Consider the following 524792-nt stretch of genomic DNA (forward strand, 5'->3'; position numbering starts at 1 on the left):
TGAATCTGACCCCGTAGATCGAAACTCACAAAGGTTCTCCTACGGCGCTGTCTTGCGGTCACAGCCATTCCTTCCTTATTCCTTCTCCTAGGATACGTCTTCTTTTCTCTCTAAGGATTTCTGGCTCTATAGCCTGGACCCTCCAATGTTCCACAGGCGACAATGGCAAGTTCATGACAAGTTCGCGGCCGCTACTTTGAAAGAAGTAGCAAGTCATAGAAGGATAAAGTATCTGACTTTAATCAACCCACTTCGGATGCCCGAACACGTTCACTTTCAGGATAGCTGCGGCTGAATCTAACCAGTATTTTTATCCTCACGTAAAACTCCAGTATCAATATATTGATCCCAAAAAAAGAAATGTTTGGTTGGCTATAGGAAGGTTTCGAACCATCCACCGATCGTTTAGTCACAGCGGAACGTCCTACCAACTGCGCCTCATAGAGAAGTACTTTCATGGAACCGGCTGTGATGAGTTGAAGAATGTTGTTAGCGAGGGTGACGGTAAAAGTCCAGGTAAAAGTAATGCGTGTTTGAACCTGAACGAAGTAGGAAATCAGGATTGGGTTGTCATGATAGCAACAACGAGTAGGCGAAGTGTTGAAAAATCGCTGGAGGCATTTTGAATCCAGTCCAGGAACCCTAAAATTAATAGCAATTGCGAATGTCTATCGATAACGCGGGAGCTGGTGCCATATTTCAGATGGTTCTTTCGATCATTCGGATGAGACATTCGAACCATGAGTAAGCAAGTAGGCATAAAGTTAATCAGTTTAATTGTGGAGAGGTTTTGGTTGTAAATTAAATCGCCCATTTCAAGCTCTGAAGAAAGCGATTCTGCTGAAACATTAGCAAATAAAATTATTTAACAACCTCGTGTACAGTGTATCAAAATCAATACGAAGTGTTGAAAAGTTGAGATAGTCGCATACTGCACATATCTCTATGCCTGGCGGTTCCGCTGCTGGGATAATTGAATAAGTTTGGGATAAGTTTTGCTCGAGAGTGTCTGCGAGGATTTTTACCAAGTATGCAATTTTGAACCGAGATTTTCGATCGAAATAGAACTGAAACCAGATAGTTGGATTTCGTTAGCAATGATATCAGTTATTAAAATCTTTTAGGGACCCTCTTCTACTACAAGAATGAAGCGTACAGCGACTTTCATAATGTATCAAAGGTCTTGTTGCTGTTATGCGCTTCATCCGAAAACAGATTTGTGAGTGCCCTCCAGGTTCTACGCTTTTTACGCTTTCCAAGCTTTAATTATCTTACATCCTGAACTTCTCTTCCCATTCGTTCATTCCCAACTGCACCTAATCTCTGCCTCCGATGCTAAGGTTACCGATATTACTCAGGATTAGGTCAGATTTACCTTGGCATTAATTAACAGTCTCAATCGAAATCCGGCCGAGAATAGAAATTGCTCAGAAACGGGTATTAATTAGGCCGGGACATTTCAGTTGATCCGTATGCAAAATGAAATAAGAAAACCTAACCCGAGATTCTGACATCCCGGCAATTCTGTTTTGTTTTTTAGAAAAAAAAAATAAAGCCAAGGAAGCAAATGGGGGACTACGGGATCGTGACTTCCAAGGTTCGGCTGAAACTGCATTGAATGGAACTTTTTTTAAATTAAAATTTACTTATTTTCATTTGTTTTGATATGAAGTCTCACCGTCTGATTTTAATACCGTATTTCCAATTTCTTAGTAAACAGCACAGAGAAACAATGAGTTGCACATATTTCAAAATTGTAAATTGTTTGGTTCTATTTTCATAAGTTTTTGTTTCTATTCTGTCCAAGTTTCTGGCCATAAATTTCTTCAGAAATTTACTGCGTGAATACTCAAAAATGTGTTGCAGATCTACAAAAATTTCAACAAAAAAAGAAAACTAAACTATTTGATATTTGATTATTTGTTTGATTGTTTGATTGACAGTTAGCTAATAATTGGAAACATAAATCAAAACACTTGCTGTAAACTGATATTTATTACAGTTTCATCGGATTTTTATATTTCAACTACGTTAGAAATGTAACTGCAACTGCAAAATTACTCGATAACAACTTCAATTTCCTTTTCCAACAAATTCAGCGGTGTGGGCGGAATTGGATCGTAATCTGGGTACAGAGTAGGTCGTAAGTATAGCCATGCTTGTCCTAATGGACTTCCTGCCCAGAACAGATACGTGGAGCTCGACGAGTCGTCTGGCACATTATCGCAGCTGTATCTGATCTGAATATTGGTCATTTAATAGCTTACTATAGGTGCTATATAAAATGTAATACAATTTCCTTCAGAAGAGAATTTTGTTTATTTCCCTAATACAGATCCCCTAATTTCGTTTATCTCCCATAAATTGTTTTGAAAAGAAGTTTTCTTTCCTCTATAAGTAGGGCCCTATATAAGTGCACGTTTGTTGTTTTTACGAATCTCGGTTCAAGATTGAAAAAAGTGGAGTGCCAAGTGGATAAAAAAAAACTTGTTCTTAGCATTTCCCTTCAATTTTCTCCACTTAAGTCGATAAGCAAACGTAAACACTGCTCTATAAGGACGAAACATAACCTTTTCTGATATTTTTTGATAGTTCTTTGATTTTTTTTTAATATTTTCAAAACAGTACGGTATCAGTGGAATAACGATGATGGCTCCACAAGTTTGAAAATGATATATCTTATGCTTGATCTCAATTGTGCTCCCGCCCTGGAGACACGGTAGAGTTTAAAATCGTCGTCCTAAAATCGGTTGCTCTCCTGGAGGCGAAATTTATTGCTGCACACCTCGTTACTTCTAGGTATTCTCCTTGATCCGAGTTAGAAAACAAATAGAGAAAATGAACTGAGCTTTTCCTCAAGCTAACAATTTAGAAAATCCTACTCCGTTCAGATTTGCGGTTCCACAGCGATATCTTGCGTCAAACCACCATCCTGTGTTACGGAAAGTTGAAGAACAGTTGGCTGTAAATAGGGCAGAGATAAATTTGGTGTCGAAAAACTTTTTTCAACAGTAAATTGTTGGCGGGGAACATAACATAATACAGACATACTCTCAGTGTGGTCATTATCGAAAGCAACAAACGCCGGGCCTGTTTCGTTCAAACTCCACCGTGCCCATCCATCGTAATAATCTTCCTCGGTTCCTTTGCAGATCTGTGAATGTAAGAGGAGAATTTCAGATGGTTCTTCAGACATTTGATAGAATTGGTGGTGCTGAAGTCGCCAATTTGACGAATCCCGCGAATTTGATGTTTGGGTTTTTGGAATTCGTAGTGCAGTATAACACAAGTGAAATGTAAGCTCAAAAGTATCTTTTTGAATCCAAACTTTTTGATTTAAGTTGTTGTATTTTATTATTTATTCGTTTATTCATAAATGGTTTACCTCAGGAATAACAACCGCATACTCCTCTGCTGCTCCAAGCACAAGGAAATTTTTGTAAGTACAATACGTAGACTCAGCAGAAAGACCATTATGAGGACATCGATACAGAGCGAGTCGTAGACTATAATTCAAGTATCTTCGAAACTAGCTACTGTGGTACTGTTTGCAGCAATGTAATAAACAAGAAACAATTCAAAATAAGTCTTTTTTCAGTTCGATTCCTTAACCTATTTAGTTATTCTTACACGGGCATGAAGTTTGCTCGAAACTCAAAAGAGTCACAAATAAAAAAGAAAAAAATTATAATGCTCAGCAAAAATCTTATGGAAACACAGCAAAACATCTACTGGAGAAATCGCTCAACTTTGTCAAGTTTTTTAATAATAATAATAATAATAATAGTAATAATAATAATAACAATAATAATAATAATAATAATAATAATTGCTGCGAAGTCCATGCGACTATTTTCATAATATCTAAAGGGCGCGCGCAACAAAGGACCCACAGCTCTCCTCCGTTTCGCGCGCTTTTTGCTCCGCCCACTTCCTCTTCTATAAAAAGAGCCGTGGACCATGTTTCGAAATTCATTCCATCGACATGTCACCTGGTAAGCGGCAACGGGAATGGACTCGAGAAGCGGTTGCGATCGATCACGAATATCAGCGTCTTTTTCGAGCAATACCATCTGCAAAAGGAGGAGGAGCGCGAGCAGGAAGTAACCGGAGTTCCAGAGGCTGTCCGGCGGTGTGGAGCACAGACTCCCGCGTCCGGACTTCGCTCATACGTCCGGAGATTTGTATTTGCCGCGCCCGTAGTGAGTGGCTTTAGGCCCGCCCTTTTAGTTTTAGTTGTAGTATGTGTACATATGTAAAGAGTGGGATGAAGACTGAGTAAGTACTCAGTGTACCGGATGTAGTAGAACGCACAGGAGCCACAAGGGAGTGGCTAAGCAAACAGTATGTATATGTCAAATGTGTATACGGGTATTGCCAAAGGGCTCGGACAGCACAGGCTGCAGTGCCCGTACGGCGGCGGCCAGAGGTACCGCACAGGCCACCAGAGCCTAGTGTAGAGCCGGCATGGGGCCAGAGTAAAGGTAAAATACAGGAAAGTACGGCAGCAGCGTTAGGGCCTCCCGAGATAGTGACCGGTGCCGCAGGGGGAATCATCGATGCCAAACGCAAGCCCTGTGGCTACCTTGTCCTCGTGTGGATCAATGTTGCCCCGACTGTCCGCACACATCGCACTTCCCTGGAGTGTTAGGATCTCGGTTCCACTTTCTCACGGGAACCACACATCAATGAGTCTCTGGAACCGGACCTGAGAACCTAGCACCCGGAAACACGACAACAATGATAATAATAATAATAATAATGAATTTTAATGGCAACATAATAGCAACATTTTGAACATAGGGGGTTTTGGGACTAAAATGTCCCTTATTTGCTAAAAATTCCAGAATTTGTAAATCTGTGTAAAATGTAAAAATGTATGTAAGTGTTTAAAACATTCTTAATAGGAAACAACTTTTACATACCTTGTGTTCTCGTAGTTCGTCATTCCATTAAGTAAGTCAAGTCCGAGCCAAACTTGCTGATATGACGGTGTCCCAAACCCGTCAATATACTCTTTATACGTTTTTCCTGCCATTCCATTACCGTGATCAGCTGACATCAGAGTCCAACCACCACCGTCTGAATACTTAGATTCTCACCTATTAAGTACTAGTAAAAATAATATTCAGAAATAAATAGCCAGACGTTCTTGTCAACAACCTCAAGCATCCGAATGATCCGGTGGGCTGAATACCACGAATGTTTGATCATTCGAATGTTCGGGATTTGAAGACCCGAATAAATGTGTAGAATCGTGGAATAAAGGTGAGATACTATGAAGTAAACGGGGGTGATCGAAGTCGCACTGCAGCATATCATAACATTTTGTCGTTCAAAACACAAGAAACACTAAATTATCGTCAAATTATATTATAATTATATTAATTTCCAATATTGTCGGGAATTTTCGAATAAATTATACGGGCCTTTTGATGGTTGAACATGAAAAGAAAATATCATCAGAGTCCAACTGCCTTGATAGGTAAGAATTTAATTATTTAGACTGTGCCGGTTGGACTCTGATGTCGTCTGAAAAATAAATAGGGTGAGGCTGACAGCTACAGCTCCAGTAACCCATTTGGTTGCTGTGCCCGTTAACCCTTGTATCTGATGGTTTTATTATTGAAGCCAACGCATTTCGAAATTGACGCAATATCGAAACCTCATGAGAAACATAGAGTTTGGGATGTAGATTACGGATATGAGCGAAGTCTCACTCAATTTCCTCTAATAAAATAAAAAAAGGCGTGAGAGATTTTTTTCTGAATCAGATCTCCTCACCAGCCTATTCTTGCATGAATAGGCTGCTGCGAAGATCTCATTGATTTTCGACCGCTCATCGATGCTGCGGGTGCACAGGAGTCACGTGCTGGAACTTATCCCATAGGAAGAAACGCCATTTCCCACGCCGTTTTTCATGACGATGAAGGGAAATTGAGCGAGGCTACTCTCATGCTCATAGTCTACAACCCGAACCCAATGTTTTCCATGCGATTTCCACAGTGCACCAATTTTGCGATACGCTGTCTTTAATGAATATTATATTTTAGCGTTACCTATTCAATAAAGGGCTAAAAACGGTATTAGGACCTCTCTACGAGTGGCTAAGGGAGACGGTGTAGTTGTGGCGTAGACATGGTCAATTCTAATCTGATTAATCCACGGGAAGAAATGTGAAATGAAATGTAATTGGGGGAGGAGGGGTCAGTCACTGTCGCCCTTACTTTTAGAAGTTGATAACTAATTTACTCGGGCTCTAAGATCCAAGCATTAGTGTTAGGGCATCTATGACATTTAAGCTAAAGTTACGAAGAGAAAACGGTGATATAGAGCGTTCAGAAATAAGGGCCCTCTGAGTGTTCGTCCTTCTCTCTCTTTTCCCAACTACATTTTACTTATCTTATCTTATTTTAGGTTCATCTTATTTTTTTCTCCTACTAACTTTAGCTAATATGTCATAGATCCCCTTAAACTAATACTTTGGTCTTAGAGCCCCGAGTGGTTTTCCCCAAAATGTGAAACAGCCCTGGTTCACCCGACGATGCAACTTCAATGGTATGGTCGAGCGCAGCCCTTTGCGCAACTTGTTTGACATTGTTTTAAGCCTACTGCAGTAGAACTATGCAAACCTCAAAAAATCTGCAATTGTGCGGATTGATGTCCTTCTGCTGCTTATTTGAGTTACGTTAGTTTGGATTGCGAAGATTGAACGACGACGCCGAAGTTTTATCGCCTAGCGAGTTGCATCGCAGGAGGCACGAATGTCTCAACGCTGTTTTTCATATCTTGTTCTGTATTACTACGTAGAATAGAGCGTGACGCTCATAATCGCAAAATATTTCTTATCCCGTATCTTAAAGACATCATATCATCTTCAAAGGGATATCGATATCCTGTCTTTCAGACGCACTCTCCTTTAAAGGCAGCATCGGCAATTCTAGGTGGTGCGGATTTCAAGTGGAGTATCTGTAAACGGGGTTGTAGATTATGGAGACGGCGGTAGTTCCGCTCATCTCTCTCTGCATCACCGCAAACAGCCGCGTCCAGAATGCTATTTTGTACGACGCCATCTATTGCAACACTCCACCCCTTGCGCCGCCTCCGCCCTGCGATTCGTCGGAAATCAATTTGGACTGCCCCGATATTCAGTAAGGGACGCTACAAGGGTGGCGCGCTGCAATAGAAGGCATCGCACAAAACAGCGTTCAGGGGCCGGCTGCTTGCAGTGACTCAGGGAGAGATGAGCGGAACCACCCCGGTCTCCATAATCTACGACGCCGTATACGGATACTCCACCTGAAATCCGTACCACCCAGATTCATGGTATGCTGCCTTTAAAAAACATGAGAACATGAGAAAACATGAGACAAACTTTCTATTATTTCCAAATATTATTCCGAATACAAACGCATCATCCCAGAAGACAAGTGATACCCTCTTCACGCCACAGTAATACAATAAGATTTAAAACTTTCATTCTATTAAGATCTTTCTTATCGTTCGCAATGTGTTACTGCAAAAAAGCCGTTTTCTTTATCCATTTGAGAATAATCAAGTTCCCCAGCTTTTTTTGAAGGGAAATGTCGTAGAACAAATTTACAGGTGTGTGTGATGAAGGCTATAACTAGCACAGAGAGGCAAATCTATAAATCTGAGCAGTTTGGACATTTTATTTGAAAAAAAAAACATGTGGCCTAAGTAAGCATTATAACGTTGCAAGCAATGCGTAGAATATTCGTCAGTTACAGACAAAAATCCAAAAGTTTTGTGCTGCGATCTGTTGTCGCATCTCTTTCCTGAACATGCAAACAAATCCGTCTTTAACTTCATCTTTCAGCTATAAACTCGTCCGCCGGTTAAAGTAAACCATAAAAACCGCTTTAGCGTGTACGACCATCAAAAATTTTAAAAAATACAGTCTCACGAACTGTAGTCATTTTTTATGATCAATGGCAAGATTCAAAGCGGCTTACTCTAGTACATAGCCGTATATGCCACAGATCAAAACACTTGAATCGGACTTCACTAAGTTGGCAACGAACCAACCTGTAGTCATGTCGCAATAGACTGTCACATTTGTGAAGGCGGATTGTTCAGCGAATACGTAAGGTGGATTTATCCTGAAATAAAGTAAAATAAAAAATAAATATTAACCTGAAAATAACCAGAACTAAAATCTCGTTTAAAAATAGTTTCTCAAAAAATGTACACGTAAACTCCGTCGACAGTGATTCCCCAATATTGACGGAGATCGGCGCAATGGCGGCGTGGGAGATAATTTTGACAATGAGGTTGTGTGAAGAACAAATCGCAATCACAATGATATGATCCTGGAATAAGCTTTCATTACGGCTATTTTTTTATTTACTTATTTAATTGTTTACTTGAGAACACTCATAATTGTCCCGTAGATAAGAAACAAAGAAGAGCAGAGCACATGGAAATTTCACTTAAGTTACATACTTACTGACGTAAAAATTTCAAAAATTTTAAATTTTTAAATCGGGTTTTGCACCAACAGTAAAAGATTACGGCATATATTATACGCAACCATACACGCAACAAAGGTATCTAGATATATTGTGCGATATATTTATCTATTTATAGAGCTTAGGGGCGAGTGTAGCGCAGCGCAAGAGCCTCTACGGTTTGTACGATCGATCGGAGGTTCGGATGAAATCGAAAATCGATCTTCGAATCGAATCAGTGCTGACCAAGCCTTTTACCCCTCTAGCTCGATAAATTGGTACCAGACCTGTCTTGGAAAATAAAAATACTGACTTGACACATCAGCTAGCCCCCGGAAGTCACTGTATAGGCTAGTTACACGTTCGTTCGTAAACCTTAAACGATTCTGAGTTGAAGTGAACGTGGTGCCGAATCCTAAGCGGATTAATTAACGCTATACACTTTATTTACGGAGCCTACATTATCCTCTCTTCTGCGTTATAACCCATCCAAAGATTAAAAATTAAACTCAAATATAAGTAAGAAAAAATGAAACCTATTGTGTTAGTACAATTGCCGTAGCCTTTGTTCGCATTACAGGTGGTGGGATCAAGACATTCGTCGATATCCACACATGTAGTTCCATTTCCGGTGAATCCAGGAAGACATACGCACGACATCGCTTCACCACTGACCGTACACGTAGCGTATTGATCACATCCGTACCTCTTAAAAAGAAATTTCACGATACGATGATCCAACAATCGAGGATTTGAGAATGTTTTGCCGAACTCACTTCGCTGTAAAGAGTTCCGTTCTTACACCAACTTCGAATTGCGCAGTTATCAGTCAGGAACGGTGCGTTGGCTGAAAGCATTACCATTACGGAAGTACGTCAGGGAGTGATACCTGCTACGATTCAATAATAATACTAAGCATAATGTTGACGCGGGGTTCGAGCTACATAGAATTTCAATATAAACAGATACGAGAAAATGTGCCGAGAATTTCAAAGAGTGAGATGAAAAATTTTTATATTTTTATATTTTTATTTTATTTTTTTATTTGATATTTTTATGAATTTATTGATGGAAATCAGTGTGGAAATTTTTCTGAGATCTCAACATTCCTTGCAAATGCGGATGTCGTCGTCTGCGAATTCGTATATCTAATTCATTTTACTGGAGCTTTGCGGAAAGTGGAGCTGTTCGAAGGAACACACAAACGTCAAACTGTTGAGTGCCTATCGACACGATGGAAGCGTGTATGAGTTGCTGCGAAAGCGTTGCGGTCACCCGTACAAACATAAGTACCGAGTTATCCAGCTAACACACATAACGTTAACAGATTTTGAATGCTCCATAATTGGCACTGAGTGAATTCCCATCAGCACATCTTCAAAAAAATGTTTCAACAAGTTTCTGAAGAGTGTTAGGGGTTTCTTTGCAATATCGAAATATTGGAAATATGGTTGAATTAAATTAAACTAAATCAAATTAAAACAAATTAAATTAAATATAAAACAAAGAAGCACCTGGATGAGAATTCCCATAAGAATCAGTGCATCCACATTGATCGATTGGAATGCAAGTTACAGTTAAAATCTTTGTATTGTCAAGAACGTAACCCGGATCGCAAGTACAACCCTCGGAACAGGCTGAAGGCACCGATATTACTGGATACCAATATTACTTGTAGAGTTGAAATTCGGCAAAAAAAACATACGTTGATCGCAAAAATCAGGTGAACTTGAGTCTGCGCAAGATGCCGGACAAGACGATTTGCATGTCTCATAATGGGAATGAGGTGGGCACGTTGGAGGAGGGCAAGCAGTTCCGGTTCTCCAGTCGCCAATATTTCCTCCTAAAGAGTTTACTGAATTCTTTTCTGCATAAACCGCTGTTTAAAGTTGCCGCCGAATGTGTGTTCAACTATGTGAGCGCGATGCTGCAATGATACATTCCCTTCTTCTTCATCTTCCACTACAAGTAAATAAATAAATAAATAAATAAATACGGAAGCGGCAATGGAAAAAGATGAACAAACATGGCAATTGAATGAAAACCACATCAGAACGGGAGGTGTGTGTGTGTGTGTGTGTGTTTGTTTATTTCTTTATCGTAATGAATAAACGACAAACAAGCAAACAATTGGTCAAAGCGCAGGTAGTGGAGCAATACTTTTCTCTGTACCGATCTCCCACCTTGTTGAACACTTCAATCGGCGATTTTATTTATAAAATACGGCTAAAAAAGTTACCAGGCACAGCATTTCTGCAGGTTTTTGCAAACAACTGCAACACATTGCATTTTTGATCGGGCGCATGGCATACGTCAAAAACGCAATTGTCGTAGGTATTCTTAATGAAGACACAGTATCAACGATCGGTAAATTGATTTAAAAATACTAATAAGATAGCGTTCACTCTGGTACCTGTATCGTGTCGTTTCCAAGAACCGAACAATCTGAGAAAGTACCTTTACCGTACATGGCCTGCTTGATCGGATCGCATACGGTAGCAGCCTCTTGAGAGTCCTGTGAATGTGGAGTGTCGCCAATGTCGCCACAATTTGCAAGAACATCGATCCTTACACAATTTGTCAAATTACTGATTTGCTGTCCTGTCAGACATGCTGGAGAGTTTGGTCGGATTTTTAAGAAGTTCGAAGTAATCCATGTATCCTCGGCTCGGTTGAATGCTTCGTCGTATTTGACTGGATTTCGCGAGATTTGGAAGACAGTTCCATTCCTGAGCAAAGACCATCTGGCTCTGATTTTTCTTGTTTTTGGCTATGAAGGTTAAAAACGCATGAACGAATCCACGCCAACAGCGATGGGATATTTCTAGGTCTTTGGATCGTCATCCAGAAACTTCGTGATTTGGTTCTGCGCGCGAAGGTTCACGTAGGGGAAATTCTGTTGAGGCGCACTGTATTTCACATTCTTCGGCTCTCGTCAAATGAGTGAATAAATCTTACCTATACGTGTAGTGGCTCTGAAAAATAGTAAGAAAACTATTCACCTGTATACCACATCGTTCTTGTAGTTGTTGTCAAGATTTCCTCCAACCCCGCAAAGAGTATTTTGACCTTGGAACTGTATAATGTCGGGCACCTGGAAGAAGATGAATTAGGCGGAATTCGTCCGCCTTCACTTGGATCAGTCAGCTTTTCTTTCCATAATATTGTCAGTCTTGACTTCATGTTGGTTAAATAAGTAACGGACAGAGCAAAATAGTACATCTGGATCATTTGTGAAATTTGCAATCGATGTAATTTGTATGCTCAGAATGTTATTGGCTTCTAAAACTGTAGCATTTTCTACACAACGAGAATGAATCCCACGATGTTTTTCCAAAATTGTCATTATTCGTAGCTTGCAGAATCAAATCCTGACTACTTACGTGGGACTTCCGAGAATTCTGGAGAGAGAAATTCACCAGAACGCAGGAAAGTGTTAAGCTTAAAGGCATCACCTCACGAATCTGTGGTGGTACGGGTTTCAGGTGGAGTATTCGTAGACGGGATAGCAGATTATGGAGAGGGGGGGCGCTGGTGCGCTCCAATCGAACTTCTCGTCGATAGAAAAAGATACGGCTTTGGCCGTCCGGAACGGTTTTCCACAAAGCGTTCGATTGGAGCGCGCCTTTGACGCATCTTCTGGGCCGTTTTTTACGGCAATTAGAAAGAAATGGACGGAATCACCCCAATCTCCGTAATCTACTATCCCGTATACGAATACTCCACCTGAAATCCGTACCACTTCAGATTCGTGGGGTGACGCCTTTAAGAACACGTGCTTCTTTTTGCGGTGTTTCGTTTTTCATCACCTGCTTCTTCACTTAAGCAATTGCGGTGTCGTGCAACTCGAGATGAGATGAAACATTAGCGACAGAGGTAATAGCTTCAGTAAAACACTTTTTGTCTCGATTGTTCCACTTGTTTAAAGTTCATACCACTAAATTCACAGTGTTAAGATCTCCTCAAGAAATGATTCTATTAGGGGTGAAGATAGTGAGTTCAAACGTTGCGACGCTCACTTCTCCCAAAAAAATTTTCTTCTCCCTTCGTCCTCAAAAAAAAACGGGGTAAACACCCTTTTTGTACGCTTTTTTCCTACGATGTACCTTGAGCGAGCAGACGAAAATCAATTATGTTCAATTAAGGGCATCATAACACGAATCTGTGGTGTTACGGGTTCGAGGTGGGTTATGTCTATGCGGGGTCGTAGATTGTGTGGAAGCGGGTGATTCCGTCCATTTCTTCCTAACTGCCGTAAAAAACGACACGGAAAATGCGGTGCGCGCTCCGGTAAAACTCATTGTAGAAAATAGCGCCCCGGAACGCTCGAGGCCGCATCTTCCGGGAGGTTTTTTCAAGGCGATTAGGAAGAAATGAACGGGATCCCACCCGTTTCTGCAATCGATGACCCCGCAAATGCATAACCCACCTGAAACCCGTACCATCACAGATTCGTGGGGTGATGCCTTTGAGTAGGCTATTCAAGTTAAACTTATTAGTAGACTTGTGAGAGAACGGCTTCTGAAGGTGCGTGATTGGCGCGTAATAAGGTGTCTCGTGGAAAAATTGCAACGGAACATCGTCTCCCACGCCATTTTCGAGACGATTAAAGGGAACTGAGAAAAAATTCGTAAATGTATCGAGAGGTTATTTTCTTTTTACAAGAATCCAACATGTAGCTACAACTTCTCATTTACTTATATTCTAAAACAGAAGTTCTGTGACTTAGATTGAAGCCACCCTTCTGTCAGCGATTATTCGCCTCACATAAGTTTACAGCCCTCTCGTGTTTCCAATTATAGCCATATTTGTAATTGCTCGTTTTTGTTTCTTACTTTACGGATATAACGGGGAGCTAAGTTATAGAATCCACAGATCTTTTCACCTGCACGCAAAGACTTCCTGCAACGTTGTAGATCACTTCGACCATTTGATCGTTTTGAATGTAAAAAACGCCTGACGAATACTTCACTGTAACCTGCAATTTGAGAAGATTCAGAAAAAAACACCCGGATAGATGAGGCATTGCATTCCTACAATATCAACCTCAAACTCCCACAGCTACACAGAGATGAAGAGAACTACAAACTTTGGTAATTGAACCCACACGTTCCGTAGCTTGCGATGGGTGCCGCACGCAACCACAGCGTTGCGTTGTGCATCGCACATGGAGAATTTCGACTTAGAAACTATGATAAAATTTTGGAGACAACGTTTGGAAGAAAAGGTACACGAAAAGAACGTGTTCTAGATCTTTAACAACTTCTAGAGAAAAACTTTCTAAGTCTTTTTCGAATTGCTCCCTAACGCAAAGATTTGATCTATATCCATTTGCATGTCGATAAATATTTACTTCTTAAGCCTTTCGTCAGACATGGGAACGATTTTTCGAAAAGCGACATCGTTATCGTAAAACGGAGAAAATTGTTGGAATTCTGGCTTCGGCTCGGAAAAGTGTACGCTCTTGAATAGTGTCCAATAGCTCAAAGTTGTTGTAAAGCACTTCGGATTTGAGCACTTTCTAGGATAGATTCCTCTAACAGAATCGAATTTTCCTACTTCTCAAGCTTTGCGTTTTTTCCAGAACTTAAATGTAAAATTTTCCCGTCTGAATTCCACATAAATTCCAGGAAAAAACTTGAAAGTCTCAAGGAAGAGTAACTTTAAACACTTTCTATAAAAATTAGTTTTCTTTCGCACTTCTGGAAGTTTTCTGACGCTTTGTAAAGTAAACTTTCTCTACATAATACGTGCAAAAGTTCTCAAAATTCTTCTGCACAAAATTATCAAGGATCTACTAAAACAACTATATTCAAACAATCTGAGCATTTCTAGACGTTAGTTGTTGTTAAATTCACGTATAAATTGTTGTGAACTTTTTAGTATAGAGTTATTCATTTTTTTAGGTGAAAGTTCTCAATCTTCTTCTTTTTCGGGAACATTTTGTCCAACGGGGAACCAGATACAATGTAGTTTTTATTTGCCCAATGCGCTTTCCTTCCTTACTTTATAAGTATGTAATTTTAAGGTTTAGGCGCCGCTATCGAAGAGAGATGCTCTATCACCAAATTGTTTTCTGTGAACAAGAGCGAAAAACATAGCGGTGATAGCGAAAAAGATAGATAGTTGTCCAGGGAATTCTCATCTCTTCTTAGTCATCTTTTCCAAGATTGATTTTTCCTCTGTATCTAGTCTTACTTCAACTAAGATATAAATACTCTTGTGTGAAAGCTATATCCATAAGATAATTAGCTCTTTCATTTTTGACTACTCAGAATTGAGAGCTTTCATACTTCTCTATAAATTTAAAGTCAGCATATCACGAATCTGGGGTGGTACGGATTTCAGGTGGAGTATTCACATACGGGGTCGTAGTTTATGGAGACGGTGATGGTTCCGCTCATCTCTGTTTTGTAATGCGGAAATTTTGAATGCTGTTTTGTATGACGCCATCTATTGCAACGCTCCACTCTTTGCGCCGCCTCCCCCTGCGATTCGTCGAAAATCAATTCGAACTGCCGCGATAGGCAGTAAGGGACGCTGCGCGTGCAATGGTGGCGCGCTGCAATAGAAGGCATCGTACAAAACAGTATTCAGGGATCGACCGCTTGCAGTGACTCAGGGAGAGATGAGCGGAACCACCCCGGTCTCCATAATCTACGACCCCGCATACGGATACTCCACCTGAAATCCGTACCACTTCACTCCAGATTCGTGGTATGCTGCCTTTAAATTTAAATGCAAACAATTTCCGATCAAAAATGATATGAATCTAATTTCATAGCAACAAAGGGAATCGGTATGAATCTATATCTCAGGCTTTCGGCGCTTCGTAAACGTTAGAAATGAACTGAGAAAGTTCCAAGAATCTCACCGATTGTTTGTCCTTCGAAGGCCAATAATACGGTACGTGTTGCTCGAGGCCATTCACGATAAAACGCCTTGTCGCACCATCGACGTGTATCGTAAGATTGTACATGTCCACTTCGATTTCGCTAACTCCCGATACTGATCTAAAATAGCGTCAAACTATGTGCTCTTCACAATCTCCCGGATAGAATCGCTCGAAAATCAATACCTGGAACTTCCTATGAAAGCGTTTACGATCCGAACTGAATAGTAAACAAAAGGAGCTTGCAGCTGAGTACATGGTTGAGAGTAGATGAAGGGACATGTACCTGAATGAATCCTGGTTTGTTTTGCAGTAGACGACAAAAAAAAATAAATCCCACCTTGATAATCAAAATGAAGAGCATCGAAGGTCGTAAAATGTGGATCACCAGATATACACGTTTGTCTGGATTTCGTGGTGCAACCTCGCCTCGGATCACCTTAACGTCCGGAAAAACTCTCAGTAAACGATTTAAACAAATGATAAACATCGTGACTCATCAAAGTTGAATGTTTAAGATTAGCGTTCAGGAAAATTTTCACCCAACGAAGCAACTCTTCACAGTAACTATGCAATGAAAGGAAATAATAAAATGACAGTGCAGAAACGTACAAACTCAAGCAAATAATTCAGCAGGATGAGATTTGCATTTATTCTCGTTCTGCAACATCTCAAATCCCGTTCATCTAGTCGACCTATTTCTGACGTAAAGAGTTGTTTTGTAGGATGATTTAGTGCCTCCCAGTCCTTTTTGAACGAATTGATGTAGAATTGCATGGAATTCTTTCTTATGTCTCCACTTTACTCTTTGGTGTTAACTTCTGAGACTACTATGGATAGATAGTTTACCTCGTCTACCCAGGATATGGGACTGATGTAGCGCAGTGAGTAACACTTTCGACTGTGACCTCATAATGCATGGTTCAAAACTGCTGTATTGTCAACCACCCTTTTCACACCTCCGCGATAAATAAATTAGTATCAGATTTTTTTTTTTGAGAGGACAAAAACACTGTCTTAAAAGTATCGTCTCACGAATCTGAGCTGGTACGGATTTCAGGTGGAGTATTTGTACACGGGATCGTAGATTATTGAGAGAAGGGTGATTTTGTCCATTTCTTCCTAAGTGCCGTAAAAACGGCTCGGAATATGCGGCTTCGAGCGTTCCGGTGCGCTATTTTCCACAACGAGTTTGATTGGAGCACGCCAGCCTTGTGCACGCGCCGCATCCTTCGGACCGTTTTTTAACGGTAATTGGCAAGAAATGGACGGAATCACCCCCTCTCCATAATCTGCTATCCCGTATAAGAATACTCCACGTGAAATCCGTACCACCTCAGATTCGTGGGGTGATGTCTTTAACACATTAGGTAGACCCTGTAGGTCACTGTGGAGAGTAGGCACGCGTTCGTAAACCTCAAACGATTCTGAATTGAAGTTGAACGCGTGGGCGCATTCACATAGGGATTGGTCAATCCCGTCCACTTTATCGTTTATTCTTTCTTTTCAAGGAACTCATTGAAAACTTAAGGCCGAGGAACTCAACAATGCTACCTTTGAGGAAATTTGAACAGGACACACTTACCGCTATAACCGAGTTTGCAGATGCAGTTCAGTTGATTGTTGGCCACGAAACAATTCGCGTTACGTCCGCAACTGTTCGCCTGACAAACGATCGGGGTTTGACATTGAGCTCCGGCGAAATTTTGTGGACAATCACACCTTAAAGTGTTTCCGTTAGACAGCAACGGATATAGGTGTTTTTGAATGTTTTGAACAGAGATTATCGACTTCAAAAGAACTGATTAAAAATTCCTAAAGCGGAGATGAGTGATTGTAAACAGTTGAACGAGACAACTCCTTAGTACTTGGAAACACATTATTCAAGAACACAAAACTAATCCGAGGGAAATCTGGGTTCCTGAAGGATTACATTTCAACTCAGCAGCTTGCCCGGATCTTCTACGAATGAAATTGACCTTGACATAATAAACTAACTCCTAGCCATTACCATACGTATCCAGAAAATGATATTTCGAAGTTTCGAGTTTTCGAGCAATTTCGTTCGTGATCTCTTGATGGTCTCTTAAATCGCACTATGCCGACGTACCAGTACGATTTCCATGGATTCGTTGGATAAGTGTGACAAGTTCCACCGTTTAGACAAGGTTGCGATGAACAAATGTCGCATTGTGGCTGGGAAGCGGCTGTGGATGCGACGGCAGCAATGGATTTTAGAGGATTGCTGTAAGAATACGATGCGAGACATTTCTGAGACATTAAATACGGTGCATAAGGTCCCAGAAGAAAAACCACCTGTTCATTGTGGCTGCATTTCTTTGATCCACGAGGGCGGATGCGGACGAAGTTGAGGTCGTGAACCGTTTGCTTTCATCTTGTAGTTGTTGAATAACTTTCAGAAGATTCTCTTTGGATTCACATTCCAAACCTTCGCAGAATCTTCTGAAAATTGTGAACTTGCACGGAACAGCTGTCAAGAAAATTTTATGTTGAACTACGATTGTAATGCAAACAAACACCGTCAATAGCGACTTTAATTTCCTTCGAATCGCATCAATGTTGATGAATTGACTAACGGAATGGATTTATACGGCTTTTCTTTCGTAAACTTTTCTCATAATTAGGAAAAGGAAAGATTTGAAGTAGTCATATGACTGGAACACTAAAAAATATTCTTTTCACTGCTTCACTAACTTACGTATATGAGAAAATTAACTTTTGTGACCTTCTTGCCAGCAACAAATGGTTATGGTCTGAGTGTTAATGAGCAGAATACGAGGTGTAAGGAGTTCGTTCATTTGATCCAATATTTTTTTTGGACTACGCTGGTTGAGCTTTTGTCTTTTAATCCTCTTAGGCTTAGAAAGTTATCGAAAGTTCTTTGAAGCGGAACAGTGCGTTAGTAAAGCCCCTGATAAGGTTATAATCGGATAAGTGAATCATAATTTCATTGTCGAATTGTAGATTAGTGCTAAGATAAAGTCACAGCTATTGTTGTTCCATTTTAAAAAAGGTCTCTTTAGAGGGAAAGGTTTTTGATAGGTTTTTTTCATTCATTAATTTCTGTAATATGCGCGTGGGCGCTTTCCGGCAACGATAAAACTAACAATAAAGTAAAGTTGGTGTAAACTTAGCGTATCACGATCTGGAAGTGGTGTGGAAATCACCAGGAAAGTGTAGAGCTCGGGTACTAGATTGCGGGATCCGAAAGTTTCTCCCTAAAAAAAAGACGTGGGAATCGCTCCAGTTCCTGGTGCGTTGCGTGCGTTGGAACGCTCCACTATGTACAGGTTCCGGTCCCCTTAGCAGCCTATTTATTGGTTTTACTTGAACAAGCCGGTGAGAAGACATAATTGATCTTCAACTGTTCGCACCTGGGTGCAGCGCGTGCACAATGATGGGGCCTTCAAGCTTATGTACCTCGTAGGAAAGAAAGCCGACTTCAACACTGTTTTTTAGGGTGATTGGGGAAGTTGAGCGGATCCACGCTGGGTCCCTCAATTTTCTATTCAATGTTTCCGGGTCACAATTTGGAATGGTGGGTCCCACACCACTCCAAATTGTGACCCGCTGCTTTTAAAAGAATCAGAGGAAATTATGCAACTAGACTATATAGAATGATGATGCCTAAAGCGAAGTAAAGGATGAGATCTATGCAATTTGGCTCAGGGGGCAAGAGAACGTTTAATGGAGAAATTAGATATGATAATAAGGGAATGGAGAAGTTTGCGCGCAAGAAAAAGTGCCAATTTCAGCGTTTTTAGCTTTGAGAAGAAAACATTCACAGAACGTAGACAACTTTACCGATGAAAAAAATCGTCTTTTACCCTTTATAGGCCTTAAAACAGTGAACAAACATTTTCTGTGTCCAGAAGTAAACAAAATGTTATGGGCACTCAACACTGCGATAACTGAAATCTACTCAAACTGCACTTGGAGTGCAAAAAATCATTCCTGGAGCTCAAAAGCCGTTCTTAATTGTCAAAAACGGATTGCAGAAAGGTTATCTCTCAGGTTTTGATTTTTTTTCGCTTCCGTTAAGAGTACTACGGTAATATGTTTTAATTATACACTCTCCAGCAAACCTGTTTGAAGAGATTGGTGAAGTTGAAAAATTAGTAGTTCTAGGTCTATTTTCGTTTTTTTTTTTCTTTTAATAGCTTGTACCCCATGTTATGGGTCCTTTAAGAATAATGCTTAGGTTTTAAGACTCCGATTAACTTAGCTATTTACTTCCAGTGACGACTGTCCATTGATGAACTATCGTCATCTTAAATGCTTCTCAAATGGAAGAGCTATTTGTCACTTAGTAACGGTTTGTGTGCTCTGTGGACGTCTCAGCACTCTGAAGTCGGTTCAATTAGAGCAGTGTTGTGTGCCCACCGCCTAACCCGGTTAGAAAAAAGGAGGAAATCATATTTGTGAGGTACAGTACGGAACTTCTTCTCAGAGATTATTCAAATTATTTAAAAACTTTGATATTACGAAAGAAGACCAGCAATTGAAAGATATCCTGGTAAATTTGAAAAAAGCTTTAAAAACTCAACCTATCTTCATCGGACCAACAAGTGGTTGCGACGATTAGAGTCCAGAAACCCAGCAGCAGCTTCATTGAACTGATTGGTGATAGGGGGCTGTTCTTAGGGCGGCTATCAAAAAAGAAACCAGCGTTGCTTCTTATCACGAGAAAACCTTTTTCAGCAACTTCCCATTTTGCGCGATGAATCAAACTAAGTTTTATCGACAAGCGCTACCGGAACAGCGGTCGACTATACAGTAGATTAATCGAAAAAGTACTCTCTAAATAAGAGGAAATAAAAATGTGGGAAGACATTACTATATATGGACACAACATGACATAAAGTAACAGTAAACAATGCAAATTGAAATTATCCTGTATAACCGCTATCGACATCGAAGACTTTCTTGGACTGAATCCGACCCGACTGTGATTTTCTGTTGCGTTAAGATCGTTTTCCGGGTGCTGCTCAATCACAGTGAATTCCTGCTTATTTGTCTCCGTTAACTTTATGGCTATACCGTAATTCTGCATCTTCTTACAGGTAATTCTTGCGACTATCTTCCCACGCGATTTTACTAACAGATTCAAATATCTATACCCTCCGTTCACTCATCGCTTACTGTCCACCATTCGGCGGTGATAATTCGGATTTTTCCCATATTTCTCACGATATGTCATGCAATATCGTAAACACACACTTTGTAGTTAGTTCAAACTAAAAAAAATACAAAGATGTACTGTCACACCAAATCTACCACAGTTGTGGTACACTACCGTAGGCGTCTGTGAACGTTGCGGAATCGTCGTTAGCTCCGATCTGGATGTGGAGCACATTGACCGCCAACGCATTTGTACCACACGTTAGGTCCCTTCTCCTAAATCGTACCTTGACGGCATCGCGGAGCAACCATGTCCCACTTATACTGTACATAAGCTGAAGTTCTAGTGAACCAAGGGATTTTGTCTTCATTTAAAACTTTATTGAAAAAGAACGTAATGTAAGTTAGGAATTTTAATCATCTTGTAACTTTCTTCCTACTTTTACTCTCTGTCTATTCCTTATTCAAGCAAGAGCGCAGGTGGTGCGACAAGTACAACGAATCCCATTCTGGCAAGTGTCGGGCCATATTGTTCATCGATCTTTATGCTGTTCAAACGAATGTTTCATTGTTTCAGTAGCCAACAAGATTTCTAAACAAGCAACACCTCAGTTGCTGTTTTTTATCTCTTTGATAGCTGCTATTCCATAGAAGGAGAAACATCCAAGCTATTTTTGAACTCGCTCGTTCTAAGAAGCGAACACGGCAACATGTTCGAAGCAATAAGAGTAGGTCATAACAGAAAGATGTACGATTTGAACTGAAAGAGTATGCAAATAATTTTTACTTCATACTTACAGGTATTTCAACAGTAACAAAATTCCAAAACAAATCATATCCTATATGTTACACATGTAAATTGCGGGTATTCTTCTATTGATTTTGAGCGGCTAATTGTTCTTGTTCGTGCAATTTTTGGATCAGGGCCTGCTTCTCTGCGTTGAAAAACTTGGCGAACCAATGAAGATGGTCCATTTTCTTCTCCAAAGTCATATAAGGATTTTTCGAGAGACCGACACACACCTGGAAATTACGAATGAGAAATGAATGCAGGAAAAATTAATAATATAATAGTTTCTTCCAACCAGTAACAATCTTATCAGTACTTACACTATTCACTGCAGTTTTCTGAATTTATCTCGCATGAACCCTAGTCCCCGTTTTCATCGTCGTAACGTCGGAGGTTTGCACTTCCAACAAAAATGTTATTTTCTCCGTGTTTTTATGATATCCTTGATCGGAGATGATTGAACTACTTATGCTTCACAACTGATCTGTTCAAACAAGAACTAAAAGGAAAAGATGTTATTTTCTCCGTGTTTTTATGATATCCTTGATCGGTATATATCCTATATCCTATATATATCCTAGATATCCTCCTCACCATCTGAGGGAAGACGGACAGGTCATTCCAGAGGTTCCCCCGTCCGAAATACGACATGCTATCATGTCGGTAAGAACGGCACCCGGTCCCGACAGAATAAGACCAGAACACCTGAAGAGCCTTCCGCCAGTACTCATCAACACCCTGGCGAGGCTCTTTACACGTTATCTGTCGGAATGCAAGGTTCCTAAACAGTGGAAGACCAGCAAGACCGTGTTGTTGTATAAAAAGGGAGATCCACATGACATCGGCAACTATCGTCCAATCTGCCTACTGTTCGTCATCTACAAGCTCTTTACACGAGTGATCCTTAATAGGATTGAAAAGTCTTGGATGAAGGACAGCCATGCGAGCAAGCAGGGTTTCGAAAAGGATTCAGCACGATTGACCACATTCACACTGTTTCGAAATTCATCGAGGTATCACGAGAGTACAAGATGCCGCTCTGTCTCACCTTCATCGACTTAAAGAAGGCCTTTGACTCAGTTGAGACGGAAGCGGTCGTGGAAGCCTTGGACAACCAGGGCATCCCTACTCAGTACATAAAGGTACTTCGAGAATTGTACAGTAACTTCACGACCGGAATTTCGCCATTCTACAAGAACATCATCATTGACGTGAAGAGGGGGGGGTCCGACAGGGTGATACAATTTCACCCAAAATATTCACAGCCACCCTCGAGAACGCAATGCGAAAGTTGGAATGGGACGACATGGGAGTGAAGGTTGATGGTTGGCAGCTACACCATTTGCGCTTTGCTGATGACATCGTACTGATAACACCTAGCATCAGCCAAGCGGAACGAATGCTGACCGAATTCGACGAAACATGTGGATGCATCGGTCTTCAGCTGAATCTACAGAATATGATGTTCATGCGGAACGGATGGGTCTCAGATGCCCCATTCACGCTCAACGGAACGAACATATCCGAATGCACCAGCTACGTTTATCTGGGGGGTCGGGAACTGAACATGATGAACGACCTGACCCCCGAGCTGGGCAGGAACACTCGGCTCCGTGCTCACCTCTTCAACACCACCGTACTTCCTGTTTTGACCTATGCTTCGGAAACGTGAGCATTTCGCAAGCAGGGAAAAAACGCAGTGAGTGTCATTGAACGAGCAATTGAGAGAGTGATGCTAGGAGTATCCCGTTTCACGCACGTAAGGGACGGGAATTCGAAGTTCTCTCCTACGTCAGCGATCGAAAATTAGAGACACCGCCCCGATCGCCAAGGAAAGTAAAATAAGGTGGGCCGGACACGTGATGCGCTTTAATGACAACCGTTGGACCAGAGCCGTGAGCGAATAGGTTCCCCGCGATATTAAGCGCACTACAGGAAGACCGCCGACCCGATGGTCAGATTTCTTCACGAAGTCCTTCAAAGAAAAATATGATGCTCTTCGTGTCCCACGCGAAAGTTCTGTACCACTGGGCTACTCTGGCACGCGATAGAGACAAATGGAAGGATTATTGGCGCCCGCTCGACCAGTTCGAAGATCAACGGGAGTCAAGGTGATCAAGGTGAAACCGGCATATACCGATGTATGGCAAAGTAGCTCTATGAAGATATTGACGACGGACGGATGTTAGTTTAGCGAGCCAAAACTCATCCATGAGATCGAACACTTCTGCTATATCCTGGTTCCCCACCAAAATTCCATTTCTTACTAAAGATTCCATTCGAACGGTGAAGTACACCCGCCTAATGTTCGAACCGCAGCAGTTCAATTCATCTTGTCAACTAATCTAACCAACTTTTCTAAAATTCCACCGACGCGAAGTGCGTAGGGATGGTCTCGATGAGGAGGACAAAGGATAAAAGTGTCTGGCGTTAATCAACCCGCTTGGGATGCTCCACCACGTTCCCTTCAATTCAGAATCGTTTGAGGTGTCTAGCTTGCACAAAAACTTGCGGGGGAAGGCAGATACATCAGGTCAGTGTTTCTACCCTAACAGAGACTGTATGGTACCAATTCATTAGTGGAAGGACAAAGAATTTGGTTGGCAGTAGGGTGCATTCGAACCTCCGATCGATGAGTGGAAACACAGCGAAACCTCCTAATCCTCCCAACAGGGTGGTCTAGAATTACTAACTGCAAAAGCCTCGAATATCGCGAACATACTTCAATCATTCTTCTAACAATGAGGTTCTGGTCAAGCATAAATCGAAGCCATCCGTAATGATCGAAACTTGACTTGATCATCATAGATGGCTTCCCTGTAATATCTGGTTATCCTGTCCAAGATGATCCGCTTCAAGACCTTTCACAAGCAACAATGGTATTATTGGTAAATCTTGGACTTCGCAGCGCACAAATTTTTGTGAATGCAATTGTGATGTCGTGTTTCCACGAGCCAAGTGTCCTTTCGGTAATTGATATTGGACGGATGGTCCTCGTCATCGCAAATCCAACACGAATACCAGATGAAAATAGAGATTTGAGCTTTTTGACGCCCCGTCCTCATCAGACTTTCCAGTCTCCATCTTCTGATCACAAATCAGAACCTTCTAGTCGGCAGGTGACGAAACTCTACGACCAAAGTAACCCCCGTGTACGTCGGTTATTTTAGTCAGAGAGTCGGCGTCATCAATGGTCCTCCTCGCTTGCTTGCTTCATGGTCCGTTCTTCGATACTAATCGACACATTTCGGCGGAGATTCTTTCTGTATTTGTCATTTTTCCAAATTTGTTTGAAGTACCAACCTCCGGTTGAGATGGCAATCATCTAATTATTTTCTAGCTCGAACCTTCCTTCACACTGGAGAATTGGGCGATGGTAGGAGAAGCGACAACTTCCAGACAGCTCTGGACTTTCGGATATCCAACAAGGGGTGTTCCTTTTCAAGACACAGTCAGGCTGAAGTTTAAAAGCTATCATCTTCCGCTAATCTTTTCTTTCAAGTGTTGAAAGCTGTTGTTGTTGTTGTTGGTTTCAGGTCTGAACTTTGCCAAGAAAAGCTGATGGCGTCAATAATTCCTCTTAAACGTGGAAGCAATGGTGAGACTCTCCTGCTCGCAAAAGTCTACCAAGCGATTGTCCTTTTCCTATGTTTGCAGTGTAATACTATTTCCCAAGTACATAGGATTGTTGTTCGAGTCTCATCTTTGCATTCGCATAAGTTCTGACAATGAACGCCTCGTGATTTGATATCTTGAACGTCGACATAAAAAACTTTTCTATGATTCTCTGTTGTTTCCGTAGATGTATCGGCACATACGACCAGGAGTTTCTGTTCTCTACGATCCTGCAGTAGTACAAAGGCGCATCCAGACAAGTCTTAGAGCCAAATACCATTACCAAGTTGTTTTAGCCGTTCCTCTCAGCTATACCGCAGCCTATCTTCTCCATTCGACACTAAAGGAGGAAGCTCTGATGTGTGTTTCCAGCAAAGCAACAAAGGGTCCATGTAGAAATGGCAGTACTCGGAAAGAACGGATTGTTCACTCGACAGCGACCGGCTGTTCGAATACGTAATTAGTATTTGTTCCCAAAGATTAAACGTTACTCTCAAGCATTTTGCCTCTGAGGATATGGATAGATTCTGGCAGTGAAAAAATGAAAAAGAATGAAAGCATCATCCCACAATTTTTAAGAAGTTTACGGCAAACAACACTGCAAAGTGAACAGTTCGCACGTTCCCAAAGCGTATACTTAGATGTCCGATAGCGCTTAACCACAACATTCAGCCGATAACAATTTTACTTGTATGTACGGTCCTTCTAAAAAGATATACACCCACCAGCTCCATGAAGTGTGCGATGGGACCATCCTTTGGCAGTCCTAGTTTAGGAAGATGTCTTTCGAGGAATATATGTTCGTAGAAGGGTACCTAAAGGAACATACTGAATAAATTCCGCGCTCAATTATAATGAATAATATTACTACCACATTACTCTACATCTGAAACAAAGACTATATTAAAGGCAGCTCAAGCAAAACTCTTATAGTACTCCATGTTCCGTTATTCTCTACGAAGCGAATAATGCTTATATTCTTGAATGCATTCATTTAGGATATACGTAAAACTGATACAGTCATAATCACAACGTCAGACCGAAATCAAACCTCGGACTCTGATCCAAACATGTACTCGTTATCTATTGGATATGGCCACTGCTTTCCTTCATTTGTCCATTTAATTTGTTCTTCAAAGGAATTTTCCGGGCCGAATGACTGATTCATTATCCTGAACAGCTATCTACTATTCGGAATGTAAATGAACACCATAAAAACATATTTCGAGCCCAGTTTTTATGAGCTGCAGATTTAGGATGGCATATCTATCTTTTATTTCATTTCTAATTAGCTACAAATTCCAGCTAGCCCAGAGTCTTCAAGGAATTGCCCAGGATTTTGCATGCATGTTTTTGCAAGCGTTGATCCATGTCGAGAAAAAGGGGTGAGGCAAACGATCTTCTCGCAATATCCTGAGCAAAACTAAAGTACTATGGGCTATCACAGAAAACAAACGTCACTGTGAACTCCCATCTGTGAACTCAGCTTGTTCTCTGCAAAACAGTCTTTATGCCAGATCAGATTTCAGCCGACTCTTTTCATATCAGATTATTCTTCTTTTCGTAGCTAGTATTCCTAATGTAAACTTCTTTAATCTGCTGCTCCACAACCAGCAGTACCATATTTAGGAAAGCAAAAAAATCTTATAGAAACGAATCCTACCGTGCTGCTCTAGAATCCCATTCTTGCCAAAAACGAAGGCTTACATCCCGGCAGTCTTCCACAGTATTCCAAATTCCCAGACGTTTCGATCCGCTCAACAGTGATGGAACAGCCGGATCTGGTTTGATTGTCCTACGACCCTTCGAACCACTTGCGAGCATATCATCATTATACAGCATCTTCCTGAAAATGCATGAATTATAGTATAGAGAAAATCTAGATATAAACTAAATCAAACGTCCGGGAGACGTATAGTAATTTCAAAACGATATGAAGCTCGGCCCAGTTGCGTAAGCACTCGAAGCGGTGCGGTGGACCGTAACGGTTAGGATCGAGAGAGGATAGCACCATTCTTCGCTGCAGTTCGCGATGGTCCCAGCTCGACTCCAACCGTTCCCTCCAACGCCCCACTGTCAGCGCAAACGCTTACGCATCTGTTTCATATCGTTTTGATTCTACTATATATTCAAAGTCGTAAACTTACTCAGCCATTTGCATAGCATAGTCGTAAAATTTCTGCTCAGATTCGACTCGTTCAACTTTTTGCTTGCGACTCAAGTCTTCCTCTGCCTATAAAAGTACATGACTAATTAGTATTCTGAACACTGAAACAAAAACATTTAGATGGTGATGTTGGATGTCATCACTGACCTTAGCACCTTCAACTTGCGCCTTTCTCTTCGCAGTCAAACGCTGATGGGCTTCAGCTACTGCATTTTCTGCCAGCTTTTGTGCCTCAGCAGGTTTAACTCCACTCTAGATAACGAAAAATAATTCCAATGTAGAGAACATGAGAAATGAACAATACCTGGACAGCCTGATAAAAAATTTCTTTCCTTAGAAGAAGAAGTCCTCTCCGCTCCTGTCGGGCTTGAGCGCTTCTAAAAACGATTGGATCAGGCCCTATAGCTAAACAACAATGTAACAATCGCAGCGGAAGCTGTTCTTTCTCGAGTTACTTGTGTTTAGTAGGAATTCTTAAGAAACAGAAGTTAATACTAGTGAAAACGTAACAATATTCAACTCTGAGAACAGAGATCTGTCGAAAATGGAATTGAAACTTCTCTAATGAACTATGGAAATAAAAAAGAGGAGGTCCCGAAAATACCTGAAATCGGAACCTTTGCGCTTATTGTTTTCAGACGTGATTTCGAAAAAAAATAAGTAATGAGTACTGATAGTGAATATAATACTGTGCCTGCATTCCAGTTTTCAACACAACAAAGAGAAAACGCTCAGGTGGAAGCCAAACAGTATGGAGCGAATCATAATCAACTGATCAAAAACTCGCAGAGATCCCGGGGAAGGACTGGAAGATTTGTAGAATCAAAACCCAAAGTTTGAAATGCATTGTCTCAGATATACATGCGGGATGACGTGATGCGGGAGAAGTCAAGCCAAGTCCCAAGATTTTCTGAAAATTGTTAATGTGTATCGCAACCTAATAATAGCCATGATCCCATGCACATAATTTCGCCAAGCGACAAGCTCCCCCTAAGATCGAAAGACTACGTAGATACTGTACGATCTACAAGTACAGTTCTCGAATACTAGGTACTTTGACGCGATTGCTCTTGCAGCTTCCTATCATAAAAAAAAGAATATGAAACAATGAGAAGGTCTTTTTTTGAGGTGACTGCTGCTTTGAACGAAACGGAATTACCTATTAGTAAGAGGGCTTGCTGCCTTTGTATCAGTTGCGACAGAGCTGAGGAGTCCTTGAATCGCTTTGTCTTCAAGCATATCTTGCATTTGTGCACTTGTAGCCTCATCAAATGTTGCCTTCTCATGTGAGATTAATTTTGATATGAGAGTGTTTTTGGTTCTGTAAAGCCGAGTAATATAAAAGCACATTATATGAATCAATGAAAAAAATTGGAAACATACACTTTCTTCGCTACTGGGTCATCCTTGTGCAAACCTTCTGCGACAGAATTAACTGCATCCAATAACTCATCACCGAGAACTTCCTTGGAACTCGCAGTTACTGGCTGTAATAAAGCAAACACATCTAAACAAACGCCGCACAAAGAATGTTAAAAGCGATACTTTTCAAAGCAAAAACCCAAAGCAAACCAACAAAAAAAAAATGTTCAAAAAACACGGAACAACACTCAACGGACAGAACCAGGCAGTGAATCATAAATGAAGTAAAATATCGATGTGTAATAGATGTCACCTTCTTTGTGTCCTTTTTGTCATCGCTCGACAGTAATCTACGTGTTGAACGAACAGCGTGGAAGGTAGGCCTCACTCGTTTCAACATAGCCCTGACGAAGTGTGGTTTGGTGAAACATATAACAAAAGATGAAGCTTCCAAGGGTGCAGCATTCAACAACTTTTCCTCACACAGGATGAAAGTTTCCAATAGAAATAGAAACATGGAATATACGGAAATAACGGAATAATTATTTTTGAGAGATGTGTACTCATGAAATTAAGCAACTATCTAATGTGCAACAAAAACACTCCTAATTTCTCTTTCCTACTTAATGATTCAATATCTTAAAAGTCGTAAATGATTAAAATCGATGCATTTCCAAGTATATATATATATATATATATATATATATATATATATATATATCTGCGAGCCTCCCGCAGGGCTACGCGTCGCGTCCGGCCAGGGGCTAAAAGCGGACAGAAAGCATCATTAGGTCTGCCTCGAGACGCTGATAGATTCAGGAGATGCACTTCTCATTTCTGCCGCGCAAGGACTGACTCATAATATCCCTTTATCCGGTCCTACACTCTGGTCCAGCCAAAAGCGTTTAATAAGCAGGAGGAGGTGAAATGGAAGCTTTCTAAAGTCGCCTTCAACAAATGAACACCATCTCTCCATTCCGGGATGATGCGACATCCTCCCACAAAACTCTTGGAACTAGAAGCGACCGACCTACCCATGGTTTTAAATCGAACGCCAGACGCAGCAATACTAAATAATAAACGTAGTAATAATAAAATAATAGTAATAATAATAATAATATCTTCCGGGCCGTTTATTACGTTTTATTATTGAATGCGGCGCCGCACAAGGCTGCCGCTCCAATCGAACCCCTTGTAGAAAATAGTGCGCCAAAACGCCTGAAGCCGTATCTTCCGGGCCGTTTTTTATGGCATTTAGAAAGAAATGGACGGAATCACCCCCCTCTACGTAGTTTCCCATCCCGTATACGAATACTCCACCCGAAATCTGCACTACCTCAGATTCGTAGGGTGATGCCTTTAATACGGGAGCACCAGGAAGAACGGGTTGCAAGACTCATATAGGCTGCCGAAGCGAAAAAAAAACTACGATGACGATCTGATATGCTATATTCAACACATGCACATGAAGATATGATGATTCTAACCAAGAAGATAAAGTAAAACGTCGTGAGACTGACCGAGATGAGACAGAGACCATTGAACACTGCAACTGATAATGGAGAACTGTTTCTAGGACAGTAGAAGAGTTGTTGGGGTCAGCTTTTCAACGATCGTGGTAATGAAAAGCGACTCTTTTGTGTTATCGTGCATGATTGGCATTTGTAGTAATCACAGCAGTAGTAAAATCCCAAAATCCGCCATGGAAGAAGTTTAAACTTTAGTTACTTCAAAACTCTTACTTCGATAAAACTAGCAAGCAAAGTACACCGTTAAACAAGAGGTGAAGCGGAAATCCACTTCCTACAAGTTGGATTTGTTGAGGAGATCAATCGGAAGGAACAGCCGAACAAGCAAAGATGAGTTCACCTGGGATTGGGTTCATGAAGGACGCCAAGCGCGATTACACAAAATGGTACAGAAATCAGATCAATGCAAATTGCCTTAGAGGCACAGTAATAGCAAAAAACAAGCGAAGTGGACGCACCCCTATTTGAAACTTGCTTACGCCGACTTTATGGAGCACTTACTGCGTATAATATCCTATTTCATTCCTACGTCATGGCTGAATAAGTACAGATAAACCACTTAAGGATGGGGCACGACACTTTATTCGCTTGTTAACAATTCTCGCTGCTTCTGTTACTGATGACCTCAACATCACATCGCTGGTACACACAGCTCCATAAGCAAACGAAATCTTTCCCCGATAACGGATACAAAACCGCGTGAAAATGCGAATTTTATATCTTAAACACTGCATCAATGACTATGAGAATCGGAGACATATTGCTTCATTACGAACCTCACACTACACACCAACTCCGCCTCTACGAAACAAAAGACCTCCACTTTTCCCTTTGTCTGAATTACCGTTAGCTCGTACTTTAAAACCCTTCCCAATAACATTAGCGAGCAAAGTAAGACGCAACAGAACACTCTCCAACGGCTTTCCTTGTAATAACTAATGATGCACTGAGGTCAATAGCACCAACTTGAATCTGTGTACGCTGCTACAAAACCATCGTTCCATTTAGGAAAGATCGATGTCTTGAGCAAGTAGCATATCGTTACTTCCTGTAAAGCTTCCCAGCTGATAGAGTACAGTAAATTCCAAAGGAAAAATTTTGTTGGTATCCCTCCTTACACACAAATCTTAACATGCATAACTGTCCAGACAATGGGTCCAGAAAAAGACAGCCATAAATCCTCCATTAAAATAAAAACGGGCAGAAGAAATATATTTATTAGTACAAAAATACACAAAAATGTAGCAATCTAAAACTAGATTTCTGAGGCAACCGGAAGACACGAGGTTCTTGAAAGTCCAAATTAGTTAGTTTACCATCTACTTTTCTACCACTTCCTACTTTCCTTTCACAAATGCAACACCTTTTGCAATGTTCTTGTTGAGTTCAGCAACAGAAGCGTTGATTAATTCCTGCTCAAAAGCGTTTACCTAAAATACACACATTTGAATATACCTTCAAAAGAGGAACGTCGCTACACAAACCTTTCCAACACCAAGAATCTTCTGAATGCCATCAACTCCAAGTTCGAGAGGAGTGGAGAAATATTCCACTCCTTTTACAGCATCCGATGCTACGTATGCACACTGAACGTTCTTTTCACCTTTGATTCCACGAAGTAAAGAGTGGGCAAACCGCCACCCTGCGACTGCCATTGATAAGGTAGCGGAACCCTTAAAAATCTTTTATGCCATGCGTATCTCAGCGAAATATCTACTTCGTGAATCAATCACTCAAAACGAAAACAGCAACGAAATGCGATACAGTGATTTCAATCAAACATATGTAACAATTAAAATAATATTTAAAGGATATTGGAAGTAATCCTGTACAATATTAATACTAACAAAGACTGAATTATCCATATGAATTAGTCACTTCTACTGTTCTCGCTTTTTTTAAATGCCGATACCCGCGTTCACAATAACCTGTACATTGTAGAAGTATCGAAAATCTTTAACGTGGATTCCACACCGTGGTATTCTGGCACGTTTTTGTCCACAACGTATCGTATATGTAGTAATAATGCATATATGGAACAAGCCAAATTCAAAACAAAAGATATTCGGGTAAAATGTAGTTGGGGGGGGGGGGGGGGGGACATTCAGTGGCCCCTCTTATTTCTCGAAGTAAATAATTAAATCAATCGGGACGCTAAGGCCTTAGCATTAGTCATAGAGGATCTACGACATGTAAACTAAAGTTACTAAGAGAAAAAAGTAAGTTAGAGCGTCGAGAAATAAGGGCGCCAGTGAAAATCAGAAAGAAAATATCCAGAATTTTCAAGGTAATTCTTTTTTTAACACCAATCTTCACAGGCACTCACCGCTCCTGCTTTAGCTTTTACAACCTCCGTTCCAGCATCTTGAATTTTCTGAGTCAAATTGATAACTTCTTCATCAGTGAAAGTAACCTTGGGAGTGACCTAAGATGGAAACATTTGCATCTGCACATTAGACAAATGCAAGATTTGTCCAATAACCTGAGATAGCAGAGGAATAATGGTACTTCCTGCATGACCTCCTACGACGGGAATGACTGTCTTAGTTGCATCAAGACCCTGAAAAAAGTGAGGAAATTAAATCTGCATAGTTCAGCATATGAGACATTGCGATGAGAAACCGATACTAAAAAGGAAAGTATTTGGAAAATCTGGATAATGAGTATCTTGAATAAAAATTACTGGCATCAAACTTGACGTGATCAACATCTGGAACTCTCAGAGAACGTTCACTTAAGTATTGAATTAAAGGCATCACCCCACGAATCTGAGGTGGTGCAGATTTCAGGTGGAATATTCGTATACGGGATGGGAGACTACGGAAAGGGAGGTGATTCCGTCCATTTCTTGCTAATTGCCGTAAAAAACGGCCCGGAAGATGCAGCACCGCGCAGGGCTGGCGCGCTCCAATCGAACCTCTTGTACAAAATGGTGCGCCAAAACGAATGAAGCCGTATCTTCCGCGCCGTTTTTTACGGCAATTAGGAAGAAATGGACGGAATCACCCCCCTCTCCGTAGTCTCCCATCCCGTAAACGAATACTTCACCTGAAATCTGCACCACCTCAGATTCGTGGGGTGATGCCTTTAATCTCCTGCTCATAGCCCATGAAGGGTGCAGATGAGGATGGAAACTCAATAAAGCTAATTTCAGTGGTATTTCTGAGGAGGGCATCAATTCGCTGAAAAACAAAACTGAACTCAGATGAATGTAAATTATCTACAGGAAAAGCAAGACAAATTCGCTGGGAAACTAAATGAGAAACTGTACAGACCCTATGTTATTCCAATTTATTTTTTTCCAATTTTCTTAGCTAATTTAAGAAAGGGATAAGTGTAGTCGGGCGTGGGCACTCAACTGCGCTCTTATTTCGGGAAGTAAATAACTAAATCACTCGTAGTTCTGAAATATATGCATTAGTTTTAAAGAATCTATTACATATAAACTAAAGTTACTAAAAGAAAAAGGAAGATGTGGCTTCCAGAAATAAGAATGCGGTTGAGTGCGTAAAAAGTCAAGTCCTCGTAGATGCTTCGATTAACGAATAAACTCGTGGTGAAAGTTAGAAATCCGAGATATCTCAAATAGAAGTTGATTAGCTAATCCTTAAAGGTATAAACCATCACAAAAAACCAACCTTTAGCTGAGAAACAAAAGCCTGTGCTCGAACCACATCCAGCATGGTAACACCGAAAATCCGTCGTCTATCATAGACGCCGTGTTTTTTCATCACCTCCGAGGCAATAGGAACCGTGGAATTCACTGGGTTCGTGATAATTGCAATCATTGCCTGAAAAGTTTAACAAAAGTCGACAGTGATCAAACTGCCACTGGAATTCGCCGTATGCACTTGCCTTTGGAGACTCTATTGCTATTACATCAATGAGGTCTCGAACTATACCAGCATTGGTATTGAAGAGATCGTCACGAGTCATTCCTGGTTTACGCGGAACTCCAGCAGGAATCACAATCACGTCAGCATCTGAAACTGCAGCTGCAAGTTCTTTCGGTCCGGTGTGAGCGGTGACCTGTAACGTATTTTCTAAAAATCAACATGTGGAACAGAAAACGACGACTAACTTTGGCATTAGTATCGATGTGAGAAAGATCAGCTGCTACTCCTGGAGTACCGACAATATCGTACAATGCTAGGTGTTTGACGAGATGATCTTGTTTAAGAAGCAGACCAAGAGATTGGCCAATACCACCAGACGCACCGAGAAGAGCGACCTGAATTTTCACGTTCGCAAGCACGTGCAAACGAACAAGTGACTGCACCTGTCACACTGTAAACTAGAAAAATCACGTCGACAATTTAAAAAAAAGCCAGAGAGAGACCTTTGGCTGTGAATGTGAATGACGGACGGATCGAAGTCCAATTGATGCTACTGCAGCCAAATTTCTTGCAGGAAGAGCCATCTGAAATATCGATAGTTGTTATACAAGTAACCTAAACCTTAAAGTTATCGAATTAAAACACGAATACCACATTGGGAAATGTAATCGAAATTAAGCATGAACTTGAAGATCTCACTGAAAAAGGCAGCAAGATGTGAAACAGCCGATCCTATCTGTTACACCAAACAAAAAAGACTCCGTTTCAGAGCAATCTTTAAAGGACTGCGGCGCGCATCCGGTGTTTTCGCGCTGAGATAGGCTGCCGGCAGATTTTGCAGCGGCTAGAGCGGCGCTCTGCGGATTGGATTGGGCCACTGGCTACGCTCTCAGGATAGGGTATGTCGAGGTTCGATGCTCACCAAATCCGAGGAGCGAAATGGTCCCTCCCTTGCGGTTGCAGACGCGGCTAGAAAGCGGCGTGTTTTTGTGCACGAGTAGTTCAGCGCTAGAGCGGACGTAGAGTCGATTGACGCGCTACGTCATCATCAAAGGTGCCTTTTCCTGTTTTTGCCGTCTTTGTTGGTCGATATGTTTGTGTCGTCGCTTTCATTATTAATGCGAAGGTTTCAACAGTGCACTCTGGAAAGGAATTGACGTAGGCGGACCCTTCGCCAGATAACTGCATACATACTGCATACATACATGTGGGGGAATAGGTGTGTTAGTTTTGTGCTCTAGAAGGCGATTAAGTGATGTTTTTAGGTTCGTTCAAAATAGCAAAGAATCGCCTATTCTTTGCAAGCCGCATACGGAAAATTAGGGCAATGATCAAACCGCTGGACTTCGAAAGCCCTGATAACCATGTGGCTGCGATGAACATCACTTCTGGGATAATACAACCCATTTCCAGATCGATCCCTCAACAAAGTAGCAAAAAGCGCCCGTGAGTATTTGCCGTGAGTAACGCAGCAGTAGCAACATACGCACATCTTCAAAGTGTTTTTTCTGCTCTCTTTCTCCCTTAAAGGCATCACCCCACGAATCTGGAGTGGTACGGATTTCCGGTGGAGTATTCGTGTACGGGATCGTAGATTATTGAGAGAAGGGTGATTCCGTCCATTTCTTCCTAATTCTGCCGTAGAAAGCGGCCCGGAAGATACGACTTCGAGCGTTCCGGCGCACTATTTTCTACAAGGAGTTCGATTGGGGCGCGCCAGCCCTGTGCGTCTCCCGTGCCGTTTTACGGCAATTAGGAAGAAATGGACGGAACCACATCCCTCTCCGTAATCTACGATCCCATATACGAATATTCCACCTGAAATCCGCACCACCTCAGATTCGTGGTATGCTGCCTTTAATTAGTGGGGAAAGCAGAGCATTTCACCAAAAAAAATGTACAAACTATTCCTAGCCTAGACTTAGTTGGCATCATTATGTCAATACGTCCTGGCAACTTAGTAATATCGAACATGTGTAGACATATCGGCCAAATTTCCATAATCTGAGATAGTGAAGTAGCTTAGTGGTGCTTAAGAAGCACCATTCCATGAATTTGACATGTTTAGGGGATCCGCAAAAGAAAAAGCTAAAAATGCGGTTGTAGATTGTGGGACTCAGGGTGGTTCTACTCATATCTCCCTAATCGTAGTTTAAAAAAAAACGGAAGACTCCGTTTTTCACCACGATTTTAGTTGGAAAGCTCCACAGTAGTAAACGTGCAGCATTCAGCTGCGCAGCGGTGGTATGGTGTCCCCCAGAATTCCTCCATGTTCATACTTCACACAACACACAGCAAACTTCAAAAGTTGTACAAATGAAATTAGGTGGAAAGTGACCACCATTCCCAGTGAGCTGAATAATTCCAGATGATCGCTGTTCTACCTCATCGATGTGAAGATAGCAGTTTGCCAGGATGATACGATGCTTGGCACTAGTAAGAAGAGCGTTAAGAAAAATCGAAGCCGAGTTACATGAGAGAGGAAGTTGATGCTTACCAGTATTAACGTCATTTCGTCGATGTCATCTTAAAGGCTGGATATCACGAAACTAACGATGTTAAGTCTCAGTGGTGGAATATGAAATATAGGTGTTGATTATGAATATAAAGGTGGTTCCTCTCCACTCCCAATAATAGTGTAACAAATTGGCGTGGAAACCGCTTAGTTCCTACTAGGTACGTTAAAGCGTTCCCTCTTGTTCACGCCCCAATTCCCTCAGCAGCCTGTTCATAGATTGTGCTTGAAAAGGCTGCTGAAGAGACCTCACCGATTCGCGAACGCTCCTTCATGGATGCGTCGCGTGTTGAAGTTTCCACGTACCATGCACGGAAACCGTTTCCCAAGCCGTTTTTTCAGGACTATTAAGGGAAATTGACCGGGGCCGTTGAGGAATAGTCGTAATCTACACCCCGAAGTCTGCATTTGCCAACGAAGACTCACTCCGATATGGTGATACGCTGCCTTCAATAATAGCACATTTCAAACTAGTGGCGCGAATCTCTACTGATTTCAACCCTATAGAGATGCGATCAACAGATGCGTCTGAAGAAAATGATCCCCATAACAAAGTAGTAGGCTCCCAATCCACTCACGCTCGATGGGACGAATACAGCCATAAGGGAACAACAAACATCTCTTGCACTGTTCATTCAACACGATTTTTTTTTCGACTTAGGTCATTCCATTTCTGAAGGAACAGGATTTTTGTTCCGAGTTTTTGACTTGCGATCAATGTAATGATATGATAGTTTTCTTATTGATCAAATTATCGGGAGCAGAAGTAATACAAGGTAAGCAATCATTGTGAATGGCACAGATGACAAGACGCGTTTACAGGTATGACATTAATTTTTGAAGAAGGCATGTATGGTACTGGTATAACAGGTAGAGGAAAACAAATGTGGCGTCACTAACGGGAAGACTGACTATAAAAAAAGACCACAACAGGTTCTACATCTACGAGTTTTAGTGTTGATAGCAGTCGAATAAAAGGAAAAAAAAACCCTTTAAAGAATTCCCTCACCTCGTCAAGATTTTGCGGATGCTTCCCATGTTTGAAGAAACGTGAGAAGAGTCCCTGCTTCTGTCGATTCAAGCAAACGCGATGGGTCCGGCTCAGCTCCTACACTTCTGCTTGCTTCGCACTGACCCTTCCGAAACCCTGCTCCAATTCGAATCCTGGTAGTTGATGTCAGAGGTGAAGAATGCCCACAACCTTTCATTGAAAGTGCTGCTCGTTACGCCTCCAGTTTTTTTCTTCACTGCATTCAACGGATTGTCAATGAGAAGATTCTGCTCGGTTGTTGTAGGAATACCACCTCACCAGCACCACAACTTCATACGGGTGGTGAACACAGGAAGAATTTCTGCATGGGTCAAAGTCCCCGCGGAGAACTCGCAAAGACTCCAAGGGGTCAAGATTCACCGGGAGGTAGCCGGGCTAACCGGATGCAGCCGACAAGACAAGACAAGACTAGTTAAGAGAAGTTAAGACAAGTTATGACACAAAGTTTGACCAGAGTGATCTATGAACTCTAAAATGCAATGAAATGAGTAACCAGAGAACAGCTTTGAAGCCAACCTTTTACTTGTATGAAAATTAGAAGTATATCACATCCATGTATTCCAAATATACCTCTTATATTCTTCTCCGTAACAAAGCGGGGAATTTCACGGCAGCGCTCGTTGATAGTGATTGTTTTTAATTGATTTTCTTGAGCTGTAGCCAAGATTGGTATTGTTTGTCTTTGATAGTGATTGTGGTGACATAACTATTAGATTCCAATTCTTTTTTGAAATCCGCCATTACGTACTTAATCGTTTGTCAGCGGATTTGTTCCCTCCTTCGCACGTGTTTCATAGTATTTACATATTTTTATGTATTTATTTGTTCAGAGCAAATTCTGAAATGTGCTTATTAGTTTGAATTAACTTGTCTTTACTTGTCTTGTCTCGTCGTCTGCACCAAGCCCTTCCCCCCCCCCCCCTCTATTCTAATACTGGAACATTGCACTGGAAAAGTCCTTTGCTCATCTGCGAAAGGTCGCGTTCCATGTGAAATCACTAATTCCACAATACCTCCGTTATAAACCACTAATTTTACGCTTCATTGACTGAATTCGTTATTTTGGCGATACCACACCTACTGATATTTGCATGTCATATGTCTTCAGCTGAAACGTTATTTACTTTATTCGATCCATTCCTCAAATTGAGAGTAAACATCTTCCCATGAGCTTTCCGAATTCTGCAAATTTACAAGAGTTTTTGCTCCAGAATTCTTTTCTTCTTTGCTCTAGTTTAGGTTTTGATGAAGAGCTGAACAAACACGAAGTAAATGTTGACCAACTCGAACTTCCAATCGAAAAACACGGTCATCACCTTTGTGAAACGCTCAAAAATACATGGCCGCTCAAAATTCGAGAGAAAATCAGTTTCCTCACTTCTGGAAGCTAATTCGACGGCATTGAAATTCATATGGATGTGAATGTGCAGTTGGAACAATGAGGTGCAATATATCCGGCGCTTTTTCAGAACAGTTTCATAGAACAGTTTCGATAAAGCGTCGACTCATTGAGGAATTTGTCCAACCCTACAAGATGTTCTTTCGAGAAAAACTGACCGAAGCTAAGAATGACCACATGAATGCGACTGAAGCAGGATAGGACTTAAAGGCAGCATATCACGAAAATGACGTGATAAGGGAATCCAAAAGCTAGAAATGGAGTTGTAGATTGGGTAATTAGGGCTGGTTCCGCTCATCTCTCCCTAATCATCGTTTAAAAAAAAACGGCGTGGAGACCGCTTTAGATATGTAAACGTCCTGGTCCCCTCAGCAATCTATTTATTCACGTGAATAAGCAGACGAGGAGAACTCACTGGCTTTCGTTTGCTCCGCAGTTGGATGCTGCTCGTGTACGTGAGTGGATCATTGCAACTGAAATCGTCGTGAGAAATAGAGTCTTCTACGGAGTTTTTTTTTACTACGATTAGGGAGAGATTAACGGGACCACCTCTGATCCTGCGATCTACGACTCCGTGTAGAGTTTGTCCATCGGAAATCCATGCTACCTCAGATTCGTGAGGTGACCTTGAAGGTTCGTGCCTTTAATTGGCCGAGTTCTTCGGTGACCAAAAATCTTCTCTTGCTTTTGCAGTGAAGAGTGGTCAACGAGGCCAACATATGTGGATCGTATAAAAGAAGAATCCTGTCAGCAATACATGGCATATTATGCGCTTTCAAGTGCATAGTCGAATCAAAACGAACTGAAGCTCGGTTCAGTTGTGCAAACGAGGAGACAGGTAATAGCTCTTGGTTACCTTGACTCCCGTTGATGTTCGAACTGGTGGAGATGGCGCCAGTAATTCTTCCATTTGTCCCGATCACATGCAGGGTCGCCCAGTGGTTCCTCCTTTCGCAAGGGACACGAAGAGCATCATAATTTCCTTTGAAAGACTCTGTGAAGAACATCGGGTCGGCGGTCTTCCTGCAGTGCGCTTAATATTGCGGAGAACCCAGTCGCTCACGGCTCTGAACCAACGCTCGTCGTTAAGAACATCACCCGTCTGGCCCACCTTATTTTACTTTCTTTGGCAAACGTGGCGGCGTCTCTAACCTTTGGTTGCTGACTTAGGTGAGAACTGCGAATACCGTCTTTCACTTGTAAGAAGCGGGATACTGCTAACATCACTCTTTGGATTGCGCGTTCAATGACACTCACTGCGTTTTCTTCCTGCTTGCGAAATGCTCACGTTTACGAAGCATAGGTCAAAGCAGGAAGTACGATGGTGTCGAAGAGGTGAGCACGGAGCTGGGTGTTCTTGGTCTTCTTCACTACACCCCCGATGCTCTTATATGCTCCCCAAGCCGCTCATTTCCTCCTGCTCAGCTCAGGGGTCAGGTCGTTCATCATGTTCATTTCCCGACCCAGATAAACGTAGCTGGTTCATTCGGATATGTTCGTTTCGCTGAGTGTGAATGGGACATCTGAGACCCATTCGTTGCGCATGAACATCGTCTTTTCCAGATTAAGCTGAAGACTGATGCATCTAAATGTTCAGAAATGAATTCGGTCAGCATTCCGCTTGATTAATGCTAGATATAAATCGTAAAGAAGAATGCATCGCTGTGACCAACGAGCTGGCGCCATATCAGGACCTTTGCGGGTTTTGACCTACGGGGTCAGAGGCGGGGGCATCGTTACTAGTTAATACTAGCGGCGCAACTTCTCTCTCAACTGGTGGTCCGCTAACATCACGATTTCGTGGCTATCAAGGTGAGCGCTGGTCTGCTTTTCTGACGTTGCTTTTAAATAATCTGTTTGCTAAATCATATCTTGTGGGATGACGAGACATTTGAGAGAGTAGATTACACGTGTCTTTGATTTTTCCAGGCTCTGAAGAAGGCGACAACGCCGAAACGTTAGCCAGAATAAAGATCAATAACAATCTTGGTTCAGCTTAAGAAAGTAGTACACAATTCTAGATATCGTCAGAACGATGTCATCAGCAGAATGTTAATGTCCGTACCTTATTTGATAGATTTACAAATTAACTTTTATGCGAAAACTCATTAAAAACACCAATCAAGCACAAAATCATGAAAGCTAAAACATGAACTGCCTGCATAGTTGTACTAGCGCCGGTAAACACACTCTTACATCCATCCGATTGATATTGAATGATTGACAGTGGTCAGAGCGACGAGTTTGCAGATGCACAAAGACACCATAACGAATTATGACGTGGAAGAAAGTTACAAAAAGAGCGATCTACCTGTTATTCATACTAAATTATTTAGGAGTTGCCCTACTCGCTTCCTCGGACGGCTATTTTTCGAACGTGCGCGCACGTGTTCCGCCGGAGATGGTGGAACTCCCCCTTTGGCCGGAATACCGACAACGTTAGCAGTTTGCCGGACGAGCAGCCAACATGTGACAGAATGAACCTACGCAAGCTGGAACGGGTCTTAATATATCGACATAGATGCGCTTGAATCTTTAAGAGCTGTCATGTGTCGTCATTGTTCTTTGTGCAAATTGAAAAAACGCCACACCTCAATGAAGTGTCCGACACAAAGTACTCCAGCTCCAAGCGTGTCCTAGAAATAAAAAACCGCCTGTAAAAGAGCCTCCGAATCACAAAGGACAATGGAAGAATGGTGCAGGTGTGCTTTCATGTATCTGCCTAAGCTGTCACGTTAAAAAAATGTTCTTTGTAAACTTATTGTGGTGCATCTTTATTGATAGACACTTCGTCTTCGTGTAATGTCAGAAAAAAGTAGAGATTCTCAATTGCACGCATTTGAAGTAAGTATAGAACTATGGTACTGATGGAACTACAGTTTTTCTTCCAAAGGAAGAAGGGAGAATAGTGAACAATCTTACTGATGCCACGAATGCACCAGTTGCTACCGTTGCTGAATCCTCCATAAGAGAATTATCGTCCAGGTTTCGAATTTGTGGATCGGATGCTTGTAGACACTATACACAACGATTAAAGCTATAGACCAGTCAAAATTTGATCTTTTCTGCTGCGTACCGATGTATATACGGTGACGCCTGCGCCCGTGAAACCCTCTGTCCAATCGGCTCCGAATTGGAGGCTATTCACCAATTGCGCCGTAATGATATATGGTCGACCTGAAGCCCTGCACAACTGGATGTGCTAGGCGGCGCAGTCGTAGCCTCTTGAAAAGAGACTGCGGAGGTAAGCAAGGTTCCCTTCTCGATCGAAGAGGCTAGTTGTATTGCGCCACTTTGAGCGCTGCTTTTTGCTCCGGCACTATGTTTCAGGTCGTTTGACGTGAGCGTCGAATAGATCTGAGTAGAAGTTGTGAATGACCTTCTCCATATTCCTTCTCGATCCTGTTGTTGTTCCATCTGGGTTCCGGAGAGCAGTCATTTTTGTATTTTTGTAGTGATGTATTCGATGCAGGCAAGGTTACAATGATGGGAAACGTCGAGAACATTGAGGGAATGCTCTGAAGTGAATTGTGAAAGTGGAAGTAAACTAACTGGTTACAGAAGTTAAGGAAAGGACAATTTGTGCTCGCACAAACTGGCGGTGATGGTGAAGCCGAACAGTGGATGAGTGTTTTTCGTTGACAGTTGCTTGCTGACAGGGAAGTCCTTATCAATTTCAATATTGTGATTTTTGAGGGAACAACAGAGAACGAACTTGTTAAAGATGCTTAAGAATAGTCAACAGCGATTGTTTTCACTAGTACTTAAAATAGTCGAATTGAAATACTACGGATCATAGTTCACTGTTCATATCTCACTTATATCAGGACATCTTACTTAGCATACTCACTCGGAGGTCGGACTCACTGTATTTGAAACATTAAAGAAGCAGATGTCTAGAAAAAAACTTCAACGAATTAGTGTAAATAACATTTGATCCGCTTTTCTTCCACGAACGACGATGATTTGTGCTAGGATGTGCTTCATCCATATATTTACGTCGATGAGTGAATTCCTACATATGATTAGATACTATCGATCTAGGAGAATGGAGAAGAAAGATACATTACAACATTGTGATGTTCAAATTTTGATCAATAAATGAATGAGGTTCACTCCTATTGCTTGGAGAGGACATTTAAAGTTTTGTTTGTGTACGAAAATACATTACCAACATTCGCAATTTCGAGAGTTATGTGACTGAGAGAGAGGAAATAAATTATATTTTACCAGTACTTTTTTAAAGCTGAGTCGAACATGAGGTTGTTGTGATCCTTTATTTTTGTCTAACGTTCGAGCGAATTCGCCTTCTTCAGAGCTTGAAAGGGCGAAATCGAACGCGATTTATTCTGTAGAACGCCTTATCTATTCAATGGAGTAAATCTTAACTGTACTACTTCTTGTTTGGCGTGCAAGGCAATTGATTACATAAGTCACTGATCATTTGATCAGTAAATGCTATTTCACCCTCTCTGACTCTGAAGAGAGCGAACACGAAATGTTGGCCAAGAATGAAGGGTATCATAACATTGTGTCGGGGACAACTTAGTAACACAAAGGGAGGACAGAACAGAAGAGAGATCAGAAGGAGCTAGATGTTGGACTTCCGCATATCCTTGTTTGAGGAACGGGCTGACAAATCCCGTCCTACAGAATCGCGCTCTTTGCCGTGAACGAATTTTTTCTGAGACCAAGGAAGGAAGGCAGGTTCGCAAAACTCAGTTCAAGTGCTTCAGCTCAAGAGATTACGATTAGTTCCGCACAGAACTCCGAAGGTACCATAACAAAAAGAAAAAGAAGAAGAATGCAAACCTTCAAATGAGAAAGAATGAGTCAAGCATAGGAAGACTATTTATAGTGGGAAATGGTGCTCATGAGAGTTCTACCAGTAAACCAGTTCCGGTCAAACGTATTTTCCTCAAACAGTTTTCAGATGGGTTCGAAAATAGAAGATCGTCATATGTAGAAGGGTATGACGCACAATAATCAATCAATCCAATCGGAAGTAAATTAATATATAAACAGAAACAAACATTTTTCAGGAAAAAAACACCAAGAAGGAAGGAAAAGAGCATCAACTCGTCGTATTTAAGAAGTCGTATTTAATTCATAGAAATATATTCCAGAAAAATCCTTGACTTGTACTTCGCTGACCGTTTCTAATATGCGCACAGGGCTAAACGATTTATACGAACTGTAATTAACAATGGAAGGGTAAGAGGAAAAGCAAAGATACATTATTATACAGAAGCAAATAAAAGGGACCATAATAATTTCTTCTCACCGAGAAGCTTTAATAGAAGCTTATGTTAGAAAAAACTGTGGTCTGGAATAATAACCTTTTCTTAGTCAGATGAGGGAAGCACAGACCAGTACTGCATTGGAGATAGTAAAAGTAGCAAACAAAAAGTAAGAAATAGTAAAAAAAATAAAAGTAAAAATAAGAGTGTATGGAGCGTGGAAATTGTCTCCGAATGTAGTTTTATCGCGGAGGAAAATATTCATAGAGCAGCCGCTCAAACAAATGTCAACAATTCACGATAAGTCCGATACGGGAAAATAATGAAACATCAAGTATGCTCCATTTTTTAGCTAATTTCTATGAGAAGCAGTCTCACTGTTGTAGCGCATGGTCGGTTAAATCTTGAGTATCCAATCAAGATGTTATCCGTGCTTCATAAGATTTGAGAAGTCTTGATAAATAGTCTTCTTTGTATTTTTGAACGCTACTGCTTTTGGATGGTAATGTTAAATGTGGCAAAGAGTACTTTCTTTGAAACTGCTCTTGTATCGTCGGGTAAAAAGTGGGATGCTATACTCAAAGTGAGACCCTCGCTGGGCTCCGAAATCGGATCGCAGCTAGAGAGAGAGGGAGTAATCAGTAATAGTTCTTGTAATATTTTTGAAAAACGACATTTAATGAACCGCCGAATACTACGGAATTCATGTTCACTACTCATTTCAGAACTGAATGGTAAAAGAATTGCAAAAATGCATGTCGACCAAATTCTTTACTTGCTCAGTAATGGCTTTAATTTTATTGTTCTGTGGACATTATGTGCGCGAAAGCGTTCACGTATATTCATCAAAAAGGAGGTGAGTAGGTTTCGGGATACAGTAAGGATGACATTGTATCTTTTTTCAAATGCCAGCATTAAAAAATTTGAATTTTATATGTATACATACATATATGTCGGTTCCCAAAATCGGAGAAGAGGGAAAGAAGAATCGGTAGAAGAAAAATATGCTTCAAGAAATCTTGAGAATCCTACTTCATCCAAGGGAATCGATATAAAAACGCGGATTGTGGTTGATAACTCTAGCTGAAATCCAAGTTACTTGATTTTTATTGATTATGACTCAACGTTCTGGTTTTTTTCATTCCTCCTTTCATTACTACTGACTTTTCAAAACCTAGATGAAGTAACTGAAAAACTAGGGGTAAACTTTTCTAAAATCTTGAGCGTACACACCTGCATAGTATGACGTGCTTTCAAAAGAAATTGTGCTCCCTTGTTTGAGCTTCTCCTCTACATACACATTTGAGTAACTACTAACACTTCACCCACTTATTCTCTAAAAGTTCTCTCCGAAGGAAAAAAAAACATTTACAGAAAGCCGCATTTCAAAATTCTCCGAAAAGAAAGCGAATTTCCCGGAATTCCAATCAGAAACATGAAGGGATAAGGTCTGTCACTCCAAAAAATCCTATATAATAAGGAAATATGTATTGTTTCGCACAGAAAAAGCCCCAAGACCCTTTAATTGACCCTTTAATTTGCCGCCTTCAATTAGCGAACTGGTACAAGTGCTCCAAATTCCAAACTCTTTTAAGTTCTGCTTCAAGCTGAAGGTGTTTATGAGAATTCAAACATGGTACTGTACTTTTAACGGTATTTGAACTTTGACACAGCAATGACTTTCGCCTTAGAAGCGGCAGATCTTCAGCTCATCTTAGATTAACAGTTTCATCTTTCTAGGGAGCTCATCTAAACGGTTTACTGTTAGGTGTGAAGATCTGTGTATAAAATCCCTCATGGTGCTTCTACTTTCTATCCAAACTCTTCAAACATCAAGTTTGAACTTAACACTGAATTTTTTTGAGTTTATCGTAGTTGAGAATGGTTACTTGCGAATCAAAGCTACATAGTTTTGCGTATGAATGGATTCCATTTAAGGATAAGAATAATCAATTCCAGGCTAAAAAAAAGGTTTCCTGTTAGCATACTAAACAGTCCAATAGTTTCTAGTTTGATCAAAGAGAAATTTTTTCTTCCCCCCCTTTTTTTTTGGAAATTCTTACTTACCGAAATCCTTTCAGAAATTTCCAATTCTCGTTGTTTCCACTGTCTATCCGTCTAGTCACCTAAACTCTAAAACCATATTGCTAAAATTTTTCACATCCGCGTACACGTACTCGTCCCTACTTTTTCGTGCAGTTTTCCAAGGAAAATTCCCGCAACTGCCGCCGCCAAGTAGGTATTTGTTGTGTACGTGTGAATGTGTAACATAACACTAATTATTTTTACAGCAATCGCAGTCGCTATCGTAAGATGTCTTGGTTACAAAAAGTGATTTATGGATTTTTGCTAGCTCATTTCTCGAGATGAATAAATACTTTGCGTTATGCTCGTAAGCACGAAAATGCACGCAATCGTACATCGACCTCCACTCAATCTCTTGCATAGATACCGTATCGGAGGACGAGCAAAACCAAGAAGTCACGAATAAAGCGAAATATTTGCATTATGCAAATTCGATTATCTAGAGGCAGCTATTAAGGTTGGACTACTCGTTTTTCACGCACACGACCATTCACGACCGCGCGAAGTTTTTTTACCGGCCCTGTTGGAGCTCCACTAGCCTCATTCTCGCATTTGTTGCACGTCACTACTTCTGTAGTTGTTCTTTTCTACAGCAGTCACTTGGAATTTTATGCGTTCTGCAGCTTCAAGAAGGGGATTAGGTCAGGTCGACGTTGAGGATACCGCTCTTTGCGTTGTAAGAACCGCCCCCGTTCCGAGTCGTAGTCGAATCAGTTTGGTCCAGAATCAAGGGCATTCGAGCAACCCGTGATTAGATTTCCTTTCACCAGTTTCCATACCACCTGACATCTGAGGTGGGTGGACTCTCATCAGTGTGCAGGGCGCTGAGGCTTATTACGTGACGTAGCGACACTTTTTGCCAAGACGGTTGGGACCTTAACAGTAGTCAGTTAATAGCTAGATAATTAGGGTTCATTTCCAATGTCCAAACAAGTTGGAAATGTCGAACTCATAGCATATGAAGACCTTTCCACAGGATGCGCCTCCACTGGTGGTAACCATATTATGAATATGATAGCAACCACGGCATGTCTCGTGATTGACGTTGACAAGGTCCCTGACTTGAGCCGTATGCAGCTGAGCTCTCGGCTGGTCCATCCGTGTTACGAACACGTCACCCCATCTCTTTGGCAGCGTGATACTTTTGGCAGTAGAAAATGGGACCAATTGACTGTGTGACGCGCTGGTTGCACGAAAAAGAGTCAGCAGCAATGAACAAGACGCATGCGAAGCACTGAGAAAAAACCGTTATGGCTAAGGCGCCCGCAGCTGCTGAACTACATCTTAATGTACGCCGTCCTATATCTACTCTATGCACCTTACTCTCATAATGTTTGCTTTTCTGTCTCCACGAATGAAAAGCACACTGATAAACAGCTTAAGTGGCGACTAGAAATTGACGAAAGATCTTATCGTAAATAGTAGCTAATACTAATACAGACGGATGTTGCATGTCCGAGAGAAAAGAAATTAATCCTTATCTCATTCACTTCCTCGCAAATGGGCTAGTAACCTATTTGATTATCACTACACTGCTGCCGCATATGCGAGTCTCACTGCTGCCTGCTCGCGGTGGCCGTATTTATGCTGAATGAAATCAGGGATTTGAGTGTACGCTCTGGGCACCTACGAACTATGTAATTTGCACAGTTATATACCGGAAGTTTCTCAAATGTTACAAAAGGTCCTGTCGTCCAGAACACTGACAAACCCGAACCCCAATAGGTCAAACAGCTAGTGGGAGAGTAACGTCCTTGGCAGCAACTCTCCGCTTGGTTACGCTGAACCATCGGACATTGTCGACTTAAGATAACTGAGTGTCGACAGGGATTTCAAGCGAAAAGCCTAGTCTCGCAGGCTACAGAACAGTGACAGTAGATAAATTCTATGCGAGCTTTCTGTAGGTCGAGCAAGTTTGAGCGAAGCTGTGTTCAAAATCATCCCGGCGAAGACGCCGGCAACCGCGTCAGACTTCTAAGGGTGGAGGCGAAACGGAAGTAATTACTACATTCTAAGCTACTTCCCTAATATTCAGCTATGTGCTAATCTATTTTCCATTATTCTACTGTATTAGACTACTACTTAACACCAGCCCTCTGATTAGGTCAAGTAGGTCACCGCGACAGCTTGGGATGATTAGTGAACTGTGTTCATATTTGCGTGCCTTAATCATCATTTGTATTCTTAATCGAACAATCGAAACAAGAACATCACTTGGTAGTACTATCCCATGCGTGTAAAGAGTAAAATGAATGACTTTCTTGGCATTGATCAATCTGCAATAGTTTTAGTATTCGACTTCAACTGTGAATCGTTTGAAGTCTATAAAAGCGCAGGCGACGTCACTGTTCTTATCTTACCAGACAATTCTGGTACCAATTTACGAATCCCTGAAGGAGTTAGGAATGCGTGGTAGTCCTAACGCGGTTTCGAAACAACCGCACAATACAAGCGGGTCCTTTCATAACTGTGCTGCAGGGTTGTGCTCGAATGGCGAATCCATATTTTTTCTTTACTCTATAATGTTAGCATACATAGTGCGCTCGCAAAAATGAATAGGATTCATTGAATCCGAACACATCACACTTGAATCGAAAATGGTGGTGAAAGTGGATAAGAAACTACGGATACAGTTGTTGGGTTTTTCAGCTGATTTTCACGTGATCTTAAAGCTACAACAAAAGCTGTTGTGTGATTGTTCTTTGTGCAACTAGTAGCATCGGCTAAACACATAAAAAGATAACATGCGAGTGCTCATCGAAAGTGGGGCACAAGTGCTTTTCCGTGCAGTAAACCATACGCAGTGCAGTTTCTATTCGGAACTGCAATGCCTAGTTGAACCTTTCAAATGGAAACGAATAAGAACCGAGACCTAATTAGGTTTCTCAAGTGTGAATTAGCAAAAATGTGTTGTTCATGGGATATCCAGATCGAATGGTCGTTGGTGTAATTGTAGGTTGTCGTAAGGTATTTGCAGGTTGCTCGACGTTTCTGCGTTTGAGGAGGTCTTTCTCCACTTTTTTTTCGAAGCGCTCTCATCACACATCTATCTCACAGAATCCTAGTAGCGAAACTTTGCTACTGAGCTAACGACTGAACGATTCCGTCATTCAAAAGAACTTGAAGACAAGCAAGAGATGAAAACAATTAGAATAGGAACAGTGAGATGAGTAAGCCAAGAGGTAACGAGGCGGGGCTTAGAAATATGAGTTAAAAAAAAACAAATTATGGAGAGCTGAACGCTTCAACTGCCGGCAAACTTATCAGTGAGAGAGCCGATTTCATCACACTTAAATACAGTTGTCCATCCGTTAGATTCGCAGGTTGCACTCATCCCCGCCCAAGCTATGTGCACTGGTCACGCAACGATCGTCAAGTGGCCACCCGTACAGTACTAACAAAGGAGGGGAATCTTAAAGAGCTGTGGGACCGCTGTCAACCGCTATCATCTCGAAAAGTGCTTTTTCTGAGACTCTATGTGATCAGTTTTTTTTCCATATTTACGTGAGGAGGGAACGCATTCCACACGTTTCCTTCAGTTGCAGATCAATCTGCGGAATAAAATGCTCTCCTTTCGAGTAACGTAACGATGCTCAGCATCAGTTTCGACTTTCAGAAGGGAATGACAAGAGGGAAACTTTTTAATAAGACTTCGAACAAAGATTCATAAAGAACATAAGTCAACCGATTTCATGGGGAAATGAAGAAGTATCTGAGTGTTTATAAAAGCAATGCAATACGTTTACGTTTGCAAAATTTTTGCAAACTAAATGCAAAAAAATGCAGAGTTCAAGACCAAAATCACCGGTGCACATTGAAACCTCTGATATCAGTCATAGTTCCGAAATTTCGTGAGCGGAGAGAAGTCACGTAATTCACCAACTCAATCGTAACAAAACTGTCCTACATTTACAAATATAAACACTCATTGCTTCTGACAAATATTTGCACTCTTGTGTGTGTGAATAAAAAATCACTTTAGACCTGAAGTGGCAAAACGAGTGCCGAAACAGGAACAGGAGAAATTTGGAGTCAGGACATGTGTAGTAAGTCTGCAAATCTTTCGATGAAGCAGTATAAGTTCTTCTCGTTTGAGTTCGTTGAAAAAAAAAATGTTGCGTTCATCGGTTTCCGTTTTGATCGCTTTTTGTTCTCTCTTCTAAGTGAGGTAAACTATTCTGCAGTGAAAATTAAAAATAAAGAAATTTCGGGTGTGTTTCATTCACTATCAAGCACTACTGATTTAGTATTGTTTATGTTTGACTGCATGTTACTTGTTCTAAACACCATTCAGGTTACATATTTTGTGTACTGGAGAATTACCGTGGTTGTTTATACTACTATGAAGCATCTACGAACTTACTACAGACTTCTGTTTGAAGAAAAACAGTGAATGTGACCTTAAACCCGGCGTTAATGTTGAATTTTTAGAAGTTTTCGCCAGGAGAATCGCCTCGACCAAGTGCAGCAGATGAAAGATCAGAAAAGGTTCGTCCTGGTGATTTCAGTTATGCTGCTTCTATCGGCTACTGCAAAGAATATCTTATCCAGAAATTGCCACTTATTCAATTTTATATCAGGATCTTATTCCATTGCGTGTGTCTATGGGAGCATAAGCGATGCGATGGAAATGAAACCAGGAACGCATTCTTTTTCCGCCCACGCTAATTTGCGCTTGAGTTCACCGACCCAAATTCATTACGATGGCAATTCGCTGCAGACCATAATCGTCCATAGGACAGACCATACTATAATAGAACGCGCGGGCACGTGTACTTCCATGATGAATTTGAACGATTTTTTCCCTACCAGTGTATTGACCCAGGGCCCATTTATTCGCTCTCGCTCGATTATGTAGTTGGATAAGTGATATTGGCGCCGTATCTTACGATTTTCTTCCACTTTTAGGCTTTCAACCGCTCGCGATTGCTTGCACAAATCTTGTTTATCCTTGTTTGCGTCTCCCTTTTCCGCATGGGAATCAATAATGTACAAAATAATATTCCTGCATGAGCAAATGTGGTGTGGTATAGTGGGGCCAAAAAGACCTGAAGCTCGGTGCAGCTGCATGAGCGGCTGCGCTCGAAGCGGTAGAGCGCAGCGGTTAGGAACGAGAGAGGATCTTCGCTACCACCACTCATCGCTGTAGTTCGCAGTGGTCCCGACCGCCGGGTCCACTGCGTCGCTTCGAGTGCAGCCGGTTATGCAACTGTGTTAGGTTTCATGTCGTTTTGACCCGATTATGCCAAAACGTACTTTTAGAAATATAAGTTTGTCATGCACATAACCCCACATTAACCTTATAAGAACATTGCATCTTGAAGAATTTTGTAGTGGAGCAAACATTAAAGCAAGTGAGCAGTAGTTCAGCTTTTCTTTCTTGAAGTTAGTTTTCTTTTCTTTTGGGAAATTTTAGAGTTTGTCAGGTATTATTTCCACGGCTACTGACGGCGAACGACATGGGTTACCGTACATTTTTGTCGCGAGCGTTCTGTATCGTTATGTCCGCCTGCATTGGGAATCAAATTTTAAGGAAAAAGGGTATGAGAACTTAGTAGCCAATGTGATTTTGCATGTAGATAAGATCAACAGAATGGTGGAGCAAGAAGAAGATAGTTCATCTTAAGCCAGAATCTACACAAAGGGAAATTGAAAGCGAATGCCAGCGAAAAGTGAGTGGATTTTACATCTTTAAACTCTCACCTCTTCTGAGAATGTTTGTGACTTGCGAGGTACTACCGCCGATTCTTAAAACTTTATTTTAGGAGAAATTACTGGCTGAAATAGTGAACGAGGATGACGTAGCGGCGACACAGAAAGACACGATAACGGTGAGAAGTTCAACAACGACGACTGATAGGTTTGCACCAGAAACAAATTCGCACAATTTCTTAGGTAACACCTGGGAATAAGGTCTTGTGCATCTCTCTAAAACCGCTCAAAGGCACCCTACTACGAATCTGACGTTGTAGGTTATGGGATCCGCGATGGTTCCGCTCATCTCTCCCTAACCGTCACTGATTTCTCTCGAATAGGCTGCGTGCACAGTAAGAGCACGTTGCAACTGAAGTGGTAGTAAGAGCCGCATCTTCCGCGGAGCTTTTTTTTTACGATGATTATCCCGCATCCCGCAATCTACAACAGTATCTCTAGCTTTTCCAGCGAATTCCCTCACCACCTCGGATTAGTGGTGGGCTGCCTTTAAAGCTTAAGTGGTCCAGTAAGGAGTCGGTGATTCCTTCAATGGGGAGTGGGATCCTGTGTGCTTGTGAAGTGTTTCAGCAGTAAGCAAGTCAGAAGTCTTTTTGTATTCAGCACATTCTGCTCATTCTATCCTTCTTCTGTCATATAGCACTCAAGAGTTTTACGTAACAGTAGACGTTGTTTGACTTTCTTACGCTAACAAGGACGATATTTCATAATAACATGATTTGTTATTGTTTCAGGGGATCGGGGACGAGCCCTAATGAGGAAAAATGATGGAAGAAACGAAAACCTAAATCTGCACCAAAAAATACTACTCTGAACGACTATATCGGTGTTTTGCTTAATTTATTTGCCTGTTAACAAACTTGTTTGCTGAAGAATTTCAATAGTATTTTCGAATTGCTGGACCAGTAGCCGTATTGTAAATGAATTATACTGTTCACCGCATGAATGCATTGTTTTCTGTGTTAAAATATTGTGAGACAAGTAATATCATGATCATGATATATAATAACGGCTTATTCTGTCACGTGTGTGTGTGGTGTGATGTGTGTGTCACGAAATTCCAAAAGGGGGGTGCGATGGGTCCATCGGCGTCGGAATGGTGCGCCGGCGCCAGATAGCTAAAAAATGAGGTATGACGGGTCCCGCGGCGTCGGATTGGTGCGCAATAACTTCGTCCTCCGCGTGTCTATTTCCTTCTCCTTTCGCCTCAAGCTGGTAGCATGCCTTCCTCAGAAAACGGAAACATGTATGCAAACGGCTGCTTAAATAGTAGCGAACAGTTTACATGATATGACGTAGAACGTTATCTTTATCAGTAGGATAAAGTCTTTCACGTCATTTTGTGCTTAAACATCATTCATTGATAACTCTTGGAGGGAAGCAGGAGGATAATCCAAATTTCGAGTAATACTTTTAAATTGTGTCTACATTATATTGGTATCGACGGAGTGTTTGAAGCTGAAGTGTGAAATCTTTTGCCTCTATACACAAGCCTAATTTCACAGAAAAGGGCACTAATATTGATTTTCTTTGATCAGTGAAGGGGAGCGAAGCGAACACCACAGAAAGTCTGAAGTCCGGCTTTAGCCGGACGTTCAGACTGGTAATGAAATAACAATGCATTATGAAACATAGTTTGGAGGATTTATGTGTTGATTGATTTGTTAATCAAACTCACGACAATAAATCACTATTCAGCACGTGCTTTCTGGACTTATTACAAACCTTGCAACCATGTCCTGATCATATGTTTGTCAACAAATTTTCTGATTGTATTTATAGAAATGTTGTTTAGGTCAGTAGTAATTGACTGCCACAGAAGTCCCACACGTAAAAACCAATCAATATGCTTTAGGTTTTGAAAATTGAATCTTCTATTCAACAAGAGGCGATTAAACGGAAAGTGTAACAGGAATGTTTTAAATCCCACATCCTTGCTAATCGAACACGTTTACTTCTACTTTTATGACAAGAAAGCGTTTTTTAATCTCTTTTAACTTTTCAAAAGGTGACAAATCCATTGATGCTTCGACTAAGTAATAAGCCGTGAGCGTTTTCGTTCTTTTGGAATCATAAATGCACATAGAGATAATTATTGCATAGATAGAACAGCTTCTGCTGGATCAGGTCACATCGGATCAGATCACACAAGGCCGTTTCAAACGCCTTTTTCTGAATTATTAGGGAACATTGAGTGCAGTCACGCTACGCTCATATTCGTGAACTGCACCCTCATTCCACTCTATGCGTGAAGAGATCCCTACATCGTCAGTCTCGTGCTGTCTCTAAGTCGAAGAAAAAGAAAACACACGTGACTTATTCCTCAACCGAATATATTACTCAAGTTTGTTTGTTTCACTGTATGTGCTTTCAAGGAGGGATGAGATTTCCTCGTGGGTTGTCACCGAATCTGTATTTTGATTCCTGCATTTTCACATGGTATTCACGTAATAATACATTACTAATAATAAACCATAACAATAGGACACCACAGATATGGACGTGTCACAGGACGTGTCTGTGCACAACTTTCGCAGCCGGCGCAAAAACTGTGGGTACCAATGCTAGTGTATCTCTCGCCCGCCAGCCAGTGTACAGAGGCCGTTATAGTGCGCTCTGGGCTCCGTTTTGCTCCATTTTGTTACCCTTGTATATACCGGCGCATACCTCGAGCCGAATGCCATTTCCCACACACCCATCTAACCTTCCCACTGCGTCGTGTATACTGTACCCTATCTATGTTGTTCGTATATATGGCATGTAGCCATCATGTAGCCGTAGTGCATGTCATTAGGACAAACCATCTTATATATTGATTGCGTATCACATCTTATTGTTTTTTCATTTGGGCACGGTGCGGAAGCGGGGGTCACGGTGCAACCGGACCCTCGAAGTAGTCGGAGCGGTGTTTAGGGCTCTGGTTGTGCGTTCCTTGGGTCCGGAGGGGCCGACCGGCATTTGTTGGCTTACTCCAGTGCAAGCTACTCCGGATCTGGGCAGTTGTGACCATTAACACTTTACCTCGTCAGAGCAGGTTACGACAGTAGTAATAAATTAAGAAATTGCAATAAGTTGATCTTGATCTCGCGCAACATCTTTTATACTGGTAATTTCTTTTTCTATTTTCACTTGTTACATGATCGCGACGTTAGCTCTCTTTGGCTGCCCACACAGATGATAGCATCCATATAGGGACCTTTTTCGTTTACTAAGTGAACATAACTGTGCAAAAAGCAGTAGATTTCCTGATGTCGATTCGTATGGATGGTTTTCACTGAATTTCTCGTTCGGTGGCTTTTCATCAGTGCTTTCACGTGAAACAGGAATGACCCTCCCTTGTTTATGATTCTCATTCTCAACCAGAAATGTATCGATAGGAACAGCAGCGTCACAACGACGGTAGTGATCCGAACTGTCGTCCGGTGAAGGCATCCAGCTGGCCGGAGGGCGCGTAAGTTTTTGCTATTTCATGAATCCAACACTACAATAACAACAACCTTATGTTTTGGTTCAGGCATTAATGGACTATAATAGCGAGTTATAGCGAAGAAAGCATGGAAGGAAAAGAACCAAATTCCCTGCCTGCTTACTCTCACGATGCTGATCACTTTTATTTGATAAAATCAGCAGTACTCAAGTATGAACCATGGAAATTTACAGAAGTTTCTGAGTTCTTAATGTAAATTCAGTCCAAACAGGTTCGTTTGCATGCTTGATAGATGATCTCGATCCAGTTCGTCTCCTCCCATTGTCTGAATAAGACATTTCTGGGATCTTTAGTGTACTTCGAGTTAGGATTCATCTTTGTGAGATCTTAACAAAATGAAAATTTAAGCGTTACCCATCTTCTGTTCGTATGTTCTGGTTTGGTTTTTTACGTCTTTACGAACAACTTTCGACTTTCAGAATACGTGAGAACTTGGGCAAAACAGATAGCTGCAGTAGAATCAACTATATACTCATCTTTATAAAGAACAGAGCCAATATATCACATCCTGACCCAGAATCTTGATTGGTAGCTAGCAAGAATGGAGAAGACTGCACGACAACTAGATGTCATTGATATGCATTTAAGTACTCCGTGGTTAGTTCAAATCAGTGTACATGCCGTACAATGGGGTTCAGAAGTAGTGTACAAGTGAGGCTGGGATATGTGTAGTTCGTGACGTGTGTGCCGGAATGGCGCTACTCTTCTTCAACGTCAATTTCCTTGCTTGGACGTTCAGAAGACTCGTCTATAATTTCTTGTTCATATTCCTGAGGTTGACATTTGGATAAATCGACACGCGGAAATTCCATCTATAAGCAAGGTGTTTGAGAGCATCATCTTGACAGTAAGAAAAACCTAGGGAAAATTTCAAGTCAAATCGAAGAGCACACCTGTTGCTCCGCAAAAATCCAAGGTTTGAGATGAGGTTGGTTATCTTCTTTCCAATCTGGATATGCAAGACAAGCCTTGTGCAACCGCTTAATAACTTTAGGGGCAATTACCCGTGTTAGACGATTGACCAACCATGTCGGCAGTTTTCCTAGAAACCGAAAAAACTACTATTATGAATAACTGCGGATTTGAGAGAATGTTGAGATCAGAAAACTGAAGCTTCTCACCTTTAGGATCTGAGTGACTTATGTAGGTGATTTGGCACCCATTCTCATCAAACGGTCGAATAAGATATGCAGAGAGCAAAGCAGTTGCTCGAATGAAACCTTTCATAGGAGGATAATCCTGAAAATTCGAAAAAGTTGTGGAAATAAACAAGCGACAAAGAGAGAAGATGTACATTTTCGGAAACCACTACTGTGTTTTAGTCAACAAAAGTCTACAAAGTGAATGAATCGTATGGAGTGAGAGTCGCATTTTTGGATTTTTTTTCTCGTGGGTACTAAACGTTTTGCTTTTTCTTTGTTTCACTGCTGATAAATTCTGTTCGTTTATAAGGAGAAATTAGTGCGGTAGCGAAGAGCAGCTGGAACTCAGACAAGTTCTTGAGTAATATGGGTAAAAGAAGACCTTAAAAAGCGGAGAATATACAATTACAAGCTGATGGTGCTGCGATGAGAAAAAACATATGTCACGAAAGTTCGTCATTCACCAAGTCGCTGCATCGAGAAAGAGGATGGAGTGGGTCACTCGTGCTTTCTCTGATCACTTCGACAGCCACGTCCATTTGCTTCCATCTGAAGAAAGATGGACACGCCATCTCAGAGTCCTTTCCATCAAAGGTCGACAATGCTTGTGGTCGGTAAAGGATCGTATAACACTTTATTACATCAGCTTCGAATACATAGATGCGAGAGCCGGAGCCAGTGTACCGATCCCCTTCATTTCTTGATGGTTGGCGAAAAGATCCCCTTCACTTTCGGACGGTTGGCTAAGGGATCCTCATCATTTGAGCTGCACCCCATGTGCTAGACCTCCTTCACCTGAGGAGGGTCCGGGTCCTCCCTATCGCACCTATGTTCGAATAAGGTTACCGTCAGTTTTTACATACATACTGAAGAGGCTCTTCGCACTAAATCACAGTGCAAGAGTTCGAAAAGTTGGAAGACCTCAAAAATATGCTGCATCGTCTCATCGTTCAAACTGCTTACGTTAACAGTTTTTTATGAACGATTTTAATACAGAAGACCGAACCTAAACAGGACTGAAAGACCATGTAAAGGAGAGCACTGTAAAGAAGAAGGCCTTTGAAAAGGACATGGCACAATTGACGGAGTACCCACACTTTCTCACTAAAACATAAAGGTCATCCATGTGTTATGTAATCCGTTTATCTCCAAATGCTCCCGTTCTCCTCTCTCACGACAATCTCGAATTCATGTACTTGATGATAGATGTTCCAAGGCGGTAACTTGATCTGGCCAGAAGTTTTTAGCATCGTTTTCGAGAAGGTAACACAAAAATAGATAAGGGTTAAAAAAAGGATTGAGTTGATGGCTTGCAAATATTCTATCCTCTCGCTGATGATTTTATACTTTATATTTTTCTGATTTTAAGGGGAAAGATGGGATATCTGGGAAGATTCGTATGGAGGTGTCCTTGGAAAGCTAGTGTTCAAAAAGCCGCGAAAACGTGTTGATCCCTCACATCCTCTCTGTGGAACATTTATATCAGAATGCTCCATCTGGGTAGGAAACAGATATAACCAACGACGTGATCTGACATTTAAACATTTGCGAGGAAATCACTGAATTAAGGAACATAAAAAGAGCACCGAGAATGTAGCGAGCGAGGATAACTAGGCACCGGTTCCGTTCTCATCTTTTTAGCGTCTGTTCTTGGTTTTTTCCAATCCAGCACTCAGGTTCGTCACCTCACAAACCTGAGTGCTGGATTTCAAGTCTTGCACTACGTCAACGACTGAGGATAAGAAATGGCGCCGAATTTATTATGGAATAGTAAGATCAAATCCAGAGTAAATGTTGAAAATCACTAGAATATACTTTTGTTTTGAAGGAACTTTTCACGTCGAGCTTTCTTCTCCTGTTCTAATCGTTTTCGCTCCTCTTGTTCTTCCTTCGTTTCTTGTTCAATCCGACGTCTACATCTCCTCACTAATTTGTTCATGAAGCACTTTATGCGCTTCTACCGAAGAGAGGTGATCAACTCCATGACAGATGGAAGTAATACTGTTACCCTCGAGAGCGGGAGTGCAGGTGTTGGAAACGATCGGTGTTTAAAGGAGGATAAAACTTCAAATCAATGTCCAAGCTGTTTGAGACCTAGCAACAAAACACAGACTTCACATAAAATTAAGTTTGAACTAATTTGGATGAATGCATTAAAATAAAGGCATAAAAGATAGAACGGAAAACAAATATTGATTACCTGATGACAAACAGAGTGACCGCAGATCATCTTTTCTTCTCCAGTATCAAGCCAAGAACGTTGCATCACAAAGTCACGTGCACGAATTGGTGGCATCGCCGTCACTGAAACTTCCTCCTGGTGTGGTGTGGACTACGCTGCTGCGCACTGAGGAAACCCTTACACGCATAGTATCCAATGTCATTGTTTGGATTTATCATTCCTATGTAACATTGTGCTGCCATGTGTCGATCCCAATGAGCTCGATAGGACGAATCGTGTAGTACGTCGTAGGCAACACTCGGTAAGACATCAGGGAATTTCGCCTCCGCCTTTAAAAAAATGAAATGTGGTACGTCAAGTATAAAAAAAAAATCCTAAAAAAGTAGATGAGCAGCTAGCCGACATAATGATTTTCAGTTTATGATATCAAATACAGCTAAGTCAGGACTATATTTCTAGTAGATAATATATGTGTGATGGGATGAAGCCAGACCCTTCTGAAATGCACAGTGACCCATAACAAATCCAGACAAATTAAGAGGCGAAGCGCACATGGATATGCAAATCTTTAAAAAAAATGTTAATTATATATACTTAATGTTTTTTTTTGGATTTGATAGCTGTTATCTCTCACACTTTTACATTTTTATAAAAACGTTTTAATTTCTAATTCTCCTTCCAACTTTTTAAATTTCTTAATTCAAGGTATACCACAGATGCTACGGAGATGATGAAATGAGATCAAAAAAGTTCTATATTCCGAGGAATTCGCTGTCATTTTTTACTACCTCAAAGAATGCGTTTTCTTTACTTTATTCTTTTAACACCTGGCAAGATAACAAGTAACAAACGAAAGAAGCGAAGACAAAACACGCCTCACAAGCTCACTTTTTCACTTTAGACGGTACGCAACAGCAAAAAAACTGTATTCGTTTTTTGCTTCGGTTTCTTTCATTTAATAAACTTATGATTTTTCAAAATGATAACACTCCAATTTTCATGCCCAATTTTAGTTAACATCGTTTTTAGTTTTTGTCTTACGATTGGAGAAGTGAAGGGGGAGGACTTCACTTCCTCAATCCTGCAGAGGTAATGGGATCGGAGCCACGACTTCTGAGAAGAACGCTAAACGTCTTCTCTAGAATTTTGATGGATTTTCATCCACTAGAAAACTTGAATCCTGAGGAGAGTATTCTAACGCTAAGTCTTCTGGGAAGGTGCAACTTAATCCGCAGAAGTTACCCAATGGTCCGAACCCCAGTCACTCGCAAGCTTGGACAGGTGCTACCTAGTTCTTGTTTCATATTCTCTTAATTTCAAGATCTTCCAGGAGAAACCGTAGGGTAAATATGACTTTACCTTAATCATCTGGTAATGACTGCACGGAACTGACTGCGTATAAACAGTGATCATCTTCTTTTTGTACACCTAAATTCTCGATCGGTACTCTTGAAAGTAAATTCGGTGTGGGTAAAATGTGGTTGGAGGGAACCTTAATGCGACAGAATCGAGCTGTGCTATTACTGTAATACGGCATGTAATGGCGAAGGCGGAAAGGCGCAAGGACGTCCACAAAAACCGTTCTAAAGTGACTAATGGGTTTCCCATTTGAGAAGAATTTGAGATGGTCATAGTGCATCAATCGAGAAATCATTACTGGAAGTCAATAAGTGAGTCACGCGGGTCCTAAAACCTAAGCATCAGTCTTAGAGGACCCTCCACATGTAAGTTAAAGCTACTAAGAAAAAAGGAAGACAGAGCTGGAACTACTCCTGCTTCAACTTAACCAAAACCGTCCAAGCAAGCTCTTTTTTTTACTTCCATGAAAAAGAACTGAAAATGGATTCCATAGCAATCCAAGATCACCAAGCTTGTATGCTACAAATTTTATCCACGCATTTTCGATTTGTTTTCGGAAGTTGGTGGGCCTAAAGACCGCCGTTGGGTTAGCCTACATGAAGGCTGTTTCGTGAATTAAAGACATCACCCCACGAATCTGGGGTGGTGCCGGTTTCAGATGAGTTATACCTAAACGGGGTCGTAGATAATGGAGAGGAGGAAGATTCCTTTCTAATTGGCGTAAAAAGCCGGAAGGTACGGCTTCGAGCGTTCCAGGGCGCTATTTTCTAGGAGTCCGATTGGAGCGCGCCAGCCTCATGCATGCGCCGCATATTCCGGGACCTTTTTTTACGGCAATTGGGAAAAAATGGACGGAATCACCCTCTTCCCAACAATCTACGACCTCGTATAGGCATAACCCACCTGAAATCCGCACCACTCCAGAATCGTGGGATGATGCCTTTAACGAGGATTTCCACAGTCGCTCCTTACACAGCAATCCACGATCAGCGAGACCTTCGCCAAATTCATTCTTGGACTTCGATGCAAGCTCCGGTCATGTAGTAATCAGAGTGAAGTCACCAAGTTAGCAGCCATTATGCAAATGAAACGGTTCAACGACGAGAACGGCTCTATGGACGTTTTTGCCCCTGTTGTGCTCCCTGACTTTTTTTCGTGCTCTGAGTCCAGGTCAGTACGCACCATTACAGTAACTGCCAATTCGATTTTATCGCGTCATAGTGCGTCCCAACTACAGTTTAGTTCTTGGTGTGAAACTTATTGGGTTCACAAAGGCGATAGTGTCGCGCATGTGTGCTTCACAGCCGATTGGTGATTATCGATCGAGGCTACGGTATGACAGCGTACTGTCGATAATCACCAGTTGCTAGAGTATACACGACACCCCATTGTTTCTGTGAGCTCTTCGGGCAGTGTTAACTGGGTTTCTGGGTACGTACACTCATGGTAGCATTAGAAACACCCACCTCATGCCATCCTTGGGTGCTGTCACACATGTTACGAACTTTCACATAATCCGCATCTTCCCAAACCCGTGCCACATTCACCCGCATTACAGGCACTATTAAGTCTGCTGAAATAAGTCTGTCTATAGAGCGTATTACAGAATGCGTGAATCAAGAAGCGAAAAAAAAACACCAAACCAAACGATTAGTGCAAAGAAAACGTGATAGAATAATTTTTAGGAACTTTCCATGTTAAAAATTTGAGGGAAAATGTCATATTGAGGTACGTGATATAGCAACAGACTCGGAGTTATGGATGAATGAAGCGCAAACACCTGCAAGGGCATCCCCAACAAAGATATGAAAAATTTAATAATATCATTATACGTTTTTGCAGGAAACAGCTCGTGTTACAGCAGAAAAGTCTCGTTTTCTACGATATTCTTTTAAAAAGACGAGCTTGCAAGATTTGCAGTACCTCATTTATGTCAGTAAGAGAAATGTCCCGGAAAAAGAAGCTATAAGCGAAAATGAAGCAGTTGCGAATGAAGAAAGAATTAGAAGGAAGAACTAAAGAGGGAAGGATTAAAGGATTAATGTTCCACACACGTTTAGTACGATATATATTAAGCAAATATACCATAAAGGATAAGTTTGAAGCACTTAGCGCTGATCTATCGATTTATCTTCCTCACATTTTATATGCAGGACAGGCAAAGAAGATGTTTGAATAGTAAGGCTACCATTCGGATAAACTCAAGTATTAATGGCTGCAACTCGCTGCTTCCAAAAAATGTTAGCGGCATTTGTAGGAATTCATGACATTTCACCTGCTAATTGACATATTTTGACTCAAAAGCAGCATATCACGCATCTGACGTAGTGAGCGAATCCTAGAAAAAGGCTAGAGATGGGGTTGTATATCGTGGGATCTGGGATGACATTCGTCGCTTTTCCATAACCTGCGAAACTTGGCGTTTCCCTATGGACAGCGAGTGGCTCGAGAACCTCAGTCCGGCAATGTCCGGCAGCTCATTTGAACGAAACAGAAAGTTGTTACAAAAGATTCCACTCTCCCTCAAGGTATTTGGTCTATTTCGGTCGGGCATCGGCAGCAGCCCGGACCACAAATTTTTTTTCTAGTATCTGTGTAACTTCTGCCATATGAGTGCAGTTTACATAGCAGCTACATGCGTCTTTCAACAAAAAAAAAACCACAAAAGTATGTAATTTGAAAGAAAACCTTACGATAGATGGAACTCAATTAGTGCTACCAGTTAGTAGTTAGTGTATGAGTAAAATGAACAATCCTTTTCAATCTAACCTAATGATAAGTTGGAACAACATCTAATATTGTTCTTCGTGATGTTGGTTTAAGAACGGCACTACGAAGGAGAGAAGAGAATCAAAAATAACGGATCTGGGATTTCAGCTCTACTAAACATACAAAAGTGCAAGATATGAGTAGAAGACTTGGATACGTTCTGAACAGATTACGGAGTGAACATTGTCCGAAAATAAAATTCAGTTGGAACGAGCTGCAGTCTGCACGAGTTTCGCTGAAAGTGCGTTCATCACTGACAGCGAGAAAAAAGTGCTAACAAAAAAGATAGACTAGACATATACTTCGCACCGAATTTGCTCGTCTAGAGAGATACGGGTTCCAAAGGCAAAGGGATGATAGAGCGTATGTCACACAGAGGAAGAAACGTGATTTTTAGAGCGAAGGAATGATATAGATATAGATATATATATATATATATATACAGATATAGATATAGATATATTAAGCAAATATACCATAAAGGATAAGTTTGAAGCACTTAGCGTTGATCTATCGATTTATCCTCCTCACATTTTATATGCAGGACAAGCAAAGAAGATGTTTGAATACTAAGGCTACCATTCGGATAAACTCAAGTATTAATGGCTGCAACTCGCTGCTTCCAAAAAATGTTAGCGGCATTTGTAGGAATTCATGACATTTCACCTGCTAATTGACATATTTTGACTCAAAAGCAGCATATCACGCATCTGACGTAGTGAGCGAATCCTAGAAAAAGGCTAGAGATGGGGTTGTAGATCGTGGGATCTGGGATGACATTCGTCGCTTTTCCATAACCTGCGAAACTTGGCGTTTCCCCATGGACACCGAGAACCTCAGTCCGGCAATGTCCGGCAGCTCATTTGAACGAAACAGAAAGTTGTTACAAAAGATTCCACTCTCCCTCACTCCCTCAAGGTATTTGGTCTATTTCGGTCGGGCTTCGGCAGCAGCCTGGACGACAACATCTTTTTTTTACTATCTGTGTAACTTCTGCCATATAAGTGCAGTTTACATAGCAGCTACATGCGTCTTTCAACAAAAAAAACCCACAAAAGTATGTAATTTGAAAGAAAACCTCACGATAGATGGAACTCAATTAGTGCTACCAGTTAGTAGTTAGTGTATGAGTAAAATGAACAATCCTTTTCAATCTAACCAAATGATAAGTTGGAACAACATCCTAATATTGTTCTTCGTGATGTTGGTTTAAGAACGGCACTACGAATGAGAGAAGAGAATCAAAAAGAACGGATCTGGGATTTCAGCTCTACTAAGCATACAAAAGTGCAAGATATGAGTAGAAAACTTGGATACGTTCTGAACAGATTACGGAGTGAACATTGTCCGAAAATAAAATTCAGTTGGAACGAGCTGCAGTCTGCACGAGTTTCGCTGAAAGTGCGTTCATCACTGACAGCGAGAAAAAAAGTGCTAACAAAAAAGATAGACTAGACATATACTTCGCACCGAATTTGCTCGTCTAGAGAGATACGGGTTCCAAAGGCAAAGGGATGATAGAGCGTATGCCACACAGAGGAAGAAACGTGATTTTTAGAGCGAAGGAATGTTCGCCGTTCTCTTGAAGCGAGGTTATGCGCACAATACTTACTTGGATACTTAGAAGGCCAGTCTTGACTGAACGTGCGGGCTCCAGCACCTTTTGTAACCGTTTCGTTCACCCGCCATCGTCATCCAACATGTTCTCAACTTTCGTGGTTGACGTTGACAAAGTCCTTGAGCCGTATGCAGCTGAGCTCTCAGCTGGTCCATCCGTGAGACGAATAAATCACCCCATCTCGCTGGTGATGATTTTCCAACAATTCCTCGGTGGTTTTCTAAATTCTTTCCAATTTTGTCGTGCGCAGCTTCGAGGCACGTTCCACACAGGCTCGCAGTCCTCTTCCGTAGGTCGTAGTTCACGCTTGGGTCCTCCTCGATGTGTCGATCACCTTTGGACAAAAAGTCTTCGACTATGCAATCGTCGTATACGACTTCTTCCCTCCTTCGTTGCCGATAAAAGATGTTCTTTTTCATCGAGTGGCTAACTAGTATTTTCGCACGAAGAAAACCGCTGATCACTACAAAAAGATGGTACTGCCGATATGTCAAGTAGACACAACCTCCGATTTGTGAGCATGTGGTCGATCTCCACACGAGTCGCGCCATTGGGAGATTCGGGAGATTCCCATATCCACCGACGTAGATCTTTCTTCATGGAAAGAAAATTCACATGAAAGAGGTGTGTGGCGGACAACTGTCGTTTTCATTCCGGTCCCTCAGGCCAAATTTTCAGATCCTTTATTCCTCTTCTGCGACCTTTCCTAGTTTTGCGACAACAAATTCGTAGGAAATTTCATTGCAGATCACTTCCTCCAGCTCCCCATAAAACGTGTTCAGTTCAGATTCTTCAGTTGCCGATGTTGGTAGACCACTTGATGATGTTAATGCGTTTTCAGTGCAGAGGGCAGAGGCAAAGAATGTCTAGATGAAGTGACAGGATCTCGTTAGAATCGGCAAGACGACAGATCGGTGCACAATAAAACCAACACCGCCTACGTTTCGCGACGGAACGATCTCTCCACGAATAATAAGTGTACCGTCGATCATCTGTCGTATGTCGCTTTTTCTGCCCTCTCTAGCAGAGCAATCACGTAGAGTTTTACGCGCTCTGCAGCTCTGAGAAGCATGCAGAACAGTGTCTGTGGACATTGTTTTCGCGGTGTAGGTATATAGTGGTACATAATCTGGGACAGTTTCCATGGCAGGTCGTGCATGTGTCGCCTTGGTTCAGGATCAAAAACGTCATAAGAAAACTGATATTTGGTCGCCTCTCACCGGTCGCAATACCGTCCGATGTCTAGGACGGCAGGGACGTGTGCCTTGTGCAGGATGCTGAGGCAAGGTGTATGCTGGAGCGCCAGATATACTTTTCCCCATACTAAGCAGCCCTGCCATGGTGAGCTTAGCTTTCACCACAGGTCATCGCCAACCTACATGGATCAGAGAGGCACTTTGCGACATTTTTCCAGGACGGTGGTGAATCCTAGCAGTGGTTTATTCCTAGGTGGGCTCCCGATTCCGAGAACTCTCAATGTCGGTGGTGTCGAACTCGTTCTCAGCTTGAGAGACCTCGCTGGAAGATGTACTTACGCTGTGCATCACAGTTCAACGTCCAGAGCCATCTCCACGCCACTTTGATTCAGTAAACCGTTGTGGAGACATGCACATTAACAATATAAGAAATGGTCATTTGTAATTGACGAAGAGGCGGTGGGGGTTCACTTTGGTAGAGAACAGCCAAAATAAGCATTCGTTAATAACAAGAGCAAGCTCACTAGTTACGAGAACGCATTTGTTCTTGTAAGCGTATTCGTAAAGTGCAACAAGATAACGGATGATGTTTCTAGTATTAATCAATCCGCTTGGGACAAGTTTTGCGAATGCATGTCTAGGCTACAAGATGACTTGCGGGGGCTAGCTGATTTATCAACTCAGTGCTTTTATCTTCGCAGACAGACCTACCACGTCATCGACCACGAAGGAATTAAAGGCTAGGCTAGGACGGATTCGAACCTCCGATCATGCAGCTGCAGCAAGGACCTATGTTACTTCTGTGTGCAGTCCCAGGATAGTTATACGCTTGCTTTTTGTTAGCAGTTTTCAGTTTGCCTCAGGCAAAAGGATAAATTTAAAGCTGAGTTCAAACAACAACTTCTATGGCTTCTTGAAATAACTGGTCACAAATTAATGAATGAACAAAATCCAACGTCGGGAACATAGAGAGTTAATAGAGTCTAGCGAGAAAACATCTTTTGCTGCAGTCATTTGATGGTGAGAAAATGTAATTCTGTGGACAACGATAAGAGTTTTCGTTTTTTCGGGTTTTCGGCGAATTTCCGACTATAGATCCTAACACAAGATTCATCGAGCCCGGATTTTCATAATTACATACGAGATCCCTGTCGCTCACCGCAACACTACACTAATCATCTTTGGTTCCGATTTCAAAGACTACGTTTAATAGTTTTTTTAATATTCGTGAAATTGTAAAAAGTGTTACTGTTACGCGGGTTGTTGTTAAGTGAAAAAAGTAAGGAGAAGGTCAGGTTTTATCTTTTCTTCCCTTGTTTTTTTTATAATAAAAACTTGAGTAAAATCACTCAAATTTCTCGTGATCAGCTTCTTGGAGACAAAAAATATTAATAGTTTCTGCCGTGGATCCGATAACATCTATCTGACCCTATATTCTGATACTCCCCTACAATTATTTCATTCTCATTTATTGCACTCATCAGCTCGATGACATTTTGGCTATTGACGTCACAACCAGCAGAACCTTATTATCCACTACATGACGTACGTAAGTCCTAATTCTAGAACACAAAAAAATGAAGTCCCTTCACATGGAATAAGCATGATGTCAATGAATTCTGCAGCAAGAAACAAGAATCGAGTAGTGGCATGGGCGATCGATATCGAAACTTTATCTACTCTCGTTATTATTTCGTTACTTCATGTACAAGCTTGGAGCTATCCATCTTACCAAGCTATACGCGTTTCTTATTACAACACTCATCATTAAATGCCATAAAAAATATAAATTTGTGGATTTGGTTCATGTTTTCTTGTTGTGTGAACGAGTTTTTGGATAAAACCTTCTTTTGTCGCTTAGCTTTCGAAAACTTCGTCTTTATTAAAGGTCGGAAAGTGGCTCGAGGTTTTTTTTTGAAGCTATGCACATCCCATCGTACCCTTTTGATGAAGATGATGTTATCGAAAAGCCAGACCAACAATAAACCCTCACCAAAAGGCATCCTGGACTGGACCTTCTCGTTGGCACAAGAAGGTCCAGTCCAGGATGCCTAAGATGCAAGAGGAGGCGACATGGAGATTAATGTGTCACTTGATTAAAACGATTCAAAAACTTTGCCGCCTTAATCATTTGCGAAAGTTCGAAATGATTCTCTGTTATTTGAAAGGTAAAGATTCTCATTTATTACAATATTACATACAAATTAATATTTACTGAGTTTAAAACAAAACCCGTTCAAATAAAATAAGACTTGAATAGATGTACTAACAGTTACAGGTCCCAATGTTCAGACCTGCCACAGACCTAGATGGAGATAAAGTTTGAGCAAAACTGCGTAAAATAACTCTATTTACATCATGAATTGTTATAGTTCGTTTCTAGACCAATCAACATTGTGCTAGATCAATAATTCTGGAATAATACGTTTTTCAACTGATTCTTCCAATAATTCAAAATTCTGCTTTGTTTTTGTCACAGTGTTTCTCTTCTTTTTTGCGCAAATTTCTAATAAATGTGACTAAACATATAAATTTTTTTAAAAAATGCGTAACGCTCAACGTTATGCTAGATTTTCTCATTATATTGCACTTCGCCATATCTTATTTCCATGATGTAGCAAAGGCTAAAATATTCGTTTAATTATTATTTATTCATGCTAAAGGCGCACAATTTTCTTTTTTTAAGAATGAAGCATGGAGAGAAACATTTCGAGTTCTTATTCAACAGAATGCCATGGAACGTAAGAAGTAAGAAGTCGTTTCTCCTGATTTTTTTCTTGGAACATCACTCCAAAGTATCTAAAATATGTAGCTATGTTTCTACTGCATTAGAGGAAGGACCTTCAGACGGATATATTTGCGATATAAGAATTAATAGAATTAAAATACGCTTCGTCCAAATTTGCTGAGACATAAATTGCTTGATGAAGAAATGAAAAACGCGAAATTTCCACACATATTTATGCGAAGATTACTTTGTAGAGAAACCATCAATCAACCAAAAATCTTACACGTTTTCCGTCAGAGGGTCCCATAGTTACGAGGGTGGAGAAGCTGTTTTGAAACTGTTGGTTATCCGATTGTTGGATAGGATAATTTCAGTTTCAAGAAAACTGACACAACAAGAGAATAAAGATAAAAGGAAAGAAAATGAAGAGAAAGCGGATAAATAACTAATTTCTATCACTACTCTTATTTGTTGTGGGCAGGTGTAGTGTAATCTGTACAAGGTTCCACTGGGACTCCATGATTAAAGGCATCACTTCACGAATCTGAGGTGGTACGGATTTCAGGTGGAGTACTCGTATACGGGATAGTAGATTATGGAGAGGGGGTGGATCCGTCCATTTCTTCCTAATTGCCGTAAAAACGGCCCAGAAGATACGCCTTCGGGCGTTCTGGCGCACTGTTTTCTACAAGGAGTTCGACTGGAGCGCGCCAGCTTTGTGCGGCGCCGCATCTTCCGAGCCGTTTTTTACGGCAATTAGGAAGAAATGGACGGAATCAGCCTCCTCTCCGTAATCTACAATCCCGTATACGAATACTTCACTCGTACCACCTCAGATTCGTGGGATGATGCCTTTAATGGATGGTTCCAAACCGTCCTATTACCAATCATGAATCTCATCACGTCGGGATCGGTAATTTGGTACCAGACGTGTCCGGGAGGATAAAAATACTGACTTGATACATCGGCTAGCCCCCGCATACCATTGTACACGTGCTAGACAGGCGTTCATAAACCTCAAACGATTCTGAATTGAAATGAACGCGTTGGCAGATTGATTATCGCCGGACAATTTCCCCTTTTATCCCTCATTTTTTGCTTCTCATGGGTTAAAGCTCTAACAAATGCGAGGACATCGGGGATCTCTGCAATCCAAAGAGGGATAATGCAACAATTGGGTGATCCGAAGTGTTGAAATGCTAGTCAATGGTGTAGGTCTGTTAGGATCGTATTATCCTAATGAGTTGTATGAACAATGAATCAAGTACTGAATGATGTGAGATTAATTTCTACAGTTTCGACGTTTTCTGCGACTTCTGTTCTAGTGTTTAGCTAACGAATCGTTACCGGTAATTGATTACCGCAATGGTCAAGTTGAATAGAGTCATCCAAGCCATTTATACGGGATACGCAATGTTCCGAATCATTAAACAAGACATTGAACTGAGAGTTTCAAGCGAATCGAAGTCTACATTTAGACTCGACGGCACCAATTTTCCTTGATTCTACCAATCCAAAGTTTGCTGTGGCAAGATAATTGGGGAAAAGAATGCTAAGAATACGAATGTGAAACTGAAGAAAGGACAAGCAGTGATTTTCATACGGAAGAAAAAAAGCGAGCTAAAACTGCGTGGATAGAAATCCTTGAAAATTCCCTGGATCAGCATCAAAAAAGAGAAAAGTGAATGATATTGTGTTGATCAGTTAAAGAGGATATTCCGTCATCATTGAATATAGTCGGGTCAAAACGACATGAATCACGAGTGTAGTTGCGGTGCATTTGCGTATGCGCTCGAAACGGCGCGGTGTAAACAGCAATTGGGACCGAGGTGGGACCGTCGCAAACTGCAGCGATGGGTGGTGCCAGCAAGAGTTTCACCACACTCCTAACACCAGGAGAAGGCGCATGCGCAATTGCGCACGTGCTTCATGTCGTGTTGACCCTTCTGCACATTTGGATACACTAAAAACAACAGATGAAGTTATAGTGGGGTGAAAACGACGTGAAGCACAGACACCTGCGTAAGCGGCTGCGCTCAGAAGCGGCGCGGTGGAAACAGCGGTTGGAATCGAGGTGGGCCCATGGCGAATTGCACAGATGGGTGGCGGTAGAGAGGATCCCTACGCAATCCCAACTGCTACGCTCCACCGCGCCGCTTCGAGCGCAACCTTTTACGCAACTGTCCGTGCTTCAGGCCTCTTTGATCCAACTATAATTCATTCAGCAAGATAGCAGCCGTTCATTACCGTGTAGCGGAATTTTGGTACCCGTTAGGAAATCACTCGAGAGACCTGTTGGAAAGAGTGGAAGCCGACAATTTCCGTAAACAATTCAGCAATTCATCAACGAAAATGGACATCACTTGCCTAGTGGAATTTTTCTTTAACAATTATTATGAAATGCTATGAGCTCACATGTGTTGTTCTGCCTATAAGTATTTTTAAGCAAAAACTAACGATTTTATTATTACGTCAAAGCGTTCCCGAGCCCAACAGTGAACTGAGCCACAGGTGAAATACATTGTTCATGGTAAAATTGTAGGGAAATTAATTTGCTATATTCCTATACATCTATATATTTTTCTACATTAATTACTTCATTATATCCGTTCTGGAGAGCGATTTTCACATATAATGTGAATCTGAGTTATAGTAATTTGTGTTACGAAAAAGTGCGTAGAAAAAAAATGAAAAAGGATTCAAAAAACCGTTTTTTCGGGCGACGGTAACATCTAGGAATACGTGATCGTTTTTATAAGGACAGTTGGTAGTATTGTAGAACAAGCGATAGAAAAAAGAGGAAAAAAGACATAGAGGAAACAAAAAAAAGTGAGAAACAAAGCAAATATTAAGGAGTCAAAGAGAGGAGTAGAAGCGAGAAAGCAGCCATAGAAAGAAAGAAGAAAAGACTTGATACCAGTATCTTTGTGGTCGTTATTGTTCATAATAACATCTCCACCGATGTAATGAGGAACTTAAGGGATACCACACTTCAGATATTTGACTGGCAATCCTGGAAATAAGAGCGGATCGGTGGCGAGTTCGTGTGAAAGTACAACTAATGAATGGATACGGCGATGACATTTAAAAACGAGAAAAACAGTGGAATGGGAACGCATAATTTTACGACATTGATTAGTTTCGTGGGCGTTAGTGTTGAATTATTCGAATATGAGGATGTTAAGTTGATGACGTGATTCTGTGGCGCATTTCTCGTTATTAGCCGATTCATTAACGATACTTTGTGGAGGGTTGACACCGCTTCGGAGTCCCGTTGATGATTAGCACTGATTGTGACGATATGTAGTTCAATCATGGTGTACCAGGGATTTACGGGCCACGCTAAAATCCTAGAATTATCGCTCCTCTTATCTTAAAATCTGGTCCCCTAGTTCGTAGCTTCGTAGCCGCTACTAATTAAGAAAATAACTGCTTTTTGTAAAAGTTTTTCGAAGTTAAAAATAAACTAGGTAGAGAGAATTCTTAGTCCAGCAAAATGAACTTAGTCACGGAGAAAACCCCGTGTTATGTCCTTTTTTCCGTTTTCTGGCGAAAGTGGCTACTACACACATTGGAATTGAAATGAAGAAAGTGGTGGACGATGGCAAGAGGTTTGCTTTTGCTTTCGAAGCGCCACACTTCAAGCTGGATGAGTTGTAAATTCATTTCGAGCTGAGAGAGTGGGTGAGGAGAGAAACGAGAACAATTTCACAGAAAAGTCTTCCAAATGTGTGTTTCCGGATGGCTGCCGTTCGAATGCCGTCACCATAAAGCTTACTAACATCAGCCACGTTTCGTTTTCGAAGCTAACAAGATAGAGAAAAAGAATTATAAGGCAGAAAGGTAAGAAAAATAATAGTAGAATAGAAAAACAGTTTCACAAAGAACTCTTTCAGTCATCGGTGCTCCGGAGACAAAGCAAGAAGACTGGACTACAATTTGTACCTTTCTTAAAGGCATCACTCCACGAATCTAAGGTGGTGCGGATTTCAGGTGGAGTATTCGTATACGGGATAGTAGATTATGGAGAGAGGTGTGGTTCCGTCCATTTCTTCCTAATTGCCGTAAAAACCGGTCCGGAAGATGCGGCGCTCCAATCGAACTCCCAGTGCGCCGGAAGGCTCGAAGCTGTATCTTCCGGGCCGTTTTTTACGGCAATTAAGAAGAAATGAACGGAATCACCCTCCTCCCCCATAACCCCGTACACGAATAATCCACCGGAAATCCGTACCACTCCAGATTCGTGTAGGATTTCCTTTAACAGACTTATCACCAGATACGAAGACCTTCTGTCCTAAAAGTGGGCTTATATTTGCTTTTGCTGCTACACTTATGTTTTTATTATCCAGCAGTTTTCATTGGACATGAAAACCAATTATTTTGAAAATGACACGGGAAATTTGAGAAGCATTTGGTTGATGATAGCAATCAGCATAGGATCGGCCTCTAACCGATCATTTCAGCACAGGAATGATTCCAGCTATAACCGGCAGTTAAAGAAATTGAATGCAAAAAAGGAAAATAGTTGATTCAGATCTCTCCTGTACGTTACAAAACTGATTTAAAAAAAACACTAAACACTACAATCTATGAGGAGTGGAAAAATTTGATTTTGCTTGAATTTTGGCTCTGTGCTCCAATTAACACTTAGAAGAAACCTTTGTGAATCATCCAAAGAAAAAAAAACTCTTTATGGTTCCAACATGGATCCATAAAGAAATGTCGTCAGCGTACGAATTACGGAAGCTGGGATGACGTCAGCCTGGCGAACGGGCGGCCACTGCCACAAACGGAATTCATAAAACGTTGAAATGATTTTGGATGGTTGGGAGGACGTGGCTGCTGTTGCGAAACGCAGCGCTTCGGGATGATCAGTGTACGATTGGAAGCGGTCGATGAGAATTTCTGCAATAAATGAACGGAGGGAGATGATTAGATGAGTCCAACGAACATGAGGCACCCGCTGCTTTCCTTATTAGATGCTTGGAATATTTGAACGAGGGTTTGTTGGTAGATGTTCATCACAAACTCATGACACACCGTTTCCATATGATATATGGAAAAGTAAATAGACAAAACTTGGAGAAAATGTAGTTGGGTGAGGGAGAGGGGACTGTGAACGGCCTCAACTTCTTCCTAGGGAACTCCTGATGATTTGGGTATTTACTTCCAGAAATAAGAGCGCGGTTGAGTGCACCCACAACCCTTCCAAACAGCTACACTTTAACCCAAAAGTGAACATATTGTATATTCAAATACTTATGTATTGACAGTATAACTGTTTTTCGTTATAGAATCCTCGCGAGGAACCAATTCTAGTTTTTCGCATAATTTGACTGCAACTACAGACGAAATCAAAACACTGACTTGTTTTGGGAGGAAGAGAGGAGCGAGAGGGAATAATTATGGACATGGGTCTGCGACAATAAACAAATGTTGGAAGTAAACTATGACATCAATAGAAATGAAAGCGTGTAGATTTGAAAGTAGCTCACGTCTTGTTTCGGCTACACATCCAGCCACGTGATCCGTCTCGATACGCCTATTTGGAAAGAGGAAAAGAGGCTCCCGAAAATACTCGAACTTCGTCGCAGGACCTGAGCATTTGATCTTCTACGTGAGGTTTCCGAGCATAATGCGACCACCTTTCGCGAAAGCGATTTGCACACCGGCGGTCCTGTCCAGAACCGCAGTGGGTCCTGGACATTGGAGATGTCTTTCTCGTTCCATCCCACGTTACCATGCGACTAGCCGTCGTATTAAAAGACGTAAATTTAAGAGCGATGGAAAAGCGCAATATAAAAAAACAATTCCTCTAGAGTACTCATTGAATAACGGCGTAATGGTATGAAAAGCCCTGGGGGAAATTTCCTCCAGAAAAATTAGTAGGATACGATAGTTAACGCATCAGAAGGAGATCCTATTTGCTATGGTCGAAGACAACATTGATTTGATTTGAGTAGATTTGAAAGGCAGTAAAGTTGTTCACCGAACAAAAATCATGGAACTACATCCGAAAGAGTCAGGGGAAACTTGTGAGAACGAAGGGAAATCTAGGGATGGATGAAGTGCTTTTTTTTCCCAAGTGCGTCAAGCTCTTCTAGAAACTGCTCATATCCGAGCATTTATCGTCAGGATATCTCATTTTCTGAAAGTGCAGCTATTAGAGCACAGATTGTTTGCTCATCAAGATTGCATTTTTTTGAAGCGATGAGCTTATGAAGATGGATATGAGGCTATCCTAGAATGTACTGCTTGATTTCGTAGCGCTTCCATTAAAAGTCAAGAATATAACAATCTATAAGAGAAGATAGTAAAAGAAGAATATATAAACACAAGAATATAATATAAGACAGCAATATCTATTTATTTAATTAATTAATTATGTGAAAACACAATAGTTTTGCCACAAAACAGAAACAATAAAGAACAGAGCTCATTAAAATTTCGCACAAGTTTTGTGCAGTAAAGTTATAAGAATATAAGAACAATATAAGAATGCAAACTTCCTTAAAAAAAACATTTCTTCTCCAGAGGATATCGTATTATTTATCTTTTGTAGGACGGACTCGATCTGAACTGTATTTTCAACAAAATATAGGAAGGAAGTGTCTGGAGAAGCGCTCCTTCCATCTGTTTCCCCACGTCTAAATCCGAAGGAATTGGCGACGAGCTACAGTTTCGAGTCTTTGAGCTTGCTCAATAAACGTTTTCAAAACGCGAGGGATCGTTGAAATTTTTCGCTTTGGATGACTTCGTATAATTATATTCGTAAAAGGAGACACATAATGGAGAGTGTTCCTAAAAATAGATATATAGATAGAATGGAGGATTTTGAAGTAGCATTAGGAAAATTTTCGTGCCATCCAATCTGATTTCAAAACCACCCTCTGATACACGTTATCCTTTTTTCTCTTTGATAAGTGTTGTCATCTCGTAAATTATTATCAGTAAAAACAAAAATAAAATTAATGGGCGGGTGTAGTGTAGTGGTTAAACGTTCCGTTCCTCTTCCTGCACAATCGATCGGAGGTTCGAATCCGCCCTAATGCTTACCAAGCCTTTCATTTTTCCGAGGCCGATAAATTGGTACCAGGCCAATCTGAGAGGATAAAAACACTGACTTGACACATCGGCTAGCCACCGCAAGTCATTGTAGAGGACAGCTACACGCTCGTGAACCTCAAACGATTCTGAATTGAAGTGAACGTGAGGGCGCATCCGAAGCGGATTGATTAACACCAGACAGTTTATCCTAACAACAAAAATGTAAAATTGAGTATAAAAGCTTTGCAAAGCTGTGAATCATTTGAGTATTACTGCAGTAGAGCTGTCCAGCTTTTTTCTGTCCGAATAAAAATTATTTTGCAACATTTTATTCGTTGTTTTTTCACCAGCACATCTCCATGTGTTTGCAAAAATTGATCGAAACAATTGAGATTTCAAAACAAGTTCGGTATCAGTTTTTTCTTCCTTTCATGAGAGCAAATTTCTTCCGAAGTTTTAATTTGTACAATACATATAGCATCCGGCTATTGACTCCAGGAAAAGTCCGCCAAACGATACCACTGCATAGGTGCGGCAACTCGAATTATATTGTTCTCTGTTGTGTTTCGCTGGGTTCTCATGATTATCACATACAATTTTTAAGGGAATACGCTCGTATTTTCGAGAGCATAGGAGTGGAAATAATTTCTAAACACCAAAAAAGTTTCACTAACGTAAAAAGAAGTGAGAAATAGTTTAGACTCAGACGGTAGATATTCCGGATAAATTCTACGACAATGTAATCGCAGGCTGAAAAATTGCAACACTTGCTTTATTTAGTAATTCTTTTTTTAGATTTCATTTTAATAAAAACAATAATTCTAGCAGTAATTGATTAATTGATTACGGCGTGAAAATCCAATGAGGAGAGATAGCCGTTTATATTTTATCCGAAGCAGTATGAGCAGAAGAAAAACGCGAATTGGTAATAGCAATGAGACAGGAAATATTAAATGCGCTAGTTCTGTTCAGGAAATCATCCGAAAATAACCATAAGCGGCGTGGAGCACCCAAAAAGCTAATAAGGACCGTTCGATTAGGGGGTGTGGCGCATTTCGTGCGAGTAAAGTCGAGTGTGTACGAATAAACAACGCGATCTCGTTTCAGCGGCTATTCTCGATAAGAAAAACGGATTTCCTTACAGAACGGAGCTCGATGAATGTGGGACAAAACGACATACACGGCATGGCACGGCTGAAAGCATAAGCATCAACCGTCAGAGTCGAATTGGTGTGGGCGGATGGAATGCGCCGGGCGGCAATAATCAAATTCCAAACTATACGCATCACTTACTGCTATGCCGATCCTTCACGGACGCGTTCAATAGTTGTTTATGCATGGAAGAACTGCCAACAATCGTTTAACGCATAAAATTGGACGTTTTTAGAATCTTATAGCTCGTAAACATATCGTTTTTGCATTCACAACAAAGCCAGAGGACACCATGTGTGCCACGCATTGCACACCTCACTCAACCGGCACCACATCAAATCCCCTTTTCAGGACCCATATGGATAACTTTTGGTCGTTGCTCTAGCCAAAGATAATTATCCCGCTCTTATTATGAGAATATGAAGACGACGTTTATGAGATTCAGTCCCCAGAGACAACAATTTCGTATGCGTTCTGCTCGCCGCCATGAAAGCGTAAGCTCTCGACTACTGTGAAACGATATTTGACTGAGAAAATTGTCATTTTAAGGTTTTTCGCTGATCTTTCTAGAACTTTGTCCTTTTCTTCCTATCCTTGTATGTCTTTTAAAGGTATGGTATCACGAAATTGGCATGGTACGGAAACTTCAGGGAAAACGAAGATTTCGGTTATAGATTACGGAAACGAGAGTGGCTTCGATCAATTCTCCTTAGTTGTCCTAAAAAACGCCGTGAGAACCGGATTAACTCCTACGAGATACGCTAGAACGCGCACCCTCATACACGCTCCCTTCGACAGCCTTTTTCAGTAGGTTTTACTCGACGGGTTAGTGATGAGACCTCATTTACCGCTGGCGCGTGCAAAAAGTAGATGCGTTTTCACGTACTTCGTAGAAATGTTTTTTTTTTGTTTTTTTTTTTCGTTTCGAAACGTTTCCCATGCCGTTTTTTAAAGACGATTAAAGAGAGGAGGGATGGGCTGGGCCCCGCTCATATTCGTAATCTACGCCCCGAACTTGTGTTTTCGATCAGGTTTCACACTACATGATTCGCTGATAGATGCTGCCTTTAGAAATATATTGATACGATGTTTTTGTGTAACGAAAAGGCAAAGAGCGGGAATCGGCGCGCCAAATGCAAAACAAGCTGAGTGGTAACTCTACCGTATCCACTTATTCAAATTTCTATTTATATTTTACCACAGCATACATACTTTTCATACATTTGTCATCCTAAATATCCTTAAAGGATTCTACACAAAAAAGTCCAAGTCATTGCCACTTGCCATTCAATAATGGAGGGTAGGCGTAGCGCAGTTGGTAAGAGATTCGATTGTCACTATCGATAGTCAATCAATATCAATAGTTCGAAGTTGCGCTAGTGCCAACCAAGCTTTTCATCTCTCCGAGGTCGATAAATTAGTAGCAGACTTGATTGGGAGGATAAAAACACTGACTTGAAACATTGTTTGTTCACAACAGGTCCTTACATAGGCTGGACATGCGTTTGTAACCTTCAAACGTTTCTTAATTGAAGGCGGTGGCGCATTCCAAGCGGATTGATTAAGGACAGCACAGCAGGAATCTGGGGTGGTACGGACTTCAGTTGGAGTATCCGTATGCGGGGTCGTAGATTATGGAGATCGGGGTGGTTCCGCTCATCTCTCCCTGAATCACTGCAAGCGGCCGGTCCCTGAATGCTGTTTAGTACGACGCTTTCTATTGCAGCGCGCCACCCTTGCACCTTACTGCCTATCGGGACAGTCCGAATTGATTTTCGACGAATCGCAAGGCGGAGGCGGCGCAAGGGGCGCAAGAGGTGGAGCGTTGCAGTAAGTGGCGTACAAAACAGCATTCTGGAGGTGGCTGTTTGCAGTGATTCAGAGAGAGATGAGCGGAACTACCCACGTCTCCATAACCTACGACCCGTATACGGATACTCCACCTGAAATCCGCACCACCTCAGATTCGTGGTATGCTTCCTTTAACGCCAGACACTTTATCCTTCAAACATTATTGTCACAAGTGAGCAGCAAGAAAAGACATATAAATAACGGAACAGCCATCTAAAAAAGGCAATAAATAGGCATGTATAGGGTTAACAGCCACATATAAGGTTTTTACATTTTTCTAAAATCTTCTAGTTCGACTACCTATCCATGCATTCAAGGAGAAAAATAGACGTTCACATAAAGAGTAAACAGTGAGGTTGGGTTGCCTTCATTCATTGATCAGTTGCATGAGTGGTCCAAGAATGCATCACAAATGCATCCTAGATCTTTCTAACGAATTCTTCGAAAACAAAAATCGCGGAGTGAGGATCACGCAACAGTAGGTTGCTAATTCCATGAAAAATAGGCACTTTGCTAGAATTTGCACTAATTCTTGAAGAGGGACTGGAAGAAATTCCAAATGTATCCTATTTAACTTAGGAAGTTAAAATTATTAAAGCAATAACAAGTCAAAGATTCAATAATAGTAAAATAAATAAGATTACAATGTTATACGATAAAAAAAAATAAATGATAGTAAAAAAAAGAAAAATCCAAGGGATTGGGATCGATAACCCCTCGTACCAGGGTCCCCCATATATGCTAGGAGAAGATCTTACAGTTCTTAGGAGGGGTATATTCGGATTAAGCTAATCAGAAATTTTTAGGGAAATCAGACTGGGAGAACTGTTAGGACGCTACCACCCTTCCGCACACATTTCTCGAATCCTTAATATTCAACCGTAGTCATTTTTTCTACGAGAAAAAAAAAACAAAAATTAGAAAAAAAGGACAGTGAAGAACACTAGTGAAGACGCTGCAAAAAGACTTCTACTTCAAGGAATTTATGCTTCTTAATAATGTAAGAGTCGGAGTTCATGGAATTTCTACCCCTCTTTTTTTTCTATAAAATTCAGGATGCCATGCAAATTTTATGTGGTATTGAATGATTTATAGCAGCAAAAGACACTGGTAATGAAAAAAACAACTTGCAACCTCCTGAAGAAGTAAATAATTGGTTTTCAAATCACGTTAACATTCCGCTTTTAGAATCAATAGTCGCGATTCAAGAACCCACCCTACCCATTATTAGATTATATATTATTTTATTATTCATTATCATTGTTTTTACAAATGAATAAACAAATATATAATTACTTATTGTTACATCACTATCATATACATGATTTTATTCCTTTTTCCTAATAACCACTAAATTTTACATAAAGTACGACAAAATCCCTAAATAAAGACGCCTGGAAGGTAGACCCTACGTTTTTACATGAGACTAGTCCTTTTTTTAACAAAAACTGAAATGCTAATCACAGAATGCGGCAAAAATGAATCAACGAGAAATGCGTCAAGGAATGAAGCTTTGCGGAATTGAAGCGTGTCATTAAAAGCGTCTAAAGCGTCAATTACGTAACATTGAGAAGAATTGACGTGACTGGAACGGGGAAAAGGCGTTTTTCTTTTCTTTATACGCCCCACAAGGTTTGGAATGACGGAATTGATAAAGAACAGTACGAGTAGAACTACCCACAGTAGTTTGTTGTTGTAGCCATTGAAAAAAAAAGAAAAAAGGAAAAAAAAAGACGCAATAGAAAAAAGTAACGCTGTTCTAGTAGAACATCATATATTGATCGAGATATTGTACAGTTACCCATCATAACCAGCATCACTTCTCTTTTATTCCTTCTTTGTTCTCCATTTTTCTCATTATTCCTCTAACGTGGTTGAGTAGAAATATCCCCTGAGCAGTTACTTGGAACAGCAAGTAGGCAAGAAATGCACGTTTATGCTTATAAAATTTTTAAAAAATCCATATATTCTGAATGGCGATTAAGAGGATTTGAAGAAATGGACAGAGAGCTGCATATTAACTAAGTAATTCCTTCGTTCATGTTTATATTTATATACAATACAAGAATATCATGCTATATAATAACGGGCTTATTCTGTCACGTGTGTGTGTTATTCAGTCACGAAATTCGAAAAGGAGGGTGCGACGGGTCCCACGGCTTCGGGTTGGTGCGCGAGCGCTGAATAGCTACAAAATGGGGTGCGACGGGTCCACCGGCATCGGATTGGTGAGCAATAACTTCGTGTGGAGTCGCGACTTAAGAGGAATGTCCCGTCTTCGCGACCCAGCGAAATATGTATCCAAAGCAAAACATAGATGGGCCGGTCACATCATGAGAAGAATCGACGATAGAAGGACTAAAAGAACGCTAGAGTGGATTCCAAGAGATGCTAAACGCCCTCGAGGGAGACCACCAACGAGATGGGGTGCCGTCTTCGCTAAACGGATGGACCAGCTGAGAGCTCAGCTGGGCACAGCTCAAGGACCTCGTCAACGTCACTCACGAAGCTTGAGAACATCTTGGATGACAATGGCGAACGGGGAACGGAGGGAACGTATCTATTTTCTCGCACGTTTCCCTCAACCTGATAGCAAGCCTTCTTGAGAAAGTGGAAACAACCACACAAACGGCTGCTTAAATAGTGCGCAACAGTTTATATGATCTGATGTGGAACTTATTTTTATCAGTGTGATGATGTTGTTTACGTCATTTTATGTTAAAACATCATTCTGTGATGACTGTTGTGGGGAATCAGGAGGAACACCCACACTTCGAATAATGCTCTCAAATTGCATCTATATTATATTGGTACCGAGGAGTGTTCGAAGCTGACGGTTGGATATTCTCAAAAATGTAGAACCGACGCGTTTAGAAGGAAAGCTCTATAGTTTTTCGTCGTAATTTATAGCAAAAAAAAGAGAAAGCGTTGTAAAAAGATGCAAATCTAATTTCACAGAACATCCCACTACTGTAAATTTTCATTGATCAGTGACGGGGAGCGAAGCAAACACAACAGAAAGTCTGGATGTTCGGCTTTAGCCGGACATTCAGACTTTCTGTTAATTTCAGACTGGTAAATGATAAAGTTTAAAGTCTCTGTCGTTAGTCAGTCCGCTCGAGACGAGCCAACGCGTTCACTTCAGAATCGTCTGAGAACGTTTACCCTGTACAGTGACTTGCAGAGGTTAACCAATGTGTTTATTTATAATTCCAGACAGTTTTTTGGTACCAATTTATCGACGTCGGAGGGATGAAGGGCTTTGTTGGCACTGGGGTGCTTTCAAAACAGAGAACGTGCACGTCACAGTGGAACTTCTTACCGATTGTGCTACATCCGCCCCATAGAGATATATTTCACATAAATATAAACGAAACGTGAATAAATATCCACGTCTCTGTTGTTGTTCTGGAAAAATGCTGTGATTTTTCAAAATTTTGTAGTAAACACACCTCAATTCGATTTGATTACTTACCAATTTTGTCAAATTGGCTCATTTTACTTCCTTATTGAATGTCGCACGGAAATGAGGCATTACCTATTGAAGACAAAGAGTGCTGCACAAGCATCAATTAATTCGTGACAGGATCCTACATTATCGTATATTTATAGGCGCGTGCCTTGCTAGTCTAATAAGCTGAACATTTATTCATGGAAATAATCATTTCATTTCGCTTCATTCCCCTCTCGTTCGTTTTTCAGTGGTTTTTTTCTTGAATTAATTACTTCTATGAGCTTTGCCTACATATCTGCATCGTTGTTGCACATTGATGTAGAGCTCAGAATTGAGAAGCAAAACAATTTTTTTGTTCATTAACTGTACATAAATAAACAAGTAAATAGAGCATGTGATTGTTGTTTCGAATGTATTATATATTCGCAACAACAATCACATGCTTATTCGAATATATTTCCAAGACCCATCTACAGCCGCTGCACTAGAAGATGGATCTTGGAAACACAATTTTGAGGGGAACGCTTAGATTTTGGTGAATTTTTTTTTGAGAAAAAATAATAGCAAGTTGTGGTCGCGATTTTTGGGGTCCAATTTCTCTAAGTGAAGCTGTTGTAGTATAGAATCCTAGAAAGTTAAACTCCTAGAATAAGAATTCATAAGAAACTTCCTATTTGGTTCTAGGGTCATGGAGTTGATTGAGAACGCAAGCCTTCCAAGAAATGTCTTAGAACTTCGTGGAAGCTTAATTAAACGAATCACAACATAATGAGGAGTATGCATGTGAGAAGGAGAAATGTCATAAATTAATGCTCACAAATTAATCACTTTCCAGTTGATCACCTCAGCTTAATTAGTCGCTACTTAATTATCAGATCGCTTAGTTATTAACCATCAAGCATTTTCAGTGAAGCGTAGTTTTTAGGAGACTAAAAATGAACAGAACACGTTGTACATCTGCTGAACTGAGCGAAGCTGAGCTCGTAAAGGGAATTGATGGCTACGGAACGTGACACAGCATAGCTATACCCTGCCGCAACAATGTGCATGAATAAGCTAATGGTGTTACGCACGACTGAGCTAAAAATAAGTGTATGGTCTCACTGATGAGCTTATTTTTACCAGTTGATTTTCCATCTAAGCAGGATTTCCGTCGGTGCGGCCATGCATCGGTAAACCAGTAATGGCCGAGTGAGGAATGAGAGAAAGATTAAACCAAAATATCCGAAGTTTGTAGTTAGCAGAGAATTGAAGCATTGAAAAAAAGAAGTGGGAAAAAAAACAAAATTTGACTACAAATATTAGAATGTCATTGTGAAAAGGATGAATAGTGGCAGTGCTATGATTGCAAACATAATAATATAATAATTACAATAGATGCCAGGCAGTAGAACTTTTATATGTTTCTTAAATCGATAAATTCGAGCATGTCGATAACTACACCAGTATTACGGTAGTAGTATTACGGTAGTTTTACAAATGCACTTTTGTTTATTTATTTATTTAACCAATAATAAATAACAGCACGTCCGTTTGTCCACCTTTACTAATGTAACCCTTTGTGAACCATTCCTTCCACCAAGCAGAAAAAAAATTCGAAAAAAAAGAGTTGGTTAAAAGCAGCTTTCATGCTCTTGTCACGACCAATAACCTAAAGTACATGTTTGAGAACGGAATATTATTGAAACTTTGATTTTACTGTTCACGTAACAATTGATAGAAGGATTTGGATGCGACCAGTGCTATCAGAATGGAAAACTGACCGATTTCCATACTTTCTTTAACCAAAAGCGCATGCGAAATGACCGTTTCTGTTAAGAAATTCCACGTGGAAAACAAACATGGAAGCGAAAATGAGCATCGATTTGGAGAGTCATATGTATAGCGACGACGCCGATAGTTGCACTCCACGTGGATTTGATGGGCGGAGCTTGTTTGTACATCTGCTTAAAGGACGAGAATGATACATTTTTCTCGATTTTTTTAAAATGATCCTGATACTGTAACCAGATTTTATGAACTTATATTAATTTGAAGGATTCAACTAGCGATTACAAAAGTTATGGCGTACAGTTTCTTTTACGCATTCTCCGCTTTTCATAGATTTTTCAAACAGTTATTCATGTCTTACTTCTACTGCCCAAAAATTGAACCGAACCTAGCATTCATCTATTTTTTCGTGTTTTATTTAAAAAAAACAACTTAGACCTAGTTTTGCAGGTTTTTTTTCATTTTTTCCTTTTCATTTTTCAAGTCTGCAATTTCTATGAATCGAAACCCAATTCCTCACACACGGTACTACTGTCACTACGTCGAAAAGAGCTCAAATACAGGCTCATACAAAGAAGCATGTTTTTGTTATTAGCATCTTGCGTCTTTCTTTATATTAAGGGTAATCGTGCATCTGAAAGCGCCTAATACAATCTTCTGAACATAAAATTCAAAATACCTTCCCTTAAATATTTTGGAACTTGTAGATGGGTGAGTGTAGGTGACTTCTGTAGGTGGTTCTTGCGTTAAGCATACTGATGACCCCACAGACTCGTCCAGTAACTGCGGTCATTTTTCGCTAGAAAATTATTTTGAAAAATCTGCTTATAATGTTTTTTTCCTCGCTTTTTGGCGAAAAATTACCGTGGCTGCATTATTTGTCATCTTTGGCATAAGTGCATGCCGTCTACTACATCCTTTCCGAAAAAAAAAACTGACCTGAGCTAGAAAAAATTTCCTTGTTGGTGTAAATAATTGCATAGAAAAGTGTTCGTTTTCAGATTCAAATGTGGGGTGCACCATTGAAATGATTAAAATATTTCTCTGCTCAGAGCTCCGGTACTCCCTCACGTTCGCCTAGGGCCCCTGACGGACTTGCCCATTCTGGGTTAAGCCGGGTCAGCCAAACCCTGGTAACCGTCGTTCTACCGTAGCGTTCTTGCTTGGGAAAGGGATTTCGCGTGAGGATTTCGCATGATTTCTTCTGTAGGAGGAGAATGACCTGGCAACCCACCACACAGTGTTCCAATCAAGGCCAACTTTGCTGTAAAAAACTTAGGTGGAATTTCAGGGTGCTTTGTTCTTTCGGAGTTTTTGTTCTATGGGGTAACTGTGAGTATATGCCAATCAGGGCCAACTTGTTGGTCAGCCAAACCGCAGTAACCACCGTTCTAACGTAGCGTAGCGTTTTCAAATAAATAAATAAACAACTTTTTTCTAGTCAAACGTTACTAGCTAATCGATTTACAGAGAGTACGTAGCAGGAATGAAGACAACTCCAGGCAACTATCAACTGTGTCATCAAAACAACTTCTCAACATAATCATAGCGAAACTAAGCGATAAAATTACTATAGATAAGTGAGTTCTTTCGGAGATTTCCAGCATAAATGGGGAAATATAAACGACAACTAAACAAAAATGATAAACAGATTATAAATATGATTGAGCTTTTCAACTAGGAATTATGCACGAACACCTTGTTACGTCAAGAAAAAGGGAGGAAGAAAAAGAAAAAGGGGTAAGGTATGTAAATAATTCAATGCATATTCATGTAATTGCATGTATGTAATACGAAAGAATAGGAAATGATGTATGATCCTATACATCCCCTACATATCTTGACGTATAAACAAGGCGCTGTGCTCAAAAATAGCACGCACACCACCGTGTTGGAAGAAAAGAGGAGCGGAGGTGAGGGTTAGCAAAGGATAGAAAAACGGACAATTTTGCTAACAAGATCATTTACAACACTTTCACTCGAATTAAGCAAAGTCTAGCGTGTGGATCGATTTGTACATCTTCGTATTAACCTTAAAGGCATCACCTCACGAATCTGGAGTGGTATGGAGTTTCGTTGGCGTATACCTATATCGGATCGTAGATTATGAATGCAGGGGTGGTTCCGCTAATCTCTCCCTGCATCACTGTGAACAGACGGTTTCGGAATGCGGTTCCTTGCGACGTCATCTATTTCAACGGCCCACCCATGCGCTCCGCCTCCGCCTGCGATTCGTCGAAAATCCATTTGGACGCCCCGACAAGCAATTCATTTCATTCGACGGGTCGCAGTCGATATAGGTATACCCCAAAGAAAATCAATCCCACGGCAGATTCGTGGGGTGATCCTTTTAAGAGGATTGATGCTGAACCGATTTTCTCCACCTAATCCATATGCCACGAATTCTCATTGAAAAAAGAAGTGCAAACTGTTCCGGACGGACAGGGACCGGACAAGCAAGAATTCTGTGCTGAAACTGTCAATACTTATGTCTTCGCATCGGTAATTCGTCTTTAACAAATCAATCAGAGAAGTTTTTTCTCACATTTTTTCGTTTATTTTCGAAAGTTTTAGTGCATCGTAGTTGATTATTATTCGTGATTTACCTTCATTAAAGCTTACTTAACGTTGGGCATGTTCTAATATCGTTTTCTCAATGTATTTTTGCAAAATTAATTAGTTCCATGTGTTTTATGATCCTCTTTAGACCTATACAAAAAGATTTCATATACTTGAAAGCATAGGAAAGTGCACAACATTTTCTCAATCTTCTTATCTAGAAAATAATTGATGATGTGTGGCTTACGTTGTTGTTTTTGCTCGTTATACGCGATGCGTTATACGCGCATGTCACAGGGCACATCGTGCTAATGCAAATTGATTCAAAAACCCGCGCACTATTTGAAGGGGATAGTTTTGGTGTTACGTTATCGGCATTGAATTGTAATTGTATTGAAAAGAATAAAGAAAATTTTGGCACAGATAAAGAAAGATCCTGGTACCTGTTCATGGTGACTCTGTTTTTAGTAAACGAAATCAGGCATTTGACTATACGCCTTGGGAGCTACGAGCTACATAATTTGCACTGTTATATGGGGGTAAGTTTCCCAAACACTGCAAAAAAGTGTTGGCGCCCAGCACACTGCCAAACCCAACACTCTCGTAGATCAAACGCTCGAAAGCGCATGAAATCTTTGGCTACAAACATATGTCTCGCAATGCTGAACTGCCGATCGCTGTCGAGTGAACTTCAACAAGCCTGTCTTTCCAGACTGTTATGCCATCTGCGCACACCGCTGGAGAGGCTGGGTTGTACGGAAAGGAAGCTGCTTAGACGGCTGCATGGCTACTTTTGGCCTAGTGTTTGCCACAGTGAAGATTTTTACGCGGTCTTAGATCTCGCGTACCGGGCGGACGACACGTGGAAGATATCAATATCTTGCACCGTCATCAAAAGTGGATACAGAAAATCATCTTCGCTTTTTCGGTCATATATTCAGGATACTGCCCTGTTAAACGAGTTCTGAGGAGTTTTTTTTTGGATTCAGGCAGAAAAGGCTGAGGTAGTGAAAGAGAATCAGAAGACATTCGGCGTGGATAGCGAATCAGGTGAGATATAAGGTTTCGCAGGATATGAAATAGCCTTCGAATGGGTTGATTTTGTGCAAGCTCTCGCAGAAGATCGAGAAGGATGGGCAGAGCTATGTCCAAAGACGGCACACCTCGGAGAAGACGCAGGTAATCGCGTCAGGCGATGAAATCAGTCCGCCGATTAAGTAAAGAAGTCAAATATTTCTTATTAAGGCGCAATCAGTGAGTGGTTCCGCTGTGACTGCCCAAAACCATCGATGTGCCAACCGAGACTTTGATCTCTCCGGGTCCGATAAATTGGTATTAAGTATGCTTTAGAGGATTAAAACACAGACTTGATACATTGGCCAGACACCACAAGTCGTTACAAGGCTGCGAAAACCTTGAACGGTTCTGAATTAAATAAGAACGCGTATGCGCATCATCACTGGGATTGATTTACGCCGTGTAAATTATCCTTTATACCTCATGTTTCTTATTATTAGAACGAAATAATCGTATGATATGAAATATCTATGTGTAGCTGCTATCTGCTTACACACATATTTCTTATATACATATATGCATACTTTATCCGTATACGTATAAAATATTTTATCACTTGGCTAGCTGTAGATATGAGAATGCATTAGAAAAAACGGGAAAAGGCATTTTTCCTACAGAGAAAAAAGGTGGAAGCATCTGCAAGATATCGTTGCAGCTCCAGAATATCCTGAGCAAAAGCACTGCAAGTGTAGGACAGAGTCCAAATGAAGTTTTTATTGAACAATAATCCGTCATCCATCCTAACGAGCTAGAAAAAGAGGTAGCAGGAAAACGTAATGGTCATGCAGCTATACAAGTTGGACATAGTCTGAATGTGTCTACATGTTCGAGTTTCAAAAGATTAATACAGCAGTGCTAAAGAGTGCCCCAATGCTGACAACACTATGCTAATGTTAACATTCAATTATCTAAATAAACAAAAGTAAGTAAAAAGAATGAATAGTAAATGCAAAGCGAAAAAGCTTTTTTTGCACCAATTGTATCTCAAAATATTTGTCCAATATTTTTTCTTACTTCTATGAATATTTTCAACTTTGGAAAAAAACTTCAACAACTTACTCCTTGACCGAACAGTGAATTGAGTCGATTTGGTGTGTATAAAAGTCTTTGGCGCTTGGGATGTGCCAGCGCGTTCTTCTGCAATTCGTAATCAGTTTCGGTTTTGGAACGAGAGTTGCCCCCCGCAATGACTTGCGGTGGCCAATTGATGTATCAAACCAGTGTTTTTATCTTTGCAAGGCAAAACAAAATTGGTACTCACTAACTTATAGACCCCGAACGGATGAAAGGCTTGGTCGGCACTAGGGCGATTTCAAACCATCGGTCGTGCGGCCACAGCGGCCCTTTTACCGAGTGCGCTACCCCGTAAAATTTGAATGAGTCTTCAACGACATTACTTTATGTTCGTGTGCAAGGCCATAAATTTTGCAGATCAAAAATCTTGAGTTGTGATTCTATCTAAGGCATCGCTTTTTAACTGAACTGAAAGGAACGTAAAAGACGAATTTTTGAATTGAGAAAGTTTAATTTGGTGCTCCTCGTGTTGCACTTGCTGCAAATCCAACAAACGCTGTCATACACACTCGCTGTCGTTTCCAATAATTTTTTTGATGAAGTCTACAAACGAAAAAAAAAGCAAATAATACTTATGCAGCTTTATGATAGCTTGCTCCGCGTATGTTGACAGGGCAGCAGAGTTGATGGATTGCTGAGAAGAATTCGAAATGAGCTTTTGCAAATAAACAACTCGCTTTCGGTGATCATTAAAGCTAAATGATCCTTGAAAACAACGGAATACGACTCCAGGAATCACATAGAACATTTTTTAAAATCATTTTCTTCACACTCAGCTCCCAAATAACTTATTTCAGCCAATAAATAAAAATGATGTTCCTTCAAAGAAGAATATTAGGGTAATATTTGAATTTAAATGTCGGAAACTGACAAATGCGGCTGACGAAGGAGCTACTAGCAATAATCAGGCGAATCGAGTGAGCGTTCCCTGCTTTATCTCATTATAGAACATCACAGAAATAGCTCAGGAGCATAGAATTTATCTGTTGAACAGGAATAACTGGGTCGTAAAAGCTCTTTTTTGAGTGAGTCCTTTCTATTTTTATCTCCGCATGATCCTGGACTTCTCTGTGAAAAGAATTGAAACGATTTTTCTCAAAACCAATATGCTCGCATAAATGAACATAGAGAAGAGTGTATTTAATAACTAAAGTGGGAGTGTGGGAGAAAACAAGGAATATGCTATGGAAAATGCTAATGTAACTAGGGAGTAGTCTTCATTGCGATGAAAGAAATTTCAACTAAAGCAGGCCTGATGAAGAGAGAAGAAAGGTGTCGTAAATTCAAACGAATTGGATGTCTTCTTCAACAAAAATGGGTAAAGGTAGAGGTTTTAGCTGGCCCTAGAGGCGATTACCAGTAGAGAAGGACTACGACTAACATTTACGAGTTTTTCGTAGAATCGACAAGCTAAGGGAACATATTTAAGGCAATGACTATCCCAGTTCTGGGAGCGAAGAACCAAAAATTTCTTCAAAATATTTGTCAGTGAGGATTACGTTTGTCTAATCAGGAATGAACTCCACACAGCGGCTACTGTTCACTAGGAACTTCGTGGTGAAAGGAAACTTTACCGTTGCTCTGACTATTTTCGCTTTTCGTCGACAATCATCCTATATCTACTGACTTCCACAGAATTTCAGTAAGGGCCTGGAACAAAATTCTTTATTGTTATTGGTAAACTGTTCATGGATGGCCGATTTCCACCAAATTTCTCAGGGACTTCTCTGAAAGTCCGACCTTTTCCAGGTCCTCTATTCATACACCTCGCGCTGAGAACTGTATATATGTTTCCTTGTTTCGCGAAGGAGGTTTCAATTCAAGCAAGCAGCGCAGATTGACCATCATCAAAGAATGCTTTCAATGCAACACTTTTAAAATGGTCAGGGAACTACTACTTTGAAATCAGTGGACTTCCTGTGGACCAAAGCACCTCTAGTTCTTGCCATTTTGTTTATGAGCAGGATAGAGCAACCAATAATAGAGCGTCTCTTACCGATGTACTGCCGTTATATCGATGATTGCTTTATTCTATACCATCAACGCATTCCGGAATGGACGAGTGCTTTAGAATTTTGAATGAGCAGCCGCAGCACATGAAACTTGCCCAAGAAGAACCGAACGATGAACAGCATTGTGCACAGGAGACAGAGGACGTGGGAAATCACTAAAACTAGCGATGAATATAGCTAGTTTAAATGTTTACACGAGATCGAACCCTAACATCCAATCTCGAACTAGAAATAAAACAGTGAGGACCCTACGTGAAGGTAGAACTCCCCTGTGCATCACTCTCGTCCCCGATTCCTTAACTACTGCGACAACCCGGGTTTTTCTGCGAACACGGTCGGAAGGTTGTATAAGTGAACATCCAGAACGACAGCATCAAGCGACAATTGGTTCCAATTGGTTCGTAATACACTCTTCGATAAGCTATGTTTGCCGGAGTGTTACGTTGTTTGGCCATTCGGTAAAACCTTGGATTGCACGAAGATCGGTGTAATCTATCAGAAAGAATGCCTAGCATGCAATGACATCTATGCAGGAGAAACTGGCAGGATGCTGAGGAAGCATACCAAAGAGCATTTGGGTGGTAAAAGGCATGGGAACACGTTGACATCATTTGGGCGCCATAAGAATGAGAAATATGATTGAATGAGTTTGAAATGAAGTGTACGATATTAGTCCACAAAAAAAGGAATATCACTTAGGAAGGCATTGAGAGCATTCTTGATTCCCGTCAGGAATCCATCCGTGAACAACAGAAATGAGTGCGTATCAATTACCAATGACTTTACGCCGTTCATAACACTCTGTGAGCTATAAGATTGTCCCACATACAGTTCCTAAAAAAACTATCCAGACACCAGTACTTAAGGATACTGCACAGTGTGTAGATCTCATTCGGGTTGGGTGACAATCAGTGGTAACGCAGTGGTTCACCAGAGGCGGTACTCGATGAGACTGGTCAGTTTGTTTTCCTTTTCGAATTCTTGGATAATGTTCTTACAACGATATCGAGGTTTGCCAAGGAGAGAGCTTGCCAAGATGGGATGTGCACAGCATCAAAGACCTCGAAGCATTTTTAGACCTTTGTTAAACACGATGTTGCTGAAACATTAGGCCAACGATAAAGTTTTACCAAAACCTCTTTGGCATAACGAGAAAACATAAACACAGTTCTATGAAGGTATCCCAAAGCAGCTGCTTGGAATGGTGTACGAGTCTTGAAATGTAAAATGATTATCTGCCATCAATGTCCTAAATAATTCTACACTGAACAAACATTAGGGTGAGAACGAAGTTGCCTTTCCGTAAATAATTGAAAGGGATTGTTTTTAATGTGTTTTAGACCTCTTTCAATGGTTCAGCGGCATCCTATAAGATCTTTTACATTAAAAAAAATTTCAAACGCAGATCTGTAGAAACAAGGTTTTTGGATGAAGACACTTGAAATAGATATAAGTATTAACGGCATGGCATTCCAGTGAACCTCGGATTCCTTGACACCAAATCTGAGATTATTCGGAGTATCCTTGTCAGCAGAAGTAGATTACGATAAAAGTAGAATTGACGAAAGAATGCCTGAAATAGTTGAATAATAACTAGGAAAATGTAGGGTTAAGTGAAAAAAGAGGGGCGTATTCTACATGTTCTTTTGCTTCTAAAAGCAATACATCACGAGTCTGACGTGTTGAGGAAGTCGTCGAAGAAAACGGTGCAGAAGACGCGGTTTTTCTTAGCGTTAGGATCTCTAGCCTTTCCTGTCACATAAAAGTGATCAAGATCAGTGATCTCTTCTCACCAGCATATTCACGTAAAACCAATAAATGGGCTGCTAAGGGGACCGGAAGATGAAGATAGAGGCGCCTTTTAATGAACCTCGTAAGAACTAAAGAGGTTCTCACGCCGATTTTCACGAAGATAAGGGGGAGATGGGGGGAGACCCCGTATGATTAGGGGGAAACCCCGTATCCCGCAATCTGCAACTACATCCCCAGCTTTTACCGTAGACTCCCTCACCACATTGGATTCATCGGTTGCTGCCTTTAATCGGGGTGTTGAAACAGCCAAATGTGCTCAACAGGTTCGCCCAATGTAGAGATGGAGGCCACAGAATTGGCCGAAAAAATTTAAACGAAACAAAAAACGCTGAGAAAAAAAGAAAGGAAAAACAAGGCAAAAAACAATATGCTGTGTCGAAAAACCTAATGAATAAGTATTGGCTGGTAGCTATTGGTTGACGCCACCTCAAAGTACTGATTTTTCTCCATGCACAACATCAATGTCAGTACCGTGGAAGCGCGGTGTTTCTTAAATACTATAAAATTACTGCGATATTACGCAACGTTTGAAAAATAAAATGCGTTGCGAGAAAACAACTAACAGCATGCGCTCCGCGATGATTTCTCTGGTGCGTTGGAGACAATTTCCACTATGAAACGCACATCACGGCACATTGATTCATTGCATTAATCTCTTTTTTTTCAATGATTTTTCCTTTGTATTTTGTCTCATATTTTCAATATGCTATTCTGGGTTTTTTTTTCGTGATTAGGTTCATGTGAAGGTTTGATTACTCAAGTCTGGTAAATAAATAAAAATGTGTGTAAAGGCCAGCGCAGCAAAGCAAAGAGCACGAAGAAAGAGTTCTCGGAGACCAATAAATTTACTCACTCGTGAACCAAGTCGAGTCATTTGACGAGAATGAGGACTAGGAGTACCTCATAGATCACGATCCATTGGAGTAAACTTTTTAATAGTGATTCCAAGAAAAAGTTAAGGACATAAGCCCTCGAATCTGAGGTGGCACGGATTTCTGGTGGAGTATTCGTATACGGGATCGTAGATTATGGAGAGAATGGTGATTCTGTTCATTTCTTCCTAATTTCCGTTTAAAAAAACGGTCCTGAAGATGCGGCGCGTGTGCAGGGTTGGCGCGCTCCAATCGAACTCGTTTTAGAAAATAGCGCGCCGGAGCGCTCGAAGCCGTATCTTCCGGGCCGTTTTTTACCGGGAGAAATGACGGAATCACCCTACTCCCCATAATCTACCATCCCGTATACGAATACTCCACCTGAAATCCGTACCAGCTTAGATTCACGGGGTGATGCCTTTAATAAACGCTCCCTTCGCTGTGCAATTTCTTCTTTTTTTTAACACAAAGAAAATCGTTTTTGTTTTTCTTTTGCGTTGAACAAAATTATGTAACTGACAGATTTTTGTCTTACCTTTGCTTTTTTCAAGATTTTGCATGTTAACATGGGTTTATCAGTGAATATAATCACTGTTCGTATGATAGTAACCTCATTACTTTGTTGTCTTTTTCTGTCAGGTGTCCTTCAGTCTCTTGGTTATGTGGAAATGGTTTGTAGCTGTACTCTTGCTGCCATACGCTAAAGAAGTAGGTATTAAAGGTTTGAATCATACAAAGAAGCTAACGGCATCTTGAACAGCACACACCTTTTACTGAGTTGTAGTTACCGTTAACCTTTTCAGACATACGTAACGAATATCAGGAAAAGAGTAGAAATGAAAAGAGTGAGGTATCAGCGTGGCTTTAAATTCGAAGGTGAGCTATCTTTAGGCCATAGTAGGTCAAACCAAATCCTAAGCTGAACTATTCAACTTTTGAAGTAGTACTCGGTATTCATATGATAATTTCGATTGGCAGCTTTCATATTAATAGTGAGACAAAAAGCTGGCAGAGGCTTTGAGCAGCGGCGCAGACAAGAAGAGCACATTTTGGAGAGGAACGATCAAGAGGTTCCCGCATGATATGCCGTCACGTATCCAGGAAGCTAATAAGTGTCGACAATTGCACCGGGCGGCTCCTGACAGCACCATAATCGTTACAGCCTGGTTGCTCCTTTTGAGCTACGCTTCGCTCACGCCCGCCCAGACCACCTTCATGTCCAGATCACCGCACCGCACGAGCTCTTAAGATGTGCGAACAAAAAAGGAAAGTGCCTGTTGATGGAAGGTGTTTGAAAATTTGGATAAGGTTAAGTTGTTTAACAAGTTTACATATGTGAATTTCCGTTCACAAATGTGAGTGGAATTGTGTATTATCCTCTTCATGGATGGAAACCATCCATCCAACTCTGTAATTACATGATATATTTTCAAAAAATATCTACTGATCGGTGCCATACTATACTTCTTCCCTTTTTTCGCTCTCTAAGCATTTCTTTTTGCCATCTAGCCAAGCGAAACCTGCATCCAACGCGACTAAAGCCTCGCAGACATGCATTGGTGTCTTGAAGATACAGGTAGAGGTCTCTGTTCACCACTTATATACCTAGCGTGTCTCAAGATTGTGCTTGAAATGTGTGGAATTATGGGATATGTGCATGTTAGTGTTTTCTGCTGCATGCTTTTGTTGTCCTTGTTATTCGCATTGATGTATTTTCCAATTGAATAGTATTTACTTCTCTAATTTCCGATAATATTCGCTTACTTTATCATATTTTCTCCACTAAAAGGTTTAAGAAAAAACCAAAATAAAATGGGTATCCCCTTAGCAAACATACCCGACTCTCTTGCATTTTTTTCCAAGTGCGTTTTCCATCTCCGGAGATTCATTCTACCGTTTTTCAGTTCATTTCCGCCGCATCTCTTCATAACGTGACTGATTCACCTGTGCATGACTTTCGATACCCTTTCCGCAATGAGATGATACAAACTCACTTCTAATTCACAATTATAAAGACTGGCTTAGTTGATGAAATGATTGGACCGACAACCACCTGACGGTCACTGCATTACACATTATATCAGCGACTACGGTAGCGCTAGCTTGCGTTACGCTTTATATCAATAGCAACACTGCTTATCTGCGTTGTTCCTTAAAGGCAGCATACCACGAATCTGAGGTAGTGCGGATTTCAGGTGGAGTATTCATATGCGGAACAATAGATTATAGAGAGGGGCGTGATTCCTTCCTTTTCTTCCTAACTGCCGTAAAAAACGGGGAACGGTAAAGAGGGTCCCGGCGGATTCTTCGTGAATGCCTCCGAGACATAACGTGCCCAGTGGATATGCCGGCGGATACGCGAACATTTCTCGACGAGGTCACGCTGCAATCGTTTATGAAGACGCAGACAACCGCCATAGATGTCCTTCCTACCACAGAGACGCAGAAAACTGCGCAGTTTCAAGGAAATATGCAAAGCAGAGTAGTGTGAGCTGTCGAAATGACCGAATAAGTCAAAGAATAATAGCGTTAGATAGAAGTACATGGGATTTTGTATGGTGTTCTAATAAAGAACGACAGTGAGTTTGTCTTTATATCACCTTCAGAAAGTCTAGAAATCTTACCAAATTTGAACTCTTTTTCTTCCTGTAAGTTCCCGGAAGTCAGAGATACAGAAGGTCCCTCTGTCCAGAAATAAGTTAGGCTACAAAAAAGCTTGGGAGTTACAGGATAACGTTAATTCATATTACTTTTGAGTTACTTTTGAGAGCTGGCATCTTTATCTCAAACTTCACGTGAGGATTTCTCTTGCTTCTGGTACGATTACTAAATTGAGATCACCTCACGTTAAAAAATAGCAGTGAATGTGTCTGATTCTCCAGAACAATTCAACAAATAGTGAATTATATCCTAGCCGGTGACGCAGCGTATGATTAGCGGTAGGTAAGCAGAGTCAGTTATTTAGGTGCCAACGAAAGTGAATATCTTTAGGACACGCATCATCGCTAATTGCCCTGACGAGGCATGACCGGAGCATGCTGGAAATTCCGCCGGGACCCTCTTTACACGCACCCGTAAAAAACGGCCCGGAATATGTGCGCGTGCACAGGGCTGGCGCGCTCCAATCGAACTCGTAGAAAATACTGCGTCGAAACGCTCGAAGCCGTATCTTCCGCGCCGGCAATTAGGAAGAAATGAACGAAATCACCCTCCTCCCCATAACCTACGACCCCGTATACGAATACTCCACTGGAAATCCGTACCAATCCAGATCCGAAGGGTGATGCCTTTAAACCAGTAATCTGTCTACACTATATATCACACCATCAGTTCCCATCGTCGAAACGGTCTGTCTTCTAACCCACGATTGACACAACGCATGATGGAATCGTAGTGCGATTGCAATGAATCTACAAAACTTCGAATGGGACGACCTGCCGCGCCCACATGCTTCACATTGCCATAGTATTTGGTAAAATAGTCCACTTTCGTGAACCCACACGTTTACAAGAATTCCACAGCAACTAAGTTCGCGTCAGATATTATGACAGTCGACACAGCATTCAGTGTTCCGCCTTTTATCCATGTGTTGCCCACATTTTCTGCAAACAACAGCTTATGATGAAGGATTGAAGGATAAAGAAGCCAGGCTTCTGACGCCTAACTCTTCTCCATTGAGCGGAAACTCGTTCTTTAGTTATCTATCTTACCGGCTGAACGTCCGGCTAAAGCCGGTCTTCAGACTTTTCTGTGGTATTTCCTTCGCTCGCCATCACTGATCAATAAAAATTAATAATAGTGGCATTTTCTGCAAAATTAGAATTGTACTTTTCTTTTACAACGCCCCCTTTTTTTAATTTAGGCAAATGATTTGATAGTTTCCTTTCTAATCGCTTCATTTCTACATTTGAAGAACATTCAAACTTTAGCTCCAAACATTCCTTCGATACCAACATTATATAGACACAATTTGAAAGCATTACCCTAAGTTCTTCCTGTTTTCACCAATGGCTATCAAAGACTGATGTTTAACATGGAATGACGTGAACAAACTCGTCGCACTGATAAAGATAACGCTCCAAGCCAGATCATGTAAACAGGTTCGCTATTACTAAAGCAGCCATTTTCATTCGTGTTTCTACTTTTTGAGGAAGGCATAAAACATGAGGCAGACGTGCAAGGAAACAGATACGCGGAGGAGTCATAGAAGCGAAGCGCAATGCGGGGAGCAGCACCGGCTATGAAACGGTTGCAAGGAATCGACATGCACACGAAATTACTGCGCGATGCTGTTGCACTGTGACGCAACAATTCCAGGCCGTTGGACCCGCGTTATTCATTTTACCATTTTTTTAACGCGGAGGCACCGCGACACCTTTGGACCCGTAGCACCTCATTTTGTAGCTATCTGGCGCAGGCACACCAATCCGACACCTGTGGACGTCGCACCTCCTTTTTCAAAATTCGTGGGTGACACCAACACGTGGCAGAATAAGCCCGTTATTAAATAGCGTGATAGCCAGGAATAACAAATAGTTATATTTGGGTGAAGCGTAGTGTTTTTTAGAATCAATTATATAAAATATGAGAAGTTTCGAAATGTTTCCATACTGCAGAAGTAGAGGTAGAGTGGCTATCCGTTCGTATAAAAATGCTGAAACCTAAAGCTCAGTTTGTAGATTACGGTAGCCGACGTGGTTCCGCTCACCTTCCCCTTCGCTTCGTAAAAAATTGTGTGAATGACGCCGCTCATTCTCACGATTTCACTTACAATGCGCCGCATCCATGTACGAGCGGTCAAAAACTAGCGAGTTCTGTTCTCCAGCTTATTCAAGTGAAACCAATGAAATGGCAGGCGAGCGGAGCGTGTACAAGGATGCACGTTCTAACATACCTCTTGGGAACTGGAGCTGTTCCCACACCATTTTTAGTGCAACTGGAGGAAACTGGGAGGGGCCACACTAGCTCCCGTAATCATCCTGAACTCTAAGCTTGGTACTGCGATTTCCGCACCACGTCAAAATCATGATACGCCGCCTTTAAATTAGCTGAGCTAAAAAAAACAGACTAAAATAGCACAACGACAGCATAATGACAGCTGAATATTTCAGACTTTTGCAAGGTTGGAATTGCAATGTACACCACATCTCGAGGATATTGGAAATGTAAAAACCAGAGCGAATGTCCTAGTGGATATTCATGCACAAACAGCGGTAGCTTCAGTGTCTGCTGTCCTACGGAAGGTATATTTTTGTGACAGTGCCATTCACTTAAGGTAAAACAATAGCACAGTAAAAATGGTAGTGGTTGTGAGATACGAAAGATCAGCGAGAATTTGGGATCCTCCGGGATGTCACGTTCTTCTATTTCGTTACTAACCCTTAGTAGCTCGTTTTCTGTCGACGTCGAAGCATTGTAACATTTGTGAACCTAAAAAAATACAATCAATACAAACAATACAATTTGCTAGAAGATCCCAGATGTTGATTCCGCACCGAATGAGGAATGCGTTGGAGCACAAGATAGTGTGCTATTTTGTTGAATCCAGCCTACCATTTCTTCAGTAAATAGCCCCAATTACGCCCCCTTCAGCGACTGTTGAGACCAGAAATCTTCGCTCAGCGCTATGACAATCACAGTGATGTCGGAAGTGACGCCGCTTTTTTCTTCTCCATAATAATTGGATCCCTTTGGAACTGAAAGCAACAGTCTCTATAATCAGCAGATCGTTTACGCTCGCTGGAATTATTTGATATGAAGGAAGCTCGTTACACTGGTTTTTTTTTAAATATAGAATATAGATATAAATATAGAAAATATCGAAATAGATAATTGGATGTAATAATTTCCTTTCTTCTAAAGAGCTCTTTGATCGAAGGTTAGCATTCAAAGCTTTTTTTTAAATGATTAACATCCAACACGAGCATGAAGTGTTGATTATTTTCTACTCTTCTTCCTATCATTCCAATCGTCACCCGTTCAGATCTATGTCCAACAGGATGTCCGGTCAGCAACGAAACTGGGATACGATTGTGTCAAGAAAGTTATGATTGCAGTCAAGAGACCGTGTGCACCAGTCACGACCATTCCATCGGAGTTTGTTGTATGTCAGAGAGTAAGTCTCAGATGCATTTGGAGTCGAAAAGAAAAAATTTTTAAACTTAATTTCTTTCAAACTTAATTTTTAATCTGTGACGCTATGACATTATCGGATCGCCTTGTGATAAAATAGGTCCACTGAACCTATTTGGGTGCGATCTGCATATTACTCTGCAGATTGATAACCGCAATGATCTGAGTGCAGGGCTAGTTGGTGGTGGCAGCTAATTCTCTTCATTTTTTTCAGTCAACGACTATCAGAACACTTTCGATGTTTTGCTGGCCACAATTTTGTGCACATATTGGCAATTATGGCTGAAAGAAAATTCCTCATGGTATCGTCTGGATGACGAATATGTATAAAGGATAATTTCAAAAAAAAAGAAACCAAATACGATGAATTAATTTACTAGATTAAGGAATCGGTTGTGATTTTTTCTCAACGATTATAATGTGCATAGCAACAAAAAGTTGTTTTCTTACCAAAAAATCAAAATGTTTGATAGGAAATATTTTGATTTTTTGGTAAGAAACTTCTCACTTCGAGATTGTAGTGTTCTTTTTATGGATTTCCATTTTTCTAGATTATTAATGAGAAGTGTCAAGTGGACAAAGTGGAGCGCTTTCGGTTTTTCTCCTTCAATGAAGCTGTTGACAACGAACAATGCTTGAAAATGCTGTTCGTTCGTTGCCCTTAACCTTCGGAACTGAGAATTTTGACCTTAGATAGGAACCGCGCACGGTCGACCATTTCGACGTGGGCTTGGGAGAATTCGTTTCTTCCCAACATTTTGAAGTTTTTTTAAAGATCTTCTAAAAAATATATTAAGTGTCTAATTCTATACTTTTCTTGCACAACATAAATCTGACAGACAGATTCAGCGTCCTATCACCTCAGTCTTTTGCAACAGTTTTCGGATCACTCTAACAATCCACTGTTCTAATCGTCTGAGAAAAGAATATGAATGAGTGAAATTAAAATACTGCTATGCTCTGGAGAAAAAATTCTCTGTCGCAAAATATAAAGCATACTGAAAATACTTTCTATTTTTATATGCATTTTGCACTTGAAAAACGCTTAACGACGTATTTCTCAATCCATTATAAGAAAAATATATTTCATTAAATCGAATTAAAATCAAAGTAAAAAAAGGGTAAAGTCGCTGATGATCAATCCACTTGGGGGCCTATACAATGACTTGTGGGGGCCACCCGATGATGAAGTCAGTGTTTTTGTCCTCCCAGACAAGTCTGGTACCAATTTATCGACCACGAAGGGATGAAAGGCTTGGTTTGCACTAGGGCGGTTTCGAACCCTGGACCGTGTGGCTACAACGGACCTCTAACCGAGTGCTCCACACCCGCCTCAAATTAAAATTAGTTTTGTTAGATTTGAAAAAAACTATCTATAAAACCCAAATTATTCGCTCAATCCACATTATACGCACGATGTTTCAGTTATGTGTGCATTTGGGTTGCCTCAAATAGAGAGTTTTAATCCATACCCAGTCATTCAAAATTGTGTGCTGTCTCAAGACTGTAACATTGGTTATGTATGTGTTGCACGTTATGAAGACAAAGAAGGCTACTGCTGTCCAGGTATGAAAAGAACTTCGTTTTGCTCAAGTTAAGACGAAACTTCTAGAATCTGTGTACTTTTCGACCAGATTTTTGAACAAGTGCCTTTTTTTGGAGGAAATGCTTTGTTTCCAAGAGCCGCATAAATGACTACCACCTGTTATTGTTGTTGTTATCACGTTATGTTGTTACCCAAATACTGAAAAACCCGCTGGTGTCCTTGCAAAATACCAATGCCCAACCACAGTATGTAAAATACCTGGACGGAAGGTGGAATCCTTGCTAACTACTCTTTATTTCGTTACGCTGAACTAGCGGACATTGTCGACCAGAGGTACTCAAGTCACTTGGTGTCGATAGGAGTGCAAGAGGTACACTGAGTCTTGCAGTGAAGAGTGGATGAATACTGTGCGAACCCTAACTTTAGACCGATAAGGTTGGGCAAAGCTATGTCTAAGAACGACGGCAAGGATGCGGACTACTACATTACGCAATAACAAATAAATAAAAATAAATAAATAACAATAACACAGGCTGCCGATTAAAGGCATCACCCCACGAATCTGAAGGGGTGCGGATTTCAGGTGGAGTATTCGTATACGGGATCGTAGGTTATGGAGAGAAGGGTGATTCCGTCCATTTCTTCCTAATTGCCGTTAAAAAAACGGTCCGGACGATACGGCATCGAGCGATCCGACGCGCTATTTTCTACAATGAGTTCGATTGGAGCGCCCCAGCCCTGTGCACGCGCCGCATCTTTCGGACCGTTTTTTGCGGCAATTAGGAAAAAATGGACGAAATCAGCCTCCTCTCCATAATCTACTACCCCGTATACGAATACTCCACCTGAAATCCGTACCACCTCAGATTCGTGGGGTGATGCCTTTAAGCAAGAAAAACCCCGTAAAAGGTGTATTTCCAGTGGGACAGTGAAGTCATTGATCGAATTTCTTGTTAGGTTGGCACCATTTTCCTACTCACGTATACACTTTATAATTTTATAGTTTCTTAATCACACAACGATGACCATACGTTGATGTATTCACCATGAGTTTCTATGACAGCGTTGCATCTTTCTGGGAGGGTAACAATCCCCTAGGTCCAGGAGCTGGGGGACAGACGATCAAAGAAGAGTTCAACAGTGGTTTTGAGGACAGAGAAGGTATTGAATAGACTTTGCTCCATGGAACGTTTAATGATGCGGGACAAGTGGTAGTCTTATGGGGTGAGATCAGTGGAGTGGGGTGAATGAAAAACCGTTTCCCTACCCACGAGGTCAAATAAGCTGCGATTGGCCGAGACTACATAAGGCACAGTGTCCTGGAGGAGGTGGATGGCAGCACGCCCCAGCTACTTTCTTCGGATTGCGGAAGTCAAATTGCGGAGATCCCGCGCGTAGACTTTGGCGTCGATGATCTTCTCGACAAAAAAAAATCAGCAAATAGAATAAAAGCAACATTGAGTTGTGCAGCTACTGTTCGCGTCGTGGCATTCGAGAACCGTTCCAAGAGATTGCACGAATCGCCGTCGGTGGTGGCGCCGGAATATCTCCTGCGTGACAAATGGGCGAAAAGTTGTCCTTGTCGAAGCGGCGGAACTAGTCGTTGACAATAGCGTGCGTGGTGGGCCCTTTTCCCGAAAGTCTCGTTGATTTTGTCGAAATTCTGATCTGCCGTATGGCGCTGCTTCCATAAAAAAACAAAGACGCTGCGCTCATATATGCTTTTAGCTAAAAGCTTCTAGAATTCTGAAAAAAATGAGAAAAGATTCGCTTAATCACTGTCGTTGATCACGTCTAACCTGGTGGACGCGAGAAGATTGGAGAATGACAGGGGAAGGACAAATGTCCAATGGCAATTGCACTTTTCTAAAAAGTAGAACTTACCCGAAACTCTAGAAGTTAGGACTGTTCTTTCTTGGAACATGATCAATCCAAAAAGAGTGGAGTTCAGAAGTGTCCCATTGAGCACGGGTAAGCTCGCCGACAAATACAAGAATTTGAGGCATGAGTGGCATCCATGAGGGTTGAACAACACTCCTGTTTAAAACAAATGCGGAAATTCATCTGATAAGATGATCCGCACACCTATACAAAATCAGGAAAATTTTGGCTGTCGCTGCCTTTAGGCGAAGAGTTGTTGAAAAATAACTGTCAGCAGTACTCCTTATTTAGTATTTAGTGATACAAATTTTGCAAATAAATGAACCAATGCATGATATGGTGGGTATTTGTTGCCGTTCTAACCTCTGAATTTTTCAAGACGAAGATTGTGCTAGAGAACCACGTAAACGTAGATTCCTTCAGATTTTTCTTTCAAATCGACAACTTTCTAAGGGCATGATCCCGCGAATCTAGGGTGGTCCATTTCTTCTTAATTGCCGTAAAAAACGGCCCGGAAAGCTGGCGTGTTCCAGTCGAACTTGTGGTAGAAAATAGCGTTCCGGAACGCTCGAAGCCGCATCCATAACCCACCTGAAACCCGCACTACTCCAGATTCGTGGGGTGATGCATTTAACTAACATCGATTACATAGTAATGCTAATAAGATACTTGGTATCAGTGATTGTGGACAGTAGTGCAAAAAAGACTTTGAATTCCTAACTTTCCAGCTTTTCTTTCAACCCTATAATGCTTCATTGATTTGCTAAAAAAAACTAGTTTGAGAACAAATAGTTGAAAAAAACTTCACAGGTTCCAGAAACTTTAAAGCACCTGGAAGAATGAGACGTTTTTACGAAATGATTGATTGCACAAAAATAGATCTAGTTCCGCACCTTTGAGAACACCACAAAACATTAAAAGTTGTATTGCCCATGTTCTTTGAATTTCGCCATGTTGAAACGTAGTTTTAACTGATTTTCTTGAGCTGTAGCCAAGATTGTTGTCGATCGTCTTTATTAAACAACACGTTTCGGCGTTATCGCCTTCGTCAGAGCCTGGAAAATTCAAAGCCATTAGTGGTTTATCCTCTCAAGCGCCTCATCACCGTACAGAAAGCATCCAAACGGTAGGCAAACTCAAACAGCAACACATTGGCCAGTGCTTACCACATTACCTAGACTAGGTAACGCAACAGACCACCACGTACCACAACTACGAGTCACAAGGGTTTTATATAGGGACCTCACGGCCCGCCCGTAGGTCAAAACCCGTATAGGTCACGATATGGGGATAGCTCGTTTGTGATGGCAATGCATTCATCCTTCTTTTTCATGTTTGTACTTTTGGCGGTGATCCAAAATGCCTCTTGTGTTCTGCGTCCTGTGATCTAGGACTCGTAGGATAATATCCTAACTTCTACCTCTACTTCGGAGTTTGGATGACATATTCTACGGTGTGCTCCGAGTGGGCTGAAGATTTTAGATTTTGCGAGTCCATCTAGATGCTCCTTGACCCTGATGCACAGTGGACGTCCCGTTTCTCTTATATAATCGTCACCGCACAATCTGCACTTGATACGATACACTACTCCTGATACCGTGAAATCACCCTCTCTGCCATACTGGCAGACTACGCAGCTGGGAGTTGTGCATAGTCGATCATACGCACGATGACGTACCAGCTGACCTTTAAGGTTCGCTGGAGGTAATTCCAGAACCCTCACCTCATTCTCTAGACCCGCTTTTCGTAGACAGCTCCGTACCACTCTGCTCATATCATCAGATATATAAGGTAGACAGAAATGGATCTTTGCTGAGCCATCCACTACGTTAAATCTTCGACAGGGATACAGTCGAGTAGCAACATCTCCAGTTGGGTACCCATTGGATATAGCCACTTAATGAGCCAGATTTACAGACCATGTCTTCTCCTGGCTACTCGATGCCACTTTTGCCGCCGTCCTGTACATGTTACCTACAACAGATCTTTTCATTTTGCTGGGATGCGCTGAAAGACAGTGGATTAAGTTGTTTTTGCTGCTGAGTTTCCCGTACCAACTAGTCTTCCATATCCCATTCCACAAGTAAATGTGCACTTTCAAGAAAGCCAACCACTTGTCTACCGATCTCTCCCTTGTGAACTTAATGTGCGGACACTGCTGGTTGAGAGGGCTGAGGCACGTGTCTAATTCTGCTTGTTTTGAGCAGGACGCAACAATCATCAAGAAGATCAGAACCAATCTTGGCTACAACTCAAGAAAATCAATTAAAAATTAAAAGTCGTGTTTAGAACGCGAACAAAACTACATGACATCTAAACAAATGGAACATTTCAAAGAGCTGTAAGTTATGAGTGTTTTCATCTTTTTGTAGATGAAATTTTTCTCCGAGTGAATCCAGTCCTGTTCCAGCCCTTAAAAGACAAATTAAATTGTATGTGAATTATTGGAAATCATTTCTTAAATCTTGGTTTTCAGATATCAGAAAAACGAGGAGAAGATTGCACGACGCAAGAGCTTAAAGCGAGATATCACCTATATGATGTAAGATAATTTCTTTGCTTTCTTTATCATCCATTGCTCTTCGCTACTCTTTCGATATAAAAGATACTTTGGTGTTATTTCAGTCCAGTAGTCGGCACACCACTTCTCGGTATCATTATCTTATGTTGTTTCCACATGAGGAATGAATTACAACGTAGTGAAGAACAACGACGTAAATATTTCGGTTAAAAAACACGTAAAAAAGCGATGTCACTTACTGAATTTTCAGGTATCAACGCATTTATAGCAAGGAAAAAGGTGAATAATACCCCAATAGAAGGAGTGAATCATCCTACAAAACACTTTAAAAAAACTGCAATTTTGCTGGGAAAAGCATGGTTTCTAGTTCCTAATCTTCTGAATTTATGATTCTATCAAAGACACTAAAAGGAGCTAAACAAAGCTTCTACAAAAATAGAACAACTTTTGGTACAGGATCAACACAGTTTACTTTTAGTTTTCACAGCAGTTTATGCGTGCTAATTCTTCTTAGACTGCTATGTTCCGCCAATTTTTACCAGAGAAGTAAAAAGTTCCAGAAAAGAGTGCAAAAAATGCCGTCTGCGGAAATCAAAAAGGGCGAGTTCAAGTATCAAGGAGTGCTGAAAATGAGTGCAAAAATTGGAGAAATTGTAAGTAATAGCGAATATTTCAAACACTTATCCACAATACCTTATATACTACATGTTTGCTTTGATAACTTTAAGAGTTAAGGTGTAGCTAGGAGTAGTGACGAACAGTTCTGAATTATCGTTTGGAGTGCGGGAGAAAGATATTTCTCAAGAAAAGTAATCATAATATAGTTAGAGATGGAATTCGATATTCACCTACTTGCTGTTTTTTTGGGAGCAGCTCCTAAAATGTTGGGGTTCAATTAAGTTCCGAGGGATTTACAAAGGATGGCATAGCAAGTATTGTTAAAGCGTCATCACTTCCCTCTAAAAATTGGCATATGTCATTTCGCTTAAGTGTAAACTACATACTTCCGGCGTTCTAAAAGTGGCAATTTTGGCACTGCAAAAACAGGGAAATTGGGTTCCATTCGAAATCAACCCAGAAGACCTCAAACGTCGTCTTCACAGCGCACAACTGCTCCGAAAGCAAAACGGTGCGGTACATTTCATCGAACCGTGGTGGGGGCGACAAATGGATCCATTACGACAACCGAATCGCAGAAAATCGTGGGGTCAGCTTGGCCATGCATCAACTTCAACTGCCAAACCGAATATTCATGGCAAAAACCTAATGCTGTGCATCTGGTGGGATCAGCTCCTGTGAGCTACTCCACCCTATCGAAGCCATCACTGAGGAACGTTACCAGCAGAAGTGATGCAGTTGACCCGAGCATTGAAACTCAAGCGTCCCCCATATGCAAACGACATGACAATATGATCTCTCAAGACGACAACGCTGTTGAAAAAATCGTCTTGGAAACATTGGAGAGGCTTTGATGGAATGTCCTACCCGACCAGCCGTATTCAACGGACCTTGCTCATTCCGACTACCCCTTGTTACGGTCGTTGATTCAAGGTCTGGCCGAGCAGCATTTTACTTCGTGCGAAAAATTTAAAAATTGGGTCGACTATTGGATCACCTCGAGACACGAAGGATTTTTCTTTCATCGAAAGTCGAAGTGAATTCTGTAGGCTTCCTGAAAGATGGAGAAAAGTCGTAGCTAACTTTGGACAATACTTTGAATAAAATACTTTGTATGAGGTCGTAATACAACAAATGTTAGAATTTCTGGAGTCACTGGCCTCGATATAACGCTTTGTAATACTGAGGGACATGAATGAGGATGTGTATGAATATGCAATGATTTGTGTGGTGGAAGTGATGCTTCTCGAAAATTAGACGCCTGTCCTCTCAGTCGAATTTAGTGAAGGTTACTAGACTTTAGGTAGATGAAAGCCCTGGGTGCCATTCGGCGGTGCTGAACCACCGCCTGCGTGGACGAAGTGGTGACCTCTTTTCATTGTGCTCCACATTTAACCTGGTATCATTCAACGCAATATCACGAAATATCATATCACTTATCACGAAATTTACGTGGTGTGGAAAACTCAGGGAAAACGTAGTGTTGGTGTTCGGGTTGAAGACTACGAAAATGAGCGTGACTCGGCTTCTGTTGCAATGGGCAACGTTTGCCCCCCGCTCTGCCCCGCCTGCAATTCGTCGGAAACCCATTCGGACGAATCGCAGGGGGGAGGGCGCAAGAGTGATGCGCTGCAACGGAGGACGTCGTAAGAAACTGCGTTCCGGGGTCGTTCGTTTATATTGATACAGGGGGAGACGGACGGAATCGCCTTCTTCATCACAATCTACGACCCCATATAGGCATAACCCACCTGAAACCCGTACTACTCCACATTCGTGGGGTGATGCCTTTAATCGACAACCCGAACACAACATTGCCCCTGTGGTTTCCTTTCTACGTTAATTTGATGATACGCTGTCCTTAACAGTATTAATAAAAAAAATTGGTGAGAAATAAAAAATTAATAATTTGGTGTTATTGCACGCGTTTATAAAGAATCTGACGCGGAAGTATTGATCAGTTCACCGACTGTATCGATGAAGTCTTTGTATAACACTGTGAACTGGCTGGTATGACGCGAAACAGCGCGGAAGCCTGCATGCTGGTAATAATCGCCTGAGAAACTCGGTCAGATTACTTACGAGAAAAATTAAATGCATTCTTCTTGGGCTGTGATCTTTTAGAAACACGCTCTGGATGACGAATCTTCAAGGAGTCTTAGCGAGATTGGGTTTGACATCAAATACAATGAAGTTGTTGTCATTGGTTCTGAAGTTGAGAGTATTGAGGTTTGAATTTTGTAATCCATGAGAGCTTTCACTGTATTGTAGCTGTTTAGCTTTTAATCATTACCTTCGAGTAATTTTGATAAATTTTAAATCTATTGTTTTAAGGAAGTTCATGAATCAGTAAACGATGAGGTAAGTTGCTCGTTGAAGAAAGTTTGTTTGCTGTTGCAAAAATCTTCAATGTGAACTCCTTTTAATGGAATATTGCAGTTGTCGATGTCAAAAAGATCGACAGTTGGAGCGGGAATCAAGGAGCGGAAAAGGAGATCAAAATCACATGAAAATCAGGGAATAAATAAGCCGCAAACTACCTTGATTCGTGTAAGAAACTCATTGACACGGAAGAAACGTTCCTCCGGATCAAAAAAGATTTCACCTACACGATCTCGATTGAAGTCATTAAGGACTAAAGAAAAAAACACTAATTCATCAACGAACGGATCAACAACGAATGAATCGACGAAATCGATAACTGGCGTGAAACCGGAGGAGATGAGCGGCTCGTTGAACAACGAAGACACCTCGAAGACAACCAAAACGAGTAATTCCCAATCAGAAAGTCGAAGAATTCATCAAGCGGATTGTAATAAATCGGCGCAACCATCATCTTTAACTCCGCGCGGAATCTCTTCCACTTCACCATCAAGAAGTACCACTCTACACCCAACTATCGCATCGGAACATAATTTTCGTAGAAAAGCTAAACAATATGTTGGTAAAATGGTGAATCCTGGTGTTTTAAATACGGATTTATTTGGCGATGGTGGAATGACGGAGTCACTCCCTGGTGATAGTGATATGGGACGCTCACAAAGATCATCGCGTTTATCCAGGAATAAGCCCACTTCAGAAACAGATAGATTGTCTTCTATGGTAAGGCGACGATATTCGAATGTGTGAAAATGATGTTTTACTATGTCCACAAAGAAAAAACTCTTAACTACTTTCTTTTTAGTTTTATTGTTGTTTGCGAGTAAAGTATCTTGTGGAGGATGCTCTTTCTTGTTAAAATGTTAAAAATATATACAAATTATTGGCTGATATGATATGATGGTATGATGCATGCACTCATGAGATACAAACTCAAATAAGGTGATCACACCTCACTCCGCGTCGTCACGGCTTAAGCGATACGCAAGCGGAATATTTTCTGACATTTCTCAAATGTTCGTCAATTTACCGTCTCTTGAAGACTTGAAGAAATGTGCTAAAAAGTGAGTTTTGCTCTCCGTAGAAGAATAAAACCGGGTGAATATTTTTGGGGCGGAAAGAGATAAAGGAGGTTCGAAGAGGTTTACTTTCTAAAAAAATACTCAAAAAGCTGAGAGATGCTTCTTTTTTAACTCTTTCTCCCAAATTCTATCATGTTTTTTGTTCATAAAAGCGCCTGTAGAGTAGGTACCGTAATGTCACGTGACAGTACTTACATATGAGCGGAAGTTGAACAACAAAATTTGTCCCAAGTCTAGAGAAAAACATGAAAAATAGGAGTCTCCGGATATTTATTGTGTTAGATGTTTACTTTTTCTCGAGAATATTCCTATCCTAAATTCTTACCGTAAACCTTCCCAATGTTATATACAGTCATTTGCAAGCGAACAAATAAGTTGAAGTATTTATTCAACTAAAAGGATCTTCGCGTTCCCTAGTTTTGTACGTACTTGTCGATCATTGCTTTCGCCTTCTCGTCTGAAATTTATAATACTGAGACCTTTCCTTCCGCATTACTATCGTAGCAGAAATACTAGTCAATGTTATAATCAACATACTAGTGAAAATAGAGGTAAGGATTGGGAAATTCTTCTTGAAATCCTCCTTTGCGGAATCGGACAACGACTCGTATTCGGTCATATGCCTAAATCGGCCACTTATTTGTTTTACTCTCATACTGGTCTTTTACGGAGAGCAAAACTCACTTTTTCGCACATTTCTTCAAGTCTTCAAGAGACGGCTTTTCACCAGCGAGGAGTTGTGCGTGCAGTTTACGTACGTCGGCAATGACCTGAAAGAATGGGCTTTACGATAAACCTCACTGAAATATTTCTGGAAAGGACGGACAGCAATCACAACCTCTGCTCATAATTCTAAACAATTTCGGGCTTCACATTTAAAAAATGGGTATCAGGTAAAAATAAAATAAAAATAGGTAGGTAAAATAGGTATCTTACGTCTACAGTAATCTAACATTTTTCAAAGAAATAGAAACCGTTACCACAAGATGATGATTGAAGAAAAAGTTCAAAAGAGTTTTCTTGGAAGTTAAATGAAAATCTATACCTGTACTATCATTTATTCCAATTATGAACTCTTCAGTTGGCATAAATATACCGCATCATGTAAGTTTTAGTCTTGCTAAACACTTTCTTACGGTTTTTAGTGCACAGAAGAATACATAGAATCCTCCTCAAGAAAATTTCACTATTAGTTTCAGCTCCAGTTCGCTATTATTAGTTTCACTATTATTTCCAGATTTTAGACATTAAATAACGTAAATGGAAGGTTGGTGTAGCGAAGACAGTAAAAGGTTCGGTGGTAGGTGCATGATCGATGATTCGAAACCGCTTTTGCGGAAATAAAGCATTTCATTCCTTCGAGGTCGACAGATTTGAACCAGACTTGTCCGGGTTGATAGAACCAGTGATAGTGCAACATCGTTTAGCTTCAGAATCAATTGCAAAAGCCGAACAGACGCTCGTAAACCTCGGGCGATTTTGAATTTAGCTCCAACGTGTGAACATATTCCGTAAAGATTGATTATCACGGAGTATCCTGCATCTGACTTGTGAAAAATAATGCAAGCAAACAAGTAAATAAACTTACCTTCTTCACAAATTCTTTTGGTTCATCCCCAAGAGCATCGACTTTGCCCTTTATGAAGTCGTGGAAGGACTTAGCCTTCTCGTGAAGACTAGCAGATTTTTCTTTCAGAGCTGCCAAGAACTGTAACGAACCATACGTAAACATGCTAAAATTTATCAGTATTTGAAGTAATTTTCCAGTACCTCTTCTTCATTTTTATATTTGGCGTAATCCTTCAACACCTCTTTTAAGATCGTTTTCTCTTCGTCGGTGATGGCCTTGATGTGATCGGCGACTTGTTTAGGGATCAGTTCTAGAAGAAATGAGTATTTGACATTGATAATTGTATTATAATTTTACTATACTAATACAATACTAATTATTTAATGTACATAAGGAAGAAAACAGTAACAATAATAATAACAATAAATTAATTATTAAAAAAATCCACTTACCTCTGTACTGTTCGGGAATATCTTCGTACTTTTCTACTTCGACAGCCGGAGCAGAAAATGCACAAACGAAAAGGAGCGCCAACAGAGCTAATCGAAGCATGCTGTAAGATCCGAGACAATCCTTATAAGCTATCACTTAATACCATTTGAAGTAAAGAGATTTTTACAGAGATGGACAGCAGTTATGTGGACAAATAGGCTTTTTTTCGTTAGAACTCTGACGGCAGACGAAAAACTCAACCCCATGATTTGAATAACGCATTTTAGCAACCTCTTGGCCACCGTAGTCCAAGGTTTAGGTTTCTTGTGACACCAAATTTGGATTAAGACTAGTTCCTGGGATTTCTATTCTACCGCGAAAAGTTTATGCCGGTTCGGTTTTCTTTCTCTTCCTCCTCAGTACATTAGGAAGCGATTTTATAGAAGAGCAAAGATAGATTCCATTTCTTTTCTTCCTAAAAGATTCGTCATAGGTTTATGCATAAAGACACATTACAGAACGTTTAACGGGAGGAATGAGAGGAAAGTTAAAATATTATCAAAAGAGAAAATTTTCTGCACGAGACGGCACTGAAACAAACATATTTATTCATGCAGAAATATGCTCTGAGAGACAGTTTGTTTCTTTTCAGAGAAGAACAGTTGGAAGGGTGGTAGGAAGCAAATTTCAAAAAAGAAAGTGACGCAAATCTTCTTCAACTGCTTTTATATGCTTGGAGGAGAAGAAGCAGAGAAGCACGAAAAATACAAAAATCATGCAGATATCAAGATGTGCAAGATGCAAAAGAACCAGGAGTGAACCAAGAATGATGAACGCTAATGTCAAAGGGAGCGTTCACGTATGATAGGGAACAGCAGCGCAGAGTGTTAGCTATGGGAAAGCAGCAAAGAGAGTGTAAGCGCAAGAGAAAAACATCTAACATCATACCACCAAGATGAAAGCTTAGATATAAACAAAATTGCATGAAAAGAGCAACCGAAACAAAACATACGTTGCAGGTCGGAGAATAATCGAATGATATGGTGGAGATATTGGCTGCAGCCACAAGACGGAAACATGCACCAACAAGTATTCGACTGACAATATCAAGCAGTAGCCAAGACTGTGAACATTCTTCATTACGGCTAATGTTTCGGCGTTGTCGCCTTCGTCAGAGCCAGAAAAGTCAGAACATTCGCATCATATCCCGTCAAATACCTTATCCAGAACAAGTCTTAGAAGATATTACACCTTTCTAGGTGTAATATCTTCTAAGATATTACACCTAGAAAGAAAACCAAAAGAGCCAAAATCGCTGTGTCAGCCTCGGTAGCTCCAATGTCTAACACATCCGCGTGGTAGAATCGCTCCGCTAATCCTAATAAGGATGCAACCCGCATATGACTCCGTAGATCAAAACCTGCAAAGGTCTTAATACAGAGCCGGCTCGTTGGTCACGGCTATGCACTTTTCCTTTCCATTCATTCTTGGACCTTTTGCATTTATCCAAAACGCTTCTAAAGTTTTGCGAGCTATAGTTTCAGGCTCGTACGATAGGATCGTGGCAGCTATGCATAAAGAAGCACTGTCATGACATTACCTGCTGTGAGCTGCGCGAGAGGTCCCTCCTTTCGTTTTTTTGTTCTGCAGTAGTATTCAAAGCGCACGATCCCCATTGTCAAGTGAATGCCAAGTTCCGTCTGTGATTGATTATTGATTTCAGTTCTTGTTTTCTTGATTCTGAAACGTTTTCGGAGAAACATCCTATTTCTAATCTAACGCCCATGCAACGCTCTAGCCTACGTAAAATACGCAAACTCTCGTTACGAGATAAAGGTTACAATCAGCGATAATGAAGGAAGGTTTGGATGCTATCCAAATCTACTTAAACGGCTGCGCAGGCGCAGCTCTGGATATCTGCGGCCCTTCGCAGACGTGAGCGGCGGTGGTGTTAGTGGGCGCTTGCGGCTATTCGACCTGACCCCAATGGATCCATGAGATAGTTTCTACCCTCGTCTCGCCATAAAAATGTGAGTTGCATTCCTATTCACTAGTCCACCTTCGAAACGTCTATTAACTGAGGTGAGTTACTTCTAAGTGTGTGATCTATGTTGTGCTTTTCTCAATTGGTCCGTGCTTCTTGACATGTGCTAGCTAGGAGTTGTTTTTGCGAGAAGTTAAGTTTGACTCCTTGCTCAAGCAACCCACAGTAGGCACAATCTGCCAGAAAACGAATTTTTTTTATTCTTCTTCTCGTTTTTGCTAGGTTATATGTTGTGTAACTCGTATCTAAACTTACACCCGGCTGTGGGAGGCTAACGCTAACGTGCCGCGAAATTCAAACGGGGGAGTACGGCCAGTTACTTCCTCCGTTGTTTCGGAGGAACAAACATGCAGAACCTTGCAAACAAAGCACTGAACAACATTTCAACTACTCCTAAAACATGAAGAAAAGAGAAGTATCAGAATAGGAAGCGAATACAGGTAAAATAAGATGATCAGTCTCGAATCCAAAAGAACGATACCAAATAGGACTGAAACATGAAACATTGGTCGCCGTAACTTTGCCAGTACTGTGAAAGCTTCGTGTTTCTGAAATGTGAGCTGTTATAGCCTTATTTTCGATGTAAGAAACTAACGTTGTAAGAAACACAAATTCACTGTAGTGCTTCGCTTATAGCAATGCGGAAAGACCCATCTAAAAGTGAACATAGCACTTGTAGTAAAAGACGCTACTAATTACGGGGAAAGAAATCGAATAAAATACTAAGTGAATTAAGTACTAAGCACTATTAGTTGTGGACAGGTATACATCCACAGTGAATCTATATTATATACTCTTCGTATATTGATCTTTAGTACTATTTTCACCTACGAAAGTCTAAATAAAAATAATCTTTTCGACACGATTGCACAAATATGATCATGGAATATCAGGAAAGGAAACTACTGCCTCAAAAAGAATATGACCTTGTTTACATGCCCACATGGATCCGTAGAGTGGGCAACGGAACGGATCCGTATGATCTACGGATTTCACAATGATCACGTGTTTCGTAACACGGTTTCGTAACACGTGATCAAGTCAGTCTACTGTCTGCTTTCAACATCATCACTTTCAGTATCATTGCCTTTCACTCCATTTTTTTCACTGTTCTAATTGCTTGATTTATATAATAATCAGAATATTATGACGTTCTATGCTACTTTTTGTACCATATAATAAATTATCATGATAATTATCCAAAGTCCATCAAAGTTTTTGATCTCTTACTTAGACCCTCTTCACAACTTTCTGCAGGAACATTGGTGTTTTTGTTACACATCACTGTCAAACATTACCTTTCCACTAGTCACTGTATAGATTCTGAATTCGAAGATAACTTGACCTCTCCTCTACCTAAACGCATAAACTGAATGGATGTAGCAGAAAACATGCACTTTTTTTTACAATTAAAGCACTTAGTGAGTCTTCGCTCAAGAAGTCGCAAGTAATACTATCGAAACTTACTGAAATCTACAAATCTGAGTGAAATAAAAAACCATTAGTAAATATTCCAATATTGAATCAAGATGATTCAAAATGTACTCAGTAGAGATGGTACTATGTAAGGCAAAGGAGATGCTGAAGAAGAATTTCTACTTGCACTTGAGAAAAATTCACAACTTTTCCATGGTGGACTACGTTTCATTGCACTCTCGTGATCTTATACAGTGTCTACGTTGCAATTCCTACCTTGCCGATCATCATGCATTAGCCACTGATTGTTTTATACAATATGCTGAAGATGGGGCACAAGGTCGTCCGCAATGCCATTCACTGCTTAGAGAAACTTTTGCGAACAAAACCGAGTTTGAGGTAATCATGTAACATTTCATTACATACGAAAGTTCCCACGAAAACAATAGCCATTAAGGACTGGCGTGACGATATGTACAAGAGATTTCAAATTATATTGCGAAGAAAATGAGGGAAATTAACGCTCCATGGTTATAGAAGCTATATTACATCATCATCAAGGCTGATCTATGGTTAATACTACTTCTATCGACGGCCAATTTTACACCTATTTTTACAAGTTTGTTCAGGAATATTGTCGTGAAATACAAATTACGACCCGGATGATATGCCGCGATGATACGACGTCTCTCAAAAAGAGATCTGAAGAAAAACTCGACGGACGGAATAAATGTGCTATACTTAGCTCATGACAGAAGTGGTGGAGGATTTTTGATACTACGGGTGAGTTGCAACAGCACTAGAGCTATTGCTCTGTGAAGCTTCTAGGTCTTGATTTTCAATCGTCATGCCTACTCAAGAACAATGGCTGAGAGAGTATACGAATGGAGTATCTTGTAGATGATACATTCAGTGTCACCCGGTACAACATCAGGCTAACGGCCCTCATGGTGGCAGATAAGAAGGTCCGCGGACTTCCCGCAGGTAAATCATTTCATATTTTCTCTTCGTCCAGTGAACTGCTCTATTTGGCGTTTATTCTGTCTCACACCATGACTGCAGATGATATTAAAGTTCTCTTTGGCGAAATAAGGCGCCTTGTACCAGAATTCAATCCAAAAGTATTCCTGTTTGATGAAGCACGAGCATTTTTCAATGGATTCAAGGCACTATTTCCTGACTACACAGCTTTCATGCGGATACCAGGGAGGGACGAGCAGAGTTATGGAGATCTGCCCAATCAGTAAAGATTTTGAAGTTTCTTTTTTGAAAGTGTGGATTTCATGGTATACAGGGAAGAGTTTTTCAAGGGAAGGGCTTTTCAGAGTTACACCGTCATCAACGAGATCGGGCTTCTTGTGAAAATGGATTCAGATGAGTCGTAAGTCAGATGTCAATTTGTCGTTATTTCGCAAGGCTGAGAAGGGTAACATTCGTATCTAGTTGTGTCTATATCAACACCCGCTCCTCCTCTCACGAACTATGGGACTGTCTCACCTGCGCCAAAAAACTTCTAAGGAAAAATCTGCACTCTTATCTAAGGGTGACCCACAAATATTCTGACCAGCAAATAGCTCAGGTTAAGCAGGAAGTGAAGAGGAAAGCCAGCTCATCAAAAGCTATTCCTGAAGTACCTAGTATGTATAGTCCTATTTGTGATGAGGGTACAAAAGTATGGCCTGTCACTGCGAAGACAATCACAGCGAAGACGGTGCTAACGGTAAAGCCCAGGGCTATAATGTTTAAGTGCTTATATTCGATACGGTTGGAGAATTCGAAGTAGGAAGTCAGTGAATACTTTCAATGCGAATTCGAAGAATCCGCATTGAAAGTATTCACTGAAATGCACTGAAAATAAATAGAGTGTAGTTTCCTCAGTTCTAAGAAGTTTGCAATATTCCAGGTATGGTTGCATGAGCAGTGTGAAAGAAATGGCGCTAGTTTTTTCAAGCGATCAAGTTATGCCAAGGGCTCGTCGCACTCTCTAAGGTGCTAATAAGATGTAAGTTTTGTACACAAAATATAACCCAACTCCTCAGGTGCAATCTGGCTGGCACGTATGAGAAGGCACTACTCCAAAGGCAACATCTAGTAAAAAGGATGTCATCAGTTGCTCATGTTTTATGAACGTTACCATTGCTGATGATGGTAAAGTCAACATAAAAGGATGTTTGGGGCATGTTGGCCACGATATAGAGCCTGCGCTGCTCCGTCTTGACAATACGCAAGAACAACTTTTGAGAAGTCTTCTCGAAGGTGTGACTTTAAATGATTGCTTGAAAAATGTCAAATCTAGACCTATTTTTATGTACAGAACATTCCATGGACTATATTTTGCGACGCCTCAAAAGGGACTACTCAGCGAAAACTAAGATGTGGTTTGTGAAAAGGTCATATTTTTGGAATTTGACAACCAAATTTGCATTAGGCCCTGGATATCGCGACAAGAATGACATGAATTCTTTGATTCACCGCCAAACAGATGAGAAGCCGGACGACGGAATCCGTGTCCTAGAAGAGGTCGCTGATGACCCAAGTGGACGAGGATTTTGTTTAAGTGAGATGCTTGACATAATACTTCAAATTTTTGGCAAACAAGCTCATTTCATTAACAACTCAATCTAAAACTAGCGAATGCTTCAGTAGCCGACTACAAGAACGGCGGTCTTCCGGCTGGTACAGTGATCATTCCAATATAGAATGGTTGAGAGCGTGGAATTTCAGCCGACAACACACATAACGTCACACGTCACAATCTAAAACTAGCGACTGATTCGTAGCTGACTACAAGAACAGCGGTCTTCCGGCTGGTACAGTTTCGCTCTTAATTGCTCACATTAATAGTTGATAACAATATTAATCAATAGTTTCGCATTAAAGCTTTTTTACTAAGCGGCGCAATGACAATGTTGGATGTGCAAAGGCTCTTTTTGGAGATCAAAAAGCTTTTGTTTTATTTCAACCCGCAACAGATAGTCACTGATGAGGCTCCATGCTTTGATAGTGGATTGCGAGCTGTCTTTCCGGAAGCGCGGACTAAGCTGCACTACTGGCATATCGACCAAACATTCAAAAGGAGCGCCACCAGATTAGTTGCGGTAAAAAAACCAGAAATCACTTCGCCCACATTTGTGCTTGATTAATTCTTCAGACTCACATTCGAGGACATGTAAAGAAAGATCTCAGCGAACTTTTCCTCATTGCTGACCTTACTTTGTTTGAGTCACGCTTCGGTAAAGTTCTCGCTTTTCTCGAAATAGAAAGCCAAACTGGAATGGTTAATTACCTTGAGGAGAACAATTTAGGCAAGTATAGAACCGTTTTGGTTTCACTTCCCTTTTCCCGGAAAGGTTTTACAGGAAGGACTGCCAGTTGGGCATCATTTGCAAACAAAGGTGCCGTGATGGACACAACGATAATTAGTGAAAGGTCGTCTAAAAAGCGACTTCCTCCACAGAAATGCCAACTCAAGCGCCGACTTTCTGGTAGAGCTGCTAATCAGAGCTGTGAAGTACTTGGCTGATTCAGTCGCAATTAGGGTAAAAAGTTTTTGCGAACGTTTGAAATATATTCTTAAGTGATGATTGTAGGATCGCCGTCGACTCGCAGCATCCTCTTTTCGTGTTCAGCAGTCCACTGAATGTCATAGATGGGAGTTGAAAGACTACGAGAGCAGGCCTGGGAAGGTGGAGCGAGTGGCAGAAATGAAATGGGAACTTCACGGAAAGGATATGACGGAAAAATACCAAGTGGTATAATTGGGTGGATGCGCCTGTAGTGAATCCTTCTGTGAAAACGTTCAATGCCCACTCTGCGGTGTCTGTCCCTACTCTTGGCGCTGCAGCTGCTTGGATAGGAGAGCCGAAATCAGTTGCCTTCATAGGCATCCGGCAAAATTATGAGGAGGAGGCATAGTAGAAGAACATCCATCTCCTTCACACGTCCATGAAATAGCCGATACACACCCAAGTGAGACGATACATGAAGTCGAACAAGTACTGTCCACTCGTGATGGTCAGGAGCTCAGGAGCGCAAGCAAGAACGAAGTCAAATAAGGAGTAACATAGAAGGTGTAAATGTTCCATCGTCAACTGTCTCCAACCTTTCCAAATTATCAAATATCAGATGTTGATTATCAAATTTCAAAACCAAACAAATTTTTAGAAATATGGAGTTCCGAGCGCAAATGTTAATATACTCGTAAACACTGAAACAGAAGAAGAAGCGGAAACGATCAAAAGGATTTATGATCCTGTTCTTAATGATCATGAAAACCTCAGTTCACTAAGGTTGAGCTTTACACAGTAAGTTTCCCATGTTAATTAGAACTTACGTGATTGTATTTCCAACACAGCATTGCAGCGCTCACAAAATCGAAGTAAAAAGAAGAAAGAAAAGAACAAAGAGTACAATTAGTACAGAGAAAGAATGGCATAAAGCCACTATATTTCATAAATGTACAATATGTATATATTATGTATCGTGATCTTTATATATGTACAAGGAGTATTAAGTACTGCAACTATACTTTATACTTTTGCATATAAAATAAAGAATACAACTGCCTTATCACAAAAACCTCTTTCTTGATTAATGATATATACTATACAAAAAGAAATGAATGAACAAAAGATATACTAGAGAAGCGAGCGCAGGAACGAGAAGAAAACTGGGATTTCTGGTAGACTGCGCCAGCTGTGGGTTGCTTGAGCAAAGGATCAAATTTAAGTTCCTCGCAAATACAACTCCTAGCTAGCACATGTCTAGACGAACAGACCAATCGAGACCGTATCCCGCAGGTTGGTCCGGCCAAAAGCCTGCAATTAAGTGACTGGGAGGTGCAAGGGAGGCGGTTTGGAGTCGCCTCCAACAAATAAGCTCCACCTGTCCACTCCAAGAGAGCGCAACGTTCTCCCAAAACTCTTGGGACTAGAGGCTTGCAATCTGCCTTTGGGTTTCAAATCTTTATGCAAGACACAGCAATAGAAAAGAGTCTCCTGATTCCGGAGGAAAGCCTGGTAGGGGGGGGGGGGGCAGGAAAGACGGGGTTGCAGGAGTTATTAAGGCTACCGAAACGGAAAAGGACTAAGATAACGACCTGTACTTATAACGCCCGAACGCTTGCATCGGACGTGGTCATTGAAGATCTGGTGATGCAAGCCAGGAAGTTTAAATACGACGTCATCGGACTGACAGAGACGAGGCAACGCCATCCACTCAACGCTTTGTATGAAAATGGAGAAGGGCTGTTCTTAGGAAAATGCGACAATAGAGGAGTTATTGGAGTTGGTGTCTTCGTCAGCACGAATATAGCAGTAAACATCGGCTCTTTCAAACAACTTACGACTCGAATCGGAAGACGACGAAGATGTGGTCCAGCCAGCTTAGATCATCTTTATCGCTTACGCTCCAACATCAAGCTACTAAGAAGAGGAAGTCGAAGCTTTCTATATGGACCTAGAGAAGTTCTACAGAGAAGATCATACCTCTACAAGGTCATAGTTGGTGATTTCAACGCCAAAATTGGCCCCAGGACAACGTCTGGAGAACTTAACATCGAAACTCACGGCCTTCAACGGAATGAGGAGGGAGAGAGGCTTTCCGAGTTCATCATGACGACTAAGACCATCCATGGGAACCCGCAATTCCAGAAGCCCTCCTCTCTACGCTGGACGTGGGAATCATCCGGTGGAGGGTATCATAATGAAATTGACCACATCATCGTCAGTAAAAGGTTTTGTCTGACGGATGTCGCTGTTGTACCAAGGTTTTATAGGGATCGGACCATCGCCTTCTTCCAGGAAGATTTTCTTTCACACGGAGAGGAGAAAAAGCCGCGAAGTTCACTAAGCGAACTCCCAGAACCATTATCTACTGGGAGCTCTTGGCTTCGCTTGTCGGGTTTTGGTAAGATACCGTCATGGACAACATCGACTCCGAAAACTCTAGAGCTGATATTGAGACCTTTCGCACGGCTGCGATTAAGGAAAACCCCAAAGAGAAAAGAAGAAAAGGTGTGCAAAAAAAAAAGGGGGAAAAAAAATTTTCCCCGTTAGAACTCCGCCAATCGTAAAACAACAATGACTGCTCTCCAGACCCTAGATGAACAACTACAGCATCGAGAAGGGGGATGGAAAAGGTCATTCACGGCTTCTACACAGATCTCTTCGACAGCCACGTTCACTTGTCTCCTCACCATCTGAGGGAATATGGACATGTTATTCCAAAGGTCCTCCCTTCCAAAAAAGTCCGACATAGCATCATGTCGGTGAAGGATCGTACCTCACCCTGTCTCGACAGAATCAAGACTGAACATCTGAAGCACCAACCGAAAGTCCTTATCAACACACTGGCAGGGCTCTTCACTTGTTATCTGTCGGTATGCACGGCTCTTAAACAATGGAAGCAAGACCGTGCTTTTGTAAGCAGAACCAGCAAGACCGTGCTTTTGTATTAGAAGGGAGACCCAAAGACATCGGCAACCATCGTCCAATCTGCTTAGAGTCTGTCATCTACAAGCTCTTCACAAGAGTAATCCTAAACAGCATGGAAAGAACATTAGATGAAGAACAGGCACGCGAACAAGCTGGGTCCCGAAAAGGTTCAGCACGATTGACAATATACACACGGTTTCAAAAGTCATAGAAGTATTGCGAGAGTATAAGATGCCGCTGTGTCTGTACAAGATGATGTGTACAAGACGCGGAGGTCTTGGACATCCAAGTCAAAGCCAAGACAACAACGTCCCTACTCCACACATAAATATACCTCGTGAGTTGTACAGTAAACTTCACGTCCGAAATTTCGCCATTTTGCAAGAATACCATCATGGACGTAAAGAGGAGGTCCGACAGGGTGAAACAATTTTACCTAGGATATCCAGTGCCACTCTCGAGAACGCGATGCGAGGATTAGAATGGGATGACATGGGAGTGAAAGTTGACGTTTATCTGGGTCGGGAGTTGAACATGATGAATGACCTGACCCACGAGCTGGGCAGGAGGAGACGAGCAACTTGTGGAACGTATAAGAGCATCGAGGATGTAATGAAGAAGGCCAGGAACACCCGACTTCGTGCTCACTTCTTCAAGACCGCCGTAGTTCTTGCTTTGACCTATGCTTCGGAAACCTGGGCATTTCGCAAGCAGAAAGAAAACGCGGTGAGCGTCATAGAAAGCGGAATTGAAAAGGTGATGCTAGGAGTAACCCGCTTTACGCAATGAAGAAAAGGATTCGAAGTTCACTCCTACGTCACAGATCGAAGATCAGAGACGCTGCCGAATATGCCAAGGAAAGCAGAATTAGGTGGGTCGGACACGATTGATTCGTTTCAACGACAATCGTTGGACCAGAGCAGTAAGCTACTGGATACCACCATCAAACGCCCAGCAGGAAGTCCGTCGACCCGATGGTCAAGCCCCTTCACGAAGTACTTCAAAGAAAAGTACGACGCTCATCGAGTTCCTCGCGAGAAGAGATTCCACTGGGCAACACTTGCGTACGATCGGGACAAATGAAAGTGTGTTAGTGGTGCAAGCAAATCGATGAACAACGGGAACACAGGTGATACAGGTGATAGAATACCTTGACTTTTTTACGCTGTGCATGCACCTTTGCTCAAGTACGTTCCCGCGCATCTATTCGACACCAACATGTTTCTTGAGCAACTTCGAAGAGCGCGCTCAAAAAAAAAAAAAGAATATGTCATTGGATCCTTCAATGTCACGTCGCTTTATACAAATTTTCCAAACAGCGCTGCAATGCAAACTGTGTTCGAGCTCGTAGAACATGGAGACATTCTGAATATGCAAGGGTTTATATGCAATATATGTAAGGGTTTTTTGGGGAAGTTTTTTCTTCGCCATAAATCAAGTTATGACGCTCCTGGACGAATACTTAAAGTGCTCCATTTTTCGTTGGTCGGGTCGCTATTACAATCAGATCAAAGGGTTGGCCATGGGACAAAGACTACCTCCCACACTAGTCATTCATCTCCAAAGTAGCACAACCCATTATGGAACCAAAATCTTTCCTGTACTGCCGTTATATTGATTATTGTTGTGTTATTAAATGTCCAACTCAAGACGACATGAACACTTGTTTCGAACTTCTAAACCAGCAATTTCCGTTACATGCGGTTCACAAGGGAGAACAAAGCAAACTGGCTATCCTTTTAATGTAGAAATACATTAATTCACATTACATTGCTAATGTAGCGTGTAGGCAAGGTCATGGTGCGCAGCGAGAATATGCTACAGTGGATGGCTTGAATAAGATCGATTTCTGTGTGCCTTTCATAAACGACGACCTAAGATACCGGCTAGTCTGGTAAAGTGTTGTCTCGAAGGGCAAGTGAGGATTTTGAAAACACTTCCAACAAATCTCAAGAAGCAGTCAGTTCGAAATAGAATATATGATCGCTTCTGTCTTACTCCAGACTGTGTAATATGCCCAAGGAATTGCGACTGCTTGTTTTCTGGTGTAGTCTATCTATTTTCGTCCATAATATGTGGGGACCAGTATATAGGCGAAATAGGGCGACCACTTTGTGTTCGTATGGAAGGACATCTAAACAGGATAGAACAATCGAAGGCAGCAACCACTCGCGCAGCTCACGGTAGGTAATGTCATTAGAGTGCTTCTTTATGCATAGCTGCCATGATCCTAACCCAAAATTGTGGCTCCCAACTGGCGACTCTAGAAACGCCGGATAAATGCAGAAATAATAGAAAGGAAAAGTGTATAGCCGTGACCGAGTCGGCTCTGCATCAAGACCTTTGCAGGTTTTGATCTACAGGGTCATATACGGGTCGTATCCTTATTAGGATTAGCGGAGCGATTCTACCACGCGGATATGTTAGATATCGGGGCTGTCGAGGTAGGCAAAACGATTTTGGCTCTTTTGGTTTTCTTTCCAGGTGTAATATCTTAGAAGATGGTGGCTTGTTCTGGATAAGGCATTTGACGGGATATGTTGCAAATATTCTGACTTTCCAAGGTCTGACGAAGGCGACAACACCGAGACATTAGCCGTAATAAAGATTGTTAACAGTTTCGGCTATTGCTTGACATTGTCAATCGAATCTTTTTATCATTATGTCAAGATGCAGGGGAGGCCGAACCTCTACCCTTCTGAAACATGTGCCAATATCCAATCGTCGCCATCAAATGGAGGCTTACGTTGCGATTTTGTCCTATGGATCTGAGGTCATAACACACACAATACTACAAATGTATTATATTGCTGCACTAACATTTGAAAAAAATCTACGGAGAGGAAAAGTGTATTCCAATAATAAACCAAGTACACTCATAACAAGATCTAAGGGTTCTGACTTACAGGGGAAGGGTTCTGTAAGAAGGGCAACTGAGGTCCCTTATAAAAATCACTTCGAGATTTCTTAGGCATGTCCTTCAATAACATGACTCCTGCAACCCCGTCCTACCTGGCGCTACCGTACCAGGCTTTCCTCCGGAATCAGGAGACTCTTTTCTATTACTGTGTTTTGCTTAAAATTTTAAAACCTATGGGCAGGTTGCAAGCCTCTAGTCCCATGAGTTTCTGGGAGAACTTTCGTTCTCCCGGTGTGGACATGTGGAGCTTATTTGTTGGAGGCGACTCCAAACCGCCTCCCTTGCACCTCCCAGTCACTTGATTGCAGGCTTTTGGCCGAACCGACGTGGGATACAAGGATGTCATGAGTCAGTCCTGGCTCAGCAGAAACAGGGAGTCCATCCCCTGAATCCACCTGCGTCTCTGGGCAAGCGCAAGGTCGCTTTTGGTCCGCGTTTAGCCCCCTATCCGCCACCCGGGGACGCGCCACGTAGCCTCGCGACTAACCGGCTGTGATCCCTCTAGTGAGGGAGATCCGTGGAGTCATGTAGGCTACCAAAACGGAAAAGGACTAGGATGGCGATCTGTACTTATAACGCACGTACGCTTGCATCGGAAGCGGCCATCGAAGATCTGATGATGCAAGCCAAGAAGATCAAGTACGACGTCATCGGACTGACCGAGACGAGACGACGTCACCCTCTCAACGCCGTATATGAAACTGGAGAAGAACTGTTCTTAGGAACATGCGACAGTAGAGGTGTTGGTGGAGTTGGCGTCCTCGTCAACACGAGTATGGCAAAGAACATCGACTCTTTTGAACAACTTACGACCCGAATCGGACGTCTGCGGATGAGAAGATGTGGCTCAATACCAGCTTTGACTATCTTCGTCGTTTACGCTCCAACATCAAGCTACGAAGAAGAAGAAGTCGAAGCTTTCTATATGGACCTGGAAAAGTTCTACCAAGAAGATCATGCCTTCTACAAGGTCATAGTTGGCGATTTCAACGCTAAGGTTGGCCCAAGAAGAACGCCGGAGGAACTTCACATCGGGACCCACGGCCTACAATGGAATGACCAGGAGAGAGGCTCTCCGAGTTCATCATGACGACTAAGACCATCCATGGGAACTCGCAATTTCAGAAGCCCTCTTCTTTACGCTGGACGTGGAGTCACCCGGTGGAGGGTACCGTAATGAAATAGACCACATCATCGTCAATAAAAGGTTCTGCCTGACGGACGTCGGTGTTGTACCAAAGTTCTATACGGGATCGGACCATCGCCTCCTCCGAGGAAGATTTTCCTTCACAAGGAGAGCAGAGAAATCCGCCAAGTTCAGAGAGAGAAATCCCAGGACTACCATCAACTGGGATCTCTTCGCTACGCTAGCCGGCTTTTGGGAAGATTCTGCAATGGACAACATCGACGAGGAATATGACCGGCTTGTCGAACACCTTCACGACTGCGCGAAGAAGGCTGAGAGTTTTAAAACCACCAAGAGGCGTCTGTTGCTTGAAACTCTTGAGCTGATACGCCAGAGTGGAGCAGCACGAGCCGCAGGGAACCAAGAACTCACGTCCGAGCTCGCAAGGCTTTGCCGAGAGGCGATAAAGGAAGACCTTAAAGAGAGAAGAGCAGAAGTGCTGGCTGAAGCTGCAGAGGCGGGGAAAAGCATCCGCTATGCCCGTCGAGACTTCGCCAGTCGCAAGACGAGGATGACTGCTCTCCGGAACCCAAAGGGAACAGCCATTGCATCGAGAAGGGGGATGGAGAAAATCATCTACGACTTCTACTCTGATCTCTTCGACAGCCATGTCCACTTGCCTCCCCACCATCTGAGGGAAGATGGACAAGTCATTCCAGAGGTTCTCCCGTCCGAAATACGACATGCTATCATGTCGGTAAGAAATCGTACGGCACCCGGTCCCGACAGAATAAGACCAGAACACCTGAAGAGCCTTCCCCCAGTACTCATCAACACCCTGGCGAGGCTCTTTACACGTTATCTGTCGGAGTGCAAGGTTCCTAAACAGTGGAAGACCAGCAAGACCGTGTTGTTGTATAAAAAGGGAGATCCACATGACATCGGCAACTATCGCCCAATCTGCCTACTGTCCGTCATCTACAAGCTCTTTACAAGAGTAATCCTTAATAGGATTGAAAAAGTCTTGGATGAAGGACAGCCATGCGAGCAAGCAGGGTTTCGAAAAGGATTCAGCACGATTGACCACATTCACACTGTTTCGAAACTCATCGAGGTATCACGAGAGTACAAGATGCCGCTCTGTCTCACCTTCATCGACTTAAAGAAGGCTTTCGACTCGGTTGAGACGGAAGCGGTCGTGGAAGCCTTGGACAACCAAGGCGTCCCTACTCAATATATAAAGGTACTTCGAGAGTTGTACAGTAACTTCACGACCGGAATTTCGCCATTCTACAAGAACATCGTCATTGACGTGAAGAGGGGGTCCGACAGGGTGATACAATTTCACCCAAAATATTCACAGCCACCCTCGAGAACGCAATGCGAAAGTTGGAATGGGACGACATGGGAGTGAAGGTTGATGGTCGGCAGCTACACCATTCGCGCTTTGCTGATGACATCGTACTGATAACACTTAGCATCAGCCAAGCGGAACGAATGCTGACCAAATTCGACGAAACATGTGGATGCATCGGTGTTCAGCTGAATCTACAAAAGACGATGTTCATGCGGAACGGATGGGTCTCGGATGCCCCATTCACGCTCAACGGAACGAACATATCCGAATGCACCAGCTACGTTTATCTGGGTCGGGAACTGAACATGATGAACGACCTGGCCCCCGAGCTGGGCTGAGGAGACGAGCGGCTTGGGGAGCGTACAAGAGCATCGAGGATGTAGTGAAGAAGACCAGGAACACCCGGCTCCGTGCTCACCTCTTCAACACCACCGTACTTCCTGCTTTGACCTATGCTTCGGAAACCTGGGCATTTCGCAAGCAGGAAGAAAACGCGGTGAGCGTCATTGAACGCGCAAGTGAGGGACGGGATTCGAAGTTCTCTCCTACGTCAGCGATCGAAGATTAGAGACGCTGCCGCGTTTGCCAAGGAAAGTAAAATAAGGTGGGCCGGACACGTGATGCGCTTTAATGACAACCGTTGGACCAGAGCCGTGAGCGACTGGGTTCCCCGCGATATTAAGCGCACTACAGGAAGACCGCCGACCCGATGGTCGATTTCTTCACGAAGTCCTTGAAAGAAAAATATGATGCTCTTCGTGTCCCACGCGAAAGGAGGAACCACTGGGCTACTCTGGCACGCGATCGGGACAAATGGAAGAATTAGTGGCGCCCGCTCGACCAGTTCGAAGATCAACGGGAGTCAAGGTGATCAAGGTCCTTCAATAACATCGTCTGCAACACATACTAGTCAGTGTTTATTTATATATGGGAATCCAAAGCGTTCCAGACAAATCTGATTTCCAGACTATGACGGAGGCGATAACGCGGAAGCTTGACACATCAACAAACCTTAGTAACTATCTTAGCCTACAGAGTAGGCTAAGAGTAGTTAAAATAATCTAACTAAAAATAAATATTTAACATGTCAACACTCGAGAATAGCCGAAAATGAGCGTAACTAGAATTTGTAAACATTACTGTGACCTGGAGGCGGGTGTGGTGCAGTCGATTAGAGGTCCGTTGTAGCCACGCGGTCGAGGGTTCGAAACCGCCCTAGTGCAAACTAAGCCTTATTCCGTCCGGGGTCGATAAATTGGTACCAGACTTGTCTGGGAGGATAAAAACACTGACTTGATCATCGGCTGGCCCCCGCAAGTCATTGTATAGGCCAACACGTGTTCCAAAACCTCATCGATTACGAATTCCAGTAAGAGGCGTTGGCGCATCCCAAGTGGATTGATACGCTAGTGAATTTATCCTTTATCCTTTTACTGTAACATATTTTTCATCATTTGCACCTAACATAACATGACAACACCCCTTTCAGGATAGCTGTCACTATCTTGGCACGCGAATCAGACGTTCTAGCGCGAAAAACATTGGAATCGTTTTATATCACGGCCAAAAGTCCTATCATGAATCGTAAAGAAGAATGCATCGCTGTGACCAACGAGCTGGCGCCATATCAGGACCTTTGCGGGTTTTGACCTACGGGGTCAGAGGCGGGAGCATCGTTACTAGTTAATACTAGCGGCGCAACTCTCACAACTGGTGGTCCGCTAACATCACGATTTCGTGGCTATCAAGGTGAGCGCTGGTCTGCTTCTCTGACGTTGCTTTTAAATAATCTGTTTGCTAAATCATATCTTGTGGGATGACGAAGCATTTGAGAGAGTAGATTACACGTGTCTTTGATTTTTCCAGGCTCTGAAGAAGGCGATGACGCCGAAACGTTAGCCAGAATAAAGATCAATAACAATCTTGGTTCAGCTTAAGAAAGTAGCACACAATCAAACTCTACGATGCCAAGATTCAAAAGGTCGAACTTGGAATTTGCACCTAACATAGTTTTTACATAGAAATGGAAATATTTATTCATGCAGAACCATGACACATTTATTCGCTTATTGATACTTGGAAAAATCACAAAAAAGAGATGTTACGTGACAGAGAAAAATTTTTTATCGAGACAAAATCTGTTTTTTTTTATGTCTCAAAAGAAACATTTCACTTGTCAGGAACTGTTCTGGGACGTAGGAGATTCGTTTTCTACGTGGTGCTGACTTTCCAGAATAAAGCGTCAAGATTTTTTCTTTTATCGCTTTAGAATCAACGCCTTCCGTTAGATTTTCATTGTACTACGTAGATATCACTTTAGGCTGCATACTGAAAAATAACCACATAATCAGAAGGGGCATAAATCAACGCATAAAGCTGTTAAATCCCAAAACAGCTCCTTGACGAAGAGCCCTTTCGATTCTTATTGTCAACAAAGTGAAGGTGTTAGTTAACCTGCAACCATTTGCTCTAACATGTGTATAGTAGGGTTAAAACGACATGAAGCAGTTGCGCACGCCGCTTCTCTCGAGGCGGTCCGTTGGAGCGTAGCAGTCAGGAGCGTACTGGATCCCTTACTGACACCACCCATCGCTGCAGTTTGCGATGGTCCCACCTCGGTTCCAACTGCTGCCTCCACTGCGCCGTTTCGAGCGCGTACGCGAATGCACAGTGCTTCATGTCGTTTTGACCCGACTATAGATCAGAGATGTGTGCAGTGCGCTGCAATGAAGATAAAGCTTGGTCGAGCTCCTTAAAGGCAGCATACCACGAACCTGACGTGGTAAGGGAATCCGAAGGAAAAGCTTTAGGTTGTAGATTATGGGATCCAAAGTGGCTCCGCTCACCTCTTTCTAATCGTTCTAAAAAAACGGCGTAGGAACCGCTTTAGTTTCTTTGAGGTACGTTAGAACGTTCCTCTATGCACACGTACTGGTCCCTTCAGCAGCCTACTCATTGGGTTCGGAATAGGGGGTCGAGGAGAACCCACTAGCTTTCGACCGCGGCGCAGCTGGATGCGGCGCGTTGCGTTCGCATACTAAAGATTCTGTTCCGTCTAGTTTACGCTTCTGAAGATATGAGAAGAGAGATGCAAAATTATCACAGCAATTAACAATGAATTAATCATATATCAACACCTCTGCAGATTTTAAGGCACCGGCGGACAAATAGGTTTTTTTTTAAACGTCTTGTGATTTCGTTGTAAGAATACGAGTCAAGGAGGTCTATTTCGTTACTGCTTTCATTACGCGATGTAGCGTTTATTCTAGTATGGATGCCGTTTGAATATTTTCAGTAGGTTGATGCAGCCTTTGAGAGGATAAGTCAGTTGGACTTGTTCGATCGGTGTTACTTTTCGAGATCTTGACGAAGGCGTCCGCGTTGGGCGCTAACATCAGCACATTAGCTGTAAATAGAATAAAAATTTCAGACTCGCTTACAGCTCATCCATTAAATCAATAAATACCTTTAAAATCTCATTAAATCAATAAAAACTATTCCTTTTCGTTAGCATTGGAAAACAACCAGAAAGAGTCTGCCTTGCCAATTAAGATGGTTTGCCGCACTGGTCATCAGCATAATTAAATGTAATGACTTTTGCGAATATTAATTCTATCAATTATAGGGTGGTCAATAACTTTTGCAGAAGCACGTCCCACTATATTATTAACTCAAGGGAAATTATTCTGATTGATCGATTTCTAATTGATGATCATCGAATAAGTGTAAAGATTTGGAAATGAACAGACAAACCGCTACACCATTGATGTCTCAGGAGAGAGTCTGGAAATCTGGTTCTGAGTCAACCTAAGACCTAAAAACCAGATTGAGGCTGCGCGTAATATTTGATATGCTAAAAAGGTCCATTTAATACGGAGGAGAGTTTGTCGGACACGGAAACAGAAGAGTCGTTGTCCACAATCAAGCCTTGTCCGCATAGCAGAGGGGTGACTACATGATATTAGGATTGCTGTATCATCCATCACACGGTATCTCATACAGGTTGTATGTCTATAACATAGGAGAAATGGGGGGGGGGGGGCAAACATTGTGTATTCGGATAAAAAAAACATCTTGATGGACTCGCAACGCTTATTATTATTATTATTATTATTATTATTATTATTATTATTATTATTATTATTATTATTATTATTATTATTATTATTATTATTATTATTATTATTATTATTATTATTATTATTATTATTATTATTATTATTATTATTATTATTATTATTATTATTATTATTATTATTATTATTATTATTATTATTATTATTATTATTATTATTATTATTATTATTATTATTATTATTATTATTATTATTATTATTATTATTATTATTATTATTATTATTATTATTATTATTATTATTATTATTATTATTATTATTATTATTATTATTATTATTATTATTATTATTATTATTATTATTATTATTATTATTATTATTATTATTATTATTATTATTATTATTATTATTATTATTATTATTATTATTATTATTATTATTATTATTATTATTATTATTATTATTATTATTATTATTATTATTATTATTATTATTATTATTATTATTATTATTATTATTATTATTATTATTATTATTATTATTATTATTATTATTATTATTATTATTATTATTATTATTATTATTATTATTATTATTATTATTATTATTATTATTATTATTATTATTATTATTATTATTATTATTATTATTATTATTATTATTATTATTATTATTATTATTATTATTATTATTATTATTATTATTATTATTATTATTATTATTATTATTATTATTATTATTATTATTATTATTATTATTATTATTATTATTATTATTATTATTATTATTATTATTATTATTATTATTATTATTATTATTATTATTATTATTATTATTATTATTATTATTATTATTATTATTATTATTATTATTATTATTATTATTATTATTATTATTATTATTATTATTATATTCATTGTTATTCCACCTATTATTATATTTTCAACTTTCAAATTTTCAATTTTTCAAATGGAAAATCAAATCGGACGCTGAGTCCGTAAAACCAATTAAGGATCAACAAAACTTACCACTATAGGTTGGAGGAACCGATAGGATAGTTTGTGACTTCATAAGCTCAACACGGATTCCAAGTTCTCAACGATCACAAATTGCAGTAGAACCCCTTGGCGCATCCCAAGTGGATTGCTACGCCAGTGATTTTTTCCTTTATCCTTTTAATTTCCAGATGTAAGTAAAACACCGACAAGCAAAACACCCCACGGATCTCTCTCACCTACATACAATTTGCCATTTGAAAGTAAAGAACAACTTGTTTCTTATCTTAATATCGCGATTATTTCTCGGTGATATTCCACCGTCCCTAAAAATATCTAGAAAACAAATGAGTTGTTCAATCCAAGCATTTTTATTTTCTTACTTGCCTCATACGCATTACAACGTGTTACTGGTTAACGGTTTTTGCTACCCTTAAAGTTAGGGTAAGCTAGTAACTAGTTAGTAGTTGGGTAAGCTAGGGTATAATGTATATATCACACTAGGTTTCACTGCTTCTTCAATCTGCAGTTAGCTATAGTACAGCTCATCTAATATAGAGAGTTCCTCATGAATTCCTACTTTTTCGGCAAATATCCTACGGCAGTATATTCTCTTTTAATTTTCCGCTACTGATTCTCTCTGCATATTCGTACAAGAAACTGAAAAAAATCAACTAAACTACCGTAAACGTGACAACACTATATGTACGAGGTATTCCACAATGTTTAGAAAAAACCGCTGTATTGGATCTTTTGCCGTGAAATGAAATATGCATTTATAAAAAAAGGTGAAAAAGTTGAGCTAATTACCACAAAGTCGTCTGTTACCTCAACATCATCAACGTTTTCATTTTTTTAAAATTTTCATTGTTTACTTAAATGTATCTTGTGTTGAGAAAACAAGAAGAAACATGTGCTTCTCCTATTCTATTAATGAAATTTACATCAATTGTATCTGATCCTTTGTTATTTTCCTGATTCCAATTCCGGATAACATAACCACATATTTCGTTGCTATAAAGTGCGGGGGGAGGGAGAGAATTAGTCTCAGACAGAGGTTTTGGAGGCGAGTAGCTTGGATTAGCTTGGATGTGCCTCTGGGCATACGTTTATAGAATTACATAGATCTTCTTCATGAACTTCAGTTGAATCTGGACTTGACCAGGTCCGGATGTAGCAACCAATTAAAGGCATCACCCCACGAATCTGAGGTGGTGCAGATTTCAGGTGGAGTATTCGTATACGGGATGGGAGACTACGGGGGGGTGATTCCGTCTTTTTGTATTGCCGTAAAAAGGCGGAAGTGCGGCGCCGCCAAGACTGGCGCGCTCCAATCGAACTCTTGTACAAAATGGTGCGCCAAAACGAATGAAGCCGTATCTTCTGGGCCGTTTTTAATTAGAAAGAAATGGATCTTTGTTTTCAGGAACCTTGCTCTGAACCTTCCTAACTTAAGAATCTTTGCAATCTACATTTTCAAGCCTTTTTCACAATTATTCAGAGAACACATGTTTCAAGAATTTCTCAAGATCGTTATTAAATTTTTTACTCTTTCATACTCCTTTCTGTGAAAATCATGACTTTGGATAAGAAGTTCCATATCGTTGGTACCTTGGATTCGGAGCAGTATTTTGGAAAATTTTATATCAGTAATAAATAGAGTTTATGATGTAGCTGGAAAATATTGAGGGAAAAAAGGAACCCCAGGAACCCTGGAGGTCAGATGTTTTAAGGGCATCTGATCTGCCCACTTCACAAAATGTTTTGCATCCGTTTGGATTAAAGAACGTAAAAACATTTTTCTTTTGTAAAAAAAAATTCGTAAAAATTCGTATTTTGCCTTTCTATGTAGTTCCAAAGAATAAATATGTTTTTCTATCTTTCTATATTTTAACGTGATCTCCACAGTTTATGACCCAATCTATCTCCAATGTTTCACCACATGATTATAGGGCAGCCTGCCTAACCGGAATTGGATCAACTCTATTTGTGCGCTATCCACTGTTTAACTATATACCGAGGTGAGCTGTTTGTCGCTACGAATTCAAGTAAATATCTGAAGGATACGCCCCGACATTGTTGTGAGCATCGCAAGCCAATTTTTGCCCTCATCCAAGCGAAGTAAGTCGAGGCGTGTACGCTGCAAAGATAAACATATTGAAACGAATATGGAATCCATAAGTCGAACGTTTGTAAAGAGTCATATCGAAGTGTCAAATGAGGTTTTTGGCCGTAGGTTTAAATCCTTTGACTTCTGTTTTTCAATGAGGTGCTTTGCAGTTTCGCTAAAGTTCTTGAAAGACCCGTCTGTAATCCTAGGTAGTGACCCTGCTGCTTCAGGTAACTATAGGCAGTTCAAATCACCTTAATTGCTCATAACGTTGTCCACAGTTGTGTTTCATTTGTATCCTAGGTGTGACAGCTGTAATAGTCGGGGTAGAAATAAAAGTACCGAAAACGACAAAGTCTTTGTTGCATCAATTCGCACTAGTTCAGAATTGCTAATTTTTTATGGAGGGGTATTGGCTCGTAAAATGACTTGCGGAGCCAACCGATGTATCAAGTCAGTGTTTTCTTTTCCTCTCAGGCAAATATGCCACCAATTTATCAACCCTGGAGGAATGAAACGATTGGCTGACACTAGGGCGGTTTCGAACCATCAACCGTGCAGTCGCAGTCGCATTACTCGCGGACTGTGTTACACCTGCCGTATATAAAAGTATCGCAATATGGATTTAAAAAATCATCCAACCGTTGCTCACAACAAATCTTTTTTGTGTTTTAGATTTCTTGCGCAATACTTCTCATAAACTCTCATAACTCAAGAGATTTTTGCACGTAGAACCTCTGGAAATCTCTCTCTAGAATTTTGCACCCTTTATTCGCTTACATGGACTGCAGAACGCCACAGTGACTTCGGCGTCTGTGCAAAGTAGTTAATGAACGAGGTTTGACATTTTTTGATTTGGTTTGGTTTTTTCAACAGGTTTTTCAACAGTAACGTTCTTTTTAGGTGAGCGTGGCGCAGTCGGTTAGAGGTTTGTTATAGCCACACGGTCGATGGTGCGAAACCGCCTTGATGCAAAACAAGCCTTTCATCTCTCCGGGATCGATAAATTGGTGTCAGACCTGAGTGGGAGGATAAAAACTCCGACTTGAGCATTGGTTGGTCCCCACAAGTCATTGTGTAGGCCAACACGCGTTCCAAAACCTCAGCGATTACAGTAAGTGCAGTAAAACGCGTTGGCGCATCCCAAATGGATTGATACGCCAGTGACTTAATCCTTTTACTTTAATGTTCTCCTTTTGACCCGAGTTCATAAACCCACCTGCATAGTTATAGTATAGTAAAATAATGATATTGGCAATAACATCAGTTATAGTAAAGAACAGTATGTAGATGAAACAAATGTGCTTTAAAAAATCGTGTTCTATTCTACTGTTACTGAAAGAGACGCCCATCGTTAGGCTGAAGTCAGCCGAAGGAGTTGTTGACAGTCTCGTCCTAGACGAGCGAATGTGAGGTGCGAAACTCTGAAGGCGTCGAAATCAACCCCACATTATTTATGAGCTCATTCACACGATATCCATTCAATATCGAACATTTCCTCCTATTGAAAAGACTACTCAGCGCCAATATTTTTGTTATTAAGGTTTCCTCTCAAGGCTTGATAACCTCAGTTATGTATTTAGCAATCAACTGGAGTTCAATATTTATTTTATTTATTAGTTTATTTATCCTTATATATTATACTATTATTATATTTATTATTATGTATTATTATATTGTTGTTTTACATTTTTTGATTGTGAATACTATGGACTAAATAAAATTTGTGGAAAATGAAAGTATATGTTGGTAAACAGTTTCTATCTTTGGAAAACAGTGAACGTGCATTCAAATGTTTATTTATTTATCTTTAATATTATTTTTATTTTGTAGATTTTTTAATCTATTTCATACTTTTTATTTTTACATATTTATTTTTTATATTTTTATTTTTCTTTATAATTTCTAATATTTATTTATTTATTTTTGACACCGAAAACACATGATAAAAACCAGCAGAAAGAATACAATGAGCAGAGATTAGCCCCGCGTACGATTCCGGCATTTAAAAAACGCAAGGAGATGTTCTTAAAACTTTGCACTTCAAGACATTCATTTTTAGTTTAATAATTGGATCGGGATTGCATGATAAAGTTAGCACTGAGCAAGATGTAGATATACAGTTGCGTCAGAACGACTTGAAGATCGGTGCAAGCGGTTGCGCTCGAAACGATGCGATGGAACGAGCGACTAGGATCGAGGTGGGACCATCGCCAGCTTCACTCATCGTTTCAGTCCGAGTGAAGCTAGTAATGGTCCCACCTCGATCCCAACCGCTCCCTCTACAGCTCCGGTCCAAGCGCAGCCGCTTGTGCAACTGCACTGAGCTTTGGGTCCTTTTGACCAGACTATGCCCATCTGTATGCTTTTAATTTCATAGTTGTATAGTGAAATCACCGATATCAAAGCTACATAGGAATATCTACCCGTGAATGACTTTCGAAACAATGAGATAACGGAGGAAGTTCAAATCATCTTTTTTTATTCTCAAAGAGAAGGTTTTTTCTGCTAGTTATTGTCATTTCCATCGAAAAAAAACAGCAAATATTTTCAACTTGAAGTGCTGCATCTGGCTATTTTTTATCTCGTTCTTTTTTCATCTGCTGTTTTTATCGCTTAAGTGAAAGTAGCAAGTGGATAGCGAACAGCAATGGAATTTAATGCTAATTAATGATGTCAACAATTGTTCTATAGATAGAACATAAACTAAACTACGGGTAATTAGCCAAAAGATGACGTGTGCTCACAACATAGGTGACGCGTTTTGTTTGTAAAAACTTTTCGTCCTCTTTATAGCAGGAAAATTGAACCAGATGTGCATTTCAGCACAGATGCCATTTTGTAGGCTAGCCTGCACTAACCCTACTCTATCCAAAATGGGGCCGTGTAGAGGAAGAGTTGTTCACTGTTTTGAATTCCACCTATAGCGTTGCGGATATCAGTTTAAGGTGGTGAATTTTGCTCCTAAGAAATAGTGAATAATTGCGGATAAGAAATGGGATAAGAGACCAATAATACTTTCCATGTGAGAGCTGCTTTAGATAGGCTCATGGTGCAACACCTCCATTTGTGGTGAACGAATTATCAAAAGAAAGTTAAAGTCGCATTAGAGATGGAAAAAGAGGACTATCGCGATCCATTGCCCACTTTTTTTGGGAGAAGTCAATCCACAAATAATGGTTAGTGCGAAAATTTAAAAAAATGTTCGAAATTGCACCGCTTCTTTTGGAAAACATGCGTTCATAAAACCTACAAATACAGCAGAAACTGAGCTGGTGAAGCAGTCGGAATTTTTGAAAGGAGTTTAGCAGCGAAATCTCACATGCATTCTTCCTGTTTCAGCGCAATTTTTAAAAAATTTTTTAAGCGCAATTTTCAGCGCTTTTCGCGTTTTCCTACATATTTCTCGCTCGAAGACAAAATGTGCCCTGTAAGAAATGTGAAAATTTTGTAAGTACGCTTTCAAAGGATCGGATTTTCTTAAATTTTATCTTTCTCAGCCTCAGTAAAATGGTGGATAAAATTGAAGGCACTAGTTTTCTTTTTAGGTCACTGTAAAATCGTGAGTCAGTCAAGTTTTTTTTGTGAGGAGAGGAATATACGACCAGCCGAACGCTCCTCAGCATTAAATGGACCTTCTTAGCGTATCAAATATTACGCGCAGCCTCAATTTGGTTTTTCCATCTCTTCGGATATTTACATCCTTTCCAGGGGAATCGTGGAAGGCCGTGTTGTGAACGAGTTGGGGATAATCGGTGTTAGTCACCGGCATCGTGGTGGATTCGATGAGAAAAAGCTGTGGTTGTCTCGTGGAACGACGATCAGGAGCAGATGATAGCACACTATCAGCGGCGGAAAAGACTGTGCCGAGAGAAAAAGAGCTGTAGCACCGCTAGGATTACGTGAGCTGCATCCAGAAAGTGTTAAGATGAGTAGAAAGCTTTGCGTCAAAGTACTTTGTTACAATAATCTATTAAGAATTTTATTTACAGCAATGTCAGACAAATGAGTTGCGTTTCTTTCCATGTAGCACTGCAGGAAAATTCCAAGCGAAAAAGTCCAGAATTATCGTATTTGACGAAAGTTCCAGGAATATATCACGTTGAGTCGAAAGTTCTAGGACAATGTGGTAGTGATGATTTCTAGAGATCATCACTCAGCAAAGAGCCGACAAAAATGGAAGTGTTTGCTACACTGAGCCAGTTCCTTTCCTGCCACCATGCCGCAAGGAGCATCTTCAAGGAGCAGTCCCCAGCGTTCTGGAGCAAGGGCATCTACGATCTGCCTAAACGTTGGCAGAAGACCATCGATGCCAATGGGGCACACTTCAAATGGTTTACAGTTATCGTTTAAAAATTGTAAAATAAATAAAAATATTATCAATTTCTCCGAGAACTTTCAACTCAACCTAATACCTTTCAAAAACAGCATTTTGCGCACGATTGTATTTCTAACCTAAAAAAGCAACGATTTTCCGTGAGGAAGAAGTTTAGAAAATAGGTGGTGAGAAAATATTGTAGTCTGTTATTAGCCCTTAATAGACTGGACACACTGAATAAGAAATTTATTTGCTTTGATTGCAGTGTGTACTCGTTTGGGTGAGGTAGAAGGTCACCTTTGCAATCACTGACATCAAGTTCTGGTTCATTAAAAACGGAAAGTTCAATTTTTGTTAGTAAAAAGTTTTGTTGGCCTCTCAGTAATACGATAAAGTAGAAAAAATCCAGCCGTTAAATCAACTTTCGCAATGATTCCCAGAGAATGGGACCAAATCTATTTAGCCTACGTGATCTTTGGGATAAATGAGTTAAATCGTAAGACTGGGAATCCAAAAAAAAGAGCAAGCTAGTGGTTTCACATTGACCGGGAACTTAGCTTAGACGAGCTCTTATGCCTGCTCATAGCTCATTTTCAAATAATCGTCCTAAACGCATTTACCAAAGCAGAGTAAAAAGATGAGAACCGTTGGAATTGTCCACTTTTAACAACAATAGTAAACTTGATTCACAATGCAAGAAATCAAACTCTTAGAGGGGTCTACTTCTTTTAGGGAAGTTGTGAGTTTTTTAGGGAAGGGCTTATTGTTGAAAACTTACTGGTAAAATTTCTGGATTAGAAATGAAACCTTCGAATTTTTCAATACTGCAGCTTACACAGATGGAAAACTACTTCCGATCGAGAGCACCGTCAAAAATGTCGCATAACACTGAGGACGTGTTTTGCAAGGATGAGGTGGACAGCTGTCGGAAAAGTACTAGTAGAGCTGACGAGTGACAACTGGTAGACGGCAGAGCAACGGATTCACCCCAGAGAAAGTCTCTGTGGACTTCTTTTCGGAAACACAAGCGTGATGTTTGTTGTTTTCAATGTTCAGCTTCAAGCTCAGACGCGCACTTAGGTGCTCTACGCATATACTGAAGTACCCCACACATGAACATCCATTGAAAAATGATGTTTGTGTTTATCAAGTGTGGAATAGTTCTCTCAAAGGACCTCCCGATCACAAGAAAATCATTTCTAGAGCTGGAGTACCGTGAAAAATAAGGTTACAGGCACTCGTAGCAGAGTAAATGGTCATCTCTGTTTCTTCATGTAAAACCTAATTATTGTCGGTTTCCCAAAAGGCAACCAATTATACCACCTGGAATTTTTCGCAAAATCATCGAAACTATGGCACTTTCTCATTCGTTAAATCAAATTTCAAATAAATAAATAAATATTAAATTTTAGATGAATTTTAATTTAAAGTTTCCTAGATAAATCGTGTTGTATCTAAGCTAAGTGTTAACCACCGATTTTTTTACACGCTACTTCGTTCAACCCATTCAGCCGTTTACTATCAAACATTAGCACAGGTTTCACCCAAGATTTTCGTTCATTCAAAGTTTGTTCCCTGTATTTTGAGGTGAAAACCTTTTCTGTTGCTCTCTGCTGCTGCTGCTGCTGCTGTATCTCACCCCCTTCCTTTCTTTGGTATTTTTTTCTGCGATATCCGCTTGGATAAGCGAATACTTATTTCCTGCTGCTTGTAGATTATACAGGGTTTTGCGCTAAGCTGTGTTTTCTATCACTTATGGTATTATTTACCCCGTAGGTGAAAACAATTAAACCTGCACGTTGGAGCACGTAGAGGGATAACCTTTTCACAGAACACGAAATTACTTCTTAGAATCATCCACGTATTCTTTCGCTACTCTTTGTTACGGCATCCTTGGAGAATTTTCTTTTCAATTATTTGACCGTTTCAGCATAAATTCATGCGCTCCAGAAAACGTGATGAAGAAGCTCGGACGTTTTTGCAGGAAACACTGGCATATCCTAATGAGAATGGTCAACGCTGAGCGCTTTAAAACGGATAAACAATAAAGTGCACTACGTTTCTCATAAGGATTTCTCTACGAGTTTAAGCAAGTATAAATATATAAATAGATAATTAAATGTATACAACAGAACTACATTTATTATTATCATATGAATATGTAGGTTTAATTAAGTACAAATAAATTAACAAATACGTGTTTATTTTAGCATACCAAAATCACTTTGCACTTATTCCCAATAACGGTAAGTGTTCTTCACTAAAATCACCTCCATACGCGCATAAATGTAAAATCCTGCAAGTTTCTTTATTCATCTGAACTTTTTTAGTTATTGTTCACCATATCATATTACTCTTATTTAAATTCATTAACTAATTTTTCAAACTATTTTTCGATTTTTTAAATTTTTAATTTTAACATAAAGGATAAAGGAAAGGATAAAGCGTCTGGCGTTAATCAGTTCGCTTGGGATTCGCCCCCACGTTCACTTCAATTCAGAACCGTTTGAGGTTTACCAACTTGTAATTGGCCTGTACAATGATTTGCGGGGGCTAGCCTATGTGTCAAGGCAGTGTTTTCATCCTCCTAGACAAGTCTGGTACCAATTTATCGATCCCGGAGGAATGAAAGGCTTGGTGAACACTAGGGCGGACTCGAACCTCCGATCGATCGAGCAGGAAGCGGAACCTCTAACCGCTACACCACACTCGCCCTATTAAATTTAAAATATCTGTTTTTTTTTTTTTGCTAGCGACCATTTTAAAAGGAAGAGAGGAGAGTGAAGCGTGGAGCGCGGCTTTTTTGGGGGTCGGTAATCATGTCGTAACTACACGTTTGACCCTTAGAATAAGGAACAAAATTCGGGATAAATCTTAATACCTTTGGAAATTAAAATGGTTAATGGTTGCTTGTTTTACACGAAACGATAGACGATAAACGATTAAACGAAGGATCAACGAAAGATCAAATCTTATGTACCAACTGATTGAAATATTGTTTTGGAAAAATTTCATAGATTCGTTTTTCGCTCACACTCCAACTCTTCGTGTTTGAAGTTCCTATTTTTGCCAACTTTCACTTGTGCACATACGTATGTATATATGTGCCAATTTTCTGCATTCCCCTTTTTTGTCTCGTGCACTTTTTTCTCCACTTAATGCTCATGCACGTGCCCGTACATCTCGCTGCTGCACTTCTTCAATAGCCTGCAATTATGTTAAATAGCTATTTTTAGCTAATATACTACAGACATATTAACGTTTCAGCTCTATCGCGAAATGGGAGCGCATAGTCGTTCCGCATTTGAGATTTAGACGAAAACAAGGATTTATTAAGGAGTTAAAGGTAGAAAAAGGTATCTAATTCAGAAAGAAGTTCCTTCGGATTCTAAAAAATCGCAAAGAGTCCTTTCTTACTTTGGAGTTAGTTGTGAGCCGCAGATTCTTTGATCCTTCTTTATTCCATTGATAGAATGGATTGACGTGACAACGATGACGCCGTTAGGGCGCCACAAAAATGAGAAGCATGATGGAAATGAGTTTGAAGTAAAATATACGATATATATATATATATGTATATATATACGAATGTACGATATGTATGTAGCACACGAGAAAGAAATATCTGCTAGGAAGGCATTGGAAGCATTCTGGATTCCCGTCAGGAATCCGTCTATGAATAACAAAAATGAGTGCTTATCAATTACCAATGACCAACAACCAAAACTTCTTGCCGTTCATAACATTCTGTGACCTATAAGAATGCCCCGCATGCAGTTCCTTAACGTTATCCAGACACCAGTACTTAAAGATACTGCACAGTGCGTAGATCTGATTCACCTTGGTGACAATCTGTAAGAACACGGTGGTTCACCAGCCCCGCTCGTCGGCGAGACTGCTCAGTTAGGAACAATATCGAGGCTTGGCGAGAAGAGAGGAGGAGTTTGATGGTATATGCATGGTATCAAAAACCACGAACCATTTCCAGGCCTTTGAAAATGACGAGTTTGTCGAAACGCCAGGTCAATAAGAACGTTTTACCCAAAACCTCGTTTTTATAACAGGAAACCATAAATAGAATGGATTTTTTCTGCTATTCCAGGAGAAACCACTGAAGGACTAGCGAAGATTTTTCTGGATTTGCAGTCGATATTAGCGCAGAAAAATCATGTAAATACTGGACTGGGGCATAACTATCATCATTAAGGCACGGTTCCCCAGACATCGGGGGAGAGGTTCGCACTAATGTGATTTTTGAAGATCGAAGCGAAATAAAACAATAATGAATATAAGTAAAAATTAACAATAAATAAATAAGAAATAAAACAAAATAAATAAGGAATAATAGCTCAACCGCGGTCCACAAAACCTTTCTAATTTTTTTGGAGCACAGATTGGCTGAATCTATTACATTTGACACAGGTTGACAGACGAAAGTTCTCAGAGAGAAAAATTTATGCAGAATTGGGTCCCATATCTGGAGTTCGTTGTGTGTCCACAGGGTAGCGTTTCAAGGAACACACAGCTTTCATCGTAAGGTTAGCTGAAAGTTTCCTAGTCCCTGATTCAGGATGAACTTGTTCGCTTTTCTCTATCGCTGTAGCGGAAGTAGAGAAATCGCTGTTTGTTCGTCATAGGAATGAAGAGCAATATTTACTTAAGTTAAGTAAGCTCACAAACATGTCAGCACTCTAATGTCTTATGACCTACACAGTCATAAGGAAATAACAAATAACAAAAATATGACCTACACAGTCATAAGGAAATAACAAATAACAAAAATATGACCTACACAGTCATAAGGAAATAACAAATTCTAAGACTTATAGAAAACGAGAAAGAAAAGAAAAAGTTTTTTTTTTCAGTGAGAAGATTCCTAGAGTTGACTTTGCCCGTCTGTCAGTTTTTCTGTTTTTAGCGTTGGTGTTTCTTCCCTGTACGCTCATTCCAGCGGATTTCGCGAAAAAATACTTGAGGTAGGGAGGGACTGAAGTAGAGCAGAAGGGACCAAAGCAGAAGTTTACTCTCTTAAACGTAAAAATTAACCTAAATCCAAATCCTTATGAGAAATGATCAAAGTCGTGCGCTTTATCGTTTAACCGTTTTAAAGCGCTTGGGGTTAACTATTCCCATTAGGACATCCCAGCGTCTTCTTTAAAAACGTCCAAGCTTTATCTCAGTTTTTTAAAGGGCGTTTGGATTTACGCTGAAACTAAAATCGGCTTTGAATAAAAAAAATAATCCCATGTGAAACATATGCTGGGCTTTGACGATGAAAGTTGGATGGTTTGAACAAAGTTAAACATAAAAAGTAAAAAACAATACGATTTATATAGGTAGTTTTAAACGTGCTAGGAACAGAGGAAGAAAAACGGAGTAAGTGCAGTTTTTCCGATAATTTTGCGAAATTTTCCAAGAAAAAAATTAGTACACTTGTGGGTCTTCAGGCAATCCAGAAAAAATTAAGTTATGTGTTACTCAGAAACATGAACAACCTTTTTCGGTTCCTCATAGCATAATTTTTTTTTTGTTTTCTAACTCTACAAACGCATTTTTTGTAATTAGGAAGTCCTTCGTGGGAACTATCGCACACTTGGTAAACACAAACAACATTTTTCAATGGATGTGTATGCGTGGCGTAGTCCAATACAGACTTAGAACACTTAAGTGCTCGTCTGAGCTTATCTGATGAACATCACCTTTGTGTTTCCAGAAAGAATTCCACAGAGACGACTCTGGAGTGAATCCATTGCTCTTCCGTCTACCAGTTGTCACCGCTCAACTCTACTAGCAGTTTTCAGACAGCTGTCCACCTCATTCCCATAAAACAAACCATTTCCTGCTGTTTTCCCGAATTTTTGACACTACGCTTGATCGGAGGCGGTCCTCCAGCCGTGTAGGGTGCATGGAAGTCCTCTTTGCAAGGGAATCGGAGGGGCGGGCTCATGAAGCATTGTTTGCGATGTGTGGTGACGGCTGTGCTGCCGGCTCATCCCTTTCCGAATAGCTCAGGCTTCCGAATCCATATCAGGCGACCTTTTCCGGAAGAAATACCGCTAAGTGATTTCCGATTATTTTTGTGTTCGACGGCCACGTTCGATCAATCATCACGTGCCCAAGCTACCGGCTTGAGACCAAAACACGAGCCACGCCTGATCTCAACAATCCATGCCACCTCCCTCAGGCTACACCTCCATCATAGCTGTACAAAATGAGTCATTTCTCATCATGGGTTTTCGTACTTTTCTTAGTTTTGCACTACTTTTTCCTATTGCTTACACTACCTCTCAACAGTCGCTTCTTCTACTTTTTTAAAAGGATCTATCCTTTCCATATCAGTCGTTTTTCCCTTCTTCAGCTCTATTCTACTTGTTTTTTTTGCAAATTAACCTAAGTCTTATTACGCAGTTCTTTGTGCTTATTTAGCTCATCGCGTAGTGGCACCCAAATCAAACTATGCAGTTCTTGAATATGCTCAGAAATCCGCGTCCGATTCCAAGCAGCACTAAAGGACCGGGTTGCCCTAACAACTGAATTACTTAAATTCACTTAATTCTATAAAATTTAAATTTGTAAAATTTAATACTTGAATTTACTTAATAACTATAAATGCTCCGAAAGAAATGTCTTCTCTGATTCATTGAGAACGTTGAATTGAAAAAGTTAATGTAAATTTGTTTTTTTTTTGGCAACTTCCCAGTCTTGAACTGTGGCAAAATAGGAGACACTAGTGACCTAATGAACATCCGAATTGGTGGCACGAAATCCAGTCACCGGGAAATCCTAAGAAAAGTGCTAGGGAGGACACAATTATTCGTCAAGCCTAAGGAAGCAGCTTAAGGTTGTGTGAGTCGACGAAAAACGTCTATCAGAGGACGCTAAGTGTTTGTTCTATAAATATCCGCGTGCACTCAACTCACTTCGCGTCAGCTCATCTCATCTCTGGGAAAGTTCCAATTCCTCTGCAGCTTAAACCCAGTTGCTGTTTATGGGAATTCAGTGTGTTTCCTGCTTCTGTTATGAATTAATGGAATAAATTACTATTCTACTGATGGTCCATCAGCTAACACTGGCTCTTCCATTCCGGAAACAATTGTCGTCTCACATTTTCTGGATGTTAAATATCTTTCCTAATCTGTGCGCAAACATTCTTTTTGAGCTTCTCTCATCCGCTTCAGTCAATTTTTTTTTCTGTTCCTGATGTGAATATAAAATTGTCCACTTCGTAGGAACATCAACTTCCTTACTTCTTCCGATGTTTTCGGAGATGTTTTCTGCAAAATGATACTAGAGAGAGAATGCCTTGGCTTATGTTATGCTGTTTTGACTTCGGGAACGATGCAGAAGTTTTTGAAACATATCAACTGAAGATTGCGTTCATTAACTCTACAACACTGAAATGAAATCGTGCAGGAATATCCCAAGAGGATTAACGAACGCCGAACTCGTCATACTCTCCTATACCCCCCTCCATAATACCGTAATACACGGTAATTTGTCCACGAGTACAACAGTGGTGAGCCTGAGTGATCTCAGGCTCACCACTGCTGAAAGCTCAAACCATATCGCCCTCCCGGATTCGATCCTTGACGACTTCTTAGCGATTTCTCATGCTAGAACTAATCGGAGTAGTATGGCTTGACGTGAAATTTGATACAGGATTATGAGCACTGTTGAGGAAGTGGGTGGAAACAACAAGCAGAGTCAGCAACAAACGTATCCTGTGTTGAAGTATCCGATGAAAATACAATGCAGACACTTGTGTACGTGTCCATAACTACGATGTAAGCAGGGGAAAATTTTCGGAAAATTATCAAAAAAGGTTAATCATCCCCATTCTGCTCCACCTCCATAGTTTCAATTAAGTCTACATTTCGTAACATCGCTTTCCATAAATAATTGTGGATGTCTCCTAAGCGAACATTTCCCGCTACTCCACCTTGCACGGGTCAGGGTGTTGGCAGCAGAGCGCGATCTCTCACCACTTGAAGATATGGAATACAGCTTCAATACAAGTAAAAATACCTGGATAAATGCTTCGGCTACATGTGGACATGTTGATATATTGCTTTAGGGTATTAATTAAGCTCACCCTTTTCTAAATTTGTTTTTGAAAATAGCTTCAAAGGATATTTATCACTTGAAATTAGCGAAAATATTACAGTGGCAAACACACATTAAGCAAATCACATACTCTTCTAAAAATCTAAACCTTTAGAACCTTTAACTCAAGATGCATTTTAGTAAACAAAAAAAAAGATGAAATTGAAAACGATAGTGATGTAGAAGTAACAAATGATTAAACAGAGAATCAGTTTCACAATATATACAGCTGTAGAAATTTTGAATTATAATTGCTATAGTGATTTAAAGAAAGGAAACCTGAGAAAGCAATGAGAGTTTTTCGTGTTATTCAATCCGTCACTGCTCATCTCATGCTATTTTTCTTTCTGCAAGCGATCAATTTGGTGTACTGGTTCCATAAACATATCGGAACGAATTTTGTGTATTTCTCATCTTTATTACTTCTAAATTTATCGATGTTGCACCGAGAAAAAAGCTCAGAATTTGAAAAACTATTTCGGTAAAATTCTCGAAATTTGTTCCAATGTTGTCGGTGTATTTTGTGAAAATTTTAGTTAGGCCTTCAAAAACTAAACTTAAAACATCCTCAGCTTATTAAACGTCCTTCACTCACATTAGTTACCAAGTAGGTCGTTCTAAGCTTATTTCTACTTCTGGAATTCGAAGCCTAACAACCACAAAGAAGATTTCCGAAGCGTGTTTTCATCTCCATATCCGAACTTCCGCATTCGAAACCTCTGTCTGGAACTGATTCGTGGTTTACAGTAAGAAATTAAGTTCTTATTTATGTTTTTCTGCTGTAGAATCACAGAAATAGGGACTATGAAGAGGTATCAACTGCAGTTGATGTCAACTTCATTTGTGAAAAAGGTAGGACCGGTGTTTCTGCTTTCTTTCTCTGCTCTTCCACTTACTTTTTTTTTGTTTTCTCAACTCAAGATGCGTCTTAGTAAACAAAAAATGGATAAAATTAAAAATGATAGCGATGTAGGAGTAGCAAATGATTTGTTACTCGGTTTTAAATGACGAATTGTAGCGGCAAAACCACAGTTCTTCTTCCTTCCCCTTTCTTTGGATATTATATTTAACAGCAAAGAACCTGTTATAACTTTGCATAAACCCCGTATAGTGTTGTAACGTTAAGTTTTTTCTAACTTACTAGTAACTTAGTACCTAAAGAAAACTAGTAACTTACTTAGCTTAGTTTCTTTAGTCGTACATCGTACATTGTACGAATTTACGGAGAGAATCAGTAGCGGAAAATTAAAAGAGAATATATTGCCGCTGGATATTTGTCCAAAAAGTAAGAATTCACGATGGATTCTCTATATTTGATGAGCTATATTATTGACATAGAGGACTGAAAAAGCAGTAATGCCAAGTGCAATGTATACACTGCACTTAGCCTTTAAGGGTAACAAAACTGTTTACCAGTAACACTTTGTAAGGCGCATGAACCAAGTAAGCAAATCAAAGTGCTCGGTTAGGTCAAACTGCTTGTTTACTTCATAGTTTAGGGAGGACAGGAACATCATCGTCAACGTCATCGAGATGTTAACGTGAGAAATGAGTTGTTCTCCAGTTTTATATTAATTGAAAATTAAAGGCAATTAATTGATTAAAGACAAATTGTAGCTGAACATTCAGCTCAAATTTTGTCCCTTTTATGCATTTTATATGTCAGAGCAAATGATCCACATAACTAGTAACTTTAGCATTGGGATGTACTTGGTATAGTGGTATCATTTATCACTTCTACAACATTGTAGTGATCTGGGTGATTTGATTTGACGGCAATTTAGCAGGATTTGAAGAGCCGCTTAAAGCCATCACTCCACGAATCTGGGGTGGTGCAGGTTATGCTTATACGGGATCGTAAATTACGGGGAGGAAGGTGATTCCGTCCATTTGTTCCCAATTGCCGTAAAAGACGGCTCGAAAGTGTGCGCACGGCTGCCGCGCTCCAATCGAACTCGTTGTAGGAAATAGCGCGCCGGAACGCTTAAATTCGTATTTTTCGGGCCGTTTTTTTGCGGCAATTAGGAAGAAATGGACAGAATTATCCTCCTCCCCATAATATACGACCCCGTATAGGCATAACCCACCTGAAACCCGCACCAACCCAGTTTCCCAGTAGAGTAATGCCTTTAGGCGTCACTAAAAGCATATAACAATATTGACGTGGTACGGTACCTACAGCGAAGGCGTAGAGTTCGGACAGTATGTTGTAGAAGCCAGTTAGGTTCCGTCCATCTTTCTCTAATCAAGGTGAAAAACTGCGTGCGATCCGCTTCTCTGCACCTCTACACACACGCACCACGCCGGTCCCCCAGCATTCATTGGTTTCACTTGGCGGTGAGAAGACATCATTGATCGTCGACCGCTCGCATTTGGACGCGACGCGCTCACCAGGGGAATCTACCCCAAACTCTATTCCTCCGAAATGGGGATTTTCTTGTTATTATTACTTTGCGAATCGTAAGGATAATGCTTAAAGTTAACCGTGTTCTTGCTAGAAAGAGCAACTGTGCTTTGCAAGTTTTACAGAGAAATATGTTTAATCCTGAGTTGAGGTGAAATTTCTTTGTGCTGACATAGTAAGGTCGAAAACTACTGTTTTTAACTTTAATGTACAACTCGTATGGCGTTGTCACTTTTACAACATCATATTTGTTGTAATTTTAGTTTTACTGTGAAAGTTGCATTGTAAAACTTCTCTGTGTAACATGGAACTCAAACTACAATACTTTTTCCTCTTCTAGAGTAACTGAAATATTGGGAAAAAAAAGGAGAAGAGTTATTACTCGTCTTTTTAAAGAATCAGGAGCGGGAATTTTGAGAAAAAAAATTCCGGGCGACATTTGGAGGGACCTTCACGAGGAAGTCTTTTTATTGGGTTTTTTTCCGGATGTGAAGAAGCAGTAATACCTAGTAAAATGTATATACTTTACTTCCATCAACTTTATGGTCAACAGAAACCCTCAACGAATGAACGAAAACATTTTGTAATGCATATAAAGCAGGTAGGAAAACAGTAATACTTTCTCTCACTGGCTCATTTGTTCTCTAATTAATTATAGGAAGGATGGCTCATCATCAAGGATAACAATCGATAGTCCTAGTACTGCTGGTCGCAGTTTTCTTTCGCGTTTCAAATGTCCGGCCAATATTTCAGTTAAGTGAGTCTAGCCTGCTTAATACAAAAGTTTTGGGCTTGAAATAGTTGAAGTGTTGAAAGACATGGCGGGAAAACTTGTCTCATAATTTCGAGAATGGAATCCTAGTGAGAATGTTTAAGACTGATCTACGAGTCACTCAAATAAAGTGCCGGACCTCCATTAACGTAAGCTGCTGTGGGAATGAGCTAGGAAAGGATAGTCGTAATCCAAAAGAGAGAGCTTACTAGGCGAAGTTATGGAAACAATTCCCAAGCGTTTTCTTCTAACGTTTTGTGAAATTTGACTGTGATTTTTCTTTTTTTTTCTGACACCACAAAAGCCATGCGAGAATTTTTTTTGCAAAAAAACAAAAAAACAGAAAATTGTATTCGCCGAATTACACTAAACAATATATGATGTTTTATTGAACTAACATCGCTTTGTCTGCACAAACGTACCTTGCTCAAACTATTCTTTTAAGCTCTTTTTCAAATTAGCAACCACCAAGGAAGTCGTAGATCAAGGGGAGGAGGATGATTCCGTCCATTTCTTCCTAATTGCCGTAAAAAACGGCCCGAAAGATACGAATTCGAGCGTTCCAGCGCGCTATTTTCTACAACGAGTCCGATTGGAGCGCGCCAGCCTTGTGCACGCATCTTCCGGGCTGTTTTTTACGGCAATTAGGAAGAAATGGACGGAATCACCCTCCTATCCATAATCTCCACTTGAAATCCGCACCACCCCACATTCGTAGAGTGAAACCTTTAAACGGCTGCTTCACGACGATTTGGGAGAGAACGACAGATCCACCTCCGGATCCTGCAGTCTACAACCCCATTTCTAGCTTTTCCTATTCCCTCACCATGGGAAATTCGTCGTATGCTGCCTTTAAAGAGTTATTTTCACTAAATTTATCGCAGCACAAGATACAATGCCCTTCTTTCACTGTACGGTGGTTCTCCACTCCACTACGTCAACGGAAAACCATGCCATTTCAACCTAGGTTTCAATGTGTTTTCCTTCAAATGAAAACACAGTTGCTTTTCTGTCAAAACACAAACGTAGTAAATTTTGAGCCTATTAATGGTATTACGTAAAGATCAGGACAAAATCTTGAAATTATGTTTTCTTGTTTTCCCAAACCCGTTTTGTCGCCTTTTGCCAGCTCAATGTTTTTTGATACGCAAACATAGCATTTCTCTTTCTTTCTTCAAAATAATTTAGTGATTCCAAGCTAGGGACTCCACCTGGTAGACGATCTTCACGCATTTTCCAGTTCCACGTTGTGGAAAGATAACGCAACATTTCTGCCTACCGCAGAGTCTGTTACGAACCAAATGTCACTTCAGACGGATGTTCACCGATATAATATTGCGTTGATGTGGATGTTAACGGGAAGAAGCAGAATCCATTAGTTATAGTCAATACGCTCGCTTACGCCTATTCTCAACCCATGTACAGTCAGGTCAATATTTTTCAAAAATATTAAAAAAAAAAATCCCAACATTAAGAACAAGTTATTGGGCTTGTTAAGGTGCAGTTTTTAATTCAAAACTGAAGACTCGTTGGGTAAAGTGTCGTTGGGGGAGGGGGCACTCGGTGGCGCCCTTATCTCTCGAAGTAAATAAAAATAATAATAATAAACACAGTTGTAAATAAATGTAAGTAAATCAAATCAATCGAGGCTCTGAGGCCCAAGCATTAGTCTTACAGGATCTATGACATGGAAACTTAAGTTACTAAGAGAAAAAAGTAAATTAGAGCTTCGAGAAATGAGAGCGCCACTGAGTGATCCAAGCGTACATTTTTTCCTACCTGCTTCATGCGCATTACAAGGTGTTACTGCTCAAAAGTTTTTGATACGCTTAAAGTTGGTGTCAAGTGCAGTGTATAGTCGGGTCAAAACTATATGAATTACGAGTGTACTTGTGGTGCATTTGCGTACGCGCTCGGAACGTCGCGGTGGAGGCAGCAGTTGGAACCGAGGTGGGACCGTCGCTAACTGCAACTATAGGTGGTGTCAGCAAGGGCTTCACCACGCTCCCAGCCGCTTCGCTCCACCGAAGCGCCTCGAGAGAATCCGCATACGCAATTGCGGACGTGCTTCATGTCGTTTTGACGCTACTTTACACATTCCACTAGCTACTACCACTCGTTTTTCAATCCGCACTTATATAGCTCATCTAATGTAGAGAATCCTTCGTGAATTCCTACTTTTTGGGCAAATATCCTGCGGCAATATGTTCTCTTTTAATTTGCCGCTAATGATTCTCTTCGTAGATTCGTACAAGAGACTAAAAAAAGCTGGGATGTTCGAAACGTTGCAAGGCTATGCGGGGTTTACTTCAACGTTAAAAAAACTACTCGTCTTAATGGATCTTCTGCTGTGAAAAACAATATCAATAAACAAGAGGAAATAGACGAGCTGTTGCTGCAGCTACAATTCATCATTTGAAGTCGAGCACTAAGCTATTTGTCACCTTAACATCATCGTTTTCAATCTCGTTCATTTCCTTGTTTACTTAAGTGCATCCTGAGCCAAGACAACAAAAAAAGGACTGGCGCCACACGGAAGTCCCGTTTTTTTCCACTGATTTTCACCTTTGCTCCCTCTTTACACTCATTTTCCTGATTCCACACCAGGAAAACATAACTAACTAATTTCTTTCTGTGCACGGCATGATAAACTTCAAAAATTTAGGTATGAAAACTTTTTTTAGAATTAGAATTTCCAGACGGTACCTTGGAAGTGGATATGTTCACACGAATGTAAAATTGAGCAAATCTCCTTCACGATTGTTTGGCTTCGAATTCCAGAAGTAGCGACTTCTGAGAGAAGGACAGGAAAGCTTGTTCTGGCTCTTGTCGGGCTATTCCTTATTTAAAACAACTTCCTTGATCAACGGGGTAGGTGAAAAACATTCAATAAGTTGAGGATCTTTTCAATTTCTGTCATCAAGTGTTACTAATCTTTCTCAGAATTACTCAGATAATACTCCAGCAGGTTCTGGGAACTTCTTGAAAGATCACCTATTTCTCCTCTATTTAAAACGATTTGAACGGGTGTAGCGCAGTAGACAAGAGTTTCCGCTGGAAATGTTCGATCGATCCATGATCCACCAAAACACTCCGGTCCCAACTAAACTTTTCATCCTTCGATAATGTCGATAAATTGGTACCAAACTTGTCTGGGAGGGTAAAAACACTAATTTAAAAAAAACACGCATAAAAAAAGGACTAAAAACTAAGGACAACGGCCCGCCACCGCAAGTCAATGTAAGGCTGCACGCGCGTTCATAAAGCCGTGAACAGTTCTGAATTGCAGTCAAATGCGCAGGCGCATTCTATAAGGATCAACCCCGTGCACTTTATCCTTTATCTTTCCTCTGTGACCTCTGTTCAACACTATTTCTGTGAAAAGTCTCAACTTTGGGTAAGAAAGTCCTATAACATTAATACATTGGATGATCAATAGTATCTTGGAAAATTTCTTGGAATCAATAGTATAGTAGGGTCAAAACGACATGAAGCACGTACGCAGTCGCCTACTCGGCTGCTCTCGAGGCGCTTCAGTGGAGCGTAGCGGCTGGGAGCGTGGTGAAATCCTTGCTGGCACCACACATCGCTGCAGTTTGCAGTCCCCACCTGGGTTGCAGTTGCTGCCTCCACCGCGCCGTTCCGAGCAAGTACGCAAATGCACCGCAACTGCACTCGTGATTCATGTCGTTTTGACCCGACTATATTTTGGAAATTTTCCGGGAATACGACAAAAAAAGAGGAACACACACTCTCCTAACTGCAAGCTCGGAAATGAGACAAAAAGCACTAATCTGTCCAGTTCGACGAACTTTCTGCATCTGTTTACATTCAAGAAGGTAAAGTTAAGCCGGCCTTAGTTCAGCCTTCAAAGAACAAATCTTCAGCGAGGAATCTTGTATTTCAGCTTGATCTCCGCAATTTATGACGTCACCCAACCTATCTCCAATCTCTTCTTTTCTTTTTTTCAATCTTTTTTAACTGCATAATTATAGGGCAGGTGTAGCCTAAGCTGCATCGCATCAGCTCTATTTGTATGCTATCCAGTGTTTACCTGTTTACCGACGTAAGTTGTTTAGCGCAGTAAATTCGAAAAAAAATATCTAAGAATACGCCACCACGTTGTTGTTCGCTGCGCATCATCACAAACGAATTTTCGCCCACATCCAAACGAAATAAGTCGAGGAATAAGCGCTATGTACGATAGTGTCCGCGGAAACCTCGTATTGCACTGTTCAGTTCAGTTGATGATGTGAGATGAAGCAAAAAATATGTAACATGAGGGACAGGGACATTTCAAACAGAGGCCCTGTACTCACGGTTTTTTGAAACTTTCAACTATTGTACAGCTTTGCTACTATTGTCAAGAACAAATGATTCACTCGAAAAACTTCCCAGTAGATTTTCCACAGCTAGGAATGTTTGCTTTTTTATTAACCTTCAACGGAACACTTTCGTCAATTTCCGATTTCCGAAATTGAAATTTCGAACCCACATATGACGTGAGGTACCAAAATGCTCTAAAATAACCTCCCAATTATGAATATAATAAACATTTCGTCTAATTTCCGAAAATTAGCGCAAATCCTATAAACATCTCTTCCTTTTACGGAGACTTTCATGCCATTGGCATCCGCTGGAAATGCCAATGGCAGGATTGCGGAGGTGTGAAAGTAATCGACGAAGGTTGGGGAACTTTGCTTGATTTCAGGCCATACATTTGTCTAAACAAAATTTCTGAAGTTAATTTGAAATCAGCAGCTCATTTGCTTTTGAACGATATTTTCAAAATTTAAAGGCATCACCCCACGAATCTGAGGTGGTGTAGATTTCAGGTGGAGTATTCGTATACAGGATGGGAGACTGCGGAGAGGGGGATGATTCCGTCCATTTCTTCCTAGTTGCCGTAAAAAACGGCCCGGAAGATACGGCTTCATTCGTTTTGGCGCACCATTTTGTACAAGAGGTTCGATTGGAGCGCGCCAATCTTGTGCGGCGCCGCATCTTCCGGGTCGTTTTTTACGGCAATTAGCAAGGAATGGACGGAATCACCCCCCTCTCCGTAGTCTCCCATCCCGTATACGAATACTCCACCTGAAATCTGCACCACTTCAGATTCGTGGGGTGATGCCTTTAATTTTGTCCACCTCCAAGAATTCCGACGGTTTGCGAAAGGAAGTTAGAAAGGAAGTTAGTAGCGGTGCACTTGTACTACAGACCGATGGCAGGGATCATTATGGTCTTCCTGTCATCGAAACGTTTTGTCGCTGATCTGGAAATTTTTTTTCCTCACTACTACGCTTCCGCGAAAATTTCTGATGTGACGCTTTTTATGCGTTCATATGGGATACATAACGTTTTTCTTCAATAGTGGCAGTGAGAACGCAACACTTTCCCTCATATCCAGAACTCACATGCTTCAGAAGCACCTGGAGATCTCAGAGTACGGTGCAATTGCCTGCAAAAAATATGGAAAATGAGATGCAAACATAATAGAGAATCGGAAGAAACTTGAACGGTTACACTGGATCACAACATTGAGTCAGCTGAGGTCTGTGGGGACCTAGGTTTTTTTTAGGTTAAGCCTGCGACTTCTGCCTTTCAATGAGGTCTTAGCGACTTCGATAAAATTCCTGGATTACCGCGCAACTAACCCTAGTCACTGGCTTTATCCTAGTCACTGACGGGAAGAATCCGAACGCTCTCTCAGTAGATGTGATGTCAGCGTTGATTTCCTGTTTCTGTAATTGTAGGAAGTTGAAAATGCTTTGATTGTTCTTAAAGACATCACCCCACGAATCTTAGGTGGTACGGATTTCAGGTGGAGTATTCTTATACGGGATAGTAGATTATGGTTAGGAGTGTGGTTCCGTCAATTTCTTCCTAATTACCGTAAAAAAACGGCCCGGAAGATGCGGCGCCGCACAAGGCTGGCGCGCTCCAATCGAACTCCTTGTGGAAAATAATACGTCGGTACGCTCGAAGCCGTATCTTCCGGGCCGTTTTCTACGGCAATTAGGAAGAAATGAACGAAATCACCCTTCTCTCCATAATCTACGACCCTGTATACGAATACTCCACCGGAAATCCGTACCACTCCAGATTCGTGGGGTGATGCCTTTAACGTTGAAGATTTCTAATGCCGATGCGCTCTGCTACCAGGTTGCCTAATTTGATCTCTCGAACCCTTGTTATCTCCGTTCACAATTCGAAAGCTGAACGCTTTGCCAATGTTTCGAGTTGTATTCGCTGCTCACTCTGATTTCGAGCATTTATCTGAGAATTGCTGAAATTCACTTTTCGTCCAGTATAATTTCTATTATCTGTAAAAAGATAAAGTGTAGAACTTTCAAGAATTTTCATAAGAATGTACAAGTTCTGGAGTAAGTCCTGGAGTTCTCGCTGGACACGCATCCGGGGAAGTAGACGTTCAGATATGAATTGATCGGAATCACGAAACTCTACCACATTCGTCTTGCTTTCCAGATTTAGACCAGACTATTTTTAACACCTCAAAAGCCTTGAAGGTTTTTTTCCTTTACAAAAAAACTTCCACCACTAAGTTTTTCTCCACCACCTTCTCAATAGAGTGTGTAGTCCACATTAGGAGTTTGATTTCTTGCATATTGAATCATTAATTTGACTACGGTTGGTAAAAGTAGGCCAAGTCCACCCTTTTATTGTAATTTCTTGAATGAAATTTAGACTATCATTCAAAAATGAGTTATTGACAGGGATCTGAGTTAACTGAACAATCTCTTTCCGAGAACACTCGCTTGCTCCTTTTTTTTTGTTCTTCAGTCTCGCGATTTAATTCATTTACCTTGTCGATCATGTAGGCTAAACAGGTTTGTTCCCATTCTCTGGGAATCATTGCAGAAGTTTTTTTTTCTTTTTTTTGGCGGCTGGATTTTTCCTACTTTATCGTATTACTATGGAGCCAACAAAACTTTTTACTCGCAAAAATTGGACTTTCCGTTCTAAATTGGGTAGGACTTGTCGTCAGCATCTGTATAGGTGCCTTTCTACCTCACCAAAACGAGTATGCACTGCAATCAAAGGGAATAAATTTCTTATTCATTGTCTCTAGTCTAATTCAGGACTAGTAACAGACAATAACCGTTTGAAAGATTTCTCGTGGAAAACTCCAGCTACCTAAGTGAGCAATACACTGCTGTACTGCTGGGAGGACCTTTTTCTGGATACAGCTCGTTTCCTTTCACCGCTGAAGGTGTGCTATCATCTGCTCCTGATCGTCGTTCCATGAGACAACCACATCTTTTTCTCATCGAATCCACAACGATGTCGGTGACTAACACCGATTATCCCCAACTCGTTCACAACACGGCCTTCCACGATTCCCCTGGAAAGGATGTAAATATCCGAAGAGATGGAAAAACCACACTGAGGCTGCGCGTAATATTTGATACGCTAAAAAGGTCCATTTAATGCTGAGGAGCGTTCGGCTGGTAGTATATTCCTCTCCTCACAAAAAAAAAACTTGACTGATTCACGATTTTACAGTGACCTAAAAAGAAAACTGGTGCCTTCAATTTTATCCACCATTTTAGTGAGGCTGAGAAAGATAAAACTTGAAAAAACTCGATCCTTCGAAAGGATACTTTCAAAATTTTCAAATTTCTTGCAGGGCACATTTTGCCTTCGGTTGCGATAAAAAAAGGAAGAGTGCATGTGAGATTCCGCCGTCAAACTCCTGTCAAAATCTCCGTCTGCTTCGCCAGCTGAGTTTCTACTGTAGTTGATGTAAATATCCGAGGAAATGGAAAAGCCAAATTGAGGCTGCGCGTAACATTTGATGTGCTAAAAAGGTACATTTAGTGTCGAGGAGCACAATTGGCTCGTCGTATAATCTTCTCCTCACAAAAAAAACATGACTGACAGAGCAGTGACCTAAACAGGAAAGAAGTTGAGTCTAAGAAAAATACGGTAAAAATAATCATAAATGTTCGTTATTTGGTGATTGATTCCATTCAAAAAATTCAAAAAATCGTATCGGTTAACAAATTCATTCTAGAGTCTTCTTTTTCTGCCAGTAATGCTATATTAACTTACTTTTGACGAGCCAGCATCTTATTTCTTCTACCCACACTTTTTTTTGGAAAAAGGAGAAACAGTGTTATTGCGTTAGAATGATGACCATAGAGCTGCAAATTAAATTCTAAATTGGAAGCCCAGCGTGGGCCGGACGCTCAGATAGGCATAAATATGATAATTTTGTCAAGTAAGGAATATTTCTTTTGATGGATAGCCCGGTCACAAGAAAAGCGCCTACTGAACTGAGAGATCACTCTAAAAAAATAAAGTTATGAGCACCTGTACAAAGGTAAATCCATTTCTCCGCAGCTCATCATATAATTCGTGTTGATCTTTCAGGAAGAAAACAAATATAACAAGTTTTGTTTCGACTATTTTCAGAAAATGCTCGAAAATACTGCAGTTACTCTAATTTTCTCCTGCTCCTAGCACGCTTACCTACCTTAGTCATGTGTATGGACCAAATATTAGCTGGCTATCCTTTTAATTCCTGACTTTATTAAAGCGATTCAACCCCAACTGTCGAATTTCAATACTGTTTTCACTCAGGATTTTTTTCGTTAATAGTTTATTAGCCACGTCCGAGAGAACTGTCTTCCCTCCTTTAATCTTCGAGTTGCTCTCTTACGAAGATGCAGTCTTCAATTTACAGACTCGGTCCTCCACCCCTCAATAATTTTTTCCCTCTGAGGATTTTTCTAACTGGACTGTGATATCATGAATCCAGCGAAACTGTGCTCGACAAATTAGGAAGGAAGAATAAATTAATCGATTCCTTCTGACCTTGATTCAAATTTTTTTTTAATTTTGCTCAGGTCTTCTAGAGTGATGTCAGTACGAACCTCTTTCCTGTTGTCTGGCAAAGAGGAGTATCGTAATAGTGATAGTAACGCTCCAATAAAGTTTCTACCTGATATTTCTGCGTAGCATCCAGAAGACCTTCAGAGGAATCTTCAAGTATTCTCTGGGATCTCCTAAATTAGCGAAAAAAAATCCATTCCAGTTAACGAAATAAGAGGAAACTTCAAAAAATACAGAACTTCCTTAAGAAAAGAAGGTATACTCTGCAATTTTTTAGACCTGAATAAAATTTTTTTACCAGATTATCAGCATTTTTGCTAGTCTCCAATTTAAACTACTAGAGATATACCACTTTTTTGTCTCTTTCTTCAAGAAAGTCCGGATAGTCCCACGAATTTTCAAAAAAAAAAACTTGCGATGTTGTCAGTGTGAATAACGGATACAGGACAAAATTGTTGTGATAAAAGTGATACAGCGGCTTTACTCGATAAATGACGAGTATCGTGTGGCTGACCTTATCAAGAAAGCGATCGCTGTTTCTCCTGAGCGACTTTGTGGGTTCCTAGAAAGTGGGTTACGTGTAGTCACTTGGAACAGCGAGAAATTGAAGAGAATGTGAAGGAGATCGCAAGAAACACACGTGAGAGCATCTAATCTTTTGAGGAATAAAAGAGCATTTCTTGTGAAGTAATTTTCTCTCAGAAAATCAATAGTGTTGCTGTTATAAACTTTCGTAAAGAAGTTTTTATACTGATGAGAGATCCCAGCGTTTTTGCTAAAACAAATCACTCTTGTAATTGGAAGAAGACCAATCCAACAACCATTCAAACATGCTCAATGACTATATTTCTTTGATACCACCATAATTTGGAACGATTGTTCGAAATGCTGCGCAAAATCCATCTTTTCTCTTCGAAATTGTAGTAAGATAGCTTTGCACGATCACCACCACTATCCTGATTAAGCCAAACACTGGATCAGACCGCATAAACCGCAAGCTGTTACTAATCAGGGTATGACTGAATATCTTTCTATGTAATTACTCTCTTAATCCGTGTGTGTTTATTTGTTTACTTGTCCGTTGTTTGTTTGTTTGTTTGTTTCAAAAGAAATGCAATGTTTCCATTGTTCCGGTATTTTATGCTGTTACAACAAACTTTTGGTTGTAATACTTTTTTCGTCGCGTTTAAGTTGCAATGCTGAACATCATCACAAGTTTTTACCACAAAGTAGCGAGGCAGAGTGGGACGGGTCCCGCGACATAAGCTGTGGCTTTTGGTGCCAGAAGGCAGCGGAACGAGTCCCACATGCCGGGTATGTACCTCAACTCGAACACGACGAAAAAAAAGACTGTTAAACGCATTCTTTTAACTTTAGTCCATGCGGTTTTTTCCCACAACAATATAGAAAACCGGAGCACTGAAAATCTACAGTTCTTAAAGAAAAAAAAACGCAAACAGACATGGAAAAATACAGTAAAACAAAATAGTAAAAGTGATCCACATAGAAAAATTCAGCAAGAAAACAAATGGGTCTATGTACAAATCCCGAAGGAGACGGGAACGCTCAAAAAAAAGATGAAGAAAGGGGCTAATCTAATGCGAACATTAAATGTATAACAAACTTTCACATTTGAATTTTTGTTTGTCGGTTTAAGTTGATCTCTCGAACAACTTCACAGGTTTTTTCTGCAACAAAATTTAGACACGTAGTTGTTATCTTTAAATGTTTTACGTCACTAAAACTTGCAAGAAAATAGTCATAAAAGATAAAGTTTAATAAAGATAACGGCTAGCAAAAAAAAATTATAAACCACAATTTCTTAGCTTTGTGGATTATGGAAGAGCATTTTTAACCCAGAAAGCTGAAAAAAAATCGTGATTTATGATCCTTTTCCAGCCATTATCTTTACTAGACTCTTTCTTTAATGATCACTTTTTCCCGCAAACCTTATGTAACGACGATGATGTAATGTAGTTAAAGATAACACTTCGGTAATGTAATTGAAGATACACAAGAGCGACTGAGTGACAGAGTTATCCTTTCAGAAGGGCTCATAGCTTTATTTCTCTTAGCTTTAGATTTGTCAGCTCTAGATACGCCTTTCTTATGATCAAGAAGTCCAGAGGGAGGATTGTTCCACACTTGATGAAAAAAAAACCAAAATTTCTACTAGTCTGATGGTCCGGCTTATGGTAAACTTTCAGAGTTCTTGTGATGGTCGTTTCGCTGTCTTCGGTGGTCAAGAAAACGTCAAAGCAAGTTCACGTTTTATAAATTTCTGCCACGCAACAAAATCTGTTTTCGTTGTTAACAGTGGCTCTTTTTGCTCTTTTTTATAAATGAGCATAAGCATTGTTGAAAGATTTTGCAGCTTTGTCGCTAAAGGTGTCAGTACCATGTTTGTTTGTTTTAAGAATATTTTAATTTGATTTTATATCTATACTGTTTCTATACTTCTGCAATATCGGAGTTATTCTCGTCTTCTTTACGAACAATTAACATAGAAACGTATGATGAGATTAAATCACGTGAATGTCATCATCATTGTGCTGATAAGGATAACGATCCTACGTCGAATCGGCTAAATAGCTAATTCCTGCTAAAGAGCTTGTTTGGATTCATGTATCTATTTTTTAATAGATACATGAATCCAAACAGAGACCATCTTTCAAACTTTGATAAGGGGAACGCACAAAGAAGTGGACATTCGGAGAAGCACATCCGAGGGGAATCCCACGCAAGCCACCCGTCTCATTCCATTTTAAAGCTCTCAGGAGGTGGCACACCTCTTCGGTGTCGTTGGATCCGTCGTTGCCTTCTGACTTCTGACGTCGACGCGCTTATCTGATGTAAGACCCAACCCATCAAAACCTGCTGCTTTCTGACGGTGTCACATCTACCTGATGCCGTGGGACCCACCTACCTCATCCTTCTGTTTTGTGGCGGTTACTTAACTTTACTGTGGTGTGCCACTTTCGATCAAAAGCCCTGTCTCACTGCCTTCTGATGCTCGCACGCTCATCTGACGTCGTTGGACCCGGACCCCCCATCTTTCCTCGCTATTTCTCTTCAAAACGTGTGATGAGGTTCTGGATCTCAAGATAAACACGAAGAAAAATAAGTATTACATGCAAAAGTTTGTTATAAGTTTAGACAGTTTTTCCAATAGCAGCATTAAAAAAACTTTAGCACAGGCAAATTTTTGACTCTTTTAAAAACAAAAAAACACACGGAACGAAGCAGTACATGTAATCGACATAGAAAATGTCTGGAAACAAGCAGAAGACGTACACATGCTGAGAAAGACGAAAACGTTCAAAAAGAAGTAAGGCAAGGACTTAATCTAAAAAATAAAATAAAATCTAAAAAAGTTAAAATTAAATGTATGACAGACTTTAACTGCTGTCACTTTCTGGTCGTGTTTGAGTTGATCCCTCGAATATCATCACGTGTTCTCTCTGCAACAAAATTTCGACACGTAATTGTTATGATTAAATTCATCACTCCACGAATCTGAAGTGGTACGGATTTTAGGTGGAGCATTCGTACACAGGGTCGCAGATTACGGAGAAGGAGGTGATTCCGTTCATTATTTCCTAATTGCCGTAAAAAACGGCCCGGAAGATCCGGCGCTTGCACAAGGCTGGCGCGCTCCAATAGAATTTCTTGTAGAAAATAGTGCATCAGAACGCTCGAAGCTGTATCTTCCCGGCCGTTTTATTACGGCAATTAAGAAGAAATTAACGGAATCCTCCACCTCCCCATAATCTACTATCCCGTATACGAATACTCCACGTGAAATCCGTACCACCTCAGATTCGTGGGGTGATGCTTTTAAATACGTCACATCAGTAAGGTTTGCGGAAAGAAGTCGTCATCAATAATAAAGTCTAATATTGAATCACAATTTCTTAACTTTCTGAACTCAGCAAGAAAAGAGTACTCCACTTCTGAAAAGCTTAGGAAGAAAATATTTTGTGCGATGAATGTGCGATCTGTGAATGCTTTAAACAGAAACTTTCATCTTTTCCAGATAATCCAAGGACTAATCACTAAAGTTGGAAGTGAGCGTACTCAATAAGGTTTAACGTAACATGTGACTGGAAGTAACCGTCACGTATCACGTCTATCATTCCCGACCATGAACATTTTAACAGTGGTTCAGTGGTAGAATACTCGGCTGCAAGGCGGGTGGAGCAGGTTCGATTCCCTCCGATGCAACATTTCCCATCATCGTGGAATCCCTTCGTAACACAGAGACAAACAAAAACAGTGAGCTGACCTTATCTGATTGAAAACAACAAACATCACCCTTGTGTTTCCAGAAAGAATTCCACAGAGACTTTCTCTGGAGTGAATCCATTGCTCTTCCGTCTACCAGTTGTCACCGCTAAACTCTACTAGCAGTTTTCAGACAGCTGTCCACCTCATTCCCATAAAACAAACCATTTCCTGCTGTTTTCCCGAATTTTTGACACTACGCTTGATCGGAGGCGGTCCTCCAGCCGTACAGGGTGCATGGAAGTCCTCTTTGCAAGGGAATCGGAGGGGCGGGCTCATGAAGCATTGTTTGCGATGTGTGGTGACGGCTGTGCTGCCGGCTCATCCCTTTCCGAATAGCTCAGGCTTCCGAATCCATATCAGGCGACCTTTTCCGGAAGAAATACCCCTAAGTGATTTCCGATTATTTTTGTGTTCGACGGCCACGTTCGATCAATCATCGCGTGCCCAAGCTACCGGCTTGAGACCAAAACACAAGCAACGCCTGATCTCAACAATCCCCGCCACCTCCCTCAGGCTACACCTCCATCATAGCTGTACAAAATGACTCATTTCTCTTCTCTTCTTTTCGTCATTCCTTCACAAATTTTCAGTTCTGCACTACGTGTTCGCGCACTTGTTTACACTGCTCGCTTTCTTCTCAACGGTGGCTTGTCCAAATTTTTAAAGAGATTCCTCCTATCCCAAGCCTTCGTTGTCATCTTTCTCGGAGTTATTCTCGCTAAAGTTTTTCTTGCAAGGAAATGCGATTCGCATCACTTAGTTCTTTTTCGTTATTTCTTCGTCACCCGATAACACCTAAATAAAATGTTAGGTTGTAATCTTTCTCGAATGTTCTCAGAAATCTTCGTCCGATTACAAGCAACATGAAGAAAGAGATTAAGATTCAAAAGAAAGCGACTGAGTTGTCCCCAACAACTGAGAGCAAGCTCTTTTTTTGCTTCTGTTCACCTTCAAAGTGTTTAATTACTCTAGTCACTTCGAGTTTTTCCTCTACAACACTGTCCTATTTCATTTTCAGCACGGAAACAATCCAGCCGCTGTCAACTTTTTTAAACAAATGTCTCCTTTGATCTCTCTAGAACGTTCAGTTGAAGAAGTTAATGTAATGTTTCTTATCTTCAGGCAGGTTCCCAGATTGAACATCTGGGAAAACATGAGAATTCAACGCGCTGATTAAAATCCGCAATGTCTGGAACAAAATTCAGTTTCATCCAAAAAAAACCCACAAATCCTCCCTCCCCTTCGCATCCAAAAAAAAAGTTTTACTGGACAGCAGCTATTCGTTAAGAGTTTATTAGCCATCTTAGGAAGCAGCATCTGAAACAAATCTTATTGTTTATTATTTTCGGTCAACTTAATCGCTGTCATCCTTGAATTTCCACTCTTGCAAGTCTATAAAAATTTTTACAGTAACAATGTATGTTCATACCTTAAAGGCATCACTTTTTTCATTTCTTTCTAATTGCCGCAAAAAATGGTCCGGAAGATACGGCTTCGGGCGTTCTGGCGCACTATTTTCTACAAGGAGTTCGACTGGAGCGCGCCAGCCTTGTGCGGCGCCGCATCTTCCGGACCGTTTTTTACGGCAATTAGGAAGAAATGGACGGAATCACTTTCCTCTCCATAATCTACTATCCCTTATAAGAATGTTCCACCTGAAATCCGTACCAGCTCAGATTCGTGGGGTGATGCCTTTAACATAGCTTTTAGTCAATTAGCCCGACACTCCACATAGATAGCTACTACTGTAAATCATATTTTTTCCCTACACTCCATCTTACTTTTGTTACTTCATTCCAGCTAAATAGCTAATAAAATAAGTCAAAAAGATGGAAGACACAAATTTGAATAAACCAGGAAATTATTTGAAAGCCATTCTCCAAAATGTCTTCCATCAAACTTTATCAAATCATGTTAGTTTTTTTTCAAAAAAAAAGACTTTATTCTATTCATACACATATTTGTTGAAATTGAATGTAAAGGAAAGGTTGAGGGTGGTCAGCTGCTCAGTCATTGCGCTCCCCATTAAGTCGTGGTTGTGTGAGTCGATGAAAAACGTCTATCAGAGGACGCTAAGTGTTTGTTCTATAAATATCCGCGTGCACTCAACTCACTTCGCGTCAGCTCATCTCACAACTCCTCACGAGCTTGAATCCATCAGGATTTGTATGCTTGTTTATCGGAATTCTGCTTGTTTCGAGCTTCTATTTTGAGTTAATGGAACAAATGACCATTCTGTTGGTGGTCCATCAGCTGACATTGGCTCTTCCATCCAGAAAACATTGGTCGTCTCACATTTTTCGGATATTTTTGGATGTTATCCTCCTTGATCTGTGCACAAACATTGTTTTTTTTTGTTCCAGCAACCTAGAACTTGCAGTTTTTCGAATCATGGACAAAGTCTATTTTTTTTGTTCTTGATGTGAATATAAAATCGTCCACTTCGTGAGAATATCAACTTCCTTACTTCTTCCGGTGTTTTCGGAGATGTTTTCTGCAAAATGATACTAGAGAGAGAATGCCTTAGCTTATTTTGTGCTGTTTTGACTTCGGAAACGATGCAGGAGTTTTTGAAACACATCAGCTGAAGATTGCGTTCATTAACTCGACAACAATGAAATGAAGTCGTGCAGGAATATCCCAAGAGGATTGGAGAAAGCTAAGCTCCCCATACTTTCTTACGCTTCACCTCATCATATGTACCGTAATAAGGATTCAACACGGCGATTTGTCCACGAGTTCAGCTGCGATGAGCCTGAATGACCTCAGTGGAGAAGTTCAAACCAATATCGCCCTCCCGGATTCGATCCTTCACGACTTCTTAGCGAATTCTCACGCTAGAACTAATCGGAGTAGTATGCCTTGGGGTGAAATTTGATACAGGATTATGAGCACTCTGGAGGAAGTGAGCGGAAACAACAAGCAGAGTCAGCAACAAACGTATCCTGTGTTGAGGTATCCGATGAAAATACAATGTAGTCACTTGTGTACGTTTCCATAACTACGATGTAAGCAGAGCGAAATTCTCAGAAAATTTTCTAAGGATTAAATCATCCCTGTTTTTTTTTTAAACGAACTACTTCTTGTCACCTTTGTTAGGCTGTTTATAATGGATTGATGTTTTCCGTTGATCGTCTTAATGTTATAAATTGTTTAAAGTTTCAACAGAGGTGAAAATATTCAAAGTGGTTCGTCTTTAGGTGAACTAAATTGCCCTAAGGCATCAATTTAGCGCATTTTTCTTTTCTAAAATCAACAGCTGCCTGTTTTTTTTTCAGAGAATACATTTTAATAAAGAAATGATCGGAATTGCGTAATTTGTTCACAATGCAGCATATATGCCAGTTTTACTCTGCTTCGTATTGTAGTCAGCTAAATTTAATTTTAAAAAATCAATAACGGTTCATTCACGTCAGTTAAATCACATCCATATGCCATTGTAAAATTGTTTAGGGGTTTTGTTTTGATCAGAAATTCTCAATCAACACAAGGTAGAATTTTACCTCTGCGTAACGATAAAAATCACAAAATGTAACTATTTTGATCATGTTTGAAAAGCCTTAGAGAACCAAAAAAAAAGTTTACGAGCGATTCAATTCATCAGCTACCATTTCTTATTATTCTCACTTTCAGTTAATACTGAATTAAGTTGAATAGTTCGGGAGTCAAGCTCTCACATATTCTAAGCTAATTTTTCTATCCGTCGTTTTTTTCACTTCTCCATTCCTCCATATTCCTCTAAGAAAAAAACAACTATGGGTATGAAAGGCTAGAACTTTGAAGTAAAGTTCTGGAAAAGAAGTTGGGATTGCTAAAGAAAAGAAAGATTCGACGAGGAGAAGACGTCATAGCTACACACTTTTTCAAAGCTGTTAATCATAAAAGTTAAGCCACTGTGGTGCACTTTATCGATTTTTCTGGATGTCTAAATAATTAAAGCTATAAAGTAAAATTGCTTGCATTTCAACTCATTGTAATATCCACGGTTAGTCGATTAAAGTTATAGCATTTTTCTACAAAAAAAATCCTTTAAATCAACTAAATGCGATCGGATTATAACTCGGAAATTACCGCTAAATATACTTTTAAATTTCGCCTACTATGATAGGGGAATTACATTTAGATAGAGGCTGGTAAAAAAAAATAAACATAAAAATAATAATAATAAGAAGTTATTCAACTTGAGTCTAACAAGAGCATTACTGAACACAGTAGGACCCAAGCGTCCAAAATTCTCCCAGCTCAGTCACAGTTTCACAGACTCGTCACCTTCCGTAGCGCTGAGAGTCGACATCCGCTATGGGACCCTCACTGAGATAAGCACGTAATTGGTAGGTATTTTATGATTTTTTGGCACATTTTGCTTGCAGTACTTTCTTTAAGACCTCAGCAAGACGTTTACAGTGAAGATTTTTGATAGAATAACTTGCTTGTTCTAATAAGTTCAAATAAAAATTAATAGAATAAAAACAAATGATTCGATGAATAAAATAATGACTGATCTAAATTTGATAGAATAGAAAATTAATACTTTTTACGGGTCATCATTATAATTAAACTGGCTTGGGGAAAGGAGATTCTCCACACTTTGCTTTTCGCCTCAGTGGCTGTCGAAGGCAATGATCCTTTCCCACTAAAAAAAGTTTGACATTAATCCAGAGAGATTTAGAGATTAACGCAAGCTTTTTTTTATACCTACATGGCGTGCTGCAGTTTCCGTGGATAACTCTGCTTTTCGCTATGCTTTTTTCAGCTAGAGAGGTCCGTTCTACCAAATTTAGCATTTTCGAAGTATCCAGAAAACAGGAACACATTTCTTAGAAGAACACAAGCAACAGGTAGAACTTGCAGATGCTACTTATCTACAGTGTTCCATTTCTTACGACGCACTGCTGTCCATCTGTCCATTCTCGTTGACGTAGCCACAGTTTTATCGCTCACATGCTTGCCCTTTGCCCAACATCGAATAATAAAAACTATGTAATTAAGAAGGCCGACAACTCAAATATCTGCCATTTTATCGTCCTAATACTTTTTTCTAGAAAATCCTGCAATTTTATAAGCTGATAGCTCAAATATCTGCCGATTTATCACTTTGGCACCTTTTTTGCCGAAAAATTCCTGAACGTCGCTCTCTGTTCCATCCATCTATTCCATATCATAAATGAGGTTTCCCGTCATTAATTTTTGTATCTGCATTAATTTGCTGATTAACGTTCCACTCTCTCTATCCCGGCATTCTCCGGTATTGTTTGATTTAAATATCCGTGAAAAACTGGAATTGAGCAATTGGTTGGTTCGCGTAAAGATTCTAGGGCTCTTCTTTGATTTTGATATCCAGTAGATGTTTTTTAAGCAAATAATACTCGAAAGATTTGAAGTAATTTGAAGAGACTGGTTACTTGTTCGATGCTTTCACACTCTAAAGCTTTTTTGAGTTCTAAAAATAACATATTTGCATAAAAAAGTGCACTAAGCCCAAAAAAACGAACCGTTTAGCCAGGCTTGATTGATCACTTTTAGAGTTTTCTCAATTTTTGGGGAGGAAAAATGTAATCAATCATGTTGAGATAATGTTAAGATGGATCTGAGGCTTCAAAAATTGGAAAAAGTGTAGTGTAAAGCATCGCAGATCCCCAGTTTTAGTTTTTGAAAACGACATCCGAACACCACCTCATTATCAAGCTATATAGATTTTTCGTTTGGAATTGTCTTGGAAATCCTATTTATTCTTATTTATTTGTTTATTTGAAAATGCGCAAAGGTGTTACAGTAGAACACAAACAAAAAGGAACAGACTTCTGTAAAATTCTATGAGATCCACAACACTCACTGTCCTGGCTACCACCTCAATCAAAAATTCACAGCAGTCGCACGAACATTCTGACACAATCGTGCACGTTATTGTTTGTTTTCGAACTAGTGCATGATCCATTGCTGTTATGTAAACAGAACATCCATAGCCACTCCTATCCTCGTAGAAGAGTCATCTCCTGATCGGTCGGCGCTTCTCCTTCCTATGAATCACCTTCTCCTTGTGTTTTCTATCCTACGTTCTCAACCTAAACCATCCCATCTTCGTACTTTTAGCGGTTCGCTTTCTGGAATTTTGAACGAAGTTCTTAGGTCAAAAAAGCGATTCTCTTCATGAAACTTGGGGAGCTCTAGAAATTTCTCTCGAGAATTTTTTTTTTTTAGAAAAAAAAACCAGAATTTTACAAACCTCCTTTGGTCTCAGTTGAACTGAGATTGGTATTACATCTTTTTCATCTAAGATTTCGGCTTAATGGCTGTTTCCGGGAGTGGCCGGTGACAAATGGCTTGTGCTCTCCGAAGATCCTGTAGTCTAAAGAAAATAATCAGCAAAAAAAAAAAGAAAGAATAAGCGAAGACAAGAATCCTAAGGACGAAACTGATGTTCACTGTGAGCTATAAACCGGCAACGAACCTCTTCCTCCTGCGGAGATACCATTATATTGATCTAAAAATATTGATTTAAAAATTAGCAATAATTGAATCAGCATAAAGAAACCAAAAACATTTTCCTGTAGAGAAAAAAATACTCGTTCAAATAACATGTCGCATAACGGCAAACTTTTCTTTTCCTGTGAGTTAAAATTTAAAAAAAAATTGCTGCTTATGCATCAATATAATACAACAACACTCCTTACTGTTCGCTACTTCGCTTTTTATCGCTACGATTTTAAATTTTATTATTATATTAATTTATGTATACTGTGTACCTGCATATTTTACTACCATGTATTTTTATATACTATACAGACCGTATCCATTATATATTATATTTTATAATTGATTTCATTCTACCTTCTTATTTTGCTGAACTTTTTGAATTTAAACGAACAAAAACTAAAAAAGAAATGCCAGAAAGCGACAAATGGGCTCTCACACGTTCCTGCACATGATGTGTCAACGGTTCATTTTGCGACTCGACGGACCAGAACTTTTACAGTATCACTAGGAATTAGACAAACTATCTTGGAAGTAGGGAAACCTGTCTTAAAGTCCATTTCCAATCAGGAAATCCAACAAAAAGACCTCATGCCAGTTAGTATTTCAATTCAGAGCACTGCTAAACAACTTAAATTAATTTCATTCACGCAAATGCTTTCGCGTGAAATTTTAGTTCATTCAAATTTGTGAACTAAAAAAATGCCATTTTACAGCAAAAGGACCAGGACGAAGAACTTAACCGGTTGCTATTTTCAGCTTAGCCATCCCCTGTCAGCTAAGGATGTGGAACGTTTAAAAGTTTGAACGAACAACCGTATATGTGAGGGATCTATGGAAGTCCTTTGGAGTTTAAATGAGTTTCTGGAAAAGAGATTATCCTGCCTCTCTCGCTTACTTTCCTCCTGCTATCGTTTCCAGAATTAAATGTTAGTTTATTAAATGCAAACATAATGCATGTCACAGCATCATCATATCCAAGGTTAAATTATTTCAGGTCAACATTTTGTTTATAAGACCTTTTCTTCTTTTCCATACTTACGATTTGTTTTTGACTTGTTATGAATTTGATGAAAATAAATAAAGTAGAACCTAATGTCACAACAACTTTTTTGAGGAGCAAAATAGAATGCGAAGAGATACCATTTTCTTATTCTTCCTCACGTTCGGAGATCATCTACAGCTTTTCCAATACATTTTTGAGCCTTTTTTTCTAATATTTTCCCCCCCCTCCTATTAATTTTTTAAATTTTTTTTTTTTTTTTTTTTTGGGGTTTGTTTTCCCCCTACAAACAAATTTTTTTAAAAAAAAAAAAAAAATAATTTCCAATAAAAAAAAAAATATAAAAAAATATTAATAACTATTAAAAAAAAAAAAAAAAAAAAAAAAAAAAAAAAAAAAAAAAAAAAAAAAAAAAAAAGTAAAAAAAAAAAAAAAAAAAAAAAAAAAAAAAAAAAAAAAAAAAAAAAATTTTACTACTACTAAAAAAAATTATAAAATTCATTAATAATTTTTTTTTAAAAAAAATAAATCAATTTTTTTTTTAATAAAAAAAAAAAAAAAAAAAAATAAAAAAAAAAAAAAAAACCCCCCAAAAAAAAAAAAAAAAATATATAAAATTTTAAATTAAATATAAAAAATAAATAAAAAAATAAAAAAAAAAAAAAAAAAAATTTTTTTTTTTTTTTTTTTAAAAAAAAAAAATAAAAAAACTAAAAAATTAAAAAAAGTTGACTTATTTGCGATCTGTTTATTGTATTGTACAATTATTGATGTTATAATTTGCGTTGGGATGACAGCAAATACATTCAACCCTGCGACCGCGACGCAACGCAACATGCGCTCTTCCTCCGCTTGACTCACACTAGACTTCCCCTCTGTAATACCCGAAGCGAAAACATATTGTGCTCATCCAAGTCTGCCCATTCGGCGCCGACTATACGTCTTCTTTATATCCTAACCAAGTAAAGGTATAGCTCGGATCGAAACGCCATGAATCACGAGCGTAGCTGCGGTGCGTTTGCGTACGCGCTCGAAACGGCGCCCCGGAGACAGCAGGTGGGACCGAGGTGGGACTGTCGCAAACTGCAACGATGCATGGTGCCAACAAATTTTCCAGTGGGCTCCTAACCGCTACGCTCCACCGCATCACTTCGGGAGAAGCCGCGTACGCAATTGCGTACGTGCTTCATGTCGTTTTGACCGTCCTATATGCATATCGTGTAAGCGGCGGTGACAAACATAGAGTACGGTAACCCTCACAGGAATAAACAGAGATAGAATTTATAGAATCCGTCCAACTCGAACATTAGAAGTTGGGCAAAAAAAGTGCATGTTGTTCCCTTCGTCTCTAAATTTCAGCTTTGGACAGCATCCAAGTTCGTGACCCAAAACTTGAGCCGCTGAGGGCGTTGTTGACAGTTCGGCGCCATGAGTAGTAAGCAATTGATTACTGAAATAGCACAAACAGTGTATGTCTGCGTTGGATGACCTCTCAACGAAGCGCCGCAAATATTCTCCTGAAGTCCGCCGCAAATATTCTCCTGAAGTGGTGGAGATAGGCCAAGGCTGACTGGCACGCTGAACTTTCGTAAGCGGGATAACTTAGTTACACATGCAGAGAGGAGCCGGCTGATCGAAAACCAACCAACCAACTCTCAACGTTTCTAGCTCTGCAGGTTTTTTTTCCTTTCCAACAGTTTTTTACGCTTCTAACGTTCTAATTTTAAACGAAATGTGATTAATCGCATGGGAAAGAAAAAAAAACGAATACGAGGCGGGGAACTAAGCACAGCATTCAGTCCTATTCCTCATAGTTATTTCGTTCGTTCCACTTTGAGCTGAAACATCCGTCCGAACTTCATTCTATTCTTATTTGAAAATCCTTATAATGTGAATGAAGAATAAAATATCTGACGTTAGTCAATCTACGCGGGATTCGCCAACGCGTTCCCTTCAATTCAGGATCGTTTTGTTCCTAACTCGGAACATGGCGATTTGCAATGTTTATGTTTTCATGTTGTTCCCTCCTGTTGTCGAATCATACGGCAAGGAGGCGGCCCGGATCTGGCACTTTTTGGTTTTGTATGCACCGAACATAGCAGGGAAAATTGTGTGCTCTTCGCTTCCTCTTAATAAACGTTATTCACGGAACCACTCGTTGTCTTTTTGGGTTTCAAACCTATTTATCCTGGGCCAACCTTACGCGTGTTTAACCCCTGTGGTCACTGGTGACATCTAGCCGCCCCCGATAGGATATTTCTTTAATATTCTTTCGTTGGTTTCGTATATTTCTTATCGCCTCTCTACAAATTTTCCGTTTCTTAACTTTTCGTAGACCTTAACTTCCTCCCTTTCAGATTTTAACAATGAACTACTCATTAAAATGTCTGCCAGAAGATCAATTACGATTATCGGGTTCGGAACTGGAGCATCTCCTCTATACCGTATTCTTTCCACCACTTTGTGTATTTGGATTAATAGGCAATACATTGACAATTATGGTTCTCGTCAGCAACGATCTCATGTCTAGGTAAGTAATCTTACGTGTTTTAATCCCGAAAACCCTCTCATACGTTTTTTCTGCTGAAGGAACACAGTACAAGTCAGTACAATTTTTAGAAGTCAACAAAGCTTCTCACCAACACCGTTTTGAACTCCCGGTAGATCCGTCTTCTGCCTTTTTAGACTTTACTTGATTTTTTTTTGACATATTACATCTTTCGATGCGTTTACTTCAAAATTTTTCTTTTAAAAAACAGCCACCTTCTTTAACAGCAAGTACAAAAGGTTCTAAGGAAAAGCTTTAAAAAAATCTACGATGAGAATTTGAAGCCAGTGTTCAGGGAAATGATGGGGTTTTCCAGTGTTAGACGAGGTTCAGTATGTAAATAGTTTGTAAGAGCACACCGAAAGATCCTGAAGCTGAAAATTCGCGAATCTGAAAATTCAGCTAAATAACGATGACCCCACTGATCAATTTGCCCGACGAAGCAACTCTTTGCAACCCTATGAGCGGGGGATCTACTTTAGGCGCTTTCATGTCATCGCTTGTATAAGTTTTACGTCCCCGTCACATTACGAGAGGGAAAGAGTTGTTTCGTCGAGTAAAATGATCAGCCCAATGTTGCTCATTCATCTGACTTGCGGAACTGTAAACGTGTTTCACGCTTCCACTGTAATTCTCTGCAAAATAATTTCCAAATTCTGCCTACTGCTTCAGATTTTTGTCAACCATATATACGTAATTTTCACATGTATTTTTTTTTCTTTCAGAGCAAATATCTTTCTCGCATGTCTGGCTGTATGTGATGTGTGCTTTCTGATATTAATGATTCCCCATTCAATGGGTAATTTCGATTATTTCGCCTTCAGTCTCCTATTTCGTTACCTGTATCTTCGATCAAAAGTTCACCTCGTCGCTTTTGCGAATTGGACATCGGCGGTATCGATTTGGTAAGCAATTTCTGTGAAATCACTGTATTCAATTGAATCGTTGCCAGAAAAAAAGGATGTCCTCGCCATTCATCCTATAATCGAGCTGATATAATGTTATTGTGTATTTTGTCTATGTTGGATGTTGATGATTTTCGGATGTGGCCGTGTTTTCCAAAGCCAGCAGCAGTTGTTCGTGGTGGTCAGGAATTCGGGGAACTCGTCCCACGAATCGGAGGTGGCACGGATTTCAGTTGGAGTATTCGTAAACGGGATAGTAGATTATGGAGAGGGAGGTGATTCCGTTTATTCCTTTTCCGGCTCCGTATACGAATACTATCCCATATACGAATACTCCACCTGAAATCCGTACCACCTCGGACTCGTGAGGTGATGCCTTTAATCGGTTCAAAACAACGTTCTATGACGAGCGAATTGTTGACGAGCGAGCTCCGTTTCATGACGTCAGATCACTTCAAGCATGTGTTCTGGAGATTGTTTTCATGGATATTGGTTTTTGGAGATGATTTTCGAGAGTGATATCAGAGTGGACGAAAAGAATTAGGAAAGAGATTGGAAGAAGCGCGTCACCGTCCTTCACCATCTATCCTTCAATTACCCCCGTCCTAGATTTCCTCTTCCAGTCCCTGCACAAGGAAAGATAAATTCCTGAGCTCTGCTCGCCGAGCATTAAAACGAAGAGATTTCAAAGACAATTTTAGAAATTATTTAAAGATTGTTGCAGTCTTTTAATTTATTAGCTTAAATTAGCTACCAGGGATTATCTATAGTTTTTTTTCTCATAAAAACAACCGACACAACGCACATATAATCTGTCGGAACTGGTTAGCTGGAAAACGCTATCCGCTGCGGTTATTTCTGTCTTTTCGTCAGCAACAACGACTTCTTTTTGTTACTATTTCTCTCTTTCGACAAAGTTGGCCACAACCACCATAACAAGATTTCCAAGCGCATGTGCGATTCCAAAAACAACACACTCTAAAGCGGATGCATAGCGTCGTAACAAATTGACGACGTCGAATACGATTTCCTCAGCGTGGTGAACCGCAAGAAATTCTCGCTAGCTTGTCACGTAAGGGTATGATTTCATGTTACTGGAGGATTTCTGATCGGAATTAGTAGGATTTTTGAAAAAAAAAACTGCGGAGCAGCTTCACAATACTACTATTTCGCTTTTCAAATCATCGGAAAAGTTATTTTGCAAACTATTGCAAAAATTGCAGAAGTTATATCGAAAAGAATAATGCGTGTTTCAATGAAGATCCCGACTCATCTCATAAAAAACGACAGTAATTTCCACTAGATAGAAAACTTTTGTTATTACATAATGAAATTCAAGGGATGCGATCAAAAAGTTCAATGTTCCACCTAATAAGCAGAGTTGAGATCTACTCTATTTGTAGGATTCTACGGATAGCCACGTCGTTCGTCATCCCTATCGCTCCCAAGGGGAGAATAGAAACGTGTTTTCAATGATAGACAACTACAGTTATGGTTGCCTACGTTATTCCCTTTGAAAAGTAAACAATCTTGCTTTCCTCGGGGCTACGCTTACAAAATTAAAAGTTGAAATCAGTTGAAATTCAGTGACAGTTGAAGTTATCCAGTCAAACAGTTGAAATCCATCCTTTTTTTCGAACTTTCTGGTAACCTTATTGGAGAGACATTTACTTATTTATTTGTTTATCAAAGTGCTTTGTGTTATTCAGTTTATAAGATCATTGTTCGATTATCCTCAGACTTATCCCTCGTTATCCTCCTTGAAACGACTAATGACGAATTGCTAGACTTTCAAAGAGTTTGTCGAAGTTAGCAGACTTACATTTTATCTGTTTAATTATTATTCATTTATAATTATATTTATGATAATTTAATTAGCACTTTCCCCTTATCTATCCTAGAAAATACGCTAGCAGCGGTAATTGTTCCAAAAAAAAAACGAAGGAAACACGGATTTTAATTACTTGGCTAAGGGTTATCGTGGTCACATTGTCTACGTGGGTGGAAGAATACGACTGACAATTTTCGAATGATAGTTGAATTTTTTGCTCGTTTCTTACGTCGAACGATTTTGTTAGATTACTAGTAAAATCTCAGAATAGTTCCATTTGTGAAATATTGCAATACCTTCCAAAGAAACTTTTCTCTGTGGTCTTGCGGGCGTCGTTTTATTGATGAGGTGAGTGGAAGTCGTCGTGTATGGAATATAATAGTAATTAAAAGCACTAATACATTTTTAAATACGCACGACTACGTCTTTCTCCGTGTTTTAACGTTCTACAATGAATATTTTAGTAGCTTCTTGGGCTACTGAAATTATAATTAAAATAATAATTAAAGGAAAATTAGAAGCAAACACTAAAGCAACATTTATACACGTATTATTTGAGCGATTGCCTTAAAGGCATCACCCCACGAATCTGAGGTGGTACGGATTTCAGGTGGAGTATTCATAAACGGGATCGTGAATCATCATATAGATCATGGAATAGATCATGGAAAGGAAGGTGATTCCGTCTATTTCTTCCTAATTGCCGTAAAAAACGGCCCGCAAGATGCGGCGCCGCACAAGGCTGGCGCGCTCCAGTCGAACTCCTTACAGAAAATAGTGCGCCAGAACGCCTGCAGCCGTATCTTCCGGGCCGTTTTTTACGGCAATTGGGAAGAAATGGATGGAATCACCCCCCTCTCCATAGCCTCCCATCCCGTATACGAATACTCCACCTGAAATCCGTACCACCTCAGATTCGTGGAATGATGCCTTTAAGGAACCATGAGTCGTTGAGTGGGTCAAAATATTCCTCTCCTCATGGCAGTGAAACTCGCAAGTAGTGTACAAATACGTGAATAAACGAACAATTAGGCAAACTTATACTTAGAATAAATATTTTAAGTAAAAAGAATAGCTTTAATCAAAATTAACCTCATGAAGTGTTCATCCATGAGGGCGAAAATTTTCTAGAAGAGCAGAAATTTCCCAGCACCTTTCGGCACGAACCAGTCGCAGTTACATTCCTACAGAACCGGATAACATTTGAGGGTAGGTAAATATGGGACAAGAAAAGTGGCCGTTTTCTGAGCCTAACATTTTTTGATTTTTTGTTTGGTGGTTTTTTTTTCATTTTTGGGTAATGTCTTTTGAACAATTTTCACTTGTGCGCAACCTCTTCAAAGCTGATTTTTGCTGTAAATATTTCTGGATTCAACATAGAAAATGCTGAAAAACTGACACCGACATCATCTTTTAAAAACAGCGTATCACGAAATTGTTGTGGTAAGGAAACCCCTAGGAAACCGTAGAATAAAGCTTCTGGATTACAGAAACGTTAGAAAAAGGCAGGCGTTGAAGACAACATTCTTCGTCACGAAATCAGCTGCAACGCGTCGCACCTGCATACGCGCCTCGTCTACGAGCGAGCGGTCGAGGATCACTAAGGTCTTTCCAACAGCCTATCCTTGTAAAACCAATGAATAGGATAAATAAAATAATACAGTAAAATAAAACCAACGCTGAGGGGACTGGAGAGTGTACAAGGATAGCGGAGGAGACTGGAGGGCGTTCTCACGTACCTCGTAGGAACTAAAGCCGATCCCACACCGACGACTAAGGGAAATCGACCGTGCCCACGATCGCTTTCGTGATCTAAAACCCAAACTGTACTTTTTCCCTGCGGCTTCCGTTCCATCTCAATTTCGTGATACGCTGCCTTTAAAGAGGAGAAGGAATTTTTTTGAACTTTTATGCATTGATTCCTCATCATTATATGAGTTTCTCCACTGGAATTCTTCTGCAGTTTCTTTTAGAAACTGAAATCCTGTCCGCTTTCTATTTTACTCAGAATATATGACAAGTAAAAAAAGCCTGTTTTTTTCACAGGAAATTAGAGCAAGGATGGATTTTGAGCAATTGTAACACATATCTTGTTTCACGAATGTTCCAAAAATTTGCACCAACGTACGCAACAAGAATATTTATTAATATTTGTGTATAAAATGTTTTCACTACTATAGAAATAGAATTCAAGTGCGTTTAGCTTGCAGTTGTAAAATTCCTACACTATTTACGTTGACCACACATGGCTAACCTCGCGTGACTCCACGTTCTTTCCGTCTTTTTGTTACAAAGCACTTCGACTGGCGGAGTCATATTACATGTCAAAAATGGAAAAGGAAGACTCACGCTAGCCTTTGAGGGGAAAAAGATCGGAACAACGTACGGGCACATGAAAGGAGTGAAATACGTAGTTTCGCTAGGATCTATGAAAATGGTTGTCTACGAAGAATCCGAAGAAACTGATCTCGTAAAAGTGATCTTTGGAGCTCAGATCTGGACTCTCATACTCAGAGGTAGAGCTAGGCATGGATCTACGCGCTAGTAAATTCACAATCACGAACTCCTGCATTTTCTGCACAATGAAGAATTCTTTCAAAGAAAATATTCGGATGAATACGGTGGCGACACTGTTTATCTGCACCGCTCATTTAAATAATGCGAACAATACAGATGAAATATCTACATAGCGTTTTTATAATAATAAGTAAAATGCAAGGGATGAATTTGGCCTGACGTACACCAAGCCGTCGGTGCAAATACTGTGGAATTTTTTTACCACTGTGCTACACCCACCCCTCACAATAAGATATACTCCAAATTCTTCCCGGAGTCTAAGCATAAAGCGTAATCTGAGCACAAATTTTTGTGATCGTAAAGCTTCTGAGTTTCCAATTCTCCTACATTTATTGATTCTTTCTTTCTAGGCTAGTCGTTGGGGTCTGTTTCGAGAGAGTCATAGGAGTACGATCACCTCTTCATCGTCTAGCAGCTCCTTCAAAAAGACGTCTCGCTGCAGGTATACACGGAACATTTTCATATCCTCATTCTCAGTTGTTCTCCTAGTTTTTTTTTTTACAAATTCTTTTCAAATATTAAAAAATTGAACAGACAAAGGTGCTGGTTTGTGTCAGGAACTTGAAGGTCAGCAAAAAAAAAATTCCAACCAAACAATGAACGAGTTTCCGGTCGTTGCGCTGAATAGGGAACTATCCGCACTTCCTTTTGTGATTACATTACTAACGTCATTGCTTATTTATAGAATGTCTCACTACTGGCCAGACACTTTCTAGAGGCTTGTGCACTTTTGTTGTTCCAAAGAGGAACAGTATCTGTATAGTCTTAAAGGCATCACCCCACGAATTTGGAGTGGTACGGATTTCCAGTGGAGTATTCGTATACGGAGTCGTAGATAATGGGGAGGAGGATTCATTTCTTCCTAATTGCCGTAGAAAACGGCCCGGAAGATACGGCTTCCGTTTTTTTTTTTACGGCAATTAGGAAGAAATGGACGGAATCACCCTTCTCTCCACAATCTACGATCCCGTATACGAATACTCCACCTGACATCCGTAACACCTCAGATTCGTAGGGTGATGCTTTTAATGATACATATACATACAGTTTACTATGCAGCCCACCTTTATACGGCAAGCCGAGGTGTCAACTTAGTGTTTTTACCCTCCCAGACAAATCTGGTACCAGTTTATCGACCCAGAGGGATAGAAGGTTTGTTTGCTACTAGGCCGGTTTCGAACCTCTGATTTATTCTGCAGACACAGCTTAACCTCTTACCGACTGCGCTACACCGCCTCTTTCACAACAGATCAATAAGGAACAAATAAACTATCTAAATTATAGTTGAAATTGCAAAAAAGCTAGAAACAGCTAAGCTGTACTGTAGACAGTGGATTTCTGGTGACCACAGTCTCATTTATAGTTGGCCCGAAATCCGTGCAAGCGGTCCAGTGCGGTGCGCCTTTGAGCCCGGTAGGTTACAATGTAGGGATGTGTGAGCGTGCTCTGCGGCAGACACGTGACGTGAACCAAACTGATCGCAACATACCACGAAATTGACGATGTTGGAATCTCTTCAGGAAAAGATAGGGTTCAGAATGCCGGTTAATAGTATGACTATGAACACGCTCGATTCCCACTAATAGTTCTGGAGAACAGACTGAGAAACGGTATTGCTGGTCATTTTTTCCTACGAAACACAATAGAACGCGCCACTCTTGCACCGGCGCGTAAACACGGGTGGCGTTCTCACGTGCTTCGTACAAAAAACTGATCTCTTTTCCGTTTCCCACGACGTTTTCTGGGAAGATTAAGAAGGATAGGGCGTACTCACGAGTAATCAACCCCACCTTTTCCTTGAAAGATCCCAACAGCTTCAATTTTGTAGTGTTTTGCCCTTAAATACCTTCTACTATGATAACTAAGAAGATGACCTGTGCCAGGAGGAAGGCATTAGTAAAAGAAATCTCCCGTACTTTTGCGGACTTTTATCCAAGGATTATGGCGTTTTTCTCTCGACTGATTTATTGATACTTTTGCTCTGACGACAAATAGCATTCACTGGTAAAGCTAGAAAGAAGTCCTAACGTGAAATCCCAATAGAACTTAGTTCCAGCTTAGCATAGCATGAAGGAATGCGGAATATGAATGAAATGTCAGGACATCTTCAGGTCTTCTGCTGCTGCTGTCAGCATGTGCAGCTTTGACCTGCTACAATCACGTTTCTCAACAATGTTTCATGAAGTTGTTCTGTCATGAAACACAATGGATCTCAATGTGCCTCGACGTGAACACGAACGCGTAAGTCCTTCAGCTACAAAATTGAAAATGTATTCATGTGCATGTATTCACTGGAACTTACTCACACTGTAGAAAATCATAATGTACAAAAACCCCATCGCTTCTGAAGGCTGAAGTGCTGTCACAACTTCTGTTTATGAGTGATCTAAAAGATGAACACAGGATGAGTAACAGTACCGTGACTAGAATACGTACAGTCGTGTCTTAGCTCCTGCAGCGAAAAAAAATGAGAGTGAACATAATCAGAAGGTCTGAGAGCCAGCGAGACCGCTGTGAATCTTTGCTGTTCGGCGGAACTGTCTCTATTGCCTGCGTTCATACTAGAAGCGAAGTATGAATGCTCATACGCGCGCGTAGTATGGATGCGCGTTTACTATTGCTTGATCTATTCGACATTCACCTTCGTCCAGTTATACAACGAGTTTGATATTTTTAGGATCCGAATATCTTGATGAAGCCACATGTGTACTGTAGTAAGAGAGTAAATAAAAAATAAAATAAGAACGTTGACCTAGCTGGATACCACTTTTACGCTGCCGAAAAAAAAACTTCTTACAGATGGCAAGGGAACAGCACGAATCCGTCATCGCATCTTCTTCGTCAGTACGTGAAATGGATGCGAGCGGCTAACGTCGCACTTGTCGTAGCGATACCGTTAGTGTTCCTCGTCGTTCTCAATACTATGCTTATGTACTACGTGAAAAAGAGGTAAGTTTCCAAAAGCAGCGTCTAAAGAGATTTCCAATGCTGATTTTTTCCACTAGATTGGAAGTTTCCAAAAATGACAACGAAAAAACACATTCTGTACATCTGAAAATCAAGGACTCTCAGAGCATCCAGAAACCTCATTGTGGCAACTTTTTACGCCTGTCCGAGTGTTAAAATAAAATCGAGTGAATTTTATCAGTTGCGTTGATGTAAAGAGTTGTTCTCCTATCGAGTAATTTTACCACTTATCCATTTAAGCTCTATCATTTTGTTACTGTCAACGCTGTAAAAAGTAGCATCGTAGTAATACCGTTGGGCAAACCAACGCTTCTCAATTCTGCATTTGGGGGAGGAGGAAGGGAAGGATGGGGAGTTTTCGCTGCCATTCCTGAAAATCATGCTCTGAACCTTACTTATCAGTTGAAAAAGCTCAGCATCAAAGACTACCAATGAGGATTTATTGTGTAGTTCTCAGAACATTTCACATTTTAGGTCGTTCTTCCTATACGCCTCGTTAAGCAAGGTTTCGCGCCGAATGCAACAAGAAGGTCAAGCATCGTTGCCGTTCGTCTCTTCCTTGTTCAGACGGCACAGTGATCAGGTAATGGATCATTTGAGGGACGTGTGCGTGAATAAAAAATCACGATTTCTTTTTTTTTGCAGTTAGTCCAGCAAAAGATGGAACATCGTGTAGCAGTCACTGTGTGCGCTGTTGTCACTTCCTTTACTATCACTCAGGTTAGCTAATGGTTAAGAGCTAGGCATTTTTAATCTCATCTCAGCACTACCCGTAGATCTTATTGACGTAGTTAGTTCCGGTTGATCGCTAAACATTTCTTCCCTCCTGAAAAAATTCAACTGTGGTAGGAAGCTGAGAAAATTATTATTAATTTCGACCACATTTTCAAGTGCATTTTTCAATTGCAACGCTGCCCTCTCAAACCTTATATAGTCGGGTCAAAACGACACGAAGCACGGTGGGGTTACGTAAGCGGTTGCGCTCAAAGCGGTGCGGCGTAGCGTAGCGTTTAGAATCAAACGGGGACCTTTACTAGCACCGCTTTTCGCTGCAGTTCACCTTTGTCCCACCTCGATTCCAACGCTAACTTAACCGCGCCGCTTCGAGCGCAACGCGCGTACGCAACTGCACCGTGTTCCATGCCGTTTTGACCCTACTATACTTTCCATAAAATCATTTCTCCTTAGAACAATTAGTTTAAAAGTTAGTAATAGTAATAAGTTAGCATTTTGTTTCACTGAAGTATAGGCTACGATCCTTGCTGTTCACTTTGAAGTCAATCAGGGCTCCGTTTCAGGTTTCAATTCACTCTCACTCATGTGCGAATGTTTTGCTTTCCCTCTGGGACCCAATTGTTAAAATTTCAACTATTTATTACTAACATATATATTCCAGGCTCCTTCAGCCGTCGTCTTGTTCCTGATGTCTATATGGGATGATAGGCCGTTCCGATCCCCTGGACAATGGTATGTACACTCTATTTTTTTAATTCTGTACCTACAGTTGTTACAAAGAAGCCGATTCGTAGACTCGTGGAGTTCTGTTTTTCTTTCGGGAATGAAAAAGATGGTATGAACGTTCTTCAAGCGTCATTGGATTAGTCGCTTCAGTGTCTGAATGTTATCCCTCCATCATTTTACTGGAAGATCCTTCTATCGTTTCATTAAAATTACATTTACAGGTACAATTTACAAGTAATCACCAGCTTCTTGGTTATCGTCGGGAAGTGCTTGAATTTTGTAGTTTTCTGCTTGAGTAGCGAGAATTTCCGCCAAAAGCTTCTCGTCACTCTACGAGCCCGATGCGGAGGCATTAGCGAAGAGAAGTAGGTGTTCTTCGGTTCATTCTCGTAGAAAATAGTTGGGCTAAACCTAATAATTTAGAAGATGTCATTCTGTAGTAACAACGTATACTCGATGTGACAGTCGGGATTCAAGGATACTGTCGGCTAAAAAATCATTCCAAAGTATATAATTGTATTTATTTTGTAACTAGTTACTGTTGTCGTTGATAAAAGTCTTTCCTTGCTTGTTGTTTGCATTCTGTTTTGTTACAAACATACGTAAACCAACTTCAACACTGGATACCCTTTTTAACTCTTTCTTATCAAATTGCTGATGGAAATCTCTGGAAGTATAGTACTGGAAGTGGTTACTATAAGCACGAATTTTGTAGAAGCAGAGAGCGATCAAAATCGTCGCCGGATATGTCCAACCGGTGGTCTTCCAAGCGCCTTCGAATGAGGTATTGCAGAAGAACGATAGCGTGCACTGTGACAAATGCGTAGGTTGAATTGAAGATTGAACCGGATTGAAGACGGCAGCACAGAATAAGCTGACTGAAACGACCGTAATGGTTTTGTCCCACTGAGGAAAACGTATGGAGTGATAGTTCTAAAACTTCTGCGAGCGCGCTAAGACCGCTTGATCTGATTTCTAAGAACCATGACCTTTTCTCACTTATTCACTACTGTTTGCAAGTTATTAGCATCATCAGTTCAAGTGTTCAGAAACATAATCGAACAAGTCTGCAAGGCTTCAAAGAGCGTCCATGCTTAAAAGGGTAGTTCTTGTTCCTTTTCCTTAGAAATACCTGTAATTTTCTTCAAAGAGAAAGTTTTTGTTCACAGTTCGCTTCCAATTCAACAATGACATGACTTACTTGACTTAATCGGCGGACTGATGTTATCGCCTGACGCGAATGCCAGCATTTTTGCCGAGGCGTGTCGCAATTGAGCACAGCTCTGACCAACCTGCTCAATCTTCAGCAAAAGCTTCCGCAGAATCAATCCATCCGTCGCTCTTCCATAGTCTCCGAAACCTTGCATCTCGCCTGAACTGTCTTTCCACGCCGAGCGTCCTCAGATCCCCTTTCACCACCTCAGTTAAGAACGTCCTTCTAGAAGGAATATTCCAGCGTGAGTCCTGAAGACTCTTCAGAAAACGTTGAACAAGACGGTTTACTAGTCTCTTTGTAATCTAACCAAAGAAGCGAAGACGACTTTCTGTAGCCACTTTCGACGGCGGTGTCAGTTGTTTGATACTTTCCAGGAGTCGTCAGCCGGTAAACCATATGGACTTCCGCATAAAGATCTTCATTGTGGCATACCTGAGTCCAAAAGTAGCCAAGCAGCCGTCTAAGCAGCTTCGATTTTCCATGCAGTCGATATTCGAGATCACTGTACATGGTGCTGGTTCCGGTACGTACACCATGATAGGGTGAACTGCGGATAAGTAGACTCGCAGCTTTATTTCGCGAGCCATGTAAGTCGACCACAAACACTTCGTTAAGGAGTTTAATTCAGAACAAACATTAGCGCATCTATGCTGTATATCGCTCTCACAGCTACCGTTGTTCTTCAGCATATAGCCTTGGTAATAGAACTCATTTAGGAGTTCGATTGGCTGCTCGTCTACCCTGACTCCGTAGAAGGTCCCAAAGAGACCCACATCTACTTACAGTTATCAAGGCCCAGGTTTAATCTATGGACCGAACCTAGCTTCGAAACAGAGTCAATAACATGGTGAAATTTCGGGCTACTTTCCGCGAATATCACAATATTGTCAGCGTACTAGAGATCGATCAAAGGAGAATTCTACAATATTATAACATAACTTCTTGGAAAGTTTACTGGCTATTCTTTTTGGTTCATTACCTATAAAAGTGACCATTCCTTTGGAGAAGTGTAAATTCAGTGAAAGTAGATATAACCTGCTACTGTTTTCACCTAGTTTTTTGCAATCTTTTTTCTTCGAGTCCCTAAAAACAGATAGTTTCGGTTCTTACGATGAACTACTCTGTGGTTCCTTCGTTATTCTCCATTTGTTTTCAATAATGGTGGCATTGTGCAAGAAAACAATGGACGCATCCGGATAGCTGTGGCGGCGAGAGATGACGGAGGACTCTTTCGAGGTCATGATAGAGACCTCGGTAACAGAATTCGGAGGAGAAATTTCAAACGTTTCAATTCACAAAAGAACTTCACAAATTCAATGGATTTTCTTGCCAGCGAATCTTCTTCAAACACAAAAGTATCTTGAAAGAGCCGGAAAAAGCCTGGTTTTCGTGAAAAAAGTAGGATTTTCTTTACTACTTTAACCTCTTGAAATCCATTTTCAACTTTGATAATTTGCTGGTGCCGACATCTCATCGTATAGAGGGAAGAGAGTTCTAAGGAAGAACCAACTTGTAGAACTTGAAAGATTGTCACACGTCGTTAGCAAAAATTAGAGTAAATAAAAAGAACAGGAAAAAGAACAAAGTTGTGCAATAAAACGTATTTCTCGATAAAACCACGTATTTGTCAAAAAAGTAGGCTAACAAGTTGAAATTTTGTTGAAAATAGTTAGTTCACTGATGAAATTCCTTGCTAAATCTTTTCTATCTGGAAACGTAAATATCTATCCATAATTGCAGTTTTAAAATTCGAGTTAATATTCCGATAATGAACTAGGACCACGTTGGCTTATATGTATATATCCTCTGTTTTTTTTTGATAATTTTTGGAAAATGAACCAAATTAAGGAGAAAGGTATTTAAATGTTTTTTAATAAACTAGGAAATAGAACCATAAAACGCGATTTTGCCCTGCGTCTTTTTTGTCTGGGGAGAATTATCGTGATTACTGTACAGTTACAAACCTTTCCGTCCTCTCATAAACAATTCTCTCATTCTGTAGAATCAGCAACCCCATTTAGGAGATCGTAGTCGAAACTTGACCAGCAGCACTTTTTACCAGCACACCATACTTGCTCGACAAAAACGTATCGTCTTCAGATTTGGAGCGCTGTTGAAATGTTTCGATAACCACTTATGATTACTAATATTAGCTACTACACTGAACCATTGTAGAAGAACTCATACACGAACAATCGCACTTCGAACAAATCCCCTGCTCTCCAGACAACGATCATATTTGAATGTTTATTTTTTCTCTCCCTTGAACACTTAGGTAATGTCACCAGCAGGTGCAACGCCGATTCAATGATGTAGTCGTGAGCTCTTGAACGTCGAAGCTCATTCATACTACACTGATGCAATATTTACACAATACGACTCTTATATAAGTAGAATACGTGTGGTTGCGGTTTTGCACACTCGATATGATTCGAATTTCATTGCTGGCCATCTATGTATCTGTTGCAGGAGGACAGTACTTAGGATACGGTGCATTCGGATTAGGAGGTAAGCCAATGAAAATCTCACTTTTTCTCCTGTAAAAATTATTTTATCGTTTTTCTCCAACAGGAAAACAAATATCCTTTGAAGGTAGTGAAAAATGAAATCTCCCTCTAGTTTAGAGACGTTGTATGTGGACATTGACTGTTGCAGTAGCACAATGTTTTGCCAAAAAGAAGTTTGTTCACAGCGACGAATGTCGTTCTTTCCTCATTTCGTTTGCTTCACTTTAATTTTTTTTCTTCGGAGTTTTCACGAGTTTCAATACGTCCTTTGCTAAAACACAGAAAAATTCAATTATGGTGATTTTTCCATGACGACGAATTGCCGAAACATGCTTTGCTGACTCGCAGAACTCGTATTATTTCTGTACTTCCAGTTTTTTTTTTCTCGATTTTGTACGATCTGTCGCATCTTGTGGTTTCTATGTCTTGAAGCTTTATTCACTTTAGTATTTCAAAATTTCTAGATGTAGTTTTTCTCAGGAATTTAAGTCAACCAATAATAATCAGTAAATTTTCTTGAATATCTTGCACCGAAACTTGAAAAAAAAAATAAAAAAGCTTCAAAACGCACTAAATTTTCTTCATTATCTTGATACTAGTGTTGCTTAGGGAAACTGTGATATGCTGCAATTCAAAAACATCCCGTAACAAATTTCCTTTATAAGTCAAGGATGAGTTCCGCTGAAAGCGTGGCGGTCACTGGAGTCAACATACACATGTATAAATGAAGTTGGATCAGGGTTAATACGTCTTATCGTATACTATGTCCTTCCTATTACTTTTTCCTCGGTTCACCTTTGATTTTAGGTCTTCCGATAAATCCTCTAGTAGGGAATCCTTTCGGTATGCCATCACCATACGGCCTGAATCCACTCTACGATGGATACATGATGGGATACGGTGGGTTGCTGCGATAATTTCAACAGAAAGAATAATACAGTATAGCATTTTCCAGTAGCGTATACGGTCGAACAATAACAGAATTATCTAGGTCAAAATTGATCAGTTTGTAATTATTAGTATTTTCGCAATCAAACACTGTAGAATAGTAGGGTTTTGAAGCGAAAGAGTTGCCTTAGGAAACCGTAGTTTTTATTTAGTTTAAGGACGGGAATGGAAGAATCGGAAGTGTTTGACCTCAATCGGATAAAACCACTTTATTGCACTCATATTTTTACAACTAAAAAAAAACATTGGAGGGAATATTCCAACTTGAACTTTGCTACTTTTACTTTGGAATTTCCACGTCCAAAACGGACAATAAAGAGTTTTTTCTTTTCTTTTGTTTGTTTGAAATTTCTTCCTCAAAGACGGACAGTGCGGTGAAGCCACACAAACTTCTAAGAGTTAAGAGTAGGCGCAAGTGAGCGTATTGACAATAAGTACTGGATTCTGCCTTCTTCCTGTAATATCAAGAGTCAGCTGTACTATCATTGTCTGGGTACAGATTGTTGCATAGGTATGAATGGACTTGGTATGGGAATCCCGTACGGTGGATATGGAATGTACGGAATGAACGGAATGATGAACGGAATGAATGGAATGAACGGGATGAATACCATGAACGGTATGAACGGCGGTATGAATGGAATGCAGAATACGGGCACAATTAATAACGGCAATACGATGCGGTCGAACAGAATATCCGGTAAGCGACCATTGTCCGTGTGTACGTATTATTGTAACGAGTTATTACCAACGCCTTCTTGAATGAAATGGAACTTGAACGGTTCACTTAAAGAACTCCAGGGTTTAAATCGATGAGAACTTAACCAGGAATGATCAACCGGTTAAAAAATCTATTCACTTCTTTTCCACTACCCACCGTTCGATGACCTCTTCCACTTTTCGTCGTAATAACCACGGCTAAAACTGAGCCAAAACAACTACAAGCGTGTTGTAGTTGCGTAAGTGGTTGCGCTGGAACCAACGCGGTTGCAATCGTGGCGGGACACCCGCCAGCCTCACTCATCTTTCCAGTCCGAGTGGCGTTAGCGCTGGTTCCCACTCGATCGCAACGGCTAACTGCAGGGCGTCACTTTGAGCGCAGCCACTCATTGTACAAGGATTCAGATTTTCCTTCAACCTAACTATAACTCATACACAATGAACCCAATTGTTTTGCTTCCTTTTTCTTTGGCTAGAGCGTGGGATTGTAAATAGTGGTTTCTAGCTAAGGAAGGAAGAAACCCTCAACTTTGCTACATAATCCACGTGCTACCCTCCCTTTTTTGTTAAGTCCTTTTGAGTTTGCACCAACTTCTCTCACCTCTTTTACCTTTCTTTGCCTCAGCTGCTATACTACATTAAGGACGGAGTCGTATATAATCACAGTGCACACTGTTATAAATACTTCAGAAATTTAACATGTGGAACGTCATCTGTAATCTTTGACAGCCAGCCGCGAATCTCTTCAATCACTCATTGAACGTATTGGCCGCAGACCATACATTTTCCGCCGGGCGCATTCTCCTCAACACTAAACTAACACAAATTTCAGCACCTCGGCGCTGTGCATCCACTATTTTTTCAATCCTATCTTGTGTCCATCACTGTAGCTGCTTCACATCGTTGACACGTAGGGGAACTGTGGTAAATATAATAGAGTTAAATGCATCACCCCACGAATCTATGATGGTACGGATTTCAGGTGGAGTATTCGTATGCGGGATTTATGAAGAGAGGGTGATTCCGTCCATTTCTTCCTAATTGCCGTAAAAAACGACCCGGAAGATGCGGCGCAGCACAACGCTGGCGCGCCCCGGTCGAACTCCTTGTAGAAAATAGTGCGCCAGAACGCCTGAAGCCGCATCTTACGAGCAGTTTTTTACGGCAATTAGGAAGAAATGGACGGAATCACCTCCCTCTCCATAATCTACTATCCTGTATACGAATACTCCACCTGAAATCCGTACCACCTCATATTCGTGGAGTGATGCCTTTAAAACGACATGAAGCGCGACGCAGTTGCGTAAGCGGCGGGGTAGGAATAGCGGCTGGAGTCGAGGTGAGACCATCGCGAACTACACCACCAGCGAACGGTAGTGGAAGGGGTCCTCACTCTTTCCTAACTGCTACGCTCCACCGCACCGCTTCGAACGCAACCATCTGATTATGCATCATGATTTATGTCGCTTTGATCCGACCATAGCATGACTAGGACCTCTTCATAAAAAAAAATTTAGGCGACAACTTCTGGATCTAACAAGTACCTCAGCCTCTGCTTTCATCTTCCTCTATTATCACCCAATGTTCCGACACTTCCTTTCTCCATTTCTGGTTTTTTAGTGTATTGCCTAGTTGTTTTCTGTTTACGGACAACAAGTTCTAGTTCGATGCTCATAGCAATTTCTATGAAGAATCGCTAGTTTCACTGCTTTGTTTTCTAGGATCCAGGACAAGATATGGATCGTATAATCAAGGATGCGGTGGTGGGTGTAGCAGTGGTGGCTGGTTAGATGCAAAGAAACTAAAGAAGGCTTGATTACTGTTGTGTTTCAGATCAACGCGCATGTTTAATATGTATTACTGTAGTGACTAATAATATTAGTTGCATGGGTGTTTTCATATACTCGATTTTTATTCGTATGAACTGAATCAGTTGTTGTTTGTCGATGTTTCTTGAAGAGAGGAATTATTCCTCTTGTAATAAAGCACTTTTTCCTGTATTACTACTGAATATGAATTTTGAAGTACTGTACTCAAGTCCTCTTTGAGAGGTTTACTTGGAAGATCATAAACGGCACTACAGTAGAATAACAACGACGACACGGGGAACGGTCAAGAGGTACCCGTATGATGTGCCGCCGCGTATCCAGGAGGCTAATGAGCGTCGTTAATTGCACCGCGCGTCTCCTGATACCGTCATAATCGCTACAGTAGCCTGAAGCCTGACTTTTTTCCTCTTGTGCTACGTCTTCAAGCCCATCGCCCTCCCTCCCCTCCCATTTCGCCGCGTCTACCGCTGCTTACGACGATTTTTTTTCGCCTCACCTACAGCTCTTATGATGCGCTTTTAAAATCGAATGGAAAGGAAAGAACATGATATTAGATGTTGTTCGAAGGTCTACATAAAGTGTGCTTGCACATGTTAATATAAAAGAAGGAAAGAATGAAATAGATTTGTATAAGTGATATGCCATTTAGAAATGCGAGTGAAAATGAAATTATCCTGTCTCGACTTGTTAGGTGGGAAACACTCATTCATCTCTGGGAATGCAAGAGATGTTTCAAAAAATGTCCCACTGATCGGTGTTATGCTATCATCTTTACTTTTTTTCTTCGCTTTCTAAGGATTTCTTTTTGCTCATCTAGCTGGGTAAAATTGACGTCCAACGATCAACGAGGCGCGAATAATGCCTCACAGACATACACTGTACCTAAAGGTATATCTCGAAGATACAAAGGTCTCTATTCGCCACTAATATACCTAACCTGTCATATCGATTTTATACAGAGAATAGATAGAAATGAAGCGATAAAACGCTGTTGAAAGAAGTTTGAAGAACCATACAATTTCAAATTTCCATTATATAAAACTGTATAAAACGAACATGTTATTTGACATGTCCGTATATGAAATTTTTTTGACACAAAGAAATAAGCGCATAAATTTACTGTTATTATAGTTGCTGCAGTTGAAGCTGTACACGAAAATACTGAAAAGAATAATAACAAACAAAAAAAAATAAACACCAAAATTTTATAAAAAAAAAAAAGGAAAAAAAAAATTATAAAATAAAAAATGTAAAAAAAAAAAAAAAATTAATTTTTTTCCCCAGAACCTTTTTTTAAAAAAATTTTTTATTTAAAAAAATTAAATTAAAAAAAAAAAATAATTTTTTTTTTTTTTTTACTAATAAAAAAACTTTATTTTAATTTATAAAAAAAAAAAAAAAACCTTCAAAAATTTTTTTTTTTTTCTTCAAAACACTATCTACCGCTTCGTCGCAGCGCGAACGTCGCGCGCGGCGTTGATCAGAGAGCAATAGGTAGGCGGGGTGTAGGTGATCTCAGGCGGTCGTGGAGAATGTATAGCTGGTGGAGCGGTCGTAATTACGCGGAGGAGCGCGGTGCTGAAGGGAGGACAGGAGCGGTCAGCCGGTTTTCACGGGTACCTCTTGTCCCGCACCCCGACGACACTTGTAGTGCAATTGCGTAATCGATTGCGAACCCGCTATGCGACGAATGATCAAAGATTCCAACATGCCACCTCGACCAACCGCTTATGCCATTACACCACAAAACAAAAAAAAAAAAGAAAAAAAAAAAAAAAACACCCCCCCAAGAAAAAAAAAAAAAAAAAAAAAAAAAAAGGGGAAAAAAAAGGGGGAAAAAAAAAAAAACAAACAAAAAAGGGGGCCGGGGACCCCCCCCCCAACAAAAAAACCAACCCCCACCCCCCACCCCCCCCCCCCAACCCCCACCCCAACAAACCCCCCCCCATCCTCTTTTTCCTTAAAAAAAATTTTATTTTTTTTCTGTACAATGCTCGTATTTACTTGCAATCGGTAGGAAGCCATATTGAGGTTAAAGTGTCGTTGGGGAGAGGGGGAGGGGAAGGGGGGAAGAGGGGGGCACTCAGTGACGCTCTTATTTCCCGAAGCTTTAACTTACTTTTTCTCTTAGTAACTTAAGTTTACATGTCATAGATCCACTAAGACTAATGCGTAGGCCTTAGAGCCTCGACTGATTTGATTTTCTACGACAAATAAGGGCGCCACTGAGTGAACCCCGCACCCCAACGACACTTTACCCCATACTGATTTGGATTGGATTGGATTTGGATTCAGGTGGATTTAATTCGATTGTAAAAAACAAGGAGTGGAGTTCCTAAAGTCGATAAATCCTATGGAATGGGGCAACGCGTTCGAGTTCAATTCAGAAACGCCAGGGTCTCATCAGCGTGCATATCGCATGTAACTGTTGAGGCCACCTGATGTACAAAGATGTGACTTTAATATCTCAGATGTATCCGCTGCTAATGTATCGACACAGAGAGGATGGAGGGCTTAGTTGCACTGGATTGGTGTTGAATCATCACACACTAGGGGAATTTTTTTACGACTGCAGTACGCCTGACGGCATCAACATGCAGCTTCAAACTGAGTAGTAAGTTTTTTCCCAAAAACTGGTAGTAAGGCTATATGTTATTTTTTGCAAAATATCTGATGGGAGTGGATTGAAATATGCGTCACAACCAGGGCAGTTCGCATTTTTTTTTACCAGTACGTAGCATGTAGTAGACTCAAAAAGTGACATGAAGCACGGTGCAGTTGCGTAAGCGGCTGCGCTCGAAGCGGTGCGGAGGAGCGTAGTGGTTAGGATCGAGTGAATACTCTTCCTACCACCGTTCATTGTTGTAGTTCCCGATGTTCCCAACTCGATTCCAACCGCTATCTCTTCCGCGCCGCTTGCGCAACTGCAATGTGCTTCATGTCATTTTGACCCGACTATATTCAGGAACCACTTGCATGGCCTCCACAATTACACCCACTCTTATGTACAAGAAAGCTTCCAGTCAGAGTTTACGACACCTATCAAGCCCTGACAAAAAAAAAAAAAAAAAAAGTCGAAGTCGAAAACAACACTGAAAACTCACATAATGGTTAGCCAAGTGTTGTTTAGCAAGTCAGAGGTATAGTCGGGTCAAAACGACGTGAATCACGAGTGTAGTTGCGGTGCATTTGCGTACGCGCTCGAAACGGCGCGGCGGAGGCAGCGGTTGGGACCGAGTTGGGACTGTCGCAAACTGCAGCGATGGGTGGTAGCAGCAAGGGTTTCGCTACGTTCCTGGCCACTACGCTCCACCGAAGCACTTCGAGAGAAGCTGCGTTCGCAATTGCGCACGTGCTTCATGTCGTTTGCCCCTACTATATACTTGTGCTCCATCGGTGCTTCGTACTAACGGAATGTTCCAGGCACTAACAAGTAAGCTCTTCTTCTCCCCTATTTCTTGAAAATCAGGAATCCGATTAGTCTGGTAACATCGGCAGAGCGGTGCGGTGGCGATGGACGATGTGGTTCGTTTTTACATTTCTCAGATGACGTTGAACAAGAAGTCGTGTGCGACTGGTAGTTGTTTCTACATTTGCTTCAAGTTCTTTAGTACATGCGAGCATTTTTGATCTGAACAGATTTTCATCGGATTCTCTTCAGTTGAACAAGGACCGCGCTGCTTTTGTTCGTCAGCTCGAAGACACCAACCCGGACTGTAGAGTATGTTCCACATTTTCCTTTTTCATCGACAGCTAGCTTTCCGTCTGGCTGAAATCGTAATGTGCCAGTGTTTGTATTCACTCTTCAGATAGAAGCACAATATGCACCATCAATAGACTTCACAAAACACGTAAGGAATCTCTCTGTGCGTTATATATCCACTATTCTACCCACTGAACACAACCTTGATGACTGGATTGTTCTACCGTTGTTTCAGCATGGTCAAGTAAGCCAGTGGTATTTTTCTTTTCATTTTCAATGCCATATCAGTGCACTAGAATCACTCGTAGTGACTATAAATCCAGTAGGGTCAGAACGACCTGAAGCATGGCGCAGTCGTTCAAGCGGTAAAGCTCCAAGTAGGACCCCGCCATCCACAATCGTGCTGCAAAGATTTATAAGGATCTCATTCAGCGAATTCGATTCCATCCGCCCACTCACTAGCACGATTCACGTCGTTTTGAACCGACTGTATTCGCTCATGACACACAAAGATATACTCTATTACTCAGATTCAGGATCCTTCTATCCTTTTATCCTTTTACTCTCCTTCATATTGGAACACTAATCAAAGTTCGACGCTTGATACTCTCCCTCTCTCTTTCTATTGCGGAGAAATGCAAAATTATCTAGCAATGCTTGAGGAATACGCACTTACGCACTTGTCGAAAAGAGGAAAGATATTTAAGACAGCGTTCAGAAAAATGCTTTTGTTTTCCAAATGTTCGGCACTAAAAGATATGTACCGTTAGCACCACTTTTGTTCGATTTCGAGCCAACTCTGTATTCTTGAATTTTTTTATTTCTTGTTAGAATAACTTCGGAGAAAAATCTAGGTTCGGTTTCAGGACATACCAATTGACAATGATGGTCGCACTGCAATTTTGTTGGCGCATGCACCATCTTTGGAACGCTTGCTAGAAATGTGGCGGGACAGGATTGATGGCGAACGACATGATCGAAAGGAGAAGAAGCGTCAACGTAAGGTGGAACGACGAGAAAGCCGGCAGCGTAGACGGTGAGGAACGACTCTATGATATGACGTTTCATTGTGCTCCTTATGGATCTACAAAAGAAAGTTTGAGACCCTCCACAACCTCGCGGGTGAAAATCGACTAGAAGCTGCTTTCCAATGATTCGCTTGCAGTTACACTTAGATTTCCACCTTGTTTGAAACTGCTTCCCGATGTTGCGCCAGATCAAAACGATTTGACTTGACCGTATGTCCCGAAGGTAGAAATGTGGAACTTTCAACAAAGTAAGATTACAAAGAAAAGTGTCATTTTCAGAGAAAATCCACATAACTGCAGATTTTCCAAAATTAGCTGCCCTAGTCATACTTTTCCTGCAGTTCTCCTAATCTCTGTCGTAATTTCCATCTACTGCATATCAATACCAACCGCTTTCTTCGTACTGTTGTTTCTGTGCAATTGTGAATCGAAATAATTCTCGAAACTACTTTGATGCTTTTCTCCACTTCACATCGTTTACTAATCAGAGCTGAAACGAGTGCCTCTTCACATAAATCTAGTCATGTAATGGTAAGAATGTTATTACAGAGCGGAAAAACGAAAGCTAAAGGAAAGTCCAGAATTAGAAACTGGAATAAAGCTCTACAAACACGATTGCGAAGAAGAGTTTCATGGATCTCATGTTCAAGTCAGAAATTCTAAGTGAGCACTACCCCTTTTTTCCCCTTTTTTCTCTCCAATGACGGTCTTTCATTATTTTTTGTTACTCAGATGCACTTCTGAAGACGATGTGTCGAGTGTAAATTGTCAGACAAGTGTTGTGAAGAATGAGAATGATGTCTGTAGCAGCACGGATCGCGAAGCCAGCAGGGGAGGCTGCAGAAATAAGGAAGTCGACCTTGTGTTTGCTCCTGGTGATTTTTTCTTTCCAAAAAATCTTCAAAATATTGTTGTAAAGATCCTCATTGGAACTATGCTTGCTGACTTCACTAATCAAGAACTTCTCGATCTGCTATTTTCCAGAAGGAATGTTCTCATTGACTTACGTTGAGAAATAACTGTAACTGAAACTCTGCAACTGTTCAGGATAGAAGAGTTATTTTCCAGATGTCGTGAAAAAGGAAGAACCTTCCTCCGCACAACAGCACGACCCACAAGCATCTATCACTGAGACGAGGCTTGCAATCAAGAAAAACCACAACTCTGATCAATCTGATGTAAAGTAATCTTATTCAGTTCAAAATTGACGTACGGTAGTGACAAGCCGAAGGAAAATAAGGAATTTGAGGGTTAGGGAGGTTGAACGTAATATACAATAAGAGCTCTGTCTTTGGAAGAAGGACAAACGGTCATCCGAAAATTTCTATGATTTTATTCTATAGAGGATTACGAGTAATTCACTTTTATTTCTCTTTGCTGCTACGTCGATATGTTTCCTTGCTTCCTTTCTTTCTATAGTTAATTTTTGCTGCAGTCTCTAGCAAACAGGTGTGCAAAACCAACTTTCCGTTGTAAATGAAACTGGGTCCCGGATTTTGCTTTGCACACAGCAGCAGTGACTTTAAAATTTGGCCAAGACAATGGCTCTTATCTAAACTGTTCTGCTAGATACGAAGAAACCCGATTTTGTTTTCGTGCTCTGTTAATTTGGTTTTTGTTCTACTCTTATGAAATAGTAGTTTCACTAGCTTATGGCCTTATGGAAAACATGACTGAACAGCATTTTACTCTTCTTCGCATCTCTGAGAAATAACAAAGTAAAATGAATTCATAAGCTTTGTTGAAAAATTCCAGAGCTACGAGCTGTAAATATCGACTCAATGAGACATTAGCGTCCATTGCAGACACATTTTATTCTTTACTTGTCTTTACTTACTCTTTACTGTCTTTACATGCAATGTCACTTCTATTGATTTATGCTGATATATTCATTTATTATTACTACTCACAGGGCATTTGAAGAAAGCGATAAGTAAGATTATTCACGCCATTATACTCTTTGAGACCAAACATGATCATTCAAGCGAAGCGATGGCGAATATGAAGCAACCTTTTAGTGCGGCTCCACTCACAAAATCAAGTATTGCGTATTGTCCCAAATTTTCTCTCATGCGGATATCAGTCCGGAAGACGGCAGTAGACCAAATGACAGCCAAGCTTGACAAGCAGTCGGCGTAAAAAGTATTGTAATATGCGTCCTCCATGGGGCTTGAATTGAATTCTCTCTACAGAATACTCCCTTGCCTTTTTTCTTTCTACTTTTTTTTAAACGGTTTTTCACTATTTTTCGTGTAGTAATGCAGGATTAGTATCATATAGTCTTAACAAAGTTCTTTTCTTTTTTTCGTTTGTTTTGCTTCAACGGCGCTCCTAGCATCTTTGATTATTAGGGATTTAATTTCTGTCCCATGTTTACGTACTTGTGAGCATCCTTCATAGTCGTAATGCAAAGAAAACTCTTTTTTACGCTGATTTAATGGTTTATTCTGATGACAGCGAATCTCCTCAAAGACTTCGATTTGAGGGATTGGATTTCCACTCTACTTTTCGTATAACCGCGTATAGTCGGGATTTTTCCAGGACGGATTTTTGAATTTCCATACACGAACGATTGTATAAAATCCCAATCATGCACAGTTAGTCGAAGAATGGGAAAAAACCCAATGGTTACAAAACAATTTCTTAGTAGACATGCTTAGATACTTAGATGGCCCGTCTTCACTGGACGTGCGGGCCCCACCATCTCTTCCACTCGTTTCCTCCCCTCGCCATTGTCATCCAAGATGTTCTCAAGTTTCGTGAGTGACGTTGACGAGGTCCTTGCCGTATCCAGCTGAACTCTCAGCTGGTCCATCCGTGTAGCGAACACGTCACTCCATCTCGTTGGAGGTCTCCCTCGAGGGCGTTTAGCATCTCTTGGGATCCTCTCTAACGTACTTTTAGTCCACCTATCGTCGATTCTTCTCATGATGTGATCGGCTCATCTATGTTTTGCTTTCGATACATATTCCGCTGGCAAAGACGGGACATTCCTCTTAAGTCGGAGCTGCGAAGACCGGCTAGGTGTTGTATGCGTCGGTTAAACTTCAGAAGGCATCTCTCAAGGGCTCTGTGGGTAATAAATAGCTTCCTAGACGTGGCAGCGGTGTCTGCCCACGTCTCCGCTGCGCAAGAGAGCGCTGGAAGAACTGTCGAGTCGAACAGATGGGCACAAAGATCTTGGTCCGTCGGTTGGTCCGTAGCTTCCCTGACAGCTGCTGCCCATGCTGCTCTCACTCTTCTATTCAGTTCTTCCTTCAAGTCGTTTTCCATGTTCATACAACCGAGGTATACGTATGACGGAGTTTCCACGATTTGGGAGCCTTCAAGTTGTACTCCTCCGTCCTCGCAGTGCGCGTTCTTCATGAACTGTGTCTTCTTTCTGTTTATTCGTAGTCCTATTCTCTTCCCTGCTTCGTTCAATTCGTTGAGTATCGTTTCTGCTTCATTGGTATTGCTCAAAAAGAGAACGATGTAGTCCGCGAAACGAAGGTTCGAGAGAAATCTTCCATCAACACGTATGCCCCATTCTTCCCAGGATAGCGATTTCATTATTAGCGATTGCAATGCAGCTGCGAACAGCTTCGGCGATATAGTATCGCCTTGTCGTACCCCCTCTCTAATGGGTATGGTGAGAGGTGGAAAAGCTGTATCCTAGTCGTGCATAGATCGTAGCAATTGGCTAATGTCCTCACATACGACGCCCCTACACCTTGATCGACCTGACAGTATTGCATTCCTTTCTACGCTGTCAAAAGCTGTCTCATAGTCGACTAAGGTTAGAACAAGGGGCAGGCGGTATTCCCGGCAAACCTCTATGACCCTCGACACGGTCTGGATGTGGTCCATGCAGCTGAACCCTAGGCGGAATTCAGCTTGTTCTTGAGGCTGGGCTTCATCCAGCGTCCTAGATATGCGCGTGAAGATGATCTTGGTGAATACTTTGTATAGCACGCTCAGCAAGCATATCGGACGGTAGTTCCGGAGGTCCTCTCGATCACCTTTCTTATGGATAAGAACGGTTGGCGAGGTCTTCCACTGGTCTGGGATCCTTTCTTTCTGAAGGTAGGATGTCATGTGTGCTGCTAAGATTACATGAAGCGGATGGCCACCAGCCCGAAGAAAGTCTGTTGATATAAAATCAGGTCCGGGGGCTGTGCCAGGTTTCATTCTCTTGATATCGACTCGTACTTCCGAAGGGAGAATCCTCACTGGTGGAGCCCGATCATCCCCACTGGTGGAGCTTCACCAGTGGGGGTGATCGGGCTTGACACATGAATTGATGAACGGAAAATGTTCGAGTAGAACTTCTCCGTAATGATTTCCATCTCACGATGAGAAGACGTGCGAGTCCCGTCTTTGCTCAGCAAGGCTTCCAGCAGAATATTATATTCGTCTGACACACTTCTTTAGACTCGTTCTTCTTTGTGCCGCTTCCAGAATCTTCCTCCGCCTGTATTTCAAAAGATTCTCCTGCAACGCTTTTCTGCAGCTAGTGTTTGCTACTAACCGCTCAATATGCGATGCATTCGGATCAAGCCTCAAAGCTCTTCTTCTTTCCAACAATTCCTTGGTGGTCTTCGAAATTTTTATCCAAGTTTGTCGTGCGTGGCTTCGAGGCGCGCTCAGCACAGGCTCGTAATCCTCTGAACAGCATCTCGTAGTCCACGTTTGGGTCCTCCTCGATGTACCAGTCACCTTGGGACAAGGAGTCCTCGAGTACGCAATCGTCGTAGACGACGTCTTTTCTCCTTCGTTGCCGATAGCAGATGTTCTTTTCCATCGTGTGGCTAAGTCGTATACAAAAGGATGGTACTACTGAGACATCAAGTAGACACCACTTCCGGTTGGTGAGTATCTGGTCGATCTCCGCACGAGTCGCGCCATTGGGCGGTTCCCATGTCCACCGACGATGATCTTTTTTTCATGAAAAGAGAGTTCCCATGAAAGAGGCGAGCGGCGGACAACAGCCCGGCGAGACGATTGCCATTTTCATTCCCGTCCCCCAGTCCAAATCTTCCAATCCTGTATTCCTCTTCTATGGCCTTTCCTAGTTTTGCGTTGAAGTCTCCGACAACAAATTTGTAGAAGGACTTCTCGTTGCGGATTACTTCCTCTAGCTCCTCGTAAAACGCGTCCAATTCGAGTTCATCAGCTGCTGATGTTGGTGAGTAGCAGTTGATGATACTGACGGGTTTTCGGCGCAGAGGGCGGAGGCGAAGAATGGCCAGACGAGGTGACCGGATCTCGTGAGAATCAACAAGACAAAATCAACACCGCCTACTTTTCGCGAAGGAAACTTCTCTCCACGAGTGACGGGTGTATCGTCATTCATCTGCCGTACATCGCTCCTTCTACACTTGGTCTGATAGCCTCTCACCGATCGCCATACCGCCATAGGGCTCAGTGTGCAGGGTACCGAGGCAGTGAATATGCCGGATTGGCAAAAATACTTTTCCCCAAAATAAGGAGTCCTGCAACAGCTTTCCCCACTGGTCAACCAAAGCCCAACCTAAATGGATCAGGGAGCCACCTTACAACATTTTGCCAAGACGGTGGTGAATCTTAGCAGTGATTTACTCTTAGCTAGGCTTCCGATTCCGAGAAGTCGGAATGTCGGATGTATCGAACTCCTCAGCTTAGGAGACCCTGCCGGAGGATGAACCTCCGCTGTGCATCGCAGTTCGGCGCCCAGTGTCACCTCCACGTCACTATGAGGCGGTAAACCGTTGTGGAGGAGTAGACATATTAGCAGCAAAACAAAAAAGGAAAGCAGATAAAACTAATATAAAAGTGCTCTGGAATGACTACCTAATTCTACTCGTGAACTTCTCGTTAAAAAAGGGAAGTTTCATGAAAAACAAGAAGAAAACTTCCACGAAGGTCTTGCCGTGCCGTGTAGAGAGAAATGAGCTCCTTCACACCAAGGACGCGATGCGCCATTCCGATGCAACACATTTCACGCAGACTGCACATAAGGCCGCAGATCCAGAGAAATTTTCCGGATGAACAACAACTGTTAAGCAGCGTACGGGTATTCTTGAAGTTACCTTTTCTGGTGACAAAAAGTTCATAACGTAGCTTACGAAAACTAGAGACTAAAAAACGAAAAACTATTCAAATACAGAAAACCGGTTATCCAAAGCATCAGAAAGTTCAATTTTCCCGACAAAGTAACGCACTAATTCACCACAAGCAGTAAAGAGATAACAGGTAAAATGGATTGTGGTTGAAGTATTGTAACAAGCTAACTCTTTAAACCCATCTGATGATGTTCACTCTACTAGTTTTTATTTCATTACTCGGACGGGTGTAAGAGTCACTTCGTTAAGTAGACTGTTAATCCTGATGCCCCTAATTCTTTCTTACTACTTTCTGGACTAACCCAACATTTAAGATCTCCAGGACAGGTGTCTTCATTCTTTGTTTAGTGGGTTATATTTTTTCAGAGGATTGGATTGGAAACATCTAACATTAGTTTACTTCATGATTCTGGTATCGTAATCGAGAAAAAAGGTATTGTTGACGTATCTTATCCTTTTCTAACTTACGTATACTAGGTTCAAAACGACATAAAGCACGTTGCAATCGCGTAAGCGGCGTGGTGGGGAAAGCTGTTAGGAGCGAGGTGGGACCATCGCGACCTGCAACGATGAATGGTGCTAGCGAGGGTACTTCCTCAATCTTAACTGTTGCCATCCACAGCACCGCTTCGAGCGCAGCCGCTTACGTGGCTGCACGTGTTTCATACACTTTTAACCTTACTATATATCCCGGACTAATTTTTAGGTTCCGCTAATGATAACGAAGTTGCAGCATTGGAAGTAGACGATGGAGTTACGGCAATGGAGCATCAAATAGCTTCCATGGAAGCTGCAGAACTCGCTCAAGATACCAAGGTTCAGTATCTGTTTCGTCATTTGACAAACACGTTCTAAGACCAAACCTATTACCAACCTTTAGATAATTGAGGATGTAGATTGCGAAATACATTTGGAGTCAGACCACGCTGCATATAATCTCGAACGAGAATTGAATGGTGAGCATACTTAGTGAAACTCATGTATGGTAACTTATTTGGTGTTTCCAACCACATCATGTTAATCTTTCCACAGCGATTTCTCCCTGCCACTAGAACTTTGCTGCGAGCGTATCAGTAGTTGTAAACGGTCTAGTCTGGATACAGCATCACAGACGCATTAGATTTTGTACTCATGTTAGCAAGATTAGCGGTAGACGGATCCATATATGGTGCGATAGCTATCGTACCTTTTCTTGCAAATATGGTGACAACCTCATTTGTTCGCGATGGCTTTCTAACTCTTTCTCCCTAGAACAAGATTTCAACTTCTCTTCAATACTTACTTCGAGTTTTAGGAGAACCAGTGGAATGTAAGAAATTCAAAGAAAGTCTATTACGCGTGGAACCCTCATTTGTGGTAAAGGAATCGTTTGTTTAAGATTCAGTTTCACTCATCCGCATGTGTTTTTGACATTTGATAAAGCAACAAACAAACGTAGGTCATTCTTCGGTGGTAAGTACTAGTTTGATATCTGAAGGCTTGGAGGAACCGTTTTAGTGAAATGATACAACCAGCTTTAAAGCTGATCCAACATCATTTCACCCGCTTGTTTTTATGCAGTTTGATATCGATGGCGGAAGGCAAGATGGTGCAATTTTATATGAAAAAGATACGTATTTTCGTGGAGATGTCTCAAACATTTGTAGGATAAGAAGACCAAAAGATTTTTGATTAATATTCCTAAATTTCAGAAGTTGAAAGTGGACGTGGTGTATCGAGGTTGCTAATAACGCAGAATGCATTAAGGCCCATGAATGTTCAGTATAATGATATAATATAGGGATGGATATAAAATTGATAAAAATGGATTGATAGCAAGTAATCTAGTTATTATTGGGTGCTCTATTTGATGAAGCAAATGAGTGGAAATGAAAGTGAGAAAGAAAAAATCAATTATTCTTCCATAATTTTTTTGTTGTTAATCTTTGTTGGTCAAAGCTGACGGTACCTCTAACTACCTTAGGTGGGACATCGCTTATGTGAAAAAACCTATTATAGCCGAGGTTATTCGCTTTTCAATGACCAAGGGATGTCCACCTTATTCAGTTTTCTTAACAATGCGTTATTTCAGGTGGTAGATCCTATACCAGAACCAAGTCCAGAACCGCGCCCTTCAAAAGCGGAACTAAAAAAGAACTCGGCGTCAAATAGAGTCAAGACCTCTTTGTTACAGCGTATGGCCGAAGGTCATGAAGTTGACGTGAGTTTCAAATGCATTTGAAAGTGGCTGGCAGTCATTATCGTAGAGAGAATGAATGATTTTTTCTGTAACGTATTCTATGTTCGTTGCAGGTTGATGCCACTAACGCTGCTGCTAGTGAAAACGATTACAGGAACACGTTTTGCTATTTATGTCGAATCGATTTTTCTTCTTCTAAAGGATTATATTTACACAACGTAAAAGTAGGTCTATCCCACTTTTTTGTTTGCGTATTTACTTTAATTCTGTTTTTGATCACATCAATCTCTTGCTTATCAACTATCAAAATTCTGAATTCCTTTATTGAAAGGAAAAGTTCGGGAGTGTTCATTCTGTGCTCTTTTCACTATTTTGTAGGGTATTGCTCGGAACGTGGCTTGTAACTATCACGGCAAGTAATTACTGTTTGCGAATGGCAGAAGGATTCTTTAAAGTATAGGAATCAGAGACGTCAAGAGGGGATGAGAGAACCAAAAAATCAGTTTTCTTAAAGAGGCATCTGACCACTGATCACCTCGATCACCTTGACTCCTAGTTGATCTTCGAACAGGTCGAGCGGGCGCCAATAATTCTTCCATTTGTCCCGATCGCGTGCCAGAGTCGTCCAGTGGTTCCTCCTTTCGCGTGGAACACGAAGAGCATCATATTTTTCTTTGAAGGACTTCGTGAAGAAATCTGACCATTGGGTCGGCGGTCTTCCTGTAGTGCGCTTAATATCGCGGAGAACCCAGTCTCTCACGGCTCTGGTCCAACGGTTGTCGTTAAAGCGCATCAGATGTCCAGCCCACCTTATTTTACTTTCCTTGGCAAACGCGGCGGCGTCTCTAATCTTCGATCGCTGACGTAGGAGAGAACTTCGAATCCCGTCCCTCACTTGCGTTAAACAGGATACTCCTAGCATCACTCTCTGAATTGCGCTTTCAATGACGCTCACCGCGTTCTCTTCCTGCTTGCGAAATGCGCAGGTTTCCGAAGCATAGGTCAAAGCAGGAAATACGGTGGTGTTGAAGAGGTGAGCACGGAGCCGGGTGTTCCTGGTCTTCTTCACTACATCTTCGACGCTGGCGCCAAGGTTTCCTCCGGAATCAGGAGACTCTTTTCTATTACTGTGACATGCAAAGAAAAATTTAAAACCCATGGGCAGGTTGCAAGCCTCCGGTCTCACGAGTTTTTGGGAGAACTTCCGTTCTCCCGGAGTGGAAATGGGGAGCTTATTTGTTGGAGGCGACTCCAAACCGCCTCCCTTGCACTTCCCAGTCTTTTGCAGGCTTTTGGCCGGACCGACGTGCGGGATACAAGCATGTCATGAGCCAGTCCTCCTGAATCCATCCGCGTCTGTGGACAAGCGAAAGGTCGCTTTTGGTCCGCGATTAACCCTCCTATCCGCCACCCGGGGACGCGCCACGTAGCTTCGCGACTAACCGGTCCCTCTAGTGAGAGAGATCCGTGGTGAACACTGCTAGTATAGAAAAAAAGAAACCCAGCACGGTCGACTACTGGTGAACGATAAAGCAAAGGGAGGGAGGGGAGGGAAAGATGGACTGTCCTCAAGTTTGATTAGGCAATGCTATATCGCGGGCAACTAGGTCCCGAAATTTTGCTGTTAAAAAGTGGCGAGAAAATGTAGTTCCAGCGGATACTCCCTATAACCAGATTTTTTTTTTGCTTTAGAAAGGAGGTATAGAGAGGTCTTCGACCCATAAATGGGACCCACTAAACTCTGATGCGAAAACTCAAGATTACAGAATAAGAAATAGAGTCGAACAAACCATTTATAAACACGAATGTGCTGATTTTTGCTGCTCAGGGAGATCTGTTAAAATGATCAGTAAATATCTTTGTTGAAAGAGAAGATCACTTAGCAGTGATGGGCATCTGAGAATGCATTAGGATGCAAATAATTAGATACAAGCTGTTGACACCACCCCTCGCTGTAACTCGCGATGGTCCCCCCTCGATACCAACTGCTACGTTACGCCTCACCATTTCGAGCGCAGTTGCTTATGCAACTGCATCGTTTTCGATGACTTTGACTTTACTGCAAGATATATGTGTGCAAGCACCCCAAATGATGACTTATCACTCCCTTCACTTGAACATATCTAAAATTGGAGGTGACACTTTCACTTTGGAAGGGTCCATCCTACCGCACCTGCCATTTGCCTTGACACGTTGGCGACAACGTCTGACGGTGCCGTCCGACGTTTCTCCCCTTGTGGGACAATTTCCGATGATGTTGGGGGAACCGCCACAAAAAAAATATTATCAGGACTTATTAAATATTTAATATGTCTTGTGATTTGTTTTTTGGAACATTGTCTGACGATCCAGTCGAGAAATTGGCGCGCAAAAAAGGTCGCATGCTTCCACGCGGCACATGGAAACAACCGCTTGGTCGTGTGCGATGTGTTAAAGCCTGGAATGGGTGTCGTTCAAATTCGTTCGTTCTTCTAAATTCTGTACTACCGATCTAAACTGTAACAATCGTTGTACCTTCCCATCTTTTACGAATTTCAATTTTTAGTTGCATTCCGAAGGCGAAGTGCAGTGTGACGTTTGTTTCAAACCTCTAAAGAACCGTATTACACTAATGAAACATAAGAAACTCCATTTGGGGGCTGAAGATATGCATTGTATGTGCACGGAGTGTGGTCGTCCATTTAAGGTAAACATGTTTCATGCAGCTTTATTTCATTTTGTTCTTCCTAATCAGATCTGCTTTTATAGGATAAACGTGCTCTCACTGCTCATATCACTTATACAAGGCATATGCTTTCCATCCCCACAACTTCCCGATCATGATCTTCTTTATATGATTGTTTCAGAAATTAATGGTTTTGAGTGTTTTCCTTCCTTTTTCGACTAATTAATTAGTGATTCGGTGAAAAATGTGTTATTATTGTTTCGACGATTCTATGTATAATTATTAGTGAGACTTCTGTTCCGTTAAAGGTTTTTTCTACGGCTATATTGTTTTTTTCTTTTCGTCTTTTCATCGCAGCACAGTTTAAGTTTCGCTTTAACTAAAACCCTCCCTGTGAGGGGCCCATACTCTTTTAAAACCAGCAAAGTCGGAATTTCACCCCTTATTTCAGAGAAAATAAACAAATAATAAAAATAAAGCCCAGATTGGTGATCTAACTCTTGCACCGTTAAGTAGACTTGCATCTTTTCTATTAATTTTTGTTCATTTTGCTTCAACTTCTTTATCCCATGAAATGTACTCACTCCTCTACAGATAGCAGGAGAAACGTTCTATCTGTTGAGAAACAATGACATCGCAGCAGAGCAATAAGTTTAAGGTACCATTTTACAGGAACATTTGAAGGGTAGATCTGACCGAGGAGGGTAGCAGCCTACGCACGTCATGTATGCCTGGCGCGTGTCCGTAACCCGAAACAAACGCTTGTTGGGTTTCTGCTGGAGCACTGAGAAGCGCGGGCGAAATTACTCTGTGAACAAAACTACCTTCGTGAATACCGATAGTCGATTTTGCCAGGAATGCAATCAAAGAAAGAACGGATACGAGTTAGCAATGCAAAGTCAGAATTCCGTGCGGAAATTAGAAGCATGAGTCCCAATATCTGCACGGCCTTCGTTTGCAAAATCCGACTAAAACGACAGGTTGTATGCTGCAATATGATTTACAGTGATGGCATAATTGGACGGTACATATTCTTGTTTCTCGTGACTATACGTGATTTCGTTCTCTATGATTATGGATGTATGTACGGAACGGCCTTTATTATCGCGTATTGTTATTGACGAACTGAGGAAACATCTCGCCGCGTGTCTAGAAGAAACATGCTACAACAGAACTTACCAAAAAGATCTCGAAACATTGACTCTCATAAGAAGTCGGATTGAAATGATGGTTTTCTTTGCAGTCTAACGGCTCTTTCTGCCAACAATCGCTGCTGAGCGTGCAATCGGATCGAAACTATCTGAAACCTGGTGCAATGCGTAAGCGACTGGACTTGAAAAGATACGGTGGAGCCCTTACTCATCCTTGCAGTCCGGTTTAAGCTAGCGAGGGTCCGCAATTGCACAAGGTGTCTGGTTGTTTGACCCGACTGTCGACCCGGCGCGTTACCGGTATAGTGGAGTCAACGCGCGTCAACATAAGGAGCGGATACGCTCGAAGAAGCGGTGGACTGTAGCGGTTGGGATCGAAGAGGGATCACGCTATCACTGCTCATTGTTGCAGTTCACGATGGTCACACGTCGATTCGATCTACACCGCGGAGCTTCGAGCGCAGACGACGAGCGAGCGAGCGTTTTTCATGCCGTTTTGACCCGACTATACCCACCTATGCATCAGACGTGAGACGTCGGAAGGAAACAGAAAACTTGGAGTCGACTGTTGAAGCTTGTCAGAACTCGTACACGACCAGCTCGGATATCGTAACAGCATACACCATCCACCTTAAATTGTCACTGGCATGTTTCCATAGCGCACAGTCGAAAGTTACTTTCACCTAGAGGATACGATTAACGATAGTGGAATACTTTGTCCCTTCATTCACTTCACTAAACACAAGACAGCACCTAACACTTGTCCTTAACACAAAAATACAACTATGAGGTTAAAAGTATAGAAGAGAAAGCACGCGCAACCTCACCCCTTGGCTGTTCCTGCGGGTGCGGCAATGGCGAACTGCAGCAATGGTCTGCTCTAACAAGACTCCCCATCGATCCTATCCGCTACGCTACACCGGTTCGAACGCGCAGCCGCTTACACAACTGCACCGAGCTTTGTGCCGTTTTGATCGCTATACACACACTGGGAAGTTCCCGAGCTCAGTAATCCGCTCTCGTCTGTCTACCATTTCTATCGAAATTTCCGACCTCAGTCAGGTGCATTTTCGTTCGACTGCTATCATGAATTTACAGTGGTTGTTTCAGTCTGATCAAAGCGACCTGACTTATATTATGGTTAGAACGACATGAAGCACCGTGTAGTTGCGGTTGCGCTCGAAGCGATGCGGTGGCGGCTAGGATCGAGGGAGGACCTTTGGTAGCACTACTCTCAGTTGCAGTTCGCTCGATTCCAACTGGTTTCTCCAGCGCGCCGCTTCAACTGCACCCGTTTACGTACTTGCACCGTGCTTCATGTCGTTTTGACCCGACTATATGACGGGAGTGCGTAACCGATAGCGCACGTGGTGTTAGCTGGCTGCAAAACTAGGCGAGGGTCCCAACGTGGATCCTTGAACGCACCCGCTTACGCAATTACACAACAAATCATATCGTTTTGACACGGCTGCATTCGTTTGTAATTGCAATTTTTCTCCTACATAATCTTAGAAAACTACGACTCTCTTTTTACGCTCAAAGATACTATGAGAAATGTTTCTCCCACAATAACTATACTCTTCCACATACTTCTGAGAGACCCACCGCAACATCCGTGCGTCCAATGTGTCACACACACCTGTGAACGGACGAAAACCCGTCTTTTGGAGTGCAGCGTTACGATGCACCATAAGCCAAGTTTCAACGAACTGCGCTCATATTTCTACAGTTAAAGGCAGCATACCACGAATCAGAAGTGGTGAGGGAATCCCCAGGAAAAGAAGAGATGGGCTTGTAGTTTGCGGGATCAGGAGTCGTTCCGCTCATCACTACCTAATTGTAAAAATTATAAAAAAAAAGAACGGCGTAGAGGGCGCCATTTTTAACGATGATTTCAGTTGTGCACGCGAGCGGTCGAAGATTAATTAGCTCTCCTCCTATTCGAGTAAAACCAATGAACGTGCTACTGAATGGACTGACACGCGTACATAGAGGCCCGTTCTGAAAGAAATGAGCGGAACCACGCCAGATTCCAAAATCTACCATCCCATCTCTAGCTTTTTTCGCGAATCCGCTCCCCACATAAGATTCATGGCATGGCAGGAAGCAATGAAGCACGATGTAGTTGCGTACCCGACCTCCCTGGGAGTGATGCGGTGGAGCGTAGCGGTTAGGAGCGTACTGGGACCCTTGCTGGCATCACCCATCGCTGCAGTTTGCGATGTTCCCACCTCGATTCCGACTGCGCGTACGCCAATGCTCTGTGCTTCATTTCGTTCTGACCCAACTCCCTTTAATCATGATATGAACGAAGCCGACAACACAAAGTCGGACGTACGTCAATCGAGCCACATTCGAAAAATTGCACAGTGATTGCGCAGGAAGCGGAACCTCTAACCGACTGCGCTACACCAATCCAGTGATTGTAGTACACATACCGTACAATACAATACAATGATTGTATTGTATTGTACGGTATGTGTATTTGTTTATTTTGGAATCCATCACCATCGATTTGAGACTATCGTAGAGTAGATAAAAGAGTCCGGGTTGCTCTATTTAGAAACGTGACGCGTACGCTGCGCAACGTGCGCGGGACTTACCCTATCAAAAATCACGGGGGGTTCATTTTGTTGGCTGTGATTCCTCCTAACTTGTGAGAAATGTTGATAAGTCTCCATGAAATTTGATTTCGCTATCCTTGCTGTGTTTGCATGAAGAATATCGAAATGACTAATTGCTTCCGGAACTCGACGAAATTCTATTGACCATAAACAGAGTTGCCAACAAGTATCACATCTTTTCTCGTGGAAAACTTTTATGATTCTTCGCTTAGCAGATGTTTTTTCCTCTTTCGTTTCCACTGTTTATAAAGAAATTTCAGAGTTTTGTGCCCTGGTTTTAATCAAATATCCCTTCAACGCATCTTGAAGTTGTCCGATCTGCAACCTCCTGCTGGAAATGGCTGCGGTACGTTTTTCCTATTCATTTCAATAAAGAATGTATGCAGCATCTGAGGTTTTTCTACCAACATCTTCGCAACACAAGTGTTGTGTTTTCTCCCCTTAACTTTTTATGTTTACCTGCTGCCTTTCACTTCTACCTCTCACTTTCACTCTTCACTCACTCTCTACCTTCGTAAAAAAAGGGGAAAACGGTTTAAACTAATCACCAGTCAAAGAAATTACGGAAAGGGAACATCCAATCACATTGTGTGTTGCGTTTAGTTTAGTCACATTGATTGGATTTGTTGTCTTTTCCTTGTACCATTCTTTTTTCACCCATCTTGTTAAGTTTCTTTTGAATGTTGATGTTAAGATTAAAACATTTGGTAGCATACTAATATTTTTAATGGTTCATCCCATTTTCGTAATATCCCTTTTAGGATGAAGACTTGTTGGTGTTCGGATACGCTTCGCGGATTTACCCATTGGACGAGCGTTCTGAGTACATTGCAGAAGAACGACATCTGATTGATTCTCCGAACGATCCCTCGCTAAGAATCGACAGGTGTGTCGTCGGGAACAACAAGAATGCTACTCTATGGTCGTAACGGACACATAAAATCCCCAAAGACCCTTTTCAGGCTTTTAGGTTCTAGGAGCTGTTGCTGTAGCGGTGCCAAGAACAAGAGGTATGCACTTGATTTGCTTACATTTTCTCTCTATTTCAGTGTTTTTTTTACGCAGTCGTGTTTTTGCTTTCTTAAAGCAAATCTAAGCCCAAAGAATTCTACAGGGAATGGCAGCCGTACTAACTTCTTACTCATATATTAAGTTAGTTTTTTTGGGATTGGCACTAAAACCGCGCACTCGATTGGTCATCGCTTCGCGTCATTAGTAGACAGCAATCCCCTCCAACCGCCTCGTCGGTTTGCTCTATTTTCAGATTTTTGGTTTTTTTTATCGTCTTTTCGTCACTGCATCGGCAAATCGTTACATACAGCTCGCATTAGTTTGTTTCACCATTAAATAGTTGTATTCTCTACCTCATCTTTTCATTATAGGTCTGGTGGATGGCACGCCAGTCGAATCACATTGGAAAGGTGGTGATGTCCTACCGTAAGTTCGACTCGACCAGTCAAGAGGGATTTTTACAATTTTAATTCTTCGTGTGAAATTTCCGACCACATTTGTGAATTGAACATTGGCTTCTTTTCAAGGTGAATTTCTTAGCACTTCAGATACGACTGCCGGCTTCTGCTTCCTGTTGGATATGATGTTTATACATCATCTTCGACCGACCAAGAGTCATGCCCCACTGAGGACTTAGAAGAGGAAATGTGTGATGAAGAGCGGTATCGTGACATGAGTAAAGAAGATCAACAAATTAGTGAGTATGCATTTCAAATTTAGTATTTTACTCGCAAACCTATTTTTGTTGTTCGGCACTTTTTGCATCCTGATGCTCATTCAGAAAAATGTTTAGTATTGAACAGATTATTTACATGCAAACCTGGTGTATATTTTCTTGTTATGATGTGATTGTCTGACGGGTCATTACTGGTTTCTTCAATACCAAACAAGCTAACTTGTTATGTTTTCTTTTTTGATTCCTCCCAATTTTGTTTGCCTTCGATTTGTCTAAACTTGCTCAACTGTCAGCAGTTGTGTAGATTTGGCTGAAGTACAACTTTTCACTGTTCGATTGTCCCCCGATTCATGTTGTTATAACCGGTTTTTCCAGAAGAAGAAGAAGAAATGCGCCCGAAGAAGGCCGAAATAGGTTTCGACTACGGAACAAGTGATGTCAAACGTAATGGTGATGCACCGGACCCAGAGAGTGGAGATAGCGATAGTGAATCGGAACCTTTCGAGCCTCCTCCAGGCATAAAATTGCCCTTAGGACTTGTGGTGGTAAGGCACCGATTCAGTTTGAACGTTGGCAATTCCAGTCAGATAAGCCATCAGTAATTTTCAGCCTGATAATCAAAAACAAAACCACATTATTGAACGAACTGCGTTGTTCGTGGTGACGAAAGGACCCCAAATGGAAATAGTAATAAAAGCAAAACAACGAAACAACACGGAACAGGTATATGCGATCTCATCTAAGTAGGAATGTTTTGATCTAATTTGACAATCTCAACTTTCAGTTTGGCTTTCTGGAGTTCGACAATATACTGCACCCCTATTATAAATATTTGTCGAAACTTATTCGTGAAAAGAAATACACTCCAAATCTATCAAAACACTCTAAAGATACCCAGCAAGATCAGACATCTCATGGCTCAGCTCCTGGGACTAATGGACAGAAATCAAATGCTCTCACTGCTCTTGCTGCACGTAAGGTTTTTGGCTTTTTTCACATTGTTATTGTATGAACGCACTAGCTTTTTTTTACTGTTTAGGTTTCTGGATTTGTTAGTTGGAGTAATTTACTGTATCTGGATTTTTTTTTTCAGAGAGCGATAGTGATTCGGATGATTCCGATTGCGAGCTTCATCCATCTCTGATATCCGGCTATCAAAAACGAAACCGAAGCCCAGATCTTATTGATGCAGCTGAAAATGCAGCTGGGCCCAGAAGGCGCCCCTCTTCTCCATCGCCTCCACCAGTTACTGCACACCGACATGACTATGACATGAACAAAGTAGGTCTTTTACTTTCAGTACTGTGATGCCGAAACTGTTTTCGAGATTTTTAAAGGGAGAATGACCTTCGTAGTACTATGCTGTCTCATATTATCTACAATAACCAGTAAGTATAGATTATGAATTGGTCGTAAGAAACGCTTCGGTTTTGCCTTTTCTGATTTGTTCAGCGACGAGATTATCGTGAATCGTGAAAAAGTGGTTGAAAATTGGGGTATCTATAGAGTAGAGGACTGTTGTTCTCAACTTTTAGTTCCCATATCTTAACAAACATCTGGTTTCTCTTCAAAAAGAAAGTCCAAACGGTCCGACTTACTTTGATTTGCATAGTACGTGTAAAGAGTAATTGGGTTAAAACGATCTGATGTTTGTTGCCACCTTCCAGCTTTGTTAACCACAGGGTGCCCACTTTTTTCAAAGAGAACTTCCAGAGTAACGATATATATGCTTCTTTGTTCAAAAGTCTGAAGCAAGTGTCTACTGAACGAGAAGAAGCAGAAAAACGGCAGATAGAGCAGCTAGAAATCAAGAAACATATCATTGCGTGAGTATCAATATGGATAGGCTTGCATGTTCCTATGTAAATAAATAGAAATTATAAAGAATTGTGGTTTAGATCTGCTCCACCGCCTCCAGATGAGGAATATCGTGCATGGTGGTTATCATTTTACGGAACACCTTGTCCTTTCTCTAGTCCACAACCCATGGTACCGCCACCACCCGATCTTCAACCGGTTATCGCTAGTTATGCTGAATTTGTCGCTCGTCATGGAGCTGAGGCAGAAATGGAGTTAAGAGGTAAATTTGTTCCTCTCGGTTTTTTTTTCCTCTCGAGAATTGCATTTTAGGTTTTTCATGCCTTTTTCTTTTCTGCGAAGCCCTGCGAAATATTAAGTGCATTTTGCTAGAAGCAAGAACACTGCGAAACTGTCTTTTTTAATTTTTTGAATACCTTGTCCAACTAGCGGCGCGTCTTCGTATAATATTCTGCCTATAATATTAGCATTTCTGCCTTTTGCAAGTTTTTGAACATTCAAAAAACGGAAGACGTGAAAACGGAACGTTGAAAAACACCTCTGAATCTGACAAAAAGTTCTTTCTCGAGATTATCTCAATGATTTTTTTCTAATAAACTAGCGTCATGCTGTTGCAAATTTGTATAGAGCCGCTGGCTTCAGTTTAGTCTGCTTTCTTCTTTTCTTGATATATATATATATATATATATATATATATATATATATATATATATATACAACTGTAGAACAAACCTTTATTCCCGTTTCCAGACCGCGTCGATCTTCAGCTTCATTTTATGCATCCAAGTAGTCACCATTTTTCCTATTATCAACATCTCGTTCGTATGTGTCAGTGGGAGCTCTCACAAAAGATGTTGGAAGAACCCGCATCAGTAGAACAGGTAAATCACTTCAGCATTGATGCGTATAATGCGTGCTAATCTTAGTATGCAACATTATGGGATTTGTACAATACTACAACGTTGAAAAAATCTTTTTAATGCTTCTTTTTTATCTTTGACTGATGAGATCTTCTCAAAGCAACCCAAATGTTCATTGACTTTTTTCTTTTTGGAAAATTTCAAGCACGGTTAGTGTTGTACATGTTTGTTTGAAAAAACCATACCTTTTTAGGCCGAAGTCGTAGAACCGGAGGCTGGAACAACCGATGACCCAGAGAATCCGTCTACTTCAGACTCTACTGTCGAAACAGCGGTCCCTATTGGATCTTCAGAAGGGCAAGCTGAACAAGGTAATTTTATTGCAACACATTTTTTCTTTATTACTCTTCACTTGGAACGTTTTTTTCCGCCTGAGAAGAACCACGAGACTTTTGAGAACTTCTGCCCATTTGTCAGTGCTGTAATCATATTTTTTCAGTATCTTCTGCACCAATTTACTAATTTTGCCATCTGTATTTGTGCTGAGTTCAGTTTTTGTGGTTATTTTTAGATTCTTCTGAATCACCGGCCCTATCACTGAATAGGAAACAGCGAAGACGTCTGCAGGATGCTTTTCGAGTTCCTGTGGCACAGCCTGTTGGAATAGTGGATCCAGTTGCTGTTGCAGCCTTGGCCGACGCATATAGTGTATGTTCATCCTTAAGGAAAACCAAGTCAAAACATTTCCCCTATATTGCTTCAAAAATAATGATTGCGGCTAGTAATGTTATAGTTTTGTAATGTTCACATCACTACTTTAGCAATGTCTTAAGGGTTGAAACATGCATATGCCATTATTGGAGAACTAAAGTCTAAAAGGTTAAAACATGTGTGAATGTTGGAAAAGTAAGGTCTGAAAGGGTAAAACATGCATATGCGGATTTTTGAGAACTACCGTATCAGTAGTTTGTTTGAAATGTCCTAAAGACGAAGCTGGAGACGTGAAAGGGATGTGAATTTGGATGGATTTTTGTACAACGCTTTCAGAAACATAACGCCTTTTGTTTTGATTTTGGTATTTGTTAAACACGCCTTCGGCGAATCATAAGCTCCCACTGAGTTCATTACTCCTTTTGAGCTTCTTTTAAACATTCATCAGTCCCATTTGGATACTATGGATAAGATGTGGGATGAGGTTTAAGACGAGTCTCCTCTGAATATCATCACTGCTAGTAGTAATGCGCCTCTTAAGGAACGTGGTGGAAAACAGCCATTCTTTTCGAGATAGCTTAATGAGGCTTCAAAAATAAAAATAAAAAAGTTTTTATTTCTGATTTCACGGTTTGTAAGCGATGGTTGAAATTGTGATTTTAAAACACCAAAAAAGAGAAAGAAGTATTTTTTTACGGCATGTGATTCTGTTTAATTATTTTGAATTCACTATTGAAAGGAACTGTTCTTCGATTTCGTTATAACGACATAGATCCAAAACAAATCTGTTCTTAACATTCAGCCTTTCCCGAGAACATTTCAGATGCCGAAGGTGAGCTCTTCACCTGCGTTGTTGACCTCTGTTTCGCAGCCATGTTTGCTTACCGAAGAAACAACTCTGGGTGATGCAAGTTCAACAAACAGTGGCAGTATAACGCTACCACAAAAACCTTTTGCGGCAGTTCCGGTTTCATTCTCATTGGTTCCTCTTAAGGAAGAAAATCCTGCTGTCATGCCAAGGTATGTCCTTTATTCCATAAAACTGAAAACTAGTAGCATATGTAATGTTCTTTTCTGAACAGCTGTTGTCTCTCTTAACTAGTAGGAAATTTGTTCAAATACAATAAATCTTTGAAATCAGTGTTTTGTTCATACTAGATTAATCGTTGTACAAAAAGTAGTGGTTTCTTTGTTTAAAAATACTATTTTAGCTTAACCGTTATCGATGGACCCGGTAGCCCAGCATTAGTTGACCCTCGCACGCTTTCTCCCCTTTCTGCTCCTCAAATGCAGCCAACGACTTCAAATGTAGGCCTTGTGAGTGTTGCAGAATTGCTCACTTCACGATTATTTACTCCTCGCTACTAAAGAAATGAATTTGATTTTGTTTTCAGATTCAGCCTCCCCCAGTCCCACCAAACATTCCGAGTAACACACAGTTGGATCGGAAGGAAAAGGTAAAAGCTATTACGATCGGCGTTTTTGCTTCACCTTAGTAATGTTTGTTAAGGCTCGGATCTTCATGGAACGTCTTTTGAATGAAAAACGAGTTAAAAAGCTCAAAGAGCAAGAGGAAGCGAGAATAAGGGAACTGGAAGCGCAGAAAGCTGAGATTGAACGGGTGGGTTCAGAAAACGGCTGCAAATTATGCCATTTCAAGCTTTCATTTTCAGCAGTTGGCTGAAGAGGAATCGAAGCGTAAAAAGACATCGTTGGAAATGGTGGATAAGCTGATTAATCGGTACACTTCACTGGATTGCTCATGTTTTCCGCTAATTATGTTTTCCATTTATAGCCGCATTGGAGTTCTTCTGGGAACAGCTGAAGCGAAGAAGGCGGAAGAGAAAGCAAAGGTGAAGTTGCCTGCTCGATTAAGTGATGATGAAGCTGAGAAAGATCGCGAAGAGTTGCGGAAGAAAAGAAAGAAAGAGAAATCAAAAAAGCATAAGTATAAGAAATCTCGCAGGTAAATTTTAAAAATCGTATCTGTAATCTGTTCATGTAGTTTGCTTCATTATTGTTTAGTCGTTCACATGACCGAAGTAAGGATCGAGAACGACGAAGACGGCGGCGCTCAACTGATGCCAGTAATAGTGATAGGTTAGTTTTCATTTATTCAAGTACATGTTGCAGTAAGTGTAGTATGCGTAATGTGCTGCAGAACGAATTTCAGGGAGTCGTCTAGAAAACGTCGGAAAGAGCGCAGGTGATAGGTAGTTAGTTATTTAGCTTTAGTACATTCTGTGTCCATCTCTACGCTGGTTGAATATGTTGACAGGTCATTTTGTCGTGAATTGATTTATGTGATCATGTTTGAACTGAATTTTATTTCATTTTCCGTGAAATCAGTAAAAATATATCTTCATGTGTAATAAATTTGTATCCGTCGTCAGCGCTTATGGCCATACCATTATCCTGCAATATTTATGCAACATTTGTAGAAGATTAAATTGAACACCAATTACCCTGAGTGATTCCTCGATATGAATTCGTTTTAAGCAATGACATTTAAATTTTTTTCCGCCGAAGTTGTATGAGGTAGCATCCATTACACCGCCTTGAATCTGAAAAAAAATAACATAAATAGTTGTAGGCACAGTATCCAATTTTAAAAATTCTGATACCAAATATCCTCCATCTTCAACGAGGCTGCAAGCACTCCTAACAGCGGTTTTATAGCCTTCCAGCGTTTCACACGAATATTCCAAGCAGAAAACCGTGGATACCACCTAAAAAGTGAATGCGATCTGCTGCAAATTTTCATAACATGTGATGTGGCCATTTCTATGTATTTGAATGCATGGATATACTTTTTTTTGTTATGATTTATATACTTAAGGCATGCATCTGATCATTTCTATTGTTTCGCAGTTTCTTTTCTTGTGTGCTGAGCGAGTATCGCGAACTCAACAGGTCGAAGAAAGGAACAGTTGTAAAGGGAGTGGACTCCTGACCTGAAACTTTTCCGGGATTTTCGTTCCTTCTCTTTTCCAATGAATCCCTCGAATGACGGGCGTTTCATGAACGTTCACCTAAAGTTTCTGCTCGTTCTTTTTTCAACAAGGCTATAGCATTTCAAATGTGCTCACCTCCAGCACAGCGTTAACCTTCTCTCTTGCTTTTTGTTGCATCACAGCAGGCTCATCATCGCTCGCCTCGATGTTTGAGATCCAGCGGCACACGTTTGACCAGTCGAAAGCCGATCTGCAGTGAAACTAGCTTTATTTGTAGTTCTACCACAGCTACTAGCTGTTTGTGAAATCGTGGAATGTTCACTAGTCATTCTAAATTTAAAATCTATTATTTTGAACAGAAATAAGGCATCTTTATTCTTCTCGTTCAACATTAATTTTTGAAAAAAAGGAAATCAGAATAGTGCTGCCGAGAATGAGAGAAGAACGCTCCAAAAATTCTTTCAATCCAGAAGAAAATTTCTCACCATAATTTACTGATAAATGGGCACTGATATATCCTTAACTTGGGGAACGGTCAAGAGGTACCCGTATGATGTGCCGCCGCGTATCCAGGAGGCTAATGAGCGTCGTTAATTGCACCGCGCGTCTCCTGATACCGTGTGTGTAAATTTTAAAGCCGCCCCCCCCCCCTTGCGCGTCTGCCCTCTCGACGTTTTCCACCGCGCTTTTTTGATGCGCTTTTAGTCGACGGGGAGTACCTGGTATTAGATGTTGTTTGGGTCACATAAGTGTGTTGTTAATATAAAACAAGGAGTAATGGGTTGTTAAGTGTTGGATTATCCTGTCTTGTTGGTGACTCCTTTGGATGCGTAAATGCTCCTGGGTGTTGTTTTTATTTGTTTTATGTTTTGTTTATTGTGGGTATCCACATTAGGGAATCCTCGCGCTCTGTCTAGGTTTCTCGGGAAGGGCAGGTTGTTATATAAAATGAGTATTGTGTATATTGGTATTTATATTGTTTTATTTGAATTTGAAGGTAAATGTGGGTTAAGAATGATAGTTGGTTATATGGGTTAGTATGGGACTTCGTAACTGTGTGTATTTATTTATATGGTTTGATTTTAATAATTTTTATGCTTGTCTTTCCGTACCTGGAATTCAAATTCGCACTCTGGGGGGCCGGGCCGCCTAACTTTCCTTGTAAGCTACAAATTTCATGGACCCCTCTCCCCCTGTTGTACGTGATTGCTGTAATGTACTGACGCACGCAGGTTCCAAAACACGAGGCACGATTCGGCGATGTGTCTCGGAGATAATATATACTACATCCAATGAATCCAAGCGGAATTCCAGAGTCGAAAATAGGTAGCCCTTGTTAGGAGGATTTTCCAGTATTTGACAAGGAAAATTGCCAGGAATACAGACAAGCATAGAAAAACTAAACGAGCGAGATTTGGTGCGCATTGGCGATTGAAGCAGTGCTTTTCAAGGCAAAATTCTATTAAAGTCTTCTTGAATGTTTTACTACCTACTTTTACTACCGACTAATTACTACCATGCGAAAACGGTCACAATCACTGGGGAATTAAATGTTCAACGACAAGAAAAATATTAGGGAGGGATCACAGCTTTGCGTGTTGATGAGGAGGAGGGGATCCCTGAAGGGATGTTTCTGTTTCGAGAAAACATTTCAGTGAGCAAAAGAGCTTTAAAAAAATATTGGCAGTTGTAAATATTTACCTGAATGGTTAGTTAGAAGTAGAACGAGAGATAAGAATTCTGTGGTCATAAGAATAATTGGTGCAAAGCTATGAATTTTCGATATAGAAATGACCATGCGAGATGCACGGAAATCGGATTTTTGTAAAAATACTCAGAATTTTTCCCACTTCGCCCTCTTGCAATCCGATATCAACCTCATAGCTTTGTAATTTCTACATCGCTTCCTTCAGTGAACAGAGAATACTGCGGATTTATTATAGGCCACTGATAGCTGCTCAAAAAGTGGAATAAATAATGAAACAGACCAACGTTTTGTATTTGATCGCGAAAAAATCACATATTTTTCAAGGAAGTAACGCCAGAAATTCGAATACTGTCGAAAATAAACAATTTACTGATGGAGATCCCTACGAAATCTTTTATAGCTGGGGAGGTGAATCTTTCAATCAACTTGAAATGTACCACTTCTGCTGAGTGCTGGAAATCTTTGAACTCTTAAATATACAAAAATATCTGAATGGTGTGTAAAATTATATGAGTGGCGTGCCGAAGTGTCCGTGATAGCGTCCAGTTTACGAATATTTAACTATTAACTACTACTAAAGAATAAAGCAAAAATTACTACTAGTGTTTTTATTACTAATTAATACTAATACTTAACTAATATTTAACTATTGCTTCACCTCTCTTTAAAGGCGTCACCCCACGAATCTGAGATGGTACGGATTTCAGGTGGAGTATTCCTATACAGGATCGTAAATTATGGAGAGGGGAGCGGGGGAAGAGGGTGTGATTCCGTTCATTTCTTCGTAATTGCCGTAAAAGACGGTCCGGAAGATGCGGCGCGTGCACAAGGCTGGTGCGCTCCAATCGAACTCGTTGTAGAAAATAGCGTTGCGGAACGCTCGAAGCCGTATCTTCCGGGCCGCTTTTTACGGCAATTAGGAAGAAATGGACGGAGTCACCCTTCTCTCCATAATCTACGATTCCATATGCGAATACTCCACCTGAAATTCGTACCACCTCAGATTCGTGGGGTGATTATTTTATTTTTACTTTAATTTTATTCGCACCAAGTCTCATGTATCCTCAGAGCGCAATTATCTCTTCGTCTAGTTCTCTAAAACGTAGCCGCGGGGAAAATAGGAAGCATAGACGGGTCAAAACGACATGAAGCACGGTGCAGTTGCGTAAGCGGTTGCACTCGTAGCGGCGCGGTGGAGATCGCGATTGAAATCGACATGGGGGCGTCGCCAAGTGCAGCGATGGTTGGTGCAATCAGAGGTCCTCTCGTGATCCTAACCGCTTCGTTTCAGCGCGCCACCTCGAACGCAGCCGCTTACGCAACTGCACCGTGGCTCATGTCGTTTTGACCCGTCTATACTTGCTTTTGTGGAAGTGTTCAGCGTTCGGAATAAACTAAATACGCATCGCGAATCGAATGGTGTCCATGTGTAACGATATAGAGCAAGAAGAATCAAGAAGAAAAGAATGGGAAGAACTCGACTCCAATTTTTCCGTTTCCTTGCGCAAGTTACTGTGGCCACAGTACATACGCCTTGCTTTTGGTGTTGTCAGAAAACTGCGCGAGTTGCGGCGCCGTACGTACGTCATGCGCGCGTTGAGAGCTCGCGGACAGCATTAGTCTCTGCCTTTCTGCCCCATAAAACTGTAGAAGCGCTTGGAGTAAACAGATGCAGAAATATTACTTACTTTCCTGTGCAACAGGCTTATAGCTGCACATGCTCGACATACTGCAGGAAATGTCCGATTTACTCGCGTCATCCTTCTATTTATGATTACAACACTCTTAGGCTAAAGGCTGCCCGCTTTCTACCAAATTGTGGAAAATCCCATTCACTTACTTCCCCTCTATCCAGCTTTGTAAGACATCTCGATTAATCCGTGCATAATCGGAGGTAAATATTTGAAGAGCTTGATTTCGTAGAGCTATCGGCAGATAAACTGTTGGGCCTGCAAAAATATATCGGTTCCTACATGCATTTAATAATTTTTTCTTGGAAAGAAACCTACCAGCTCCTAGATCTAAGACTGTTCTAACTGTACGCGGTAGCCGGTACAGAATTCCTGGGAGGAAGAAAAGCACTATTTGCATTGCAGTGTCTTCGGAAGCAGTCTTATAGAAAGATTCCAGGTAAGCAAGCGGATCGAACTGAAAGTATTTAGTGGTTTGTTAGTTTACTACATTCTCTGACAAAAAAAGTGTAAAATAACCTTAAGTTTAGTTTAGTATTCTCAAGAGAAAATGAAAAGTAAAATACAACAATAATAGACTACTACATAGCTTAACACAGTTAACTTTAGAAAGTAGTCTTTTGTCCTTTTTGTTACTGTAAAAGACAGGATGATTCTGTGCGTTGCTCTCTCTCCCTCTCTCTCTCATTCTCTCTCTTCCTCTCTCTCTCTCTCTCTCTCGAAGCAATGCGCCAAAAGTACGAAACAATCCATGACCAAATCCCTTAAAGTCTACCAAAACAATGCTTGAAACAGGTGCTAGGATCCATCGAAGTGCAAATTTTACTATTTCTCGGATTAGAGTCAAATTTTAGCTGAAACTTCTATTTTTTAGCTTTTTATTTTCATTTTTTTAGCTGAAAATGTGCTTAAATTGCAGCAGATACTGCAACTCATAAGAATAGATCAAACGAATTCAGACTAATGTGTATGAACAGCTGAACTAGACTATATGTATATGAATAAATGAAAAAAAAGAGTAAATAAATATATGTATGCATGCGGCCTAAAAGTCATGTTGCCTTGTTCTGTAAACGTGTAAAAAAATGAAAACAATCATGTTATGTTTATAATTGATAATATAATACCATATTATTGCATTATACTATATTATTATTGATATGATATGACTGATATTAATATGGTCGAACCTGCCGATGATTTGTGTCTTATGCGCCGTTGAAAATAATGTATGACAATAAACTTAATTAATTTATAATTCGATCCTCAACTGTTAGGTTGAGGAATACAACGTCGGGACTGTTCTTCTTTCTTCGTTCTTGATTTTTTTCTAAACTTTAAAATTTGCACGGTAGTGAAAGTGTTAGTAAAATTTTTTACGCGTATACATGTATTTGGTAGAGTATTTCCCGTTTTCTACACGATACTATCCTTTCGTCTCTCAATCATACTGATTTTTGTTTTTTTACGATCCATAGGATGCAGCATCAATTGGACAAAATGGAGCATTTTTAACACAGTTCAACATTGTTCTTGTCTTCGTACTTCAAAAACTGGTGCTCTGACCTCAAATACGCATTGAATGCCGATCACCGTATGGTCACGAGTTGAAGGGAATCTTTTTTTATTTTTTTTTTTTCAAACAAAAATCCAGAAACATTCTATCCATTGTTGTTTCACCCATCCCATCGCAAGTAGCTTATCGGTTGGTTTTATTCAAATAAATCTTTGGAAGAAAAACTCACTGATTATCGTCCGCATCGCGCACGTACAAAGGCAGCGCGGTCTAACGTGTTTCGTAGTAAAGAATGACCCTTAAGGCCGTTCCCCACGCCATTTTCCGGAGCGAGATTTCGAGAGAGGAGCAATCAAGCAGCAAGATTAAGCAACCAGAGGAGTTGAGCACAGTCTCGCTCCTCTGGTTGCTCATACTCGTTATCTACACCTCTACCTCTACCGTACTATTCTGGACAAATCCCAACATCGTCAATTTCGTGGCACGGTGCTTTTAATTACATGAGCTCGCTCGTCTGATTCGAAAAACTCATGACTAATCATTCTATCTACAAGTCAAAATAAAATGCTAATCTTTCGATAATACTCTCATCTACCAGCACTAAGCGGTCTACAAACACGAACCCTGATACAGGCTTATTCACGATGATGTGCAGAGTGCAAATGTTGTTTAGCTGAAACGTTACGATTCTATCGCACATAATAAATGCTTGAAAAAACGTTTGTTCGCTGGAAATTTATTCAGCTCATTGAGTACACATATCTTGTACACATCATCATTATTACAGAATTCTTTGAACTTTCGTGAAAATTCTTCTGTAACTCTAAAAACATTCTAAAGTGATCTATATTTTCTATGTACGTGCCTATTATTTTTAGTTTGTCTCTATTATCTATTAGGCAGACCAATGGAAAACGTAGAAAGAAGTATCCCGACCGAGGTTTCAGCGCGGGAGAACATTTACCAAGGTGTAGAAAATTTGCTGAACTCAAAAAAAAATATTACTTGTTGAGGAAAGTTGACAGAAACTACTAAAGAATATTTTTGTTATTTGTTCTATGCGAGAATACAAGAAATTCTGCAGTCATCTCGCTGTGCACAAAATGTAATTTATTATCCAACTTTTTTTCTGAAATGTACTCAAAATGTTATTTATTATCTATCTAGTGTTCTTTTTAGTGAATCACACTTTCCTTTCTTTTAACTCCGCAAACCCATAACAATGTTTATTTTAAGTCTAGCTCTTAAACTTTATTTTTTGGGACGGTACTGAACTGGAGGAATTTTATAGGAAGCGATGAATCACACATCCAACGCGATTTTGAAGAAAACCAACAGCTGGTGAAGTTTTAGGATGCGTAGGCGGAGTCAAGTAGAACCGATGACGCACTGCACATGCGCACAGCATCCATCATCACTCATTTTCCACGTCTGACTCACTAGAAGAAATCACCACGCATGCGGCTTGGCGTTTAGCTATAGTACCGCCGTGTTGTAAGCAGCTTTCGATGGTTCTGCCTCCTCATTGAGTTACGGAATGTTCGAGAATCTCCCAGATACTCCACTTCAAATTCATTCTTATAGGACATTCAAACAGAGCTTTGCGCTTCCAGAAGTGCTTAGGATAGTAAACTCAACATGATCATGCGTTAACTCATACACCATCCCTGCTTGCTCTGTTCCCACCTGCACCAGGAGCTGCCGCCTCCAGAATTTGACTTTGAGACGATGTGCTTTAGCAAAAAAAAGGCATTCAGTGTTTAGGACCTTCCCATTTGGTCTGTAGGAAATCATCCAGATCTTCATGAAAATTAGTCGTCAACAAGTTTCTTTAATATTTCACCACCTTCGTTCTTTTGACTTCTTTTATCATCGCGAGAATTTTCATCCAACCTTCCGTCCATTTCCTCCACATTTAACGTCCACTTTTCTTCCTTTGTTTTTAAACTGCTCAGTTTTTCTTCATGTGTAAACTATTACACGACATGTGGCTATTCGACGTATGTGTGTGTATATATACAACGAAAACATCCTGCTTGCACCAGTAGCGATAAGCGTCCTGGAACATCTTTCTAGGATTTTCCAAGTTATAGATGTATGTACTTAGTACGTAAATATGAAGTAGTTTTGTCTCATTATTGAACGTCAAAGATTTCCAAATTGAACTTTTCTACGTGTCGATTATTTTTTCTTTCCGAAAAATCTCGAGAAAAAAATGTGCGTTGCGTGTTTCAGTGGTTAATTTTGTATCACTGGTATCCATTTATAATCGAGTCGTAGAGTTCAATTTGTTGACGGATCATTGACTATGCGTAACGCTTTTCAATTTTCATCCGAATCCTCAAATGTGAACGCATACACACAGGCGCAAGTACTTGTGTTTGCGCGAGCGACCGCACCGCGTCCACTGCAATTCACCCAGGACTCCCAAATATGTAAGGACTATCACTCTCAAACATGCCATCTTCATCTTCTCTTTTTTTCTGACATTTGCTAGCTCAAGTATGAGTATTGTAGTTTCTGAAGCGCCACTGTCTGCTTTACAACATTACAGTATTGGATACGGTATTCATTTTTTGGCCTGTTTTCCATCTCTACCCTGTCTGCAAACAACAGCGTATGATGAAAGGACAGGCAGAACATGGCGGCGGTCGAACTCTGGCCCCGTACGCTTCCATTATTTATACGTAGAAGAGATCCATACGTGTAGTCGCGTCAAAGCGACTCTGAAGCTCCCCGCAGTTGCGTAAGCGGCTGCGCTCAAAGCAGCACGATGGACCGGCAGCGTGAAAAGAGGTTCCCGAAGATATTCGAACTTCGTTGCAAGACCGGTTGACTGGAGGTGTACAAGAGGTTCTCGAGCACGATGCAACCAGATTTGTTCCGCTGGCATTGAACAGATCCGCCGCGGATCCTGGACAGCTGGAGCCTCTTTTCCTTTTTCCCGAAGGAGCGACACATCGCTACCTTCACTAGGACTGCAACGACGAGTGGAGCTCAATGAAGGTCTTCCTCACTTCCAACCGCTAGCTCCAACGGGTCGCTTCAATCACAATCGCTTACGCAACTGCAGCGAGCTTCAGATCACTTCAATCCGACTACAGATGCTCGAAGAAAATGCACTCCTCAAAGGCAGCATATCACAATGGGATTTCCGAGGGCAAAAGACTATACTGGGGCGTAGATTGCAAAAATGGGTGAGATCTCGCTCATCTCTCTATGCATCACTGTAAACAGAGGGCTTTGGAATGCGGTTCCTTACGACGTCCTCTATCGCAACGTGCCACCTCTGCGCTCCGCCCACGTATGTGATTCGTGAAATGAAATGAATTGCCCATCGAGGCGTCCGAATGGATTTTCGACGAATCGCAGGCGGGGCGCAATGGTGGCGCGTTGCAATGGAGGACGTCGTAAGGAACTGCATTCCGAAGCCGTCTGTTTACAGCATTGCAGGGAGAGATGGGCGAGATCCCACCATTTTTGCAAAATACGCCCCCGTATAATCTTGGGCCCTCGGAACTCCAGACCATGTCAGACTCGAGGGGTGATGCCTTTAAGGAGCTGTAAAGGGAAGTTCTTCCTTCGTTCCCTGGTCGATCTCTCACCGAGCACACAAAATTATCGCCTAATCATTGTGATCGTTGAGTATGTGTAAAAGTGCAAACGAATATTTCTCGGTGCGGACTGATTTGTTGTCCGATGTCGTTGACATTGTTCTCACCGTTGCCATTGTGTAGTTCACGAACGAACGGAAACTTGTTCAACACACACACGCACACAAAGCTCACAAGCAGTTGGCTGCACATCTTGTGTGTGAATGTTTTATTGGCCGGTGCACATTCGTTTTGTTGATGTAATAATTATTGATATTTTGTGCGTCTGGATCAAGTCCTACGAATACGACTAACACACATATCGATCACGATTTGACAATGAATTCCTTATCCTACCACCCACGTACCTTGTCTAATTGAGCAGCGGCTGAGCACAATTCTTCTTCATCTTCGGGTTTCTCTTCTACTTCTTCTTTGCTACCATCTTCGACAGTCATCGTTCTTCACTTTCTTGATCGACACAATAGTCTGAATTGTTTGTACTCGTGTAAATCAATATTATCTTCCTTGAGAAAAATGTTTTCCAGGCAACAATTTTGTGCGAAATATAGTCGAACTCAAAACTTAAGTTATGTGGGCAAACTTAAGTTATGGGCATTTGCACAATCGGACGACCAACTTTTGTGGTCGATAATATTGAAATTCCTTGCTATCGATTAAAAATGACCTATCTTAGACATTGCTCAGCCAATTCCTAAAATTTGCACCTCCTGTATCCTTTCGATCATGGGGAAATTTGCTTTATTTTCCCGCTATAACTCTAATCATTGGCTTCGATCGTGATGGTTATTTGTTTAATTCTCTCTTCATAGTTGGTTGATCATAAGTGTTTGAAAAAAAAGCCGATTGATCTTAAAACTCTTTTAAAAGTGACCGTAATCACGTCTTTCTCTAAGCAAACTACTAAGTCAAGTCAAATCTTTTTTTTGCAGGCAAGAAAGTGTTAAAACAGTTCCAGAGGAAGTTTCTACATATCTCTTAAGAGAATAGCTTCTCTTATAACAATAGAAGTAGAGAATTTCCCGAAGTTCACAGCTTGTTTGGATGTTTGTTTGTTTGTTTGAAGTTTTTGCTTCACATACGTCTATCTCATTTTTTTAATTCCCTTACGCCAGCAATTCTAAGCTTCGTTATGATTTTCTTTCGTTTCACCTAAAATTTAGCACGCTTTTCACCATCTGTTCGACGTAAGCGCCACCAGGATCTCGCTGTTCTCAACGCCAGACGGAAGTCGTAAATCATGATGTACCTCAGCATTCACCTCATATTTTTCGCGTTCAATTCCTCAACCTCACCTCGAGACGGCTGATTTCACCATTTTAACATTATTGCAAAATTACAATAACATTGTACAACACTTGATCTTCCTAAATAGACCCGAAGAAATTTTTTTTATACTCTCAGAGGTCATTAAACCTTAAAAATTTCTACTTGACTAAATTTACTTTCCTAGTTTTGGAATTTATTAATTACATAAATGATCAATTTATATTTATTTAGCTTCCAAAAGTTTATGTCTTAGTTAACGTAATTGCTCTCAGGCCCCCTCCACTTTCCCAGCGTTCTAGCAGTCAGTCTTGGGGAAATTCCAGAAAATTTCCCAGTGAAACTTCTTTTGGAAGAAAAATTAATGGAAAATTGGAACGACCTACAGATCAGTCTAACTGTAAGTGTAAGTATACTACAGTGCTCTTTTCTTTTCGCTTTTCCTAACGTCATTAATAGGAGTTTTTTTTTTTCTTTCGCCTTGTGATGTCCGCGTAAGAGGAACCGGGAAAAGATGTGTTGGTACACATCATGTATGTTTAGTGAATTCTGTGCAGACTTGAAAACAACATAGTCTCGTAGCTATGAAAAAAATATCACAAAAACTAAAAAAAAACAAAACAAAAGAGGACATAGAACCGATGAAAAAAAATCAAATTTTTCGAAAATTGTAAAATACGGGATTATGGTCACTACTATTATGTCTGCCGGAAAGTTCTCTGCATTTTTGGAACGAAACAGAAAAAATACAAGTTTTTTTTTCTTGTTGTCAATAAACTTTATTGACTATTATAACTACAACGCGATTATTATTAATGTTGTATTGTTTATTATTATGTCGTTGTTGTTTATTATTTGCTGTTATTAGCGTGAGGGCAATTTGTATATCCCATTTATAAAAAAAAATATTTCATTCTTTGATGCAAAAGATTGAACCAGTGCTTGTTTGACATCTTCTTCATTGTTTTTTTTTTCCAAATTTTTGCCATTCAAAAAATTTTGTGATGACAAACCAAGTGATAGTCGGAGGGTGCTAAGTCCAGGGAATATGGTTGATGCGACAAAATTTCCCTGTGTAGTTCTGCAATTTTTTGACGAGTCCCCAGAGCAGCATGTGGCCTGGCATTATCACGACGCATGATATGATGTCCTCTCTGTTGAATATCGCCGGCCTCTTTTCTTAGACTGCCGTTTTTACATTATTGAGTTGCTGTCAATACTTATCCGAATTGAGCTTTCCGTTCGGCTTCGGGATAATGTCTTGGTTCTCGAATGTCCCACCATATATTATACATAACATTTTCTTATTCAGAATCAAATTTGATTTAGAGGTGGAAGTGCTATCAGGAAGCTATCCCATTAGAAACTTTACCTAGACCAACACACTTTTATTAAATGTCAACATACTTCTGTAGCATTTCTTCCTAGTTGAAATTCGTATTGAATATAGTGGCGTAAATGAACTTTATTAGTAGCGATGAGTACACTTATGTATTATTATAGAGATTTAGGACAGTGGGGGGAGGGGAAGGATTCCGTCCATTTCTCCCTGTATCAGTGGAAACGGACAACCCCAGAAGGCTGTTTCTTATGACGTCCTCAATTGCAGCGCGCCACACTTGCGCCGCCCCCCGCCTGCGATCTGTCTGAATCGGTTTTCGACGAATCACAGGCGGGGCGGGATTGGGCGAAGCGCAAAAGTTGCGCACTGCAACATAAGCCTCTCTTCCACACAATCTACGACCCCCTATAGGCATAACCCACCTGAAACCCGTACCACCCCAGATTCGTGGGGTGATGCCTTTTAGACTGACGTGACTCAACTGTGTTTTATTTAATTTGCTGCGTCAGTATGTATACATTAAGCGATAAGGATAGACAGCCGAACATGTGCCAAATATACATGTGCTTACGCGTCGAAACTTGTTGTAACAGAAGCGGACAGAACTTTCTGGAACACCTAATGTTTAGAGTCCCATTACTATTTCTGAATGGTTTAATCCGCTTCGCTTAAAGGCAGCGTACCACGTATCTGGGGTGGTACGGATTTCAGGTGGAGTGTTCGTATACGGGTCAGTAGATTTTGGAGACCGGGGTGGTTCCGTCCATTTTTTCCTGATTGCCGTAGAAAACGGCCCGGAAGATACGGCTTCGAGGGGTGCGGGACAAGAGGTACCCGTGAAAACCGGCTGACCGCTCATGTCCTTCAGCACCGCGCTCGTCCGCGTAATTACGGCTGCCGCTCCACCAGCTAGGCATCCTCCACGACCATCTGAGATCAACTACACCCCGCCTCCCTATTGCTCTCTGATCAACGCCGCGCGCGACGTTCGCGTCGCAACGAAGCCGTGGATATTGCGGATTTTGAAGGAATGGGAGTGAAAAACGAATTGCCGCAGCGAATTCTGATGTACGGATATAGTAAACTAAGCGCATATTATTGGGAATAAAAGATAAGAATTGGATCTTTCTATCCAATGTACCTTTACATAAGTAAAAATTATCTCAAAAAGATGCTCCAGGAAAAAGAATAACATGCATATATTTTCACACATCTCATAATTTAACACATTTCATGCCCCAAGTTTTCTATATAAACTAGTAGTGCATAAGTATGTGTTTGCCATTCAGCGAATTCGTGTTCAACCTCAACTGCAGCACCTATAATAACAGTAAATTTATGCGCTAATTACTTTGTATACATTCCTTAAACTTCTTTCTACATTTTACCTTTTCAAAATTTTACTTAGATATAATGTTTATATACAGCACATGTCAAATATTTCAATACATGCTTGTACGTCTTATACAGTTTTATATAATAGAAATTTGAAATTGTATGGTTCTTCAAACTTCTTTCAACAGCGTTTTATCGCTTCATTTCTATCTATTCTCTGCATAAAGTCGATATGACAGGTTAAGTATATTAGTGGCGAAGAGAGACCTTTGTATCTTCGAGAGATACCTTTAGGTACAGTGTATATCTGCGAGGCATTATTCGCGCCCCGTTAATCGTTGGATGCCAGTTTTACCCAACTGGAAAGGCAAAAAAAAATTCTTAGAAAGCAAAGAATAAAGTAAAGAAGATAGCATAACACCGATCAGTGAGACATTTTTTGAAATATCTCTCGCATTCCCAGAGATGAATGAGTGTTTTCCACCTAACAAGTCGAGACAGGATAATTTCATTTTCACTCGCATTTCTAAATGGCATATCACTTATACAAACCTATTTCATTCTTTCCTTCTTTTATATTAACTTACAAGCACACTTTATGTAGACCTTCAAACAACATCTAATACCAGGTACTTTCCTTTTTGTTCGATTTTAAAAGCGCATTATAAGAGCTGTGGGCGCGGCGAAAAAAAAAATTGTCGTAAAAGCGGTAGACGCGGCGAAGTGGGCGGGGAGGGCGGCGTGGGCGGGGCGTCTTGAAGACGTAGCACAAGAGGAGCAATCAGGCTACTGTAGCGATTATGACGGTATCAGAAGACGCGAGGTGCAATTAAGGACGCTCATTAGCCTCCGGGATACGCGGCGGCACATCATACTATCTCTCTATATCTCTGTATCTCTTGACCGTTCCCCGGCTTCGAGCGTTCCGGCGCACTATTTTCTACAAGGAGTTCGACTGGAGCGCGTTAGGTCTTTTTTTTAGGCAATTAGAAGAAATGGAGAACGTTCTCCGTAATTATATCTTCGAATTTACCTGAAATTTATTAATTTGGTATTTATAATTGTTTCGGTTAGTTAAAGCCCTGTGCGCCGCCGCATCTGTCCTGGTACCGTTTTTTACGGTAAAAACACTAACTGGACACCTCGGTAGCCCGATAAATGGAACGGCAAGAGGACCATGACGCGCACCCAGGTGTAATTTCTCCGTAATCTAGCCTATCCTCGTATACGATTTTTATTCGCCGCACCTAGCTCTTATGATGCGCTTTTAAATCGAATGGAAAGGAAAGAACTGATATTAGATGTTGTGAGGCACAGAAAGGGCAAGTTAATATAAAAGAAGGAAGAATGAAATAGATTTGTATAAGTGATATGCCATTTAGAAATGGAGTGAAATGAAATTCCTGTTTCGACTTGTTGGTGGGAATTTTCATCTCTGGGAATGCGAGATGTTTCAAAAATGTCCCACTGATCGGTGGTATGCTAGCATTTTTCTTTTTTCCGCTTCGCTTAATAAGGATTTTTTTGCTCATCTAGCTGGGCAAAATTGACGTCCAACGATAACAGGCGCGAATAATGCCTACAGACATACACTGTACCTAAAGGTATATCTCAAGATACAAAGGTTCTGTTCGCATAATATATTAACCTAGTCATATCGATTTTATAAGAGAATAATAGAAATGAAGCGATAAAACGCTGTTGAAGAAGTTTAACCATACAATTTCAAATTTCTATTATATAAAACTGTATAAAACGTACAAGCATGTATTGAAATATTTGGTGCTGTATATAAACATTATATCTATGTAAAATTTCGAAAAGCTAAAATGTATAAAGGGCTGTTGTAATTCTGGATCGGAATCGCTAATGGTATCGGGACAAAAAACTTGACGTTTTATTGGATGTTATATGAGGTATTTTTGATAATTCTTTGTAAAGTTCATTGGTTAGAAGGCTTCTTCGCTTTTATTCCCAATAAATCTTAGTTTACTATATCATGCATCAGTGCGGCAAACCTTTCATCCATCTGAGTCGATAATCTGGTACCAGACTTGTCTGGGAGGGTAAAAACACTAACTTGACACCTCGGCTAGCCCGATAAAGGTGGGCTGCATAGTAAACTGTATGTATATGTCATTAAGACTATACAGATACTGTTCCACTCTGGAACAGCAAAAGTGCGCAAGTCTCTAAAAAGTGTCTGGCCAGTACTGGGACATTCTATAAATAAGCAATGACGTTAGTAGAATAATCACAAAAGGAAGTGCGAATAGTTCCCTATTCAGCGCAACGACCGGAAACTCGTTCATTGTTTGGTTGGGGGTTTCTTTTGGTGACCTTCATGTTCCTCACACAAATCCTGTCATTATATAAGGACTTTATCATTATATAAGACTAATGTACTTATCGTTTCAAAGAGTAAACCTAATTCTGTAGAATATTTCAAAGTTTAGGAATAACGCCCGTTAACAACAACAAATTCGCATCATTCAATCAAATGTGTTGTGTTTTCCGCTGGGATGAAAAGAAATGCATGACTGTATCAAAAAATAACAATGAACAATTGTTCTCAAGTAGAGAATGTGTGATTCACGTGACCGCAGGCTCAATATATATGAAATCCAATAAACCAATCTTATTTATATTATTTTTCAAGAAAAGATGCAAATAGAAAAATTCCTTGACCGATTAATTTGATTACATGGAACTGAACGTCATCACACTTTACGTGTTTTGCGGTTGATCGAACATCGCAAGTAGCTCAAAGTACTTGAAGGCAACATCACGTCACGAATTTGAGGATATTTGAATCTCCACGAGTACATAGGATTAGGTATGTGCATAACTCACGAATGTGAGGACGATCGTGTTCAACCCCACCCCCATTTCTCTAAATCATCCAAAAAATTTGCATCGAAAACGGAGTTAGCGCCCCTGGTCCTCGCGTACGAAGCACCTAATAACGTGTCACGGCTGCGATGACAGGCATACCTGTCGCAATCGCCAACAAGCAGAAGAGACAGCGTTAGCAGCCTGTTGATTGCCCATTCGACGCGGCGCGCATGCTTGCACGTCATTAAGTGCCTCGTAGGGGGATCCAGTGCGCCGAGGCCGTTTCCCACGCAATGTTTTCTGGAAAATTAGAGCAATTGAGTGTGATCACGCTCATACCAGCGAAATACACTCCTGACCCTATCTATCTGTGCAGGGATCCCGACATTTTCAACTTCGTGTCCCGTATAAGCGCAAGAGAGCAGTACATTCAGAAACGAAGGTAACGAACAACAATCTTGGGCTAAGAAATGATATGAACCGTACAGTTTGTTCATCATTGGCCACTTGTTTATTCACGAATTATTATTATTGGTATTATTATTGCTCTTATTATCAATACTTATTATCAATATTATTTATTATATGGTAATTTTTTTATGATATTCCAATTCAGTTACGCCATCATGTTCTTGAATATAGCGACATAACTGAATTGGAATATCACGCAGAGTAGCGGTACGATCGATTGGGGCATTATGTTAGGCTGATGCACAATCAATGGCTTTGTTTCAAATTTAAATCTCTGCACATAAAAACAAGCGTTTAGCGTTACGTTTTTCTTCTGAAAGTGCATTTCTTCCTCTTCAAGTTGATAATCTTGGTTTTTTTATGCTGACTTAATTTTTGTTCATATTTAGATCATAGTAAAATAGTAAAATAATAGTAAAATAGAATGTCAAGCCGACAAAAATAAGCATTTTTGGCACTATCGCCGTTTTTGAATTTTTCGCATGGAATCTAGGTGCTGAACTAACCTGGTGACTTATTACAGTCGATCTACTCAGCCAATTCTTTTGTCGTTTAAAACAGATTTTAGTACGAAAGTGATTCATTCGCTCATCGTTAAATTCGACAGGGTGTCCGGACCGAGCCGCGTCTTTGAGGTCAAAATTGCTGAATTGCCTTGAATCGCTTAAATCCGAGATAGCACGAATCTGACGGGGTGAGCGAATTCGCGGGAAAAGCTTGAGATGAAGTTGTAGATTGAGGAATCCGGAGTGGTTCCGCTCTCCCTGATCGTCATAAGAAACGGCGGGGGAGACGAAGTTTTTCAAGACAATTTCAGTTGCCACGCTCCTACCTTGTGCACGCATCGCGTCCACGAGCGAGCGGTCGAAGATCAGTGATGTCTTCTCTCTGGCCTATTCGAGTAAAATCAATGAATAAGCTGCTAAAGGGACCGGAACGTGAAGAGGAGCGTTCTAAAGTATCTTGCAGAAAGTGAAGCGGTTCCCACGCCGATTTTTACGATGATTAGGAGAGATAGACGGAACCGCCTCGGAAACAAAATCTACAAACCTATCTCTAGCTTTTCTCAGGGATTCTCTCACCACTCCAGATTCGTGGTATGCTTTTCTCAGGGATTCTCTCACCACTCCAGATTCGTGGCTGCTTTTAAACCAACAACCTGCACAGCTCTTACTCCCATCGAGTTTTCTCCATACCATTCACAAATCTCATGAGTAGTTTCTGTCGCTTTGGTACAACGAATAAGCACAAAAAATGGTATTAAAAATGCTCGTTTTTGTCGGCCTGATACTCCATTTTATTGGTGTAAAAATTAGCAAATATTAGAACAGCATAAAAATCCAAGCACATTATCCGTAGAGCAAGATTTCCTCTTTCAAATAACATGTTATGCAACGCTAAACTCTTCTTCTTCTTGCCCATGTTCGACTGTCTTTGAATCTCGGTATGCTGAAACGTAGTTTTAATTGATTTCTTTGAGCTGTAGCCAAGATTGGTATTGATCGTCTTTATTAAACAACAGCTAACGTTTCGGCGTTATCGCCTTCGTCAGAGCCTGGAAAACTCAAAGCCGTTAGTGACTTATCCCCTCAAGCGCCTCATCACCCTACAGAAAGCACTCAAACGGTAGGCAAACTCAACAGCAACACATAGGCTAGTACTTACCTCATTAGCTAGACGTGTTAACACCACCACGTACCACAACTACGAGTCACAAGGGTTTTATATAGGGACCTCACGGCCTGCCCTGTAGATCAAAACCCGCACAGGTCTTGATATGGGGACAACTCGTTTGTGATAGCAATGCACTCATCCTTCTTGTTCATTTTTGGACTTTTGGTGGTTATCCAAAAGTCCTCTAGTGTTCTGCGTGCTGTGATTTCGGACTCGTAGGATAATATACGTACTTCTACCTCTACTTCGGAGTTTGGATGACATATTCTACCGCACAACCTTCATGTGATACGATACACCACTCCTGATACCATGCAATCACCCTCTCTGCCATACGGGCAAACTACGCAGCTGGGAGTTGTGCAGAGTCGATCATACGCACGGTTACGTACCAGTTGACCCTTGAGGTTTGCTGGAGATATTTCCACAACCCTCACGTCATTCTGTAGACCCGCTTTTCGTAGACAGCCCCGTACTGCTCTGCTCATATCATCAGATATATAAGGTAAACAGAAAGGGATCCTTTCTGGGCCATCCACTATGTTAGGTCTTTGACAGTGCTTGTCGGGTAGCACCATCTGCAGCTGGGTACCCATTGGACATTGCTACTTTATGGGCCACATTCTTCTTCTTCTGTGCGCAGATTTAAAGTTGGAAAAAACGCTAGCGCTTATGGATCCACCTGAAGGAAGTAGCTGAAGCAGAGCTGCGGCGTGCACTGAGGCAGCCCCGTCGCAATCATGCGGGCAAAGAATTACGAAGCGAGCCGTATACAAGAAATTTGTCTCGCGAGAGGACACGACTGTTCCTCAACAGAAATTTCATCAGGGACTTGCTGCAATAGGACTGAAATTTGTTTAAAATTCTCATCAATTCTTTAACAATAAAACCGGTGCAATTGACAAAAATTGGCTGGACCCATACATAAAATCTACACATACATTTACACATTCATATCCCAGAAATGACCCGATTGCGGAGGTATAAATCCAGCTTTTGGGCGCCTCTCAATTACTACTATCATTACACTCAATTACGCAATTCTGGATCGCTCTTTGTCGTAGAATCCAACTTAAAGCGGTGATATTGATTTTTGATAAAATATAAAAATCGCTAAGTTTTATGCATACTTTTACTAAATGTAAGTGCTGATGAACTTTAATGAACATTCTGAGCGCAAGAAAAAGAAAATAGGCGTGGATGGGATCGGATGCGAACATTTGCGATTTCTTAAGCGGTCGGAGAAAAATAAAATAGGATATAAGAAGTTCCGCAGAATTATCGCCCCCACTCCCTCAAACCTCCTCAACATCGTTTCGAAGTGAGTGTAAAAGGAACAAAAATGAAATATTCTGTGGTGCAACTTTTTCTTTTGACATCCTTCACTTTTTTCATTGTGTTACAGGGACATTCTAACGGCGAAGAATGTTCTTTTGAGAAAAAATGTTCCCATGTCTCCTAGAAGTTTGAGGAGTCTCAGGTTTGACATTATCGTAGAGTGTAATTGGATGAAATGTCAAGAAAAGCAATAATCACTCACTTGTCGCTGATTGCCGGGATGGGGGACGGGGGGATACGAGCGGAGATCGTGAAGATCAATAAGTGCGATTGTCCGCGTTTGCGTAGGCCTCTTCTATCCGTTGCTCGCCCTCTGTGAGAGCCAAGGTGTGTAACAAGCGGAGTGACTGAACGAATGAGTGACTGAGTGAGTGAGAGAGCTGCTCTGCTCTATTCAACCGTCTCCATCACCACCACCGCCACCACCACCATCACCATCACCACCAGTACCGCTCTCACGGATCCACTCATCTTTTTTCTATTGACGTACGCCTCGTATCTCTACTCATCGCGTACTCTGAAATCAAGTCCATGTGATCTGTTTTCGTGGATTCTTTCCCTATTCGCGTTTGTAGCGCTGCTTCTATGGATTGAACGATGCGGCCATAAATGAAGCATTGTGGTCGTCGGGAACGTGCGAAGCTTCCAATTGATCGCGTATATCGAAATTGAAACAGCTGTCACAGCTCTACTTTTGTCCTCACGTTTGATGGATACATGCACAGTGTGATACTTGCTTATGTATATGTCTATGCACAACCGTGGTTCATCTTTTTCTTTTTCTTTTTTTTTCTCCTCTTTCTCTCCTCTCTCTCTCTCTCTCTGAGTGAATGTAGGTATGTCACAAAGATTAAAGACTATAGGAATTTTATCACAAAAAACCTCAAAAATCCACTCTTGTCTTATTTATAATTAATTTGCTACGTACAATATCTTACTGAGTACTCTTTGTGTTTCTTCGTAGTACGAACAGGTGTCATTGACAATGTCTTCGGATCCAGAAAAAGGTCGGCTTTTTTTCGGAACTTTTCTGTCGAATTCTCTACTTGTTTTCTCTCCAGAGATTTGTTTTAGGAAAATTTACCTCTTCTCTTTAAAAATTAATCTTTATTTGTCATTTCCTTTCATTGATTTTTTTGTATTTGCAACAAAAACATCTATTCAAATTTGCCATCACATTCAAGCTCTTCTTTATTGTTTATAACCAGATTCACACGGATTCTACTACTTTCTAGGAATTGTCTAGTCAGATAATATACAATAATATAATAATGTATATAATTCTATAGCTACGAGGGATTTTGGAGTTGAATATTCCAGAAAAATCCAATTCTGGAAAATTTCGACTAAACTTCCCAACAAAACATTTTCATTCAGTCACATGCGATCTGTGCTCTTTACCAATTCGGTCAAATCTGATCTGGATGATTTTTTTTTCGTCTCGGAGATAAGTGTCGCGATATGTGGGCTTCTTCCGTCAGTTGTATGCATGTGAGTCTGTATGTGTAAGGCGAAATTCAAGGCAGCAGAAAAACGGATGCGAAGATATTAAATGGTGGACTGGTGGCAAAAAGCAATGTGAGAGCTCCGACATCGTCAGAAAACAGAAAAACGAGGTTCAACTGCGACCAAATGATGCGTTAGCAGCAAAAAGCATGGAGACGGGAAGAGAGGGGTTCCATGTAGACGAGGCCCCAGAAAACAGAGAGAGAAAGAGAGAGAGACGGATCCAATGGTAATCGAATAATGCGCTGACTTCAGAATGTGGGTCCACTAGTTTTAATGATGTAGCGGCACCGCGAAGAAGTGTTGAGAGAATTGTACAAGGAGCTTACGGAAAAATCGCATCATGACAGTAGGAATCAGAAATTAGAAACATACTTTCCTACGTCTCCATTCCTAAATCTTTCTCCGATTGTGTTTGCCATATCCTGTGGCCAAAAATGATGCCCGTATCTACACAGGTGCTCAAATAATACCAGTTAGGAGGATCTGATATGGAGCCCCCGGTTTTATCAGCATGGTGGTGATTATTAGATCATTCCGAGTTAACGTGATAAGAGAGGAGAAAAAGGAACCCTTGCCCAAAAGACCCACCCATTTCTACCCTAAAACTACTACAATTTTTAGTGGTGTTTCCAATATTTAGTGATATCAAAAAATGTAAATACAGACTCAAATTCAAATAAATAAAAATAATAATTCTAAAAATTCCTCAAAATTGTAAAATTAGCACTATTATTGAGAACATTTCACCATGTTTCCCCAGTAAAAACACTTTTGAAGGAGAGATAAAACTCAGTTTATATCCACAACGACTTTAAGACTTTTCTGTAAGAGAAATCTATGGAAAAAGCTCCTTAATTAAAACCTTTTCTCGTCATCCTAGGCAAACAAAGCAAAGAACTATGAAAATTCTGAAAATCTAGCGCTGAATAAATTAAATTAAAAGATAGCTAGATTAGGAAAATAAATTGTTTATAGCGGACCACCAAACAGATCTCTTTTCTTCTTCTTTTCCCTTTTTTTTTTCTTTTTTTACCCCACTCTTTCTCTCCTACTGAGCACGGCAAGGAAAGAGAAAGAGAAATATGGGTGTAATTTTGCCTAATATATTAGTTTGCGAAGTAGAGGATCATTTAGAGTTTTTCTGTTAAAAAAAAGGTGTGTAGGTGAATTTATTGATATCTGTTTACTTTTTCAGTTCATTTCACTCATACTTCATTATTGTAATGTAATTATAATTACAGCTGAGTACTGCACGTCAAAGTCTAGGCGAATATTCGAATAACTCGCGTTTTCGTCGTCTTTCACGCACGAGCAATTCTAAAGAAAGGAAGGAAATTTCCAGTTATTCCAAGATTGATGTAGTGTTAAATGACGCATACCATACGAACTCGGCTCGCCCCGAAAACATTACATTAAAAAACAAACATTTTCATTTTATCTATTTTCAGAAGTTTAGAATAAGTATTTCAACGTTGACCATGTCAGTCATTATTTGTTCCGAAAAATTTTACCACACGTTCATTTCATGTTTATATTCATGTTCACAGGTTCTCACAGTTATTTCATGTCCATCTTCTGTCATCTGGTTATTCCTTAACTTTTTCTTATTGGTCTTCGTCCTAACATCATCACATTTATTCGCATTGATTTGAGCTAATTCTCGGTCTCTCCCATGTGTCACGATGATGACGGTGGCGGTGGAATGCATTCTGGAAAACAGTGTCAAACTTACAAAACATTTTATTCCATAGATGTAGAGATGAAAAAAAAGTTCATGACGTGTTCCCTCACTTTCTTTACTATGCACATATCTTGACACAAATATTCAAATTTAGAGGTTAGTGGATATCTGCGGATCATTAAAACATGGAACTTCATGCATTTTAGAATCCATATGGTGGAGGAATAAGCCATGAACGATTTTTTCCAAGATGAAAAATCCGTATAGGAAGAAAAAGTACCCCAATTGGTTAAAACCATCGCACGACGTTTGCTGTATTACATCAGATTCAATGATGTTCATCTTTTACTCTCAGTACGTTAGCTGCGGGAAGTTAAAACGAGGAAAAGAATGCCCACACAACTACGAAGTGATAGCACTTGAACATTCCAAAGTAGGCGTACGTTTGTTGAAGGTGTACGTAACTACGGCACGCTGCTCTTTTGCACAAAAAGATCAGCAAAATTAAAACATTCGTGATCTTTTCTATATCATTTTATTACTGTTACATGATGAATTGATCGTCCATGTTTTATTTAACCATGAGGGAGTCTTTTGTACGCTTTAACAGTTTCAATCCTATCAACAGTTTTCGCTGTTAACAATTCTTTAGACGTAAACCTCATAAGGAATCCCACTATTTCTGTTCATATTCAACTTCCATTTTCGATCTCGACATAATCTTTGTTCTGTTTGTTTCTATGTGAGTTCATGTTCTTCCTCTTAACTGTTAAATCAATGTTTGGCGTTATTCATCCCGTAGAGGATGTATCATCATTCTTTCGTATTGCTCACTAACATTTGTTTAGTACATGTTTACCGTTTTGTTTCTATTTTTTAGATATGACCTGTAAGTAGACTTAAACACTTTACACGAAATGTCAACCGCTGTGCTTTCCTTTGTTCGGGGAATTGACTTTTCCCGGAATGATTTCTCCGTGAGTTCTTTTTTCTAATTTTTCTAATGTATTGGTTTCGCCCATGTTTTTAGTGTAACTCTCAGTGTGTAGTTCACTCGCTTATGTCTACTCATGGTTGAATACCCATAGTTTCTCTTATCAGCAATTGAACAACATTGTTAATTACTTTACTCTTTGTTGCTAGTTCCAAATCTTCCTTTCAAACATCACACCCAGAAATCCTTGTTCACTGTGTTCCACTGTCGCTGAAATTAGACGACTGTTGTTCTTACTGGTATAATACTGAAAATTATCTGCTTCCGCTTTTAAAAAGCATAATCTTTTATGACTGAGCAATACGCCGGTTTGAGTCTGATCTTCCCTAGAACTTTTGCTGTATATTTTTGTCTGTTTGAAGGCAAGAACAAGGAAATAACTGCAAAAAAAAAAAACCACTGTGAACGACAAAGTAATAACTCCAAGTTTTTTTTTTTAAAGTTTACACATTATAGATTTGATTCGTTCTTGCATTTTATTTTCTATTAGTTTACTTGTGAATTAGTGCTGATACAGGATTTGAAGACGTTTTTCATTACATGTCCTTTTGAAGGAAGAAGAAATTACAAATCGACAGTGTTAGTGAAAGCACTTTGCTAGGAAAAAATATTTCTTAATTTCTTTTTATCTTTCATATTTTTCCCACAAACTGAAGTTCTGAAGTACTTGAAGACAATTTGCCGATATCCATCAGCGAAGCTATAGAAAATGTGGCAGGATGATTTCATCTTTCCTCAAAAAAATCCGCATGTACCACATTTGGTCGGGATACCGATTCGTTTGTTGTTCTTTAAGCTGGCTTTCTGAGGATATGGGTCACTGATGAAGTTTTCAGTGCATTCTGTTATCATATTTCATATTGATGAATAAGATTGGAAAATAGTTATGAGGGAGCGTAAACTTCGTACTTATGCTTTATTTGCGACACATTTAGGGTGATCGCTTCCCACATGCGGTGGAACAGATGACACAAATGACATGGTTGAAGTTGAACAGAGCGAAATTGGAGAGGGTATGTGGTAGTTTTAATGTGGCGAATTCAATTTATCGTGCGTTTCATTTTAACAGTTTCTCTCTATCAAGGAAAAAAAACTAAGGTCAGGTTCCGGATGAGCTGTCGCGGTGCACGAATCTTGAGCACCTGCAGATGTCGAGAAATTCGTTGTCAAGTGTCCATGGTGAACTTTCTGACCTTCCTCGGTTACGATCAGTCATTGTTAGACACAATCAGGCAATTTGCTTTTCCTTACTTATGAAATCAAGGATTTGTTTTTTTACGGTTGTTTTTAGGTGAAAACAGCAGGCATTCCTACTGACATTTTTCGCATGAAAGATCTGACTATTATTGATTTCTCTCATAACCAACTTCGAGAGGTCCCACCAAATCTGGAGTACGCTAAAGGAGCCATTGTTCTCAATTTGAGTTATAACAATATTGAGAGCATACCGAATCAGGCCAGTTTTCTCGGATCTCTGCTATTCAATTTGCAGTGTAGAAGGCTTACTGCTTTTTGTTTGTTGTGGATTGAGAGGATTGATTGTTTCGATTCTAGGTGTTTTCGAATTTGATAGATCTTCTGTTTTTGGACCTATCAAATAACAAATTGGATATGCTACCACCACAAATTCGACGGCTGACCATGGTTCAAGACCTAAAGCTTTCAAACAATCCACTTCATCACTTTCAGTTGAAGCAACTTCCAAGGTAATACATTTATTGCTGTAGTCGTGTGCGATGTTATAATGATGCATCTTCATGACTTATGCATTTCAGCATGACTGCACTTCGAGTGTTGCACATGCGCAACACTAATAGAACTCTCGATAATATTCCTCCTTCCCTGGACGACCTGGAAAATCTAAGGGTCGGTATTTTTTTACTCCAATCCGTATTCCGCTTTTCCTTCTTTTTTTTTTGCTTTCTTACACCTTTTTTCTTGCAGGATTAGATGAAATATGATTTAAAATTCCATACTGAAGTAGAGTTTTGACACCACAACGAATTCTAGTGAATATAGCAGTTTCTTTTTTATCCTCATAAATCGCCGTAATTTACTGAGTGATTAATTTTGTAATATTTAGGATGTGGATTTTGCTGAAAACAATCTGCCCGCTGTTCCTGAAGCATTATTTAAATTGAAAAATCTGCGAAAGCTTGATATTAGCGGAAATAAGGTACATTCTTTTTACTGGGTCTTTACAGTTTGTTGCCTCCCATATAATTTATTTCCTTCTATAGATCACCAAGTTCTCTATTCCGGAGGGTAGCTGGGAAACGCTGGAGACATTGAATCTCAGCGGTAATGGAATGGCTGTTCTTCCGGATGGTCTTGTCCGCTTAACCAAGCTACAAAGACTTTACGCTAGTGACAATCATTTGACATTTGAAGGTTTGCAATGCCTTATACCAACCTCTGATACAAATCCTGCTTTTATACGTTGTTAGGTATACCAAGTGGTATTGGAAAGCTAGTGCAATTATTAGTTCTTCATCTAACAAGAAATAATCTGGAGTTGGTGCCGGAGGGAATTACTCGCTGTGTCCGTCTTCAAAAACTTCGACTTAATCACAATCGGCTCATCACATTACCAGATGGAATTCATCTTCTACCTGATCTCAAGGAGCTTGATCTCACAGAGTGAGTTTAGAGATTACTTGCACGAGTACTGTTTGTTTCATTGTTTCATGATTGCTTCTGCGTTTTTTCGTGTTGAAATTCTTCGTACTTCATAAAACGAGCTTCCATCTCCGCTATTCTTCAACAAGCATTCTATAGAACAAGCGCTTGATTGATGAGCAGTAAGATCCTCAACTTGTTTTTTACCACCTTGACCGTAATCCTGACTGTCTGTATCTTTAAATTCGTGCCTAACATTTTGTATGCTTTTTTTAAGTTTTCATCTTTGCTTCATGAACGTTATGGACAATTTGGCAGTTTAGCATTATTAGTTCAAGATTTTCTCGTATTGCCTTTGGTTAACCTTTAAAACGTACCTTTCCATGATTTATTATTCTTCTTTTGAGCTGTTTGCAAGATTACCAAAACTCCGGAACGCAATTATGCATTTTCAACCCACTTTTCTCCCGACGAAATAAGTCCTCGAGAGCTTTTGATTTTCCTACATGTTTCTGTGCATAACCACTCGTCGGAATTTTCAGTTTTTAGAGTATCCTTCTTAACCAAATTCAATTGACGAGCCCACAAAAAGTGCCGAAAGAAATGGGGAGAGATAGAGACATCATGCGTAATCACTGTCCGTAGTGTCCTTGGCCATATTTGTACTCACCAGTATCATAGTATCGACACAATCTCTTCTTGATCTTTTCTTCCCTTCCCTGCGTCTTTTTCTTGTTTTTTTTTCCCCTTTTTTGACTTCCTGACTTTGATTTATTTCCATGTGCGGAGCTAGTTGATTTGTTTGTTTCAATTCAGCGTTCGCTTCATCACAAAAAGACTAACATTTTCTTATTTCTCTAGAGAGGATCGAATTCATGTGACATCATCATGATGTGTTCGTGAATTTATTTCCTCATATAAAATGTATTGTAAGGCATACTACGTTTGGGCTGACTTTGATGTTTACGTTCATCTTGGAGATTTCTAATTTCTCCCATTGCAGATAGTCTAATTATCCAATAATTTCTCTTTAAAATCGTTTTTTGTTATCCGGACTTCTTTCATGTCTTGGTCCTTTTGGATTTCCTGTACTTTTGAATAACCTGAATCCTTTTTCTCTGTTTTTCCATAGAATAATTTTGATGTTTCTTTGTAGGGATTTTCAGATCCTTTTTACAAGATTTGCCAATTTTTTTTGGAGTAATATTTTCGGCGCATGAAGATAGCGAATTGCTGTTGTTGCGCAAACCCAATGTAAATGTCCCGTGAAATCTCACTAAAGTCGGAACAACGATTTTTTTTCGCTTTGTGACTCTTATATTTTGTGTCAATTCGGTGCTCATGCTGCATACCTTGTAAATTTCGGAGTGGAATGCTGACGATTTTCATCAGAACAGGAACAATAATATTCGGCTTTTTTTTTGGAATAGGCTGGTGTGGAATGACCCTTTAAGAAAACTAGAAAATCATTTATTCTGACTTTGCAAACATAGTAATCGTAATTTTCTGATGGCAGTTGAATTTATTGGAACTGTGACTGAACAAGTAGGTGTATCAAGTGTTACGATAGCTCGAACTTTAATACAGGAAAAAATGATTTTCAGCTTGCAGCTTTTTATTTTATTTCCTTACTTTTTATTGCGTTAGAATAAGTACCTTTGATTATTTAATACGTTCTTCTTTCACTTCTTAAGTTGAGATTGCAGCAACGACGATCTTGTTATGCCACCTAAACCAAACGAAGCACGGAAAAAACTAGCGTTCTACAACATAGACTTTTCTCTCGAACACCAGGTCGGTTCCGCATTTTTGTGCGTTGTAACATTGTTTCAATGGTGTCGTCCTTTTTCTTAGAAACAGGTTTTGTAGCTATTCATTTTTAGAGCGCTCACGCATTAGGTAGCTGTCATTTATATTAGAATAACTACTAAACGCAGTATTAGTCTGATATTTGATGACTTTTTTATAGCGACGTTTGGCTGGACAGAGCCCTTGCTCGTCTATTTCTTCCCTACAAAGCACGACCAAGGAAAAAGATCCAGTGGCTCGCCGAAAGGACTTCATAAGACGAAGAAAGCAACAAACAGATCAAGAAGACGCCAGCAAAGTTATCCAGGTGTCTTTTCGGGGGATTTTCTTTCTTTTTGTTCTCTTCCGATCTATATCATCAGTATTTTGTTTATTTCTTTTATCGTATGCTTTCGCATGTTTTCTTTGATGCCTTGACTTGTTTTATTTCTCTGACGTTGAGCGATTAAGTAAGATTCATCACTGACCCCGCACTCACCTCTAGTATTCTTACATTTACTGCCTCCGTAAGGATAGAATAGGTCCTAATTGAGACTTTGGGTACTTTTACTATCATAAAAAGACATCCTAGAACTCGTTGAGACTTATAATTTCAGGGTATGTCGAAAATTGCTGGTGCCAGTGCAGCGCTGAAGGAACGAGAGGAAGAAGAACAGAAGCTGGCTGCTCGATCCGCTGTCAATTGGAAGGCAAGTGGTTTTTTTTCTCATTCAAGCGTCGTTTTCAATTTTTTTTTTTCTTTTTCAACTTAGCTGGCGACCACATAGCTAAAACCACAAATCGCTGCTGAAACCCCCGTGTTAGAAGCAGACTTTCTTCGCATTAATTGTTCAGTAACCGCACATTACAGGAATTATAACCACAAATTTGCACCTAAATTTGTTTTCAGGCTAATCTAGATAAACAACGGAAACAACTTGACTACAGCGATATATTTGACGAAGATGTTGGTCATGATGAGGTTTGTGCGTCGTTACAAAACTGTTTTTCTACGACTTCTTTATTCATAGAATATTTCATGCATCAGTCTTGTTTTGCAGGGGCTTTGGGTGTGGGAAATCGAGAATTTCTATCCATCACTCGTTGATGAGGCATTCCACGGTCAATTCTATGATGCCGATGCTTACCTGGTCCTGAAAACCACGAAGGTGTGTACATTTAATGGTTGAAATAACAAATAAGTTGCAGAAGCTATGCTTTTAAAAGTGTTTAAAACCTATTTTTCAGGAGTCTTCGGGTAGTTTGAAGCACGAAATTTACTACTGGTTAGGGGAAAGAGCAACGCTCGATAAGGGGATGTGTGCTGCCGTGCATGCAGTTGGCTTACGCAATCATCTCAGTGCCACTTGTCGGTAGGTTATGTTAAAACATATCTCTTTCCTATTATGTACTTTTTTCCGATTTTGGATTCACGTGATTTGTATTTATGTTTTCTTGTTATGCCAACGAGGTTTAGGTGAAATTTTTTTATTGGCCTGACGTTTCGACAAACTCGTCTTTTTCAAAGGCCTGAAAATGGTTCGAGGTCTTTGAAAAAGATTCCTGAGCAGGTTAAAAGTGCAAACACCGAACTGTCCCGTTTTTTACAGCCTGATCAAAACGCATAAGCTTTCAAGTAACGACCTACGCTCAATGTCAGCGGAGACGTATAAAATAAGGCCAATAATAAGTTGTGTAGGAGGACCAACAGACCGTATCTCTTGGTTTCTAAATAGAATTGTGAGTCAACTACTACCAAAAGTGTCTTCTCATCTACTGAGCAGTTCACAATTCCTTGAACGTCTTAAAAATGCCAGATTCGAACAAAATTGTGTCATGGAGTCATTTCACGTGACCTCTTTGTACACAAACGTTCAAAACAAACAGGCGTTACAAGCGTTTTCTGAAATGCTAGATAGACACGGCCGTAGTATAGAAACCTTTGGTCTAAGCAAGCAACGCATAATGATCCTGATCAACGAATGCCTCCAGTGCAATATTTTTAAATGGTCAGGAAAATATTTCTCTCAAATAAAAGGACTTGCTATGGGCCAAAGGCTTGCTCCAGTTCTTGCCGTTTGCTTTATGAGCAGAATAGAACAACCAGTGATAGAACGTCTTCCACAGATGTACTGCCGTTATATCGATGATTGCTTCATTATAACATCAACGCAATCCGAAATGGACGAATGCTTTAGAATTCTGAATGAACGTACAGTGCATAAAACTCACTCGAGAACAACCAAAAGATGGTTGGCTGCCTTATTTGAATGCTCAAACAAAATTACACAATGGCATTGCAAGTGTGAAATGGTATCGCAAGGAAAGCTCGAAAAACATACTGATAAACGCAAAGTCAGCCCATCCTAATGGCATGAAAAAGGCAATTATCCGAAATTTGGTCAAAACAGCAATGTGCACAGGAGATAGAGAACGGGAGGAATCACTAAAACTAGCCACAAGCATAGCTAGTTCAAACGGTTACTCGAGATTGAAATCTAACACCCAATCTCGAACTACGAACAACACAGTGAGGATCCCACGTGAAGGTAGAATTCCTTTGTGCATCCCCTTCGTCTCTGACTCCTTAACTGCTGCTATACACCGGACTCTTTTGCGGGCACAGCTGCAAGATGATGTCGTGTTGGTGAACATCCCAAACAACAACATCAAGCGACAGTTAGTTCGCAATAGATTCTACGATAGGCAATGCGTGTCAGAGTGCTGCGTGGTTTGTCCATTCGGTAAGGCCGGTGATTGCGCGAACATCGGAGTTATTTACCAAATAGAATGCCTAACGTGCAACGCCATTTATATTGGAGAAACTGGAAGGATGCTGAACGTGCGTATCAAGGAACATTTGGCTGGTAAAAGGCGAGGGAGTTCGGTGACACCGTTAGGGCGCCACAAAAATGATAAGCATGATGGAAATGAGTTTGAAATAAAATGTACAATATTAGCGCACGAGAAAGAAATATCTGCTAGGAAGGCATTGGAAGCATTCTGGATCTCCGTCACGAATCCGTCCATGAATAACAAAAATGAGTGCTTATCAATTACCAATGACTTCTTCGTAACACTCTGTGAGCTATAAGATTGTCCCACATGCAGTTCCTTAACGTTATCCACACACCAGTACTTAAGGATACTGCATAGCGCGTAGATCTCATTCGCCTTGGTGACAGTCTTTAAGAACGCGGCGGTTTACCAACCTCGCTAGTCGGTGCAACTGGTCAGTTGTTTTCCTTCTAAGGTCTTGCGTGGTGTACTTGGAACAATATCGGAGGTTGGCGAGGAGAGAGGAGTTTGATGGGATATGCATGGTATCAAAGACCTCGAACCATTTTTAGGTCTTTGAAAAAGACGAGTTTGTCGAAACGTCAGGCCAATAAAAAAGTTTCACCTAAACCTCGTTGGCATAACAAGAAAACATAAATACACTATCAAATACCGAGGTTTCAAGAAGAGAGGACTTGGAGATTCACGTGGTTTGTTTTTCCGTAGATGAGTTGAGGAATGAAGCTCAGCAGTGTTTTTATATTTGCTTTAAAAAAAAACTCTTTCATGGTTCATTTGCTGTAAGAAGTTTGACGATATTTTTCTAACTTTGTTGTACATTTTGCAACCAGTTCTTTGTTTGTTCTTCTAACGTTGTTCGTTAGTTCTTTCTTTTTTTCTGTAATAACGAGTTGGTCAATGATTTTTGTTGCAGTACGATACGGGAGGAAATGAACGACGAATCTGAAGAGTTTCTCGATTTATTCGGAGGTGAAGAAATAGTTTATATCGAAGGTGCACGTACGAGCACTGGCTTCTTCACTGTTGAAAAACCAGCTCACATTACCAGGTTTGCTCTATAAATTTATTTTTTCATTATAATTCGTCATTTCTAATTAGAGTTGTTGTGGATATTTTTAATACAGCTCTATATTTTTCGTTGTTCAAACTTAATTCGTATTCTTCGCTGATAGTTAGTGCTTGCTGGAAATTTCGTTCTTTGAAAGTCTACCGTTTTCGTACCATGTATGTATCTGTACTTTAAATAGACTTTAAATAAGGCGAAGAAATGTTGAAATCCTCTTCTACTCAGAATCAGCTTGATTTCTGGCTACTAATAAGTTCTGAGTGTTCTTTACGAAAACTTTTCATTTATTTTTTCTGCGGGTTTGTGAAGCGTTTTGCATAGCTTATTGCCTATGTTTTCTTCCTTCTTAAAATGCACTTTACAGGCTATATCGAGCCTCTGTCAATGGCACTGCAGTCGAAATGGAACCAGTTCCAGTAGCTGTAGAATCACTTGATCCTCGCTTCTGTTTTCTTCTTGACGCTGGTGATACCATTTGGATATGGAGTGGATGGAAAGCAAGGGTAATTTTTTTGCTGGATATGTTATCTTTGCAATTTTTGTGTCTTTTATTCCTTAAGTTTCTACCTGCTTTTAGATCACTGTGGCCAATAAAGCACGATTGTTTGCTGAACGGTTGAATAAAAGAGATAGGAAAGGTGCAGCGGCAATCGAAACCTGCCGGGAGCCGAAGATCCCCGAAGAGTTCTGGAAGGCGTTCTGGGGTTCACCGGAACGACCTGATGAACCCATAGTTGAACATGTTCCGGAGAACTTTGTCCCAGAGAGAAAAAGATTGTACCAGGTGATAATTTGGCTTTATTGTAATATGTTGTAGGTGATACTAATTTTTCTTCCTTATTGCAGGTCAATATTGGCATGGGTTTCTTAGAACTCCCTCAAGTTGATCTTCCTAAAGGTGTGGCGAGACAGGTTGGGTACCGTTTCAGTTTGTTTTTTTTTCTGTTATTAATTTCTATTGGCTGCTTATTTGTTCGGATATGTTCAAGAAAACAGCTGAACAGCTATTTATTTATTTATTTATTTGTTTATTTGCATTTGGAGTTTTGACTTACTATGACCACTTTTTGCTTTGAAATTAATAGCAATTCTCTGTTCAAATTGTTGCAGTAAAGAAAATAATGACATTAGTGTCTGTGCTTACTTAAGTAGTGTTATCAGCATGGGAAGCGAGGAATCCGGTCGAACGCTTCCTTATCTCAGTACGAGGAACTCATTTTCCCATTTTTTTTTGCTTTTCTTTTTTTGAATTCTAAAATAAGCACAACAAGAATGCAATTAGGAAAACTTGCAGACTGGATTCTTGCTGTACTTTACTTTTCTGCAAAAAAATGAGAACAGATCGTGAGCGAATCTTTTAGGTATAGAGACTGTTTGACTGACTGACCGAAATATTAGGTTTTTTTTTTCAAAATAATTAGTGGGGGAAGATTTGAATGGCATATAACGGGGCATCATTACTAACATTATCGCGGCGTCTTAATGGAGAGAAGCGTTTTTTTTTAAACGAAAACTGGTAATTACACATTTACTAGTGATATCACGGAAAAATGGATGACGCACGATCGTTATCCAGCATACTTTTAATAGTTCCATCACTCAGTTGTATTGGCATTTCTCGAAGGAAAACTTTGTCTTAAATCTCCCAGACTCAGACTCCAAAGAAAAGTAATACACTCATAGGTCTCAACGTTAATGATTGCTCAGGAATGAAACAGAACATTTCGAGCAGCTTTATTTAGAGGAGATGATTTTTTCAAATGTTTTTCCTGGACCAAATGTATTTCACTGGATTTGTCAAGGGCAGCACACCTGGAAATCGAAGGTGTTGGAATCTCTCCAGAAAAAGATATGGTCATGATCGTTTGAATTCTTTCCGTAGGATGATGGGAAGATAAATAACTGATGGCTTTGATTTTCCAGGCTCTGACGAAGGCAGTAATGCCGAAACGTTAGCTGTTAGTTAATAAAGGAAGATCAATACCAATCTTGGCTACAGCTCAAGCAAATCAGTCAGTCGAAAGATATGGTCAGGATTGTAGATTACGAGTGTGAGGGTGACCACAGAAAATTCCTCCTTCGTTTAAAGGCATCACTCCACGAATTTGAGGTGGTACGGATTTCAGGTGGAGTATTCGTATACTGGATGGGAGACCATGGAAACGGGGGTGATTCCGTCCATCTCTTCCTGATTCCCGTAAAAAACGGCCCGGAAGATACGGCTTTGGGCGTTCTGGCGCACTATTTTCTACAAGGAGTTCGCCTGGAGCGCGCCAGCCTTGTGCGGCGCCGCATCTTTCGGGCCGTTTTTTACGGCAATTAGGAAGAAATGGACGGAACCGCAAACCCCTCTCCGTAATCTACTATCCCCTATACGAATTCTCCACCTGAAATCTGCACTACCTCGTATTCGTGGGGTGATGCCTTTAAAGAAATGAGCGTGATAAACCGCTTTTTTTTGTCTTTTTTTACGAGGAACTCGAGGAAGTCTTAATGCTACTCTTGTATACAGTTCCGTTTCCTTATCTGGCTGTCCACTGATTATACTTCAATAGGTTGCTGGAGAAACCTCACTGATTATTGCCCACATGCTCGCGGACGCGGCGCGCGTACCAGTGTGGTGCGCCCTAATGTCCCTCCTGTGGAAAAATCGCTTCTGTTGTCTTTCTTCAGGCCCACTATACATATTTGACATAATCGCTCAATACCACTAGGCGGTATTGAGCGGGCTAATGTTCATGCTTGTAATCGACACCACTATCTTATCCTAAAGAGACTCCAAGATCGTCAATCACGTGTTATGCTGCCTTCAAATTGATGTCCTAACGAAAGCGGTTTTTATTTGGCATAATCGAATCACTTATCACATTTATTTGATGCGAAGATCGATCTTTTCTTTTCACCTCATTTTCACTTCTTGATGCAGTTTTTTTTTCTAGGAACTCCTTGATACAAAATGTGTATATATCCTCGACTGCACGTCAGACATATTTCTCTGGATGGGCAAAAAAGCCAATAGGTGGTTTTCTTTGACAACAGACATATTTTGTTTGTATGCCCACTTTTCTATCCAGTTTCATTCGTTCCCAAGTTCAGACTGTTGAAAATGGCTGGTCAGAAGATGGTGACCGAGTTGCATCAAATGATTGAACGACCCGACTACACGCAAGTGTCCAGAGAAACGGAGGTTAATTTCAAAATTTCCTTAGTATAGCATTTTGCGATTTCGCTTCTTACAATTGAAGAGCAATGATGTTTAATCATTAATGGCGTATTCTATTCCCGGTCTCTTGTTAAGAATGAGGAGTCGATGATGTTCCGTTCGAAGTTTGCTGGTTGGGATGACATTGTACCTGTGGACTTCACACGTACTTCCGAATCAGTCAGTCGCGTTCCTGATCTCAAGGTATGTTTGTGCCTCATTGCAAGAGATTATCACACAAGTTTCAGGTTGTTAATGAGGAAGGTTCTTATTTTTTATTGGGTCTTGATTTCCACAGAAAAAAACATATTTTTCGTTTTTTCATATTTCAAAAATCTCCACTAGTTTTTTTTTCCATATGATTTTTTTTTCAAATCCATGGAAAAACTTATGCTTTGTGCTGCGACATTTTTTTATCCCTCAAAACGTTCCTTCTGCTGTGACAAGCCCTGCGCTTTAAAGCCACCATAAAGCGGATTTGACGGTGGTGGAATCTCGCCAAGAATAAACAGGACGTAGTGGTGTAGTTTACAAATATGCGCTTGATCACGCTCAATTTCGCTTAGTAATCTTGAGAAAGGCATTAAAAAAAGTCTGGGTTACATCAGTTCCACTCCCTACCTCCACAATGCTACTTTTTACTGGTATTAGAATAATGTAATAAAATAATGTAATAATAAAACAATGTAATAATAATAATAATATAGAATAAAGTATCTGCGATTGTGCTGGTTGGGAACATCCTGCTGTTTATTTGAAGTATTGTACATTAGTTAGATCATGTACGAGAGAATTGCGTCGCGTTAATAATTTGCAACTATTTCTCTTTCTCACGTCTACTTCTGGATTATTAGGCGGAATTGAGTGTGATGATGCTCATGGTTTTGAACTGTTCCCTTACCTCTATCTATTTATGGAAAGACCACAATATCGTCAATTTCCTGATACGATGCCTTGAATACCGCATTTTATTTATCTCAGTATTGCTGATTTTGTGATATGCGTTTGAACAGATGATAGTGCGTCTCGTTTCTGGTGGTGTATACATGCAAGCATAGATAGGATGGGAGTGAAGTTCACTCCCATCCTATCTATGCTTACATGTATGTCGATTTTCAAAATTTTAGTTCGCCTCTCAAGAAGTGTTGACCAAAAATGAACGTTTGTTAGGTTTCCTGCTTAGAGTGTGTCACCCATGCATATTACTACGTGATCTAAAAATACCTAAATATGTATAGTAATGTCTTGCGTGCAAATGTCTAGTCCTTTTAGGTGCTAGTTAAACGTGATAATATGATGAAGACAGACCTCACAGCATTGTTCCTTGATAGACAACCAGCAATGTCACCGGAAGAAAGTGAAGAGCTCCTTAACGACTGCAACGAGGATTTAGAATTTATAGAATCCTTCGTTTTGGTAATATTCTGTTTCTCGATTAGTTGACGATATTGTTACTTTCTTTGAGAACTTTTTTTTTCAGGAAGGAAAGAAGTTTGTACGCTTGCCTGATGGCGAGTTCGGTACGTTCTACACTATGGATTGTTACGTATTCCTTTGTCGCTATGCTGTAATTCCTGAGGAATCGGAAGATGAGGAAGAGGAAGATGGGGACCAAGAGGTATTTTTTCACTCCACTCGTGGCTGTTTTGAGAAGCTGCTCTGAGTTCACTTGGATTTTTCTTTTTCTGCTTAAGACTGAGACTGACATTTTGCCAAGTAGATGCTGCCGAATCCGAGGACATGTCATTTTGTTGCTGCATCACTATTCATACATTAAATTACTATTAATACATAAATTAACGTAAATTGAATTTTTCTCTCCAGATCATAACGTGCGGTCGCTGTAGATTGTAGGAAAGTTTAAATCGAGGTTAGAAGTTCCCGTGGAATGTTGTTCCCTAATTTCGCTTACATCGAATTTGACTATTATTCTTCTTCGTTGTATTGCAACTTTTTTTCGAGCCACAATTATTTGCACTCATATTCATATTTTAAATATTTCTGTGGCATGCTTACTATTTTCAGAGCCAACAAGATTTCAAATGCGTACTTTACTTCTGGCAAGGACGTGATGCCTCGAACATGGGTTGGCTTCACTTTACCTTTCAATTGCAGCCCACTTTCGAAAAAATCTTCAAAGATAAGCTAGAGGTAGGAAGTTTGCTGCACTGGATGCTGATAAAATTTATAACATTTTTAAACAAACTTACGCCAGGTGGTTCGCATGCACCAACAGCAGGAGAATCACAAATTTCTTTCCCATTTCCACCGGAAATTCGTAATCCGTCGAGGTCGGCGCGGGTTGACACGAAACCTCGGTGGTAAGTGGCCAGAGCTCTTCCAGATGAGAGCAAACGGCTCGAGCGTGTGTACTAGGACGATACAAATTGATTGCCGGTGAGCTCACTGGATACAAGTAGCATTCAAATGCTTCGGAAGTTTCATATTGCAGTGCAAGTGAATTATGCTCCGGTTTCTGTCATATTTTGCGAGCGCCTTTCAACGTTTTACGAGAAGATGGCCAGAAGGGAATTGTGTACGTGTGGATTGGGGAACAGAGCGACCCTCATGAACATGAATATGCCCGAAGAGTACGTTGGATTTTCGAATCTAATCTGGGTTAGTGATTGCGTAGTGACATTCGATTGGTGTCGATTTATTATTGCAGGTCGCTAATGAGATGATTAATCGACATGACGAATGTTTCCCTGTTGAAGTGATTAAGGAAGGTGAAGAGCCCGACGAATTTTGGGAATACATTGGAGGCAAGAAGAAGTGAGTTGCATATTATCTACTTAAGTAATAGAAATTCAAGCGATACTGTAATCCAAGGTCCACAAGGCTTTTTTTCCATTATTTTTGCTGTATCTGTTAATTTAAAGATGAGCTTTTTCAGATTCGTTGTTTTTTTAATCTACTTTTCCAATATTTAACTTTTCTCTTTCGTTCTTCATACTATTATTTTCGGTTTCAATCTATTCTAAGTATGTGAATTTTTGCACTTTTGTTTCTGTAACAATATTCTTTATTAAATCTGGCGCATTTTCTTTCCTCTCAAGGCTAGTAACTTTATCTATCGTATCATCGCCGTTTTCTTGAAGAGAGGTTGAAAAAATTAAAAATATGAATATAATGTAGAGAATATGTTGCACAGATTCCAACAAAATTCAAACGGACAAACAACCCGAAAAACAGAATGTTTTGCTTGTGTACTACTTTCTTGAACAGAACCAAGATTGTTATTGATCTTTATTCTGGCTAACGTTTCGGCGTCGTCGCCTTCTTCAGAGCCTGGAAAAATCAAAGACACGTGTAATCTACTCTCTCAAACGCCTCGTCCCACGAGATATGACTTAGCAAACAGATTATTCGAATGCAACGTCAGGAAAGCAGACCATCATAGCGCTCACCTTGATAGCCACAAAATCGTGATATTAGCGGACCACCAGTTGTTAGAGTTGCGCCGTTGGTAATAGCTAGTAACGATGCCCCCGCCTCTGACCCCGTAGGTCAAAAGTCGCAAAGGTCTTGTTATGCGTCAGCTCGTTGGTCACAGCGATGCATTCTTCTTCACGATTCATGATTGGACTTTTGGCCGTGATATAAAACGCTTCCAATGTTTTTCGCGCGGGAACGTCTGATTCGCGTGCTGAGATGCATTTTTAACGGACTCAAACTTCTGCGAAACTTATCAGAAGTGAAGTGACTAGAATTCGCAGTCTATGGGTATATTTTCTCTTTTTAGATATGAAACAGACTCGTCCTTCTTCCGATATACCCGCTTGTTCCGATGTACTAATGAGAAAGGATATTTTGCTGTTTCCGAGAAGACAGTCGATTTTTGCCAGGTTTGATACGCAATGAAGTTGTCGTTGAATCCTATGCTGCATTAACTATTCTTCACTTTTTTCTAGGATGATTTGGATGATGATGATATCATGATTCTTGATAACGGTGATCTAGTTTTCCTTTGGTTGGGTACAAGGGCTAGCGAAGTAGAGGTGAAGCTGGCTTATAAAGCTGCAACGGTGAGTTACGAAGTACTTTTTAAGTATGTGCTATATTAAATCACTCAGAAATTGTACAATTCACCCGTGCTAGATTGTGCTGTTCTTATGGCATACAAAGAAAAGTGATCTCAAACATGGCTAAATTCTAAATTTTCTTTTTTTTTTCCTAAATTTCATAACTCCCGGGAGAAATTCTATACCGGTACCGGATCGCTTTAAGCAACTGATTTCTTGAAAGTATTCAAGAACTAGCGGTTACAAGAGTACTAGTAGTGCACTTAGTAGTAAAATTCTAAAAATCTTCGATGTTTTAGAATAGGAGTCGAGGAACCAGACATGTTTATTTTATCTAAACAGAAACAGAGACTTTGTGTCGCATGGGCTTGTTCCGTTTTCATTTATGTAGATAGAAACTATTTCTGATGTTTGCGGGGAATGACAGAATTAGGATGAAACTGGTGAAATTTAGAACAAAGAAAGTTAACGGGCTTAGTTGAAATGGAATTTCTGTGGATCTGCGTTTCCGAGTCCAAAGTGCACCACGATACATGCCTTCCTCCTAGTTCTGCTCGTTATTTTGAAGGTTTACGTTGCTCATATGAGGATGCGTCAAACTGATAGGCCTCGAACATTGAAACTGGCGATTAAAGGGAAGGAATCAAGGCGATTCAAAAAATGTTTCCATGCTTGGGGACGGCACAAGGTAAGGACCTGATTTCGAAGTTCTGTATTGACGTAATGCACTTACGTGATGTTTCCAGGTACCCGCTGGCGATTGAAAAGAATCCCAGTGATCGCAGCTTGTTAACTAGTCATTTTCTCAGATATTGATCAACGACAATTTTTGTTTGCTCACGCGACAAGGTTTTCCGTTCCTTCAGAGTTGTTCTATTAAATTACTCTTGTACAGTGCGTTGTTCGTGCCTTATAGGCGCAATTCCGCTTTCTAGGTTCACTTTGTAATTTATTTTTGCATTCTTTATCAAGCTTTGAACTCGCTGTAATACGGAGAATGTTGTGCCCTGTTCGTCCAGCTGTAATTTGCTGGCGGATGCATATTTGTAGTGTACAGGTGCTATCGAAATTTGCTCTTAATCAGATTGTGCTTGTATTTTTGATTGTATGTAAACCTGCGTTTTCATCTGTTGACATTGTGAAGAGTTTATAAATCGTAATTGTGACATGATATAGTGTACCATCTGAAAGATTCATAATGCCTAGTCGTTAATTATGAAATAAAAGAAGTTCCACAGAGTTCCTTTTTTTTGTAATAATCAAGAAATGCTAGTTCCCGTGACTGATATGAAATAGTGACCTGTTGAGAAAGCAAAAAAAAAAAAGGTTCTTAATGTTGTAAGCAAAGAAATACTACAAAATCCTCACTCTGGAAGGTCCAAATGAAAATTTTCTTTCCACTTCATATAGATCTGAAGAAAGCAAAAATGATGAGTAATAATATGTCGAAAATATGATTCATTTCTTTTTTTCTCTTGGAAAAACAAAAATTGTTACTATTATCTTATTGGTTTTTCTTTGAGTTTAATTCCATCTATTTTCTAGATGTTCTCCCACGAAACACAAAACTTTCTGGATTGCCTATCAAGAGAAAAACCACCTAAAAATGAAATCTAGACCTCGGCTGTGTGAAAAAGAGGGTTCGCTGCTGCTGTAGAGTATCGAAATCGTAAGAAGCACTCACTCGTCATCGTCAGTAGGCTGCGGGACGTCCGAAGCAGCAGCTCCAACTCCGCAAAATGCAAAGTTATAAAGTAGGAAGATTACATTAAAAGGCAGAAAATGCAAATATGAAATACATTGGCTGAGGCAAAATGGCGCAGCAGTGCGTGGAGCCGAAAAAATTGTGCAGTGCAATGACATAAGAAACTGACGACCTCCTGTTGGATGTGTTGGATGTAACGAGAAAGTGCAAAACTTTTGAACGATCATGAGTACTGTACCGCAAGAAGCATTTACTGCTTTGATGCAATGAAAATAACAAAGTTACTTGCTTATAAAATGTCAAACTGAGCTTCTGCTGTACAATAAGAACTAATATCTCCAACTTAACTCCACTTGTAGTACCTCTATGAGTAGGCAAAGTCTTAAAGTGCGACGAACCTGATTCCTTGTAATAAATCTTAAAACATGCCATTAAAAGAAGCTTTACTGGCTTTGAACTGTTTTTTAGAGGAACGAATAACAAGGACTTTAATGGGGATCGGCACAATACAAGGCATGAAAACTGCATTGGACAGGGCATACGACTTACAAACGGTGATCTTGCTGTGTTAACAGAAGGAAAACGATTGCCAGGCAACCTTTTCGGAAAAGGGGAGACTGGTTTTTCTTGGTGTTCGAGTAGGTCCAGGAATTCGCGGGAAAAAGGACTTTTTAAGCAAACAAAACAAAACCAGTTTTCACGAACAAGGAACAACACTCGGAACTAAGCTGAAAAATTGTAAAAGTCAGCAGTTTTAGAACCATACTGATCATTATGAATGAAAACGAGAAGTGTCGGACCCCAACGAAATTTCAACAGAACCGTGCTCTTAAAAGCTCCGCATTCATTTTATACTTCAATAAAAGTCAACAGAATCTGTTAGTGAATGTCTAACAGACGGCTTTGCAGTGGGTGCAGTGCATCAAGACAGCAATGCTGGGAGCAATCCAGAATACATCTCATATACCAAGTGCAAGGATTGGTATAAACCCGAGAAAAACGCTAAATACACACCTTTTTCGGCCCCAATTGGAAAACATTTTGCTCCCAATGTTCTGTTAGATTTTTGATTATTCTCTACTGTTTAGCATTCTTCAAATTTAGCATGAAATTTTACAAGCATTAAGGAAATGTGGCGTGCTGTCAAAGTGCGGATCTATTTCTGAAAGGCACTTGATATTCAACACAGACGCAATTAAAGATGGAAACTGGTGCAATCAAAGGTCCCAAAATCCATTGTGTTGGAATAGGTAGCACAGCTAGTGAATATAAAGTAATCTGGCCCAACATCACTTTGTAATCCAGAAGAATAGTTGATTAGCCTCGTGTGATCTCGTCTCTTCGAAGATTGGGTTGCAAAAAATCTAAGTTAACTCATCAAAATTATCTATCATAATTAATTAAAATCAAACACCAACGTCCGGAATCCAAGGAATATAACTCACATAAACTGTAAAATCCAGACCATCAGTTCGATCGGTCATGTGTTGCGGATTTTTCGCTCTACTAACAGTAATAAGTTGGAACATTATTAAAGCCTAATTCACACACCTTATTGTGTATTATTGTGGATTAGGGCGGGTGTGGCGTAGCGGTTAGATCTCCGCTTCCTGCACAATCGATCGATCGGAGGTTCGAATCCGCCCTAGTGCTCACCAAGCCCTTCATCCCTCCGGGCTCGATAAATTGGTAGCAGACCCGTCTGGGAGGATAAAAGCACTGACTTCACACATCGGCTAGTCACCGCAAGTCATTGTATAGGCCAGTTCCACGTTCGTGAACCTCAAACGATTCTGAATTGAAGTGAACGTGGGGGCGCATCCCAAGCGGATTGATTAACGCCAGACGCTTTATCCTTTTACTTTATTGTGGATTACTAGGTCGAACTGAGCGTGGTCACGGTTATGTTCGTGAACTACAGCCTAACTCCTATTTACTGGAGAACCCGCCAATTTCTGGATACGCAGCTGTTAATAAAAAGTACCGTGGTTGTATTACCTATATATTGCTAAAACAAATGAAACTAGTAGCTGAATGGCACTGTTTCTCAGCTTATGTGTAGTGCCAAAGCTAATGCTGAACGGTGCATGTGTAAACGTCACAGCAGCAGCGAATGGGTCATCCGCACTCCAGCTACCTCTTCGAGCCACTGGGGATGTAAATTACGGTAATGGTCCATTTTTCACTTCAAGTGATAGCGCAAGTACTTTTGGTTTTGAGAAGATTTTTTATTTTCGTCAGCTGCAAGGATCTTTCCGGGATTTTTGTAGGAGAATATGTGTTGGTACGTGAGATGTATGTATAATATAAATGAGATGTATGTATAATATGATGTTACAGGAGTATAGATTTGAATCTATATGTATTTCATGTCATGTCGACAGGTGCAGTGGCATAGGGAGTGACACAGCTGCTGGTTTTGAGCAGGTAGGTGCTCTTCAGAGCGGGTAGGAGCTATTCAAATCAGTCTTTACCTAGCGAATTTCCGAAGTTGTTCGCCCTGGAGCAAAGCACAAAGCACTGAATGTGAAACAGCATAGCTGCTCAGTTGTTGATGGCATTTCAATGAGTGCATATCATTGAGACACAGACCGGGAGCATGTATTCGTTTTCGAACACCATACGCTCCATTAAATGCTTTTAAAAATCCATTTATCACAGCAAATCCAAGTACAAAACAGCACAAGCGGCTTTCTCCGCACTTTTTCTCCATTCCTCATTGCAGCAAGCGACTATTTTTCTGGACGTGTTCGCTAAGTGTCTTAACGGACATTTTTTTAAAAATTTTCTTTCGATGATGATCCTTCCTCGAGCTCCAAGCCCAATTTCTGACTCTTTTGAATCCAGTGATGTTTGCGTACCACAACAACATTGGTTTATAGGCAAACCTAAATCGTGGGAAACGGTCTATTGTACAAGAATTCAGTATTTTCGAAGAACTTCCTTGAGTAGGATCCAGAAACGTATCGTGGCGAATTGTTTTGTTTGTTAGTGAAGACTAGGAATCTATGAGTTAAAAACGAAATGATTGCAACTTCCACTCATTTTTATTTGTATATTGATGCAATATATAAGCATACTAGTAAAATTCGTACAGAAAGATACTCTGCAAAGTTTTGAAGTCTCGCATTAGTGGATCTAGTGGACTTTACGGAGATCACCTAGAGTTTAAAACATTTCGTAGTTTACTTTGGAGCTATGAAGAGTGGCACAGCTATCTAACGCGGAGAAAAATTTCAAAAAAAAGCAGTGATTGAGATTTTAACAAACTTTACGTTACTTGTTTGTTTTTTTTAGATGAAAATCTTCGCAATTGTGACGTTCCTGCTCCTGTCTTCTCTCGCTGTCTCCTACATACCGTAAGCAATTCTTTCTTCTTTCTCGTAGAGAAAAACCGTCAAGATTTTGCCAACAAATTAAATAATTAATTCAAATAGTATTTTCTTATTTATTCCATCAGTAGATATTTGTAGACAGAAGGTGAGTTGTTTGCTTTAGTTGTAAAATGCAAATTACAGGGATGGAGATATGGGTCTCCCTTGGTATAGAGGATAAAGATGGAGAAGTGTTCTGAAAATACAAACTGCAACAAATAAATAAAACTGTTCTCACTGTGTTTTTGGAACATTAAATATAGTTCTGTAAAGTCAAGGTGAACCGCAGTGAACCAGTATGAACGTCCGGCTAAAGCCGGACTTCAGACTTTCTGTAGTGTTCCCTCCGCTCCTCATCACTGATTAATAAAAACAAACTAATAATAGTGATATTTTCTGTAAAATTAGAATTGCGACTTTCTGAAAACGTTTTCTTCTTTTTCTTAAAGGAAATTTAGGCCGAAGATTTCATAGTTTTCTTTGTAAAAGAGTCAGTTCTACATTTGGAGAACATTCAAACTTTACCTTTAAGCACTTCTTCGATACCAATGTAATATAGACGTGATTTGGAATCATTATTCAAAGTATAGGTTTCAATCTTGTTTCTTATTACAGACATTTATCACGGAATGATGTTTTAGCACGTAAAATGAAGTGAATGACATCATCTTACTGATAAAAGTAGCGTTCCACATCAGATCATGTAAACAGTTGGCTACTATATAAGCAGCAGTTAGCATTCGTGTTTCCACTTTCTGAAGAACGGAGGAGTCATAAAGGTGAAAAGCAACGCGGAAAGTGGATACGACTATGGAACGTTTGCAAGGTCCCATTTGCGACACGACATTTACGTTTTGCGACATGCACACGAAGTAACTGTGCGATACTTGTACACCACGACACAGGAATTCGACGCCGCTGGACCCGTCGCACACTATTTTATAGGTATCTGGCGCCGGCGGACCAACTGGACGCCGTTGGACCCGTCGCAGCCCATATTACAGCCATCCATTGGACCCGTCGCAACCCCTTCTATAGGTATCTAGCGCCGGTGCACCAATCTAACGCTATTAATCTATTATGGCTTTCTAGCGTCGAGGCATCAACTCGACGCCAGTGGACCCGTCGTCTCTGACTCGTTAACTGCTGCTATACACCGGACTCTTCTGCGAGCACAGCCGCAAGATGATGTTGTGTTGGCGAACATCCCGAACGACAGCATCAAGTGACAGTTAGTTCGCAATAGATTCTACGATGGGCAATGCGTGTCAGAATGTTGCGTGGTTTATCCATTCGGTAAGGCCGGTGATTGCACGGACATAGGAGTTATTTACGTAATAGAATGCCTAACGCGCAATTTATATTTATTTATATGTTTATATTGGACAAGCTAGAAGGATGCTGAACGTGCGTATCAAGGAACATTTGGCTGGTAAAAGGCGAGCGAGTTCGATGACACCGTTATGGCGCCACAAAAATGATAAGCATGATGGAAATGAGTTCGAAGTAAAATGTACGATATTAGCGCACGAGAAAGAAATACCTGCTAGGAAGGCATTGGATTCTGGATTTCCGTCAGGAATCCGCCCAAGAATAACAAAAATGAGTGCTTATCAATTACCAATGACTTCTTCGTAACACTCTGTGAGCTATAAGATTGCCCCACATGCAGTTCCTTAACGTTGTCCAGACACCAGTACTTAAGGATACTGCACAGTGCGTAGATCTCCTTCGCCTTGGTGACAATCTTTAAGAACGCGGTGGTTTACCAACTCCGCTAGTCGGTGGAACTAGTCAGTTGTTTTCCTTTTGAAGGTCTTGCGTGGTGTACTTGGAACAATATTGATGCTTGGCGAGAAGAGAGGAGGAGTTTGATGGGATATGCATGGTATCAAAGACCTAGAACCATTTTCAGGCCTTTGAAAATGGCGAGTTTGTCGAAACGTCAGGTCAATAAAAAGTTTCACCTAAACCTCGTTGGCATTACAAGAAAACATAAATAGAGCTAGTCGTGTTTTTCGAGTGACCAAAGGGAGAAAATTTCAACTGTTTTCACGAAACCCAGATTTTTGCAGCCTTTATGAATTTTTTCCGTACTTGAAGTTTTTCTTGCAGATAGGCGCTCTTACGAATGATATCAAATTTACTTCGATTTACAAACCTTACAAAAAAAAACCAACCTATAAAATTTCAACCTTGACTCCGCCCACTTATAATATTATCGCGGAACGTCCGCGAGTTTTTATCGCAGAGCCCGCAACCCAATGGTATCCAAAGACCCCCGGGCACTACGCCCTTTAACTTTTCTCCTCAGGAACCACTCTTATTTAGATTCTCAGAAGAAAAACGAAGATAGGCCCACTTGCCTTCTTAAGCCTTTTGTATTCCTTTTTATGTTGTTTCTTTTTCCTTACTTAGTATTTCTTGACTCTGTTCATTCTTTTGTTTATCATTACTTTTGGTTTAATTACCCAAGTTTGAGGTGTTGCACATAAAACTTTTTATCAACTGGTGTCGTGTGTAGCCCGAAGGAACACAGAGAATTGTCGCAGTACACTGAACCACCAACGACAGCCTTTCCGTACATGGTGCATCGGCCCACTACGTTCCCGACGTCCGAACCCGCAGGTACGGAATTGGATCAATTAATGCTCAAGATTTTTGATAATTTCGCAGTATACTGATAATCTTGAGTACATTGGACCTCTTGTATCACGGATTTCCTATTGCATTTTTATTTTACGCAATTCTACTGGATTATTTGTTTGCAAACGCTGATTATTCTGCCCCTTCAATACGATACTACGCGATACGCAGACACAGACAACTTAACGAATACCAACACGTCCCATAACTAATCGTAGACATAGGGGAAAAGATGTCAGGCCCGGCTACACTACGCTCACACAAAGAGCTTTTAACTCGATACTGCAATTGCTTAACGCGGCTTCTTGACGAGCAATCCCCAACGCAGCCAGATGAAGTTCGCATAGACCAAACATCAATACAAAAACTCCACAGATCCTCCTTTGAACTGTCAGCAACGAAGCAGCTCGTCACAGATGCCCTAAATAACTTCACGTCCGCACTAGATGATCTTCAAGAATTACTCACGGAAGAAAACGATAAGCAAGTGACGCAGTAGTTAGACAAAGCTCACGCAGTGTTGGAGCGAGCACAAGAACGAATAATCAACATAGAGAGGCAACTATTAGGACCCAGTCAGGAAGAAACAACAATAGTACAAATGAGAACTGCAGCACAAATTCCAAAACTCCCAGCTATCCCTATACCAACGTTTACGGGAAAAATCTGGGAATTTTCAAATTTCTGGACACTGTTCGAAGCCAATGTACATCAACAACCTTTGACGAAGCTTCAGAAATTCAACTATCTTGTCAACACTCTGAGAGGAGAAGCCCGAGAGCTTATACGCCATTATCCCATCACTGAGTCAAATTATGATCATGCAGTTGACCTCTTACACTCTAAATACGGCAATGAGACAGCTCTCATCGGGAATCTACAAACGCGTCTAGAAACGGCAAAAGCTGAATCAAAGAACATCAAAGCACAGAGACGCCTTCTAGAAACGATCATTCCGATCATCACACAGCTACAAGAACTAAGGGTCAATCTCGACGGATCCTACCTCTCGCAGAAAATTCTCGCCAAGTTCTCAACCACTCTGCAGCGTCAAGCATTACAAGAGTACGTCGCGCAGAATACACAAGAAAGCGATTGGAATATGAGTCGCACATTGTCAATCCTTGACAATCTTATTTCCACCGAAAAAAGAATCAACGAAATGGTAGATAGAAATGAGCGAGAGGATGCAACACCCACTTATCAATCAGACAAATATTTAAGGAGTCGTTGTCAAAAGATTCCACCATCAACATCACAGCAGTGTTGTATGCTTTGCAACTCCAACACACACAAATCAGTTGATTGTAATCGAATGTCAAATCCATCAGATCGACGAACATTCCTGCTTAACAGCAACAAATGCTTGAATTGCGGGAGAGAAGGACACTTCCTCGCAGAATGTATATAAGCAAGGGATGCAGGAATTGCAATGGACAGAAACACCATCATACCATCTGTCCAAGATATGCGAAGGGCCCCAACGCGACAGAGGCGAAAGGACCCATGACTCAGAAACCACCACGAGACGGGGTAGAACAGACACTACCACAACCTCAGAAGCTACACGCAATCACTACTAAACTAAACAGACAGAAACCAGAAAAGAAAATAGCTCGAGCCAATCCCGTACAGACGCATGCTACGGATTTCACAGACATCATCTCCGAGACATGTCCTAGCACAACAGTACTTCATAACGCAGAACGTGATAAGGGCAATCATCACGTCCTGCTATTAATCGGTGTAGCAAAAGTTTGGGATGAACCAAACAAACTATGGAAAGAGGTAGAGATCTTCTTTGACACCGGAGCCGACCAGTCGTTCACTAGCCAACGTCTTGCGGACGACTTGGGACTGGAGTGTGCAAAACAACAAGAATTTCTAATGTACTCCTTCGACACAGAAAAACCCACACCAGCACACTGTGGAACAGCCCAGCTAGAGCTTTGGAACAATGACGGGAGAAGGCACGCAGTGCAACTCTGCACAACTCCGGTACTTACAGGGAAAGGACACACTGTTCACCTTGGCACAGAGGACCGTGAGTTCGTAAGACAACACAACAACACGAGAACACCCCGCAGATCTTACTAGGGTGTGACCAACTATGGAGTCTATTAGACACACCGCTTCCGCGTTTCACACTTCCATCAGGCTTACAACTCATTCTATCCAAACTCGGGTGCTATCGGGAAAACAGCAATTACCTAAGAGTATGAAGACACAACAAGCCATGAGGAACATAAACACACTCACCATGAACACAGTCGCCAACGACTTTGAAGAGGAACTAAAGCGTTGGGACAAATACTGGACAATGGACTCAGCCGGAATATGCAAGTTCACAGGGACAAAAAACGCGGAGAAAGAGGCGGTAAACCAGAAGGTAACGGATTACTTTAACGAGACAATAGAACGTCGAGAAGACGGCTACTACGTACGGCTTCCGTACAAAGACAACCACCCTCCTTTACCAAACAACAGAAATATAGCAGTGAAGAGAATTCACAGCGTAATTAACATGCTACGGAACAACGCAGACCTCCTGAAAAATTATGATAACACTCTTCGGGACCAGTAGAAGTTAGGGTTAATTGAAGAAATTCCCAATGAACAAAATTCTATTCAGATTAAAAAAGGAAATATTTTCCATTACATCCCACATCTACCGGTTTTAACTCCGCATAAGGAGACGACAAAACTCAGAATCGTCTTCGACGCATCGTCACACTATAGAGAATGTCCTTCCCTCAACGACATTCTTTATCAAGGACCACTTATTCTTCCAGAACTGTATGGTCTACTAATCTGATTTCGAATACCAACTTACGTATCTGATGTAGAAAAAGCATTTCTGCAAGTACGCCTACATGAGCAAGACCGAGACGCCACACGGTTCTTGTGTTCTTAAGAGACCTCGAGTCGCTGGTCACAGAAAACAATATGATCACATTCCGCTTCACCAGAGTGACATTCGGACTTAACGTATCACCGTTTCCCCTCGCAGGCACAGTACAGTACCACCTTCAGAACGCAGTAGAAGACAAGAAACTAGCACAAGAAATTCGAGACAATTTATACGTCGACAACTTGATACTCGGCGCACATGATAACGAAGAATTAAGACAAAAAGCCATAGCGACACGACAGATCTTCAAGGACATGAACATGAATCTGCGCGAGTTCCTGGCCAACACGGATTCACCACAGAAACTCCTTCCACAGCAGGCGATTGCCAAATAAACAACACTGAAAGTACTCGGCATCGCGTGGGACGCGCCAAGAGACTGTCTCAAGATGAGAAGCTCATTTCCGTGCAACGAAGTCGTTACCAAAAGATTGATCGCACGACAAATCGCATCCATATACAACCCCTTGGAATGGTTAGTTCCTTCACTTACACCTGCGAAACATTTCCAACAACAATTATGGAAACAAAAATTTGTGTGGGACACTCAGTTACCAGAGCCAGTCTCAAAACAATGGAAGAGCCTAGCGAGCAACGTTGATAATTTCGAAGTGATATTCCCACGCAAGTTCTCGATAGAGCTAGAACACTAGTCTTCCTCAAAAAGCTGTTGCAGCCCTCATCGGAACAAACGAGGAACCGGATATACCGAAACATCCCAGAGCTCCAACGTATTACGTGGTCCACACGGTTGACAGCTGAAGATATACTCACAGCCCGACTGAGACTCATACGCGACCACCAACATTTATACTTGTCAAGAGACTACAAGAAATCCGTGGACAACTCATTACGCCTGTTTAAGGACGAAGGTGGCATATGGCGTTCACGAAGACGGCTGCAGCACTCGGCACACGCAAAATCACCAATCTTCATTGCGCCTAACACAAGACTAGCCTTCCTAATCATCCAAGATGCCCACTGAAGATATCATCAAGGAATAGAACACACTATTGCTACGGTGCGTCAGACGTACTGGATACAAAAGATACGCCAACAAACTAGGAAGCTAGTGCAGCAGTGCGCGAAGTGCCGACGCTTCAATGCTCCCCCATATCCGTATACGGAGAGCACAGACCTACCACCACGACGCGTGCTTCAAAGCAGAGTTTTCCAACACATCGGCGTGGACTTTTTCGACTTACCTCTTACGTCAAATGCTGCAGAAAATCAACGTTATTACGGATGTATATTTATCTGCACAGTTACACGGCTGATACACCTAGAAATGCTAGAAAACATGAGCACGGTAGAGTTTATCAACGCGTTACGTCGCTTCGTGGCAAGGCATGGACTACCCACGTCAATCACATACGATAACGCACCCACGTTCATATTGACGTCATCCATTCTGAAAAGCAGAACAAAAGAGCCACAACTGAACGAAGAAGTAGAACAGACCCTAGCGGATAAAGAGATTCGATGGAAGCACATCACTCCATATGCTCCATGGCAAGGCGGTTTTTACGAACGGCTGATCAAATCCATCAAACACGCCCTCTACAAGGCTTGAGAGGTTCAGCCCAAAGATCCGGAAGCAGCTTAAACACAGTACTTACCGAGATCGAAGCTTGCCTTAACTCCAGGCCACTAACCTACCAATCCGCAACAGGAGAACACAAGAGGATTTAACGTCAATAAGACCAGTGGATTTCCTTCAACGCGACATCAATATCACATTCCCACATGAACGACTCGTCGAACCCACCGACGACGACACAGATTACTTGCCACCAGATGAACTACGCACACTCCAAACACGGCAAAAAGTGAACACGGCACTGAAATCTTCCTGCGAAGCCACGGCGAAATTCTGGAAAATTTGGCAAGACCAATACCTCACAAGTTTACGAGAAAAACATAAGACATGGCTGACGAATCAAGAACACGGTCAGCAAGGCCCGAAGATCGGGGACGTCGTGCTCGTTTGCGACCCAATCTTACCGAGAAATGAGTGGAGAATGGCTAGAATAACGGGCACCCACAGAGGTTCAGATAAGTCCATACGAGAAATGGAACTTATCACATCCACACATTGGAAGATCCGACGCCCAGTAAACTTAATAACACCACTCGAAATCTCCGCCCACTCCTCGAACCCCGGATCCAGTGAGCGGGAGGGAAACGAGGATGGAGCAAGACGATCAAACAACCGCGAAGGAAACTACGGCAAGATATAATCTCCGTCCACACCGACCAGTAAACTACACAGAAAAAACGGTAGCGACGACCTCCACAAGAAACGCGAAACCCCTCCCAACAAGATGGTTTCTTTTCCACCTCATGTTTCTGGCCTTGATCGGACCAAATTACAGCCAAAAAAACGTCTCAGAGTCAGATGACGTGTATATTAAACGGCATTCTCATTCAGACCTCGATGAAACAGAAATCTGAAATGCACACGGACAGATCATACAAACTGTGTGAGACACGGTCGAACCAACTACTGCTGAAATTACCACCACAAATCACGTTACACGACCACGCGAGGACACAAAAAGTGCAAGAAAACAAGAAACTGAGACAACCGCGATGCGAGACATCTAGCGGTACGTGCTGGACGCAGAGAGCGGAACACGATCTAGGAATAGAATATCGGAGCCAAACGCAGAGCCAACATCATTATACCCTCCAACTCATACCCAAGGTTCTAACGAAAAAAGCGCACGGTGAATACTCTGCACACGACACTGACAATTTGAACGTGAAATTTCCTCTCAAAACGCTAGCAGCGCATGTAGAACTTGTACACTTAGACATCAGAAAAGAAAATGCCCCACACATGTCGCAGAAACTCGTAACGCTGAAAATTTCATGTTTCAGAACGAGTTCTCACCTCAGGGAAGAAGCTCACCAAGACGAGTCCCCCAGCAGGACGAGCCATAATAACAGTGACCAGATTCGCATCGGGATGATCCCGAGTTCGAAGAGGATGTGTGGAATCAATTGCAGCAACTCCAGACTGCTCTCCACTTCCTACCGAACGCCGACAAACTACGTGATCAGATCATTACGGTTGTATTACAATTGGATGTCACTTCATCATCCTTGACTAACTTTGTAGAGCAAGTACAATCTCTGACCCACAGGAACACCCTATCTAGGTTCCAGCGCGTGAGCAAGGAGTACTACCTCGGCCTGTGGGGCGATAAGATAAAGATGGAACTACAGTTCAGCAGGACGCAGCTGAGAACACTATTTACTATACCACCAATACTTGTGGCCCTCAGATCTACGACTCAAGATTGGTGGAACGAGTTAATCCGAATGCCAGCTTACAACCCCATGCAACTGGATGAAGACTTCCTGGAGAGGCGCATCGCAGACGAACTGCAAGTGCTTGATCGGAACCGCGATAGAGTGGCGAACTATATCCACGAAACGAGCATGATGGGTCAGCTCGAACAGGAACCCCTAGAAGAACAGATAGCGCAAACTTTGAAGGTAATAATACAGTCCCACTCAGACGCCGATGATACGAAGAAGATCATTATTGACAACAGTCATCTCCTTCATGACCACATCGAAATAGCAAAACAACAACTGATCTTAACACTCGGGACAGCGATCCAGAACAGGGGCAGGGGGCAGACCATGCCGAGCATCGACATGGAGACTCAGACAGAAACCCCCTCCGGGGACGCGGAATGCCAAACTCTCCCAACCGAACAATGCGACCAATCAACACAGATCGAACTGACGACGCGGACGCAACCCACCCAGGCTTTCGAAGAATCCGGAGAGAATACAGACAGCGAGTTCCAACAAGACGAACCACTGAACAGCAAAAACGGCAAGTGTCACTTGAGCAAGAACCAGCACCCCACATTGAAGCAAAAAAGAAAAAGGAACAAGAGGAAGGGGAGAGGAATGACGGGAATGCCCCAGAAGTTATGGATGAAGTCGGCGAGGACGAGGGTGGAGTCGAGTATGAACAGGACGAACAGAGTGAAGAAGACATGGCTGCAGAACAGGTGGAACGGGAAGTACCACAGGCTCGAGCGCAGGTGGAACCACACTACGCCCTTTAACTTTTCTCCTCAGGAACCACTCTTATTTAGATTCTCAGAAGAGAAACGAAGATAGGCCCACTTGCCTTCTTAAGCCTTTTGTATTAATTTTTATGTTGTTCCTTTTTCCTTACTTAGTATTTCTTCACTCTGTTTATATTTTATGTTTACCTTTGGTTTAATTACCCAAGTTTGAGGTGTTGCACATAAAACGTTTTATCAACTGGTGTCGTGTGTAGCCCGAAGGAACACAGAGAATTGTCGCAGTACACTGAACCACCAACGACAGCCTTTCCGCACATAATAGCAGGCGATATTCTATAATTGGAATGGTTACCGCGGGCCAGGCATGCTTCGCCAGTTACCTCACACCTCAGCTGAACGACTTCTTTGGCGATTCCGCGTCACAGAGACATCAACGTCCTGATTACGAATATAATAAACGTTTCGTATAATTTTGAGAAATTAGCGCAAATCCTATAAACTCCTCCTTCTTCCACAGAGATGTTTCCGCCAGATATGCCGATGGCAGGATTGCGGAGGTGTGAAAGTAATTTTCGAAGGTTGCCGAAACTTTGATTAATTTCAAGCCACCGCTTTTGTCAAAACTGAATTCTTGAGGAATATTTGAAATCAGCAGCTCATTTACTTTCGAATGATATTCTCAAAATTTAATTTTGCCTTCTAAGAATTGCGACGGTTTGCGATGGATTTTGAGACAGGAGTTAGTAGCGGTGTCGTATGTAGGTATTTTCTCATACTTCTGTAAAGAATTACTGCATACCACGAGTTCTGTGTTGTTGACGGCTAAACCAGTTGGATTTTTGATGTTTCTCTACAGGTATGCAAAGCTCAGGTTGTAGCCGAGCATATAGGATTTATTCGTTGCTCAGCTAACTTCATAAGCAACATTTTTTTCGCTCATTCTCTCTTTTCTTTTCTCTTATTCTTCCAGAAATCTTTCCTCACAAATTCTTCTGCCATTAAGGATTCTTGCATGTAAATTGCGTTTCTTTATCTACAGTATAGTTGAATTTAATTGGGGACCTTGACACCCAGTGTTTTCAGTTCAAGACATTTAGCACCTGCATTCGATTTTCTTCATTTTAAACACACATTAAAACATATCAACAATAAAAAAATTTCTTACTTCATCTGTAACAAAGAAAAGTCAATCGCTGAGTAGCATTGCACTTTTGTTATGCTACTCAGCGATTGATTGTAAAATGAAGTGCTCTGCTGAATTTAACGAAAGTTCTACTTCCCTGATTTTTTTATTTTTATCTTTTTTTTTATAAATTTTGTTTGATTAACCGTAATCTTCTTCAAAAAGGACAAGTAAAAAACTTCTGCTCAGACTTAAAATATAGAGAAAAAAATGAGGAGGGAAAGAGTGAAGGAAAAAAGAAGAGAAAATTTCTCAATGTGTGATATGTTGGTGTATGTTTTGCTAGTGTCTTTTTTTTAGAAGATTTTATTTATTCCTATGCATACAAGGAGAACTAGCAATAAATAAATAATATAAAAGGACAAAGGATAGAGTGTCTGGCATTGATCAATCCGCCTGGGATGTGCCCCCACGTTCACTTCAATTCAGAATTGTTTGAGGTTTACGAACGTGTAACTGGCCCATAAAATGACTTGCGGAGGCTAGCCGATGTGTCAAGTCAGTGTTTTCATCCTCCCAGGCAAGTCTGGTACCAATTTATAGACCCCGGAGAGATGAAAGGCTTGGTGAGCACTAGGGCGGATTCGAACCTCCGATCCATAGTGCAGGAAGCGGAACCTTTAACCGCTACACCACATCCGCCCTAAATAAAAAATATAAAAATATAAAATGCATAATAATAAAAATAAGCAACAATATTAAATATCAAGTACTATAACGTAAATATTGTTCAAATAAGTATGTAATCTGTGAGTATTTTTGAGTTCCTAGCTGGATTATTTTCTCCCCTTCCTTAAAATAAAATGATATAGTAAATTTGAGAGTTCTGTATTATGTACGTTATTCACAGTTGCTAGCTGCTTTGCAATGTTCTATCTCCAGTCATCGCCTACTGCAAAAACACCAATTTTTCCTTACAGAAACTCAAACGAATATTAATGTCTACTTCGATTTTATGAGCCCGTTCCTACTAATTATTTCGTTTCTGCTTATTTGGATAGGAACGGACGTAAACATGCTGAAAACAAGTGATCAGGATCCAGAGTGAGTAAGTTAGAAAATTTCTGAAGCTTAACAAAACAGGAGCATAGCGCAATGCACGTTATGTTTTGAGTACTTCTCCAATTAAAGGCAGCATACTACAAAATTGACGGTATCTCTCCAGCAGAAGATGGGGTGGAGAGTGTAGATTACGGGAATGAACGGGGCCACGCTATTTCCTACCTGGAGAAGAATGGCGTACGCTACGGTCTTCCTCTACGAATTTTCCGTAAGGCACATTATAGTACGCAACTAAGGTGCATACGCCGCGTCTGTGGACTGGACAAGGTTAATTAAAGGCATCACCCCACGAATCTGAGGTGGTGCGGATTTCAGGTGGAGTATTCGTTTACGGGATAGTAAATTATGGAGAGGGGATGATTCCGTCCATTTCTTCCTAATTGCCATGAAAAACGGTCCGGAAGATGCTGCGCGTGTACAATGCTGGTGCGCTCCAATCGAACCCGTTGTAGGAAATAGCGCGCCGGAACACTCGAAGCCGTATTGTTTTTTACAGCAATTAGGAAGAGATGGACGGGATCACCCTTCTCCACATAATCTACGATCCCATACACGAATACTCCACCTGGAATTCGTGCCTCAGATTCGTAAGATAATGCCTTTAACGAGGTTTCCTCAGAATCCTAATCAATTGAAACCAGTTCTGAGGAAGCAGGAGCTTCTAAAAAGGTGACGTTATAAGGTGCTTCGTAGGGAAAATTCGTACACTAGGGCCATCTTCACGTCGTTTTTCAGTACGACAGGAGGTAACTGAGCGTAGCTACGCCCTTGCTCGTAATCTAAACCTGCTACTCAATTTTCTTCTACAAAGATCCAAACAATCTCAGCCAATTTCATAATATGCTATCTTTGAGCTATAAAATGTCATCTGCGGTAGAATCAGGAATGAGTAGGGGCGGAAATGGCTAGAAAGAACAGCTGGTTTCTACAGACACTTGAGGATTTCTGACAGGATCTCGTTCTATTATACCATACTTTAGAAGCTCCTTTTGTTAGTTATGTTGGCTGTGGAACTCACTCCTAATTACTTCCCTCTTGGTTTTCTCAGGAGAATTGTTTACGTAGCTAGCTTGCTGCTAGAGGTGAATATAAAAGCTTCAACAATGTTAGTAGGCACCACTTCCATGGTAATGTAGTGAGAGAATTTTTAACGAATATTCACCAAAAACCGAGTTTAAAATCACTCAAAATGTTGTCAAAGTTGAATTTTTAACTTATAGTCATTGCTTTCAGACACATTACAAATCTGTTCTTGACTCCAACCAAAGACGTTCTTTCAAATAATGTGATATCATCAGGTAAAGATACTGTGTTCTGCATCTTCTCGTCAGATTTTTCATTCGATCTTCAGGTGGCCAACTAATAATCGAAGATGCAGCGGCTCCAGTTATGTGAGTTTAGTGTTGGTCGGCCGAACGAGAAAAAAATTCGGAAACTTTTTTTTCTGAGGCTACAGATTCAGTGAAAAAATTCATAGGATAATCATTGATTTGGTGAAGCATAATCTGATGTTTCTTTTGAACGAAAGCCGAGATTGTAATTGATCTCCATTAACAGTTAACGTTTCGTCGTTACCGCCCTCGTCAGAGCTTGGGAACGTGGAAGTCATGAGTGATTTATCCTCTCCTCCATCGCCTCATCATCCTCAGAGAGCATTTAGACGGTGCACACACTCAATGAAAAACATAACTACCGGCTGGCTGGCTAACGCTCACCTCAAATGCTGAAATGCTAACGTAGCAGATCACCTCGTAGCACATCTATCAATCAAAAGAGCTCTCGGAAGAAACCCTAGCGGCTCACTCCGAAGGTGAAACTTGCAGAGGTCCTGCTAGTTCGCTTGTAATCGCAAAATGCATCCTTTTTGTTAATTTCTGGACTTTTGGCACTGATCCAAGACCCATCTGGTGTTCCACGTACTGTTAATTCGGAGTCGTAGGATAAGATCCTAAGTTCAACCTTTTTTCAAAGTTTTGATGACGTATTTTGCGGTGACGGGATAGAAAGTTTTGATTTCGCGACGGGTTGGAAAGCTCGTAACGTCACTTTCGAAGCTTGAGAACATCTTATAACAATGGCTTTACATTTTTTTTCAAGAAATAATAAGCTCAAATACCTAATGTGGAAAGGATCGCTAATTTCAACACTGTAAGAAAGAGTAGATTTCATGCTGAAAATGTGGCATGGAAATCTTTTCCACTAAATTTATAAGTAGAATCTAAATTTGCGTAAGTAAGATCCTTTTCTACTGTGATAAAAGGATAAAGGACAAAGTTTCTGGCGTTAATCCGCTTGGGATGCGTCCCCACGTTCGCTTCAATTCAGAATCGTCTAAGGTTTTACGAACGCGTAACTGGCCCATACAATGACTTGTGGTGGCTAGCCGATGTGTCAAGTCAGTGTTTTTATCCTCCCAAACAAGTCTGTTACGAATTTACCCACCCCGGAGGGATGAAAGGCTTGGTGAGCGCTAGTGCGGATTCGAACCTCCGATCGATCGTGCAAGAATCGGAACCTCCAGCCGCTGCACTACATCCACCCCTCTACTGTGATGCAGTAACGAATGCCTTCAATCCTTTTGACGTTTTGTTATGAGATGAGCACTATTTCAGAAGGACACTTTACAAACACTTCAGTATTTTGTGGAATATTAGTTTCAGAAGCTATTATTTAAGGACCAAAGTTCATCTTTTAAGATTTAATGGTCACTATTACTATTGGGATCACACATATTTCAACATAAATCACAACGATCTTAAGAAATGCATTATTGAAATCAACTCCACTAATGATGCCTATCTCAATGAGGTACATTTCTGTTTGGGTGAAGTTTTTTTTTATCATTTGCTCCAGAGTGGCACATTGCCGCCGTCGGCAGAAAGTGAAATGAATTACGATGTAATTGCGCAAGCGTTTGTGCATTTGGTACCAGCTCGAGATGTGGAAGTGAGCGAGGGTCCCACCATGAAATTTCGGAGGAAAAAAATCGAAAACAATCTGTATGTACCTCATCGACCGATGTGGAAACTGGAGTAAGAGAAGAGGATGTCGCGGAAGTCTTTCTGTATCGCGCAAAGAACCTCCCGTTGATATGGTTCTTGCACCATTTGGACGTCTCTCAGTTGATCTCAAGAACGCCGACGACGTAGTGATATTCGCCCTAAACTGCGCGAACTTGCAGAAGAATTTGCGTCGGAATCAGCTGTTGCCTACGGTTCGCAACCCTATCCTGATAAATGCAAGGAAACGACGGGAATCAGGATGGTCGGACAATCTATCGTGGATGAGTTCTGTTATTTGGGCGATGTGCTGAAAAACGACTACAGCTTCCCAAAAATTGATAAACGCCGAGTATTTTATCGTCGTTACGCTTTATGAGCACCAGTTGAATTATTGAAGAGGTCAAATTATCTGAATGTGTAGAAATCGTACGAGGTGTTGGTTTCATGGATGAGTTTGTAGTTTTCCTCAAAGTATAAACGTCACAGTTTATATAGGTTGTGAACTACTTTGATACATTATTTTTCAGCTAGTATTTATAAATGGCACAAAGCCAGAAGTTATTGTTTTTGGTTGTGGAACGCTCGAATTTTGCAATGACTTTGAATGTAGTAGTATTCCTCTAGATGTATTGTGAGTGGTGCTTCTTCATCTTCATGTTCAGATTTTTGTTTTTAAGCTATAAGTTCCATTACTTTTAGAAAGTGTAGTGCTGTTATTCTTATTTTGGCTGCTGTGTTAGGCTACACATTTTTTCGTGTGAAAAAGAAGCAAATTATTTCAGCAAGTGAATGCGAAAGTGTGAGTCATGTTATTTACAGTGTAAAATCATTTATGATCAAAAACAAGACGACTGAAGTCAGCAGACACAACAAGACTATAATTAGTTTGAATATACATACCTTACATTCTAATTGATCCAACTTATACTCGCAAGGGATTCTGCTCCATAATAACCAAGAAATCCAGTCAAACATAGAGAACACATGAAGAATTTGCATTCTGCTCATGCGCTCAGTCAGTGCAGGTGCAGTTATGGTTATTTTAATCTTCCGACTGTAAAATGAAAGGTTGTTTTTACCGTGTAAATAAGAAAAACAGCGAAAAACTGCTTTTCACTATTAACGCTTTCACTTTTCACTATTTTCCATTAAATACATATTTGCTATGGAATGTCACACTTCGTTGAACTTGTCAGCGTACTTTTTGTATAAGGTCCGAGGTTCTTATATAAATAGATTACATTTGTCTGCGACCCTTTGAACAACATCTTCGTTTTCGGGCGAGTTATTCTGTTAAAATTCTCGAAAAGGTACATACAACAACATCTGAACCGATACAAACATCTTTGTTACAATTGCGATCATTTATTTACTGTAGATACATTGCTTACTGATTCCTCAGCTATTCCACTCCAAATCAGATAGATGTTTCGGATTAGTGGATCAACAGGCTGAGGACAGCAAACTTACAAAAGAAAAATCAGAAGACGATTCCTTTCCATTTTTTGATGTGTATATCGATATTTCTGCAGGAAGCCCAAAAACAAAATGTTGCCGTAAACCAATCAACGAAAATATCCTCGGTCAGTGTTTCCGGCCAAGCTACACAGCCAAAAAGGTCCTAGTACAAAACACGCATCTAAGTGCGTCAAACGGAAGAAATCAAAGAGAAACGTGGTTTACTTTGGTCCTGCTACGGTATGTGTTCTGCAAGAATCACATCCGCAAAACCTGCGGTTGGCGACGAACCACATATACACGATTAGTAAGCCCAAACACATAGGAATTCCTGCTTAATTTTCAAAAGGAAGAGCCAAGAAGTTTAGCTAACAACTTTAAAAATACTTCCAGTAATCGGAAGCAGCAACTGGTATGTGCGTAATCGCATTCCATCTCCATAATGAAAGATACTTACTTACTTACTTACTTAGATGTTTAGATGGCCCGTCTTCACTGGACGTGCGAGCCCCAGCATCTCTTCCACTCGTTTTGTTCCCTCGCCATTGTCATGCAAGATGTTCTCAAGTTTTGTGAGTGACATTGACGAGGTCCTTGAGCCTATCCAGCTGAGCTGTCAGCTGGTCCATCCGTGTAGCGAACACGTCATCCCATCTCGTTGACGGTCTTCCTCAAGGGCGTTTAGCATCTCTTGGGATCTACTCTAGCGTTCTTTTGGTCCATCCATCGTCGATTCTTGTCAAGATGTGACCGGCCCATCTGTTTTGCTTTCGATATATATTCCGCTGGGTCGCGAATACGGGACACTCCTCTTGAGTCGTAGCCGCGAAAACCGACTAGGTGTTGTGTGCGCTGGTTACACTTCAGAAGACATCTCTCAGAGGCTCTGTGGGTAGTAAGTAGCTTCCTAGACGCGGCAGCTGTGTCTGTCCACGTCTCCGCTACGTAACAGAGCACTGGAAGAACTGTCTACTCAAACAGATGAGCACGGAGATCTTGGTCCGTCAGTTGGTCTGTAGCTTCCCTGACGGGTGCGAATGCTGCCCATGCTGCTCTCATTCTTCTATTCAGTTCTTCTTTCAAGTCGTTTTCCATGTTCATAGAACGTCGGAGATATACGTATGACGAAGTTTCCACGATTTGAGAGCCCTCAAGTTGTACTCTTCCGCCCTCGCAGTAGACGTTCTTCATGAACTGTGTCTTCTTTCTGTTTATTCGCAGACCTATTCTCTTCCTTGCTTCGTTCAATTCAAAGAGTCCTCGAGTATGCAATCGTCGTAGACCTTTTTTCTCCTTCGTTGCCGATAGCAGATGTTCTTTTCAATCGTGTGGCTAAGTCGTATTTTCGCACGAAGGAGACGTTGATCAGAACCACTACAAAAGGATTGTACTACTGAGGCGTCAAGTAGACACCACCTCCGGTTGGTGAGTACGTGGTCGATCTCCGCACTAGTAACGCCATTGGAGCATTCCCATGTCCACCGACGATTATCTTTCTTCATGAAAAGAGAGTTCCCATAAAAAGGGCGAGCGGCGGACAACAGCCCGGCGGGACGATTGCCATTCTCATTCCGGTCCCCTAGTCCAAATGTTCCAATCCTGTATTCCTCTTCTGTGGCCTTTCTTAGTTCTGCGTTGAAGTCTCCGACAACGAATTTGTAGAAGAATTTCTCGTTGCGGATTACTTCCTCCAACTCCTCGTAAAACGCGTCCAATTCGGATTCATCAGCTGCTGATGTTGGTGAGTAGCAGTTGGTGATACTGATGGGTTTTTGGCGCAGAGGGCGGAGGCGAAGACTGGCAAGACGAGGTGACAGGATCTCGTGAAAGTCGACCAGATGCACGACAGATGGGTGAACAACAAAACCAACACCGCCTACATTTTGCGATGGAACCTTCTCTCCACGAATGACGAGTGTACCGTCATTCATCTGTCATAAGTAGCTCCTTCTGCGCTTGATCTCCTGCAGAGCGATCACGTGAAATTTGATACGCTCTGCAGCTCCGAGAAGGGCATACAGGCCAGCGTGTGTGGACACTGTTCTCGCGTTGTAAGTGCACAGTTTGTGACAGTCTCCATGGCGAGTCGTGCGTGTGTCGCCTTGGTCCAGAATCAATGACGTCCTGAGCAACCTAAGATTTGATCGCCTCTCACCGGTCGCCATACTGTCCGATGTCTGAGACGGGAGGGCCCAATGTGCAGGGTACTGAGGCAGTGACTATGCCGGAGTGGCAGAAAGACTTCCCAACTAAGGAGCCCTGCCACGGCGAGCTTAGCTTTCACTACAGGTCATCGCCCTACCTAAATAGATCATGGAACCACCTCGCGACATTTTGCCAAGACGGTGCTGAATCTTAGCAGTGGCTTATTCTTGGCTAGGTTTCCGATTCCGAGAAGCCGAAATGTCGGATGTTTTGAACTCCATCTCAGCTTGGAAGACCTTGTCGGAGGACGAATCTCCGCTCACTCTATAGGCCGACATGAGTTCTCAAGACCCACAAAATCGGAATGATTCCGAATTGCAACCGAACGCGTTGGCACATACCAAGCGGATTGATACGCCAGAGAGTTTTTACTGGACTACTAGAAAGGATTGAGTGCGATGACGCTCATACTCGTGAACTGCACCCTTACCAACATCTGTTCGTGGAGAGGTATCCCAACACTGTCAATATCGTGATATGATCAATGCAAAACATTATAACCTTCATCTTTTCAAAATTATCTGATTTTCCACCCAGTTACAAGTAATCATATTTAATAAGCAGTTCCCACCTTCAAAGGCGGCATACCATGAATTTGACTCGTTATTGGATTTCCCATGGAAAGATTCTATAGGGGGTCTTAGTTTGCGGCAAGCTACTCATCCATTGGCTGTTCCGCTCATCTCTGCGTGATCTTCATAAGAAACGACATGGGAATCGCGTTTGTTCCTGCGAGATGCATTAGAGCGCTCATCCATGTACTCGTTCAGTTCCCCTTATCAGTCTCTTCATTAGCTAAACTTGAATAGGTTGGTGAGGAGATTTTAGTAATCCTCGAAAGATCACACGTTGACGCTTCGCGTGCACAACGGTGGCGCGTTGCAATGCAAGCCATCGTAAAAAAAAACAGGGGCATCCGGGCCCTCTTTTTTACAGGGACCACGGAGAGGAGCGCGAGACCACCTGGTTTTCCTTAATCTATGACTCTGTACAGAAATTTCTTCTTCTTCTTCTTCTTCTTCTTCTTCCTAGCGTTTGTCCCGCGTTGTTGCAGGGTCCGCCTTTCTGCTTCTTGTCTTCCATTTGGTTCTATCCATTGCATCAGCCGTACATAAACGCGAATCTGTTATATCCAGCTTCACACGGTCTAACCAGCGAATCTTTGGCCTCCCGCGCGGCCTCACTCCTGAAACGTCGAGCTTCAGAGCGGTTTTGGCAACAGAATCTTCCTCTCGCCGCAAGACGTGACCAAACCATCTCAGTCGGGCCTCCTTCATCTTCTCAGTTATCGGGACGACGCCGAAGATGGAGCGCATAGTGTCGTTGGATACTTTCTCTTTTAGCGTTACACCTATTGTCCACCTTAACATCCGCATCTCCATAGCGTGTAACACTCATTCCAAAGCTTTCGTCGTCGGCCAGCACTCGCATCCGTAAAGGGCAACAGGACGCACAACCGTCCTGTAAATCTTCGAAAAAAAATTGTAAAATGTAAATCTTCGACTTCAGTCGAACAGGGACTTTCCTGTCGCACGGTACGCCTGTTGCCATTTTCCATTTCATCTATGCCGCATTAACACGTGCTCGACCTTCTTGATCAATGTGGCCTGTGGAAGTCACTTTGGATCCAAGGTACTTGAAACAGTTCACCTTGTTTAATTCGGTGCCATCGACACGAATTGAACCATCCTCTATCCTTGGTCCGCACTCCATGTACTCAGTTTTTGATGTGTTGAGGCGCAATCCATATTTCTGCAACCGATCCTTCCAAGACTGTACTTGTTTCTGAAGATTACCTCGAGACTCCGACGCGAGCATGACATCATCGGCAAAGAGTAGAGTCCACGGGTGCTGCTTCTCGATTTCCTTCATTATCGTGTCCATGCACAGTATGAACAGCAAGGGTGGGATGAACTCTGGTGAACCCCTACTTCTACAGGGAGTGGCCTGCTTGTTCCAGCAGCACATCGGACAACGCTGGTAGGCTTCGCATAAAGCAGCTTTGCCCAACGCACATATTCTTCTGGTACTCTATGCGACCTCATGGACATCCATAACAGCTCATGTGGGACACGGTCGAAAGCTTTCTCGAGATCGAGAAAAGCAAGATGCACACTGCGGTTCTTCTCTCGATGTTTCTCCAGGAGGATTCGGACAGCATGGATAGCATCTATAGTGCTGCAGTCCTTCACAAAACCGCACTGGTTGAGTGAAACGCTAACAATTTTCCTCAGACGAGCTTCCAGGACACGCTCAAAAACCTTCATCGTATGGCACAGCAGTCGTATAGGCCTGTACGAGGTGCAGTCAGCAATGTCTCCTTTCCCTTTCCAGACAGGCACGGTCACGGAAGTTTGCCAAACGTCTGGAGTCCGTCCTTCTGCAACGATCTTGTTAAATAGAGTTGCGAGCCACATGGACCCTCGATCTCCTAGCAGCTTCCAGATATCAGCAGGTATGTCATCGGGACCGGTTGCCTTGTTCGACTTCATTATTGCGAGGGCAGCACTGACATCGACGGCAGTAACAGGACGACAGGACCCTCGACGCTGGGAATAGTTGGGATCGGAGAATTGCAGAACTCTTCGTTACACAAGTACTTGTAGTACTCTCGCCACCTCTCAGGGATCTGACCAGAGCGGCGCAGAACGGCTCCATCAGCTCCCTTAACGATCTTGGTGTGCTCCATATCCAACGTTGAGCGATGACGCGCTCTGACTAAACGATACACTGCCCGCTCACCTTCTCTGGTATCAAGCATGTCCTACACAGCCTTGTAGTGGTCCGACTTCGCCTTGGAGACTGCCTTGACCTCCCTCTTCACCGCTAGGTAAGCACCCCGATCTTCAGGCTGACGCGTCCTCCACCAGAGCTTATACTTGGACTTCTTCTCACGAATTGCCGCCTGAACCTCCTCGTTCCAAAACCACGTAGCCTTTTGTGCCTTGGGCTTACCTAGAGTCGTCTTTCCCAGAGTGTTCTCCGCGGTCAAGCGCATAACGCTGGAAATAGACGACCACATTTCCTCCACACTACGAGTAGGGTGGGGAAGTGCAGATGGAGCCACGGAGGCAAAAAATATCTCTTTTCGATCTTTCAGATTCCACCATTTGATGCGCTGTGTTTCAGTTCTTGGATGTCTCTTCCTTGGACGGGAGATTTTCAAGTCCATAACGAGCAGATGGTGTTGGGCAGCGACATGGTCTGTAGGGATGACTTTTGAATCCTGCAGAAGTCGGCGATCTCGTCGGCGTAACATCCAGAAATCTATTTGGGTTTAACGACCGCCGCTGGTGTACGTGATCAAATGCGATTTTCTTTTCCGATACTGCGTGTTAGCAATGATCAAGTCACTTGCAACAGCATACTCCAGGATTCGCAACCCGTCGTCGTTGTGAGCTCCAAAACCGTATCCACCATGACAACTCTCGAACCCGTCTTTCCGAGAACCGACATCGATGTCCGTTGAAGTCTCCTCCGATTAGAAGTACTTCTTCTCCTTCCAGGGATTGGACGGACTGCTCCAGATCTTCCCAAAAGCACGCCTTCTCTTCTTCACTACAGCCCATCTGTGGCGCATAAGCAGATACGACTCGCAATTCCACTTCTCCTGTATCTACTTTTACAGCCATCAAGCGATCCGATAGTCGATCCACCGCTGTGACGCTATTTCTAAACGACTCGTTCAATATGATACCAACGCCGTTGCGATTTGATGTGCCGTGGTAGATCAGCTTGTAGCCATCGCCTAATTCCCTTGCCTTGGAGCCTTTCCAGCGAGTTTCCTGTACACAACATATGTCAACACGGCGTTTTCTGAGACTGTCTGCCAGTTCACGACTTCTTCCAGTAAGCGTCCCAACGTTAAGTGTTGCCAAGCGCACTGGATGTTGCTGGCGATGGCGGACTAACTTCTTTGGCCGGCTTCGTCCTCTAGCCGGTAGCCCTCGCATATTTGCCACATTGCCCGGGCGAGGACAATGCGCGTCGCTTCTGGGGTACGCCCTAGCTTCTGAAGAACACATAGTAGACATTAGCAGTATGACGCGACGGGGGTGTTGTCCTCGGTCGGCTTGTCGCACTAGCAAGCTAGCCTGTAGCCTTGGCCCAAGGCGGGCTACTAGTCGGACACCTTTGTGGCATGGTTGAACCTGCCGAGACGAAGTCTCGCCACCATAGCTGCCCGACGGCCAGGGCCACCGCTGCGCCGCTTTGAGGCGTGAGGTAGGATTTGCAGCAGGACACTGTATTTGATTTAAACAGAAACTCTCCATGGAAAATCCATACCACGTCAGATTCGTGGTATGCTGTCTTTAACGGACTCGTAAGATTGGTCGACGAGTTCCCTCTACTAAGATTGAGAAAACACTTCGACCGTAAAAGAAATTTACTCTTGCTCCTTCCGCTCGGTGCTCATCAAATATAGAACTATCAGAGAATCGACTTTGAACCACTATCCGCAATTCTGCTTGACGAAATTCTGATTTCTAAATACAAAGCATTAGGAATTTTTGCTACGCATCAAACGTTAACGATGATCACCAGGGAAGAGGAAGTCTTGGAAAGAATCAGGATTCCATCAACTCCTTTCTCATAACATTTGGTCACAACACTGACACTGCCTTATGGGCCAGTCCTCCTGACGATATCGTCTAAGGAAAAAATCTTTTGTTCGATGGTTGAGAGGTGTAGGGTCCGGTTCTTTGGTCATCTATTATTGAATATTTTATGGTCGAGAACAGGATGTGATTGAGAAGCGTTCTGACTGAGTAGCTCCGTGAATCGATTTGACCTCTTCAGTCTTCGTAGGAGATACTGTTGCCGAAGAGTCAATCAAATAAAATTTCTTTAACAATTTTTCTCAAAGAACACTTTTGACAATACCTTGATCTTTGTACTTTGGTTGGTTGTTGTGAATTATATGTTTTCTTCGAAAAACTCAGACCTGCGAAATAATCTCTAATTTTCAATCTGTTTTGCAGAATTTGCCGACTTATCGACGGAAGTCGACGGTGGTCACTACTGTCTCCCTAGACACCGTGCAATCGGAACGGCGCCAGTCAGGAGTGGAGAAGAAATCACCGGCACGTCTTCCACCACTACCGCGAAAATCGCTCTCCTCAAACGTATCGTAAATTCTTTGAGGTTTTGCACGTGAAGTCTTCACAGTAATAAGCACAGGAGAGTGTACTACTTTTATCCATTTTTTAGCCATTTTGTTCCGATGTATCCTTCAAGATGAGGTTTTCTTCTTGTACAACCTTACGTTCAGTACCTCCAAAAATACTGTGAGAAGATCAGGAATTAACTAAATTCGATGTTGAATGTTTAGTTGTGGTATTTCTCGTAAGCAGAACTTATGCATCTATTGCCTTGTGACTGGTGTGTGAACACAGAATTTCCGGAATTTCTTCCTGGTGCTATTGTTTCTTCGAAGGCAGCGGATGTTAGAACTCGGCTGGTTGATAGCCGGTCCAACTGCTGGAAAGCAGAGCACCGAAACACAAAGCTCCTTTCCTTCCTTAAATATGTTTATGGAAACTGTAGCTGATGGAAATCAGTGAGAACATCCCATTGTTCGTGTCACTAGTCACCCACGAACTCTTCCTCGAAGCACTACTATTATAACTGGCTTTATCCAGAGAACACGAAATAAAATATCTATGCGCATAACACAGTTCTGTAAGGTATGAAGAAAATTCCTTGAGTGAAGAGTTTGATTATCCTCGGTTTCGTTGCTTTCAAGGTAGAGAATCTGAAACGACGTTGAAAAGAAATGGATGATGACGACCGTTCAAAACACAAAATAACGTTGTTCACTTAACAATCTTATTTGTGAGCAACAGAAGGGAAATCCAGAGAAATCTAGGCGATTTGAGAGGATGGAGTTCGTAGCACAAATAGTTTCGCTTTGCGTTCTCAGACCTTTAATATTCTATTAATGATGAAGAACTTGAAAAGATTGAAAATTTTGATAGAGGAGATCTAAAATGATGGTCGGAATGATCGCCGTAGCAGCTAGCGGTAGCGTGAAGAAATCGTGAATTATCTGAGATTTCAAGTTCTATTCATAGCTTGCAGAACTGTAACTCAAATCCTACACCATGATCGCTCGGATAGCAACCCAAAAATAACCTAGCACAGTAGCGATCTGTACATTAACTTTTGAAGCATAAAATTCGTTGTTTTTTTTTTTTGGATTCGACCCCAAGTGACACTCTATAATACTTCAGCAGCCAACGAGATTGAGCCCGATCCACTGAATACTGGAGGAAATCCACGATCTAAGTGCTTTATCACATTGTACAGTGGAATTCATTCAATAGATTCTTTTCAGAGAAATGTGGATGGTTTCTTCAGAACTTCAGTATCCAACCACTAGCTAGTATTACCTGTTATATAATCAGGGGTAGCGTATCAGAAATTTCAAGTAGTGTGAAATCCTGGCGGAAAACATAGAGATCGAAGTGCAGATTACGAATATGAGCGTGGCTTCTCTCATCCTTCCCTAATCGTCGTAAAAGACGGGGTGGGAAACGGCGTTCGCTCCTACGAGATATGTTGAGACGTGCGAGCGCTACCGTGCGAGTGCACGCGCGAACAGTAGAAGATCATTGAGTTTTGCTCAGTGGCCTATTCAAGTAAAACACATGAATGAGCTGTTGAAGGAACCGGAGCTTGTGCAATAAGGCTCGTTCTAACGTAAATCGTTGGAACCAACTCGTTTCCCACAGTGGTTTTCAGGACGATTAGGGGAAGCGGGGTCACGACCATATTCGTGTTTCCATGCTTTATGTTTTCCATAAGGTTTCCACACTACGTCAATTTCGCGATACCCTGTCTTTAAACTTCACTTTTTTGATACTTTTTGATAAGAGCCCATCCTTTGTAGAATCAAGCTAATATGTGATACACATATCGCCGCTACGGTCATACGTCATTCGAGCAACGTAATCACCCTAGCTAACATTTTTTTTAAACAATAATTGTAATTGTACAATCATGTCGGAGAATTATGATGGATTTGGACCTTCTCTTAAGTACGTCCTTGCTAATGTTAAAATGGTGGACGTGGCGTAGTATGAAGGAGCTCCTACAGTCTCACCGCAGTCGAGGGTCCGAAACCGCTGAATGCCAATCAAACCTTTCATCCCTCCGGAATCATTAAATTAGTGTCGAATTTGTTCCGGAAAAGAAGAAATAACACAACAACGAAAAACACTGCTTCTTCGCATCGATTGCTCTCGATTGATTGGATTATTGTGACGCATCAAGCACATATTCGCGAATCTGTAGAAGCCCGAAGTGTTATCCTATCTCGTTGTCAATTCCCAGAGAGATGGTCCTGTGCCAGACACATTATTCTTTTACATCCTTAATGCCAATGTGGCTTGATGTTCAATGAAAACGGCAGGGGTTCTTTAAAAATCAGCAGCCATCATTCTCTTCCATACATGAAGATTTTCAACCCGAATAGAAATCTTTACTAATGAGATAATCAAGTCGAACCGATATACATACATTTATATATGTTTATGCTATCCCTTTTTATTAAAGTGGGTTTCATTCTGTGATTTTAATCTCTTCAAGCAGGTAGTTGTTAAGGAGATATCTTTGCCCGACCATTAAGAGATTTGTCACCACAGTATTTTTGAATGAAATGCTGTCACAATGGTCTACAAGTATATTTTTGATGTTAACGTTCAACATACTAGTAGTTTCACAAATTTCACTAGAAAACTGGTTTTGTGGTCAGATAGGAATAATTAGGCTCCTTTCTTATAATTCTATGTCGGGTCATTGTTGGAAATACGCAGGTAAATGAAGTTTCCCAGTAATTCTAAATTGTTGCGGAACAAAACAAACTTGTTTTCTTTAGCTCAAGTGAATCACTGCTGCGCTATGCATGACAACTGTTATGACCTTCAGCATGGACGTAACACATGTGATAATAACTTTTGTAATTGCTTAGAGGTAGTTTTTACACCCTTTAGTTTTTAATTTCCGATCTTTAAATTTTTTGAGCCCATCAGTATTATGATTTTACCCTTCTAAACGTCCAGCTTCGGACTTCTTGTGGTTGTCGCTTTGTTCGGCTTCATTATATTTTCTTCGGTACATGTAGAATCTAGACTCGTCTAATGCCACACGGGACTTAATGCTAGTAAATCAACTTCCAGGAGTACAGAACGGAACACTCGTCTCTTGTACTACTTTATCCTTAGAACACCAAGGCACAATCCAAGATCTATTATATATCATGATCATAGTCCGTGTGTGTGTGTGTGTGTGTGTGTGTGTGTGTGTGTGTGTGTGTGTGTGTGTGTGTGTGTGTGTGTGTGTGTGTGTGTGTGTGTGTGTGTGTGTGTGTGTGTGTGTGTGTGTGTGTGTGTGTGTGTGTGTGTGTGTGTGTGTGTGTGTGTGTGTGTGTGTGTGTGTGTGTGTGTGTGTGTGTGTGTGTGTGTGTGTGTGTGTGTGTGTGTGTGTGTGTGTGTGTGTGTGTGTGTGTGTGTGTGTGTGTGTGTGTGTGTGTGTGTGTGTGTGTGTGTGTGTGTGTGTGTGTGTGTGTGTGTGTGTGTGTGTGTGTGTGTGTGTGTGTGTGTGTGTGTGTGTGTGTGTGTGTGTGTGTGTGTGTGTGTGTGTGTGTGTGTGTGTGTGTGTGTGTGTGTGTGTGTGTGTGTGTGTGTCGGTGTGTGTCCACCCGGCGACGGATTGGTGCGCCGGCGCCAGACCAATTATATGGGGTGCGACGGGTCCACCGGCGTCGAATTTCTGTGTTGGGGTTTAAAAGTATCGCACAGTAACTTCGTTTGCATGTCGCAAAAGGTAAATGGGACGTCGCAAACATTTCATAGTTCCACTTTCCGCGTTGCTTTTCACCTCTACGACTCCTCCGTTCTTCAGAAAGTGGAAACACGGATGCTAACTGCTGCTTATATAGTAGCCAAGTGTTTACATGATCTGATGTGGAACGTTACCTTTATCAGTACGATGATGTCATTCACTTCATTTTATATGGAGCATTATTCTGTGATAACGGTTGAGGGAAACAAGAGAGAAACCTATGCTTTGAGTAATGATTCCAAGTCGTGTCTATATTACATTGGTATCGAAGGAGTGCTTAAAGGTGAAGTTTGTGTGCCCTCCAAATGTAGAAGTGACACGTTTGCAAAGAAAACTATGAATCTTTAGCCTAAATTTCCTTTAAGAAATAGAAGAAAACGTTATAAGAAAATCACAATTCTAATTTACAGATTTACAATTTACATTTACAGAAAATGTCACTATTATTAATTTGTTTTCATTAATCAGTGATGACGAGCGGAGTGAACAACAGAGAAAGTCTGAAGTCCGGCTTTAGCCGGACGTTCTGACTGGTATATACTAACGGGCTTATTCTGTGACGTGTGTGTGTGTCAGTCACGAAATTCGAAAAAGGGGGTGTGACGGGTCCACCGGCGTCGGATTGGTGCGCCGACGCCAGATAGCTGTAAAATGGGTTGCGACTGGTCCCGCAGCGTCGAAATGATGCGCAATAACTTCGTGTGCATTTCGCAAAAGATAGATGGTTGCAGCCGATTTATAGCCGTGGCCACTGGGCGCTTTGCTTTTCAACTTTACGACTTCTCCGCTTGTGTGTTTCCTTCTTCGTTCCTCAAGTTGGTAACATGCCGTTCTCAGAAAGTGGAAGCACGCATGCAAACGGCTGCTTAAATCATAGCAAGATCTGACGATAGAACGTCCATATCAGTATGATGATGTCTTTCACGTCATTTCATGCCAAAACATCATTCTTTGATAACTGTTTGGGGGAAAACAGAAGGAAAACCCATATTTCGAGTGATGCTTTTAAATTTTGTCTATAATATAATGTATTGGTAAGGAGTGGTTGAAGCTGAAGTTTGAATATTCTCCAAATGTAGAAGTGACGCGTTTAGAAAGGAAACTATGAAATCTTTCGCCTTTGTTTATAATAAAAAAAAGATGAAGAAGAATTGTTGGAGGTACATAAATCTAATTTCACTAATATTGATTTTCATTGATCCTGCTGCAAATCCTACCTCACGCCTCAAAGCGGCGCAGCGGTGGCCCTGGCCGTCGGGCAGCTATGGTGGCGAGACTTCGTCTTGGCAGGTTCAACCATGCCATAAAGGTGTCCGGCTAGTAGCCCGGTCCTTGGGCCAAGGCTACAGGCTAGCTAAGTGAGGAGGTAGTACGACGATTCCGGTGCCAGGCTGCTAGCTTGCTAGTGCGACAAGCCGACCGAGGCCAACACCCCCGTCGCGTCATACTGCTAATGTCTACTATGTGTTCTTCAGAAGCTAGGGCGTACCCCAGAAGCGACGCGCATTGTCCTCGTCCGGGCAATGTGGCAAATATGCGAGGGCTACCGGCTAGAGGACGGAGCCGGCCAAAGAAGTTAGTCCGCCATCGCCAGCAACATCCAGTGCGCTTGGCAACACTTAACGTTGGGACGCTTACTGGAAGAAGTCGTGAACTGGCAGACAGTCTCAGAAAACGCCGTGTTGACATATGTTGTGTACAGGAGACTCGCTGGAAAGGCTCCAAGGCAAGGGAATTAGGCGATGGCTACAAGCTCATCTACCACGGCACATCAAATCGCAACGGCGTTGGTATCATATTGAACGAGTCGTTTAGAAATAGCGTCACAGCGGTGGATCGACTATCGGATCGCTTGATGGCTGTAAAAGTAGATACAGGAGAAGTGGAATTGCGAGTCGTATCTGCTTATGCGCCACAGATGGGCTGTGGTGAAGAAGAGAAGGCGTGCTTTTGGGAAGATCTGGAGCAGTCCGTCCAATCCCTGGAAGGCGAAGAAGTACTTCTAATCGGAGGAGACTTCAACGGACATCGATGTCGGTTCTCGGAAAGACGGGTTCGAGAGTTGTCATGGTGGATACGGTTTTGGAGCTCACAACGACGACGGGTTGCGAATCCTGGAGTATGCTGTTGCAAGTGACTTGATCATTGCTAACACGCAGTATCGGAAAAGAAAATCGCATTTGATCACGTACACCAGCGGCGGTCGTTAAACCCAAATAGATTTCTGGATGTCACGCCGACGAGATCGCCGACTTCTGCAGGATTCAAAAGTCATCCCTACAAACCATGTCGCTGCCCAACACCATCTGCTCGTTATGGACTTGAAAATCTCCCGTCCAAGGAAGAGACATCCAAGGACTGAAACACAGCGCATCAAATGGTGGAATCTGAAAGATCGAAAAGAGATATTTTTTGCCTCCGTGGCTCCATCTGCACTTCCCCACCCTACTCGTAGTGTGGAGGAAATGTGGTCGTCTACTTCCAGCGTTATACGCTTGACCGCGGAAAACATTCTGGGAAAGACGACTCTAGGTAAGCCCAAGGCACAAAAGGCTACGTGGTTTTGGAACGAGGAGGTTCAGGCGGCAATTCGTGAGAAGAAGTCCAAGTATAAGCTCTGGTGGAGGACGCGTCAGCCTGAAGATCGGGGTGCTTACCTGGCGGCGAAGAGGGAGGTCAAGGCAGTCTCCAAGGCGAAGTCGGACCGCTACAAGGCTGTGTACGACATGCTTGATACCAGAGAAGGCGAGCGGGCAGTGTACCGTTTAGTCAGAGCACGTCATCGTTCAGCGTTGGATATGGAGCACACCAAGATCGTTAAGGGAGCTGATGGAGCCGTTCTGCGCCGCTCTGGTCAGATCCCTGAGTGGTGGCGAGAGTACTACAAGTACTTGTGTAACGAAGAGTTCTGCAATTCTCCGATCCCAACTATTCCCAGCGTCGAGGGTCCTGTCGTCCTGTTACTGCCGTCGATGTCAGTGCTGCCCTCGCAATAATGAAGTCGAACAAGGCAACCGGTCCCGATGACATACCTGCTGATATCTGGAAGCTGCTAGGAGATCGAGGGTCCATGTGGCTCGCAACTCTATTTAACAAGATCGTTGCAGAAGGACGGACTCCAGACGTTTGGCAAACTTCCGTGACCGTGCCTGTCTGGAAAGGGAAAGGAGACATTGCTGACTGCACCTCGTACAGGCCTACACGACTGCTGTGCAATACGATGAAGGTTTTTGAGCGTGTCCTGGAAGCTCGTCTGAGGAAAATTGTTAGCGTTTCACTCAACCAGTGCGGTTTTGTGAAGGACTGCAGCACTATAGATGCTATCCATGCTGTCCGAATCCTCCTGGAGAAACATCGAGAGAAGAACCGCAGTGTGCATCTTGCTTTTCTCGATCTCGAGAAAGCTTTCGACCGTGTCCCACATGAGCTGTTATGGATGTCCATGAGGTCGCATAGAGTACCAGAAGAATATGTGCGTTGGGCAAAGCTGCTTTATGCGAAGCCTACCAGCGTTGTCCGATGTGCTGCTGGAACAAGCAGGCCACTCCCTGTAGAAGTAGGGGTTCACCAGAGTTCATCCCACCCTTGCTGTTCATACTGTGCATGGACACGATAATGAAGGAAATCGAGAAGCAGCACCCGTGGACTCTACTCTTTGCCGACGATGTCATGCTCGCGTCGGAGTCTCGAGATGATCTTCAGAAACAAGTGCAGTCTTGGAAGGATCAGCTGCAGCAATATGGATTGCGCCTCAACACATCAAAAACTGAGTACATGGAGTGCAAACCAAGGGTAGAGGATGGTTCAATTCGTGTTGATGGCACCGAATTAAACAAGGTGAACTGCTTCAAGTACCTTGGATCCAAAGTGACTTCCACAGGCGACATTGATCAAGAAGGTCGAGCACGTGTTAATGCCGCATGGATGAAATGGAAAATGGCAACAGGGGTACTGTGCGACAAGAAAGTCCCTGTTCGACTGAAGTCGAAGATCTACAGAACGGTTGTGCGTCCTGTTGCCCTTTACGGATGCGAGTGCTGGCCGACAACGAAAGCATTGGAAAGAGTGCTGCACGCTATGGAGATGCGGATGTTGAGGTGGACGATAGGTGTAACGCTAAAAGAGAAAGTATCCAACGACACTGTGCGCTCCATCTTCGGTGTCGTCCCGATAACTGAGAAAATGAAGGAGGCGCGACTGAGATGGTTTGGTCACGTCTTGCGGCGGGAGGAAGATTCTGTTGCCAAAACCGCTCTGAAGCTCGACGTTTCAGGAGTGAGGCCGCGCGGGAGGCCAAAGATTCGCTGGTTAGACCGTGTGAACCTGAATATGATAGATGCACGTTTGTGTACGGCTGATGCAATGGATAGAACCAAATGGAAGACAGGAAGCAGAAAAGCGGACCCTGCAACAACGCGGGACAAACGCTAGGAAGAAAAAGAAGAAGAAGATTGAATTTCATTGATCAGTGAAGGGGAGCGAATAGATCACCACAAAAAGTCTAAAGTCCGGATTAAATGGAAGCTAATGCTGGTAACTAATATAAGCACTGGAAACTGCTCTCGAAAAGTCGACTTAAGAAACATGAAAAGTGGTAGACATGTTGTGCACCTCCATTGTTATGTAGCTTGTAATAAGCTGCATCGATTGAAAAACGGGATCACGCAAGGTTCCTTCAACCGCTGTTCTTCTATATTAGTAACGAGAATTGAGCGTCATCGTGCTCTTAATCGTGATGTGCGCTGCTACTCCTATTTATTCGTGCAGAGATTCAAACAACGTCAAATCCGTAACACTCTGCACTTTACAAGCACAGTTCGGAAACTTTCTTCACCTGTCATATATTCCTTACCTTGTTCTTGTGATTACTTCTGTCTGTTCCGGACCTTCAAGATTTTTGCTCATCACAAAAACTAAATTGTTTCCATCACATCAAAACATTTTTTCTCTCTCTTTCGAGTACAGAACTGTGATTGTCCTCCAAAGAAAATGGGTCGCTGCAGTACACTCCCATGGAGAATGCCTTTCTGACTATATTCGGTCTAATATAATGTTTAGAAATGTTATCTTGACCAGAGCTTTTTGCCTAACCTAAACCACAGTAAACATAGTCTTAGCTCTACAATTCCTTAACGAAAAAAAGAATGAGTTACAGAACGCCACTGGGCAGGATACTTGTCAAGCTGCTAGACTGATGTGTAGCGTCGTAAAAATACATGGGCAACAAGCTTATCTGGATGCAGCGTCTTATGAGGGTGAGCACAAGTTATGTCATTCTATTTAGCTCGTTTTACAAACAGAGAGCTGGCGCAGCACTCTGTTCTGTTAAACGTTATGAAGAACGTTATGAAGAAGTGATATGACTTTGATACAACGAAAATGCCCATCAAGTGATGCTGCTTGTTCGAAACCGTAGAAAGCTTATCACATATTACTTGAGTGTCGTCCAAAAAGGCATCAGCTGTGCAAAATTAAAGCTATATTGATAGCAAACTGAAATTTCCATGCTAAACGTTGACATAACTATGACAAAGGATGAAACAGTACCTTACTAGTTTGTCGGTGTTCACGCTGGTAATATGTGACTCGTTGGGTTCCCAACAGTTCCTCTTTTATGTAAAGCTGGAATTAGTGTAATTGGTGCATGCCACAGAACATGCTGCTACAGTAAATAAGCTTGTCTGCAATGTTCTGCCGCACAAGTTCTGCTGTTCTACACCATATTGATAATCCCAACTCGAGAGCAGGTGATTTTATAGGTCAAAACTTGAGCATAAAAATTATTGAATCAGAATCAAAAGGTGCTTTCATCTGCAGTATATACTCTGAATTTGATGAAATTCCATTGCGTAATTCTATCGCTAATCTGCCTTAGGCTTTCCGGCACGTTAAACATGTAAACAGTTGTAACAGCCGCTTCATCGAGTGACTTGGACAGTATGCCGATCATGAACCTCCTGATCACCATATTTGTAACAAACGTTTTCTGTTTTTTCTGTGATACTTCCAAAATACTGCATGGAATTTACTTGTTCTTTAAGAGGAAATCTCCTCTTCTTGAATTTTTCTATTCTCCTTGTAGAAAATATAAATTATTCTTCAAACTTTAGCGGTGGAATATCATCATGCCATTTATATGTATTATACTACCAATTTAACACTAATATACTTTTTCATTTGAGATGGAGCGTCTGTAGCGCAGTCGGCAAGAGATTCACCTCTAACTGCACAGTATTATGCTGGTGCGTAATTAATTTCGGAAACGGACCGCATACTTCAAATTGCTATAACTCAGCTTAAACACAACTTTATTAATCGAAATAAAAACCATCAGAATCTACACATTTTTCCCAACGGAATGGTAATAGAAATAAAACGGTAGTATATTAGTTGGGGTGGGTGTACCGCAGCCAACAAGAGGTTTCGCTGTCTGCATGACTGATCGGAAGCCCAAATCCGCCCTAGTGCAGAACAACCATTTCATGACAAAGAAGAATGCATCGTTGTGACCAACGAGCTGGCGCCATATCAAGATCTTGGCGGGTTTTGACCTACGCGGTCAGAGGCGGAGGCATCGTTACTAGTTACTGTTAGCGGCGCAACTCTAACAACTTGTGGTCCGCTAACGTCACGATTTTGTGGCTATCAAGGTAAGCGCTACGATGGTCTGCTTCCCTGACGTTGCTTTTGAATAAGATCTGTTTGCTAAGTCATCTTGTGGGATGACGAGGCGTTTGAGAGGGTAGATTACACGCGTCTTTGATTTTTCCAGGCTCTGAAGAAGGCGACGACGCCGAAACGTTAGCCAGAGTAAAGATCATTAACATTCTTGCTTCTGCTCAGAAAGTAGTACACAACCTTTTCATCCCTCTGTGGTCGACAAGTTTGCTCCAGACTTGCCTGAGAACCGATAAAAACAATGACCTGACACATGACATGGCTAGTCGCTCAACCCCAGTCACTGTATAGGCCAGTTACACATTCGTAGACGTTAAACGAATCTGAATTGAAGTAAACGTAGTGGCGCATCCCTGGCAGATTGATTAACCCAAAACACTTTATCATTCAATATGATGACATAAACTCACGAATTATCGTTGAGGCATCGAGTAGGGCCGCCTTGTCAAAGTCTTCCATGACCAGTTCCGTCTCAACTGAATCGGAGGCCTTCTCAGACTCGATGAAAGTGTGCACATCCTGTACACTCGTTCTATTCTCTATTTAGAAGAGCATGCATAAGTCGTAGAAAGACCTACAGAAATATCATATGGAGTTATAAAGGCATAAAATGAACTTCTTCATACTTTTGTGCGGTAGTTTGCATCAGTGGACAACCCCATAAGTGGTAGGCAGTCTAAAACAGTCATCACTTCAACGTGACATTACATTCAATTATGAAGCTTATGTTCAAATACACAGTTGGTCCAAAACTGCGTTGAGATTGGTGTAATTGCATAAGCGCTCGGAGTGGTGTCCTCGTTATTCAAAACATGCTGCAGAAATGAGCGACTCCAATTGGAGCAAGTGAGGTCCCACTCCGAAAGCAATCATTTACGCAATTGAACTATGACATTAGCGCATAAACATGCACATTTGTCTCGTTTTGAAAGTTACACGTTACCACTTCGAGAACCTCTTCTGTTTTTGAGAACCACCGGATTTTGTACGGATCTTCCCAGAGGTGAACGGAATAAGCAAAGAATTTCAAGCTCTCTATGAGAGATGTCCACAAGTAATGCGTAAGTAGCATCAGCATAACGTAAGGCTAATGCATTTGATGGAGTACAACATGTATTTAACTGTTTTAGTGACGATAAAATCCTGCTCTTTGATTGCAAACTTGTGTATTCAAAAAGAAGAGAACTTAGATTGCGAACATGACCTTCGTGACTGTGTTCGACAAGCTGCTGAGACCCAAAACACTGAAACTTGTTATCTTGCTACTAACCTTGTCATCTCTTTACTTGGTAGGTCATTGTAATTCAATGTTTTCTACTTTTTTCTCTCAGCCTATGTGCTACGATGTTCAATGTTTTAACACATACGTCGTTTTAGATTAGGCTATGCGGTACCAGATTTCATTCGTGATGACACAAAATAGTATTCCTATGAGTGTAAGAACTTGGGAAAATGGGACCACATGCCTCCTAAATACCTACGTCCGCAAGAACGGAGTGTGAGACGGTGTCAAAATCCATTTCATACGAGAAAGGACTTCCTTCTTTGCTAGGACTATTAATCCTACTCAAGCTATTCTACGGAGAATAAAAAAAAAGAAACACTACGAAACACGAAAAGAAAAAGGGATCTTAGGGGCTTCTCAAGAGCGAAGCGGTGGATAAATTTAATGCAAGGCACTTTGTTAACCCCACGACTTCTCAGCAGCATGATGCAAAATTATGAAGTAACTAGACTAAGCTGACAGAGCTAAAATGAAGAACGGAAACATAGGTTTCCGGACTTTTTTGGCGCGGAGAATTACTGACAGTACTACGCTCCGGAGAGAATTTATGAGCCGCTAGAAAAGGAAGAACTTTACCTAATAAATGTATTTTCTTGTGATATTTCTACCTGTTTCTTGTTTCCATATAAGCCGTAGTGCATCTCTGGAACGTAGCATTCATTCCACATTCCTGGTACACTTAGGGCTAACCTCAAGATAACTTCTCTCTGTAAACACGCTGACTTTGCTCATACGGTGATTTTCCTCTTGAATTGTCCAATCTTTACCCAGTCTGTGTTCAAGTTTTAGACTATTTTGCGATTGGCGATATAAATCAATGAACTACTCACATCTTTCAAATTCAGGGGTTTACTAAATTGACGTACTGTGGAGACCTGATGGAAAATTGAGAGTTCATGAGTGTGTTTAATTCTCCGTAATTGTCCTGGAAAACGGAACATTTTTTATCCTACGAACAAAGCCACATTTGTGCCCTGATCCCGTCCGCGAGCTAGCAGCCGAAAACCAATGAAGTCTCTTCAGCACTCTATTCAAGTAAAACCAATTAATATGCTGCAGAGAGAACAGGAGCAAGAACAAACAACAAACGTCACTCCCACGCCGTTTTTAAGGATGATTGGGGAAATTATGTGAAGCCCTGTCCATACTCGTAATCTATACCCTGAATTCTCTATTTTAAATTAGGTTTCCACATTACGTCCATTTCGTGATAAGGTGCCTTTAAACGGACTTGGCTTTGTTAAGAGGTGACCTCCTACCATTTTATTGCTGAGCTCTTATTCCCAACCTCATGAGATAAACAGTAAGGAAGTGGCAACAATAGTAAAAAAAAAAGACGTAGATTGATTGAACGAGAAACTTAACACCTCCATAGCGCGGCTTACAAAGCAGAACTTCTCAAAGTGTAAAAAAACTCTCACATAAACAGTACATTTCAGCGAACATTTCATTTAACGTTTAAAATTTGACGCCCAGTATCACTGATGAAGGACAGACTTCCAATTTTTATTATGCTAACGTGTCCACTCAGATAATCAACTATGGCCTTTTTCCTACCCAGAACGGAAAAGTCCAATTCATCATTGTGAGCTGAGATTCTTGAAATAAGTGTAAAATCAAAGCATCTGAGGTCTGGTGCAGTCGTATAAATGCGCCAGGTTTCACGACGTTTTCTCCCTATTATATATTTATCAGAGAAAACTCATACTAATTTTAGGTGACGCTTGGTATTGCAATACTTACTGTTTTTATTTTTAGTCTGACACAAATTGAAGTATGTGTATTATTGCTATAGTTTGATTTTTTTTTATTCTAATCTCTTATCATGTGTTACACAAGATTTTTTTCTTCCAGAGTTTTGGGCATTTGCGAGTTGTGCTGACGAAAAGAAACGCTGACAGTGGAAAATTTGGAGCAAGCAAAAGCACAACAAGAAAAGAAGAAACATAGGATGAAAAAGCATTGCAGAGAAGAAAATAAACATACCAGAAATCAAAATCTTGCGGGTATAAATCTATAAACAATTATTTATTTGAAATTGTTCAAAGTTGTTATGACAGCAGCGAAAACAAACACTGGTTGCTTCACATAAAAACTAAATATTTGTTAGATCTAACTGCCCAATTTTCATTCCTTCATTTTCTAAGGTAGATTTTCGAAGATAACTATAATATGACAAGGAATGCCGCATGAATGTGCGTTATTACTTCTTTGACATAAACATTTAATCGTAGAGAAGATGGAGGTATTCAAAGATTTTAGCGCTTGTTTTCTTGTTTCACCGAGTTTTAGGTAAAACTGTATTATTGGTCTTACGTTTCGACAAACTCGTCTTTATCAAAGACCGAAAATAGTTCGAGGTCTTTGATGCATGCATATCCCCTCAACCTTGCCAAGCCTATTGTTCTAAGTACACCACCCAAGACCTTCAAAAAGAAATCAAACTGATCAGTCTCAGTGACTAGCCGATGTACATCAGTACTTAAGGATACTGCACAGTGTGTAGATCTCATTGGCCTTGGTGACAATCTGTAAGAACGCGGTGGTGCACCAGCCCTGTTAATCGGTGAGACTGGTCAGTTTGTTTTCCTTTTGTGCGTCCTGCTTGGTGTACTTAGAACGATATCGAGGCTTGGCAAGGAGAGAGGAGAAGTTTGATAGGGTATGCGTAGCATCAAAAATCCTCAAACCATGACAAGGGTGTCGAAACGTCACGCCAGTAATAAAGTTTCAACTACGTCTCGTTGGTATAACAAGAAAACATAAATACACTTCCCAATGCGAGATTTCAAGAAGAGCGGACATGGAGATTTATGGATTTGTTTTCGTAGCTTTAGCTCTTGACATCAAGTAAAATTTCAGTTTCGTTTTGAATCGGTCAAGCGACCTGGAATCTGTCACATTATACGCCTGTTTTCAGAGACAGGACAAGCAATAACTATCTTCTCCAATTTGATGGAAACTTACTCGACATTTCTGACTCGCTTTTCCTTTGCAGCACTTTTTTTGTTGCAAAACGCGCATTTTGATCAACAAACCATTAATTGCAGTTCCATTCTTTGCTTCCAGAGAAATTAGCTCAAATTTGTTCTTTTTAGTTTCGATTTATTACATCCCAGCATTCCTGAGCATAAGCTTTCCTGCACTCTTTCACATGGTTCAATTTTGATTACTTATTAGCTAGGAAATTTTCGACCTTCCCAGAACGACCAATAGATGCACAGTCTTTCGTACATCTCTGAGGCTGAACGTACTCAGCGGACTGTGGAAGAAACGCGGGTTGGAGGGAGGCACCAAAATGAAGTCGTGTTGGCTGCACTTTCACTTCTTCTTGCCAAAATTTGTCATACTGACTTCCTAAACCTCTGACTAGAAGCGTAACAGCTAAAAAAAGTCCTACAAAATTCGTAGTGACTTCATTTTGGTTGGTAGTTGATTCTGAAATATCTTCGGAAATCGCGGTCTATAGTATCGAATCAATGGGAACTCGGTATTCATTTGCATGACGGCAAGGACAGCTCCTGCCAACTTGCTGATCCTTCGTGATTTCACTCTGACTACTATGTGTCTGACTACTATGCCGGACCCTTGCCCAAGGAAGAATTTGACGAATGGCTCAGAATTTGACGAATTTGACGAAACCTGATGATCGCTATGGAAGAAGCGATGGAGCCTTAGGTAGTCATTACGACCACTTTTTGGGTGCAAGCTGCCCCTCGCAAACTCTTTCTTCCTTGACTATCGTGCAAACAGCATAAATTTGTCGCTCGCAGACCGCTAAAAGGGATTTTCTAGCTTAACACCAATTCAATGCTCTTAGTAGCAGGATGCCACAAAACTGACGATCCCAGTATCTATCCAGGAAAACTGGGATAAGGAGTGTCGATTGAGAGAATTGAGCGTTGTCGCGCTCAATTATGTTTATTGCCCTGAAAAAGACCTTCGCGATTGAATATCTACGACGCACCCTACTGCGCGAACTGTACACGCGCTGCTTCTGCAGTAAACATCGCGCAGTGGAAGTGGCTCTTGACCCCTCCGAAGAGCATTCCTTACCACTGATCTCTGCTCTGGGTGTTGGTCCCATTAGGAGCATCCTCGAGAGGCTCGGACTGATGTCGTGGTCCTTGAAGTTGTCGCTTTATGCGTCCTTGCTCCGGCAGTGTTCGGTGGAAAAGGGTCCTTTTAATGTGCTCCAGGCTTAGGCTCATATGAACCCAGCCGCTAGGTCGCTCCACCCTCACGTTCAGGAAGCTCCGCCCCCGAAAGCAACGCTTACGGTATCGGTCGGCCGGCGTGCAAAGCTCATCACTTACACCTCTCCCATTACTTTAATTCCGTCCTGGACTTCTACATATAAAAAAACACCACCGAAATGACACCTGAATGTTTCCGAAACATTTGGATGTCATTTCGGTGGAGTTTCCGCCAAAATGCCTGGACAGCACTCAAGACGGCAAGAACATGATGGAGGGATGCATCGTGAACGCAAGGCAATGGCTGGCTGACTGCAAGGAAGAAGAGGGATAGAGTCGACCCTCTTACCTGCTAGTAAGGTTCCCTCAGAAATATCGAGTGGTACGCAGAAAGAACTGGAATGAATATCAGTAATATCGGGGCGACACGAAAGTTGAAGAGACGACGCGCCTTCTTCGTTCATTAGGAAAAGAAAAGGCGGCTCTGGATTTGTCCACAAAGAGACTGGGCTTCATGTTGGGCAGACCGCGACAGGAAGGTTGTTGGAGCAGGGACCTTTCCATGTCCCCCGCCAAGTCGGGTAACAGACTGTGGCTGCGGAGACTCCCAGAAGAAGCTGTAGAAGGAGAGGAACTTTCAGAAGAGGACCTAGACTTGAGATCTGCCAGATCCCGGCAAAGAGAGCAACTAGACTTGAAATCTGTTGAATCCAGGCTAAAAAAAGGAAAGGTACACTGAACAACGGCAGAATCCCGTCCCGGAAGTGAACTAGACTTGAGGTCGCCCGAATCCGGCAAGTACGAGTCGTAACTGTCACATCAGCCCACTTCGCACAAACTATGAAGGAAAACAATATAAGCGGAACTACTGAACCACGGAAGCGAAACCAGAATCCTTATTTCTCTATGCGACGGAGATTAAGAGGTACTGAACGCATCAGCTGAAACATGCACGAAGGCACTTGAGCAAGTGAGCAGCAAATTATGAGAGGTTCCTAGAGGTGTCGAAAGCAGAGCTTGCGCGCACTTCGCCTCCTTTCATAAGAAGTGTGATTCGCGCTTCAGTCTGCTCGTAGGCAGCTTGTGAGTCGGAAAGAGATGGAGAGAGAGAGTTGATCTGTTCGCGGGCTTGCAAAAGTTCTTGAGAAAAAGAATCAGAATCAGGATCTACAACATTGGACAAGGATTGATGTCGGCTGCAAGAGCGACTCACGCGCTTCACGACCTGACGTGGACCTAACGTAGTACCAGGCGTCCGGGCACAACCTGGCAACGAATCCCTCAAAAACAGTCAGCATTTCCTTCCTTTCCATTTCTTCAGCTTAACCTCCAGATGTGCTTCTGCGAAGTTGATTTGTGTGAAAAACTGTCCACCATTCAGCTTCGTGAACACGTCCTCCGCGGCAAGCAAAGGGTGCTAGTGCAACAGGAGCGCATCGTTTATCCTGTCGAGAAGTCTGCACACGAGCGGATTTGTCCGCTTTTCTTATTGACTACAACGATGGGCATGCCCCACTCTGAATGCTCTACTGGGGCGATCACTTCTTTGGCAACCAGCAGATCAATTTCAGCATCCAAATCTAGCATCTTCATCGGTAATCCGTCTGCCGTCTTGATTGGCATGACACAGGGTTCCAAGGCTGGGGATCCAAGCTTCTTCCACGTTCGACGTAATACCAATCTTATATCTGCGCCTGTGTCGAGCTGGAATCATTGAGAACGTCCTCTGATATTGACATCGAGGTAGGTCCGAGCGTTCCAAGCGGCGAAGGTGACAACGTTCTTGCACTGGCTTCTCTTGCAACGGTCGGATCGTCTTTCTTTTTTCGGTTTCTGTCGCATCCTCTGTCCAGTGCTGGAGGATGGAAGCGGACATATCCTTCTGAATTGCAGTACTCTACAATTGGGGCACTTCACATTCTTTTTCACCACGATATGAACATCATGACTTCCATGTTTGTATTGTCCATCTTCAATACGGTGAAATTCTCACATTCAGCATCGAAGTCTTCTGTAGTCAACTGCGCATCTTCTGTATGCATATCTAGTCGAAGGAGCATTCTGAAACGAACTTTACGAAGTGACGGATCTTGAAGCCCTGGTCCGAACTGTAGCTTCTTCAGTGTTGTGCAGTCCAGCTCCTTTAGTCGGACGTTTTCGTCCATTCGCTTGATCGTGTTGGCGTAGTCTCAGAGTGATACATAACTGGCATTCAACGGCGAGCACTTTATCCTGAGACAGTCGTACTGTCGTCGAATCAATGTCTTCTTGGACGCAAAAAGCTCTTTCAGATTCGTGACTGTCGTCTCGACCCCGAACTCGTGTGGCTTTTTCGGTAAGATGTCATCAGCATACCTGCGATATGCATCCTCGTCCAGCTTCATAACGATCAAATCGCGCTTCCTGCTGTCCGACAAGGTTGAATCTCTGATGACAAGACCGTATCTCTTGAACCAATAAACGAACGTTGGACTTGGCTCCTTGTGTTGATCGTATTGATCCTTGTTGACTTCTTGGACGCCGGTTCTCTGAGCAGGTCAAGGGCGGTAAACAGCGTCTTCATTTCTCCATGTTGCAGCCGCGTCCGTTCAACCATTGCTGAAAAAAGCTTCTCGAGCTGCGACTCCGAAGGCTTGTCTTCGGTTCCTCTCGGCACCTTCAGGTTTTCTGAAGAACTCGTTCTTGTTTCTTCTGATATCCTTTGGCTTCTTAGTCTTCTTTCTTCTTGACTTCCTTCGCGCTTCTTCCGGGTCTTCTTTATTCCTGACCCTGATCGCCAGTTGTTGTGTCCGCGTGTGACGAGCAAAGAAGTTTATTAGACCGCAGAACCCCGACATCTAAACCAAAACGAAACAAGTCACCAAACAGTACTTTTTGCATTTCGCGGGTGAACAAGATGAACAAGGACTTCTCAACGCAGTGAAATTACTTGCAATGGCAATAGCGCAATATATACACGATATATATACACGCAATATATATATATATATTGTTGGTTTCGCAATGTCCACGTGCCAAGACACGCAAAAATGTTTCGAAACCCTACGTTCAAGTTTGAATTGGACAGGGATTCGCAACAGCCTGGCCCACGTCCAAATCGATCACGCGAGATTTCGCAACACTACAATTTGAATTCAAACAAAGAGATTTACGGAATGCAAAGATGCGCGCAAGTCCCCGTGAGACAGCAAGAAAACCAAAGAAAAACAAGCACCAAAACAGACAGCAAAAGAGAGAGAAGAATCTGCCAGCGGAGATAAACCCAAACAGAACCAACAAAGGAGAACGCAACCCAAACGCTGTGAACACCTCCAAAAAACGATCCACATGAGACAACCACTCGTAATAACGGTAAAAACACTCATAGTAACGTGTCCACGATACATACTAACCTTGACATCGGGCTGTACCGGCCAATGTAACACTAAGATAGATCTCGGGGCATACCGGTCAACTTTCAAATTTACACGACGCACTAGGCAGGACCTAGCCTTCGCGCTTCGCGAACCTCAAGCCAAAAAATACCAGCTAAAATTTTGGGCCATGACCATTACGGGCGCTTCACAACTGCTATCTTCATCCTCGGTGCTCCACAATCCTCAACTCTGCCGTCACTTACCTCGGTGGTTCACGATCTTCCACAACAACACATTAACGACAGACTCAAATGCGCAAGCAGCCTAGCTGCCCTACCGCAACTAGTGGGACCCCTTAACCACAACGTCTCCTCCGGACAACCACAATAACTCAACCTAGCGTAAGCACAAGTGCTGCAGAGCTCGTTTGAACTGCTCATCTCTTGCTCAATATGCCCTCGTGCGACAAACATCACTAAAACGCGTTCTGTACCCACCTCGAGGGTTTTTTTTTCAACTCTTTATGCTTTCTTTTGCATTTTTGTTTTTTTCCCTTTTTTGATTAACGACCTTTTCACTTTCAAAAACAAACAACACGAAAACACGAGCAAAAACACTTACCAATTACCCTGTGCTCCGTTGACTGTCCGCATGGGTGCATTCCATGCGGAAGAGCGACGAAAAAAGGCACGAGAAAGTATAGCGGGGAGTACTACTAGCCACCGCTCGACACTTACGCCTACCAAGCAGCGAGGGGTAAACCACTCGGTAACCCGAGCGGCAGGCGTGGAAAGCCCATCACTTTCATTTTGAGTGTGCAGGTAAAAATCAATTACGTTTCCTCATCAGCCTATTCAAGTGAAACTAACGAGTAGGCTGGTGGAGGAACCGATGTGTACAAAGCTGGCGTGCTATAAGGTGCAACACACGGAAATTTGATCACAGGGCCGTTTCTCACTCGGTTTTTAGGACACTTACGGGGAATCGAGGGTGACCGTGCTTATACTCCTGTTCCTACATCGCCACTCTTACCATTTCGTGGAGGGATCCCAACATTGTCAATTTCGTGGTTTACTGCCTCTGTTAATAACACAATAGCCTGTATTCCCATGCCCAAAAGACTATGTCATTCTATGAGCGCAAAGAATCCTCCATTCTATTGATCGACTCAGGATACTCAAGGTCAATACTCGTCGTAAGATGACAAAAAACGTTCAAATGTTTATTAAGTGCATCAGAACACTTAAGGTAGCTAAAGCAGCATAGTTAGCTCGTGTACATCAATTCAGGCGTATACGTCAATATGTTTCCTTGGAATTGGCGGTGGACTTCGTCAAATAGATCCGTCCACATTCTATCGATCAAATGTCGAACATTATGTCCACCAACGCATGACGACAAAGCTCCGCACTGAAGGGCCTGGAAGATTTTACAAACTCAAATTCACATTGTTTTCGGTTCGGTGTGAATAGAACAACGACGGTTACTTTCTCTGCTACGACAACGTTGATATAGGCATATTGCCAAGGGTTCATAACTGCTCGTGCTCGCTTCTCCCGAAGTCTTTCAACCACACCCTAAGCTTCACTTTTTACCGCTACAATTTCAAATAACGTTTGCTACCTTTATGTTAACAGTGTTGTTCTGGTACAATTGCCTTAATGCAACGTCAAGTGCAATAAACACTCCAGTGCGACCTAATCCTGCATGACAGTGGACCAACAAAGGAGATGATGACGAAGGTAGCTCCTGAAACAGAAGAACTCAGACACACATCAGTTTTTCATTTTATTTGCTAACCCTCTCGACTATATCAATGATCCTCATAGCCGTTGCCGCGTAGGAAGCGGTTGTAAGTGGCCACGGTATAGGTAAGCATCCATCAGGCCATCTGAACGACTAGAGCTGAATCAATATGCTGAGAAATACAAAGTACGTACTACTAACCGATAGTAACACATATGCACAATTTCCCTATCCGGTTCAGGATCACCAATAGGATTCGAGTATGAAATCCGTAGTTGGGTCACCCGGTAGACCATGTCGTTCGGAGCAGCGGCCCGAATGCCGGGAGCTACCTGCAAGTTAGAGTGTTCTGAATGTACTTTTCAAAGGATGTGTTGCAGTGTATCCACCGCCTATATCCATACTGTTTTTCATGTAAACTAATGGATTTAAACTAAAATACGCGTGCACATACCATCATTTTGGTATCCAGACATGTTATTTTAAATGGCATATACGCAACTGTTTTCCCAATTTCTATAGGCCAATATTGTATAGTTTCTTTTGTAGGATCATATATAGCTGGATAAAGGCGTTCCTCGTGAGGAAAATTCACAGACAAAATTCTTTCCACATTTTCCTGGAACGAACGTATTAGTGGGGAACTATTTCAGAGAACTACAAAAAAAATATATTTATGGACCTGCCAGACCATACACCAAAAGTCGAATACACTGCTCATCGTTGGTCCTTCACTGGCAAGGTACTCGCCTTGAAATAACGGTCCAATACGTTGAGCGTTAATCTAGGATGAGAGCTTATTCTAGAAGGTCACAAAAACGTAGACATAAACATAGTAGGAATATTAAAATATTTTTTGGTCCCGATTTTCTAATTCTAATAAAGATTTGTTCATTATTATTATTATTTGTATTTTCGAAAACAGCATGGTGAGGGCTGTAGTCGGGTCAAAACGTTATGAACCTCGGCGCAGTTGTGTAAGCGGGCGGTCGAAGGGCACGGTTAAGCTAGCGGTTGGGATCAAGGTGGGACCATCGCCATCTGCAGATGAATGGTGCTAGCAAGGGTCCTAACTCGATCTTAACCGTTAGCTTCACCGTGTCTCTTCGAAGGCAGCCGCTTATGCACCTGCAGCGAATTTCATGTCGTTTTGACCTGACTATATCTGACACTGTCTTCCTCTTTCCAAAGTCATTGTTTAAGAAATTTAAAAGAAGCGACAGTGAATATGCTCCCGTGTTTACCAAATGTATGAACATTGTGCTTTTGAAAAGGATGCTGATCTGATCCAAACTCCTATATTAGGTAGGAAGATACGTGAAATGATCTCTACTCAATTCTATCAGTCGTTTATTCACCTTTAATTGTCTGTTTGTGTTTCCTCCAAGCGGAGTGGCAATAAAAGGATTTCCTTTCCCTGTATGCGTCTCCCATGCATTAGGACCACCGTCCAACGAAAAGAACTCTTCGCAAAGTCCACCGTAAGCGTTTTCAATTGAGAATCGCGTTAGAAACCATCTGTCCACCTATAATATGTGCTTCAATGAACTCAGTAGAACGTTGTTAAAAGACAAGAAGGATTAGTTGCCTCCATGTCTTACCTTCATGTCTTGTGATGGCGTTTTTCCGCCAACATCAGTGACAATATGCTTGGCTCGAATCTCCTTTTCACGTTCTCGAACACAGCGGATGAGTCTGTTTTCGTGAAATCCCCCCATTCTGAAAATACTGTTAATTGTTCCTACATAAAGGATAGGGTAACAGGACAATGTTATTGAACAAACAGACCGTTGATTTTTCCTGAAGACGTCGGTCATGTAGCAGGCACCGTGTTGAATCTTGCAGGTGGCTAGCTCATAAATGTATACTAAAATGAGACCACCCTTCCTAAAACTCTTTATATACACTGAGTCAAAGATAATGAATCGAAAACAATTATTGATAACTTGACACCCATTTCCTTCTCCGCACATTCAGGTCGTTTCTTTGATTGTAACTGTAGCTAACGGCGGGTATTTTATGTTTAAAAATCATTTGTGGCGGATATACATTTGTTGCAGCGGACGTGCCCACTTACAACGATTAGACCAGAGGAAAATTGTGTGCGTTTTCCAATCAAACTTAAAAGCAACATATCAAAAACCGACAGTGGTTGAGATTGTTGTGACAAATATAGAGTCCGGGGTATAGATACAAGTGTGAGGGTAGCCACCCGCAATTCCCTCTAATCGTGATGAAAAATGGCGTTATTTCCTACGAGATACGTCAGAACGTGTCCCTTATCCGGTCCAGTTCTTCCAGCAGTCTATTCATTGGGTTTACTTGAATGGGCTACTGAAGATAACTCATTTGTGTTTAGCCGCTCGCTCATGGTGGCGACGCGTTACACATGGCAGGGCTGTTTTCAAGTACTTCTCAGGAAAAAACGCAACTTCGCTCCGTTTTTCAGGACGTTTAGGGCAGTCAAGCGGGGTGTGTCCTATCATGTCCGTACTCGTAATTAACGTTAATGCACTCTATATTTGCCCACAAAGACCTCAAAATAGTCAGGCTCGTGATTTGCTATTTTTAAAAAGCAAAAGAATAGTGACTAAGAAGCACTACCAAAACAAATATGAAAGAGGACTGAGAGTGGGTCCGGAACGATCCGGGATTCTACTCAGTCCAGCTTCAGCTCAAACCTCCGTGTAAAGTATGATAGACTTTTGGGTACGGAGAATGGAAACCATCCCAATAATGAAAGTAGTTCACTTTAGTTCACGTAGACTCCATCGACCATTCATTCATCCTATAACGCTGTTGATTTCCTGACCCTTGGCTCGTCATTTTAAATTTCACATGGAATCAATTGGTCAACATTCTACAATCACGATCAGCCTCTACAACTTTCGGTACTACCCTCGAATAAGAGCAAAGAATGAAAATAACCGTCAAATAACTTCATCTATGAGCAGAAGAGCGTGGCCACTAACACCATTTCTGCGCCTATATAAAGAACCCGGAACACCCCGCAAAACACACGAAATTAAGAACTGCTGTTTGCGGTGTTGTCTTATAACCTTATAATTGTCATAGGCGATTCACCCTCAACAATCTCACACGCGAGTAAAAGGAGGGCTTCACGAAAATACGCGAAATGACGATAAGAGGGAACATGTGACTTTCTATAAGCAATAAGTCTGGAAAATTAGTGATCATATCACAGGCTCTCGATCGTGAAATAACGAAGCTTTACTTGCAAAATGAAACGATCTGCCGCAGCTTAGCAGAGAAAGAATTCTTTGCGCAGTGCAAACGCTTGAATCATATGTGGATGACTATAGGAAAATGTGATGGTCCTGATGAACGATTTGCAAGCGGCCTCAAGCTTGACAAACCGATCTGTCTTGTGTTCTATAGCTTTATCAAAACGCATAGACTGAACCTCAGTGGGATGAACTCAACATCAGCGGCCACATTCAAAATCCAACCAATAATAAGTTGTGCGGGAGGACCAGTTTATCGAATTTCGTAATCATGATCATGGTATATAATAAGGGGCCTAGTCAGCTTAGCTCTGTCATGTGTTTGTGTGGTGTGTGTGTGTGTGATGTGTGGTGTGTGTGAGGCAAAATTCCAGATGGCGTGCGACGGGTCCCACGGCGTTGGATTGGTGCGTGAACGCAAGAAAGCTATAAAATGAAGCCGACGATCTTGAAACATCAAGCCAGGGCAGTGTAGCACTTGACGGGATAAACGTAGGATTGTTCCAGTCAACTCCTATTGAGACCTCTGAAGACGGCGAATAAGACGAAACATCAGGCAAATAAAAGTTCTATCTAAAAACCTCGCAGGCACTATTTGAGAAAATTTACAAAAGCATGCCAAGACACGAGAACGTACAAATCCCACGTAATAAGTACTGTAGTAAGCAAGTAGTTATTTATCATTTGATGAAGCTCTCGCTTTGAACAAGAGACATCTTCAGATTTTTCTTGAATTTTACTAAACGTTGTTTTTTTTTGGATCACTTAGATGGTGTATCAAGTATCACGTGGTCAAAACGGAGCATACTCGACAATATTTGCTTTTCGTATTCAAACAAGGCGATAAGGCTGCTGAAGCCGATAGTGATGCTGTACACTGAGAAGAGATAGCGCTTGAAAGTACCGGATGTGTTTCTCTTTACCTACTCAAAAAGAGGGATTTTGACCTTAGAGTCGGTCACAGGTCGTGCAATAGTCGTGGGTCGAAGAAAGATTCTTCTGCAGTTTCTATAAAACAAAAAACAACTCACAACGAATCAACAAAGAATGTATTTTTCGTTGACATTCTTTCCATTATTCGGTAAGTTCTTTTGCAGATTTTCCTTTCATGTTTTTTCTTCAAGTCATTTTTCTTCCTTTTCTGGTCTTTAAAGCTTCATACAATTTCCATACACAAAAATCTCATGATCAAATTTGGTAGCTTTAACACCTCGGTTATATGCCAAACCAGAATGTGTGGTTTCCTCTAAATGTTCCGTCTTGTCCTTCACTTGACACTTCATTTTAACGATTTAAAAAAAAACAGGAATCAACGAAATTTTAAAAAAATAAAAGCACTTCTTTGTAGAGCGACTATTTCTTCAATATACTTATAGAAATTCGACAATACTTTTTTATTTCTGTGCGTATTTTCGAGTAGAAAGAAAGTTTGCGACTTATTTCCTACCTCATAAGTGGCGTAAGTGAAGGGCGCTGTTCTGAAGCATGGACCAAGATGCTCGAGGAGTTTCCGGGTGGACCGGCACTAAAGCCTGAGAAGGTGATGTCCAATGAGCTCAGATCCAGTTATATGGTTCCAGGATCGTCATTGATTGATGATATCCCGATCCTAGGTTTTGAGCTCAATGAAACAACAATTCCATGTATTATATATTATTAGTAAGTACCACAACCCCATGAAGCTACTCGTTAAAAAAAAAACTAAGAAAATAATGAACAATTAAAAGCAAAGGAAAAAACATCATGTTTGAATGTCGAACGAATCTCTGCTTAGCAACTGTACATTCTATTCAAGTTAAAAATGTAAAGGTTTAAGCAAAATTCCCGAAGCCCTTCTGCTTGCTGGCGAGTGTGATTCCGTTTCAGGGAAAGGGGAAAATCTGCAAATATCGATTACTTCTTGAAATCTCAGAAAGGTGTTTATCATTGTTTTGCTTTAAAGGCAGCATATCACGTGGTTCGGAAAACGTAGAGATCGGAAGACGCCGTTCTTTTACGACGATTTCAGTTGCGACGAGCCACCCTTGTGCACGCGCCGCATCCATATACGAGCGGCCGAAGATCAGTGTCGTCTTCACACCAGCCTGTTCAAGTGAGGGAAATGAAAAGCACGCGCAGTGGACCCGGACTTTCACATGGAAGCGCGTTCTAACGCACGTCGTAGCAACTGAAGCGGCTCCCACGCTGTTTTTTACGACGATCAGGGAGAGATAAACGGAATCACATTGGGTAATCCACTATTCGAAGTCTACGAAATCGCCGCAAGTTCCGCACCATGTTAAAATCGTGATACGCTGCCTTTAAATGGCAGTATGAGAAAATAAATACGCAGCGTGCGACAAAGTTCTGTGTTGAAACATCAACAACCTTTCCTCAGCTGGCTTATTTCCTTTTGGCTTAGTTTACTTGTACTATTACCCTTCTATGATGTCTTTATTTTTTGCTTTGTTTATTTCCGAGGATGTGTTTTCCATCCATTGGACTAATCCCTTTCGTTTTTTTTTTCTGCCTTTACTGATGCTCTGAATTTTCCCTGGATTGTAATATCCTTCTTCTTCGAACAAATGTATTTACAACAACGAATGGACTTTTTCAGTGACTTTAGTATTATTTTACGAGCACATGCTGCTTCCAGCGATGCATACCGTTGACAGAAACCGTAGCAAAATAATGCTTGCGCTTTCCTTAACTGAACTGTAAGGGCTGAACTTAGATGCCCTTAATCAGTTCTGTTCTCTAACGGTTGTAGAAGTACAATCGAACAATTTGAACCAAAAACTAGTTCAGGATAAATTTCGTCAAAACATGTACACAAAACAAAACTGCATCATTTGCTCCACGGCAGACCGGGAGGGGAGAGTCGCGTCAAACCAGCTCAAGCTCGGCGCAGTTGCATAGGCGGCTGCGGTCGAAGCGGCGCGATGGAGCGCAGCGGTTTTGATCGCCATGGGACCTCCATGGCTGGAGACCCTCCAGTCGATATGCACAACTCATCGCTGCAGTGCGGGTGGAACTAGCGATGTTCCCACTTCAATCTCAACCACTACGCTTCAGAGCGTAGCCGCATGCGCAAACGCACCGACATGTCGTTCTGACCTCGTCATAAACTGCTTGTATGTTGGAGGATTGGAGCGGTCATTATTTACTTTTATATGTCAGGGAGCACGCGAATAGTAAATAACTCATGTCTATCAACACATTTTGGCTTCCAGGGGAACTAGACGAGGGGAAAAAGTGACAGCTAATTTTGATATCATTGCTAAAATTTTGATCTAGGAACCGAAAGCATTAGCTTAGAAGTGTCTTGAAGCTTTTCGGATTCAAGTCAAAAGTCCCAAAGTGATTCACAACGAAAAATGCTCCACGAATGCTCGAAATGCATCTTGGATGAGACAGCAGTCGAATCTCTGTGGTTAGTCGGCGGTCACTACAAAATTTCTGTCGATCAAAGGCGTGCATTTGTTCTAATCGCTATAGCACTGATCGAAAAATGAGCTTAAAGTTTTCTCTGTCAGTTGTGGAGAGATCTGACCAACTGAATAATGGGTCGAATTGCACCTTCCACGACCCGAGATAGAGATTTTCGCCGGAACGCTGCTCAATAAAGATAATTTGTAATTTTTGGAAACAGCTTACAAAAAATGAGCGCTTACATTATATTCTGCTCGCTCGTCACTCGTCTACAGTGAATTCACAATGACTACAATTCCACCAATGAACGCTTATCGGAAATTTAGGTCATGCTAAGTTAGAATGAGCACAAATTATATTTAAATGACATTTAGAGGAACGCGAAATGTGCTCATAAAGCCAAAAATGTGCAAAATTTAATTTAAGACGGAAAGTTTCAAGATAATATGCATTTTGAGGCGCTGCAAAAAAATGATCCAACAAAGACTTCCTTGCGTGAACTCGAATGGACATCGGTAGGAGAAAAATTCGTCCGAAAAGAAACAAAAAAAACTTTTGGGAATCTAAGTGCTATTAATGTCACTAGAATATATCGCGGTGCTAAGAATTGTAGACGATAGGTTCGCTAGAAATCTCCCGCATCCAGTGAATCATTCACGTCTTCAAATGTACGTAACAGTGGAAAAATGGAGGATCCACTGCGTATCAGCATTTTTGGTGGATGTAAAGTGGATCCACACACACAGGCCCAAGCCATACCTTGCAGCACAACTGCATTTCTGGCCGTTGAAGTTAAAGGACGACGTTATTATCGCGCTCTATCGTAAAACCTGTTACTGTAAAGATACACGTAAACGTTTTCGGATCAATCCTCGTTCACTATTTCCACTTGTATATGTTTGCTTGTTGATCATATGTTGTTTTTTAAATGTTTCTTATTAGTATGCCTTGGAACAAGGATGATTCGTGAAGATTTCCGATCCGAACTCAATCCAGTGTTTTAAATTCCTTCGCTTCAACATCGAACTCCTGATGTATTTCTTGGCCGCACTTCCTTCCTTCTTATCATCCGCATTTTTTTACGAAATGCATTTGATTATTTGCATCATTTTAAAGTTGACCAATTTGAATTCGAGTAACTGTTCATTCTTTATTCCATCAAGGTACTAAATGCTCTTCTATTTGTTGCCGCTGATATTATTGGTATCAACTACAACCGGCTTCTTCATCAGTATTGATGCGAATGAAGAGCAATGCTTTTTCGACCGAGTAATTTCTGGAACGAAAATGGGTTTGATGTTTGAAGTGGCCGAAGGCGGTTTTCTCGACATTGACGTAAAGGTGATATTCTGTTCAGTTCTTCAAAACTTCTACTAAGGAGGATTTTGCATTCCTACATCTTCAAAAAATACAACTAACAGTTATTTCTACCTTTTTCTCCTTCGTTTCCTTCCAATCTAAGTACCTCCACTCACGGTTGTCCTTTTCTTATGAATTATACGTGTTTCACGAGATTGGCTTGAATTGTCAATCAGTTAATGCTAGAAAAAACCAATATTCTGTCGCGTCTCGAGTTATTGTGGAACTGCTGTGTTAACTTTAGCGAGAAAGGGACTTTTCGTGATGGCTTATTGATCTTTACATTCGACTAATGCGTTGTTTCTAATCAGCGTCGTCTATATGCGAAGCTTTTAAAGGTTGGGCTTACAATACAATTTCAATTGGTATATGTTTACTAGTGTGGGACCGCACATATTGTTGTTTTAACCATCACTCTCGGCTAAAGCTCCGTTTGAATTCATCTTCTTCATGGCCTGAAAAGGTGAAATGAAAAGTAATTTACCCGGACAAAGTTGTATACGCCCAACAAAGAAAGTTCTCAGTCTACTTTTAGTCTCGCAGTTAAAGGCAGGAGTGCAAGTTTTAACAAAGATTTTTAATTGTTATGAGAGACGATCTCGAAAGAAAATTTCCACACCACCCCGCCGATTAATTAGTTAAATAAGGGAATTCTTTGACATCTGTATGAAAACCAAAACTGTGACCAGAACCATTGCCAGCATGGTCGCCCGAAAGAACGTGCTGAGCCGTACTCTCTCTTCTGTTTCGCACATACTCTCTGCTGTGCCTCGAACGATGGCGCATCGCTCTCACATAGTTGAATATATGCGGCGCAGACTTTATTTCAAAGCTCATGGTCTGAGAAGATACTGAACATAGGTCACGTCACCTCCTCATTTCATTCTAGATAAGAGAAACGATAGTTAGAAGTGAGCAAAACGAAATGAGGGATTCAACTAAACAATTCTTGAATATATTCAAGATTATTCCTGTATTTGTTTTTGTTGATTTCAGATTACTGGTCCGGACAACAAAGTGATTTATAAGGGAGAACGAGAGTCTTCTGGAAAATACACGTTTGCAGCACATATGGATGGTGTCTACACGTACTGCTTTGGAAACCAAATGAGTACAATGACACCCAAGGTTTGCTTGTTGCTTCCCACATCTTTTACCTGCAACAAAGTTCGAGAATTTTGAATTCCGGGAAATATTCATGTTCCCTCTTGAAATTTAGGCTGTTATGTTCACCATTGAAATTGTCGAACCTAACCAACAACAACAAGGTGCTGCTCAGAATCAGGATGCTGGTAGGAAATTTTCCAGTATTCTCACGCTTCATTTTTGCTTATTCTTTTAGTGGGATGTTCGTTTGTAAGCGTACTTTTACGCTCAAAACGAAAACCTAACAATATTTTCGTTAGGTTATGAAATACAGTAGGTTTTACCGTGTGGGTTCTTTAGAAGATTTCTATTTGGTTTGAAATGAAAAAGCAATACCCTGAAACGTATTTTTAGAGGTATTCAAACGAATACTCAACTATCTATTTCAGCCGACAACCAAAAACTTGAGGAAATGGTCCGTGAGCTTTCTACAGCTCTTATGTCGGTTAAACACGAACAGGAATATATGGAAGTCCGAGAGCGCGTCCACCGGTCGAGTAAGTTTTTCCTATATTGTGTCCACAACCATCCCCATCTCTATATGCTTGTATTCTCGAGTTATTATTGTTACTCCTTTTTGCAAAGATTCCCCAGCTTTTTATCTATTGCTTTTTTCATATGAATTAGCGGGAAATGTGAAGAGGATTAATATTCTTGATAGGGGGTATGTGCTAAATTTATTAGATTGATTTGGAGCAACAATACATCATCAAATTTTCCGTCAAACTCGCTAAATCTGATTAGCCGCATTCAAAATGATGATGGATGCATACGGAGATGATATTCTGTCCCGTACTAAAGTTTTTGGGTCTCGAAGCAGCCTCGTTAATTTGGGAACATACCCTCTATATTCCTCTGCTAAGGATGAAATCAGAGCCAACTTCCTAAAAATGAAAGGATGAGACCACCGTCTCCGACTATCACATCTATGGTCGTGGTTATAATAGGATTGACTTGAATTAGTTAATTAGGATCGAGTTTTTTTTTGTCATATTTGTCGTATTCGTTCGATAGGTGATCATTGGGAAGGTTTGAATCTGTTTCTACCATTGGTTATTTTTTGTCATATACATCTCGGATCCTGGAAGGATCGAATTCTCTTATTTGCTTAAGTACTCCTAATTTTCATTTCGGCGTTATCATATATACGCCGTTTTCAAGATCCGAGGTTTTCTCGGATTTGCTCCATATCAAAAAGTGGATTTTACACCTGTTTTTCTATTTTTGGTGTGTAATGTGAATTAAGTTTCAAATTGTTAATGAATGCTAATCACTGCTGATTTCCTTTTTCTTTCTTTTTACATTTGCGTGCTCGCTAGCTATAACCGAAATACTTTCTCGCATTTATTTGTACACCTCAAATTTGTTAGTTTCTCTATTGTTCTTCTAAAATATGAATCGGCAACAAAGTTTTTGTTTTATGTCTCCTTTTTCTAGAGCAACTTTTAGCGACTATATTTAGTTACATCACAACAATTTGTTCAAATATCTGCATATGAAAAGCGTATGGTAAGCTTAAACAAATGCATTCATGACTTCTTTCACATCAAGTTCATAAATTCATGATGATATTTTTTAAGAGAAGTAAGTGCCACTTCTACCCTTTCTGCTGATCGTCATATATTCTGTTCATTTTTGCACATTGATGTCAGTGAGATTTTTTTTTTGCAGTTAACGAGAACACAAACAGCCGTGTCGTGCTATGGGCTGTCTTCGAAGCTTTGGTGCTCGTTTCGATGACGGTCGGACAAATATGGTATTTGAAGCGATTCTTTGAAGTCCGTACTGTCGTCTAAAGATCTGGATCGCTATTATGAAGCTTATGAAGGTGTCGCTGAGAAACTCCTGCAATTAACGGTTTGCAACACTTAAAGAAGACAATTTGGAGGAGTTTTTATATGTCAGCAATTTCTTTCTCAAAGGTTCCTCAGCTTTTCTTTGTCGTCTTCCCTCAAATGGTCCCGTTCGGTTCGCCGATTTCGTTGCCTTATCCCTTTTATTTTTCTAGCATACGTTTCGCTTATAATTTTTGCCACCCTTTCTTCGACCTTCTTCTCTTGGTTGCCGCTATTTAGAACTCATAGATCGTGTTCCTGCTGTTTCTTGGGTTTTGGTAGGCAAATTGGAATCATCTATTTCCTAGATATCAAATTTGTTTCCTAAAATTACGAGTTCTGTATATTTATTTATTTGTCTCTGTGATGTTATAGTGTAATATTGTTCCTGTTGAGGTAAAGTTTATTGTTTCTGTCTTTGGATACTGTGTTTAGGAAGCGCTTCACAATCTCGTGAAAGTGCCATGTAGCTTATTAGTGAAACTAACATCAAAGTGCTTGCTTCTAGCATGAACTTACACTCTTTTTTACTTTGAAGAAAAGGAACATGGTAACTCGAATAGTACTATTCTAGTTTAAATTTAATTTTTGCATTTTAGCGGAGAAAGTACAGAACTGTGAGCCGAAATCGGTGATCGAGAAACGATTTTTAGATTTTAGTATGTAGTGCTGTTTCGTGTAGTGTAGATTTGCTGCTATGTTCTCCCATTCTTAGAGTCAGTTTGCGAACGGTTGCTTTTACTTTGACCACGATGTTATTGATGTTTGTAATGAAATTTGAGGGTCTTTTTTTGGAAACTTCATGCATGGTATCAATCGCATTACTATAGACAAATAACCAAGGTTGTTATTGTTTTTCACTATTCCCGTTCAGACCTGCCTTGCAACAGTGTGCACAGCTACCACCCACGTTTGATTGTTCAAAGTAGCTTCTTAATTTTTAGCGGCTTTCTTTTTCTGGTACCTCAAAGCAAAGGGTGTCGTAAGAACACTTTATCGTAAGTTGAGAAAATTTGCATGGGCAGAGAAAAAATTATGAAAATTTAGAAGTAAAGCAACATACCACGAAATTGATTTTGGGACTTTTCTGCAGAAAGTAAGGGTGTAGGTCATGAATATGAATGCTCAATTCCCTTTAATTGTTCTGAAAAACAACGAAAGGGTCATATCGATCGAATCTTCATCCGAGACACCTAACGTGCGACGTAACAACGTAGCGTATCACGTGTGCTCGCATACGTGATACGTTATTAGGTGCCTCGTGGGAAAATCCGAACTTGAAGGGCATTCTCCACGCCGTTCTTCAGCATCATTAGGGGAACTGAGTGTCACCGCGCTAATACTCGTGATCTACACCCCCATCATCCATGGAGGTATCGCAACGTTGTCAATTTCACAAATGCCACCCGTAAATGAGGCGAAGCAGAGAGATAACTGGAAATAATCTTCATTCAGAAAACCAAGTAGTACATTCTGGTCAAGAGGTAAAGATGTGTGGTGCATTTTGTCGCGACGAATGTTTTGGTCGGGGGTGGTAAACGAAGATCTGAAGACACTTGGCGTTGACAGACAGTTCAATTGAGAAGTAAAGTTCTGGCGTTTATGGAATAGTGATGGACCGACCAATTCTGTGCGACCTCTAGCTGAAGATCGAACAGGATAGGCTCGGATGTGTTTGAAGGCGACATACCTCGGCGAAGATGCGGATAGCCGCGTTAGGCTGTAACACCCGTGTGTCGTTTAAGTCAGGTAAGTCAAGCTCCATTCGCTCAATTAAGGCGCTATCACTGATAGAGTCCTTCTGTGATTTGGAAACGATCGCAACAAAAACAACTTACTCAACCAGTGACCCTACGAGATGTCAACATATTTAATCCTACCGTATGTGAATAATCACAAACCATACTGACTATCAAATTGTACACGGTGCTTCGCGGGAACTAAAAGTTTTTTCAAGTAATAATAAAATAGTTAGTTTTGTTTTGGGCAAAATTCATTGACAAAACAACATAGGTAAAAAGATAGCATTTTTATAATCCATAAACAAAAAATGTATAAGCCAACACGCGTTCCAAAACCTCGATTACAAATTACAAATTCCAAATTATCGATTACAAATTCCAGTAAAACGCGTTGGCGCATCCCAAGTGGATCGATACGCCAGTAACTTTATCCTTTACTTTTAAACAAAAAAATTACATCTGGCATTTGGATTCCGTTTTCGTTGATCCATATACAGTATCGGTTTTCTGACCCTTTTAACGTTCTAACGTTTTTTTTAACACCACGCACAGTACATGATGATCCAGACGTGTTTTTTCCTAGCATTGACCCTCCTGTTCTTGGATTACTAACCCCGATGTAAGATTGTGTCACGCGTGGAAACAGTGTCACTTTGACTAATGTTGAATCTCTGGAGGAATTCACGCGGAACCGTCTTCACCGTCTAGTCACTTCTGCCAAACCAATCATACGCGAATACGTGGTGCTCCAGTGTCCACGGCTCCACGATAGCAACTGAAAGTGAAGTGCTATGAGACGGGAATGGATTATTATATTGGAGGTACAATAATTCGGTAGGGATTTGCAAAAGATGGCGTAACTAACACTAGATCACAATAGACATTCTTATGACTACATTCATGTTGAGGCGACATCATTTCTCTCTAGAGATCAGTATATGCCTTTTTGCTGAGCGTTACCAAAAACAATTGATGGAAGTGAGCCGAGCATTGAAGTTCAAACGCCCCCAATATGCTAAAAGACATGGCGAAGTGATTTTTCAGCACGATCACGCCTCGGCCACGTGTTGCAAAAATCGTCGAGGAAACTTTGCAGGCGTTTCAAGAGGATGTCCTATCCCACCCACCGTCTTTACCAGACATTGCTCCTCCCGACTACCTGCTTGTTCCGGGCGATGACCAATAGCCTGGCCGAACTGTACTTCACTTCTTACGAAGAAGCCAAGAATTGGATCGATTCTTGAATCATCTGAAAAGGCGAGGAATTTTTTTTTTTCACCGCGGAATCCGTATGCAGCCTGAACGATGGAGAAAAGTCGTAGCTCGTACGGCAATAACTTGCGTTAAATACATTGTACCAACTTCCTTGAATAGAGCTCCGAAAAACACCAAAACTTACTCGTACTTCCAATATAAATCGACCGCACGCTTCTCTTACGCTCACGCCCGAGAAATAGCCATTTCAAAAACACTTGGTTGCCACACCTGACCCTGTGGATGAGGAAATTGTGAGATCAATGGTTCTCACTATATATTGCTCAAAACCTAACTAGCATAGACTTCAAGACAGTAAATCGGTCGAAACAAATTCATGACACTTCACTTCACTTCTCACAATGTCATGTCACGCTGAAACTAGGACTATCGCCTCAAGGGCCCAAGTTCAGGTATCGCTGCTTTTAACATTGCTTTTTTTCGTTAACTGCGCATTCTGAGAAGTCTTTGATTCTTCGTTCTCCTGTTAAGCAAGTACAGTTTTAAACCCAATTAAGAAGTACTACAGCAAAACAGCGAAATACCGCCTAGAAATCTAGTAATCAGAAGCATCAGGAGCACCGGAAACATCACTTTACTTAATGATAATAAAAAAGTCAAAATAAATAAGATAGAGGACAGAATTGAAAAAAAAATTAAAGTTTAATTAATCAATTAAAAATTATAATTAAAATTAAAATAAGTTTACCTAATTTACTCTCTGACACCATAGAATCGAAGAAAAAATGGAGCATCACATAGCAAGCAATCAATTCTTTTATTCCTCATATTTTATTCATTCTTCATTTTTTCCATTTCATTTTGTTTTAAAGAGTTGCCTGATTGGGTAAATTGGGTAAACTGCCGTTCCAGGTGCTGCTAATCATTTCGATCATTGGATTTTTTGCCGATGAATCGCATTGTCGATGTGATACATGCAAACTACATTTCAAGTCCTATGTACTTGTAGAAGAATAACAAAAATTGAAAATACTCCCAACACTGCTTTTAACCCATAGACGACAGCGCACTTGTTTGCGTGCTGGCGCGTTCATATTTGTTCTACCTGGTCCATGTTGTGTGTATTTATTACTCGAAGATAAGAGACCCATTAGGTAAAAAACAACTCTAAAAAATTGAGAAATCATGAAAAATAACTGTCGAAGAGTGTGCTGCTCAAGGCTGAGCCGCGATCTCGTCGAAGAGTTAAGGATAATATTTTATCTTTGTCAATCGCGCTTCTAATTATTTATTTATTTATTTATTTATTTATTTATTACGCCCAAAGGCGTGCCTAGAGTAAGAGAAAAGGACTGAATATAAATAAACAATAGAAAATCCAGCCTGCTACAAATCCTACCTCACCAAAGGGGGGGGGTGCGGGGGGGGGGTCCTTTTTGGGGGCTTGTGGGGCGTGCTTTGGAAGATCTGGGTTGTCCAATCCCTGAAAGGAAAAGTAATCTTTAGATCTTTTTCGAGGGACTTCACGGACATGTTGGTCCCGGAAAGACGGATTAGTTGTCATGGTGGATACGGTTTTGGAGCTCGCAACGACGACGGGTTGCGAATCCTGGTATGCTGTTGGTGACTTGATCATTGCTAACACGCAGTATCGGAAAGAAAATCGCATTTGAACACGTACACCAGCGGCGGTCGTGAAACACAAATGATTTCTGATGTTACGCCGACGAGATCGCCGACTTCTGCAGGATTCAAAAGTCATCCCTACAGACCATGTCGCTGCCCAACACCATCTGCTCGTTATGGACTTGAAAATCTCCCGTCCAAGGAAGAGACGTCCAAGGACTGAAACACAGCGCATCAAATGGTAGAATCTGAAGGATCGAAAGGAGGTATTTTCGCGTCCGTGACTCCATCTACACTTCCCCACCCTACTCGTAGTGTGGAGGAAATGTGGTTGTCTACTTCCAACGTTATACGCTTGACCACGGAGAACACTCTGGGAAAGACGACTCTAGGTAATCCAAAGGTACAAAAGGCTACGTGGTTTTGGAACGAGGAAGTTCAGGCGGCAATTCGTGAGAAGAAGTCCAAGTATAAGCTCTGGTGAAGGGCGCGTCAGCCTGAAGATCGGGGTGCTTACCTAGCGGCGAAGAGGGAGGCTAAGAGGCAGTCTAAGGCGAAGTCGGACCGCCAAGGCTGTGTACGACATGCTTGATACCAGAAGGCGAGCGGGCAGTGTATCGTTTAGTCGAGCACGTCATCGCTCAACGTTGGATATGGAGCACCCAAGATCGTTAAGGGAGTGATGGAGCCGTTCTGCGCCGCTCTGGTCGATCCTGGGAGGTTGTGAGAGTACTACAATCACTTGTGTAACGAGGTTCTGTATCCCCCATCCCAACCGTTCCCGCATCAGGGTCCTGTTCTACCAATTACTGCCGTCGAAGTCAGTGCTGCCCTCGCAAAAATAAAGTCGAACAAGGCAACCGGTCCTGATGACATACCTGCTGATGTCTGGAAGCTGCTAGGAGATCGAGAGTCCGTGTGGCTCGCAACTCTATTTAAAAAGATCGTTGCAGAAGGACGGACTCCAGACGTTTGGCAAACTTCCATGACCGTGCTTGTCTGGAAAGGGAAAGGAGACATTGCTGACTGCAATTCGTACAGGCCTATACGACTGCTCTGCCATACGATGAAGGTTTTTGAGCGTGTCCTGGAAGCTCGTCTGAGGAAAATTGTTAGCGTTTCACTCAACCAGTGCGGTTTTGTGAAGGACTGCGATATAGATGCTATCCATGCGTCCGAATCCTCCTGGGGAAACATCGAGAGAAGAACCGCAGTGTGTCTTGTTTTCTCGATCTCGGAAAGCTTTCGACCGTGTCCCACATGGCTGTTATGGATGTCCATGAGGTCGCATAGAGTACCAGAAGAATATGTGCGGTGGACGAAGCTGCTTTATGGAAGCCTACCAGCGTTGTACGATGTGCTGTTGGAACAAGCAGGCCATTCCCTGTACGAGTAGAGGTTCATCAGGGTTCATCCCTCTCACCTCTGCTGTTCATACTGTGCATGGACACGATAACGAAGGAAATCCGAAGCAGCATCCGTGGACTCTACTCTTTGCCGACGATGTCATGCTCGCGTCGGAGTCTCGAGATGATCTTCAGAAACAAGTGCAGTCTTGGAAGGATCAGCTGCAACAATATGGATTGCGCCTCAACACATCAAAAACTGAGTACATGGAGTGCGGACCAAGGATATAGGATGGTTCAATTCGTGTTGATGGCACCGAATTAAACAAGGTGAACTGCTTCAAGTACCTTGGATCCAAAGTGACTTCCACAGGCGACATTGATCAAGAAGGTCGAGCACGTGTTAATGCTGCATGGATGAAATGGAAAATGGCAACAGGGGTACTGTGCGAAGAAAGTCCCTGTTCGACTGAAGTCGAAGATCTACAGGACGGTTGTGCGTCCTGTTGCCCTTTACGGATGCGAGTGCTGGCCGACGACGAAAGCCTTGGAAGAGTGTTACGCTATGGAGATGCGGATGTTGAGGTGGACGATAGGTGTAACGCTAAAGAGAAAGTATCCAACGACACTGTGCGCTCCATCTTCGGTGTCGTCCCGATAACTGAGAAGATGAAGCAGGCGCGACTGAGATGGTTTGGTCACGTCTTGCGGCGGGAGGAAGATTCTGTTGCCAAAACCGCTCTGAAGCTCGACGTTTCAGGAGTGAGGCCGCGCGGGAGGCCAAAGATTCGCTGGTTAGACCGTGTGAAGCTGGATATAACAGATGCGCGTTTATGTACGGCTGATGCAATGGATAGAACCAAATGGAAGACAAGAAGCAGAAAAGCGGACCCTGCAACAACGCGGGACAAACGCTAGGAAGAAGAAGAAGAATAGAAAATCCAGCAACGAGAAAAGAGTAGAATGAGAATAAGCAGGGATAAGTCACGCGAACAGTAAAGCAAGGGACAATTTAGTAATTTCAAAAAGCACATAAACTCGACAGGGTGAGAATTAAGACTCTTGGAAAGAAAAGTAAGAAAGTATAGGTAGGCTATAAAAATTAGTGGCTTCCAATCACATCAGCCAGTCGTGGTGAATTTTTGAAGTCTTTTTCCCTAAGAATTTAACGAGATCTGAAATTGAATTGGATCTCAGTTCTCAAGTGAATCTATCTATAAGTCTGTTTAAGTGAGATGCAACATCACACATCAACTGTGACATGTGATGATATTCCTGAGGTGTTGTTCGCACTCAATCTGAATGTTTATAGTAATTGATACCTGATCGGTCGGCGTCAATTGCAAGCGAAGATGGACGATCGTTGGTTGCGATTGGTGGTGCTAGCTGTCGGAGTCGCAGCAGCATTCACTGAACCGAATTCCAATTTGAAAGCTCGTATCAATCTTTCTGCATTCAAATTCTTCTCCAAAACTGCACATCATGTGGTGAGTCGTTGCGAATTTTACGTGGAACATTTGTGTTGATGACGTTTTTCAATTGAACTACGTAGGTGGATGTTGAAGTGCCGAAGATCGTTCTACCTGATATAACCTTAGACATTCATGCCGGGCCTGGGACGGGGAAAGTCTCGGCGTACGATCTGAAAATCACGAAGTTCCAATCTCCAAAGTAAGTGCCGATAATTCGACGATAGATGCAAGAAAAAGAAAAAAGTAAAAAGAAAACTTGCGTGAATATTTTTTCAAATTATAATCGGTAATTATCCTCAAATATACTAAAGCCTGCAAATAACTTATCTAGCAAATATTTGGGTGCTACCGTGTTTAAATTTTGGTCATACTCTGTCACATTCATGATCATTACAAATGTTATTCAAATTTTATAAACTCCATATTGCGATGAATCATCATCTTGTGATTTTTTCTCCTTCTCAAATTTCCTGCTAAAATATTTTGCTTTCTCGAACATTCAGTACATCAGCCGTTGCATAGAGGCATTTCATTCGCTTGATTTTTAAATCAGTTCACATTTACCTCAGGAAAATTTCTTCGTCTTGGATACTCGCTGCTAGTAATTTTCACGATTTTTCGGGTCATTCTATTGGAATGTGTATTCTTTGCATTTCTATAGATTTCGAAGACGTTTTGATGTTTGGGAAACACAGCTGACAGACCACCTTATCTTTATGAAAATAGCTGAAATTAAGATCATCAACTTTTTCCATTTGTTAGATTGCCCAATGACTTTCCCTGCAGTGCCAGTTGCAGCCCACGTAAAAAACCTGCAACCTAAGAAACCTGCGCGTCTGTTGGTAAAAGTGCTTAGTTCGTCAAAATTTCAAATTGCCTGTTCTACGACTTGTTCTGCTTTCCATATTTCGAATCTTTCAAATTTTTTTCTTTTCCGACTTTTTTCTGAATTTTCGATGTGATAATTTATTCCTACCCATCCTGAGGCCACTATTTTCAACAATGCGCTAATATTTTCGAATATTGTTTGTATAAATTAATTACGTTACAACAAAATTGTTGGATTGGAAGATAGTGGCTTAGAAATTGAGAGGAGAGATGCTGTATAGAAGATGTTACCCGATTCAGGGAGTTCATCCCATCATACCATTCTAGAAACATCTTTAAGCAAAACATTGCTTTCAAATCTTCGTAAAAATATATATGGATGGTGTTTTTTTAGACAAACGAATTCTCGAAGTTTCTTGCGGAGATTTTAGGACTAACGTATCACAAAATTGGCATAGTTTGGAAACTTCGTAAAAGAATATTAAAGTTCAGGGCGTAGATTACGAATATAAGCCCGCTCAGTTTCCCTTAATCTTCCCAGAAAACAAAGTGGGAACGGTTTTTGTTCTTAGGTGCATTAGAATGCATCCCTTATAAACGCCTCAGTCTTTCAGCAGCATATTCATTGGTTTCACTCGAGTAGGCAGTTGAGGAGACCTCATTGATCTTCAACGCGGCGCGTGCGCAAAGGTGGCACTTTGCAACCTATCTCGTAGGAACGAATCCAGTTTCCCACGCCGTTTCTTTGGTTTTTTTTTGTTTGGGGGAACTGAGTGGGGTCATGCCGGTGTTCGTAATCTACACTCAGAACTCTGTAATTCCAAGAAGTTTCCGCGCACGTCGATTTCATGATACACTGCTTTTGAGTCAGTAAACACGCAGTTGTCATTATTGCAGATTTGACTTTCTTCTAAGCGAGGACGGATTGTCATGGTCCTCCCAGGAAGGAGCAGTGAAAATGAAAGGAAAATGGGATGCAGAGTATACCTTATTGGTTCCGGTAAGCAGTCACGATGTAAAATTAATTAATTGGAACAAAAATAGGAAACGAAGTCCATCGATAAACCGCTCAAGCGGATTTCCCCATCGTATCTGTATATTCGTTAAATATTTCAAAACATTTCGCAGAGAATCTCCCATCATACTCTAATAACTTTAAGTTAGTTCAAATTTCTCATTCATATCCATTCTAGTTTCAAAGTTCCGGATGGATGGATGTGATGGCGGCCGATATTCGCTTAAATGTTTCTGCAAAAATTATAGCACTTGCGGATCGACCACAAATCACCCTTGGCGACTGCGCGGTTGATGTTGGCTACTTTGATATTACGTTAGTCTTACCAGCCTCGTTGTAGATCGTTGTGATAGCAAGCTTAGCATGAAATTTCAGAATCGGTGGTGGTGTTCTACCGTGGTTGGTGAATTTGTTCCGTGCTGAACTTTCTCGTGCAATAAGGAAGACTATTCATGATGAGGTACGGTTGGCAGCGAATCCATTAAAGAAGAGTATGATGCGCATCCGAGTGAGGCAAGATCTGACGGTAGAGTCGGATCAAAACGATATGAAGCTCGGTGTAAGCGGCTGCGCTCGACGAAGCGTTGTTGTGGTGCGATAGCGGTTAGGATCGAGGGGAGAACATTGTTAGCAACACTCATCGCTGGAGTTCGCGATGGTTACACCTCGATCACCAGAGCCGGTTCAAACTGTGTCGCTTCGAGCGCAGCTGTTTACGCAATTGCACCGAACTTCAGGTCGTTTTGACTCGACTATAAACATGTTGCAACTACACCCATGGATTTTTTTTTTCGTGTGTTTGGGTTTAGAGAAGAGAATTGAGATATTGGAGATCAGTATAAGAAATATCACTATCACTCTCTTTCACTGGTTTCAATTTAAGTCGATTTTCTCCGTTCGAAATGTTCTTGGATGGATGTAACAAAAAGCTGCACTGAGCCTTAGGTGGTTTTCCTCTGACTGTAATGTGTTCGTATAGCGATGAAAGAACTTGGGTCACGTCAGATGCGCATCGCGTTCACCCTACCGTACACGTCTATGAGTGCACAGAAGAAGGTGTAAACCTAATTCTTGCTAATTAAACGGTATTGAACTTTATGTTAAGGCTTGTGAAGTGGCTCGTTCTATTCTACTGATCAATTTCAATAATTTTCTACTTTCTCTTCCTTTACATCTACCGATTGGACAGAACTTTTACATCGATTATGCTGTGCAACAAAATCCTAACTTTACCAGGTATATTAATTCCGCTGATTATGCACAAGTGCCAAAAATATTATGACACCTTAGGGAGGAGATGACAAATTTATTTGCGTAGGAAATGGCCTTTAAGTTAGAGAAGACGATACTTTTCGATACGACGGAGGTGGAAGGTGCGAAGGGATAGAGGAGTTGGGAGGGGGAGATGCGTCCCACCACTACTTTTGAAGGACACTTTGTAATATTTGACGAAAATAAAAGATACGAAAGAATAGGTTGTTCATAGTAGCAAAATTCTTCATTTCTGAACAAGCTTCTCCATATTTTCATCTCCAAAGGTTTAACTATGGTCCCTCAGATAAGTGGTAATGACGCGCTTGTGGCTTAACTATGACATGCTGCCGGCATTTGGCTAGCCCTATCCGGTGATCCGGGTGAAAAAAAATTGGCAAAATACTGCTCCAGTGGTAAGGCGACGTTTTTTTTTGCAGCTCGTATGTGGAAGCTCAAGCTACAGCTGAAATTGTATACGGTGCGCATTCGTGCCATCCAGAAAAAATTGAACAGTGGACAGGTATCTATATGTTTTTTTTTTGATTGCTCTGAGATGCGTGACAATTTTTTTTCGCATATATTCGCTGTGGATTAAAATGAACAACATCCTATTTTGTTTGTCTAATGCAAAACTCTGTCTCTGATACAAGATTCGGTTTTAATTCGTAACTATCTCAGAAACAGACATGCCAAACTTTTTACCGAAGTAATTCTTCTCTCAATAAGCAATAGACCAATATCCCAGAAATGACATTCAAGAAGAATTTCAGAAGCTGGTCTGGTTCCGAAAATGGTGGTGGTTTGGGTGAGTGAAAGCGTTGCGAACTGTTTGCTTAACAGTGCTCATGAAGGGAAACTCATTGAATTCCCTGTGACCAAGGACATTCCTTCCATCGCTTCTTACCTGAGGACAAGGTTTTAACTTTTGTTCCGCATTGAAATCTGATGCAAAACTTTGATTTATAACATTCTGTTGCAGTTGCTCAGTGGTTTCAATTTGCATCGGTCGGTTTTTCAAAAAGCTTCGTAGCGAATATCCTGACCAATACGTGGATCTTCATTTCCATACCTTTGAAGCACCATTTGTGCGAATGCAGAAGGATGCCATAAAGATTAACACCACCTTCGCTATTGATTTTCACATAAATCCTCTCAAAGAACACCCAAAATCGCTTGCCCGACTAGGTAATCCAGAGGATATCCATCACTGATTAATCTAATTCAGCGGTATGTATTATAGTGCTCGAATCGTCATCCTCTATTGTTCCGGAGATCGTTGAGAATAGGTTAACAGGTAATCTTACCGACACTCATATCGACGTTCGCGAGGACTTCTCAGACATTGGCGAAGTTTCCCAAACGTACGTTTTTTTAGAAGAATCTCACTCTACCCCAACTACTGTTATCTACTTCAGATTCCTGAACATTTTCGAGAAGGTGTTCGCCCTTACCACTCGCGTGTTGGTCGAGTCCATACTTCACAAAGGTGTCCCTCTTCCGATTTTTGACAACGTCACAATATCAGGTTTGATAACTTCTTTGCTTTATGATTTACAAAGGAATCATAGTTGAAGTTATCAATCATGTGAATTCTCATTGTTAGCGGTTAAAGGTATTTTTACGGATTCAAGAGATGAGTATCATAATTTATGCAACACCGTTTGGGGTGGTAACTGAGGTAAGACAGGGGACAGTGGCAGGACCTTTTCTGCTCAATTTCCCCATCGAAGACATTACACGAAGAATAGTAGATCGGTGTCCTGTCGATATCATACTTGCATCATCAAGCAGGTAAAAAAGATAGGGTAGGAAAAAGTTCTAAACAGGTTATATCGTGGTTAGGATAGCATAGAAGTATTGCTTGGCTGAAAATTACGAATCAATGGAGATAGAGATGTGGTTCACGAGTATGAGCGCGATCGCACAGAACTTACCCTTATCATACAAAAAACGGGGTGAAAAACGGTTCAGTCGCACTGAATCTTCCGACAAAGCACGGCTCGCTGGTCATCTGCTAACTTGCAGAGGCGCACTGCCGCTCTCGCAAACGTGACGCGTGGTTAGCTGCTTCGTCGGGGGGTTTTCGATGATGATAGATTAGTGGGGAGCATACGTGATCGCGCTGGCACTGTGATTGCCTTATCCACTTTTGGAGAGATCTTAACCCCCTCAATTTCGTGGTATGCCCCCTTAACATTTCATCTGAGTTGAATTGTCATTGTTGAGTTTTTCGTCATGTGGTAGACTAGCATTTTTCCCTTTGAATGTTTGTTTTCAGGAGCGTCGGAAATTCATATATTCGATCACTATGTTCGCTTGAATGCTGACATCGAGTTCGATTGAGTATTGCAATAAAGGATTTTGTTTATTGACATGTCTCACAAATGCATGTTATTGCTTGATGAAGTAAGGAGGATGTAAGAAAGAACGAAACCAAATGAAGAAAATACCAATGTTACACATGGGTTCATTCATAGTGGGATTTTGCAACAACTACGATTATGAATCGATCCTAATCATTTAATCATAATCATACACGAATAAAAGAGAAAAGTGAAATCCAATGCCTGCAAACAGTAAAAATCCCTTTTTTTTTTCTTTGGATTATCGTCAGCTCCACTGACAGCTGTTCGAAGAGGTCTTAGCGAAGCTCGTGGATAGCAGAGATCATCAATAAATGAAGAAGTCCATTAGTTTGGGATTTAATGTACTCTCGGAGTTTTTCGCTTCAATATCCAGTCATCTTTGACCGAAACCCATTTTTTTCATATAGTATTTTTTTTTTTGAACGAGTGCAAGCTCGCAACGATTTCTTCAAGAAGCTCTAAGCACAACGAGATCGTGTACCATGTTCTCAATTTAGTTTTGGGATAAGTTGTCAGCTTTCATTTCTATCAAGGATGCATGCATAACGTCAACGGGACTAGAAATTACTTTGTGCAACGGGAAAGAAGATGACACAGATTTTTTTCCGCGAATACCTCCGAGACATTGTGTATCGAGAAGATACGCGTAAGAAGACGCAAACATGCCTCAACAAATCCGCGTTCCAGTTGTTCATGGATGCGCAGACAGATATCCTATCCTAGATGTTCTCCTGACTATTTAGTCGCGAAAACTACACAGTTATGTACAAGTAAAATCATAAATTGTGGGAGTTGTCGAAATCACTAAATAAAATAGATTGGTAAGAAAATTAACTACAAATTACGAGCCCCTTTAAAGTAGTACCTTAGTTTTTTCTTAGTGCTATCGTCGGTCATACTACGAAAATTTCCTGCTTCCATCCATATGGCCAAAGCAGTAACAGAAAGTTCTAGTTAATGTGCCTGATTTTTCAAAACAATTCAGTGTCTTGTAACGACATAATAGCGCATTTAAAAAATTCCATGGTTATTGATTGACATCAAGATCTCGAGGATATTGAGGAAGCAACGAGGGTGAACTTCCTTAGGATGCACTACATCGCTGATTGCTCAGGCAAGACATGATCAGAGGCATGCTCGAAAAACAACTTGAGGCTTTTTCAATCTGGACTATTAGCACTACAATTTAACTATAGGAAACGCCACTGGTATATAGATTATGAACAATTCGCCGCATGTACTGTTGCCAGTAGGCTGGAGGAAAGATACAAAAAGGAACTGTGTAGTTGTTTGGTTGGTCGTTAGCTGTCGGTATCGTTCGCTGCTGAAAGGGACAAAGCAACGGTACTTTCACCTTGTCGATAGTCAAAGTTAAGCAACAGCCAAGATTGTTAACAAACTTTATTACAACTAACGTTTCGGCGTTGTCACCTTCGTCAGAGCCTGAAAGTGACAACATTTGCAATATATCCTCTCAAATTTCTCATCCAGAACAAGTCATCTTCTCCTAGGATATTACAACTGGAAACAAAAACCAAAAGAGCCTAAATCGTTGTGTCTACCTCAGTCGCCGCGTTGCCGTAATGCAAGCGGATATCCGCGTGGTGCAATCGCTCCGATGATACTAATTAGGATGCGACCTGCATATGACCGCATAGATCAAAACCCGCAAAGGTCTTGATACAGAGCCAGCTCGTTGGTCACGGCTAAGCACTTTTCCTTTCCATTCATTTTTGGACCTTTTGACCATTTTCATGTCATTGTCTGCGGTGAGCTCCGAGGGGAGTTGCTGCGTTCGATTGTTTCATCCCATTTAGATGTTCTTTAATGCCAACACAAAGGGGTCGCCCTGTTTCGCCGATGTATTGGTCCCCACATGTTTTGCACGAAATTAGATAGACTACACCAGAGACCATGCAGTCCCCTTCCTTCCCGAATCTAATACAGGATAAAATTCCTTAGATATGAATCCAACAAAATGACAACCATTAAAGAAATAAAAATACTTGTTGTAGATGTTATGAGTGGTGGAACTGCAACTCATAGATTTATTCATCAACCAGAATACAATCAACATGCAGCAGCAGCAAAAAATCTTAAAACCTTCGTTAATGATCTCCGCGGGCGTTGTTTCCAAATACTAGCCAGACTGCCTCACTTACATACTGGAACTGAAGTACCAAATTTTCGATTAACCTTAAAGGCATCACCCCACGAATCTGGGGTGGTGCGGGTTTCAGGTGGCTTATGGTTATAAGGGATCGTAGATTATGGAGACGACGGTGATTCCGTCCATTCATTCCTAATTGCCGTAAGAAGCCCGGAAGATGCGGCTTTGAGCGTTCCGGGGCGTTATTTTCTACAAGGAGTTCGATTGGAGCGCGCCTTGTGCACGCACCACATCTTCCGGGCCGTGTTTTTACGGCAATTAGGAATAAATGGACGAAATCACCCTCCTCCCACAATTTACGACCCCGTATAGGCATTACTCGCCTGAGAGGTACCACCGAGATTCGTGGGATGATTCCTTTAACTGCCAAGACTGTTAGTTTGAGGTGTTTCCGATTGTTGACCAAATGGAATGGTTTTGAACAGTTTAAGGCCCCACATTGCGGAATTCTCTATTAAAAAAACAATTGGGCTCGTTTCGTAGCAAAAAATGTTGTGGGTGAAGATGTGGAAACAAGAGAACTTTATTACGTTGTGTAGAGCCTCTCATTAATGCTTGGATTTATTGTAGGCCAGAACCACTTGAAATACATAAAATACATGCTTGTTTGTTGATTGTTTTCCCTCCTCCACACTCATCCAGTAGTCTTCACATTCGGCGCTACCTATTAAATGACGACTATTACCTGAAAACAAATAACCATTGAAAGAAATAAACTTTACCTTGAGGTTTGCTGAGAATACCTGCCCTTGTCACAACCTTCGTCAACTGTGAGAAAGCCCTCGACAGCGCAGAAACGAATTCAATACTGTCGGCGATGGTCGATCAAGGTGTGGACGCACCATATATGAAAGCACCACCCCCTCACCACAACCATTGATATCTGGACACGACAAGGCGACACTATATCTCCGAAGCTGTTTACGGCTGCATTGCAATGGATAAAAAATTATTGACACTACAAGAAAGGGAAAGGGTAGATTAGACGTGCTGATGAAAGACTCCTCTCGATACTCTTGTGGAAGATATCGTTCTTAATTTAAGGAGTAACAATGAAGCAGGGATGAGACAGAATACTCAAGGAATTTAACAAGCAAGAAAGAGAATAAGATTGTGAATGAACAGATAGAAGACGTAGTTTCGAAGAGCGTTTACTGCGAGGACGAAAGAATGCAACTTGAAGGCTCCCAGATCGTGGAGACTTTGCCAGACGTGTACCCTAGACGTCCCATGAACAGCTAAGGACCAAGTGACGGAGCAAGAGTTCAGTGCTTATATGTTTGACTTAATAGTTCTTGCGTCACGCTATTATGAAGCGGAGACGTGAGCAAACACCGCTGCCACGACTGGGGAGCCAATTACTACCCCTGAGCCCTTGAAAGATGTCTAGTGAATTTTAATAAGCGGTGGACACAACATCTTGCCTGTCTTCGCAGCTCAGACTTAAGAGAAATCTTTCGTCTTCGCAACTCAGCGGAACACATATGGAAAGCAAAAGCATAGATGACCCGGTCACATTATGAGAAGAGTCAACGATAAATCGACCAGACGAACGGGAGAGTGGAGAGCTCAGCTGGTTCCCCACCGCAATCCCGTGGAAGAAGATTGCCTCTTACAACAATCCTCGCACATGTTCAAATTCCAGCGAACAACAAAAAGTGGAGGAGAATCTTTATGAAAGGAAAACTCAGTGTGATTCAGCGAGGTGAGCATGCAGTCGCAAGCAAAAATTGTCAGATAGATCATTCTTTTAATTACTACTTCATATATGCATTCAAAAAAACACAGTTAGTTACAGCTGCGTAAACGGTTGGACTCGAAGCGGCGCGGTGGAGCGTAGCGGTTGGGGTGGGGGACTCTGCAGTCCAACTACAGTTAGAGATGATTCCAGGACGGTCCTACTCGCTAGCTCTACTGCGCCGCCTCTGAGCCTCGGAAGCAGCTTACGCAACTACACCGAGCTTCAGGTCATTTTGAGTGGCCTAAAATCATGCGTTACATGTGACCATTTTCAGAACCGTCATAAATCCGAATATTCGAGAAGATATTCGACATTCTCCTAAATGGTGTCTTTGAATCCATATAAACTTAGTGTTTGAGGAAGGGTTCACAAAATAAAACTGCATGCAAACAACGATTTTCATTTATACAAATATTTCGGAACTATTCATATTTGTGAGAGTACATCATCTAATTATCGTCAAATGAAGGACGGCTGGGCTCATAATCCGTGTCAAACAATTAATATATAATGACACGGTAAGCGAATCTTTGGCAAACATCACTATAAGTAAGATCACTTATTAAAGGGATTCTAAGAAAAAAGGATTCCGTTGACACGTAAATAAAGAACAATTGTCGATATGCATTATCCCAAAGAGTGCGTGAGAACATAGGTGGGTAAAGTCACATCCTAAATATTTTTATTCAACATGTAAAAAAACCTATCATTTCCATCGAAGATGAGTCAGTAGGCTAGACAGGCCTAGGCCTCGGTGGGTCCACGTATGTAACGCTTGAGCTTTGTTTAACCTATTAGTGACAAGAAAGAAACTTGAGTGTCTTTTAGTGCAGAAGTTGTTTATCTCTGACGGACCTCCTAAAAATCTGATAAAACATGGAAAATTGTAGCACGACAAAATCACTCTCATATGAGTGAATCAATAAAGAACAAAATTTGGAACGGAGATGAAGAGACTACGCCTATTTCCACAATAAAAAGTTCCAAAATAAAAAGTGATAATCTTACAAACTATCAAAATTGCTTACAGATAGCTTGCTTCACCGAAGATATTTATCATTTACTTATTTACAGATAAACCACACAACTATTTCTAAAGTCAAGGCGTAAAAAACTCAAAAAAAAGTTATTGTGCGAGTGGAGTAGTGTGTACGTTGCATATGATCTTCCATCGCCTTTGCGGTTGAAGGCAAATTTGGTCATCGGTTTTCTCTCACAAGCGTAGCTCACAGATTACTTCACGAACACTTTTTTGGACAATGCATATCGATCTAGGTCTTCTACCCTATATCTAGACAATTCCATACACTCGTAATGTTTTGTTGAGCATTTCTGTATGTGTAGCAGGCAACGACATGGGTGAGGTGACAGGATGCCAAAAGTAGCCCATAATAGTTTCGAGAACTCGTCGATTCCTGTAATTGAAGCTTCTTTTGGATTCAATGTTCATTATATGCTTTTAACTGGCTATAAGGGAAAGCCGTAGTCTCAGGCATACCCACCTAAGCGAAATTGCCCACAGATCGTGTTCTGTCCAAGCGTGATCCGTGTCAATGTCATGCTCTACTGCGAATCTTGCGATATGGGCCGGACTTGTGTCAGTTGTCGGCACCGTTTCGGTTGGATCGACAATGGAAGAATCCAGACGTCGCATCGAGAATACCTATAAATCTAGGTTTATTTAAATAAAGAGTCCTGAAAAGAATGAGGAAAGGCAATGGAGAAATCTAGACATCACACACTGAGTAGCTATAAATTTAGGTTTATTTAAATAGGGTAGTCCTGAAAAGGAAAAGAGCAGGTTGTAAAATGCCTTTGTTAGATATTAGATATTTTCGGACGTAGTGCTTTACTGGCAGGGCGAAGGGAGTTCGAAATGAAAATCCAAATAGTGAAAAGTTAAGAGTAGAAATGCCAGTGGGAGGTTAAAAACATGCTCTGGAAGGAAACAAACCTGTGCATCTGACTCTGGCAAACCTATCGTCTTCAGCAACGAAGCCAAATGCTCGTCTTTGGAATTACTCTCTGGATGTGGCTCGTTAGGCAAGTTATGTTGAGAATCTAGTAGAATCTGCAATTTTGGAATACTTTATCAAATGCAATCCATCACATTTAAAGAAATCGATAAAGTCAGAAACATAAGAACCAACTTTACAGTCTTCATTGGTAGTGCCGACAAGTATTATGTAGTAGCACCGCTTATTTGCACCAAATCGAGGATGACAACCTCGCCCAGCAATACCTGGTAGCAGTAACATTAGAAACTATATTTTATTATTTCACTATGTAATGTACTCATGGAAGTGGTACGCCTACCTCGCCTTCCATGTGGATTAAGGGGGTAGCCGGCAGCGGATAACATCCACCCTCTACCAGAATCCATGGCTTGACGGCTACGCCAAAGTCGTCGTAGCTCCCTTACATTCTGAAGAAAACTGACAATAACCGTTTTTAATAGCATTCCCACATTACCAAAACTTGAATTTGAATTGAAACAATTTGAAACAACTTTTATCACAAATTGATACGGGCTCACCTGTTCAGTAGCCACTTCCACATGCTTCGCTGCATCAGCAGGGAACTCCTCAACTGGGCGACAGTAGAATGGAGGGGAATACCGCGGTAGTAAAATCTGAATAGTTATAAACAATTTATACGCTGTTTCCAAGTCAAGCAGATTAGTTGAATCACATTAAATTCAATTATTCGTTACATGTGTAGGTAAAAACACATCCAGAAGCCTACTGCAACAGCGCAAATGACTTCTCCCGAAATAGCGGGTAGGTGCCGTGAATGCGATCGAGGTGGGACGCTGGGTTGCTGCAGTTGAGCTGCAGAAGTGAATAAGAGTCCTACCTTAACCGCTGCAGCTATCTGGACCTCGTCACTTCGAGTGTAGGCACCTACGTTACTGCTCTAGGCTTCAGTCATTTTTGCCCCAAGTATAAATTGGTTTCACTTGAAATGTCCTCAATATGAATTTCTTCGAAAAACATTCAATAATATTAACACCACGTACGACTCTAGAGCGCAACCGCTTCGCAACATTAGTGAGATTGCGCCCTACGTGCACATATAGTTGAGTCAATACGACATGAGGCACGGTCCAGTTTTGTAGGCGGCTGCGCTCCAAGCAACGCGGAGGAGATAACGGTTCGAATCGAGATGGGACCATTGTGAGCTGCAGCGATGAGAGGCGCTAGTATGGGTCCCCGCTCGATCCTAACCGCTACGCTCCACCACACCGCCTCGAGCCGCTTCTGCAACTGCTCCGTGCCGTTTTGACCCTACCCATACATCTCGACACGTACCAGTAGTGTAAAAATCAGCATCGTTTAGTAAGAATTCTTTAATTGATGAATTCTGATTACTGTTTGAATCAACCTAGTTCAATCTATCAGAATCATCAAAAATTGTTTTCCAATACCGTCATTACCTGCCAAGAGCGTTCATCCGACGGTACTGCTAACCGTTTCATTTCTGTATCAGCGTAAGGTACCAGCTCCATCTGAATATAACGAGTTAAACGAAGCGTTCTTCTTGAGAAACTTCAGAAGACTTCAAAATTTAACTTTTTGGCTTATCAACACAGCTCAATTTCACAAACATATGAGCCCTCTCCGCTGTGTTCAATATTTCAATGTCAACTTATAAGGGCAAATTGAATGAACTAGCCTCATGTTTGTTCCTCCGTTCACGTGCTGAATAGGCATTGTTAAGCGCAAGCATCCTCAGTTGTTTTTGTACCGTCTTCACCTCCGATTTTTCCGAAATGTCATGCTTCGGTAGAGTTTCCTCTTTCCAACCATCGATCATCAACTGTCGCCAGAAAGAATTCACAAATTCGTTCTTTTTAGCTGGTACCGATGGATTACGGTAAACTGAGCCAAAGCGTACAGTGCAGCGAGTCCTGAAAAGTAACAGTTGTCACAAACATCTGGGATGTTGTTTGAATCCAAAAGTTCCAATGTTTGGTAAAATTTGAAAATGTCTTACCGATCCCGATGGTCAACATCAGGATGGTCCGGATAGCTAGACATCATTCCTCCTAGCTGACCACCAGCACGACAGCAAGCCATACAAAAGAAGAACAACGGAGTAAGCGGAGGTGGGAGAGGAGGTCGCAGGCTGAATCCTTTTTTCAGTAAACTGTACAATACGATAGTCTCATCGAATTCATCCTTATGTATTACTAAGTCACAGTGACATATTACATTGAAAAGTAAATTTAGATAAAAGTGTTTACATCTACCTAAACTCAGTGACGAGAGAGTACATCTGAAATTTCCATATCTTGTCCGCTTCCTCATCCACAGATTTCGCTGTTTTTGCAAAGAACGCAAATAGTACCGGCCACAAAATTAACTGAAAATCTAACTTATCAGCATCGTTTAGTAAGAAATTTGAACTTTCAATGTAGCTATTTATAATGTTCTTCACTTGAAAGCGAACCTTAAGAAGCACGAAATACTCTAGCACGACAAGGTAGCCGGCTGCAGATTGAGAAGGACAAGAGGTGTTACCGTATTCGCCAACATAGCTACAATAAGAGGTTGGAGAGCCCAGGAACGATTTCTTACATGAGTCGGATTCTCGTAAACCTGAATATGACATGAAAGCCTGTACTCTTGCGGATGTCCGCGAGAACACTACAAAATAAAGTTTTGAGAAAGTCACATGAACATAACCGGAACTTAAAGGCATCACCCTACGAATCTGAGGTGGTACAGATTTCAGGTGTAGGGATTCGTATACAGGATCGTAGATTATGGAGAGAAGAGTGATTCCGCCCATTCCTTCCTAATTGCCGTAAAAAACGGCCCGGAAAATACGGCTTTGAGCATTCCACCGCGCTACTTTCTACAACGAGTTAGATTGGAGCGCGCCAGCCTTGTGCACGCGTCGCATCTTCCGGTCGCATCCTCAGATTCGTGGGGTGATGCCTTTGAGAAAAAAAAAACTGTCAAGACTCACTGGATAAATCTGTCGTGAACAAAGACAGCCAAACCCAGGACAGTGATGCTCTGACGACGGAGACAGATATATCACGGTCTGGATACAACACTGCATGGATGGCTGCAGCACTGCTGAAAAAACAGTGAGATATCCTATAGTCCAAAAGAAACTCTTTTTCAAAAAAAAAAAGATCCATGGAATCGTCATACAATTTCTTTATTACAGCTCACCTAGACATGACTAGAGCGACAAGAATGAGGAAATTTGTAAAATCTCTGAGGATCATCAGTTTAACCCTGACGATAATTGGACCAAATAATTCGGACAGAGGAATGTAGAAAAATATCGTAGCATAGCACCAGTATAGCAAAAAGAATGATGAGAGCACTCGAATAGGGTAGACGGTTGAGAGCATCTGAAAAGTGGGTTTTCGCTAATCATAATTCTAGTTTGAAGGCAAGAAATCTATCGTGCAATGCACACTTCCAATAGTCAAATGTTTTGGATTGAATGAGTTAATCAAAAGTCCATTTTGAAGAATCTCGCTCCTAAATATCTAGCCACTTCAGCATCAATCCAGTAGTTTAGAAATGAATAACAAGAACAAAGATACATGATTTTTTCAAATCTTCTCAATCATCATTTCTATGACCCTTTTACCCAACACACCATGCATGCGTCCCCTTTTCTTCTCGCAGCTACCATTCGGTAGCTTCTTTCTTCATGAAGTTTGTTGCACTCTGACGCTCTGCCTCTAATGAATCTAGACGATCATTCGAAATTTCGGTTTGGGAGCGTGTAATGCTATATACCAAAAATTTTCCATATATTTCAAAAAAGTGCTGTCGTACAGCACACTGTCAGAGTCCTAACCTGATAGCCCGAATACCTAAGAGGAAAATGGAATCATTGACAACAAACATCTCCACCGTAATGCTGAACTGCCGGTCGCTGTCGAACGGATCTAACAACTCAGTGTCCAAACTAATGCAATATCTACATATACCGTTTCCCGGAAACGCGCATCAGCAATCCCCTCGTCATCACCGTCAAAAACTTCACTATATACTGAAGTGAAGCTAACGAAAAGAGACTAGAGGACAAAATAACTACAGCAATCTCGTAGAAGAATTTAATTTAATGATAAATATATCCATGTACGAGTGCTGGATTGCAAAAGATGCAACGCTTAGGTCGTAAGTGCCCAAACACCTAAGCTAACCACTAATGACAACAACGACGCCTTCCATGCTAAAGAGCAACAGCAAAAGATCATTCGAAGTCGATGCTAGTGCGAAGATAGAACTTTAACAATAATCCTGAGAGCTAGAAAAAAATGATAACATCCTTCAAAGCACGTGTACAACATTGGAATCGTTAGGCTGACTTATATGAACAAACCGAAATCATCACTGCTTCCACTTTCAAGAGGAATAATCGACGCCAACAACTTATTTCATTGGTCTCAACCCCATTAAGATCTGAAGAGCAGCGGAGGCAGAAGATGACAAATCTCAAGATTTAGCTCGGTGACGTTCTGACAAGGAGCATCCTCTGGTCGGGTATTCGAGAATAGTTCTAACAAGGAACATCATCTAGTCGGGTATTCAAAAATATAAAGCTGTCTGGAATATGAAAGTCGATTCCTGCTCAGTTCTTTTATGCTTAAAAATATGATTCCGGAAAAGAAGCCAAGGAGAACCACGACCGAAGGTCGAGTTAGCACGTTTGAAATTTGAATGATGCAGAACACAATTCCGACGATTGGTGTGTTTTAATATTTGAACCACGTCAATCGTCGGAATTGGTTTAATCTTTGAGTTCGGAAAGGGGAAGCTTTGCGAGGCCAATACTTTCACTAGTTGTATTTAGAACGCTGCTACATTAGAACCACGAAAACAGTTATAGTGGGTCAAAACGACATGAAGCACGGACAGTTGCGCGAGCGGCTGCGCAGTGCGGTGGAGCATAGCGGTTAGGATCGTGTAAAGATCTTCGCTAGCGCCACCCGTCTCTGCAGATTGCCATGGTCCCACCTCGATTCCAACCGTCTCCACCGCTCGAGCGCAGCCGCTTACGCAACTGTCCGTACTTCATGTCGCTTTGACCCGACTATATGGTTTTCCGATTCCATTGCCGAGAAAATCTTTACACCTGTGAGCATACATACGATAGTCGAAGCCAGTGCTCTACTACACTTCTCTCATGACTCGAGCTGCATCCCATGAGTTACACCCCCTTCACCTGAGAAGGGTCACGCTTCTCCTTATGACAGCTATGCCTGTCAGCCCCAAGATCTGCATATAAAATTCAGCGCTACCCACAATGCTGGTGATTTCTACTTTCAAAAAAGCGGCAGAAAAGGAAGTTACGTCACTGAGTATAATGTGAGCGCAAGAAGAAATTGACCTCAAGAGCAAAAAAAGTTTCACAAGATATGGAGGGAAAAAACCTCAAGGAAATCTTACGCCTAATCAAGACAACATAGCGGCAGAATCAAAGGTGCTCTAGAGTCCGCGACAATGCTAATGGAGTTGTTATCGTTAAAGGGACTGTATCGCGTAAATGAGGTAGATGGAAAACCTGTGGGAAAATCTAGAGTTCACTATATAGATTACGAATACGGACGTTGCCCCTCTCAGTTCCTCCTACTCGACCTGAAAAACGAAATTCGTACCTCATAGGAACGAACCCCAGCCTGGAAAACGGCATTTGTTCCTATGAGGTAAGTTAAAATGCGGCACCTCTATGCACGCGCCGCATACATGAACGAGCGGTCAAAGATCAATGAAGTCACTAGCATATTCGAATTAAACCAAAAGATGAACTGCTGAGGAGACTGAAGCGCACAAAAGGACGCGTTCTAACCCACAAAAGTCGTTCCAATGCCGTTTTTCAGGACGATTAGGGGACTTGAGTGGGGCGACGAGCATACTTGTAATCTACTCATCGAACTCTATAATTGCTCACAAGTTTCCCAACTACGTCAGTTCAATTATGCGCTGCCCTTAGCGCACCCGCACCAACTTGGAGTAAGCACATCAACACTTTAGTGAACATAAACCTGCCTTCGGTTCTAGAACTCGAGCAGTTTCTTCAACCGACAAGCTCGGTCATCAAGAAACTACCGGCCAATTGTTAAAGGCAGCATACCACGAATGTGAGGTTGTGCGGATTTTAGGTGGAGTATTCGTATACGGGATAGTAGATTATGGAGAGAGTGGTGATCCCGTCCATGTCTTCCTAATTGCCGTAAAAAAAACGGCCCGGAAGATGCGGCGCGTGCACAAGGCTGGCGCTCTCCAATCGAACTTCTTGTACGAAATAGCGCGCCGGAACGCCACTAGGAAGAAATAGACGGAATAACCCCCCTCTCCATAATCTACTATCCCGTATACGAATACTCCACCTGAAATCCGTACCACCCCAGATTCGTGGTATGCTGCCTTTAAATTTTTCGAAAAACAAAGAACGAAAACCTCTTGATGATAGTGGACTTAGCACAGCAGTGACGAAATCCTTAGCTACTTCTGGCATTCGCGAAACGGCAAAGATCATCGCTCAATATGGATCAACAAACATCTATTTGACTCGTAAGGATAACCTGTCGCAATTCCTCTTCACAAAAAAAAACAGCGTACCGAAGTGTTTCATTGCTACATTTGGTGAACAAGACATCACAAAGAAACAACCTGCGAAGAAAATGTCGGCCTTCGTCCAGGTCAATCTGCGGTTGATCAAGCGTTCGTTGTCAGGAAAGTGATTGAAATTCGGCAGTGGAACTCGATGCCCATGCAAATATCTGTCCAGAACTCTGAAGCCGCTGCACACTCATCGCCTCTACCCGCTATTCGCTACTAATATCATTTTCCCTTACCCGCTTACCAGCAACGGAGCACTAGCAAAGTTCGTTCGCGTAGTGGAGGGCTTTTTGTCGAGGGTACTTTTTCATTTTAAGTGGAAGTTGAGAAACAACGGTACCAATTACAGTATTTTCATGTTCAACTTCACTGTCGATGATAATGCGATGAAGAACAGTCGGTCAGTGTCTTGCAGATATTGGCTTACTACAATCAGCACGACCTTTGATTGATATCCACGTTGTTAGCACATTCGCAGAAAACAGAGCGAAACAACAACGTACTGTGAACCTTCTGCTGAAGAAAGCTGCAGTCTATGGGGTTGATTTACAGGAAAGATACGCTAAAGCATGTTCGACATTCGACCCCTTGACCAAATTTTTGTGGTCGGCTTCCATCGCCCTCCGTAGCAACCTGCGACGGCGGCTCCTTGGCCACTTCTAACCATAGGCATACCGTAAGTAAGAACATTGCGCGTAAGTGGCTGTGGTGCACGGGTGGTTTGGAAGGATAATATAGACATTTTGTCTTATCGACAACAACATGAAAATATTCCGAGAAGGCACTCAGATCCAAACTAGAAAAGTCCACCTAGTCCGGGAGCGGAAGTCCGGGAGCGAAGTGGTTAAAGGACGTATGAGGACAATCGACATCGATAGGCAGTTCAGGTGGGACATCACCCTTTCGGACAATGTGGAACAACGACGAATGGATTAGTTTTAAGCGAGCTCTTGCAGAACATCGCACAGCGCAGGCACAGCTATGTTCAAGGACGACACACCTCGACAAAGTTGCGGGCAACCACCTCAGGCAATAATATCAGTCCACCGACTAAGTCAAGTAAGCCAAGCAATAGTGAATAATGAATGTACTGAAAAAAAGAACAAAAACGACGATTATAGAACCATAACAAAAAGAATAGAATTGAACTTACAAAAAAGTCGGAGATCGGACTGTCGCCCACAAATTTAAATAGAAGCATGGCGACAAGAAATATTAAAGTCACGACACTGTCAAACACCTAAATAAGGAAATTTCACATATGCTACCGCTTCACACTAATCACCATTTTTATCACTGAAGTTATTCAATTGTTCGGATTCGCTACGAAGAGGAAAATAGATATAAAGAACAAGTTGCTTCTTTTAAAATTTACAATGATGTAAAAGGGAGGCGACGTGCACGTGTAGCCGACGCACGAAAGAGTCTGACCAAGACAAAGATTGTAAAATCTATGTAGGTACGGTGCACGTGATGTTCGACTCTGATACCTTAGTTAGATTCTTTCGTATGTGTCGGTCTTTCTTCTCTTATTCTAGAACCCACCCTCCACGGCATTAATGACAAAGGCGTAGTGTGACTTCTCATATTTAGAACCCATACTGCCTCTATCCACGCAATAAATGTCCACATCCACACGACCGCGTCTAAGGTTAGATTGCCGCAACCGGGAAGCAAAACCTGAAATCGTCGTGTTATGAAGTTCTTATTTCCAAGCCCACACACTCAAGACTACACTTACTGAGTACGCAAGCAATCCGATGTGGAGTAATCGAAAGAGCAGCGATAACCAGTACTTGACAATGGGGGTTGAGTAGAACACAGAAAGCGATGGAGGAGCTCTACGGCTTATTCGAGGCTTAAGATTGGTGGCTTGTCATTCACGCACAAGTGTAATTAAGAAGAACCTACAACCTTCTTAGTAAACACAGCATCTTCTCCATCGACATCTTCAATGTTTAGTGGGAACACCATTGACTGGGGAGTTGCCGACTCTGTAAGAGCAAGCTGTGGGATTGAGTGTCCTCCAGCAACAGCGCTCAGCACATCACTTCGACCAGAGATCACACTGAATCATAGCTTTAATTGAAAGCTGTTCGAAGAGAATGATTCTACCAAGTACCTGTAGGTGGAAATTGCTCGAACTCGTTTGGGTTGCCGACCCATGTCGAGTAGAGCAACAGTGGGTGACTTCTTGTTACAAACGGAGTTGACCGATAGGTTCGCTCGAACGCACATCCACGATCGGATGGGAAAGACAAACACAGCTAGAAATGTAAAATGTTATACTCATTTCTTTGTTCAAATTTCGTGCAAGATCTTGTTTTAGAATTGTTAAAATTGAATCACTATTGGAACTACAAATACAATTTTTTGCACTTATCATTCACTAAATGTGTGTTGTTTTTCTAGTCCACCACTGATGTATATGAATAAATAAAATAAAAGGATAAAGTCAGTGGCGTATGAATCCACTTGGGATGCGCAAACGCGTTTTGCTGCAATTTGCAATCGTTGAGGTTTTGGTACGCATGTTGGCCTATACAATGACTCGCTGGGACCAACCGATAATTAAGTCAGTGTTTTTATCCTCCCAGATAGATCTGGTACCAATTTAAAGACACCGGAGGGATGAAAGGCTTGGTTTGAGCTATGAGCTAGGAACATCGATCGTGTGGCTACAACGGACCGCCAACCGACTGCGCCACATCCGTCCAATAATAAATAAAATGAACCATGCTAAACACACTAGCTCGCCACAAAAGAAAGAGCAAAAAATGTAGTCACCATAACCTTTCCTTGGTTGCAACAACCAGAAGTTTGGTGACATTTCTTTACTTGGCTCTGACCATTCCTATTGTTATTATTTAGTCCCCCTTTTTCTTAAGGTCGTCGCTTTTGCAGGATTCTCCAGCGCAGCCTTATGCACGCATTTTGATTCCGCTCCTGCGTATCCCTGGAGCAGTTCGAACAACGATTGCACTGGGTGTTGTTTCCAATCGTAATTGAGTAAGCAATGGGAGCGATCAAAGAAGGAACGTCTGTACGTATTAGTCACGCATTCTGAGGAGTAGCTGGGTGCTAAAAAAACAGTCTGCACGGTTACTTACTTACTTACTTAGATGGCCCGTCTTCACTGGACGTGCGGGCCCCAGCATCTCTTCCACTCGTTTCGTTCCCTCGCCATTGTCATCCAAGATGTTCTCAAGCTTCGTGAGTGACGTTGACGAGGTCCTTGAGCCGTATCCAGCTGAGCTCTCAGGTGGTCCATCCGTGCAGCGAACACGTCACTCCATCTCGTTGGCGGTCTTCCTCGGGGCCGTTTAGTGTCTCTTGGGATCCACTGCAGCGTTCTTTTAGTCCATCTATCGTCGATTGTTCTCATGATGTGACCGGCCCATCTATGTTTTGCTTTCGATACATATTCCGCTGGCGAAGACGGGACATTCCTCTTAAGTCGGAGCTACGAAGACCGGCAAGGTGTTGTGTGCGACGGTTAAACTTCAGGAGACATCTCTCAAGGGCTCTGTGAGTAGTAAGTAGCTTCCTAGACGTGACCGCGGTGTCTGCCCACGTCTCCGCTGCGTAACAGAGCGCTGGAAGGACTGTCGAGTCGAACAGATGGGCACGAAGACCTTGGTCCGTCAGTTTGTCCGTAGCTTCCCTGACGGCTGCGAATGCTGCCCATGCTGCTCTCACTCTTCTATTCAGTTCTTCCTTCAAATCGTTTTCCATGTTCATACAACGCCCGAGGTATACGTATGACGAAGTTTCCACGATTTGGGAGCCTTCAAGTTGTACTCCTCCGTCCTCGCAGTAGGCGTTCTTCATGAACTGTTTATTCGCAGTCCTATTCTCTTCCTTGCTTCATTCATTTCGTTGAGCATCGTTTCTGCTTCATTGGTACTGCTCGAAAAGAGAACGATGTCGTCCGCGAAACGAATGTTCGAAAGAAATCTTCCATCAACACGTATGCCTAAGAAAAGCTGTTCACGGCTGCATTGCAATGGATAATGAAATCACTATCCTGGGGGAAAAAATCGTAGAAACGAATGCAATACTGTCAGCGCTGGTCGATCAAGGTGTGGACGCGTCGTGTGTATCGCCTTGTCGTACCCGCTTTCCAATGGGTATCGTGAGAGGGCGGTGGAAAAGCTGTATCTTAGTCGTGCATCGATCGTAGCAATTGGCTAATGTCCTCACATACGACGCGTCCACACCTTGATCGACCAGTGCTGACAGTATTGCATTCGTTTCTACGCTGTCAAAGGCTTTCTCATACTCGACGAAGGCTAGAACAAGGGGCAGGCGGTATTCCCGGCAAACCTCTATGATCCTCGGCACGGTCTGGATGTGGTCCAAGCAGCTGAACCCCTGGCGGAACCCAGCTTGTTCTTGAGGCTGGGCTTCGTCCAGCGCCCTAGATATGCGCGTGAGGATGATCTTGGTAAATACTTTGTATAACACGCTCAGCAAGCATATCGGACGGTAGTTCCGAAGGTCCTCTCGGTCACCTTTCTTATGGATAAGAACGGTTTGCGAAGTCTTCCACTGGTCTGGGATCCTTTCTTTCTGAAGGTAGGATGCCATGTGCGTTGCTAAGATTACATGAAGCGGATGGCCACCAGCCCGAAGAAAGTCTGCTGATATAAAATCAGGTCCGGGGGCGGTGCCAGGTTTCATGCTCTTGATAGCGACTCGTACTTCCGAAGGGAGAATCCGTGGTGGAACTTCGCCAGTGGGGATGATTGGGCTTGACACAGGAGTTGATGGAAAAGGTTCGAGTAGAACCTCTCCGTAATGATTTCCATCTCACGACGAGAAGACGTGCGAGTCCCGTCTTCGCTCAGCGAGGTTGCTAGCGGAATATTATATTCGCGGAGATCCCTGCGGCACTTCTTTAGACTCGTCCTTCTTTGTGCTGCTTCCAGAATCTTCTTCTGCCTGTACTTCAAAAAATCCTCCTGCAACGCTTTTCTGCAGCTAGTGTTTGCTACTAACCGCTCAATGTGCGATGCATTCGGATCAAGCCTCAAAGCCCTTCTTCTTTCCAACAATTCCTTGGTGGTCTTCGAAATTCGATCCAAGTTTGTCGTGCGCGGCTTCGAGGCACGTTCAGCACACCCTCGTAATCCTCTGAGCAGCATCTCGTAGTCCACGTTTGGGTCCTCCTCGATGTGCCAGGCACCTTGGGACAAGGAGTCTTCGAGTACGCAATCCTCGTAGATGACTTCTTTTCTCCTTCGTTGCCGATAGCAGATGTTCTTTTCCATCGTGTAGCTAAGTCGTACTTCGCAGGAAGGGGACGGTGGTCAGAACCACTACAAAAGGATGGTACCACTGAGACGTCAAGTAGACATCACCTCCGGTTGGTGAGTATGTGGTCGATCTCCGCACGAGTCGCGCCATTGGGCGATTCCCATGTCCACCGACGATGATCTTTTTTCATGAAAAGAGAGTTCCCATGAAAGAGGCGAGCGGCGGACAACAGCCCGGCGAGACGATTGCCATTTTCATTCCGGTCTAATAATCCAAATCTTCCAATCCTGTATTCCTCTTCTGTGGCCTTTCCTAGTTTTGCGTTGAAGTCTCCGACAACGAATTTGTAGAAGCACTTCTCGTTGCGGGCTACTTCCTCCAGCTCTTCGTAGAACGCGTCCAATTCGGATTCATCAGCTGCTGATTTTGGTGAGTAGCAGTTGATGATACTGATGGATTTTTGGCGCAGAGGGCGGAGACGAAGACTGGCCAGACAAGGTGACAGGATCTCGTGAGAATCGACCAGATGCACGACAGATGGGTGAACAACAAAACCAACACCGCCTACATTTCGCGACGGAACCTTCTCTCCACGAATGACGAGTGTACCGTCATTCATCTGTCGTACGTCGCTCCTTCTACACTTGGTCTCCTGCAGAGCAATCACGTGAAATTTGATACGCTCTGCAGCTACGAGAAGGGCATGCAGGTCAGCGTCTGTGGAAACTGTTCTCGCGTTGTAAGTACACGGTCTGAGACAGTCTCCATGGCGAGTCGTGCGTGTGTCGCCTTGGTCCAGAATCAATGACGTCCTGAGCAACCTGAGATTTGATCGCCTCTCACCGGTCGCCATACCGTCCGACGTCTGAGACGGCAGGGCCCACTGTGCAGGGTACTGAGGCAGTGAATATGCTGGAGTGGCAAAGAGACTTTTTACCAAAACTAAGCAGCCATGCCACGGCGAGCTTAGCTTTCACCACAGGTCGTCGCCCAACCTATATGGATCAGGGAACCACCTTGCGACATTTTGCCAAGACGGTGGTGAATGCTTATTCTTAGCTAGGCTTCCGATTCCGAGAAGTCGGAATGTCTAATGTGTCGAACTCCTTCTCAGCTTGGGAGACCCTGCCGGAGGACGAACCTCTGCTGTGCATCGCAGTTCGACCCCCAGTGTCACCTCCACGCCACTATGAGGCGGTAAACCGTTGTGGAGGTTTATATTTCCTAACCGTTCTAAACACGATTAGGAAATATAAACGTGAGACGCGGGCTCCTTCTTTCGGGCATGCCCTTCATATCCTAAGATCTGGGTTTTTGCTGGGACCATAGTGAACCGGACTAGATGATCTCTTCTCACTTGAGTATCATAATACGTGTATCATAGGATACCATAAGATGTGTAAAAGTGTTGATTCATATCATCCAAAGATTTTGTAAGAATTACAACGCATCCAAGCAATTTCACAAATCCTCTTCAGCAGCGATCATTACTATTTAGATTAGGCCCTCGATATTAATCCGCAGCAACAAGTTACGTTGTGGTCAACACGACCTGGGCACGGTCCAATCGCGTAATCGGTTACTACGGTCGAAGTGGCACAGTGAATCTAGCGGCTCGAAGGTGGACCTTACTCATTTCTATAGTCCGATTGCAGCAAAAGAGGTAAAGCAAAGTCTGTCGCAGCTGTGGCTCCATGTTAGAGAAAACCTATCATTTTTGAGATTAACTTAAATAAGAAAGTGCATGAGTCAGTCCCTATGGTTATCCCCTTACGAGTTCGACTTTAATTCGGAACCGTTTGAGGTTGATTAACGCGCGTGTACCCTTACAATGACTCGAGGGGGCTAACCGAAGTATCAGGTCCGTCGTTTCTATCTTCTCAGACAAGTCTGGTACCAATTTATCGATCCAGGAAGAGTGAAAGGCTTGATTAGTACTGGAGCGGCTTCGAACTATTTGGGGTTTAATGCCGCACTAGCAATAATGTAAACAATGCAAGCAATGAAGGTCATCGAAAAGAACAACTTTTATTTTATATGTATGAATTTAATCGAAAGAATTTATCAATACCTGCGATGAGCATTTTTATCCACCTTGGAAAAAAGCTTGACGAAGACGTCTGCAATTGCCCGTAGAGAAGGCGATGTACCCATCGTTGGCACGATTCATGAGCGATGAGAGCTCGATTGTTGAGCTACAAACAGACGTCCGAGTGCTAATAGAAGCCGTTAATATCACGAACGATAATCAAACCTGAAATGCAAGTTGCGACAATGTAGCACCATGGAAACCTTCCAGCGGCTGACAAAGCAACTGGTACGCTTTGTTAGGAGAAGTTCGATGAACTTTATCGACCAGATGTACTGCCGAAGAAGAAAGCGAATCGGACAGTTTGAGCAACGACTCTTCGTAGAAGAACCAGTCATGTGCCTATAAGCATAAAGCCAGAAATGGTACATTCGCCACAGTAAGGTGCTGGTACATGGCACTACCGTGGAAAGGATTAACCACTAACCTCTCGTGCAAGTGATCTCGCCAGCCTTGATAAAACCAAAGCAAAGGCAACAGGTTGATCAGAGAAGGCACAAAGACATCGTACCACGGCCGGCCGGTGCAGGAGTAGAGACCAGATCTGGAAGCATATTTCAAAATAGCATCTTCTAGATTTGTGAGATTTCATTCTCGTTAGCAAATCCTCTTCTTATAGGAATGTATGCAACGATAACGATAAAGGTCGACACCTACTGCGAGCACTTTAATTGCATCTGCCGGATCTCGATTATGCATGAAATCACAGCTCAGTGCTGTTGGTGGTATTAGCTCATCAACTCCAAAGGAAAGACGTCTCTGAAATCATGTGGTGTTTGAATCTCAATGAAAGAACCACAACAAAGGAGTTTTTTGCTAATCATACCAATAAACGGTTTACATCCTTCACAAATTTGTCATCCACGTCTTCTGGAAAAGACGAATAACCCATACACTGGCATAAAACCACCGTTGTAAAAAAGTGCTGAAAACAAATCCAATACGAACAGAATAACGAACACATTCACAGCACAGCACCCTAAAAGATTGCGTTGCCGTGGATCTCCTTACGCAATCTCCCGAACTCGTAATCGGATCATAAAGGTTTCTGATGAATCTCGATGATGTATACCTACATCTGTCTGTGCATTTACCTGCTTGAATGCGTTGGCGATTAAAACCGTTGTCTTCATCGCACCGCTCGAAGCGGTATGGCGGCTCTGCGATTTTGGCGGTTATTGACTGTCCACAACAGTGCGGTCAATAACCACCCAAACCGCAGAGCCTTAGGCTGCCCACAGAGTTCACAGCCGTGCTGGCAGCCTCACACGACGCCAACCGCTACGCTCCACCGCGCCGATTCGAGCGCAGCCCCTGAAGCGTCGTGTGCTCCGTGCTTCATGTCGTTTTAACCCAACTATAGTCCACAGTAAAGCAAATTCGAAAAGATCTAGACAAGCGATAATTTCCTCTTTGGAATAATTCGAAAACAAAATATTCATTTGTTTCACATGGGAAGAAAGTCTTCACTAAAAAGTTGAATAAAACAAAACTTCAACGTATTCAAAAAAAAAAATGAGGCGCGTAGCGTCTGAAACTTCTCCACATCTACAGTCGGATTAAAAAGGACATGCATTTGCGTACGCGCTCGAAACGGCGCGGTGAGCAGCAGTTGGAATCGAGTTGGAACTGTCCCAAACTGCAGCAATGGGTGGTGCCAGCTAGGGTTTCACCACGCTCCACCGCATCGTCGCGAGAGAAGCCGCGTACGCAGTTGCACCGTGTTTCATGTCGTTTTGACCCTACTATACATCACGTTTGAAAATGCAGGATCCAAACAAGAGCAAAAGCACGGTGAAAAAAAAGTATCCAAGAATGCTCTGAAGAAGACAAACCTGGTCAGAGTTCCTAGCCATCTTCAAAAGCATCTCGGATGTTACCGTCACTTGCGGTTTACGTTCCAATATCGCAGCCAGAAAGGCAACCCTATCTGCTACGGCAACCGTTTCACAGAGAATCGCAGTCATCAACTATAAATGGCGCCGATTTTGAATGATTATTCTTTGAGCATCTAACCATTCTGCAAACTTCATCATCCAGTAGGTCATCCAGATCCACTTCATTAAGAATTGAAGGTTCGTTGATATGAGCGGAGAGTTGAAGTAATTGACGCGCTTCTGTGGAGCCACAATGACTTTGTAGGCACAATTCAACGATTCGGGAGGCAAGCGATGGCATCTTTAGAGCAGATTTTATCTTTCAACGTCTCATTGAACATAAATGACTCGTACCTCATCACTGTCCAAAAATTCGATTAACTGCGTATCTCCGAACGCTGTCGCAAATATTCTAACAACAATCTCCGAGCCTTGTTCAACATCTTCAATGGATACTTCTGACAGTTGCTCTTCTAACCACGTGACAAATTTCACATGTTCGAATTGTGGTGATCTGTAGAGCAAATAGGCACTATGCAGAATCAAACACAATTCGCAGCTGTCCTGAAATTTAACAGAATACTAAAATTTAGTCCCTGGTGGAACATTAATGAGGAATTGACCTGCAGCACTATGACGGGAAATCCATTCTCAACGTAAACGAGGAGTTCTCGCAGAGCAGTCAGTGAAGCGCCTATAAAATTATATTTAGATTCATTTGAAGAAAGAAGAACAATCTGCAGATGGCGTGTTCAAAAGGATAAGCGCGATGCTCCTTCCACTGGCATAGGAAAGAGAAAGGAATTAAATAATAGAGACTGCCAAGCGCAGATAAAGCATGCGGCAAAAGTGGCGTGGGGTCAGCCCGGTAGAACAAATTCGTCGAACAAAATCATCAATGTTGATTTTTGTGGGACTTCACAGTGTAGCAACTGGTACGATCACTACTAGGTGCTCCTGCTCCGATACGAAAACAAGAGTATTATCAGAGTATACAATAACTTCGAATAAAAATAAGTGAAATACATCAAGAGGGACTAAGCTCTGAGCTATGGAAAACAAATTCGCAGAAGCTCCACATTTTTTGCGTTCTACACAGAAACTATACATGATGGTGGTCCTATAAAGAAACTAGAAGCCCATCTTTCACGTGCCGAAATGCAATGGTGAAATTATAAGGAACATCGGATGTTGTTTTTCTTTTATCGAATTCACCAAAACTAAGTCCACTGATCACCATTTTTCCTTAATTTTTCGATTTTTGTTTCCAAAAACTACAGCAAAGGAGAAGCATCTGGATAAGAGTCGCCATCTCAAAGGGTACACATAATCGAGTGAAACACACAAAGTTTTGAAAAATTAGACTAACCGGCGAATACAACAGCTGGCAATGGTCTTCTGTCGTTTGATGGTGACAATAGAATTGGGGGAGCAATCCCGGAAGGTGTCGCACCAGAAGTGATGTTCTCCGAAGGAACACCAATAAGTAGAGCTGAAATGCTTTGCATTACATAAATCGCAAGAGAGAGACTTATTGAACTCAAATAATAAGGAATAAGAATAAGCTGGCATTAAGAAAACAGCCATAACCCTTTGTTGGATATGTAGGAGGGTTAAAACAACATGGCGTACACTTGCGTAAGCGGTTGCACACGAGGTGAAATTAGTGGTTGGAATCAAGGTGAGGCTATCGCGCACTGCAGCGATGAGTGATGTTGCCAAGAGTCCTCCTCCGATCCTAACCGCTACGCTCCACTGCACCGCTTTGACCGCATCTGCTTACGCAATTGCACCGAGCTTCATGCCTGGACTATGGTTGGTGCTGAGTATGTTCAGTCGATTGGCTTCGATTGGGTCAAGGCGCAAATATGTGACAACCACAAAAAGAGTGTGCGTTGCGCAGACGCGCTGCACCACCGGTTGAACACATTCGGCGCCAACTATGTGTAAACTACAAGATGAACATACCCGGAGGCGGATGCGCAAGTTTCACCACTGCATGCGCCCGGAAGGTGGACTCCTCTGCTGTTTCTATGTTTCTTGAGAGGATGAGCAAGGTATTCAGGGAAGCGTCAACCATCAAGCGACCCTCTTCACGTGCTGTCACAGCCATAGAGTTCACAATCACATGCAAGACCTCGACATCTCGTTCCGTCTAAAAAAGCGAGACGTACCAAACGTTACATCAGCAACAGTAAGTCTCACACTAACCTGCGGAAGAACTGCTCTTAAAGCGCTGCTGGCGCTTCTAGCAAGAGGATCATGATGTTCTCCAGACGAGATTAACCATAGGCCGCCGCCAGATATAAGAACGCTTATCGCGGATTGAAACCGAGAGAGGTACTGTAGTCGTAAGCGAATAAGAAGGCATATATAAACAACAAGGAAAAGTGCACGAACCTTCTCTGAGAGTTGATTTCCGTTCGAGACCAAGCTTATAATGAGAGTTGGCATACCCTCGTCTACTTCAGCGGCATTTGCGGCCAGTCGGCTGTAGATATGTTTAGATGCTCCAGGTAAAGCCTTAACTACTGATCTTACAAGGTTTTAAAATTCACGCAGTTAGGATCATACAATTAGGAAATGTATAATCGGGTCAAAACGACACGAACACGGACAGCTGCGGCTGCGCTCGAAGCGGTGCGGTGGACACAGCGGTTGGAATCGAGTGGAACCATGGCGAACTGCAGAAATTGGTGGCGGTAGCGAGGGTCCTCACACGACGCCAACCGCTACGCTCCACCGCACCGCTTCGAGCGCATCCGCACGCAATTGCCCTCTTTTTTTAACCAACTGAACTCTTCCTTTTTAAAAAAAAAAAAAAAAAAAAAAAAAAAAAAAAAAAAAAAAAAAAAAAAAAAAAAAAAAAAAACAACGCAGATCCGCGAAACCCCCTAAACCCCCCCCCCCCCCCAAAAGGGACCCCCCCCTCCCCTGAATTTCATATCGTTTTGACGCGAACCATCCATCTTCCTACATTCAAGTGGGTTATAAAAAGTGGGTCATAAAAATACGTTATAGAGAGTTATGTCATAGTAGTAATGATAGATATCATCTGATTTCTACTTTTTGCATACTTACCTGCGAGCTGCCAAGCATAATCGCTGGACATATTTGCACACCACCTACCCCACCACCACCCACGGCGATTGCAGCCGATTCCGGTGAAACGGACAAGTCCGTTACAGATGTTTCGCTATCGTCCATTCATAAATCCTATAAATGAGAAATTCATAATTCCTCTCAAATGCGTAACTGAAAACATCTAAAAGAAACATCCTTCGAAAATTTTGGAAAGGATGAACGGAAAAAATCGAAGGTTAAAAGAGATTCTCGAAACAGAGGAATCACAATAACATTACAATAGTTTCTGATTCGTGCTCATCAGTACACGGTAGTACCAATGATGTTCGAGTGCTGCAGAGAAATCCTGGAGCAACCTTGGACACAGACGATTACGCGCATGAGATTACGCGTTTTAGTCCTCGTTTTAAAGGATTGATTATATATTGAAACGGCAGCAGTCCTTTTAAAATTCAGCTATTTATTAGCAAATGATTTAGGCTCACTGGGGAACTTGATTGAAACTATTCGCTCAACTGGGTACTGTAAACACATGGGGTGTGGTGATACTTCAGAATTTGGTGGGGGGTGGGGGGAGGCAAAATTAAATCCGAATTAGTCCAATATTTTAAAATTTCATATCTATTCATACTTATGCTTCGCACATTTAAATATAAAATGGTCAACAGTACATACGGTACTGAAAAAAAAAACTCTCAAACTACTACTGAATCTTTAAAGGCATCACCCCACGAATCTCAGGTGGTACGGATTTCAGATGGTGTATTCGTATACGGGATCGTAGATCATGGAGAGAAGGGTGATTCCGTCCATTTCTTCCTAATTGCCGTAAAAAACGGCCCGGAAGATACGGCTTCGAGCGTTCCGGTGCGCTATTTTCTACAATGAGTTCGATTGGAGCGCGCCAGCCGTGTGCACGCGCCGCATCTTCCGGGCCGTTTTTTAGGGCAATTAGGAAGAAATGGACGGATCCATCTCTTCATAATCTACGATCCCGTATACGAATACTCCACCTGAAACCGGCACCACCTCAGATTCGTGGGGTGATGCCTTTAAGAGAGGCAATAGTATTAGTAGGAATAGACGACATGAGAAAGAATCACAGGAAAATGAAGTATTCACCAGTTTTGGTTGAGTTCGAGAAAGAACTACTAAAGAAAACGTGTTGACTAATCAAATAGTTAAAATGAATTAATTTCACAACGTTACAAAGAAAATAAGTTAGAATGTGAAAAAGATAATTAAAATGTGAAAAGAAGTGTAATTAGCAGTGGAAGACCCGCAAATTGATTAAAGAAAATGCGTAGCACAGATGAGGAGCGGAAGACAGACAGTATTCTGTAAAAAGGAGGGAAAGAGAAGATGAGGGAAGAAAAGTTTCAAGAGAGATATGACAAATGTCCAATTACCTATAAATATTATCCTACAGAGCGAAGTTTAAATGTGCACAGTGGTGATGAAATGTGGTCCAGTACCACATTCATTGCCCGTTCTATTTGCCTATTTAATTTTTCCCCATTCTATTTGCCCGAATAATCACAATAACAAAAATAATAAATAATAGCAATAGTGATAACATCAGTAATAATAGAAATAGTAATAATAACAATAATAGTAAGAGGTCCGCTGTAGCCAAACGGTCGATGGTTCAATCCGCCCCAGTCCCAACCACGCTTTTCATCCCTTCCATACCAATAGATTGATACCAGGCCAGTCTGGGAGGATAAAAACACTGACTTGACACATCGGCTAGCCCCCACAGGTTGTTGTATAGGCCAGTTACACGTAAGTAACCCCAAACGATTCTGAATTGAAGTGAACGTGGTAGCGCATCCCAAGCGGATTGAATAACGCCAGAAACGTTGTCTCCTTTTTATCCTTTGTGATAATAATAATAATAATAATAATAATAATAATAATAATAATAATAATAATAATAACAGAAATAATGATTATATTAGTAATATTAATTAAAAAAAACAGTAAAAATAAAAAAAACAACGAGTAGGATTCTTTCGTCAACCGATGGTTGGTTGCATGGAGGTAACCTCTATTAAACAGCAGTCAGCAAACAGTTGGAATAATCAATGCGAAGATCCAGGAGAAACAGCGAGAAACAGAAGTCGAGGAAATCACTGAGCGCGGATATTAATCAAAACACCCGGAGGGCTAACACCGAATAACTTGGCGTGACGAGTTCTTTCAATAATAAGCTTTTCTTCTTCGTTAGATATATGACTTCGCTTCACGAGCAACGAGTGGGTGCTCGGAGAAATCCACGCTCTCACCTTTGCTCACCCTACATATTTTAGATATTTTAAGAAATGAATGATCAATTAAGCACTCATCATTGAAACGTAAAAATACCGTAAATCGTGATGATGGTTGACTGACAGATTGGCTGATTTAAAGATGCGATGTTCGACGGGCGGGATGATTTTCAATTCAATTCGAATTACTGGAATTTACTACGATTTTCAAGATTTTTATGGATCAAGCGTATGTGCTAATAAAAAGCCCAACTAGACTTAGGGACAGGCAAGAACGAGACGTGAAAACCGAGGAGAATTCGAGTTTCGCCCGAGTGAAAACTTATTCCGATTTGATGTCGGAATTATTTTCACCTCACAGCTGAGTACATTTCAGCACAACTCAGCAACCGATTCCGATGACTAATGTGTTTCCCAGGTATTTACTGAAGGTTTTTCTACAAGAGGTTTAGTGAACCAGTGAAATCATTGCACACAGACAACCCTTACCGCACACTACGTGACCGAAGATGAGGATGCAAAGAACAAAAAAAAAACGGACTGAAAGAAGAGGAAAATAGGCAAGGAGCGAAATAAAAGCTCGTCAGAAGCGACCAACTCTTCGCTCCCATCGGTCCGATTGTCTATCCATCTTCTCTAATTGTCATGTATTTCATTTTGATCTCTTATAAGGAATCAATTATCCTCTTCCTATTGAAGAAGAACAGAATGAAACCTCGAATATAACTGATAGCAGCGAGTCGATTCCAGTCACTATGGTCTAAAAACTCAACTCAGTTTCGAGGAAAAATGCTGAGAAAAGCCTTTGTAAAGGTTTTCAAAGAGCAAGAAAAACAAAAAAGCAAAAAAAAAAGTTCCCTAAGTTCGTTCCGGCACGACTCGTAAAGAAAAAAGCACCAACGCTAGGGTTGCTTAGGCAATTACGTATGCGAATACAACCGGTCTATTATTGAATTTCAATGAATCGACGCCCGGACATCCGTAAATAACCGAAGCTTGTGACCTACCAAATGCATAAAAATCAACCAGTAAATTGATCCATATGATGTTCAAAATAAAAGGCAAAAATAGGAAAATTCCGCAAGTTCTGAATATTTTCCGGATAAGATTGCATCGTGCATAGTCTCCGTGGAGGGGTTCAACCGGGTGAACGCGACGCGTCTGCACACATCTAACGGTGTTTATATGGCTGATCAAACAGCTCTCTTTCTCGTAAAAAAGCGATTAAAAGTGAATTCCATCCTAGTATAGATGGTGTAAGAATTTGATAACAGAAAATAAATGGTGAATATCTTACAGATTCAATTTGAACGGAAATTCACTTGTTTCTCTTTTTTCAGAAAAATAAAAAATTTGAGGAATAAACATAGTATCAATGGTGTCTCGTCAGTTAACACTTATGGGAGTGCGCCTGACAGAAGATTGAGTTCCTGTGGTTGCGGCTTCTCTTAGCCTGGCACGGTATCTTATTTACAATATCTCTGAAAAAATTCACCGGTCTTTTTAGACGTTCCTGCCTTTCGGAGGTGAAAGTAGGCAAAGAATAATAAATAAAAAAGCAGAAAAAAATGTGAGAAAGTGGAAAGAAGAAAAAGTAAAAGGGAATGAATAATTTGGAAAAAAAATGATAATACGAGATTCTTTCTTGGGTGTCATATTCTACCCAGAAAATTGGATATTTCGCACCAAAAATACTACCATCAAAAAATAACAATTAATTCGCAATGTGATCGCACGCAATTCGTCTGTGAAGTGCAAGAATCGCAGCAAAAAAGACCTAATGCAATGGGAGTTCAGAGAAAAATTGAAGAACTTCTTAGATGGATAAAAAAAGCAGTAAATTCTTGTTATTCTTAACAATCGAATATACGGCGACAATAATAATGTTCAATAAAGTTAGCGTGAGTATTTGTTTACTGAAAACCAAAGAAATGTTGATGAAGCTCTCAGCGTACGATGAGATATACGTTCACTCTAGTAGATTGATGCATTCAAAACAAGAACAAATGTTGGACAAAGATTCGGATAATCCTTTGAAAACAGGAATTTAAATCCAGGAAAAAAAGGTAGAAATTAACGACATATACCATCATGTTCACATCAACACGTAGAACGTGAAAATGTGGACACCACGGCTAGATCTTGGGACCGCTACTCGCGCACGACTTGCGAGGTGTCTGTGCTTCAACAATGTGGAGCCGAGAGGTTTGAGGTGCATTAACCCTGCTCCAGTGATTCCACCGCGTCGAATGTCCAACAGCGAGGAATGAAAGAAGTTAAAGGTTTGATGTTGTAGATGGGGTAGAAGCTGTAGACAATAAAGAATCAAAATAAAAAAGAATAAGAGGAGAGTGCTATGAAGGAGCAATTGCAGAACATTTTAGTTTTCTGAACTCGAAGTGATGAAAACGACATGAAGTTCACTGAAGTTGCGGAAGCGACTCGAAGCGGCGCGGTGAAGCAGGCGGTTGGGATCTAGGTGGAACAATTGTGAAATCCACTGCCCCCTTCTGATCCTAACGCAACTGCACCAACTGTTTTGTACCTACTATAAACTGTAAAGAATAAAATGTCAAGCACTAATCCATCCGTTTGGGATGCGCCACCACGTTCACTCCAATTCAGAATCGCTTGATGTTTACGACAGTGGAGCTGGCCTATACAATGACCTGCGGGGGCTAGCCGATGTGTGAAGTCAGTGATTTTATTCTTCCAGAGAAGCCTTGTACCAATTTATCGACCCCAGTGCTTTTCCTGCAATTTGCCTGGTTTGTTAAGCAGGAAGAAGTTCATATTTCAACCTGTGGCCTATGAGGATATCGGGAAGTATAGGTTCTCACATCTATGGCGTAATTTGCCCCCAACTCAATAATAGAGCAGAAACGAAAGGCAAAAATCTGTAGATCAGGAAAAGTAGTCGCAGGAAGTTGATAATAGTAGTGTAGAACGTCTTCTCTTTCTTATATTAATCCTTTTCTTAGAAACACATCTCATAAAATACAAAAAAAATACAAAGTGAAACCAAACTAAGGACAAACAGACACGCCATAACATTGAAAGCATGAAAAAATTTGAAATTTGATTGTGAATTCATTTTCGAACCAGGGAAGAAACTCACAGAAAATTAGAAAATGTACAACCCCAGTGAATGGTTTTGTTCTTACGTGAGCACCAGGCACATGCTATGCATCGCTTTACACTTTAACTACGAGTTTAGCAGTGATATATGAGCTCTTTAAACAAAGTTGATGTCCTCTGGAGAAGTCAGAACAGCGCCGAAACATAAAATATCGGTTGAGGTCTCGAGGAAGAGATCATTGGAAGGTGTTAAACGATGTACAGATCACAACGAAGTTCATAGCTAAGTCAGACTGGTCGGCATAACATGGGTGGCGAGAGAAACCTGGATGCAACTGGCCGAGATCCACTCGAATTAGTCGTGTTTGTACTCGATATCTGGCGATTAATGACCGCCAATTTACAAGCGTTACAACTGTGGACGCGGCCGCGCAGCTGTGACAATCAGCTCGCATTTATCACGACAATCAAAGTGTTGGGAAATATCCAGAAGAAATATTTTATTGCTAATTAGATTCAATAAAATACTTTATTTTTTGTAGTAGAAATAATATATTAAGTTAATTAATTAGAAACTGAATTCCATGAACTTTCAAGGAATTGGATAACTTAATTTTGAAAAAAAAATAATTTTCTGGGAGAATATTTGAAAAAAAATATGACGAGGAGTTCATGCAAAGTGTTTAGTCGATTTGTGAGTAGGATATCAGAAAAGGACAAGAAAAACAACTGTAAAATCCCGAAGCATTACTAATTTACTGAAGATGTGATGGAGAAGGGAACTGAGAAGACCGAAACCACACATTAAAACAACTAAGGAGACAAAACTGTAAACAAAAACTGTTGCGCAGTCATGTTTTCTAGATCTACTCCTACATTCCGTAATTATACAAGGAGAGTGTAGAATGAGATAGAAACAAATGAATAAAGCGTAAAACTCCAGGTCTTTGTGCTTTATTCCATGGAAAAGAACCAATCCTGTTATCGTAAGCAAATTTAAGATCACTCGATAACACCGTGATATGAACAGGAACTTGACTCCTCTGAAACGGTTACAGTACCTATGCATATGTATCCAACTATGCCATCAAAAAATCAAAATCGAAAAATCTGCAATTTCTGTGACCTCTATGAATTTCCTTTCTCAATGAGCAATTCGGATGCAGGTCTACTCTCTGAGCAGTTTGTTGCAAAGGATTCGGTTTGATATTGTCACGAGAAAAAAAGAGAGTAGGAACAGATAAATGTAAAATGTAAGATAAATGTAAATGTCAAACAAAAGGCTGAATGAACACATGCACCTTGTTAAAAGAATAAAACAAAAAATAAACTAATGAACCAACCAATTGACACGTCAGTTGTAGTCATTTATTTAAAAAGATTGACAACCTTACGACTATCACGTTTCATTTAGAGAAAAAAAAAACCTTTTCTCTGAAAAATAGCAAGAAAAACCGAAGCACAATTGTGCTGGAAGTATAGCTGATTTTGAAAAAAAAAACTGATAACCAGCAAATTCTCGACGTACAGCAGAATCTTCAGACGCGTCGCATACGAGTGAAGGAGAACTGTTGGCTTCAGCGACTTCAGAGGTGACAACCAGTAGTGTGACAAATGTAGGAAACATCATTTCCGACGGAAGTCTCTCATCAACAACGCGCACTGATATCGCACCACTTCGAAATTAGCGCAGAACAGGTGAAAAAAAAAGACAACGACGTGCACACACGAAGTGTACAGTGACCGAAGATGAAATAGAGCCGCGGCGGGGCGAAAGTACGGTGACTGACTGGTACCTGTTTGAGAGAAAGTGCAACATTAGTGTTGGATGTTTCTTCTGATAATTTTGCACTTGTTTGTCCCACCTCCAGTTCTCCACGGAATTTTTGGAAGGAGATTTTCTTTCCCAATTTTGTCAGTTTTTTCTTTTGCAATTTTTTTTCGACAAATTACTCCGACGCAAATTATTAATTTACTAATTATTAGTACTATTTTATTCTTATTAAAATTCCAAGGAAAAGACGAGAAAAGACTTCTGAGAAAAAAAGAGACACTATTTCCTTCTCTGGTGATACTTCGATGGTTTTTAAATAAGTTATGTTGAAGAGGCGCAAATCGCCGGAACCAACAACTTTTCAAATGTAGTATTTGGAGTCAAACAATTCGTATCGTAATAAACACATCAACAATTGATATCCTCTACAAAGAACAGCCGAAAAATTCTACGGTAATCATAGGATCAGTGAAAAATTAACGGAAAACTCCAGCTACATCCTTAAATTCTTAAATTCCTCGAGTCCTTAGTTTCCATTTTAATTCAACAGAAAAATACTCATACATGTAAAGAATTTTCGCACTTCCATCACCTTGTGGATGGTTAAACACACATCCGAAAAAGTTACCGTTTTATTCCTATTCATAGACCAAATATCTGCGCATAGTAGGAAAAGAAGCTTTTCGGGACATCGATTCACCATTACTGTAACTGAATGCAATAAAATTTATTTCGAATTCTCGAATTTTCTAGAATTTTGGATCAGTTGCTGTACGGTTTTTGATTTGTTAAACTATATGTGCTTGCAGCCTTGAGCATGTGTTTAACACAACTGACGATGGATTTTAATTTTTTCAAGCTCGTTTCGAAGCTGTCAGGTATATGTCAGGTAAGCACATTCATGTCGACTCGAATTTTTGCGAAACTTAAAAAGAAAACTTCTGCACATTAAATTTAAGAGCATTTAGCTGTTCTGGTATAGAATCAATACAAAGTAAGAATAATCTGGGGTTCTTCACAGTATTTATTCGAACTACTTATTTATTTATTTATTACTACTTACTTATCCATTTATTTACTTTTCGGACTAAAATGGAAAAGGTTTCATATTAATTGCTTCTTTCTATACAAGGGACGAGTTTCTACTTTTTCCATCTACTATTCATTCTTTCCAAAATTAGATAATTTTAATTTTTTTGAGTATTTTAACAGTATAAGGAGGGTTGGAAATCTTAGAAGGATACGATAATATATTATTTGATAACTACAGGTGAGGAAGAATCGAGCAAGTATGAAGACAAAAATAACTGTATAATAAGAGAAGTTGTCAATCGCGAATGGTCAATGTACTAGAATATTCCGGAAAACGCGCAAAAAAAAATAATCAAAACCAGGAAATTCGGTGAAGGATCACATGAAGTGAGGTAGCTGGATACTGATATACGATAATCCATCCCGATCAATGTGGCGACGATTCGTAACGTGTCGTTGCGCACGCAGAAAAAGATTGATCACTTTGTCACCGAACATTTACAAAGATATAAACGAGTTTCGAATGCTTTGTTGTGTGTGATTTCTTAATCACCGCGCAACCAACGCAAGATTTGTAGCCAACAAATATAAATCAGAATTTTTGTTGTAAAAATCCCTCTGACGGAAACGCAGCGAGAAAAAGAAAGAGGAAATAATTTGGAAAAAAAGATCACCTAATCACCACCCTTGGGTGTGTTCGGATATTAAGAAAGAGAGAAGAAAAGTGATGTAAGTTCACCTAAATTCGTTTAAAATGAAGCCAATTTAGAATTTACCAGAGTTTTTGGGGATGAAAATAAACGAACACGGATGACCTGTTAGTTAATGGTTAACCAGGGCCGAATGGGAACGCTAATGACGCCATCCAGCGGCGAGAGAACACGCGAAACAAAGAGAGAGAAGAGCGGCCTCGAAGCAGTCAGTGCTCCTTTAACTGCACACAAAAAAGCCTAGCCAAACGACATTCGTGAAGAATGGTCGCCTGGAAGACATCATTTTTGAGCGAAACGCTTGACGTCGTCTAGTCAAACGAACTACTGAATGGATGCATGGGATTTTCTTCCGAAATTCCTAGAATATCTAGGAAAACTGAGAAATATTCCAGTTTTTTTCCCCTTAGGGCAGATACAAAAAGGACAAAGGACAACTCAAGTGCTGCTGAACTTGACTAGAAAATTCTTTCTCTTTTTGTTCCTGAGGAATTGGTGCGGACGCGGATATCCCATGACGCCTATGCTTTACGACTCTACAGACAAGGCATGAAAAAGCAAAATCTGATCGCCGAAAACACATATTCAAGACTGCAGAGAACGCCTAGCTATGTTAAAAAAGATTTATTTGTTTTTGATTTTAATTTCTTTTTTTTTTGTGAAATCATTTCTTTCCTTGGGAAATTGGGATGGATGCCGCCACTATTTTGACCGTTGTTATTTTTTGTCATTGCTACAGTCGAGTCAAGACAAAGCGAAGCTCGCAGCAGTTGCATAAACGGCTGCACTCGGAGCGTAGTGATTAGGATCGGCGATGGGACCTTCACTAGCCATTCATCGCTGCAATGGTCCCATTTCGATCCCAGCCACTACATAGCTTCACCGCGCCGTTTATGCAAATGTACCAAAGCTCAGGTCTTTTGGACGCGACTATATATCAGTTGTTGGTTACAGTAACTCAGAATCTTCCACTTACCAATTATTCGAAACAATTTTTAAAGAATAAAACTGGAGAAAAGTAGTCCAGTAATTCAGTATTTTTCTTTTTTTTAACCTCAACTATGTGATTCGAGAACTACCGTACTTCTAAAGACGTTATTCCTGATTGGTACAACGCAGGTTGAAGGGAAATTGAATGAATGTTGAGTATTATACTCATTCTTATATGACTTATACGGACTTAAATGGACGTTTTTAATTGATAATGCGGTCCAGCACTGTTCCTATTTGCTGGTTTCGCATAAAAAATGTCATCTTAGAAGTTATTTAGCTTTGTCTAAAACTTAGACACATATCCGGTTCAACATTCAAGTGGTTAATGCGTTCATACAGCCATCCTATCGAAGATCTCCTTCGACTGCACTTTGGGTCCCATGGGGCCCATCCTACTGTCGTCTCAGCAGCAATCACGTTTTCTTTTCACAAATGTCAAATCAATTCCTGTGGATGGTTCCATATACACATATATGTTCCGACACGCTAAGAAAGTTAGTTTCAAGTAAGAACTGCAAAACCCTCCTGGATGTTGGATGTACTATTCAAACTTTGGGGGATTTTTCTCCGCTTTCTGGTAATATCCAAGCGTGACAACAAGTTGGGCATATGTTTTTAAACTACGGTCGATGGCTGGGTTGAAGATCTGAGCACAAAGGGCTTCTTCCGGCATTTTACACATAGGTTCCTAAACAAATATGTCTGAAGACAGCACACTACGCTTACATCCCTCTATTCATCTTTCTCCCTAGTTAGTCGTCTTTAATTTACAGAAGATGTTCAGGGAAAATGTACATGTACGATGAAATCTTCATTAGTTGGCATCGATCCAACAATTCAGCTTACGATAACGAAAAGCAAAGTGTGTTTAAACGGAGCGGATCACGAAATTGACGTAGAACGCAAACCCTAGTGAAATGGTAGAGTTCGGGTTGTAGACTGTGGAGACCAGAGTGGCTTCGCTCAACTTCTAATCGTCGCGAAAAAAACGGTGTGCAAGACGACTTTCTTGGAGGTAAGTTGAAACGCGCCATCTTTGTGCACGCGTCGCGTCCAAGAGCGACTGGTTGAAGATTAATGAGGTCTCTTCACCAGTCTGTTCAACTAAAAACAATGAATAGGCTGCTGAGTGAACTGGGGCGTGTACACTTTCCCACGTTTTCTTTAGGTCCTACGAATTACGTTAGAACGTGTGCCTTCGGAGGACCTAAAGGACCGTTAGGACGTACTTCGTAGGACCTAAAGCGGTTCCCACGCCGTTTTTTACGGCGATGGGGGAAGTTGGGCGAAGCCACGCTGTGTTCCATACTTATTCCAAACTCCATGAGTTGACTGGTGTTTCTACGCCAGTTTCATGTTACGCTGTCTTTAATCACAACCGAAAAGCCAAGCGAAGATGTAATATAGACCTTTCTTTTCCAAAGCTCTTGAAAAACAAAAAATCCTTCTAAGTAACGTTCTGAGCAAGGTAGTCATAATTGAGAAACTTTCGGACCTAAATCTTTTACTTCCTATACCAAATTTCTCAGTGGTATATGGACATTGAAAGAGATTTCTCAGAGTAATACTCTATACTCATTTTAATGTCTCGGGGTAATATTCAAGAACGGGCTTGAAAGTCAATCAAACAATGATGTCAAACACTCTTCTTCCTCTTTTTCCTTCTCAATTCTTCTGTTTTCATTGACATTACGATCCTGGCTGTTGAAGAAAAAAAACAATTCACAAAAAAGAACAATAATGGTAAGGAAAAAGGACGAATGGAACTGGAACTGTGATGTAGTCCTATATCAGTACAAGAAACATGTCAGAGACTTCACATTTATCCTGTGATTACACGCAAAAGAATAAAATAAAATAAAATAAAATAAAACCTTTTACAAAAAAAGAAAGGTCTACGCTGTGTTGTAACAGTGCTTTTAAAGTCAGCGCATCACGATTTTCAAGCGGTCCGGAAACCAGAGCGAAAATCCAGAGTTCGGGTTGTAGATTGCGGAGAGCAGCGTGGCTCCGCTCAATTTCCCCTTAATCGTCGTACAAAAACGAAACGGGAACCGCTTTAGTTTCCATGAGGTACGTTAAAACGCACACCCTTCTACACGCTCCAGTCCCCTTAGCAGCCTATTTATTGGTTTTACCTAAAAAGAGTGATGAGGAGACCAGTCAATCCTCGACCGCTCGCTCGTGGATACGGCGTGCACAACTGTGGCGTATTGCAATTGAAATCGTAGAAGAAAACTGCGTTTTTTCTACGATTTCAGTTGCAATGCGCCGTTTTACGACTAGGGGAAGATGAACGGAGTCACGCTGGTTTCCGTAATCTGCAACCCAAACTCCAGGCGCTCGCTTTAGTTTCCGCACCATAACGAAATCGTGATACTTCGCCTATAAGGTTATACCTCAACCATAAGCAGGTGCGATAGCAAGGCAGCCGAATTAAGGAAGATTTTTTTACACCTTTGCATTTGTGAGAAAATAAGATTCCATTCTAATTTGTATAAAGATAATAGAAGAAACAGTGTAATTTGTTAACCACTTCGCTTGGAATGCTACAATGCGCCAGTTTACGACGGAGTGTATGGCCTGGTTCTACAAGCCACCCAAAAAACGCCCAAATGTTTTTACCCATGCACCGCCATCAAATCGTTGTTCTCTTAAGATCTCTTTAAGAAATCGATTTGTCCTCGATTTTTTTTTCAGAGGTTTATACCAAATCGGTAAACTTGAGTCTTCCATATGCTGGGACAACTTTTTGCCTTTTGATTGTTTCCAGTATGAAGGAAAGAAAGTAGTGGTTTTTACCCACGTAATTGGGGATGAGAGCACTGGGTGTTGAAGAACGAAGACGGCGGTTACACCTCTGCAATCGCACCAGTTACATAACACAACTTCAGATTTGCTAAGCAAAAATATCAGCACGCAGGTGGGAGATGAAAAAAATGTTTCAGAAACACTGAAAGAAGATACGACCACGTTTGTCGAACAAAATCACGATCCAATGTATCCTATTTCACGATGTGGTTTGCATAAATTGCGCCATTATTTCGAGACGACGAAGCTCTTTCTGTACTTCAACCAACGCACGCAGATATGGCGTGCCATCTGAAATTAAATAAGCTCTCGGTCATTGCACTGGAAAACGTCGTACTGTATAAAAACGCTAAAAGCGTTGACATGGTCAACTTTCACATTCGACAAAATACTAAGTGGTTAATGGATTGCGAAACTGCACGTCAAAGAAACCTATTCATTTTTTTCTTTTATACTTCAACACATTTAATCTATTTTTGCACTCACTTTTCTGACTGGACTCGTTCTCAACAAAAACAAGGTGAAAATTAAGCAAAGAGACACTTTGAAAACATGACGAAAGAATAGAACACAGAGAGAGTTAGTTGAAAATCGACAAATCGCTCACTGCCAGATTTGTGGGCCTATGAGCTACGAGCAACCAGATCCTGCATATGTAGATTTGATACTATCTTAGAACGTCATTAGTGACCCTAACTAGCGAAAGCTGTCCAGTTCCTTTTTCTGTTTGTTTTCAATTCGGATACTCTCTGGTTCGGTCCCTCGGCAATGCCGTTTCCTTACATTTGTTTTTTTTTTCAATATAAGTTTATTATTACTATTATTTTTGTGCGTCATGGCATAAAATCGGAGCTCGGGCGGTATGCAATCCCCCGTTATACGTAACTTGGTGAAGATGTGGTTTTACCATTTAAGCAGTTACCAACAGAAGCAACTTATGTCTGCCTACGACTCTATCAACTAATTCTTTCAACATAGCAAAGCAGAATCAGTGAGAAAAGAAAAGGGAATTCGGCAGACATCATCACGCGCTCATATGCTGTCGGATGTCCAGAAACGAGGAATAAAAGAAGTTGAGGGTTTGGATTTTATGGATAGGGTAGAAGATGCGGACATATGGGATGAGGATGAACAAGAGTTATAATGGAGTGATATGAAAGAAGAAATGTAGAATACTCTTATTTTCTGAAGTCCATGTGATACCGGATGAGTCAGTTATTGTTGTACTTTGTATAGCAGAACTGAAACTGTTCGTAAACTTTATATGGACGTGTTACTGGAAAAATCAATGTAGTAGTAGCAGCCCACAAAATATCATCGTCTGGTTCACTGCCAGCGCTTTTTTTCACTCATTTCGACAGCCGGCTTCAAAGCTGTGCATGTGTTTTGACCTGGTTATGGTCTCACCTCTGATCAGATGCTGATTCGACAGTGTTCACTGGTGAACAGCGATATCTTTATATTCATTGGTTTATCAATACGCTAAGTAATTAATGTATTATGCATAAAGTATCCATTGCTTGTTAAAACGACCGCCTTACAGGCACCAATCTACCAATATAGGCATTTTTCTGTACAAGTCTGCCCTCAAATTCATGGTGTTTTCACACTTGTTACCTTGGACGCAATGGGAGAGGTACAAATCTTACAGAAAGGCGACGAAGCAACAGGAAGCATGACTAAAAAAGGGTGATAGATCTCATAAAGGTTAGCAAACGTAAACGAGCACGAATTAGCGCCAATATAAATCATTTAAAATAAATATATAAAAGTAATTTTTGAAAAACTAGAAGGAGAATGACAGATTAGTTGGGCAAAAGTCTTGATAAGTCCATGAAAATCTTCAAAATCTTTTGCTCTGAACCTCTATTGTTTGGAAAGAAAATAGGTATCATCATGTAATTAAAAGTTTGTGACTCTTATTTTATAATTTGACGAAAATTGAAAAAAATAGAAATTAAGTGAAAAAAAATTGGAAATACAACAGGCAAGCAGTCTGAGCAAGTTTTGCAATTTTCTGATAGTTCATCAACAGACTTAGAAGTCTATCTTAGTATCGAATCCCTAACTTATGAAGGAACGATGCGATTCAAAGAAGTTCTGGAGTTTTTACATGTTTGTTCAGATTTTGCGAATCACATTCATAATAGTCACTTTAGCCATTTTTTATGCACCCCTGGTTCAATTGACAATAATATTGTTTTTACTTTTGGTGTTATTTGTTTGTAGTAGATAGATATATATACGTAACAGAAGTGTGTGTTTGATGCAAAATGTATTATTAGCTGCGACGATTGCTCCTAACACCAAACAGTAAATGTGAAATGAACGACCATCACCAGATCAAAACACTACCACGATGTGAATATGACAAAAATTAAAAATCCCCAAAGGATGGATGAATTTAGTCCAAAACTAACTTGCCAAAAAGCAGCCGTGCTATTTCGAATGAAGATAAACGTTAAAACAATATTCAAAAATAAACTGGAGTGAAAACTTACACAGGTGAATTCTCTCGTAGATTGATGGGATCAGCAGGATATCTCGAGCGATGTCACGACATGCACTGCTCTAGAAAAAAAAACTGTATTAACAGCATTCCAGTTAGGCGTCAGTAAATCGACAGTTTGCCATTACAACTGAATAGAAGGGGAGGTTCAAAGGCATCAAACCAGGAAATAAATTGTGATAGAATCTCCCACGAAAAGATAGAATTAGTGGTATAGATCACGAGCATGGGCGCCAGCACAATCAGTTGCCTCTAGTTGTTCTGAGAAAGCGCAAGAAACAACGTTGTCGACCAAATTTTCCTACGAGGTACCTAAGAGCGTGCACTGTACGCAAGAAAAGCCGCATGAGCCACATTTGCGCGTGCGCGGACAATTAGTGAGCTGCTTACGCTCTCTCCTGCCCAGTGCATGCCATAGCATCTTTTGCCGGTGTGGTCAGGTGCACCGTAGGAAAATCTGATCGTTCTGCGGTTTTCAACGCCGTTTTTGAGGACCAATTAAGGGAAATTGAGCGCGATCGCGCTATTCGTGATCTACACCTCTGACTCTATCTATTCGTGGAGGGATAAGGAAACTTTCGGTTTCGAGGTAGGTAGCTGAACTGAAGTAGCTCCATTAAGAAAGACTGAACAATTACATACCAACGAGCATACAGAAAGGTCGAAGCCGCCTGATGCTCGGTGCACGAAAAAATAGAGGAAACTATTTGAGCCAACAAACAATGTTGGATAGAAGCATGAAGATAATGTAAATTATATAGAGATGCAAAAGATAAAGTCCCCCGCTAATCATTCTGCTTGAGATGCGCCAAAAAGTTGGACTTCAGTCCAGAATCGTTTGAGGTTTACGAACGCGTTGTGGTTTATACAATGACTTATGGCCAGCCGGCGATCAAGTGATTATTTTCATTCTTCCGGACAAAGGTGGTAACAATTTAGGAGGAAAACCTTGGTTGGTCTAGAACGATTTCAATCCATTGACCGTACATGTGAATCAGAACCTCTTAACACTGTTTTACAGCAGCCCATCAACTTAGAAGCATCACTCAGCCCATCAACTTAGAAGCAAGAATTTGGTGTGGTATGGATTTTCGTTGGAGTATACCTATATGGGGTCCTAGGTTATGAATACGGGAGGAATGAATGAAATGAATTGCCTATCAGGGCGTCCGAATGGATTTTCGACCAATCGCAGGCGTGGGCGGGGCGCAGAAGTGGCACGCTGCAATAGTAATGAACCGCATTTCGAAGGCGTCTGTTTACAGTGATGCAGGGAGAGATGAGCGGAACCACCTCTGCATCCATAATCTACGACCTGATATAGGTATACTCCAACGAAAATCCATAGCACGCCAGATTCGCGAGGTGATGCCTTTAAGCTAAGTCGCAAACTTAACCAGTTATACTCATTTTTCCTAAAATTAGAGCAGATATAGCGCAGAATCTATCAATAATATCGCTAAAAGAGAGAGCTCGAATTTAGAAAAGAAAAAACCAGACCTTCAATTTTCTTGTGGAGACTTCAGATAGACTACCAACAGGATACAAACTGAAATTAAATTATAGTAAAAAGTGGGGTTAGACACCATTACTTTATGAACTATTTACCATTCCGCACCAGCGGGAAGAACGATGTTCTTCATAACGTTTTTTGACCTTCTCAAGGTCATCATTTCCTCCCGCGAATATACCTGAACTTACTAACCAATCAGATCTGATTCCAAAATGAAATATAATCTCATTCTGAACTTCTTGATGAATAAGGGTGTAATTTGCCATTGTCGAAATCCGCATCGAAAAAATGTCTAAGTATTAAGAGTAGAGAAACTCGACAATGTTACGATCTTTACATTGACAGTAGACATTCGGTAGGCAAATATGGACTCATTCAGGGCCTGACCGCTGATTTTAAAGTCTAGATCAGCGTCAACCTCCAGATCAGAGCAAACAGATCCTTCTTAGCATTCCTTCGTTTAGATTTGGGATTCTTTCGAGATTAAATAGGGATAGAGATAATGAGCTCAATTTTGATGAGCCCTATATAAGACAAGTGTAGGACATGCAAGCATTCTCAGCGAGTCCGACCACTAAATAAGCGTTGCTACACAAAGTTGGTTGTTGTGAGTTTTTAGCATTCCTACGGTTTAGAAACCAAGAGCAAATACATAAAAGCCACCTCGTTTATATATAAACACTTACCCTAACGTGGAAAAATAATAATATTGAGGAAATATCTCATAAAACTATATGGTTTAATAGATAATCAATAACTTATAACTGACAAAACGAAGTATTGTAGGGTCAAAACGACATGAATCACGAATATAGTTGCGGTGCATTTGCGTACGCGGCTTCTCTCGAGGCGCTTCGGTGGAGCATGGTGAACCTCTTGCTGGCACCACCTATCTCTGCAGTTTTCGACGGTCCCACCTCGTTTCCAATTGCTGCTTTCACCGCGCCGTTTCGAGCGCGTACGCAAACGCACCGCAACTGCATTCGTGATTCATGTCGTTTTGACTCGACTATACACTAGACAACTTACGAAGTCCGAAGACCTTTGCGAAGCACTCATCTTTCGGTTGAACCAGCGCCTCCTAGTGAAGTAACTGAAACTTGAAAAAAGTGCAGAATTTTATCAGAAGTATAGTAGGGTCAGGACGACATGAGGCTCGCCGCGGTTGCGTACGCGGCCGCGCTCGACGCGCGGTGGAGCGTGGCGCTTAGGACCGAGTGCGGACTACTGCTAGCACCATCGGTGCAGTTTGGAATGGTCTCCACTGTACCGCTTTGAGCGCAGCCTCTTACGTAACTGCGCTGTGCTTCATGTCTGACTATATTTCTAGAAAACATATGCGGGCAATATTTCACGTTATTAGAGGAACTGTGAAATTCCTTAAAAAAAACTAGGAGTTCGTGATGGGTCTTCATAATTAAAACACAAAAATAGTCTGTACAAGGAAATCTAAAAATTACGTAACGTATACCGATGTTTGCCTTGGCAACCGCGACGGAATTTCGATTGGAGCAGAGCAAATAGAAATGTTTCGCGACCACAAAAAGTAGATAAGTTGCTATGGACAGAACACAGTCATGCATCGAAAAACAAACTGGAGCGACTAAAGGATAAAGGATAAAGTGTCTGGCGTTAATCAATCCGCTTGGGATGCGCCCCCACGTTCACTTCAATTCAGAATCGTTTGAGGTTTTACGAACGTGTAACTGGCCTATACAATGACTTGCGGTGGATAGTCAATGTGTCAAGTCAGTGTTTTTATCCTCCTAGACAAGTCTGGTTTATAGTCTGGTACCAATTTATCGACCCAGAAAAGACGAATACATATACAATAGAACCGATCAATCATGTGATTCTTGACGATCCCAATCGGGCTGCGGAACTGAGCGAGGGGCCACCTCGCAACCGTCTGCCAACTCCAGGTTTCTTGAATTGACTACAGGATTGAATACACCTCTTCGGTACCGAATATGACCAGCAAACATGTAGCAAACTTTAATATTCACAAAATTTGTAAGTTTATTGCACACGGTCTTCTCATTTTCAAGATGTTAACAATATATTTACAGTTGTTATCACATATTTACACATTTTCATATAAGCGCACAATAACCCTTATCTAAAAGAAACTCCTGTGTCCTGATAGTCCAATACAACCCGGAATAAATACATGGGTATACAAATACGCTGTCTAGATTTTAAGAAGAAAAATTACGACTTAGATGTGAGTACTTAAACTTCCATATAGCATAAGACTGAGGTTATTAGAACTCCACAGAACAACAGATCAAAAAATGCACCGAAATAAATGACAAACGATAACGATGTGCAAGCGAACAAGTGAAAGGAAATGAAGAGACATTGAGAGATAAATGTACATGATAGATGGTGTGAACATGTGTACGATAGCTGATCAAACTTCAAGACTTTTATCATCTTCTGTAGAATGGTCAACTTCTGTCGTATTACGATGAGAATTTCGCCTCTCGCGTCTCTCACACCTAAATAGAAAAACGTTTCGCGAAAACGGCTATAGAAAGCACAACAGGAAATAGGCCATGCTGGGATTCGGGCGTAGTTCAGAAGTGTGCTCAGTTACGCTCAATTCCCAACAGTAATCCAAGAAAAAGCGTATTCAACAACCCTGGCTGCTCCGGTGTTCCCAGCAATGCAACTTATCACGGGTAGTTTAACGATGGTAATCTGCAGTGTTTCTGTGATTGTGCAGATGAGACAATTTTTGCTGCTAATTTGTGTGGTAGCAGTTGCTCGACTACGACGGTATTGCTCGCGTACTATTGCGTAACAATTTGCATCGTAGGGATTCTGAATTACTGGGCAGAATTGAACGTGATAATGCTTATTTAAACCGATTGCACCTTTTTCCTTATCTACTCATGGAAAGATCCCAGCATCGTCAATTTAGCGATATGCTGCTCATAAATTTTACAACTTAGTAACATCAAGTTTAAAAAATTCTATTCAAAAAAGACCGTTGCGAATGAACGAAAATTCATAATTGTACCTTACCTTGAGCAGTTACTGCTGCGCTTCTCGAAACATTTTGCGTGAAAAACAGCCAGACATTTCTGGCACATGGCAACATTTTCCGAGAATGGAAATAACACCTAAAACAGGAAGACCATAACTTCAAAATAGAAAACAATGACCACTAATTGACGAAAATTACTTGATCGCGTTCATCACACATTTCACAGTAAAATCCATTTCCTGTACATATTTCGCATTCCTGATAACAGAGAAGTGTTTGAAAATTTGCTAATAAAAACATTAAATGTTACTCACCTCTTCAATATGTCTTCGGAATACAGTATGGATGTCTTCCAAATCTCGTAGTAAATTTCCTGTACAGAGCTCTCGAAGCTGAAAGTTCAGAAGATGGACCACCTTTTGTAATACTTAGTAGAAATAACCTTACATCAGCCAAAGAATACATTTCGGCACCTTCGACGAAATGTTGATGTCGATTCAGATATTGAAGAATTCTCAGCTTCGCTGCATTCTAAAGATCATCAGACTTCTAAAGATTCTCGAGTACACCTCAGGCTCAATAATATCTATAGTGACACGGCAAGTTAGCGTTCCGGAACGAAGAAGACGTAACAGTTGTTAACTCAGAACGCAGCAGTGAGATCACGTGATTCTAAGCCAGCTGTACTATTTTCACTAGTACTGGATTTATAAGCATGAAGAGTTTAGGAAGATCTGAAGAATATCTACAAAATGTTTTCTGGACAGTGCTGAACTAAGTAGAGACGGGATTCTTGCTAATACTGAAGTTATTCGCGAAGGTAGATACAAGAACGTGGATGAAAAAAAGCATGCATAGGAAAACAAAAAAGAGAAATATACATTGCAAACATATGCTGGGATTTCACCACGACAGGGATACGGTCGTATTTCACAAGTGTGCGCAGTTACGCTCAATTCCCAACAGTAATTCTAGAAAAGAAGGCGTATTCAACATCCTTGGCTGTTCCGGTGTTCCCAGCCATGCAACTTATCATGGGTAGTAGAACGATGGTAATCTGCAGTGTTTCTGTGATTGTGGTAGGGAAGAGCCGGACCCTCTTCAGGTGGAAGAGGTTTGACTGCAGCTCACGTGATGGGGATCCCTTCGCCAACCGTCCAAAACTGAAGGAGGTCGGAGCACCGGCTCCGACTATCGTATGTATGATTGTAAATGGAAAATAGTTCAGAGAAAACAACCGGTATAAACTTCAAGAAAAAAAAGGAAAAAAAACGACGATGACGAAATGACGAAAAATAAGGAAGTGGCAGTAAATTAGAAATTACAAGTTGAAAAACAAGTGAAAATAGAATTATTCTGATGTCGCTAGCGACAAAACATACAGAACCTACTGAATCTTGCATGAGAATACCTTAAATTCTCTTTCTGAATATTTATAAAACACATTATCTTCGAAGAATGAGAACATACCCGACAACTTATGAAATAGCACTTCATAAGCAAGAAATTACGGCGAAGTTGCTGCACTCTCTTCAGCTCCTGCAAACTTCACAATTAAAGATGTTAGTAAATTATCGCAAATAAACTAAAATAAGTACCTTGTAATACTTAATAAGAGAAGGATTTACTTCTGACAAGTCGATTAATGGGCGATTGTCGACGAGAGCTAAAAGCTGTTTCGCTGCCCGACAAACAGGACGTGGTCTTGCATCCATATTGTGGATTATCCTAAAAAGAAACTTTTGGAAACGCAGAGGTTTATCTCAGCCTGATGGCACCGTTAGAATACCTCGCAGGAATCGACCACTGGTCACCCCAATGACATTTTGAACAAAACAGAAGTCCTGTGTATTCACAAAGTCGAGGTTGTTGACTAGTGTGACCCTCTAAAAAATTAGAATTACGTACTTCTCCTTCCACTCAAATACTCTGAGATAGTATAGCATGAAGACCGTGATCACTTCTACAAGGATTTAGACAGAACAGAAGCAAAGAGAACAAGATAGCGGACACAGCCGTTAAAAGCAGTCAAACGAACTGAAATCACAATCTATGAAAAGGTAAAATTCGAACAACAAGGCAAATTCAAGCAGTGCTTGATATTGTGCTACTCTTCTTTAGCAGCACAAATGCCATAACCGTAAAGAACTAGTGCGGCCCTAACTGAGCAAAACTATTCTCAAGAAAGGTTTTTCTAGGGTTAAACAACATAAAACTACAATCTACCTTCTGTTGTAAGAACCTTTCACAAGTAAGCACATAATTGCACATAAAACACACTTAATGTCTGACCTTTTCAACTTTTTTAAACGTACCATAGGCAAGTGGAGCTTCACATTCTGCACAAACATAGTTCTGAGCGCATAATCCTCGCTCTTCACACATTGCCGTCGCCAAGCGAAAATCACGTCGTGACACTGCAACACCGGCGCAAACCCGACGTACCTCGTTACAACACTTGTCGTGTGCACGGATTCCACACACTGCAATGATGCTATCTTCGATAACGTCTTGTAATTCCAAAAAGTATATTTATATCACACTAGATTTACCTTTACATCGACGCCACGACTGAACCACCCGCCAAATCGTGTTCATGCACACTTCGCAATATGGATTACGGCGACCATGGCTACGTTGCAAATAGAATTCATGGCCTAATGCTTTCAGAACCGCTACCTCATTATCCGCGCCACTTTCCTGTTTAAAGAGACGTTGTTAAAAGAGGGAGCACGCTGACAACAGAAAACAGACGGGCATAGTCGGCGCAAAACGCATTGAACCGACTCGTCCTCGGCAAACGCATGCACTGGCCCTGTACAGTGTGCGGGAAACTCCTCGCATCTCTTTTCTTTCTATTGGTAATTATTTTTCAGTTTCTTTGCATAATAGCATAATCATATACGTACATCATACGAGCTTATTCTGCCACGTGTGTTTGTGTATGTAACGAAATTTCAGAAAGCAGTGAGACGGTCAAATAGGTGCGCCGGCGCCAAAAAGCGATATAATGGGATGAGATGGCTCCTACAGCGTTGAACTGATGCGACAGCACCAGAAAGAACTGAGGAAGACTCCTCTACAAGGAATTTTCTTCCAGGATGCCTCTAAGATGATGAGAAGATCACAGCTTGTAGGGACTCAATTGCCGTCCCTTCTTTCGTGACTGTGCACGAATAACTTTTATTTAACCGAATTACAGTGAAATCTCAAAGAAAAACGTTAGCTGTGGACAGTTACAGAAGAATTGGGACAGGAATTTTTGCAAACTGAAGCCTTTGAAGACATTAAGAACAAGATATTGAATCAGAAGATACAATTAAACTAGGAAAAAATATTTTCTTGGTACTACGATTACGAAAGATGCGAATCGTGTTACAGTTAAAATCCTTACAAACCATGATCCTATCAGCCATAAATATGGTCATTTTTTTGGCGCGTCATTTTTTCTTCAAGCAAATCTTCCGATCCTTTATTCATTTCACAATGTGGAGGAAGTTCAGCAGATCAAGTTAACTTTTGTCCTTCCAACTTTCGTTGCCAGCTTTCATGTTTATGAAAATATTTTTCAAGTAGAAGTTATGCTAGGAAATGGATTTTCGATCGCATATGTACAAGAAAAGTTGACAAAGAAGTATTTCCTCAGCTTATACATTGGAACATATACAAGATGCACAATTTGCAGGCAACACCATTCATGTCCAGAACACCGCTCTAAACAACAAGCAACCCTGGGGTCCGATATAGATCCTACCCTTAGCGTCTGAAAGCTGTTATTCGTGCTAATAGAGGTCATACTGAATAATGAATAATAACAAACTTTTCTTGTTGAGTAGATTATTAGTAAATTATTATCAAAGTTCTGCTGTTTCCTGATCGATTTCGCGTAAAATTATTCTTCCTTTATCGGCCATATTTATAGTGCACCCTGTACAGAGACGCCCTAGGTGCAAAACAAAAGGCAAAACTAATGGAAAATATGAATATGGAAAAAGTCAAAAACCGTTGAGCTACTGCCCTCCACTTAGTACTCCACTTAAAATGAACGAGTAACTTTATAATCCTAAGTGAAGTACACCTTGTGCATGAGCTTCTGGCAATCACTACTTTCGGTGGACCTAGGGATTTATTTAAGTTGACTCGACCACTTTTTCTTGAAGATTGCCTTATCAACACATGAGAAGCATTCTGACGCTAGAGTGCGTTAACCGAGGACAGAACAGAAAGCGATAAATTCAAGTTGAAACTAAATTGAAAATAGTCGTAACTTAATTAGCACACAACGTACTAGCAGATGCACTTGTTTGTGCAAAACTCAGGTCAGAAATGTTGCAATCACAAGAAAGTTTTTTTTAGCTTTGAAAGAAACACGACTCAAGCTATTGCTCCACAGCTTGAGGTTAGAAGAAGTAAGCTTTCTTTTAAACGTGCCTCTCCTTAATCAGAGCAGAAAAGTAGATGCGCAAATAGTCGAATCAAAAGTGAATCCTCATCAGCTTTATTTTTTATGTTTGAAGAAGAGGCTGACACGTACCTCGAGTGCTTGTTTTTCTAGACTGAGTTGGACGATTTTATCAAGATACATCTGTTTCACTGGCGAGTTCCTCTCTGACATGCGCTCCTTCAATCTGTTTTTGCAATGGGAAATCGCGGTCATGATTTCGTCCGATCTGGAGAAAAAGTTCTATTTTGAAGCTGGTTTCAAACACACTGGAACCACCGAAGAACACCCACTATGAAGAAAACAAGGCTCAATAATCACAATGCCATCGGAAACGCTTGTAAACCAAATCAAACTAGATCACGAACAAGACCTGGTTCTGGAACACACTGAATTCCGGATTCCAGCACATCCGCCTCGAACGTGTAAGAAGTATGACAACAAAACCAGGCCTTTAGCACCACCAAAGAACACCTGCTATGAAGAAAACAAGTGTTCCGTCGGCAAATAGTATTATTCATAGATAGAACATAAATCATTACATTTAGTGTTACTCATCCAATATGTTTACTGCTGATATCTGCACTTTTTATGGACTATTTTTCCAACTTAATTTAACTTTTCATTTAGTTCCAATGATACAGCCGCAGAAAAGCGTAAATATTAATCAAGACGTGCGGAACCATGGAACTTCTTGACACAGCCACTGGAAATGATATGTAGCTGTTTGTGTCAGAAATATTCTACTACAGAATGCCAAAAATACTCTATTTTAGAAAAGGTGTTGTTGGCTCACCGTGTGCCATTCGGTTCCTTGGAACGGTGAAGCGCAATGATTTCCGAGACCTCAGTGTCAACCGGCGTCGGTTCCTCACAAAGACTTTCCTTGCGAAACGATATATCGGCGAGACCAGAGACATCCGAAGATAATGAAGACATTGGGGGAAGTGGATGAAAAAGTTTCTGGAATCAATGTACAATTACACATTTACAAAATTCTACAACTAGCCCTCCTTAAGGATATGCACACTGCATACGTGGAAAACTTCAAACCTTGCGAAAAGGATTAAAGTTCTCGTAGATGGAATACAGCAAGTTAAAGGTCGTGGCAAATAAATTCATGAACCGGCGAGCTCTGCGGCACCTTGCTGATGCAGCAAATTCTACTATTGATCGCGGCGCAACGACCGTAAACCTTTACAACATGCAAACAACGAATTAAAATTTCGCATGCTGCTCGCGAATTCGTCTAAGGAGATTTGGTATATGGCATAAATATGGCTAAATAAGTGAAATAAATGAGATGGGAATGAGTGAGATGAGAACGAGACAAAAATTATGCACATGCACGACATATCGGAGGCATGGGGAGCATTTGTTATCAGCATTACTCATAAAAACATGCATTTAAGCGAGATTGGCTTCTGCAATAGAGGATTTTCGAACAAGAATTGAAAAGCCGACCTAAAATTAACTTTTCTTGCGAATATATTATCGGAAAACTAATGTTTAGATTCCGATGCAGTGACCCCCAAAAATTCCAACTATCCATTGCTAAAAATGTTGTAATCGAACAAAATACGGAACATTAAATGAAAGATAATGAATTTCTTGCTATATAAAGGGTAAGTAGGAGAAAATATATGAAAGTGGAGGGATGTCTAAAAGCGCCTTCCTAAGCATGATTCACGTAAACTTGATCAGGACATGAATTATGGAAAAACAAGACAAAGCAAGTAGACCCAACACACAATACGTCACTGTGACTGGAAGCTTACAAAGCATTTTCTTCAAGGAGGGATACCGTAAGTCCGCATCGATCTTATAAAGCGGATTCGCAACATGAAAAACAAAACAGCACCGAAAGAGGAAAAGGCAAAAAGATTTGCACGAGTTGAAGAAGTACAAACCCAAAGAAAACTATTCGAGTTCTGCTGATGCAGCTGATACCGCTAATGGTCAGCGCGCAGTGGTTCAACTTTTTTCAACGTGGTCTTTTCTTAACTGTGCTCTGGTAAAGGAAAAAATACTGGTACCACTGCCCCGTTATCGCAGAGGAGAATACTGGGAAGAGGAGAGAGAGACAGAGGCAAATCGACCAAGCGAGCAACGGCAAAAACAGTCCGTACACCTTTAGAGACGGACCTATCAAAATCAGACAGCGGTTTTCTTTCTGCGGAAGATGGGACATAGTTCTCCTCACCTCGAAACAGTCCTGCTTCTATGAAACACTAGATTTGGTAATTACATATTATGACGCCACAGTTATACATGTTCGTCATTAGACAAAAATGAAACGCACACCACGGATATAAACAATAGTCCAACAACCGCAACAATAATCGAACTGCGAATGAGATGCCATTAACAATGGCAATCCTATCCCATGGACTTTTCCAACAATTACTGCTAAAAGTCACTGGATTTATACTGAGCGTACAAGAGCACGGATGTCGATATTCCAGATAACTGCGATCCATATTCTGAATGGTACACGGTTTCAGTGAGGGGGGAATGAGCCTTATGCGACGCGGTGGTTGTCGAAACAGGCGCCACCACCTCCCACTACCCTTGAATCAAGCGCATCTGATTGCAATATTATACAAGGAGTGTTCGTCGAGGAGAAGAAGTTTGTGCATATACGTCGCCACCAGTAGGACAACAATTTCGACGCGTACTACGTGTCCTATACAAAACAAGCCAAAAATTCGCTCTTTTCGCCGCGTCCCGTTCTCACGGACTTCGATCTACCGTAGGCGTTCTAGCAGCCGACAGCATTCGATTAACTTCCCAATTCGTCCGTCACAGCGGAGTAGCAACACATTTTAAATCACCTACAAGTGATTTGAAATAATGTTTCTTTCTACACAGAAATATTGCACCATAAATCAAGAATTTTTTTCTATCGGATTGCGACTTTTAATTCTGATTTGTCAATCTGAATAACTGCAAAACCAATTTAGGTATCTTGCAATTATGAGGAAGTATGGGTCTTTCGAGTGGCGCCGCAAAGGAAGCAACGACTAAAAGACTACACTGATTAGGTAAGTACGATCCATGATGAGATATGTGACCATTACAAACAACAATGTTTCACCGGTGCCGCATATGACTGGCACCGAACAAACAGGTGTCCCTCACGAAATTTTGCGCTACTTACGAGGATGGTTTTTACCTCTTTCTTTTCTTTTTCAAGATTTAAAAACATTCTAAAAAGCTATGCTGGCTCTTCCATCCCAACGTAAAGATGGAAATTCGTCCTGTACAGCACTATACTTCCTCATTTAATGCTTCTGCTTTTTCCAATGACCTGGTCTTCTCCTACAAATTCGGAAACTTATGTTGTTCCGAAGTAGAACATTTTTTAGACGTATTTTTGCTCCCGACCAATGATACGACTTTCCTCACTATCAGTAACTTTCTGCCTCTGAGAATATGGGGAAATTTCCAACTTCGAGTCTGTACAATAAAAGATTTTGACTTAGAAAAAACTTGGGGTTGACATGAATGACATGATTTTCCGATACCTTTAGCACAATACATATAAGAGGAATATTGCAGTGGGAGATAGGAGAAAGAATAAAAGTGATTACTTCCCTGACCACGTACATTCATCAAGAAAATTCTATTACTGGTAATAAAACTGTTTTTCGGAGTAGTTCTGAATAACGTCAGTTCTTGCATACAGTTCTCCAGAAATAAATAACAGCACATCAGGCGAACCTGGTCAAAACCAACATCTATCTTTTGGTGAAAACTGTTCAACCTGCTATGAACTATCGCTCAGTTCAAACTTCTCGAAGTATTCCTAATGAGTCAGCAAACTGCACTTCCACCACGTTAGTCACAGATTTCTCGTAGACACCAACAATCAACCTGTCGCCAAGGATCACATGACGTTCCAATTTTCGCCGCCTGACTGCCCTCACAGAAGATACCCTCTAATCAATGGAAACAAGTATAAGATTCCCAAGACTGGGATATATCCTTGATACTTTTTACTTTACTTTTTTTAGGAACTATATGTTCTGTGCTCTCTCCACATTTATTTCATTTATTTCATATATGGCTCTGCAAAAATCGCTAATAATCAAACCGATTCGGTAATTCTGATTTAAGTAGATGATTAGGGAAAAACCTCTATTGCCTCATTTCTTGTCCTAGCACTTGTATTCGAAGAATGCCCAAACATGGTAACTTGTCGACGGAAAGAGAAGTTCCCTTGGGTGTGATGTGGACTTCACCTCGTTGAAGGAATATTGCATCCTGTTGACTCGTAAACTTTGTATCTAAAACTCAAAGTCATCTATAGGCTCCTCGTTCCTCACACTCTCCCAGGGTTCACATTTTGAACGATCTTGTTGAATTCGATGGAACATTTTTGAAAATGTTAATTTGGTTATACCTACCAAATTAAGTAACAGCAACAACAACAACAAATTCCTGTATGCTTACTTCGCATTACATCCTTTTAATGTTACCACTAATAATATCTAGAACAAATTGTTCAATTGCTCCTTAGCGATGTAACGGCAGTACAGATGGAAACTTGCTGTGCTGACCGTAATCCTCGTTGACCCATTTCATGGTTTTACTGCATGATCCTCTTAACGTAAATATATCGCTTTCATAACATCTGCTATTACGGGAGTCCTTTTTTTGCGAACACCGCCCTCAGCCAGGGCGGCAAAAGTGGAAGTTGTTGGCTGCAAACATTGGTGACCTTGCTACCGCTTAACCCCCCGCCGTTCAACGGTGATAGCTTATCGATTCGCACTTCGCTTTGAAAAACATTGAAAATAATCGAAATCAGGTGTTTTCCCCGACAAGGTTCCATCGCCAGTGAAACGAACAGCCGAACTGATTTCTGCTCGCTCTCAATCACACACCCTGCAGACCATTAGGCCTTTACAACGCGCTTCATTCACCAGATGTTCTTCCAAACGTGAGTTTTTTTCGTATGTTATTTCGCTTTTTCCCCGAAATTTTTTACTTCTTACTTAATCGAAAAATTTCTGTGAGTAGAAATACTCATATCGGATATATTTCAAGTGTGGCTAATAATAAGTACATAGAACGCCCATGGCTACGCTCTTGGCAAGACCTAGCATTCGCTGTGTAAATTTGAAGTTTTTTTTTTGCAAGATTGTATTTCGGTCGTATCTGATTACACGGAATCGACTTTCGTGTACGTTTATAAACGAATCTAGTATCACTTTTTTCGTGGACGTGTACGAAGTAACCAAGGAGATCTAACAAAGATCTAACGAAAAAGATAAACAAATAGGATTTTCTCTTCTTTTTTTGCAACGAAGATATTTTGCGTCTTCAGCCAAATCTCATAAACTACGAATGCTTTAACAATACAAACACTTTCTGTAATCAGAAGCGCTACGTTGTTGGTGGGGCGGACACTGGTCGTCATCACTCCAGTCGATAAGACGATGACAACGGGATACAAGATCACACAAAAAGTGCGAAGACTATCAGCAACAAAAACTCTTCCTTCGTGTTGTTGCGAAAGATCGGAATCATTGAATACTCCGAACTGAAGTCGATGCAATCGCGTAAACGGCTGCACTCAAAGAGGTGCGGTGGAGCTGGCTGCTGCAATCGAGATGAGACCTTTGTTCGTTGTAGCTGGATTACAGAGAGATGAGTAAGGCTCTACTTCAATCGCGGGCGCTGGCTCCTTTTAAGCATCTACGTCAGGTTTCCAATCGCTTGAACCGAGTCAGTCCATAGCATGGGGTAACGTTTCACACACTCGCCATAGTCTTGCAACGTACACTGCAGACACAGAGGACAGACAGTGCGGTGGAGCGTTCCGGTTAGAATCGAGAGGGGATCCTTGCTAGCGCCAGTCATCGCTGTCGTTCGATGGTTTCCAACCGCTGGCTCCACCACACCTTTGAGCGCAGCCGCTTACGCAGCTGCACCGTGCTTCACGTCGTTTTGACTCGACTATACATGCAAAGCCTGGGATCCGGCTGCTTAAATGAGGTTTAAATGGAGGAAAAGACGCTAAAAGTGGGCCTAACAGTGTAGGCTTGTTAATGAAGCCCGCAAATGAAAATCACTGAGCAGCAAAATCCATGTGGATACCACATTGGGCTAGCGTATGCTGTGTGATTCCGCCTTCCTTGAAGATGTGGTTCAATCCAGAATGTCCACAGATTGCGCCGTGCGACTCTATCAAGTGATTCTTTCCACTCTGCGAGGAAGGACCTGAGAAAAGAAAAGTGGTGTCAGGGGCAGATGTAGTACAAGTTCCGATGGTTAGGCCATAGAAGACAAAAACACAAAGAAAAAAGACATAATTAAGGCGGAACTGAACCAGAAAGCATCAGCATCAGACTAGCATATTTTAAAACAGATCTAACACTATGGCCCACTTTTACATTTAACTGCAGTGTTCATAAACCACCCTCGTTTGGCTGGCCTCCAGAATTTTTTTGTCCATTCAAACCTTATTTGGACGGCTGACTCTCAAGGTTTGTATGTTCTCTGAACATAAGCTGTGAGATGGTTCACAAGAGAACACTTAAGAGATAGATTGATACAGATGCTGGCTTGTAGGTCTTTATGCATGACGCTCTCACCAAGCCTCTCCTATCACCACCCTTTTCACGTTAATATATCTTTTTTATTTTTTTAAATACGATGGCTTCTCTGACCATAGCAAATGGTTTAAAGCAAAATGATTACTGTCGCATTTTTCTTTGTATATACTCGGTTTTTCTCTGACCGTACAGGTACAAAACGAATTTTATTATTGCGCACCACAGTAGCTGACGAGTTAAAGGCAACGTCTCACGAAATTGACGTAATGTAGAACCATCATGGAAAATATAAGAGGTTGGGTTGTGGATTACGAATATGAGCTTGGCAATTCTGTTTCCCCTAATTATTCTAGAAAAGGTAGTGTGAGAAACCTTGTTCATTCCTCCTAAGAAAGTTACAACGCGCTGTATTTGAGTGCGAGCGGTCGCTGGTAAATGAGGTCTCCTCCACAGTTTATTCAAGTAAAAACAATGAATGGGCTGCTGAGGGGAACGGAAGATGCACTTTCATTTTGCCCCAGAATAGGGACATTCTAACGCAAATCGAAGGAATAAACGCCATTCCCACACCATATTTTAGGACGATTAGAGGGAATTGAGCGGGGCCACGCTCGTATTGCAATCTGCGCCTTCAGCTCCGTCTTCTGCAGGTTTCTACTCCACCCCAATTTCGTAATACGTTGTCTTTAAATAATAAAGACGGAAATTCGAGCCACCTCATTAATGCAAGCTTTAGTTTTTCTCTTCTGAATTTCAAACACTGAAGGGTATTAAAAAAAAGAGAAATGGTTATATTCTAATTGGCACTTGATGCATCAAGTTACTCTGTCACTTGTATATTCATATCTTTTCATTATTGTTACTATTTTCTTCCCTTACGTGTATTTAATCACATTTTGAGTTGTGATTAACGAAAAAGTGGTTTTCACTGTTACACAGAAGAGCTGTCAGCCGCACAAACGTTGTCAGACCTTCAATATAATCGTTCAGTCTAAATATATAAAGAATTGTGGGACTAGTTACTAGAAAAGTTCTCTTTTTAGAATATAACCAGCATTATTAGGATGGCTGTCAGGTACATCGATATTAACACTACTGCAGTCGCACAAAACCTGTTGTATCAGCGTGACGCATCACTTCCTTGGGAAGGCGCGCACTGGTCCTTCAGCGCAACAAACTCCTCGTAGCTCTTATTTCCTTTTGTTTTCATTCTTCTTCTCTTATCTCTTTGTGAAACTATTCGTGAAAAAGATTACACAACAACAAACAATTTGTGGATAGGACTACGCAGACTTATTTATATTCTCCCTCATTATCTTCGCTGTTTTACTCCTACGGCGCTTCCAAGATCTTGATTTGTACGAATTTCATTAGTTTCACTTTCTTGTGCAATTGTGAACTATAAGATTCCATCATGATGGTAATACTTAAGAAAAAAACTTAAGAAAAACTTCATTCGTTAGTATAATAGTTTCTTCTGATGTCAAGGAATCTTCACAGAGAATTCAGATTGTAGAAGGTGGGTTACAGGTCCAACTGTGCATAGTTTGCATCCTTCTAAGGATTTTGTGATTTCATTACACGTACGTACGCGGAGTTCAATCCTTAGGAAGCAAAGTCTCGGCAACGGCAAAACAATTATTAAAAAAAAGAAAAAAACATGAAGCTAATAAAGAGACGCCTTGCTAAGATTATATGAACATATTTGTGGACCGGTTTACGAAATAATGAAAAGCTATAAAACTTGGAAAGAAGAGAGCTCTGAGGAGTTTCCGGCGCTCTGTTGAGAAGGGCTAGTTCACGGCTTCACTCAGGACACCCTGCCCCATCCTCAGAACACATTTCAAACCGTCGAATAGCGGTTACTTGCTCAAAAATTGCGAGCCATACTTATTTCTAATGAGCTAATAAACTGGAGCAAGTGTTTCTATCAGTTCTGATAAAAATTAATGAAAAGAATTACCAAAACCTACTCCAGGGAAGCAACTCGAGAAATATCGCACTATGTGATCGGTATTGCTACATTTGGAATACTGCTTCTTTTATGTTGCATTTTACAATGCTGTATATGCCGACGGTTGCGGAGAAAACGACGCTACGATGAGGTAAGATTTTCATGTCAATCTCTATTATTCTGCTTAAAGAATTGCACTGCTTCCAGCACTTTGAACCCCTTCACTATCCCTCCTCAACACTGCAATTCGTACGCTTCAGCCATAACAGGAGAGAGCCAAAAATGGGTACGACGAAGCTCGACATTCCATGTGCTGCCCAAAAATAAAGGGTCGGTGTGTGTTTAAACCGCAGCACAAAGTGGAGCAGTAATATTATTAATCTTTATTTTGGTCGGAAATCCTGTAACGTACGATTACACAAAAACAAGACAATTTTATAGGCAACTGTACAGCATTTTAGCGAAAATACATGGAACACAAGATAATTACAATCTACGATATGTATATTGACGCTAAACATTCAAAGCTATCTTCGGAATAAAACAACTATATTTCAGCAACAAAAATTACTTGCAGAGAAAACGCAACTACAGGCATGAAATATATCGCGAACAGGTCAACCGTTGCTAATATTGGATAGATTTCGAATAAAAAATGCAGCGACGAAACCTGACTTCATTTATTCAGCAGAAATCGAAACTGAAAAACCCTCGCTGCTCCTTCCCTCAAACCTAAAGTCGTCAGCGCAGTTGCTTCAAGCAGAGAACACCGTCATCGGAAATACCAGACAAAGATAAGTTAAATTCCCTCAAGAGGACTCGATCGACACAGTAGTGCAGAGGAATAACAACAGAAACCACCACTGGTTCCACATCGATACACACTACCAACTTGCCTAAACAATTTGGCCTTGCTGTAGATCATGTTCATCGACGTGCACCAAATGCATGTGGTGCTCATCCTCCAAATGCTCCAAACCGGGAATCTTGGTAATCGCCGTTTTATAATCACGCATCTCCTTAAAAGCCAATTGTGTGAATCACTCAGGTTGCAAAAAAAATTAATTGACCACATAATTTACGGATTAAAAAAATGAAATATACACATATTCTAACAATAACTATTATAATTCCTTTACTGACACCTGTAAATTGCAAAACTACTTCTACTTTCAGGTGGATGTTCCTGGTTTGAAAACGGTAATACTAGGATGAAATGCTAGACATTCAAATGTCATAAATTAACCGACCCTAGTGCACAGCTGGATGCAGACTTGAAGAATTTCTTTTGGTGAATTTTGCTCCTTGAAAGTACAAAAAGTGAGCGAGATTTCGACAAAAACGTTCGTAAATACATTGTTTGCCAGTCTATTAACAAAGAATCGGAACTTACGGTATCATATCTATCATACTTTACTCTTCTATACACAATTAAGGGCATGCACGAACTTTAAGTGGATCAGGAGAGGCTGGTCATTCGCTTAATGATAATGCAAACACTAATCCTGCATTTATTGCGTTGCAAAAGGTAAAAAAAATCTGCTGAAAAGTCGAAACATGCACCATCTCTACATGAACTCAGAATCAAAAATGAAAACTAAATTGTTTGCCAGAACGGTATCCCCATTAATTTGTAGTCACAATAAGGTGTTTTCTGGTTCCTCTACTTTTCCCCGTAGAGTCCCAGCCTTGGTCAACTTCGAAGCTTTAAAAAACCTATGACGTACATTAGGGAAGAAAAAGAATACAATTTTTTACCTCAGCATATCTTTCTTTGTCAGCCAGCGCCTTCCTCTCATACATATCTTTCTCATCCATTGAAACATTCTTCCACATTCTTCCCAGCTCTTGTGCAACCTAAAGTTTGCAGATAGAAAGCTATATCTTTCGAAGGACCATGCAGAACTGCAACATCACAAACGGAAGGTGGAAATACCTGGCCGACTTTCCATTCCGGATGCATTTGTTGCACCTCCGGTCTTCTGTCTTGCGAAAAGAAGAAGAAGGCAGATCTAACAAAAAAAGCTCCTAGGGGATGAAGACATGATAATCGAAAAATTCTGCAACATACAGGGCACGTTTCGGTGCATTGGGGTCCTTCTTGGCACGTTTTCGCTTCCTCATCGCATCCTCACCACCATATGCAGCCACCTTAACAATCCAATGAAAATGGAAATGGAAAACAAACAATGTAATGCAGAAAATCTCGATAATTCGTTATCATCGCTACGACTCAGGTCCATGCTTTGGAATAAAGCATGGGATCGGTGAATTTTTGAAGGAATACTTAAGAACGTAGAGTACTAGATCGGTACTTTTGACCAGTGATTTCAACCTATACTTTCTCACTTTTCCACTGTCCCCAGTCTTCATTCTATTGCTTCACATTACTAGAATGAATAGTGAATACGTACGTGTACCGGATTGTTTCAAAGTTGTTTACGCAAAAGAATAACGTAGCAAGTAACTACTACAAATACCCAACCAAAAGGTAGAAACCGAAACTTCAGGCCAACTCAAATTGCTCCTCTTTGTTAATCCCGTTCTAAAAAACAAAACAGAGTGGGGTATTTTTCGCATGATTGTCTCAGTTAAAACCGAAAGCAGTGAGGTACAATTCCAAAGCAGTGATTAGCAAGAAAAGAATCCTTCTCAACTGCTTTGACCTGTTACTTCACTGATACAATTAGCATTACTGAAGACTTCTACCCATCATTTCAAATAGGAAAGCAAATACTTCACTTGGAAATACCAGCCTTTCACTATGATACTCACTACTCTTTTGAGAGCCAAAGAACACGAGTTTATAGCATTTTCTGCATTTTGTGTCAAAGGTAGCGTATCACAAAAATGACGTACTGTAGAAAGTGGTCAAAACATATAGTTTAGGGTGTAGATTATGAATATGAGCGTGGCCCCGCTAAATTTCCCTAAATTCTCCTGAAAAATCGCTTTTGTTCCTACGAGGTAAATAAAACCTCTCTCTTGCGCACATGCGGCGCCCGCGAGCGAGCGGTCCAAGATCAATGAGGTCTTCTCACCAGCTTATTCAAGCAAAACTAATGAATGGACTGCTAAGGGGACCGGGGCGTGCACAAGAGACCGCATACTAGCGTACTTTGTGGAAACAAACAACAATTTTAGAGCGATTAGGGGAACTGAACGGGATGACACTCGTATTCATAATCTACTCCTCGAACCCCATATTTTCCCACAGGTTTCCCAACTACTTCACCGTCGTGATACGCTGCTTTTGGAATATTCCCCCTCCCATGATAAATAGAGGGAAAAAAACCACTGATTATAGCAATCAATGAAGACAATCAAGAATTTCTTGTACTTAAAAGTTACTAAACCCAGTTCCTATTAGTATCTATAATATCCTTTTTTGACTCTATACAACAACTTAAAATCAATGCACCCGTTCTAGCACACTACAAATGACACAGAATTCAGGGAAAATTTCTTTAGTACTAAACGAGCATGACACACATGCATTTTTCTGGATACTCTGACCGCAGGATTCATATCCAACAATTCAAAAATTAGATTTAACTAACACCTTCTACGTCCCCACTACCGCTACGAGCACCGTCTACATAAAGTAACGAACCTCTGCTTGATACCTCTCGGCATCCTTCTGTGCCAGTTCGTAAAATCGCCTTTTTTCGTCGTCGGACATTGTCTAAAAATAAGATATAATCGAAGGCTCAATAATTATGATGCAACAAATCGGAAAACAAACAAATAGTGGAGTAGGTAGAGGAACGCACCTTCCACTTCTCGCTACACTTCTTTGAGATCTCCGTCACTTGCACATTTTCATTCGGATATTTCTTTTTATGCTCTTCATAGCACATTTTCACAAAGAAGCCATACGGCGAAGTTTTGCCACGAACAGGAGGTTTGCCAATGTCCCGCATTGACATAACAGAGTAAGATACACCAGAATGCGCAATTTTCTGCAAAAGTAATATCATACTGCAGTCATACAAATACAGGACATGCCTGCGCACCCAGAAGAAACACAATGATCAACTTAAGCATGCTTTAGCTGATTTTGTTCTACCAGAAAAGTTACCAATATCTGGAGAGTCCCGTATGAGCCTACAACTCTCCACCTTAACTCCCAAAAATGTATTCTGTTGTATGACTTTTAACATTTCAATATCTCATTCACAAACTACAATTTAGAGCTAACCTGCAAACAACAATCGGGGGCAAAAATCACGCCCTTCCCGGTTGATTTTTTCAAAACAATCTCACGAAGTGGATTGTGCCCATCTATACTACAACAATGGCTGCAGTTTCTCAATAAAATTTGAAGCATTGTAACAGCCATCGAAAGCATTAGAAAAGGTCACCTTCTGCAGTAACCCAGAAAAAATAAAATTACTTCTATTTTAATTTACTACACTATACACCGTCTAGTCATCTGTTCCTGATATTTTCCTGTCATGGTGGAAGTAATTTGTTCCTTCTCTTTCGTTTATAAAACTTGTTTCTGAAGAAGCAGTGATGGACAGCTCATCCAGTCCCAGGAACCAACGCACTCAAATAGCTCTTTTCTATGCGAATACTCACAGCCCTAACTATAAAAGTTTTGTACTGTTAGAACGCCTATATTACTTTATTCCAGAGATTTCACGGTTACAAGACTTTACTGACGATGGAACATAACCGAAAGAATGGTTTTCAGACTAGTTGAGCAAGAAATCTAATACACCAGATGGGGAGAACTATTCAGCAATCTATCCCCATACCCGGGCTATCCCTGAATGTCTGCCTTCTCATCCTGTGGTCTCTAAAAAAAACTGAGTAGGAGTCACCTATATGTGACCGCCTTAAAATACAACACACAACATACAACGTCGGAAAGCTGTAGAAAATACGGCGAGGTTATATTCCTCTAGGAACACTCCATTTAAAATCGTAGTAGTTGAGGGCATTCGATTTTCACAGGTGTCGACTGTTGGCATGTAATCATCAGCATCGTTAAGATTTTTGTCAACGATGCCTTCCCGATACCAACGCCCTCGTCTCCGAAGCCAGAACACCGTCGACGCAACGAAGTAAACACGGCAAGTGCTGGTTTGCAACACAGGTAAGTCCCCTCATTGTAATTAAAACATATGAACCGTGATTGTGTTATTCTTTCTTTGTTCTACTTACATTCGTTTTTATTTGAAATGGTTCCCAATAGTTTTTTTTTTTAACCAGTCTCCGAGAACTGCTCTATTTCGGAGTACGAGAGTTTTCGGGGCAACTTTCGATACTTATCGTTATGATCTGACAGCTAAACTTGTAAAATGTCGAAATTCCTTTGAACACAATAATATTCTGAATATAAACTGATACGACTATAAGTCGTGCACGTTGACTATAAAACGGAAAATTACACATACCATATGTGGTTGATTCAGGTTTAGATTGATGGCACTATCTACTTTTTTTTTTACAATAGAATCTAAACACGTCATGCAGAAATTAAGAATGAAGAAGGATGCAAGCTATTGGGAAGCAAGAAATCAAATCTGTTCTAGATGTCATTAAATACAATACGATCGGAATAATCATATAATGCGCTACTAGCGAAATTTGCTGCGGAGTTAATCATATCCATAGTGAGGACGAAATGATGATATTAACTAATCGTATCGCCTAAGGTAAGAGGAATGAAAATCGCTCCAACTATTTTCATGGTGAACTGGTAAACCAACTCAGCATAAATCTGAGAACTGCGCACAGCAAACACTTTTTTCTCCGTGCAGTCAAATTCCGCACTTTCAGCATTAAATATATTAAACAAATACAGGAATATAAGTATATAATATGTAGTACTAGAGTCAGCATAACAAGTACACCAACAGAGTTTTACTACATCGACTGCAAAGAAAAATGTTCTGTGAGGTTTCTAGAGTTAGGAATGAGCTAGATCCAAACAAAAAGTTGCAACTCACGAGAATTTGTCAGGATCACCGGACTCGTTTTCGAAATCTTGTATCGATTGATGGCTCCATGTATCAGAGCAAGCGCAAAACACACATAGGTGGGATTTTTGCACTATATTTCACTACTCGCACATTGCACCGCATCGTAGGAAATGGCAAGCACCGAGAGAGCGATTAGGGCTCTCACTCAAAATATTGATGGAAACGTTCATCCAGTTTGATGAGTAGCAAACACTATTTTATTATCATGAATATGACATCCTTTGGTGCATACCCTTAAAAATACAGGGTAAATAAATCAATTTATCAGCATGGTTTTTTTTACTGGTATCTCTAATCTCCAATTGTCAAAGCATTGGGTTCTGCATAAGACATCGTTAAATTGAACCATAGGAAATCTTTATCATTGTACCCGGACGTTGTTAAACTTATGATGCAGTGAAGTGGTATTGAACAAGAGAAAATAGGATTGGTAGCGTACCAAGTGATCTCTCCGAAATCGGAAATACAACGGCTGTGAATGAAGACGAAAGAACGTTGATGCAATGAACCGTCAGTAGACGACCACACTCGACAAGACACCTGGAATTGATCGAGAGAACGATTCGCCCATCTACATCGCGCAACGACACCATCACGGATTGCGCACAAAAGTACGTAGACTCCGCATGCAAAGTGCGTTCGGAACTCGGGTCGTAGCATTACGAACGTTCAGCAGACGGGCTATCGCGTTGTCACCGAGCTGACTGTACACATCTACACCGCCCGGTCAAGTAACTGACAATCCAGCAAATTCCCATCGATTGCTAGCATTGATCTGATGGAAACGATGGATTTTAAAATGGAATGGAGGAAGAAACGAAGGGATAAAGGATGCGACCGCCACGCAGACGGTACCGGAGAGAGAATGCAAATAGCGGAGGTCAGCTGGGAGGCAGACACGACATAGCGAGGCAAGGACGTGACGCAGTCGACGAGGCCATCGCAAGACAGTACGGAAGCCGCGGATACCGCAGATCAACAGAGCGTCGAAGAGCACTGAAGTTGTGGAGACGTAGGACCGCAGGGAGCGAGAGTGCACATCGTCGCGGCACGTGTTTTCGAGTGGAGCGGTGCTTCACAACGACTATCGATTGCAGTTGGGCACACAGCCAACGTCGACGGGTCCCATCACGAATACGACTTGGATTTTTGCCAGACACATTGACGTCATTGTTGTTGCGAATCGCAGGGCGACAAGTGTCAAGTACTTAACAGCTTTTCCCGTATCGTTGCTTTTCTAAGAAAGTCTTAAGTCAATCGGTGTGCACAGAACTGCTCTTTGTAAGATTCCGGAACGAGGTAGCTCTTTCTCCTTCTATAGTTCCTTCTTGTTCATTGTTTTCACAGATCTCTGACGAACTAAACCAATTAAGAGAAAAAACGGAAGATAGAGCTTCCAGAAGCAAGAGTGCGTTTGAGTGCCGCCCCCCCACTATGTATTAGCAACTGTAAAACAAATGTTTTACAGTTGCTAATACGTAGTGTAGCAATAATTTTTCCTTCAAACTCGGTTCAGCTCTTTGCACACAAAGGTTGTTTTGCTAGTTTAGTTGGTTTCGATTGGTTCTGCTCACGTTTACCATAGTTATTTCCTGTTCTTAGAGCAGTTTTCTTAAGGATTTCGAATTCTTCACTAATTCTGCTGAGAGACAAGCAAACTAAGGTACCGATAATATCGATCGTCGTTTCATATGGCATAGATGTTTGATCCCACGAAGGTTGTACGAGCAGCACTTGCAGTCCAGTTAACAGATTGAAATGTAAAGTGCATTTCTGTAATCAAGTAATGAGTGATCACGAATGTTCTTGTGTCTTTGGTATCGATCGGAAATGACTGCTTTCCTAGCACAGCAATATTCGCTCCGCCATTCCACCAAATTTTCGACCGGATTATACAGTACGCCCGGAACAAGAGGTATGTGGTGCATTTGCACAAGCAAGGCGAAATGTAGTACGGTCAGAAATTTGCAGCCGTCGTGCCACGATGCGTTGCCATTTAGACGTGTTTTGAGCGACTGGTTTAACTCGTCGGTTACAAAATAATGGAAACCGTTACCTACCTGTACATTCATAAAAAAACCGTGTATATAAAAAGCGGATGGAACCGTTCAGCTTTGCATGTAATCGCGTTTTATCGTTGCATGTAATCATTTTGCAGCATAAAACAAGTCATTTCGTACTGCATGTGCCTACTTATGCTAAGATTCGAGGTTTTTTCGTGTATCGATTCAAGGCGATCGCATCGCACACTTTAAAGGCATCACCCCACGATTCTGGGGTGGTGCGGGTTTCAGGTGGGTTATGCTTATACGGAGTCGTAGATTATGGGGAGGAGGGCGATTCAGTAAAAAAACGGCCCGAAAGATACGGCTTCGAGCGTTCCGGCGCGCTATTTTCTACAACGAGTTCGACTGGAGCGCGCCAGCCTTGTGCACACGCCGCATCTTCAGGGCCGTTTTTTTACGGCAATTAGGAAGAAGTGGACGGAATCACACTCCTCTCCATAATCTACGCTCCCGTATATGAATACACATATGAATGTATGAATACTCCACCTGAAATCCGCACCACCCCAGACTCGTGGGGTGATACGTTTAATGAATGGTCCTTCGAGCAGACAGACGTCGGAATTTTTTTGACTCGAATTTACATAACCTCGTGGCAACAGATCAAATAAAATTACACTGGACATATACAAATCATACATATAATATTATACAATCTTACTTATATCATATCATATCACTCATATCAAACAAAATAGTTCAGCTGTGAATGTTTACTTTCTCACTTTTTTTGATCAAAGACAAATGCCTGCAACGGTTAGAAACACGTCAAAAAATCCAATATTGGATTCCTCATACGTATGCTCACTGTGCTAACAGAAATTCGGGGTATACATAGCGCTATTCGGCACCGCCTTCCTATTCGAGATTTTCCTGAACGAATTTCGCACCTTTTGTATTGTCTAACAGTCGATTTTCCTCTTTCTTCATTTCTTTCTTTTGTTGATTCTTTATTTATCATTATAATTATTATTTGATAGCAGATGGTGCTTGTATAACTTACAAAAATCATCTGATTCAGAAAGAAAAACTAGCAAGTAGCACAGTCAGCCTAGTCCGCAAGTCTTTTTATTTTTCATATTTTCACCTGCGGTGTAGTTATCTATTCCATTGCTCAATAATTATCATAGTTAATCACGCAAATATGTATATGTTAATTTCAATTTGAACAGCAACAAATCTCGTCTGAATTGGTTACTGCCTCGCTTAACATTTGCGTTGCACCAAGCTATTCTTAAATTCTCGCAGTTTTTTTGCTATTCACCTCCTTTATCTTTTCTCATTTTTTGTTTGTATATGTATATTCGTGGATTTTGTAGTCTCCCATCCTATCCTGGAAGATAATTTTGTCAATAGTGATAAAAAGAACCGTCTTTTTTCCCCTTATTTTTCGAAGACGACAATATATTTGAAAGTTCAACTCACATAGCGATGGAACTATTCTTTTTAATAATTAAAGTGTTCTAATGCTGCATGTGTAACCCAAATTCAAAAATTGGTGTCGGCAAGAACCGGCTTTGAACAGCTAAAGTAAACAACGAAGTGTATGAATAGGATAAATTTCTTTGGAAAACAACACAAGAAGCAAGTTAAAAACGAAAACTAATCCGAAGCAAGTTTCTGTTTTGTTCATGAGAGGATTTCAAGGGTCTTTTTTTTTGGAAGTTAGAAAGTGTGTCACCTGCGGCCACCTGTGCTTCTTTCTATGGTTTCAGTCGCTTTTTTTGTTCAATAGCTTCGCACTGGTTGAGTTTGTGGACATTTTCGTTCCCTTATTTCTAAAAGTTCAAATACATTCGAGTCCAAATCGATTGAAAATGACTGCACCTCAGGCATTCTTCCATCATGATTCTTTTACCAGACATCACAATCTTACTGCACTCCCTCTGAGCGCTTGCGAGCGTTTGCATTAGCCTTGCAACGTTTTCTTCTCTTTTTTTCTTTTCTTTTGCAAGCCGGTTTCAGTGCAGCGATGACAGGTGTTCAAACCGCACCAAGTCATTCATGGGTTATGAACTTGCCCTCTGCGGTTCATGCTACTGATTTGCTATAATTTTAGCTCCAGATTCCTATTTTAGGGGTGAGAAACATGTGAAAGTTCGATTGTTTCCTTCGTTTTGAATTCTTGAAAGATCTTTGTTACAGAAGCACTTCTCGCTTTTTGTGCTTTCCGCTCTCCGTTTCTAGTCGATTTCCAAAAAAACTCAATGCAAGTTCTTCTCCAGCAATTTCATCAAGAAGGAAAAGGACGTTTGCACTGTGCGTAGTTCGTTTTAATGATCTGCCTTGAAACTGACAAAGTGCGTGCTCCAATTGAGTCAAAGGAACCTGTCCGAACGAATTGTAATTGCATGAACCGTAAAGGAAAAGAGGGAACTGTCTAGTTCGACGCAAGTGAAGTACTGGAAACTTTTTTTTCAGCATATTCGAGAATCATTCTATTCGATTTTCTTTCCACTTTTACTTTACTTCGGAACAAACTTCTCAGGAACATTTTCTTGAGCAGTTTGTTTGGAATACGTCATGTTAATCTTTTCGTTTGAGGTGTTTTCGAATGTAAAGACGTCCTTTGACATATCCATTTATTATCACAAATGTAGAGCTTTATCTCTAAAAGTCCAAAGATTCGCAGTTCAATGCAACAGGCATAAGTATTCCTTTCATTGCTGTTACTTTTGTTGATGCGGATTAATGACTCAGTTATGTCTGGTCTCCGCCGTCATACCCAGGATTATTCCTCGTGTTTAGTGTCCTCATATATTTTATCTTTCTCATAGTTTTTGTTTCTGGATGCGTACTCTTGCGCACAACGAATATGCTATTCTTTTTTTTTGGGAAGGTAGCATGAAGGTGGTGTTTAGATATGAAATGCGAAGCTCTGTGGCGAAATTTCGAATTCCTATGTCACCGTTCGATATATTCACATCTTCGGCAGCGCTATACAATACAGTAACTTGTGAGTGAGCGAAAGATTGTGGAAAACAGTTGATTTCCCAGCGGGGTTTCGGCGTATTTCAATGAAATATGTTGATGTCAGACTCATGCAACTTTAGAAACAATGGTACATGTGAGTCTAAGTGGGTTCGATGCTTTGGGGTAGGGGACCGTGATGGTTTTTCTTACGCTCATAGCAAGAAATACTACTTCACATGCAGCTTTTCAGGAGCGAATGCTGAAAGTGTTGGAACATGTGTTCGTGCCCTCTAAAGTACTCTAGGCCCTTTAGGTAGTGGCAAGGTTGAGACACACTTACAGCTATCTTTTGTGATCTTATTGTAAAAGAGGAAAAAAGAATTGAGATCTAAAGAAAAGATCTAGATAGGCAATTTGAGCTAACAAAGAGGTGTAGCTGCTTTTTTTTCTTCAAACGCCATCGAAGCGGGTGACATCAAATGCTTCAGCAGTACAGTGTAGAAGGTGTATTTTTCCATTCTTCTCAAATTTCTGTGCCAAACAGGCGATATTGATATTCAAAAGATCCCATACCCTCTAGAAAGAGAAGCCATCTCAACTGAATGAGAATAGGTTATTGCAGTTGGTCAAGACAAGTAAAGGGACATTGCATCAGTTCTCAATTTGCGTGCATAATGCCTTTGCGACAACGAAATATATACCGTGATCCGTACACTTTTACTTGTCGTGTTTCGTATTAGCAGCATGAGCAGTGCATACTTGTGCGCATATTCGATTTATGCAATGTTATGCACGGTACGGAACGTCATTTGCAGGCAGATTCAACGCCAAACGAGGGTGATGAACCGAAAACTACAATCGGAGTATCCGCTTCATCGTTCGGTTTACATCGATGACGTTGAAGAACTCAAAAGACTTCTTTGTGATGATCGCGTCGAGCTGGAAAAACTGGATTGCCGTGGGAGGTAAGAGAACCTCTTCATTTTTCTCAAGGTTTGGAAAAAGCAGTTCAGATTTTTAAATCTTTTAAAATCAGTGACTAATCCATTTCAATTAATACTTGTGCTTGTTGCGAGAGTTTGTACTGATGTTTCTCTATTCTCTCTTCCCAGCTCCAAACACTTTTGGATTTTTCGCTTTTCAGCGAAGGAAATATTTGTGTATTAATATGAGGAGCGGACGCGCTTTAAATAAGCTAATTAGACTTTTAACGGAATTTCTATTATTGGAGCTTCAAATAAATTCGAGCATTTAATACTAGCATATTACTTGTGTACTGCTGAAAAAGGGTTCAATAGGAGTATTATATATATATATATATATATATATATATATATATATATATATATATATATATATATATATATATTTTTTTTATATATATATATATATATATATATATATATATATATATATATATATATATATATATATATATATATATACTGTTCTGCAATGACCAATCATTTGGAGTAAGGTAGTCCTTTTAGTTTTTCTCTGTTGAATGGAAAGGGATTCCGGAAACTTTGGTTCATAACGGAATTTGGCTAGAACTGTTTCAAAGCGGCCAGGTTTTATCCTTTTTAATTTGTTGATGCATAAGTTTGGAAGTTTTTAATCGCGCGCACGCCTTGCCGAGAACGAGCTTCGAGTAGGAGGATGAAGTTAAGGAGTTTAGTTTGAAATGTGCATGGTAGGCTCCGCCTTTTCCGCACGGATCAGAAGGGCTACCAACAGAAGTCAGATAAAGAGCAGAGATCACCTCTACTTTGCTGGATTATAATCGGGTTGCCCGTGCTCAAGAAGGGCTGGATCCCACTTTTCATCATTGTTTAGTTTTGCAGAACACCTTTAATGCTTGCGGTGACGTTAGGACATAAGGAATGTGCTTCTGAACTTTTGAAACGAGGTGCTGATGCAGACGCTCAAAATAAAGGTTCGTTTTCGTACATTTGTGCCTGTTGTTCGCCTCGTTCTATGCTTTTCTAACCAATTGTTTAAGGAATGTGGTCGGTTAGCCATGAAGCGATATCTTATGGCGACCCTGAGTTGGTGAAAACCGTTATCACGTATCGTGATCATCAAAGAAGCGTGAGAGGAGCCCATAGTATGAAAAATTGCCTGAAAACTTTAGAGGTCTGTGCGCTTCCTTTGACTTAGTTTTTCATCTTAATGCATAAATCATTTTTGAGTGGTTTCTGCCGCTTTCCATTTCAAACTCTCATTTTATCACCTTGATCACCTTGACTCCCGTTGATCTTCGAACTGGTCGAGCGGGCGCCAGTAATTCTTCCATTTGTCCCGATCGCGTGCCAGAGTAGCCCAGTGGTTCCTCCTTTCGCGTGAGACACGAAGAGCATCATATTTTTCTTTGAAGGACTTCGTGAAGAAATCTGATCGTGATCGGGTCGGCAGTCTTCCTGTAGTGCGCTTAATATCGCGGGGAACCCAGTCGCTCACGGCTCTGGTCCAACGGTCGTCATTAAAGCGCATCACGTGTCCGGCCCACCTTATTTTACTTTCCTTGGCAAACGCGGCGGCGTCTCTAATCTTCGATCGCTGACGTAGGAGAGAACTTCGAATCCCGTCCCTCACTTGCGTGAAACGGGATACTCCTAGCATCACTCTCTCAATTGCGCGTTCAATGACGCTCACAGCGTTTTCTTCCTGCTTGCGAAATGCCCAGGTTTCCGAAACATAGGTCAAAGCAGGAAGTACGGTGGTGTTGAAGAGGTGAGCACGGAGCCGGGTGTTCCTGGTCTTCTTCACTACATCCTCGATGCTCTTGTACGCTCCCCAAGCCGCTCGTCTCCTCCTGCCCAGCTGGGGGGGGGGGGGTCAGGTCGTTCATCATGTTCAGTTCCCGACCCAGATAAACGTAGCTGGTGCATTCGGATATGTTCGTTCCGTTGAGCGTGAATGGGGCATCCGAGACCCATCCGTTCCGCATGAACATCGTCTTTTGTAGATTCAGCTGAAGACCGATGCATCCACATGTTTCGTCGAATTCGGTCAGCATTCGTTCCGCTTGGCTGATGCTAGGTGTTATCAGTACGATGTCATCAGCAAAGCGCAAATGGTGTAGCTGCCGACCATCAACCTTCACTCCCATGTCGTCCCATTCCAACTTTCGCATTGCGTTCTCGAGGGTGGCTGTGAATATTTTGGGTGAAATTGTATCACCCTGTCGGACTCCCCTCTTCACGTCAATGATGATGTTCTTGTAGAATGGCGAAATTCCGGTCGTGAAGTTACTGTACAACTCTCGAAGTACCTTTATGTACTGAGTAGGGACGCCTTGGTTGTCCAAGGCTTCCACGACCGCTTCCGTCTCAACTGAGTCGAAGGCCTTTTTCAAGTCGATGAAGGTGAGACAGAGCGGCATCTTGTACTCTCGTGATACCTCGATGAGTTTCGAAACAGTGTGAATGTGGTCAATCGTGCTGAATCTTTTTCGAAACCCTGCTTGCTCGCATGGCTGTCCTTCATCCAAGACTTTTTCAAACCTATTAAGGATTACTCTTGTAAAGAGCTTGTAGATGACGGACAGTAGGCAGATTGGACGATACTTGCTGATGTCATGTGGATCTCCCTTTTTATACAGCAACACGGTTTCGCTGGTCTTCCACTGTTTAGGAACCTTGCATTCCGACAGATAACGTGTAAAGAGCCTCGCCAGGGTGTTGATGAGTACTGGCGGAAGGCTCTTCAGGTGTTCTGGTCTTATTCTGTCGGGACCGGGTGCCGTACGATTTCTTACCGACATGATAGCATGTCGTATTTCGGACGGGAGAACCACTGGAATGACTTGTCCATCTTCCCTCAGATAGTGAGGAGGCAAGTGGACATGGCTGTCGAAGAGATCAGAGTGGAAGTCGTAGATGATTTTCTCCATCCCCCTTCTCGATGCAATGGCTGTTCCGTTTGGGTTCCAGAGAGCAGTCATCCTCGTCTTGCGACTGGCGAAGTCTCGACGGGCATAGCGGATGCTTTTCCCCGCCTCTGCAGCTTCAGCCAGCACTTCTGCTCTTAACTCTTTAAGGTCTTCCTTTATCGCCTCTCTGCAAAGCCTTACGAGCTCGGACGTGAGTTCTTGGTTCCCTGCGGCTCGTGCTGCTCCACGCTGGCGTATCAGCTCAAGAGTTTCAAGAGACAGGCGCCTCTTGGTGGTTTTAAAACTCTCAGCCTTCTTCGCGCAGTCGTGAAGAAGTTGTTCAACAAGCCGGTCATATTCCTCGTCGATGTTGTCCGTTGCGGAATCTTCCCAAAAGCCGGCTAGCGTAGCGAAGAGATCCCAATTGATGGTAGTCCTGGGATTTCTCTCTCTCTCTGAACTTGGCGGCTTTCTCTGCTCTCCTTGTGAAGGAAAATCTTTCTCGGGGGAGGCGATGGTCCGATCCCGTATAGAACTTTGGTACAACACCAACGTCCGTCAGGCAGAACCTTTTATTGACGATGATGTGGTCTATTTCATTACGATACCCTCCACCGGGTGATTCCCACGTCCAGGGTAGAGAGGAGGGCTTCTGGAATTGCGAGTTCCCATGGATGGTCTTGGTCGCCATGATGAACTCGGAGAGCCTCTCTCCCTGGTCATTCCATTGTAGGCCGTGGGTCCCGATGTGAAGTTCCTTCTTGGGCCAACCTTAGCGTTGAAATCGCCAATTATGACCTTGTAGAAGGCATGGTCTTCTCGGTAGAACTTCTCCAGGTCCATATAGAAAGCTTCGACTTCTTCTTCTTCGTAGCTTGATGTTGGAGCGTAAGCGACGAAGATAGTCAAGGCTGGTATTGGGCCACATCTTCTCATCCGCAGACGTCCGATTCGGGTCGTAAGTTGTTCAAAAGAGTCGATATTTTTTGCCATACTCGTGTTGACGAGGACGCCAACTCCACCAACACCTCTACTGTCGCATTTTCCTAAGAACAGTTCTTCTCCAGTTTCATATACGGCGTTGAGAGGGTGACGTCGTCTCGTCTCGGTCAGTTCGATGACGTCGTACTTGATCTTCTTGGCTTGCATCATCAGATCTTCGATGGCCGCTTCCGATGCAAGCGTACGTACGTTATAAGTACAGATCGCCATCCTAGTCCTTTTCCGTTTTGGTAGCCTACATGACTCCTGCAACCCCGTCCTACCTGGCGCTACCGTACCAGGCTTTCCTCCGGAATCAGGAGACTCTTTTCTATTACTGTGTTTTGCTTAAAAATTTTAAAACCCATGGGCAGGTTGCAAGCCTCTAGTCCCATGAGTTTCTGGGAGAACTTTCGTTCTCCCGGTGTGGACATGTGGAGCTTATTTGTTGGAGGCGACTCCAAACCGCCTCCCTTGCACCTCCCAGTCACTTGATTGCAGGCTTTTGGCCGGACCGACGTGGGATACAAGGATGTCATGAGTCAGTCCTGGCTCAGCAGAAACAGGGAGTCCATCCCCTGAATCCACCTGCGTCTCTGGGCAAGCGCAAGGTCGCTTTTGGTCCGCGATTAGCCCCCTATCCGCCACCCGGGGACGCGCCACGTAGCCTCGCGACTAACTGGATGTGATCCCTCTAGTGAGGGAGATCCGTGGCTCATTTTATACACCATTAAATTAATTAAAAATGAAGACTTATCAGCGACTGAATCCCCACATCCCTTCTTGATGTTGCACACACCTGCAGCACACAGTGCAAAGTGAAATAATTTTAAAAGATTTTCCTTGGATGATACCTCGAAAGCGTCGCGCAGGACAGAAGGTTTGGTACACTTGGGCACTTTTTCAATTCGAAGCTTGTCAAAAGAAGAGAGGTCCCTACAATGAATGGACTACATCGAAGAGTGTCTCATTTTAAATGAAGGAAAATTCTGTTCGGTTTTTTTTCTTCTGGTCCAATCCGTCCCAACTCATAAGTGCGGATATTTCGGAGTGAGTAATCGACGCAGTGGACCACATCTTTGCTATAGAAACATGGGGGAGGTACAGAACGGAGCAAATGTCTTTAGTGGTTATAGTGATGGTGTTTAATGATTTATCAAATGTCATACGACGCAAATCTATATGGTTCCTGCGAACACCATGTACGCAGAGAATTCAATCGATTGATGCAAATTATCTGCGAAAATATACGTCGGGAGCGCAGGAGGCAGAAGTTTTTCCCACTTACAGTAGTGGTCCGATCAAGATCAATCCACTCGATTTTGCATCTCATGCTTTATCACTGGACCATGCTTTATCCTGACGGCATGGTTTTGTGCAAAGTGCGAGTTACTCTCGCTGCAGTGAAAAGATCGTTCTAAGTACGTGCTGCGTTTGAGCATTATCGAGATGGAGGCCTCGAACTGGATTCTGGAGCAAGTGTCCGCCATTTCCTGGAGTTTAGTTGACGAAGTGAACAGAGTTGCGCTACCTAGATGCTCTCCTATCGGGTACGGCACGGTTAATGTAACATTCCATTGTAATTTTAACAATGAAGCGAAGACAAATTATTCTATGGAGAGATTATGCGGACATTCGTTGCGATAAGAAAGTGCTGAACCACTTGAAGAGTGAGTACCTTAGCACGGTCAGAGGTGAGTGGCGTTTCAGGGTATGGAATTCTTGGCAATAAGTACAACCGAACTCACACAACTCTGGTCTCTTCACATAATGAAAGTAAAAACTTGATGTGGTTGTAGCGAAGCAGTGCACAGATGATTGTAGTTTCGATCGCATAGAAAGCGAAGTGCAGCGTTTACTATGGTTCGGTTGCAAAAGAGGAATATCGCAAAGCACTGTGCACATGGCTTGGAACAGTCGAGTCAAAACGAACTAATGCTCGTTGCAGTTGCGTTAGCGGCGCGGTGGGACTAGCGGTCGGGACTTAAGGGGACCCTCTCTCTGCTCATAACTGCAGTCCGCGTGGAGCTAGCGAGTATCCACCGCGATACCAACTGTTAGCTCCATGGTTCTTCCAGCGTTTATCCTCAAAGCGACCGTTGCTGAGGTTTCATCACTATTCTATTACTTTTCCTTGCTTCTGTCCCGTTTTAAAAGTTCAATTTTTTGCAACACATACAGTGAAAAAGAAACGTGCTAGTCCTTAGTTTTGATTTTTCAGAAATCTCCTGACTTTTATTGCGAAATGAGCTGGGAATTTGCGAGTTGGGTTCCCTTTATCAGTCGAATGTGTCCTTCTGATACTTACAAGGTAATAATCCTACGTACTCAATTCTATCAACGATTGCGAATTCCTCAATCTGCAGATTTACAAACAAGGTTCAAAAGTTAGGATTGATACGACGCTAGTCGGATTTGAAGCTTCAAGCTGGAAACGAGGAAATCAAACCTATATATTTCGATTGGATGAAAATGAAGCGCCACAGTTCATAATTGTTGACCACGAATCAAAAACGGTAAGCATTTCCTGCATGAATTGGAATTGTTCTTGATAGTGGACACTGCAGGCAACCATTCAAACTCTCCGTGATGATGAGCCCTTTGAAGATTTTGTACCCACTGAAAGTGCAGTGGAACTACGGTTGGTTTGTTTCCTTATAGTTAGTTCTATTTATGCTGATATTAGGTTCATCACAACAGCTCCAATGAGAATCTTCAAACCAATAACAATTCTCCATATTTTGACAGATATATATTTCAATTTGGATTTCTTTTAAGATTTTTGGGATTTAATCCAACACACATAACTTGCTATCTATGCTCAACTGTACTCACAATTGCATCAAGAATGCAGCTTTCAGGATGACATCGCCAATATCGACTACTTTCATTGATGTGGACAAAATCGGCTTTGAACGATCTTACCGAGGTGGCCTACTTGGCTGGATAAGCAGTACTGAGAAAACGGAGACAATCGATGAATTTGAATGCAAGGTGCAGTGCTTTATAGTGAAACGTTTCACAGCTTTCCTGTAACAACTACAGACAAGTTTTTGTAATTCTCGAAGTTAAGAAGAAAAGCTTGAATTCCTTTTTCCGTGAGTTATTTCTGAACAAAGCGTACATAGTCACCGAACATGATCAAGAGGGTCAACGCGATACCTCCTTGCATCAAGCTCAACACTGGCTGTATGTTGAAAATTCTCAAATAGAATTATTTGTGAATTCACGGTTTCTTTAATATCAAACAATGTCTTTTGTCCATCTTTCCTACAGAGCATGTATTCCAGGTTTTCAACGCATCAAACGTGAACCTTGTAACTAAAACTAGAAAAGAGCATTTGTCGGAACAGGATTGCTCGCGCGCAAGGCAGGTAATGGTTATCTTCTTTATCGTGTTTTCAATTCTGTGTGCGCAATGGAATTCATTTTTTTCAAGGATGAGAATCCGAATCTCCTTTCTAATCTCTTGAGTACAATTGTTAGGACAGAAACAAGCGAGGAGTCTACCACTGACAATTTGATTGATAGCGGTCTGACTGTAGATGAATACTTGGATGAAGAATTTCCTCTAAACGGTGACATCGGTATGTTCAATACATTTTCAAAAACTGTTTGATGTCGTTGAAGGTCTAATTGCAGGCAGACCTAAACGAGTAACGAAGAAGTCGAATAATTTCAAGGCGACACTGTGGTTGGCTGAGGACTACCCACTTTCATTCCAAGTTTGTCACAAGTTTTCATTACATTTTAGCTAAGAGGTCCGATTAGGAGTTGTCAAGAAAGATGCTCGAGAAATAGTGCTCAGACAAGGAGGAAGAGATTCTTGGATTTTAGGAACAAGTGATGCCTATAGTTGACTTGATGGCTGCTAATAGTGCCCATTTCGCACGCTTACACAATTTTATACGTATGCAACTACCGGCAGGTTTTCCCGTGAGAATAGGTGGGTAGTCATTTGTGTTTCAGGAAGTTTCATAGTGAATAAAGGAGCTAGTTGTTTCTCCAAAATCCTCGTACATGGTGGTAATCTTAGGATTTTTAGTAAAGTGTCGTCTGCAACTTCTATGTGTTAGAATTTCTTGACTTTGAATTATTAAATATCATTCCCAGAGATTCCACTATTCCACGTCGTCAGCGCAAAAATCACCTTTGGACAGATCAATGAACCAGGTCCTTTCGTGACTCCTCTTGAGACCACGGTAATATTTTTCGGTAACTACCTTTCTCTTGAAAGTGTTAGTGCGTAGTTTTTAGACCGGTTTCAAAGTTACGGCTGTTGCTATAGATGATGACCTCTTCAAGATACCAGTATCATATCGAACCATTGATGAAATTAATGCGACTCTGTGGTGGCCGGAGGATGAACAGGACATGTCAAGTTTGCATGGCGGCGCTGCTCCTAGTTGTAATAACGTTTTCCATACTTCTGGAATGATTCTATCTACGGTTGCTTTGAATTTTTTTCTTCGCCCATACTATCTCTTTCTAGATCACCCTTCCATGCAGCAGCAAGAAGAGATGCTTTTGCAGCTTGCAATTCAGGAGAGTTTCCGAAGTGGTGGATCGGATACCTCTGCTTACTCCAGTATAGGTAGTATTTCTGAATATGCCTTTGGCAACAACCATAGTTTTTTCCTTTTATAGTTTACTATGAAGCGCCCAACGTTGTTTTCTTACAGTCAAAGTGATTTGGCTGATGTCAGGAGAGTAATGGATGTGCATGTCATTTATATCGCATTTATAGGTCAGCTAGTTACTAATGCAGTACCAGCATATGATGAGGAGGCTGAGGAACAAAGACAACTAGCCTTAGCAATAGAGGAAAGCCTCCGTATGTCTGGGTTACCTCCAACTGAGCCTAACGTGGTCGCAGACGAGGTAAGGTTCACCAGGCTCAAAGTTATACCGCAATAATCGTATTATTAAAATTTGTACAACTTATACGACATTCGATACACTTTATCCGTTTATTGGTAACATTTTATGTCTCGTGTATATCATCTCTTAAAGGCATCACCCCACGAATCTGACGTGATATTGATTTCCAGTTGTCAAAGACTATACGGGATCGTAGATTGCAGAAACGGGACGGATTCCACTCATTTATTTCTAATCGACGTAGAAAACGGCCCAAAAGATGCAGCTTCGAGCGTTCCTGGGTGCTATTTTCTACGAGTTCGATTGGAGTGTGTCACCCCTGTGCACGCGCCGCATGTTCCGGGCCGTTTTTTTTACGGCAACTAGGGAGAAATGGACGGAATCACTCTCTTCCCCACAATCTAAGACCCCGTATAGGCATAACCCACTCGAAACCCGCACCACTCCAGATTCGTGGGGTGATGCCTTTAACCGTTTCTCTTTTCCTCTGGGTGGCTGTGCCGGAGTTGGTAGGAGGTTCCACTGTAACTGCATGGTCGATGGGTCAATATCACTCCAGAGCCAAGCAGGTTTTTCATTTCTCCGGCGTCGATAAATTGACTTGCGTCCGTAAACTCTGAACAATTCTTAACTGAAGTGAACGTGGTGCCGCTCCCCAAGCAGATTGATTAACGCCAAACACTTTATCCACTCGCACATGCTTAGCCTATACTCATATCTATACTTTTAGCATCTTTCGCGGAATATTATCAAGATCGATAGTATAGGACGTAAGTTTCCTTAGTACAGAGTCCCACATTTTATATCCGTGCTCAGATTTGCATTTGGCATTTACGTGGGATTACGCTTTCCCCATGCATGAAACTAGAGATTCGCTGTGCACATGCTACAAATGCATGTGCTCTTTGGCAGACTTAAGGTAGCTCTGATCTGATCCAGATTTTTTATTTTCTCATTCTTTCTTTGTTATCTCCACTTCCTTCCAAAACCTCTCCCTCCAATTTTCGCACTTTCATGACAGCAAAACTCTTCTTCTATGCTGACTTAATTGCGTGTTCTTTCAGCCCGAGGATAGTCTCGCTTTGGCATTGCGTCTCTCACGTGACGAAGAGCAGCGGCGAAAAGAAGAAGCACAAAGAGAGGAGGAAGAGCTTGAAAGAATTTTGCAGTTGTCACTGGTAGATAAATAGTTGTTTTTATCTCCAGTCTTGCGGACTTTCTGTATATATCGAGCTACTGATTGTTCATAAGTCCGCTTTTTTCACCTCAGCTCAACAATTAACTGTTCAGTATGTCAGTCTGATGACACTTGTTTTACCAACGGTTATACTAAATGGTATGTGTCAAATCACTAGTCTTCCAAGTTCTTTGTGTTTTTGCTTTGGTTTTTAGACCTTTTTAACGTGCTGATGACATTTTTCTTCAGTTCTTCAGGTTCCCTTTTTTAATGTTATGTTGATATACTTTCTAGATCTCTTTCTCGTACCCGTTGATCGGTGTATCTATCCATAGGCACATATGATCGTACTATGATACTTTTGATAACTGTGTGGCCAAAACCCCAACCGTTGTAGCTTGTTGTGATGCTGTTGACAATACTTGAACTACTCCCATTGAAATAACTTATTGTGATCTTTTGCTCCTTTTGAAATGTGCAACTTAACTTTATGAACGAGACACACTTGCTGCACTCTTGATTTCATTGTGTTAGGAATATTGTAGGGCATTTTGCAGAAACATTCTACAATTGTCGTTAAAGGCATCATTCCACGAATCTGAAGTGGTGCGGGTTTCAGGTGGGTTATGCCCTTGCGGGGTCGTAGATTATAAAGAGGAGGGTGATTCCGTCCATTTCTTCCTAATTACCGTAAAAAACGGCGTGGAAGATATGACTTCGAGCGTTCCGGCGCGCTATTTTCCATAGCGAGCTCGATTGGAGCGCGCCAGCCTTGTGCATGCGCCGCATCTTCCGGGCCGTTTTTTACGGCAATTAGAAAGAAATGGACGGAATCACCCTCCAATACATAATCTAGGACCCCGTATAGGAGCGCTCCACCTGAAATCCGCACCACCCCACATTCGTGGGGTGATCCCTTTAAATCGTAGTCATGCTGTGGAATATTACTGTAAGTAACAATTTTGAGCAATTTCCTCCAGTCGGATGATAGCATATTAGGAACTGTAATGTTACATAATCTTACCTGTTGTAGCTTTTGGTAAAAGAAAACAATATATGCAGGAAATAGGATATTATGTACTAAATGTCTTTCGAAACGTCGAGTATTAGAGCAGTAGTGTCGAGCATAGTCGAGTCAATACGACCAGGAGCTCGGTGCAGTTGTGTAGGCGGCTGCGCTCGAAGCGGCGCGGCAGACCGTAACGATTAGTGTCGAGGTTGGACCATAGCTACCACCAATCATTGCTTCGAGTCCGAGTCACCAATTCCGATTGAAGGTAATGAAGGTTCCATCTCGATAGCAGCCTCTGGTTCTCCCGCCCCGATTCGAGGGGTAGCGCAAGGGTTGTTATATTTTAGCTCGGATACAATTTATTTGGTTTTTCAAACTCGTTCCGCTCTTTCGTCAGTTCTTTCTCAGGGGGAATTTTCAAACAAAGAAGTGCGACCACGAAAAGAGTAGGTGATGGTTTCCACACAAGAAGCTAAACCATGTGTATCCAGTCATATCTACTTCGACGAGCGTTTTGAAGAAGGTTATACGAGATCGAAATCTAAAACCCAATCTCGAACTGTGAATAAAATAGTGAGGAACCCACGTGCAGGTGGAATTCCTATGTGCATCCGTTTCATCTCTGACTCGTTCCGCTTTTTTTTTCTGCGAGACGCAGCTACAGGATGTGTGTATTGTTGTATCGGTGAATATCCCGAACAGTAGCATCAATCAACAACTGGTACGTCATGGACTCTACGCTAGGCAGTATAGCATGTCGAAATGTTCCGTTATTTGTCCGTTATACGGCAAGACTGGAGACTGCGCGAAGGTCGAAGTAATTTACCGTTTGGAGTGTTTTGCGTGAAATGCCATTTATATCAGAGGAACTGCAAAAATGCTGAGATTACGTATCAGAACATCTGGGTAGTAAAAGACGTGGAAGTTCGATAACGCCATTAAAACGGGACAAGAAAGAGAAACATGATGGAATGACTTCGGCATAAAGTGTAAGATATCAGCTTACGAGAAAGAAACATCTGCCAGGAAGACATTAGAAACATTCTGAATTTTCGTCAGGAATCCATCCATGGATAAAAAAATGAGTGCTCCATTACTATGAGTTCATGTCGTTCGTAACCCCGTATGGGCTGCAAGATTGTCCCACATGCATTTCCTTAACACTATCTAAACACAAGTACTTAAGGATACTGCACAGTGCGTAGATCTCATTCGTCTTGTGTGACAATCTGTAGGAACGCGGTGGTTCGGCAGCCCTTCTAGTCGGTGAGAGTGGTCAGTTTGGTTTCCCTTTGGAGTTCTTGCATAGCGTACTCAGAAGGATATGGAGGCTTGGAGGAAGAGGAGAGAGGAAGAATTTGATGGAACATGAATAGCATCAAAGACTTCGAACTATTTTCAGGCCTTTGATAAAGAGGAAGTTGTCGAAACGTCAGGCGTCATGAATAAAGTTCCACCAAAACCTCGTTGGCAAAACAAGAAAACATAAATCCAGTACACCGTGTGGATGTTTGAGGAAAAGAGGACTCGGAGATTGTTAAGCGTAGGCAGTTTCCTTTCGTGAAGCTTATTTGGATAACTGGGCAACCGATCGATTCTTCTACCTATTTTGTGTACTCGCTTGTACTCAGATGAGATTATTTATTTGTTGAAAAAACCACAGACTACAAAGATTATGCTGTTTTAATTATATATGTCTTCTGATTTTAAAATTCTTCTAATATAGCTGTCATGGTTTTTTTTCAAGAAATCTTCCTATCCATATAGCTATAATTCTACACAAATTAGTTTTGAAGGCATGCTTTCTTCTAATGGATGGTATCCTCGAAAAGCATCTATCAATAAGTAACTTTACCTATTGCAGAGCAGATGAATCACTCGTGACGTATGTTTCCGTCGTCTCTAGGTCTGCACGTGAAATCATCATACACACTTCAAAAACAAAGCAAAAACTACTTCTACAATTTTGTTAATCTTGAAGTACTACAGCGAATACTTTGGACACGTAGTTCCCTTGAAAATATAGTCTTTTCTTTTTTTCGAGATATTCATCGTTCATAACCTTACCAATATGATCTTATGATTTATTATTCTTGTTTCTTCTTCTGTAAAAGTGCTTTTATTGTAATTCTCCCATTTGTTAGTCTTATGCAATTTTTTTCTCTGTCATTTCTGGGTAAATCTTCGTGCAATTACTTGTTTTATTGATTATGATATAATAATAAACTTCTAACCTAATTATTCAATTTAATCTTAATTTAGTGCTGAATTGTGCTGTAAAAAAGACAAAGTTTCCGGTGTTCATCAATATGCTTAGCACGTGCCAAGGCGTACCACTTCAATTCAGAAACGTAGGAATTCAAGAACGGTTCCCAAAGTGATGTGCAGAGGTCAACCAATGTATCACGTTTGTGTTCTTATTTTTCCAGATAAGTCAATTTATCGACTCCGAGTGGATGAAAGGCCTGGTTTGACCAAGGCAGTTTCGAACTATCGACTTTGCACTCGCAGTTCAACCTCTTACCACCTGCGCTCTACCTGCCCAAATAAGATCTTTTAAAACACCTAGTTCTTTAGTTTCCATATAAAGATTTTTAGTAGGAGTAAAAATTTTCCATATTTTTTTCTGGTTTGACGTTCAGTCTGAAAATATGGGAATTATGCTATGAATCTGACAATGTTCGGTTCACTCCTCGAAAAGATAATGTTAAGGATTTAGATTACGAGTATTAGCGTCATTACATTCAATTCCCCTTAATCGTCCTGAAAAACGACGTGTGAAGGCACGTGTTCCTGTACGAATTTACCTACGAGATCCTCTACAACTCCACCTCGTGCGCACACGCTCCCTCATCAACTTATCCATTGGTTTTACTAGGATAGGGAGCCGTGGGAACCTAACTAATTCTCGTCCGTTCGCTCGCAGACGCTGCGTTTGCGTAGGGATTGCACAGAAGGTACTTCGTAAGATACCTAACTTACCTTCTAGATACCCTGATATGCTTTTAAAACCTTATTTGTTGAGAAAACAAGAGATGCTTTCGTTAACAAAGATAACTTTTTAATCCATAGCTCACATAAAACCTTGCTTTATGTATTTATTTTGACAACTAAAGTAGGAACTGGTTGTCTTTTTCTTCTGCTGTCCTCACTGTCATCATGCAAAGTGTAAGCAAAAATCTCGATGTAATCTCCTAAGAAGATTTGTGCAGGAAGGACGTCTCGCACGTAGTTTTCAAGACGATTAGGGAAATTGAGCGGGAACGCACTAATCCTTGTAGTCTAAACCGTTAACTATGCCTTTCCTGGACACATCCCTAACATTGTCAATTTCGTAGTATTCAAGTCCTCTAATGTAGTATTCGAGTCCTCTGATAGTCCAACGTTCTCATTAAAAGTTTTATCCATACTAATTTTTTATTTCTTAAACTTGTCTTTGGATTCAAATCTTCAAAAAACCAAACCTTCTCCTATACCTCTTATTTCTTAAATTATTACATCCCGTATCCTTAAAATTGTGATAGCTACATATAAAGAAATCTAATTTTAGTACAGTAGGCAAATTATGAACTTCAGTTGTATAAATGAGGTTAAATTTCATTGTTTCAGATCTTCAGGACGAATTCGTCAATAGATCAATATCAACATCGCGTTCATCGCAAGAACAAAGAAAAACAACACAGTTTTTCATTATGTCCGTAGAAATCCGGGCAGTGCGTCGCTATCTTCGATTCTTTTAAAGCATGTGCACTTTTGATTAGCACGGTATCACGTCGCGTTTGCCTAATTGCATTCAATTCAAAATGGATTTCTCGTGATGAACACTAACAAGTAGAGTGTGTGCTCATTAACTGTTGATAAATGAATCCGCATTTTTATGATTACGGATTTAAAGAATGATTTTATGCGGGAGGGGGGGGGTTAGGTGTTTCAAAATGTCATATTTATATGTTATCTCCTAGACTCTGCTATTATCAAGCACCCAAACATCTCAAGCAGCTATTTTGACATATTTTTAAAGACGCTTCAAAGTAGCTCCCAATTCTGGTGGGCTCATTTTGCTTTCGGAAGCATCAACAGTTTTTTTTCTTGAAGATTTGTAGACCCAGAATTAGCGGTCAACTATTTTTACAAGCGATTAGAACAGAATTCACTGAGGTCCCTATTGGAAATTTTCTTTTGTGCTGTGATCGCTCTGGAGTAAATATTTTCAGCAGTGTAAAGAGTTTTTTCTATCAAAGTAATTTTTGGCGCTTTTTCCTCCCAGAAACTGTAGAAACTGTTGCGCGATAATTTATAAGACGTTACTAATTTATCAAACACGGCAAGGGGTGGCGCTCAGACTATATCCGCTTCAGGAGCGAAATACAGTAATCGTTTTAATGTCAACCTGGTTTTCTTTTCAGTTGATTTTATTTGAAACACGCGCACCGAATTTTCTTATTCCAAGAATACTTACTAAAACTTGGTGAAAAATGGTAAATAATAATAATAATAATAATAATAATAATAATAATAATAATAATAATAACAATAATAATAATAATAATAATAATAATAATAATAATAATAATAATAATAATAATAATAATAATAATAATAATAATAATAATAATAATAATAATAATAATAATAATAGTAATAATTCTACCTCGTTAGATCCCACATAATTTTTGGTGTGGAAGTAGTGGGACAAAGAATGCTTTGTCATTAAATCTAGTTCTGATCCGTTCAAAGGTTTTGAACATTTTCTTAAAATTGGTACCTGCAATTTTCCGCAGAAAAGATATCGGGAAAACATTTAACGTTGCTACTCAGAACATTCCGCTGATTGAAGAACTTATACGATCTGTCGTCGTATTCTAATTGACTCCTACTGACTGTTCAAATGCTGTTTTCAGGATATGAAGAATTTCTCAAAAAAGTCTATCACGAAATATCTGGGACCATTCCTACTACTCAATATAGTTATAGGCGTATTTACATACCTATTCAACAGTTCAAAGAAAGGTTTACTTCTTTCTACTTATGTTACTTACTCATACACTCCTCCGACACTTTTTGACTTATCAAAACCCTTGGCCTCGCTTTTTCACATAATCACTACACAACCATCTTTTTCCGCCCTTTAGTTTGGAACAGATCGACCAAAACATCTAATATGGCAGTTTATTTATTTATTGATTTGCTCATTTATTCATTTATTTATTTACTTATTTATTTACTCACTTACCCATTTATTTATCTACTTATCCATTTATTTATTTACTTATTTATTTAACTAAGTTATTTATTTATTACGCTCACTGGCGACTCAAGAGGATGTGAGAAGGGCAGTTGAAGAACTCTCGTACTCCTTGACGAATATATCAACACATTGACGTTTTAATTTAATTTCAAACACATTTAAAACTAAAACTTAGCACATTTTTTCGATTGTTCGACTTTATTCTTCCTGAATTAACTTGGAAATATGCATTTAATTACAATATCGTGGAACAAATGAAATCTCATGGCACATTGTGGTACGAGTCAAGAAAAAAAAACAACAATAATGAGTGACCTAATTTTCTGGAGAAAAACCATGTCGCATCCGAATTTGTAATTGATTTTGTGCGTTTTTGCTGCATGACATAAAAAAACCACTTATCGTATTCTATTGACAGGAGAGAAGTCCAGATTTAAAAATCATGTGCTTCCTTCATTAAATAAGGAAAAAAAGAAAAATAGTAGATTCAGTCTTGAATTTTCTTCTTCAAAATTGTTGAGGTCTATTTCCCTTAAAGAATCAAGCTTATGCGATATTTAATTTTTTTGACTCTCAAAAATAGTAATTTTCGATGAATTTCAGACGACTACGACCTTGTTCAAATAAAACAAACTATATGTGGTGAAAATATAACACATATAATGCACTGCGTACCGCACTATGAGCAATTATTTCGGCACAAAACGTTTTCTACTGGTGATCGGAAATGGAATGCTACAGCTTTGTCTCTGACGGCTTCATATGATTATAGAACCTACTCCGTGGTTACAATCCAAGCAGATGGTTGGTTTGGGTAGGTCCAGTGAGATTGCGGTACGGTAAATTGCTGCCACAACGTAAGATTCTTACTTTTGTCTACTAAGTCTACTACTGGGAATAAATTACGGAGTAGGAGGAATCATGAAATCATTTTTTATATTTAAAGGAGGTGTATCAGAAATTTCCGGCATTGGGATCTTTCTACGGATAGGCAGAGGTATAGGTACAGTTTATGAGCATGATCACCCTCATTCACCCTACTAATTCAGAAGAAAGCGCAAGAAACAATCTTGTATGATCTTCCAACGACGCAACTTAATACAGGATAGAACTCGAGAAATTTCATCATCGTCCAGTGTACGCAATCCAACTGATATAACCGTAATGAGCAGCAGAAACTGCACTATCCGCACAATCGTGGGCGGGTTGCGGATTGCCTTCGTTCTATTACCGTAAAGAGTTGCATCGTTGTGGAGATGGGATCAAACAACGCTGTTTCACGTGACTCATGGATTGATGCATGGCGTTGACCAATTCCTGTGGGGATACACTTACGCGTTCGGCTTTATTTGAAGAGCGTTAGAGATTCGTGAACCTCAAACGTGTAGCCTTAAAAAGACCTGCTGGCGCTAGTCGATACAGTCAGTGTTTTCATTCTCCCAGGCAAAGTAGGTAGTAGTAGACAAGTCTGATACAAATTTATCGACTCCTGAGGGATGCTTGGTTGGCACTGGACACTGACCGGTTTCGATCGTGCGACCACAGCGGACCTCTTGCTGACTGCGCTATACCAGCCCTAACTTCACCCTTACCTTTCTTATTCGTGAGCATTTTGATCACCACGAATAAGCAATGTATTTATAAGGTGATCAAAAATCATTAATTTTATGATACGCTGCCTTCAAGAGAAACGGAGGAAGTTCTAAACAAGAATAGAGGTGGTCACTGGTCGCTTGGAATGGTCCCTACCGCAGGCGCAGCTCTACTCGTCTCTGCAGAACGAGTGGAAGTAGCGATCATACCATCTTCATCGTAACCGTAGGCACCACTGCGCCACTTCGAACGCAGCTATTTACGGAAATTGCACTTAGTTTAAGGTCCTTTTAGAAAGGAGTAGAAATTTTGTTTTAACACATATATTGTTTTCTGTACTTTATATTCCAAAAGTTTTCAGATAGAAAGGAGTATGAATATTTTAGACGAAACATGTACTGCCGATATTTTGACGGAAATCGTCAGGAAATCTACCCTTCAATTCAATCATTCGTATTTCCTGAATTTGCCGTTCACTGCTGTAGTCGTAGTGGTGCGCATTATTTAAGCGTGACAACGAATCCGAGCGATATTGTCACTGAATATGCGACAATAATCGACAGGCGTAAAGACGGTAAGTTTAGTGCATTTTTGCTTAAAAAAAAGAAAGCGCGCAATTTTTGTAGCTCAAGGTACGGCATATACTTACTTAGATACTTAGATGGCCCGTCTTCACTGGACGTGCGAGCCCAGCATCTCTTCCACTTGTTTCGTTCCCTCGCCACTGTTATCCAAGATATTCTCAAGTTTCGTGAGTGACGTTGACGAGGTCCTTGAGCCGTATCCAGCTGAGCTCTCAGCTGGTCCATCCGTGTAGCGAACACGTCACCCCATCTCGTTGGCGGTCTTCCTCGAGGGCGTTTAGCATCTCTTGGGATCCACTCTAGCGTTCTTTTAGTCCATCTATCGTCGATTCTTCTCATGATGTGACCGGCCCATCTATGCTATGTTTTTGATATATATTCCGATGAGTCGCGAAGACGGGACAATCCTCTTAAGTCGGAGCTGCGAAGAACTGCTAGGTGTTTCCTGCGCCGGGTAAACTTTAGCACACATCTCTCGAGGCCTCTGCGGGTAGTGATTAGTTTCCTAGATGTGGCAGCTGTGTCTGTCCACGTCTCCGCTACGTAACAGAGCAGTGGAAGAACTGTCTAGTCAAACAGATGAGCACGGAGATCTTGGTCCGTCAGTTGGTCTGCAGCTTCCCTGACGGGTGCGAATGCTGGTATCACCCTTCTATTCAGTTCTTCCTTCAAGTCGTTTTCAATATTCATAGAACGTCCGAGGTATACGTATGACGAAGTTTCCACGATTTGGTAGCCTTCAAATTGTACTCCTCCGTCCTCGCACTAGGCGTTCTTTATGAACTGTGTCTTCTTTCTGTTTATTCACAGTCCTACTCTCTTCCCTGCCTCGTTCAGTTCGCTGAGCATCGTTTCTGCTTCATCGGTACTGCTCGAAAAGAGAATGATGTCGTTCGCGAAACAAAGGTTCGAAAGAAATCTCCCATTAACACGTGTGCCCCTTTCCTCCCAGGAAAGTGATTTCATTATCCATTGGAATGCAGCGTCAACAGCTTCGGCGATATAGTATCGCCTTGTCGTACCCCCTTTCCGATGAGTATGGTGAGGAGGCGGTGGAAAAGCCGTATCCTCGTGGTGCATCGATCGTAGCAGTTGGCTACTGTTCTCACATACGGCGCGTCCACACCTTGATTGAACAGCGCTGAGAATATTGCATTCGTTTCTACACTGTCGAAGGCTTTCTCATAGTCGATGAAGGTTAGAACAAAGGGCAAGCGGCATTTCCGGCAAACCTCTATGATCCTCGACGCGGTCTGGATGTGATCCAAACAGCTGAACCCCTGACGGAAGCTTGTTCTTGAGGCTGGGCTTCATCCAGCGTCCTAGATATGTGCGTGAGGATGATCTTAGTGAATACTTTGTATGACACGCTCCGCAAGCATATCGGACGGTAGTTTCGAAAGTCCTCTCGGTCATCTTTCTTATGGATAGGAACGATTCGTGAGGTCTTCCACTACTCTAGGATCCTTTCTCTCTGAAGGTAGGATGTCATGTGCGCTGCTAAGATTACATGAAGTGGATGGCCACCAGTTCGAAGAAAGTCTGCTGATATAAAATCAGGTCCGGGGGCTGTGCTAGGTTTCATGCTCTTGATAGCGACTCGTACTTCCGAAGGGAGAATCTGTGGTGGAGCTTCATCAGTGGGGATGATCGAGCTTGGCACGTGAGTTGATGAACGGAAAAGGTTCGAGTAGAACCTCTCCGTAATGATTTCCATCCCACGACGAGAAAAAGTGCTAGTCCCATCTTCGCTCAGTAAGGCTGCCAGCGGAATATTATATTCGCGGAAATCCCTGCGGCACTTCTTTAGACTCGTTCTTCTTTGTGCTGCTTCCAGAATCTTCTTCTGCCTGTACTTCAAAAGATCCTCCTGCAACGCTTTTCTGCAGCTAGTGTTTGCTACTAACCGCTCAATGTGCGATGCATTTGGACCAAGCCTCAAACTACTTCTTTCTTCCAACGATTCTTTTGTTGGCCTTTCAAATTCAATACAAGTTTGTCGTATGCGGCTTCGAGGCATGTTCAGCACAGGCTCGTAATCCTCTGAGCAGCATCTCTGGTCTGGTCCACGTTTGGGTCCTCCTCAAAGTGCAAGTCACCTTGGGACAAGCAGTCCTTGAGTACGCAATCGTCGTAGAAGACTTTTTTTCTCCTTCATTGCCGATAGCAGATGTTCTTTTTCATCGTGTAGCTAAGTCGTATTTCGCAGGAAGGGGACGGTGGTCAGAACCACTACAAAAGGATGGTACTACCGAGGCGTGAAGTAGACATCACCTTCGGCTGGTGAGCAGGTGGTCGATCTCCGCACGAATCGCGCCATTGGGGATTCCCATGTCCACTGACGATGATCTTTCTTCATGAAAAGAGAGTTCCCATGAAAGGTGCGAGCGGCGGACAATAGCCCGGCGAGACGACTGCCATTTTCATTCCGGTCCCCTGGTCCAAATCTTCTGATCATGTATTCCTCTTCCGTAACCTTTCTTAGTTTTGCGTTGGAGTCTCCGACAACGAATATGTAGAAGGAGTTCTCGTTGCGGATTACGTATTCCAGCTACTCGTCAAACGCGACCAATTCGGAATCACCAGCTGCTGATGCACGTGAGTAGCAGTTTATGACAGGTTTTTGGCGCAGAGAGTGAAGGCAAAGAATGGCCAGACGAGTTGACAAGATCTTGTGTGAATCGACAAGACAGGACGACAGATGGGTGCACAACAAAACCAACACCGCCTACATTTCGCGAAGGAACCTTCTCTCCACGAGTGACGAGTGTATCGTCATTCATCTGCCGTACATCGCTCCTTCTGCACTTGGTCACCTGCACAGCAATCACGTGAAATTTGATACGTTCTGCAGCTCCGAGAAGGGCATGTAGGTAAGCCACTCTGGACGCTGTCCTCGCGTTGTAAGCACACAGTCTGAAATAGTCTACATGGCGAGTCGTGCGTATGTCGCCTTGGTCCAGAATCAATGACGTCCTGAGCAACCTGAGATTTGATAGCCTCTCACCGGTCGCCATACCGCCATAGGGCCCAGTGTGCAGGGTACTGAGGCAGTGAATATGCCGGATTAGCAACAAGACTTTTCCCCAAACTAAGGAGTCCTTCCACAGCTTTCCCCACAGGTCAACCAAAGCTCAATCTAAATGGATCAGGGAGCCATTTTGCGACATTTTGCTAAGACGGTGGTGAATCTTAGCAGTGGTTCACTCTTAGTTAGGCTTCCTATTCCGAGGAGTCGGAATGGCAGATGTGTCGAACTCCTTCTCAGCTTGGAAAACCCTACCAAAGGAAGAACTTTCGCTGTGCATCGCAATTCGACGCTCAGAGTCACCTCCACACCTCTATGAGGCGGTAAACCGTTGTTATGAGACTATTGTTTTAAAAGCAGCTTATCACGAAATTGAAGACATTGGAATCTCCACGAAAAGAAGAGGGTAAGGATGTAGTTCATGAGCATGTTTGAAATCAGTTCCAATAGCAATTCATAAGAAGACTTATGAGACAGCTTTATGTAAACCCGTCTCCCCCGGAAAACTTTGCATTCGTCCAATCCCCAATGCAGTGCACTGATATAACTCAAATAAGCTGCAGAAATTGCCCTATTCGCACAATCATAGACGCGTTGCGGATACCCTCATTGTTTTGTCCGTACCAAGTCGCATCGTGGGAGAGACAGGATCACACACTATTTTACATGCTTTTCTTCCTATATTACTAGAAAAGAACATAATCACTCGCATAGTCGTGAACTACATCTACTCATTCGTGGAGAGACCCGAACATCGTCAATTTCGTTATATGCAATTTCTCACAAGCAGTGTTTTTTTAGGAATTCACTTTCTTTGCCTTCGGTGAAACCTTTAGTTTCGAAGTATTTCATTAAGAACTCTTCACTCTTTCCACAGAGTCTTTTCGAATAGGGCCTCTCTTTACCAACTACCACAGCTTGGATCAGATTTATAAACCAAAGAAAATATTGAATGTTTAAAAAGAAAACATTGATTGTTTCAAAGAAAAGGGCATACGAAGTGCGTTTGAAGAGGAAATTTAGGATAATGATTACCAATTAACTCAGTGTATTCCTCATTTAAAGGCATCACCCCACGAATCTGGAGTGGTACGGATTTCCGGTGGAATATTTGTATACGGGGTCGTAGGTTATGGAGAGGAAGGTGATTCCGTTCATTTCTTCCTAATTCCAGTAGAGAACGGCCCGGAAGATACGGCTTCGAGTGTTCTGGCGCACTATTTTCTACAAGGAGTCCGATTGGAGCACGCCAGCCCTGTGGAATCATCCCTCTCTCCATAATCTACTATCCCGTATACAAATACCCCACCTGAAATCCGTACTACCTCATATTCGTGGGGTGATGCCTTTAAAGGTGTCACCCCGCGAATCTGATGTGATATGGATTTCTGATGGTGAAAGACTATACGTGATCGTAGATTGCAGTAACGTGTTGAATCCCGCTCATTTCTTCCTAATCGCCGTAAAAAAACGGCTCGGAAAATGCGGCTTCGAGCGTAGTCTACAATGAGTTCTACTGGAGCGCACCAGCCTTGTGCACGCGCCGCATCTTCCTGGCCGTTTTTTACGGTACGGCAATTAGAAAAAAATAGACGAAATCACCCTTTCTCCCACAATCTACGACCCCCTATAGGCATAACCCACCTGAAACCTGTACCACCCCAAATTCGTGGTGTGATGCCTTTAATATCTTATTAAAACAGCTCAGAACCCAAGTACTTCCTCTCGATCTGCCTCGCGCCGATGTATGGTTACGAAAGAAAATGGCTACTTCTTGCGGAACTCATTGAACACTATCGGATACAAGGCATCGATCATTTCTACTTATATATCAAGGATATGGACAATTATACTTTCAAAGTGAGAGCTTCAATGAATTGCCAGCTACAGTGAATTAATTTAAATTATCCATCAAAATCAGTCGTCCACTTTTCAAATTCCACTGCAAAAACTCTGATTACCGCTGTATGGAGGTAGAAGAGCAGTAAATCAAGCAAAAATGTGTCAATTAAGTCCGTGTCACTGTCACCAATGTATCGGGTGAGTGTAGCGCAGTTGGTAAGGGGTTCTGTCAGAGGTTCGAATCCGTCGTAGTGTTCACCAAGCCTTTCATTCCTCCGGGTCGATAAATTGGTACCGGACTTGTCTGGGAGGATAAAAACACTGACTTGGCACATCGGCTAGCCCCCGCAAGTCATTGTATAGGCCAGTAACGCGTTCGGAAACCTCAAACGATTCTAAATTGAAGTGAACGTGGTGGCGCATCCCAAGCGAACTGATTTTGAATGGATGAGTTGATTACTTATGTTGGATTTTTTCTAATACTTACGACATTTTCGAATATTCTTTCTTTCGACTAAGAATTAACGAAAAACATGATCATGGTGATGTGTAAAGCCGCGAAACTGAAGAGAACTGCATAAAAATGTCTAGTCAATTGTCTTCTTTCCTCTTTTCTCAATCTCTCCTAAAAATCGCAATTGAGGGAAATCAGTGAATTAATCCAAACGCTCTCGCTGATAATGGTGTGTTCAATTTGCTCGATGTTCTTGGTTTTAAACTTTCTAAGAGATTTCGCAGGGAGATCCGCTGAAGTACACATGAGAAATAGTTATATCCATTTACAGCTTATCAAATATTATGAGAAAATTGGTATCGCAGAAGTTATTCGCTTCCGTGAATATAACGATCGACCAGGCCAAGAATGGCAACTTGTTGGCACACAAGTAAGGTTTAAATGATATTGCTTAGCTTTGCTCCGAACATTTTTGTTTTTTTTCTGTCTTTGTGTATTTTTCATATTTTTGGAGTATTCAAAACAAAGGCGTTCTAGCGCAGTCGGTAAGAAGTTCCGCTGTGGATACATTTTATCGGAGGTTCGTATCCGCCTTAGTGCAAATCAACCCCTTCATCCCATCCATGTGATGGGATGAAGGGTTTGATTTGCATCTTCGATGAATTGGTACCAGACTTGTCTGGAAGAATAAAAACACTGACTTGGCACATCAGTTAGCCCCCGCAAGTCATTGTAAGGCTGGACGTGCGTTCCTAAACCTCAAATGAAGTCTGAGTTAAAGTCAAAGCGTAGGCGCATCCTCATAGGGGTCGATCAAGCCGTGTACTTTATCCTTAATCCTATATTCAGAACAAATGAACGGCGAAAGAAAACCGAATTCTCCAATCTGTTCCTTATTCTCCTCATGAATGCATGAAATATTTTAAAGGAAGCACATCACCCCTTGACTGTGCGCTTTCTCGCAGACCCAAAGCGTATGCTTGTTCTCGCATACGTCGCATGTTATTAGGTACCTCGTAGGGAGATTCTTTGCAGAGCCCTTCCCTCATGGCATTTTTTCGACAATTAGGAGGAAATTGAGCGTGATTGCGCTCATATTCGTGGACTACACCTCTAGCCTTACCTCTTCGTGGTGAGATCCACAAGTAGATTAGTGGTGGAGTGTTTTTAACTATTTACATTTATCACATCATCCGAAATGTGCTGTTTGTGGACTGTGTTTATGTGTATAGTTCAAAAAAAAAAGATTCTCACAGACTTCACATTGACTTTAAAATTACCTATAATATAATAATGATAAAGTGAAGCTTTGCCTGGTAAACGATAAATACCGCGTGATTAACCTAGGATACAACTCCATCGTGGATTTTGACACCTTCAGAAGTGCCCATCTATAATTTACTGGATCTCACTGCTTCAAATAATATGATGTTCCGCCGCGTCTATGCGGTTAATGTAATGGCAACACCGCCCTAGGTCAATCAAACAATTCATTCTTACAGGTTCGATGAATTGCTGGTAGATTTATTTGGATTGAAAAAAGTAACTACGTTTAAAAGTTGTAAAGTATTAACTACATAAATGATTTGCGTAGCCGTTCATAAAACCTCCCAGGATTTTGATTTGATGTTGATTTGACGGCGAATCCCAAAGGAATTGATCAAAGCTAAACATGTTATCCTTTTTCATTCTATTATTCTCATAAAATATCCCTGTTTCTACTTTCTAAATAGCAAGTCAATAGATAACTTTTGTAACCAAGTTGGAGTACTGTTTTAGGTGGGGCGGGTGTAGTGTAGCGATTAGAGGTTCCACTTCCTGCACGATCGATCGGAGGTTCGAACCCGCCCTAATGCTCACCAAGCCCTTCATCCCTCCGGGGTCGATAAATTGGTACTAGACTTGTCTGGGAGGATAAAAACACTGAATTAACACACCGCAAGTCATTGTACGGGCCAGTTGCACGTTCGTAAAACCTCAAACGATTCTGAATTGAAATGAACGTGGGGGCGCATCCCAAGCAAATTGATTAACACCAGAAACTTTATCCTTTGAATTATTTAAGGTGCCTAAGAGAAATGAAGTGCCCCGTCTACTTAAGTTTTCTTCAACACTTACCACATTAATTTAGGACTGTCTTCAACGTAGTCGGCATCATTCGCGGTACGCGATATTTCAAGACTTAGATGAGCGAATAGTACCGGCTGGAGACGTTAAACTAAGGAATCTTATAAAGTGAGTTCTCCAAACAATGGATTTTCTATATTTGCGAAATATGCGAGCATAAGAAGATTAGCTACAAGTTCATGAGATGCATTTAATTTGACTACTATTGGTAGAGAAACGATGGAAATCAGCGGAAAAATAGCAATGATTTCATTTGTTGGTGAACGAGTGGAAAGAACGTCTCGGCTGCCCTTAGAGTACAAGGTTTGTTAAATCGTGAATTAATCTCGAAAAGTTCACAAATTAACTTTAGTATCTTCATATACTTGTCCTTGAATGTATAGAATCAGGTCCAAGCTGCATGAGGCTCTGTCTAAATACCTAAGCGGCTTGCGCAACTGCACCGAGCATCATGTCGTTCTGACCCGACTACGATAACGGCATTCTCGTCCTCGGCGAAGGTGTATATTGGCTCTTCTCCACAGAGATCCTTTTTCTTCTTGTTTTTCATAGTTTCCATACCTTGTTTGTCTTGTTGAAGTACCCTATAAGTGTGATTCTATACCCTTAACAGTGTATTTGTTCATTAGTTTTCTCGTTTTTTTTTTGCTATTAGGGTACCTCTAGGCCTTATAAGACAGCACACTATTAAAGGCATCACCCCACGAATCTGAGGAGGTGCAGATTTCAGGTGGAGTATTCATATACGGGATGGGAGATTATGGAGAGGGGGGTGATTCATTTCATTTCCATATTCCATTTCTTCCTAATTGAAGTAAAAAACGGCCCGGAAGATGCGGCCCTGCTCAAGGCTGGCGCGCTCCAATCGAACCTCTTGTACAAAGCGGTGCGCCAAAACAAATGAAGCCGTATCTTCTGGGCCGTTTTTTACGGCAATTAGGAAGAAATGGACGGAATCACCCCCCTCTCCACAGTCTCCCATCCCGTATACGAATACTCCACCTGAAATCTGTACCACTTCAGATTGGACTGATGCCTTTAATGCTGAAGGAATTCACCGCAAAACCTAGAGATGAGGATGTAGATTGCGCGGCATTTCTCTGCTCATATCTTCCTAATCTTCACTTAAAAAAACGGCGTGAAAACGTCTTTAGTTCCAACGAAGTATGTTGGAACGCGCAGCCTTTTACACTAACCAGTCTCCTCAGCAGTGCGCAATAATTTTTCACGACAATTAAGGGGAGATGAGCGGAAGCACTTCGAATCCTGTATTCGACAACCCTTTCTTCGGCTTCTCCCTCGGGTTCCCTCACCACGTCAGATCTGTGGTATCCTGCAAATAATTTGTGGCCGCCATGTTTACTTGAATCTGTTGGATACTAATGCTGAGCCTGCAGGGTGGTGAGACTAAAAGTGTGTGAAAAAGACCAACACAACAGCAACGCATTGAAGAAATCGCTCCCAAAGGTCTAGAAATAGCTGGATGTGCCCTATTCGCGTGATACTATGCATGACTTCCTGTCCCATCTCATTTTCTGTACTGCAGTTGAAGAAGGAAACCAGTTTTGTTCAGTAACTTGCCCCTTATATAAGTGGTAATTTTTAATGTACTTTAATTTACCCCTTATTCCTTCGTTTTCGTTGATATGCCCACTGTAACGTACATCAGTAATTTTGACGAGTCCTATATCCCTATGTTAAAGATGAAAAACTATCAAAAGCAAGAAAAAGGGCTTCAAAGGGCTTGATGGAGATGGGCCATGGCTTTTTCCGGTGGCATAGCGCATCCCGTATTGAAATGTTCCACTCTGATTTTGGTAATTAGGCTTTAAAAATAATTAGCAATTAATTGCAGGGAAGCAATACACTGAAATATCATCTACCGACATTCGTTTTCTACCAAACCAACATCATGCGAAGAAGTCCCAAATGTGCGATTGATCCCAGAAGAGTGCGTTTACCAGAAAAAAAAATTGAAAAAGAGGTTTTTTTTTCCTCTAAACCTCACCCGCAAACACATTCAAAACATAGCAAATTTTAGTTTCAATTAGCATAATTTCAGCTGAGACTACGTTATTTTTAAAGTAATGCAACGATTCTTTTAAGGTACTTCTAATGTGGGTTCATCATGTCGAAGTGTACTTCCCAGGGTACACCGGATACGAGTTACCACCAGAAAAGGCAATATTACGGTAATTTATGATGATTCATCCCTAGATTTGTATTCTTGTTCAAAGGCAGCATACAACGGATCTGGGATGGTACGGATTTCAGGTGGAGTATCCGTATACGGGGGTCGTAGATTATGGAGACCGGGGTGGTTCCGCTCATCTCTCCCTGAATGACTGCAAGCAGCCGGGCACTGAATGCTGTTTTGTACGATGCCTTCTATTGCAGCGCGCCACCCTTGCACGCGTAGCGTCCCTTGCTGCCTATCGGGGCAGTCCGAATTGATTTTCTACGAATCGCAGGGCGTAGGCGGCGCAAGGGGTGGAGCGTTGCAATAGAAGGCATCGTACAAAACAGCATTCAGGGTCCGGCTGCTTGCAGTGATTCAGGGAGGGATGAGCGGAACCATACCTCCACAGTCTCCATAATCTACGACCCCGTACACGGATACTCCACCTGAATTCTGCACCACCTCAGATTCGTGGTATGCTGCCTTTAAACAGTGAAGCCAAGCACATATGACATTTTTGATGAAGCGGGAATGAGCTCACCACATTTTCTTTTAACATTTGTGCTTTTTTTCGTGTGATTTGCATTGCTCACCGAAGGGAATTCAGGCACTACCGTGACCTCACTCGTGCTAATCTCACCCGAAGATTGAGACCGATCACGCACTGGTTCATGTATACGAAAATTGGCTACCCGGCTAAATTGATGCCATTATTGTATCGTCAAGTTGAGACCACATTAAACCAAGTATATACCGTATCGAACCAGACCACTAATCTCAATATTTAAAATATTCGGCATGGTTTTTTTTTAATCTCAGATTTTCCTTCATGCAGTTTCTTTGGTTTATTTCTAGAATAAATCTTAACAATGTTTCCATGAAACATTTCACGCAATGACCGATAATATAATCCTGTACAAGGTAAAGGCTATTTACTAGTTACATTTTCTCGGCACTTTTGATACGTGGAAAAAGTTTTAATGCTCGGGTCGGCTTAAATTTGACGACAATATCCCTGTGACCTAAGTCCTAATGGCAAGTTCGTTAGATATCTTTCTTTCCTCCTTTGTTTCTTTCCTTCTTTCTTTCTTCCTCTCTTTCTTTCCTACCTTCTTCCTTCAATTCTTTCATTCTTTCTTAAGTAATCTCTTTGTTCCTTCCTTCAATCCCTTAACTTAACTTTTTTTTCGTTCTCCTTTTCCTTTTCAAAAGTTACTACAAAGTCGAAAACGCATGCAACCAGTCAAACGACTGCTTACAGACATGATTAATCCATTGACGATGGGGCTTTCGCGGCAAGTTCGGCGTTTACTAGCTATTTTTAAATAAATAAATAAACAAATAAACAAATAAATAAATAGTAACAGTAATTAGTAACAAATCCGTTTGGTGCGATAAGAAACTTTAAAAAATCAGGAAATCATGAAAAATATTCGTTGAAGAGTGTGCGGCTCGCCAGTGGGCCGCGCTGGCTCCTCAAAGGGTTAAGGAACCGATTGAACAACCAGAGATGTTGTTAGTTGCGTCGAAAAGTTTAAAAAATGAACTGGGACTGGAGAGTATGTGAGTTTCAATACTCCCGACATCAAGTATTATCGGTAGGCGAGCGTTTCTGGATTTCTCCAATTTCAATGTGCTCCTAAAACAGTAGTATTCGATGGGGTACTTAGCTCATTAAGAAGACACAACCAGTATGGAGTCCTGAAAAAAAAGAACAGAAAAATAAAGACAGTTGTTTTAATCTCGGAACTTCTTATCGCATTTCAGACCACAAGCTTGCTTGGACTTATGTTATTAGGAATTTTTGCTTTTTTTTTGCTGAGAAGTCCTTGAAACAGCCTTTGTAAACGTTCTTGTCACTTGTCTACAAGTAAGCGATTAAAGGCACCACTCCACGAATCTGAGGTGGTGCAGATTTCAGGTGGAGTATTCTTATAAGGGATAGTAGATTATGGGGAGGAGGGTGATCCCGTCCATATCTTCCTATTCGCCGTAAAAGAACGGCCCGGAAGATACGGCTTCAGGCGTTCTGGCGCACTATTCTCTACGAGAAGTTCGATTGAAGCGCGTCAGCCTTGTGCAGCGCCCTTATAAGAATACTCCACCTGAAATCCGTACCACCTCAGATTCGTGGAGTGATGCCTTTAACTGCTCAGGTTAAAGGAAGCATACCATGAATCTCAAGTGGTGCGGATTTCAGGTGGAGTAATCCGTATGCATGGTCGTAAATTGTGGAGACGGGGTAGTTCCGCTCATCTCTCCCTGCATCACTGCAAACAGCCGCCTCCAGAATGCTGTTTTGTACGACGCCATCTATTGCAGCGCTCCACCCCTTGCGCCGCCTCCTCTCTGCGATTCGTCGAAAATCAATTCGGACTGCCCCGGTAGGCAGCAAGGGACGCTACGCGTGCAGGTGTGGCGCGCTGCAATAGAAGGCATCGTACAAGACAGCATTCAGGAGGCCGGCTGCTTGCGGTGATTCAGGGACAGATGAACGGAACCACCCGGTCTCCATAGTCTTCGACCCCGTATACGGATACTCCACCTGAAATCCGTACCACCCCAGATTCGTGGTGTGGCCTTTAAAGAGGACGAATTAGGGTTCGCAGGAGTTGAACGAGCGGCTCTAAATGCGATTATAAACGGAATAAATTTTTTCATGCACATAATATGGAAATTTTTGTTTGTATCAGAACCAAAAACTCTATTATTTTCCAGTATTTCTCTCATATTTGCGTCGTTTTTCTCTGTGGTATTACTGTAAAATTTTGTCTCCTTAGTCTATTTGCTAGAACAGTGAATTTTATTCCTCAGAGTACCATATATATTTCAAAGATGTGTGCACTCGGTATGGAATGAATTACTTTTCATTTCTAGCATTCTGTATAGCATAGGAAGGCGCATATGATTGCGAGAAATTAGGAGACTAGAGACTATTCAGACAACAAGGAAAAGGACCGAAAAGTGTACAGAAATGCATCACATGCGCTAGGAAACGTAGCTTCCTTCTAAAAATACTTGCTAGGACTCGTTTAAGAATTTCTCATCCGAAAAATCTCGTCACATCCGCTGAATTAGCATCGATCAAAAGGAAATTTTTCCCACAAATACTGCAAAAAAAGAGGTGTTCCTGGAAATACAGGCATATACACAAGTGGATTTTTTTTTTTACTTAGACCTAAAGTTTGTTTTTCTTTCTCATTGGTGCATCGTTGGTAAATAGGTAAATAAATAACAAATAAATTCACTGTTAAGGTGTTATAGGATGTAAAATCAGGTTATTTATGAAAAAGCGTAAACGCTAACGTAACGGACGGAATAACTATCGAAATCGCGCATTACTCTCACAGTTGTCCGATATTTCCTTGGAAAATTAAATGAATTCACAGGAATGATCTACATTGAATACTATCTCGCATCTTATTTTAGTGGGCATAGTATATTAATCGTTAAAGTCGGTGAGAACAACTCAAAACGAAAAGTAGTCCAGGGAGATGAAAACAATCTCACATCTGTCCTAGTTATCTGCGCATTGGGGCCTTCGCCGAGCTCCGCAGCCCGAAAGTAGCTACCGAAATGCTCCTCCTCATCTACCGTCAGTCCGTTATGATCTGACTGCAGATGGTTCCCAGTTGGCAATGTGATTACATGCATTTGAGGGCATTGTTGACAGTGGGTTGATAGAGTCGACTCCCATCATCGAAGCCGACTCTCCCGTGTCCTTTCTACAATGTGCGCCATAATTATGGTCACATAGTAAAAGCCAAATTATTTACGCGAAATTGATCAAAAATCAGCAAAGCTTTGAAAATAATTTATTAATGATCTAATAAAAAAGAAAAATCGGTTTTTTATTCAATATGACCTCCCTTGGCACAGCCTTCAGGCGCTCAGAGTACGATTCTATGTGCGGCGGACTGCAGGGTTGCTTGTTTTTTTAGGACGGTGTTCGAAACATGAATGATGCTACCCGCAAATCCTGCATCTTCCTTTTTTGACGTAGAATTTGATGAATATTTGATATACTGAGAAAAAACGTCTCTGTCAACTTTTCTTGTACATGTACGATCTAAAATCCATTTCCTAGAATAGCCTCTAGTTGAGAAATACTTCCATAAACATAAGAACGGTCAACGAAAGTTGGGAGGTCCAAAAATAATTTGATCTAATGAACGTCCTCCACTTGGTGATATGAAGGAAGAATCGGAAGATTTCCTTGAAGAGAGAATGACGCGCGAAAAAGTGAGCATATTAATGGCGCACCATGTGGATGAAACGCTATGAGGGATAGACATATGAGAGGAACACTAAAAAGAGAGAAATGGGCTCCTATAGCAGTTTAGTTGCGGCAACTTACAAAAAAAAGGAACAAATCTGCAAATCTACCCATCCTCCATGCTAAGGAAGCACTTTAAAAGAGGAGAATTTTAATAAAGCCTTCTTTTTAAGGAAGTATTGTAGCGACACAAAAAAGCAAACATTTCCAAACGGTGTCTGACTTGCTGTATATCACGCGATTCATCATGTCACACTCTGAATTTAAAAAAAAAATCGGAATTTTCATAGATATTTTTAGATGGCTACAATTCGGATTTCTCCGGTACCTATCCTTCTCGCTCTGATATTCCTGCTGCATTTGGACTATTTTGGCTACGTGAACATTTTTCGCAGAAGAATCGAGTTAACAAAGGATTTTCGCTTAGTTTGGATGGAAAAGTTAGTTCGATTTTAAAGTATAATCTAAATATTGCAAAGTAGTGAGTGGATATTGAAAGCGCAAGAGTTTTTCCACATTTTCCTGAACAGAGGACAATATTTGCACAAAATATCAATGCTTGCGATGCTAACGGAAGATGTTATCTATTTCTGAGATAAGGGGCGCCTCCTTATTAACCATATAATGTTGAGGTGGAACGTTCAATAATGTGGCTCCCAATTATTGTTGCCATCACGATTGACTGATGATATCGTTTCAATAGAATTAGGCACTAAAGTTAACCATGTATAAAACCAATTTGTGGTAAGAAAAAAATACAGTTGGCATCAAAATTCAACGCACACGAGGCTGCGACGCGGCTGCCGCAGCGCTAGCTCTTCCTCTGCGTGCGGTGCTTCCTACACCCTCTGCTCTGCTCCAATCGATCGCGCATCGCCGCCTTTAGCGGCGAACACTTTTGGTGCTGTCTGTAATTACCAATCACACATTTTTCCCATTATTGTCATGTAATGCGATCCCACTTTTGTACAGTTTATGTTTAGACTATTTGTTTGTTTACACACATATCTCAAGGTAACCTTCAGAGCGTAATATTCCAATCTAGTCGGAATAAGTGAATTAAGAGAGAAATTTATCCATGAACGCCGTTAAAAGAATGACAGTTTTCGGAGGAGGTGAATAGCCTATGAATGAGCTGCTGAGAGTTCTTTGAAACATCCTCTGTAACCACTGCAATCTTTTTTGTAGATATTAAGACAGCACAGTAAATGTTAGCAGATCCACGTTTTTCAGTGACCGAGTGTTGTTTTAGGAGGAACAGTGAAAATCTCATGAATCAAAATTTAACACAAAGGATTTAAAGATTTAATAAATAATAAAAGCGACTCTCAAGTAAGGAAAAAAGAGCGGTCCAAAAGAGACGTATATGTGGGAAAATTTAGGCAATCTGATCTTGTATCGTCCATCCAATATCAAATACAAGAAAGCGGAGAGGATAGCGACAATGACTATGTCCGGTAGTTTGCGTAGGAATATTTGAAGACCACCGGGTTTTTGATTGACTACTATTTTGTCTTCAATTTAGGGAAAAGAACGAAAACAGCTGATGATGTTCCGAGAGTTGGAAGAATGGTGTGGAATTGCTAATTATTCGAGTAAGTGGAATATATTCTCGTAGGGTATTAGGCTCCAAAGGTGAAGGGTTTTGAGGTTCAACGCCTCTTCCTACGCACGAAGAATTGGCCGCTCTTCACAGGAAGGAAGACGTATGGGAGGAACTTCAAAATTCTGTAATGAACATTTGATTATACTATATTATTATAATATATTATTATTACTTTTACTAACTCATCACTAGTATGGGTTTCTTTGGATTTTTTGGCAATAAGCATTTTGCCATCATCAGCGATCAATTTCACCCATTAATTTAACAATAACAATATTTTTCGCAACCATGTAGCCTCTATCCGAAATTCCCTCAGTGGAGCTCGCTAGCACACGCGCAAGAACAGAAGGACGATTTGCCAGTGTTCGGTCCCTACATCTCAACCACGAGTGCACGCCGCTAACTCGGTGGAGGAATCTGTGGTTTTCGGAACACAACCGCGTCTGAATAGGCGGTGGTTCAGTTGTTTTTGAATATGACACGTATTTAAATTAGCCTCAAACTTGGGTACTCAAACATTTATCAAATAATTTACAAGCACAGTATAATGTACAAGTGAATAATGCGAACAAGGCACATTACACGAATATTTCCAATAAGATACAGCACACGAACAGCAAAACGAGAAAATGCAAATAAATCACAGAAAAATCAGCAAAAAAGCAAATAAAAACATGCAGACTTACATAGGGAATGGGCAGGAACTTAAGGAGATGCTTATTGGATGAATGCACGACGATGCTCTGAGCAATAACACGGTTGGACTGTTTATATACTGTCCAACTTCTTTGTCTGTTGTCGGCACAATGTTGCTCTCCCTGTGATGGTGCGAAGGAATTACATGATTCCTTCTTTATGCACTATTAGTATAGCGATAAGGCTAGTGCCTCAGAGTAGAGGTGGTTCAGCGGAAGTAATAATTTATTACAGGCGAACGAAGACAGTGTGCTCATTAGGAGCCACAAACACAGGATTGCCCTTTGTAGGCGGTCGTTAATAAAATAGGCCTCATGAGCAATCGTTGAATAAACAAACTTTGTGGGCGGTCATCTCGATAAGACGACCGCCAAAAATACAACTCTTTGCAATGCCGAATGTTTGCACAACGGATATATGATACTGTGCAGAAAAGTATAGCATAAAAACACAGAATTGGGGTCCTGATACAAATGTCAGGACACTCTCAATCTGGTTGTGCTCGAGTAGTTTTTGCCCACCACATGCGCCGGAGTGCAGGCAATCAATGAGAGTTGCACTCTCATTGATTGCCTGTTATTCGAATGCTCTTTGTTTAAGCATTCCAAACGAGAGTAAATAGATCTTGCTTTACTTCTTTATTTTTATGATCTATGGCCACGTCTGTGACAGCGTCCAAAACCACGAAGCAGATCATGATCGTTTGATCGTGCCAAATTTAGGAAGCCTCATCTACAAGGTGCGGAGAGTGTCGGTGTTGGTATTGAGAAGAAAATCACTGCGAGTGTCCCACATTTCACTGACACCACTTTGGGATCATCATCTGGACCTGAACCGATGAGCAGCCAAACACTATCCCGAGTATCATCGACGCTTTCATCAGAGTCACTTGTGGCCCTGTTTCCGTTTGATTCAGATATTTTTCGTCCAACAACTATGAAAAAGGAGAACTCTAAAATAGAATCGAAGAAGAAAGATGAAATCGCAATGTCTTTGAGGAATCCAAACATCGTCGCCTTGTGTCCTCTACCAAGGATAATCACTAGTGTATCTCCCAAAAAAGCACCCGGTTTGCCATGAATGCACTGCTCGCTTGGAGCGAACGTTCAGATGGAACCAAAAATACCTCTGGTTCAAGATCTAATAAACAAGCTGAAAAAGATGTCTTCTCTGACGACCGCTGAAGAAAAGCCCTCCACACAAAAGAAGTCGCAGAATGCCGACGAAACTCTTCTCACTGTTCCAAAACACATTCCAACAACACCCACGAGGGATATATAACTAACTATAACTATTGATTATATCTTATTATATTAATCATAGTTTCAGAAAATGAAATGTAGTCATAATATTATTTCACTATATTATATTCCATTATTTTTTATGTCACTTGATTTAATAATATTTTAGGCACTTATCATTACCAACAATTTTCCTTGGAAATCGACCATTGGCTTATTACAAAGAATGTATCAACCATATTTCAAAGTAACAATATTCTGCGGAACGTTCTATCCAAAACTGTTCACAAAAAAAGGTGTAGAGAAAGTACTTCGCCTTTAATTTCTTAGAGGAAAATCTATTATTTCAGAGGGATTCCCTAAAATAATCGCTCCATTCAACTATATAAATGTTACCGAAGAAGAGATATATCAAGGTTATTTCTCATACGTTTGCCTTTTGAAGGCCAAATATTTGCATTTGGACGATATTACAGGTATAATCCTTTTCCGTATGTGTTCTGTTTTCTTTTATAGTCAGCACCTTAGTGTTTTCAACCATGCTAGCGCGACGCGCCTTGATCAACACACGTCTATTCTTTGAGATCCATTCTCTTTTCATTTCCTTCCACTTTTTTCGCTATTTTTTCACGTCAATGTAAGACGCGACGCATCTGCCCGGTTGAACACATTTTGCAGTGCCGATTAAAGGCAGCATTCCGCGATTCTGACGTGGTGAGGGAATACGCGGAAGGAGCTGTAGACGGAATCGTGGATTGCGGGATGGGGGTGGTTCCGTTCGTCCATCCCTAACTGTGGTTAAAAAACGGCGTGAAAGACCAAATTTCATACGACGATTTTAGTCGCAAAGCGCCACCCTTGTGCCCGCGATGCATCCAAGTGCGAGCGGTCTTCTCACCAGCCTAAGTGCCTAGGTGGTTAGGCTGAGAGGACCGGGACGTGCATAGAGAGGAGCTCTCAAACGTACCTCATAGTAACTAAAACGGTCCCCACGCCGTTTTTCTTTCTTAGGGACAGATGCGGAACCACCCCGGATCTCGCAATCTACAATCCCATTTCTAGCTTATTCCGTGGACCCCCACCACGTCATATTCGTGGTGTGCTGTCATCGAGTGCCAATTCCAGGATTCTTCGTAATGTCTGACGATGCTACCTTTAATTTCTGGCACACATTAAACCTTCGTAATGTCATGCATCCTACTGGGATCACTTACCAGGATTACACAGGAATGTGGTGGCCAAGCCCATACGGTAAGAAAAATCCATTGTCCCTGTTGTTTCATGCCTTCCTTGCCCTTTGGCTGAGCGATGTGTTCCAGGAAAACCCGCAGTTGAACTTGCTGTAATGTTGATCATAGACAAGTACAGAAATGATTTATCGGTACAAAAAATGTGGAAGAAATATCAAGAGGGCGTGGGTTATTTCAGTAGAAACCAGAGACTGGAGGTATTTGATAGAAAATTGTTCCAGCTATTAGCTAACGGTTTCATTCGGAGTGCCCATCGACAACTCACTGAAGTGGACGGTTGGTGTATGAGCGATCTGTGAGTTCGGATATATTTCTTAATCTTGTCAAACCTACGATCACTAAAAGTGGAAAAGAAAAACATAACCACATCACCGCATCTGCATCTATCAGTATATGCTAGGAATGCTAGGAAGACATTCCTATAGTCGCGTCAAAACGACCTGAGATATAGTTACGTAGACGGCCGCGCTCAAAGCCATACGGTAGAACCAGCTGTTTTAATCGCGGTAGGACCCTCGCCAATTTCAAGCATCTCTGCGGTCCCAGTGAAGGTGACGGTTGTTCCACCTCGATTGCAGCTCTGCGGTCAGCTGCCGGCTCCATCGTGCGGCTTTGAGTGCAGAAGTTTACGCAGCTGCACTGAGGTTCAGTGACGGTTTGACCCGACTATAGAGCGATCCACTCCTTTTCAGAAGAGAACTATGATCTTGAACTCTGGATTTCCGATCTGGTTTTGCTGTGGTTCACTTGTGACCGAATAGGTCGTAGTGAGATCCAGACAATTCATAAATGGAAGTGAATTTGAGTAGATCTTGATCCAAAAAAAAAAATTAAAATTTGACCGTCTACTGTAATACATTGCGCTAACTAGTGTGTTTGACCCGAATTCCCTCAAAACACCACTTCGTTCCATAGCTTCCCATGATTCGCTATCCGCATACACTACACTGTACATCACATGAAATGAATGGTGAGAATGAGTTAAAGAAGCAAGAAAACATCTGAACGAGAAGGGGGAGCAACAGGTCTTCCTACGTTGCAGTGAACTCTGGCGGGGAGCGAGACGAAACAGTGAAGACGTAGGTGTAACGGACATTACCTTAGGCTTCTTTTGTAACGTGAAGAATTAGAGCGAATGTTGTGCAGTCGGTAAGAGGTTCCGCCGTGATTGAATGATCGATCGATGGTTCGAAACCGCCCTAGTGCCAACAAAGCCTTTCCGCCTTTTCAGAGTTAATGAATTAGTTCCGGACTTGTCTGGAAAGATTAAAAAAACGGACCTGATACATCGACACGCCCTCGCAAGTCATTGTGAGGCTGCTCCGCGCGTTCAGAAACCTCAAACGACTCTGAGTCAAAGTCGAACGCGTCCCCATAGGGATTATTCAACGCAGGGCACTTCATCCTTTATCCATAACGTACAGAATTGGATAGAATTGGTCCCCTAGAGATAATCGGCGGTGCTTGTCGCCAATATATATGCCTCTTCAACAATTGCCGATTTTAACACCACCGATCTCCAAGTCCTCTCTTTTTGAAAGCTCAGCATTAGGAAGTGTATTTATGTTTCATTATTTATTGATTACTCATCTATTATATTTATTCTCCTAAACCTTGTTGGCATAACAAGAAAACATAGATTTTAACACCTTTTTGCATTTACGCTGCAAATCACATGGAGTTCGTAGAATCTTGCCTCTTGAAAGAAACTTAGCTCGGTGTAGTACTTGAAAATGGTGATTCCATATATAGGTACATCCTGAGTGACACCAACCATCGATATTACTCATTTCGACCTACTTCTGTTAAACAGACGGTGAAATCATGCCAGCTGAGGTTTTTATCTGAGTTGAACAGGTTTTCCCACATACGCCAAAAAATACTAAATGTTAGGACGTTTGAATGTCTTCTATGGGCTTCTTATTATGAACCTACAAAGGATATGGATAAAGTCACGGGCGTATACATCCACTTGGGACGCACCAACGCGTTCTACTGTAATTCTTGATCACTGGGATTTACTAACGTGTAACTGGCCCATACAGTGACTTGCGAGGACCAGCCGGCGTGTAAACTCAGTGTTTTTATCCTCCCAGAGAGGTCTAGTACCAATTTATCGATCCCGGAGGGATCAAAACGCTCGGTTTGTACTAGTGCGGTTTCGAACTATCGACCGTGTGGCTGTAGCGGACCTCTAACCAACTGCGCCACACCCGCCCTACGAACAAGAACAAGCGGACAACATATAGTAGGGTCAAAACGACATGAAGCAGGCTTCTCTCGAGGCGCTTCGGTGGAACGTAGTGAAACCCTTGCTGGCACTACGCATTGCTGCAGTTTGCGACAGTCCCAACCCGGTTCCAACTGCTGCTTCCGCCGCGCCGTTTCGAGCGCGTACGCGAACGCACCGCAAATGCACCGCAACTACACTCGTGATTCATGTCGTTTTAACCCGACTATATGCAAAACATTTTTCGAACTTCTCGGACGTTTTGATGTAATTTATGGGCTTCTTTTTATGACCTGATTAATGATTAAAGCTCCCGTTGCTTGAATTAATATCTGTACTAAAGCGGACGAAGCTGAAGTAGGCACCGTAAGAAGCGCGCGTATCATTTTGGGGGATAGACTAAAATACAGGACTAAATTACTATTTACTTCGAAATCTGTAATTTAGAAGCTATCATCAGTGGCCCAAATAAAAGTAGTTAACGCCACAAATCTAAAATTTGCTAATAACAACGTTATTGGCCAATCAATGTTTTGATATGAACGGAAATTTGAGTAAAACATGGCGCTATCTTACTCTTATTTCTTGTAATTTATTATTTTATTTATTTCTTGTTATTTCTTGTTTAGATCCTTTTCTACCAATTTGAAATCTAGTTAGGGAGGGAGAGATGTTCACTTTAGATGGAATATTTCTTCCTAATTTAAATTAGTTCAGAAATTGTTCATGACGATTTTAGGTATTATGTGCCAGCGACAGAGCTTCATTACTTCTCTGAACTTATGATTATTTTCTTTGAAGCGAGGCTTTTTCACGAAATCGCAATCTCGAAATTCCTCTATACTGTGAAACATTACAGGTGAGAAATTATTATGAAGAGCACATAAAACACATCCCCAAATCATTTTCCTTTTTTTTCTGCCGAAGCAGTTGACGAGAACGGGAATCCTTCCATCGCTCCACTTCTTGTACATTTCTATCACCGGCTTAAAGTATTGGTTCGTCACGCGTGGCAGTTTCTTGGCAGCGGAAAAACTTGAATAGCGACACTCCAGTTCTTTTGATAGTGACTAGTACAATCAACTGTGCTTTTCTGCTAAGTTGTATTAAAAAAAACCTTGTTCAAAAATTTTCATAAGTCGGACTGTATCAACGAAGTGGAATGCTGTCAGTGGCAGTACCGTCGATGGCAAAATGGCAATACTTTTTGAAGAAAAAAACATTTTTCATCTTTTCATGACCAATATCATCATGCTATATAACAACTGGCTTATTTTGTCACATGTACGAATGTTTTTATGTGTTACGAAATTGCAGAGAGCACTGAGACGGGTCCCACAGCGTCGAATTGGTAGGCGGTGCCCAAGAAGCAGTAGAATGGAATGAGATGAGTTCCACGGCGTCAATTCGGTGTGCTGTGGCGCATAGCGCTGTAGCTTTGAGTGGATTTGGTAAAAAGTAGATAAAACGTAGTGAAAATGAAGCATATCATAGCCGTGAAAATTGCATGTGTTTCTGGCTAAGGCCGCATGTTCCGACTGTTCCGACTTCCGACTTGACTTGAAGGTTTTACCTGTATCAGGGCGGAGCGTAGCGAGTCGGTATGAGATTCCGCTGTGGCTGCAGCATGATCGATCGGCGGTTCGATTTCGCCCTAGCGTCAACCGAGCCCTTCATTCCTCCGAGGTCGATAAATTGGTATCAGACTTGTCTGGGAGGATAAAACACTGACTTGGCACATCCGGTAGCCCCATCAAGCTAGTCACGCGTTAATAAACCTCAAACGATTTTGAGTTGAAGCGAACGCGGTGGCGCATCTCAGACACATTCTAGACACTTTATCCTTTATCCTTCACCTCTGTCGGCCAAAATATCGACTATGTACCTGTGAACAGATATAAGCGGTCGTGTTTGATAATATTGGGTTAGGAACGACGCTAGAAGTTTCTGGTCTTACTTTTTACATCACCAACGAGTTGTCTGAAGTACAAAAACGACTTGAAGCACTTGCTAAAATTGTAAAAGATAGAATCTCCGTAGTGATTTATTCGGACTTCATCAACAAAGGTGAGGGTCTTGGCAGACGTACAACCTCTTAGTGATCTTAACATGCGATATGCTTATGCAATTCTGAAGATATTCTCCAATTTTATAGGCTGGACCCATCAGAATACAAATATTTGTGGGAACAAGAAAGAGAGAAGTGGGCAGAGTTATACAGCGAGGATTTAGTACTCCTGCATCCTATCAAATTCAGTCTGTTTGTCGACTTGGATCAAAGAAGCCAGTTGGTCCATTTCTACAATGTTAGAACGATTTTAATTGATATACGGGATTCTTTTAGATTTTGCAACACTGTTGTGCGGACATTCAAGAAAGCCTTATTTGATGGCATAGGAATCCTTAAAACGCTCCATTAATTTCTATGAAAGCATCTTTCTTCAGAGCTCGAAGAGGTCTATAGACTTTTGAAAGGAGAATGTTTGTACAGAATAATAAAATTTTTATTCTTTACTTCTACGACACTATTTTGTAGTTTTGTTGGTTAACGATAGTTTAGTCGTACTAACTCTTCCGTTCTATCTATTTAGAGGAGTTGAAATGATATTTTTGAGTTGGAAAATATGTGTGAAGGGATTCTAACGATTTTGTAGTTTGCCTTACTGCCAACCAAGCCTTTCGTCCGAGGTCGAGTAGGGTAAGTGGTACTTTACTCGTCTAGGACGAAAAAAGTACTGATTTGACACGTAGCCGGTCCCGCAGGTCAAGGCTGCACGGGCGTTTACAAATCTCGAACTGTTCTCAAATTAAAGGCATCACTTCACGAATCTAGACTGGTACGGATTTGGAGTATTCGTATTGATCGTAGATTATTGAGAGAAGGGTGATTTCGTTCATTTCTTCCTAATTGTCGTAGAAAAGGGCCCGGAAGAATACGGCTTCGAGCGTTCCGGGGCACCATTTTCTACAAGGAATTCGATTGGAGCGCGCCAGAACGCTTGAAGCCGTATCTTCCGGGCCGTTTTTTGCGGCAGTTAGGAAGAAATGGACGGAATCACCCTCCTCTCCATAATCTACTATCGCTTATGCGAATACTCCACCTGAAATCCGTACCACCTCAGATTCGTGGGGTGATGCCTTTAAGTCGAACGCATAAGCAGATCCGCATAGGATTGCTCAACGCCGCATACTTTACTCTTCATTATTTTAGTTCCTTGTTCTGCATGTTAAATGGAAATCAATCAAACAATATAATCGCCATTGTTAATCACTGCAGCGCTGCACCTAAATAGGCAGAACCCCTTCTTCAGGAACTTAGAAAGCTGCGAGTCGGAGAAGATCGGTCACTCGACTAATGTACGAACTCGGTGAACGTTTTCTCAGCCCAGAAAGTCATGAGTGGGAGACGGGGGGAGGGATTGGAGCAAGTCAGGGACCTATGCCAGGAAAACGTGGGAATGGGTTGCTATGTAAGAGTCTAACTCTTAAATTTTCTGATGGTCTCCTTAGGACTCGGATCTCGCGTAATCCTGAAAGAAAAGCACCGAAACTCGTCTCGGCCGCTTTCTCGAGCAGCTTCTGGGATTTTTTGGAGCTGAGTGGCGTAAATGATAGTGGGGAACATGTGTCCTTGCGAGTGCAGTATTTCCCTAGAATCCTGAAATCCTTCTTGGAGTGCATGTCCGATTTTGTTTGCGTGAGCGAATCTTCCTGAGAGAGCCGCACGGCACCGTATGACCTGAAATCGTAGAGTACTCTACTTTCATCTACAGTAACTAGGTCTTCCAGAAACTCTTTACTATGCAGAGAAGAAGAGACAGGATACTCGGGCGCATCGCATGCCATCCGTCTGAGAGACTCATCGAGTCAGGATTTTTCTGTAGCTGGGGCCTGGAAGCAGCCGAGGACTGTTGATTGGCTACACCTAAGTCCCATCGCAAGACTACGTGTGGTAACCTCCAGATCCTCTTTGACGGCGTCGAGAATAGCGAAGTTTTCCACAATGTGGGAGCGCCCCGACCGGGGCGTGAAGTCAAAAGTGCTTTCTCCACTTGTGAAGCGAGCGAACCATCAGTGAACAGTCCTGGCGGCAGTTTTGCCATCTGTTGATGAGCGCTGTTGATGTTCAGGAGTGCTGTCGCCGTACTACTGTCCCAGAGTCATAAAGATGAGCTGCACTTGACAATTGACATCCTGCTTAAATTAAGGAAAGTTACTCGGCTATATATACATTTTGCGGATAAGCTTCGAGAATTTCCTACCAATGCCAAATGATGTATTATGAATATCGATCGGAACAAACAAACTTCCTTACCAACCTAATAGCGATGCTGTCAACGGCTTTGTTTTTTCTCAGGGCCTCAAGGATAATTGAAAAAATACCTGACTTGTTGTGCAAATGAGTAAGCGGTTGAGTAATTCGAAGCAGTGCAGTTTTCGTATCATCAGAGCCAAATGGTGGTTGGCTTCCCCCTCGAGAGAGGGGCAGGAGTGAGGGTCCCACCACAAAACAGCCCTTTCTGATCCGAGTGTGCACACATCTTGCGCTGCACAGAATTCTTGCAAGCTTTCTTCACTAGCAATGATATGATCTTAGAGATAAGTCCGAGGAAAGAACTATCTGCGAAATAATCGCACATTAGCCTTGATGCACTCGCTGATCACCGTGGAAGGTGTCTGTTGCAGTTATTTCCACTCTTCGTCAGTTTTAGGGTATTTTTAAATGGATGAGTTGGATCTTTATGAATCACCATTTCTCCATTCTATCTCCATGTCAGTTTGTCCGGATTTGACTACCTATTTTTGCTTGTGTGGCCCCGTAACATCACAAAGTGTCTTCAGTTTGATTTAAAGGCATCACTTTACGAATCTGAGGTGGTACGGATTTCAGGTGGAGTATTCGTATACGGGATGGGAGACTATGGAGAGAGGGGTGATTCCGTCCACTTTTTCCTAATTGCCGTAAAAAACGGCCTGGAAGATACGGCTTCAGGCGTTCTGGCGCACTATTTTCTACAAGGAGTTCGACTGGAGCGCGCCAGCCTTGTGCGGCGCCGCATATTCCGGGCCATTTTTTTACGGCAATTAGGAAGAAATGGACGGAATCACCCCCCTCTCCATAGTCTCCCATCCCGTATACGAATACTCCACCTAAAATCTGCACCACCTCAGATTCGTGGGGTGATGCCTTTAATTTATTTCTCAATTTCAACATAGAGGATAGAGATTCACTGCAGACAACATTTATTACTAATATACACTCGTGTAGTAAAACTCGAGAAGTTGCTAAAATTCACTGTTGCTTCGATACCATCCTCAGTGCTCTCTTATTTTGAAATAAGTGGTAGACGGTCGTGGAGTCCTTGGATGTGCTGTATATGGACGAATGCCTTCACGAATCTCCATGTCCTGATTGTGAAACAAATCAAATAAAACGATATAAAATTTGAAGCTAAACATAGCTTGGTGAAAAAGTACTTCCAAATATTCGAATATTGTGTATATGTAATTTTTGGAAGTATTTGTTAAAAAATATATATGCAGAATAAAATAGAATAAATATAATATATAAATATATTTATAGCTCAATGTTGTGTTTGTCTGTTTCATTTGAAAGTAAGACCACCAGATAATTTTATCCACCCTATCCCAAAGATTTCTGAAAATTAACTCAACAAAGTTAATTTAACATTATTGGAACTCGTTGTTTCAAAATGCACGTCACACAAAGTTTCTCTAAAACTCTTCCCAAGATTTTTCATTGAAAAACTTGAAACTCGGTCTAGTTGTGTGAGCGGATGTGCTCGAAGCGATGCGGTGCAGCCAGCGGTTGGGATGGACATGGGACCCCGGTTAGCTCCATTAGGCCATGAGAATTTTTTCGATTGCAGGTCGTGCTCACCCGATTTTATACGATCAATATCGGTCTTGTCGATTTTCCGTATACTCTTTCCTGTAGTATTTCCATTCTATTACTATCCGGGACATTCTTATACAGCGCTGTAACGGGGGATCAGTCACGTGACAGTACATGTACAGGATTCGGGTCCAAGACGAATGGATGATGATGTTCGAATGAAATGCCAACAAGTTTTTCGAACATCTTTTCTTGGACTGCAACAACAATGTATCTCCAATGAGGAATAATGAAAAGTGTAATGCGAGCATTCCTTGCGTATTTTAATTTTTTGGTTTTTTTATTGTTCTTTATTCACTCTCTCTATTCTCACAGATGCGTTTTTCGTTCAACTACTTTTTCTTTTTTTTTTCTTGTAAAATGTTCATGCCCTCATTGTGGAACTGAACCTCATTCTCGTGTCACCTTAATTCAAAAACTCAAACTATGAAAAAGTAAAACTAAAGTTTAAAAAACTAAAAACTGTGCGAACTGTGCGCGCCTATGATCTCTGACTGGCCAATCTATACAGATCCTCTCCGACTCTTCCCTCTCGCACGAAAAGTGCGACGAGGAGGATTAGGGTGGAGAGGATCTGTATGAGACCTACTAAAGAAATGCTAGTATCGATCGGCTTTGTTTTTTTTTGGATCCTTGGATTGTTTCTCCTTGTTCTAAGTTATGTATCGTTTGCACATCTAACCGTTTGATCTGTGTTATAGCTGCGCTATTGCTCGAGGTAGTACCTCGAGGTAGTTGGTAGCCATCTACAGCTCAAAAGCAGAATTGGACGATTATTTCCATATCGAGGTCATATACAGCTCAGTTGCATAATCCGACGCTTCTGTGTTGAAATTACGTGCAGCTCTAATAGGTAACTCATTGAGTGGTTCTTAATGTGTTCGTCGTCCTTTTCCCGAACATCGTGCGTCCAACTCTGACCGCCGTTTGCTACCGGATATGTTTCTTATGTTAAGATAAAGGTTTAATTACCCAAGTCTGAGGTCTCTGACGCTGTCGCGCATACCGATTCGCCTCGCACAAGCGTCTGGGTCGTGCCGACAGAAAGCAGAAAGAAATCAGGAAATCATTCTGTGAGGAACGTCTAGCTTCGAGAATTGTCTGTTGTGTATGTGAGGGCACCGATAACCAAATATAAATAAATAAATAAATGGACAAATAAATATATAAGTATATGTAATGATCCCGGAAATTCTGAGTCATGAATTTTTGAAGCAAGAAAAAGAAAAATCACACCTATATGTTATATATGTATATGTATATGTTTATATATATATGAATACTACAAGATCACTACGATAGTCCTACGAGAAAATACCAATGTATTCCACAAACCTTCAACCTTCTCTTCAACAGTGCCTTTCTTTCTTCGATGACTTTTTTGGCTTTTTCCTCTTTAGAACGAGCGATCTCTTCGGGGTCTTTATTATGCTGAAAATATTGAAGACCAGTGGAACTTCCAGGAATTTCCTAGTCCGTAGAGAAATTTTGAAGTGGAATTAAGTAAATAGTAAAAATTTGGAAAACTAACGTAAATATTTTTGTTCACCACCAGACTTCGCAACTTCTTGTTCGTCCCAGTTGGACGAGAATATTCTAGAAGATACATCAAACGATCCTTCGGTGCCAACGACAGCTCCAGCATCAAAATCACTTGTGCCCACTAAAATTGACTCACATTTCATATGGACAATCTAATCGACAACACGATTTTATAAATGTTATTCTTAAAGGTCATCGCTTGAGAAGAACCTAAAATCCAGCTGTACTCTGAGGATACCCTATTTTTATTAGTAATTTATATTTTCTATTTATTAGTTTTTATTCGTTCGTTTCCTCTGTTGTTATCGAAGAAAAGAAAAACAGTAGGTCGGTAGAGAAAAACAATTGTGTTTGAATATGAAGTATATGCGCCGTTGTAACTGCTACTCAGCAAGTTCCAGAAAGGAAGACCTGCTTACAAAACAATAACCAAAGATAAAAAATACAATAATTTCTGTCTGTGGAGTGCTATGGAGCACTTACCACTCTAAATGTAGTCAACTGTATTAATATTTATTTAATTCTGTTTTTACTCTCATATTTCTTCTGGATCAGCCTCCATTCGTTGCTGAGGAGCCTCAAGGGAGACTAATCTAGAGTGGATCGTCTAGGTAGAAGTGAAATGATCCAGTTTTTCAATTTTGGCTTCGGTCCTTTTTCCTGATCGGGCGGTGTAGCGCAGTCGGTAAGAGGCTCCGCTCTGGCTACAATCGATTGGAAATTCGAATCCACTTCAGTGCAAACCAAGCCTTTCATCCCTTCGAGGTCGATAAATTGGTACCGGACTTGTCTGGGAGGATAAAAACACTGACTTGGCACATCGTCTAGCCCTCACAAGTCATTATAAGGCTGCACGCGCGTTCATAAACCTCAAACGAAGTCTGAGTTGAAGTCGAACGCGTAGGCGCATCCCTAGAGGGGTTAAAGGCATCACCCCACGATTCTGGGGTGGTACGAGTCTCAGGTGGGTTATGCGCATACGGAGTCTCAGATTATGGAGAGGAGGGTGATTCCGTCCATTTCTTCCTGTGGGGCGTGCACAAGGGTGGTGTGCTCCAATCGAACTCGTAGGAAATAGTACCACAGAACGCTCGAAGCCGCATCTTCCAGGTCGTTTTTTACGGCAATTAGGAAGAAACGAGTGGAATCCCACCCGTTTCTGCAATCTACGATTCCGTGTAGTCTTTGACCATCGGAAATCCATATCACGTCAGATTCGTGGGGTGATCCCTTCAAATCTTCTCTTCGTTAGGAAGATCCTTACTTTGCAAAATTATCGTTACTGCCGCGTGTCAACGACCATATTTTTAGAGCCATGATTAAGTGAAACACTGCAATACTGTGCTCATGAGATCAGATGCACTTCTGCAGCAAGAATTAGTTCCTATACGAAAAACTATCAATGGAGCCTAAGCAAAGACTTTCTTAAATAATAGTTCTGTGTTTTTCAAGCAAACTTGTCCACACGTTATATTAGCGTTCAAATCAGAAGAATACGAATTATGCGAAACACAATAAATTATTTTGCAAACCTGACGTTTATACTCCTTCCTTGTACGGAAAATTGTTTCATATGTTCTTGTCATCATTGCTATAAGTAAGTTGAACTGAAGGATGGAAACAAAAAGTTCAAAGATAAGGAAAATAGCCTGAAATGTGTCGGAAGTCTTAAAGGAATTCCTAAACTCCCCGCTTTTTGTCAAATTATGAATCTACAATGTTCTGCACGCAAAGACTAGAGAATTACGCACCTTTCCTATCCAGATCATTATACCAGACGGGCACATAGCTAGGTTCCTATATAGTACTGTAAATTCGCCAATAGTCAGAATAAAGGTACGTATAAACGCTTCTGCCGGGTTCTGTATGACATTTTGAAATGTCTTCGTGTCGTCCTGTTGTCCAGGACGTAAACTCTTTTCAGTGCGTTCACAGCTCAGAAAAACCAAATAAAAAGCTGAAGAAAAGGCGGTGAAGAAGAAGAAGAAAAAAAAACCGCTGTGCGTGAAACAAAAAAAAACACCGGAAACTCGGCTAGGATTGACAGCTGAGTATTGTGTATTAGAGAACTGTGAAGCAGCACCTTGTGAAAATCCCATAAGAAAGATCCCGTAAATCATAAGAAAACGACGGATATCGGTTGCTATTATAGTATAAACCATCAAAACGAATGGTCCTACCCATTTGACTGCTCTGTAAATAAAAAAAAGGAATAAAAATAAAAAGCGATGTGTTACATAGCCGAAATTGTCTTGGTCAGATTACATTCAATCATCACAAAAATCTCTTCCAATGCACTAAGAAAATAAAGGTAGGTAGCGGCCAAGAATTACTGTAACCCTTGGGAAATCAATGAGTTCAATTATTCTTAAATTTTCCATAGCACAAACACCTTTTAGAAAGTACAGTTATAAGGTACAGTAGGCATTTTAATGTATTTTAACGCGACGTGCCCTCAGGGAAAACGTATAGCAGAGTCAAAACGACATGAAGCTCGGTGCAGTTACGTAAGCGGTCGCGCTCGAAGCGGTGCGATGGAGCGTAGCGGTTAGGATCGAGTGAGGACCCCTGCTATCACCGATCTTCGCTGCAATTCGCAAGGGTCCCACCTCGATCCAACCGCTACGCTCCACCGTACTGCTTACTCGTACTGCTACTGACCAACCGCTTACGCAGTTACGCCGTGCTTCACGTCGTTTTGATCCTATTATACGCTCTCTGCGATCCACTGTACTGCTTCGAGACCGGATACTCACCGAATCTCTTTTCCTTCCACATCTCATAGTTTTTCATTATTTTTCTTCCATACAATTGTTTATGAGAACGATAACATGGTAGTCTTGGTAAAATCCATTTTTATTACTTTTATCGTTTGTTTTGCTCTCATGGTACATAGCTCTGAGCCCTTAGTTTGTAAGGACGTGATTTCTGTCTCTTTTTGGATCCTGGTACACGGTAGGCACCTTTTGTTATCGTGAGACCAAGAAAATCCCTTCCGTTAGTTCAATAGTTTCTCTTGTTTGCAGGCTCCTCAAAGACTACAGTTTAGTTAAAGTGAACTTATTCGTCACTTTTTGCGTAACTATGCATAGTTAGCCTTCCTCCAAGATGGATTTTATAATTTTGCTACGACTCCAGTTACGACGAACATTACGCATGGACATTTCCAAAAAATGAAATAAATATCGAGTTGCTAGAAAGTGTGATGTAAGAACCGTTTAAGAGCAAAACAAACGGCAAAAGTAATGGAAGAGGACCTTACTGAGACCGTTTAGCCCTTGTTTTAACTTCATACTATAGTGTTTTCAGAAAAAAAAACAATGAATACCATAAAAAACAAGAAGAAACGGTGTCCGTGGAGTTTCCTCTATACTGTAGAGGGAGCTGAAGTTTCATCGAGGACGCATTGCGTCAACGCCATACAACACGTTTTACGCCAAACCTAGTTTACGGAGATTTTCAAGCACTCCTCAACACATGCTCAGGAAAGTTTACCTCTCCCTTATCGCCTCTTTTGGACCCAGAGTGAAGCATGCGTTGGGATTTCGTCAACACCTTCAAGAGATCGTAAGCGGAGTGTGGAAGCAAGGAGTCGTAAGCGGGTGGGAAGTAGAGGAAAGAAGTGAAGAGGGCAAACAGGAAAGGATGAGGGGGTAGACGGTGTTAAATAAGCTCATATTAAAGGGCGCAATATTCAGTTCTCGTAACCTAACACGTATTTCGCTAAAGGACTCAATGATGCTTTCTCTATCGAAACGGTCAGCGATCAATCCTTGACCGAAATGAGACTTTTGCATTCAGCGTCAAAGAGCTTAAATAGCACATTTCTTACAGAACAATGATAAGTTTTCATACTCTCACGCAAAAAAAAAACAATTTTCTGCAGTTACCAAGCGAAAAAAGACATCTGCATCTACAACCATCAATTATCACCAAATAGTACAAAGTAGGCTCCACAGGTTGCTGAATAACGACCCTCACACTGACTGTTGGATTTCAAGCAACACAAATTAGCGCCTTTGTAGAAACAGGTTTTGCTTATATTTGAGCCGAAATTGGTCCTTTTAACTCTTCTTGTTTTTTTAAAAACATGGTTGGAAAAAAATTCTGGACTTTCCCTTCTTACTTTCGAGCTTTTCTTAACTACTTGCAGCCGAAGATTTTTCCTGATGTTCTGCCGAAATAGAGCAGCAAATTTTTCAAAAGCGCTACTGTAATCGTGCGACAAGAACTAGTCCAAAATTTCTAAAATTTTTTGGAAGATTATGGAGAGGGGTGCGGTTCCGTCCATTTCTTCCTAATTGCCATAAAAAACGGCCCGGAAGATGCGGCGCGTGCGCAAGGCTGGCGCGCTCCAGTCGAACTTCTTGTAGAAAATAGTGCGCCAGAGCGCCCGAAGCCGTATCTTCCGGGCCGTTTTTTTACGGCAATTAGGAAGAAATGGACGGACTCAACGGAAACACCCACCTCTCCATAATCTATGATCTCGTGTACGAATACTCCACCTGAAATCCGTACCACCTCAGATTCGTGGAGTGATGGATTTAAAGTCGTACAGCATGCATGCCCGAATCACTGATATTCGGTCACTCATAACAAAACAAAATATTTCCTTTGAAAATCAGTCAAATTCGATCACAACAATGAAAAACCAACAAAATGGAACACTGAAAATCCACCCAAACATTGGCTGAAAATAATAATTTCGAAACAAGGACAGTTACGCAGAGCGCATTTCTTTTGAGGCAACTTAATAGTTAGTATCTGACGCACTGCTGAATCCTTGCAGTGATCTATTACAGGCGCTATTTATAATATATTATATATTTTTATTTTACCTACAGCACTATGCGTTAGTATGTATCATAGCACTATCTACTAGTATTTGTTGTTTTATTTTATTTTTCTTTGTTCATTAAGCTAAATTAAGTTAATTTGTGTCTTTAACTTTACCTACTATATCTAATTTTTGATTGCTACATCAGCGACTCTTTTAAAAAGAATGAGATGGGCGAAGGGTCCTTTTCAGGAGGATGTTTCCCAACAACATGCTTGACCCTGCTCGGAACATCTCTGTCGTCTATAGAAAAGCTTGTTCTGATGGGTATTTTCACAAACAAATGGTTCTGATGAGATTTGCTTACCTGCAATAATATAAATAGTGGATCGATGTAAATAAAATAACCACTGCAGCTAGGACATTATCGACGACAAGCAGTTCTGGCCACAGACTACATGCCGCTCTAGCGGGTATCATGCAGAGAATAAGAATAAACGAACATTTGTAAACTGTTTTTGCAGGAAATGCCTTCTAAACATGAAACAGCATTCAGTTCGCTTCTACCAGTGAGAAAGAAAAAGTTCCCGATAACTACTCGGAAATCTGTGTGTTTGATTGTTAAAACGTTAAACTTACGTGGATTGCCCACCATTTTTGACGTCCTATCCTTTTAACGTCTTTTATTTCAAGGAATAGTTGTACAATCACACAAATAAGAACAACTGATTCTGTTCCCAAACGTACCTGAAGAAAATACACCTCTAGAGCAAGGATTTTTTAATAGCATTTTTTGAACTGATTTGCTCAAACCTGATCCAAGAATGAAAATAACACGTTCATGTTTTTGTTTCTTTTAAGCAAGCAGATCAACTTATCCTTCTGTTTCTTTTTCTTGAAGCCGGCCTCTACTCTGTTAAGTATTGCTGGATCTCATAACTATGCACGACACTTCGTATGACCCGCATAGTCGGGTCAAAACGCAATGAAGACCGCTAGCTTCACCACGCCGTTTCGAACGTAGCTGCTTAAAGGCATCAGCCCACGAATCTGGGATGGTACGGGTTTCAGGTGGGTTATGCCTATACGGGGTCGTAGATTGTGTGGAAGAAAGTGATTCGGTCCAGTTCTCCCTGCATCATTGGACCCCGGAATGCTGTTTCTTACGAAGGCTTATGTTGCAATGCGCAACGTTTGCGCTCCGCTCAACCCCAACCTGGTATACGATTCGTTGAAAACCTATTTGGACGAATCGCAGGCTGGGAGCGGCGCAACGGTAGCGCGCTGCAATTGACGGCGTCGTAAGAAACAGCGTTCCGGGGTTGTCCGTTTCCACTGATAGAGGGAGAAATGAACGCAATCATTTTCTTCACCAAAATCTACGACCCCGTACAGGTATAACCCATCTGAAACCCGTACCACCCTAGATTCGTGGGCTGATGTCTTTAAGCAGCTACATTCGAAACGGCGTGGTGACGCTGGCGGTCTTCATGGCGTTTTGACCCGACTATGCGGGACTCGAGGTGGAGCGTCACGGTAGACGCGTCGCTCTCACCCAGATGAACACATTCGGCGTCGAATCGTTCTTCCAGTAATGTTAATGATTATTCAAAAATTAAATCAGGAGCAACTTGAATTGTGACCTACTGACAGGGCATCACTCATTGCTTACATTCCCACAATAGACTTCTTACTATAAACCGCTTTTGTGTATGTTCAAAGCCAACGTTCATAACGAAAAGCGTACCCATCCGTACCATATTGAAAGATTCGGATCCCAATAATTTCGTAGATGACATTGAGTCAATGAGTATTCTGAAAGTGAATGCTTGATTGATGTTTAATAAACATACCAGCCGTATCCCATAAAATAACCGATCAAACTTACTGTATGGTTCATAGCCTAACGCAGTTTTGACGATAGGACTCACATCGTTACGGTACGGTCCATCAAGAGCTTTGCCATTGAAACCAATCCATCCCATTGTGCTTTGCTGGACATTATTGAGGTATGTATTTAACTTTTTTTCTCTTAACCATCAAAATCGTACCGCTGTTGTTAATTCTATAGGGCGAAGAGTGAAAGATACAGCCACAAATATGTAGAAGAAAGTAAAGAAAGCCAAAGAGCGCAACATCCTGAAATTAACTTCAATTTTAAATTTTTACATTTTTATTCCCGAGTTGAAAAACCAGAACGATTTTGAGGAGGACGCAATAAGCTTCTAACCTTCTTTTTCCGAATGCCTGCCACTTCGCTTCCAGTACTGTTTCGAGAAGTCCGTCGAGAAGATCTAGATGTTCTTTCGTTTCCTAAAAGTGGCAGAAAACTTCTAGAAACTCAGAATTCATTCATTCATTCGGTAGCATATTTGATATCTTTTAAATTTATATCTTTATCTTTAGTATTTTTTTATTTTTTAAACATTTTTTACACTTCATCTTTTAATTTTTTTAGTATTTAGTACATAAAGTTTTACATTATGTTATATTGCACTACGTAGAGCTTTCGTGCTTTCGTCACCTATCTTCGCCGAAATCTAATTCTTATTTTTAATTATTCAACTGAATCTTTGCTTTTCATCCCAGGGTTCATCCGACGAACCATCACCTTACACCAGTAGAAATGATATCATGAGAACGCGTACAGTGGATTAGTGCTGGAATACTACGAGGAAGCAACACTTTACAACCGTGTAAATGATGAAATATTATTGATACACTTTCATTTCATCATTCACACAGATGTAAAGAGTTGTCTCGTCGGTTAAAATGGGCGCCTGATTTCTGCGTTTGTAAGTTGTGCATGGTATTTTCGTTGCTATCCTTAACAACTACATACTCTCGAACCCTTTATACCAGGAATCAAATCAGAAAAGGAATCAGAAGTTTCTGCAAACGCTGCCTTTAATCGAAGCTATTGACTTGCACCGCCGCACTGAAGCGCTCTTAGTTGGTTTAGACTGCCGCGCTTGTACCGCCCGATCAATGTTCAACCACAAACCAAGTTTCTGGTCTCTTTTTGTAAACGACTGGTTATTTCTTTCATTTGATTGATCAGAAATCCTTTCATTTTAGATACAGGTGAAACTCTCTTATGTGATCCAGTCTCCCCAACGATGCAACTAATTACGCTATAGCGAGCGGGCATCTCCGTCGTCGTTCAACGTATTCAATTCAGCTAACGTGACCCAAATAAGAGTGCAAAAATAAGAACAAGAAAAACTGCTCCACAAGCACATTCGTGGAAGAAACGTGGACTGCCTTCTTTCTATAATTCGTAATAAATTGCATCGTTGGGAAGCAGGATCACGGATGTTTACACTTTCTTTTGATTTAATGAGAGGAATTAAGTGAGATTACGCTCAAATTCGTGTTCTACGCACCCCCATCTCTCCCTAACCACTCGGAAAAAGGCCTCAAAGCCGTTAGCTTCGTGATACACAGCCTTTAATTCACATTATGCAGTATTATTATCTCTAATCACCGTTTGGACAAACTTGAGATGGGATAACCGTCATTTTTTTTACTTACCCCGTAAACAACAAGGGATAGAGCGCTTGCTTCGTTCAACTCTCCAGTCACCTCATTAATTGTGTCGATTTTCGACAATGGATATGCTGTTGATGAAGCGTCACCGTATGCCCATACGGAATCTCCTTCCAATTCCAGAATTTCCATAAACATCTGGAACAGTATGCGCCACGACACGACAGAAAATCTCTTTTTGAATGCTAAAGCTCGAAAAGCAGGAAATGGAAAGGACCTCCTTTTTTGCGAGTTTTGCTGCAAGGGTCAGTGGTGTGAGATTCTGTTTATTTGCGATATTGAGACGAGCACCCGATTCCATTGCTAGACGAAACATTTCCTAGAAAAAACCTACCGGTGCAAAAATCGACAGAAAACATCATCTCACCCCTAAAAACAGAATGAGACAAAAGTTATAGCCAGATTCTTTTTCACACCAAACCAGATCCAATTTTCCCATAAAAACTTCACGGTGATACCTTGATACCTTCAGTACAGGAAAACAAGCGAAATCTAGATTTTGCAGATGTTTGGATGGATTTTTATTGCAGATATTTGGATAGATTTTTTCAGATAGATGGAACATCACGGTACATGTATTTTTGTATTTTTTGATGTTTTTTTTTCTTAATTTCCTCTTTTCGTGGAGTGCTAACTTTTCCCCTTCATACTTAATCTAGAAAAATATTGATGTTTTTGTTGTTCTTCTTATTCACGTACCATGTTTTCATGAATTACGCACATATGAAGCACTGTGTTCCCGTTCGTATCCTGAGCATTGGGATTTGCTTTGAAGGCAGTGAGAAGCCGATAACAATCCGGATGATTCATACAAGCTGCGAACGAAAGCGGGTATTCGCCGAAGTACATATGGCTGAAAGAAATAAATTAGAAACAAATGTATCTAATACAATCTAATACAATAGTATATAAGTTTAGCCAAATCCTCCAATCCTTCCTGAATTTTTAGCCAATGAACTCTCCTTTTATTAATACGTAATCTAGGAAGGTCGTTGTTGACTGAATGAATTTTCGTGTAAACAGGAATATGATGAAATTAATACCAGTATAAAATGTGTCTGACATTAAGAGGTCCACTCGTTATGGCTCAACGCGTCCGACTTTGATTCTAAATTGTTTGAGCTCTGCCTGGGTTAAACAAAGAACCAGAAGATACATAGGGTCAGTGTGTTTATCCTCTCAGACAAGTCTTGTAGCAGTTTATCGGTCTTGCATGAAATGGTATGATATGGTTGAACTGGGGCAATTTCTAACCATGGACTGTGTAGCGCGGCAGGACCTCTTATCACCGTCCTAGAAAGGGGCCAATTAATGCTCTTAATCTGATTTTCCCAGAGAAGACGAGATCGTGGACTTTTATCAGTCTTGTATTTTGGGAAACACAGAATGTAGCCGGCTAATTCTGCTTTAGTGACAGATGGCGCATAAGTTTAGTCAAATCCTATCCTGAATGTTTTTGGCGGATTTGCGTTATTTTCGGCATCCTTCGAGTGAGAGTCAACCACGTTTAGAAAAGAAATAAGTCCCCGAAATAGTTTTTCTTTGATCTCTAGAAATCTTCACGTTAAATTTGTAGCTGTGAAAATACAATGAGCAAAATTCGCGACCTTCGTGTTTATCAACCACTTCGTTCTCATTTTCCCAAGAAATAACGACGAGTGTGAAATGCACCAGATATTCTGATTTAGGAAAGAACTAGTGAATAATAAATCTTCTCTGAAGCTTTAAGGATACGAACACGCAATCAAACTGATAATCAGTGTGCGAACACACACTTCCGACTGTTTCGAAACTCATCGAGGTATCGCTAGAGTACAAGATGCCGCTATTTCTCAACTTCAACGACTCAGAGAATGCCCTGAACTTGAGACAGAAGCAGGCATGGAAGCCCTGAACGACCAACGCATCCCTACCAACTCCATAAAGGGACTGTATGTGATGGGCTTTGCAGGCCGCCCGATCGATGCCGTAACCGTTCTTTTCAGAAGCAGAGCCTCCTGACGGTGGAGTTAGTGGTGTCTACCGCGTGAGGATGTATTGAGTAAGAGAAGAGTAGTTCAGGTGAGTTCCGGTGCAGTATTTGTGTGGACGCTGAGTTGAGCTGTTGCGGTAATGAGTCGTGTCCGGTGCAGACGTTGAGGTTAAATGGTGCCGCATTTCAATCAGTCGCTGATGTGTTGTTGTGAAAAGTTGTTTGTCGAGGCGGCGGCGCAAAGTTGAAGATTGTGGAGCACCGAATATAAAGATAGCAGTTGACGAGCGCGCGTAATGCCCATGGTCCAAGCTTCGCTGACCACGGGCATTACGCGCGCTCGTCAACTGCTGGAGGTCAGGTCATGACCGCGATGCACGAGGGCGCGCTACGTCATGCCTGAGTGTCGTGTAGATTAGTGGGTTGGCGGCAATGGCTCGATGTTTAGGTTAATGTTAAATTAGCCGGTATGACCCGAAATGAAGGTTAGTATCGTGGGCACGTTACGGTGAGTGGTGTTGTTACATTGTCTGTTTGTGTGGGTTTTTTTAGGGAGAGAAAAGTTAGAGATCGCGTTTTTCTACACGGTTGCATGCCTCACTAAGGGCTTTTTCAGAAGCTCTCTAATCCTTGGTTGGGACGGTTTCAGATTATAGAAGTCGATCATCCATACCTCACCATCACCAGTATTTTGTCCCTTCAGTCTACGCTTAGGAAAGTGCACATAGACCAGATCAAGAAATGTTTTGATTTTCCGCCCCAGTGCTCTCTTCCCCGTAGCTTCCCGCTAAGGAGGGCCGTGCGTTAGCAGCATTTAAAGTCGTCGAACAAGACATGAGGCCACGGACATGAGTTAGCGCCAAAGCCCCAGCAACCTGTCGATGCGCATATTTATAACACTCGTTTCAGGTCAAGATGGACTTCGACAACAGGAAAAACAGCTCTTTACTTCTTTTTTCTCTGCTTTCGCGTCTTGCTATCTTTCGTCTTTTTTCTCTGCTTTCGCGGCTTCCTATTTTTCATCGTGATTCCTCCTACTTTTCGTTTATAATGCCGCACTTCTAACCTAAAAGTTTGTTTTGCCTTTCGCGTTTTATTCGTGTTTATGGGTCTCTTTTTTTGGCTTGCGGCACATCACTCATTTTCCACTTTTCAGATAAGTTTGGATAAACTTGACAAATATTCTTAGCTGACTGCATTCGTGATCATGTACTCTGACGGCCCCGCCATGGCTGGACCGCCTCAAGAGACTCACATCCGCAAGGGGGGCCACCGTCTAGCAGCGGGAATCCGCCTAATTCAGAGAAAACTTCTTCGTCTCGTCGTAATCCTGCCGAAGCTGAGATCAGTTTTTCACTTTCATCTTCTTTTACCAGACAGGATCCGGCCGGTTCTAGGTCTATTTCATCTCTTAGCCGTGATACGGCATACTTCAATTCTAATACTACTTTGTACCGGGATTCGACAGATCTCAAGTCTAGCTCCTTCCTAGGAGTTTCCCTTCTTCTACAACTTCTTCTGGGAGTCTCCACAATCACGGCTTGTTACCCGACTTGACGGGAGACGCAGAGAGATATTCATGATCCGACATCATTCCTGCTGGGGTCCAGGCGGCATCAACCCTATTCTCTTTTTGGACAAATCAAGAGCCACCTTCTCTTTTCTTAATCATCGGACATATGGAGGAGTCGTCTCCTCACCTTTTGTGTCGCCGAAATTCACCTGATATTCATTCCAGCTCTTTCTTCGTACACCTCGATCTTTCTGAGGTCTGATCCTCGATCACTCCCGAGAACGCAATGCGAAAGTTTGAATGAGACGAGAGTTTAAGGTTGAATGGAAGTGAAGGTTGACAGTCGGCAGCTAAACTTTACTTTTGCTGAGGACATAGTTCTAATAACATCTAGCATCAGTCAAACGGAACGAATGCTGACCGAATTTGACAGAACATGTAGATGTATCGGTCTTGGTTGCCCCATTCACGCTCAACGGAACGAACATATCCGAATGCACCGGCTACGTTTATCTCGGTCGGAAAGTGAACACGAAGAACGACCAACCCTCGAGCTGCACGGGAGGAAACGAGCGGCTTGGGAAGCTTACATGAACATCAAAGATACAGTGAGGAAGACCAGGAACACCTGGCTGCGTGCTCACCTCTACATCAGTACGGTTCTCTGTGTTTTGACCTTTAGAAATCTGGGCACTTCGCAGGCACGAAGAAAATACGGTGAGCGTCAGTGAACGGTCAGTCGAAAAAGTGGCACCAGTAGTATCCCGTTCCATGTTCGAGTTTTGAAAATTTTACTCGCGCAAAATGGGGAACCCCTCGACGACTCTGAGACACGTGGAAGTTTCAATGGCGCCCGCTCGACCGGAGAATAAGGAAGTCAGGGATTCAAGAGAAGATTTAAGAGGAATATTTGAGCAGTTTCCATAGAAGAAAGTTTGCCCTACAAAAAAATCCTACTGTTTCTTGCACCCTCCTAGTTAACGGTAGTCAACGTATGAGGCACGAGGTACAATTGGTGCGCGAAACATTGGGTAAAATCTGAAAGGATAGTGAATATTATTAAATATTCTTTTCCTGGATTTCGCAGAAAACTACGCTCTCTGAAAACTCTGAAAAGTTTGTACCACATTGGAAATGTTTGGATGTTAGGATTCGGTATCCGTCAAACATGTTCAGCCAGCCTGCCGCGACGTGACCCCACCGAAGGCGGACCGTGATGCTACGAGGAACATATCACTATGCTGAAACTGCGTTATCGATCCGCGGATGCGTTGAAGAGGCACTGCAAAAGCCCCCAGTTTCGCTGCGGTCGCGTCGCGTAAGCTTGGTTGAACATGTTTGGTGGTGACTGTATGTACGACATAGAAAAAATCAAAAGTGAAGTATTAACCCTATATAATTAGTCTTCAACGATAGTTCGACGTATTCATGTTCAAGCGAATCCGTTCTGCTTTCTTTCTGATCTTCAGCGCAAAAGAACGCTCCATAACATCGGCTGTTCACGTCGGCACCTTTCTTTAACAACATATACGCCATATGGCAGTCTTGATTAATCACTGCTTGATGTAATGGCGAGAGTCCTTTAAGAAAAATAAAGACACTCGAAAAAATATTGACGTTGAACTGAGTCATCTAGCACAAATAAAGCTTGCCATAGAAATCCTCGGATATATTGATATCGTTGACCAGTTTCGGGAACACATCCATAATTTTCATCGCCAATTTATTATGAAGATCAGATCCTTGCAGTAAACATATTCCTATTATTGTTTCTCCCATAGCTCCTCAAACATACATATTTATTCGAAATTCCAGAGAAAGTAATGCATAGAAATCTCTAGATGAAAAACCTCTTTCTTCCAATTTCCATACGATTTCCCTATACTTCGACTCTCCTTTGCCACCTTTCCCTCCTCCTCCACCATCGAGAAGTTTCAGTGCTACAACAGCAGTTATTAAAGAGATTTGATAACATCAAGCTCTCAGCTTTATATTAAATCTACATTCATTTATATCCATTTCATATCATCAAGCTCTTTTATAACTGTTTTATATGTTTTCCCAACAAAGTAGAAGGCAGGATACTTAAAGAAAATGCGTATATTCAATCGCTTCAGGATGCACCGATGCGTTTTTTTTTTCAATTTCAACAAGTGAAAGTTTTATGAACAGTATATCCAGCTTACTAAATAAAAAAGTAAGATGGCTTGCAAGGGGCGAACTACTGCATGAGGTCAATTTCGCTATCTGACACAAAGAAATTGGAGCAATGTACTGAATGTGGAAGGTGAAAGGTGGGTTGGAAGTTGTCGTCGGATGGTATAGACCCATCAGTCGCACAGACACCAGTCCACACTCCGCCAATACCATTTTTCTTCTTGATTCGTTTTTTTTTTTTGACGATTTTTTCTACTTACAAAATCGTAAACGGTGGGAGAAATTGTCTTCAGGGGAAGCACATCTTAAAGGAAAGTGCACACAAAGGTGCGTTATCCCGAAAAAGGAATTCTTGGGAAACAAAAAAAAATAGAGAAGAATCATGGGAAAGTTGTTTTAGAAACAGTAATGAGTAATAATGTGGAAAATCAAAATTCTTGGCAATACCCGCTTCCAATTTGGTAGTCAGATCGTGGAGGAATGTTGAAAGAATTTAAATAAAAAGAATGTAAATAAAACAATTCGCATCACATAACAACTAAGGAATGGTTGGTTTTGAATATTCGATGACTTGAATATTCGTAAAGTTCGTTAGCAAAAAGGCCTGAACCCTGGAACCTCTTCATTTTTCACGATTTTGAGTTCATTTTGTTGGTTTTTTTAAAATGAATCCATACACTTTGAGGTTACTTTTTGTGATTACTCTTCTTCGAGTTTCAACAACTTCTCCATTTCAAGATCTTCGAAAGGATTTTCTTTTTTTTTTGCTGTTATACTGAGCAGATTGTTTTGCAAAATTTATTGCTGTGGAAACATTATGGTATTTGCACACAAACTTCACCACTTAGCAGCATCGGATCCGCACCAAACTCCAACTTTTAAAATCTCATTAGCGCTACTAATGCTAGCTCGGCGTTAGTCAATGTAGAACTTCCGGTGGAATAAAACTTTTTAAAAAACGCAAAAAAGAGAACACAGTCGTTAAGGAGATAGAAAGGCGACAAAAGACCTAGCGCGAAGCACTGCGAGCTACACCCGGATCGAAGCCACATGATTTATGGTGCAATATTGCGTGGGCGTTTGCGCGTACATGTTTTCTCACGTTATTTTACTCGTAACCAACCGCACAGTTTTCTTGCTTCTAAAATAAAATCTGAGAGTTAGGAGAGGGTCCCATCGTAGAGGCATCCACCGCACGTCCATCGAAGACAGAGAAAAATACAGCACAATGACTGCAAATTTTTGATCGTAGTACAAATCTAAGAGCTCATGTTACAGAAGATGTTTTTTCTCTGACACGATACAGAAAAAGGCATGATAGTATTTTGGTAAGAGCATTGTCGAGAACGAAAAAAAAAAACAATCAAAATAAATAATTAATTTTTCTGTGGGCCGACGTCTGAATGGGGCGAACGATGGAAGGATAGTTGCATTATCAAAAGTCGACTTGCTTAGAATGACTTTCCTTTGCACAGATAGAAACTTTTGATGGAATGAAAATCAGGAAGCAAACGATGAGGGGATTCCAGAAGCGTAAATTTTGGCGATGGTGCAAATGGAGAGTTAGTGGAATCGCAAGTGCATCATTTTGAGGACAATGTTAATCTGTGGACCTTGACGGTTTTGTTGGGAACAAAAGAAACGCATTGCAGGAAATAACTGTGAGGTTTAGGAAATTTGTCAGCAGCCTGCCGCTGCCGTGGCGGCGGAAATCAGAAGGAGAACTAAATAATTGATATTTGATGATTTCCTGCAGAACTAAATGATCTTTCCACTGAAGGAACTAATTATAAATCCTTAGACCTACCTTTCTTAAGGTCACCAACATTTTCTCCTTCCTGTTTGAATTCGTCCAGAACATTTGGACCGCTTTTTCCTTTGCCTTTCTTTCGCGAAAATGCACTTAACCTCTCGTTTCTTTCCTTCGAAAAAATTTTCATTTAGAATATGTTCTGTTAGAAAATAAACTAATTAAGGGTGCAGCACGTGGCATAATCTTCTGGCGTACTTTATTTCTTATTTTTACAAGCTCCGTTACAGTAACCAGCTTGCCCTTTCCTTGGTTGTACATGGATTCGCGTACTTTCGTTTCCATGTAACCGTCGATCAATGAGTAGTCACCGCTGGTTGTGGCATATCTAGAAAACAACGGGAGCAGCTGCAGTACAGCGCAGCACTGTTCAAAGTCGTGCATCCACAAAAAGAGTTCCTCTCAGGGCTTACCGAAACCACGGTAGTAGTTCTCCTCCTCCGTGCATATCTACAAGCTTGTATAAATTCATATCCTCTCGGAGACGGCCCATACTGAGCGCATGCGCCCTTTTCGAGGATTGCGATGATCCCATGGTAGCACGTGAGAGCTAGTTCTTCTTAGAATCTGGAACGAAAATTCGACAAACTCCACCAATCAATGGAAGAAACCACTTTCTATATTTCGTATAAATATGAAATGGTATAACTGAAAAAAAAATACACAAGAAAAGTTATAATTGTTCTTTTACACAAGCGCAGAAAAATTTAAAGACAGGATATCACGAAATCTAGGATGTCGCTCCTGTAGCAGATGAAGTTTGAGATGTAATTCATGATCATGGGTGCAATTACATTCAATCTCCCATAGCTATCCAGAAAATGGGGTGGGAGGCGGCCTTATAGACCCACTACGACGCACCTGATAACATGCCACGTCTGTGAAAAGAAGCACACGCACTACATCTGCCAGCAATCGTCAGCAGCCTATTCATTGTGTTCGCTGTCTCGCAGGCGCGGCGCGTGCGTTTGCCTTCGCAGACGTGTCACGTTGTTAGGTGCATCGTAGCGATCGGCACTCATACCCATTCCAACATTCCCAACTTTTTTAGGTATACTGTCTTAAAAATTCGGGGAAATTGATGAGTAATTCATGGAACGAAGAACACTCATTCATCTCGACCTAGATTTCCCATTTGTCTTGACCTTAAGTAGTGTATATTATTTCATTTCCAAAAAAAATATGAGGAATTTTTCTGAGAAAGAATTTCCATTGCTGTGATTAAAGTGGAAAGCGAATGCAACAATCTCTGTGAATAGTTCATCGCTTCAAAGAAACTTGCAATCTCGTGAATCCTATAAATAAAAAAGAAATCTGCAGAAAATTTCATTGGTACATGATATTATTGATCTAAAAATCAATAAAAGTTCAAATCAGCAACAAAAAAAGAGAAACGCTATCTTGTAAGGGAAGAAATGCTCTTTTAAAGAACATTTTACATAGCGTTAAACTGTTTTTTTGCGCGAATTTAAGAACTTAAAAAATCAGGGAAAAATAAAGTTAAAAGGCGCATTAATTACTTATGTATCAACAGATGCAATAGCTTCTTCGCTGGGTTTAATGCTACAGTCACATCCGAATTCAGGTCTTTGACAGAAATTAGCCTCCTTGATGACAATAATCCGAACCAGAAGACAACTTAGCGTCCAAAATAGCTTTCCTATAGGAAAATAATTGTCAGAGCTAGTAAATATGAAATGAATTTCATGGGGAGCTACGGTACCCGAGTATGAACGGCACAAATCTCACGCTACAGTTCCCGTTCATGTTGACATAGACGTATACAGCATAAAACACGCTGCTCACGACGACTTCAGATGTCAAACTAATTCCATCAAGAATTACATTCACATATTTTTATGGACACAAAGTACTTGTTACTCCAGCAACCGAACCACACAGTAATTGTACTTATTAATGAAAAAAAAACGAATGGAATGTCCCAAGAGTTTCCAAGAAAAACGAGGAGAAGATTGGTATCGATAAGGAAAAATTACTAGTGTTGAATTGAAGTTGGAAAATTAAAGAAATACTTCTTGTTTTTAGAAATTTTCATTTGGAGTGGGGATTCGATAGGATTTCGTGCCTTCCGCCGTAAACACCCTCACCAGCAAACATACGTGTAGGGTTAAAGGTTAATCACCCCACGAATCTGGGTTGGTGCGGGTTTCAGGTGGGTTATGCCTATACGGGGTCGTAGATTATGGGGAAGCAGGTGATTTCGTTTATTTCATCCTAATTCCCGTAAAAAACGGCCCGGAATATGCCGCGCCTGCACAGCGCTGGCGCGCTCCAATCGAACTCGGTATAGGAAATAGCGCCCCGGAACCCTCGAAGCCGTATCTTCCGGGCCGGTTTTTTACGGCGATTACGGAGAAATGGACAGAATCACCCTCCTCCACATAATCTGCGACCCCGTATAGGCATAATCCACCCGAAACCCGCACCACCCCAGATTCGTGGGGTGATTCCTTTAAGTTAAGCGTCAAAAATGTCATAGTTCCAAGTTCTTCCATTTTCGGCCAATCCCGTGAATTGGAAAAACTCATGGAACCTTCGCTGAGAGGAACCACAATGACATTGCTTAGATTTCTAAATTTTCATTAAAATAAATAGTTTCTGGGGTTATGATCCTCCGTGAAAAGTTTTCTAGGCTAATCAATGCTGCGTTTAAAAAAGGTGGATTTCGCCCTTCCAAAAAATCATGAGGTAGAGGCCTCAAATCATATTTTTCATAAAAGAATTCGGAAAAAACCTAGGAGGATGTGGTTGGAAGAGAAGAAAACAGAACTCTGCACGAATGCTTTAGGTGATCTGTAGGATAGAAATCCAAACACAAAAAATATCTTTTAATTACGGTATTAATAATTAATAAACATAACATCAGTACAATAAATGAAGTAAAATTTACAAAAATAAAATAATAATACTACAATGGGAAAGATTTGAGAGTTTCAGCCAAGTTAAGCGATTTGATTGATTTTTTGTTGAATTTTATTCTCCAACCACGAGAAAATTCGACAAAAATCAGTCAAAGAAATACGGAACGTTATTGCGAAACTTCCCTTAATACTAATACTAATAATAATCAATAAAATGAATAAGGTAAAATTTATGAAAATAAGACCATAATTTTATGATAGGAAAACGTTAATAAATATTATTATATTAGTAGTAATGCTTAGCAATAATAATTAATTAAAATTAATAATAAAATTAAATAATCAATAATTCCTCTACTCCTCCGATGGTTGAATCCACAGTACAATTTTTGATGTCTCTTCAGGACCTCACAATATTTTTTGAAAGACCAGAGGAACACCGACGTTGCATGTCTGTGTGTGCCGTGTATGCGCCATAATGGAATGATAGAACGCGACGTAGTTACGGAATATGCATAAATATACACCGTAACCTTAATGGCATAAGTTTACAGTCCTTTTTTCACCTGTTAATCATTCTTAGTATCCGAAGAACAACAGGTGAAATGAATTAACTCAGTAATTGGAAAATTTTTACGAGAGCACTGCATTTTTTTTTGAAGTTGAGCAGATGATAAGCGCCCATTTTTCCATTTTTTCGAAAGTTGAGCAGGTGAAAAGCGTCAACAGCATTGAACCTCTTCAGAGCAGCTTTGAAATTCAAAAGGAAAAATTTTGACAGAATTCTAAATTTAATTAATGTGTAAAAATACTGAGTAAAAATGTGACGGGTGTTCTCTGAGGAGGTTGCAGAAACGGATTTTTTAAAAAAGTGGAATTTTTCGGAGGAAAAAATCCAGAGTAACGGCTTGTAATCGAGCTACGTTCCATTGTTTGAAAGTCATAACGACAATAAAGAAAATTGGATTCCGGTTACCAAGGTGCTGTTATGTCTCATATGTTCGCTCGAAAAACGTTCTGGAATTATGGCAATGTAGTCATTTACGTGTAGAATACCAAATACCAAATACCAAATACATTGAAATCGCTCTTTAAAAGAATGACGAAGAATTCTTAAAGTTCAAAACGTGACCTCAATAATTATAATTCAATGCAATAATAATAATCCCAACAATTAATTAATTTACTCAATAATTCAATATAATAATAATTGGCAACAGACAATTTCGAATATATAAAAATCTGAGTTTGACACCAGACATGTCTGGAGGAATAAAAACACTGACTTGATGCATCAGCTGGGACCCGCAAGTCATTATATAGCCCTATAAGCATTCCAAATTCTTAACGATTACGAATTGCAGTAACGTTAACGTCATTTCGTGTTAGCACATCATTTTCTGGTAATTGCTGGGAAGAATGACGAAAAGAACATCGTCATCATATAATTCGAGAAATGTTTCCAAATTGTAGAAGCACTGAAAGGTTAGAACAAAGTAATTCAAAGCAAACGCCTTTAATCAATTCCTAGTGGGATGCGCGTACGCGCTCGACTTCAACTAAAATTCGTTTAAAGGCCCCAATCCCACTAATCTGAGGTGGCACGGATTTCCGGTGGAGTATTCGTGGAGTCGTAGATTATGGGGAGGGGGTGATTCCGTTCATCTCTCCTTAATCGTCGTAAAAAAACGCCCCGGAAGACGCGACTTCGATCGACGACGATCGCGGCTTCGTTCCGGGGCGCTATTTTGTACAACGAGTTCGATTGGAGCGCGCCAGCCTTGTGCACGCGCCTCATCTTTCGAGCTTCTGCTGGAATGCGCAACCATTGCGTTCCGGGATCATCCGTTCACACTGATACAGGGAGAGATTAACGAAACCACCCTCTTCCTCACAATCGACGACTCCGTATAGGCATTATCCGCCCGAAACCCGTACCACCCCAGAATCGTGTGATGATGACTTCAAGGTACGTGAACGCGCTTATAGCCTTACAATGACTTGCGGTGGCTAGCTGATGTGTCCACTCGGCATTTTTATCCACGCAAGTACAAGTCTGGTACCATTTTATCGACCCTAGAGGGATGAGAGACTTTGTTGGCACTGGGGCAGATTCAAACCTCCGAACCTTGATCGTGTAGCCACAGCAGGACTCCATCGACTGTGCTGCACATGTCATCGGGAGGATGTAGATGTAGAACCAAGTTTCAGTAATCCCTAAATTTTGCTCTGACACGTTTCGCAAAAAAAAAAGCTGCAAGGCAAAGGAATGAAATCTGACATTCGATATTCCTGAATAAGGAGCGAGAGAAGCTTTGTTAAATAGGAAACAATCCTAATTCATTGATAGAAAATTACGGAGAGTCTTATTATTGCATTTTATTGTTCGCCACAGGAGATTGAAACGAGCACAGCACCAAGTCCGAAATCCGGTATTAGCCATAATTTCAGACTAGTAATTAAAGGCATCACAACACGAATCTGGAGTGGTACGGATTTCCGGTGGAGCGTTCGTATGCGGGATCGTAGATTAAGGAGAGTAGGGGTGATTCCGTCCATTTTTTCCTAATTGCCGCATAAAACGGCCCGGAAGACCCCGGGCACTATTTTCCACAGGGAGTTCGATTGGAGCGCGCCAGCCTTGTGCACGCGCGCATCTTCTGGGCCGTTTTTTACGGCAATTAGGAAGAAATGGACGGAATCACCCCCCTCTCCATAATCTACTATCCTCCTGAAATAATACTCCACCTGAAATCCGCACCACCTTAGATTCGTGTTATGCTGCCTTTAAGAGTACGATAGGTTCTTACATGTTTCTTGAAAGTTTCCTGAAAGTGTCGCTGCCGCGGTGAAGAGAATCGTAGGAAACTGCCTGGGCTTTGAATACCGCCGCACTTTGATCACTCTCCATCCATCTCACAACGAGGGCATGAAGGAGAAGAGGTAAGAGAGAAGAAGAAGAAGGATAGGAAGAAGACGACGACGATGACCAAGAAGGCGAAGATGATGGAGAAAAACTGATTGTCGCCAAAATCGACTTCGATTATTTTCGTTTTTGAACTTTTATGTGCTGTGAAATGTTAATCAAGTATTTCTCTTCTCTCAATGAATAAGCGAAGAATGCGATATCTGAAGCTTTCATCAGAATTCCGTCAGTGGAGACATTTCGTTCCTATCTTTCGTTAAAAAAAAGATCACTTTTCGCGACGATGTATTAAGTCGCATCAATTTATTCCACAAGTTTTCTTTACCGTGCACTTCATGATTTCTTACATGTAATTTTTAAATATCATTCATTTTTTCCCGCTGTTACCTTTGTCATAGAGTTCATGATTTTTACAAGTAATTCCTTAACATCTCTAAATCTAGTAGATTCAATTTTTTGCTGTTAGTTTTATCACGCATTTCGTACGCTCTTTCAAGTACTTCTAGAAAATCTAAAAAATAGAATGTATGTAATCGTCCTATTAGAAATTATTTTAAAAAGTTCTCAAAAATTTATAGCATAGTTTAAATATTATATAGCATGATACTGTAAATTTTTATTTATTTGATATTAGCTATCTATTTCCCATTTATGGAATGTTTCTTTTGCTACTTTGTTGTCTATTATATTTGTTATTGTTATTTATTCGGTGAAAAAATAGTTGAGGGTTTAATTACCCAAGTTCGAAGTGAAACCAAGATTGGTTGCGTTGGTTTTTTTTTCAAGAATGGTCAAGGACCATCTGGCGAGTGCTGTTCACGTAAAAGCCAAGCCACAATCACCAACGCGGGACCTAAGGAGACCTGGGGACCTCTAAACACTTCCCGAGTAAAATATCGGAATTTTACCACGAATTAATGTTTACGTGCTTAAGAACTGCAATAGTGCATCTATCGTATCCTTCATTTCGGAAAATTTCATCCTTGTCATTTAGAAAATCTTCTGAGAACGTGATCAACAAAACTTCCGGAGGAAATGAGATATTTTGAAAAATTAAATGTAGTTTTATCGACAAGCGCCTGTTTAAAGTGTAACCCCTCGTTGGCTAATTCAGAAAAAAAAGCGGAAAAAATACTATATGGGATAACCCTTGTGAAACATTGGAAACTAATAAAAAATTACAATCCAGCAACAAACGATAAGTTTAGAAATTTCAACTGAGGGTTATGATCAAATCCCGAAAACGAGAAGGTCATAGAATAACAGTCTTGAGCAAAAGTGTAACCACATGCAGTAAAATCATAGTAATTACTGTACTCTGAGACATACTATGTAAGTCAATCTAAAAATAGCGAAAAGATGCTGCAAAAATCTTTGCCCCATGAAAAATTCTCGAAACATCCAATGCATGGTCTTAGTTGGTCTCAATGGCTGACTCCGTAACTCTATGACCTCAATAACATTCAATACTTGAAACTCAACTTCAGATAATTTCACAGCTGCTTCAACTTCTTCGGAACTCATCATCTGACCTTATTCTGAGGTTGAATCGATATTCATGGTTGTTTCATTGATATTATGGAATCTTTGGTTGAATTGGGGTATTCCCCAGTGGGAAATTTCCGATAAATTTCGATCTACAGGCGGGAAGACCGCAACCGCAACCGTGGACAGTGTTCTGCTGCCAGTGCTCGTTTTTAATCTCCTCTACTCACCTCTGACTGATGCTGACCGTGCCTCTTATAATTTTATTATTTGGATTACATCCAGTACAGGTTAGTTTCACCGTTTACCTCGTTTCTCGGTTATCATTATTTCTGAAGCCTGAGGTTATGGAATGATTGTTGCCAAGACTCAAATCCGGTTTTGTTTTTTTTTCTAGGATTGAAAGTAATTCTGCTATTTCCTTTTTTCCTCAGTGTTTTTACTTTGATATCTTGGTTACGAGGAAGATACTGCTCTCTTTGGTCTGAAGTGGGGAATATTCTTCTATTTACGTTTTCTTTTTCCTGGCAAAGTGACCTGATTAGCTGTCAATCTCTGAGGTCACCAATATTGACGTCCTCAGGTGACACTGATCTTTGACGGGAAACACTTCTCAAAAAAAAAAACTCTAATAATTACCCGTCAACACTAATTCGCTTGTCTACTGTTTATACTTTACAGATCCAAGTAATCATATCTGCGTACGTAATAAAATAGAATACAAATGAAATAAAATACATCTACATAGTAGTAAAATTAATTCTATGGGTATCATTTCTTCTCTGAAGTTTTATGGATGCTGGATGTCAAGTTTCGCGAGCAGTTGCCCGAAATTAAGAGATTATAGGGGTCAAGTGCTGTTAAAAGTGTCGTCATCGTTAAGGTTCCGCATCCTCGCCTTGACTTCACCTTTTAAATTAGTAACACATGTTACTGTACACGAAAATAAGTCCATTGGATACTTGGATACTTTAAAGGTACTGTGATTAGAGCGCTTGTTACCCTTATTCAATGTTTTACTTCGGATTCACTTTAATTTCTTCCATGTACACTTCACATGTCTTTCGGAGGTTGTCTCCCATCCCTTCGAGGTCAATAACTAGGTACCGGATTTGTCTACGAGGACAATTCGTTCTATAGACTGCGCCTACGTCCATGAAACCACATAGGATTCTGAATTGAGCTCGAGCTCGTAGGTGCACTTCCAGAAAGATTGCTCACCCCTTTGCGCTCTATCTTTATTTTAGTTTAAGTGTCATGGGACCTAAATGATGTAATAACCTTACATTTACGTATTCGCGCCCCAAAGTCTTAAAATGAACGAATGACGTGAACTAGAAAAGAAGGTAGCACGTCTCTTTGAAAAAGTAATAAGAAAGAAACAACTACGCTTCTACAAAGATTGATCATGATTTTTCTTTCCCGCTAAATCCATGAAATTTATCGGATCTACTGAGACGATTGGTTCCTGATCTCTTTTTTTGGAAGTATATGAAGTATTGTTAGTCACGCTTATAACGGTAACCTCTCAATGTTGAAAGAATTATGAGAGTAATTACTGTTTTCACACAAACACTGACAATTTGAGTAAGCGCAGTCGACGGTCACCTTTCTAACCAGCGGTGCTTTGCCCAGCAAAAGAAGCCGTGGTTTATTCTGCCAGCAGAGTCACCACGGATTTATCTGCATATTTATTCAAATGCAACGGTGCGCTAAGAATCGGGCAGTACGGGCATAATAATGCAAAACAAGTGGTAATTACAAAAAAAAGCAGAAAAAAGCGACTGCCTTCGTGAAGGGTGAAAAACGATGTGCACAGTGTTCGACCCCTATGAAGATGCGCCTACGCGCTCGACTTCAATTCAATACCGTTCGAGGTTTAAAGGCATCACCCCACAAATCTGAGGTAGTACGGATTTGAGGTGGAGTACTCTTATACGGGATAGTAGATCGTGAAGAAGGAGGCGATTCCGTCCATTTCTTCCTAATTGCCGTTAAAAACGGTCCGAAAGATGCGGCGCGTGCACACGGCTGGCGCGCTCCAACTGAACTCGTTGTAGAAAATAGCGCGCCGGAACGCTCGAAACCGTATCTTCCGGGCCGTTTTCTATGGCAATTAGGAAGAAATGGACGGAACCACCCTTCTCTCCATGGACTACGACTCCGTATACGAATACTCCACCTGAAATCCGTACCACCTCAGATTCGTGGGGTGATGCCTTTAAGAACACGTGTCTAGCGTTTACAGTGACTTGCGAGGGCCAGCCGATGTAACAAGTCGGTGGTTTCATCCTCCCAGACAAGCCTGATGCCAACTTCTCGACACCGAAGGGGATCGAAATATAGGTTGGGACTGGGATGGCTTCGAACCATCGATCGATCATTCAGTCACAGTGGAACGTCTTACCGACTGCTACACTCGTTCTACTGGCTTCATATGGGTGACAATAAAGTTACTGACGTATTACAGGAGGTGAAAGCGTCCTCATATGAAACCCTTTCGCAGTAGGGGTGACTTCAGCCAAGGCTTGCTTGGAAACGTAACTGTAGGAGACTGAGGGTTCCGCAGATCTCTCTGATTTGTAGTGTCTGCGATCGATAGAAAACAATCCACAGAGATGGCAGAAAGCACCGATGGCAGCGCCAACGCAACTTCTGCTGGCAGCTTCTGAAGCGCAGAGTGCGCAGCAGATTCGAATAGAGCGGTTGTCGATGCGTTGCGAAATCTTGATGTGTAGTCGGGATAAAACGACATGAAGCATGGTGTAGTTGCGTAAGCGCATGCGCTCCAAGCAACGCGGTGGAAATAGCGGTTAGAATCAATGCGGGACCATTTCGAAATACAACGAGGAATGGTCTCAGCAAAGATGCCAACAGATTCTAACGGCTACAGTTTTGCCGTACCGCTTCGAGCGCAACCGCTTACGCAACTGCAGCGAGCTTCATGTCGCTCGGCCCGACTATAGCTCTAGTGTCATGCGCTGAAGCTGTAAAGGTTTGCGTGGATTACAATTATAGCTCAAGGAAATCAGTAGGAAGCCTGCTTTCTTGGAATTGACAACCGAGTGATTTCTGCCATAGTTTTCAGGCTCTTCCAGCAACTCTAACCTGCAACAATTCTACTGAATTCGACTGTGAAACACCTGCTGCTGACCCCCATCGATGTATCCCGCTCGAATGGCTTTGCGACGGTTTAAAGGACTGCAAGAGTGGTTTGGTAAGAATGTTTACGTCGATCGTTGTTTACAATAAATCTCCTATAGAATTCTCAAGGTTCATGATTTTCAGGATGAATTCCATTGTTCGTATCTGCATTCATGCCCAGAGGGGAATTTTATTTGCCGTTCCGGTGATTGTGTGTCGGGGAAGTTCAAATGTGACGGTGAAATTGACTGTCCGGGTGGTGAGGACGAGAAAGGCTGTGATTATCCGGGAAGTCGTGGCCCGGGAGTGAGGTGGGCAAATTATCAAAAATTGCCCAAAAAAATCTTAAAAGTTAATTAAAAATCGATCAAATCGTCAACTTCTCGAAATTCTTGGTGCACCGCTGAATATTAGAACAAAATTGTTGTTCACGCAGATAAAATGAACATTTACAAGTCAAATGCTCGAATATTCATTCGAACTGAGGATACTTTACTCGATTAAAACAACACTGAACTAAAACCATGCCTAAGCTTTTTAGAAAACAGAGATCGTTGAAATTTGTATTTTATAGATCGCTATTTTTTATTTTGAAATTTTTATCATTGGAACTATTTCTATGTTATAACGATACTTGACCAGATTTCAGCAGCATCCGTGAACCATGGAATTTTCTTTGGAAAAGAGCACAACCATTTTGTGAAATTGTTGACATCCTCTTTTTTTCGTCAAATTTAAAAAAAAACATAAAGGGAGTTGCTTTTTCCAGAATGACTGATTAAAAGAGTCTAAGAAGAATTTTTGCTCCTCACTACATCCTACGTTTTATGTCCATTCAGTTTCCAGTCATTCTTCCAGCATTTTTCCAGATCGGCCGTAATGGATTGTCCGGATCACATGTTCCACTGCTCGTATGGTCCGTGTGTAGCTCGGGCGTATGTCTGTGACGGGGAAGAGGTACTCTTAGTCTCTTTTAATCAGTACTCAATCTGTGGACGTCAAAGCCAACGGCTAACTTGCTGACCTTTTCACTCTTCAGGATTGTCCCTTAGGAGAGGACGAGCGCAATTGCACCCGAAACAGACGCAAAGATTCACGTATCAAACACGAACTCACCTCATGTGATCCGGGGATGATCTTATGCGCTGACCATGCGGCATGTTTCCCAAAACATTGGGTTTGTGATGGAGAACCGGATTGTTTGGATGGAAGCGACGAATCGGATTGTGAACTATCAGTGGATAACTTCTTAGCGGAAACCGTAACCGAACTCTGTCATCCAGGAGAGCACAGATGTAACGGAGGTGAGCGAGCACCAAATCAGGTAGTCATGTAACGCAAAGATTCACGGAGTATATCTCAGGAATGCTGTGCATTGCGATGAATCGTACCTGTGACGGAACGATCGATTGTCCTGACGGTGACGACGAGGCGCCGCTTTGCAACGAATGTCGAACACGGAAGATTCCGTGCGAATACAACTGCGTGAACACCCCATTGGGTAAGATCGATGGATAATAATAATGAGTACGGTATCGTCCGCGAATCGCTGCCCGCATATTCGAATTTCCGGTTCTCACTGTATCTGCCCTGAAGGATCCTCGTTGAATCCTGATGAGCACACGTGCTCTCAGATTAATGAATGTGAGACGAACGAAGCGAAGCTATGTCAGCACTATTGTGAGGATCGACATATAGGGTAGGTTTTCTTGACAGTTTGTGAAAAATTTTGGAAAAGAGAATGCAAGGAACATGAGGACTACGGTAAATGGCGCGCATACAGCCTCAAATTGTGCAAATACGGACTTGTCATTGCTAATTGCAAAGCCAGGAGCCTTTTGAAAGTGTAGTCCTATATTTTGCGCAGTTACTGGGAAAAAGCTTCACTTAGGAAACAATTTTTTAATGTTTATTGAATGTTTTAGAATTATTTATCACCTAAGTATTCCATTTTTTAATATTTTTGGATTGAAAGAAAGGAAAAACCGTGAAATTCCCAGGTATCAGTGCACATGTGCTCCCGGCTATCGACTCGGCGCCGACGAACACAGTTGTCGACTCGACAGAGATCACGAAGGAATGCTATTTGTTGCCCTCGGGCATGAGGTACTGAAAAAATCTAAAATAGCTATTAGTCTCCTCCTCAAACGAAAATATCCCGATCCTCAAAGGTTCGAGCCATGCCGTTGTTCGACTCACGAACATCCACCTCCGGATATGAAACGGCACAATCCATAGGATCTCTAGGAGTGGTTCGGTCCATAGATTTTCATGGAAACCAGCAATTAATCTACATGACCATCGCCGGTTCCAATTTGAATGGAGAAATTGTGAGTGCTTCCAGGGGGGAAAAATCTATTAATTTCATCAAATGATATTGAAGGCGGTGTCCAGCGGTGGTCTTCTACGAATTATTCGCGAAAACGTGGCCGGTGTTGGACAAGTGGCAGTGGATTGGATCGGTGGAAATTTCTACCTCACACATCGATGTAAGCACTTCTATGAGAAATTCTCGAATTTTCTCTCATACCCGCCACTGAGTAATCGGCGTCGGATGCATTTGAGCGGCATGTGTCGCGATCGATGCGTCGCGGTCATCTGGCTGAACACAGCCGGAGCCGACTATATGCACATAGTTTTTTTTCTCTAATGCAAGAATTATCATAAGTACTAGGGGTGGATTTTTTTCAGATCCATCATTAACTCCTGGTATCAGCGTATGTACCGAGGATGGTTTCTTCTGTCGTCGTATCGTCAAAGGACTGCCAGCTGATCCTGTAGATCATGGAAAGAAGCAACAGTATAGAGGTTTTTGTCCATCCTTATCTTTTAAATAATCCATGTTTCAAAGGTTAAAAAAAAGAAAAATGAAATATATTCTTACATCTATACCAACAGCGGCTTTTGTAGAAAGGCGAAGTCCGCCGCATTTCTAATCTTACGGGAATGACGAGATCCTGAAAGTGTTGGATATTTCTCAAGTCAAATAATCGAACGTCTTACAAGTAACGTCAAAATATGTGGGGACGCTCGTATTGTAGGCAACCACATAGATAAAATTTCTTATGAATTAATATAAATTCCTTGCGAGCATGGCATAACTGCAAGAAAAAAGAAATTTCAAGCTCTTTTTTCACTTATTGTTTTAAATATGGTCCTATATTCAATTTAACTAAGGTAGAAAACAAGCAAGTAGAAATTAGAGCATAGAAAGCGCGCTCCTTCGAATGATACCGTATTTGAATTTTACTGTCATAAAATTTGACACTTGAATTAATGCTACAGATGCTGCTTTAACTACACTCACATGATTTGATCTTTCGCGGCAGCCGAGATGCTGTAAGCTATTTTTTTTTTGTGGATGATAAGAAGTCACATAGCAAGGTTAATTTAAACTCCTAAATATTTATTTACCGAACGTTGGGGAAAATCAAACGCTTTCGGCCACGCCACCTTTAATCATTCAAGTAATCCCTTCCGATCTGGCCATTTAGGAGTGCTGGGTGTGCGAATTATCAAATATTCAGAATTATTCATTATTTTTATTTTTTATTCGTTGGGTATGATATTTTACATGTTAGATTTTTTGAAGAAATGTAGTAGACCACCATAAGAGAGCAGACAATAGAAAAAATGAGAATGGGAAGGCGCAAAAGGTCCTGTCATCCGCAGGATTCGAACCTGCGCCCTCCGAAGAGGACTGCGACCTGAACGCAGCGCCTTAGACCACTCGGCCAGAATGACACATTTTCTATTCCACATCAGCAGGTTCGTGGGCAATTCGCAAATATTTAGAATTGGAAGAGAATCTTTGCAAGTTTTGGTTATGCAATGAAATATGATTAAATTTCAGGTCGACTGATAAAACTCGTCTTTTAGAAAATTCAAAATTTTAAAAAAAGAGACGACAATTTTATACTGAAAAAATTAAGGAATTTGAAGAACTCGGTTGGAAGTTTTATAAGTAGGGCTATTCTTAGGATTTTCAGGAATTGCACTGCATCCTCAAAGAGGTGCCATCGTATGGATTGAATCATACGGTAGCCGTCACAGGATCGTCAGCGCTAACATGAATGGGAAAAACGTGAGCAACAACTTTGTTGCTATCTTAAGGATCTGGAAAACAAAAGATTTCAGATTCGAATTCTTGTGGACAACAAGCTGGAGTATCCTACCGGTTTATCCATCGATTTGATTAGAAGTGATGTCTACTTTGGTGACGTTGAGAGACAGATGATCGAGCGTGTCAACATGGATACGAAGCAGAGGTGGGATTTCTCGTGGTCTCCCGGATAGCTGAGCACAGATTTCCCCTGAACGAATATTTTAGGATCGTCGTCCTAACTCAAGCAGTACATCATCCCTATGATCTAAGATATTTCAATGGATTTTTGTATTGGACTGATTGGTAGGGTTTTTCGATGAGAAATCCTTCATTTTCCCGGAAATTCCAAGATAATTTCAGGGCAACATCATCATTAAAAGTATCGGAACTAAGCATACATCATGAATCTGCTCATATAATCCATTCGTTTACCACGCTGCCGTACGGTTTGGCTATCAACCACACGATGTATCAGGTATCCAAGAATCTTAGACAGTACTGAGATCAGTGTTGATGTCATTTTCAAGCTGAGTGCACCAGAAAATGAAAGAAGAGAAGCCTCTCTTTCACATAGTCTTTTTTTCCTTTTTTCTGCACCTATTCATAACTATTACATCCATAAACAAGCAGGAAAAGGATGAATTAAGACTTTCTCGTAACGAAATATTTGAAACCTTCACAAAAACGTCCGTGCATTCTGTCTTGGTGCGCAGTTAATAATATATAGTCAGGTAAAAACGACATGAAGCACAGACAGTTGAGTAAGCGGCTGCACGCCCGAAGCGGTGCGGTGGAAGGAGCGGTTAGAAACGAGGTGGGACCATGTCGAACTGCAGGGATGGGTGGCGGTAGCGAGGATCCTTACAAGATCCCAACCGCTACGCTCCACCGTGCCGCTTCGAGCGCAGCCGCTTACAGCAACTGTCCCTGCTTCATGTCGTTTTGACCCAACTATAGCCGTTGCCATACGCGATCAACTGGGCTGACTTGGCCGATGTACTTTTTGGAGTGTTACTGGCGAAAGCACCAGTAACACTAAGAGACGAACAACAGGGCGAAACTACGTCATCTACTGCTGGATACGGAGAAAGCAGGTTTCTGAATGCGTCGCAGACGCGTTGCGTCCGCTCGGATGAGCGAGAACTATGTAAACAAGGTGAAAGACGCAAGAATTGATGTTAAGATGAATTCACCGTGTATTCAGCCCGCTCCGTCAATGAATCCGTGCGCTGGAAGCGGATGTCAGTGGATATGCGTGTCGATTCCAAACGTTGAAGGTGAAATGCAGCCGCAATGTCTGTGTCCAGACGGTTACAAGACGGAAGAGAATGGTGACTGTGCTCCAATTGACCCAACTGACAACACCTCCGCTGAGGATTCGAATGCTAAACCTAGTGTCGCGGTTGCCTCCATGGTTGGTTGCAGTTTCTTTATCGTAGCAGTTGTCCAGAATCATCGGTTCTATTCAGGATAAATCGCATGTTGGAGTCGCTTGGATGAAGGAACGATGTCAAGCTGGAGATGGTTGCCTGAATGGCGGCCAATGTCATGAGATCAAAAACGAACACGGCCGTGTGACGAAGATTCTCTGCAGGTGCGAGTAGCTCTTTTTGTCATTAGAGTCCCACGCTCATATAATAGTTGTTTTCAGCTGCGAATCACCGTACGAAGGTCACCGCTGCGAACGCCTCAATCCAGAAAAGGAACTGGCGAAGCAGATAGCTGCTTCTAAGAAATCCATCTGGATAACCGTGTTCTTCATCATCCTCTTCTTATCACTCTTCATTGGTGCATTCTTCATTTCGTACCGTTACGTTGAACCGATCAGGTGAGGTGAAGATCAAGATCTCAGTGGTAGATTAGCTTTATAACATGCTAGCTAGGTCAGATCACGGAAATATAATAAATGGGACCAAAGGTCGAAATTAAATAATCGCAGTAGCCACAGGACGCGTAATTGGGGCACAGGAGCGCTGACTTCGTGCTCTTCTTGAACCCATCGATCGATAAAACACTGTATTCACTGGCCGCTTTACCACTGGACGCGTCACTTCCATCCACAGAACGGGTTTTTTTGGAAACGGTAGATTTTCCGGCAACCACGGAACTTTCGGTGTTCGCATATGGTGGGGTCAAAACGACCCGAACCTCGGTGCAGTTTCGTCGATTCGGGTGGGTTCGAGACGTCATGGCATCGAAGCGTCGTAGTGGAATGCGGTGGTTGGGATTGAGATGGGATCCTCGCTAGCACAAATCACTGCTTTAGCCCGAGTGAAGCTAGCGAAGGTCCCATGTCGATTTGGCTTCATCTTGGCGCTTCGAGCCCAACCGCTTATGCAACTGCGCATATCGTGCTTCCACGTCGTTTTGACCCAACTACACTTTTTGTGACCACCATGGAATTCTCAGTGTTCGCATATTTCGGATATATGTATACATATATAACGTAATAATGACAATAACAACGTAAGAAAAGCGAATGAGCTCTTTTCATTGAATTTTCGAACATTAAGGCATCACTCCACGAATCTGAGGTGGTGCAGATTTTAGGGGGAGTATTCGTATACGGGGTCGTAGATTATGGAGAGGGGAGAGGGGGGTGATTCCGTCCATTTCCTCCTAATTGCCGCAAAAAAAGGCTCGGAAGAGATACGGCTTCGGGCATTCTGGCGCACTTTTTTCGACAAGGAGTTCGAATGGAGCGCGCCAGCCTTGTGCACGCGCCGCATCTTCCGGGCTCTTTTTTACGGCACTTAGGAAGAAATGGACGGAATCACCCTCCTCTCCATAATCTACTATCGATTATAAGAATACTCCACCTGAAATCTGCACCACCTCAGATTCGTAGGGTGATGCCTTTAAACAGCTCTGAACGAAGTACTGTACAGTAGTAGTTACTCTTTCTAAACTGCATTAATTTCCAGTAAAACCACAAAATCAATACTGACATCAATGGAACGACGTCTGGTGACAATACCACCGCCTACTATGCCTAATTTATCGCCCATAATAACATCTATGAAGTCACGATTAGCATCCACAATGGCTGCCAGGTATGCGTACTGTATGAGGTACTTCTCAATTGTTGCAGAATAATAGTAAATTATTGTAGAATTATCGTAAATTATTGTAAATCCACTATTTTTGATCACTGCAGAAGTCCTCGAAGTGCCAGCGTTTTACGAACAGAATTTACCAATCCACTATTCGACGATCGGTCGTCGAATGGTTCATCACCGGAGGAGCCAGTGAATGACGCTACTGCGGTATAATCAATTTTACCTATAAGTAGACAATGGGACCCTAGAATAATTTTTTTTGTTTCAGTTGACATATAACAATCCGTTGTACGTTGAGGATACTTCACATGCAGCACCGTTTTCTGGAATTCATGTGACCTACACTAATAAGTTCACACCACCGTAGGCGAAAGTCTTCCATATGCGATGGTCGGCAACTTCCCACCGATATCGAGGAATACTCGTTGATGACTGTGATATAAGATATTATTATAGAAGAATTGTATGATTGTGATGTTTTACTGAAAGTTTTAAAATCGTTTGTAAATTTTTCGGAATAAATTTGTTTTTTTTTTCCTTGTCACATACACGTTTCAGCATAGTCCTTTCTTTTTGCTGTTAAATTGGCATTTGCAAGAGGTAAACAGTCTCTGGGACCAATCTCCACGATTTCCTTTTTCTGACTTCGAAAAGGGGGTAGGGAGTCATTTGCGTATACAGCAGAAGCAAGAACGATTCACCATCGTAGCGGCATGTCTTGGTAACCTTACTGTACTAGTGTACTGAGCGATGTAATAAAGCGAGGGAAACAAAAAGAAAGGATAAAGGAGTAAAGTGGTCAACCTTATGAATCCCTGTGATGCGTTTAACTCGAATTCAGAACCAGAATTTAGAGACTTTAAACGATAGAAAGATAAAGGTGTTAGTCAATGCACTTGGAATGCGCCACCGTGTTCAATTTAATGCAGAATAATGCATATCAAATCATTGTTTCCATCTTCCCAGACAGGCCCTAGTACAATGATCTATCGATCATTGATTACAATGATTTATCGATCTCGGAAGGATCGAGTGGCTTGGTTGGCTTCCGCACGGTTTCAAACCAACGATCGACTGTGCAGTCGCAGCTGAAACTCCTACCAACTGCGCTACACCCGCTCTTTCAATGAGGTACTTTATGATCGCTTATGAGCCCTACATAAAGGGTGTAGCAGTCAAACCGAATTTTTCTAGGAATCTTGTTTGGTGGGGCTTGTGTGGTGGGATATCCAAGCAGTGACTTTCACGTTCTACACACCTTGAATTCAGTGGCCGTACAGTGTTGTATAGTTGAGTCAAAACGACACGAAGCACGGGCAGTTGCGCAAGCGGCTGCGCTTGAAGCGGCACGGTGGAGCGTGGCGGTTGGGATCGTGCAGGGATCCTTGCTACCGCCGCCCATCTCTGCAGTTCGTCATGATCCCACCTCGATTGCAATCGCTGTCTCCACCGCACCGCTTCGAGAGCAGCCGCTTACGCAGGCGTCCGTGCTTCATGTCGTTTTGACTCGATCGTATCCCCTGAACAACATTTCGTAGTCAGAGCGCATTTAATAGTTGGTGAAAGCTACATATGAACACGAGCCTCCCCTACATTTTCATCTTTCATCTCATGCTCCTGTTCCATGCAGGAGAGCCATTTTCTTCAAAAGAAAAAAAAAACCGGAGCAACCAGAAAGAGAACGAGAAGGATACATTCTCCTAAGGATCATCCTAAGGAACATTTCTTACTATAAATAGTGCAGCACAGAGTACGAAAACTCTGTGCTGCACTATTTATAGTAAGATATGAAATTCCCAGCACTTTTAATCTCTCTGAACATTCCCTTCCCTCATTGAATAATTAAGTGCTACTTTTTCTACCAAACGGTATCAAGAAAGCTGCGTAATTCTTTCATTTCGCTTTTTTCACTTCTTTTCACAATAACTCATGATACAGCCTGTGTACATTCAAATGCCATCGCGTAAACATGTTTTCAGAAGCCTCTAGTGAGCGTGAAAAGAAACTTTTGCAATAATCCTATCATATAAACAGAATAATTCTCCTGAATGTCGGTCTTACGTGAATCTCCAGTATCACCATTTGTTTTTGTGATTGTTTGACTATAGTACAAGATTTCTGTATTTACTAAGCATTCTAACAAAGCTGAGCATGTCAGCTGAGACTTATCGGCTGAGAACACCTCGTGTGCCAATAGCAATAATTAGTAATATTAATTTAATTTTTAATAATTTAATCTAATCAAGAAGCTACCCACGACAAAGATGGGGGCTTTACGAGGACAAAATAAGTATGAATTACCATATCAAGGAGAGAAAAAGCGATCTTTTCAGTGCTGAGGTATCTCTGGAGCATAGTCAGCAAACTGATTTAGTTCGAATTCAATTTTATATTTAAAAAAAAAACACATCTCTACGTCTGTGCAAATAAATACAGTCTACGAAAGCCATCCCAAATCACGTGACAACTAATATTCGATTTCAGTAATATTCAATTCGAACATTCGAAAACAAACGTCCATACACCCAAACGTGTTCTATTTGTTGGATTTTTGCAGCTGTTTTCAAAGTTGCTGCATCACGAATGCAAAAAAAAAAGACGAGTGAAGCCTGTTATTAATATCGTAATGTCACGCACCATGTGTCCAACCTATATATCTGCTTGCATAATCATAACACGTGTTGCTGGACAGCAGATTTACATGAAGCATACCATATAGCTCATATTTTTTTCACTTGGAACCCATTTCTAGAAGGTGAGTACATACTTCTGCATCAAGCAAAGGAAATATCATCATCATCATCAAGAGAAGAAAAAAAAAACGTTTCGGCAATAAAGTTATCATTACAATCACACGTACACAATTCGACTTGATGCAAGAGAAATCGTTAGGATAAGAGATGAAAATTATTAACACATAGTCAGTCTAAAAGGGTAATTGATTCGACATACGATTTGCTGCGATCGGAACGCGAAGGCAGCAGTTGGAGCGCGATACACAGAAATGAGAGTGTATGACAAAAAAAAAACGAAAGAATAAAAGACGTAAAACGGTCACGACAGCCGGCCACACATAGTGAAACATACGACGTAAGAAATAACGCAACACAATACAAACAATGCTGTTGTTGTTGTTGGCAAATAAGTTCAGGCCAAAAGCGTTAGCCATCACGCGCACAAAGAAAAAAAAAGAACACCTATAAAAAATGGGCACATAGAAAATTTATGAAGAAAAACAAATGGGGAGCCCACAAAAATCATAGAGGGTAATAACAGACCGAGAATTAGTCAACGAAAATGTGCTGCGTACTAAGCACCGGTTGTTTAGAACGGAAAACACATCATCGTCAAGCGCAAAGGAGCAAAGGATAAACTATGATAAACAAATTCATGGCGATAAGAACAGCAAAGCTAGAGCTTTGAGCAACGCGTATCACAGTGATCCACATTCATCATACATCTTCTTAAGAATATATAAAAACCTGAAATCTGAAAAAAAAATCAGGCAAGAAGATTAGGGGGAAACTAGCAATCTATTGCAAATTTACACTGCTGTACTCATTTGTAATCAGTAGCGTTGATGGTTTTAAAGTTCTAGTTGGCCTCGAAGTCTAGAGTCTTAAAATTCTTCAATCCATGAGTAAATGCTCTCCTCCCAATTCCGCGGTAACGAAAAACGTTGTCTCCGTAATTCACCGATAGTACACCTCCTATCGCCACGTGAAAACATGTGACTCGTTTATTAAAATATGATTTGTTGGACGAATATGCAGGATTTCTCTTCATAAGTACGCTTAAAAAATGCAGCAGAAGGATTTTAACAACCCCTTTAGAAGAAAGCCAAAATCTACACTTAAAATCTTACACGAGACGTATGCCATTAATATAAGCGATGGTTTTTTTTTTAAATCACAGAACATTGTGTTGTGAATTCCCGTTAAAAATGTCATAATGCAAGAATTAAAACATAGGGAGCAAATTTAAAAAAAAGAACTTACTTTTAAGCGGTGAACTCCACGGGTGGAGCTTCCTCTTCCTCCTCGAGCTCACTCGCGGGTGTTTTCTCCTTCTCTACAGGTTGCCGAATATCTTCGTCACTATTCACTTCCTCCTGAGAACGAAAAGTTATCATAAAATATAGAACTGTAAGATAATAGCACTCCTCCTTTAAAAGCTGACTTTAACTTTTCTGAGCAACAATAAGAATCAGAAAACTACAACAAACATAACTGTTAGCAATAGTAAAGATAAAGTCTAAAGCCTTTACTATGAATATGAGGAATACAAAGAAAAGTAATAAGTTCCACATATGACATAATCACTCTTCGAAAAACAACACAAAGATGTTCGCAACTAAAAGTTTCGCCTTTTTCTTTTCTTTTCCTTCTGATTTTTGACTAATTCTCCCGTTCCCACATAATAGAGAAGTGAAGTACGTTTCTTTATGTTCTAATTGCTCAGGTTCAATCTGGTATATCAGGTGACTAACCAAGTGAACAGAATTCTTGCTTATTATCGAATAAGCCACATAACAAGAAAGAATCGTGCACTTTGCAAACAATGTGCGTCGCTCGAAAAAGATTTAAGAATAGCTAGGTCTCGAAAAATTTGTCCGATGCGCAAAACAGTTTAAAGCACATTAAATAGTCGAACGTGCAAAAAAAAAGAATGATAATAATCGAAAAATTGATCATAACCATCTGAATCGAGTTTTTCACTCACTTTCTTCTCATCGGCACGTGATGGTCGAGCGCATTTGCTGACCAGATTCTCGAAACTTTGCTTCTGCAGTAAACCAACAATAACTACCTAAAACGTGCAAAAATGATGCATTGTTATGAGCTGTTTTGAACAATGATGAAACTACCGTCATATTATCACATCCTACACCACCCATCTGTGCATCTGGTGCTAGGCATCGCGTCAGTAACTCTTCACAAATCTGAAGAGAAAAAAAAACCGTTCAATCTCAATAAAAGCAGAATAAAAGAAATATAAGAATGAAGATTAGTGGGACCACAAATGGTTTAAAGCACATTAAATAGTCGAACGTGCAAAAAAAAAGAATGATAATAATCGAAAAATTGATCATGAAGATAATAAAACGTCATACGGAGGGTAAAAAATAAATGTTCGGTTTTCTTCTCGTCAGAATATAGCTGCTCAAAACCTGTTGCCCAAATTTCCAATAAGAAATGAGTTCCTAATTCTTCTGAAGTTTACTATAATGTATTGTCTGTATTTGGAGGTTCACGATATGAGGCTATTTTCTAATCTGTGTTATCGCTCGACATTGAGTAAATAAAAGCGGATTAAATAAGTGGCGTAACAGTGAATACTCGTAAGTAAAATTATCAAAAAGGTTTTGTTCGATACTTTACAACATTTCTCAAAAAAGATACTTCGCGATAGGTGGTAGCATACAAAGATTCCAGAAAATGAAATTGTGTCAGAAAGCACCTCTAACTAACGAAGGCTAACTCAAAGAAAAAAAAGGAAGAAAGAAAAGAAACATTAGAATGGAGAAAACATCTTTTACCGTTTGTGGATCTCTGTGCTCAGCAAGCCTCTCACGTACAAAGTCGACCACTTCCTGATTGCTTAACACGTCCCAGATACCATCACATGCTAGTACTATGAATTCGTGATCATCTGTGACGTTTTCGGAAATAACATCCGGATACGCTAAAAAAAGTTATATAAAGACAATGCATCAATTTCACAAAAGTTTGATAGCTACATCCAAATTCATCCGAAAATTAATAGGATTATTCAAAGAGCAAAAGTAAAGCATAAACTTAAAATAAATTGCAATACTGAACTTATTTTTAAAGGTAACATACAAATTCCTGCACTCTAGCAGTTGTAGTGAACGGACGAAAGAATAGTGGAGGTTTCGAAAAAATTAAATACGCAGAACATGACAACATACTATATTTCGAACCATACTCTGCTACAATCCCAACTCCTCCTTGAATCTACATCGACAATCGATTTGATGGCTACTGAATGTTTACACGAATTTTCTGCTAGAATACGTTCTTTAAAATAACATTTAGTTTTCAGAGATTACCAATCGCTTTCTTGGGATGGAAAATACTCATATTCACCTATACCTATACCTGTCTCGTCCTCCTTAATAACATGCGATTTGTCGTTTTTTTTTAAATCAGATTCAAGTTGTTGATTGCTTCTTACAGCCGATCTTCCAAAATCTAAGAAATTTTTGCAAAAATAACTGTGAAGATATCGAATTTTCTGAGCACGATATACGTCTGACAGCATTCTTCAGCCCATATCCATTGATATTTGACTCACTGATGATAGATAGTCTCGTGCGCCAAGTCCACTTTTCTCCTCCATTCTCACATCACTCGTTCAAGAGGTATGGAATAATTCGGATGATGCGCTGTTACTCACAAAGGAAATTAGGAGAAAATTCTTATGGTAGACATAGCTCAGGACTCGTGTTATTATTAGCTATTCAGATTTCAAAAAAAGTAGCAACGTAAAAAATCTGTTTGATGGAACCACCTGACGATTAAAAAAAATGTCATTCATTCTTAGGAAAAGGAGTAAACACACAAATTCCAAGACAAATACAATTGCTTCCTCTAGTCACGGTAACGGGTGTACAGTAACATGACTACGATAAAAAAGCAACAGTCTTTCTATACCGTTTACCGATTTTTTCCCACCAAACGCTCCCTTTTGCATAAAGATGTGTTCAGAAGTTCACCTTTTTCACGACATACCAAGGTTTGGTGAAAGCAGTGAGAACATAATATTAGTAAAAAGCGCTAAATCCTACTTCTAGTCCTATTTTTGCCAAAAACTAGTCGGTTTCTCTCAACTGCTCTCAACTTTTAGTACAACTGAGGTACATTCACTACAGAGTAACTTCGAATGAATTGAATGGAAGGAAACCATGATTTTTATCACATCCACCCTCAACAACAAGATCTTGTTTACTTACATTGCACTGCCTAAGAACAGGCTTTTAACTACTCTTGTTCTAGACAACGACATTCAGCATCGATAGCAACGAGTCCGAACATCACTGTTCGATCAATGGCTGGCAAGAGAATGAATGAAATGAAAAAAAAAGCTCAAGAACCTATCTACTTGAAAGTTGAACCTCAACAGGAGGCACTCGCTACTAGCGATGCAGGACACGAATGAAACACCGCACTGGTGCATGCCCCTATGGTCGTCAAGAATACCAACCCCTGTTCATTGAGAAAATTCTTAGCATCAACACTAGGATGCGTGAGAAGGTGCCAGGAGAAACCGAACTGATAAAGACGTGGCGAAATCAGAAATCATCAGTCGCCATAAAACACCTGTTGTTATCGAACAACAATTTTCTTCGAAGCTGATTCGGGAGACCCGCTCGTTATAAGATTTTCTATACCGAGCACATTCGAGAACTCATCTCCAGTTATTTTCTGGATGAAGATTACTGAGAATTAAATGAGCTTGAATGTTTAGACAAACGCTTTTCTTCAGCAAGAAGGTGGATCGGAATTTTACAGCTGCCATTTCCCAAGAAAAAGACAATCCCATTTCTCCAACAAAAAGAAGAATAATCGATCAGAACTTTACACCACTCATTTCCCAAGAAAACCACTGAAAGCAAGATGAAAATGCAAGAAATAACCACAAAATTTTAAATTTTCTGATTGAATATTTATCGGAATTACCAGTGATTTCCAAATGACATATGCAACACCTTCCAAGACATTTGCGCAACCCGAATTATTATTTTTTTTACAGGAACAAGTATTATTTTAGTCATCCAAGCACTGGTATTCTCCGAATAATTTAAGAAAATGAATAAAACTAAGCTACAAAAACATTTCAATACAACTAGCTGCACTAGCAACAAAACAAGATGACTTACCAGTAACAATCTGTTCCTCAGGTGGAATGGATTCGTTTCGTTTGAAAACAAAGTCACCAAGCGCTCGAGAAAGGGCCAAATTACCGTTCACGCGATTAAATTCTACCCAGCCTCCGGCAGCAAGAATTCGTTTTGCCTTTAAAAAAGAAAGAGAATGTAGCATTGCTTGTTTGCTGTACTAAAAACAAAAAAAAAACTGTTCCTATGGGCGTCAGAACAAGGAGTGCAACATCTGTTAAATTAAACTATGCAATGGTGAAGTACTTAGGTTTTGTTGTTGATTATGTGAAATGAATGGTTAGAAAAAGTACAAGCAAGCACATGAAGCGAACGCAGCGGTAAGTACTCAATATTTACACAAATTATAAGGAGGAGAATAATCAACACGCATACCTCTTTCTCGTTAGCTGGTTTATGGTCAAATGACAATGGTCGAGCTTCACCGCAGACAGAAACAACTGCTCGCGAATCGCCAACATTTGCTAGAACATTGAGACAATAATGAAAATTTCGCTGCGACAAATGAGGAAAAATAAACACAACACAAACAAATAAAGTTCGATCAGACAATTGAGGCTCAGAAAGTGAGATACATAGCACACAACGTATTCTTCTGATTTTATTGACGATTTTTCAGTTCCCAAAAGCAGGGAAACTCGCACTGGAAATTTCAGTGTTATAAAGGACCAAATTATAGTCCACTTTTTGTAGGTTGTCACAAATTTTCGTGAGCCATAAGCATGGACAAGATATGTATGAACAAAAGTATCCAGAAGAAAAAACGAAAATTAAAAAAGGAAATAAAATTGAAGAATGGCAATGCATACCACAGTGAATGATATCATCTTTAACTAATACAACCACTGCTGTCGCCCCAGAGACGTCATCTCTCATCTCATCGTCGGATCGCATTTGCTCGTCGAGGGCCAAGAATCCCTTCCGTAATGCTTCCGGTAAATTTCCTTGTGCTTAATAAAATAAAGTTTGATGTGTGCCGTTGTTGCTTCAAAGGGAAAATTTAGGAAAGTACAAGCGATGCGAAAGGACAAACCTTCAAAAACTACAAAATATGAGTTCTACTCCTTTAAACTCAATTTGAAAAAAGAGCACTAGAAGAAACAAGCTTATGGAAATATTCTACGTCAATTTGAAATGAAACCAAAAAAACTTAAAGAATGAATACCCCCACCCAATTCTCCCCTTCAAAAATGTCGGTGGGAAGCAAAATCGTCCACATAAAACACTGGATGTTATTTTTACATCGAAACTGTAGTTCCTTTTGTTATACGAAAAAGCGCCGTTATGCCGTTATGCTGTTAAAGTGAAGCATGGAAGTCACGTTTGTGACCTGCATGAGAAGATACCGCAATGTTTGAGTTTGGAAATATTTCAAAAGAAAAAAGGTGGTGTAAATTAATATAATCCACCAGTGAATCGCAAGATCCTCGATTTGATAAAATCTTCCTTGCGACTAGTAGTATGAGATTAATAAAATCCTAAAACAACTACTAACCGTAATCAGCTTGTTGAAGAATCTGTTTGTGCAGGTTGATGCCGGCAAATTGAGATGCTTTCGGACCGCCGTGACCATCATAGACGGCAAAAAATGCGCAACGTGGATCATCCGGCAATGAAAGTAAGTGTGTATGTGCATCCTCCATATCTGCAGAAAATATAGCGTGTGGCATGTTATCGCTTAATTCTTGAATAAAGCTGATAATTTTTTGGGGAGTTACAATCAGGTGCAATGATTCCAAATTAAATAGCCAAACTTCCGGGGAAAAAACCGCGAATACTGACGCCGTATAGAAAAACACTGATGAGGATGTGTCTCCAAATAGATCTCGTTCTCAGAAAATTGTACAGTGATTCCCTCTCCTCCTTGCCACACAATGAATGAGGATTTCCAATGGGGAAAAACCACACATTTTACAATCAGACTTCAAAAAAAATAGTAGGAGAAAAGTATAACTCACTTATTCGCCATCCTTGCATACACGAACTGCCTACCGTGAACAGCTCATTAACGCATGATGCCGATTCCTTTGTGGTTACCGGTTCACTCAAAGTTTGTCCCATTAGTAAGTATCCAGGATAAAAAGCTGAACTACCTAAACTAGCAAATATTAAAAACAAAGCAATAGGACTTTGGACGGAAGTGCGCCAATAACTTTGACAGCACAAACACTTCAGCAAAAAGAAGAAACGAATTTAAAAGTCACACAACAAAATCGATTTGATGCATCCTCGTTTGCTAGAAATAACACTCGAAAATAGGGTTGGATAGGACTAAGTACTACAAAATCCGAAGATCAATACTACTGACGAAGAGAATTTTAAAGAAAAAGAAGCCACTACGGCAAAAATTGCGATCAATTCCATGCGTTAAGAAGAAATTGGAAGAAAGAAAGAAAGAACCATCAATGTGTACATTTGTCATGTTTAGTCATTCCTTAAGAACCTGACAACTCAGGGTATTACCTACAGTACAAAAGCAGAAATACAATCTGAGATGTGATCATCATACTGTTGCACAATCGAATTGTCCCATGCACACCAATCTTTTCTGTCAAGAAAATTAACAAAAATCACCAGCCGTTATATATTTTAAATTCTAAATATCTACACGCTTAGAAGAAATACAGCTGCACTCCAAAAAATTGCTTTCGAAGGCGATACGATAATGAATACAGGAATTTTTCAATGTATTGCTATTAATAAACATCTTTAGTTGGAGACATGCTATTCACACGCTCTTCCTGAGATCCGATGAGAATAGGAAAGTCTACTGTTGATGCAATCGTAAAAAAATTCTGTTCTACAGGTTTTACCCCAATTTCTTGATTAAGATATGAAGACGAAGTTATACACGGGTTAGGTCCATAACCGGGAAATTGCGGTAATTCAAAAGGTGTAGACATTCTTATAAGGGAAGAGATGTCTGGATTTTCTTTCGCTTTTTCTTATCCAAGTGCCGAAGGAACGCAAATACGTTTTCATGGATAATAAAAACCAAGTTCCTGGCAATGAATACTGAAAATCTCATTCATTTGGAATATGATCTTGAAAGAGATGATAGAGTACGAAATGGATTGTATGATAGACAATTTTGATCTAAATTCTGAGTATGAAAATGGTGAGGTGGACCTATGAGAAAAGATCAAAGGAAATGAAAAAAGTTCACTCTTTCTAGTAGGTTCATAACAAATGAGAAGAAACAAGTTAAGCATAGGATCATCCGACAAATAATGCGACTTTCTTCCAACGTGGAAAGAAAACTTCTGGGAACACTTATTGTGAAGGACAAATAAATTTCAGAAATATAAAAGCGCGCTGTAGAAAGCGAAGGAGTGGGCGGAAATGAATGAGAAACCTGAATTTTAAAGTTGTTTCACATTGATTCCAAAAATAAAGGAAGTGCAGAATATAACGTTATTTATGGGTTGACCCTTCCATACTAGCAAGTAGTACAAGAAATACAATACTTCCAAGTAAACCATTTTACGGTACGATACGATAACTATTGGTTGTTTATAGTCACAACTGAAAACCCTTCAGAACACAAGTAAAAAGAAACATAAACAGCAATCTAAGGGGAGAAACTAAAGGAACAGAACTTGCCTGAAATGAAGCTGGAAGTAAAGTCTGCACTTCATAACTGCACTTATAATTCTACTACAATTAAGTAATCACTTCTCAATTAATTTTACAACCGCTAAACAAGATGTACCAAGAAAGGAATAGAAAAGCTCCTTTAAACTTTGGAATGGGTTGGCTCGTAAAAATTAATGTTCTTCATGTGCTAGTTTCCAGACATTCCCACTCTACCTCATAAAAATCATTGCGACCCTCGCCATTGCTAAGTCACTACTTCAAAGTTGCAAAAACAAGCGGTTGAATGATACGCCCATAGGTGCGATAGGAAAGAGACAGACCATCCTCAGGTGAAGGGGGTCTAGCTCATGGGGTGAGGCTCAATGAGGATCCCTTCGCCGATCGTCCAAAAGTGAAACGGGTCCTTTTGCCAACCGTGCAAAGGTGAGGAGGTCCTTCCTCCAACCGTCCAAAAGTGAAGGCCCCCCTCCAACCGTCCAAAAGTGAAGGAGGTCGGAGCACCGGGTCCGACTATCGCATCTATGGGTACGCACACACGTAAACAACGCATTGGTGTTAACAACTTAAAAACTTTTCTTAAATACAAATACTATTTCATGTTTAGAACGTGAGGAGGAAAAATGAGAATAGAAGCCGAGAACGATTCCATGAAAACCGAACTTTCGTTCGAATTCCGCACATACCATCAATACGCAAGCCGTCATCAAAACACCGACGGCCTCATGTTCGCAGGATAATAGGCAAACTTGGCGAAAAGAGAAACAACAGAAAAACAGCTCTGCTAGTGAAGGTCAATTTGCTAAGAATATGGGAAAGTTCATACTCAGCGCATAAGTTCATACTAGAAGAATTTCATCAATCCATACGCTAGACCAGATGTTGAAAGCCAACTAAACAAAAGAAAAACAAAAATAAATAGTGCGTCGACTGATCAAGCAAACAAAAAAAAAAATAGAGCGTGTGCCTAAAAAACTTCCATTCTCCAAAAAAATATTGCTTTGTCATCTCTCGTCGTCGTCTTTGACGTCTTTGACTTCATGATGATCCCATGTGAAGGGTTATGGTCAAAAAGTGGTGCAGACAAAAAGTGGAAATCATTTCAAACACAGTAAGAAAAGTCAATATGAAAAGTTAACTGGTTGAAAGTTGTAACTAATTTATTGCAATTAGAATCTTTACTGAAAACTGGTATGAGAGCCCCACGTTATTATTTTTGACACGAAATTTAAAGCAGAAGGCGAAAATCAACACTATAATTGGGTCAAATCGTCAGTTTGTATCGATTGAACAGTCAGTTGCAACCAAAGCAGTTCGAGAGTACACCCTCTGTTTTCAGCGAAATTGAAAACCTTATTTACACTTGGAACCCACTATGTATCCTAGGCTACGTATTGACAAATTAGCGCCGATGATTAGTCAACATCTACTGCAAATTCTCAACAATCTCACGCACTCATCGGTGAATTAAGTGAGTGCTTGCATCCAAAAAGTAAGCCATTACACTGAAAAATCATGAGCAAACTAAAAACTTGTTTCCGTCCAGTAGTTTCTGTGAATTGATTTACTCCAGTGGAGTAGACGCGACCACAGAATTTGAAGAAGAAAAAACCAAGTAATTCGACGTCACACGGACAGGGTAGAAGGGAAAAATAGTCAAGAACACCGTAAGCTCAAAAATTTCGATAGTACGCAGCTCAAAGCGTCATATGACGTGTGATAACGTGACCTAGAGTGAATTCGGGTGCGCAATGGTGGAAATGGCGTGCGACTCCTCACAAAACATTACAACGACGGCGATGGAAGGATTCTGCGAGCCAGCAGGAAAAACAATAACAAGACAAACGAGCACCATTGTCAATCGAATGTCAACAAATTCGTAAAGAAATAAAATATTATAGTGAACAAAAGTCGAAAAAGAACAAAATAAGTATTCTGTGATTCCACAGTTCCTACACTTGCAAATTCAAACGACAAAAGTAATCAACGTCCAACTTTCCCCATCAACAGTTCGATGCATCGCTGTGAACTGCAACGTTCCACATATGAAGTGAGAACAAGTCATTGTGATTCATCTCCTCTTTGATCTAGCTCCAACTACCTCTACCTCTACCGTGTATGTAGAAATAATTGCTCGATTGATTGAATAATCCCTTCGGAGGTTATTGATTATGGGCATCGCACGTGCGAATGAATCAGTGAGGGCGCCAAGGATTGGAACGAACAACGAACACAGAACCAATGCGAAAACCTGGGAACGGAAGAGTAGCATCAATGAAGCCCTTGCTTACTTCCATTTACAAGACCACTGCCCGGTAATTGTGTATCTGAACGGCTCTATCTTTAGAGCAAAAACAGGACTTATTCACCCAGTGAGCACTAATGAACATTCATTTTTTGAGAGAAAATTAAGTCCTCCTCATCAATTCTTTAGCATTTTTTAAAGTGAAATCTCCCGTTTGGTCCTGATTTGAGAGCTTTCAGGAGTTTATATACTCGCTTGCAAATAAACAAACCTTTATTAAGGAGAGTCAAAACCTCTTCAGTAATGTATACTCCCTGCGATGAATTCTAAAATTCAATGAACATTCGACGGGTAAAATGTTGGAAGGCACCGGTAAACTGTTGTAAAATCAAAAGTATAGATCCAATGAAGAGTGTAAGGCTATTAATTCGCCGTCTTGAGCTTGATATATCACATGGTTAGAGCTTAAAGCTTTTTGACAATTACTAGGAAAGAAGACCACTGTGAACTATGCTAATCGCAGCCATTCTATGAAACTTTACATGATTGTTCACATATCGGCACACATTTGTCGTGTTGTGAACTAATGTCACCATAAGACCAATTTTTTTCTCCTTCAAAGAAACTGAACTGGAATGTATGAAACAAAAAGGAAGAAACTGGTGTACTGCAAGGAAGTTTCAAACGGAAAATGGAAACATGACTCTGATTTACACGCTAGTTTGACGACCACCTACGACATTAAACATAGGCTAAAAATATGTTTATACATTATGATTTTGCTGGCAATAAAATTGCGGTCATTCCGAACCAAAAAAAAAAAACTTTCAACAAAAGTGAACGCACGTCCAAATAAACGAGTTAATAAAGAGGGGAAAGTTGAAAGATTGGGAAAATGCGGCTTTCAAAAAAAGCAGAGAAACCGCTGATTCAGGCAAATAATAAGAAAGGTCTGAAATAAAACAAATTAGTTTTATTATTATCTTTGCGTCACGGGCAATTTAATTTGTCTTTTATACATTTCACGATCTTTTTTAAAAGAAAAGTCACATGACAACGAGGCCACCCTCGATGACAATCAGACGCCTGCGCCTAATTCTCCCGTAACTCGAATCGCACTCTGATTGGCATCTTTTTCCCACATTATGTACATGTCAAGACCAGGAGTCAGATAAATTCTACGGAAAGCTGCGATATTACGTAGGCTGAGTCTGCAAAGAATATTTAACAGAATATTATCATCCGAACTGAAACTCTCAAAGACAAACACACCATATGCCACCCACTCAGAAATCAAAAAGCCAACGGCACATCGACGCGGTGTGTTCGATTAGAATGCACAAACGAGGCAGAAAGAAAAACCACACTGCTGAGATATTTATCGAGTTTTCTGCGCAAACGACGGATTGTGTAGAAGTAGAGGTTTGGGGAAAAACGGCCACGCTGATCCGTATGAGCGGAATCGAAATGAGCAAATCTGGGTGGTCCAGTGCATTCTGCGTACTGCTAATAAGGAACTGTCAAGTTACCACAGAGAAAAATGTTAGTAGACCAAAGTTTGCCAACCCGAGAATGGCAAGAAAATATTACATAAGTGTATTTTATTCTACGCAACAGTAGAAAATGAAAACCTGAACTCCAAAAGGTCGGGTTGATAAGAAGAGAAAAATAATGTCTTGGTTCCTATGACGAATATCAACAACGTAGTCTGATTATGATATGCGCATAATGCATCTTGGTTAAAGGCAGCTTATCACGTAACTGATGATGTTGAAGATGTTTCTGTGAGCAAATATGGGGTTTCGGATGAAGATTGTAAAGTGGTAAAGTAGCCTCGTTCAATTCCCCTTTATCGTCTTAAAAAAAGATCGTTAATTCCCACGAAGGACGTTAGGTAGTTACGAGATTCCTATGAGGTACGTTAGGGAGAGTTAGAGTTCACCCTCAACCTTGTGCACGCATCACCTCCATGAGCAAGCGGTCGAAAATCAATGGAGTCTCCTACGCAGCCTATTCAAGTAGAATTAATGGACACACTGCTGAGAGTACCACAACGTGTACGGGTGGCGTGTTGTAAGGTAACCTCGTGTGAACCAAGGCGGTTCCTAGTCCATTCTTCAGAACGATTAGGGAGAATTAAGTCGTCACTCATACCCGTAATCTACATCCCGAACTCTATATTTGCCCAAAGGGACATCAATATCGTCAGACTCTTGATAAACCTCAAACAGTGATTTGAAGTCCGCAGTTCTTCAGAAAAATAGTTGTGGAGAAATTTCAACACACACAATCCAAAAAAGGGACAAAAAATCGTCTTTGAATCCTCGTTCACAGTGGAAAGTAGAACTGGTGATATTAGCGTACAGATGAAACTAACTTAGTGGTAACTGTAATGTAACTAAACAAAAACATTTCCTTCCTTAAAAATCCTAAAATTACATGATTTGCTACAAGAAAAAAAAAACGACGCTAGAAGGTAAACTCCTACGCCATAGAAGATTTACTTCCCACGAAAGGAAATGAGATTGAAGAACTTGCAAAGCGATTTGGATCACCATAATTAAAAGTCCAAGGACTGTACCAGTGAACTACGCGGAACTCCTATCACAAACTTTCGCGAAAACAACACCACAGATTGAAAAAAACTATTATTTCATCTCTCAGTGAAACCCAGTGGCGTGTTTAGAAAAATAACACACTAAAATAAATTTTCTAAACAAATCAATGAGCATACCTGGAATCCAAATTCTAGCCAGGCTATGACGAGATCGCACATTTGTCACCCTAATCGGAGTAATTACAGGGCTTCGAAGACGTTGAATCCGTCGAAGCGCGAGACTCATCGGTTCCAATTTATTTAAAACAGAAGCAAGCAGAAAACCAATTGGAACAGATAGCAGTTGTCTGGTTTTTACTGGGGCGGTACTGCTGAGGCTAAGTATGCCGGAGAAAGCAGTGAGTTTACTGCACAACGGCGAAGCAGGTATCATAACTTTGTACACAGAAAGACCTGACAGAGCTAAGCGAAAGCAAGGCATGAGGAAATCAACATCGACTTACTGAAATATGAGCAGCCATATTTACTCTGTTGAAATCCCTAACTTATTGAAATTATTTAGAACAACAAGAATACTCAGAGATGTTCATTCACCTCCATAATTATTAGTTCGCCAAAGCATTACTTTGCTACGAAGAATCAGTTTTAAAGAAGTCGAATGTTAACAAATGTAAGAAAGATGAGAAAACAATTTTAATGCTGTTCTTGAAAGTTCTGAACCTATAAAGATCTGCGAAGAAAAAGTACTCTAAAGAAAATTTGCACAAAAAAAGTTAACAGCAGAAAAACAGAGATACTAAGACTAGAGTGAAAATACGTTCGAAATCGAAAACTGAAAACGAACATTTATTGTGAAATCAGAACAAGGTTTAGCATCGTTCTCTCGTTTTTGCAAACTTGTTTAGTCAGCCTTCCAGAGTCTGTGAAAGAGCGTGCATTGTAAAAAAAAAATCCAGATGGTGATTACTCCGAGGATCTCGACTTTGCTCGCGAAACAAAAAGTCATCTATCTTATCAGAGTGCATTTGATTTATTTAAATCTAAAGCATCTAAGATCTAAAGCAAGCTGACTACCAGACGCAGATACATATGTTAACGCACACGACTGTAATGCAGATTCGATTTCGAGCTGGAGTGTATTTCAGACAGAAAAGGAGCGCGAACTGCAGCGAATGCGTTGTGGTTGTCGATGCATGGGTTTACTCGGGTTCAAAAACAATAATGTACTTCTGACGTGACAAGAAATGAGTCCAAGCAGGAGTCAGATGTGACAATTTTTGACATGCGATTGGAGATGAAACATACCACCTATCAGCCTAATAGAATTACTCATTACTCATCAACCTAATAGAAGACACTAAATTTGGGATCTTATCCCAAATTTAGTGTCTTCTATTAGGTTGATGAGTAATTAATTTCGGAAACGGACCACATACTTCAAATTGCCATAAATCAGCTTAAGCACAACTTTATCAGTCGAAATAAAAGCCATCAGAATCTACAAATCTTTTCCAACGACCTGGTAATAAATCTAAGCCTTTAGTATGAAAACTGAGATTACAGGAACCAACAAAATTATGGAAAGCACTTTCAACATTGTTTGAATTAGTTAACTGTCGCTGACGCAAATGTGCATCAAGAGCTCGAAAAAAGTCAGTTGGGGAAAAGTCTGGTGAATACGGTGGGTGGGGGAGAACTTCTATACCCAAATGGGTTAATTTTTGCCGGGTGATTTGTGCGGTATGTGGCGTTGCTTGCAGCAGAATCGGCCTTCCTCTATTCACCACTGCCGGCCATAATTTTTGCAGCTTTTCATACATATGCTCTAACTCACAACAGTAGGACTCTGCTGTAATTGTCTGGCCTGGTTGCATGAAGCTGCAGTGGATCAAACCCTTACAGCACCACCAAACTGTAAGCATGACTTTTTTGGGGTGAAGATCGGGTTTAGGAAGTGTTTGGAGGGGCTTCCTTATCTACCCACACAAATCCACGTTTTCTAATATCCTAGTAAGGAATCCATTTTTCATCTACAGTTATAGCACGACTAAGAAAGGCCTCACTTTTTAACCGAATCAAAAGGTTAGAACACGTGCCGTAACGTGCCAGACACTACTCTTCGTTCAGCTCGTGAGGCACCCACTTTGACATCTTCTTCACCTTGCCAATTTCCGCCAAATGTCTAACTACTGTCGTATGATGTACGCCCAGGTCTTCTGCTAACTTCCGTGTGTTAGTCTCCGGATTTGCTTCCACTCATTACTCTCCAGATCTTCATTATTAAGCGACCACCTGCGACTGCGACCCGGTTTTTCTTCGAGATAAAAATCGTTAGAAGCGAATTTTTGAAACCAGAGTTCCACTGTCCGTTCGTAAGGACAGCCTGACCCTGCTAAGGTTACGAGATGCTTCTGCCGCGGAGTGTCCCAATTTAAATTCGTTAAGCTTGATGACTTGATTGTCGCATCGGTTCATGATTTTTCAGAGCCCCGGAAAAGGCCAGCCGAAAAAAAATAGTGCGACAGCCATATATGTATTTGAAAGAGCAGAAAAAACCTACAAAAGGGTATGCGTTTTTTCCCTTGAGACGAAATATTTTAGGGTGTAATATTGTTTTATTTACACATACTTCGAGACTGAAATTAATTTTGCACCAACCCAATACTAAAAAACAAATAACAGCAACGGTGTTTTTATCTTTCAACAAAAGGAAAAAGGAAAGTGGGTGTTCCAGTAAGCTTTGCACCACCGCCAAAACATTCGGCAAGTCAGGAGGTCACGATAGCTTTACCGGAAAACTTCAGAGTGAAGAGTTTTATAATGCTATTCGCTGCGTTTATAGTTTCCACATATGTTCAACTGGAGAGTACGATGCGACCTCGCTTAAAGCAAAGTGGTGTGGAAATGTGTGTTAAGCAAAAAGAAACGTGGATTGCGGCAGACACAGCCTATTCAACCGATTGAACACATTTTGTGTCAGCTGTACATAGTGGTTAACCTCTCCTCAATGCTTCCTTCGCACATGGGAGCTCCCAATTCTCGGATTCTAAGATGTGACGCCATCTCAGGCTAACCTCAAAATACCAGTGATTTTCGACCCTCCGTTCAGGGTGTCCATCTTCCTATTATGGTACAAGACTAGCTGAATATCTAAAGTTCTGGAGTAGGAAATAAGCTAAGATGTCACATCGATCAGAAGAAAAGTGATATTACCATTATCAGATACCCTCCTAAGTACCCCATTCGCGACAGGACCCGTTGTTGAAGGGTGTATGGAAAGAGCACACCCTTTAATAGTAGATTGTGCGTAGTAATAGAATTCTATTTCGTCATATATTTTTGTGAAAAGCAAACACGGTAAATTAACTCCACTGGTTTTTTTCCAGAAATGGTTTAGCTTTGTCGAATTCGCTAGTAAATAATCGAAGGGCACTGTGCCCTTTTTGTAACATTCAGGAACATTCATTCATTCATTCATTCACATTCATCCAGCCATGACTATACCTTTAAAGCTCTGCAACACAATAGAACTAAATCGCTAAAAAAAAACTGGTAATTTTGCATCGTGGCAAGATCGCAGGAGAAGACTTTAGCTTGGCTTACCTTTACATGACTAAACGAAGACTCAACAGGAAGCTTGAAAGGCATGCACTACCTCTGTTATGTATATTTTATGCCGCACAGAATACAAATTAAGTCACGTGACGAAGGAAAGGAATGAACAATTGTAAAGAATATGGAAGAAAATAACTAAGGAATGACCAATGAGAAGCTCTACTGCAAATTTCATCTACGTAAATTTGATCGAATTATATCACAGCAAACTTGTAGAGCTAAGAGCATCAGCGCTCACACATGCAAATGGGCCCATAATCGAAGCAACCACGGCAGCCCACGCAGTCCGTCGTTGGCCGCCCGTGCGCCGCTATCGAACTTCCTGCCGATCTACGATCGAGGTATATACCTTTTTCGTTGACTGGCACTCATCGACACGTTGAAAGACCCGTTTAAGAACAATACGTATCGTGAAAGTCCAATCTTACACGAAAAAAGGAGAGGGAAATGAAAGAAAAGTAATAATTTGTAATTTATTTTAATGTCATATTATATTTTCCAACATGAAGAGTAGTAAGATCTCATTATATAGAAGCCAAGTGCGTACATCCCTACACTCAGGCTCCGAATTAAAAAATAAAAATCCCGGTAACTCAGCATTTTCTTAGGGTAGCGCTACACTTGGTCGATGGGATGAACACATGCGATAGCGACAGTGTTTTCTGTAGTTATCGACTATGGGGACTAACGCCGAGGACAGTCAGGTTCTCGCTTACAGTAATTATCTAACGATTATAAAATCTCAAACGCCAATCTTCTTCCTTTCATAAATGAGGAGCTAAGTAAAGTAAGTCAATACACTAATGAATGTGCTTTCTACGAAAAATGTTTCATATGTTTCTTCACATCGTGGAGAAAGTAGCACTTTTCAAATTTAGTTCACCAAATAACATTCTACACGTCATGGAAAGCACTGTTCATATCTATTCCGCCCCAATTATGATGAACAAAGATTTACACAACCAGAAAAACGGGATCTGACAACTAATCGAATCGATGATCCTCTAAAACGGAAATCCAACAATCAATCACATCGTTTCATTTTGTTTTCCTGCGATACAACATTCGTTAAGCAAAACCTTCCATTTTCAAGAATAAAACCAAGAATAAAAATTAAAGAAATGATAATTTGAAGAAAAAAAGATGAATTGGTGCGCACAAAACAATTCCTTTGGGGAAACTAAAGAATGTAAATCGTATACGCCAGACAGATCAAAAATGCAAACAAAAACAACGGTAACAATAGAGCGAATAGCTCACCTCAATACACACAGACACACATGGAGGGACTCATATAACCATAGTCCAGAACCTGTTCGGCTCTTAAGCTCCGTTCTCACATAATATTTGAAGTCATACGCGAAAATGTCGATTCGTCCGCAAATCACCGGACGAAGATGACATCGGGAGGTCAAAGATCGCTTAGATTACGCCTTATAACGATACTGCGCCTATTTCTCATGTATGCAATAGAAATGCGAGTTGATTAGAGATTGCTATGCACTAGGGAATAAGCTTGCGCTGACGTTAAAGTTCCCGCTTTTTTTTGGTGTTAGGATCTGAAATCCATAATAAATCTTACGAGTCGAGACTAAGGGGCATCGAACCGCGACGCCCGGCAAAACGTTCGAACGGCACCTAGGCGGAGATTTGTGCGATGCCAAAAGGCATACGCTTCCCTTGGCAACCAAAAATTATGAATCTTAGCAAAACAATGGTATTGTGCCGAGAATGAAGAGAACTCAACCGCGTTCTTATTTCTGGAAGTAAACAGCTAGGTCAGTCGTAGCTCAAAAACATAAGCATTACGCCTTAGAGGATCTACGCAAAAATTAGCAAGAGAAAAAGGAAAATATAGCGTAAAGAAATAAGAGTGGCGTTAAGTGTTCCCCTCCACATTTCTTCCCATAAAAGTTCATAAGAAATAATTGACTGTTGAAAAGAACTGTTTAAACGAAAGGAAATATGGAGAAACGAGAGGAATTTCCCCGGAAAAAGGACGATGTTAGGAAGGAAAATTCCGGAATTCATCGACAATGCATAGTTGATGAGATTGGACAAAGGTTCACAGAACCAACACCATATCATCATTCCTCTGTGTAGATGAAAACCGTTACCCACGTGGTTTGCAGCGCCCGAGAGCGGCCCCGAAAAATTGAACGATCGTCGGCGGCACGTGCCGCGTCGCGGCTCTAGTTATAATCAGGAATGGAGCGCAGAATTAGTTGCGGTGAGGCCGTTAGTTAGTGTCGTTATTTCCTTTTTCTTTCTGACATGGACAGTTCATCTGTGACTCTGCATAGAGAAGGTAATCCCTACCGTAAACTTGGAGTGAGTAAACGGTAAGATGTCGGCCTAGTGCTCTCTTCTCGTCCAGACAACTCTATGCTTTCATTTTCCATATCTTCCCTTATATTATACTAGTATTTTCGTATGTTTCATATCTATATTCATACTCACTGCTTGATTTCTTCAAAGCTTTTTTAAATGTTAGAAAAGTAGTGTTTTATACAGTTCCAGACATTCAGCTATTAGGTTCTAAGCTGAAAGTGAGCTGCTGCTTTTGGCAGCCATAATAATTGTTACATTTTTGTGTTTGTTTTTAAAAAATATCCAGATGAAAAAAGAGGAAATATTCTTCAGCGACTTTCAAAGCGCATATACCAGTTTATGTGTTTTTTCTTGAATATAGCCTATTTTAGAAACATCCAGAACAATTTCATGAGCGATTTTAAAAACACGTCACGTAATTGTTTTTTATGTTCTGTTCTGCGTTAAAGATTCACTATTTATTGTTTCTGTGAACCGATATTCTCAGAATTATTTGATTTTATAATTCTCATTCCAAATTACTACGTAATGCGATATCCTAAATAAATTCACAACATTAACAGCCAAGATCGCCTATAGGCTTATAAAAAAGTGCAAAGGACCTGTTTAGATTCCAATCTCTTGCTTACACCGCTTCGATTGGAGCGATCAATACAACTGCACTGATTTCAGGTCGTTCTCATCCAATCGTACAGTCAGGTCAAAACGACATGAAGCTGGGCAGTAGCGTAAGCGGCTGCGGTCGAAGCGGTGCGGTGGAGACAGCGGTAGGAATCGAGGTGGTACCACAGAGAGCTGTAGAGATGGGTGGCGGTAGCGAGGATCCTTACACGATCCCAACCGCTACGCTCCACCGCGCCGCTTCTAGCGCAACCGCTTCAACACCAACTATAGTCGGGTCAAAGCGACATGAATCACGAGTGTAGTTGTGATGCATTTGCGTACGTGCTCGAAACGCGCGGTGGACGCAGCGGTCGGAACCGAGATGGGACCGTCGCAAACTGCAGCGATTGGTGGCGCCAGCAAGGGTTCCACCACGCTCCTAGCCGCTACTCTCCACCGATGCGCCTCGAGGGAAGCCGCGTACGCAATTGCGTACGTGCTTCATGTCGTTTTGACCCTACTATAGAATGGTCCAAACACAAGCAATTCTATGAAATGTCTCTTTTTTGCGACGACTGCCACAATCCACCTGGTTTGTCATTGCCCAGCGAGTTGTCACATCCTTCAAAAATTATTGCGTGTGCGTTGCGTCTTGGGAATGGCTTGAAGACGCATATACTATCGGTAAGGTTCTCGAATAGATCTCACTTCGCCATGGTTAGGATCAAGGGAAACCCTTGCTAGCATCACTTATCACTGCAGTTCTCGATGGTCCTACATCGATCCCAGTCGCTAGTCCCACCGCGCCGCTTCAAGCGCAGCCGCGTACGGAACTGCACCGAACCTCATGGCGTTCTGACTCGGCTATACTAAGATGGTCAACTGATATCGTACAAAGGCCGTATAGTATGTACAAAAGTACATGCTATACGGTACACGCGGCTGTAGTGAGTTGAAAATGACCTGTAGCCCGGCGCAGGTGCGTTCGAAGTGATAAGATCGGGCCGCGACCGAATTTCGATTCTTACTCATCTGCGCAGTCCGGATGCGGTAAGCCAAAGTCCCTCCTCGATACCGTTAGCTCTAACGCACCACTTCGTTACTTACGCTGCTACACCAGTCTTCAGGCAATATTTAACCGACAATGACATGATTGACCGTCTACAGTACCTCATAAAAATTAGTTTCTGTTCCGATTTATTCCAGAGGATGCTTCCCCATAGCTTTCGTTAATTCGTGAAGACGCAGTCCCTCAAAGTTCCTCAGTTGTAATCTCTGATTCCACTTTATCTTCAAAGCAGTAATTGTTTTTTTCCCATCTGAGAAAAAGGCGATCGAGGCGACATTCGCCACATCTCTTCACAAGATGTGAAATGTGAGGATCGTTTACTAAGAGACTGCCGCGGTTTTTCAAAAGAAGAATCATATATATTCAGCTGAAGAAGCATGACCCGATGAGAATGGGTCCCAATCACCTCATCGATTTTGGAGAGAGTGGAGTGCGCCGCGTAGCTGATGCCACTACATGAACTAAGCAGAAGTGGAGTTGTAAACTTTAAAAAAATGTCTTTTAAGCTTTCAAAATTCCGCATTAAAGCCCGTTATAGGTCCATGATTTTTTCTGTCATAGAAACTGCAATCTTGTCGAAGACTCAGGATATCTTTAATCGGTTCAAAATGACATAAAACTCGGTGCAGACGCGTAAGCGGCTGCATTCAAAGCGATGCGGTGGGGCTGGTGGTTGGGGTTGATGTGGAAGACTATCCTGCTTACGCAACTGCACCGAACGCAATGTCGTTTTGACTCGACTCTATGCTGTCTACGCCTCCAACAAATCTACAGCATGCGCTTGCGCGAGGCGATCCTTTTCTGACGACTGGTTAACGAGAAAAGCTAACGGGGAACATTCACACATGCGTGTGTGAGCAAATTAGAAAAGAAAAAGATAAGTCGGTCACAATGCACGGAGATAAGGCGCATCACTGAATTCCGATGAAGGCAAGCTTATTTCCAGTCCTTATCAGCCGCGTGCAACCACAAACACTATGCTGAACTTGGACTTTGGAATCCGGATGAACGACGAGGTGGAAGACTAGGATCCGCAGGAGAAGAGGAAAATCGTTGAGGACGTGATCTAGCGCGTATATTTAGCGATAGAATGCCGAAGAACGTAATTATTCTGGGAAGTTGCAACCCCTTGCCCCGCACTAACGCATGCTTTCGGTTGCGTCAGCTGCGGAATGCGAGCGCAACCTCCGCGCTTCTAGTAGTAAGCGCCAAATTTGCAACCACGGAGGGGTTGCCCTGTAGTAAAAACATGTTTGGGTTTCACCAAGAAACTAGTGAGGACGGCTAAGTGCAGTAGGGTCAACACAATCTGAAACCTGTGCAGTAGCGTACACGCATGTACTCGAAGTGTTGTGGTGGGACCCTTACTTACCATTGGAGTCCGTCGGAGGTAGCAAGGGACCCACTTCGAACGCAGTCACTATCGCACCATGTCGTCTCAATTCGACTGTAGATATCATGTGCTTTTTCAATGCGATAAAATTAATAGTGTTCTCATCACCGCGGGGACCGGATCTCGCGTACGAACTTCAGAAATTTTTAGGTATTGAGCAGCTTCGAAGAAGAGTTCATATTTTCTGCGCCTGGATTCTGAGCGCATTTGGGACCACTATCGTTCAGGAATAATCGTGCTTGAAGGTGAGTTGATGCAACCAAACAGATCGCTGGCGATCCGATGACTCAATCATATACTCTGCCTGACTTGGATGCAAAAAAGAGTTTCACCGTATCCCTTCTTTTAGAGGGTACAGATCGGATCCATGTGGAACTTATGCTGGATAGATACCTACAAAATGTAATAGCCACTGCGAACAGTAAGTAGCAGGAGACTGCCAACCTCCTGGTTCTTGTTCTATGACCACATCTATAGTGGGAACACATCACATACCTCAGAACCACGTGCATCAATTTGTTTACTACTTTTCAAATGACAAATCCCTGATCACGTGTGAAACTTGCAGAACTGAAGCTGTGATGCGATGTCAGCTGTTACCAACTCTTCCCCTTAAAAAAAAACAAGTTCCACAATCGAAGCGGGTAAAATAGTTGCTCCTATGGGGAACGTCGACATTGAAATAGATGCGCTTAGACAAAAAAGCTAGTAAATTCAATTACCAGTCCATTCCTCTAAAAACAGCATATCAAGAAATTTATGTTGTTCTCTACACGAAAAGATGAGGATAGGAGAGTTGCTCACGAGTGATCCCGCTCAATTGCGCCTAGTAATCCGAAAAAAAGTGTGTGAAACAGTTTGTGTTACTCAGTCTTTCCGACGATGCAACCTATTACTCGATGGAACGCGGACAGCACACGTGGTCGTCCAACATCCGCAATCCAACTAATATAACGGAAATAAGTGGCAGAACTGCCCCAACCGCATAGTTCTCGACGCGTTGCGGATTGCTCTCTTTCTATCACCCGTTATGAGTTGCATCGTTGGCGAGATAGGGTCGCAGAGGGCTGTTTCACACTTATTTCTGGACAACCGGTGGGAATCAAGCGTGATCGATTCCTTATCGTGAATTGTACTCCCTGCACCCATATTTATTCGTGGAGAGCTACTAACATCGTCAATTTCGTGATACGCTGTCTCTGAGAGCCATAACACTGCGGGAACGCAACACTCTTTACGTGTTGTCACTCCAATGAACAATTCTACAATCTTCACCGGGATCCTTTAGCATATGGATCTTCCTGATTAACGCTCAAGCAGGAGGGGAAACAGATCACGGTTTTAGGAGGTCGTGACATCTGTGACGCAACTTCAGAATTTCACTGTTTCTCACCTAGAATTGGAAGCAGCAATTATTCTCTATTGTGGGCCGCGTATACCAGTCCGATTGCTACTGACAATCAGACTGGTATACGCGACCCACAATAGAGAATAATTGCTGGCAGTGGTACTGTTTGCACTAAATGCAATGAAGTATTTTAGTAAACGCTCTTGGCACGTACGAGTTCTGTAACTTGCAGTGCAACTTGTAACTTATATGGCGAAATTTACCCAGATATTGCAAGAAGGTGCAGTCGTTGAGCACACTGCCAGCTCGGTAAAATATCCACGTGGAGCGTGGAAACTTTGATAACAACTGTTCATTTCGTTACGCTGATCTGCCGGACATTGTCGACCTGAGGGTAATCAGTCACTCGGTGTCGACAGGCAGTCCACACGTGATGTCATTTCTCGCAGGTTGTGAAACAATGACAAGTGGATGGAGCTGGATTTTTTTTTACGAGATCTCGCCACGGAAAGAGAAGGTTGGGCAGAGCTATGGTCAAGAATGATACGTCGCGGCGAAGATGCGGAAAACCGCGTCAGGCGGTGATATCAGCGCACCGATTAACTCAAAGTAAGTCATTCTCGATGCTCACGCAGGTTGTTCGTGCCTGACGTGGGTGGCGGTCTCCATGCTGACGCGTTTTCTGAGCGGAAGCCGATCTAGCTGTTTTTGAAACATTTCCCTTGTAAGATTGGAACTGGTGAAATAGTGGCTTTCGGGTGAAGCCAGAAAAAAGGTATGCTACAAATTAATAATGTGGTTATTAATTTGGAAGAAATCTGGAAGGACACCAGACAAACAGTTAGATTTCTGGATTTGATTGGCGCAAAACTGATGACGTCAAAGTGCTTAACTAACGCTTCTAAAGATTGTGTGCAGTTGTACTTGCACAAATCCTCACAAATAACTCGTTCCCGAATTTGTAGGATACTGTACCGATTTAAACTACCCATGCCATGAGCAACAAATAATCAAACCAAGAAACAAAATTTTCCTGAACAGCAAGGATGCGAGTGGTTATCATGCTCTAACGCTAAATGGAAACCTGATAAGTGCAATAGATGTAAAGTGAATAAATGAGTGGAAAAAATAGAGATAACAAAAATAAATGAAACAATAAAATAATAAATGAGTAAAGGATGAATATCAAGACAAAATTGAAGTGGAAGACGAACAATTAATTAGTTTGACGGTTGTGCAATATGCAGCAAGCGGAGATTTCCGGAGATTTCACAGATTTTTTTCTGCAGGAAATCCTAGCAGCACAGCTGTTGTTTAGTTGCTTTAACAGGGTAGCCATTAATTTGTGCTAGTCTGTTTTTTCATTTAACCACAGCAATTTTTAAATTGCTTTCGCCGCCGCGGGCCCTATTCCCTTTCCCCTACGTGCACCTACTTGAGCACGCGGGACACACCAATCGACAACATGTTGACGTATACGTCTGTAATTACCGACGCACGTCAGCTCTCGTTCGTAATAGCGTGGTGCACTTGTAGTACTTATTGCTCCCCTCGTTCCATGACGACATTAGTAATCATGATCCGGTTGTGGCAAGCATTAGCGGCATTAGCCGTACTTAAAGGCAGCGTACCACGGATTTGACGTGGCGTGGATCCTTGGAAAGCTTCTATACAGGGTCGTAGATTGCGAAAAAGCAGCTGAATCCGCTTCATCTCTCCGTGATCGTTGTTAAAAACGGCCGGGGAACCACCGTTTTTTTTTACCACGGCTTGCATTGCAACGCGCCACCCTTGCGCACGCGCCGCTTCAACAAGCGAGCCTTTGAGGATTAATAAGACCTCCTCACCAGCCTAAAAGTCAAGTTGAACTAATAAATAGACTGCTGATGAGAACGGAGCGTGCACGTAAAGGTGCGTTCCGTTCTCAACAGACCTCGTAGGAATTAAAGCGATAGCTATGAGGTTTCTTACGACAATCGCGGAGAGATGAGCGGAACCACTTGGTTTTCCGCAATCTATGGCGCTGTATAAAAGTTCTCTATAAGAAATCCATACCTTGTCAGATGGTATGCTGGTACGCTGCCAATAAATGCCTAAACATGAGTGAATTCCGCTTAAAATTCAGATCAAATGCAGCGTATCACGAAATTGACGTAGTTGGGAAAGCTGTGGGAAAATATGGGAAATTGTAAATAACTAATATGAACGTTGCTCGCTCAATTCCCTTTGATATTCCTGAAAAACGGAGTGGAAACGGCGTTTCTTCCAAAAAGGTACGCGACGCGTTCACGTGGGAGCCGTCAAAAATCAATGAAGTCTCCTCACCAGCCTATTCAAGTAAAATAAATGAATAGACTGCTGAGAGGACCGAAGCCTGTACAAGAATGTGCGTTCTAACGTACCTCGTAACAACAAACGTCGTTCCCATGCCGTTTCTTACGATTCGAAATTGAGCTTGGTCAGTGTCCTTAGTCTTGGAACTTATTCGTATTCGAGATTTTCCGTGCTGCTCGTTCAGACGTTCATTTTTTTTGATTCCTCTCTTTTTCATATGCATCTTTACTGGGGGGGGGGGGAGGAGGGAGAAGGGGGATGGGTGGGTGGGTGTATCGGTAAGAAGTTCGCGCTATAACCGCACGATCGATTGTTCGTTCGAAAACTCCCTAATTGTTACCAGGGGTAACCTCCGACGTCTACGAATTGGTACCGGATTTATTTGAGAGGATAAAAAATCCAAATAGCGGTTGGTCAGCGCTGTGCACTTTTATCATTAGCCAGCAGCCATTTATCCTTTATCCTTTAGCTTTACAGCTGAACCCGGATGTATTGTGTGCTCGGTGGAGAGGGGCACTGGCACCCTGCATCTCTGCACCCATCGATCAATGGGATTATCGATCAATGGTACCATGGCGTCGATGATAACGAAAAAGAATCTTTCGAAGAAAAAAAAAACGACTAGGACTGTAGTTCTAGCAGTAATCCTAGCGTCCACATAAAATGAGAAGCTGTTTTTTTTTTGGTAAAGTGAGAGAAAAATGCTTTTAGGAGGTTCTGGACCTTATCGACCCATCGATTATCCAGCTAGGACCTTGGCCGACGTATAGTGTAGGAACTGTGGATCACTAATGTGTCCCTACGTTCGGAATGAAATGGAACTGTGCTCGAAGTGAATAAACATCGAAGATGACGAGGTTGATCGAATCCAACGGAGACTGTTCGTATCAGCACTCACCAGTTATGTCAGTCTCTGGATGACTGCAATTCATTGCACTCCGAATCAAAATGTGATTCTATGGTGATCTCCTGAGCCTACGATCTTAACGTGTATTCCGATTTTTTGACGAAATTTCTGCGGTAAACACATGTAAGAATAAATTCTACACGATCGTAACTTGTACCATTCGAAAAAACGTTTGTATTCGAATAAACAATAATTACGATTCCTGTAATTGATATTATTAAAATTCATATATTATATTCATTCATAAATGTACGGTTCGCCACAAAATTGTCAATGTCTGCCGTGAAGTTATAGAGTCAAAAGCGAACCACAGCAGATGGTGAGCGTACCGCCTGCGCACATGCTCAATCCGAATACGACTGTGGCTTGATAAATACGGCTATAGTCGACGTTTCAACTCTGTTCCACCGGATCAACGCGACGCGCTTGCGATTGGAGCGCGATGAAGAAGACGGCGGGATGACAGACAGGGAAATAAGTGCGTTGAGGTTGCTGCGTCGCTCTTACCAACACTTAAAAAATCAAGTTTCTCAATTAAACCTAGGTATTTTCTCCTTTTTTTAGGGATGTTAAGCTGCCGATTCGTCAAATAACATAATAATAGCTAATATTAATAAAAGTACTGATAATAAATTTAGTTGTAAATATGATATAATAATAAATAAATGGGCTATAATTATAGCAATAGCTTTTTTGTTTGGTTTTCAAACTCTTCTACGATCATTATAAATTTTATTTCTTTGGCAATAAGAAAGGAGAATAAGAATAGCTTTGAAAAAAAAGAATACACGGAGAAAAACTTTTAAAAAACCAAAAAATCATTAAATAGAAACCTATAAGATCATAAAAACTTGTATGAAGAGAAAAAACGAAATGCGACACGAATATTTGCTGTCGAAAATCTACAGTAGTTTTTTAATTGATTTGTTTGGATAAGTTATACGTAGAACGGTTTATAGTGTCTAAATGGCTGCATCTCTCGTCGTATTTATGAGAAAAGGAACTTTTCGGTGAACCGAGCATTCCATCTACCCTAATTATAATATGTACGCATTTCTTATGATCTATAGTCGCCATCAAGCACTCCAGGCATGCCGTCGTTACGTGCACGCTCAGACATGTGGTGTTCGCGACAGGTAGACGTTTTATTGCTTTCTTACTCCAGTATGTTCTCCTAAGATCCAGGGATTTGTGGATTAGTAGACTTTTCCGCTGGTGGTGTCGCATTTTGCATCAGTGAAAAACTGTAGGACCTCGTAAGATGGGTTTATAGTTAACATGAATATAATAATAATAATAATAATAATAATAATAATAATAATAATAATAATAATAATAATAATAATAATAATAATAATAATAATAATAATAATAATAATAATAATAATAATAATAATAATAATAATAATAATAATAATAATAATAATAATAATAATAATAATAATAATAATAATAATAATAATAATAATAATAATAATAATAATAATAATAATAATAATAATAATAATAACAATAATAATAATAATAAAATTTAACAATTAATAATAATCATTCACACATCATAAGTGCACACATATGTGGATCAAAATTAGTTGGAAAATGTTACACTGTTCCTGGTTTATAGTTAACATGAATATAATAATAATAATAATAATAATAATAATAATAATAATAATAATAATAATAATAATAATATTGAACTTAAAAAAAAATAAAATACCAGGAAAAGAAGTAAATAAATAAAGTGGTTCAAAAAAGTTAAAATATAAATATAATAGTAATATAATTTTTTGGCCCAAAGGATCTGAACTGTATGTAGATACATACATAGTAGAGCTAATAGATATATGGAACATGGATATTTGGATATATAATATATGGAACCTTTTCCAGCCTGACAAAGCAGTTTCTTAGGGAATCTCACTTTACAGCACTGAGCAACTTGAAAGTCACCGTTAAAGCATGAGGATTAACGTCAGAACGAAATTTGATATCTAGTTCGGTTTTATGGCAAAAAATGAAGAATAACAACAAAAATTTTCGCATTGCATTGTTGTCGCCACCTACATGACTCAACTACATATGTCCCCAAACTGATGTGATTTTTACTCTGATGAAAATTCCAATAAATCGACGCTTCTCCAAAATGATGGGCCGATTGTCTTTCCTCGTTTTTAGAGAATGAGAAAAATTGGAGCCACACTGCACACCTCAATTTGAGTAACTACAATCTATCCTATGAGCAACGTGCATAGTTTTCAGAAGTCATTGAAATTTTTGCATGTTAAGGAAAAATCAATGTTTGACTCTGTTCCGATTCTTTACTTTTGACACCACATCAAAAGTTTGGTTTTAAATATTTATAACCCTATATCCGTAAATATTTCTGGATCCTTTTTAGAAATGGTGTTTTTCCCACTTATAACAACTTCCCTCTTTTAACTAACTCCACTGGAACAACGGTTTGCCACCTCCGATGTACCCGACCAATTTCTTCTTTAAATCAGCAGAACACGCTCATTTTTGTGGGACAGGGTGGGTGTACAAAGTACAGCGGTTAAAGGTTCCGATTCCTGCACGATCGATCGGAGGTTCGAGTCCGCCCTAGTGCTCACCAAGCCCTTCATCCCTCCTGGGTCGATAAATTGGTACCAGACTTCTCTGGGAGGATAAAAACACTGACTTGACACATCGGCTAGCCCCCGCAAGTCAGGGTGTGTAGGCCAGTTACACGTTCGTGAACCTCAAACGATTCCGAATTGAAGTGAACGTGGGGGCGCATTCCAGGCGGATCGGTTAACGCCAGACACTTTATCCACTTTAATTGCAGGGACATCTATCAAATGAAGTTATGAATCAGCACCAAAATCCCAGAACGAACTAGAAGGACACGTTCAACTACTAACTACGACACAGAAAAAGCAAATAGAGACGAAATTACTGGATGTACCCAGATCCTGGCCACGTACTTCAGACAATGAATAAACTGCTACAGAAAAAGCATAATTCATATTGCGTAGTGTGTACAAGTGGGAACCTGCTTCAATGTAAAAAAAATGCGCATTATGTGGGTATTACTGGGCACCACAACATAAAATCCGGGTGTGGTTTTCTCTGGTAGGAGATCTGATCTAATTGATCGATTTTACTCTCAGGTCATGAAGACCACAGTTTGGTCTCGTATGACAGGAACACATGACGTTCCCATTAATCCTCTATTATTCCAAGATTTTTGCACTGAAATGTAACAGGTACTGGTACTGCAGATTGGAAGGTGAAGTAAACATAGCGAAGAATTTTTGGCGACCCTTTTTTTCAGGAATTCTGGGGACCGTCAACTAGAATGTTGCTGCATTTTTTTCATACGTTCATTTTAACGTTCTCTGTTTGCGATCCTGACTGTTCACCGAAACTTCACGAAAGATCTGAACTGATCTTCTTCGCACGTTATGGAATTCGTGCTTATCGATTTTTTTTTGCTATCAAACACTCGCTTTAATTACATGATTTATTTGCCACTGTGCTCACGTTTTTCTTCTAAATAAGTGCTCGTGTGCCCATGTGTTGGTGTTTCTCACAAAACTTTTAGTTTTTATTACGGTTTGGTTCTGAACGTTTTACGACAGCGGTCTATTCTTGAAAACATAAACACAACAACATAAACACAACGCCTTGTTTATTTTTCAATTCATACACATGTACAGAGGTGGCTAAAAATTGAGTAGATTGTGAGGTACATCAAGAAATTAAAAAAGAAGTTAAATTGTCAATAAAAGCTCCGTAGAAAGTATATTTTGTTACGCATTATTAATATTTATATTTTTTTTGGAACAAATTTGTTAACCATAGAATAAATAGTGATTTTCTGAAACCAAAAAAAAAGAATCTGGGAGAACGCTGGTGTCAGCGCAGTAATTTATTTTATTATTCAATTTATAAAATATTAATGAGCATTTAATGCTTTTAATTTAATTTTTTTAATTTTACACTTTCTTATCCCATAAATAAAAATTCTTTTTCATGACATCAAAAGAAAATTAAAGCAAAAGATTAAAATTTTTCTTAAAATTCTTGTTAAATTCCATTAATGTGCAGATTTGACGGTAGTTTTTTTCAATGAATATATGCCACTTAATTTTATTCGTTATTTTTTGCTTATTTTCAGTTATTGGGGTTATTTATTGTTATTCGGGTGATGGATTTATTATTGAATATTGCTCATCGACATCCTAAAGTGCATTTCGCGCTGTGAATCACACCGTGATATTTTTTTCATATTTCATATTGTGGGTTGGTTTTTCTCTCTTTTTTTCCCGGGTGACTACGTGTTGCTGAGGGAAGAAAGAGGAGAGTCTTTTCGAGGAAAACAGGCAGAAAAAAAGAAGAGAATGGAGTAAATAGGAAATTGAAGAGAAAATAGGAAATTGCGCTGGATAAAATCATCTTTAAGTAATCACTTTTACGGTACTTTCAAAGTCAATGAGTGGTGATTCATTTTTCGTGTTTTCCAGTTTCAGATAACTGTAATTTTTTCGCTCCGCAATTATTAATGTACTTCGTTGCCAAATATGTTCAGCTGGGGGTGAGCGCGAATTGTTATTGATTGAGGTAGAGCAGGGAGAAGAGGGGAAGCGTGTCAAGTAGAGAAAAGCGCGTGGGTTGTTGCACACGCGTCGCATTTCCCCGGATGAACATGTGTGGCGCCAACTATAAGCATTTTATGACTATAATTTTCAGAAAAGTACGAATTTTTGCAAAAGAATTCCCGTATCTTAGGACCACTTTGGAAAACAACAGAAATTTTGTGATGCCTTTTGCTAAAATTCAAAGCGTATACGAATGAAGGTGTGGAAACAAGTGCGGTGACATTCATAGGGGGATGTGAAATGAGGATTCGAGGACGAATTTCTGACGAATTCAAATAGCATGGAAGAAAATCCGAGCGTTGATCAATGAGAATGAGTAACCGCCAGGTGCATACGTGAGAAAGTCGGTTGCTGACTGGGTGGCTGAATGGTTGACGCCCTTGAGATGAACTTCCAGATGGAACGGCTGTTGTTTGCTTTCTCACCACTTTTTCAATTGTCGCTGGTTTAACCTTCAACTTAGCAATAACTTTCCACCGGAAATCGACTAACTACAAATTCCAACTTTATTCAAATAACATGCCATGTTGCACCCGAGAATTTTCTTTAATTTCCGGGAACAAATTGTACTAAAGTAAGTGTGCAAAAGTGGTGCAGAAGAGAACGTTCACGTACTAAGAGACACAGCATCATTTCTAACGTCATAAGGACAACTGACGACTTTTATGAACCCACTGCGATATTTCCTATGCATTTCTCTCGCCGAAACTCACATACACTTAAGTCACCGCATGACCTTCGAGAAATTTCTTTGAGGATCCAAACAAAAAACCTGGTTATTGTAGGAGGGATTACGAATCGTACGCGGATTAAAAAAGGCTATTTCAGTCTTCTCATTTAGTCATCGGCATGTCATTTTATAGCTTATGAAGTCCACAATTTTTGAAAAACTTAATATCTGATTGGTATTATTTAATTATTTCAGTTGATTTTTGAGAAATTTGAAATTTAAATTAAATGCTGAGTGTCTATGGCTTGAGAAATCCTCATTAACATTTCAAATTTGTACGTCCGTTTTACTGTAATCGGAAGAAAACACCGTTTTCAACGTTGCTCTCTTATTTTTTGTTTTTTCAGTGTTGAGTTTTCATTTTTTTGGCAGAACTGTGAGGGGAAGGCCTACCACAGAAAAAGAAAAATCCCAAATTCTTTGGGACAGAAAACAGCGATTATAGAAACATGACTTTGTACTCTATTATGAGGTAGCTACTAAACCAAATCAGCCTCCATGACTGAATATTGATTTTCTCTTGCTACCGATTCAGTGTTACAATTGCTTGATTCCCAGGCGGCTGTTCTTCTTCGTAGCTTCAGCGTAGAACACATTAGTAGCGTCAAAATGTGAAAATTAATTATTTTTTTATCCCTTACCGAGGAAATCTCATTTACCTTCGACTAACGCTCACTCGTAGACGCGGCACGGGCACAATGGTGGAGCGTTTTCACGTGTACTAGGGTCAAAACGCCGTGAAACACGGACAGTCGTGCAAGCGGCTGCGCTCGAAGCGGCGCGGTGGAGCGCAGCGGCAGGGATCCTCGCTACCGCCATCCATTCCCGCGTTCCCACCTCGATTCGAACCGCTCTCTCCACCGCATCGCTTCGAACGCGCAGTCGGTTACGCAACTGTCCATGCTTCATGTCCAGCTATATCTTGTATCTAGGAACAATCGTCGTTCCCGAGCCGTTTTTTGGAACGGTTAGGGGGGTTGAGGCACGCTCCTACTCATAATCTACACCCCAAACTTTATATTTTCTAGTTCAAACGTTCTCCTGTCTTGGAATCTCTGCATACTTCTTTTCCTATCTTTATCTTAGTCCTATCTTTTCTTATAGTGTGTCTACGAGATCTTTTATTGATATTGTATGTGTTTGTAGATAAAATAGTCGATATAGTCGCGGGTTATCCACCTACAGCAATACTCATTCGGTGGTACACGGAGCAGTGACAAGTGCGTGCTGCCAGTCGCCACAGACGATGGAACACTACGTAATACTATTTTCAATGTATATGGGTTCTACTTTCACTACCTTGAGCGATTATTAAAGCAGTGATCCAGGGTAGTGTGCCAATTAACGGAATAAACGGAATAGGATTATTTAAATCAACCTCTACTTGGGCCTCTGAAGACGGCTAGAAAGCTGAAACGTCAGTCAAAAGAAAGGTTCCATCTAAAGAAAACCTCTATATTTTCTATCAGGTTTCAAGACTACATCAATTTCGTGATACGCTGCCTTGAGTGTAGCACTATCACGTCAAATATCATTGTTTTTGTCCTCTGGGAAGGTTATTCAAAATTCCAATCTAATGCTGTTACGGTTTTGGATGACTAAACCTCTCAACAGTAGCGGCTTAAAGGCAACATACCACGAATCTGAGGTGGTGCGCATTTCAGGTGGAGTATTTTTATAAGGGATGGTAGATTATGGAGAGGAGGGTGATTTCGTCCATTTCTTCCTAATTGCCGTAAAAAAACGGCACGGAAGATACGGCTTCAATCGTTCTGGCGCACTATTTCCTACAAGGAGTTCGACTGGAGCGCGCCAGCCCTGTGCGGCGCCGCATCTTCACCCCTCTCTCCTTAATCTACGATCCCGTATACGAATATTCCACCTGAAATGCGTACCACCTCAGATTCGTGGGGTGATGCCTTTAAATGTACTCGTGACGCAGATTATTGCGAAGTCGCAATTTTAACGATGAAGAACTTTTTGCACACATTTCCACTCTTAATCAAATCCAAAGAAACAGTTGTATAAAATTCATAGTTTCTCAACGTACATTTTTTAGTGCGCCATTCTAGCTGTCTACTGAATGCCTTCGCTTCAAAATATTAGGTTGTGTCGAAAGTTCTCGGACAATGTGGTAGTGATGATTTCTAGAGATCATTACTCTGCAAAGAGCCGACAAAAATGGATGTGTTAACTACCGTTTGATAGAGAATAAAAGGCTCTTCCTTTCCTGCCACCATGCAGCGCAATTTCAACCCGTCGTCACTCCACCACCGCAACGTCATACTCTTTCTCCACCTATCTGGCCAAGAACCCGCGGATATCGATAGACGTCTGAAGGAAGTTTACAAGGAGCACGTCCCCGCTAGAAGTACAGTCTACAAGTGGCACTCGAAACTCGCGTAGGGCGACTATTCCATTGAAGATGAAGACCGTTCGGGACATCCGATGAAGTTGGATAGAGAGATAGAGTTCTTCACGGAGCAGTCCCCAGCGTTCTGGAGCAAGGGCATCTACGATCTGCCTAAACGTTGGCAGAAGACCATCGATGCCAATGGGGCATACTTCAAATGATTTGCAGTTATCGTTTAAAAACTGTAAAATAAATAAAAATATTGTCAATTTGTCCGAGAACTTTCGACTCAACCTAATAGATGACTTGACCAAGAAAACTATTGATAACGAAGATAATGATGGAAGATACTATATGTTTACTGATGAGGCGAGTGTAGTGTAGCGGCTAGAGGTTCCGCTTCCTGCACGATCCATCGGCGGTTCGAATCCGCCCTAGTGCTCACCAACCCCTTCATCCCTCTGGATACCGATAAATTGGTACCAGACTTGTCTGGGAGGAAAAACAAAAACACAGACTTCACAAACATCCCACGTGGATGGATCAACGCCAGACACTTTATCCTTTATCCTTTTCTCCTTTTATATCTGCTGATCCAGGTCATGATGATAGCCTGCCTTGCGCTGCCGTGACTAGGCCCGGTGGTCTGGTTAGGCTGCGATCAGTGTTCGAGTGGATATTTCTTCTGCTAGTTTTTTATTTCCATTCTCTTACGGCCATACGCTTCGAAATAACTGTGCAAAGAAATTTATTGGCAATATACGTACGTGGTTCACGTCAAGCAGTTGAGTTTAGATTCGATTTCATAAACTGGGGGCCCCAGAGTGTATGAAGTCGACGCTTTTAACCACCGAGACAAGTATGGCACCTATTTATCGACCTTGGAGAGACGAAGGGCTAGGTTGGCACTAGGACTATTTGTAACCATCCACCGTGCGCCCACAGCGGACCTCTTACCGATTACGCTGTGGTGAGGAGTATAATGGTCAGAAAATCTCATGTTGTAAGCGGATAGGAGTCAGCATCTTCCGAATGTGCTTGAGCTAGGTTTACGTTAGGCCGATTAAAAAAAAGTCTCGAGTGCTTCTGAGGAGGTCCTAGATCCGAAAAGAGGTTAAATGTGACGGGGCCAAGTCTGATCGTACGAGGTACGAGAGAGGACCGTACAGCCATATTCGGTGAGCTCGGACTTCACTTTTCCTCACTGTTTGGTGGTCGAGGTCAACTGGCCTCAAGTGGTGTGTCACATATTGACTGTTACATATAGGCTTCTTTGCCATTCCCAGCTTTTGTAGTCTAGTTTCCGTCTTCCTCAAAGATTTAAAGGGATCTACTTTTATCACACCTCACAGCACCCTAAATCTGGGTTCAGCAGGTCGTTCTAGCCTCAATTCGCAGCGAAACTGTACTCCCTTGCTTGAAGCTGTTGTACCAATTCATGATAGCATGATGGTAGCTTGGCGCATGTTAATGCGAATGATGAACCCACCTTAGTTTGGCCTCTGCACTCTTCATGTTTGCTTACTTCCCTGGGACAAAGTCCACTTTTATGCTGTACGGAAGGAGTGTTTGACAGGAATGGCTAGTATACCTTAAGTATAACTTCCCGTACTACAGTGGAGTCAAAACGACATGAAGCACGTACGCAATTGCGTAAACTGATTGTCCCTAGGCGCTTCGGTGAAGCGTAGTGGATAGGAGCGTAGTGAAACACTTGCTGGTACCACCCATCCCCGCAGTTTGCGACGGTCCCACTTCGGTTCCAACTGCTGCCTCCACTGCGCCATTTCGAGTGCGTACGCAAATGCAGCGCAACTACACTCGTGATTCATGTCGTTTTTACCCGACTATACTTAACATATGGTCGTTCAAAAAGTTTCCGTAAACTTTTTGGCAAACATAATGGATTGAAGCAATCTGCTTTGGATGCGCCATCGCGTTCTACTGCCATTCGTAATCGCTGAGGTTTTAGGAACGCGTGGCGGCTTATAGAATGACTTGCGAGAGCAGCCGATGTATCAAGTCAGTGTTTTTATCCAGCCAGACGAGTCTGGACTATCGACCCCGGAGAGATGAAAAGCTTGCTTGTCACTAAAGCGGTTTCGAAGCATGACTGTGCGGCCACCAAACGCATCCTAGCAAGCACTAATAGAAGCGCCTATATGTCAAAACGTTTTTCGTAGATTTGCTGGGTGGAGACGCATGTCACAACCTCATCTTTGACGTTGTCTTCTTTCATCTAAACTTTACCGACTTCAAAGCGAATGACACATTTGAGCATGACTCAAAAAAAGGTTCGTAGCCGTCAACATGATAAATGATGTCCGCTTCTGTTATTTCAATGACAAGTGTTCTACAGCTACTGTTGTGGCACTGTGCTTCCAACTCTATATGAAAAAGGTATAAAAAAAATTGACGATATTGGACGCTCTACACGAAAAGATAAGGTTCGGGATGTAGATCGCGCCCACAAGCGCTCGATTTTCCTAACGGTCCGGAAAAAACTGCGTACAGAACAGTGCTGACGATCTAATTGTCCTATGAAGCATCTAGTAAGGCGCCAAATTTGACATCACACACATACGCGCTGCGTATACAAACGAAGGAATAATCAGTAGGATGTTCACCACGTTTCTCGCACCCGTTGGCAGACAAGGCACTTTACTCGATCGTTAAAGGCAGCATACCAGGAATCTGAAGTGGTGCGGATTTCAGGTGGAGTATCCGTATACGTGGTCGTAGATTATGGAGACAGGGGTAGTTCCGCCCATCTCTCCCTGCATCACTGCAAACAGCACCCTCCAGAATGCTGCTTCGTACGACGCCATCTATTGCAACGCTCCACCCCTTGCGCCGCCTCCGCTCTACGATTCGTAGAAAATCAATTCGGACTGCCCCGATAGGCAGTAAGGGACGCTACGTGTGCAAGGGTGGCGCGCTGCAATAGAAGGCATCGTACAAAACAGCATTCAGGGGCCGGCTGCTTGCATTGATTCAGGTAGAGATGAGCGGAACCACCCGGTCTCCGGGGTGGTTCCGCTCATCAATGTAATCTACGACCCCATATAAGAATACTCCACCTGAAATCCGTACCACCCCAGATTTGTGGTATGTGCCTTTAAGGTCATCACTTCCCATACCATTTTACATGACCATTGAAGGGATTGAGCACCGTTGTGCTACACTCCCAATTCTATCTTTTTATGAAAGCACACATACCTCGTCAATTTCGCCTTCAAACATCTTCTCCGCTATTGGTAAAGTCCTACAGCTCTTCAATGAAACCGCACGCCACCTTTGCTTCACTCCTTGTCGTGCTTATGAGATCTATCCTTTTCTTTTCTTTCCGTATTAAACGCTTCTTGTCGTTCATCGTTGTGGAGCGGGCATAGTTATAGGATAGAGTTGTAATGCAGAAGAACAATTGCGCAAGCGTTATTTCCATCAAGAGCAGCAGGAGGAAGAGGAGCCGTTATCAGGAGTGGTATTATCGGGTTACAACAAATTGAAGTTTGGTGCAGTTGCGTAGCTTGGCTCCGAAGCAGCGCAGTGGAGTCAGCGGTAACATCGATGTAGGACCATCTCTATTTCCACTCGGACTGCAGAGATGTGTAGGCTAATCACGTATCCGGCCTACCTAATTTTACTTTACTCGGCATTTGTGGAAGCGTTTGTGATCTTTGATCTTTAACCAACTAGGACTGAACTTGAAATGCGCCCTTTCATTTGGTTAAAGCGAGATACTCCCATCATTACTTTTTCAGTTGAACGTTCTATGACGCTGACCACATTACTCCTACTTGCGAAACACCTGGGTTTCCGATGCGTAGGTGGTGTTGAATAGGGGAGCATGGGGTCTGATGTTCTTGGTCTTTCTTATTACATCCTCAATGCCCGTGTAAGCTCCTCAAGCCGTTTGTTTCCTCTTGCTCAGCCTGGAGATCAGGTTGTTCATCATGTTAATTTCCCGACCCAAATATACATTGCTGGAGAACTTCGATGTATTCGTTTTGTTGAAGGTCAATGGGGCGTCAGAAACGGATCCATTCCTCATGCACATCGTTTTGTTCACGTTCAGCTGAAGAACGATATTTTTACATGTGTCATTGAATTCGACCAGCATTTGTCGAGTCTGTTTGATGCGTGATGCTATCAGAACGATGTCTTAAGCGAAACGAAATGGGTCAAACTACATCTATTGGCACCTGGTTTTCTTATATACCATACCAATCCTGCATTCACGTTCTCAAGAGTAGCACTGAAATTTTTCGGTGGGATGAGGTGCCAATAGATGTAGTTTGACCACTTTCGTTTCGCTTAAGACATCGTTCTGATAGCAAATGTGTGAAATCGTCAAACACCTCTCATCACGTCGATGATGATCTTCTTATAGAAAGGTGAAATTCCGGACGCGAAGTTACTGCACAACTCTCGAATACCTCTAAAAAAGAGTTGTACTTGGCACTGGTGGTTCAATATGCTCGACAACACGTGCAGCGTACGACTTTTATAGCCTCAAACTTGGGTAATTAAACCTGTATAAAACATTCAAACACACACAAGACGATAATGCGATAAACAATAACAAATGACTCAAATTGGACAGCAATAACCTTAAAAGGTGTGTAGAAATGTATCTAAAAACCTAAGCGCGTAAACAGGGGTACATAAAGTAACTACAACTAAGCGCGAAACAAAATATAATTGTACAAGAACCTAAGCGTGCGGAAGCAAGTCTATGCCTACAGTGTTACGGTACAAAATGAACGAAATGCTTAAGCGAGTAATGTCAGGATATAATACAACAACAGTTCAGCGCATCACATTCACAGAACTAACCTAGGCGCGTGGTCCCTATGCGTACAAAAGACTAAACCTAAAGCGCAAAGCGAGTAAAAATGTATAGTTAAATCTACATGAAATGATTATGCGCGACATTAACTACTAAGACAAGATATGAATAAAAGAAAGGGTAAAACGGCGTTAGGCGAGATGGACGGAATGTCCCGGCTGCGTCTTCCGTCCTTATATGCTGGGGCTCCTGATGACGACAGTGGCTCATGCAGGGGTTATATTTTGAGAATCTTCTGCTAGAAGCAAGATAACCCTGCATGAGTCACTGATCTCTTGAACCGCGCTGTCACTTCTTCGTCGTCAGCGTCTTGCAAAGAGGAATCGCGGTTCTTCCGCGATAACCTCTACGTGATGAGCAGTATTCCCTTCGTTGTGTAAGGTTTCCGTGACGAGTTGTGGCTCAAGTAAAATCAAAGTTTTCCTTGAATCAGTGAAAATTAGACACAATAGCACCTTTAACTCTGCGATATTTCTATGAGTTTTGAATCGGTGTGCATACAGCAGAATAACTGGTGCTGCCTTGCTCTGAACCCTATTTGACATCGCACGGCGTTCTTTTATCCAACGTTCTTTCAATTCTATTTAGAATGGCGCTTGAGAAGAGCTTGTGGATGACAAATTACATGGAGGCTAGGCTTTGGTTGCCGATTTTGAGTAGAATTAAAATCCAGGGGAAAGTGGAATCCACAACTGGGAATTAGTAGCAATGCTGTATTTGTACCTGTGGTCAAAGAGGTCCCAACATTGCTGCGTATTTAATAAATGATTGGAATTATGTCATGGGAATTCCTTTGTTTTTTCTTAGTTTTGCCTACATTTTCTTTGTTCGCCTCTTGATCATCTCTCATTTAAGGCAGTGTCCCATGTTTTGGATAATAGCTAGCAGTGCAATGAGTAAAACCACAAGTAGAAGAGGGGGTAGTGTAAAAACCGGCTCTACTGCGATGCGTATGGGTGAATTCCCGTGGCAAACTTAGACAAAGTGTATTTCGCCCCCTTTCTGGACTAATATTCAAAAGGTGGGGTTATGTATTTGAAGACTTACACTTGTACTCTTTCTTAGCAATTAACGGAGAAAACAGACATTTTCTTGTGCTTCTTCATACTTTCAAAAGGTGCTGTTTGACTGTCTACGCCTGAATTTGACGATAGCGCAGCTCAGAAATTTTTAGTGACACTATGGTTCATAAGCTGTGAGATCACTTGCCATGTCCCTACGAAAATTTTTCTTAATTTCCTCATCGAAAAAACTGCTAAACGCTCTGGTTTTCACCATCAAGGAGCAAAAGAAATGTGTTGAAACTTGGTGTCCGAATTTATCTGGAGAGAGAAAATGAGTTTTGACGGATTGAAGATTTGGCTACACTTCTTTCAAAAAAAAAAACAACAACTGAGAATCCTTCGTTAACATTTTTTTCTCAAAAATGTATTTAGAGATCGACGAAAACAGCTCATTTTATCCAAATGTTGGCCATTTCTTGGATCCGGTGGCGAAAAAGCCGAATGACCATATTATCAAATATGAAGGATAATATAGAAAACCACTATTCTTCATTTTTGTCGGTTGTCAAATTGAAGCAAGAGCCAAGATTGTTCCCAAACTTTATTACGGCCAGCGCTTGTGCGTCGTCGCCTTCGTCCTTCAGCCTGGAAAGTCAGAGCATTTGCAACATATCCTCTCAAATACCTCATTCAGAACAAGTCATTATTCCCCGCTATCTTTCAATATTTGTCTTAGAGAGCAGTTATTTTATCGCCGTGGCTGTTCGGTTCTGTTCCTGAAGAGATCATTCTCATGAACTTTGATGAGAAACGATTTCACTTTCATTTGACACATCAGTGCGACTTATCGCAGCCACTTTGAAATTGAAAAACCTGATATTGCGAGGATTTTAAATAGGTGCTATTGAGTGTGACGCGACGTCGGCGACTATTGTTGACCCCATTACTTGCGAATATTAACGACCGTCACCTACTGAGATAGTATGATTTGATAGTTTTCACAACAAAAACTGTTATTTATCCCTGATCAATGATGACGAGGTGGACGAGGCACATAATAAAAGAAAAAAAAAAGAGGAACATATGGGAAATCCTCTACGTTTCCACTTCCCATTACAGTTTTTCGAAGCTATTTTTAGGAATAAGGTGCGAATCATTACGTGGCGCCACGACGAAATTACTGTGGTGTATTTTTATCCAAACAAAGAGTGGACAAATCGTCAGTGAAAAAATTGAAAGCCACGTCTGTGATTTCAAAAAAAGGCATGGAAGTTTGGCATAGTGGGTTCTTTTAAGAAACCACTTAATTTTTTAGTTTTAATTAAGCTCTAGGAATTCTCATACGATGCATTGGCTTCATCTGGAAACCAGTAGAATCCAGAATGGCTACCTAATGATTGGTCGTGCTGGATTTGAACGAAAGAATAAAACTCCGACCACCGCATACATGCAGAACACATTTAAAAAAACAAAGACAGAGGCTAAAATTTGAAAGGAAGTGGATCGTTTCGTCTGCTAAAGTTCGAGTGGAATAGTTCCACGGGTTTCCTCTGATGTTCCATAAGATTTCCATTTGTAGAGATCTCTGGAAATTATTTCAGCTGCTCAATAAATCTCTCAAAGAAAACGGCTTTTCAAAACATAACAAAGACGTGTTGAAGTTATGAGAAAGCTGTAATGGGACAAGGTTGGTGAAGATGACTTAATTTCCCAAAGAATTATTAAAGAGTGTGGCAAATTCTAGAAATTCGGAAGCAGAAGCCGCTAAGAAGACGAAAACTTTCTAGACCTTTAGAAAAATATACTGTAAGTTTATATACTGTAGAATAAACACTTCAATCTTGATAAGGACTCCCGATGACTGATGAAAAAAAAATTTAGAGTCCTCTCAACAATTTTTTCTTTTTCTTTTGATGCGTTTGAAAATAATCGATTATTAACGTGTTCAGTAGAAAAAGAGTTCTCTTTTTTGATTTTAATTTCTCTTATTAATCTTAAAAACCTTAAAAATTAAAGGCGTACGTACATCTAAATAAAACACTCGTGGCAAGAAGCATTTCTATTTGGGAGCTTTCCGATTGAATGACATGTGCACGTTCCCCGTGTCGTTCCAATCCACAACCCATCGTGGTCATCAATTGGGCGTGGCGGCGACGTCGAAGTAGGTGTCCGACGGACGGCGGGACGTTTGATCCGATCACTTTGTGAAATGTTCCGCGTCTTGATCTGTTTCGCTGTCACAACACATACAAGTAAGACTTTTACCACTCTTGTTTATTAATTCTGTAGGAAAAGGAATTGACTACAGAAAGAGAAGGAATCGTGTGTACCTGGCGGTTTAGGACTTTAATCCTTTCGAAAATTCCCCTTTAGAAATGAAATATTTCGAGAGACTGTTTGATTTCGGAAATTCTCTGCAATCCTCAATTTTTTGTCATTCGAAGCGTTTGAGAAGAAAACAATTTTGATTATGAAAACAATCGGTAGGAATGTAATTTTCTTCTTTTTTTTACCTTTTTTTTGGACAACATTCAATATAAGCTTATCTTTTCGAGATTACTGTAAAAACAAAACCTGGCTCCTCACTGGCATGTTTGTCATGATATGAACAGGAATGAGGGGTCGGTTACTGTAACGATATAAATCCCGAAAAAAAAGAGTTCTATCTATTGGATCACCTTTATAATTTCTTGAGAATTGTCCGTTTCAAAAGAAAACACTCTTAACTTTTCAAATTTTATGTTTTCCTAAAAATAAGAAGAAAGGATACTTTCTCTAGCCAAGTGCTTTCATTTCAAAGCAATTTTCTGGAAATTTTCTGGAATCTTCATGGAAAGTTTTCTTAGAAATTGTTGTCGTCATTCTATTGGGATTTCGTTTTACTTTTCACGGAAATGTCTTGAGATTGAAGGA

At 41.1% G+C, this 524792-nt stretch overlaps 74 protein-coding genes across 117 annotated transcripts; 42 read left to right on the forward strand and 32 right to left on the reverse strand.

Annotated features, from left to right (window-relative positions):
- Positions 1-894: 894 nt before the first annotated feature.
- On the reverse strand, positions 895-20876 carry RB195_011325 (uncharacterized protein; the record flags this gene model as incomplete). Its single annotated transcript, XM_064192684.1, has 6 exons — positions 895-931; positions 4926-5082; positions 9008-9179; positions 13357-13442; positions 17520-17608; positions 20662-20876. The coding sequence occupies 6 exons, from the start codon at positions 20874-20876 to the stop codon at positions 895-897; spliced, it is 756 nt and encodes a 251-aa protein (XP_064050267.1).
- A 502-nt stretch (positions 20877-21378) lies between these two features.
- On the reverse strand, positions 21379-30972 carry RB195_011326 (uncharacterized protein; the record flags this gene model as incomplete). 2 transcript variants are annotated; one of them, XM_064192686.1, is made up of 11 exons in its annotated part: positions 21379-21528; positions 25636-25725; positions 25962-26082; positions 26574-26756; positions 27058-27143; positions 27225-27329; positions 27382-27454; positions 28237-28398; positions 28461-28564; positions 28753-28843; positions 30935-30972. In XM_064192686.1, the coding sequence occupies 11 exons, from the start codon at positions 30970-30972 to the stop codon at positions 21379-21381; spliced, it is 1203 nt and encodes a 400-aa protein (XP_064050268.1). The 2 variants fall into 2 exon arrangements, with proteins under 2 accessions (XP_064050268.1, XP_064050269.1); XM_064192685.1 differs by lacking the exon at positions 30935-30972 and having other exon boundaries at positions 28753-28839.
- Positions 21953-22357, forward strand: RB195_011327 (uncharacterized protein; the record flags this gene model as incomplete). The annotated part of the gene is made up of 1 exon (XM_064192687.1): positions 21953-22357. The coding sequence occupies one exon, from the start codon at positions 21953-21955 to the stop codon at positions 22355-22357; it is 405 nt and encodes a 134-aa protein (XP_064050270.1).
- On the forward strand, positions 22578-22967 carry RB195_011328 (uncharacterized protein; the record flags this gene model as incomplete). The annotated part of the gene is made up of 1 exon (XM_064192688.1): positions 22578-22967. The coding sequence occupies one exon, from the start codon at positions 22578-22580 to the stop codon at positions 22965-22967; it is 390 nt and encodes a 129-aa protein (XP_064050271.1).
- Positions 23353-24465, forward strand: RB195_011329 (uncharacterized protein; the record flags this gene model as incomplete). The annotated part of the gene is made up of 2 exons (XM_064192689.1): positions 23353-23479; positions 24104-24465. The coding sequence occupies 2 exons, from the start codon at positions 23353-23355 to the stop codon at positions 24463-24465; spliced, it is 489 nt and encodes a 162-aa protein (XP_064050272.1).
- Positions 30973-31305: 333 nt separating the features above from the next.
- Positions 31306-39776, reverse strand: RB195_011330 (uncharacterized protein; the record flags this gene model as incomplete). 3 transcript variants are annotated; one of them, XM_064192691.1, is made up of 10 exons in its annotated part: positions 31306-31398; positions 31453-31641; positions 32295-32393; positions 32451-32528; positions 33607-33759; positions 33824-33997; positions 34050-34199; positions 34308-34388; positions 37329-37427; positions 39396-39776. In XM_064192691.1, 10 exons carry the CDS (start codon positions 39774-39776, stop codon positions 31306-31308), a joined length of 1497 nt encoding a protein of 498 aa, XP_064050273.1. The 3 variants fall into 3 exon arrangements, with proteins under 3 accessions (XP_064050273.1, XP_064050274.1, XP_064050275.1); XM_064192692.1 differs by lacking the exons at positions 37329-37427; positions 39396-39776 and adding exons at positions 34727-34773; positions 35142-35211; XM_064192690.1 differs by lacking the exons at positions 37329-37427; positions 39396-39776 and having other exon boundaries at positions 33607-33731; positions 33820-33997.
- Positions 39777-44370: 4594 nt separating this feature from the next.
- On the forward strand, positions 44371-52574 carry RB195_011331 (uncharacterized protein; the record flags this gene model as incomplete). Its single annotated transcript, XM_064192693.1, has 8 exons — positions 44371-44401; positions 44735-44865; positions 45384-45457; positions 50077-50140; positions 50526-50582; positions 51674-51766; positions 51860-51954; positions 52541-52574. 8 exons carry the CDS (start codon positions 44371-44373, stop codon positions 52572-52574), a joined length of 579 nt encoding a protein of 192 aa, XP_064050276.1.
- A 2364-nt stretch (positions 52575-54938) lies between these two features.
- RB195_011332 (uncharacterized protein) lies at positions 54939-55238 on the reverse strand (the record flags this gene model as incomplete). The annotated part of the gene is made up of 1 exon (XM_064192694.1): positions 54939-55238. The coding sequence occupies one exon, from the start codon at positions 55236-55238 to the stop codon at positions 54939-54941; it is 300 nt and encodes a 99-aa protein (XP_064050277.1).
- A 753-nt stretch (positions 55239-55991) lies between these two features.
- Positions 55992-61529, reverse strand: RB195_011333 (uncharacterized protein; the record flags this gene model as incomplete). Its single annotated transcript, XM_013445900.2, has 7 exons — positions 55992-56105; positions 56187-56335; positions 56415-56532; positions 58636-58739; positions 58799-58946; positions 59977-60045; positions 61443-61529. 7 exons carry the CDS (start codon positions 61527-61529, stop codon positions 55992-55994), a joined length of 789 nt encoding a protein of 262 aa, XP_013301354.2.
- A 2836-nt stretch (positions 61530-64365) lies between these two features.
- RB195_011334 (uncharacterized protein) lies at positions 64366-64914 on the reverse strand (the record flags this gene model as incomplete). The annotated part of the gene is made up of 1 exon (XM_064192695.1): positions 64366-64914. One exon carries the CDS (start codon positions 64912-64914, stop codon positions 64366-64368), a length of 549 nt encoding a protein of 182 aa, XP_064050278.1.
- A 15690-nt stretch (positions 64915-80604) lies between these two features.
- On the forward strand, positions 80605-80943 carry RB195_011335 (uncharacterized protein; the record flags this gene model as incomplete). The annotated part of the gene is made up of 1 exon (XM_064192696.1): positions 80605-80943. One exon carries the CDS (start codon positions 80605-80607, stop codon positions 80941-80943), a length of 339 nt encoding a protein of 112 aa, XP_064050279.1.
- Positions 80944-85728: 4785 nt separating this feature from the next.
- RB195_011336 (uncharacterized protein) lies at positions 85729-87430 on the forward strand (the record flags this gene model as incomplete). The annotated part of the gene is made up of 3 exons (XM_064192697.1): positions 85729-85861; positions 87192-87299; positions 87366-87430. 3 exons carry the CDS (start codon positions 85729-85731, stop codon positions 87428-87430), a joined length of 306 nt encoding a protein of 101 aa, XP_064050280.1.
- Positions 87431-93627: 6197 nt separating this feature from the next.
- On the forward strand, positions 93628-108794 carry RB195_011337 (uncharacterized protein; the record flags this gene model as incomplete). The annotated part of the gene is made up of 13 exons (XM_064192698.1): positions 93628-93675; positions 93771-93843; positions 98079-98210; positions 98951-99082; positions 100525-100665; positions 104816-104867; positions 105003-105068; positions 105152-105240; positions 105298-105326; positions 105608-105700; positions 107790-107894; positions 108000-108026; positions 108105-108794. The coding sequence occupies 13 exons, from the start codon at positions 93628-93630 to the stop codon at positions 108792-108794; spliced, it is 1677 nt and encodes a 558-aa protein (XP_064050281.1).
- Positions 108795-109539: 745 nt separating this feature from the next.
- Positions 109540-112268, reverse strand: RB195_011338 (uncharacterized protein; the record flags this gene model as incomplete). Of its 2 annotated transcripts, XM_064192699.1 has the most annotated exons (7): positions 109540-109583; positions 109664-109749; positions 109811-109896; positions 110715-110834; positions 110897-111006; positions 111149-111249; positions 112141-112268. In XM_064192699.1, 7 exons carry the CDS (start codon positions 112266-112268, stop codon positions 109540-109542), a joined length of 675 nt encoding a protein of 224 aa, XP_064050282.1. The 2 variants fall into 2 exon arrangements, with proteins under 2 accessions (XP_064050282.1, XP_013301355.2); XM_013445901.2 differs by lacking the exon at positions 112141-112268 and having other exon boundaries at positions 111149-111248.
- Positions 112269-114711: 2443 nt separating this feature from the next.
- Positions 114712-115099, forward strand: RB195_011339 (uncharacterized protein; the record flags this gene model as incomplete). Of its 2 annotated transcripts, none has more annotated exons than XM_064192700.1 (2): positions 114712-114987; positions 115046-115099. In XM_064192700.1, 2 exons carry the CDS (start codon positions 114712-114714, stop codon positions 115097-115099), a joined length of 330 nt encoding a protein of 109 aa, XP_064050283.1. The 2 variants fall into 2 exon arrangements, with proteins under 2 accessions (XP_064050283.1, XP_064050284.1); XM_064192701.1 differs by having other exon boundaries at positions 114802-114987.
- Positions 115100-115263: 164 nt separating this feature from the next.
- On the forward strand, positions 115264-117041 carry RB195_011340 (uncharacterized protein; the record flags this gene model as incomplete). Of its 3 annotated transcripts, XM_064192702.1 has the most annotated exons (6): positions 115264-115371; positions 116168-116308; positions 116492-116577; positions 116681-116844; positions 116903-116966; positions 117017-117041. In XM_064192702.1, the coding sequence occupies 6 exons, from the start codon at positions 115264-115266 to the stop codon at positions 117039-117041; spliced, it is 588 nt and encodes a 195-aa protein (XP_064050285.1). The 3 variants fall into 3 exon arrangements, with proteins under 3 accessions (XP_064050285.1, XP_064050286.1, XP_064050287.1); XM_064192703.1 differs by lacking the exons at positions 115264-115371; positions 116168-116308; positions 116681-116844; positions 116903-116966; positions 117017-117041 and adding exons at positions 115473-115572; positions 115651-115831; positions 115883-115969 and having other exon boundaries at positions 116492-116576; XM_064192704.1 differs by lacking the exons at positions 115264-115371; positions 116168-116308; positions 116492-116577 and having other exon boundaries at positions 116712-116844.
- A 447-nt stretch (positions 117042-117488) lies between these two features.
- RB195_011341 (uncharacterized protein) lies at positions 117489-120791 on the forward strand (the record flags this gene model as incomplete). Of its 2 annotated transcripts, XM_064192706.1 has the most annotated exons (10): positions 117495-117686; positions 117740-117897; positions 117952-118010; positions 118078-118127; positions 118179-118340; positions 118753-118892; positions 118951-119003; positions 119356-119440; positions 119654-120602; positions 120684-120791. In XM_064192706.1, the coding sequence occupies 10 exons, from the start codon at positions 117495-117497 to the stop codon at positions 120789-120791; spliced, it is 1956 nt and encodes a 651-aa protein (XP_064050289.1). The 2 variants fall into 2 exon arrangements, with proteins under 2 accessions (XP_064050288.1, XP_064050289.1); XM_064192705.1 differs by lacking the exons at positions 118951-119003; positions 119356-119440 and having other exon boundaries at positions 117489-117686; positions 117952-118017; positions 118061-118127.
- Positions 120792-121253: 462 nt separating this feature from the next.
- On the forward strand, positions 121254-121811 carry RB195_011342 (uncharacterized protein; the record flags this gene model as incomplete). Of its 2 annotated transcripts, none has more annotated exons than XM_064192707.1 (1): positions 121254-121811. In XM_064192707.1, the coding sequence occupies one exon, from the start codon at positions 121254-121256 to the stop codon at positions 121809-121811; it is 558 nt and encodes a 185-aa protein (XP_064050290.1). The 2 variants fall into 2 exon arrangements, with proteins under 2 accessions (XP_064050290.1, XP_064050291.1); XM_064192708.1 differs by having other exon boundaries at positions 121275-121811.
- A 60-nt stretch (positions 121812-121871) lies between these two features.
- RB195_011343 (uncharacterized protein) lies at positions 121872-122105 on the forward strand (the record flags this gene model as incomplete). Its single annotated transcript, XM_064192709.1, has 1 exon — positions 121872-122105. One exon carries the CDS (start codon positions 121872-121874, stop codon positions 122103-122105), a length of 234 nt encoding a protein of 77 aa, XP_064050292.1.
- A 2393-nt stretch (positions 122106-124498) lies between these two features.
- RB195_011344 (uncharacterized protein) lies at positions 124499-126482 on the forward strand (the record flags this gene model as incomplete). 2 transcript variants are annotated; one of them, XM_064192711.1, is made up of 2 exons in its annotated part: positions 124499-125021; positions 125068-126482. In XM_064192711.1, the coding sequence occupies 2 exons, from the start codon at positions 124499-124501 to the stop codon at positions 126480-126482; spliced, it is 1938 nt and encodes a 645-aa protein (XP_064050293.1). The 2 variants fall into 2 exon arrangements, with proteins under 2 accessions (XP_064050293.1, XP_064050294.1); XM_064192710.1 differs by lacking the exon at positions 125068-126482 and having other exon boundaries at positions 124499-125032.
- Positions 125337-126482, forward strand: RB195_011345 (uncharacterized protein; the record flags this gene model as incomplete). The annotated part of the gene is made up of 1 exon (XM_064192712.1): positions 125337-126482. The coding sequence occupies one exon, from the start codon at positions 125337-125339 to the stop codon at positions 126480-126482; it is 1146 nt and encodes a 381-aa protein (XP_064050295.1).
- Positions 126483-126594: 112 nt separating this feature from the next.
- On the forward strand, positions 126595-126993 carry RB195_011346 (uncharacterized protein; the record flags this gene model as incomplete). Its single annotated transcript, XM_064192713.1, has 1 exon — positions 126595-126993. The coding sequence occupies one exon, from the start codon at positions 126595-126597 to the stop codon at positions 126991-126993; it is 399 nt and encodes a 132-aa protein (XP_064050296.1).
- Positions 126994-130502: 3509 nt separating this feature from the next.
- RB195_011347 (uncharacterized protein) lies at positions 130503-131537 on the forward strand (the record flags this gene model as incomplete). Its single annotated transcript, XM_064192714.1, has 1 exon — positions 130503-131537. One exon carries the CDS (start codon positions 130503-130505, stop codon positions 131535-131537), a length of 1035 nt encoding a protein of 344 aa, XP_064050297.1.
- A 40649-nt stretch (positions 131538-172186) lies between these two features.
- Positions 172187-189316, forward strand: RB195_011348 (uncharacterized protein; the record flags this gene model as incomplete). 3 transcript variants are annotated; one of them, XM_064192716.1, is made up of 13 exons in its annotated part: positions 172319-172350; positions 173094-173273; positions 178032-178123; positions 179793-179922; positions 180481-180630; positions 181123-181231; positions 181294-181368; positions 182045-182115; positions 182331-182474; positions 182533-182615; positions 186640-186732; positions 187292-187480; positions 189222-189316. In XM_064192716.1, the coding sequence occupies 13 exons, from the start codon at positions 172319-172321 to the stop codon at positions 189314-189316; spliced, it is 1443 nt and encodes a 480-aa protein (XP_064050298.1). The 3 variants fall into 3 exon arrangements, with proteins under 3 accessions (XP_013301358.2, XP_064050298.1, XP_064050300.1); XM_013445904.2 differs by lacking the exons at positions 186640-186732; positions 187292-187480; positions 189222-189316 and having other exon boundaries at positions 172187-172350; positions 182533-182623; XM_064192715.1 differs by lacking the exons at positions 172319-172350; positions 173094-173273; positions 178032-178123; ... (5 more) ...; positions 182331-182474; positions 182533-182615 and adding an exon at positions 183722-183848.
- On the reverse strand, positions 183204-183476 carry RB195_011349 (uncharacterized protein; the record flags this gene model as incomplete). Its single annotated transcript, XM_064192717.1, has 2 exons — positions 183204-183241; positions 183311-183476. The coding sequence occupies 2 exons, from the start codon at positions 183474-183476 to the stop codon at positions 183204-183206; spliced, it is 204 nt and encodes a 67-aa protein (XP_064050299.1).
- Positions 189317-192842: 3526 nt separating the features above from the next.
- On the forward strand, positions 192843-205145 carry RB195_011350 (uncharacterized protein; the record flags this gene model as incomplete). Of its 5 annotated transcripts, none has more annotated exons than XM_064192721.1 (16): positions 192843-192854; positions 192991-193050; positions 193139-193195; positions 193268-193276; positions 193899-194068; positions 194610-194723; positions 194793-194935; positions 195129-195238; positions 200510-200576; positions 200850-200959; positions 201024-201099; positions 201438-201499; positions 202215-202343; positions 202436-202546; positions 204868-205008; positions 205071-205145. In XM_064192721.1, the coding sequence occupies 16 exons, from the start codon at positions 192843-192845 to the stop codon at positions 205143-205145; spliced, it is 1446 nt and encodes a 481-aa protein (XP_064050302.1). The 5 variants fall into 5 exon arrangements, with proteins under 5 accessions (XP_064050302.1, XP_064050303.1, XP_013301359.2 ...); XM_064192720.1 differs by having other exon boundaries at positions 193139-193180; XM_013445905.2 differs by having other exon boundaries at positions 193139-193180; positions 200877-200959.
- Positions 205146-209099: 3954 nt separating this feature from the next.
- On the forward strand, positions 209100-216048 carry RB195_011351 (uncharacterized protein; the record flags this gene model as incomplete). Of its 3 annotated transcripts, XM_064192722.1 has the most annotated exons (22): positions 209100-209108; positions 209524-209655; positions 209733-209772; positions 210145-210199; positions 210322-210470; positions 210825-210994; positions 211059-211172; positions 211234-211423; positions 211543-211730; positions 212163-212275; positions 212348-212529; positions 213018-213148; positions 213381-213498; positions 213699-213835; positions 214662-214858; positions 215050-215155; positions 215233-215295; positions 215349-215459; positions 215512-215579; positions 215634-215804; positions 215864-215938; positions 216012-216048. In XM_064192722.1, 22 exons carry the CDS (start codon positions 209100-209102, stop codon positions 216046-216048), a joined length of 2556 nt encoding a protein of 851 aa, XP_064050305.1. The 3 variants fall into 3 exon arrangements, with proteins under 3 accessions (XP_064050305.1, XP_064050306.1, XP_064050307.1); XM_064192724.1 differs by lacking the exons at positions 209733-209772; positions 210145-210199 and having other exon boundaries at positions 209524-209648; XM_064192723.1 differs by lacking the exons at positions 209733-209772; positions 210145-210199 and having other exon boundaries at positions 209524-209648; positions 215050-215146.
- A 115-nt stretch (positions 216049-216163) lies between these two features.
- RB195_011352 (uncharacterized protein) lies at positions 216164-225758 on the reverse strand (the record flags this gene model as incomplete). The annotated part of the gene is made up of 8 exons (XM_064192725.1): positions 216164-216253; positions 216304-216402; positions 216463-216567; positions 216793-216870; positions 216928-217042; positions 220341-220449; positions 220510-220648; positions 225669-225758. 8 exons carry the CDS (start codon positions 225756-225758, stop codon positions 216164-216166), a joined length of 825 nt encoding a protein of 274 aa, XP_064050308.1.
- A 12840-nt stretch (positions 225759-238598) lies between these two features.
- Positions 238599-239114, reverse strand: RB195_011353 (uncharacterized protein; the record flags this gene model as incomplete). The annotated part of the gene is made up of 2 exons (XM_064192726.1): positions 238599-238800; positions 239053-239114. 2 exons carry the CDS (start codon positions 239112-239114, stop codon positions 238599-238601), a joined length of 264 nt encoding a protein of 87 aa, XP_064050309.1.
- Positions 239115-239689: 575 nt separating this feature from the next.
- On the forward strand, positions 239690-256029 carry RB195_011354 (uncharacterized protein; the record flags this gene model as incomplete). The annotated part of the gene is made up of 32 exons (XM_064192727.1): positions 239690-239749; positions 240702-240779; positions 240870-240998; positions 241058-241222; positions 241321-241472; positions 241542-241632; positions 241850-241942; positions 242007-242157; positions 242214-242406; positions 244092-244179; positions 244355-244501; positions 244791-244883; positions 245084-245155; positions 245235-245342; positions 245422-245546; positions 247886-248020; positions 248403-248541; positions 248616-248822; positions 248885-248950; positions 250978-251057; positions 251135-251225; positions 251337-251444; positions 252513-252656; positions 252721-252858; positions 253266-253391; positions 253456-253637; positions 253693-253831; positions 253909-254015; positions 254986-255088; positions 255155-255268; positions 255834-255953; positions 256012-256029. 32 exons carry the CDS (start codon positions 239690-239692, stop codon positions 256027-256029), a joined length of 3762 nt encoding a protein of 1253 aa, XP_064050310.1.
- Positions 256030-259004: 2975 nt separating this feature from the next.
- Positions 259005-261573, forward strand: RB195_011355 (uncharacterized protein; the record flags this gene model as incomplete). Its single annotated transcript, XM_064192728.1, has 6 exons — positions 259005-259127; positions 259311-259397; positions 260268-260329; positions 260489-260502; positions 261290-261382; positions 261437-261573. 6 exons carry the CDS (start codon positions 259005-259007, stop codon positions 261571-261573), a joined length of 516 nt encoding a protein of 171 aa, XP_064050311.1.
- A 2018-nt stretch (positions 261574-263591) lies between these two features.
- Positions 263592-264401, forward strand: RB195_011356 (uncharacterized protein; the record flags this gene model as incomplete). Its single annotated transcript, XM_064192729.1, has 1 exon — positions 263592-264401. One exon carries the CDS (start codon positions 263592-263594, stop codon positions 264399-264401), a length of 810 nt encoding a protein of 269 aa, XP_064050312.1.
- Positions 264402-264496: 95 nt separating this feature from the next.
- Positions 264497-265087, forward strand: RB195_011357 (uncharacterized protein; the record flags this gene model as incomplete). Its single annotated transcript, XM_064192730.1, has 1 exon — positions 264497-265087. The coding sequence occupies one exon, from the start codon at positions 264497-264499 to the stop codon at positions 265085-265087; it is 591 nt and encodes a 196-aa protein (XP_064050313.1).
- Positions 265088-265250: 163 nt separating this feature from the next.
- On the forward strand, positions 265251-266236 carry RB195_011358 (uncharacterized protein; the record flags this gene model as incomplete). The annotated part of the gene is made up of 3 exons (XM_064192731.1): positions 265251-265379; positions 265623-265786; positions 265906-266236. The coding sequence occupies 3 exons, from the start codon at positions 265251-265253 to the stop codon at positions 266234-266236; spliced, it is 624 nt and encodes a 207-aa protein (XP_064050314.1).
- RB195_011359 (uncharacterized protein) lies at positions 265937-266236 on the forward strand (the record flags this gene model as incomplete). The annotated part of the gene is made up of 1 exon (XM_064192732.1): positions 265937-266236. The coding sequence occupies one exon, from the start codon at positions 265937-265939 to the stop codon at positions 266234-266236; it is 300 nt and encodes a 99-aa protein (XP_064050315.1).
- Positions 266237-267189: 953 nt separating this feature from the next.
- RB195_011360 (uncharacterized protein) lies at positions 267190-268141 on the forward strand (the record flags this gene model as incomplete). Of its 2 annotated transcripts, XM_064192734.1 has the most annotated exons (2): positions 267190-267351; positions 267548-268141. In XM_064192734.1, the coding sequence occupies 2 exons, from the start codon at positions 267190-267192 to the stop codon at positions 268139-268141; spliced, it is 756 nt and encodes a 251-aa protein (XP_064050316.1). The 2 variants fall into 2 exon arrangements, with proteins under 2 accessions (XP_064050316.1, XP_064050317.1); XM_064192733.1 differs by lacking the exon at positions 267548-268141 and having other exon boundaries at positions 267190-267474.
- A 1467-nt stretch (positions 268142-269608) lies between these two features.
- RB195_011361 (uncharacterized protein) lies at positions 269609-269992 on the forward strand (the record flags this gene model as incomplete). The annotated part of the gene is made up of 1 exon (XM_013447263.2): positions 269609-269992. The coding sequence occupies one exon, from the start codon at positions 269609-269611 to the stop codon at positions 269990-269992; it is 384 nt and encodes a 127-aa protein (XP_013302717.2).
- Positions 269993-272094: 2102 nt separating this feature from the next.
- Positions 272095-277411, forward strand: RB195_011362 (uncharacterized protein; the record flags this gene model as incomplete). The annotated part of the gene is made up of 9 exons (XM_064192735.1): positions 272095-272183; positions 273435-273499; positions 273553-273592; positions 274898-275009; positions 275055-275147; positions 275731-275834; positions 275903-276002; positions 277143-277233; positions 277299-277411. 9 exons carry the CDS (start codon positions 272095-272097, stop codon positions 277409-277411), a joined length of 807 nt encoding a protein of 268 aa, XP_064050318.1.
- Positions 275203-275514, forward strand: RB195_011363 (uncharacterized protein; the record flags this gene model as incomplete). The annotated part of the gene is made up of 1 exon (XM_064192736.1): positions 275203-275514. One exon carries the CDS (start codon positions 275203-275205, stop codon positions 275512-275514), a length of 312 nt encoding a protein of 103 aa, XP_064050319.1.
- Positions 277412-277630: 219 nt separating the features above from the next.
- RB195_011364 (uncharacterized protein) lies at positions 277631-277852 on the reverse strand (the record flags this gene model as incomplete). The annotated part of the gene is made up of 1 exon (XM_064192737.1): positions 277631-277852. One exon carries the CDS (start codon positions 277850-277852, stop codon positions 277631-277633), a length of 222 nt encoding a protein of 73 aa, XP_064050320.1.
- A 53-nt stretch (positions 277853-277905) lies between these two features.
- Positions 277906-278592, reverse strand: RB195_011365 (uncharacterized protein; the record flags this gene model as incomplete). The annotated part of the gene is made up of 1 exon (XM_064192738.1): positions 277906-278592. The coding sequence occupies one exon, from the start codon at positions 278590-278592 to the stop codon at positions 277906-277908; it is 687 nt and encodes a 228-aa protein (XP_064050321.1).
- Positions 278593-279894: 1302 nt separating this feature from the next.
- On the reverse strand, positions 279895-280248 carry RB195_011366 (uncharacterized protein; the record flags this gene model as incomplete). The annotated part of the gene is made up of 1 exon (XM_064192739.1): positions 279895-280248. One exon carries the CDS (start codon positions 280246-280248, stop codon positions 279895-279897), a length of 354 nt encoding a protein of 117 aa, XP_064050322.1.
- A 181-nt stretch (positions 280249-280429) lies between these two features.
- On the reverse strand, positions 280430-281358 carry RB195_011367 (uncharacterized protein; the record flags this gene model as incomplete). Of its 2 annotated transcripts, none has more annotated exons than XM_064192740.1 (2): positions 280430-280732; positions 280798-281358. In XM_064192740.1, the coding sequence occupies 2 exons, from the start codon at positions 281356-281358 to the stop codon at positions 280430-280432; spliced, it is 864 nt and encodes a 287-aa protein (XP_064050323.1). The 2 variants fall into 2 exon arrangements, with proteins under 2 accessions (XP_064050323.1, XP_064050324.1); XM_064192741.1 differs by having other exon boundaries at positions 280792-281358.
- Positions 281359-281630: 272 nt separating this feature from the next.
- RB195_011368 (uncharacterized protein) lies at positions 281631-282125 on the reverse strand (the record flags this gene model as incomplete). Its single annotated transcript, XM_064192742.1, has 1 exon — positions 281631-282125. One exon carries the CDS (start codon positions 282123-282125, stop codon positions 281631-281633), a length of 495 nt encoding a protein of 164 aa, XP_064050325.1.
- Positions 282126-282216: 91 nt separating this feature from the next.
- Positions 282217-283140, reverse strand: RB195_011369 (uncharacterized protein; the record flags this gene model as incomplete). The annotated part of the gene is made up of 1 exon (XM_064192743.1): positions 282217-283140. The coding sequence occupies one exon, from the start codon at positions 283138-283140 to the stop codon at positions 282217-282219; it is 924 nt and encodes a 307-aa protein (XP_064050326.1).
- A 2728-nt stretch (positions 283141-285868) lies between these two features.
- On the forward strand, positions 285869-289847 carry RB195_011370 (uncharacterized protein; the record flags this gene model as incomplete). Its single annotated transcript, XM_064192744.1, has 5 exons — positions 285869-285906; positions 286472-286683; positions 286746-286840; positions 287771-287993; positions 289186-289847. 5 exons carry the CDS (start codon positions 285869-285871, stop codon positions 289845-289847), a joined length of 1230 nt encoding a protein of 409 aa, XP_064050327.1.
- Positions 289245-289847, forward strand: RB195_011371 (uncharacterized protein; the record flags this gene model as incomplete). Its single annotated transcript, XM_064192745.1, has 1 exon — positions 289245-289847. The coding sequence occupies one exon, from the start codon at positions 289245-289247 to the stop codon at positions 289845-289847; it is 603 nt and encodes a 200-aa protein (XP_064050328.1).
- A 91-nt stretch (positions 289848-289938) lies between these two features.
- On the forward strand, positions 289939-290706 carry RB195_011372 (uncharacterized protein; the record flags this gene model as incomplete). The annotated part of the gene is made up of 1 exon (XM_064192746.1): positions 289939-290706. One exon carries the CDS (start codon positions 289939-289941, stop codon positions 290704-290706), a length of 768 nt encoding a protein of 255 aa, XP_064050329.1.
- A 74-nt stretch (positions 290707-290780) lies between these two features.
- On the forward strand, positions 290781-297623 carry RB195_011373 (uncharacterized protein; the record flags this gene model as incomplete). Of its 4 annotated transcripts, XM_064192747.1 has the most annotated exons (8): positions 290781-291266; positions 291332-291985; positions 292866-292965; positions 295360-295449; positions 295519-295677; positions 297164-297258; positions 297391-297447; positions 297528-297623. In XM_064192747.1, the coding sequence occupies 8 exons, from the start codon at positions 290781-290783 to the stop codon at positions 297621-297623; spliced, it is 1737 nt and encodes a 578-aa protein (XP_064050330.1). The 4 variants fall into 4 exon arrangements, with proteins under 4 accessions (XP_064050330.1, XP_064050331.1, XP_064050332.1 ...); XM_064192750.1 differs by lacking the exons at positions 290781-291266; positions 291332-291985 and having other exon boundaries at positions 292905-292965; XM_064192749.1 differs by lacking the exons at positions 290781-291266; positions 291332-291985; positions 297164-297258 and having other exon boundaries at positions 292905-292965; positions 297391-297400; positions 297432-297447.
- Positions 297624-300851: 3228 nt separating this feature from the next.
- RB195_011374 (uncharacterized protein) lies at positions 300852-302034 on the reverse strand (the record flags this gene model as incomplete). Of its 3 annotated transcripts, XM_064192753.1 has the most annotated exons (5): positions 300852-301149; positions 301244-301326; positions 301412-301573; positions 301659-301766; positions 301819-302034. In XM_064192753.1, 5 exons carry the CDS (start codon positions 302032-302034, stop codon positions 300852-300854), a joined length of 867 nt encoding a protein of 288 aa, XP_064050334.1. The 3 variants fall into 3 exon arrangements, with proteins under 3 accessions (XP_064050334.1, XP_064050335.1, XP_064050336.1); XM_064192751.1 differs by lacking the exons at positions 300852-301149; positions 301244-301326; positions 301819-302034 and having other exon boundaries at positions 301437-301745; XM_064192752.1 differs by lacking the exons at positions 300852-301149; positions 301244-301326; positions 301412-301573; positions 301659-301766 and having other exon boundaries at positions 301795-302034.
- Positions 302035-302058: 24 nt separating this feature from the next.
- RB195_011375 (uncharacterized protein) lies at positions 302059-302706 on the reverse strand (the record flags this gene model as incomplete). Its single annotated transcript, XM_064192754.1, has 2 exons — positions 302059-302381; positions 302463-302706. The coding sequence occupies 2 exons, from the start codon at positions 302704-302706 to the stop codon at positions 302059-302061; spliced, it is 567 nt and encodes a 188-aa protein (XP_064050337.1).
- Positions 302707-304491: 1785 nt separating this feature from the next.
- On the reverse strand, positions 304492-308386 carry RB195_011376 (uncharacterized protein; the record flags this gene model as incomplete). Of its 2 annotated transcripts, XM_064192755.1 has the most annotated exons (11): positions 304492-304644; positions 304713-304802; positions 304849-304974; positions 305026-305116; positions 305173-305303; positions 305426-305590; positions 305654-305755; positions 306330-306497; positions 306573-306690; positions 306760-306858; positions 308349-308386. In XM_064192755.1, 11 exons carry the CDS (start codon positions 308384-308386, stop codon positions 304492-304494), a joined length of 1281 nt encoding a protein of 426 aa, XP_064050338.1. The 2 variants fall into 2 exon arrangements, with proteins under 2 accessions (XP_064050338.1, XP_013302720.2); XM_013447266.2 differs by lacking the exon at positions 308349-308386 and having other exon boundaries at positions 306760-306788.
- Positions 308387-312797: 4411 nt separating this feature from the next.
- RB195_011377 (uncharacterized protein) lies at positions 312798-315970 on the forward strand (the record flags this gene model as incomplete). 2 transcript variants are annotated; one of them, XM_064192756.1, is made up of 6 exons in its annotated part: positions 312798-312968; positions 313983-314114; positions 314206-314278; positions 314522-314629; positions 315804-315888; positions 315961-315970. In XM_064192756.1, the coding sequence occupies 6 exons, from the start codon at positions 312798-312800 to the stop codon at positions 315968-315970; spliced, it is 579 nt and encodes a 192-aa protein (XP_064050339.1). The 2 variants fall into 2 exon arrangements, with proteins under 2 accessions (XP_064050339.1, XP_013302721.1); XM_013447267.1 differs by lacking the exon at positions 315961-315970 and having other exon boundaries at positions 315804-315928.
- Positions 315971-320455: 4485 nt separating this feature from the next.
- RB195_011378 (uncharacterized protein) lies at positions 320456-321946 on the forward strand (the record flags this gene model as incomplete). The annotated part of the gene is made up of 2 exons (XM_064192757.1): positions 320456-320536; positions 321341-321946. The coding sequence occupies 2 exons, from the start codon at positions 320456-320458 to the stop codon at positions 321944-321946; spliced, it is 687 nt and encodes a 228-aa protein (XP_064050340.1).
- Positions 321947-322313: 367 nt separating this feature from the next.
- Positions 322314-322814, forward strand: RB195_011379 (uncharacterized protein; the record flags this gene model as incomplete). Of its 2 annotated transcripts, none has more annotated exons than XM_064192758.1 (1): positions 322314-322814. In XM_064192758.1, the coding sequence occupies one exon, from the start codon at positions 322314-322316 to the stop codon at positions 322812-322814; it is 501 nt and encodes a 166-aa protein (XP_064050341.1). The 2 variants fall into 2 exon arrangements, with proteins under 2 accessions (XP_064050341.1, XP_064050342.1); XM_064192759.1 differs by having other exon boundaries at positions 322326-322814.
- A 434-nt stretch (positions 322815-323248) lies between these two features.
- Positions 323249-328808, forward strand: RB195_011380 (uncharacterized protein; the record flags this gene model as incomplete). The annotated part of the gene is made up of 12 exons (XM_013447268.2): positions 323249-323383; positions 323449-323567; positions 325094-325196; positions 325390-325526; positions 325587-325671; positions 326317-326447; positions 326903-326985; positions 327236-327380; positions 327445-327650; positions 327706-327826; positions 327881-327990; positions 328744-328808. The coding sequence occupies 12 exons, from the start codon at positions 323249-323251 to the stop codon at positions 328806-328808; spliced, it is 1440 nt and encodes a 479-aa protein (XP_013302722.2).
- Positions 328809-331549: 2741 nt separating this feature from the next.
- RB195_011381 (uncharacterized protein) lies at positions 331550-344497 on the reverse strand (the record flags this gene model as incomplete). Of its 4 annotated transcripts, XM_064192762.1 has the most annotated exons (21): positions 331550-331686; positions 331745-331809; positions 334050-334157; positions 334245-334405; positions 334697-334813; positions 334893-334984; positions 335059-335167; positions 335279-335374; positions 336179-336250; positions 336418-336652; positions 336739-336870; positions 336995-337107; positions 337195-337343; positions 337717-337829; positions 337929-338113; positions 342340-342429; positions 342493-342579; positions 342885-343019; positions 343081-343197; positions 343254-343407; positions 343462-343577. In XM_064192762.1, the coding sequence occupies 21 exons, from the start codon at positions 343575-343577 to the stop codon at positions 331550-331552; spliced, it is 2583 nt and encodes an 860-aa protein (XP_064050344.1). The 4 variants fall into 4 exon arrangements, with proteins under 4 accessions (XP_064050344.1, XP_064050343.1, XP_064050345.1 ...); XM_064192763.1 differs by lacking the exon at positions 342340-342429; XM_064192761.1 differs by lacking the exons at positions 331550-331686; positions 331745-331809 and adding an exon at positions 344458-344497 and having other exon boundaries at positions 334034-334157; positions 343462-343606.
- A 223-nt stretch (positions 344498-344720) lies between these two features.
- On the reverse strand, positions 344721-345170 carry RB195_011382 (uncharacterized protein; the record flags this gene model as incomplete). Its single annotated transcript, XM_064192764.1, has 1 exon — positions 344721-345170. One exon carries the CDS (start codon positions 345168-345170, stop codon positions 344721-344723), a length of 450 nt encoding a protein of 149 aa, XP_064050347.1.
- Positions 345171-345416: 246 nt separating this feature from the next.
- On the reverse strand, positions 345417-346612 carry RB195_011383 (uncharacterized protein; the record flags this gene model as incomplete). 2 transcript variants are annotated; one of them, XM_064192766.1, is made up of 3 exons in its annotated part: positions 345417-346092; positions 346131-346283; positions 346341-346612. In XM_064192766.1, the coding sequence occupies 3 exons, from the start codon at positions 346610-346612 to the stop codon at positions 345417-345419; spliced, it is 1101 nt and encodes a 366-aa protein (XP_064050348.1). The 2 variants fall into 2 exon arrangements, with proteins under 2 accessions (XP_064050348.1, XP_064050349.1); XM_064192765.1 differs by having other exon boundaries at positions 346019-346612.
- Positions 346613-346698: 86 nt separating this feature from the next.
- RB195_011384 (uncharacterized protein) lies at positions 346699-353771 on the reverse strand (the record flags this gene model as incomplete). Of its 2 annotated transcripts, XM_064192768.1 has the most annotated exons (16): positions 346699-347510; positions 348670-348793; positions 348853-349029; positions 349115-349231; positions 349345-349446; positions 349514-349612; positions 349782-349847; positions 350523-350657; positions 350716-350865; positions 350919-351128; positions 351188-351258; positions 351934-352056; positions 352533-352719; positions 352776-352907; positions 352965-353087; positions 353646-353771. In XM_064192768.1, 16 exons carry the CDS (start codon positions 353769-353771, stop codon positions 346699-346701), a joined length of 2754 nt encoding a protein of 917 aa, XP_064050351.1. The 2 variants fall into 2 exon arrangements, with proteins under 2 accessions (XP_064050351.1, XP_064050350.1); XM_064192767.1 differs by lacking the exon at positions 349782-349847.
- Positions 353772-366515: 12744 nt separating this feature from the next.
- RB195_011385 (uncharacterized protein) lies at positions 366516-372323 on the reverse strand (the record flags this gene model as incomplete). Of its 2 annotated transcripts, XM_064192770.1 has the most annotated exons (7): positions 366516-366607; positions 368818-368887; positions 370326-370374; positions 370434-370516; positions 371368-371431; positions 371810-371896; positions 372304-372323. In XM_064192770.1, 7 exons carry the CDS (start codon positions 372321-372323, stop codon positions 366516-366518), a joined length of 465 nt encoding a protein of 154 aa, XP_064050352.1. The 2 variants fall into 2 exon arrangements, with proteins under 2 accessions (XP_064050352.1, XP_064050353.1); XM_064192769.1 differs by lacking the exons at positions 371810-371896; positions 372304-372323 and having other exon boundaries at positions 371368-371397.
- A 428-nt stretch (positions 372324-372751) lies between these two features.
- Positions 372752-378893, reverse strand: RB195_011386 (uncharacterized protein; the record flags this gene model as incomplete). Its single annotated transcript, XM_064192771.1, has 13 exons — positions 372752-372839; positions 373369-373466; positions 373529-373588; positions 373645-373722; positions 373778-373861; positions 374801-374869; positions 374929-375058; positions 375120-375216; positions 375646-375813; positions 375883-376030; positions 377865-378000; positions 378568-378734; positions 378825-378893. 13 exons carry the CDS (start codon positions 378891-378893, stop codon positions 372752-372754), a joined length of 1392 nt encoding a protein of 463 aa, XP_064050354.1.
- A 3809-nt stretch (positions 378894-382702) lies between these two features.
- RB195_011387 (uncharacterized protein) lies at positions 382703-386615 on the forward strand (the record flags this gene model as incomplete). 2 transcript variants are annotated; one of them, XM_013447274.1, is made up of 3 exons in its annotated part: positions 382703-382716; positions 386313-386439; positions 386496-386615. In XM_013447274.1, 3 exons carry the CDS (start codon positions 382703-382705, stop codon positions 386613-386615), a joined length of 261 nt encoding a protein of 86 aa, XP_013302728.1. The 2 variants fall into 2 exon arrangements, with proteins under 2 accessions (XP_013302728.1, XP_064050355.1); XM_064192772.1 differs by lacking the exon at positions 382703-382716 and having other exon boundaries at positions 386284-386439.
- Positions 386616-387184: 569 nt separating this feature from the next.
- RB195_011388 (uncharacterized protein) lies at positions 387185-392941 on the reverse strand (the record flags this gene model as incomplete). Of its 2 annotated transcripts, XM_064192773.1 has the most annotated exons (8): positions 387185-387307; positions 388047-388145; positions 388225-388300; positions 388360-388439; positions 389902-389973; positions 390062-390250; positions 392721-392753; positions 392822-392941. In XM_064192773.1, the coding sequence occupies 8 exons, from the start codon at positions 392939-392941 to the stop codon at positions 387185-387187; spliced, it is 792 nt and encodes a 263-aa protein (XP_064050356.1). The 2 variants fall into 2 exon arrangements, with proteins under 2 accessions (XP_064050356.1, XP_013302729.1); XM_013447275.1 differs by lacking the exons at positions 392721-392753; positions 392822-392941 and having other exon boundaries at positions 390062-390217.
- Positions 392942-393112: 171 nt separating this feature from the next.
- RB195_011389 (uncharacterized protein) lies at positions 393113-399581 on the forward strand (the record flags this gene model as incomplete). 3 transcript variants are annotated; one of them, XM_064192776.1, is made up of 7 exons in its annotated part: positions 393113-393231; positions 393899-393944; positions 394128-394196; positions 397224-397303; positions 398076-398225; positions 399105-399196; positions 399263-399420. In XM_064192776.1, the coding sequence occupies 7 exons, from the start codon at positions 393113-393115 to the stop codon at positions 399418-399420; spliced, it is 714 nt and encodes a 237-aa protein (XP_064050357.1). The 3 variants fall into 3 exon arrangements, with proteins under 3 accessions (XP_064050357.1, XP_064050358.1, XP_064050359.1); XM_064192775.1 differs by lacking the exons at positions 393899-393944; positions 397224-397303; XM_064192774.1 differs by lacking the exons at positions 393113-393231; positions 393899-393944; positions 394128-394196; positions 397224-397303 and adding an exon at positions 399453-399581 and having other exon boundaries at positions 398101-398225; positions 399263-399396.
- Positions 399499-402346, reverse strand: RB195_011390 (uncharacterized protein; the record flags this gene model as incomplete). 2 transcript variants are annotated; one of them, XM_064192778.1, is made up of 3 exons in its annotated part: positions 399499-400028; positions 400129-401589; positions 401743-402346. In XM_064192778.1, 3 exons carry the CDS (start codon positions 402344-402346, stop codon positions 399499-399501), a joined length of 2595 nt encoding a protein of 864 aa, XP_064050360.1. The 2 variants fall into 2 exon arrangements, with proteins under 2 accessions (XP_064050360.1, XP_064050361.1); XM_064192777.1 differs by having other exon boundaries at positions 399902-401589.
- A 1360-nt stretch (positions 402347-403706) lies between these two features.
- On the forward strand, positions 403707-410595 carry RB195_011391 (uncharacterized protein; the record flags this gene model as incomplete). Of its 2 annotated transcripts, XM_064192779.1 has the most annotated exons (16): positions 403707-403826; positions 404337-404426; positions 404482-404631; positions 404683-404756; positions 404977-405109; positions 405406-405489; positions 405555-405702; positions 405758-405840; positions 405953-406061; positions 406229-406317; positions 406373-406523; positions 406608-406709; positions 406863-406996; positions 408061-408174; positions 410421-410460; positions 410588-410595. In XM_064192779.1, the coding sequence occupies 16 exons, from the start codon at positions 403707-403709 to the stop codon at positions 410593-410595; spliced, it is 1629 nt and encodes a 542-aa protein (XP_064050362.1). The 2 variants fall into 2 exon arrangements, with proteins under 2 accessions (XP_064050362.1, XP_013302730.2); XM_013447276.2 differs by lacking the exons at positions 403707-403826; positions 410421-410460; positions 410588-410595 and adding an exon at positions 404181-404222 and having other exon boundaries at positions 408061-408186.
- A 1680-nt stretch (positions 410596-412275) lies between these two features.
- On the reverse strand, positions 412276-416949 carry RB195_011392 (uncharacterized protein; the record flags this gene model as incomplete). The annotated part of the gene is made up of 3 exons (XM_064192780.1): positions 412276-412467; positions 413645-413832; positions 416676-416949. The coding sequence occupies 3 exons, from the start codon at positions 416947-416949 to the stop codon at positions 412276-412278; spliced, it is 654 nt and encodes a 217-aa protein (XP_064050363.1).
- Positions 416950-418063: 1114 nt separating this feature from the next.
- RB195_011393 (uncharacterized protein) lies at positions 418064-418630 on the reverse strand (the record flags this gene model as incomplete). The annotated part of the gene is made up of 1 exon (XM_064192781.1): positions 418064-418630. One exon carries the CDS (start codon positions 418628-418630, stop codon positions 418064-418066), a length of 567 nt encoding a protein of 188 aa, XP_064050364.1.
- A 559-nt stretch (positions 418631-419189) lies between these two features.
- On the reverse strand, positions 419190-419627 carry RB195_011394 (uncharacterized protein; the record flags this gene model as incomplete). The annotated part of the gene is made up of 1 exon (XM_064192782.1): positions 419190-419627. One exon carries the CDS (start codon positions 419625-419627, stop codon positions 419190-419192), a length of 438 nt encoding a protein of 145 aa, XP_064050365.1.
- Positions 419628-419850: 223 nt separating this feature from the next.
- Positions 419851-439959, forward strand: RB195_011395 (uncharacterized protein; the record flags this gene model as incomplete). Of its 2 annotated transcripts, XM_064192783.1 has the most annotated exons (16): positions 419851-419961; positions 422266-422364; positions 424066-424169; positions 424274-424364; positions 425917-426012; positions 426168-426253; positions 426848-426986; positions 430807-430956; positions 432042-432111; positions 434410-434535; positions 435185-435310; positions 435379-435473; positions 435531-435604; positions 438279-438398; positions 439695-439826; positions 439884-439959. In XM_064192783.1, 16 exons carry the CDS (start codon positions 419851-419853, stop codon positions 439957-439959), a joined length of 1695 nt encoding a protein of 564 aa, XP_064050366.1. The 2 variants fall into 2 exon arrangements, with proteins under 2 accessions (XP_064050366.1, XP_064050367.1); XM_064192784.1 differs by lacking the exons at positions 424066-424169; positions 424274-424364; positions 434410-434535 and adding exons at positions 429762-429864; positions 433541-433887 and having other exon boundaries at positions 430817-430956; positions 432042-432088.
- Positions 439960-442855: 2896 nt separating this feature from the next.
- Positions 442856-461311, reverse strand: RB195_011396 (uncharacterized protein; the record flags this gene model as incomplete). 2 transcript variants are annotated; one of them, XM_064192785.1, is made up of 21 exons in its annotated part: positions 442856-442948; positions 444792-444887; positions 444988-445119; positions 446531-446647; positions 446750-446955; positions 447082-447191; positions 450143-450309; positions 450415-450522; positions 451523-451590; positions 451664-451769; positions 451827-451914; positions 452006-452088; positions 453310-453462; positions 453542-453643; positions 454024-454177; positions 458200-458389; positions 458462-458593; positions 458660-458749; positions 460774-460888; positions 460975-461104; positions 461190-461311. In XM_064192785.1, the coding sequence occupies 21 exons, from the start codon at positions 461309-461311 to the stop codon at positions 442856-442858; spliced, it is 2562 nt and encodes an 853-aa protein (XP_064050368.1). The 2 variants fall into 2 exon arrangements, with proteins under 2 accessions (XP_064050368.1, XP_064050369.1); XM_064192786.1 differs by having other exon boundaries at positions 461190-461269.
- Positions 461312-468308: 6997 nt separating this feature from the next.
- Positions 468309-478744, forward strand: RB195_011397 (uncharacterized protein; the record flags this gene model as incomplete). The annotated part of the gene is made up of 21 exons (XM_064192787.1): positions 468309-468359; positions 471158-471286; positions 471358-471524; positions 472083-472170; positions 472253-472517; positions 472577-472714; positions 472810-472912; positions 473214-473319; positions 473385-473543; positions 473597-473702; positions 473905-474021; positions 475203-475297; positions 475351-475481; positions 475544-475621; positions 475679-475793; positions 476523-476732; positions 476788-476912; positions 476970-477146; positions 478243-478371; positions 478476-478584; positions 478646-478744. The coding sequence occupies 21 exons, from the start codon at positions 468309-468311 to the stop codon at positions 478742-478744; spliced, it is 2697 nt and encodes an 898-aa protein (XP_064050370.1).
- A 3633-nt stretch (positions 478745-482377) lies between these two features.
- Positions 482378-508319, reverse strand: RB195_011398 (uncharacterized protein; the record flags this gene model as incomplete). Of its 2 annotated transcripts, none has more annotated exons than XM_064192788.1 (10): positions 482378-482488; positions 483100-483186; positions 483245-483319; positions 483917-484062; positions 486281-486416; positions 486674-486762; positions 487108-487248; positions 487794-487943; positions 488257-488391; positions 508286-508319. In XM_064192788.1, the coding sequence occupies 10 exons, from the start codon at positions 508317-508319 to the stop codon at positions 482378-482380; spliced, it is 1104 nt and encodes a 367-aa protein (XP_064050371.1). The 2 variants fall into 2 exon arrangements, with proteins under 2 accessions (XP_064050371.1, XP_064050372.1); XM_064192789.1 differs by lacking the exon at positions 508286-508319 and adding an exon at positions 494872-494980.
- Positions 508320-524792: the final 16473 nt, after the last annotated feature.

The sequence above is a fragment of the Necator americanus genome, chromosome III (genome assembly GCF_031761385.1).
Source record: "Necator americanus strain Aroian chromosome III, whole genome shotgun sequence".
Lineage (NCBI taxonomy): Eukaryota > Metazoa > Nematoda > Chromadorea > Rhabditida > Ancylostomatidae > Necator > Necator americanus.